At 34.2% G+C, this 576,716-nt stretch overlaps 1 protein-coding gene and 1 non-coding gene across 2 annotated transcripts; one reads left to right on the top strand and one right to left on the bottom strand.

Moving 5' to 3' along the window:
• Positions 1 to 105,539: 105,539 nt before the first annotated feature.
• Positions 105,540 to 407,969, bottom strand: ZNF804A (zinc finger protein 804A). Its single transcript, XM_047773027.1, has 4 exons — positions 407,268 to 407,969; positions 168,165 to 168,308; positions 111,218 to 111,348; positions 105,540 to 109,242 (listed from the first exon to the last, which is right to left on the bottom strand). The coding sequence occupies exons 1-4, from the start codon at positions 407,376 to 407,378 to the stop codon at positions 106,005 to 106,007; spliced, it is 3,624 nt and encodes a 1,207-aa protein (XP_047628983.1). The 5' UTR covers positions 407,379 to 407,969; the 3' UTR covers positions 105,540 to 106,004.
• On the top strand, positions 182,453 to 182,556 carry LOC125123768 (U6 spliceosomal RNA). Its single transcript, XR_007134151.1, has one exon. It is a non-coding gene; the product is annotated as a U6 spliceosomal RNA (small nuclear RNA).
• Positions 407,970 to 576,716: the final 168,747 nt, after the last annotated feature.

Genomic DNA, 576,716 nt, shown 5'->3' with positions numbered 1-576,716 from the left:
CTTTTTTTATATCTTTAACTTTTAGCATTTTAAATATAAAATGCTAGGTGCTATGTGTATGGGTGTGTTGTTCATCTTGTTTGGGGTTTGCTGCAATTCTTGGATCTGAATTTGATGTCTTTTTATTTTGGAAATTTCATAGCCCTTGCCTCTTTATATTTCTTCTCTCTTAATTCTCTCTCTTTTCTTCTGCGATTCCAATTGTGTACACGTTTCTTCGTTTTGTTTGTTTGTTTCTATTGTCCCTCAGTTTCTGAATGCTCTCTATTTCTTGGCTACAATCCTTTTTCTCTATGTAGTTCGGTATGGGTAATGGGTTTGATCTTGTTTCATTTTGTTTTGCTTCCCTATGGTTACTTTTAACGCATCGGTGGCATACAATAAAATTACTCTAGAGTTACTTTGTGCAACTAGAGATGGAAATAAATTTTTAAAATTAATATTCCTGGTCCACCTTCAGTGTTCAGTCTCCCATTTACATCTTTAGCCCAGAGTGGGTTTTTGTCTCTGCTTGTGACATTCCCTCTGGGTAGAGTGTGATTACTTGTGACTAGGTTCTTAATAATTTATCGATTAGACATAGCTGGGATTTTCTGCTATCACTTTCATCTTCTGTTTTGGGCAGGCCCTGTTTCCCTGCCCAAATGATTATCCAAGGTCAAAATTAAAAGCCAAACTCTCCCTATGAAGATATATTTTTCTCCTTTCAGCTGAATTTCTACTTTCCTTTCTTCTTAAGTTCCCATAGAATGTAATTTATTCCTCTAATTAGAGATTTACACTTTTTATTTTGTGGTACATATGCATAAATTTTCTCTCTCCTATGAGGTATTGATACTTTACATCTTTAAAATATCCTAAAAATCTTGAAATTCCTAAAGTTGGCACAACACAGTGATTTATCAATAAATACCCAAAGAATAAAATCACCTTTTACTATAACCCAATGTATGAAGCAAATTTGGAGCATATGCATATTAGAGCTTCATATCAACAGCTTATAGCTTAAAATAATCATTCCAAAATGAACATTTTCATGTATAAAAAGATCAAAAGTATTAGACAGACAGATTCAAAGTCTTCCCTCCTAAGTTGTTGGCTTCATGTGTCAGGCTAATTATTTCGCTAATTTAAAAATTTGGGGGGAGTTCCTATTGTGGCTCAGTGGATTAAGTACCTAACATAGTGTCTGTGAGGATATGGGTTCTATTCCTAGCCTCAGTCAGTCGGTTATGGATTTGGCATTCCCACAAACTGCTGTATACGTTTGACCCCTGGCCTGGGAACTTCCTGTGTTGTAGGTGTGGCCACAGAAAGAAAAAAAAGAGAAATAAAAAACTTTTGGGTCATTCAAGGTAGGATAAAGATCTAATTTTTTAAAAGGTATAGCCTCATATAGTTTCACTGACTCTGATATATTTTATTTCTTTAGAGTATATCCTGCTCAATGAAAAATAAAGATGATCTATTGGAACCATTGCACTGATGATAATGAAGGGGCACTGGAAGTCGCATAACAGTAAGAGTTAAGCACTTTCATTATGGCATGATGCCAGTGTTTTGCATAATATATTTGAATTTATGTCTACTTTCTTAGCTCATTTCCATTAGAATTCATATACAATTCCATTGTTCGTAATATAGGAAACAACTTTTAATTGACATTGAAGGAATTTTTGGATTATACAAAAACTGCTTATAATACTTTCACATCAATTTTAAGAGTTCAATTATTATACTAGGCAATTCTTGCTGCTTTGGAATGCTACGGTGATTTGAAAAACACTAAATATACTCTCTGTTTGTAGAAATTGACAGAGAACATCCTATGCGTAGAATATTTTCAACATTAAACATGGGATCGCTGTACAGTAAGAACCAAAATATTTAAAGTAGTCAATTTATAGAATATCATTCTGTTTATTTTTTGTGCAAAGTAGATGTATTCCTGAGAAATAAAACGAATGACTCTAATAAATATTGGCATACATACTAATTGTTATAAAAGAGGAACTAATCCCTATTTAAGACACAGGAAAGAATCTTTTGAGTGAATTTATCAATAAAATTATGAGAAGAATTACAAAATATGTTATAAATCATATTAATTTATACAATCTTTTATCTAACTAAAGTTGTATGACATGTTTATTTCCAATAAGTTATTTATAGGAAAATCAAAACATACTCTTTCCCTGAAGACATGCACAAACACACATATGCACACATTTCCTTTTCCCTTTCTCACTATTAAAATATTTGCTCTAATTATTGGAGTTGCCCCATGTGGAAAGATACCATCATTGTATAACAATTGCAACCATAACTTTAATGTTATTTTATATGTTTAAGCTTACTTTTAATGTCTTCTGGACTTGTTCATCTGTATGTATACTTCACAATTCCTTTTAGTTCAAGATTGATATGTGAATTATTTCACTATCTTGGCTAACCTAAAATGTTTCCATCATGCCTTTCTTTAGGGCCCCACTTCAAGTAGATTAGATAGCATCATTATCTGAGGCAATATACTAGAAAATGTGAGTTTCCTATAGATACATCAGCAGTTGGTGAACTATATAATCTGCTCTTTTGTAGTTATTATTCCTTGGCATTTTTGCCCTGATGAAATGGTCCAACTAATTTATGAATAGGCAGTTTGCCACTTAGACAGATGGCTCTTACTGCAGCCCAGAGACCATGTATAGTCCAAAAATGCCAATGTTGACAGGATTTTCAGGCATAAAAAATCAAATGTCTGTCAGTCTCTTCTTAAGATGTGTCATCACTAATCCAGTATTTATTGCATTATGTTCTAATACTTTTTTTCATTCCCATAAGGAGTGATTATAAAAAGAAAATTTTTAGTGTGAAATTCAGAGTACAGCTTCCTGTTCCAAACAAAAAAGGAACATTTCATCCTCATCTTCAAAGGATAATAAATTCAAACATAAAGTATAATTGTATCCATGATTTTAATACTGCTGGGCAAAACCTGACCATGTCACTAAAATAAATGGGCTTATTGCCTTGAAAATAAAAATTTCATCATTGCCTCAATAGTTATTTGGTCTGATTTTTATCAGCCTCAGCATCCACAGAACTAAGCTTATTTTCCACACTACTAAGCTTATTTTCTAATCAATCTCTAAATGAAGTTTAGAATCTCTATCATGCACTGATACTATTATCAAACAGTATTTAGAGTAAGTCGTATTGACTGAAATGTCTAACTGTTACTGGTACATATAGACACTGATCTTCTCTATCATGTTGTCTCCATATAAAATGGGATCATTTTGCTAAAACTATCTTTGTTGTGATGTTTGGCATAGGTAAGAACATCGGACACATAATTTTATTTATTTTTATTTTTACCTTTTTTTGGGCTTTTTTTAGGGCTGCACCCATGGCATATGAAGGTTCCCAGGGTAGGGGCTGAATAGGAGCTGTAGCTGCCAGCCTATGCCACAGCCACAACGACGCAGGATCCAAGCCATGTCCGCGACCTACACCACAGTTCATGGCAACACTGGACCCTTAACCCGTTGAGCAAGGCCAGGAATTAAACCGGTGTCCTCACAGGTCCTTGTCGGGTTCATTAACCACTGAGCCATGACGGGAACTCCTTGACACATAATTTTATTTTGTCATAGAGTTTTCTTTAAAACAAACTTTTTGTCATGTCCTCTAGTGAATTTAGAGGAAATAATTGTTTTATGCTACAGAGAATAAGTTACTTCATCTAAATATTACTCCATCTAAATTTTAAACTCACTTGTAAAATTATTTGGTACTGGTATATCTCCATAAATGGATTGTACCTGCTTCACTCCCCCTATGTCCATATAATAAGTCCTCTGTGTTCTTGTATTACGTCAAGCTAGAGACTTTCTTTTCCAACCTCACTTCAGTTAAAACCATCAAGTCCTGTCTCTTTCTCCCATGGTCATATTCTGGTCTATCAAACCTTTGAAACAGTAATCATTTTCTTACAATTCAAAAATATTAAAAGGTAATGAAACCCAGAAAACCAAGATTGGGACATATTTATGGGCAGATGTATCACTTAACTTCAAGTCACTCATTTTGGCCTGGTACTTCTTCCTGCACTGTTATTTTAATTCCCAAAAGAATGATTAATCAAATGTGAGGAAGAAATACGACAACTAGGTTTTGGCTAATTTTCTCTTTGTTCACAATCATTTAGAAATTCTACTTAATCGGGAAAGCAAACTTTCTCAATGTGAAGTCCAGTTTTGCACTAAGGAAGTTAGACAACCTAAAAGTTAAACTCAAGCAGTGACGTATAAATGTTGAAGGACAACCAAACACATAATAGTACATTAACTTAGATGTATGGATAGATAGGGAAAGATATTTTTATACTCTAGTGCTTAATTTTACTGTAATTAATGCTGACTTCCTTTGTGTGGCTTTTGAATCTTTTAATTCTTCAATTATGCTGCTCAAATTCTTGTATTTAAAATTGTGTCAAAGACACAAAGAGATTGATTACCACCAGTGGATGACCATTCTCTTCCTGTTTGAATGTGAATTCTGAGACCATGATTTAGAATTTATCTGAAATCTCTAGACCAATTCCTTATTGTTTGGATAATTAAACTCTAAATAGCTGTGGAATATCAAAAGCCCTGTGCACCTGTGATTTAGGTTCTAATATGGTGTTATTTCCTCATATGCAAACTAGCAAAGTGCCACTATCACAAAAAGTAGACCTGCCTGCTTATATCGTTGTTCTAATGACTTGAAACTCTTCAAACAAAAATGTCATTTGATTATAAAGATGACAATTAACCAAAGTTCTTGTAGCTGTGGACATAGATATATTCCAAGATTCCAATAGCAAAAAGAATCCCTGAGCTATTTGTATGTACTCTTGGATGCTCGTCATTTAGTTTATTTTACCACATTATGCTTTACTTGAAATTTCTATGAATTTCTGGTGCTCATAAGCACATTCTCCATGCTTTTGTGGCTATGACCTCATTCATATTTTCAACAGTACAGAATGGATACTGATTGAAACTTGCCTCTCACTCTAATATATCCTTAGCAAAATTTGTAGATATCTCATACATGTCCCCCCTATTGCTTTCACATTATGTAGGTAAAACAATTATAAAATTCTATGGTAAGTTATTTCTAATGATGCATATATCCTGCTGCCAAATCAGTAGTATTGAGATTCTGTTGTCTATGTCATTTATCTTTTATTTAGGCCATTCTCATAACTGATATTCTCTTATATATTTTCTTTCTTACAAAGATAAAAATGTTTGGAAAATTGCATCTTGTCTGACTTAAGTTTTACAGTCTTGTAAAAAAGGTATTTTGACTTAGATTCTTAAGCTTTAAAATCTTAAATTTCAATAGAACTATGAAGAATTTAAAATGTATTTAAAATTTTTTATGTGGTTTCACATTTTCTCTGAAAAAATGGAAATTAACATATTTCAAATATTTCTCGGAGGTAGGCATTTGATCATGTGTCTTGCATAAGTTAATAGTACCATGTTTGACCTAATATGACTTCATGTTAAAGATAATACTAAATGTCAATATATATTCAGATTAATTCCTGTCAGTATTTTCAGAATTCCAAAAAGGTTACATAAGCTTTTGTGAACCAAACTATGACTCAGATATTTTTTATAAATCTGTAATATATATGATAATACTCAAATGCATGAGGTGAGAGCAAAACCCTTCAAATTTATATGGAGATATTATTAGAGTTTTGAACAACAACCAATAATTGGATACACCAATCTGTTACATATCAGTCAGTATTTTAGTCAAGGACTTCAACATATTTGACAAGTATTATGAGGGCTAATATTATTTTACTATTATCCTTAAGCATATGCCATTGTACATGTATTATTTTAAACTACAGCTAAACATGTACCAATACACCACAAGTTGTTGAGCCTAATTAATTGTTGATTATCTTTAGAGTGATAATCTTGAAATAAAATCACAGGTGATATCAAAATAAAAATGAGTAGGGCAAAGGGGAAATGTAATCCTAAACATGTTGTTAATGTTCTTGACTAGTGTTTATTGTAATAAAGAAGCACACCCAACACGTACATTCATACATACATACACACACATCTTGACTAATTCTAGAGATCATTAAAAAAACAAAAGTTAAAATGTGTGTCTTAAAGTGTTAAAAACAACCAACAAAAGTAGAAATAATATGCATTACTTTCAAACACTTGGGGGAAACAACAGTATATTTATCAGACATAGCAAACTCAATCCAGTGAAAAGTATTTTAAGGAAAAAGTCTAGAAAAAAAAAATCACAAGAGCAAGAGCAATATTAAACTGAAATGTATCAGTAACCACAATGAATATGGATGAGTTAAATTTGTGTCTTAAAGTTAGAGGCTTTTAGTTTATGTATAATAACAAAACAAATATTCTACTTTCAGGATAAATCCTGAAACCAAAAGAAGGGTAATATAATTAAGATAACATTGAAAATGCAATGAAAATAAATCAGTTTTAATGTTAATAACTGATTGTGGTAATTCAAATATGATATTATTTGTTTCTATACATTCTAATATTTCTAATATCATGCAGAATAGCAGTATCTTCAATATCAGAATAGAAGACAAGGTTATAAAATTTACAAAGAGCAAAATATAGATATTAAACATTAGTAAATAGAAGAGCTTAAATAAAGGAAATTATAATTGATGATAAAGGACACTAGTAATAGGCACAGTGCATAAATATATATATGCAAATAACTAATACATATTCAAAAAGTATATAATATTGATAATAAAAACAATACAATTAGATTGAAGGTTAGCATGGGTAGATCTCTTTGTTTCCTTATTAAAAACTTAGCAAAATGATTTAACTAATATAAAGGATTATTCAAAGTACAGACTACTACATTACTTCAACTGTAAAACATAGTAATTGTGCCTATTGAATGCAGAATAATCATGGTTAATAGGTTAAACATTTATCGTTTCATTAAATAGTATGCATATCATAGTTAGCAGATTTTATCTCAAAAACACATGCAAATTATACATTAATTAATGATTATAGAAGTGGTAATCTGTAACAGATAAGAGAGTTGTTTCTATGAAAACTGAGTTAAATTCTGATCAATTTTTTAAAGGTTTTGAATAAGGTTTGGTCAAAAGAATTGTGAAAAACTTACAGCATAATTCAAAATATTCTTAAACTAAGGCTGCTTCGAATGTATATATAAGTTTTTAATCCACTGGAGAGAAATGTAACTGGAAATTGTAGGTAATATATTTATGATATTTTTATGCAAGATAGATTAACAAAAGTATAACCATGAGCCAGGTAAGTGCCTGAACTAAAATTAAAATATAGGTGAATAATACATAGTATCAAATTTCTGGAAAAGTAAATTGCAAGTTAAATAAATATTATATTTCTATGTTTTTTACCTTTAAATTACTTTTTAATTAACTTACAAATGATAACATTTTGAGTGAGTGTTTTCACTCACTAATGAAAACAATGTAGATGGTTCCAGAACATTTATATGATTGCTGATGATAAACACACAAGTATAACATATATAGAAACCAGTTTAATAATACATACCCAGAAGCTTTATGTGGTGTGTTCCTTATTTTAAGTCTTATTTTTCTTAGACTGTATTCCTAGAAAAATATTATGAACTTTAGACCAAATCTCATGATTAATGAGATAAAACATAAAAATTTAAAACAACTTATGTGTAACTGTGTCACCATGCTGTACAGTAGAAAAAAAAATTGTATTGGGGAAACAACTATTAAAAAAATAGTAATAAAAAGTAATAATAAGTAAAACAACCTCCATAATTTCAGAGATAACTAAACACATTCTATATGGTAAAATAAGATGCAAAGTAGATATATTTACAAAAATACATATGACATAATTCCATTTTTTTTAAAGATAAAAGAATAAGAATTGATTGTGTAGTAGCAGTTGGCAAACTTTCTCTATAAAGGACCACACAGTAAACATTTTACACTTTGCAGGCCACGAAGTACCTTTTGCAAATACTCAACTCTGCTGTTGTATTACAAAATTTGCCAAAAATAATACATAAACAAATGATTTATCTGTGTTCTAATAAAACTTTATTGACAGAAAAAATCAGTGGCTGGATTTAGCTCCAGTCCATAGTTTACCAGCCTCTGATATAGATTGCTATTTGTACTATAAAAAATTCATAGAAAAAAGTACCAGTTATCAATTGTGACTGTTCTGAGCTGTGAAGTTATATTGATTATTTAAATGTTTTATTTTAAAATGTGCACTTATTATAAGTTCACAACTTAGTAAATTCACAAACTAAATATATCTGTATATTCAACACCCAAATGAAGAAACAGAATGAATTATTTATTTGCAGAACTTTCCAAAATTTACATATTGTGCATATATTGTGCACACACTGCCTATGTATGATTCAAAATAAACTATGAAAAATATACTTTAAAAATATTCTTCCTAAATTGTATCATATTTCTGTTATTCATTCCCTCAACATTTTTTATTAGACTACAGGATATTCTAATGAGAATTAATAACAAATTTTCTCAGACGTATTGTTAAATAGCCTCAATGTCATAAGATGGATTTGGGTGATTTCTGTACTTCCTGGACTCTACAGAATAAAATATTTTCTCTAGATGTAAAACCTTGCAAATTTGGCTACCAAACGTACAAACCTGCCTATATTTAAACCCACCCTGCCATCTTCTGTAATAATAATAACTTCATATCTATTTCCTGTAATTTTTTTCATGGTTTCTCAGAAAGTTTATATTAACAAATATTCTCTTATTCCTCTTGAATATTCAAATTATCTCTAAATTGCATCTTTATCATTAGTCCTTAAACATGATTAATTAAGCTAATTAAAATATTTATCTGAATTAAATAAAATATTTATCTTTATCCACCCCCAACCCAACCTACCTTATAGATACCACCTTATTTCTTGACCTCTATTCAAAAAAAATTTCCTACAGTTATCTCAAAGATGTATAACTTGTTCATTCACTAATTCAGTTTTAGAAAATGGACCATTCTTTATTTTTACCAGAGATTTCCAATTTCTGACTCTGAGTCCCCAGCCTGTCTAATGACTAATTATATATGCTGTAATTATTGACATCCTTTCTAAAAAGGCTTGGGTGGTCATTCCTTTTATTTCAAATATTCTAAATTTTGGAGAGAAGGTATGTGAAAAAAAATCAAATTGATCATCTGTTTATCTTTTTCTAAAATTGTGCTCTGCTTTCCCCAGCCAGAAAGTAGGGATTAAGGATGAAAATAAAATCCATTCTTCTGGGTAACATGAGATATCAGTTTTCCTGTCTATTATCTAATTCATTAGTAACTGATTCTGCATCTCAAAAGTAAACATGTTAACGTCTTTGTTTTCATTTTAGCCAGTATGCATTCCACCTCATGTACTTGGGAAACATACATATTGTGCTCTTCAGGGTATTGCTTACAAAAATAAAAGCAATTTAAGTCACATTTCTGGATGCCATGTTGCCTCATTATCTACCCTTTATTTCTGCTTTTTTTTTCTTTTTCCATTTTCATTATATTAACTTTAAATGCAGCCACTTCTCTATTACATAACTGCTATAAAATGGCATGAAATATAGTACATACTTTATTGTGTCTCTGAATATATTTCAGTCATCCCCTCCTTGATATTTTTCAAATTTTATTATGGAAAATTTCCAACATATGCAAAAATATGGTAGTATAATATATTTTCATGCTTCTGTTATCCTGCTGCAACAATTACCATCTCATGGTCAATCTTGTTTCATATATATTCTCAATGCTTTCTGCTTCCGTGATCTTATTTTTTTTTTTTTTGTCTTTTTTGCTATTTCTTGGGCTGCTCCTGCGGCATATGGAGGTTCCCAGGCTAGGGGTTGAATCTGAGCTGCAGCCACAGGCCTACACCAGAGCCACAGCAACGCTGGATCTGAGCCGTGTCTGCAAACTATACCACAGCTCACGGCAACGCCAGATCATTAGCCCACTGAGCAAGGGCAGGGATCGAACCTGCAACCTCATGGTTCCTGGTCGGATTAGTTAACCACTGCGCCACAATGGGAACTCCCATGGTCTTATTTTAAAGCAAATTTCAGTCATAACATTTTATCAGTAATTATTTCCATATAGATCTCTAAAACAAAAAGACTCCCTTCATAAACATAACTACTTTCATTCAAAAAGATACATTCACCTCTATGTTCATAGCAGCACTATTCACAATAGCCAAGACACCTAAATAAACAACCTAAATATCCATTGATAGATGAATGGATTAAGAAAATGTGGTACATATATACAATCAAATACTACTCAGCCCTAAAAAAGGACAAAATAATGCCATTCACAGAAACATGGATGCAACTAGAGATTCTCACAGTAAGTGAATAAAATCAGAAAAAGACAAATAGCATATGATATCACTTATATCTGGAATCTAAAATAGGACACAAATGAACCTATCTATAAAACAAACAGACTCACAGACATAGAAAACAGACTTGTGGGAGGGAGGAGGAAGTGGGGTGGATAGGGATTTGGGGGCTGGTAGATGAAAACTATTACATTTAGAATGGATAATCAATGAGATTCTACTGTATAGTGCAGGGAACTATATCTAGTCTCTTGGGATAGACCATGATGGAAGATAATATGAGAAAAAGAATGCATATACATGTATGTCTGGAAATTGACACAACACTATAAATAAACTATACTCTAATTAATTAAATATTCTTATTATCTTATAAATTTTAAAGATTTCTTTTGAATCAGAATCAAAAAATAGGACATATTTTTCAATTTATTGATCCTTCTCTGAAGTCTTTATTAATCCATAGGTTCTCTTGTCTCTAAAATTTTCTTTTGCAATTTATTTGTTGCAAAAACTAGTCATTTTCCCTCTACTTTTAAGCTATATTTTTTTCCTTAGTCTCGGTACATTAGTCATTTGGGTTACCTCCTATTTTCTGGCCACTCCTTCCCTTTGCAATCTTAACATTTTCCTTCCTAGGCTTATAGGGCATTACTATTAGCATAGTCAAAGAGGTTACAGTCATATCCAGGATCCAGATAACAAAAAGTTGAATGTGGATATAAATGAGGCAAAAAAATGTAAGCTACTTAGCAACCATAATCCCAGGAATGAAGGAAACATATTTTGGTGGACTAATCAGCAGCATTCACTGTCTGGCAACTTTCAGCCAAGAATATTTATACACATCTTTTTTCTCTCACACAAATGACAAATAGAAAAATATATATATATGCTTTATAATGTTTATATTTCCTTCTCCAAGAATAATTTGAAAAATAGAAAGTAAAAAATATGTGGTCTGTAGATGAATATTATGGAGAAAAGTAATTCAGGACAAATACAGGAACGATAAGGATGGGAGGGTGGGTCTCAATGAGAAGTTGGCATTTGAGTAGGGACCTACAAACAGGTGAGAGAGCAAGAGAGTGTAAATCTACATAAATTGTGTTCCAGCCAGAAAGTAAGGCCCTGCTGGGCGTATTTAAAGAATAGTAAGGTGGCCAACATCATAGTAAACAATTAATAAAGAGGAGGGTCTTGGGATAAGAGATCCAAGAGGTGATGAATAGAGCAGCTTTTAGGAAAGAAGAACAGATGCTAGCTTTTGATACTAAGTTCAGGATGCCTATTAGGCATCCAACTGAAGAAATCAAGTAGGAAATTTAATTGTTCTCAACTAAAGATATAAATTTGGAAGCTATAAGTATATAAATATTATTTAGAACCAAGAAACTCGACAAGACCACACATAAACTGCAAGGAGAAAAAGGAAGAAATCTAATGACTTATTCCCAGGTAGTTCAGGGGCTGAAAGACCTGAGGGACAAGAAGAATCAGCAAGGAATACCAAGCAACAATTAAATAAGAAAATTTTGCTTTGTTCTGAAGGCAAAAAGGAAAGAAAGAAGTTTCAGAGAGAGTTAGAGAGAGACTGTCAAATGCTGTTGTGAAGTTTCCTGACTAGAGTAATGAGAATTGACTATGTGATTTAGCAATACGGAGATTTTTGATGTCATTAGGAACAATTCAGCAGCTTCATGAGTGTCAATGGCTATTTGGAATGAGTTCAAGTGAAAATAGAAAAGGAATAGAAAAGTGTGAATACAGAAAATTCTTTTGAAGAGTTTTTTTCTATAAACAGAATTGAGAAATAGAGTAGTAGTTACAGAAACAAGTTGGGTCAAGTGGATTTTCACATTAAGTCAGGTGTTTATTGCATGATAATATAAAAGCTCTAATGGAGAGGGAAATGATGATTCAAAAAAGAAAAGTCATACAGTTTTCTTCAAGTCCTTGCGTAAATGATAAAGATGGTCGCAGGTAACCAGGTGAAAAAATTGGCATCAGTTTTGAGCACAGAGAGTTCATCCATAGTGATAAAAGAGAAAGCTGAACTTACACACAAGTGGGTCGGTAGACCTGGTAGAGGAAATGATTTAAAGTTTTTTTCTGATTGTTTTTATTTCCAGAGTGAAATAAGTCAAAATATGAACTGAAGGGTGAGGAGATTTGTATAACAAATGTAATAGTTACTAAAAAAGAGTGAGAAAGTGAATGGCCTAGAGGAATAGAGTGTGATTGTGAGTCATCATGAAAGATCCACCTGAAATTATTGATCATAGAATAATGTGTAAACAGTATTATTGTTTGGTTTTCTCCAGCTCTATCAGCTACCTAGTTTAAATGTAGATAAAGGCAGAGTTGGACAATTACTCTGTGGTTTAATGAAGATAAAATCAAGATGAGATCAAAGAAGCAATACAGGAACACAAAGAAGTTGAGGGCACCCTTAGTACATGACTACAATTGACCAAACATATTTAACCTTGGAAAGAAAGAAAAAGATGGCTTAAGGGAGGATTATATATAAACAAGAAGGTTAATGTGTTATAAATTACAATGAAATGGAAAGGTTGTTGGATACTAAACAAGGACTCATTGAGAAAGTTGATTGGTAATTGAGATTGTAAAGAGATTACAATGATAAATTTTAGGGTAAACTGTCAAATAGTACTTTCTATAATGATGGGAATGTTCTATATCTGTGCTCTCCCATACATTAACTATTAGCTATTGAAAACAGAAATATGCAATGTTGATTGTTAAAAATAAATCTAAGGACTCTGGACCCTTATCCAATAGCTTTGCACATGGCGCACCCTGTTCCTAGAATAACATACTTGCAGAGTAAGTCTCAAGCTTTAGGACAGGCACGACTTCAGTGTCTCTTGTTCTCCTTTCACAAATTACCTACCTTACCAGCGTGCTCACACAGCATCTGTAAAATGTACTATATTTTACTGATTACTTATTTCTTTGCTCAACTGGGCTGAAGTTCTTGCAAAGAGAGGTTCTGTTTCAGTCATGACATCCATAGCACCTATCATGGTGTCTAATACCTAGGAAGATTTTGGGGTGTGTGTGCATCTGTGTGTGTGTATAAGAAAGATGAAAATAGAATTAAGGAAGAAAGTTGAAAGGAGGGGAAAAGGGAGGGAGGGAGGGAGGAAAGGAAGGAAGAAAGGAAGGAAGGAAGGAAGGAAGGAAGGAAGGAAGGAAGGAAGGAAGGAAGGAAGGAAGGAAGGAAGGAAGCAGGGAAGGAAGGAAAATGTAAAAGTGTTAGTGCTGGGGAAGAAAAGGAAAAACAAGAGAAGGAATTTTTGTTATAAAAAAGAAATAGCTTATTAAAATGAGAATATGTCAATATATAAACTAGACTGACCTGTTGTTGGGAGACATGTTTCTTTGAAAACTCCATCTTGTCATTCTTCATTCTTTACTTTATCTGATCTTCCTGCTTGAAAAACAATCACAGTGCCCCTAAATGACTTAGGCTTAAGAACAAAGACTGTTATGTGCCTAAGGGTCAGAGTACAGCTTACCCTTTAACCAGCTAAGTGGCTTTTAAAATAGTAAAAGAACTCATAAAATAGTAAACAAACCCTATATCCTCCACCCATAGCCCTTCCTCACTGATGTCATCTAAAGAGCACAATAAAAGCAGTGTGGTTTCTTGAGGCAGTGCTCTTGGTCCCTGAGACCTTGAGTCCCCTGGTTCCCACCTTTACTGTCTCTTTTCTTGTTTTATATTAACTCTTTTCCTTAAGTTCCACAGCACCCGTTCTTCAGTCCCATCCTGCTGAGCTGGTCTCGGCAACCTGTAAAGGAGTGCGTTTGTCACCAATCAGGGTATTTAAAAGAAAGTGTGAGTGAATATTCTGAGGAATATATAAAAGATAGTTATGCACTAGGTGACAGGCTTAACTGAATAAATTCCAAGGTCCTGGAAGACTCTTAATATTTCATAACTCTTTTTTGAAAGTTGCCCATTTTGAATGAAAGGTTATTATGCAAATTAAAAATTCTTAGAAAATCTTTTATTGCTTTTTTTACATTCCTTCTTTACTATATATGAAGGTAGTCATGCGATGTATATTCTTACTTATCAATGACCAGCTATAAGAGTGTAAGACTACTAATTTGTAACATGAAAATTTAAGCTTCACTGGTATGCATTTTAATAAATGGCATAAAGTCATAGAAAAAGAATTGTATATAAGTTTTCTAGGTACGAAGTATTAAAATATTTTTGATACACCTATAAGATAACCTTTTCTTCATTAGAATTTAGCTAATTTCTGACATCAAGTTTCTTATGACTCATAAATAAATGGTTCTACACAGCTACTGTCAGTCAAACATTTAAGTCTTTGGAAATTATTGAGTAGAATGCCAAGGAAAAGAAATTTTTATAAAGGTTGATGATTACACTAATTTTAACATCAGAATGACAGGCATTGGAACATTTGTACTCATAAAATAACCGAAATATCAGAAAAACATATGTGCATAGAAACAACAGAGGGATCAGGTAGGAAGAGCAGCTCTAAATGAAGCTGAGAGTTTATAAGGAACTGGGTAACCTCGATTAAAATCTTTCTAACTCCATAAATGTGTAGTAAAAAATAATCTCTTTAGTGCAGTGAGAAGATAGAAAGGGTGCTTACTAAAGACAATCAGTTTTAATACGATAGTTTTGAATTTATTATTAAATTTGATACTACTGACCTATTCTTTTTTTAACCAATATCATTAGCTTTATTTACTATTTTTTATTGGGGTGTAGTTGACATATAACATTATATTAGTTTCAGGTGTACAACATAATGATTTGATATTGGTATATATTGAAAAATAATCATGACAATAAGTCTAGTTAACATTCATTAACATACATAGTCACAGAGGTTTTTTTCTTGTTGTCATCAAAACCTGTCTTATGGTTTACCATAGGAGAAACCATTGGGAGGAGGAAAGAATTGGGAGGGTGGGAATAACACATATACATTACTGTATAAAATAGTTGATTAATAAGAACCTACTATATAGCACAGGAAAATATACTCAATAGTTTGTAATAACCGACATGGGGGAAAAAGAATAGATAAATTTATATGTTTGACAGATTCACTTTGCTGTTCATCTTAAACTAATACAACATTTTAAATCAATTATACTACATTAAAATTAAATTTTAAAGAAATTAAAAAATAAAAAGGGAAAAAATAATTCATACTTCCAGTTATAAAATAAATGTTATGGAGATGTAATGTACAATATGGTAACTATAGTACTGACATCTTCTTGATGGAGACAAAAATAACCTTTTGAATGGAGGGAATGGAATTGTGCAAAACACTTTACATTCACTTTTTCATTCTTCTTATAATTATTAGAATAAGTTTGTGACAGATTCTAGAAAAAGTAAAAGTGACATCCAATGGGAAACAGAAAGAACGGTTAAACCCATTACTGGGGCATTATCCATGGAGTGTTCTCACCAATATGTATATGTGTGTGACCATATAATCATGCAGTGTTAAGATGTACAGCATATATTAAATTAGCATTAAGTGAAAACACTGAGCATTGTCTCAGGATTTTATAATGTATATGCATTCTAAAATCCTTCATTTCGATAGTCACTAGTGATATCAGAACTTTGTGCATGATCAGCATATGATTATGTGATGAAAAATTTCTTAGAACTAGGGTGAATTTGGGAGCAAAGCACGTTAGCATGTTTGAGATTTTTCTTGTTCCTTAAGGTAGGCCTGTAACATTTCCATCTTAGTACTGCTTTTTCTGTATCCCATAGATTCAGAAGTTTTTTTTATTTTCATTTGTCTTGAAGTATTATTTTCTGACTTTTGTTCTTGATTTATTTATTGACCTATTGACATTTTAGTAGAATTTTTTTAGACTTCACATGTAGGTGCTTTTCCCATTTTTCTTCCTGTAATTGATATCTAATCAATATCATGGTCAAAAAATGCTCATATACTTTCTATCCTCTTAAACTTGGTGAAATCTGTTCTGTGGCTGAGCATGTGATCTATCCTGAAGAATAGTCCACATACACTGGAAAAATATGTATATTTTTCAGTTTTTGTATGGAATATCCTCTAAATATTGATCAAGTCCAACATGTCTATTGTTTCACTTAAGGGTACTGTTGTTTCGTTGATTTTCTGTATGGATGATCTGTCCATTGATTATAAGTGAGTGTTAACATCCTCTAATATTATTGTGTTACTGTAAATTTCTCCCTCTCTTTCTAAGTTTGCCTTATATATTTAGGTGCTCTTGTATTGGGTTCATATATGTAAACAAGAATATCTTCTTATATTGATCCCTTTTTCATTATATAATGCCCTTGTTTTTTGTTTTAGTCTTTGTTCTGAAGTCTCTTTTGTCTGATATGAGTACTTCTATCTCTGCTTTCTTGGCATTTGCATTTGCATGAAATATCTTTTTCCATTCCTCACTTTCAGTCTGTGTGTGTCTTTAGCTCTGAAGTGAGTTTCATATAGATCTTTTTTTTTTCTTAAATCTAGTCAGCCACCTTACATCTTTTGATTGGAGAATTTAATCCATTGACATTTGAATAATTATTGATAGGTATGTACTTATTAACACTTTATTACATGTTTTCTGGTTGATTTTCTTTTTGTGCCCTATTCTTTTCTTATTCTTTTTTTTTTTTTTTCACTTGTGGTTTGATGATTTTCTTTAGTGGTATGCTTGTGTTCTTTTCTCTCTATTTTATCTGTTGTAGCTTTCTGATTTGTGATTGCCATGGGATTCATATATGTTCACCTATAAAAATATTTACTTTTGAAAACAAGTAGTCCTTAAAGTTCAAACACATTCTAAAAAATATGTACATTTGTTTTATCTCTTCCATGCTTTGTATTTTTATTTCATATTTTACATCTTAATATTTATTCCTTTACTGATTGTTGGTAGTTAGGGTTGAATTTACATTTTTTTCTTTTGATCTTTGTAGTAGTATTTAAGTGGTTGATCTTTAGCTTTAACTCTACATTTGCCTTTACTAGTGAAATTTTTCCTTTTCTATAGAATCTTTTTTTCTTCTTTTCTTTGTCTTTTTGCCTTTCTAGGGCTGCTCCCACAGCATATGGAGGTTTCCAGGCCAGGGGTCTAATAGGAGCTGTAAGCCACCAGCCTATGCCAGAGCCACAGCAACGCCAGATCCTTAACCCACTGAGCAAGGCCAGGGATCGAACCCACAACCTCATGGTTCCTAGTCAGATTTGTTAACCACTGAGCCATGACAGGAACTCCAGAATCTTCTTGTTATAGCCTTTTATTTTCCACTTATAGAATGTCCTTTAGTTTTTTTTTAGGATATGTTTAGTATTTTTTTTTAGCATATGTTTAGGATATGTTTAGTTTTTGCTTGTCTTGGGTGGTCTTTTACCTCTCCTTCAATTCTTTCTTTCTTTCTTTCTTTCTTTCTTTATTTTTAATTTTTATTTTCCTACTGTACAGCAAGGGGATCAAGCTATCCTTACATGTATACATTACAATTACATTTTTTTCCCCACCCTTTCTTCTGATGCAACATGAGTATCTAGACAAAGTTCTCAATGCTATTCAGCAGGATCTCCTTGTAAATCTATTCTAAGTTGTGTCTGATAAGCCCAAGCTCCCGATCCCTCCCACTTCCTCTCCCTCCCATCAGGCAGCCACAAGACTTTTCTCCAAGTCCATGATTCTAAATGATAATATTGCTGGGTAGAGTACACTAGCAATTTTAACATATTATGCCCTTCCCTTCTGGCCTGCAAAAATTTTGCAGAAAAATTAGCTAATGCCACTATGGGGATCCCCTTGTATGTGATTCTTTGTTTTTCACTTGCTGCCTTCAGAAGTCTCTATCTTTAACTTTTTGCCATTTTAATTATGGTATGTCTTTGTGTGTGTCTGTTTTGGTTCATCTTTTTTTGAGACTCTCTGTACTTACTGTTCAAATATCTGGATATCTGTTTCCTTATTCATGTTATGGAAGTTTTTAGCCATAATTTTATCATTCACATTTCAAATACTCTCCCTCTTCCTCTGGGATCATTATAATGTGAATATTGGTATACTTAATATTGTCCTAGAGGTTCCTTAAAATGTTGTCATTTTTAAAATTGGTTTTCCTTTTTTTCTGTTTTTATTGTGTGATTTCCTTTATCCTATCTTTCAGATGATTTAGGAATTCTTCTATATAACTACTCTGCTGTTAATTCTTTCTTGTGTGTGTCTCATTTTAGTTATTGTACTTTTCAATTCTGACAAGTTTTTTATTTTCTAATTCCTTGTTAAAATCCTCCCTGTGTTCATCTATTCTTCTTTCTAATTAGTTAGCATTCTCATTACTAATGCTTAGATGGAGTCTTCTGTAACCTTATGATTAAATAATATTTTTTAAAAATGCATGGTGTTCCTGGACAAAAACTATCACAAGTTTTTTAGGTTTTTTTCCTCCCATTAGATGAAATAATAAGGTTGGCAGGGGCTGGAGTCAGGAAAATGCTCTTCCTTCAGGTGAGATAAGGCCCTGGTAATGGAGTGTTTTAGTTTAGTTTTTTTTTTTTTTCCCCAGGAGAATTGGCCTTTTTTTTATGGAGAACATTCTGTATCTATTTCAAATACATTTTCCCATCACCTGTCACAGCTAGGAAGGGATTTCTTAGCTCTTCATGAGAACCTACCTTGGTTGCTAAATATAAACTCCATCAAAGTGTGTCACATTGTCTATCCCCTCCCGACTCTCTCCCTCCATAGGATTGCAGCTTCCAGAGTGTCTCACTCATGCCAGCCTACGTTCAGCTCCCACATGCCATGGGTACAGCCCTAAAAAGCAAAAAAAAAAAAAAAAAAACCCTAACACACACAAAAAAAAACCCAAAAAATTTTACTTAGGTATTTTTAATTCAGAAAGGAGAAACCCTCTAGTTAAAATTCAGTGGACATTTTATGGATATATTTATGCACACATTCACAAAGCACAAACATTAGAAAATAATTTATGTTGGTGAAATTCTGGTGAGGCATATTACAAATCACTGTTTTCATTTTCAGAGCATTATTGCAAGAGTAATTTAACTAAGGAAATTTTTTCTAGTGGCCTGAAGGAGTGAAAGGTTAATGGCATAATGAAGTCTTACAAAATAAACAGTAAGGCTTTTATCATCTTCAGCCAGTAGGTGGTAAATTAACAGGTAACAATGTTTGCATATAATATGCATTCACATGTCAGTAAGCTACATTAAGAAATTACTTTGACAGCATGATTAATTGAACTATATGGTTTCTGTGCAACCAAACAAGCAAAAAAATGTTGGATAGGCAAGAATTAATAATGTTATTAACACTACTCTCTACATAGTGACACAGGCATGTATTTTACATCATGTGAGTTGAAGTTGAGAGTATGTGACAATGTCATGGAAGGAGAGGAAACCTAAGGTTAAATAAAAGGGAGAGGAGTTCCCGGCGTGGCGCAGTGGTTAACGAATCCGACTAGGAACCATGAGGTTGCGGGTTCGATCCCTGCCCTTGCTCAGTGGGTTAACGATCCGGCATTGCCGTGAGCTGTGGTGTAGGTCGCAGACGCGGCTCGGATCCTGCGTTGCTGTGGCTCTGGTGTAGGCCGGTGGCTACAGCTCCAATGAGACCCCTAGCCTGGGAACCTCCATATGCCGCGGGAGCGGCCCAAAGAAATAGAAAAAAGACAAAAAAAATTAAAAAATTTTTAAATAAATAAATAAATAAAAGGGAGAAATCAGAGACTAAAAGAGTGTTAGTTCAAGATCTGTGCATAAGACTGCAGACTCAAACATCAGCTAGTATAAACTTGGACTTAATATCATGAAAACTCTACAGGACAGAGCAAAGACTAGGATCTAAAGTGTTAAGGTTTAGCCAGAGTAGCAAAATGTTGTGATATACAGCAATTTGTATCCCTTTTTTGTATTTGCATAGGGTCTAAGTTAAGCCTTTTGGAAGGCTTGGAAGTGATATATTAAAAAGCCCTTAGGTAGGTAATTTTTTTTAAAGGCTGTCCTAGCAAAAGTGTTTATATAATTGTATTAATAGTAAGTTTTGAATCTGAAAGATACTGAAAGATCAAGAATCAGTGACCTGTAGGGTCATTGTTAAACTCTAAGAACATATAGACCAAAAAAAAAAAAAAAAGGAATATAGACAATACTTGAAGATGATGAGATTTTGATGGGATAAGATAGGATGATTTGGTTAATTCCAAGGGCATTACAAAGGTAAAATGTTGTATTTTTATCGGCTTAAAGATTTGCTATGAGATCTTATTGTAGGTTAACTTTGGGTTACCATGGATCAAACTCAAAGGTAAATCTTAGTAATCATACACATAATATAATTTAACATACAGTACAATATTTCTTAAGAGAAAGTTTTGTTTCAGTTATAATGATAGACTACTCTTTTGAGTGTTTATATGTTAGATGCTTATAACAGAATATTCCTAATTAATATTTTTTGAAGGGCTTAAAAAGATGCCATTTATTTAGCACTAACTAAATGCCAGACTGTTTGACTCCTTACATGTATTATTAACTTGCTTAATCTTAACAGCTCTTTTATTTATTTAATTTATTTCATTAAAATTAATTTTTTTAAATTTTATTTCCCCAGTACACTATTTTTTTCTACTGTACAGCATGGTGACCCAATTACACATACATGTATACATTCTTTTTGCACCTTATCATGTTCCATCATAAGTAACTAGACATAGTTCCCAGTGCTACAGAGCAGGATCTCACTGCTAATCCATTCCAAAGGCAATAGTCTGCATCTATTAACCCCAAGCTCCCAATCTATCCCACTCCCTCCCCCTTGGCAACCATAGGTCTATTCTCCAAGCCCATCATTTTCTTTTCTGTGGAAAGGTTCATTTGTGCCTTATATTAGATTCCAGTATAAGTGATATCATATCATATTTATCTTTCTCTTTATGACCTACCTCACCCAGTATGAGAGTCTCTAGTTCCATCCATGTTTCTGCAAATGGCATTATTTTATTCTTTTTTATGGCTGAGTAGTATTCCATTGTGTATATGTACCACATCTTCCTAATCCAATCATCTGTCAATGGACATTTGGGTTGTTTCCATGTCTTGGCCATTGTGAATAGTGCTGCAGTGAACATGCGGGTGCATGTGCCTTTTTAAAGGAAAGTTTTGTCTGGATGTATCCCCAAGAGTGGCATTGCTGGGTCATATGGTAGTTCTATGTATAGATTTCTAAGGTACCTCCATACTGTTCTCCATAGTGGTTGTACCAGCTTACATTCCCACCAACAGTGCAGGAGGGTTCCCTTTTCTCCACACCGCCTCCATCATTTGTTATTTGTGGACTTCTGAAAAGAGACGTAGAAATCATGAAGATATTGAAAATGTTTAGGAATCTGGAATGCTGAGTTTTCAATGAAGAAATTGTGAAAAATTTGTATACAAAAAGGAGCTATCTTCCTTCTTAATTTAAATATATTGTATTTTATGCAAAGAAAAAACCATATAAATAAACAAACAGAAGTATTCTTCTCAGCCTTACTCCTGCTTCTAATGAACACTCTTGAGGGTGAATAAAAAAATTAGGAAGGAATGAAGAATTTGTGTGGAACAGGTCTCAACTTCTGATGATAAAAGGGAGAGCAAACATTATAGAAAGTACTCTTTAGAAATACAAAATGCATTTTTCTATAATTAAATCAAAAAGCACCTATTAATTAGTACTTTTCTTATATTCTTGGAGATGAACTATCATATTGGTATCTAATATTCGTATTTGTAAAATAGATTATATATTTAGAAGTACCTTAGAAATCATTGTGCCCAGTCCCTGACACAATGTAGGAATGACTATTAAAGCACTCCAGAAGTTTGTGAGTATATAAGGAGATGACATTTGTGAGCAGGAGCTGTCGTTCCATCTCTTTCTTAATAAAATAAACTTGAAAGCTTTTCAAATGAAAACCAATTACAATCTCAGTCATAAAACTGCAAAAAGTTCTTTTTCATAATTAAAGAAAAATGTTTCTGTGAAACTTATAATCATTGCCCTTAATTCTGCCCCTTGGAGTTAAAAAAAGAAAAAAATATAATCCCTTTTCACATGGTTCTAATAAAGGTATTTATTAAAAAATGGGAATTTTTTATTTTCTTCTACTGTGAGGGAATAGAGAGAAGAGCCTGAGGGAATTTCTTTCTGTTGTTTGCCTGCATGCCAACACAAACTACTTTAAAAAACTGTGCTGTAGCATGGTCAGGGATCAACATAATGAATACTGCTGCTATAAAAATGACTAGTACACAGGAAACACAAAATAAAGTGCAGAGGAAATTATCTGGAGAATTCAAACTAAAAGAAATTCTGGCTATTGAAGAAAATTTGAGATTTCTTCAGGGAATTCATACAAAATTTCTCTTTTTCAGAGACAAAAAATCAGGAAAAGTTTACAAGAAAAGTTTACTAGGGCACATTTTTAAAAATTTTCTGAAAGAATAAATATAAAATATTTATTGAAAAATCTGTGTAGATATATATGTATTACTAGAGTTGTAAGTAATATTTTCAATGTTTTACTTGAAGTATCACAAATTATAGAAAAAGTACACAAACCAGAAAATAAGACAATTAACATTCAAGTGTGAAATATCTAGATGTAATAATATTAACATTTTTCATATTTGCTTCATATTACTTTAAATTAGAGTATAATATTATAAATACATTTACTTCCCGTGATATTGTCATCATCTTACTTCGCTTCTTCTCATAAAAATGACCAAAAAAAGTACTTTAAAGTTGGTTATAACTACCCTGAAGCATATTATTATATGTTATTTGTATATTTATATCCATTAAAATACATATTTTGATATTTTAAATTAATGTCATCAAAAGCACTAGTTTTTATTCAATATTCTGTTTTCATGATTTATGAATATTGATACATTTTGCTCTAGTTCATTTATTTTCACTATTCCAAAAATTGTAATATATTTATTTATCTATTCATTTTCTTGTTGGTAGACAATTGTTTCTAAAATATTGCCAATCAGATAAGGCTACAATAAAATTTTTCTAGGTTATATTAATTAACAAATTTATTTCTATAGAAAATTTCTGATAAAACATTTATTGTAGTTTTTATCTTGAGTTAGGTAATATGCACTATTAAAGATATGGTTATGCAATTATTGGCAGAGAAATTATTATAATAATATTTTTACAAAATATTCTTTATAATATGGAAGTTTTTTCAATTTTTTTCTCAATATGATCATTTGTTTTATGTGAACTGATTTAATTTAAAAATGGTCTTATACCAAGATGTTGAAAAAACTAAATGTTTTTTTAAAGAGATTAGTTGATTATTTTCCTTATTATGCTGTTTATTATGAAGTATTTTGCTCACCTCTTTACTGCTCTTGATTTCACAAATTCAGTGACACTGAAGTGCAGATATTCAAGAAAGATAACAACCTCAGCATTCTTGGCTTCAAGTTCGACTCTCAGACACACATACTTGATGCTCATCTATGGTATTTTGGATGCCCACACATGAATACCATCTGTTAAGTTGATAATGTATTAAACAGAATGAATTTAAATCTTAGCAATTTACATAGCACGAGTAACATTTTGAGACACGCTTTAATAGTAGTATAGAATTTAATACATTTATAATACTGAAGTCATATTTTTTTTAAATTTTGATATCTGCAGATTCTGAAGATAATGATTCCTTAGAGTTTGGGGAAAATAAAAATATGATTTTATTGCCAGAGAACAGGTTATGAATATGCATAAAATTATTAAAGTTGCATAATGTGTCAAATAATAAGAAATCAAAATTTTTAAAAGTGTAACATGAGTCCCTAAAAATTTGTATTTCCAATTAAATATTAAAAATAAAATAAATCCAAATGCAAAATAAAATGAGGTAAAAATAATGAAATTCTTTTAAAAAGAACCACATATTTTGAAGCAGAGAAACGTTGGAATTTTTAAAATGTTGTCACTTCTGGAGACAGCACCAAAATGGCAGAATAGGATATTCTTGACTTTTTCTCATATATGTGTACCAGATACACAGCTACATATGAATCAGTTCCCTCTGATAGTAACTAGGAAACTAGTTGAGTTACTTCTACACATCAGGCAACTGAGAAAATACACCAAAACAGGTAAGAAAGGCTGAAACACAATCTAGTCATAAATATGCCCAGCACTGTGTCTTGCAATCAAGAAGGAACCTTGGATTCCTAGATTTCCCCTGAGGAGCATATAGCTTTTATGAGTTCCACAGGACCACAGTAAGCAAAGAAGTAGTTGTAATAGGTGTGTGAGAATTTCCCATAGCTTTCACCTCCAGGATCATTTTACCAATAATTAATTTAAATATAAATTAACTAAGTTCTCTAATCAAAAACTCTATAGTGACTGAATGATTAAAAAAAGAAAGAAAACAAAACAAGACCCAACATTATGCTGCCTACAAGACTCAAATCAGATTTAAGAACACACATAGCCTAAAAGTTAAGGGACATAAATTATATTCCATGCAAATATAAACCAAAAGAAACAAGGGAAGCTATACTTATATCAGTCAAAGAGACTTTAAGCCAAAAAATGTAACAAGAGATAAAGATTATTATATGATGATAAATGTATTAATTCATCAAAAAATATAATGGTTGTAAATATTTATGGTTCCAAGAGCAGAGCATCTAAATATATAAAGTAAATATCAGTATTACAAAGGGAGAAATAGACAGCAATACAATAATGGTGGAAGATTTCATTACTTTTAACAATAGATAGATTGTCCAGACAGAAAACCAATATGGAAATATTTGACTTAAACTTCACATTAGACCAGATGGACCTAACAGACATAAGTAGAAAATCCCACCCAACAGTAGCAGAATGCACATTCTTTTCAAACACACATGAAAATTCTCCAAGATATATTATATGTTTGGCCACAAAACAAGTCTTAACAAATTTAAAAAGATTGAAATCATAACAGAACATCTTTCTGATCACAGTGGTATAACATTGGAAATTAATTACAAGAGAAAAACTAGAAAATTTACAAATAGTTTGAAATTAAACAAGATGCTCATGAACACCCAAAGAGTCAAAGAATAAAAAAAAAGAGGGAAATCAAAAATTTCTTGAAACAAGTGTGGAAACACAATAACCACATTTTATGAGATTCAGCAAAAGTAGTTTTATGAAGAAAGTTTAGAGCAATAAACACCTACATTAAGAAAAAATAACTCAAAAAACATAAATGTAAACCTCAAGGAACTAGGAGAAAAACAAAGCTGAAAATTAGTAGAAGTCAATAAATAAAATCAGTGAAAATTCATGAAATAAAGACAATAGAAAAGACAGATGAAATTAAGAGCTTTGTAAAAAAAAAAAAGATAAAATTGACAAATCTTTAACTAGGCTGACTGAAATAAATAAATCAGAAATGAAAGAAGAGACATAACTAATACTACAGAAGACAAAATATTATAAACATTATTGTGAACAATTATATGGCAACAATTTGGATAACCTAGAAGAAACTGACAAATTTCAATAAACATATGAGCTAAAGAGAGTGAGTCATGAGGAAGAAAAAAAGCTGAATGGACCATCTAGTAAGGAGATTTAAGCAGTAAGCAAAAAGCTCCCAACAAAGAAAAGCTCAGGATCAGATGATTGCACCCGTCAATTCCAACAAACTTTTAAAAAGAATTAATACCAATCCTTCTCAAACTCTTCCAAAAATTTGAAGAGGAAGGAACACTTCCAAATTCATTTTACAAGGCCAGAATTATTCTGATACAAAGACCAGACAAGAACATAACAAGAAAGAAAATGATCAGTCAAGATACCTGACAAAAATAGTTGCAAAAACCCTCAACAAAATATTAACAACAACAACAAATTAAAAGGATCCTATACCATGATCAAGTGGGATTTAATCTTGCGATACAAGGATATTCAATATACATAAATCAATAAATATGATACCTCACATCAGCAGAATTGGGAAAAAAATCATGGGATCTTTTCAATAGATGAAAAAAGGCATTTGAAAAAATTCAACATTTTATCTTAAAAAATTAGCATATTTTGTAAAGTTGAAATGTAACACAACCATAATAAAGTCCATATATGACAAGCCCCAAGCTAACATCATATTCAACAGTGCAAAGCTTTCTAAGGTCAGGAAGAACATGCAGAAGATAATGATACACACACTTGCCATTTCAACACACTTCTAAAAGACCTAGCCAGGGAATTCCCTCCCATTCTGGTGCAGCAGAAAAGAATCTGATTAGTATCCATGGGGATGCGAATTTAATCCCTTGCCTCGCTCAGTGGGTCAGGGATCCAGCATTGCCATGCACTGTGATGTGGGTCGCAGACTTGGCTCAGATCCCACATTGCTGTGGCTATGGTCTAGGCTGGCAGCAGTAGCTGGGATTTGACCCTGGCCTGGGAACTTCCATATGTCGCAAGGGCAGCCCTAGAAAAGAAAGATAAAAAAAAGACGAACCAGAGGAATAAGGTAAAAAACAAAACAAAAAGGCATCCAAATCAAAAAAGAAAGAAATAATATTGTCTCTGTTTGCAGATGGAGTGATCTTATATATAGAAAACCTTAAAGACTCCACCAAAAAAAAAACTAGTAAAGCTAACAAATTCAGTAAAATTGTAGGAAACAAAATCATTATACAAACATCAATTATGTTTCTATATGGTAACAATGACCTATAGAAAAAGAAATTAATAAATCCCACTTGCAAAAGCATCAGAAAGAAAAAATAAGATCAATTTAACCAAGGAGGTGAATGATCTATTTATTAAAAACCATAACAAATCATTGATGAAAGAAATTGAAGACAAAAATAAATAGAAAGTTATTCTATGTTTGTGGATTGGAAGCATTAATATCGTTAAAATGTCTATACTCCCCAAAGTGATCTACAGATTCAGTGTAAACCTATCAAAATTTATGTTATTTATCACCTGGCATATTGGGATATCTATTATCAAAGACAAGAAACATTGGTGAGAATGTAGAAAGAAGGAACCCTTGTGCACTGTTGAAGGGAATGTAAGTGGGTAAAACCAGTATAGAAAACTGTTATAGGGTCTTTAAAAGATTAAAAGTAAAATGAGTATATGATCAGGCAATCCTGTGTTTCCCCAAAGGAAACAAAATCCCTACTTCAAAGAGATACCTCGACTCCCACCATTATTCAAAATAGCAAGATATGGAAAGTAACTCCTGATAGAGCACGGGAAATGTGAGATACATGCATACATATATATACATGTACAGATTGATATAAGTAGATATAATGGAATATTATTCAGCCTTAAAAAAGAGGGAGATCCTGCCATTTGTGATAATATGTCTGAACATGGAGAGCCAAAGAGAGAAAGACAAATGCTGCATGGTATACATATACGCAGAATTTTTTTTTTTTTTAAGGCAAACATTGAAACAGAGAGTATAGTTTTGGTTGCCAGAGGCAGAGGTGTGGGGAAAACAGGGATTCAGTGAAATGTACAAATTTTCAATTATAAGATGAGTAAGTTATGAAGATCTTACGTATGGCATAATGACTGTTGTTGCTAATACTGTGTTTTATGATTGAACTTTGCTGAGTGGATATTAAAATCCTCACAAAAAAAATTAACATGTGAAGTGATAGATGTATTAATTTGTATAAATCTTTTCATGATATGCATATATCAAATTTTCTCATTGTACACTTTAATATAGTGCAATTTTATTTGTCCATTTTACCTGGAAAAAAAAAAAGCCTGGAGAAAAAACATGCAAAAATTTTCTTGCTAAGTTTGTATGTTCTAAAGTGCCGTTTTTTTGAAGATGTTCTATTGCTCTAGGAAAAAAAATCTTTATCCAATATATCCATCAGCGTGTCGATAATGTTTCTTAGCTATATTCAGTGACTAGTCAGAAATCGCATTTAATGATGCCAAAAATGTATTAAAGTGTGAAACTCAGCTTATATTATTACCATATGCTTATAATATCATAGCTACTATTGATGGTTTTTAGTTTTATTTATAAATATTAAGCAAAGGCATAGTGGAAAATGTGGTTAACAACTAACAGATTATAAAAAAAATCAGTGTTTCTTATGACTCAAATGTTTGGAAAATTTTAACAACTGTAAATTATTTTTCTTTTAGTTTTATATAGTCAGTATTAACTAAACGTGCTAATGTGTTTTTCTGTAGATAACCATTTTAAAATGTATAACTGGCTAATGGTCTCTTTGAAATATCACTATAATCATTGCTACAGTAAAATCATAATCAAGTGGATGCCACCTATTTCTTTTGCAGATGGCCTTATTTTTGGACTCTCCTCAAATACAAAGTCACTTCATAAATTTAATTTCAAAGCCAGTTTGTGCCGAGACCAGCTCAGAAGTTTAGGGCCGAAGAGTGGGTGCTGTGAAACTAAAGGAAAAAGTTAATATAAAACAAGACACAGAGACATTTATCTTAATTAAAGGTGGGAACCGGGGGACTCAAGGTCTTAAGGACCAAGAGCACCACCTCAAGAAACCACATTGCTCTTATTGTGCTCTTGAGGATTACATCAAGTGAGGAGGGGGTTGTAGGTGATATAGAGTTTTTTTAGTTATTTTAAAAGTCACATAGCCGGTAGCCAATTAAGCTTTTATTCTGACCTTTAGGCATTTAACAATCATTAATATTGAGGAAGCTTGGCATCAGCTATCTATGCATAGCATTCTAGAGAATCACCATCGTGCTTCTGCAGACATCAGCAACCCAGCATGCCTAGATTTGCACCTTGGTTCTCCTTGCTAATGCATATCCTGCTAATGACCCCTCATAAACCCCTTGGGGCCATGAGGCTCATCCTCCTCTTACTCTTTGGAGGACATACCATGCTGTGCAACGGCATTCTGTACAGGTCCGGCATGTCTAGAACAACGCATTATGTCCTCATTCAGCTGACCATATGAATAACTTATGCCTTCAGGTCTTTGTTCTTAAGCTTAAGTCATTTACCAGCACTGTGACGGTTTTTCAAGCAGGAAGGTGGGGTAAAGTAAGGTAGGACAAGATGGAGTTTTCAGCATAGAAAATAGAAACAAAGAGGCTAAGAAAATATTGTAGAAACATGTCTCATGACAAGTTTGACCAGTATAAAAGTATTTATTAATATTTTTTATAACCACTGTGAAGCCCTTAGTAAGTATGCATGTGTGTTAAATTACATCAAAAAGCTAATTATATTCTCTGTCTCCAAATGCTTCAAGCCACTTTAAGAATGGACACAGTTTTCTGGGAGGTATTACTTCAAACTGGATATAAAAATATTAAATAAGGAGTATAACTTTGCCTCATTCCTTATTGCTTTTTATAAATCCAAGTTAACTTGAACTGTGGGAGTGTTGATAGAATCAGAATAATTTTTTCATCCTATTCCAGTAGTTCTCACAATTGTTTCCAGACCAGCAACCCAGCATCACTTGGGAACTGGCTGGAAAAGCAAATTTCTTGGACCCTTTCCCCAGTCCTCTGAATCAGCACATCTGGGAATGGATTCAGGAATCTATGTTTTAACAAGAATTTAAACAAATCTATGTTTTATATATGTTTCTTTTGCCACTTTAAAAATTACTTCCTATGCTTTTTCCCTAACCTCAGAGATAACTTTCAAAAGGGGATGTCTAAAGAGATTTTGATATACTAATATATGAAGTAGAAATGTCATACAAATATCTTAGCTCTACTCATTTTCATGAAAAGATGATAATTTTTCCTTATTTTATATATATATATATAATATATGTATATATGCACACACACATTTAAGGATATATGTATGAAAATTTTAAACTTGTGTCTGATTAATTTGAAATCAGAGTTCTTTCTGAAAATAGCGCCTATTAGATAATACTACAACCATGAATACTAGCACTTATGAAAGTGAAATGCGGCAATTTATGGTCATTCAGGTGATTTCTGAAAAGTCTTAGCATAGGATAGCTTTCATTATGATTTTGAGTAGATATGGCTGAGAAAATTTTTGTAGACTCACATTGCAAATCAGACACTAAGGATCATTGCTCTGTCCTCTTTTCTCTCCAACTACATTTTATCAGTTGGAAAAAAAAATCCTCCAAAGTAGCTTGACCAGTTAATTTCACACCTGGACAGATAGAAAATGCAAAAATAATAAAGAAGCTCTCTTTAAGCATTAAGTACAACAACTCTAACCATACTGGCAGTTGGTGTCATTTTCCTTATCCAAAAGAAATGAGGCATAACTTAGTAAGGGAAATTTGAGTTAATTGTCATTTATGTAACATGCTACCATAACCTGGGTTGTGTAAAAAATTAATATACAGAAATCTCAATTAATTAGTCATCAGACCAGAAGGGGGAGCTCTCACAGGGCATGCTAACAGAGCCCACAAGGACTCAGCCAATAAAACCCCACAAATTCTTTCTTTACTACAGCTCCCCTATTTTCTTTTTTCCCTCTAAAAGAGGTCTCCTTCCTTTACCCTGCCATGGACTGCAGGTGACTCGCCATGGTTGCAGACACCCAATTGCAATTCTCTGCTGATCCCAAATAAACCCATCTTTGCTGGAGAAATATCTGGCAGTCTTTTTGCTTTAGGTTAACAGTTTGTAACACCAACGATGGGGCAATGAACACGGATGATGAATGGCAAGTATAGATTAGTTTCTAGCCATATTTGGAAACATTATTTTTCCAATAAATCTGAAAAATTGATTAAGCCAAATGTGAACATCTATTTCCTATGTTACACATGTTAATGGCTAAATATACTAACAGAGAATACATGCTCATTATTAAAGCCATGGAGAATAATATTTTAAATTTTGAGTTTATTCAGGACTATCTAATAATGTTTTAGAAATCATTTGCTTCAACTCTAGTCCCAACGGTGAATGTATCACCCTGTATGTATACAGACAAAACATGAATGAAAATACTTGCAACTTATTCACATCTATGTCAAGATGAAATGTACCCTAGAGGAAAACACATGTGAATTGTACTGCCTTTACCCTCCATTCACATCACTTCATCACTTGCTTGCTCAGCCACTGGATGTTGCTGCACAGTAATCCACAGAAACATGCTCTTACTAAGTACTTCATTTCACTGCAGGTGATGTGAATGAAAAGCAAGCTCTTAGCAGATGTCACAAAGTGACTTAATTCCATAATTCAGAATGCTCAATAGTCCTGCCATGACAGATTTTAGGATGTTGAAGAAGTAAGCAAAATGTTAAGAAAGACAGACATTTAAAAAAATGTTTCAGTTTTCAAAGCCATTAAATTGAGGAATAAAATGACCATAAAATGGAGAGAAATGTCAGCTGGAGTATTATATCAGATTATTTCATTGTCCTTGTCATTGTCAGTGAGGAAAAACTTTTCCCCTACTTGTTTAAAGAGTAGTGATTGAGGCCCATAAGCTAAACTGATAAAAGACAGATGAATAGGAGAAAGGACAAAGTTTACTGATGTAGGTTCATGGAAACTCAACAAAGAAAGTGACTCATAAAAGTGGCTAGAATTTAGAGTTTATATACGATCTTAGTAGGAGAAGGGCAGGAAAAGAAAGGCTATTTAGATAACTTTTACGAAAGACAAAAAGAAATTAGTAGATTTTATGGGAAGTATGATAGTGTTGTGACCATGTTTGTGTATGGGATTTCTCATGTAGGTGCTGGCTTCTCCTTTCCATTTATAGGAATCAATTTCCCTTGAAGGGAGATTTATGGCAGTTAAACTTTTTTAGGAGTCTCTGTTTTTAAGCAGATAAGGGGGTAGTGTTCAGACAAAGATCTTTCTGCATCCATTGATTCTCAAATATCTTCAGCTCAAGATAATTTTTATACCATAATGGTATATTCTGGATCCCTTTATAATTTTATATTCTCATTAATGGCCTCAATTTTCACCAGACAAAGAAAGTATGTTTTAAAAAAAGTGCAAATAATACTTCTTGCTGTCATCAATCTGGTGTACTTGGCATTCACATTTCTTATATTCCTGAGGGATTTTCTAAGCATACCAGTTAATTAATCATTTTACATTTATTACAACCTTTTAACACTGACCTCTTTTGCCTTCCAGGCATTCAATCAGCAATAAATCTAATAATAACAAAACTCTTTAGATTTCTCCTAACACTGTATGAATCTCTAAACAGTCATGAGGAGGATTTCCAATCAGCAGGTGAAAGTGATGACAATGCTATAAGCTGACAAAATATCCATATACTTGAAAAAATAGAATATGCTTGAGTTTATCAGGAATTTTATAATGCCTAATCCACTTGTACTGTTCTTTGAAAAAAATAATTACCTTATAAGGTATTCATAATTTTTAGTCACTGAAAAACAGTGCAATCATACAGACAAGTCAAAATCATTGGCAATGTACTTTTTTTTTTTTGTCTTTTTGCTGTTTCTTGGGCCGCTACCGCGGCATATGGAGGTTCCCAGGCTAGGGGTCTCATTGGAGCTGTAGCCACCGGCCTACGCCAGAGCCACAGCAACGTGGGATCTGAGCCGCATCTGCAACCTACACCACAGCTCATGGCAATGCCGGATCGTTAACCCACTGAGCAAGGGCAGGGACTGAACCCGCAACCTCATGGTTCCTAGTCGGATTCGTTAACTACTGCACCACGACGGGAACTCCGGCAATGTACTTTTTAAAGGAGAATGTAACATAGTGGATGACTTTTATTTTTCTGCCCTTGGTATGGCAGCCTGCTTATGAAATCAGAATTAATACATCAATATGTTACTTATTTATGCAAAAATTTCTTGACATATGGAATCAAAGCCCAGGTGAAAATCCACTTCCGTCACCTGGAGAGAAATGTATGAGCTAATAGAATAATCTGTTAATTAAAAATTCTAAAAGGTACTAAATCACATACTTTCTAGTTTTGAACAACATGCTAAATGCAATATGATTAGTAATTCTCTTTGTGTCATAGTTGTTTCTGAACACAATCAATTTGACAAGTATCCCAGGAGTTAGCCCTACAGCAGGTACTCTCTATACCATCTCTATCAGCTGTCCAGAGCTCCAGAAAATGAAGATGAAACAATTCCATACGTGTCCTTAAGACTCTCAGACACAGTGTTCTATTGAATTATTTTCAAGTGTAGGTTATTATTTTCATTAAACAAAAGGTGTTCAAATAAAAATATATAGACATATGAATAGTTGCATAGGGTTTCAATCATGATTGTTGCTTTTTTTAAAAAAAAATCTTTAAAATCTGAAAGGTTTTTGGTATCTTTCCTCTAACTTTAGTATGTACATTTTCCTAAACATAATATCATGAAGAATAATAATCTATTGAGCAAATTAAATTGCCTCAAGAAATATTTCATTTCCCTACTCTGAAACAATCCATTAAACAACCCATAATTTACTAAGTAAATGCAGGAAAATTGCTACATTTTGCTGGAAACACTTTAATAATCTTGAACATGAACTATTTTAATATCCTAAACTCTAGTCATACTGGTTTAGTTTTACTTTAGCAGACACAATAATGACAGTAGAATTAAGAAGATGTCTTAAATTTTTCTATAATTCTCAGTTAATAATACATAGCAATAACTTACATTTTACCAAAGGCAGTAGATAAAGGATAAGGGTAATTTTCACGCAAGGTAGACTGGATTTCAAATTTAAGAAAACAAAAATGCCTTTATAATGCAATGAAATTGTCAGCAATTTAAAAATGCTTTTAGTAAAGGTGCACTTGACATTAAATCCACATTATAGATTAAACTTATGTATTAAAGGAATAGAAATAACATCAAACATTTCCATGGTTTTAGATAAATATCATATTATTAATAGAAAATTAACCAATTTTTACTAGCCAGCCAAGTCAAATTACCCATCTCTTTGTATTGTTTCTCACTCTGCTCTCATCCCTAATTTAGTATTTCAGATAGCAAAATATGTAAATAGAGATGACAGGACCGTGTAAGTTGAATTGGCCATGTAAATATGTAAATATGGCATTTACAGTAAGAAGTTCTCCTTAGCCTTCTCCCTTTTCCTATCTTGATAAATATATTCTTCTCAAACTCAGAACATAGAGCATAGAAGCTCAGAAAATCAATGGTTTTCAACATATGGACACACATTAATTTAATCAAGAGAGGAGAAAGAATAAAACGATTATATTTGCATTAGAAATTAATTTATTTTCATTTAAAATATTTTCAAGAATTTCTATTTGATATTTCCACATCGAACTATCCTTTGTCATTTAAAAAAACTTACCAATAATTAAATATAATGATCTAAGAATACTTAAACATAACATTTTCTTGATATGTTCTTAACATATATATTCAAATATGATATATTCTTAAACAGTAATATAATATATTACTTACTGTCTTTATTTGCCTTCCCTCAGAGTATACCCAGAGGCAAGGTTTCCTATGAAAGTAGCTTATATGCAAGATGACCATAGGAGAAAGTAGTAGAGGGATAGGAAGTGACAGTAAACATAGATTATCAAACAAGTACACCTGCAGGCTACTACAACTTAATCCCACTCAGGAACTCTGAGAGCCAGCATAGGATATAGGTCTTAGAGGCAGTTTGTCTAAACTACTAGAGAACTGCGATACTTCCCACCAACACTCATTCATTATTGGTTGAGGACCTTTCAGAAGAGGTCACTTAATCCCCTGGCTCTACAAGCCTGGCCGACAGGCACACAGAGTGTCCCCTTCTCACTAGAGAAAGACTTATGTTAGTGGCTTTTTTGATATGTCAACTTGAGTAGAATATATTCCCCTATTATTCAGCCAAACATTAATCTAAGTACTGCTGTTAAGAGATTTTGCAAATGTAATTAAAATCCCTCATTTGACTCTAAGTAAAGATTATCCTGGATAATTGGGATGGTCTTGACTGAATCTGTTGAAAGGCTTTACACACCAGCCTGAGGCTTCTTTGAGAAACAGAAGAAATTATTCTCATGTACAAGAGCTTTACCCTTGCTCATGTGTTTTAGCATACCATGTTCTTCCCTTCCTGACTCTGCCTGCCCTATGGATTTCAGACGTGCTTAGCCAACTCCTACAATTATGTAAACCAAGCCAATGCTGTAAACTAAGCCAATGCTTAGTTTACATGTATGTGTATGTGTTTTGTTTCTGCTTCTCTTGTTGAAACCTAATATGCCCCCAAGATGCAGTGACTGGCAATTGAAAATAGAGCTGCTGTGCATGGAAGGGATGTGTCAAGTTGATATAGGCAAGGCAGTAATAGAATCTTCATTCTTCCCAGATACATTCACAACCCATTTTAAATTCATTCCTTCTTGTGACTGATTTCACAAGGTGACTGCTTATGGCATTATCTAAAAAACAGATTTATATTAGAAGGGTTAGTAGAATAAACCACAATTGCTGCTCCTGACGTGGTCTTGAGGATGCATTTGACATTTATCTCCCTCCTCCACCATCTATTCCAGATATTCTTCATCTTTAAATCAATTGCCAACCTCAGTTATTTTCTTCATGGGGTAATCCAGATTTTTATCCCCGAAGGGCATGAGGCTCTGGTTACTGTGTTCTTGTGATGTTGTAGTTGACCTGAAACTGACAGCACTAATGGCCTGAACCCAGCCAAAACCCAGATTGGGACTTGAATCCACATGCCAGGACTCAAATCCAACCTAAAGACAGATTGGAACTTTAACCCACGGTTTTAAATTCGAGTTACTCACCCTGTGTCTGGACTTACTAAGGTTCAGGTTCTTTAGGCCTCCGCACAGAAGCAATTCAATGAGAAACAAAGTGATAGGCAACAGATTTACTGGGATAGTATGCCTGTAAGAGATGCAAATGGGCAGGCAAGGGAAGCTCTGTCCAAGGATCCCATGGGCCACAGTTTTAAACTCCAAGGGCCACAGTTTTATCCTCCAATGGGAGTAGGGGGGTTAGAAAGGCCTGCCTCTTCCTTTCCAGGAGTAGTAGCTCCTCCTTAGTATCTGGTAAGGTGTATATTCAAATCAGCTAAAGAGCAGTCTTCAAACTCTTGCCCTTGGTCTGAATCTGAATGCATCCCATTCCCCACCCAATGACCTGAGGCAATCCTCTCATCTCCAGTAGTCAAGAAAGCCTGCCTTGCTCTCATGTTCTTCCCAAACTTATAGTGGTCTCCCAGCATCCCCCAGGTTTCCCTCTTTATCCATGATCCCCGTTTGGGACTTCTACAATCACCTATGCATACTCTATCCCTATCAGACTTAGTCCTAATCATCGCTCCAGAAGTAGGAGCAGTGGGAGCCAAGGTCAGAAAATTAAGAAGAATAAGTCATCGACTCATGGGCAACTTTTTCATGATCTCCAAACAAAGGAACTTTAATATCTTCTATCAAGAGAAAGAAAATAATTTATAATAGCTTAGAGGGTTTGTGGAAATCTCAGCATTCAAGATTGTCAAGTGCATCCACTGAGGTGTCTCTATTTCCTTATCAGTACCATTACTTTTGCATACAAGATGTCTTGCACCTGTACATGCAGGTTTTTCTGTTAATTCTGTTGGAGGAAGTCATCAAGAAAACATGATTGCTGGTTGACCCATGAGCTGGACCTGTGAGCTGAACTCCGAGGCTCCTCATCTCCTCTATCCTTGGATTCAGCTAGTCATGTCCACAGTGTAAGCTATGTTCAAGGACACAGCCTTGAGAGAGCAATATGGCATTGAGACCATCTGAACTGAATATATGCTGAACCCAGTTAAAGAAAGCCTCTTGAAAATTCCAGCAAACAGGCACAAAGATTCACTCATCTTGCAGCCACCAAAGATAAGCCTCATATCCCCTCTTATTAAACCTGCCTCTTACCAATCTAGAGTGGTCTTATTTCTCTTTTCTGTCTTTTCCTCTCCCCAGTGTATGGAGACCAGTTTCAAGTCACCCATGGGAAGCTTCCAGGCTTATAAACTGACAAGTTCTCACAGTCAGACTTTAGGACCAGTTTTCTACACAATTTGCCCTCCAGCTTCAGGAACTGAGGATCACACTGCTGTAGAAGCCTTAGGACTTTTTCACTGTGCTCTCCTTGTGGTTGGCTGACCAAATCCTGCTTGTTTGTTTGCTTGTTTTCTTTCTTTCTTTCAGGGAATCCATAGTTGTTAAGAACAAAATACTGTCTTCTTTATAATTTAATTTCCTCCTGTAACTCTCAAATTTTGGAGATTCTAAATAAAACCACATCCATTTTTACTTGCACTCTGTTTCATATCACTATACCAGAGATGTTACTACTACCTTACTGCTGATAACAGTGTCTTTTTTTCTTTTCCTGGATGAAAAATGATAAAATTACAGAACTCAGTCCTGAGGTTTTGCTTTCTAGGACCACATACAATACCATCTATCTTACATGTGGTTTCCTCAGAAACAGCCTGAGACAAAAAGATAATGCTAATAGTTACTTAACAAAATATCATACAAATATTAATAGAGAATAATATATAGGCATGAAGTATTAAATAGAATTGGGATAGAGAGAAAAAATCCAGTAAAGTATATTACCAAGCAAGTTATATTGGAGAGGCAATATAGAATATATACCTCAGAATCTTTCTACCAGAAGAGTAATGTAGCTGCTGAATTATGCACCAACTTTTGTCAGTCATTGATTGTGCTGATGAGAAAGGGCTTCTTATTTGCCAGATTTCTGGCTTATAATTCACATAGATTGGTGGTGTGTTCTTCTTTGATAAGAGGAAGCCAGTATGCAAAGAGGCACAGGTGCAGACAGTTGGTAGTTAGGCAGGCCCGCAAAAATCAAAACAAAATAAAACATAGTAAATAATTAGGAGATAAGGATGGAGCACCAACAGCACCTATCACATTTACCTTAACAAATAGTGTTGAATACCTAATATAAATTTTGTCAACTTTTGATAACTTGGAAAGGTAAAATGTGCATTTGTTGTCATCATTAAGAAAGCACAGTAACAAGTTTTGAGAGAATAATTGGGAACCATTATTCATGGTGAATGATGCAGCATCATGGGTAATGATGTATACAGCATCAGCGTTAAACAAATGCAAAAAAAAACTGAAGAAGCAAGAAGATATACATTATAGTTTCCATACAAATATTATTATGAATAAAGAACAGGAAAGACTTTTTGAAAAAATAATACACACAATGGAGTAAGCATCAGAGTGATTTTCATGCAAGTGGTCCATCATAACATTAATATTTTAAAAAAGGCTTTCTTATCTCATAGTCATAAATACATTCTCTTGTCTTCAAAATAAAAAGTATATAATTTATTTTAAAATAGAATTTATACAGAATGAAAAATAGAAATTATTTTTATTTATTCTTTTTTTTTACTTTTGGCCCAGCCTACAGCATGCAAAAGTTCTTGGGCCAGGGATGGAACCCAAGCCACAGCAGTGACAACACCAGATACTTAACCTGCTGGACTACTAGGGAAGTCTGTTTTTCTTTTTTTTTTTTTGTTTTTGTCTTTTTGTCTTTTTGTCTTTTGTTGTTGTAGTTGTTGTTGTTGTTGCTGTTGCTATTTCTTCGGCCGCTCCCGCGGCATATGGAGGTTCCCAGGCCAGGGGTTGAATCGGAGCTGTAGCCACCGGCCTAAGCCAGAGTCACAGCAATGCGGGATCCGAGCCGCGTCTGCAACCTACACCACAGCTCACGGCAATGCCGGATCGTTAACCCACTGAGCAAGGGCAGGGACCGAACCTGCAACCTCATGGTTCCTAGTCGGATTCGTTAACCACTGCGCCACGACAGGAACTCCACTGTTTTTCTTTATTATTAAATTGAATATATTTTCTAGAAAAATATGGGGTCAATCCTAGGAAACGAAGTCCCTGGTAAATATTTTTACAGGGTTCCTCTTTGTATAAACAACTCTTAAAAAAAATCTGTGATAGATTTATGCATCCATATGAGGTAGAATAGCTTAATGATATAGATTTAGAATAATAGGTAGAGATACCAAAGTATTTATAGTCCTGCTGATACATATGAAGGTTTTTTTTTATAACATATTGGAATGATCTTTTACTGTTTAGATCCAGGAACCATCTCTTCTTGTTCTTTATTGTTAAATGTGTATTACCCATCATGAGCAAAGAGTACCAATGCAGTTATTACTTACAATGTCATAATCTTTTTGAAGTGAATCTTCTTACCTCTTCTGTTCCTCTTAGCATTTATTTCATGCCCATGTTGATTACATCATTAGTCATAGTGCTGCATCATCTATCAGAAGTACTGATTTCCAATGAGTCTTTCAAAAGTTGTCACTGTGCTTTCTTAGTAATGACTGCAAATGGACATTTTTCTAAGAGTTCGTAAGAAAATGTAAGTGAAAATTTCTTTTCTGGCCATGTTAAATGTACCATTCCAAATTTTATAGTGTTGGTGTAGAATTATACATCTTCTAACCATGTTTCTCTTTAGGCCATAATTACTTATTTTCTGGAATATGATCTCATCCAGTGATGACCATATCCCAGCCTTCCACACACCATCAGTGAGAGGAGGTGAGTAGCTGTGGGCAGAGGAGAGTGGATCCATTTAGGAAGGAATATCATCCCTCTTTGGCAAGGTTTAGACTGACTAAAGAGAGGACAATATCTTCTAATCTATCCAAGACAAGAGAGGATATCAATTTAAGAAGTTTTTGGCTCTGTGAAACTAGAGTCTTGAAAGTTCTCAAAATAAGTAAGTGTTACCATTTCAGGAAAAAAAATGCCAGAACTATAGCATGGTGCCTGCTGAGTGGATGGACTGTAAGTATTATGTGGGTGGCCTCAAAGAGAAACCAGTGTCTGTATGATAAGGACTTTATACTCCTTCTGATCGGTCTTTATATATGGGAGGGGCTGGGAAGGAGTGTGAACTTGGCAGAAGTGGCTTTCTTTGAGGTAATCTGTAAAAGGAGGTGAAGGCAGAGGCTTTCTGTGAGCACAAATCCCAGTAGCTGGGCTATTTAGGGAGTGCTTCATTCATAGAGCGGAGTGTAGAAGTATATCAGAGCATCCCCCACAGGCATCTTTTCTAAATACATTTCCCAACTATTGGTTACATGTTATGATAATGAAACTGGCCTTTTCATTTTGCTGATACATCCATTATATCTGCTAAACTTTGTTATTATAAAATAAATGGGAAAACTTTGATATAAAAACTGAATTACTTATTTTATGTTGAACCATTTTGAAATTTTTTGAAAAATACCCAGTGGTCATAATGTATTTATTTTTATGCTTTTTAAAATTTATTTTGATGTTTCTGTGTTCATGATTATTGTTTTCTATAATTTATCCAATATCATGGTTACATTCTTTTTAAATTTTGAATATTTCCTAGTTTTCTCTGAAAGAAATATATTATGAAATGATTACCTATTTGTAGGTATTAATAAAACAGTAAGTGCTCTTTTTTTGGTTTCTTTGTAGCAAGATTCATGCTAACTAAATTTTTTAGTGATTCTACCACAGTGAAATTCTCTATTATTTTCTAAGACATTTTACACTTTATATAAGGTAACATATTTAATAACATACAGCTCATAGTGTTTTTAATTTTTAAATTCCTTTTGCATGCTTAATAATATCTTCTTTCATGGAATCGTGGGTACCAAGCAATCATAAGGGATGCTGGCCACCAAAAGCCTGTACGGATATACAAAGAAATACTTGATTAAATGATTCTTACTGTAATATTACTACATCAATTTCTATTCCTCTCACCGAGATAATGCAATCATTGGGTTTTAGACAGTTTAAATTTAACTTCTCTCATTTATTGAAATGCCTATCTGTTGGCTCTTTCTTTGGTTGACAGTTGTGCCTGAAAAGTTTCCTTACATAATTGCTTACTAGTCAAGTTGTTTTATATGTTGAATACTATATCTTGACATCATGCTATCATATTAAATGTAGACTCTATATTTTTAAAGGCAGAAGTCATGATTAGCACTTTGATTTCCAACCTCAGAAATACTGTCTCTGAATATGTAAAAATCCAAGTGGTGGGTTTTACAATTTCACACTTTTTTAAGTTGCAGAAATCATTTGGTATACTAATAATCAATCTAACAGGTGCTTAGATATATGAAAGAAATTATATCAGTCAGTGGATTAAAATTTTTAAAACTATAAAATGCTAGGTATTAGTCTAAACTCTTTATGATATCTTTCTGTGTGTTTGCTGTGTCTGGCATTCTAATATCCAAATATGAGCTTATACACATCTGCTATACAAATTAATTAAGCATTATTACATTCAACATATGAAACCCAAGTATGTGTATGATGCTTGTGCATAGTATGAATATCAATAATACTTTGTCATAGTAATAATTTTGAAGCAACATATGACATCCTGCAGCAAAAATGCAGTCATGTGAACTATTTGTGCTTTAATGTACTTTATTATAATCTAGCTATTAGACTTACTAATAAATTAGATATAATTTCTTTTAACTGAACTTTATAAATGTTTTATTTCTTTGAAATTATTTTTATCTTGTTGCATTTGTGAGGGGGTTAAAGGTTTTATCTCACAAATCATTTTTATTTGGCTAATTCATGAAATAGTTTGTCAGCATACTTAATGCTCTCAAGATGTCAAATAACCGAGATGTTTAGTGAATGATGAATTTCTTGAAAAGTATTATAGCATAAGATAGAAGGGTTTACATTATCCAATTCTATGCTATTACTTAATATAGTGAAAATGATTGTCAAAGGCTGAATCTTCTGGGAGTTCCCGTAGTGGCTCAGTGGTTAATGAACCCCACTAGTAACCATGAGGTTGTAGGTTTGATCCCTGGCCTCACCCAGTGAGTTCAGGATCTGGCATTGCCATGAGCTGTGGTGTAGGTTGCAGACATGGCTCAGATCCCACATTGCTGTGTCTGTGGTGTATGCCACAGCTATAGCTCTGATGGGACCCCTAGCCTGGGAAACTCCATATGCTGTCGGTGCGGCCCTAAAAAGACAAAAGCCAAAAAAAAAAAAAAAAGCTGCATCTTCGGAAGCAGTAACACTCAAATCAGCTGTATAAATCCATTAGATTTACAGCTCTAAAATGCAGAAAAATTTAGTGAAACAAATTTTAATGACATCTCCTCCAAACAACAAATATAAATTAAGTGTGGGTTAAAATTAGTGCTCAACTAATAGATAATGCATATTACTCTTCCTAATTATTTTAAAGTAATATCATTTGATAATAATCTAGGTGAAATGATCAGATTAATATAAATATAGAAAATGTAGTGTTATGCTCCATACTGAATATAAAAATATTTTTGATTATTTATAATTGTCTGATTTTAAAAAATTGTAACATTATGGAAAAAATATAAAGATATCTTAGAAAGTAACCTAGATTCAAAAAGTCAAGTTTTAGGCACAACAGCCATAGAGAAAAAATATATTGAAAGTGTTCTAAAAAGTAAAAACTAGGTTATTACTAGACAAAGAATTGGTAAAACTGATATTAAATATACATTTTTAGCTGAACAATATGCTCCAAGTTCTTACAATGCTGGTGATAGTGATATGTCTCGATGACTATCAAATTAAAAAAAATATATAGTCTAATGGAATTAAAACAAAATTGAAACTCACATGATTGAACCAAACTCTGGAATTGTCTTGCCATTGCAATTGCACAACACACTAAATTATTGAAGGATGAAATAATTCTAGGAAGTTGTAATTCATTCTGTCTGGAAGCAAATATAAATTGATTGTGATTCCAAATAAAAATAATAATTTCATTAACACTGGCAACAAAAATATATTATAAAACAAAACATAGTTTTTTCTCTAACTTAAAAGGAAAATTGAAGAAATATATATTTTTAAATATTAGCTATCCAAATATTATAATAATTATAAATGAAAGCTGGGTAATATTTTCACATATAATTTTAAAAATTGCAGTAATGAAAGTTTAGAAGTAGTCTTTTTTTGTTGTTGTCTTTTGTCTTTTTTGTTGTTGTTGTTGCCATTTTTTGGGCCGCTCCCGCGGCATATGGAGGTTCCCAGGCCAGGGGTTGAATCGGAGCTGTAGCCACCGGCCTAAGCCAGAGCCACAGCAATGCGGGATCCGAGCTGCGTCTGCAACCTACACCACAGCTCACCGCAACGCCGGATCATCAATCCACTGAGCAAGGGCAGGGACCGAACCCGCAACCTCATGGTTCCTAGTCGGATTCGTTAACCTAGTCGTCCTGCGCCACGACGGGAACTCCTAGAAGTAGTCTTTATTGGTGATTTGGTGACTTTATTTCTAAAGCCAAATCCAGTTTTTCTTGAAGTACAAATCACAGGCTCTAATGACAGCTAGTCAGCATGTGATTGAATAAATACATGATTGGCTTTTAAGAGGCACTTAAGTCCTCTTTCATCTTCCTCCACTCCTTATAAATTGCCCCTACTCTAATTCATCCCCAGTGAAGATCAAAGGTAAATCCTCTCTATTTTAACATAGGAGAAATGAAGAAAAACTGACTTTTATTAATTTGATTGAAGCACAACGGGTCAAAACCAATTTTAAAAAAGGTAGAGATCTTGAATTTGTTACAAAGTCAACACATGTTATAGCATATCTCTTCTTAGCTCTCTTCCTTCTATGTAATCATGGTAAAAGACCTTGGTTCAAGCCCAGCCATTTTGTTTTTTCCCTTCTTTGGAATTTTTTGTCATTTATGGAGCTGCAGGCTTAGTATGCTTGCTGCCTATATTTGGTTGAAGATTGAGGCTGGAATCTAATATTTCTACTGGGAAGCATTAAAACTACTACTTGCCCACCATTCATTCTTCCCCTTGCTCTCTCTGATTTCATTGCCTTTTCATTAATAGGCATTTTTTTCCCATCAAATAAGTTTTAAGTCTCATGTTTGGACTTTGGAAAAATCTATAAATTGGGGAATGCTTTTATTTTTAGGTCATTCAAACTGATTAAGTTAGCAAAGTAAGTAAGGTTTTCTTCAAATGGCCCAGAAAAGTTTATGTTTTTCTGGAATTGGACTATGAAGTCAAGAACAAACCAGTAATAAAGTGTTCTTTGACTTGTTTTGCTGTTGTTTACTATATCTATATTTTCCTTATATTGTAGAAAGAGAGGCACATTACTAAAATCATATTAGAGATGTGTCCTGAATTCTTGCAAATATTTAAGAATAACTGTATAAATATTTTACTGGAACACAATAAATAATATTTGCCACGAGACATGTTTTTCCAATCTTCTTGCTTGATTATCCACCCATAGCCCCTTCTCATGTGATCTCATCAAAAGAGTAAAATGAAAGTGGTGTGGTTTCTTGATGCAGGGTTCTTGGTCCTGGACACCTTGAGTCCCCCGGGTTCCCTACCTTTACTATCTCTGTGTTTTGTTTTGTGTTGGCATTTTGTTTTGTGTTGGCTCTTTCCTTAAGTTCCACAGCACTCTTTAGCCGCATCCCGCTGAGCTGGTCTCGGCAAATATTCATAAGGAAAGTTATATTTATAGTGAGTTGGTAAAAGTATCTGGTATTATTACTTTGCTACTCATCTTATCACTGACCTTCAAATACTTATTGAGCATTTACTACATTAGGTACTATTCTAAGACAAGTAATACAAGTATTATAAGACAAGTACCACCCTTAGAGATCAAAATTTTGAGGGTGAGACAATGAGACATAAGTGAAAAAGAAAGTGACAAATGTTTGCATGTATCTCTATGGTCAGTGAAGACTCAGGACCCTGAAAGATCACATAGAATATTCTGAGTAATAGAAATATCCTGTCACCCTTAACATACTTTTCATATTCAGATTATTTTATATAAAGAGATGGTTATATGTATTTCATGCAGGGAAGTTATAATAATTCTATTCTTCGGAATGCTACCATTGACCATGTTTAGAAAATAATAAGATATTCAAATTAAAAAAAAAAAGAATGAGACAGAGGGTCAGCTATAACACTGCCAGTGTTGGAAGGAAGACAATGAGAGAAATGAAAATAAGACTGGAAATATTCATACCAAAGCACCATTAAGATTAAGCTAGGAGATCAAAAAAGGGGAAAACAGAATTTCTTTTAATGCAATCATAAAATTTTAGCTGAACTTTTCAATAAATACCATATTTTTAATTATTACTTTTTAAATAGTTATTTTCCCAACATTTTTTTTCTACTGCACAGCATGATGACCCAGTTACACATACATGTATTCATTCTTTTTTCTCACATTATCATGCTCCATCATAAGTGACTAGACATAGTTCTCAGTGCTGCACAGCAGGATCTCATTGCTAATCCATTCCAAAGGCAATAGTTTGTATCTATTAACCCCGAGTTCTCCAACCACTCCACTCCCTCCCTCTCGACCTTGGCAACCACAAGTCTATTCCCCAAGTCCATCACTTTCTTTTCTGTGGAAAGGTTCATTTGTTCCTTATATTAGATTCCAGATATCAGTGGAATCATATGGTAATTGTCTTTCTCTTTCTGACTTCCTTCACTCAGGATGAGAGTCTCTAGTTCCATCCATGTTGATGCAGATGGCATAATTTCATTTTTTTTTTTTATGGCGGAGTAGTAGTCAATTGTGTCCACATCTTCCTAATCCAATCCTCTGTCGATGGACATTTGGGTTGATTCCATGTCTTGGCTACTGTGAATAGAGCTGCAATGAACATGTGGGTGCATGTGTCTTTTTTTAAGGAAAGTTTTGTCTGGATATATGACCAAGAGTGAGATTGCTGGGTCACATGGTAGTTCTAGGTATAGTTTTCTAAGGTATCTCCATACTGATCTCCATAGTGGTTGTACCAGTTTACATTCCCATCACCAGTACAGGAGGGTTCTCTTTTTTTCCATACCCCCTCCAGCATTTGTTATTTGTGGACTTATTAATGATGGTCATTCTGACTGGTGTGAGGTGGTATCTCATGGTAGTTGTGATTTGCATGTCTCTAATAATCAGGGATGTTGAGCATTGTTTCAAGTGCTTGTTGGCCATGTCTACATCTTCCTTGGAAAAATGTCTCTTCAGGTCTTTTGCCCATTTTCCATTGGGTGGTTGGCTTTTTTGCTATTGAGTTGTATAAGTTGCTTGTATATTTTAAGATGAAGCACTTGTCAGTCACATCATTTGGAATTATTTTCTCCCATTCTGTAAGCTGTTTTTTGTTTTCTTTTTGGTTTCCTTTGCTGTGCAAAAGCTTGTCTGTTTGATTAGGTCCCATTGGTTTATTTTTGCTTTGATTTCTGTTGCTTTGGGAGACTGACCTGAGAAAATATTCATAAGGTTGATGTCAGAGAATGTTTTGCCTATGTTCTCTTCTAGGAGTTTGATGGTGTCCTGTCGTATATTTAAGTCTTTCAGCCATTTTGAGTTTATGTGTGTGCATAATGTGAGGGTGTGTTCTAGTTTCATCGGTTTGCAAACAGCTGTCCAGGTTCCCCAGCAATACTCGCTGGAAAGACTTTTTCCCATTTTATGTTCTTGCCTCCTTTGTCAAAGATTAATTGACCATCGGTGTCTGGGTTTATTTCTGGGTCCTCTCTTATGTTCCATTGATCTGTTTTGGTAGCAGTACCACAACTGTCTTGATGACTGTGGCTTTGTAATATTGCCTGAAGTCTGGGGATAATGATACCTCCTGCTTGGTTTTTGTTCCTCAGAATTGCTTTGGCAATTCTGGGTCTTTTGTGGTTCCATGTAAATTTTGGGATTGTTTGTTCTAGTTTTGTGAAAAATGTCATGGGTAATTGGGTAGGGATTGCATTGAATCTGTAAATTGCTTTGGGTAGTATAGGAATTGGTTTTGTTTTTTTTTTTTTTCCTCATGTTGTTATTAAATTTTTTTTTCCACTGTACAGCATGGGGACCAAGTTTCTCTTACACATACACATTTTTTTCCTGCACCCTTTGTTCTGTTGCAATATAAGTATCAAGACATAGTTCTCAATGCTATCAGCAGGATCTCCTTGTAAATCCATTCCAAGTTGTATCCAATAACCCCAAGCTCCTGATCCCTCCAACTTCCTCCCTCTCCCCCCATGCAGCCACAAGTCTATTCTCCAAGTTCATCATTTTCCTTTCTGTGGAAATATATATTTGTGCTATATATTAGATTTCAGTTATAAGTGTATCATATGGTATTTGTCTTTGTCTTTCTGACTCATTTCACTTAGTATGAGAGTCTCTAGTTCCGTCCATGTTGCTGCAAATGCCATTATTTTGGTTTTTGTTCTTTTTTATGGCTGAGTAGTATTCCATTGTGTATACATTCCACATCTTCCTAATCCAATCATCTGTGGATGTACATCTGGGTTGATTCCATGTCTCGGCTATTGTGATTAGAGCTGCAATGAACATGCAGGTGCATGTTTTTTTTTTAAGTAGAGTTTTGTCTGGATATATGCCCAAGAGTTCCATATAAATGTTTGGATTGTTTGTTCTAGATCTGCGAAAAATGTCATGGGTAATTGGATAGGGATTGCATTGAATCTGTAGATTGCTTTAGGTAGCATGGCCATTTTTATAATATTGATTTTTCCAATCCATGAACTTGGAATATTTTTCCATTTCTTTATATCCTCTTTAATTTCTTTGATTAAAGTTTTATAGTTCTCAGCATATAAGTCCTTAACCTCCTTGGTCAGGTGTATTCCGAGGTATTTGATTTTGTGAGGTACAATTTTAAAAGGTATTGTATTTCTGTGTTCCTTTTCTAATGTTTCATTGTTGGTATACAGAAATGTGACTGATTTCTGAATGTTAATCTTCCAGGCTAGGGGTCCAATCGGAGCTGTAGCCACCGGCCTACGCCAGAGCCACAGCAACGTGGGATCCGAGCCGCATCTGCAACCTACACCACAGCTCACGGCAATGCCGGATCGTTAACCCACTGAGCAAGGGCAGGGACCGAACCCGCAACCTCATGGTTCCTAGTCGGATTCGTTAACCATTGCGCCATGCCAGGAACTCCTGAATGTTAATCTTATATCCTGCTACTTTGCTGAATTTTTTAATCAGTTCAAGTAGTTTTGGGTTGAGTCCTTAGGGTTTTCTATGTATAATATCCTGTCGTCTGCATACAGTGACAGTTTTACCTCTTCTCTTCCTATATGGATGCCTTTTATTTCTTTTGTTTGTCTAATTGCTGTGGCTAGGACTTCTAAAACTATGTTGAATAGCAATGGTGAGAGTGGGCATCCTTGTCTTGTTCCAGATTTGAGTGAGAGAGAAAGCTTTCAGTTTTTCTCCATTGAGTATTATATTTGCTATGGGTTTGTCATAAATGGCTTTGATTATATTCAGGAATGTTCCCTCTATAGCCACTTTGGTGAGAGTTTTGATCATGAATGGATGTTGGACTTTCTCAAATGCTTTTTCTGCATCTATTGAGATGATCATATGGTTTTGACTTTTCTTTTGCTAATGTGGTGTATGACGTTGATTGATTTGCATATGTTGAACCATCCTTGTGAAACTGGGATGAACCCTACCTGGTCATGGTGTATGATCTTTTCGATATGTTGTTGGATTCAGTTGGCTAAGATTTTGTTGAGAATTTTTGCGTCTATATTCATCAAAGATATTGGCCGATAGGTTTCTTTTTTGGTTGTGTCTTTGTCTGATTTTGGAATTAGGATAATGATGGCATCATTGAATATCTTTGGGAGTATTCCTTCTTCTTCAACATTTTGAAAAAGATTACGGAGGATGGGCACCAGATCCTCTTTATATGTTTGGTAGAATTCGCCTGTGAAGCCATTTGGTCCTGGACTTTTATTTGTAGTGAGTGTTTTTATGACATTTTAAATTACATTTCTAGTGATGGGTCTGTTCAGTTGGTCTGTTTCTTCTTGATTCAGTTTTGGCAGGCGGTAAGTTTCTAGAAAATTGTCCATTTCTTCCAGACTTTCAAATTTGTTGGCATATAGTTGTCATAGTATTCTCATGATTTTTTGTATTTCTGCAGTATCCATTGTGATTTCTCCTTTTCCATTTATAACTTTGTTTATTTGGGTTCTTTCCTCTTCTTAGTGAATCTAGCCAGAGGTTTGTCAATTTTGTTGACCTTTTCAAAGAACCAGCTCTTGGTTTTGTTAATTTTCTCTATTGTTTTTTTGAATCTCTATTTTATTGATTTCCTCTTTTATCTTTATAATTTCCTTCCTTCTGCTGACTTTAGGTCTTTTTTGTTCTTCTTTTTCTAGTTAGTTTAGGTGGAGGGTTAAGTTGTCAATTTGAGATCTTTCTTCCTTTTTGAGGAAGGCCTGTATAGCTATGAATTTCCCTCTGAGCACTGCTTTTGCAGTGTCCCATAGATTTTGAGAGGTTGTGTCTTCATTATCATTTGTCTCAAGGTATTTTTTAATTTCCTTCTTGATTTCCCTCATTGACCCATTGGTTTTTTTAGTAGCATGTTGTTTAGTCTCCATGTAATAGGTTTTTTCCTCATTTCTTTTCCTGTGGTTGATTTCTAGTTTCATACCATTGTGGTCAGAGAATATACTTGAAATAATTTCTATACTTTTAAATTTGTTGAGGTTAGCTTTATGTCCCAATACATGGTTGATTCTTGAGAATGTTCCATGAGCACTTGAGAAGAATGTGCATTCTGATTTTTTTGGATGTAGTATCCTGAAGACGTCAATTAAGTCTAACTTTTCTATTGTTTCCTTTAGGATCTCTATTGCTTTATTGGTTTTCTGTCTAGAGGATCTGTCCATTGGTGTGAGTGGGGTATTAAAGTCTCCTACTATGATTGTATTCCCATCAATTTCTCCTTTTATGTCTGTTAACATTTGTTGTATATATCTGGGTGCTCCTGTATTTGGGGCATATATGTTGATGATAGTAACATTCTCTCTTTGGATGGATCCCTTAATCATTAAATAGTGTCCTTCTTTGTCTTTCTTTATGTCTTTTGTTTTAAAGTCTATTTTGTCTGATTTGAGTATTGCAACTACTGCTTTTCTGTCATGTCTATTGGCATGAAATATTTTTTCCCACCCCTTCACTTTCAATCTATATGTGTCCTTTGTCCTAAGGTGAGTTTCTTGTAGGTAGCATATTGAAGGTTTTTGCCTTTTTATCCAGTCAGCCACTCTGTGTCTTTTGATTGGAGCATTCAGTCCATTGACATTTAAGGTGATAATTGATAGATAATTATTTATTGCCATTTTAAACCTCATGTTCCAGTTGATTCTATGGTTCTCCATTCTTCCTTTCTTTCTTTTTTTGGTTAGATGGTCTCCGATTATTTTCTGCTTGAGTGTTTTTTTTTTTTTTTGGTTTCATTTTTTGCGAATGCAATGTTTGGTTTTGGTTAGTGGGTGCCCTGTTTTTTAAGTATGCTAACCCCTTCCTGTAATCGTGTGTTTTAGCCTGGTGGTCCTGTAGGTTCAAACCCTTCATTACTATACTAAAATTAAGACGAGAAACAAACAAAAAAACCATTTTTTTAGCAAAGAGTCCATTAATTTCCTTACTTCCCTTGCCCACATTTTGTGATTTTGATGACTCTTTTTTCTTTTTAATTTTATTTTGTTTTAAACATGTTCATGATTAAATCTGTATTCTGGCTTATTTAAGTGACTGCTCTCTGATTGTGGTTTCCTCAATCATCCTTTCGTTTTGGTTTAGAGAAGCCCTTTCAATATTTCTTTTAGCCTGGGTTTTGTATTACTGTATTCTTTTAGCTTTTTCTGGAAAAAAATTTTTATTTCCCCTTCTATTTTAAATGATTGTCTTGCTGGAGAGAGTATTCTAGGTTGCACATATTTTCCTTTTAGCACTTTAAATATCTCTTTCCACTCCCTCCTGGCCTGTAGAGTTTCTGTAGAGAAATCACCTGATAACCTTATGGGGGTTTCCTTATAGGTAACATTCTGCTTTTCTCTTGCTGCCTTTAGGATCCTCTCTTTATCATTAACTTTTGCCATTTTTATTATGATGTGTCTTGGTGTGGGTCTATTTGGGTTCAACTTGTTTGGGGCCCTCTGTGCTTCCTGTATCTTAACTCAGTATCCTTTAGATTTGGGAAGTTTTCAGTGATAATTTCTTCAAATATATTTTCCATCCCCTTATCTTTTTCTACTCCTTCTGGAATTCCTACTATGCATAGATTGGCCCACTTTATATTATCCCATAGGCCTCTTATATTGCTTTCATGTTTTTTCATTTGGTTTTCTGTCTGTTGTTCTGACTGGGTGATTTCCATTATTCTATCTTCCACAACACTAATACGTTCCATTATTTATTCTGGTTTTTACTGCCCTTAGTTCAGTTTGTATCTCTGCCAATGAATTTCATAATTTTTATTGGCTCCTCCTTATATTTTCTAGGGTGTCTGCATTACTGTTCATATCTTCTCTTAATTCCTTCAGTATTTTCACTATTTACCTTTTGAACTCCAAGTCTGTCAGACTGCAGAAGTCTGTTTCATTGTCGACTGCTTTAGGTGAGTTCTCCTGTTGGTTTAACTGGGGGTGGTTTCTCAGCTTCTTCACCTTGCTTGTTGTTTTCTTTTCTTGGTGGAGTTGTACTCCCCATGGCCGGGCAGGGTTTGCTTTGGCACTGCCATGGAATGATTCCTGAGGGTTGGCATTGTTGGTCAGTCTTCTTTGAGGCAGCATGGCTTTTTATGAGGGTGGCTGACAAGGCTGACAAGTCTCTCTGAAGCAAAGGAGGACTTCCTGAGGGCAGACAGGACTGGGAAGTCTGCACCAAGATGGAAGCAGATTTCACGCACCTGGACAGAGTTTGCTCTGGTGTTTTTGGGCTGTGGGGCTCTTCCAGGTGGCTGGCAGTGCTGGGCAGCTGTTCCACAGGAGTGCAGCACCCCCTGAGGGTGGGAGAAGTTAGCTGGGCTGCTGAGAACCCAAGGGGCTCCTCCCCAGGGCAGCTGAATTGGGAGGACTGCCTTACAATGGAGGCAGATGTTGCACAGCCGGGCAAGCTTGTTCTGGCTTTTCTGGGCTGCGGTCCTTTTCCAGGGGGCTGGCGGTGCTGGGTGCTGCTCTGCGGGGGTGTATCTCCTCCTGGGGGCAGGCAGGCCAGGTCAGGGAAAGCCCCTGCAGCGGCGGTTGGCTTCCCGCAAATGGTGAGGCCAGCCCTCCGGGATGGCAGGCAGTCTCAGGTCTGGTGTACGACCATGGGGTAGGGGAAGGGGGGATGCACAACTTTCTGAAAGCTGGTGGGCAAGTGAGCTTGCTGTGGTGTGGGGAGTATTCTATGGTGGCCCACCCTTTCTCCTCTACCCTCCCTACACTGGTGCCTTGTCTCTCCTGCAGATCCAGCTCTTCTGCCAGGTTCCCTCTGATGTGGCTTTCCGCTCCCCAGCCCTTAGTGTATTGCTCCCTCCACCCATGATGTTCAGCTTTCTAGACTCCCAGGCAGTCTCTGCCCCGCCAATCCGACAGACCGCTTCCTAGACCCCTGGGGCAGTCTCTTCCCTGCAAACCCAACTGACCAATCTCGAGATCCCCAAGTAGTCTCCACACTGCCCACCCCAGCCCATTCCCAGGGACTAACCTCCAGAGCTGAGGTCTTGGTGCCCAGCCAAGTGTCTCCGTTTTTGGTCACTGTGCCAGTAGTTGGGATGATCTGCTCAGATCTCATGCTGCTCTTCAGATCTCAGACTTATTGCTGCACTCTTCTCTGCATTTGGAGATCCCTCTGATTCGGTTGCTCTTTCCGTCGAATAGATGACTTTCCAGGGTGTGGGATCCCTTTCTCCTCCACAGTTCCCTTTCAGGAGCTCTGGTCCAGCCCCAATTCCCCTTCTCTCACTCTCCTCTTTTCTCTTGTTTTACCCAGTTATGTCTTGCCATTATTGCAGCTTAGGTTCTTCTGTCAGCAATTATTGCTGTTCTGTGCGAGTTGTTTCAGCTATAGATGTGGTTTTTTTTGGGTGTTGTGTTTGTGGGAGAGGGCAAGCGTGACCCCCTACTCTTCTGCCATCTTGTCTCTCTTCCAGTATAGCCATTTTTACAATATTACTTCTTCCAACCCAGGAACATGGAATATCTTTCCATTTCTTTACATCTTTAATTTCCTTGAATAATGTTTTATAGTTTTCAGCATGTAAGTCCTTTACCTCCTTAGGTCAGGTGTATTCCCAGGTATGTGATTTTTTTGGGGTGCAATTTTAAAAGGTATTGTATTTCTGTATTCCTTTTCTACTATTTCATTGTTAGTATACAGAAATGTGACTGATTTCTGAATGTTGATCTTATATCCTGCTACTTTGCTGAAGTTGTTGATCAGTTCAAGTAGTTTTGGGTTGAGTCCTTAGGGTTTTCTATGTATAGTATCCTGTCATCTGCATACAGGGACAGTTTTACCTCATGTCTTCCTATTTGGATGCCTTTTATTTCTTTTAATTGTCTGATTGCTGTGGCTAGGACCTCCAGTACTATGTTGAATAACAGTGGTGAGAGTGGGCATCCTTGTCTTGTTCCAGATTTTAGTGGGAAGACTTTCGGCTTTTCTCCGTTGAGTATTATATTTGCTGTGGGTTTGTCACAAATAGCTTTGATTATGTTAAGGTGTGTTCCCTCGATACCCACTTTGGTAAGAGTTTTGATCATGAATAGATGTTGGACTTTGTCAGATGCTTTTTCTGCATCTGTTGAGATCATCATGTGGTTTTTGAACTTTCTTTTGTTCATGGGGTGTAGGACGTTGACTGAGTTGCGTATGTTGAACCATCCTTGTGCACCTAGGATGATTCCCACCTGGTTGTGGTGTATGATCTTTTTTAAATGTTGTTGGATTCAGATGGCTAAATTTTTGTTGAGAAATTTTGTGTCTGTATTCATCAAAGATACTAGCCTATAGTTTTCTTTTTTGGTGGTATCTTTGTCTAGTTTTGGAATTAGGGTGATGGTGGCATCACAGAATGGCTTTGGGAGTGTTCCTTCTCCCTCAACCTTTTGAAAAAGGTTAAGGAGGATGGGTATAAGTTCCTCTTGGTATGTTTGGTAGAATTCGCCTGTGAAGCCATCCTGGGCTTTTATTTGGAAGGAGTGTTTTTATGATGTATTCACGTTCATTTCTAGTGATTGGTCTGTCCAGTTGATCTGTTTCTTCTTGATTCGGTTTTGGCAGGCTAAGTCTCTAGAAAGTTGTCCATTTCTTCTAGGTTGTCAAATTTGTTGGCATGCAATTGTTCATAGTATTCTCCCATGGTTTTTTGTATTTCCATAGGATGCGTTGTGACTTCTCCTTTTTCATTTCTGATTTTGTTTACTTGGGTTTTTTCCTCTCCTCTTCTTGGTGAGTCTAGCCAGGGGTTTGTCAATTTTGTTTACCTTTTCAAAGAACCAGCTCTTGGTTTTATTGATTTAACAAATATCTTATGAATAGGGATCATTTAAAATGATGTATTTGTTTTATTGATATATAATCTTCCTCATTTTAAAAAAGGTTATTCCACTATAGCTCTTAATATTATATTATTTAAAATAAGACTAGCAATGTTTTTAATGATCCTTCTTAGGACCACTAATTCATTTTTAAAAGTAATGAATTTTAAAGATGTTTTTATCCTTTTCTTTCTCTCTCCCTCAGCAGCCAGAGTGAGAAAAAAAGATACTACCTATTCTAGATAAAAAATTTTTTCAAGGCATGCAACATAGTTCTTATAATTCTTGCCAAGTATACAGAATCCATAGTCTCTGAGCCACTGCCAGTAGAGCAATGATTTAAAACAATTAATTGGCCTAAGCTGAGGGACTGGTTACAGTGGAGCCAGGGAAGACTAATGAAGGTATTGGTGGATTTCTCTTCACTGTAACGTAGGAAGGTTATGATTTCTGTTTCACCCCTTTCACTATTTCATCAAACTAGACTTTTTCTCCTGAGATTTGCTAAGCTATATCTTTCCCCTCATAGTAAATACTTTAAGAGAAATAATTAATAAAATTAATAGTAATAAAAACTTAAATTGAAAATATATGACAGTAAAATTTAAAAATGGCATGAAATTTGTTATTTGATGAAGTTATTCAGAATTTCATAAAGGAATTCAGCAGATACTTTGTTCACTGCCCACAAGACCCAGACATTATGGTACATGTTCTTCTGTGTAGAAATAAGAAAAATAGCTTGAAAGTTGATTTTCCTAATTTATTTTAGTGATGTGTATGCTATCTTTGGAATGCTGAAGTATTTGGAGAGCGATAGAAGGGTTAAATTTAGAATTTCTTAAATTAAAGGAAGTGGTGGGCTCATCAATGAGAATTTATCTCAAAATTCTTGTTGCAAAAATTTTAGTTCACCAGGAGTCAACTATTAAATGCTACTTATTACTTATAATTTCTAAAAATTATGAATGGATTTAGACAAATTTCAAATAAAACTAACAAAGAAAATATTCAAAGAAAATATATTTAATATGTGTGATGTGATATTTAGCTATTTTAAAAGTGTAGACCATCACTACCTCAGTGTTCATATCTGAGGCATTAAATTAAGTGTTTTATTTTGATAAATGAAAACTTGCTTATTGCCTTAGGGTATCAAGATTAATTTTTCTCACACAACTTCATTTCCACATTGCTCACCATGCCCACCATCCCAAACCATCCTTTCTTGACATGGGAATGGAAGCGTTGTGATACATACATAAGATAAATATTACCCTCAGTATTTGTTAAAAACAACAAATATTGGAGTTTAGCTATCATAGGGAAATTAAATTCTGAAATTTAAGACTTTAGGAATATGTTTGAACAAAAACAGGAAAGAATTCTCTGGGACTAACACAATAATTTTTACTTACGGGAAGGCATCTTTGTCTGTAGGGAAAACTGTACCTTACTCAGAAGATAAATATTTAAGAGGCTTTAGAAAGGGAGAAACTAAAACCTTTGATAATGCATCAAAAAATAAAGCCTTAGCCAATTTGATGTATTAAGTCTATGAGGAGAAAAGGTGCCCAATGTCCCAAATTATATAGAGTTTGTAATCTTTTATAGGCTGCCATAACTTTGCCTGGAATGGAGACCCAGATTAATATTCTAAATCATGATTTTTGTGGAGTTCCCATCGTGGCTCAGTGGTTAACGAATCTGACTAGGAACCATGAGGCTGTGGGTTCGATCCCTGATCTTGCTCAGTGGGTTGGGGATCCGGTGTTGCCATGAGCTGTGGTGTGGTTTGCAGATGCAGCTCAGATCCCGCGTTGCTGTGGCTCTGGCATAGGCCGGTGGCTACAGCTCTGATTCAACCCCTAGCTGGGAACCTCCATATGCCGTGGGAGCGGCCCAAGAAGTGGCAAAAAGACAAAAAAAAATCATGATTTTTCTCATTCCCTATCCATTCCAACTTCTTTATAAGTAAAACAGTAATAAGTTTAAATAAATAGAGACTCTGATTAATCTTGTAAAAAGTGTTTCATTTGGTTAACAGATATAATATTAGGAGCTGGTTCTATTTGCAAATCCTACAACATACATGCATATAAATAGATTTATACTACTTATTTTCTACCAAAGCAGAAAAGTCATAAAAATATGTTTGATGTCTGTCCTTGCACTCATATTTAAAGTTGATAGTTAAGGAGTCTAATTTCTTTGACTTTCCATTTATTCCTAAATGTCACCATTTTCATGTTTCCAAACAATCCATGACTTATTGGACTTGTAAAGAATTGGTACCATTATAGAAATGTTCTCATCCTCCTTGAAGAGAATTATCACTCTTGGAGAGAGAAAATTAGTTTTCCACCTCTAATTTCCTCACTGATAATTAAAATGAGTATAATCAGATTGCCCAAACATTTAAATAATAAAGAAATAAGCACCATATAAATAGATCTTTGATAAAATCAGCAAAATAAGCATATTTACCTATAATGTATTCTATGTATAAATTTTAATGACAATATTTGTGACCATCATCACTTTAGCAAGCCCCAAATTAACATAGCTGCAAATAAAAGCATTAATCTTGCCATAAAGTCACTTTTTCTCATTTTAGAAACTTTAAACTTGGACACTATATTAATTTGTCAGAAAAAAAATTCTCTCAGTACTTTAAGTGAATTCTGTTTGTTTATTCAAATGGAGTAGTTAAGAATATTTTGACCGGTTCTTGAGTTTATTGTAAACTTTTACTTAACATTCTTGTTTGTAATAAAAATATAAAGGATATCAGGACTTGCTAGGCCACATGTACTGTGAGGAATTACTTGTGCCTCCTTTCCTTCCATGAAACTGAGAGCTAGAAGAAAAAAAAATGAAAACAAAATTCTATAATATTGTATGGTCCAGAATATTACTGTTAATATTAATATTATAAAATATTAATGTTATAAAAATGCTGAAAGGCTTCAATACTGGTGGCAACTACAGTAGTTGGTAAAGAAAACTTGGAAGTTGTAAATCTTTGGAAGGGAAGGAAGGTAGAAAAGAGTGTTCTGATCATGGAAGCATAACAAAGAAAGCTAATTTGGTGGTGGTTGACAATCAGGCAAATAAATGTAGGTTAGATGTAGGTTACATGCTGGTAGGCTAGATGTTGACTTTATTAAACCAGTGAATTAATTTTGTGACTTAAGATTCTTAATATGGCTATAGGACATAGGATGAGTTGTAGAAAGGACAGATTCAAAATTTCTTTTCTAAATGTGTTACTCAAGGTCAATTCTGTAGTTAATCTGTCAATTCTGAGTCTACTATTTGTTGGAATGTTTTTATTGAATATATATATAAAATAAATCTTTTATTGAATATATATATATAGTCATCAATGCATGGATGAGTAAGTGAATTCATTTGAAGAAAATATATGAGGTTGATTCCATTTCTGCCTAGTTTGTAGCTAGCTGGAAAGAGGATCATCCCTATCCCAATAATGAGAAATAAGCCAGGAGAAATGCAAATTTTCATGAAACCATAAGAAAGCTGAGTTTGCAGGGAACTAAGTAGTTTGAAGTTCGAGATAGGATGGCTCCTTCCTCAAAGAAGAAATTGTATGCCTGTACTTTCTCAACTGATGCAGACCGAGAAAGAAAGGGACAACATATAAGCAAATATGACAAAAATAAGCTAAATTATTAGCAAATGCCTGAGGGCCACACATGGGCTAATCTGACAGTAGAGAGTCCATTGGAATGACATATTAGGGGTGTTTGTACTCATTCAGAGTCGCTTTTCTTCAAAACCCTATAGGCTTGTTAGAAAAAGGATAAAACCTGAAACCAGCAAGTGCTACCCTCAGTGAAGAAGGAATAGGGAAGAGGATTAGATCCCTGGAGAGGAAAAGGATCATCTCTCAAAAGTATTAAGCATCAAGGGAGGGGTGATAATCCCAGAACACAGGGAAAAGATACAGACAAAAAATGTCTACCATGGGGAAGATAAAAAAAATCCTGTCAGAACTGTATCAAAAATGGTCTTCCCAACAAGAACCAGCAGAAACACAGGCAGAATTTTTACTGTCTACCATTGGAAAATTTGACAGAAATGCTGAGAAAATCTAACACAGAGGCCCCAAACTGAAGCTGGAACAGGATACTATTGAAACAACCCTCCTCCCCCCCACGGAAACACTAGCAGAAAGCTAAAAGGCACAGAATTGCAAACATCAGAAAATACCACTGGGGACATGTTAGTGTTGTGCAAACACATGTGCAAAGTTGAAAACTGAAGATGAAGCACAAACATTGAGAAATGCTCTTTCACCCCAAGTCCCCTCCTAAATACAAGGCATCAGTAACTAATTTGAAGTGTGTATTGCACTGAAAGAAAACAAAGACAAAACTTAAACCCAGCTCCACTCCTAACAATGATTCAGTCCCCCATTCTGTTGCATGAAAAGAGGGGTGCACACTTCCAGATACTATTTACTTCAGTTTCTTCTCTTCTATATAAGATTCCCATTTGGGTCATTAGGCCCAAACACACATACACACAAACAAAATAAGATAAAATGAAATAAATCCCCTCATCAAAATCAATGCAATTAACAGAATCATATTCAGAGGCTATCCAAACATTGGAAATAACTGAATTTCAAAATAACTATGATCAACATGCCTGGAATGTAGTGGAAAGCATGAACATGTGTGAATGTGGGGGGAAATCTCAACAGAGAGGTAAAACTGTAAGAAAGAGTCTTATAATGTTAGAAATAAAAATGTTCATATCAGATATGAAGAATTGCTTTCATGTGAAATCAGTAAAAAGTGACATAGTTGAGTAAATGATTAATGACCTTGAGAAGAGGCCTACAGAAATTACTCAAATGAGTATACAAAAGAACAAAATGTGAATAAAACTATCAAGTTCCTTGGCTCTGCGCTCTCTCTCTCGGTCCTTGCCTACATACAGGCAATGACTTGGAGGTGCGTGCCAAGAAGCTCTGCAGCAGTGCCTGAATAGAGTCCCCAGGCTTCATCATGCAAGGATGGAGGCAGATGGTCTGGCGGGAAGTTTTTCCAGCTGGGAGGTTTTGCCAGCAGCCCCCGATAGACCCAATGGTCTCGCTACATAGGGATGATCGCAGGCGGTCTTTCAAGGCAAGAGCGATCAGCTCAGGACAAGAGTGGTTTTGGGTTGAAGGCAATTTCCCCTCAAACCAACACCGCAGTGTGACAGCTCTGACCTGGGCTATTTTAATGAGCCATTATGTTCCGTCATCCTAAGTAGGAAATGCCCCTCCTGGTTGCAATCAAGAGTCAGGTGGCTGTGTACAGCAAGTTTTATTTACACCCTCAGAAGAGAAGGCTGCTCTGGGGTAGGGCCTGGCACTGGGTCTTTCCTTATATCCCTATATAAGGGACCTGTTTGTGGGCCTCTATTCTCTTGCTCCAGGCCTACTAATTTCCTGTTCTCCACCCCCAACCCCCGTATATGTGTAGGGCTGAGTGTTGTTTTGATCTCTGTATCGGGGATGCGTTTTGATCCTCTGATTGGTTCTGGGTGAGGACACTTTATTTGCATGGGAAAAAAGGTTATAGGGAGGTGCTCCAAAGAGCATTCCTCTGGTACCTGTATGTATCTTCATTGTTTGATTGGAGGCCTCCTGTTTTTGGTAATTGATAAATGGCCTATTTTGAATTACTCAGGTCTAAGTCCCTATCCTATCCTACCTAACAAAACCATATATCCAAGTAGTGCAGATATGCAGAGTAAACACTTTCAATACCATTATTAATCATAAAAATCATACAATACATACATAAGTAGATACTCAAACTGATGAAGGCAAAACATAAGAACTTTTTAAAGGCATCTGGAGAAAAAGACATTTTACTTACAGATGAGAAAAGAAACAAATGTTGAAGACTTCTCAGAAACAATGCAAGCTCAAAGACAATACAGCAGTATTTTTAAGCAGTGGAACAAAAAATGTCAGTGTAAACTGGTGAGGGTATGTTTATAAATGAAAGCAAAATAGGTTTTTCTAGATAGATAATAGCTGCAAGAAGTTATTTCTAACAGACCTATGCATCAAAAAATGTTTAAAGAAGTTTTGAGAGTTCCTGTTGTGGCGCAGTGGTTTATGAATCCAACTAGGACCTGTGAGGTTGCGGGTTTGATCCCAGGCCTCGCTCAGTGGGTTAAGGATCCTGCACTCCAGTGAGCTGTGGTGTAGGTCACAGAAGTTGCTGTGGCTCTGGCGTAGGCCGGCAGCAACAGCTCCAATTGGACCCCTAGCCTGGGAACTCCCATATGCCACGGGTGTGGCCCTAGAAAAGGCAAAAAGAAAAAAAAAGTTTAAAGAAGTTTTCAAGTACAGGGAACAATGTCAGAGACATACTTACATCTACTTGCATGGAATTGGCAAAAATAAAAGGTTTTTTTTTTTGGCTTATATTTAATTGCTGTAAAACATAGCCTATTGCTAGAGACAAAAAAGTATCAAGGTATGGGGGTATATAACATATGTAAAAGCAAATATGGGACCACAGTAGGACCAAAGATAAGAGGGAGAAATTGGAAGTATACCACTGTAAGATCCACAGATTACATGTGAAGTGATACATTATCTAAAAGTAGACTAATAAGATATATATTCCAAATCTAGAGAAACTTCTAAAAATTAGAAAAATAGAGCATAAATCCAATTGTGGGGATACAATGTAATAATAAAATGTACTCATTCCAAAAGCGGTTTGAGCAATAAGGAACAAAGAGTAAACTAGAATAGAAAATTATCATAAGATGGAATTAAATTTGATCATAGCAATAGTTACATAAAATGTAAATGATCTCAATACCTCAATTAAAAGTATTGATTGTTAGTTTGAATTTATAAAATATGCAATTATATTCTCTCTAGAGAAATCTGCTTAATGTATAAAAACATAGACAAGTTAAAAGTCACAAGATGAAAAATGTAGTACCATATGAAATTAAACAAAATAAATCTGGGAAGACAGAGAAAGCAGAGTTCAGTACATGGAATATTGCCAGAGATAAAGAGGACATAACATGATGATAAAAAGGACAAATCGCAAATAAGATATAACAATCCTGAATATATAAGCACCTAAAAATAACAGAGCTTAACAATGAAGCTAGTAGTAAAATGAGTAAAAGGAGAAATAGGAAAATTCATACTTTGTATTAATCATGACTTTTTTATCTTCTGTATTTCTGATGCTTCAACAGCTGTGGCTTTGTTAATCCTGGAGAGACTGATGCTCAAGGCTAGTCAATGCTAAAATATAGTAAATGCTTTGTCTTTGAATGTGCTTTTCAAAAGCAAAGTACTCAATCCAGGCCCCATATTCACCATTCTTTGTTGAACTCTTACACTCAGAGCCATTAACAACCCCGTATGGAGCAGTTAAGGACAGACCTTATAGCCAAGAGCCCACTGAAAATATTCAAACTAGCCAATCCTAAACCTGCTTACCCTGCCCCATCTATTCCTTTCCACAGAAACCATAATAAAGGCTCTTTCTTACATTTTTTCCTTGTCCCTTCTGACCCCTGACAACCCTGGCACCTTCCTGGGTGACTCTGTGTGGCATAACATGCCCCCTCACCTCAGAAATTGTGAGTACAGACTGCTTTTTAATGTCAGTCATCTCCTAATCTGTTGGCTTCACCATACTAAAATAATAATAAGACCTAAGTTTAAAAACACATTTATTGTTAGAAACATCAACACTTGTCCCTCATGAATTGAGAGAAGGAAACAGAAAATTGATAATCATGTAGAAGACTTCAGTGACACTATCAATGAAGTTGTTCTAGTTGACAATTATAAAACACTCTATCCAAGAGCAATAGAATGAATACACATTCTTTTCAAATACAAATGAAAATTAACCAGAAAAAACTCTAAACAGACATAAACAAACCTGAACAAATTTAAGAGAATTGAAATAACTATTAAAAAATATAATTAATAAAAAACAAAAAACCCAAAAATATAAATTATACAAAATATTTTCTCTGACCACAATGAAATTTTTAGAAAATGAAAGTCAGTAATAGAAATATATCAGGTAATCTCCAAATATTTGGAAATTAAACCTTTTACCACTCATTCACCCATTGGTAAACAGAAAATAATTATGAAAAATAAAAACATATTGTCAACATTTTGGGGATGCAGATAAAGCAACATTTAGAAGGAAATGTATAGGATGAAATGTATAAATTGCAAAAGAAGAAATGAGTAAGCTAGAAAAAGAAGAAACTCAAAAATCTAAAAAAAGAAAATAATAAAAATAAGAGCATCAATAAATGAAATACTGAAAAAAATCAATAAAACTAATGCTAGTTCTTTGAAAAGTTTAATAAATTTGATAAATCTCTAGCCAGAGTTATGAGAATAAAAGATATAAAACAAAAACTATCCACGTGAGCAATACAAGGACATCGCTACAGATATACTGACATTAAACAGTTAATAATGGAATATTATAAGCAACTTTATTCCAATAGATTTGTCTATTTCTGTGAAATGAACAATTCTTTGAAGTCCAAGACTAGTCTTGGAGTCTTCAACAACCTACGTTGCCCAATTTTGTTTTTTTTTTTTAATTTTTTATTATAATTAATTTACAATGTTCTGTCAATTTCTGCTGTACAGCAAGGTGACCCAGTTATACATATATATATTCTTTTTCTCATAATATCTTTCATCGTGTTACATCACAAGTGATTGGATAGAGTTCCCTGTGCTATATTTTGTTGTTGGCACAAATCAAGGCAAGTTCTTTGCATGATGCTTCTAGAGATCTAGGTCGTCTCCCCAGGTAGATTAGATCCTCTGTCTTTTTAAATAAAGTCCTAATATGCATCCAATCCCTGTGACCCAAATTAAACCTGGGACAAAAGCCTCTCAGGTTTAGCTTTTCATTTTCTCCTTTTGTTTTTCCTCTCCAAGAGTCACATCCATTAGGTTCAATGATGCAGTAAAAGGGCTGTGAGAAAAAGGTGGAAATTGATTTTAATTCTTTATTCACTTCACTCCAGAGGATCTCCTTCTTTTCCTCCTATGTTGGCTTAACTCTGATTGCTCTTTAGTTGGATTTGGTACTAGGTTGTGTCCATTTTATCTGGTGGCACCAAGCCCCACAACTCATTCTAAATGATAGGGAGGGAAACAGGAATGATATGATAAAGGTGAGTGAAAAACAGAAAGTTAAAATTTTTCAACTATAATACTCATTATTCTATAAAATAGTATAAATGACAGATCACTCAAATTATTTAGAATTCTTTATTACTACTTGACTTTAAATTATATTTTAGCATCAATTTCTATGTCTTACTAGTTTTCAGCTTCTATCCTCAAGAATAATCATTAAGAAGTCCCATCCTTCAAATATACTCATTCTTCTTTTTATAATTAATGAATACATTCTTTTTTAAACTTTGTTAGAATCCAATTTTTTTAGTTTTTTTTTGTTGTTGTTATTCTTAGTTCATTTCATATTACTAAGGCCCCATATGGATTAACACCAACTTTATAATCTTTGCTGCAGTTCAGTAACTACACTTCTGTTAAGTCCACATAAATCCTGTCTGCTATTAACATGCCAACCAACGGCTGCTTGTTTATCCTAAGATTTCCAATTTTTTATATTTGATTTTGTAATCATCATCTCAATTTAGTGAGTTTAATTCAGGCACTCTTAAGTAACATTCAAGCTACCCCATTAATTAGGTGAATGGAAAGCAAATTTAAACTATTTCTTAATCATAACTATGCACATTGGATACGTTTCCCACACCCTTTAACATTGTGTAACTTGGGGAGTACAAATGCTGGTAAGAAAAATTGTCCCTGAACAAGAATGACTTAAAGATGTACTTATTGTGTTAGTCAAGATTCTCTAGAGAAACAGAACAAACAGGATGTGTTTTTATAGAAGGATGTATTCTAAGCAATTGGCTGCTCACGCAATAGTAGAGGTACAGGTCTGAAATCTTCAGGGTACACTGGCAGTCTTGAGACCCAGGAAGAGCTACAGTCTGAGTCCAAAGACATTCTGCAGGCAGAATTCACTCTTTTTTTGGAGAAGGCAAAAATGCCCTGTTCTCTTAAGGCCTTCAGCTGACTGAATGAAGCCCACCCATTATGAAGGCAAATCTGCTTGATTCAAAGTCTACCTGTTTATGTTAATCTCACTCAAAAACACTTACACAGCAATCCAGAATACTGTTTGACCAAATATTTGACAGCATGGCCAAGGTAAGTTGACATATAAAAGTAACCATCACACTCCTCTTAAATCCTTCACACCTTAAATAGAAATTGTGTAAATTACTATGTAAATATGACAATCATATGCATAAATACATATTAGTTATTCAAATAATAGGAAATATAAGCCATAACCAGTTATTTCATCTTTATAGTCTTGAAATGAAAAAGATCCTTTGTTCACAGTCACAGCTTGCAGAATGCATAAAATTGTATTACATACATCATTTTTTTCCCCTCTCCAATATTTATTTATTTATTTATTTTTATATATAATGGTTTTTATTTTTTTCTATTACAGCTGGTTTACAGTGTTCTGTCAATTTTCCCCTGTACAGCATGGTGACCCAGTTACACATACATGTATACATTCTTTTTTCTCACATTATCATGCTCCATCATAACTGACCAGACATACTTCCCAGTGCTACACAGAGCAGGATCTCATTACTAATCCATTCCAAAGGCAATAGCCCTCATCTGTTAACACCAAGCACCCCATCCAACCCACTCCTTCCCTCTCCTCTTTGGCAACCACAAGTCTATTCTCAAAGTCCATAATTTTCTTTTCTGTGGAAAGATATATTTGTGCTGAATATTAGATGCCAGATATAAGTGATATCATATGGTATTTGTCTTCCTCTTTCTGACTTCCTTCACTCAGGATGAGAGTCTCTAGTTCCACCCATGTTGCTGCAAATGGCATTATTTTGTTCTTTATTATGGCTGAGTAGTATTCCATTGTGTATATACACCACATCTTCTAATCCAATCATCTGTCAAAGGACATTTGGGTTGTTTCTATGTCTTGACTACAGTGAATAGTGCTGCAATGAACAGGTGGGTGCATGTGCCTTTTACAAGGAACGTTTTGTCTGGATGTATTCTCCAAGAGTGGGATTGCTGGGTCATATGGTAGTTCTATGTATAGTTATCTAAGGTACCTCCATCCTGTTCTCCATAGTGGTTGTACCAGCTTACATTCCCACCAACAGTGCAGGAAGGTTCTCTTTTCTTCACACCCCCTCCAGCATTTGTTATTTGTGGACTTATTAATGATGGTCATTCTGACTAGTGTGAGGTGGTATCTCATGGTAGTTTTGATTTGCATGTCTCTAATAATCAGGGATGTTGAGCATTTTTTCATGTGCTTGTTGGCCATGTCTACATCTTCCTTGGAGAAATATCTCTTCAGGTCTTTTGCCCATTTTTCCATTGGGTGGTTGGCTTTTTTGCTGTTGAGTTGTATAAGTTGCTTGTATATTTTAGAGATTAAGCCCTTGTCAGTTGCATCATGAGAAACTATTTTCTCCCATTCTCTAAGCTGTCTTTTTGTTTTCTTTTTAGTTTCCTTTGCTGTGCAAAAGCTTGTCTGTTTGATTAGGTCCCATTGGTTTATTTTTGCTTTGATTTCTGTTGCTTTGGGAGACTGACCTGAGAAAATATTCATAAGGTTGATGTCAGAGAATGTTTTGCCTATGTTCTCTTCTAGGAGTTTGATGGTGTCTTGTCTTATATTTAAGCCTTTCAGCCATTTTGAGTTTATGTTTGAACATGGTGTGAGGGAGTGTTCTAGTTTCATTGATTTGCATGCAGCTGTCCAGGTTTCCCAGCAGTATTTGCAGAAAAGACTATCTTTTTCCCATTTTATGTTCTTGCCTCCTTTGTCAAAGATTAATTGACCATCGGTGTCTGGGTTTATTTCTGGGTTCTCTCTTGTGTTTCATTGGTCTGTCTGTCTGTTTTGGGACCAGTACCACAATGTCTTGGTGACTGTGGCTTTGTAATATTGCCTGAAGTCTGCGATAGTGATACCTCCTGCTTGGTTTTTGTTCCTCAGAATTGCTTTGGCAGTTCTAGGTCTTTTGTGGTTCCATGTAAATTTTTGGATTGTTTGTTCTAGTTGTGTGAAAAATGTCATGGATAACTTGATAAGGATTGCATTGAATCCGTAGATTGCTTTGGGTAGCATGTCCATATTTACAATATTACTTTTTCCAACCCAGGAACATGGAATATCTTTCCATTTCTTTACATCTTCTTTAATTTCCTTGAGTAATGTTTTATAGTTCTCAGCATGTAAGTCCTTTACCTCCTTGGGTCAGGTGTATTCCCAGGTATGTGATTTTTTGGGGTGCAATTTTAAAAGGTATTGTATTTCTGTATTCCTTTTCTACTATTTCATTGTTAGTATACAGAAATGTGACTGATTTCTGAATGTTGATCTTATATCCTGCTACTTTGCTGAAGTTGTTGATCAGTTCAAGTAGTTTTGGGTTGAGTCCTTAGGGTTTTCTATGTATAGTATCCTGTTGTCTGCATACAGGGACAGTTTTATCTCTTCTCTTCCTATATGGATGCCTTTTTTTCTTTTGTTTGTCTGATTGCTGTGGCTAGGACCTCCAGTACTATGTTGAATAACAGTGGTGAGAGTGGGCATCCTTGTCTTGTTCCAGATTTTAGTGGGAAGACTTTCGGCTTTTCTCCGTTGAGTATTATATTTGCTGTGGGTTTGTCACAAATAGCTTTGATTATGTTAAGGTGTGTTCCCTCGATACCCACTTTGGTAAGAGTTTTGATCATGAATAGATGTTGGACTTTGTCAGATGCTTTTTCTGCATCTGTTGAGATCATCATGTGGTTTTTGAACTTTCTTTTGTTCATGGGGTGTAGGACGTTGACTGAGTTGCGTATGTTGAACCATCCTTGTGCACCTAGGATGATTCCCACCTGGTTGTGGTGTATGATCTTTTTTAAATGTTGTTGGATTCAGATGGCTAAATTTTTGTTGAGAAATTTTGTGTCTGTATTCATCAAAGATACTAGCCTATAGTTTTCTTTTTTGGTGGTATCTTTGTCTAGTTTTGGAATTAGGGTGATGGTGGCATCACAGAATGGCTTTGGGAGTGTTCCTTCTCCCTCAACCTTTTGAAAAAGGTTAAGGAGGATGGGTATAAGTTCCTCTTGGTATGTTTGGTAGAATTCGCCTGTGAAGCCATCCTGGGCTTTTATTTGGAAGGAGTGTTTTTATGATGTATTCACGTTCATTTCTAGTGATTGGTCTGTCCAGTTGATCTGTTTCTTCTTGATTCGGTTTTGGCAGGCTAAGTCTCTAGAAAGTTGTCCATTTCTTCTAGGTTGTCAAATTTGTTGGCATGCAATTGTTCATAGTATTCTCCCATGGTTTTTTGTATTTCCATAGGATGCGTTGTGACTTCTCCTTTTTCATTTCTGATTTTGTTTACTTGGGTTTTTTCCTCTCCTCTTCTTGGTGAGTCTAGCCAGGGGTTTGTCAATTTTGTTTACCTTTTCAAAGAACCAGCTCTTGGTTTGTTTGATTTTTTTCTATTGTTTTTTGAATCTCTATTTTATTGATTTCCTCTGATCTTTATGATTTCCTACCTTCTGCTGACTGCAGGTTTTGTTTGTTCTTCTTTTTCAAATTCATTTAGGTGGTGGGTTAAGTTGTCAGTTTGAGATTTTTCTTCTTTTTTAAGGAAGGCCTTACTGCTATGAATTTCCCTTTGATCGCTGTTCTTGAGGCATCCCATAGATTTTGAGTGGTTGTGTCTTCATGATCATTTGTCTCAAGGTATTTTCTAATTTCCTTCTTGATTTCCTCATGGACCCATTGGTTTTTCAGTAGCATATAGTTTACTCTCCATGTAGTAAGATTTTTCTCATTTCTTTTCCTGTAGTTGATTTCTAGTTTCATGCCATTGTGGTCAGAGAAGATATTTGAAATAATTTCTATACTCTTAAATTTGTTGAGGTTAGCTTTGTGCCCCAAGATGTGTTCAATTCTTGAGAGTGTTCCATGTGCACTTGAGAAGAAGGTGTATTCTGATTTTTTTTTTTTTGGATGTAATGTCCTGAAAATGTCAATTAAGTCTAACTTTTCTATTGTGCCATTTAGGATCTCTGTTTCCTTATTGATTTTCTTCCTAGAAGGTCTGTCCATGGATATGAGTGGGGTGTTAATGTCTCCTGCTATGATTGTATTCCCATCAGTTTCTCCTTTTATGTCTGTTAGTATTTGTTGTAGGTATCTTGGTGCTTCTGTATTAGGGGCATATATATTGATGATTGTAATATCGTCTTCTTGAATGGATCCTCTAACCATTAAATAGTGTCCTTCTTTGTCTTTCTTTATGGCCTTCATTTTAAAGTCTATTTTGTCTGATATGATATGAGTATTGCAACTCCTGCTTTCCTTTCTGGTCCATTGGCATGAAATAGCTTTTCCCATCCCCTCATTTTCAATCTGTATGTGTCCTTTACCCTAAGGTGAGTTTCTTGTAGACAGCAGATTGAAGGTTTTTACTTTTTATCCAATCTGCCACTCTGTGTCTTTTGATTGGAGCATTAAGTCCATTGCCATTTAAAGTGATTATTGATAGGCATGTATTTATTGCCATTTTAAACCGTGTTTTCCAATTGATTCTTTGTTTCTCTTTTCTTTTTTTGGTTGGAGGGTTTGTGTTTGCTTTATGCTTGAGTGCTTTTCTTTTCAGATTTTGTGAATGTAATGTTCAGTTTTGATTTGTGGTTGCCCTGTTTTTTAAGTATGTTAACCCCTTCCTATATTTGCTTGCTTTAGCCTGATAGTCAGATAGGCTCAAACACATCATTAAAATAAAAAGAGAATCTATATTTTCTTAATTTCCTTTCCCACATTGTATGATTTTGATGTCTTTTTTTTTTTAACATCTTCATGTTTAGCTTTGTATGCTGGCTTATTTAAGTGAATGCTTTCCAATTGTGATTTCCTCCATCTTAATTCTTCTTCTTTTTTTATTTTTGTTCAATTAATTAATTAATTAATTTATTTATTTTTGCCTTTTTGCCTTTTCTAGGGCAGTTCCCATGGCATATGGAGGTTCCCAGGCTAGGGGTCCAATCGGAGCTGTAGCTGTTGGCCTACAACTGAGCCACAGCAATGCAGGATCCGAGTCGTATTTGCAACGTACACCACAGCTCACAGAAACGCCGGATCCTTAACCCACAAAGCAAGGCCAGGGATCGAACCCATAACTTCATGGTTCCTAGTTGGATTCATTAACCACTGAGCCATGATAGGAACTCTGATTCTTTTTTATTTTTATTTTAGATAAGCCCTTTCAGTATTTCTTTTAGAATGGGTTTAGTATTGCTGTACTCCTTTAGCTTTTGTTTGTTGGAGACATTCTTCATTTCCCCTTCTATTTTAAATGATATTCTTGCTGGATAGAGTATTCTAGGTTGAAGATTTTTTCCTTTTAGCACTTTAAATATATCTTGCCACTCCCTTCTGGCCTGTAGTGTTTCTGTAGAGAAATCAGCTCATATCCTTATGAGGGTTCCTTTATAGTTAACGCTTTGCTTTTTTCTTGCTGCCTTTAGAATCCTCTCTTTATGTTTAGCTTTTTCCATTTTTATTATAATATGTCTTGATGTGGGCCTGTTTGGGTTCAGCTTGTTTGGGGCCCTCTGTGCTTCCTGTATCTTGATATCAGTATCCTTTAGATTTGGAAAGTTTTCAGCCATCGTTTTTTCAAATATGTTTTCAATCCCCTTTTCTTTTTCTTTTCCTTCTGGAATTCCTATTGTACATAGATTGGCCCACTTTATATTATCCCATGAGTATCTTATATTGCTTTCATGTTTTTTCATTTGGTTTTCTGTCTGCTGTCCTGATTGGGTGATCTCCATAATTCTATCTTCCACATCACTAATTTGTTCCTCTCATCATTCATTCTGCTCTTTACAGCCTTTAGCTAAGTTTGTATCTCTGCAAATAATTTTCTACCTTATCTTGGCTCCTCCTTATGTTTTCTAGTTCCTTTCCAAAGGAATATGCATTACTGTTCATATCCTCTCTTAATTCCTTGAGTATTTCACTATCTCCCTTTTGAACTCAATGTCCGTCAGACTGCAGAGGTCTGTTTCATTGTTGACTGCTTTAGGTGAGTTCTCCTGTTGGATTAACTGGGAATGGTTTCTGTGCTTCTTCATCTTGGTTGTGTTTTTCTTTTCCTGTGAGTTTGGGGAAGCCAAACTGTAGTCTTGTAAGGCTACTTCCATTCAAGAGTACCCCTTCGTATTTGGGGGGGGGGGGTTACTATTTATTTTTGGTGTGGGAGTTTGAATATTTGCTGTCTCTTTCTTTGCTGTGAACAGGCCATTATTCCTAGGATGCTCAGTGTGTTTTCAGGTAGAAGGAGGCAATGGGTAGGGCCAGGAGTCAACGCCTGGTCTTTGGTCTCTCGACAGCAGCAAGGACCTGCAGGAAGATGGCACAGGCTACTCCTGTTTGCAGGGCCCCGGGAAGTGGTAGTGAAATCTAGGCAGATCTACAAGCATTAGGGAGTAGCAGCAGCAGGGTGTGTGAGTTCCCAGGGGAGTGGGAGCAACAATAGCTTGTATTTGATTACAATGCCCTCCTCTGAGGTGACTGGAACCACAGGTGGTGCCTGTTCAGGGACCCTTAGTGGTAGTGAGCCACAACCACCTCTGGAGTCAGTGATAATTGCAGTGGTTTGCCCTTACCACCTTTAGACCTTACATGAAGCACCCCATCTCACTTAGCCCACATAGGAGGTGCTGCACAGGCTGCTCCTAGTTGCAGGATCCTGGGAAGTGACAGAGATCAGGTGTGCAGGTATTACCTGGAGCATTTGGCAGTGGCAATAGCAGGGTGGTTGTGTTCTCAGGGGTGAGAGCATCAACAGGTGGTGTTCGGTCACAATGCCCTCTACTGTGGTGCTCTTGAGGTGAATGGGGCTGCAAGTGGTGTCTGTTCACCGACCCCTAGTGGTGGCAAGCTACTCCTACCTCTGGAGCCAGAGATAACTGTGGTGATTTGCCCCCGCCTTCTGTAGACCATTCAAGAAACACCTCACCCTGCTTAGTCCACTCAGGATTTGCTGCACAAGCTGCTCCTAGTTGCAGGTTCCTGGGGAGGGACAGTGATCAAGCACCTGGGTACTGCCCAGAGTGTTTGGCATGGCAGCAGCAGGGCAGGTGTGCTCCCAGGGAAGCCAGAGCAACAACAGTTGGTATTCCACTTCAATGTCCTCTCTGTGGTGCCCTCTGAGGTGGTTGGAGCTGCAAGAGATTTTCGTTCAGGTATCCTCAGTGGCAGTGGGCCACGCCCACCTCTGGAGTCAGAGATAACTGCTGCAGTTTGCCCCACCACCTGCAGACCATGAAAAAAGCACCCTGTCCCACTTAGGCCATGCAGGAAGTCCTGCACCAGTTGCTCCTAGTTGTAGGGTCTTGGGAAGGGACAGTGACTAAGTGACTGGGTTCCACCCAGAGCATTTGGCAGTGGCAGGTGCAGGGCAGGTGTGTTCCCAAGAAAGTGAGAGCAACAGCGTATTGTGCTTGGTTGCAGTGCCCTCTATTTTCCTTTTTTGCCAACCCCTGTGTGACTGGGGTGACAGGTGGAGCCCACTCAGGGGCCCCCAGTGGTAGCAAGCAATGCCTCCCTCTGGCTTCTGAGATGACCACAGCAGTCTGTCCCTGCCACCTGAAGATTGTGCAAGAGGCACCACATCATACTTAGCCTTCTGATGCCCTTAGCCCACACAAGAGATGCCTGGCCATTGGCAACCTGTACAAGAAGCACCCAGTCTCACCTAAGTGAGCAAGAGGCTTTTCACTGCCTATAGCCTGTGCCTGAGCCACCCCACCCTCTGAGAGCCCGTGGGCATGTGCACACTCCAGCACAGGGGGTTTCCTATGGTGTCCGCCCTTCCTCCTCTCGCCCTCCCCAACAATGTTGCCTTGCCTCTCTTGAGGGTCTGGACCTTCTCCCAGGTACCCTCTGCGTGGCATTCCCCGCCCTAGCCCATGGCATACCACTCCCAGCTCCCTGCACACTTCTCCTTAGCCCTTTTAGGCTGTTTCCACCCTGCCAACCCCAGTCCTCTCCCTAGAATTGACCTCTGGAGCCTGAGTCTCAGCACCCAGCCCCTGCCTGAGCCTCTCAGCCTGTGGTGTGCAGGCCAGTGGTTCAGATGATCTGTGCGGCTCTCACTCTGCTTTGCTGTTCTCAGTCCAGCTGCTGTGCTTTTCTCGGAGACTTTCAGGTGTTTATAGGCCTGGGGCGAACATTGAGCTCCTACTCGGCTGATGTTTCCATCAGTTAAGTGGCTTCCCAGAATGTGGGTTCTTTTTCTCCTTCACAGCTCCCTCTCAGGAATGCTAGTCCCATCCTGATGCCTTTCTCTCTCACTCTCTTTTTTTCTCTTGTTCTACCCAGTTATGTCAGGGATTTCTTGCCCTTTTTGGATGTTTCAGTTCTTCTGCCAGCATTTGGTTGATGTTCTATGGGAGTCGTTTTACATATAGATGTGTTTTTTGATGTGTTATGGGAGAAGTTGAACACAACCTCTTACTCCTCCATCATCTTGCTCCGCCTCTCCCTACAAACATCATTTAAATATGTTAGACTGCAGGCTATACTGTTACCAAGTAACATCACAGGTAGGAGATTGTAGTGAATTACATTGCTTTCTCTGTCTCTTCTCATGAAAACAACTCAGGTATAAATACCTGCTCTTTGAAAGTTTCTGAAGTGAAAGCTTATGAGATTTATACTATTAGAATCTTTATTGTGATGGCATGTTATAAACTGCTGCTGCTTTTTTTTTTTTTAAATAACCTTCAGGATTCAGCCTAGGTGAAGGTATAATAAGTAATGTGATTTGAGCAATCATCAAGATAATTGATAGGAATGGTCTCAGTTAAAACCATGACTTAGAAGTTTCAAGGAAGAAACAAAACAACATTATGTAACACTACTGTTTTGATATATATTTCTTATACATTGCCATATATATATCTTTTAGTTGATTTTTATTTAAATCATTGAGTATTGATGTTGATGGATTTAACTTTTTTCACTCAGTGAGAAAATTGAATGGTTTAACTGAGATTTTCACTGTGTGTTTTTTTCTATTAGCATTCTTAAGTTCTGTGTCCCAGGAAACCACTCAGTCCTGAGCAAATCAGAGGGTTTGTTATCATAGGACCACTGACTAAGACAGTGACTTTCAATATGAAAGGTGTTTATAGGCCTGGGGCGAACATTGAGCTGTAGTACACAAGCTTTAAGATTCATAGCTTTTGGGGGGAAAAAAAAAAAAGATCAAAAAGATTGGGCATGGCTTTTCTCTAGAATTTTACAAAATAAGATTATAAAAAAAAAAACAAAAACCTATACTGCTATTTCCTCTGTCACTCAATAAAAGAAATGAGTTAAAATTTTAATATAGCAAGATATAATCTCAAATTAAAGACAGTCCTTAAAGTTGAGAACACTGTATTTTCTCATTTAAATAGTAGATGTTTAAAAAATTCCCCCACTGAAATTATTGACCTTATCAGTGAATTCTGCATTATAGAACTAATAGCACTATCTCTCCTCCTTTCTGTCAGATGAGCCTACTCATTCTCCTTAAGAATATATATCATATCTTTATTTTCCTTTTCTTTTTATTTTTTAGGGCCATACCCACAGCACATGGATGTTCCCAGGCTGCTGTCGAATTGGAGCTATAGCTGTCAGCCTACACCACAGCCACAGCAACACAAGATCCAAGCCCTTTCTGCAATATACCCCATAACTCATGGCAACACCAGATCCTTAACCCACTGAGCAAGGCCAGGGATCGAACCCGCATCCTCATGGATCCTAGTGGGGTTTCTTTACTGCTGAGCCATGAAGGGAACTCCTATTTTTTTTCTTTTTTGAAAATATAAGTAACTTTTCTCTAATTTAAAAGAAATAAGAAAAAACAAGATAATGATCTTTAATACTTGGCAGAGAGTAGGGTATGTTACAGTAGTATTTATTTGTGGGTATCTTAGTATTTTAGGATGTGTATAATTTAAGAGAACTTACTCCTTCTGAAAAAAAAATAAAAAGGACATATGAACATACACATAAAATACAAAAACATCAGGGGCTTTACAGAGCCTCTGGAGCCCAGAGACCCAGGGACCAGAAATCTTGTTCAAGCATGGCTGACAAATGTTTAATTATCTTCTAGTCAGATACATTCTAATGGCTTCCTTGTGCCTCATAACTGCAGTGGTGAGGAAACGCATGTGGTTCTCTGAGGTCTCCACTGACACCTATCCCTGAGATCTGCCACATCAAATATACCAGCCAGGTTAAGCTCATAATACCACAGGATAAGACAGAGGGAATGAGGCAACTGATAGGATAGATTTTGTCACAAGGCAGCATTACATCGGAGAGACTTTAAAACATTTAAATTTCAAACAAATATTAGTCTTAGGCATACAGAGGCTTTATATGTGGGTTAACAGAGCTTTGCTTTCTGTGAGAAAGAGTCTGGTAGGTGTTTGCTATTTAAATCTTTTCAGGTAATTAGTCCCTATGGTGCCTTCCATTTCAGGCTCCAGCTGTTCATGCTAATGAGATGTCACTTGGTGTCAGGAATTCCCTTCCTCCAGCATTAAGTGGTTAACCAATAATGGGGTGCTTTAGAAGCTGCACACATAAATGGAGGTAATGAACAACTTAAACTTAATTATCACTGCTTTTATCCACCTAAAAAAGAAAAGAAGGCAAGTGATATCTATAGTATTAGTGTTGGTAGAAAGTCTCTCTGACGAGGCACATTTCAAAGAGAAGAGGGAAACGGTTAACATTTCAGCCTTAATCAGAGACAAGTTGTTTCTTTAAATGTACAGCCTGGTTTCTGAAACTATAAAACCCACAAAAATGATCAACTGTTTATCAAATATCCCCTCTTCTCTCTCACGTTCACAGTATTTACATGAAGAGTTCTAGTTGGCCAACATAATTAGCTATAAAAGTTAAGTTAGGAGTTCCACATTTTGTACACTGTACCTGCACAACATTGCTTTGCCTGACTTGGCATAAGATTGGTGCATCATTCCTTTAAAGACTGATTATCTGTGTAACGGTTTTGAATTTAATATCTAATTTATAATCTAAAAATAATACACATCACAAAGACACAAATAGTTCCAAATAGACATATTGCAGAGAACATTCAGATCAAAATGTAATAAAACAATAAGCGAAGTTCAGTTTAAATATATATGAAAAAATTAGTGGTTGTACAAATGTACATTCCCTTTTTTCCATACCCTATGGAAAACTGTATGGAGGTTCCTCCAAAAACTAAAAATAGAACTACTATGACCCAGCAAACTCACTCCTGGGCATCTATCCAGAGAAAACCATAAATTGAAAAGATGCAAGCACCCCAATGTTCATTGCAGCACTATTTACAATAGCTAAGACATTGAAGCAAGCTAAATGTCCATCAGCAGAGGAATGGATAAAAAATATGTGGTACGTATAAACACTGGACTATTACTCAGACATTAAAAAATGAAATAATGTCATTTGCAGCAACATGGAAGGACCTCAAAACTATAATACTAAGTGAAGTTAAACAGTGAGAAACAAACATCACGTGATGTCATCTATATGTGGAAACTAAAAAAAAGGGGGAGGGATATAAATGAACTTATTTGCAGAACAGAAATAGACTCACAGATTTTGAAAAATATATGGTTATCAAAGGGAACAGGTGGGGGATGGACTGGGGGTTTGGGATTATCATATACACACTGTGATCTATGGGACGACTGGCCAGTGGGGACCTGCTGTACAGTGCAGAAGCTCTACCGGGTATTCTGTGATAATCTAGGTGGGAAAAGAATCTGAGAGAGAATGGATATGTATATATGTATGATTGGGTCACTTTGTTGTACAGCAGTAATTACCACAGCCTTGTGATGAATTAACTATTCTTCAATAAAACTAAAAAAAAAGATATGTGAAAAAATTAAACATCATTGTTCTAAAATAATTTCTAGATGAAAGACTATTTCACAATTAAAAACACTAAAAAAAGCAGTTCCCATCATGGCTAGGGGACTAGTGTCTGTGAGGACCTGGGTTGAATCCTGGCACTAGCTCAGTGGATCTAGCATTGCCATGAGCTGTTGAGCTGTGGTATAAGTTGCAGATGCAATTCAGATCTGACGTTGCTGTGGCTGTGGTATAGGCCAGCAGCTGTAGCTCCAATTTGACCCCTAGCCTAGGAAGGGCCATATATATGCTGCAGGTGTGGCCATAAAAATACCAAAAATAAATAAATAAATAAAGGTTGGAAATTACATTTCCCTAATTCTAATGTATAGATATTGTGAAAACTATGGTTTTACTATTAAACAATAAAATTTAAATAAATTCTTTAAATTTTAAAATGAAAGAAACAGGAGTTCCCATCATGGATCAGCAGAAACTAATCTCACTAGGATCCATGAGGACACAGGTTTGATCCCTGACCTCACTCAGTGGGTTAAGGATCTGGCATTGCTGTGGCTGTGGTGTAGGCCAGCGGCCAGTTTTTCTATATATTATAATTTGTTAATTTTTTCCTTTGAATTGATTAGTTTCTCAACCTTTAATTTTTCTTTTTGTTTGTTTGTTTGTTTCTTTTTTTTTTTTTTTTTTAGGGCTGTACCTGTGGCATATAGAGGTTCCCAGGCTAGGGGTCAAATTGGAGCTCCAATTAACAAGTTACAATATATAGAAAAACTGACCAAAAAAGACAGACATAGACATCCTCAAAGCTGCTTGTGAAAAGATACAGCGATTACACTGAAAAGAACAGTACTTCTTAGAAAACATTACTAATGAAAGAAGAGAGAGTGAGGGAAAGCAAATTACATAAGGATAGAGAATGGAGAAAAACTACATACACAGGTAAAATATTTAAAAAGAAAGGAGGTGGAGAAATTTTGTCAATAAAGTTATAGAAAAGTTGATCCACAAAGTATGAAAAGATATTTGCTATAAAATTAAATATGAAAAAAAATTTAGACCAATATACATTAAGTAAATAATGCAGATTTGTGTGATGATTATATTATGTATGTGTCTTTGTATGTATGCAGATACAGATATAAATGCATAGGCAGAAAAACAATAAAAAATAATCATAAATACTGACAAAGTAGGTTTTGATAGGGATGAGAATTGACCATTACACTTTATTTTCTATTTTAAATGGAAAATGTATTTTAATTTTCTTTTTTTTTAATTCATTTAAAAAATACATTAAGAACAAAAAATAAATCTAAAAAATATAGCTAAATTACTCTGTTACATTTTATGTGTTTGAAGAGATTATTTCTAATTATTATTATTTTATGGTTAATATATTGCACATAGAATCACCAGCAAAACCCTCTAAAACAAATTAGAAAATCTTTACTATGTCACAATATGATTTAGGAAAAATGTGTGTGGTAAAATTATACTCTTCTCACTATCTCTTATCAAAAGGAAACCCCATTTTTGAAAAAACAATTGTTATTTTTCTAAGTGATAGATCTGATTAATATCATTATAATGTTTACTATACAAATCTATAGTTCACTTACAAGGTAAATTATATAAAATACTTTATTCAAAACTATTTCAAATGCAAGAAAATCATCCAGTGAATTCAAGGTCAAGAGTTAAACAAAAAGGTTTACCTCTTACCTCTTACAGGAAAACATTTAGGTGTCAACTGCTAGGTAATTATAGCTGATACTTTATTTAAAAAAAATCAGATTGTAGGAAAATTCTGTCTTTCGGAACTGCAGCATCACTATTCTATTTACCTATCCTCTTTTGGTTGTCTTCTAATGTAGAGATTCTGAATCCACATTTGCTTATTAGAATTACATGGGCAAAGTGTTAAAAAGAAAAAAGTACTTAAGTTAAATCATATGCAGATTTTAGTATTTTAGAAAAATTGAGTACTCAATGTCTACAATACCCAATCAATCATAAAAATTTGCTCAATTGCTTTTTTGTTACTGGTTTTGGATAATTTTAAGTAGCCAATGATCTTTCTACAACTAATGTACCATCTTCCATGAAGGGGAGATTAGCTGGAGACTGAGTTAATGATCGATCATGGATACATGATGAAGCTTCCATAAAAATCCTGTAAAAGTGGGGTTCAGCTCTTTTGGGTTGGTAAACACATTTATGTGCTAGAGTAGTGGTGCCCCCCAACTCCATGAGGACAGAAGCTATGTTCAAGAACCTTCTGAAACTCACACTTTGTATCTCTTCATCTGACTCTTCATTCACATGTTCCAATATCCTTTTTCATAAATGGTAAAATAGTAAGTAAACTGTTTTCGTGAGTCCCATGAGCCTAACTCTAGAAAACTAACCAAACCCAAGTAGTTGGTTATGGGAACCTCTGATTTATAACCAGTCTGTCAGAAGCCCAGATAAAAACCTGGACTTGCAATTGGCCTTTGAAGTGGTGGTAATTGTGTGATGTTGGAGACCACTGAACTGCTAAACTCTGCAGAAGGCAAATCTCTGCTGATGCAGAGTTCCAAAGCACAGGGTCTCCTTCGGAGACAAGATAAGGGAGTTATGCATAAACCATGTTACTCTATGAGCAGCTGCACTGTGCCCTAGAAGTATGCACCAGTGCTAATAGTTTCCTTTGTTATTCACTAAGAAGTAGCTTTGTCATTGCCTACGCTTGTTCCTGCTTACTAATCTACATAGGCACCTTCCTTAAGAGAAGTCATGTGGGCTAAAGCCCAGGGCCTTTATTCTGCAGAACAGAGTGCCTCCTGGTCCCCAACTTTCTAAATGTAAAAGAGTCTTGTGTGTTTTGTTTTCTGTGCCATCCCTCTTCCAGGATCCCCCACTGCCCTGCAGCACTGGACACGGCAGTGGGGCGTGCTTAGGGGTCTTCACTACTCTGGTTAGTGTCAGAACTGAATTATTATAGGACAAGTCTCTGGTGTCTGAGATTTGGTCAGCGTGAGAATAAAGTTTGGTTGATGAAAGGTGAAATAGTGAGTGTACAGAAGTATTCTGTGGGTAGTGAGTAAATGAGAGGCCGGGAGTTTGTCCTAGGAAGTAGGCTTTGTGTGTTACCTTTGGTTTTTGTTTTTCTAATATGGGGTATTAACTCATTCAGAGGACTTTTCCTTGCAATATGTTCAAGTAGAAGATAATTGCTTCTTGAAAATAATCCTTTGATACTGTTTCTATTTGAGTTGTTTTCTATTGTCCAGAGTTTGATTTTGTTCTAGTTTGTCAGTTTTCTAAGGCCCTTTGAAAATATTTCACTATATTGAGAGACCAATTATCCAAGTCTGAACACTTCCATTCCAATTCATTTTTCTATTAAATACATTATTTATGGTCTTGGTCCATTTATGAAAACAGTGGACAGTGATTATTTTTCCATCAGCTGTTACAGATACTTTAAAATATTTTCCTGAAAGTCTTTTGACACCTATCACCAAGATGGGAGCATTCTACAGAAAATTTTGAGTACAAGTATAATTTCTACATGTATTTAGGAGAGTAGAAGGGACATAAACTATATAAATAGGTGGTGAAGTTAAAGTAGGGTATGGAACTTGGAGCAGAGAGATTTAGAAGGTTGTTGTTTCTTTTCTTAGGTCTTTACTAAAAAGTCTTTGAGGGAAGCTATTTTGGATTCAGAATTTCATTTGAAGGCCTCAGCATAATCATAAAAAGGGCCAACTATTTATTGTCTGATACTTCCCATCCAATATTTTCTAGGGCTTCTGTTAGATATATTATACATTGGATGCTAAAAGCTTCCCAGAATGGTCACTGAAATTTTAAATTACTCTTGTGCCATTTGGCAAGATAATTACTAAATGTGAATTATAGTGAGAAAACATTTTGGAGTAGACATTCTGTAGGATTGGGAGAGTGGCTATAAGCTAAAGACAAAAAGAATCATTTTCTCACACACCCAGGCATATATTATGATTCTTGATTATTTCCGTCAAGGCTGTATGACTAATAACCTAGAAATTATTAGTCTACAGGATATTGAAATGGAGAAGAAAAACATCCTATGTTTTTCAGAGTAACAGAGTAAACTTCCATTGGACAGCCAAGGCAGAGGATTTCCACATTAGATTTTATAAGAAACCCAGGTAACGTTCATAAATTATTACTACACATATTTGATCACTTCTTATCATAGGAAATCTCTTAAGACTAAACAAACAAACAAACAAACAAACAAAAAAAAACACAGGGAGTTCCCATCTTGGCTCAGCAGAAACAAATCTGACTAGCATCCCTGAGGACACAGGTTTGATACCTGGCCTTGCTCAGTGGGTTAAGGATCCAACATTGCCATGAGCTATGGTATAGGTTGCAGATGTGGATCAGATCTGGCTTTGCTGTGGCTGTGGCATAGGCTGGCGGCTGCAGCTCCCAATCAACCCCTGCCTGGGAACCTCCATATGCCACAGGTGCGGCCCTAAAAAGACAAATATATGCATATTTAATATATTTTATAAATATATGAATATACATATTTATACTTTAAATATATATTTTCTTCAGATCACATTCCATTACAGGGCATCACAAGATACTGAATACAGTTTCCTGCCCTGTACAGGAAATCCCCCCTGCAAGCCACCTTATGTACAGTAGCCTATACCTGTCAGTCCCACATTCCTAATCTGTCCCTTCCCTACCCCCAGGCAGCCACAAACTTGCCCTCCACATCTGTGAGTTCATTCTTGCCCAGTACACACATCCATCTGTAACAGTCTTAGACACCCCCCCATGCCCACACACACATGACATCACACAGCACTTGTCCCTCTTGGTCTGACCTACACCACCAAGCACAGTACTCCCCAGGTCCATACAATCCCCCATGAATGGCAATACCCCATTTCTCCCCATGGCCAAGTAACAATCCACTGTACATATACACCACACCCTCCCTAGCCAATCATTTACTGATGAGCACCTAAGTTGCCTTCGTGTCCCAGTCCCTGCCACTAATGCCACCTCAAACACCAGGTTGCATGCATCCCCTCAAACTAGGGCCCCTGTGCCTTTGGGATATACATCAAGGAAGGGACCACTGAACCATGTGGCAGCCCCACCTTCTAAGGAACCTCCACACTGGCCTCCGCTGTGACAACAAACATTCACGTCACCACAATGTTGCCATGGCTGTGGTGTAGGCCTCAGCTGCAGCTCTAATTTGACCCCTAGCCCAGGAACTTCCATATGCCACAGGTTCATACCTTTTTAACACCAACCTACTGTGGGTTGCACCACCCTCCTTCTCTCCCACTCCATAGGCCATCTTCCACCCCTTCCACGAAGGAAAGAAGGAGGGGAGACACAATTTCCTTTATTTTAAAATGCTCACCAGAGAAAATCTAATTACTTGACTGGTAACAAAAGTAATGAGATAATGAAAAAGTCTAAGAAACAGATGGTTCTTAAACATACAATAGAAATTTGGTATAAATGTAAATGGAACAATGAAAAATTTAGCAATGGCATAAAAGTCCACTGCTTACTCTGTCAGAAATGAAGAAAAAGTAAACTATTCAACAAAATAGCCAATGACAAGAAATAAAACATGTGTTAAAATTGATAGATTATTCTTAATAGAATTGTCTAGATAAAGATTTACACTAACATACCAACTTTCACAAATTTAGAGATTCTCAATTATTTCTTCCCATACATACCCTTCATAAATGTTTATGCCTAGCTATGAATAAATACTTATCAGATGCTGTATGTCCTTTTTTCTTTATTTATAGTGGATACAGCAGAAAGGAATATTATTAACCATGCTATCCACAAGAGAAAATATATTTAAAACATGTAATTTTAGCACTGAAAAAACAAAATTATGATTAAAATATAGTAACTGGAGAAAAATGTATAAAATATATAATGTAATATTCCTTTACATATAACCTAATAATTTCATATAATGGTGACTTTTAAATCAGGAATTACGTGGTAATTACAATATAGTTTCCCTGAACTTATCTTTTAGGAACTATGTCATCCTCATGATACATTGTCTCAATGAGGGTACAATCAGGGAATGTAAATTATAAAGTAATTCAAATGAGGATATTTTAATATGAAATAGTATTAACTACAAGAGAGTGTGACTATGAATTTTCTGTACGGGTCTAATGAGTAGCCTTGGAATGCCAGAAAGGCCTCAAGAAAGTGATACTTAGAAGAGAATCCCATCCGCAAGCCTAGGATTCAGACCTTGCTGGAGAAATGTGGCTACAACCCACTGGACACTCTCTGTGTTGTTTCAAGTAAGAGCAGGTGCATAGTCATCAAGCAAGCAGTAAATATCCCTCCAGGGTGCAGCTGGATCAAGGTTCGTGGGCAGGAAACTGTTTGGAAAATAGGAAACAACTTTTTAGGGTACAGATGAATCGATACTGTAAAGCATGTGGGGAGGAGACTTATGGCTGAGACAGGCAAGAAGAAAACACTTCCAGGCTGAGGTAGACTGAGCTTGGGGGGCAGATGAAAGGAAGGAATACAAGTGTCAAGAGCTCATGTGCTGGCTGGGTGTGTGGTGTGATTTCAGGGACACCTGCATTGAGATTGTCACTGAACTCAAGCCAGGGCTGTAAGCTTACTGAGGGACAATTTTATCCATGCTTGTAGCTGGACAGAATGTAACTGAATGTTCCCCAACACACAATACCTGCAGCAGTGAGAGGAGCAGAAAAAATAATAATAAAATTACACTGGAACAGGAAGAGATATCCTTTTCTTTAGCCATATATATATATATACATATATATATATATATATATCAGCCTGTACTGACAAAAGTTAACCTCTTGCTCTCTGCCAAGGGAAAATACTCAGAATCCAGCACCATTATTGCAGAACAGGGAAAAAAGACTAGATTTGAAGCTGAGAAAATAAAACAATAGTTATCATGCACATGGGCCTTTCGAGATACCAAACATTATGCTTCACTTCCCATCCTACTGGGATAGCAGAAAGAAAACCCTGACTATGGATTTTGAGACAATGATTCCAGTCAAGCCCAATTGCAAGCTTAGCCCTGGGACTTCCAAGTCATATGAGTAATATCGACCTTTGGCTCTAGCTAAATTGAGTTGTCTATTTGCCATTTGTATCTGAAAAATTCCGCATTTGGAAAAAAAAATACCCTCAAAAACAAATCTACAAAACAGAAAGATGGTATTGAAGATAATAAGTAAATCTAGGTCTAAGATTTCTTCATAATCTTTCATATTATATGTATTTAGAGACTTTCATTGCTTATATATAATTTCCTCATGAACTATTGGGTATAGTTTAATCATTCACAGTCAAACAGAACTGAGATTAAAACTCTCTTTTACAGACTTCTGGCTTCAGCTCCATCATATTAAAGTTGGAAATTCATCAGTTTTGTGATCACAATTAGATAAAAACTCAGCAAGCCAAAAATCACTGACCTTGTTTATTTCCTCTAGAGAATTGAGGCCATCTAGACAAACAGCCTCCCAGAAATCTGGAGAGACCGGCAAATAAAGAAAATCACAGCCATGATTATCCTACCTGGAGCTGAAGCAGCTGAGGTCATTAACTGGTAGGAACACTTCACTAGTAATTTCGATGAATTCCTGAAGGCTGAGTGTGTACTAGCTTGGTGGTAGCTTGACTAAAAACTCCTGGGGGCCTAGTCTTAGAGGGGTCCCTAAATTTTACCTCCAGCAACTCCACCAAGTGCTCACACTGTAGTAATTGGAGAAACATTTCTACCACATATTTTGGCAGGAGGAAGAGAAAATTACCCATTTTGAAAAACACCTACAAGTTAAGCAAGTGTTTTGAAATATGCCCAGAGCTATCTCCATAACAAAAGTTTGCCCTTCCAGGGAAACTATTTTGCCAGGGCATTATCTGACCTGGGGGAAGGGTAATTAGACAGCTCCTGACTCCTCTGTTATACAAGGAGAGGGGGAAAAGAAGACTATGAATCACAGCCCAGAGACTCAGGCCGACTGAAACTGAGATTTAACTATAAGACTCCTGGAGTTCCCTGGTGGCTCAGTGTGTTAAGGACCTGGTGTTGTCACTGCTGTGACTTGGGTCAGTGCTGTGGCTTATGTTCAGTCCCTGGCCCAGGAACTTCCAAGTGCCATGGGTGCAGCCCCCAAACAAAAGAATCTTGAATGCTTCCTCTCCCAAATATCTTAGCAATATATCAACAGGGCTTTAGAATGACAGTAGATTATAACTGAAAGAGTAGCTTGACACAGAATCTTAAGATGTTCTTAGGGAAACCCAAAGAAAACAGGAAATGAAAAAATACATATGAGGAAACTTAAGCCTCTGGCAACTACATCTATAGAAAATATTAAACATAGTCTGGCATTTGCCAGATTAACATAAAACCTCACATTACCTGTTATATCATGCCCAGTTTTCAACAATAACCCCAACAAAACACATGCTAAAAGACATGAGACAAAGTATCAGAACCATAGTGAGAAACGAAATCAGATTTTGGAATGAATTTAGGGAATTTAAAATCACTATGAGGAGTTCCCAATGTGGTTTCAGCAGTAACAAACCTGACTAGTATCCATGAGAATGCAGGTTCAATCCCTGACCTCCCTCACTGGATTAAGGATCCAGCATTGCCATGAGCTGTGGTGCAGGTCACAGACACAGCTCAGATCCTACCTTTCTGTGGCTGTGACATAGGCCAGGAGCTACAGCTCCAATCTGACCCCAGCCTGGGAATTTCCATGTGTCACAACTGCAGCCCTGAAAAGAAAAAATAATCACTAAGATTAACATACTAAATTACGATGAAGGTGCAAGGTGCTCATTGCAAAATTAGGTAACCTGCAAATAAATGGGTAATGTAAGCAGAGAGATGGAAACTCAAAACAAAGTTCAGAAAGAAATGCTAAAATTTTTTTTAAATGTTTAACAGAAATGAAAAAAATTACTTTGATGAGCACATTAGCAGACTGGATATGGTCAAAGAGAGTACCAGTAAGCTTGAAAGCATGTCAATAGAAAATTTCCAATTTGAAATGCAAACAGATAAAAGGTGAAAAAAAATGAAGATTATATCCAAGAACTGTGGGACAACTATTTTAAAAATACTAGCACCATACTTAAGGTGATAAACTAGATACTTTCTCCCTAAAATCAGGAGCAAAGCAAGGATGCCCCTCGTAGCAATGTATTCAACCTGTACCAGAAGTCCTAGTTAGGGCAATACGGCAAGGGAGGAAGTTAAGATACAAAGATTGGGGAAGAAGAAATAAACTCTGTTCACAAATGACATGATTGCCTATGTAGAAAATCCTTAACAATCACAAAATATTATTGTTCTAATAAATGATTTTAGCAAGGCTGCAGTGTATAGATTAGTATGTAAAAGTCAATTGCTTTTCCACTTATTTTTTCTGTTTTATTTTTTGTCTTTTTAGGGCTGCACCTGCACCATATGGGTAGGGGTCAAATCGGAGCTGTAGCTGCAGGCCTATGCCACAGCTGTGGAAACACCAGATCTGAGCCGCATCTGTGACCTAAGCCTCAGCTTGCAGCAATGCCAGATGCTTAACCCACTGAATGATGCCAGGGATTGAACCCACATCCTCATAAACATTATGTTGGGTTCTTAACCACTGAGTCACAATAGGAAGTTCCCAACTGCTTTTCTAAATATCAGGAATAAATAATTGAAATTTGAAATTAAGAATACAACACCATTGCATTAGGCTTCTCAGGCTGCCATAACAAAATACCACACACTGAGTGGCTTAAGAGCAGAAATTTATTTCTTCACAATTTTGGAGACTGGAAATCTAAGATCAAGGTTCTTCTCCTGAGATGACTCCCCTTGACTTGCAGATAGCTGTCCTCTCATTTTATGTTCACATGGTCTTTTCTCTTTGTGTACACATTCCTGGTATTTCTTCCTCTTTTTATAATAACATAAGTTCTAATTGGATTAGGACCCAATTCTTATAACTTTGTTTAATCTTAATTATTTCTTTTAAGACCCCATCTCCAAATATGGTCACACTGGAAATCAAGACTTCAGTCTATGAATTTTGGAGAGACACAATTCAGTCAATAAGAACCACTTACATTAGCACAATAAAAATTGAAATATTTATGTATAAATCTAACAAATATAAGATTTGTAGATGAGAATAACAAAACCCAGTTGCAAGAAATCAAAGATGGTCTAAATAAATAGATTTTTTTTCATGTTCATGGGTAGGAAGACACAGTGTTATTAAGATGTCAATTTTCCCAACTGATTATATATAGATTTAGCACCTTGCAATCAAAACCCCAGCAAGCTATTTTGTAAGTATTGACAAACTTCTTCTAAATTTTATGTGGAAAGCAAAATATCCAGAATAATCAGCACAATCCTGAAGAAAAAAAAAAAAGTTGGAGGACTGACACTATTTGACTTAAAGATTCCTGTAAAGCTACAGTAATCTAGATAGAGTGGTACTGGTGACAAAACATATAAACAGATCAACAGAAGAGAAGAGAGAGCCAGCTGGGTTGAAAACCTATGTCTATACAAAAACCTGCACATGAATGATTATAGCAGCTCTATTCATAATCATTGAAAACAGGAAGCAACTAATATGCCCTTGAATTTATCAACAGACTGTTATATAATGGTATGCAGTTGAATGTTGAAAAGAATGAGCTGTCAAGCCATAGAAATATGCTAATCAAACTTAAATACATTGTGAAGAAGCCAGTATTGAAAAGCCACATACTGTATGATTCCAATTATCTGACATTCTGGAAAAGGCAAAACTATAGTGAAAATAAAAAGATCAGTTGTCAGCGGTTCAGGGGGAAAGAGGAAGGGATCAATATATAAAAATGAATTTTTAGAGCAGTTAAATTATTATGTAGATACTGTAATTGTGGTTACATGGTATTATGCATTTGTCAAAATCCATCAAATTGAACAACACAGAGAACAAACCTTATTGGAAACTACGAACTTTTAGTTAATGGTAGTTTGTCAATGTTTATTAATCAATTGTAATAAATATACCACACACTAATGCAAGATGTTAATAAAGAAATTGCGTGATAGAGAGGGGTATATATGAGAGCTCTGTGTATTACTTGCTCATTATTTCTGTAAATATTTAACTGTTATAAAGGTCCATTAATTAAGTACATACACACCAAAAATACACACACACACACACACCCTCCACATCCTTTACTACTTATTTAGCATGTGGTCTTGGACAAATAATCTAACTCGGGTTTACTTGTTAATAAAATGGTTTATTAAAATAGATTTCATATGAGCAATGGTTTAAAATCTAAATAATGTAATTTAATATAAACTTACTCTATCAAGGAAGATTTCATTTAACTGTAAGTTACCAAAAATTAAAAAAAAATCAACTTCATAAGATACAAATAGTAAGGGAGATGTATTATCTCATATAGCAGAGTTTACATGGATAAGAAGTGGCTACCTTAAAAAAAAAAAAAAAAAGCCATTGAAATGGCTACTGGGTAGACATCCAGGAAGTGTCCTATAACTTTTGCTTTATCCAACATTTTGACATTATGTGAAATATGGCCTTATCACTATAATTTGTTTTAAAACTGGCTCAGTAATGACTATATTTTGTCCCTTGTTTGATAGCTTTGTAGAGTCACGATGTCTATGCTCTTTATTTTAATCTCCTCAGCTATTTTTGCCACCAGAGGTAGAACAGTGTTTTTGTTAGCAAACAGTTGTACTTGATTTTCAGTCATATTATTTCTACAGTATCTCAGTTGGGGGTGCCAGAGATTTATAGCAAAGGCTGAACACTATTATTAAATCCATTCTACCTTTCTAAGAGCATCATGAGAATGAATCTAAAAAGAGAAAAAGGCTATATTGTTTTTCTTAAAAACATTTATTTTTTTCTAAGTGGTTATGACCAATGCTGTTATTCCCCTTTATTCACAATATTATTTTATACCCAGATTATCAGGGTACAAAATTGTTTCAGGTCAGTTAATAACTTAGAATTTTGGAAAACATATTTATATTTTAGATGAACTAAACCATTGTTAAATTCTGTATTTACAGTTTACTTTTTTTAATTTTTTTTGTCTTTTTGTCTTTTTAGGGCAGTACCTATGGCATGTGGAGGGTTCCCCAGGCTAGGGGTCCAGTCAGAGCTGTAGCCACCGGCCTACACCACAGCCACAGCAACACAGGATCCAAGCTGTGTCTGTGACCTACACCACAGCTAACGGCAACACTAGATGCTTAACCAATGAGCAAGGCCAGGGATTGAATCTGTGTCCTCATGGATGCTAGTTGGGTTTGTTAACCACTGAACCACAATGGGAACTCCTGTATTTACGATTTATAAACTATAAAGTTAAACAAAGAGTTGCTTAATACCTGCTCTGGACAAGTAATCAATGTATAAAGTTTAAAATGTACCCATATTTTGAATCCAGAGGGTACCAGAATATAATATGTATTATGTACTAGTTGCAGACATATGTTCTCTTTTAAAAATGTATGTCAATTATTTTAAATTGAATGCAATTTAAAATTTCTTAATAAGTGTTCCAGAACCAGGACATACAGTGATGGATGGCGTTATAATTTGAACAAATAATGTAATTCCTTACAAAAAATGGTCATTTATTTAATTAAAGATCATTTAATTCAGCTTACCGATTATAATTGAGGAACTCTCTAAATCACAGGGAGATTTCCTTGTTACATATCATGTTCTAAGTTACTATAATAGCTAGAAAATAAAAATTGTGTTCCTGACTCACTCCCAGTTTAGTTTTTTTTGCTTGTTTGTTTCCCTATAAGAACATAGTCTAGTATACTACAAAACAAAAACAAAAACAAAAATGTTAGTTTGTAGTCAATGATTTGTAAAGGAACTTTCAAACATCTGTCTTTGCCCTTTCACCATCTTTATGTACAATTTCCTTTTTCTGTCCATCACTGTTCTAATGTTCTTTGTTGGAATTTTGAAAATGAGGACTCAGTAGGTTTCAGGGGCAATGATTATAGAAGAGGATCTGCACATAATCTGTTGGGACACATCTCTGCTAGCCTCTATTTAGTAGTGGACACCAGCTTCTTATTTATCTATATGGATCAACGCCTTTGCTGTGGGCTCAACTTCCTTGAGACCTGGTAATTATTATTCCTATTATCTATAAACATATAAATACAATTAAAGAAAAAAACTGATTCAGTACAATTTATTCAATAAATAAAATTATTTTTAGTTGTTTCCTATTGTGAATAAACTATGTATTCTAAGACAGAAATAATTTTTGTTCAAATATTTTAGATTAATATTTTATTTATTTTCGTTGTACTTTATTCATGGAAAATGGGGCAAACACCATGAGAGAAAGTGACTAAAAAAAAAATAAGAATAATGTAAACCAATGATAAACCATTTTACATGAAATCTTTTCAATCAAAAGATGTGATGGGTCTGAGATTCAATCTACTTAAAAGATAACAAGTTAGCCTGCCACAGTTTCATGGATTTGGGCAGAAGACATGCACCTTAGGTTAGAAATGAAAGACAGTGCTTATTATTCACAGCAGTAGCATTAGCCCAAGTATCAGTGTTTTGGTGCAGGTTCTCTTACCCACAGTTCCAAGAGGTTAACGTAAAAAGAACCAGATGGCATCTGCACATATTTGCATTGAAGAATAGGAATGCTGAGCCTACAGAACCTGATTTTTTTTTCAAATGTTGAACAGTAAATATGCTTATATTCTTTCCTCCAGAGAGAGAAACCATCATTCTTTTCCACCCTTGTTCACTATTCAAACATTATTTAAAAATAATTCAGAACCAAAAGCAGTCAATGCTTCACTTATAAGGCATACAGAAATGAGAAACACATGGAAACTGTCTTTCAATACCTTCTACCTTATAAAAATGTTTTCTTAAGATCTCCTTTTAGAGTAATTTTTTGAAACTTTTGGAGGTGGAGAGTGGAAAAATCACAGAAACCACATTTGAAACAAGTGTTATATAATTCTAACAAGGTAAACTACAAAAGATTTCTTCTTTTACCCTGTATGTGTATCACACCCCTCTGGCTTCTCTGTAATCTTATTTCTAAGAGTCTTCACTAGCAACTCTCTTCAGAGAACTTCCCTTAGGATACTGACTCCACTTTGCCTACGCTTGCCAAGAGTTGATAGAGGCTGAGAGTTTGTTTTTTGATGGCTGCTTTTTAGCCAGTGATTGATTGGTGCTTGAATTGAAATCTCACTATGCTCCTAATCAAGAAAAACATGAAAGTGAAACTTACACTTCCAAATTTTCCTAAGGAATCAGTTATATTTACCCTCCATAGAACTTTCTGGAAATAATACATTTTTTTAACTTCTGTTTTCTTTTCTGTCTTTCCTATTACCTTCCTAAGTTCTCCCAAGAGCACTTTTTTATTAAATAGTTTTGACAAATATTTCTGTATAAGATTCTGCTTCTCATTAGTCATGCAAAAAACAGGCAGGGAAGATTAAAGAAAATGATAGCTAAGGCTATTGAGTGCTTATTATACTCCAGAACTATGTAGGTTCTTGATTTCATCCTCATTTTACTTAGGAGAAAGAAAGGTTCAGAAGGGTTAATTAATTTGTCCAAGATCCATAGATAATAAGTAGCAGAGCCATGTTCTGGATCCATTTCTGTTGAAAGACTGCATATGAAATACTATAATTTATAAGGAAGATGGATCAAACTCTCTCTCTGTTCTCTACAGAGATTGGGAAATCGTTTAAGCTTTAGTCTTCTGAACTTTACTCTCAAACTAAAAAAGCAACTCTGAAGAATATTTTCATCAGTGTTTTGGTTAAAATGTCCTCAGTCAAGAATATACCCATGGAGATATTTTAGCAGTGACCATATACGTGGATAATTCTTTCCAGATATTACTGATGCCACTCAATTCTGTAGTCACATACTGCAACTGAGAGTGACTTTGTAATCAGTGTTCCTCAAATATTAGGGTGAATTAAAATGTTAGAATTCTTGGGTCCACAGAGGTAGGAAGATCCACTGGTGACAAACCCAGAGGTTTTGATATGAGTCTGCTCTACAGCTCAGACAAATACAGTTGCATTATGGAATTGAATTATGGAAAGTAAAATGAAGTGAATGAGAACATCAGTTAATACTTAAAAATAGATGTTTTTCATTGTAACAGTGATATACTGAAAAATATTTGTAAATTCAGTTTTAATATTCCAATGTTGTTCTTTTTCTTTTTTGCTCTGTATTCTTATTGACTTTTTTTCTTTCTCCCTTATTTCTAGTGTAGATATGCTTCAGTTTGGGGTGCAAGAGCTGATTCTTAGAAAATGTTCGATTGTTGAACCTATGGCATTTGAAAGCCTCCAATGATGTTCCCAACTATCCTGCATATGCAGCAATAGACGTACCTTCATGAGTAGAGGCTACTGAGAAGAGCCGCTGTAAAGTGTTCAAGAACACAGATTTTACAAGGGAAAGTATGTTTCTAGAGGCATATAGCTGGATATTTTACTAAATTCTAACTCACCAGACTTATTGACATAGTAGCAGATTTATTGATGTAATATTTTTGTATCATCAGAAACTAACTGAAATTATTAATTACCCCTGCTCTCAACACAAGTTTGCCTTATTTGATTACAGGACTTGTGTGGATGAGAAAAGGACTTAATAGCCTCCAGTCCAGTTCTGATGCCACCATCTCACAGAGAGTTAGAATATTCCAAGGACTGGGTTGAATGCCACATCTAACCCAAATTATTTAAAATTAATATTGTTTTTAATGAACAAAGAAATTACAAATGATTTTATAAATTATAAAAATATCAAGTTATAGTTCTCAAATTAAAGCAAAAAAAAGCAAAGCAGCAACAAGAATGCAAGGGAACAAGGAAAGATTTTCCTAAGAATTCATAAATGATATTATTTCATAGAAATTTGTCCTTTTATTTTGATTGGTCAGTAAAATAATAAAAGAATATGAAATTATATTATTAAATGTATTGTTATATAACAATGCATTAAATTTGGAAAAAAATAGACTTTCTGAACATAAATTTTGAATGATTTTATTTAATGCTAGCTCAGTGTAAGAGTATTAAATTATAAGGAGACATGGGATATTTGATTCTCATAGTATGATATCAAGTAAAATATATTCTATACATTGAAGTTTAAATTCATTGCAAATTGTAAAAGAACAGATACCCCATATAAAGTCAAAATGTTAGGAGTTCCCATCATGGCTCAGTCATTAACAAACCTGACTAGTATCCATGAGGACACAGGTTCGATCCCTGGCTTCACTCAGTGGGTTAAGGATCCATTGCCATGAGCTGTGGTGTAGGTCAGCAGACGTGGCTTGGATCCCATGTGGCTGTGGCGTAGACTGGCAGCTATAGCTCTGATTCAACCCCTAGCCTGGGAACCTCTGTATGCCTCGGGTGTGGCCCTAAAAAGACAAAACAAATAAATAAAGTTAAAATATTAGTCCTTAAAAAAAAAACTCGCCTATTTCTAGTATTGTTCATATTGTTCATACATTATAGTATGTTCATCTTATCCAGATTTTCTTATATATTGATGTTTCCTTGCATTCCTCATATTCAAGTATGCCATATATGATGGTACTAAAAGATTCAATGAGTCCTATTTGTTTTACTAGAAATTCCAATTACTTTACTAGATAACATCAGTTAACAACAGTTAATAACATGAAACTACTTTGTAGAATTTGAGCCCAGGAAATGCTTTAAATATACATTCATATATCTAGTATAAGGAATACAAGTTGCAAATAATTGACATGACATAATTAATTGACTGTCACATTTACATTCATTTCCTATAGTCTTGGACATCATTATACAATTTAAAACTATTTTTATAGTCTTCGCAACCATAGTTGCATCTTTTTTCTTTTTTTGGTCTTTTTAGGGCTGTACCCATGGCATATGGAGGTTCACAGGCTAGGGGTCTAATCGGAGCTGTAGCCACCTGCCTACACCAGAGCCACAGCAATGCCAGATCTGAGCCGCATCTGCAACCTACACCACAGCTCACAGAAATGCCAGATCCTTAACCCACTGAGCAAGGCCAGGGATCAAACGCACAATCTCATGGTTCCTAGTCGGATTCGTTAACCACTGAGCCACAACAGGAACGCCAATCTTTTTTTGCACCTCCATAGATACTCTAAAAAGTTTTGCTTATACTTTCTTGGCCACAATTTTCTCTTAAACTCAGTTCCATGTGGCCTCTATGCTCACCATTCTAGGCTCTTGATACAGTACAGTGTCAAGACTGATAAATGATTTGGGTCATTAAATGAAAAATGCATAGTTCTTATTTACTTAACTACTTAATATCAACAACCCTTAACATACTCTTTTACTTAAAACTATCTCTTGCTGTCATTTCCATGGTGCTATTCTTCTCTAGTTTATACGCTAGCTCTGTGGAAACTTCTCTGTGTCCTCCATAGTTTCTTTCTCTTCTCCCCAGGCTTAAACATTCATTGTAATTTCAGGAGCCATTTCTCTCTTTATACATCCTCCCTTGATGCTAATCTCAAGCCTCCTACTACTTTAATTTAAATGGTCAAGGTAATGATTTCCAGATAACTTTTTTAGTATATATCTCTTTTGAACTTTAGACCTGAGCAGTAGTTTCTTTGTCAAATGATCTGTATCTCCATCTCAGACTGACTAAATTCTTCATTTTCTGTTAAATGGAAGCCCAAGACATAATGTGAAGCTAGTAGGCTATTCTGCCTGATGTCACTTTGCTGTTGATAATTTGCTTACGAAGATTCAAATCGGTTTGTTCTCAAATCACTTTGTGCATATTGTATTTATTACTACAATTACCTAATTTAATTCAACATTAAGTAAAATGATGATATGAGTACAAGGAGATCAAGTTTATCCCTGCAACAATGACATTTAATGTTTTGGAAATTCTAAATTAAGATGTGTTACTAAATAAATGTCAACTGTGGCATGGGTATGGCAACAATGTAAGAGTGGAGAAAAATAAATAAGTAAAAATATTTTGATTTGTTCGGAAGTTACTTTAAATAATGTCTGGAGGTCATAGCTTATTTGAGTGCAGATTGCATGAAAAAAAGATGACTACAAACTTCAATAGGTAAACAAATATTCAAATAAAAGACCTTGGGCTTATAGAGCAATATTGGTGAATTTAATATAAATAAGATAATGAGTTAATATATGATGGGTAAACTGTTCCAGTGTGCAGATGTGCCATAATGTGACCTTTCTCACTTCAATCAAAGAACTGACAACAAACCGGTTCTGATAGTTTTAGTTCAGAGAATTTTTTACTACATATTCATGTAGAGCAAGACAGCTCTATTTGGATATATTCTAGGTGCCTGAAACTTAACATATCAAAAAATTGAACATTATCTTCCATTTCCCTAGCTCTCCCACTTTTGTAAACTTTCTTCCACTCTCATCTTCTGTCTTTCCATTATTGGTAAATGATCACATTGACCAAATCAGCCAGGCCTGAAACTTAAATTTCATTTTTAAATTATCTTACTTGCCTAAAAAACTTACCCTAAAAAGTTAACTCCTAAATAGCCCTAGATTATCTAGCTTCTAGACTATCTTTGCTTGCTGCTGCTTGAAACTACCTTTACTTTTCTGACATCCTCAAACAAATGCACACATACGAATTCATTCTTCCTTATATAATCCTAGTGATAGTTCTGATCGGCAGCTTTGATAAAGGCCATTCATCTCACTGTTTAAAAACTGTCAGTGACTATCATCCTAAGTATAAATCCCTAATGATCTGCCTTTTATTTTATGTCTCAGCTTCATCTATCAAAAAGATCCTCTTTTACTCTTCTGTTTCCTTACTGTGTCATATTCTTTCTCTTTCAAGACGTACTATTTATCACATATATTATGCAGCACATTGTATTAAAATTGCCAATTTACTCATCTATTTCCTTCTCTTAACTCTAAACACATTATTGATAGGTTTTATTTCTTTTGTTTTGTTTTTTTTGTTTGTTTTTAGGGCCGCTCCCGTGGCATATGGAGGTTCCCAGGCTAGGGATCCAATCAGAGCTGTAGCTGCCGGCCTACGCCATAGCCACAGCAATGCGGGATCCAAGCCACGTCTGCAACCTACACCACAGCTCATGGCAACACCGGATCCTTAACCCACTGAGAAAGGTCAGGGATCGAACCCGCAACCTCATGGTTCCTAGTCAGATTTGTTAACCACTGCGCCACGACGGGAACTCCAATAGGTTTTATTTCTATCTCAATCTCCAGAGCCTAGTAGAGCCCTGGAACATAATAAACATAAATGATAAGAGAGAAGTTTGCCTAAAAAAGTTAATAAATTGAAGGGGTATCTCAAAATGACATTAGTGTATTCATAGCCTGGAATTATGTTATTAGGTATAAATCATTTATTCAGTCTCCTCATTGTTGATTAGAACTGAGGATCAGCAACCTCAGCTAACGATTTATTCAATAATTTACTAGAATAGGTATCACGGCATTTTCCATGGAAGATGTAAGAAATATAAATTTATTAATGACATGGAAAAAGAAGGCATCTTACAGTTTTTCCAAACAGTTAGGATTTTTTCCCCATATTTGACTATATGTACCTAAGACTATATTGCATTCCACCTTTTGACTGTGACTGTGGACAGACACACCTCTTGTTAAGGGAACAATATCCAGGAACAACCATCAGGGAATCCTTGGGAGGAGAGTGTGTGTGTGTTCTACAAAGTATAACTGAAGAGACAAAACTTATCCTGCAGACTTGGAATCTGGAATACCAAAGCCTCAAGCTCTGTGTTCTTGTGCAGTTAGTAGTGATGACCAGATGAAAATGGTCTGCCAGTGCCCTCCCTAAACCTGACTGAATGACTTAGACTTCAGAAAATGTATTATTTGCTGAGGCAGGAATGATAGTATCTCTCAAAATAGAATGGATAATCGAAGGGAGTTTAAGAGGGATGCAGCACATCTGAGTGCAAAAGAGCCCGATTAGGTATTACAGCATTAATTTCTCCTGAATGGCTCAGTTGATTAGCAAAGAAAGTCATATTCCATGTTTGATTTTTAACATTTGCATTCTCACTTTGCAATCTCTCCACACCCTAAAAATGTTCCAATAGTTCCATTCAGAAGGTTCCATGTGTTCTTTTTGGAAGGCCTTATGGGACAGTGCAACATAGAGGCCGTGTGGCTTGTTCCACTCACCCTCCTGACTGTGACTGTAGAGAGACCAGCCCTTTAAAAGGGACAGTGTCCAGGACTTCCAGGCCGTGACTAGCACGAAGTACAATTAGCACTGGGCCCTGGGAGGCAAAGGAAAAGCCTATGAAGCTATGCAGAAAAGCTATGATGCAGCTTCCAAGTTTCTCATAATGTCTCAGAAGATTAAAAAACCAAAACAAAAATTCTTTCACTCACTAAGCTCTGAGCTCACAATTTATAGGTAAATTCAATTGAAATTTGTGTAGAGAAATACTATAGTGTATTATTTTTATGTAGAGAGAGCATTACGTTTATACTCTTTCTAAAATTCTATATTCATAGCCATTTTTAAAACTTCTTTATTGTTGGTAAACTATTACTGCAGTCAAAATGCATTACCCAGTTCTTAACTTAGATGGGGACTCTTAACAACCTGACAGTATAACTATAATGAACTTTAATAGCTACTTCCAATTGTGGCTACATTTAATGGCATTTTTGTAGATTCTCACTATGCTGGCACATTTGGGCAAAGATTATCTATAAAGAGAATGATGTTATATCATATGAATACTGGTGAAATACTCTGATTCCCAATTTTAGAAATAAATCTTTGTTTAGCAATTGTGATTCCCAATTTTAGAAATAAATCTTTGTTTAGCAATTGAAAAAGATAGTGCTGAACTACTGTTACAATTAGCATAGCAGATAGGCAAGCACATTGGCAATATTTGGATGTGCAAAATGCAGTTAAAATTGCTAATGTTTAAAATGTATTTAAAATATTATGTTATGGAAACAGACTCACAGACATGGAGAACAGACTTGTGGTTGCCAAGGTGTAGGAGGAAGGGAGTGGAATGGACTGGGAGTTTGGCCTTAGTGGAGTCGAACTATTACGTGTAGGATGGATAAGTGATGAGGTCCTACTGTATAGCACAGGGAACTAATAGACCATGATGGAACATAATATAAGAAAAAGAATATATATATATATATATATAAGACTGGGTCGTTTTGCTGTACAGCAAAAGTGGGTACAATATTGTAAATCAAATATACTTTAATAAAAAATAAAAAATAAAATAAAAAAATAAAATACTACGTTATATTTCATATCACCTAACAAATGGTATGGCTTCACAAAGGTCATGGTCAGGACATCTGCATTTCAGGATATAAAATAGATTTCTCATCTCAGTAGAACATATTAATAGTTCTATCATTTTTGTGTCAGTAGAATTGTTCTGGAGATAGAAGCCATTTAATAAAATCTATCATCAGTTTTAGGCTTACCATTTTAATATGAAGATTAGTGACTTATCAACTTATACAAGTAATAGCCACTTGTAAAATCACTTAGATTAAAAATAAATTGAAAAAGATAAGCAGATTAGCTTAAATTTGAAGCATTCATTTGAAACTTAGCTGTTTCCACAGTGTGTGAGAAATACAGTATAGTCCACAATAGTAAGGCAGTTGAAATGGACTTTTAAAAACTTACTCTCCTGGAATTTAAACTGTTACAACTTGGGCAGGCCCAGACCAGGGATATGATGGGAATTTGTTAAAAATAAGGTAACTCAGGAGTTCCCGTCATGGCGCAGCAGAAATGAATCTGATTAGGAAGCACGAGGTTTTGGGTTCGATCCCTGGCCTTGCTCAGTGGGTTAAGAATCCGGCGTTGCCATGAGCTGTGGTGTAGGTTGCAGACATGGCTCGGATCCCACATTGCTGTGTCTGTGGTGTAGGCTGGCAGCTGTTGCTCCGATTAGACCCCTAGACATATGGAATCCCCATATGTTGCAGGTGCAGCCCTAAAAAGACAAAAGACAAAAAAAAAAGTCACTTGTAAGTCAAAGCATTTTGACAGACCTAATTAACTCAAATACAAAGGTCAGCATCAGTATATAGAACTAGGAGGATGAAGACACAGTGTCCAGGTAGAAAGTTTAGGCAATAACAACATGTTGAATTAACTGGGGCAAAAGAAAAGGGGTAAACAGTAGAATACAATGCAGTGCTGAAGAGAGCAGAGACCAAGCCTAAGATCTAATTTTGTTCTGAAGGAGATCATGGACTAAGTAGGGTAACCAAGGAATTTATGCACAAAAGGGTTTTCCTGTTAGAAGCTCTATTGTTGAACTAAGCCAGTGAAGCAAGAGGTAATGCCCTATTTACATGAGTATACATCCTAGCTCTTGTAGGTAAAATGAAACTTCAGTTCTGGGCATAAATGCTGGTTAGAAAAATTAAATACTGAAGAGAATAGGAGAACTATTTGGTGAAGCCTGAAGGATTTATGTAAGGCAGGCCATCAAAACTCCTTTATGTAATATATAGGCCCTTTCCAATATGCTTTTTGCCTATTCTGTCAATAAATATACTGAGAAATAAAGTGAAATTAATATTCAATGAAGGAATTACAATAGTCTTCATCTCTCTCTCTCTTTCTATCTCTCTCTTTTTTTTTTTTTTTTTGCTTTTTAGGGCCACACCTGTGGCATATGGAGGTTACCAGGCTAGGGGTCAAATCGGAGCTACAGCCGCCGGCCTACACCACAGCCACAGCAACGTGGGATCCGAGCCACGTCTGCAACCTACACCACAGTTCATGGCAACACCGGATCCTTAATCCACTGAGCTAGGCCAAGGACCGAACCCAAAACCTCACGGTTCCTAGTCAGATTCGTTTCCCCTATACCACGATGGGAACTTCTACAGTAGTCTTAAAGATAATCAATACAAACTAGTTTGGAAAGTAAAAATACTTAAACCACAAAGTATGACTAATTCCACTCAATGTAATGATATTTAAAGTTAAAATATATACTATTCTGAATACTATGGAGATAATAAATACATAGAAAATATATCCTCTAGGGGATCCCTTGTGGCTCATTGGGTTAAGGATCCAGCATTGTGACTGCAGTGGCTCTAATTGGTGCTGTGGTGTGAGTTCGACCCCTGGTCCGGGAACTTCCAAGTGCTGCAGATGTGGCCAAAAAAAAGAAAATATATCCCCCCAAAATATTAGGAAGTAATTTATAAAATGTTAAAATTAAGAGTTAAAACCAGAATCCTAAAGGAGGAAGACATTAGTAAAATATGTGAATAACATATTCAAAATATTACTGTAAAAAGGTAAAAAAAATTAGTTTGCTGAAAAATAAGATTTTAAGAGATTAAAAGAAAAGGAAATCTTGTTGTACTCATAATTTTTTTTTATGAGGAGCTTCCAAGCTCACATAGCTTCCATAGTTTATGTTCCTAAGGACTGGAAGCTCAGGGCAGGTGCTAGTGTATAAGATGCCTCTATGAATAAATAAAATGATTTTGCTCTAGGCATTTGGCTTAGTGAGCAATGGTGCCTTTGGGTGAAGGAAAATAGTTGCTTCCTCTATACCAACGTAGCCCCTGGTGGATCTGAGGCAGGGGGACACACTCCACAGGGCTGATAGCTGGTGGGCTAGATCTTAGTCACACTCAATACCACAAAACAAACTTCACAGACTTTTACTGCAGTCTCTAGAGCAAGACTTGGATCTCAACTGATGATATAAGTAAGCCTTAAGCCTTCGTCATTTTATCATGAGAAAAAGTACACAGCTTATTGGAAAGCATCCCTGGTGGCAACTTTCACTCCCAAGGACAGTGGTTTAGCTAGGCAAATAAGCAGAGAAAAATGGAAACGAGATCGAGAAATGGAGACTATACTATAGTGGGAAAAAGGGCACTGGTAACTATAAATCAATATATTTTGATAGACTGATAATGAAAGAGCAAAGTTTGGATAGCTAAATATAAAATTTTGCAAGTTGACCTCTCTTACTGGACTTGAATGTCTGAGTAGCAGGTATGTTCTATTCATTTATTTATCCCCATATCTAGTTTAATGTCTAACACAAGTCTGTTAATGTTTGGTGACAAGTGTTAATAGAAAGATAAAAGATAAATAGATGATAGATAGATAGATAGACAGAGGCTTGTGCCTTCCTCCTAGGGCAGGGTTCAAGTCATACTTTAATGATTGCTTAGATAGTTCTATTTTAAATAATTCAAAATTCCATTAAAATAAGTTGTTCAATGGAATCCTTAAAAAAAAAAAAAACCAAAAAACCTGACACAAGCTGAATTGTGACTCATTGGTATTTAGTCAAGTAAAGAAAACATTAGGAGGAAGGCATTGCCAGATACCAGAACACGCTCACACAAATGCAAAGATGTGAATTAGAATGACTGGCCTAGAGGAGCTGGAATGAATGTTTCTGTGTAGTGAGGCTGGTGCCCACTTCACCATAAATTTTCCAGAACACAAGAAGGACGTTGATGTTTATCTTGAGAAAAATTGAGAACTCATGATAGGTTTTAAAGTAGAAGAGTGCCATAATAAGATTACTTTTAAAAATGAGGAGGTAGATTGTATCATTGGGGAACTGAAGAAAGATACATTAATTTACTACAGCAAGTCAACAATCCAGCAACCCAGTTGATGAATCACTGGGACTAGAACTAAACAGAGTATCCTGGTGAGAAATGTTTGAGAAAAACTTACGGAAACAGAGCCAAAAAGGTCCATTGATTGATTTCATGTGGGCCTAATACCCTGGATAATAATTTTTATTTTTATTTTTTTAATGACATTCACAGAGCTTTTAAACACAGGACAAAAGATAGGTTTCAGTGGTACCTGTAAAGAAAGATCATGAATTTCAGCTTTGAGATAGCCACATTGGATGTCCTGTGGACAGTTTATATAGGGCTGTGTGTGTGTGTGTGTGCATGTGTGTGTGTGTATATATATATATATATATGGGACAATATTGAAATAATTGTAGATAGTTTCCTTCTTGACATCCAATGTTAGTTTTTTGTTACTTGTCTACAGTACTTGTTACTTTTCTAATTTTTTTTTCTTCTTAGGACTGCACCTGCAGAACATGGAAGTTTACAGGCTAGGGGCTGAATCAGAGCTGCAGCTGCCAGCCTACACCACAGCCACAGCAATGAGGGATCTGAGCTATGACCTCCTGGCAGCATGCAGCAACACTGGATCTTTGAACCACTGAGGGAGGCAAGGGATCAAACCCCATCATCACAGACACTATGTCAGGTTTTTAACCCATTGAGCCACAATGGGGACTCCTTGACTTGTTATTTTAAATGTCAGTTTTCATTCTATATTCCAAATCATTGCTCTTTACAATAATGAATACTATACCAATACCTGTAACTAGCAGACCAGAGATGGTGGGTAAGAGATAGTATAAGAATCAGTTAAATTTCCCCAATAGGGAGTTCCTGTTGTGGCTCAGCAGGTTACAAACCCTACTAGTATCCAGGAGGATTCAGGTTCAACTCTTGGCCTCTTTCAGTGGGTTAAGGATCTGGCATTGTCATGAGCTTTAGTGTAGGTCGCAGACACAGCTTGGTTCTCACATTGATGTGGCTGTGGTGTAGACCAGCAGCTGTAGCTCTGATTCAACCGCTAGCCTGGAACCTTCTATATGCCACAGGCGTGGCCCTAAAAAGCAAAAAAAAAAAAAAAAAAAATCCCCCTGTGTATACGATTATAGTAATTTATACCTGGATAGGCCTGGGATTTTAGCTCCAGGACTCATGGACAACCCATCAACCAGTGCCCAGATCTACTTCCAAAGTATGCCTGCTACATGGCCTGACTCCTATTGCCTCTAAAATGAGCTGGTGGTCCTCTGACAGCTTCACTGCTTAATGAGTCCACCCTGACTTACCTGTCTGATTGTTCTGCTCATTGTCGATCTTCAGCCTATAAGCCTGATACCCTTGATTCTGGAGTTGGTGTTATCAGAATAGATGAACAATTGCATCATCATACATTTGTTTTGAGTCTTGAACATAAAACAAATACCTGGACTATGTGAGCAATATCTTATCAAAGAAACCAAACCTCTAAATGAATGATTTATTATAAGAATGGTCTTGACATACTTAACTAACAACCTTTTCTTGTCCATCACCTGGTATCCAAGACATCCAATTGACTTACCAAGTTGAGTTTCAATTAGTCTTGAGTGATAACTGTAATCCTCAAACTTTCTAGGACTTTCTATTTTATACTTAGCAATCAGGCATATTCTGCTACAACTAAAAATTTAAGCATAACTACACATTATTTAACAAAAATAAATATAGGAGAGCAACAGAATGAAGTCAAAATAAAAGGAATGACAACATGGAGAAAGAAGCACACATACAGGCAAATGATATATACAGTTGAATTAAGAAGGAAAAGATCGCAGGGGAAAGAAAGTGAAGAATCCAGTGCAGGTTAAGGATCCAGTGTTGTAAGTGCAGAGGGTGGGGTTGCTATTGTGGTGTGAGTTTGATCCCTGGCTTAGAAGTTTCACATACACATTTTTAAAAAAGAGTAAGATCAAGAGGTAAGAGATAAATATGTGGGGTGATAGTTGGAAGATGACAAAAAGAGGGAAAATCTGCATATTTTAAAGTGAAGCACTTGGTTTGATTTTAAACAGCCAAAGCAGCAATTCTGCTCTGAGATTAAAAACAAACTGGGTCAGCAATCGTCAGTTAGTATTCCCATTATCTCAAGATAGTATAGTCATCTTCAAAGGTAGTTTCAAATATTTTGCTTGGGGAAAAATCATCCATTCCAACTTTAATTCCCATTTTGGAACATGTTATCTTAGAGCATTTGAAATAGAATCTCTTCTCTTACTATTATTTCTTCTTACTTTCAATCATAAAAGAATATATATGCAATCTTTCACAACCATTTTGCAGAAAAACCTTTAAATCAATGACTATTATGGCACATAATCAAGAAAGCAAACAACATAGATTTTTCCCTTTATTTCTCTTAAAATAGAATTCAATATAGATTATTCTGATATGGGAACACATGTTTAATGCTCAATATTAAACTAACCCAATTCTTAGAGTAATCATATAAAATAGCATTTCTTCAGTACAGCATTACTTAAAAGTTGTTCTCTCTTCAGAAGGTTTCAGATGGCCTCCCTTTTGCCTGGAGTCATTGCTAGTCTAACATCCTTTATCATTTGCATGTGGTGAGGTGACCCCTCTCCACCAGGCATGCAGACTTTGTATTAAAAAAGGCATGGACTACAGCAGGTACACATTAGGAAACTCTCTTGAGAAAAGTGTGATGTTCCCTGTTTTCTATTTAATAATTACATTCTTTAGAACACATGGAAGCAGCACTTAGATGAACAAGAATGCAGAGATCATTAAAAATACAGCATAATCTGGAAAGGTGACTCTAATTGTTCCTGGGTGATGTTGAAATATGATACACACATGACTACTAGAAAGATCTGCAGAAGGAAGAGCTATTTATTTACTGTCTTTCCCACTTCTAGATTCTCAATTAAGAGTATATCCAGATTGTATTTATGCCATTCTTCTCAAGATGTTATATAATAGTGGTTAATTGTTAAACCTATTCCTTAATTCATGCCAACATTCTGATATATGTGTACTTTCTGCAAATATTGAAAATAAACATACTACATTGGATAATTTTGATACACAAGATTTTTATAAGAACTTATATTGGTTACTTGCTATTCTTACCTCAGCACTGTTTTATAGTTGTTGGAAGAACACTATGTACTTGGCATATTTCATAGTTACCCCCAACCTCTTACTCACCAAATACTAATATTACTTTAACAAGAATTTCTGTGGTTCATTGTTTAGAGGGCCAAGTGTAACTCTGAGTATGAGTAGCATTAAGACAAACAGAAAAGCAAATGGACCCGTTACATTTATTCTTAGAGATGCTATTATAGATTAAGTATTGATAGACTCCAAAGATATTCTGCTTAGTTTCTTAGATTCAGAGATGCCACTGGAGAAAAGATACAATATAAATTTAAAACCTACTGTTACTATACATTCCCAAAATAGTGAAAACCAACTAAAAACAAGGATTTGATTTACTTAAGTATTTAACAAAAATTTATTGCAAGAGATATCTTTCACTGAATTTACAGTTTCAAGGAACATGGTACAAAACATAGTGCCATCAGCTTTGTCTAAACATTAAATAGGTGCAAATACACAGAGATTAAAAAAAACAAAGAGCATACTTTACAACATAAATTATAGTACTATAAATATATTTTATGTACATTATACATACTCTTAAGACATCATTTTAATATACAGAATATATTGTATTGATTTTCAAACTATTCAGTGCCTTAATAATATTATATATCAGAAACTTAAGAATTTATTTGTATCATTACACTTACAGTAAATCATTTCATATCAATGATGCCATATTTTGGCTAGTTTATGTCCACCATTTAAATAGGCAATTATCCACTTAGTTGAGCATTTACGCACATAGCAGTAGTTTCCACATGAGCATTTTCTTTCCCTTTCACAGCGATGACTAGAAGAGGGGCTGTAGTGGGATGACTGTAGGGTGGGGGGAGAGCAGTGAGGGAAAGAGTGCATGGGGGAGAGGTGGGAAGGCCAGATGGCTAGGATGAAGAACTGAAGCTGGAATGATTGGCATCTGAGGAGGAGAAACAAAAGTTGGCTGATTCCCAGGACAAAGCCTTGGTCCTACTGGTCCAACTGAGATCTGAGGTAATGCCGTTCTGGTAAGAGCTGGGACCTGGGACAGAAACTGTTGGTGCGGTTGAAATACCTTAAAGGTCCCTGCAGCAGCAGCAGCGGCTGCAGCTGCAGCCGCTGCCGCATGCTGCTGCAAAACAGTGTGGTGGATTGTGGTTACAGAGGTAGAACATAAGGGCTGCTGTAAAGGCAAAGGCTGCAGAGGTGTGCTAGGGGGTGGGAGGGCAGCTGGAGGAAAAGTGAATTTGACCTTGTTGGCCAGCACGTTGGGTGGTATGATGTGCTGGTAGACTTCACATGGTAGATTTTTGAATTTGTCATGGTTTTCTATTGGGATCAACAATGCTTGTTCTGGTAAAGCTAATGGAGCCAAGATTTGCTCTGTTGTTACAAAGGCATGGCCACTGATGTGTGCTTCTTTGAGTGGTAATGGTGGTTGTGCATTAAGGATTCCTGAATTAAAACACAGCCACTCAGTAGATGCTTCATTCATCTTTCCTTGTGGAAGGGCCTCAGCCAGTTCATAATGGCAAAGGTATGACTTAGGTTGTGGCTGTCTAAAGTTTCTTTCAATAGGAGGCATCTTGAAAGGAGTCTGCTTTTCATTAGTATTTATATTCTCACTTCTTTCTTTGTGTTTGAGCAAGGTACCATTGATTTCTTCTTTTGCTGGGGCACTAGCTATATACACTGACGTGGTGGGTTCACTGGAAATCTCTGGCAGTTCACCAGACGTGGTTTCCATTACGATGTGCTCAGTTTCACCACTGGTTTCAGAAGGAAGGGGACTGCTGGTGTGCAAAGCCAGTCTGTTTTCTACTTGGTCTATTTGTTCTGAGTTCCTTTTGACATCTGCAATTTCTTGTGGTTTTATTTCCTCTTTTTTGTCTTTGTTTATTATTTCATCCTGGTGATGTAATGAAGATTTAGTAGGATAATCTGCCTTCTCTTTGAGTTCCAAAGCTTCAAAACTAGTGTGGAATCTGCTTCTTTTTCTCCTCCGTTTCCTTTTAGGTTTACAAGGAACAGAAGCACTGGGTGGCCTCAAAAATTCTTCTGGTAAATAATGATGTTGATTTAAACTTTCGTCTGAAGAATAAGAATATGAATATTGTCTACGCTTTCGATGGCATCTTTCTGATTCATTAATGAGAGAATTATAACCTCTTTTAACCGCCTGGTTCTGACTCATGCATTTCATATCATTTTGAAGAACTAAGTATCTGTGATCATGACTACAGCTGGACATTTTGGCTTTCCAACTACAGTAAGTTCTGGAGTATGTTAAATTATGTTTCCCAGGATGTACCATTGTTGAATTGGATTGTCCATTTAAAACAACTGAATTCTTTTTACAATGGTTTATAGAACTGATAATATCATTATTATTGTATTCAGTGTTCTGAGTTTTACACATTTCTTCATTTTCACTTAAGTATATGGATGCTGGTTTGGGCCTTTTATCAGGTAATTGCTGTGAATCTAATAACTGATCTGCAGCTAATAAATACTGTTTTCCTGAAACTCTTTCCAGTAAATTTTTCCTAGTTCTATCTGTGTAACTATTTTCTGTTTCCATTTTGAAGTGAGTTTCTGATTCTTTGGTTTTCTCTCCATAATGATGGTGACATAACTTTCTTCTTTTTTTCTTCCTTCTACTTTTATGGAACCAGTGTTCATGAGCATCTTTCAATCTTATTCTGTTGTACTTGCCACCTGGAGCATGCTCTTTCTTCTGATTTTTAGTAAAAGTGTATTTTTTTGTTTTTCTATTCCTACAGGAAATATTTTTATACCTCTGACACATATTCTCATTTTTTCCAGAATCACAGCTATTGGAGAGCTTATCATCAGCCAAAAGAGGAGTAACTTGGGTATATTCATTTTCACTGCCTCCAATTTCATAATCAGTGAGTCCTGCAATAAATGTATCCTTGCAGCCTGAAACTGATCTCTTGTAGATGTCTTCCTTCTGCTGAGAATAAAGATCATTTAGGGGCAGCTTGTTTTTATCTAGATTGTTGTTTACTTTAGTGGACTTAAAGTCAAAGCAGAGAGGATTACAGCTATAGGAAACTGATGGTTGAGTAGTCGTGTAAATCAGCATTTCTGATGGCCACTGAAGAACTGTGGATCCATCTTTGTTAAGCACAGGTACAAATGGCTTGCATGGTCTTTTATGTAAGTCCGTTTTCCTATGTAAGATTATATTATCCTCTTCAGAATTTGAAGAGGCCAACATGTCAGGGCTGTGACTTTTATTTTCAGCTTCAATTGTGGATGTACCATTATCCTTAACATTTTCCTCTGCGGTAGCTTGCAAAGATACACAGTCGTTAGCCACATCAAGAACTGTGGATTTATTTTCTAGCAGCTCAGAACTGTTGCCATTTGTAGGTATCTCTTCATTAGAAACAACATCTTCCACTGGAATTTGATCTGTTAATGGGACAGAATTTTGACAATTATCTGTATCAAGTGATAAAGAGGGCTGAAACTGGCAAAATGGAGGTGAAAATAATGGATCTTTTCCACTAGAAACTTCTTTCATCTCTTGAGTTGGTGCATTTTCTTTATCAGTGCACATTACCTCTGGTGGGTGAAAAGAGTTAGCTTTCTCCTCAGAACTTAAAAGCACATCTGTTGGTGAAGATAGCTGAAGATGACAAGCACCGGGGACAAATCTACTTTTTCTGCTAAATCCCCTTTCCACAGAGGCATCATCATTGTAATCAGAAAAGGCTGCAGCTGACGACTCCAGCTTCACGGATGCTTTCTTTGGAAATGCAAAAGAAAAGCCAATTTTGTGTCTGTGAATTCCCTGGGCTTGATCTCCAAGTTGGTTATTTTTGGCAGTATAACTATCCGTGCTTTCTGGATCTGCAGCAACAGTGGTGACATCTTTAGCATTCTCTTGACTGTGAATCAAAGTGTATTTGAAATCTTCCTGGTTATTAACTGAATCCACAACAACTCTTTGGGAAATTTCATTATAATTTTCTCTCACAGTAACGGTTGTTGACTTGAACATGGGGCCACTTCCAGGAGCACTACAAAAAGAAACAAAACCATGTTCTTAGACAGGACACTTGTGAGGAAAACTACTCAAACACTTACATCTTAGAAATATCATTATAAGATTTTTTCAAGTTTTAAAATTTTTATAAGATAATTACTTTCATGTAGGGCAACAGCCTTCCATAGTACCATATTTCATTTAGTCATTCATTATTGTTTGCGATGACCTAGAGAAGCTGTCTCTCATAGCTATTAACAGCAATGGTCAAAGACATTTCTATGCTCTCAGCCAGTGTTTCCAGACTAAACCAGGGTTTTTGTTTTGTTTTGTACCCCATAGCCTCTTTAGTGACACTGTGGAGTATTACGGAATTCTCTAAAATAAAATACCTTTTAATTCACAAATACTTAACATCATTGATACTATATGGAAAATAAGAAAGTTAAAGAAAAACCTCTCATTCATGATGTAAGTAGTCTGGGAATTCAGTTCAACAAATATATTCAACCATTGTTTACAAGCATCTACCATAGGCTAAGAGACATAAAAGTTTGAGTCTTTTGAAATTGCTATCCTTTTTTATTTTTTATGGCATTACAATATACCATAAATAGTTCTTATTAAAAGAACTATATTTCCAGCACATAAACAAAGAACTACCTAATTATCATCTTTACCCCAACAGAATCATGCTGTACAGAATTTTCTGTGCTTTTCTAAAATGTTAGTTTCTCAGAAGTTATAAATGTCCTCCAGTTTTTCAAATTGAATGCTTCCTTTAAAACAACAGACTGTTTCATTGCCTTATGTGACATTAAGAAACAACACTACTCTTATTTTGCACCTCTTTAGAGGCACCAAATTATTGGGAAAAATCATGTGTGTGTGTGTGTGTTTTATGTGAAACGTACTGTAGGCTAAGAAAAGTAATTTAGAATTGAAGTTTTGCTTCTTTTATACATATCTTATTATCAACTCTAATTCCCTTAATATATAAGAATTTATATCTATAAATGCTATTTATAGGACATTAAATTACATAGGGCCTATGATTCTCTGAAACATAAACTTGTATTATTTTTCATTTACTACCACACAGGATAAAAATGTCTAGTTGGTACAGCTGATCAGTTATGTTTGATGTTAACAGTCACTATAGAAGTCCAGATATATTTAAATTTTATTTTAATTTTTCCAAATCTGACATCTCATAAAATGTTTTGATATATCAATATCCACTGACACTATTCTGTATAAAATAAATTTGGTATAAAATAGCTTTGTTATATAGACAATAATCAGAGAGGTGTATTTAATGGAGGTGGGGGCACTCTAAAGGGTGGTCTTCTTTTCATACCATTGTCCTGGCCTGAATTGTTGATTTCTGATTTACAGCACTGTAGCCACTCTCTGTCAGAAGCAAGTCAAAGTATAAAAGTTGTGAACTTTTAATAGTTCCAGTTAGAGTTCATTCACAGTGAAATTAATTTCGACCTGCCACTGAAGTACACAGGGTCTTCCTGTTCTCTCTCTGCTATATATATATATATCCTTTTTCTCTATCTTCACATATATATGCGGTGTGTACACACACATATATGTATTCTTAAAAATAATTTCAAATAAAAGTTCTCCATTTCAATTAAAAAAATAAGTACCTCCTACACCTCCATTTATAACAAAGGCCCTAGCAATAAAATGTTATGAATTTCACCAAGAAACAGAATAGCTTTCAACTAAGATAAATAGCAGAATAATGTAAAATTTATTTTTTTACAAACCAAATTATAGCCATTTGGCTTTTTATTGAAATGTGCATTAAACAGGTGTTTGCATAAAATTCAAGTTCAATTTACTTTTTACGACCAACAGAAAGCCATGAAAATTTGAATTTTATTCTAGGTACAAAAATAAACAGATTTGTGCCCTTTATTTGGTCTTTTATTTTTTCTTTTTTGTTGTTTTGTCATGTTTTAGGAGAACTTAACATTTCACCACACACTCACCATACAGTTTCCTTTCTTAGCTCAGCCAGCTTGTGCAGGCGTTGGAGTGCCTTTTCCTGTTTTCTTTCATCTTTCCTGGATTTAGATGCTACATTTCGAGCAAATTCCCTTTGTTTCAGTTCTTTGAGCCTCTATTAAAAAATATGAAAATGATTAAAATATTTGGGTCTATGGCAATGTCAAAGTTACTATTGTTGTTGGAATTTTCTAATACATCATCTTTAACCTCATCTTAGGAAAATACAGCAAATGTGACAATTCACTTCTAAAATATTTTCTTGCATTTTTGGTTTGTAAAAATTGCCAAAACATATTATTATATTACTTTAAAAGATATACTTATGCCTTAGTAAATTGGAATGGAAAACTTTCATCTTTGCTTATTGATTGTTTGCCAAGGTTCTCTGCCTAATAAAGCCCTACCTTTTGTCTTTTTTTTTTCTTTTCTTTAGGGCTACACCTGTGGCATATGGAGGTTCCCAGACTAGGGGCTGAATCGGAGCTCTAGCCACTTGCCTACGTCACAGCCACAGCAATGCTACATACAATCCACGTCTGTGATCTACACCACATTTCATGGCAATGCAGGATCTTTAACCCACTGAGCAAGGCCAGGGATCGAATCTGTATCCTCATGGATACTTGCCAGATTCATATCTGCTGGGCCACAATGGGAACTCCTAATAAACCCCTATTAGCTTGTACACTTCAGTTACATATAATAAATTTCATCATATTTTGATGTGCTCGATACCAGCAAGGTATCTGATTCTTTTCATATTTTCTAAGAAGAGTAAATGTATTATGTTAATCCATAAGGCAAATGCCCTCTACTAATGTGATTTAAAATAATCCTTCCCTTCAAATATCAGGCATATTTCCCAAATAATTCAAGATCTGGGAAGAAAATTAATCGTATTTTCATGGAAATTCTTTTTATACTGAGCATGTTTCATCTGTATTAAAGGAGCTCAGGTTTTGGGCTCAAGGCCAGAGAAAGAGCATGTCAATTTGAATAGAATTGATAAATAGCCATGCATGTGGCATGATTTAAGAGACACCAAAGTGGTCCCATGCCCCAAATATTTTCACTATAGTCTTTCACAGAGGCAGTATATAGTTATTAAAAATGATTACTGTTTTTTTTTCTTGTGGAGCTCATGCTGTTATGCAATTGTGGTATGTCAGTCTTAGACTAGGACTCTAAGATAATAAAACACATACTAGTCACATTTTTATGAAGTGGCTGAACAAAGTCTTAATAAATGCCATATATATATATTTACACACACACACACACACACACACACACACACACACACACTGATGTATGTCAAGGTCTTAGAACAATGCCTGATATATAAAAGACTGGCTCAATAAAATACTTGTTGATTTATGTGGGAATTACTTAGATCCTCCAAACTAGGAATTTTCTGGCTTTAAAAAAGTTAGTCCTGCTAATGAAATAATATTAGATTCTTGGTTGTCCTAGATTGTATTAGCTCAATTTCTCTGACACAGGACCACAACCTAAACTTCAAATAATATCTAATACTTTAATTAATGGGGTTTATATAAAGTATGTATATGTTTAACATATATGAGATTACTCTAGAACAATTATTTTAAAATAATACAAAGGTATTTTGAGATCATTGAACTGACATGTTTGTGTAGGAGTTTATTTTGAGTTGAATTCAGAAAAAAGAAAAGCCATGTCATAAATATCTAAATTGTACTAGTATTTCATAGAAAGTAAAACTTTGATATATATCATTACATTGATGTAACAATTAAAAGTAGCTACACTTTTATAATATATATTACATTATTTATCGATTATGAAAAATATATAGAATTAGAGTGTAACAGGCAACAAAGTTTTAATTCTAAATTTTAGATATTCATAGTTTTGGGCACCTTTTTCTCCTAATCATTGAAATCATATTAAGACCCATTCAATAATTTATTGGGAAGTTCCCTTTGTGGTGCAGCAGAAACAAATTTGACTAGTTTCCATGAAGATGCAGGTTTGATTCCTGGCCTCACTAAGTGGTCTGGGATCTGGAGGTGTTGCTACGTGTAGGTCATGAGCTTTGTGTTGGCCGTGACCTGTGGTATAGGTCACAGAAGTGGCTTGGATCCTGTGTTGCTGTGGCCAGCAGCTGTAGCTCTGATTTGACCCCTAGCCTGGGAACTTTCATAAGCTGTGAGTGGAGCCCCAAAAAGCAAAAAAAAAGTATTGAACACCAGCAACAGTCACTCTATTAAATGGCTGTGAAATTTTAAAAAGAGTAAAGAAAATGCTTATAACTTTATCTTGTATATGTCTGTAGGTCTGTGACTATGTGTGGAAAAGTGTTTGTGAGTCTATGTTTACAAGCACTTTGCAGAAACTAGGAGGGAAGACACACAAGAAGAGATAACGGCAATCAGTGACTGAGATATTCTTACTGTGTCATGTGAGGACAGAACAGGGGTGTGACTAAATCCCCAGGAAGGCCACTTGGGAAAAATAACATTTGATCTGGTCTTGAAGGATATAAAGAGTATGGACAGGAAGCGCTGAATGTTGGAAGTGGGAAAATAAAATACTTTTATATAATCATAGAAATATAAGCATGTATATTCTTTAAAAATGCATGTAAAGAAGTAGGGCTAGAGGAGAGTGTATGTGTGGGAGTAATGAGAATTACAGTGTCCAAACAAATCATGGGGGAGACTATCATATGATTAAATGTGACACTGAAGGACTTTAAGGAATGAAATGCCACAATGAGATTTTCATTTTAAGATTCTTTTGGCATCAGTATCATGAAATTTTGCCATGGGACAAGATTAAAGACAAAGCAACCAATCAATAGAATATTACAATGAACCAGGTAAGAAACTTTAACAGCCTTCTCTAAGGGAGTTGCAGTGGAAAGAAAAAGCAGAATTAGTGACTAATTGGATGTGCATAATTGAATTACCTAAAGGATATGCATTGCTTTTCTGAGAAATACCTCCTGCCATTGTAACAAAGAGACATTCAATCAAGAGAGGATTTGGGTTAGGAAGAGGATGCTGACAGAGAGTTTCAAAGAAACTAGAAGATAAGTTCTCTAAAGTAAACACTTAGAAGAATCAAAGTGCTAAATGAAATGAAGCAAGAAAGTTGCAATACCAATAAAAGAACTAATGTTCAAATATTTTTTAAAAAATCTATTTATAAATATGATATTTTAGCAAGTAGATTAATTTTTCCTACTAGATCTTTTGGGAAGCTGGCGACAACAAATAAGAATAATAGATGACTATTTTAAATAAAATGTTTAGAATAAAAGTTAATTATATAAATATGCACATATAATCCAATTAAAAATACAATACTTCTGGAGTTCCCTTGTGGCTCAGTGGGTTAAGGATCTAATGTCACTGTAGTGGCTTGTGTAATTGCTGTGGTGCAGGTTCAATCTCTGGCTTGGGAACTTCCACATGCCACAGGCATGGCCAAGATACATACATACATACATACATACATACAATGCTTTTAGCAAAAAGCAAAGTTTCTTTTATAAATGAAATGCCCATAATTTCGCTATTTAATATTTCAAATTAAACCATTCTGATTTTACTAAATCCACTCCTACTAACATTGTAGTTAAATAACAAGGGGTCTGTTGATGACCAAATGCCAGTACTGTTGTGTTATCTGTGATAAACTGAGTGACTGACATGGCTGGAATCAGCCCCCAGGTGCTGATTTAAAGAACTGTGTACATTTAGAATGTAAATGTTTTAGTCTGGTAGAGGTTGTCAGGGAGCACCAAATACATTCAAGTGTTCCTACTGATCTCAATCTCCTTCTATGTACACAAAATTTTCTTATCTCAGTGACAGACTTTCTGATAACAAGGTAAATAATATGATTAATATTTAGGGACTGTTTAGTTACAGAACTTACAGGCCTGGCCAGATACTTTGCTTAATTTTAGGATAGAATTGATCAGTCTTTATAATCTTTCTTGCATTTTTCTGCAGCAAAATAAAGTACTAAATCATATATTTTATCTAGTTATCTTTTTTCTTTTTTCCAGCTGTACCTGTGGCATATGGAGTTTCCTGGGCTAAATCAGAGCTGCAGCTACTGGCCTATACCACAGCCACAGCAAGACCAGATCCAAGACACATCTGCAACCTGCATCACAGCTTGTGGCAGTCAGATCCTTAACCCACTGAGTAAGGCTAGGGATCGAACCGGCATCCTCACGGAAACTATGTTGGGTTCTTAACCTGCTGAGCACAACAGGACTCCTATATCCAGTAATTTTAAAAGATAAATAATAGAAACCAAGTACATTTTTTGAGAATGCCAAATGGAAAGAAAATTAGGATCCACACAAATGAATATACAAGATAATATCTGTGAGGCTCATGGAAACATCAATGCTATTTCAAAAGTTTCCTCAACAGTTTATTGAGAATCACTCAAAAGACATTTTTAGTGATAAATATCAAGACAGAAATGGAATTAGCAAATTAAAAGTATGTTAAAAGGAATTTGTGGGAGGATGTGGTCTAGCTACTGCATTGCAAAACACATTATAATGTACACTCACATGTAATTCAATATATACTTTGAAAATATGCAACAAAGGATGAAAAAACTAAGAATCAATATTCTTTGGTTATGATATTATCTCAGAGAGTCTACGCTACTTTCCCACTGATTTATTTATTTTAGTCTAGAGGAAAACAGAATGTCACAAGAGCAAAATGGGTCATTAATCCTCAGATATGGACTCAGGAAAATCCATGGAGTTGGATGGTTGGGAAAGGCAGAATAATTGTGGCCTTACGTTTGTGATGGTGTTCAGAGACTGGCAAAGGTTTATTCAATGTGAGAAAGAGCGAGAGAGAGAGATTTAAAAATAATTCATCAGTTTGTGTTTAAACACTTAGGTAAATTACTTAGTTTTACAAGTGCAAACCAAACTTTCATGAATATTTTCCATCTATATTTTATACATCAGTCTGATTATATCCAAAAGATAGGTTCCTAAAAGCAGAATTACTAGAATAAAAGATAAATGTGCACTTTTTTGAGGTTTTTCCAAACTGCTATTTATAAATTTATACTATTTTTGCACTCTTCCAAACAGTATGTGAGAATAAATACCTTATCAATGTTGAGTAGCATCATTCTAAATTTAATTGACAGTCAATAAGTGATATATCATTAATGTTAAGCCTATAATTCATTTCTTTACTATGAAGCTGAAATATTTTACATACATATTAGCCACATATATTTCTTCCTTGTAATTAATATTACTCCTTAAAATTTATTATGCAACATTACTTTGATCCTAAAAATAAACACATGAGCAAACATGGCTAGCATTACTATCCATATTTAGTGATGACAAAACTGGAGCTAAGCAAGTTTTAGAGACTTATTCAGAGTTGCATGCAAGTGATAGAACCAGATTGGAATCAGTTTTTCTGGGAATGTTTCCTGTGATTTATTTTCTGTATTTACTTTGCTGTTATTTAAGCTAACTCTTAAGATCAGACTGATTGGGATGCGATGCAGGTACTCATTATCTTTCAGCAAATACTCTTTGAGTGTCCATTACCTGTCAGCTGGTATTCAAAGCACAGGTGATATATCTGTCATAGAGGAAAAAAGCTCTGTTTCATGAACTTTTCATCATAGTTGAGAGAGACAGATATTAAAACATTTTGCATAGTATAATAGTGAAAAGTGCTGTGGATGAAATGAATTTAAGCTGAGGGTGCATGTGGTAAAGGGAGGGAGAACAATTTCAAACAGAGTGATTAGGGAAGGTTTTCTATTAGGATTATTTTATGTTTAACAAATTGCCATAACCTCAACAGCTTTAAACAGCACACATTTACTATCTCAAATCTCACATTTATTATCACACAACAAGCATAAGTCAGTATGCTTGTTCCTCACTCAATCAAGGTGTTGGCCAAGATGTTTTATTTTCTAGGGGCTTGTCTTGGGAAAAAATCAACTTACAGTCTCCTTAAGGTTGTTGTTAGAGGTCATTAACTTGTGGTTGTAGGACTGAGAGCCCCAGCTTCCTACTGGCTATGGCCAGGACACTCTCTGAGTGCCCAACTTTCAAGCAATAGAAATCAACACCTAGGGAGTTCCCATCATGGAGCAGTGGTTAATGAATCCAACTAGGAACCATGAGGTTGTGGGTTCGATCCCTGGCCTTGCTCAGTGGGTTAATGATGCGGTGTTGCCATGAGCTGTGGTGTAGGTCACAGACGTGGTGCGGATCGGATCCTGCCTTGCTGTGGCTCTGGTGTAGGCCAGTGGCTACAGCTCCGATTAGACCCCTAGCCTGGGAACCTCCATATGCCATGGGAGCAGCCCTAAAAAAGGCAAAAAGACCAAAAAAAAAAAAGAAAGAAATCAACACCGAGTCACCAGTATAGCACTTTTCCCAGGGGTGATCAGCCATTACCTAGTGATAGGTTGCTTATACTGGACAGCTTCCTTCAAAGAAGGGTCAGTATTTTGTCCTTCCTGCAATATGTTTACTCTAGATGTGGACTTACTGTCCCTCCATGCAGCACTTCTGTCAAAACTACAATCTATAGACTTAACAGAGTGTTATTTATACCATCATGAATTCCCCCCGCCCCAGTTTTGATCACTATTCTGATCAAGGAACTCACTTCACAGCAAATAAAGTATGATAATGGGCCCATGCTCATGACTTCACTGGTATTACCATGCTCCCCATCAAACGGAGGTATCTGCTTTAACAGAATGGTAGAATGGCCTTTTTAAGACTCAGTTCTACCTCCAACTTGGTGGCAATACCCTACACCTGGAAGTTAAAGCTGCTACCTTGGTTCTTTGGGTTTCTTATGCCACTGAATCAACAGGCAAAGAAGGCAGCCTCTGTACTGCATGAGATGACTGATCCTGATTATCAAGGAGACAATTAACTGCTCGCCATAGTGGAGGTGAGGAAGGCTATGTCTGGAATACAGGAGATCCCTTTTGGTGTCTCTTAGAGTTATTGTGCCCTGTGATTAAAATTAATGGAAACTACAACAACCCAATTCTGGCAGTACTACTAATGGCCCAGACCACTTGGGAATGAAGGTTTGTGTCACTCCACCATGGAAAGAACCATGTTCAGCTAAAGTGCTTGCTGAGGGCAAAAGGAATGGGTAGTGGAATAAAGCAGTTATAAATACCAACTATTACCACATCCCCATGACTAGTTATGGAAAAGAGGGCTGTCATGGGTATTTCCTCTTCATTTTATTATGAAAAAAATATATATTTATTTTCTTTCCTCATTTAATCTCTTATTCCATAACATAAGATATAGTGAATTCACATCATACTAGTTAAAGTGACAGGATACCAAGGAGAAGAGTGAACATCAGCCCAAAACTCTGCATTATCTTCTGGGGAACAAGAGAATTCATTGTCAGTTGCATATAGGATAGTTGTCTCATGTTAGGAAGCACATTACCTGGTGTTTGTATTTAGAGATAATGTACAGTTTAAGGAGAGTCTGTGGGTGCCAAATTGACAGGGGGTAGACTTGTGATGGTTAACTCTATGTGTTAGCCTGGCTAGGCCAAAAACCCAGATATTTGGTCAAATGCCAGACTAGATGTAACTGTGAAGGAATTTTTTAGATGAAATTAATATTTAAATAGGTACATTTTAGATGCTAATCTCATCTAAAAATCTTTTTTCTTAATCTCATCTAAAATATTTTTTAGGTGAGATTAACATTAAATTAGATGAGTAATCAGATTTACTCCTTAAATCCTAGTAAAGAAGATTAGTTTCCATAATGTGGTGGGTCTTATTCAATCTGTTGAAGCCCATAAGAGATAAGTCCCCCAGTAAGAAAGATGTAAGAAAGATGTATGTCCCCAGACCCACTTTAGATGAGATTGAAACATCAACTCTTTCTTGGGTTTCCAACCTGGCAACCTTCCCTACAGATTTTGGACTTGTCATGTCTCACAGCATGTGAGCCAGTTCTTCAGGATAGGTCAACAGATAGATAGACAAATAAACAAATGTAATATATCATATTATCTAGAGAACAGTGATTAACATGTTTCCACCAGAGGATGAGTATCTAGTTATGATGTTTGTGGTGAACAAAGAAAAATGCCTTCACATTATCAATTTCATTCTTCAAATTCATTAACAGAATTCCAATTTTGAGGTGGGCAGAAGGATATTCAATTAAAATAATAAAAATCTCCGCCTCCCTGAGAAAAGACTGGATATGACACAGGCCTCACTAACTAAATTGTAAATAGGTGTCTCTGAGGAGGATTGCCTAAAATAAATAAATAAATAGTCTCATTAAAGAAAAAAAATTGTTTTTTAAATCCATGTTTTTCACTTCTTATCCATGTGTAATTGTGAGTATTAGATGGGGAGCAACCATCTTTCAGTTGAAAGGCTATCAGTAAGGCAGAGAATATCTAGACGCTAATGATAGCAGAGCTCATCTTGTGTTTTAGTGAGTTATGAACCCAACTAGTATCTGTGAGGCTGTGGGTTTGATTCCTGACCCCGCTTAGTGGGTTAAGGATATGGCATTGCCTTGAGCTGTGATGTAGGTTGCAGATGCAGCTCCTACATTGCTATGGCTATAGCGTAGGCCAGCAGCTACAGCTCTGATTTGACCCCTAGCCTGGGAACTTCCATATGCCACACCTGTGGCCCTAAAAAGGCAAAAAATAAATAAATAAATAAAATAAAAAGATAGCATCATTGAATTACTGCATCATTTTAGGATTGATTACCTATGTAGTTTGGAAAAAAAATTAAAATTTAACTTTTTAACTTGCAGATGAATGTAATCTTAGCTTATATACCCACTTACTAGATGTGTGAGTGGATAATGAATTCATATTCTTGGATCTTTGTTTCCTCAGATGAAGATGCTGATGATATCTAAAGTTCCTTCTAGTTTTTACATTCTAAGATTAATGCTGTGTTGCTGAAACTCGGCTTTTGTGCACTGATGCCCACCAAATTGAATCTCAGCAACAATTTTTAGGTGAAGGAGAAAATAATAGTTGATAACTAAATAAATGTATATTTCAGAGCAAAAGTAATGATGATCTTGTTAAATGTTTTCCCTAATACAAGTAAATCCATTACTCCTTTGCATTGTTCTAATATTTCTGTTTGTATTTTCATATATCTTAGAAAGTTACTATATTACCCAATATTACTGTTTCCACAGGCTTAAAATTTCCTTTAAATTCCCAAGAGTTGTTTCCATTAAGAATTATTTTCAATGGTTTTTGAAAAATCTAAGTGTGCTTTCTATCTTACATAGAGTTTTTTTAAAGAATTACAGCTGTATCACCATTTCTATTTCCTGAATCTATTTAACTTTCTTGGAAGACACTATGCACTGGGTTCTATTAGAATGTTAGCAAATATATTTCTTCAGGGAAGGTTAAGATATTAAGTGAATGGCATCACACTTCAATGTGTAATTTCCTTCTAGTCATTATTTAATCAGTGGCATTATGCTGAGTGAACCTGTGGAAGATTCTTTTTTAAATTTCTTTTCCCATTACTATCATGAATGTGTATCATTTGGACTTTTCTTTTGGCAGCTTTAAAAGCATCTAATCTCTTAATGGCATATCAGATCTGAACACTATCTTTCCCCACGGCCTCTCATTCTTTAGATTCCATTAACTCAAGTTTCTCTTTGTGGACAAAAACTCATTTTAGTTCTAATATAAAAGTCTTTGCAATCTGTATGTGTTATGTCTAAAACTGATTTCCTGACCATTCAGTTCATTTTCTTAAGTGCTGGATCAGAAGTGTCTCATGCATTGTAAGTGCTCATGAATGCTTGTAAAATTGGATTGGCACAGGATAGCAGTGATTAACTTCCTCATAAAATAGGTTTTGAAAATTTGCTAACAAAAATCTCACTAAGATCTTTGGTAGTAAAGGGAAAGCAATGGAAACTTGAGACTAAGAAATATTGATACTTTAATTTTTAAAAAAATATATCAACTTGAGTGTACAAACGTGAAAAATAGTTAAGAATTGTGACTCAATGTTATAAGGAAATACAATGCAGCTACTACTAATAATTCTGAGTTTAAAATATGGGATGTTGTTGTACTATAACGCTAATTTTAAAAATAGCATGCTAATAACTTTACAATATAATTAAATGTATCTACATTTATAGAAATAGACTAAAAATTCCAGAAACACACAAACACTAATGATATTTCTATTCATAAGTAAAATCAGAAGAATTGTATTTTTTTCATTACATGATATTTTCCCATTTTTTTCTTACTAGCATGTTTTACTTTGGGAAGGGATTTTTAAATTTAAATTTGACATATAAAATTAGATACACTTTAAAACTGAATCAAAAAGTACCTTTGTATGGATCTTCCCATGATACATTCATATTTATGGCCTAATAAATAACTAGTTGGTTCCAAATACTTCCAAGCTGTATAACATGCACAAGTAAATCAATATATCCAATAACAAAGGATAAAATTAATTTGGTGAATTTTTATATACATGATTTTTAACAACATGGATGGAAAAATTGTAGGTTGGTTAATATTTTAATCATCTTGTTGGCATACATATTGGGAAAGTAATATGTAGGGACAACAGTAGTCAAAGTCTGTGAAAAATACAATAAAACATATAGACATAGGAGTTCCTGTTGTGGCTCAGTAGAAAGGAATCTGACTAGTATTCATGAGGACGCAGGTTTGATCCCTGGCCTTGCTCAGTGGGTTAATGATCAGGCGTTGCTGTGGCTCTGGTGTAGGTCGGCAGCTGCAACTACAATGCTACCCCTAGCCTGGGAACCCCCACATTCTGTGAGCGCAGCCCTAAAAAGACTAGATAGATAGATAGATAGATATACACTTTTCCCCCCTCTCTTTCAAAAGTATTTTATATACGTAATTACAGATGACACGTAACTTAGTATGTTATAAAGAAATAAACTTTCTGGCTGTCCCCAGAGAACTCTGAGCTACTAGAGGCTGCTGCATTTCTTGCCATAGAGCTCCCTACACATTCAAAGCCAGTATCTGAGAATTTGCACATGCCAAATTCAGCTTATTGTTTGCATCTGTGACTTATTAAACAAGGCAAAGAAAACTGCTTTTAAAGGACTTATGGGATTAGATTAAGCCTAATGAGATCACCTTAAAGTCAACTAATTTGGGATCCTAATTGCATCTGCAAAATCATTTCACTGTAGAACAGGGATTAAGGCCTAACAAGAAGATGTGTGTGCTTAAGGGGCTAGGAATCTTAAAAGTCTATATATATTAGAGAATCTTACCTATCATAGGAATAAAGTAGAGATTGAAAAGGAATGTATTAGTTTTAAAGATACAAAGTCTCGTTTCTTTCTTTTCTTCTTCTTTTTTTTTTCAGCAGCACCCGCATGGCCCGCATGGCACGAAGATGTTCCCAGGCCAGGGATTGAACCTGAGCCACAGCAGTCACAAAGCTGGATCCTTAACCCACTAAGCCACAGGAGAACCCCAAGACAAAAAGTATCAAATACTCTGTTAAAATTCTTGGATTGTATTCTATAATTACACAAAATTGGGGCAACAACCCATATATATATATATATATATATATATATATATATATATATATAATTTTATAATGCTCTTAAGGAAAACCAGCCATTTCAAGTAAGTTAAAAATGTCTGATCCACAAAATATTTTCCTTCCTTTTCTTTCCAGTGATCAAATAAGATGACAAAACATAATTAAGAAAAAAATTATAAATTTCCTCCAAACATAGAAAATGAGACGGAAGTGGCCCTGATGTTTGAAGAAATCCAGATTATAAAGCCAATTGGATTAGATTCACAGGAAATACAGATAAGGAATAAGGCAGCTCAGAACAATGAAGCAATTGTGGTGATTCCAAAGGGAAATTCTGAGAATCTGCAAATTGGGTGGACAAATGCAGAAGTGATGAGTGGGCCTAAATGTAATTATTAGACTAATTTAATAACTGGACTCTGAATAGCTAGACCAGGGTTTCGTCCAGCAAAATAAAGACCTACTTCAGCAATGAAAGAGGAACCTATCTCCTCTAGCTAGACATTCAACATAAAATCACCCTAGATGCCTATAAACACCCTTTGCCAATAAACACAAAGCTCAGGATGTGCATTCAGTTCAAGAAAGAGATCCACTGGAAACAAATTTATAGATTCCATTCTCTGTACTGGTCATCCTAGTCCTTCCAGAGGAAAAATAATGACACATTACCTACAGAGAAATGAGACTGAAATTGAGATAATCAGTAACACTGAATGACAGAGGATTGAAAAAACGCTACTAATTTAAATCTCTGAGGGAAAATTTTTGAATCCAGAATCTTATATACTTAAGCAAATGTTGAGAGAAAGAAAACATTTTAAGCCAGAGCAAGGAATTCCCGCCATGACTCAAGGGGTTTAGAATCCTACTGAAGTAGCTTAGAACCTGCTAAGAAGGTGCAGGTTCAATCCCTGGCCAGGCACAGTAGTAAAAGGATCTGGTGTTGCTGCAGCTGTGGCATAGTTCACACCTGTGGCTCAGATTTAATCCCTGGTCCAGGAACCTCTGTATGCCATGGGTGCAGCCATAAAATCTAAAAACAAAACAAAACATGCCAGAGCAAAAAACAAAAAAAAATTGTTATCTGATTATCATAAATATCTTTTGTCAGGATAAACCACAGTAAAAGAAAAAGAAATACATAAGAAAGGATAACATGAAATATAAGAATCAGCAGCAAATGAATATTGTAAAAAAGAACCAAAGAAAGCTCACCAGAATTTAAAAGGAGCCCTCTGAATCTTAATGCTAGGGATAGTCTCTTTCAAGCAGCAGGATTTAATAACTAAGGATTATGTACCCTTCTTTATATGTTCAGTAAGGCTTGTTTCTATAAAAAATACTGACTTAATCATAAGCACGTATATTGGTGTTCGGCATAAAATGAGTCAACATAATAAAAGTATATTGAAGAATTAATTACAGTTATAGGACAAGAATAAATTTAACCATATTCTTTTAACAGTTTCAAATTGTTGAACTTATCAGAATTCTAAAGTAAGGAAAAAGTTAAAATCCGGGCAATGCTCCCTTATTTATTTATTTTTTATTTTTTGTTCATAGCAGCTTTATCTGTGACAGCCAACATTGGGAAACAGCCAAACTGTTCTCAAAATCTCAAGGTCATTACGCTGAGTGTAAAAAGGCAGTCTTGAAGGGTCACCTACTGTATGACTTTATTTTATGACATTTTTGAAATGACAAAATTATAGAGATGGAAAACAAATTAGATGTAGCATGGAGATCTCTGCGGTGGCTGAATTGTTGCAAATCTTTTTGTTGTTGTTTATTGAAGTATAGTTGATGTGTTATTTTCTGCTGTATAGCAAAGTGATTCAGTTATATATAATGTTTACACTCATTTTAATATTCTTTTCCATTATGGTTTATTATAGGACTTCGAATATAGTTTTCCGTCTGTGCTATACAGTAAGACCTTATTTATTCCCTCCATGTCAGATTAAATTCTTTATCTTTTATATCAATGAGTCAATATATCATGACTAATGATGATGAATCAAGAAATAAATAAGGGAGTTCCCGTTGTGGCGCAGTGGTTAACGAATCCGACTAGGAACCATGAGGTTGCGGGTTCGATCCCTGCCCTTGCTCAGTGGGTTAGGGACCCGGCATTGCCGTGAGCTGTGGTGTAGTTCGCAGAAGCAGCTCGGATACCGCGTTGCTGTGGCGTAGGCTGGCGGCTACAGCTCCGATTAGACCCCTAGCTTGGGAACCTCCATATGCTGCAGGTGTGGCTCTAGAAAAAGGAAAAAAGACGAAAAAAAAAAAAAGAAAGAAAGAAAAAAGAAATAAATAAGGAAGAAAACATTTAAAATTATAGGAAAACTATGAAATTCCCGTTGTGGCTCAGCGGGTTAAGAACCTGGCATAGTATCCCTGAGGATGGAGGTCCAATCCCTGGCTCGCTCAGTGGGTTAAGAATCTGGTGTTGCTGCAAGCTGTGACATAGGTCATAGACACAGCTTGGATCTGTAGTTGCTGTGGATGAGGCATAGGCCAGTAGCTGCAGCTCTGTTTCAACCCCTAGCCTGGGAACTTTCATATGCCATAGGTGTGGCCATAAAAAAAAAGAAAAAAAAAAGAGAGAGAGAGAGAAAGAAAGAAAGAAGGAGGGAAGGAATGAAGGAAAGAAGGAAGAAAGGAAGAAAGAAAGAAGAGAAAGAAGGAAAGAAAGGAAAGAAAACTATTAGGTACCATGTGGATAACAGTATATTTAATGAAAATCGTATGTGAGTAGGAAATAAAAATACTAAACCTTCATCTTCCAAAATACTATATCAGAGAGCAGTCTAAAATTAACCAGTCAATAAAAGGAGTTCCTGCCATATCGCAGTGGGCTAAGAATCCAACTGCAGCAGCTAGGATTGCTGTGGAGGTGAGGGTTTGATCCCCAGCCTGGTACAGTGGGTTTAAGGATCTGGCACTGAGAATTTGATCCATGGCCCAGGAACTTCCAGATGCCACGGGTGTGGCCATAAAAAAATCAATAAAAGAAATATATACATAAATAATACTTGAATATGTAATTTTAATAAGAACTTTTAAAATGGCTAAATGTGGTTACCTCATGAGTCTGGGAATGAGCTGAAGAGATAAGGACATGATAATCCTGGATCATTCTATATATTATAATTACTTGTTCATGTTCTATTAAAACCTGTTTTACATTTTAAAAATAACTTACAAATTTAAATGGTTAGAAGAAAACATTTAACATATAATAAAAATAAAGAGGAAGATACTATATAAGCAGAATTTAATGATCCCTATATAGCACTGTCTTTATTACCTTTAAAAATAAAAGTGCTCTACTTTAAAACCTGGTAAGGATAGATGGAGTCCATTTCTAAATTTCAAAGAATACTAATGAACTAATACTACAAACAAGTTCTCCATCAGTCCTTGCCTAAAAATAGTGCCAAGACTACGTCTTGACTTAATCGAAATTATTAATGATAGATTAATAAGAAACCCAGGATTTAATTTTTTCATTCTTTTTAGACAAGGTTATAAATGATTACAAGATTTGAACTTTTTCTAAGCTAATAAAGACTTTCCTCCTTGACTAAAATAAGTAGATTTTAAACCTTTGGAAAATGTAATGCTGTAATCATGCTTGTGAACCTCAATGCTTATTAACTTTCAAATGCCAAGCCATGGCAAAAAAAATTAACATGTTAGCTAATATATACAGCACTAAATTATGTAATTGGACAATGGTTGACAGTATAGGACTGGATTCTGAAAGACTTTTGTCAAACCCCCCATTCTACCACTTTTTAGCTGTTTAACCAGTTTCCTTATTTGTAAGTTGGCCATAATAATTATATATACTTGATACAGTTGTTGTAAATATTAAATGAACTACACCATTCAAAATAGCAGAATTTCTGGGATAGAGTAAGAGCACTGAACTATTACAAACTTCTATACTGTATGTGTAGTAACCTTATGCTTATAAACATGGATATCTAGTAATCTGTATTTAACGAGCATCAAATTAGACATATGAGTTGCTGCCAGGGTATAGTAGAGAATAAGAAAAATAGGAGTTGGAGTTCCCATTGTGGCTCAGTGGGTTAAGAATCCAACTAGTATCCCTGAGGATATGGGTTGGATCCCTAGGTTAAGGATCAGTGGCATTGCTATGAGCTGTGTTGTAGGTTGGAGACACGGCTTGGATCCAGTGATGCTGTGGTTGTGGTGTAGGCCGTAGCTATAGTTCTGATTCAACCCCTAGCCTGAGAACTTCCATATGCTGCAGATGTGGGCCCCCCAACCCAGACAAAATGAAAAATAGAAGTTGATAAAACAGTAGAGTATAGATCTTCATAGCAGGGAAACTGACCAGCTGCAGCATTGTAATATGGCAAGCTGTTGCTAGTAACTGACAACTCTGAAGAAAATAGTTCCTAATGGCAAGGATTACTCTTGGTTATGGCAGGGTAATAGTCTGTTGTATATAGACTACATTTTCTTTGTTCATTCACAGTGGACCCTTAGGTTTTTTCCCAAATCTTGGATATTGTGAATAATGCTTCAGTGAACGTGGAGTATAGGTACTCTTCAAAATACTGATTTCATTTCCTTTGTATTTATACCCAGGAGTGGAAATGCTGGGTCATATGGTAGTTCTATTTTTAATTTTTGAGAGGTCTCCTAATTCTTTTCCATAATGGCTGTACCAATTTACATTTCCACTAATAGTGTAGATGGGTTCCATTATTCGACACACTTGCCAACACTTGTCATCTATTGTCTTTTTGATATTAGCTATCCTCTCAGGTGTTAGATGATAATCTCATCATCATTTTGAATTGCATTTTCCTGATGATAGTGCCATTTGCAACTGTATGGATAAACCTGGAGGATATTATGCTAGGTGAAGTAAGTCAAACACAGAAAGACAAAATATGTATGATCTTACTTTTATGTGAAATCTAAAAAAGTTTAGCTCATAAAAGCAAAGAGTAAAATGTTGGTTTCCAGGGTGGGGAAAATGGGGAGATGTTGGTCAAAGGGTAGACACATTTAGTTTATGTAGGTTATGTATGTTCTGAAGATCTAATGTACAGCACTGTGACTATAGTTAGTAATACCTTAATACTATCTATATATTCGAAGTTTGCTAGCAGAGTAGGTCTTAAATGTTTTCACCACAAAAAATAACCATGTAAGATGATGGATGTGATAATTACCTTGACTTGTTGATCATTTTACAATGTATGCCTATATTTAATCATCATGTTATATACCTTTAAGAATCATGTTGCAGAACCCCAATGTACATAATTTTTGCTTGTCAATAATACTTCAATAAACCTGAAAAAAAAATCCTAATGAAAGGCCTCTGACTTATTTCCTAAGAATACTGCTCACTGAATGGGAGGCAACTATGACATCTTTTTTATCTGATATAATGGTATAATAATTTTGGACTCTGGAATTATGTACTCCTTAGCTGAGATTCCTAGTTAGAGTAAAACGCAATTTTACAACAAATGACAGTGAAAAACAATAACAAAAAATTGTATTGAATTGTAGTTTATGCTATAAGCTTAAGACAAAATTGTTTGTTTTGGGGTTTTTTTTTGTTTGTTTTTCCAGGGCTGTACCTGCTCCATATGGAGGTTCCCAGGCTAGGGGTCTAATCGGAGCTATAGACGCCAGCCTATGCCAGAGCCACAGCAATGCAGGATCTGAGTGGCATCTGCGACCTACACCACAGCTCACAGCAGTGCCAGATCCTTAACCCACTGGGTGAGGCCAGGGATCAAACCCGCAACCTCATGGTTCCTAGTCGGATCTGTTAACCAATGAGCCACGACGGGAACTCCAGGATAAAATTGGTTTTAAGCTTAAAGCATTACTAATGACGAAGGAAACCAGGTCATTTACAAATGCCACGGTTTCTTTAAGATAAAAACAAGAACAAAAACACTCCGAAGTACAACTTAACTCTAAACCTCTGACGAAACAGGCATTTCTCATTTAAACAGTCATGAAGAAGTCCCTAAGTAAAACAATCAGCCAAATCTTAGAACCACAAAACGGAACAACACACTTTCAGAGACCAGTTGACCAAATTTGTATGAGACATATGCTAGTACTGTCTTCAAGTACATTTTGGGGAAAAAGGTAGCCAACTGTGTATATAATTTGGAGATACTTAATAAATCAATATAGGTATACAAATGGAAAAATAAGATAAAGTGTCACACAATACTGTGCACCCACACACACATGGATAAATTACCTCAAACATCACTTCTAATTTGAAAATATGCCATTATAACATAAGTTCCAAGACAAAGGTCTGTAGTAAAGTATAAAAAAGAAAATAATAATAAGGGAAAGAAAACCTTTTATTTCCATGATTATTCATGGGTATGAACAATTTTCTAGAGTTTATAATATTATTTAGTACAAAAATATTCATTAATAGTTTAACAAATCACAAAAGGCTTTCATAGCACAACAACCTACTGCTACCTTTAGGAATTAGCACCCAGGGTGATAGCCATGAAAATTCACCATTCATCTTTCCTGCTGAGGGAGAGCATAATTGATCCATAGGCCCAGCAGCTTGTCATGAATGATGATCACCATGTTCATGCCAAGATTCTGCTTCCTATCAGCTTGTTTAAGTCTGGGACTGAGCATGGCATCAGTACTAACACAGACCCATTTCTGCAAGACTGGAGATTTCTGCAAAAGCTAAATTTGACTTAAAGTTCCTACATAAGCCTGGCCAAAGCTTTCATTATGTTCTGCCCCAGTCTTAAACTCTACTCACCCAATTATTCTTCCTTTCCCGTATACTAAAACGTTTCAGATTTTCATTGTGACCTAGAGGTTCTTCCTACCTTCTTTGGTTCCCTCTGCTTTTAGTCATTTGTTGCAAAAGATATCTTAATGGTCCAATTCAGTCTTACAGGGAATTTCACAGAAAACCCAAACATGCACAAATTATGCCGAGTGGTCTTAGAAAACAGATGGTAAGATGCAGTATTCTAACTGGTTCAATAGCTGCTTGGTGGGTAATTAGTGTGGGAAGTACAGATACTTTACAGCACAAGGTGAGAGGAGCTTAATTACTAAAGGTTTCCTTTCCAGTTAAGTGGAATGCCCTTGGTACTACAACCCTTCAAGTCTTTGAAGATACAGAGTGAATAATCCCTACAAGAACACCATCATTACTAGTTGTAACTAAGTTATATTGAAATTCTACAGAGGGATAAAGACAAACTGAGAGACATTAACAAATAGTTAAAGGCAAAGTGTAAGAGCAAAGATACCATAATCTCCTGCATGTAAGAGCTGGCAGATCTGAAGAACAACAGACTATCTGCCGGATTCTTCTAACCCGATTGTTTTTCCTTTTGTTCCCCTCTCTTTCACAGGTGCCAGACCTGTATCACAGTCTGGAAGGCTTCCCCACCCTTTTTTGGTTCCATGCTTTTTATCCTTCATGAATTTTATCCCTGTAAACATTTATTTATTCCCCCCATGTTAAACATTTATTTTCATTTGGCCTCTTGTTTTTGAAGACTCAAATCCATGATTTGAGGATACGGCAAGTAATTGGATTATTAAAAACAGAGAAGGGAAAATAGTTGATGTTGGGGTGAATACTTCTGAATAACTATCTGGCATCAACCCTTTCCCTGCAAAATTGTATGAAAGATCTGAGGTTTTGATGAGATTTACCCCAGACCCTACACTTGAAGTATACCCTGAATGGCTTAGACCAGCTAGCCTCCTCACCCCACTTCACATACTTTTTAATCCAGGAATTAAAATAAGCCATTGATTTACAGCATTCCTACACATAACTCTCAAAGTGTGCACTGGACCTAAATACATCTAATGATGTGAAACATGTTTTTTTTTTTTTTCTCTAAAGAGGAGGGAAGTAATATTTTCCACCTTATATGAATAAACAAAACAGATTGCAGATATGGGGAAAGTTAGGAGGATTAATTAGCAACAATGAAAAGAAATGAGAGATTCACAAGGAATCAGAACTCATATCTGATAAAAGTGAACTTATATTTCACTCATCCCATTTGACATTTTTCTCTTGTGTAAAAATTCTTCCCACATTCTATTTTTAAGTATCTTTTTCTCAATTCTTCCCCCAAATTTCTTAAATGATCCAAGCATACTGAGATTTTTGCTGCTTTAAGACACAGGTCAAATAGCAAGTATAAGTAAAAATAACTGAATTTAGCTTATGACAATGTATTTAGGTTTCATTTATTGAAGAAAAATCTAATTTAACTGTACTGTAAAAATATCACAATCTCAACGCATGCATTGAACCCCCATTAGGCAATACTTTCACTTAACTCTCATCAACAATGTACTATATGATTTCTTCATATTCACTCTAAATGCGAAAATATTGAAATATTAAATGAGAAGTAATAAGTATTAGAGAATATTTATGTTTTAAATATATTCACCTTTGAAGTTATTTTTCTCAATGTGGTTTAGAATGAACTAAAGTAAAAGAAGTTTTAACATACAAATATATTTCTTTTTACTTTTTAATCATAGAACATAGCTTCACCTAAAGTGTTCCAAAAAATATTCCCTTCTTTAAACACACACACACACACACACACACACACACACACATACACACACACACATTTCAATCCCCCAGAACCTGTCCATCTGTGTTAGGATACTTATGAAAAACACCATATTTTTGAAAATAAATAATCCATTCACAAACTCCTTGCTTGGATTTAGCAAGAAACACAAATAGGAATTCTATTTTTATTTTTATCTAACCTACAAAAAAAAATTTTTAGAAATAACAGATACACTTATATGCCTTTAAAATCTTTAAACCAAAGAACTATTTGACTGGAAGAGAGTAAAAACACAAAAGTTCTTCACTATTCATCACTGCTTTATCCACTATTAGTGTAGTTTCATATTCTTTTTGCATATTTTGCAAATTGTGAGGATATAATTAACACATATTCAATTTCTTTGTAAAAGCATTCTCAAAGCAAAATTTGTTGACTTCCTAATGCTCTCTGCCCTTCTTCATTATCTGTAAATTACTAATGCTCATTAACCATAGCATAGCATAGGGTTAAGTATTTTTTAGTTTAAATATAGATTTTTAAATTAAATTAAATAATACAATATTTAAGAGGTTTATGATTTGTATCCAAAATAGTCAAAGAATTCTTAATCTTCTACATTAAGAAAACAATTGAATTAAAAAATGGCCAAAAGATCTGAGAACACATCTCACCAAAAAAGATTAAAACAGATGACATATAAGCATATGAAACTAGGCTCAACATAATTTTTCATTAGGTATTTGCAAAATAAAAAACTGTAAGGCAATTCTACACACCACTTAGAAATGCTAAAATATTAAAAACTGACAATACCAAATATTGGTGAGGATATAGACCAACAATACCTGTTCTTCACTGCTGGTGGAATTTACAATAATATAGTCACTGTTTTTCCTCATTTTTTTTTAATGGCCATATCAGCGGCATATGGAAGGGACTGAACTGGAGTCACAGTTGTGACCTGTGCTGCTGCAGTCACATTCTTAACCCAGTATGCCACAGTGGGAACTCCCAGGATGGCCACTTTGGAGGCAGTTTGGTGGTTTATTTTAAAACTAAACACACTTTATCATACGGTCCAGCAATTGCTTTCCTTGATATTTAGCTAAAGGAATTGGAACTCTTATTCATTGCTGATGGGAATGCAAAATTGTACTGCCACTTTGGAGTACAGTTTGCAGTTTCTAAGAGAGTTAAACATAGTCTTACATTATACTTTAGCAATCATCCTTGTAAGTATTTAACAAATTCAGTTGCGGTATAGGCCCACTTAAAAATCTGCATTCAAACATTTGTAAGAGCTTTATTCATAATTGCCCAAAACTAGAAGCAACCAAAATGACCTTATCTAGCTGAATGGATAAAAACCTGTGTTATATGCATACAATAGAATATTATTTTGCAATAAATAGCCAGCAAGTCACTAAAAAGCATGCAGGAAACTTAGATATATATTGGTAAATGAAATGAAAGAAGCTCATTGGTATACGAAATATTAAAAACCACAACAAATAAAACAAATAAGTTAATAAAATGTATATTTAAAGTCCAATTATCAAAGGAACAAATAATTCCAATCTTGCACAATTATTCCAGAGTACAGAAAAAGAGGGAACATTTCCCAGTTATAACCTAAAGCCTGCCTAGATTAGTTTGAGGGAGGAAAATTACAAACTAATCATAAGCATAAACATAGCTGAAAATATTCTAAAAAATGTGTACTAGCATATATTAAAAATAATACAACATAAACAATTTTAGTTATTATAGGATTTCAAATTAGAATTAACATTAAGCAATACATTAATAAAACTCAACACGTTTAGAAACTAGTTGAGATAAATAATAATCATTTCAGCAATATGAAGTGTGGATAAAGTTTACAAGCCATTGCTAATAAAACTTAGCAAAAAAGGAATTAAGGAAAACTTCCTTAGTCTGATAAAGCATACCAAATGCAAACTCACAGCAAACATCAGTTGCAGTGGTGAATTTAGATGTTTCTGCTGTATTTTATAAGGATCGCTTTTCTTTTACCTTGTACTGTATTAAGTAGCTAGACTAGTAAGCAAAAAACCAAAATCACAATTTTTAAAGAAAAAATTAAAACTGCCATTGATGGATCATGTTTTGTCTATGTGGTAAAAAATGGCTAAGAGGTAGGTTTTCAGAATTAAGGAATTGTGACCCAGTCCAATCTTCCTATACTCATGCTAATGACAGACCTCTTGGCAAACAAGCTCATAGTATTTATTAGCAGTAGAGTTTTTATTTACTGAATGCTTTCAGTGGGATATACCTGATTATCTAGTATTGGCTAAGGGGAACAGAGCAGTAATCTATTGATCTAAGAGGCACAACTCTCTGGAAAACATCTGGTAAGCCCTGTTACTATCTGAGTACAACATGAAGCTTTTTCATGACCTGAATGACTTGATTCATGTGACTTCATAAGCACATATTACTTAGGCCTCATACATAAATTGGGGACATGGATGCATCCTGACATGGAAATAGAGGACCTTGGGAAGCTGTGTATGGAGCACCTGACCTCTCCTGGTCTCATCTATTGTATATGAGTATTTGTGTTCCTGAAATTATTATTAGTGATGTATACTAGGTAAGACATCTATTTCATGTGGGTTTGTTTTGACAATTCAGTCATTTTTATTACCTCAAACACCCAAATTCTACACAAAACTTATGAAAATTAGTAAGATATTGCAAATGGCATTGCACAATGTCCTGTTGTTAAGCAACCATAGTTCTTCAGTATTCTAATCATTTGTGCTCATAGTAGTAATAACTCAATGCACTTTTATATTAGCTCAATGCATATTTATAATCTACCCTCCTTATATTCCTAAAGAATAGAGAATTACAGATTCTAAAAAGAGGGGGGATTTAATGTCCACATAGATTAAGTTGTATAGTAACTAGAAATACACTTTGTGAAGAGGATGTTTACTAAGGAGTTGAACTGAAGATGAAATTTAAGATTTACCTGCTTTTTCATAATGAGATTACTGAACAATTTAAAATTGGACATGGAAGAAAATGAAGGTACAAGTCAAGTTCCATGGTGTTTATGTATGAGAGTTAAGAACTTCAAGCACATTTCTTTCTCCTAGGAAGGAAATTTTAATTAAATGACCTGAGAGCCTTCTGGGAAAGATTAGCCACAGAATTAAAACTGCTTTTTGACTAGCATTGGGTAGGAAAAAAGTCAGCAAAATTCCCTTGAGTATATCTTGCTATTTGTATCTTTCTGTTTTAATGAACACCTAGCTGCATACTTTTTTTTTTTTTTTTTAGTAATCATGCTGCTTTTGTTAGTGATTCAGTATTCAATATGAATATCTCACTGGGATGTTCAAACTTAACAAGTCTTTGCAAATGATTTAGTAGTATTTTCAGCTCATCATTATTGCTAAGTGTCAAAGAGAGCATCTGGAAAGCTTGCTTAGCTCCAATTTTAATCATGTTTTTGTTTAGTTTGAAGTTATTTTTAATATTCAAATGAAATACTATTTTATCCACATTAAGACTTTACAAAAGGAAATGGGGGAATCATTACCAGGGTAGAAGAGATTCTGTGTGAATAAGAAATTAGCTTAATCCAATATGTATTTATATGAATTCTTTTATTTTAAAAATTAGGTAAGAGGTCCTTGATAAGAGAGAGAAGGCTGCAGCTCAGGCTTGGATTTCATCCCTGGCCTGGAAACCCTATATGCCATGGAGCTGCCAAAAATAATTAAAAAAAAAAAGTAAGAGAAGAAAAAAAAATAGTGATCTCCATTTCTTAAACCAGATTATTAAGTTTTTTAAAATTATAGTCACCACACTATATATCTCTAGGACTCATTTGTTCTATCACTCATTTCTTCTATAACTGGAAGAAACCTTTGAGAAATATAATGGTCTGGTAAATTAATGAGGAAAAAAAAAAGTAATCTAAAACCACATTACAAAAAGTTGTGAAAATAATTTAAAAGTTGATTTCAGAGGTTTGCAGAAATATTTTGATCATTCATAGTTTAAAGAAAGATAAACAATGGAAGACTTCAGAAAAGAGCATGTTGGTACATGCAATTGAATTAGTCATTATCTATTAAATGTAGGGTTCTCCTTTAGGTTAGCTGACTAGTCAGAATAATATCACTAGTGTGGTGATAGGCAAGATCAAGACAGTGTAGTAGGAAAACTCAGGGCCCACATGTTCCCACGGACATGCAAAAACTACAACCTACAGAAAAACTCTCCATCAGAGTGACCTAAAGATTTGCAGAATGACTCTACTATAACTAAGGGTATAAAATAAATAACACACCAAGACAGGCAGGAGGGAAAGAGAGGCATCTGGTAAGGGCCCACAGCCCCAGGAGAAGACCTGAAAGAGGAAGCAGATATCACAAGCCAGGAGTCCTCTCTAAGCAGTGAGAGGTTCAAACCCCACAAGGGGCACCACAGCACTGCAGTTTAGCACAAACTGTGAGGGTGAATTCCCTTAATAGGTGAATAGGAGGTTGCAGGAAACTGAGTCTCTGCTCTTAAAGGGCACATGCACAAATTTACTTGCTGCAAATCCCAGCACAGAGGCAGCAGATTGAAAAGCACCTGGTGTTCTAGCCAAGGTTGCCCCAGCACACCCTCAGCCCTTCCTAGGATCCAGCTCCAACTCCACCCCACACCACCAAGGTGGCAGCTCTGAAGGCCCTAGGAGAAGCCCCACCCCACCCCTGCCTCTGGCTTCAAGGCAGCTGCAGCCAGTGCACCTTGGAAGAAGGCCTGATCAGTGTTTCTCTGGCTTCAGCCCTCTGGCTTTAGTCCCACCACTTCTCAAAAAGCAGCTGCCAACATGTGCCAGGAGAAGTCCCCGAAGGGCCTAAATCTGGCTTTAGCCCCACTGGCTCCAACACACCCCCATCCTCCCACCACACACACACTCTTCTTGGGGACAACCTAGGCACAATCTGCGAAAAGCACTGGCCTGAGCTTACTTCAGCTCCAGCTTGGCTGAGAAAGCACACAGACTTTACGGCCGCATATGGACCCTCCTACACAAGGTAACTGCTTTGGCTAATTTCATGCTGACAAAGATATTAAAACAAAATGAAGAAACAGAGAACTATGTTCCAGCTGAAATAACAAGATAAAATTCCATTAAAAACTTAATGAAATAGAGATAACATATCAGATATTTCATAATTTTCTGGAAATGTTTTATAAATAATAGAGTTCTTATTTTGTAAAAGCTTCACCCTATTTACTCATGCTCAAAATGATGGACAAAATGAGAGAAAAATCACATTCCAGGTCACAGTACTTAACAGTAAATGATTCATAATTTTTGTTTTTGCTACTCAAAATGTAATGAAATGGCCTCATTTTAATTAAGTGATATAAAATTACTATATCCTATAAACAAAGTTTTGATGTTATCTCTATTATAAATCTATGCGGATAAAAACAATCAGTCCAAGCTTCAAATATTTGGAATGTTTATATTGGTTTCAATGAAACTCTATGCAGATTATTTTTTCAATATTAAGATTTCCATTAAACAGATAGATTTAAACAGAATGACTATCTTATTATTCTCAATGGCTAATAAGTCAAGAATAAAATAATTTTGTCTAAAAGTTCTAAATGATAAATCTTAGAAGATGGCTTTATTTGTACTGTAAAATATTTTAAAGTCAGTCTTCCAAAATTTTGATTAACACAAATTCCCTCTAATTCTTATTCCTTAGTCTACATTATAGCTAATAATCCAAACTGTGAAAGAAACTATCCAATGATTTTAAGAGATTAAAATGACCAATATCATCCTTTATAAATTAGGTTTATAAAAAAAGACTACAGTTTGGCTTCCCCAAACGCACAGGAAAAGAAAAACACAAGCAAGATAAAGAAGCACAGAAACCATTCCCAGTTAAAGCAACAGGAGAATTCACCTAAAGCAGTCAACAATGAAACAGACCTCTGCAGTCTGACGGACACTGAGTTCAAAAGAGAGATAGTGAAAATACTGAAGGGGTTAAGAGAGGATATGAACAATAATGCAGATTCCTTAGGAAAGAAACTAGAAAATATGAAGAGGAGCCAAGAAAAACTAAAAAATTCATTTGCAGAGATACGAACTGTGCTAAAGGCAATAAAGAGCAGAATGAATGATGCAGAGGAACAAATTAGTGATGTGGAAGATAGAATTATGGAGATCATCCAATCAGGACAGCAGACAGAAAACCAAATGAAAAAACATGAAAGCAATATAAGAGACCTATGGGATAATATAAAGCAGGCCAATCTATGCACAATAGGAATTACAGAAGGAGAAGAAAAATAAAAGAGGATGGAAAATATATTTGAAAAAACGATGGCTGAAAACTTTCCAAATCGAAAGGATACTGATATCAAGATATAGGAAGCACAGAGGGCCCCAAACAAGTTGAACCCAAACAGGCCCACACCAAGATATATTATAATAAAAATGGTGAGAGTTAAAGAGGGGATTCCAAAGGCAGCAAGAGAAAAGCAAAGCGTTAATTATAAGGGAACCCCCATAAAGCTACCAGTTGATTTCTCTACAGAAACACTATAGGACATTTAAAGTGCTCCAAAGAAAAAATTTGCAACCTAGAATATTCTATCCAGCAATAATATCATTTAAAAAAGGAGGGGAAATAAAGAATTTCTCCAACAAAAAAGCTAAAAGAGTATAGCAATACTAAACCCCCTTCTAAAAGAAATACTGAAAGGGTTTCACTAAATTAAAAAGAAGAGAAAGAAGAAGAATTAAGACGGAGGAAATCACAATTGGAAAGCATTCACTTAAATAAGCCAGCATACAAAGCTAAACATGAAGATGTTAAAAAGACATCAAAATCTTACAATGTGGGGAAGGAAAGTAATAAAACATAGATTCTCTTTTTATTTTAATGATGTGTTTGAGCCTATCTGACTATCAGGCTAAAGCAAGCAAATATAGGAAGGGGTTAACATACTTAAAAAACAGGGCAACCTCAAATCAAAACTGAACATTACATTCACAAAATCTGAAAAGAAAAGCACTCAAGCATAAAGCAAACGCAAACCATCCAAACAAAAAAAGAAAAGAGAAACAAAGAATCAATTGGAAAACACGGTTTAAAATGGCAATAAATACATGCCTATCAATAATCACTTTAAATGGCAATGGACTTAATGCTCCAATCAAAAGACACAGAGTGGCAGATTGGATAAAAAGTAAAAACCTTCAATCTGCTGTCTACAAGAAACTCACCTTAGGGTAAAAGACACATACAGATTGAAAGTGAGGGGATGGGAAAAGCTATTTCATGCCAATGGACCAGAAAGGAAAGCAGGAGTTGCAATACTCATATCATATCAGACAAAATAGACTTTAAAATGAAGGCCATAAAGAAAGACAAAGAAGGACACTATTTAATGGTTAGAGGATTAAATAGTGAATGCAAGAAGACGATATTACAATCATCAATATATATGCCCCTAATACAGAAGCACCAAGATACCTACAACAAATACTAACAGACATAAAAGGAGAAACTGATGGGAATACAATCATAGCAGGAGACATTAACACCCCACTCAGAAAATCAATAAGGAAACAGAGATCCTAAATGGCACAATAGAAAAGTTAGACTTAATTGACATTTTCAGGACATTACATCCAAAAAAAAAAAAAATCAGAATACACCTTCTTCTCAAGTGCACATGGAACACTCTCAAGAATTGAACACATCTTGGGGCACAAAGCTAACCTCAACAAATTTAAGAGTATAGAAATTATTTCAAATATCTTCTCTGACCACAATGGCATGAAACTAGAAATCAACTACAGGAAAAGAAATGAGAAAAATCTTACTACATGGAGAGTAAACTATATGCTACTGAAAAAACAATGGGTCCATGAGGAAATCAAGAAGGAAATTAGAAAATACCTTGAGACAAATGATCATGAAGACACAACCACTCAAAATCTATGGGATGCCTCAAGAACAGCGATCAAAGGGAAAATCATAGCAGTAAGGCCTTCCTTAAAAAAGAAGAAAAATCTCAAACTGACAACTTAACCCACCACCTAAATGAATTTGAAAAAGAAGAACAAACAAAACCTGCAGTCAGCAGAAGGTAGGAAATCATAAAGATCAGAGGAAATCAATAAAATAGAGATTCAAAAAACAATAGAAAAAAATCAAACAAACCAAGAGCTGGTTCTTTGAAAAGGTAAACAAAATTGACAAACCCCTGGCTAGACTCACCAAGAAGAGGAGAGGAAAAAACCCAAGTAAACAAAATCAGAAATGAAAAAGGAGAAGTCACAACGCATCCTATGGAAATACAAAAAACCATGGGAGAATACTATGAACAATTGCATGCCAACAAATTTGACAACCTAGAAGAAATGGACAACTTTCTAGAGACTTAGCCTGCCAAAACCGAATCAAGAAGAAACAGATCAACTGGACAGACCAATCACTAGAAATGAACGTGAATACATCATAAAAACACTCCTTCCAAATAAAAGCCCAGGATGGCTTCACAGGTGAATTCTACCAAACATACCAAGAGGAACTTATACCCATCCTCCTTAACCTTTTTCAAAAGGTTGAGGGAGAAGGAACACTCCCAAAGCCATTCTGTGATGCCACCATCACCCTAATTCCAAAACTAGACAAAGATACCACCAAAAAAGAAAACTATAGGCTAGTATCTTTGATGAATACAGACACAAAATTTCTCAACAAAAATTTAGCCATCTGAATCCAACAACATTTAAAAAAGATCATACACCACAACCAGGTGGGAATCATCCTAGGTGCACAAGGATGGTTCAACATATGCAACTCAGTCAACGTCCTACACCCCATGAACAAAAGAAAGTTCAAAAACCACATGATGATCTCAACAGATGCAGAAAAAGCATCTGACAAAGTCCAACATCTATTCATGATCAAAACTCTTACCAAAGTGGGTATAGAGGGAACACACCTTAACATAATCAAAGCTATTTGTGACAAACCCACAGCAAATATAATACTCAATGGAGAAAAGCCGAAAGTCTTCCCACTGAATTCTGGAACAAGACAAGGATGCCCACTCTCACCACTGTTATTCAACATAGTGCTGGAGGTCCTAGCCACAGCAATCAGACAATTAAAAGAAATAAAAGGCATCCAAATAGGAAGACATGAGGTAAAACTGTCACTGTATGCAGATGACAGGATACTATACATAGAAAACCCTAAGGACTCAAGCCCAAAACTACTTGAACTGATCAACAAATTCAACAAAGTAGCAGGATATAAGATGAACATTCAGAAATCAGTCACATTTCTGTATACTAACAATGAAATAGTAGAAAAGGAATACAAGAACACAATACCTTTTAAAATTGCACCCCAAAAAATCACATACCTGGGAATACAACTGACCCAAGGAGGTAAAGGACTTAAATGCTGAGAACAGTAAATCATTAATCAAGGAAATTAAAGAAGACGTAAAGAAATGGAAAGATATTCCATGCTCCTGGGTTGGAAAAATTAATATCATAAAAATGGCTATACTACCCAAAGCAATCTACAGATTCAATGCAATCCATATTGAACTACCCACGACATTTTTCACAGAAGTAGAACAAACAATCCAAAAATTTACATGGAACCACAAAAGACCTAGAATTGCCAAAGAATTCTGAGAAATAAAAACCAAGCAGGAGGCATCACTCTCCCAGACTTCAAGAAATACTGCAAAGCCACAGTCATCAAAACAGTATGGTACTGGTATCAAAACAGACCAATGGAACAGAATAGAGAACCCAGCAATAAACCCTGACACCTATGGTCAATTAATCTTTGACAAAGGAGGCAAGAACAAAAAATGGGAAAAAGATAGTCTTTTCTGCAAATACTGCTGGGAAACCTGGACAGCTGCATGTAAATCAATGAAACTAGAACACACCTTCATGCCTTGCACAAAGATACGTTCAAAATGGCTGAAAGACTTAAATATAAGATAAGACACCACCAAACACCTGGAAGAGAACATAGGCAAAACATTCTCTAACATCAACCTTATATTTTCTCAGGTCAGTCTCCCAAAGCAACAGAAATCGAAGCAAAAATAAACCAATGGGACCTAATCAAACTGACAAGCTTTTGCATAGCAAAGGAAACCATAAAGAAACCAAAAAAGACAATTTACAGAATGGGAGGAAATAGTTTCAAATAATGCAACTGACAAGGGCCTAATCTATAAAATATACAAACAACTTATACAACTCAACAGCAGAAAAGCCAACAACCCAATGGAACAATGGGCAAAGGACCTGAATAGATATTTCTCCAAGGAAGATATACAGATGACCAATAAGCACATGAAAAAATGCTCAACATCCCTGATTATTAGAGAAATGCAAATCAAAACTACCATGACATACCACCTCACACCAGTCAGAATGGCTATCATGAAGAAGTCCACAAATAACAAATGACAGAGGGGGAGTGGAGAAAAGGGAACCCTCCTGCTTGGTGGGAATATAATCTGGTACAATCACTATGGAGAACAAACAGTATGGACGTACCTTAGAAATCTATACATAGAACTACCACATGACCCAGCAATCACACTCCTGGGCACACATCCGGACAAAACTTTCCTTAAAAAAGACATGAACCTGCATGTTCATTGCGGCTCTATTCACAATAGCCAAGACATGGAAACAACCCAAATGTCCATCCACAGAGGACTGGATTGGGAAGATGTCGTACATATACACAATAAAATACTACTCAGCCATAAAAAAGAATGCCATTTTCAGCAACATGGATGGAACTAGAAACTCTCATACTGAGTGCAGTAATTAAGAAAGAGAAAGACAATTACCGTATGATATCACTTATATCTGGAATCTAATAAATAGCACAAATGAACCTTTCCACAGAAAAGAAAATGATGGACTTGGTGAATAGACTTGTGGTTGCCAAGGGGAACGGGAGTGAGTGGGTTGAATTGTGAGCTTGGGATCAACAGATGTAGACTTTTGCCTTTGGAATGGATTAGCGATGTGTTCCTGCTCTGTGTAGCACTGGGAACTATGTCTAGTCACTTATGATAGAGCATGATAATGTGAGAAAAAAGAATGTATGCATGTATGTGTAACTGGTTCACCATGATGTACAGTAGGAAAAAAAATAATGTATTGGGGAAATAAAAAAAATTTAAAAATAAAGACTCATGGATGAATGGTGGCCAGAACACTGGAAAAAAATTAAATAATACAAACTCTAAAAGTTATTAATTACCCCATAATCTACACAAAAACGTTATAATGAAAAGCTTTCCAAATTCCCACTCTAGAACTGTATTTCATTTGTCTTCTCTAAACATTTTTTTTTTGGTAAGCATATTAAATACTGAATACGTTTCTCCCCTGAAATGAATAAAATAATAAACCCAACATCTGAAATATTTAAATTAAATTATTTTCCGAATTAATTCAATAAATTCCTTTTTTCATGATAATTAAATTCACCCCAAAACATTCATCAGAAACATGTTAATAGCACAATAATCAAAATTGCCATCTGTTAATACCGAACAACAAATATAAAGCAAAACTTAATAAAGGAAGGAAAAATGGTGGGGAGAAAAGGAAGAAAGGGGGAAAAGAGAAAGAGAGAGGAAAGAAGAAAGGAGGGGAGTTTTTAAAAATAAACTTTTTGTCTAATGAAGTAATTCTATGAACAGATATTTTGGACTGTGTTTAACCACTCTGAAACTACTACTGTTTAATAAAGATTACTCAACCTCTTGGAAATATGAAGAATTTTAGAAAAATTCACAATCAGTTAGACCTTAACCCAGGGAATAAAATAAAACTACATTCAAAAAATCTTATAAACAACAAAAATTATTGTCTCAACATATCAAATAATTGGTAAATTCTCATTAAATGATATTTCAAATTAATGTTTATAAAGGCTCATACAATATACTATCAATAATTAAATCCTTTTAAAAAATGGCTTATAAGTCCAAGGGAATCTTAAAATATTGTATCCATTATTATTTATTTGTTTTAAAGTAAAACTGTAATGAAGTTATTACATATTCAGGAATATCTTAACTTTTGTAATTTACATTGATACAATTTTTTCCCTCAGGGTTCTTATAAATCACTTCTCTAAACCTTGGGCAAAGGTTTTGAAAAGTATAAATCTATAAATAATTAATGTGCATTAGAAAATTTAACATTTGATACATGTTATGCTCTTTGAATAGTCCTAGGATTAAAATAATCTTAGCAGTTTATAGACAATAAACAATTTTATGGTACACTTCTATATCAAAAGAAATGAATCTTATAGGCATACAAATTCAGTGTTTGAAAATTTAGGATATAAATTAACAAATGCTTTTAAATGACAAACATTTAAACACTAGCACTAACAATTGAGCATGTAAGTAGTAAGTCTATTGCTAATGCATGTCATACAATTATCAAATTTTTCACATGTCTGGAACAAACATATGTTATGATCAGACAAATATATTTATTTATTATTTAATAATATGTGGTATTACAGTGGATTATTTTAAGATATAATTGTTGATGGTGTCCTTTTCATATTAACTTGAAAACAAATTAAAAAATGAACATTTATCCTCAACTGTCTATTGGGGCACTTTTTAAAAAGTGTTTCTGAACTTTAAACCAGGTAAGAAAAACTATATTTAATAAAGCAGCAGCTATCATCAATCTGGTGTTGGTGAAAGAATAGACAAAGAGATCAATAAAACATAATAGCCCTGAAATAGAGCTTCCTAAACATAATCAACTGATCTTTGATAAAGAGCAAAGGTGGTAGGATAGAACAAAGTTAATCTTTTCAACAAATGATGCTGGAACAACTGGATATCCACATGCACACACACACACACACACACACACATAAAAGACAAGGAGTTTTCTTGTGGCACAGCAGGTTAAGAATCTGGAATTGTGCCACTGCTATGATGTGGATTCAGTTTCTGGCCTGGGAACTTCCACATGCCACAGGCATGGCCAAAAAGAAAAAAAGAATCTAGATACAGACATTTTATAAAAATTTACACCAGATGGAAAATAGATCTAAATTTAAAACATAAAATTCCTAGAAGGTAACATAAGAGAAAACCTAGATGACTTCGGTATAGTAATGTCATTTTAGATGTAACATCAAAAATATGATCTGTGAAAGAAATAATTTCTATGCTGGACCTAATTAAAAACTTTCGCTATGCAAAAGACCATATCAAGAGAATTACAAAGCAAATCACAGGCTGGGAGAAAACATTTGCAAAAGACATATCTGATAAAGTACTGTTATAAAAATACACAAAGAATAATTAAAACTCAACAATATGAATGCAACTAATTAATCAAAAAATGAGCCAAAGAGTTTAACAGAAATTCCATCAAAGAGTACATACAGAGGCAAATAAGGGTATGAAAAGATGCTCTACATCATGTGTCATCATAAAAATAGAAATTAAAACAATAAAATATCACTACATAACTACAGAATGGCTAAAACCAAAACTGAGAACACTGACAACACCAAATGCTGGTGATGATGTGGAGCAACAGGAACTGGTATTCATTGCCAGTGGGAATGGAAAATTGTACAGCCACTTTGGAAGACATTTTGGTGGTTTCTTAAAAAACTAAACATACTCTTTCCATATGATCCAGTAATCACACTCCTCACTATTTAATCAAAGGTGTTGAAAACCTATATCCACACAAAATTGTGCCTACGCATGTATGTAGACACTTTATCCTAATTTCCAAAACTTGGAAGTAACCAAGATGTCTTTCAGTGAGTAAATGGATAAATAAACTGAAATACATCCAAATAATAGAATGTTACTTAATGCTGAAAAGAAGTGAGAAATCAAGCCATGAAAAAAACATGGAGGAACCATAAATGTATGTTACTAAGTGAACAAAGCCAAGATGAGAGGCTTCATAATGTGTGATTTTAACTATATGACATTCTGGAAAAAGCAAAATTATTGAGACAGTAAAAATGTCAATGCTTGTTAGGAATGGGGTGAGAGATGGGCGGGCAGAGGACAGAGTAATTTTAGGGCAGAGAAAGTATTCTATATATTATAAGAATATATATGTCATTAAACCATTGTCCAAACCCATAGAATGCACAATATCAATAGTAAAACCATAATGTAAATTATGAACTTTGGGTGATTATGACATATCAGTCCTTGATAAAAAATGTACAATTCTGATGAGTGATGTTGATAATAGGGAAGACTGCACATGTGTGGGCAGTGGAAATCTCTAGTTTTATTATAAACCTAAAACTGCTCTACTGAAAAGAAATTTTTCAAATTATACTTATTCAGTCAAAATGAAAAATAATATGCTAGTTGTTTTAACTCAATAGGTTTGTCTGTGGAATTCCTGTTGATCTTTTTTACTTTGTAAAGAAACAAGGAAACAACTGTTATTGATTAAAATACAGGCTATAGTGAATTAAATATAACCAGGTAGAATTAAAATCCCCTTGTGATCACCCACAAATACTTGAGACAAGAATTTCAGGTCTGTTTGTTTGCAAAGGAATAAAACAAAATGAGGACAGGAAGTGAAGAAAAATTTCTCAAGGCTTCTTTCCTCTTTGATCATTTCTCATCCTCATTTCAGCCCATATCGCTTTTCAGTCAACCAAGAACTGTACATTAACCTTGTCTTTCTCTGACTCTAACTACTGGCACACCATGTGGCTTGCCTCCACTAACGATAATGTAACAGAAATTTTAGAGAAAATGCCTTTACATGTCACCTGTCAATATTCCTTGCAACAGAATCTTATTAAAAAGCAAAAACTGTATAAAAATAGTGCTTTGATACCCAAAACTAATGGGTATGAAATAAACTGATGAATAGAAATAAAGAAGTTCCTTCAGAGGAAGATGACCTGCCAAGAGTTCAGAAATAATCCATCAAATATTATGTTTTTTTTTCTCTTTATGCCCAAAATTTCAGCAAATTTTTCATCTGTTAGCAGTTTGAGCTTTCTTAGAGGTATTGAGTTCAAGTCATTCTTTCTTTTAGGAAAAATACTGTAATGTGCAATGTATTTTGTCAAGGTCATACAATTTATGATTTTGAATCAGTGAGCTGGATAACCAAAAAAGATACTATTCTGCATATCAATATGTATTGTTAATCTCAGTTTCAGTTATACCTTTAAGGATTGTGAGAAATTGTTAGAATCTGGACAGAATTAATAAAAAAAGTTCATCCATTTGGTTTCAGTACCTTAGATCCTTGCACAAAGAACACAGGAAAATGCCTTGAAATTAGAGAAAGACAGTGGACCCCTTTCCCGAAAATATGGTCCGAGAAAAAAAAAAACAAAACAACAATGGTAGGCCTCCCTCAGAGGAGAATGACTTATAAATACCAGGAATTATATGTCAAATAGACATGAGAATTCAAAAAACTGGCTTCTTTTACTCTATCCGAGGCTAGTGAAGTATAAAACTGCACTAAAACTTCTAAAAGCTACTTGTGCTTTCTCTCTATTTACTGCTAGTATATTCTCAATGCCATTTAGTTCTAAGAAGCATTTGCTCCTGAAGAGCAGAAACTGACCTTGCTTTCTTTGTACATTCCTACTTAAACCTACTATAGTCAGGCATTTGTCTTCCACTGTTCCATAAAACCTCTCATCAAATTTTCCACACTTCCAAATCCATAATCAAGTAATCACTTCTCATTGGCTCAATTGTTCATCCCTGCTCCTTGACTGCCTTGTTTTTCTTTGGCCTCAGTGCTGCATTTCTTCAAGCTCCAAATCTAAGTCCTCTTCATTTTCTCAACTTCTAAAAACCTACCAAGGGCTCATTCCCTTTTTTTTTTCCTTTTTGCCTTTTAGGGCTGCACCCACAGCATATGGGAGTTCCTAGGCTAGGTCTGGAAATGGAGCTACAGCTGCTGGCCTACTCCACAGCCATAGCAACATAGGATCTGAGCCGTGTCTGTGACCAACACTATAGCTCATGGCAATGCTGGATCCTTAACCCACTGAGCCAGGCCAGGGATTGAACCTGCATCCTCATGGATGCTAGTCAGATTTGTTTCTGCTGAGCCATGATGGGAACTCCAGTTTTACACTTTTAAATACCAGAATACTATGTTTAACTTCATAATCATCACTTCCATTTAGACACTTAGTAGGCAAGCATCTCAAACCTGATGAGTCCACAATGAAAGGCCTGACTCAACCACACAAAAATTTATTTTTGTCAGTTTTCTTCAGGACCATTCATATAAACGCACCCATAAGAACCTTGAGGTCCTTCTTGAGCTCTCTCTTTTATATCCAATATCTAATCCAGCACCAAATATGCTGGCACCTTCTATGCCACTCACATATTCAGATTTTGACCACTTCTTACCATGAGTACCATTATTCCCCAATTCAAGCAACTGTCGCATGTACCTCTAATTACAGCATTAACCTCTCATGGGTTTCCTTTCTACCATTTTTATTTTTGTCCTCCCAGTTTATTTTACATATAGTAACCACAGTGTTTTTTCTAAAAAACAAATCACATGATCTAACTATCAAGATGGAAACATTTTATCATCCTATAGCATTTACAGAAATCCCATCATCTGTACTATGACCTACCAAAATTTACCTAATCTGGCCTTAAACTTCTGTTCCAAATTCATCTCCTACAGATTTCCCTATCTTACACTTTTTGCCAGTCACATCAGCCACCTTTTTTCTTGAAAGAATCCAAATACAATCCCACCCCGCTGTGTTTTGGAAAGTACTCCTACAGATATCTCTATTACTCGCTTTAAATTTCTGTTTAAGTGCCACCTCCTCAGAGAAGTCTTTACTCATTTTATCTAAAATAGCAGCTGTTCCTCATTTAGTGTCTACCTCTTTATTTTTCTTCCAAGATATAAGTATCTAAACCTAAATAATGAGTTTTAAGTCTGCTTCTTAACTCACCAAAATTAAGTTCCATGAAATAAAAATCTCTTCTTTTTGATATTGTTATTCACCTATATTAAGTTCCTCATGTATATGTACATTTATAATCTGGACCATTTCTCTCTCTCTCACTTTCTTTTTCTGTTGCCCCCATGGCATATGGGAGCTCTTGGGCCAGGGACTGAATCCAGGCCAGAGCTGTGACCTATGCAACCCTGCCCCTTTAACCCACTATGTCTGGCCAGAGGTTGATCTTGTGGTTCCACAGAGACAAGCCGGATGATTAAGCCATTGCTTCACAGTGGGAACTTCCAATAATCTGAACTGTTTCTGATTAAATCATTGCATAGATCCTGTTTGTCCCCTGTCAGTTACTTTTATAACATCAAGAAATGCATATAATGAATTACAATACATTTGTTAGATACATGCATTGTATTTACAGCAATAAATTAAAGGAATCCTATAATAATTTTATTTCCTTCTCTCTTGTCCCTCAGAGTCAGTCTTAGTATTATTGTTTTTACATGAAAGAAGAAGAAAAGACAATTCTCTTAACAGTAGTCACTGTATAAAATTATAAAATCAGTTTCAAAATTAAATTTCCTGAATTATAGCACAGTTTTCACTATGGTGCTTTATGACATAATATGCTATCAATCAGACAGACATTACACATACAGTGAAGGAGCATTATAAGAACTCATAGTGAATTTTTCCTTCAATTACTTGAAAAGCCTATAATGTGTATGCTAATGTCACTCATGCACTCAAAGTTATAATTTCTAAGACTTGGAAACTGTCAAAAGAATACATAGTATTTTCAGTTAAGTGCTGGTCATTTTCTAAGGAACCTTTCAGGAATAATCTGATGTATCTATAAGAGAGATTATCTTTGTTTTTGTTTCCACTGATATGGTTATTTTAAAACTCAGGAAGTTAAGTTGTAGAAAATGGAGAGTAATGTAAGTTATTATTGTCCATTGAAATGCGAGTATCTTTTACCTGATAGAGATACAAATGATTTTTGTCCTTCAGAAAAGATAACCCCAAATATTACATTTTATTGTCTTATAGGATATAAACCAGTTTATATGCATTGAAAATATTAATATCAGCATTCTTGACTAACTATATAGTATATATATAGTTCTCCTTAAAATGATTCTTTGAACCAGTCTTAGTTTCTTATTGCTTTCTTAATGAGCTGAATAAAATATTTAAACATATCATTTTACATTTTATGATGGCTATGATTTTACTTTTTGAGGGAAAGGAGGTAACAGGTATCCATATCTATATACATATATACATCAAAATGTTAATTTCTGTATGACGTCCAAAATAAAATTTTTGTAATTTCATTGCTATATTTCTTTGAACTCATCTATAAAAACATTGTGGCCAAAGATAAGCTAAATAAACATGTGTGTTATTTTCTTTTAAATAGTCTGTCAACACTTTTTTGACACAAAGCTATATTTTTTATCTGTCCATTTATGTTAATCACATTTGGATAGTAACATTAATAATAACATCTCTAAGATAGTTGCAAATGATGCACCTGACAAGGGCTTAATCTCCAAAATATAAAAATAACTCATACAACTCAACAGGACAAAAACAAACAACCCAATCAAAAAATTGTCAGGAGACTTAAATCAACATTTCTCCAAAGAAGACATATGGATGGCTAGCAGGCACATGAAAAAATATTCAACATCACTAATTATTATTGAAATGCAAATCAAAACTAAAATGAGGTACCACCTCACACTGGTCAGAGTAGCTATCATTAATAGGTCTACAAATAACAAATGTTGGAGAGAGTATTGAGAAAAGGGAACACTCCTACACTGTTGGTGGGACTTTAAATTGGTACAACCACTATGGAAAATAAGATGGAGGCATCTCAGAAAGCTTGGTATAGAGCTACCATATGATCAGCAATCCCAGTCCTGGGCATATATCCAGACAAAACTACTATTCAAAAAGATACATGTACTCCTATGTTCATAACCACACTATTCACAATAGCCAAGACATGGAAACAAACTAAATGTCCGTTGACAGATGAATGGATTAAGAAGATGTGGTACATATACAAAGTGGAATACTACTCGGCCATAAATAGAATGAAATAATAGCATATGCAGCAACATGGGCGCAACTAGACATTCTCATACTAACTGAAGTCAGTCAGTAAGAAAAAGACAAATATCATATGATATCACTTATATGTAGCATCTAAAATAGGGCACCAATGAATCCACCTACAGAATAGAAACAGAATCATAGACATGGAGAACAGACTTGTGATTTCCAAGAGGGTGGGAGAAGGAGTAGGATGGACTGGGAGTTTGGGGTTAGTAGATGCAAATTATTATATTTAGAATGGATAAGCAATGGTCCTGCTGTATAGCACAGAGAATCATATCCAAAACATGGGATAGGAGTTTCCCTTCGTGGCTCAGCAGTTAACGAACCCAACTAGGACATGTAGATGTGAGTTAGATCCCTGGCCTCGCTCAGTGGGTTGAGGATATGGTGTTGCCATGAGCTGTGGTGTCGGTCGCAGACACGGCTTAGATCTGTCATTGCTGTGGCTGTGGCATAGGTGGGCAACTGTGGCCCTGATTGTACCCCTAGCCTGGAAACTTCCATATGCTCAGATGAGGCCCTAAAAAGAAAAAAAAACAAAAACAAAACAAAAACCCAAAATAGCAGAAACAATAACAAACAAAAGAATTTGGCATAGAACGTGACAGATGATAATATGAGAAAAATAATGTATATATAAATTTGTATAACTAGGTTACTTTGCTTTATAGCAGAAATTGACAAAACATTGTAATTCAACTATACTTTAATAAAAAAATTTTTAAAAATGAATTGATAAAAAAATGGCTTATGGACTCAAGGTCAAAAGAGCTTCTTCTGTAACTCACAGAAATATTGGGGGTGAAAATAAAGTTGGGAGTTGGGATTAATATCCAGCATATCTTTTTTTGTCAGATGTGTCATTTAAGCTCTTAGCACATATCTTTGTTGACGTTAAGACAACACAGTGACCTATTTTTACATTAAAAAAATACACCAGTCTGTTGAGAAAAGCAGTTTTTAATATTGTGGAGAAGATTTTGTTAGCAGATTTTGTGACATGAATCATGCTTCTTTGGTTGGAAACATCATGATGATGATTTGAACTTTACCTTTCCTTGCCTTAGGGAATATCAATAAAAGGTGTCAACTGTTTCCCCATAATATTTTTGTTTACCTTACAAGTAGAAATAGTTGTCTCTGAATGCATAGGCGGAATCTTCCAAATTGGTACAAATACATTGAAGTAAAATTTGAACAGGAGTAAAAATGAGGGAGTTTTGCACCATATCATATCAAAGTTGCCTTAAGAGTAAAATCTGCATGAAGAAAATGGTTTTTGGATTAATACATTTATTTTGACAGATTTTTTTAATTAAATGCATTTTATATGTATTATAGTGCCTTTCGTGTACAATGTATTTAGGCATGAAATCAAATATGAAACATTAAAACACAATGATGATGGTTTCATATCAAAATAAAAGACTGAAACATACACACAGATATATGTGTTTGTGTGTGTGCATCTTTAGTATACATTGATACATATCTATATTTATGTTTAAATATAAAAATATCTATGTACATTAGCACACATATCTTTAACACACGGTATGTATAATATAAAAATACAAAACTAAATTTATATCAAATATTATTTCTATTTTGGTAATTGAATTTCATATCAAATGAGTCATGCCATATTGAAAAGATAAAGCTTTTTTTTGACTATGGTAAAAATAACATCATTAATTAAGGAAAGTATAATGTGTGGTGACCATTTTGAAAATAATTTCTATGAAATTAATATGTCAGGTCTCAAACTGCTATATATCTTAGAAAAATCAAGAAATGTTAACATCATTTCTATATTTTATGTGTATTTTCGGGGTCCTATAGGGTTGAAAATTGAGAATTTGAAGCAAGTATGCAGCAATTAGATTATAAGGATTTAAAACAGTGAAAGAACTCTGAACCAACAATAGTCTGGTTAGGTTAAATAAAATATTGATGAGATACGAATCCAGTAAAATAATTATGAAAATTCTGTAAAAGCGAACACTATTAACAACACAAAATTGCATCTATATAAAAATTGGCACGGGCGCGCATGAGAAGAAAGGAAAAAATAATTTTGTTTCTGGGGTAAACAAACGTTATCTAGATCTCAAAATGAATACGTATATATGTGCGTATATATATTTATATATATATATATATATATGTATATATAGAGAGAGCACTGGCCTCTTTTTTTAAGGAAGCTATTAGTACCTGCAAGAATTTCTGAACCCCATGATTCTGACATAGCGCTATTAAAATTTTAAAGCAACACAGTACAGGTTCGAGTTAACCTCTTGGAAGTCTTTGTACTTCTTTTTGGATTTAGGTGCTTATGCTTTTGTGCTTATACACATCAATGGAGAAATCAGAGAATCAGGTTGAACAATGGTCTAGAAAGGTCAGGTTGCTATAGTGGGTCTAGGGGTACCGCAGACTGTAGCCTAAAAATGGGTTCTGCATATATTCTCTGAAGGGTACACCCACAATATTTCTTATGCACTTGATATTCAGCAACTGGGTATGAGATGGAGATGAGAGGTAAGATACTGGGTGGAGATTTGGGGGGAAATTCATGAATAGTTTTACTTGAAATTCTGGTTATAGTAAATTTCAGCATTACTTTTATGTACTAATTATAATTTAATGTTAAATATGTTTCAATATACAGTCTATGCAGAATTATCTTTACATAGCATCAATTATTTTTAAATGGTCCTTAGACTTTTTTTTACATACTAATAAAAAGATTTTGAATACCACTGATCATACCCATAGAAACCAAGGTAAAGCCATGATGATATACACACAGAACAGAAAAACAAGGTGCTAAAAATAAAAATCATTCTCCACCACTAGGAACAGAATATCATCATTAAGGAAAAGTGCTATTTTCAAGTAGTTGAAATAATATTGAAATTAGAATGAGGGATATTAGAAAATAGAAAGTGTTAAAATACCCAATTCTTAGCCTTGTATGTTTTTAGAAGGAGAAGCTCTTATACTTAGTGCTTAGGACTAAATGGTGAGAAAATGACTAGAACTTTGTTTTATGCAATATGAAAAGTGACTACTATTTGCAAGTAAGGGTTATTTGAAAGTTTCTAGCATTATGTGAGACATTTAATGGAAAATCTATATTATTTTAAGCCTATTTCTTGCCTTTATTAGAATAAGCACTTCTATTAGAGTCACTGTAAATTCTATATAACATTATGATAATCATACAAGACATCTGAGAAACTATCTGTCCACAGAATAATGAAAACAGTGATTCAACAGAATTTCAGCACATAAAGAGCTAATGATGATACCAGGTTACACAATAACTTGTGTTTGCCAATTTTATGACTTCTCCAAGGTCCATATATTTTTTAAAAAGAAGTAATAATTTTGGGCAACTGAAAAAGCAAAGAAAATATAAACATCCAATAAAAAGCCATTTATTTTAAAAAAGGAAATGTTTCTTAGAGATGTTCTGCTACCAGAATGTGTGATCAAAATAAAGAATCTGATATTACAGAAACACAGTGAGTTAAAGATTATCAGAGTTCTTTGTCAAAGCTGCTCAGAAATTTAATACTTATAGTGCTACCCAACCTCAAATAACCATGAATGCAAATATTTAGATTCCTGGATAAGGGAAGAATTCGGATGAATATATATATATATATATATATATATATATATATATATATAATAACTACATAGATACAAATATATATGTATATATACATTTTATGCCTTCATTTTCATCTTCTCTATTTATAGTTATCCACAGGACACTACTAGCTATTTGCACAGAGATATAATTTGTTCTTATACAAACCACTCAGATTATTGAAATTGGGTTATGTTTAAGATACTAGTTAGTGACTTCTTAGAGTTCCCGTCGTGGCTCAGTGGTTAACGAATCCGACTAGGAACCATGAGGTTGCGGGTTCAGTCCCTGCCCTTGCTCAGTGGGTTAAGGATCCGGTGTTACCGTGAGCTGTGGTGTAGGTTGCAGACGCGGCTCAGATCCCGCGTTGCTGTGGCTCTGGCGTAGGCCAGTGGCTACAGCTCCTATTAGACCCCTAGCCTGGGAACCTCCAAATGCTGCGGGAGCGGCCCAAAGAAATAGCAAAAAGACAAAAAAAAAAGATACTAGTTAGTGACTTCTAAATGTAAGAGTTCATCTTAACCTTAAATGTATGTAAAATTAAAGTATCCAGACAAATATAGTAAGTCAATCATTTCACAGAATGTTTACTTTTCAAGTCTGATATAATTTAAAATATCCTGGCAATTTGGTTGGACTCAGTCATTGTCATAGCTTGAAAAATAAAATAAAAATGTTTTATTTTACCAATGAGCATTTTGTTCTTTCTTATGGCTGAGTAGTATTCCATTGCATATATATACCACACCTTCCTAATCTCATCATCTGTCAATGGATATTTGGGTTGTTTCTATGTTTTGGCTATTGTAAATAGTGCTGCAATGAACATGTGGGTGCATGTGTCTTTTTCAAGGAAAGTTTTGTCCAGATATATACCCAAGAGTGGAATTGCTGGGTCATATGGTAGTTCTATGCATAGTTTTCCAAGGTACCTCGACACTGTTCTCCATAGTGGTGCTTCTTTATTTTTTAAATAAATCACCTTTGTCAAAGATTAATTGACCCTAGGTGTCAGGGTTTATTGCTGGGTTCTCTATTCTGTTCCATTGGTCTGTCTGTCTGTTTTGAGACCAGTACCACACTGTTGTGATGACTGCAACTTTGTAATGGTGCCTGAAGTCTGGGAGAGTTATGCCTCCTGCTTGGTTTTTATTTCTCAGTATTGTTTGGCAATTCTGGGTCTTTTGTGGTTCCATGTAAATTTTTGGATTGTTTGTTCTACTTCTGTGAAAAATGTCGTGGGTAGTTCAATACGGATTGCATTGAATCTGTAGATTACTTTGGGTAGTATAGCCATTTTTATGATATTAATTTTTCCAACCCAGGAGCATGGAATATCTTTCCATTTCTTTACGTCTTCTTTAATTTCCTTGATTAATGTTTTACTGTTCTCAGCATTTAAGTCCTTTACCTCCTTGGGTCAGGTGTATTCCCAGGTATGTGATTTTTTGGGGTGCAATTTTAAAAGGTATTGTGTTCTTGTATTCCTTTTCTACTATTTCATTGTTAGTATACAGAAATGTGACTGATTTCTGAATGTTCATCTTATATCCTGCTACTTTGTTGAAGTTGTTGATCAGTTGAAGTAGTTTTGGGCTTGAGTCCTTAGGGTTTTCTAAATATAGTATCCTGTCATCTGCATGCTGTGACAGGTTTACCTCTTCTCTTCCTATTTGGATGCCTTTTAATTCTTTTGTTCGTCTGATTGTTGTGGCTAGGACTTCCAATACTGTGTTGAATAACAGTGGTGAGAGTGGGCATCCTTGTCTTGTTCCAGATTTTAGTGGGAAGGCTTTCAGCTTTTGTCCATTGAGTATTATATTTGCTGTGGGTTTGTCATAAGTGGCTTTGATTATGTTAAGGTGTGTTCCCTCAATACCCACTTTGGTAATAGCTCTTATCATGAATGGATATAGATGAGAACAGAGAATCCAGAAATAAACCCTGACACCTATGGTCAATTAATCTTTGACAAAGGAGACAAGAACATAAAATGGGAAAAAGATAGTCTTTTCAGCAAGTATTGCTGAGAAACCTGGACAGCAACATGCAAATCAATGAAACTAGAACACACCCTCACATCATGCACAAAAATATGCTCAAAATGGCTGAAAGACTTAAATATAAGACAAGACACCATCAGACTCCTGGAAGAGAACATAGGCACAACATTCTCTGACATCAGCCTTATGAATATTTTCTCAGGTCAGTCTCCCAAAACAACAAAAATCAAAGGAAAAATATACCAATGGGACCTAACCAAGCTGACAAGCCTTTGCGCAGCAAAGGAAATCAAAAAGAAAACAAAAGGACAACTTACAGAATGGGAGAAAATAATTTCAAATGATGCATTGGACAAGAGCTCCATCTCTAGAATATACATGCAACTTACATAACTCAACCGCAAAAAGCCAACAACCCAATGGAACAATGGGCAAAAGACCTGACTATTCCAAGGAAGATATACAGATGGCCAACGAGCACTTGAAACAATGCTCAACATCACTGATTATCAGAGAAATGCAAATCAAAACTACCACAAGATCCCACCTCACACCAGTCAGAATGGCCATCATTAAGAAGTCCACAAATAACAAATGATGGAGGGGGTGTGGAGAAAAGGGAACTCTCCTGCACTGTTGGGGGGAGTGTAAGCTGGTACAACCACTATGGAGATCAGTATGGAGGTACCTTAGAAATCTATGCATAGAACTACCATATGACCCTGCAATCCTACTCTTGGGCACATATCTGGAGAAAACTTTCCTTAAAAAAAGACACATGCACCTGCATGTTCATTGCAGCTCTATTCACAATAGCCAAGACATGGAAACAACCCAAATGTCCTTCCACAGAGGACTGGATTAGGAAGATGTGGTACATATACTCAGCCATAAAATTGAACATGATAATGCCATTTGCAGCAACATGGATAGAACTAGAGACTCTCATCCTGAGTGAAGTAAGTCAGAAAGATAAAGACAAATACCATATGATATCACACATATCTGGTACCTAATAAATAGCACAAATGAACCTTTCCACAGAAAAGAAAATGATGGACTTGGAGAACAGACTTTGGTTGCCAAGGGGGAGAGGAAAGGAGTGGGGTGGTTGGGGACCTTGGGGTTAATAGATACTATTGCCTTTGGAATGGATTAGCAATGAGATTCTGCTGTGTAGCACTGGGAACTATGTCTAGTCACTTATGACAGAGCATGATAATGTGAGAAAATAGAATGTATACATGTATGTGTAACTGGGTCACCATGCTGTACAGTAGAAAAAAATGTATTGGGAAAATAATTACTAAAAAAATAACAATAATAACAAAAATGGCAATAAAAAAGTTAAAAAATAAATAAATCACCTTCTCCACCACTTGAGTAATTAATTCCCCACTGGATAGTCAAAAATGTACAGCATTTCAAGCCATTTTTAAATGGATAAATTAATTTTAAAAATCCTTGGAATGACTAAGTGTTTTTTATTTTAAAATTATAACTTATTTTATCAATAATATGCTCTTTATTTTCCTTACTCCTTCAAAGTATTCTTAGTCCTTAGGAGTATGGGAGGACAGGAGTGGGCTTACAGAAGCTTTTGGTAGCTGAGAGTAATACACTCTTCACACATAGTGGAGAGTGTATTACTACTTTCTAATTAGTAATCTAATTTCTCTAACTACAGGTCATGTTGCTGCCTCCATTTCTGAAGACTGTTGTATCCATCTGTTTTCTTCACTTGATCAGAATTCAGTGGCCCTCTTCAGGTGACTTAAATTCAACCCCATTTTGGTTTTTGCTGGCAAGATAGCTATCTGTGAATCAGAGTGCTCTCCATTCTGCTCATTGTCTCAAGTCATCTATCTACCTGCATCTCCTCCCCTCCATGGCAAGAGCACAAGCTCTTAATCAGTTTCCTTCTAAGTCCCCCCAAAAAAGTAAGGAGAAATCCATTGTATATATTTAAACAGAACATCCTGAGAAAGCCAACCAGCAAAGCTTGTTGCTTTAAATACACTCTGCTGCCAAATTTATTTTAATATTGCCCTGAGTTTCATATTGATATGGAAGAGGTAGCCTAGAGGGAATTCTCTTTCCAGAGTCCCTACCTTCTCCATATCTTTGTAATACTTCTGCTCTCTCTGAACCATTGCCTGGAGAGGAGAAATCAGAATACATCTGACAAACTGCTTCTTTCTCCATTTTCTTTGCTTTTTTTCTCTATCCTCTTTCTATTATGTTTTTGGTAATTGTTCCGCAACAAAAGGAATTGTACTTTTATTATCCTTCAATAACACAGAAGCAAGCAACATGCCTTCAGAGAGCAACTTAGTAACTTCATGACCCTTGGTATTTTCACTGTCTTTTTCAACCTTGGCCTCATATTATAATCACCTGGAAAGCTTTAAACATAAGACTTATGTCATGGACATATACCAGATTCTAAGTTTACTATTTTAAAAAGATTTCCTAGTGATTCTAATATTCAGCTGGAATTAAAATTTGTTTTATACCATCTCCACCTCCTACTATAGATAACAGAAATCCTGATGTCTTGTTTCTCTAGAAGCCAGAAGAATCTTGACATGAATTATGAGACAATCCTCTGAGAAGTTAATTTAAGATTTGGTTCTTAATCTGATTAGAAGGAGATAACATTTTGATTTTAAGGCTGCTCAGAGCTAACCACTGCTTCCAAATTCTCACATTATGTTAATCTTGGATTTTAAATTGTTTTTCTGGATAAATTTTACTCTTAAAAATTTTATTTTGTTAAGAATATTTCCAAGAATCTATCTTAATTTTTTTAAAAAAGTATATATATCACTCTATATAATACAAAGTATTTAATTTATAAAACAAATCTATAAACTATTTCCCAAAACATACTCTCATCAAATATATTTATTAATGTATCAATATTAACATATTGCAAATATAGTATAAATAGTAAAATAAGGGGATACAGTTTTATCGATGCCACCAATCCAGGCATTATGTGACCTACAGAAAGAATACACTTCCAAGAGGTAATAGTCATTAGAATAAAAATAAAGATACACCATTTGGGCTCAAAACAGTTTTCTTGTTGCCATTTTTTTACAGAAATAAAAAATTTATTGGTAACAATGTTAAGGGGTAGAGGAACTTTTTTTTGGCTTACAACATAATATACCTTATAAAATGAAATCTCTAAACTTGGGTGCATTTCTCTACTGTATTCCTTTAAAAAAAAAAAAAAACTCTTGGCATAATTATATGTAGGTAACATGGAGCAGAAACCTTTACTTAAAGTTGTCGTATTTTTCACCTACCCTGAACATTAATTGACTCAACAGGCAACCGTCAACTTAGTAGATGGTGGAAGATAGAAAGGAAGACTTCAACTCCACTGGGGAAAGTTTAGGAAAGTGGCATCAGTTCAGATGCTGGAATGAATATTTGATCCAGAGTCTGGCTCAAACTAAAAAATGGGTAAAACTTACAGTTTAATTCTGTTCAAATCATGATTTTGAATATGAAATGTCAAAACCACTGATTAGTGATGATGAAGACATGCATGTGTGCTTCTCTTGGGACAGTCATTTTGGGACTATAGGAGGAAACTGTAAGTTTTTCCCTTGTTCTGATCCTCCAAATGATTAGAAAACAACAGGACAGTTAGATTAAAGTATGCACCACGGGAAAAATTCTAGGGAAGATGTATGAAATGGATTGAATAATGAATTGTTATCCCTGCATTTCTTATTTCTTATTAACCTTTAAATATTATTTTGTAGATGAAAATTTACACCCAAATATCAAGAAGTGATTTCTTTCTCAAGCATCACATTACTGAACAGAAGCTTAAATGATTAGGAAATCTTCACATTTGAGAATAAAGCTGTTCCATTTCTATAGCAATACAAGTCCCTGCAGGACAGCAAATTCCAACAACCTAGCCTGACAGTGACTTTCTCTGGAGCAGAACAAACAGCATGCCATAAAGCACTGAATCTTGACTTGCTGGGTGAGGGTCACTTTGGTGCCTTTGGGGAGATATTTCAGCCACACTGAAGCCACTAAAGTAAAAATCAAAAATGTTTGAGGGGCAGCAGCAATAAGGCAATCATTCCCTTTTCTATCTTTTCATAGCACCAGCGTGACAAATCTCTTACAGTGAAAATAACTCCGAATTGCCCACAGGCCACCAGGTGAGAAGACAGACACAGTGTGGCTTTAGTTTCAGGGCAGATGAACAGGTGAAAGGGTTTACAGGAAAATCCTTTCTTTTTATTTGATAGTGAGTTTCCCACTTAAAATTTTTTTTCAATGACTAGAATTCAGAATAACAACTTTGCTGGAAACTATTCTAATAATTTTTTTATATGAGAGAATTACTTAGAAAATGTGGGAAGTGAGAATGAAATATGTTTGATTATTTATGAAGAATACATAGGCTTTAACTATGTACTATACTTGATGCTACAGAATCCTTAAAATTTAGATCTAGAAAGGCCAATGGGGTCATCTAGTCTAAACTCTCTAGATATAGATGTCAAAATGGAACCCTGGGAAGGTGAAGATGAAAAACTTTTCCCTTACCAGAAGTTAGGGATGAAGAGCCTGTCTGGTCTCTTGCCTCTTGAGTACATTTGCTACATAATAAAATGCATGTTTATATACTTTTATGCAGCAACAAAAAAAATGTATATGCTCTGCATGTGATATTTTTAGACTTTTTAAAAAGTTCCCTTTGACATTTCTGAGGCTGATTAAATATATAACCAACATGAAGGATCTGGGTTACTATTTCCTTTAAACTTTCATCTTCCTAAAATGTAGCCAAAAATATTGTTCTTTTCAATAAACATATCTATTACAACTATGTTATTTATTATTTAAATAAGGACTCTATTAATAATTAAACCAGGATGATGGCTATAAAGTGAAACTGTCCTAGGATATTGGGGTGTATATTTATCCTTAAATACTATATTCTCTGTTATGAAAAGCTATTTTCCATCCTCTAAAAATAATAAACTTTACTTTGCTTATGTAGCTGAAAATGATTTGCATTTAAACTGACACTTAATTGCATATAATTAGATTTTAAACATGAAATCCCATGCTTCTCTAAGCTTTTGAAAAAGCATTTTATAAAAGCATATGATAAAAATTCATGTATTTTTTTACATTAATATTAAGTGCTGGTCTGGTCAAATGACAAAAAAGATAGGGAACAATGGAAATATATTTGTATCTGTTTATTTTTTCCTGGAATATTTTCTTGGTTAAAGTTTAACAAACAAGTTGATCCTGATAAATTACTAAGTAGGAGAGATGTGCTTGCTTAAAAGATGGTGAAATATTTGATGGCACATGGAAAAGTTAACAGTAACTTCAATTATAATAAGACTCTCATTCTGAGTGAAGTAAGTCAGAAAGAGAAAGACAAATACCATACGACATCTCTTATATCTGGAATCTTATATGGCACAAAGGAACCTTTCCACAGAAAAGTAAATCATGGACTTGGAGAACAGACTTGTGGTTGCCAAGGGGGAAGGGGAGGGAGTGGGAGGGCTGGGAGCTTGGGGTAAATACACGCAGAATGTTGCCTTCGGGATGGATTAGCCATGGGATCCTGCTGTGTAGCACTGAGAACTCTGTCTAGTCACTTATGACGGAACATGCAATGTGAGAAAAAAGAATGTATAATTTTAAGTGTAACTGGGTCACCATGCTATACAGTAGAAAAAAACATACAAATAAAAGATTTAAAAAATTCTCCATTTAATAATGAATTACTACTTCACTGCAATTAAGATAGCTTCTATAGCTATGATAAATTCTATAACTATGATAGAATAGTTTCAAAGACTTTGATATTTGACTACGGTACTTCTTTCTTTAATGATTTAGTCTGTAGTATTTGATATGTGCAATTATGTGAAGCATTATACTAAGTTGAATAACTCTGACTCCCAATATCTAGTTTAAGAATGAGAACAGATTCCATATACTCATGTGACCCTTTGGTATCACATCACCCTACTTCACGCCTTGAAGTAACCTCCATCCCGAGTTTTGTATTCATCATTTTCCATTTCTCAAAGAGGGATGGACCACATGCTTATAATCTTAAAAACAGTAGCATTAAGTTTTGCTTTTTTTTGGAACAAAATAAAAGGTGTGTAATCTTTCACAACTTTTTATTCACTGAGTAATATATTTTTAAGATTCTTTCATGTTATATTTACCTGTAGTTAGTTTATCTATAGAATAATTTTTCGTTATATGAATATATCATAATTTATTTACACATTTTGTTGTTCATAGATATTATTGTTAATAAGAGGCTTTTGTTTTCAGTATGTTAATATATAAATTCATAAGATTGTTTTCCTGAGTTGCCAAATTGATTCATACTTTCACAAATGATGTGTCAGATTTTCCATTGATACACATCATTATAATTTGCAATATCATCAAAATTATTTTTTCCAATTTGGTGGGTGAAAAATTGTTTTTGCTCATTTTTGACCAATTTATATACATTTATTGGCTTTTATTTTTTCTTTTATAAATTTCCCCTTTATTTTGGTCCAGTTTTCTACTGGTTTGCTCTTATTTTTCCTATGCACTCATATTTTTAATAAGATCTGAATACCAAGTCTTTCCTGGTATGTATATTATAGATATATTTTCCCAATTTCTGGCTTGTCTTTTTACTTTCTTTACTGAGAATTTCTTATAATAAAATACTAGTTTTGATGTAGTTAAGTCTATCAATCTTTTCTAAATGTTTTGTTCTTTCAATGCCTTATTTAACATATACCTATATACTACTCTAAGGTCATAAAAATATTTTCCTAGGAGTTCCCATTGTGGCTCAGTGGTTAACGAATCTGACTATGAATGATGAGGTTGCGGGTTCAATCCCTGGCCTTGCTCAATGGGTTAAGGATCCGGTGTTGCCGTGAGTTGTGGTGTAGTTCACAGACTCGGCTTCTTGGATCTGGCATTGCTGCGGCTGTGGTGTAGGCCGGCAGGTACAGGTCCAATTAGACCCCTAGCCTGGGAACCTCCATATGCTGTGGAAGAGGCCCTAGAAAAGGCAAAAAGACAAATATATATATATATTTTTTTCTACATATTGTAAATTTTTTGTTTTAATTTTTATTTTAAATGCTTTAATTCACCTGACATTGATAATGCTTATTTGTTTGTCATATGAAAAAGAAATCAGTATCTTTTAAAAATAATAAAATAACCAATCATCACATACTATTTTATGGAAAGTATATCTTTTTACCACTGAAGTGCTTTCTGTCTGTTATTTAACAAATTTCCAAATGTAAGTGTATTTTTGTGTCACAGTTCCAGATTCTGTTCCATTCAGCAATCTGTCCATATCTGTTTCAATTGAGGTGTACATTATAGTCTTGGTATCCAGTAGGACAAATCTTCCCACTTTTTGTTGCTTTTTTGAGGATTGTATTCAATCTTAAATATAAATTGTGGAATTAGTTTGTGAAGTTCAATATTTTAAAAATATTGAGATTTTGATCTTTGATTATGAGCTCTGATTTTGTTAATCATATTCAGTAGAAGATCTAAACCAAGCTTGCTTTTTTCACAGAGTAATTTGTATATGTGGCAATCAAGAACTAGGAGAAATATTTCTTTTAATCCAGAAGTCTTAGTCAGACTAATCAACAGTTGCTGTCCAGGGTTCATTTCCAGACTAGAAAGCTCACAGTGGGATTTAGTCTTCTTCAGTTTTACATTTTTAGGTTATCATTACTGTGTACCCAGGTTTTAGCCAGTTTTACCACTCTTTAGCACCCCCCCACCCACCGTGGCGGTAGGATAGCTCTTTGGAGAGAGAATCCTTTCTAGAAAATCAGCAATTCAATACATAATTTATATTGTAGAAGATCTATTTGTTTTACAGCATAAGAGTCTTTTGGAGCCTCTTGTGTGCTACCCTAGTGTAAATGAAACCCCTTAAGTAGTTCCAAAAGTGTTATTTGCTATTAATAATTTTCTCACATAAAACATGACTCACAATACAAATCCAAAACACATTGCTATTAAAAAGCTTTATATATAGGAACAATTTGAAGGCTGTACATAATAATAAATGCTATTTAAGCCGTTGCTATATTTTAATCAGTAACATTACTGTTATGAAGGAAACATACCATGAATGTGGAAGAGCTCAAAATACTCATCCATTTCATAAAAGTCACCTCATCCTTGTAAATAATATTCTCTCTACAAATATTTTCACCTAGGTATAAAGCTATAAATAAATAACTTTATTCTTTTGAAACTTTTACCTACCTTGAAGCTGCAGTTTATTACAAAATCTCAAACAGAATTTGACTATGGCCTTCTTATAATTATTTATACGGGAAGCATTGATTAGGTGTGTAAACTGTGTCAAGTGCTGCACTGAATGCTGTGAGGAATGAAGACATAAAGGAAAAAATTCCTCCCATTAAAGGTTTACAATCCAAAGGCCTTCAAGTTTGAAGATAAAAAGAAAATATTCCAAAAATGAACTCTAAATCATTTACTATTGTGATTGTGTCCATACATTGTGCCTCTTCCTCTTTTAAAGTTAGCAAGTCTTAGTGATAAGAGTACAGTTACCCAAGGAGCATATGGATGAAAGAAACAGACTTTTCTTCTAAGCTTAGAATTCAAATGCAACACATATTCTGCTATAACGCAGATCTGCAAAAGAGGTACACGGGAGAGGCAGAACAGCTCTCGGGTCAAGATTATTTGCCTAGGTTTCAGACTCTATTGGTCTGTTTAAAGCAAACATAAATCCTTTGGGGAAGCCTAAAAAAAGGAAATTTCAAAGGCAAACTGTCATTGTCTCAAACATTCTGGGAGAAAAAAAAATTAGTAAGTAGTAATAATAAAAAACTAATTAAATATTAGGTTTTTACTATTGTTTTTACACTTGTAAAGTGTGTTCATGTGCATTCTCCCATTTATTTTCCCAAAGAATAAACAGTTGAGTTAATTGAGCCTTTGCTCCTTCTAAGGCAGGTAAGTGGCCAGGCCAGGGTTATCACCAGCAACCCCCTCCTTTTTGCATGCATCAGATGGCCCTTGGAATCATTTCTTCAGAGGGAGAAGAATGAATCAGATGTGCGGTCTCTTTGCATTTTTCTAGTTCCACTCAAGAAGTGTCCTCATCACATATAGATTGTCCTACCTGAAATATGTTATATGGCTTTGAATACAAATATTTCTTCTTCATTTTCTTTTCTCGGCTGCACCTACAGCATATGGACGTTCCCAGGCTAGGGGTTGAATCGGAGCTGCAGCTTCAGCCTATGCCACAGCTAGAGCAACACCAGATCTGAGCCACATCTGCAACCTATGCAACAGCTTGCTGCAATGCCAGATCTTTAACCCACTGAGCAAGGCCAAGGATCAAACCCATATACTCATGGATACTAATTGGTCCACTCCCTCTGAGCCACAACAAGAACTCCTGTTTTGTTTGTTTGTTTGTTTGTTTGTTTGTTTAATCTCAACTTAATTCTCAGGAGAAAGAAATCTGTATCCTGCCCCCCACCCCCATTTTGTTCCTCTCTACTTAATTCAAAGTGGCCAAGGCCTGGGAATCCTGTGGTAGAAACAGAAATCTTTGTCATGGGGATGAGGTCTCTGTCCAGAAAAGGGAGTGTATTCTCTAGGATGACACTCTCAAACATGTGCCACTATCCTATGGGGAGAAGATACAGTGATTACATAGATTTTAAGTATTTTTAGCCACGGTAACACAGTCTCATATTAAATGAATCAGTTAAGACTCTTCTGTCTACCAGAATTCATGGCCATCTAGACAGTTTATTTGTCTTCAGACTCTGATGCCTTTGAATAGTATCAAGTGACTGGACTCTCAAAAGAAAAAATCAGATTTATTCTGAATTTCCTTAGCTTATCTGTGTCCAATATATAGAATTTTAAGCATATGAAATTGAAAAGGTCCTCATGATAACACAAGAGGATTTGATCTTCTAGGTAAGCTATGGCTGAATAGAGCATTCTTTGGCAAAGGATATTAATATGCAGCTGGCAAGATACTTTAAAATACACATATAAACACACACATACATTTTCAAGTACCTACTTTACACCATGAAACGTACATATGTTTGTTTTTAATTGCTAACAGCAAATGTTTATGCATGGTTGAAGCCAAAAAGTATTTATAAGAACAATTTAATACTTTGCTGATAAAATAACTTTCCATTCTTGTAAGAAATACAGGAAGATATAAAGAAAAATCAGAGGAAAATTTTCTTAGATTTACCACATTGGAAAGAGCACTGCAGAATCATTTTATAAAATAAATGCAAGTTACTATAGAATGAAATCAATACTATTTCCTGATGGATTTTAACATTCAAATCAATCAATGACATACTTATATGTATGCATTTTTGTAAAAAAAGGAATATTTCCATCAAGACCTTTTCCTGGGAGTTCCTGTCATGGTTCAGCAGAAATAAGTCTAACCTGCATTCCATGAGGACACAGGTTCAATCCCTGGCCTCGCTCAGTGGGTTAAGGAGCCGGCGTTGCTGTGAGCTGTGGTGTAGGTCACAGACATGGCTCAGATCTGGTGTTGCTGTGGCATGGCGTAGGCCAGAGGCTATAGCTCTGATTCGACCTCTAGCCTGGGAACTTTCAGGTTTGCAGGTGCAGTCCTGAAAAGACAAAAAAACCCAAACTTTTCCTTAACTGGTGTGGCAGTGGACCCACTAATCATTAAATTTAGTCTGCGTTAATTAGTGATGTATATAAATGGAGGCTAATGTTCTCCCTGCAAAAGCCTCCCCAAGAAAATTTTGTTGCTATGACAGAATGGAAGAATTGATAACAAACTAAAATACATGCCATGGGTCCCATAAGAACTTAAGGCGATCATTTCTTCTATTCTTTCATAGAAGAATTATGCTAAATAATTCCAATGTTAATGGAAAGTTAGGGCAAACTCAAGGATTAAAAACATACCTTTTATTAATACCAAAATGACACTTGGATGATATTTGTGAGTTATGGCTAAAAAGGAAAGTATTTATAAGCTGATGATAACTAAGCATATTGTATCACACATATCAAGTGAGCTAAACAATATATGCAGTTGTATTAATATAGGTAAAGCATATGAGAAAATGGAATCTGTATGATTAATTTCACTTCTGATATCACTATTTTTCAACTCATCTTTACATAGTGTTGAAAAAGAGCAATCTTGGATTTGCAATCAATAGGGAAATGAAATAGTATTAAAACAAACTAAATCATATTCATAGTATGTATTTATTTAACCACTAATCCTAGATTGTTTTTACCATATCAAAACTTTTTTTCATATATTTGTGACAGTTTAAATGGAAAATTCCTTCTGTAAAAAATGAATATATTCATTTATACTTGGTAAATATCTTCAGTTGATTAACATATTTTAAAAATGAACAAATTTGAAAACATTTAGAGGTTCACCACCTGAAGAATATAATTTTCAAATGACTATCAATAACTAAAAGTCAAATGAATGGTTATATTGGTTATTTATTTCAGACTTTATTTTTGGTGGTTTGCAAAAAAATAAAATTCTTTCATTATAAATCATCAAATTATCACCCCAGAATAACATCCTTAAAAAATGCATAGCAACGAATATTATATTTCTACAGTCTATACAATTCAAATTATTACAAAATTTTGGAAATACTGGGGTTATTTGGACACCTCCTCCTTACCTGCTTGTGAGCATGGTCATATGAATTAATGTGATTGTCAAACTCCTGATGCTTATAGTACTGCTTGTCACAGAGTTCACAGTAAAAATTGGCCTTTAGATCTTCCAGAGCTTTTGCTATGGTGTTCTCCTTCTCAGCATAATCCTAGAAAATAAAATTTCAAGGAAAGAAGAAATTAGTTTTCCTCTGAGTTTACCTTTTTCTCACCAGTTGTCAACTTTACTATAGTAATTAGAATTAGAAACAATACAATAGGCAAAGAGAAAAATAAACCAAATACCAGCAAACCAAATTAGGAGATATTATGAGTTAAAAAAACTAAAGATTAACAGAATAAGTCCAAATAAATGATTGACAGAACAGTGGAAATACACAAAAGAAAAGCAAATCACAGAAAGAAATAGAAGCCCTTGTTTGAACAAGTTCCTATGGTATGTTAGCAGAGAAAAAAAAATGAAACTCATACAGCTATTGATTCAACAGCTGATTTCTGGCAATGGCTTAGCTAACAAAAAACTTCTATATTTTTAACAACATCTATACTGTGTCAACTATGAAGGGGCCCATATTGGTGTGCAAATATTCATGTGTGGTATTTTTGTTTGCTTATTTGCTTCCCTAAATATCTGTATGGCCACTTATTCATCCCAAGTAGATTTCATTTGACTAATGTTTTCATCTTGATCCATATCAATTTAGGCTGAAAATATTCCCTAGTCTTTGGAAAATGAAATTTTTTTCTGTACATTATTTATGTAAACTGAAAAAAAATCCAACTGCGTAAGCGGGTTGCTTTCATCATGCTCATAGCAAATAAAGATGACTATACAATCAAACTCCTCAAAGCATGAAAAATGCAGTGAGTTATCATTAGCTTTCATTTACTGAGCATAATATAGCAAACTATTTAAGGCTCTTAAGTTTTCTTAAATTTAAATTTACTTGGTATTTCCTGCTTCCTTAAATGTTAATGTTGTCAGACATGAATGAACATTACATTGTGAAACACTGTCCAAGCCTTTCACTGAAGTGCTGATACAAAGACGACCCAAACCTCAATCCCCACAGTTGACTATTTTATGTTATTATGTTTCTAATTTACAGACTGTCTCGCGTGACTTCTTTAAATTTCAAAATAACTACATATTCAGTCCTTTTATGCGCTACTGTAAGACAGGCACTGGGATATGGAGGTAGAATGACATATTCTCCTCTATGTCAGTGGCAATCATCCCCTCACTAAATAAACAGACTAGAAAGAACACATAGTTTGAATGTTTAAATTGTTTCTGCAAAATTTGAAAGTGGTTCACCACCTGTAATTTAATGAATGTTAATACTTTTCTTACCTTATTGTGCTATATATTTATGTATATATCATATTGTAATGTCTGCCATCATTTGTACATATCACTTGTAGTACATCTTGTAGTAAGGCATGATGCATTTGCCATGATCTGTAAATACATAGTTCTCTTTTTCACTTTAAAGACAGTAATCCCTTGCTATTTTATTAGTTTTATCAAGTGCATAGCAAGAGGTGATAGGCTGCAAAATCATGCAAACTGTTCATATATGAGTTGTCAATTTGAATAATTAATTTACCACTTCTCGGCAGATTTTGAAATACTTCCTATTGTTCTTTTTGATCACATCCAATAAGTTAAAAAACGTTAAAGAGACAAAAATGAGTCATACAGATATAAACTGCTTACTGGATTTTTACAAAATACTCAAAATAACATTTTATGGATTATCCAATTTAAATGAAACAAAAATTAAGTACTGTGATTTCATGGCTATAGTGTGCAAAGTAGAGATAAAATTCCAATCAATATGAGTTGTATTATAATGGCAACAGCCTTTGCTTCAAAGCTGAATTAACTTTCAAAACAGTATTTCTGAACAGCAATTTCTTTGCAAACTAGTTGATTCTCCCCATTAATTATTACAGTTAAGCTACTACATCTTCCTAAATTTTTGATTATTTCTTATATAGTGTATAGTTTTTTGGGGTGTTTTTTCTCTTTTGTCTTCCTAAGATTGATATTCCTCCAGAGAAAAGGAATAATTGTTTTCTACTTTTTCTTTCCACAAAAGTGGGAAAATTGTGAGTAAAGCAAACTGAGATTCTTAGGTAAATTGCATTCTTCAAAGATATTATCCTTAGCTTATTTGAAAAAGAAAAAAAAAATTAGGAGTTCCCATCATGGCACAGCAGAAATGAATCCAACTAGGAACTGTGGAGTTGAGGGTTCAACCCCTGGCCTCACTCAGTGGGTTAAGGATCTGGCATTGCTATGAGCTGTGGTGTAGGTCACAGATGCAGCTCGGATCCCACGTTGCTATGGCTGTGGCGTAGGCCAGTGGCTACAGCTCCGATTGGACCCCTAGCCTGGGAACCTCCATATGCTACAAGTGCAGCCCTCAAAAAGACAAAAAGACAAAAAAAAATCTAAAATTAATAGCTAACATTTATTCTGTGCTTGTTTAGGACCAGTCACTGATTAAGAGTCTGTATGTATTAACTCATGATTCCATCATGATTAAAAATGATAGAGATGTGTATTCTAGACATTTCCTCATTTTACAAGTGAGAGTACTAAAGCACAGGCAAGTTAAATATCTAGCTCAAGGATATATAAATGTGCAGCTGATATTAGAACCCAAATAATCTGATCCATAGAACTTTATTTTCTTTAAACTTTAAAGCAGAAAACAAAGAAAGTAGAAAGAAAATTATAACAACCCCCACGTACCCATCACTCAGCGTCAATTATCAGCTCAGGGCCAAACTTGTTTCATCTTACATCCTCTCCTACCTCATATCCTTTCCCCTACCTCAGATAATTTTAAGGACATTCCTAAGTTCATACAGTACTACCTGTAAAACTTTTGGTATGTATCTCTAAAATAGAACTTTTAAAAACATCATCACCAGGAGTTCCCGTTGTGGCTCAGCGGCAAGAAACCTGACTAGTATCCATGAGAATGCAGGCTCAATCTCTGGCCTTACTCAATGGGCATTCTTGTCTTGTTCCTGATCTTAGTGGAAAATCTTTCAGCTTTTCACCATTTAGAATGATGTTAGCCATGGGTTTGTCATATGTGGCCTTTATTATGTTGATGTAGGTTCCCTCTGTGCCAACGTTTTTGGATAGTTTTTATCATAAATGGTGTTGAGTTTTGTAAAAAGCTTTTTCTGCATCTGTTTAGATGATCATATATTTTTATTCTTCAGTTTGTTAATGTGATGTATCACACTGATTGATTTGTGGATATTGAAGAAATTTTGTATCTCTGGGACAAATCTCACTTGATCATGGTGCATAATCCTTGTAATGTACTGTTGGATTCAGTTTGCTGGTATTTTGTTGAAGATGCCCACATGAGCTGTGGTGTAAATTGCAGATACAGCTCAGATCCTGTGTTGCTGTGGCTGTGGCATAGGCTGGTGGCTACACCCCTAGCCTGGATACTTCCATATGCCACAGGTATGGCTCTAAAAAGACAAAAATAAATAAAAAATTAAATAAAATAAAAACATCATCATGAAATTGATACCAGACCTAAAAAAACAAAAACAATATAGAGAACACAATCATTCCTTGATATCATCAAATATCCAGTCAGTGTGTTCAAACAACTCCAACTGTCTAATATTTCAAAAGTTTATTCAAAACAAGACTCAAATAAGGCCCATAATTACCATCATCTGCTGTGACTCTCAGTAGTATCCTTTATGCTATAAGTCCTCCCTCACTTTGTTTTATTCCTCATTGCATTTTAGTTTTCAGAATTTTTTATTATATCTCACATTTCGAAAAATGTTCAAAACTACAGAAACATTATAAAAATACACCAATAAAATTTTACATGGCCTTCATGTCAACAAAATCATTGTTAATATTTTGGCATGTGTTTGTTCTCTTGTTCTACATCTTCATCTAAGATGTTAAAAGAAACATGGCATAGTTGAAGTTAAGGCTGCAAATAACTGCACAGTAAGAAACATTTTTAGGCTAGAACTTTCAACTTGATACGAACTGAAGAAAGGAGTCAGGGCTCTGCTCCAGAAAATGTTAGTAGAAAAGAATGGCTGGGTATTGAATCATAAGGGAAAAGAGTCATGTGTATTGCCACTGATTAGACATTTTTAAACGATGTATATAAACTGGTGGATCCTGGAAGATGAGGAATGGGTAGCTTCTATGTGTGTGAAGGGGTTTAGAAAACAAGACTTCCAGTGCCAAGGAAAAAAATTTAACTATATATATATGTTTATATATATATATATATATAGACAAAATATATATATAGACAACATCAGCCCTCACTAGACTGACATGCCCAGTGATATGGGCCCTCTTCTCCACCTGTGGACGGTATTGAAAGAGGCATTGCCTGGTATAACGCGTAGTATACACATATTCAACACAGCCATCCACCAGCAGAAGGCAAGACATACATTTGAAAGAGAAGAAAACAGCTGCTCATATATTCTTAACCTTAATTTCCCCCTCTATCTGGCAAACCCATTCTGTTCAATTTATACACACACTCATAAATGCCCCACTGTGTGTGATAGCAGAAAGTGAAGAGGGATGAGCTTTTTGCAACTAGTCAAGTCATCAAAACCCATCACATTTTACGTATACCTAAAAACAGTAAAGGTTGAATCCTTATTTTCAGGAAAGCAGCGTATAATTCCAAAGTTATACATTCAAGAATTTACCTTATATAAAACAATAGCAGTTGTTCCCAGGCCAGGAACTGAACTCTTGCCACGACAGTAACCCAAGCCACAGCAGTAAAAACACCAGCTCCACTTGGCCACCAGGGAACTCAGGAATCTTTTAATATGCAATCCTAGCAACTGTGCAGTGTAATACTCCTTTGCAGAACAGCAGATTGAAACATAAGTTAATGGTTCATCCACAGTTGCATGGGCATTTCATCTACCCTTTATTCAAAATGAATAGTACCAAAGTAGGACCTTGAAGGAAGAAAATTTTATTTTCCAAAGTGATGCATTTCATGTTGGCTTCAGCATAACATATGTCATCAAAGGATATTCAGTCTCTCTTAAAAATCAACCATGACTTGGTGCTGGTGCTTTTGAATGACCTTTATTGAGGAATGTGAGCTCCAGGAGGGCAGGGATTCATACCTGCTTTGTTTACTGTAATTTATCTATCTCCAGAGCTTTTAACAGAGCCCAGCACTGGCAAACACTCAACAAGTAATAATAAACAAAGAACATTAGGACTGCCCTTTTTGTTTTTGTGTGTATAAAAAGAAAATATAACAGATACCAGTAGCACTAGATATACACTATTATTAAAGTAGATGTGCTCCTGTTGGGCTTGTGGTATCCAGTCATTTGGGGACATCTTTAGAGCTAATACCAAATTTGTTATATATAATATCCTTGCTAAATAGTAGTTATAACCACATATTACTTCCAATATTTCTGCTAGAAATACTCTATTTAAAGTAGTTAAAATTGCAAAGATATAAATAGATTGGGCACTGCTGGTATATAATTATTTTCAATGCTATTTAAAAAAACCTGTGATTAACACTTAAAATCATTTTGGAAAAATCTCTCTTCTCTCTCTCTCTGTCTCTCCTATTGCTCCATCAAGAATAAAAGCATCCTTGTGATTTATATGCAGAATAAATATTATTATAGGTTCTTTAAAGAGAGAAAGCAAAAAAAAAACTTTGTTAAAATTTGACTGTAAATAAAAGATTAATCAAGGAAGAGATAATGAAACTATTCTCTTCTAAAAGGATATACCGATAGAAGACATTTCTTCTCTAAATCCATAGTCTACACTTCCAAAAAAAATACTGTACATCTTCTGGGCTGTATCTCTTTTTCCCATTATTACCTAAGGAACTGAATCTGAGACAGTCTCCAGCAGTTTGGTGTGGGACCACCTGGCTGCAGATGGCCCCGGGATGTGCTGAAGTGTCTTCCCTTTCCTATTCAGGGTTTTCCCTCACTCATGATAGGGAAGTTTGAGGATTCCTACCCAGAACTAACAAATGTACAACTCTGGGGTGCTGAGGAGAGAATGCAATAATATATCCACATTTGATCATTGTGGAGGGTAAGGACTCAAGGATAAATTATTCCCCCTTTATCTACCAGGGAGACATTTTGGAACATCCACCTTTCTTTCTTTCCTTCCTTCTTTCTTTCATTTCTTTGGCCCGACTAAATGAGGCAAGGGATTGAACCTGAATTCTCATGGATTCTGGTCAGGTTCATTTCTGCTGAGTCACAATGGGAACTCCTGAAACACATTCCTAAGATTCCAGAGAGGGTCTCAATGAGAAGGAGCACAAGTTACTTGTAATAGTGGCAAACATTAAATATATGCATAAGTATGGATCTACCTTTGCATATACTTATGGATATATCCATACATAAGTATATTGGCTTTTCTAACTTGTTCTACTTTCCTGGAACTTCATTTCTGTTTCCTGGGAGCATTTCCCAAATAAACTAGTTGCATAGAACCCTTTGTACTGAGCTTGACTTTTAAGATGAACTGGGATAAAATTATCAGTTTTTATTTGATATTTTCTACGAATGCCTTTCTGACAAGATACATTTTCTAAAGTAACTTAAAATGACATTATTTTCCAGTTCATCATTCTCAAGTAGCCCTTCATTATTAGAGTAAATAGCTTTTCAATGACCTATAAGTCTTACTCTACCTGTTACTTGTGCCACATCTCTGTCATCATCTTCCATTACTCTCTTTCGCCTCACTTTAGCCACCTTTATTTCCTTATTTTTCTTAAGCCTTCTTTACTGTACACCTGCTCTGACACTTGCACTTGTTATTTACCTTCCTGGAATGCTTTTATTACTAGATGTTTGCATGAAACATACATTCACTTCTATCAGGTCTCTGCTAAAAATGCTCTTGCCTCAATGATGATTTCCTTTTCCATCCTTCTATAAGAGAAACACTTTATTCTATATTCTTTCCCTCTTTTATCTTTTCTTTTAATGTAAAGAATAGAAAGTTTATTCAGGAAGAAAATAGCTATAGAACATCTTTGGGCACTGGAGTCTTAAAACTATATTAACAATGAGGGAGAGTCAGGGTAAAAATTAAGCATGTGGAAAAACTGATGTTAGTCTTTATCTGGTTTAAACCCTTTCCTTATTAGGCAAGAGGGCAACCATTTCTGTGTGATAAAACACTGTGCTATTGTTTTAAAATCTATGTCATTCTGTTAAAGCTAGGTTCTATTATCTCCAAGGCTGAAGAATGGATAACAAGATAATTCTGACAATACAGGGACAAGTAAGGGTTGAGTTAGAAAGTCACAATTTTATCAAAAGTCATAGATGCTTTGAAGACAGTTATAGTTTAGAATGTGTATTTAAATGTAAGGCTTTTTTAAGGATTCCACAGAAATGCAAACCCATCTATACCATCATCAAAGGTGAAGGCAGAGACAAAATATTCAACAAGAGTCTGAGTATTGAACATGAAATCTCTGGTGAGCTAATTCAAGAACAACCCAACAGCAAGGACAATGTATACCTTAATGCTCATGTTTACAATAATGATGGCAAGTAAAATAGTTTCTCAAAATTGATAACTTTTTTTCAGAATGGGAACTAAGGTGAGATGATACATTCATTAGACTTTTTATCTACTTCTATGTTGTGATTATTTAGCTGATAACAACCACTGGATGAACAGCATGGTTTCTAACCTTAGAATCTCTTCACATAAAAGAAGTATTGATCTCCAAGCCTCAGTTAAGTACAGTCTTGTCTGTCTCACTTGACTATACTAATCATCATCAAGACAATGCCTCTTTGAGGGCATGTGTTTCTTCTTTCATCCATGGATCCTACAGAGATCCCTAAACTATGGCTGGTTCTTTGTAGACCCTCTGGTTAATATAAGTCAATATTTAGTACAACTTGAAACAATACCAGAAGACTAAGATCGACTCCTCTCTTCACATTTGGAAAGATCTGAGGGACCACATGTTTTAATAGTTGGCTGAAATTTAATATCACTCTGTACTCTCCCTGTGAAAAGCAAGGATGTGGGAGATTTTATTTTTAAGTCATAAAAAATACAAAAGCTGTGCTGAAGCTAAATGCTAGCTTATATATATTATATGTATATATATAATCATACCTATATATAAAATTCCCAAATGGGACTTCTATATAAATAGATTCAATAGGGTCCCATGATATAATATGAGTGTTAATAATACAGAGTACTTGGTTCAGCTTAGAAATCTCCTGAATTTACAGGCAACAGCTGTTTTCCTGGAGAGACAGAAGAAAGACATGTAATGATCTGATGCATATGTGTTACTGTCTCATGTAACAGTAATCTTGAGTAAGACAGAACTGTTTCTCTAATGAATTGTCTTAATGATTTTCCTAGCTTTAGTTCTCCCAGAAATAGATGCTGAGATAAAGAACTGAGATTAAGTGGTTTATTTGAGAGCTTAAGAAACATATGTAGGAGTTGATAAAGATTTTTGATTTCAGGTCTGACATGTACAGAGCTTGAAAGGCATCACTCTTGTCCTTACAACAAGAACAATCTGGAAAATGAAAATCAATTATTTTTCTTGAAACTGTCATAGAACAGAGGTCACAAGGAAAAACACCGTTTCCAAATCTGGAGAGGTAGGCACATTCAAAATAGAGCTACTAACATCTGCTTACTTGGATCAGAAGCTGCTGAGCCATGAACTATAAGGAATGCTTAAATGTTAACTTTGATGGATTTCCATGAGTTGATTACATAGTGAGTGAGACAGAAACTTGGTGTGAAACAGAAACTCTTGGTGGCTGCAACATTAGAAGGATCCCAAAACAGCTTTCCTTTCATGAACAATACCAGGCTTTCATGATGACAATTTGAGAAAGAGTCCCTTGTGTCCCTGGAAGGTGAATGGGAAGAACACCTCTTGTGAAATAAGCCAAGACCTTCTCTTTAACTGAAAACCACTCCCAAAAGATAAAATATTTCCACAGCTCAGTTGGAAGAGCTTATTCTATCCAGGGAAAGAGTGTATTCTTCCTAAAGTCATTCTGTCTCAACAAAAGACATGGCTTCAAAAAATATTCTGGGCATTCTATAGCCAAAAAATGGACTGGGTGCCTTGGGTGAGAGGAAAAAAAAAGAAGACAAGATATACCAGAGGGGAATCACATATGATGGTCATGGCTCTGTTGCACAGACACATTAAAGGATTAACGTCTAGTTAAAAGGTTATAGAATTCTCCCTCTCTCTCACACATTACCAACCCAGGTACAGGTATTCTCTATAATAGTGAATTAAAGCTTAAAGGATGGCAAGATGGCAGAGTACTCTCTCTTTTTAAGGAAGAGAAGAATACACAGAAGAATAAGAATTAAAGGGATACAATTGAGGGCATAGAGAAACTTTATGCCTCTTGTGCTCATAATTTCAGAGAACTTTAGACACAGCCCAATGTTTAGACAGATTAATATAAATGTTCAGAATAAAATTATATTTATCATAGTTGCTATTATCAGATATATGTCTGGCTTTCAACAAAAAAATTACAAATCATTCTAAAAATTAAGAAAAAAAACAGTCTGAAGGGAAAAAAACAAGCATTAGAACAAGACTCAGGAATTCCTGTTGTGGCGCAGTGGAAACAAATCCGACTAGGAACCATGAGGTTGAGGGTTCAATCCCGGGCCTTGCTCAGTGGGTTAAGGATCTGGTGTTGCTGTGAGCTGTGGTGTAGGTTGCAGATGAGGCTCAGATCTGGCATTGCTGTGGCTCTGGCGTAGGCCAGCAGCACCAGCTCTGATTAGACCCCTAGCCTGGGAACCTCCATATGCTGTGGGTGCAGCCCTAAAAAGACAAAAAAAGAGAAAGACCAGAACAAGACTCAGATCTCAGATGCTATCTAGATGTCTGAATTGTTAGGGATTTCAAAATAATTATGATTAATGTGTAAAGTCTCTACTAGAAAAGGGCACAACATGCAAGAATAGATGGGTCATGTAAATAGAAAGATGGAAATTCTGAGAAGGAATTGAAATGAATTGCTAGAAATTAAAAAGCACTCTAAATGATGCCATCATCACTCTGATACCAAAACTAGACAAAGATATCACAAAAAAGAAAATTACAGGCAAATATCATAGATTAACATATATGCAAAATTCTTCAACAAAATACTAGCAAACTGAATCCAACAGTACAGTTTGGATTATTCACCATGATCAAGTGAGATTTGTCACAGGGATACAAAATTTCTTCAATATTCATAAATCAATCAGTGTGGTACACCACAGTAACAAACTGAAGAATAAAAACATACAATCATCTAGACAGATGTAGAAAAAGCTTTTTACAAAACCCAACACCATTTATGATAAAAACTATCCAAAAAAGTTGGCACAGAGAAAATCTCCCTCAACATAATAAAGGCCACATATGACAAACCCATAGCTAATGTCATTCTAAATGGTGAAAAGCTGAAAGATTTTCTGCTAAGATCAGGAATGAGACAAGAATGCCCATTATTATGACTTTTATTCAACATAGTTTTGGAAGTCCTAGCCATGGCACTAAGAGAAGGAAAAGGAATAAAATTAATCCAAACTGGAAAAGAATAAGTAAAACTGTGACTGTTTGCATATGACATGATACTATATATAGAAAATCCTGAGGATGCTACCAGAAAATTACTAGAGCACATCAATGAACTTGGTAAGGTTTCAGGATACAAAATTAATACATAGAAATCTTTTGCATTCCTACATACACAAAAGTTCCAAAAGAGAAATTAAGGAAATAATCCCATTTACAATTGTATCACAAAGAATAAAATACCTAGGAATAAACTTACCTAAAGAGGCAAAGACCTGTACTCTGAAAACTATAAGATGCTAATAAAAGAAATCAAAGATGACACAAAAAATTGAAAAAGATATATGGTGTTCTTGGATTGGAAGAATCAATATTTTCGAAATGATTCTACTACCCAAAGCAATCTACAGATTCAATGCAATCCCTATCATATTACTGATGGCATTTTTAACATAACTAGAACAATTTTTTTTTAAATTTGTGTGGAAATAGAAAGCAATCCTGAGAAAGAAAAATAGAGCTGGAGGAATCAGGCTCCCTGACTTCAGACTATACTACAAATCTACAGTCATCAAAACAGCATGGCACTGACACAAAAACAGACATATAGATCCATGGAACAGTATTGAAAGCCCATAAATAAACCCACATACCTAGGGTCACATAATCTACAACAAAGGAGGCAAGAATTACAAAAAACTGCAAGTTTTTTTACAGGAGAAAAAAACTTCTCTCCAATAAGTGCTGCTGGGAAAACTGGACAGCTACATGTAAAAGAATGAAATTAGAAAACTCTATAACACCATACACAAAAATAAACTCAAATGGATTAAAAACCTAAATGTAAGTAAAGGAAACCATAAAACAACCATAAACTTTTGCAGCAACATGGAGGGACCTAGAGATTATCATTTTAAACGAAGTAAAACATAAGAAAACAAATATCATATGATCTCACTTGTATGTAGATTCTTCAAAAATGATGCAAATGAACTTATTTACAAAAACAGAAACAGACTCGTGTACTTCAAGAACAAACTTATGGTTACCAAAGGGGAAACAGAAGGGAGGGATAAATTAGGAGTTTGGGATTAACATATACACATTACTCAATATAAAACAGATAATCAACAAGGACCTACTGCATAATGCAGGGTACTTTACTTAATAGTCTATAATAATCTACATGGGAAAAAGAATCTGAAAAAAACAGATGTATGTATATGTATAACTGGACCACTTTGCTGTACACTTGGAATTAACGAAACATTGTAAACCAACTATACTCCAACATAAAATAAAAATTAAATAAAAACAAACAAACAAACCAAAACAAAAAGACTTAAATGGGGCTGCAAAAGAATCTGGAGACAGATTCATAAACATAAATTACTCATAGAAACTGTCAGGACTTTTTTCTTTTATGCACTTATTAAATGGATTACTTTAATGATTTATGCATATTAATAGTTTACATGTATTTTGGAAATTAAAAAAAGGAGTCAACAATAAAAAAACACTGTAAATGAAAGGAATACTTTCAGTGGACTCATCAACAGACACAGTATAGCTGAGGAAAAAATTAGTGAACCTAAAGAAATACTAATATACTCATACTAAATTGAAATGCAAAGAGGAAAGAGGAAAGAAGAAACCAGATCAGAACATCCAAGAACTTACAGGATAATATCAGAAGAGAGCCAAGAGTGGAGTGAAAGAAACATTTGAAGGAATAATGGCCGAAATTTTTGCTAATTAATAGCAGATGCCAAATTACAGATCTAGGAAGCAAAGAGAATACTAAGTGGATGTAAATAGCAATACAAAACAAACACCTAGACATATATTTATATACCAGAAGGACAAAGAGAAAATCTTCAGGTTTAGGCTATTTTAGATAAACAAAAACTAATAAAATTCATCATCAAAAAATCTGCCCTGCAAAAAAATATTAAATGAATAGTTCCCATTATGACTCAGTGAGTTAACGAACCAATGTTGTCTATGTGAGGATGCAGGTTTGACCCCTGGCCTCGCTCACACTCAGTGGGTTAAAGACCCAGCGTTGCCAAGAGCTGTGGCGTTAAGTCACAGATACGGCTCAAACCCGACATTGCCCAGGCTGTGGCACAGGCCAGCAGCTGCAGTTCCAATGCGACCCTTCATCTGGGAACTTCTGTATGCCACAGGTACAGAAGTAAAAAGAAAAATAAAAAGAAATACAAATGGAAGTTCTTCAAGATGAAAAGTATATAAGAAAAGTGTTGGAGAAGGAATAAATTGAGGGAAAGAGGCTGTTATCTTAACTTATCTGAAAGGTAACTTTGTTTAAAACAATAATACCAAAAATGAACTGGGTCAGTATAGCATATGAGTAAGTAAAACAATACCACAACAATATCAGAAAGGACTGGGGAATGGGAACACTCTCCTAAAAGGCACCTACATTACATGTGAAATGGTATAGTGTTATATGAAGGTGGACTTAGATTAATAAATATGTATGTTGTAAACTCCAGATCAACCATTTAAAAATATTAAAATAAAGTATAATTGATACACTGAAAGAGGAGATAAAATTGAACCATATATGTTGTTCAATTAAAATTTGAGAAGGCAAAGACCAGGAGAAAAAGAGAAACAAAGAACAAATTTAACAAATTAAAAACTATTATAAACATGGTAGCTATTAATCAATTGATATCACTAGCATTTAAAGTGACATAAATAATCACTTTATATGTGAATGGGCTAATTATATCAATTAAAAGACAAAAATTGTTCACAGTGGATGAAGAAACGGACAACTTTGTATCATCTAAAAGAAAGCCACTTACACAGAAAAACTCAGGATAAAAGTAAAGGGATGGAAGCCAGTAAAGATTGTGTTATGAAGGAAGTTGCTACAGAAGCAAATGAAGCTTGTTTATGTTGGTAACTATGGACCCTAATGGAGAACACAAATCTCAGAGTTTTGTATTTGTGGGTCAGGGAAATATGCCATTCATCCAACAAATTCCTTAAGTATTGGTCCATGGAAGTTTCCAAAGAGCATTTACACCTAGCTATATAGATAAAACACTATACATATATTATAAATGCATGTATATGCATACATGCACACATATATATATGTTGCTACTTGATATTACACTATATGTAGTGTCTCACCATTATACATTCTATGAAGATAGGATCTTGATATTTTTTGTTCACTGCCATATCATCAATGCCTAAAAGAATTCCTAGAACAAACAGGTGTTTAAAAAATGTGTTTACTAAATGAATGAATTAACTATTTTTGGAAGTTGTACATATTGTTTACCATCTTGACACACATTTTTGATGGTGTACACTATTTGATTGGATGGGAAAATATCTTTGAAATTCCCAAAATGCACTCTTTTTTTTCTACTGTGATTCAGCAGTTTAGTACTTATAATCCTTGCTATCTATGTACCCATGCAAAATTTAATGCATTTTATACAATAATTTCCTGAAAGATGATTTGTAATATTCTAACATAAATCAACACTAAATTTTACATGAAGCTATGGCTCATTCTTCTGTTTATTTTGCAACAGAGAGAAGTGATGCACCCGAAGGTCCAAATATCTGTCCTTCATGATTAGCAAAATCAGCTTCAGATGCTCCCTTCGGCAACACATATACTAAAATTGGGATGATCAGAAAATTAGCATGGCCCTTGTGTGAGGATGATGCACAAATTAGTGAAGTGTTTCATATTTTCAGATATACAAATTAATCACTTTGCTGAACACCTGAAACTAACACAACATTGAAAAGTAACTATATTTCAATAAAAAATTTTTAAAGGAAATAGTTTGGGATAGCAAAACATAAGTCCATTCATTCAACAATGAATGCCTATAGGTCTTATGTACATCCTAGAGACATAATATGTGTAAAATAATCAGTTTTCTATTCACACCATTATTTGGGGGATAGAAAAGAAAAACAGCTTTTGTTTATTATGGTATATACATACATACATATAAATACATAAATATGCCTAATGATACTTGAGATTTGTAAAGGTTATTGGAGGTGCACAGTGGTAGGCAAATTCTTCCATTGAAGGAATCAGTAGAGTATTTCAAAGTAATGCCTAATTCATTGAAAACTGAATAGATGTCAGTGGGTGAAAGAAAAGATGCAGTGTATTTTATATTTCAGAAAAAGTAATTATACAGAGAGCCAGGAAATATTAGAACTTTGAAAACTGGCAAGCTTTTGGTGTGGCTAGAGAACTTGACACACGTGAGGAGTAGGGAATACTATTGCTGGTAACAGTATAAAGGTGAAGAAGAGATCAGGTCATGAACTCGTCTCTTTTTTGTCTATGCTAAGAAGTGTGAATGTTTACAAGGGCTGATGGGGAGTCAGTAAAGATTTTTCAGCAAGGAAAGAAGCTGATCACATCTGCATTTAGGAAACAGATATGAATGCAAAGTAGAGAATGAAAGATATATGAAATTAAGACTGGACATTAGGAAAGTAGTTTCCATGTGGGAAAAGATAAAATATTTAACAAAAAGAGTGGCAGCCAGTGCAGAGGTGATGGGAAATCACGGAAAGATCTGAGACAGCATCACAGAAGATTGTGACTAATGACATGAAGGATACAGGAGAGAACGGTCCCAGTTGAGTAATGTAGATTGGGGCCAAGCTCTTCCATAAAGATGAGTGATTGTAAGGTAAGAAGATATCCTGAGTATCTTTCTTTAAAAGGGAAAGATATTAGCTCCTAATTTTTGGAATGACCACTTGATTGACCACATGGAACTGTTCTTGAGTTTTTCTCCAAAACAAATTTCCTATATCTTAGAGAAGAGTTATTTAATAGTTTCTGTTAATTTCATTCAATTATAATGTTTTCCTATGTCAGTTTATTCTGTTTGCATTGTCAGCTACTTTAAACATAGAATAGTCTATGATCATATCACCCTAAATGGGTCTGATCTTGTCTAAACAGAGAATAATACAATAGAGCCAGAAGTTCAGAACTACTGTTTTATTACAGAATAATACAATTGGAATGAAATAATAAACATTTTAAAATTCAAAGTACACTGAAGCTTGCAATACTCATTCTATAAAGACAGCCAATCTCCCTCTAGTAACTTGGACTGGAATGGTCCATGAATAAATTCAAAGAGGCTACCAGAAGCCAAGATGATTTTAGGAATTCTTTGAATTAGATGAGAAATTTGCATATTTTCTAAAACTGCATTTTGTGAATGGAAGATCTAAAGGGGTTTTGCATATTTGTTAAAAGATACATCACTTCAAAAGATGGTCACATAGAAAAGGGGCGATAAGAAGAGCACCAAAATATGTGTATTACATACAGATACATATATACTATAGATTTCAAAAACAGGAAAAGATAGATTCTTAATTTTGAACTACGCAAATGTGTGTATTGCATACAGATGTGTATGTAAATGTGTGTATTGCATAGATACATATATACCGTAGATTTCAAAAAAAGGAAAAGATGGATTCTTAATTAATTTTGAACCAGTTCTACTACTTCCTAAGTCACACAGTTCTTCCCCCCCCCCACTTTTTTCATTTCCTGGCTGTAAAATGAAACAGTCTTGCTGAGAACAAAATAAGGTAAAATAATAGTCCTCGAAACTAACCTTAAGCATTTTTTAAAAATATTTTAAACTTATGCATTTTAAAAAAAATATTTTCTCAAAGAGCAAGCATGACTTTGTAGGTGTCACATCAGAGGAGTTCCCCAGATGCCCTGCAAAGATCATAATGCAGCCACAGCTTCCATAATAAGAGGAACAACATACGGAGACCTGCTGTCCCTCCCATTAGTGCCAGCGGGCTCTGCCTCTGTGGTTAAACCTGCTTTGTCTTGAACTCCAAATGGGAGTGATATTCTGCACATTTGGTACATTGTTAGCACAGCAGGGAAAGCCCATTTGAAAATAATCATATGTTTCAGGTATCCAAAAGAAAAGAGACATTTTGCAAAGAGAAACATTTTAACTTGAAAAACTTACAACTAAAATTTGTGTGGAGAAGAGACAATGAAGAAGGGAAGGACATTAACATGTATCCATTGCTTCCAACCAGCCCTATACTCAAATCATCTCAGGCCTGACAATACTAATCCTCAGGCAAATATCAGCCCCATTTTACATATGATGAAAACAAGATTAGAAGGGTATGGCAAATTGGCCTGAAATCTTATACCATATAAGGTGAGTCTGACTTTGCTGTTGGCTCTTGCTGAGCCACCCACAAACTTTTTTTCATGTCTGACATTCTCTTATACTAGGAGTAATCAATAGTAGCCTAAAATAATTAAAACAGAAAAAAAGATATATGTGAAACACACATTTTATTTTTTTTGGGGGGGGTTGTCTTTTTAGGGCCGCACCCATGGCATATGGAGGTTCCCATGCCGGGGGTCTAATTTGAGCTACAGCTGCCAGCCTACACCACAGCCACAGCAATGCTGGATCCAAGCCGAGTCAGCAACCTTCACCACAGCTCATGGCAATGTGGGATCCTCAACCCACTAGTGAGGCCAGGGATCGAACCCTAAACCTCAGGGTTCCTAGTCGGATTCGTTTCCACTGCACCACAACGGGAACTCCCAAACACACATTTTAAAAGAGATTAAAAGAAGAAAGTATATTTTGTTAAAATATACATTTAATTAAAATGTAAACATATGATAATGCAAAACATTTAATACTACTTGAATTATTCATTGAATATATATACTTAAAAGTTTGAGAATGCTAGTTTGAATAATACAATGAGAAAGATATGATTCTTCAATGATTGATGGTCTGGACAATATAAAAAAATGGGAAAGGAAGTAATCAGGTAACCTACACAAGACCTTTAGCCATGTGAATTCATCATATAACTGCATAAAGCTTACCCTTCAGTTTTCTAATATGGGGGAAACTATAAAAATAAGGTTTTCGATATATTCAATTTCTAGAAAATATCACGGTTGTGTTTTAATAACAAATAGCGAACTGCCTAGTCAATATTGAAATTTTTCTACCATTGATTTTGCTTCTGTTTTTTATTTTCAAAATCTCAGGCTGCTGTTTAAGACTCTGATAAAGGTTTCTATAGGGTTCATGTTCATGTTGGGGAAAACTATTTGAAGAAGGCAAACAGAGAAAGAATATCAAATGTTATAAATGGTATAAATTATATTTAATGAGAATATGAACTTATATATTCTAGGATATTCTATCCCTTTGATATGACTTTCTGGAAGAACAATTCATGTGTAAAATAGGGAAACTTTCTGGAGCTATCTGCAGAATAAACAATTACAATACTAATAGTAGTGAATATTTCTACTACTTGCTAATAGAAACAGATATCTATAGAATAAACAATTACAATACTAATAGTAGTGAATATTTTGACTAATTGCTGCTCTATAGCACTTGCTACATGCCAGGCTCAATTCAGGGTACTTTATACATATTACATTGGTTAATTCTCACAACTTAATGTGCTTGGTCTTTTTATTACTGCCAACTCACAGATTAGGGTACTGGGACACATAAAACTTAAGAACCTGCCCAAGGTCATACAGTTAGTGGATGGCAAAATCTGGAGATGAACATAGGGATTCTGGCTGCAGTGCTGTGCTATCATGATGGAAGCTGACAACAATGAGTTATAATAATAGAAAACAATACAATTCGTGATTGCCTAAATGACTGTACTCTGGGGCTAAAAATGAAATCAAAAGAACAATAATAAAAATATATTTTTCTGCTTTAAACTCTTACCTGCTATTTTAGCAGCCCTGACTTCCAGCAAATACCCCTCATAGAGACCCTCTTGTGTGCTCATGCACGCTCTTGTTCTCTGCTACCAAGGCCTGCCTCCAGAAATGTCTGCTGCTTGTGCTCTGCTCACTGAGCCGTGTGACCAGCTTTTTCCTGCTGTTCCTCCCCGGGCAGGCTCCCGAGGGCCCTGGTGATCATACTAAGGGTAATAACTCCTGTCATGACCAAAAAGCCATTGCGGAGGCCTCTGCTACCATGGATTAGAGCAGAGTCAGATGTGCCAGGCGCCCATAAATGTAGAGATGATTTTATAGCTTGTATATTTGTGAGCTTTCATATACAGCCTTTTTTTAAATGCATGGATGATTCGAATACAATTAAGTATTTGCAAGTAAATGCTAAGAGTATAGGCTATATATTCTTCAGATCATTTTTGTTTTTCTAATTTATAACATTTTAGAACATTAAATTGTTCTGTAAAAAAACTGCTGTCTCTCTTTTTCTCTTAAAAAGAAATCACTACTAGGATTATATCTTGTATCAGTGTGTTCTACAAGTGATTTTAACATTGTCTTATTAATACCAAGACATAACAGACTGAAAAACTGCAAAAGTCTGAAAGAATATATAATTGTATTCAATGTGAGCTGAATACTATATCTAAAAGAAAATAAACTATCCTATCTGATGTAAAGGTAACAAACAATAAGTCAAATGAAGGCTAGAAAACATGTTATAATTTGGGCACTAAATTAGGTTATGTTTTATCTCAGAAGCTACATTATTCAGGACACAGAAGTGATCACCCAGTTGCTTGACCTACTCTTTACCAAGTGGTATGGCTCTGGGTTTACAAAGAAGGATAATCAGGGTTCCTGAAATAGAGAAATATAAGATCTTGTGAAATAGCCACATAAATAGCTGGTGTCAACCTAGCAACATTAAGCATTATAGTAAAGATTTCACAGGATCTTTAGGGTCAAGGGAGGCTTCTGAAGAAGGTGACAACTGAACTGAGCTTTAAAGAAGCAGTAGCAATTATCCAAGAAAAGAAATGTCTGAACAGGTTCCCAGCAAGAAGAGATACCATGTCCATAGTTACAGAGGCTTGAAAAAACTTGATGAGGTCAGGGAACAAAAGCAGGGTGATATTATTAGGGTTTAAAGCACTAAGCAGAGTTTGTATGGGGAAAGCATGGGGAGAGAAGAAAATGCGTCATCACAAAGTATATGGTACACTAAAGAGCTGGCAATTGTTTGTGTTATTGATTATAATTAAGAAGAGTGATTACGAATAGGGAACCTGCTAAAACACATTTACAATTGCTCCAGCAAGAAATGTTGAGAGCCTGTGTCACAAAACCTATAGGAAAACCAAAACCAAAACCTCTAAGTTCAACTCTTATGTTCAGAGGTCGCACTGATTTTAGTAACATAATTCTATATCATATGTTTAAACTTAAGTGATTTGTAAAGATTGAGTTTATCAAATCTTACTTAGAGGATATGGTTCTAAAAGTTCAATGGAACTAATATCTGTAATCTCTAATCACTGATTTTAATCATATAGCCCCACTACAGTTCAACTCTGCCTATTACTATTCTCTCTTAAGCACTGATGCTACAACCTGCTTGCCAGTGTCTGTAGCTGGACATGTACACAGGCAACTCCTCAGCTTTATGAATATGGATAGATTTTAGGCCTGTGCAGCTGCACCTGTTTAGGAAGCTTTTTGTTTTCAGAAAAAGGCATCCCATGAGGAACAGATACCATCAGAGGCACTCATTATACGTCATTGGTCCTTGGTCTCTTTCCCCAGGAGATACCTCATTGTTATTCAACAATTTCATTTTAAAAAATAACTACAGGAGTTCCTGTCATGGTGCACTGGAAACAGATCAGAGGAACCATGTGGTTGCGGGTTTGATCCCTGGCCTCACTCAGTGGGTTAAAGATTCAGCATTGCCATGAGCTGTGGTTTGGGTCACAGACATGGCTCAGATCTGGTATTGCTGTGGCTCTGGCGTAGGCCGGCATCTACAGCTCCAATTAGACCCCTAGCCTGGGAACTTCCATATACCAGGGATGCAGCCCTAAAAAGACAAAAAACAATATAAATGAATAAAGAAAGAAAGAAAGAAAAACTACAGTGTGCTATGCACCACAGTAGGCATTTCTGAATTAATTCTTACAAAAATCCTCCAAGACAAGTATTCTTAATCCTAATTTATAGATTAGGGAAGTACACCCAGAAAGATTAAACAGTTCTTCCAGATTTCACAGGAATGAGGTGGTAGCATTAAGCTTCAAATCCACACCTGTCCATCTCAGCATTGAAGCCCTGACCATTAACTTCAATCCATGAAATTATGAAATTCAACTTAACAACCCCAAAACTGAGTACCAGTTATGTGCAGGAAACAAAAGAAGGTGGAATGCAAACATGAAAACCAAATTGTGAGTTGTAAGAGATAACCCAGGGAGATGGCTATAACACTATGCCATAACTACTATCAGGCCACAAGCGAGAGTAAAATAATTCATTGAGCTCAACAAAGCAAAGAAAATCAGGGAAAGATGAAATGGAGAAGTGATTAAGTGGAACTTTAAAGAATTAACAGATTCCAACCCAGGAGGAGAGAAATAGAAATGAAGACATGGAGTTGGAAGTTCCTGGAGTGTGCTGGGAATTCAGAGTTGCCAGAGAGTTGGTGAAGAAGCACTCATGATACAAAATTGGGAACAGACCCTGGTCTGAGGCTGGGAAGGCTTATAAGTCATGACTGATTGTACAGAGGATCTTTATTCTATAAACAATCTTTATTCTATATTCTATATAGATCTTTATTCTATAAATAATGGGGAGCCTCAGAAGTTTTAAACTGGAAAAAGAAACTGATTAGACTCATCTGGAACATACCATATAATTCTCTCAACACTTCTCTCGTCAAGGTACTTTTTAAAATTAAAATGTATCCTTAAGATAATTCAATATATATGTAAAAATCATTTTTTTCCAGTGGCTTCAGGTTTAATTCAATGTTATTATCAATGGACAAAAATATGTCTTGATAATTATAGTTCAAAGGGAGGGGAAGTAGCAGAGAGGAGCTAACTGCTTCTTCCTCTTTGGGTTCCATTCCATTCAATTTTTTTTTTTTTGCTGGCAGTGTGAATGGATAGCGCATATGTTTAAATTTTAGTTTCCTTTTATATCAATGCATCATTAAAAATTGCATCATGTGTCTTCCTCACAAGAGCCTGATTTCATAGTTTTTATGTTCTTAAATCTGGGAAAATACTGATAGCAATTTTTTGACAAGTAAAAGTGATATTACCATTATATGATACAATCTCTTTTAAAGAGGAAGACATTAAATCATTTAAAGGTTTTTCAAAGTCATTAGGTATCTAGTTACACAATTCCAAAGAGTTCTCAGTTATTCACTCACAAAACAAATATCTACCAGATGCCTATACTATGAGGTATTTTCCTTCTCAATAGTATACCTAATGCTATATATTCTAACAACCACATGTAATACATTTTCCTTTTAATGTGAGGCAGAGAGAACCAATAAACTGCCTCTTGTCGACTTGCGACAAAAATAAAAATGAACATAATGCTTTTGTCAAATAATATGATTTATAACATAACAGTTATGAAGAAGTTCTAAACAAGAGAAAACAGTTATAAAGTAGAAAGACAGTATGAAATACTTGAAAATTTCCCGATAAAGGTACTTGGGTTTTTTTTTAATTTTTTTTTATTGTTTATATATATATTTTTTTCTACTGTACAGCATGGTGACCCAGTTACACATACATGTATACATTATTTTTTCTCACATTACGTGTTCCATCATAAGTGACTAGACAAGAGTTCCTAGTGCTACACAGTAGGATCCCATTGTTGATCCATCCCGAAGGCAACATTCTGCATCTATTTACCCCAAGCTCCCAGTCCCTCCCCTTCCCTCTTGGCAACCACAAGTCTATTCTCCAAGTCCATGATTTTCTCTTCTGTGGAAAGGTTCCTTTGTACCATATATTAGATTCCAGATATAAGTGATATCATATGGTATTTGTCTTTCTTGTTCTGACTTACTTCACTCAGGAAGAGAGTCTCTAGTTCCATTCATGTTGCTTCAAATGGCATTATTTTGTTCTTTTTATGGCTGAGTAGTATTCCATTGTTTAGAAATTCTACTAGCTTATTTGCCAGGTTTCCATCTTAGAAAAATAGGACACTTAGCCCAGAATGTCCCAAGTGAGTAGGAGAAACATGATTGTGTTACCAAAGACATATAACTTCTGATCTGGTAATGGAAGGGTCAGAACTTCTCCCCATTTTGACTGCAGAGACAGTACTGCAAGGCATTGGTAACCTTTTCTCTTTGCCAGCTCTTGCTTATAAGCAGCAATGAGAGCTTGAGTCCTCAAACCATTAGAGGTCTAGAAGCAGTGCAGGAATTAATAAATATTGCTTAGTATTACATTTGTGAAGAAAAGAGCAATGCCATCTTTTTGTTAATTCTGTTTCTTAGTATTCTGAATTTTCCTCTCATTAAAATGGTGAAAAATGGAGAAAAATTTATACATGGTCCCTGTCTTCATGGAGCTTACAACCTGGTGGGGTTGGATGAATAATAAAGAAGAAAATAAGCACAAAATACAAGGATATAGAAATAATTACCAATTGTATTATGATTTTAAAAGAAAAAGTAAAAGCTTATAAGGAATAAAAATGTTAAACCAGACAGAGGAAACAGCAAAAATTAAAGCAGATTTAAGTGAAGAGAAAATAGATAAATCAAAACAAAAATGTTGGTTCTTTGAAAAAATCAATAAAATTGGCAAACTTTTAGCTAGATTTTATCAAGAAAATGGTAAGGAAAATTGAATTACTTAAATCCAGAATGAAAGTGAAACCCAAATGAAAACTGGGCAGAAGACCTAAACAGACATTTCTCCAAAGAAGATATATGGATGGACAATAGTCACATGAAAAGATTCTCAACATCCCTAATGATTAGAAAAATGAAAATTAAAACTACAATGAAGTACCACCTCATACCAGTTAGAATAGCCATTATTAATAAGTCTACAAATAGCAAATGCTAGAGAGGGTGTGGAGAAAATGGATCCCTCCTACACTGTTGTGGGAATGTAACTTGGTACAACTATTATGGAAAACAGTATGGAGTTTACTCAGAAAATTAAACACAGAACTACAATATGATCCAGCAATCCCACTCCTGGGCATATATCTGGAGAAAACCATAATAGGAAGAGATACATGTACCCCAATGTTCACTGCAGCACTAATTACAATAGCCAAGACATGGAAACAACCTAAATGTCCATCGACAGAGCAATGGATAAAGAAGATGTGGTATATATATACAATGGCATACTACTCAGCTATAAAAAAGAACTAAGTGCCATTTTCAGCAACATGGATGGAATTAGAGATTCTCATACTAAGTGAAGTGAAGTCAGAAAGAGAAGGACAAAAACAATACGATATCATTTATACGTGGAATCTAAAATATGGCAAAAATGAACCTATCTACAAAACAGAAACAGACTTACAGACATAGAGAACAGACTTGTGGTTGCCAAGGGGGAGGGAGGAAAGTGTGGGATGGACTAGGAGTTTGAGGTTAATAGATGCAAACTATTACATTTAGAATGGATAGACAATAAAGTCCTACTGTATAGCACAGGGAACTATATCCAGTCTCCTGGAAAATAATATTAAAAAAGAATACACACACACATATGTTTGACTGAATCACTTTTCTATACAATAGAAATTGGCACAATATTATAAATCAACTATACTTCAAAAAAGAATGAAAGAGAAGAATTTACAGAAATATTAAAGTTTACAAAGTCATACAATAAACAATGATATGCCAGCATATTAGGTAAGTGCTGAAATGGACAAATCTTGTGAAGACAAACTGCTGAAACTCACTCAAGAAGAAATAGGAATTTGGATATATGTAAAACATACAAAGAGTTAATTAGTAATTTCCAAACTATGAACAAAGGGAAGCCCAGAATCAGATGGTTCCACTAGTGAATCCTACCAAACATTAAAAGAACTAATACCACTTCTTCACAAACTCTTCCAGGAAATAGAAGAGAAGTGAAACTCTCCCAGCTTATTTCATGAGACCAATATCACTCTGTTCCATACTGGACAAAGATATCAAAGAAAAATATAGACCAATTATTTCTTAGGAATATAGATATAAAATTTCCCAACAAACTAAAAGTAAACAGAATCAAGTAACATATAAAATGTATTAAACACAATGACCAAGTAGGATATATCTCAGGAATGTGAGATTGGTTTAACATTATAACATCGATCAATGTAATATACTATCTTAATAGGATAAATGACAAAAAAGCACAAGATCATCTCAATAAATACAGAATGAGCATTTGACAAAATTTCATACTTCTTCACCATCAGTATACTCCCCAAATTAAGAATAGAGGAAGACTTCATCTTGACAAAAAATATTTATACGCTCTCACAGTCATATTTTACTGACTGGAGAAATGCTGAATACTTTACCCCCAAGATAATGAACAAACACCAATTCCTGATCTTGCCTTTTCTATTCAACATCATACTGAAAATTCTAGCCCAAGTTACTAGACAATAGCAAGAAGTAAAAACACATGCAGACTGAAAAGGAAGGAGTATAATCACCTCTATTTTCAGGTACTATGATTCTTATAAATTAAATACTAAGAATTCCACTTTAAAAAGATTATAATTAATGAGCAAGTTTATAGGACATAAAATCTAAATACAAAAATAAATTGTACTTCTAAACACTACCTAGAAACACTTAGGAAAACAATTCTATGTATAACAGCATTAAAAAGAATAGAATACTTTAGAATAAATTTAACAAAAGAAGTAGAGGATTCATATGAATAATTATAAAATTATTGTAATAAAAAAGATCTAAACAGTTGGGAATACATGAATTGGAATACTCAGTATTATTAAAATGGGAATAATCCCCAACTGATCTAGAGATTTATCATTATTCCTTTCATATTCTTACCTACTTATTTTGTAGAACTTGATGAGCTAATTCTAAAATTCATATGGAAAGAAAAGCAGCCCTAGAGAGCTGAAGCAATCTTGAAAAAGACAAGTCAAATTGTACAGATCACATGCCCTACTTCAAAACTTCCTATAAAGCTAAAGTAATCAAGACACTGTGGTACTACCATAAAAACAGACATACACATTCATGTAATAGCATTTATAAAAATACAAAAGAACCCCATTTTATTAAATGATTTTATACAAGGGTGCAAAAACAATTGAGTGAATAAAATTTTTTTTTCAAGAAATGAAACTACCAGTGTAGTATCCTATCTTATATCATATGTAATAATTAGCTAAAAATGGATCATAGACAATAATGTAAGAGCTAAAACTATAAAGTCCTAGAAGAGAGGAATAAATCTGTGACCTGATTAAAGCCTTCTCAGGTAGAAAGGAAAGATAAACCTGAAATATCACAGTGTGCCAGCCAGTAAGAAATTGTCTGAAAAATTATGGAAATGTAAGAAATAAATAGAAGCCAGACTGAAGAGTCAAAGCCAGACTGAAGAGTCAACCACTGGTCACATATTAGGCGTGTTTAGCATTAAAACAGTAAAGATATTTAATAGAAAGCATTGGATAAAATAAGGATCTATGAATGTATATCCATATAAATAGGTAATTGAGTAAAGAAAAATGTTGGTGAAGAAAAAAGCTCTTTGACCTTCTGATTTAGTATGATGCAAACCACTAAATGAAGAAATGATTTTGGAATCAGAAAAATCACTACTGAAAGCCAGATAAAAAGAGGACATATTTTGTGATTCCATTTATGTGAAACTCTATAAAATGCAAATGAATCTCTGGTGACAGAAAGCAGACAAGTGGTTGGATGGGAGTGAGGGCAGGGACGAGTGAGAGGGATGGATGACAAAAGGGCAGGAGGATGTCAGATGTGCTCACTACCTTGATTGTGGTGATGGTGTCTTGGGAATACGTCTGTGCCCAAACCTATCAAACTGAATACTCTAAATATTTGTACTTTATTATATGACAATTTCACCTCAATAAAGCTGTTTTAAAAAAGAAAAAGAAAATTCACTGTTTAACAAACATCACAGTAATAACTGGTTTAGGCAAGATCATGAATAGATACTAAAATAATGGGTTAATTTTTTTATGCAAAACAGGACTTTATGTGGTTTCAAAGTATTTCCCCATAAAATCTTATTACTTATATAAGGAACTATACAGAGATTACAGTACAAAGGCCTGACAGACATCACTTTCCCTACCTGATCAAAGTTAGGATAAGCAGTAATGGGACAAACTAGTCTCATGTGCCTCCTGATACGACACCATGAGAAGGACACTGCTCTGTGAAAGATTCAGCAATATATCCAAATAAGGGATTTCTACTTAAAAGAGAGTGATTTAAAATTGGCAGATGATAAACTAGAAACTTTCCTTCTGCAGCTTCCTCTCAGCCTTCATAGAACTGAAGGGAGTTAGGGCCTTGCTCTGGATGAGGCTTTGGCTTAAGAGTGTTGTGGCTGCTCCTCTATCCAGACCATTAAAACTTTCTCCACATCAGCAATAAGGTTGCTTCTCTTTGTGATAATTCGTGTGTTCACTGGAGTAGCACTTTTAATTTCCTTCAAGAACTTTTCCTTTGCATTTACAACTTGGCTAAATATTTGTTCCAAGAGGCTTAGCTTTCTATCTATCTCAGCTTCCTCACTAAGCTTAATAATTTCTAGCTGTAGATTTAAAGGGACAGACTCTCTTTAAAGTGCAACTCTTCTTATTTGAACACTTAGAGGCCATTGTAGGGTTATTAACTGGCCTAATTTCAACAATTCTGTGTCTCAGGGAATAGGGAGGCCTGAGGAGAAGGAAAGAGATGAAAGAGATGGTCAGTGGAACAGTCAGAACACACACATTTATCAATTAATTTTGCCATCTTATATGGTATGCTTTGTGGAACCCCCCAAAAATTACAGTGGTAATATCAAATTATCACCGATCATAGATAAGCGCAACAAATATAAAAATGAAAAAGACTGAAATGTTGTAAGAATTACCAAAATGTGATACAGAGATAGGACGTGAACAAATGCTGTTGGAAAAATATTGGCTCTATTAGACTTGGTTGATGCGGGGTTGCCACAAAGCTATAGTTTGCCAAAAAATGCAAAGTCTGCAAAGTGCAATAAAATAAGGTATGTATTTTCCCTGTATGGTACAACACATGTATATTTAAGAACATTCATTAAACAAGTTAGAACAGACATCTTTTTGGAATGAGGATCAAGGATAAAAAATAGAACAAGAGTAAGGTCTTACATAAATGACCAATAACAATGTGCAATGAACTAGGAGTACAATTATTTATCGACAGCCAGACTCAAAAAAAGGAAAAATAACTAGCTCCAATATTTAGGTCAGAGCCCTTTTAAAGATTAAACAACTTACGTTTTTATCTGCATTAACTGATTTTATTATAATTTGTGATCACAGTGAAAAGAAAAAGTGTTACACTGGCAGAAAGATGCATTAAAAATAAGCATTTAAGTAACACGGTATAAAGAACTTGACATTCCTCTAAACTAAGTTCATATTATAGTTTTCCTACTGATCTTTTATACTGTATGACTTAAAATAGGGTTGAATCCTACAGGAACCATACAAGTCTGCTTTTTTAGGCACACAGCAAAGCCCTGCTGTGTCAATAACTGACTAAACAGGAGATCTTTGGCTATCTAGGACCCCCTACTGGCCAAAGAACCAAGTTGTGATAGACTCTCAATAATTTCTTAACGGACTGGGGGAATGGATGCATGATTATGATGTGGATAACAGAGAGGTACGAATTGCATAATTAACTGGGAAAGCCCAGTATACTTTGATGAATTTATAGGTCATTGAAATGAGAGAGGTTGCATAAAAGCCCTGAGAGTATAATGAGTCCTTGATTGACTTTGTATCCCTGAAACTGGTTATTTCTCTATATATGGTAAGATTAAAAAAACTGAGCTTTCTCTCCAGTCAAATGTAGCTATCAGTGTTAAAGGTTTAGAAAGAATAATTGACTTCTACGATGAGATATCCGGGGTTCCACTTTTGTTCACAGCATTAGTTAGGAATCTGAAACATGGAATATTTTCAGTGGGAAGTAAAACTTTTTCCAAAAATGTATTCTCCTAATCCCACTCAGTGTCTTCTTGCTAATGTGGTGGTTGTTTTGTTTTATGCTTAATGACACCACCTTCACATGTTCCTTTTCTTCAGATGGGAGAAAGCTATTAAACCAACTAGAGACTATTGAACAGTGTGTTTCAAATTTGAAGAGTATGCATTTGAATCACCTGTCAAAGTAGAGATCCTTGAGAATCTGAATTTTTAAGATGTTCTCAAGCAATAGTAATGCTACTGTAATGCAATCTGATTGGTAATTTAAATCACTCAAAATCTAATATTTTTAATATTTTAATTTTTCTCAAAAGGGCTTGAAAAAAAAAAACATCAATATTTTCCTTAGTTGAAACCTCCAATAACGTAATCAATAATCAGCTCATTCAGAGGAAAAAAAAATTAAATAAAATAATCAGATGATGTTTATTCTAAATTTTTTAATGTATAGCACAGTAAAATATTTTAAAATTAATATTATCCCCAAAATTCAAACAAGAGGGGTTGTCAGCATTACCACTGCCATTATGTTGAATATAAGTTTAATGGACAATAATATGCATATACAAATAGGCAGGTATAGATAGGTGGTACTGTACCTTGAAAGGAAAACTTGGCCTTTTGTCTCCCAACTTTTAAACTTTTAGAGTCCTTTTTCATTCTGAAAGTAGCTTTCGAAAATGTATGAAATATAAGTTTTTTTCTATCAGTGTATTCCGAAGTTTATAAAGCATATGTTGTAGCAGAGTTTTATTCCAGCAGAATAACTGCATGTTTGTTTCTTTACCCCATAACTTAATCCTAAAAATTAAAACTACAGTTAAAGATAATTTATATTTTATTGTGTCATGTAAGTCTTTCAAGAGTATCTGATAAAAATTACAGCCATTTGTCCACCCAAGCTGGATTCCATCATCTAGGAAAATGCTTCATTCTGATGGAAATCTTTTCAGAGCTTCAGAGAATCAATTTAGTTCTTTAGGAGAGGAGGCAATGTGACTCCCCATGAAATACTGATATTAAAGTTTTGGTGACTAGATACTACAAGGTGCTCTCAATCGCATTCTAACAGCTTTCTTTTTAAATCCAGTTCAGCATTCATGAATTGCCAGATGGACTAGAGTTATTGGACTGCTTATTAAAATCCAAGTCCACCCTATCTTAGCATTCCACAAGCTCACTGATATACATAAATTCTTTACCTTAATCACCTCATAAGGAAAGAGATCTGTCTCAGATGACAAAACATTCAAGTGAACATCAAAGTAATAACTACTGTCTTTAATCATATAGTATTATATATATAGATTGTACCTCTACGTTGATTTAAAAAAGAAATATTGGGTGTGTGGGGGGAGAGTGCTTATTATTTAAAGCATAACTAGACTTTCCATATTTAATATCATATTATTTTTTCCCATGAAAAGACATTATAGTCTTACATATCTCATTCATAATAAGCTAGACCATCTCATTTTCATTATTTTAATAAACTAATCCTTCAGTCTTCAAACACATTTATCATTTTCAGGTTGAACACTTGATTAGGAAATTTACTGTAAAAATAGGCTTAATCTTTAATAGTTAAAGATATTTGATATCTTAACTAGTATATTTTCTTGGGTGAACTAATTGAATTTTTGTCAGTAGGACAAAATTATATGAACACCAAGATTTCATGAATACTTGTTAAGATTAAATAAAAAGTATATAAAGTTCAAATAGTCTTTTGAAAGCTTGATGGTGGGGACTTCGTTATTTCCTACATAGTGCCATTTATCATTTTCAACAGATTTGTCTTAATGCTATTGCCAAGTAGAAACATGGATTTGGTGTAAGGAATATAAGAATAAACCATCACAGCAGGTCTTGATAAAATTCTTTTTATGGGTTTTTCTGAACTTCTTCAGTTTATAAGATAAGCTTCAAATAAATAATCAACTGAGATTCTTAGTGCCTATTAGTAACATTTCAAGGACCTATTAAAAAGAAAAATAAAACTGTCATTTAGGATAAAGTCAATTAATGAAAAGCAAACTCACAATTCTCTCTTTTTGCTTATTTATTTGTAGTTTTAAGAATTAGATAAGAAAGAAGCCATGAAAATTAAATAATTTTGATAATTTTTAAAGACACCACAAATATAAAAAAACTATTTTGGTTCACTAATTTCCACATAATTTAAGGAGAAAATGTATTCCCTCACAAGGAAAGAAATTTAATGCTCACAAATTAGAATAGTAGGAATATCAAGTCTATCTTTAGAAAGTCTTTCTCATAACACAACAATCATATTAAATATGCTCATTTAATTCTATAATGCTTAACTATGTTTATTTTTGAAATTATAAAAGTTTTCAAAGAAACTTAAATATATTCAAATAACTATAGTTTTGAAATTTATTAAATGGGTAGCAATCAGTTATTAAAGAAATAAGGCAAAGATATACATATACACACATATACATACTTACATGTGCATATATGTAATATATAACCCTATCTATCAATTTAATTTGAAAATACAAATCTGTGTCAATGCCCAGTCCTGAGCCCTGATTCTTCCTAAAGAACTACACAGCCCCACGTTACCTGGATTTACAATGCCATTGAACCTCCTCTTCACCTGACTTAGCTGGATAAATAATCTCTTTCTCAAATAAGACTTTTACAACACTTTGACCATTTTGAGATAAAATAATATGCTGGCCTTTTCTCTTAGAGACCTGGTATCAAATTTTTTTGAGAAATACACTATTTTTTTAATAAAAAGTTCTGTCTCTTTCAATGAACTAACTAAAAAGCACAAGAAAGCAGAAAGAGTGATATTTTTGCTGTTATTGCTCACAAATGGATCCCCTGTGCCCAGCAAAAAAAGAATGAAAACAATCACAGTCACATTCTGATCTATAAACTGCTCTCTTTGACCATTAAAGACACATCAAACTGCTATTCTGATATTTCTACCAAGAATATTTATATTTTACCATGTTTTCCTCACATAAAATGACTAATAAACTTTATCAAGGTATACTTTAAAATTCAGCTTAACTGCCACAGTTCCCATTTAGTGACCATCCAAAGATAAACCCTCTAAAAGTTGAAATTATAAAATAAATGGGATGTGCATTACCTACTGTCACTCACATAGTCAAATGTAATATGAATTTGTCCTCATTTGATGAGATTTTTATTTAGATTTTATTTCCCTTGCGGCATTAAATGTAACCAGACATGTCTCTTCACTACTTCTTAAAGGCTGCTACATGTTTGAAAAGAAGACAGACATAGAGTGGGGGACATCCTGTTTTCACACTGGGAGAACATTACAGGCAAGTCTGTCAAGCTTTGTCAAGAGTTTATTAACAATGCAATCTTGAAATTGGGGGAAAGGAATCCTTCACATTTAAATTAAAGCTACCTTATATTTTATAAATAAATATACCTTATGGAAGTAAAATGTGTTATCCACTTTAATATTTTAATGTAATATGAAAGGTAATTTATATGAATTTTTCTTACCAGCAGGATGAATTGAAGACCATAAATTTCAGAAATATACTTATCTAATTTAATACACTTTTGCATTGTTTTTGAATTTCTTTTTTTATTTTGGAGAATTTTTTTAAAAATATAAGTAAAATTACTTTCTTACAAATTTTTATAAGATAACATAGGAAAGAATAAGTTTTACTCTAAAGGAAACCCTATCTTAAAGGTAATGGATTAATCACTTATGAAGCTACAATGATGGTTTTAACAGAAAAAGTAGTAAAAATAACTGTCATTATAATAATTAGTTAAGGATACAAAAATGAAAAGATGTACAATGTGCCATCAAAAACAGAAAACATGAGAGGGATTTAAAATTAAGTTGTCAACTTAAAATAAACTGTTATAGATGTAAGTTGTTATATATAAGCCCCATGGTAACCAAAATGCAAAAATCTATACTAAATACACAAAAGATGAAGAGGAATGAATATACTCATGCCACAAAGGAAAGGCATCGGACCACAAAGAAAGGAGTAAGAGAAGAGAAAGGCACAGAGATAAATTACAAAAACAGTCAGAAAACAATTAATAAAATGATAATAAAATACATACCTACCAATAATTACTTTAAAAGTAAATGGACTAAACTCTTTAGTCAAAAGACATAGAATGGCTGAATATATTTTAAAAAAGAAAAGACACTTATGTAATGCCCACTAGAAACTCACTTTGGATGTAAGGGCACATGCAGACTGAAAATAAAGAGATTAAAAACTATATTCCATGTAAATAGAAATCAAAAGAAAGCTGAAGTAGGTATACTAATATCAATCAAAGTGGACTTCAAAATAAAGACTGTAATAAGAGACAAGGACAGATAATACATAATGATAATGGGGGTCAGTCCAACAAGAGGATATAACATTTGGAAATATTTATTTATCCAACACTGGAACACTGAAATATATGAAGCAAATATCAATATTCTTAAAGGGAGAAATAAACAACAACACAATAAAAGTGGGGGATCTTGGTATCTCACATCAATGGATACATAATGTAGATAGAAAATCAATAAGAAAACACAGGCCTTAAAAGACATGTTACACCAGATGGACTTAGAGGCATAAAGAACATTCCATCTAAAAGCAATAGAATATACATTCTTCTCAAATGCACATTAAACATTTTCCAGGACAGATCACATGGTAAGCCATAGAAGAAGTCTTAATAAATTTATGATTGAGATCATATCAAGCATCTTTTCCCATTACAATGGTATGAAACTAAAAATTAATTACATAAAGAAAACTAGAAAATTCACAAATACGTGGAGATTAAACAACATGCTACTGAACAACTAACAGATCAAAGAATAAATCAAAAGTACCTGGAGAACAGAAATTTAAAAATACCTGGAAAATGGAAATATATCAAAATTTGTGGGCTACAGCAAAAGCAATTCTAAAACAGAAGTTCATAGTGACAAATGCTTACCTCAAGAAACAAGTAAAGTCTCAAATAAACAACCTAACCTTACACTTTAAGGAACTTTACACTAAAGAAGGACAAATGAAGTCCAAAGTTAATATAAGGATGAAAATAACAAAGATTAGGCCAGAAATAATGAAACCGAGAGTAAAAAGACAATAGAGAAAATCAATGATACTAAAAGCTGGTTGTTTTAAAAGATAAACAAATCTGACAAGTATTTACACTTACCAAGAAAAAAAGAGAGAACTCAAAATCAGAAATGAGAGAGGAGCTATTACAACTGAAATCACAGAAATAAAAAGGATCATAGGAGACTATGAAAAATTATTCACCAACATATTGGCTACCTAAAGATAAATTAAGAAAATAGTCCTATTTACAATTGCATCAAAAAAAAAAGGAATAAACTAACCAAAGAGGTGAAAGACATATCAAAAAAATGACATTAATAAAAGAAATTGAAGACGCAAATAAATAGAAGGATACTCTATCCTCACGGACACGAAGAATAAACATTGTTGAAATATCATTTCGAAATTTCCTATGATGCTTCACTAATCAAAACACTGTGGTACTATCATATAATAGCACATACAGACATATACATTCATATAATAGCACTGATAGTTCAAAAATAACCCCATTTATGATTAATTGCTTTTTTCCAAGGGTGCAAAAACAATTCAGGTTTTCTCAAGAAGTGGAACTAACAAATATTCATGGGCAAATCTGTCAAGCAGTACACTTATATCATACATAATAATTAAAAATGGACCATAGACAATAATGTAAAAGCTGTTCATATAAAGTACTAGAGGAATACACAGGAAAAAAATCTCTGTGGCCTTGATTAAAGCCTCCTTTGAGAGAACACCAAACACTCAACAAGAAGAAAATAGAAAAATTAATGGGTAAGCTGAACATCAACAAAGTTTTTAAAAATATACTTTTATTACACAAATGACATTTTAAGTAAAAATATGTGAAGAGAACATACAGAATGGGAGAAAATATTTGCATATCGTATATAAGAAAGGCGCTTATATCAGAATATATGAAGGGCTCTAACTACTCAATAATTAAAGGATAAATAATCCAATTAAACTTCTCATAAGCTCTAAATAGGCATTTTTCAAAAGAAGAAATACAAATATGAAAAAGCACATATTTCCAAAGAATACATAAAGATGGTCAATAGGTACATGAAAAGCTGCTCAATATCATTAATTATCAGGGAAATGTAAGTCAAAACCACAATGAGATATCATCTCACACCTGTTAGAAGGGCTATTATCAAAAAGAAAAGAAATAATCTATCTTTGTAAGGATATGGAGAAGAGACTCCTTCTACACTGCTTTGGGAAATATAATTTGGTGCAGCCATCATAGAAAACAGTATGGAAGCTCCTCCAAAAAAATAAAAATAGAACTACCGTATTATCCAAGAATTTAACTTCTGGGCATTTACCTGAAGAAATAAAAACACTAACCCTAAAGATACATACAAACCTTTGCTCTTTGCAACATTATTTATAATAGTTAATATATGGAAACTACCTAAGTGTCCACTGAGGACTAAATGGATAAAGAAATTGTAATATATAATATTATTTAGTTATAAAAATAATAAAAATCTTGTCATTTGTGACAACAAAAAGAGTTTGAGTTTATGTTAAGCAGGTCAGAGAAAGACAAATACCATATGATTTCTCTTACATGGGGAAACCCCACAAAATTAAAAACACTCATAGTTACAGGTAGAATCATGGTTGTTAGATGCAGGGATTGAGGGGTGGGAGAAATGGGTCAAGGGAGGTAATCAAAAGGAAAAAATAAATTTAAAAAGTAAAAAATAGTAATAGTAATTGTAATAGCAATTGCTGCTTTTGTTACTTTTTATTATTATGGCAAAAATCATAATGGTATAAATATTCTTATATATATTTATAAATATATAATATTATACTGGATATTTCATAATTAAATTCTCTATAACAGCATAAAGATGTTTGTCAATCTTTTATTTTTAATTAATGATATAATTAATAGATTTATGCATATAACTTCAGCAATGGGTTAAACTTATTGAGCAGTATTTGATAGAAGAGTGGGAAAAGACAATTTTTTTCTAGAGATGTTTTAAGAAACACATACTTAATTGCTTAATGGTAAAACAAATCTTTGTTACTGTCATACTTTTTAGCATGATTTTAATATCAATAACTTTAGTGTTAATTTATGGTTTATATGTTTCCAGTTATGTACATGTTAATAATCTAATTTTACTAACATCTAGCTTAACATTCTAATTATAAATCTTAGAAATTAATAAAAATAACAATCCATAATAAATGGTGCTAAATCTACTTTAAACATGTTTTATCTCATAAGAGGCAGGCTTACAAGAAAGGATCCTTTCCCCTCAAGTATGTCACCAAAGGAAAATCAGAAGTAGATATATTCAGAAGACCGAGGAAGTAATGCATGTTTCCTTCCCTTCATTCATTCAAAGACTGTTTATTCAATATCAAAGGAACAAAAATACCTTCCCCACAACAAATATCCAGCTGATGTGTGATATACATATTTTGACAGAAGGATTTAATAAACATCAGTAATATATCACGTTACAGAATAACATTTTCTCTTCGGCCTTGCCCTACGCATCAATGGTTCTGGGACATATCAGTGGTGCTGGGTGGGGTTCAGGTGATTAGAAGTTCCTAAGCTTTGAGAATCACAGCTCTCTGATAAGAGGAATTCTATGACTATTTCTATTATTTCACTCTTCTAAAATGCAGGTATTCTTCTGATATGTACTACAGAACACACACACACAATCACATTTTCTTTGCAGCAAGTTGAATTACTTCAAACAATCTCTATGAAGAGGTATTGATGGCCTGAAATGTAACAGTTGGGCGAAAAAGCAATGAATTTATGTCATTGAATGCACAAATACATCTAGTTGCTTGCTAAATATTTAGATGTGTATGTTCCATAGGACCATTAAATATAAATTCCACTAACTAGAATTTTTCACCTTCCTTCATCCAAATATTTAGCCCATCCTTTAAAGTAGGTTTTTAATGAAAATCCACAATATCTGCGCAGGAGTTTAAGCAAGAACCAAGAGGTAATCCTAGATACCACTCTCTTCACTTACCTTTAAAATCTGATTTCCTGTATTCAACCTACTTAACATCGCTCCATTCAACTTCCTCCTTTCCCTTCCTACTTGCCATGGCCGCTTTTCCACTTGTCTCTTGGATTAATTGGTTTTATAATCTCCCTTTTTCCTTCCAAACACAGTATTCAAAATGTTGATAGTGCTCTTTCTTAAGTGAAAATCTTTTTTTTTCTTTTTTTGTCTTTTTGGGGCCACACATGTGGCATATGGAGGTTCCCAGGCTAGGGGTCTAATCAGAGCTGTAGCTGGCAGCCTACACCACAGCCACAGCAACGCAGCAACGTGGGGTCTGAGCTGCATCTGTGACCTACAACACAGCTCACGGCTCACAGCTCCTTAACCCACTGTGCAAGGCCAGGGATGGAACCCTCAACCTCATGGTTCCTAGTTGGATTTGTTTCCATTGCGCCACGAAGGGAACTCCTTAAGTGCAAATCTTAATTATTCACTGCTCTGTTATAGTTCTTAAATTATCCTTAATATTAAAGATAAATTTCAAGATCATGAGTTTATCAAGAAAATCTTTTATAATTTCACACCTTCTTGCCTGAACTTCCCTTCTAAACACTAATATTTTATGATCCAATGACAAGAAAATACTTATAGCTTCTCCAGCTTATTTAAGCATCCATAATGCTCTCATATGAGTAGAAGACTGAAGAAGAAATTTTAAAAACAAAACAAACAAATCAACAACAAAACAGCACACAGCATGGGGAGACAATATTTTTAAACGTTCAGTTAAAGATTGGTAAAAGAGTAACACTGGGAAATCTAAGAAGGGCTTGATTGATAAATGAGACAGACTTGAGCATGTTTAAATCTGGCATAAATTAATCAACTTAAAGATCAGAATCTAGAGAAGTCATAAAGAATGTAGGAAGGAACATATTTGCCAATATGCAACTATGTTAAGTGACTATTTTGTGCACTGGAGATCAAATAATTGAAAAATAAATAGGAAAGGAGAAATTTCTGAACATAAGAGATAACATATTATTATGTTTTCATAATTTTACAAGTACTTAAAAAGAAACAGAACTCATTTCTCTTAAGCCTCAAAATTCTCTGGCAAAAGTGCCAAACTAGCCACTGCCCCTCCAAAGGTAGAACTATATTCCAAATATAAGGCAGGAGTGATAGCCCAATTTCCTGTGTAAAAGGCAGTTCAATCTTAAAAGAGACATCAAACAGTCACTTGAGGGAATTAGGTATCATTACTGCCTAGTGGCTTGCAGAATCCATCTGGGAACAATTTCCATGTTCTTTGTTTAAGCTAATAAAGTTGTGACCTAAAGTTGTATTCCATTAAGGAATCTCTAGAGTCTTTCATAGCCTGAGGGGACCTAGAATCAGCAGTGAGGAAAATGGGATGGTGAAAGATGTTGTGTTCCTGGCTCTATGTTTACAATCTGTTTGTAAAATGACAGCTTGCATACTGTACTTGTGTATTTTTAAATGACATTTTAGAGATTTAAGGCACTTGGTGTTCATATGTATCAAAACAAGAAAAGTTGACATGGGGCCATAAACTAACATGCTATAGTGACACAACAAAAATCAAAACAAAAGTCTGGCTGTCTTTTACATGCACTCAGATCTCATTTCCTCATCTTGGTACAATGTGACAATACTTCATTCATTGTAAAATTCTGGCTATTTGTATTACATGGTATGATTACATTAAGATTAAACTACTTCTATATAGTAGACACTTATATGGTTTCTGCCCCTGAAAACCATCACTGTATCCTCAGATTCTGGACACTAGCAAATGTAAAATATATTAGTAAATTAATAATTGCTTTATACTAGATATTATATAATAAACTACCAAAAATGCTGATTTTATAACCTATCCTTGTTTTATAAATATTTTTGAAAATACAAATTGTGAGAATAAAATCAGGTAGAGACACAGGCATAGCTCTTTTTAACTGCACTTCGCAGACATTGTGTTTCTTAAAGACTGAAGGTTTGTGGCAGCCCTACTTCAAGGAATTTTATTGGTTCAATTTTTTCAACAGCATTTGTTCACTTCCTGTCTCTGTGTCACATTTAGTAATTCTTACAATATTATAAGCCCTCTATCAGCAAAAAGATCATGACTCACTGAAGGGTAAGATGATGGTTAGCATTTTTTAGCAATAAAGTATTTTTAATGAAGGCATATACACTGTTTTTTGGGACAATGTTATTGTGTACTTGATAGATGACAGTATAGTGTAAGAGGCATAACTTTTATATGTACTGGGAAACCAAAAAAAATGTGTAAATTGCTTTTGTGATGTTCTCTTTATTTCAGTGTTCTGTAATCAAACCTACAATATCTTTGAGGTATGCCTATACATTATGTTCCTATTTTGAGAACATGTTACTGCCATAATACCATAATCTATAATTATCCTTTACTCTAATAGATAATAAAATGCATATAATTATGAAAATGGCAAGGAAGTCTCATAATTTATTTACTTTCTCATGAATTCAATAATTTAAAATAAGGACTACTTAGAAATAACAAGCATTTATTCCATATGAAGGTTTTACTATTAGCACACACTATTTGAGAAAATATTAGATGACAAGATCTATTATAGATTTAATAATTGTAAGTTATTTTGCTATTTTTCAACAGCATCTATTTTTCAACAGCATTTGTTAAAAGATGACTATAGATAACTATATTTAAGATCATATGGCTTTCTGGACTTCTTACAGTAACTGCTTATGTCACTGACTTTTAAATTCTACAAATTGGTCACCACTAATCAGAACACTAAATGCGTTACATTAACATTTTACATTGTTTGGATTGGAAAGTTTATTCTTTAAGCATAATTTTAATTTTCTAAAAAGAAGTTCCTATATATCCTTAAGTAGAGCTCAGAGATGAGATTAATAAATGACTGTCCTTGATAGTAATGATCTGGTATAGAAAGAAACTACAGGGCCTTAAAAATGTCAGGTCCTTGATAGAAGAAATTATCCCTTATACTCAAAATTCTACCTAAACAAAATACATGCTCAAAGCCATGCCTATTAAACCAATAGATACGCAAGAGCAACTACCCAGGTGAAGAGATCTCATTTACATATGTCAAATTAAGTTCCCGTGTTCCATAAAAGATGCCAGAAATTTAAGTGAGTTTTAAATAGGTCAGGAAAATCTACTCAAGTTTAGAAGGGCCTCTCAGCTACCAGACAAGTGATTATATCCCAGGCAGCACTTGAAAGCCAGAAACTGCCATGCTGTGCTGAATAAATTCTCCTCAATGACCTTTCCATGACAACTTTCTCATTTCCTATAATGTGGAGACAATTAGGTGTTAAATTACGTGTTTGTGGAGCAAAGAAGCAACCTTTGAGGCAGAGGTTTTGCTGAAGAATGTATTGGGTGAACGTGTAAAAATAGCTCCTAACAAGTAATGTAGTTGTACAATGTCCAGTTCCTTAATTTAACAAATGAGAAAACTGATGTCCAAATAACTTCACTGACTTGATGAGTGTAACTCAGCAATTGTGAACCAGAATAGTACGAGAACTCACAAATTCTCAGGCTAGTGATCTTTTCATCAAAATGTTAGTTTTGTACTTTTCAATGATTCAAGTTAGCTATTTATCTTTCTAATCATTCATCCACTTAACAGCAATTTATTGATGTTTACATGACAACCCCCAAAAAAAGAAACCTGTGGTACTCCATGGCAGTTTCTACATTTCAAGAGATTAATACAGCACACACCCAATCTATAAGGAGGTCATAGTCAGCAGTCAACATGTAAAATTCTATGTAAGGATTGTTTTAGGTGCTAGGCATAGATCAGTGCACAAGACAAGAATCTTGTGCACAAGAAAATAATCGTAACAAAGGCATAGCCAGGAAGAAGAACAAAGTATGTTTCAGGACCTATGATATATTTTGGGTGGTGAGCATAGAATAAAGTGGAGGATTCTGAGAGATAGACCTGTAGAGTTAGGCAGGTGTCATATAACATTAAAATTTGCTTTTAAAAATCTTTACAGGAGTTCCCGTTGTGGTGCAGTAGAAACAAATCCGATTAGGAACCATGAGGTTGTGGGTTCAATCCCTGGCCTCGCTCTGTGGGTTAAGGATCCAGAGTTGCCATGAGCTGTGGTGTAGGTCACAGATGCAGCGTGCTGGCGTTGATGTGGCTCTGGTGTAGGCCAGCAGCTCTAGCTCTGATTAGACCCCTAGCCTGAGAATCCCCATCTGCTGTAGATGTGGCCCTAAAAAGAAAAAAGACAAGAAAATAAATAAATAAAAATAAAATACTTAAAAAAATAAAAATCTTTACAGACGGTTAAGTAAAAATGATCAATAAATGACAAAGTAAAACTACATATTTTCATTCACTTCATAAATGCATATTTCAGTGAGAATAATAAAGATCTCTGCTCAGTCTTTTAATTTCACCCCTGGTCCTCTTTACTACATTATTTTAAAAATTCTAAATTTAGGAAAAATCTACTAGCTGTAAGGTGGGCAGATTTTCACCTAAAATTTGTCATGCTTCTCTTTCCAGAAATGCCGTATTTTGCGACTAATTTAAGTACTGCAAATTTTTTATTTGCCAAATGATTATGATTTTATTGAAGTACAGTTGATCCATGTATATATATCCTTTTTCTCTATTATCTTGCATCATGTTCTATCCCAAAAGTCTGGATAGAGTTCCCTGGGCTATACAAAAGGATCTCATTGCTTATACATTGTAAATGTAATAGTTTGCATCTACTAACCTAAAACTCTCAATTCTGCCAATTTTTCTCTTTTTTTTTTTGCTTTCCCCTATACATTATTTTTTTCTACCGTAAAGAATGGCGACCCAGTTACACGTACATGTATAGATTCTTTTTTCTCAAATTATCATGCTCCATCATAGGTAACTAGACATAGTTCCCAGTGCTACACAGCACAGTCCCATTGCTAATCCATTCCAAAGGCAATAGTCTGCATCTATTAACCCCAAGTTCCCAATTCATCCCACTCCCTCCCTTTCCCCCGTGGCAAACACAAGTCTATTCTCCAAGTCCATCATTTTCTTTTCTGTGGAAAGGTTCATTTGTGCCATATATTAGATTCCAGATATAAGTGATATCATATGGTATTTGTCTTTCTCTTTCTGACTTCCTTCACTTAGTATGAGAGTCTCTAGTTCCATCTATGTTGCTTCAAGTGGCATTATTTTGTTCTTTTATATGGCTGAGTAGTATTCCATTGTGTCTATATACCACATCTTCCGAATCCAATATTCTATCAATGGACATTTGGGTTGTTCCCATGTCCTGGCTATTGTAAATCATACTGCAATGAACATGTGTGTGCATGTGTCTTTTTCAAGGAAAGTTTTGCCTGGACGTATGCCCAAGAGTGGGATTGCTGGGTCATATGGTAGTTCTATATATAGTTTTCTAAGGTAACTGCATACTGTTTTCCATAGTGGTTGTACCAATTTACATTCCCACCAAGAGTGCAGGAGGGTTCCCTTTTCTCCACACCCCTTCTAGCACTTGTTATTTGTGGACTAATTAATGATGGTCATTCTGACTGGTGTGAGGTGGTATGTCATAGTAGTTTTGATTTGCATTTCTCTAATAATCAGTGATGATGAGCATTGTTTCATGTGCTTTGTGGCCATCTGTATATCTTCCTTGGAGAAATGTCTACTCAGGTTTTTTGCCCATTTTTCCATTAGGTTGTTGGCTTTTTTGCTGTTTAATTCTGCCAATTTTTAAAAATCCAATTCAAATCTCAGTTTTCCCAAGAGTTCCTGATTTCACCATTCAGACATGAGCATTCGAGAGTTTTGTTACAAGTTTTTCCATGTTATTTATCTTTGCTTCCATAAATAGATTATAAGCACCTGGATATTAGAGGCTAATCTGACACATTTTTTCCATCTCACAGAGGCTACCAGAGTGTCCTGTAATGGTTATAAAATAAAAATTTTAAAAGTGATTCTTCTCTATGAGCAACTTTCTGGCTAAAATGAATGCTGAAATATAGTAAAGCTCTGCAATGATGTAATTCCAGATGATATTCCCTGTCAGTTGATTTCTGAGTCCTTCATCCAGCTTCACTGATGTTGTTCACCTCACAATAACACAATCACACAGTTTTTATGCCTAAATGGTTTTTTTGGCCACCCCCATGGCATGCAGAAGTTCCTAGGACAAGGATCAAACTAATGTTACAGCAACAACTGGAGCCACAGCAGTGATAACGTCAGATCCTTAACCCATTGAGCCAACAGTGAACTCCTATGATTGAATATTTATATTTGGGCTTGCATTATTGGTGAGATGGAGCTGCTTGATATAAACACTTTTGCCTCATTTTACCCAAGTTATTATTTTTATTATTTATTAATTCCTATTTATTATTTCACCATAGATGGTAAACAATAATAAATCAATGATGCTTACATTTTCTGGAGAACAGGAAAAACAAAACAATACAGTCAAGGTACCAGTCTCATAATCAGCAATACTCTTCTTAGTTTTTATTAACCATGGTTTAGCTCTTTTTCCTAGGAAAAAAAAATACCTCAGAATGACAAGAACAGACCCACCTCCAGAAAGTTGAGCCATGGGCTTGCCTTGACTTTGGATGATACTGCTAGAAATCTTATTCTCTCAGTTTCTTGTAATTGAAGGCTTTGCTGGCTGCTGCCTACATACTTTCCTAAAGGGTATCCTTTCTCTATGTTTTTCCCTCAGTGACCTTTCAAGGTCAAATCTGATACAGGGAGCTGTCAGAGAAAAGAAGGAAAAAAAAAATCATTCCATTGTGTTTTTTTCTTCTTCATCCTAGCTAGAACTATTAAGAGGGAAGGGGGAAAAAGGTAAAGGACTGTTTTCTGTTTCACTTGACTTCTTCCTTATGACCCAGAGCCCTTTTACTTTCTCCTCTCTCAGAATCCAACCGGATTTCATGGAAACTACCAACTCTGACAGTGTGCAGCTGGAGAATTTGGGTCAGCAAAACTAATATTGGAATGGTTCACTCCCACTGCCATTTTCTCTTATAGTTCAATATCAGTTTTTCTCAGAAATATTCAGCTGTGGGGCCAGACAGCAGATGAAGCTACATTAAAGTGAATGTAGAACAGTTTTCCTATATAAACTTTTTAAAAATTGAGTATCTTTCAAGTTTGAAGCTAGTGCTGTCAGAATTCAGAGGTCTTGATTAGTATTTTATTTAGACATTGGTATACGCTATCAATGACTCAAGCTACATAAAACAACTGATAACTTGGCCCAAGTTTGCATGATTCCATGGTGATGGGTAATTGTATTCCCACATTTTCTAAAGTAAATAAAACCTATATGTAATGCTTTTTTGATAACTGTGTGTTGAATTATTCTGCCTACCTAGAAAGTAAATTCCTAAGATGATTATTTTGACTGCTGTTATAATCTTTAAACTGAAGTATAGTTGATTTACAATATTATATTTGTTCCAGGTGTACCACATAATGATTCAATATTTTGCAGATTATATTCCATTTAAAGTTATTTTAAAATATCGGCTATATTCCCTATGCTGTACAATATATCCTCATAGCCTATTTATTTTATACATATTAGTTTGTATCCTTTCATCTCCTACATCTATCTTGCCCCTTCTCTCTCTTCTCTCCTCACTGGTAACCACTAATTTGCTCTCTGTGTGAGTCTCTTTCTATTTTGCTATATATTTTTATTTGTTTTTTTTTTTAGATTTCACATATAAGTTATGATACAGTACTTGTTTTTTTTCTGTTTGACTTATTTCACTAAGCATAATATTGTCTAGGTCTATCTATGTTGCTGCAAATGGCAGGATTTCATTCTTTTTATGGCTGAGTAGTATTTCATTGTATATACATACCCTATCTTCTTTAGGCATTCATCTTTTGATAGATACTGGGCTTCTTCAATATATTGGCAACTATAAATAGTGCTGCTATGAATATTAGGGTGCATGTATGTTTTCAAATCAGTATTTTTATTTTTTTGGATATATGCCCAGGAGCAGAAATGCTGGATCATATGATAATACTATTTTTATTTTTATTGAGGAACCTCAGTACTCTCTTCCACAGGGGCTGAACCAATTTACATTCCCAACAACTAGAGGTCCCTTTTCTCTACATTCTTGCCATATGTTGCAAATTTTTATTATTACCTATTAATAAGGCAGAGGCTTTAATTCTATATAGATTCGGTTTACTCAATTTGGACATTTAATTTGTAATATGATCATGGTAATACAATGCATATATTACTATGCTCTATCAATAACATTCAAATAAAAGGGAAAGGAAAGGAAGTTGGTTGTAGATTACTTATCTATAAAATCATGATACTCATATACTGAGAAATATACACTTTTGACTAGTTTATAATAAAACATAAAGGAGATGGTTATCATTTGCTCTTGACTCAATTTACTAATAAACTTAATTAATTTTATTTGTGAACAATGTAGAAAGTAAATTACTAAGCAAGGTTACTGATAATATAAAGGAATGAAAACCTTGACAGTGGTACATAGTACAGTTGATGCTAATGTGTCATTTCCTTGTCAAAATTTTGATTTTATAATAACTTATGGGCTTGGCTGAATCCTGGCATTTAATTGTAATCATAATTTTCCACCTCTATAGTGTGTCATCCCCAAAGTCGAACATGCAACAAATATGAAAGCAGATTTTTACTGAAAATTTGTTTCACCTCAATGCCTATCATTGAGAAATTCATCTGCAGATGCAATGTCTTATTATTCTTTAATTTGAAAGAGTCTGGGAAAAAATAACATTGTGAGGGAAAAGAAATATATTGTAAAGAAAGTACTAGTAACATTTGACACTTAATGAAAGTTTCCTTTATATACGAAAACACATTTCAGGACTTTCCATCGTGGCTCAGGGGTAATGAACCAAACTAGTATCCATGAGGATGTGGGTGAGATCCCTGGCTCTGCTCAGTGGGTTAAGGATCCAATGTTGCTGTGGCTGTGGTGTAGGCCAGCAGCTGCAGCTCCAATTCAACTCCTAGCCTGGGAACTTCTGTATGTCGTGGGTGTGGCCCTAAAAAGACAAAACAAAAAAACACACAAATCAAAGATTTTTTTTTTCATATAAACATTATTTCTACATTTCTTATTCTGGTAGAATTCATACAGTGGAATAGTTTTCAGTATATTTTATCAATTTTATGAGAAAAAGAATATTTCCGCAGTTCTCTTGTGGCACAATGGGTTAAGAATCTAGCTTTGTCACTGCAGGGGCTTGGGCCATTGCTGTGGTGCAGATTCTATCACTGGCCCAGGAACTTCCACATACTATGAAAATGGCCAAAAAAAAAGTAGGTAACATTTTACAAAACAAAGAATGTTTCCAATTTTAGGGAGAACTAGTGATGATGAATATTACCATAATGAAATAGTTACAGGTCTGCCCAGACTGAGTGTTAAATAACAAAGAATAGAGAGAGCTTGTTTGTGTTGCTGTGACTCTGTGAGTATGTATATGAAAGTGTGCCCTGAGTACAGGAAACAGCTGTGAACATATATAATCGACTTGTTAATAACCTAAAAACCAGATGAATCTTACAACTGTGTATGATAACCATCTATATCAGAGGCTGGCAAACTCTGTAAAAATAGTAAGCATTTAGACTTTACAGGCCATATGGTATTTGTCGCAACTGCTCAACTCTGTTATTGTCGGGGGAAGAGCAGTCACAGGCAATACAGAGACAAATGGGTATGGCTGTGCTTTAATGAGATTTTATTTACCCAAACAGTTGTCAGGTTTCATTTGGCTCATGAACCATAGTTTGCCCATTCTGATCTATGAACAAAAAAAATAATATGTGTTTGACTTAACAAAAGGCTCACGCTGAATATTTTTATAAGAACTAATCACTTTAATCCATTTTACTATTTTAATTCACTGGGGTATTGAATGGTAGGATTATCAAAAATCAAAATGTTTATATTTTGCAAAGGGATTTGGAATTCTAAGGGTTTATACAGTACTCCTGACACATCAAGTAAAATACATAAAGAGTAACTGAAGAAGCAAATAACTGATGTTATTTGACTGGTTTGCATACTGTACGCATAATCAATAAATATATATGTACTTATAAATACAAATTCATACACATGTGTATACACACAGCGATAATTTTATTACTGTACTTTTAACATCCACCTTAAAAACTAAACACATTTTAATTATATTACTATGAGTATATATAGAGTATGTATTAAATACACATATATTTTTAAAAGGCCCTACCATAAAAGCTACAAGACAGATAATTGACATGTAAAGAGAACTAAATGGCTATATCTTGACATTTTGTAGAATACTTTAAGTGTATCTTGTAAGTTACTAAAAGGTAGCTAAGACAATATTTTATAATCCCCTAAAAAAAAAATCTGACTTTAGGAACTCAGAGTACTACTGTTTTCTGAAGACACATGTCTAGAATGGATTGTGTTTAGGAATGTGCTTATAAACATATCTATCAGAGGCGGAAAATAGAAAATTAACTATAGTAAATAATGTTTTAAACATTAAAAGTCATTGTGTTGTATTTTGTAAAGTATTTTACTAAATTTTAATATTTATTTCTGAATTCTAAAACAGATATTTACTAAATATGTGGGCTTCATATTTCTATTTGACTATTATTTAACTCTTCAACTGTTAAGCATTTAGTGCCTCTTCAGCCATAAAAGTATACTAATGCACAAAATGAGAATTTTTAAGATATAATGCTTAAATAATTTGAAAAACAAACAATATATGCTTTAGTGCTAAATTATAATCCACAATTTCATACCTGCATTATTATATACCAGAATATTAGATTCAAGTGTATATCCTGCTTTAAATACATGGGCTTCACATTTTTTCCCTGAACATAACTTGGCTCTTCAAATTTTAATTGTTTAACATCACTTCTGCCCCCTAAAATGTGGATTTGTGCACAAATCAATTTAACCTCCTAATGAAGGATAACAGGCAAAAAATAAAATTTATTTTTTTTCTTTTTCAGGGTCACGCATGTGGCATATGCAAGTTCCCAGGCTAAGGGTCAAGTCAGAACTGCAGCTGCCAGCCTACACCACAGCCACAGCAATGCAGGATCAGAGCTAGATCTGGGACCTACATCACAGCTCGCAGCAACGTCAGATCCTTAACCCACTGAGCAAGGCCGGGGATCGAACCACATCTTTCATGGATACTAATCCATTTAGTAACCTGCTGAGCCACAAGGGAAAGCCCTAAAATTTAATTTTAAAAAAATTAGCTGAAACAGGGGAGTAGGGGAAATACATATATTTAAATGAGTCTAAAACATGCCATAAAATAAAAATATAAACTATAAGATAAAAATTGTAGAAAGAATGAGATTGTGTATAGTAATATAATATATATAATCACTCGCATTATTGATAATTCTGTAATACTGAAATAAAAGAACTGAACTACTTGATAGCCTCATATTATCTGTAAACATTAATACTGACTGAAGCTCTTCACATAAAGTTAAGGTATGTTACCTTTTAATCAGTAATTTTGCAATTTATAGAAGATGCCTTTTTCACATATAGATATATACATATAAAATTTTCAATTTAAAATTAAAATATAAAGGAATGATAAAACAATAATTCCAAATCCATTCTCACATTCTAAATCTAATATTTAATTCAAGTCTATATCTTGTCCTTTCTCATTAAGCAATACTGATCTATGCATATATATTCAAGGCCAAAATTGAAAGATTTAATAAGTGTTTTTCCTAGACTGAACTGCTTTGTTGGATGCTTGACCACAAAACAACACAAATTAAACTCTACAGGGATAATTTTAGTCATCATTCAATCATTGAAAAAAATTGAAAAAAAAAATCTGTGGGATATTTTTCTGCTTAATTTTATTATTATTTTTTAATGGCCACAGCTGCGACATATGGAAGTTTCAGGCCAGGAACTGAATTTTAGCCGGAGCAGTGACCTACGCCACAGCTGTGGCAACATGGATCCCCAATCCACTGCACCAGGCCAAGCATCAAATGTGAGCCTCCAGAGCAGCCCAAACCATGGCAGTTGGAATCTTAACCTCGCTGTGCCATGGTGGGAACTTCTCTGCATTATTTTATTTTATTTTGCCTTGTTTTCTAGCTTTCTGGGGCCTCACCTGTGGTATATGAAGGTTCCCAGTCTAACGCCCGAATTGGAGCTGCAGCTGCTGATCTACACCACAGCCACAGCAATGCCAGATCCGAGCTGTGTCTGTGACCTACACCACAGCTCATGACAACACAAGATTATTAACCCACTGAGCAAGGCCAGGGATTGAACCGGCACCCTCATGGATGCTAGCTGTGTTCGTTACTGCTGTGCCACAACAGAAAATTCATTAAAAATTTTTTTTTCCTCTGCTTAATTTTAAAACTAGAATTCATACAATGTCAAGGCAGCTGTCTTGCACTTTTTATTTCGCATTTTCTGAGCTTTCCTTCAAGCTGTGCAGGTAATTAGGAACTTCTTTTTCCTGATTGTGAAGACAATAAGAAATCTAAGTTTAACAAACAAGATTTTGTTTGTCCAATATTCGTGCTGAGAATTATTTTTCATCTCATTTTGATATGAGGCCTTTACAAGTATCTTTCAAACATGCAGTTTTATCCACCCTCATCTCCCCCTCCTTTTCTTTCTTTCACTCAAAATAAAATGGCGAGCAATTAAACCAGGTTGCTATATTTGGTGTATCCAAACTTCAGGAGTTGATAGCATAATGATTTTAATAACTACCTTAAGTGTAACATGGTGACAAGTTGACACCTGAGGTTTGTGTCCTGCAATTTTATTTTCTAGCATCCTATTGTTACACTACAGGAATAGCAATATGATTAGAGTGAATGTTACAATGTTTTCTTTGCTTCTGATTTAGATCTGATATACATATGTAGCATACATTTTTTTCAGGATGTTCAGGTAAAGCACTTACTGAATTGAAAGGGTATTGTCTGGAAAGAACACAGGTAATATTTAGTTATAAGACTACTATTCAAACTACTGTTTCCTCATCACTGAAAGCAAAACATGTAAATATATGATTTCCTGCATGACTTACAATAATTCATTAGAATTTCATTCAAACTTAACAATGCAATTTTGTCCTATTTAAATAAAGGCTTTAATATATTTAACCTTTATTTTCCTTTTCAGTCATTAATAATCCTATGGGCAAATTTAATTTTTCATTGATTGAAAAAAAGATACTTTTTTACCATCTTAGAACCCAGGCTTAGTACAATAAGCTTGTTTTTGTAATACTTTAAAAAAATAAAAATAACAATTTGACCTAAATTTACAGCAACAGTAAAAATGGTTTATATATGCCAATATGTTATATTACAGACATAATATGTATAAAGAATATATCTACTATTATCACATATATATTATGGCAATTTGTCCTATTTCTTTTTACCTTGTTTGAAAAATTCCATGCTCATTCATCCTGCTCATGATCCTCAATTAGCAGTATATTTATAGATAAATATATATTACATGTATAATTCAAAAATCTTTGAAAAACATTACAAATAGAGGCTAATACTTCATAAAATTATACATCATGACTAAGTAGGATTTTATTCCAAGTATATGTCTTGTCTGACATTCAAAAATCAGTGAACACCACTATATCAATAGGTTAAGAAAGAAAAATCAAAATCATCATAGCAATTGATGCCAAAAAAAATTATTTGAAAAGTCCCAACAGCCATTCATGTTAAAAACTCACCACAAGAGGAATAGAGGGAAATTTCTTTCCCTTGCTAAATATCATCTACAAAATTTCCTTTGGCTATCATAATGGGGAGAAATTGCATGCTTTCCTCTCGGATTGACAACAACGCAAGAATATTCACTCTCACCACTCATATTCAACATTGTATTGAAAATCATAATGCAAAAACACAAGAAAATGAAGTAAAAGGTATGCAAATTGGAGAAGGAAATAAAACAACTTTTTTCAACAGATAACATGATTGTCTATAAAGACAAATAATCAACTGGAACTAATAAGTAAGTACTGTCTATAAACTATTAAGTAAGTATTGTCTATAAAGACAAATAATCAACCCTGGAACTAATAAGTAAGTATAACAAGGTCACATGATACCAGGTTAGTATACAAAGGTCACTTGTTTTACTATTTATCAGTGTGAAAATTAGAGTTTCAAATTAAGAAAGCAGTACCACTTACAACAGCACACACACAAAATGAGATATTCAAGTATAAATCTAACAAAGAATGCTCAAAGTCTATATACAGATAATTATAGACATTGATTTAAAAGTACCCAAAAAAGATATAAACAGAGAATAATGTCATGTTCATGAGTTGGAAGTCTTACAATTAAGATGTCAATTACTGCAAATTTGATATATTGATTCAGCAAATTTCTTTTAAAATTTCAGGAAACAACTGTTTAGGTTTCAACAAACTTATAAGGCATCTCTGTGGAAAAGTAGAAGAATGAGAATAGCCATCACATTACAGAAGATGAAGTGAAAAGCTGAAGAACACATGGAACCTGATTTTAATACTCACCATAAAAATAATCAAGATAATTTGGGAGTTCCCACTGTGGTTCAGGGTGTTAAGAACCCGACAAGTATCTTTGAGGATGTGGGTTCTATCCCTGGCCTCACTCAGTGGGATAAGGATCCAGCATTCCAGAAAGCTGTGGCATAGGCTTAAGATGCGGCTGGGATCCTGTGCTGCTTTGTATTGCTGTGGCTGTGGCATAGGCTGGCAGCTGCAGCTCCAAATCACCCCCTAGCCTGGAAACTTTCATATGCCACAGGTGTGGCCCTAAAAACGAAAAAACAAAAAAGGAACTGCAAGATAACATGGTATTACTATACCACATGATAAACTTATATATATCATATACATGTAAAATAGATAGAGAACATAATAGAATATGATAGAACAGAAATAAAGGCAAGCAAATACACAGTTATTAGTTCGATTCATCCCAGGGTCACAAGGATGATTCAACATACACGGAACAATCACATCAACAAAAGAAAAGACAAAAACCACATGATCATCTCAATAGACGCAGAAAAAGCATTTGACAAAGTCCAACTTCCATTCATGGTCAAGACCCTCGCCAAAGTGGGTATAGAGGGAACATTCCTGAATATAATCAAAGCCATTTATGATAAACCCACAGTAAATATAATACTCAATGGGGAAAAACTGAAAGCCTTATCCCTCAAATCTGGAACAAGACAGGGATGCCCACTCTCACCACTGTTATTCAACATAGTTTTGGAAGTCCTAGCCACAGCAATTAGACAAACAAAAGAATTAAAAGGCATCCAAATAGGAAGACATGAGGTAAAACTGTCACTGTATGCAGATGACATGATACTATACATAGAAAACCCTAAGGACTCAACCCAAAACTACTTGAACTGATTCATAAATTCAGCAAAGTAGCAGGATAGAAGAGTAACACTCAGAAGTCAGTTTCATTTCTGTATACCAGCAATGAAATATTAGAAAAGGAATACAAAAATACGATACCTTTTAAAATTGCACCTCACAAAATCAAATACCTCGGAATACACCTGACCAAGGAGGTAAAGGACCTATATGCCGAGAACTATAAAACTTTAATCAAAGAAATCAAAGAAGATGTAAAGAAATGGAAAGATATTCCATGCTCCTGGATTGGGAAAATCAATATTGTAAAAATGGCCATACTACCCAAAGCAATCTACAGATTCAATGCAATCCCTATCAAATTACCCATGACATTTTTCACAGAACTGGAACAAACAATCCAAACATTTATATGGAACCACAAAAGACCCAGAATTGCCAAAGCAATCCTGAGAAACAAACACCAAGCAGGAGGCATAACTCTCCCAGACTTCAAGAAATACTACAAAGCCACAGTCATCAAAACAGTGTGGTCCTGGTATCAAAACAGACAGACAGACCAATGGAACAGAAGAGAGAACCTGGAAATAAACCCTGACACCTATGGTCAATTAATCTTTGACAAGGGAGGCAAGAACATCAAATGGGAAAAAGAAAGTCTATTCAGCAAGCATTGCTGGGAAACCTGGACAGCTGCATGCAAAGCAATGAAACTAGAACACACCCTCACACCATGCACAAAAATAAACTCCAAATGGCTGAAAGACTTAAATATAAGACAGGACACCATCAAACTCCTAGAAGAAAACATAGGCAAAACACTCTCGGACATCAACATCATGAATATTTTCTCAGGTCAGTCTCCCAAAGCAATAGAAATTAGAGCAAAAATAAACCCATGGGACCTCATCAAACTGAAAAGCTTTTGCACAGCAAAGGAAACCCAAAAGAAAACAAAAAGACAGCTTACAGAATGGGAGAAAATAGTTTCAAATGATGCAACTGACAAGGGCTTAATCTCTAGAATATATAAACAACTTATACAACCCAGCAGCAAAAAAGCCAATCAATCAATGGAAAAATGGGCAAAAGACCTGAATAGACATTTCTCCAAAGAAGATATACAGATGGCCAACAAACATACGAAAGAATGCTCAACATCGCTGATTAGAAGAGAAATGCACATCAAAACTACCATGACATACCACCTCACACCAGTCAGAATGACCATCATTAATTTGTCCACAAATAACAAGTGCTGGAGGGGGTGTGGAGAAAAGGGAACCCTCCTGCACTGTTGGTGGGAATGTAAACTGGTACAGCCACGATGGAGAACAGTTTGGAGATACCTTAGAAATCTATCCATAGAACTTCCATATGACCCCACAATCCCACTCCTGGGCATATATCCGGACAAAACTCTACTTAAAAGAGACACGTGCACCCGCATGTTCATTGCAGCACTATTCACAATAGCCAGGACATGGAAACAACCCAAATGTCCATCCACAGATGATTGGATTCGGAAGAGGTGGTATATATACACAATGGAATACTACTCAGCCATAAAAAAGAATGCCACAATGCCATTTGCAGCAACATGGATGGAACTAGAGAATCTCATACTGAGTGAAATGAGCCAGAAGGACAAAGACAAATACCATATGATATCACTTATAACTGGAATCTAATATCCAGCACAAATGAACATCTCCTTAGAAAAGAAAATCATGGACTTGGAGAAGAGACTTGTGGCTGCCTGATGGGAGGGGAAGGGAGTGGGAGGGATTGGGATTTTGGGCTTATCAGACACAACTTAGAATAGATTTACAAGGAGATCCTGCTGAAGAGCATTGAGAACTTTGTCTAGATACTCATGTTGCAACAGAAGAAAGGGTGGGGGAAAAAAATGTAATTGTAATGTATACATGTAAGGATAACTTGATCCCCTTGCTGTACAGTGGTAAAATAAAATAAAATTTAAAAAAAAGAATAAAAAAACACAAAAGAAAAGACAAAAACCACATGATCATCTCAATAATTGTAGAAAAGGCATTTGAGGAAATTCAACATCCATTCATGATAAAAACTCCTATGAGGCTCCTCTGTTAAGACCCAGGGGACCAACATGGTCCAAGAGCACCCCAGCCCTACCCTGGAGCTAGAGCTATTCCTGAGGCTGCTGCTCTCCTGCGCAGAGGCCAAGAAGAATGAATGCCTGTTGCCTCCACAGTGACTTGCCAGTGGGGGCTGCCTTCTTCACAGGGAACAGGAGGACCTTCTAGGGGTACAACAAAGAAAATGCCTGAGACCCTCTGAGAGTCTATGCTGAACAAATGGCCATCAAGAAGGCCATCTTAGAAAGATACAAAAAGTTCAGGGCTATTTCCATCACCAGTTATTTGCAAGATGTTTTTCTCTCACTATGTGGGACCTGCACATAGCGCAGGCAAGTGGGTCTGCAGACAAGAGGGCATGTAGGCAAATCATGAGTTTGGCACCAATTGAACTGTCTACATAACCAGGCTGGATGACACACATGTTGTCAGGACATTCCAGGAGCTTCTGCCTGCCTCCTTTGGGCAGGAGAACCTACAGAAGATCCAGTGAAGGAAGGAGAGGATCCTGGGAGATCCTGGTTTCTCACATGTGCTTAAGGGGACGAGCTTCCCTGAGAACTTCATGCAGATGTTCTCAAGGGCCTGGGAACTCCAGTCCAATGAACCCCAAACTCACAGGCACAGGCAGAGATGGCTTTTCCAAATTACACTCAAGCACCAGGGTTTATACTGAAGTGATAACAGATTTCATGCTAGCCTGGATCAGAGCCCCTCTTTTCAACTTTCTTTGTCCTGCCCAAGACTCAGAGCACCTCGTCCCTCTCTTTCCTTCCTGTGGACCCTTTTTAAAATTCCAGTCAAGTCTGTGCAGCTTCCTCATCAGCTTTCTCAAGGTTCTACCCCGCTCTTTGTGACTTTCTAACTATAAACATTAAAGAACATCCTGATTTGAAAGGAAAAACAAACAAACAAACAAAAACAAAACAAAAAAAAAAGCCTCATGAAAGTGGATATAAAAGGGAGAGATCTCAACATGGTGAAAGCTATTTATGAAAAACCCATGGCCCATAAAAAAACTCAATCATGAAAAGCTGAAAGCCTTCCCACTAATTTCTGGCACAAGACAAGGATTTCCACTCTCATCACTTCTCTTCAATATAGTGTTGAATCAAGTCATAGCCACAGAAATCAGACAAGAAAAAAAAAATAGAAGGATTTCAAATTGGTAGGGAAAAGGTAAAGCTGTCATTGTATGAAGATGATATCATGATATATAGAGAAAACCTTAAAGACTCAACACAAAAACTACCAGAACTGATAAATTCAGCAAGGGAGAAGGTTATAAGATTAACAAAAATTGGTTGCATTTCTTTACACTAACAGTGAAATATTGGAAAGCAAATGTAAACAAACAATCCCTTTTAAAATTGCACACACACAAAAAACCCAACAACTTAGGAATAAACCTCACCAAGGAGGTGAAAGACTTATATGCTAAGAACTACAAAATATTAATAAAGGAAATTTAAAGGTGATTCAAAGAAATATAAAGATACCCCATGCTCTTGTCTTGGACAAATTAATATTGTTAAAAAGACCATACTACCCAAAGTAATCTACAGATTTAATGTGATCCCTATCAAATCACCCATGAGATTTTTCACAGAACTAGAACAAATAATCCTATAATTTATATGAATCACAAAAGATACAAAATTGCCAAAGAAATCCTGAGGAGGAAAAGAAAAAGCAGGAGGCATAACTCTCTCACACTTCAGACAATACTACAAAGCTACAGTAATCAAAACAGAATGATATTAACACAAAAATGGACATATGGATCAATGGGACAGAATAGAGAGCCCAGAAGTATACCTACACACCAATAAACAATTAGTCTTTAACAAAGGAGGTAATAAAATACAATGGGGGAAAGATAGTTTCTTTACCAAGTGGTGTTGAGAAAGTTGGACAGCTGTATGTAAATCAATGAAGTCAGAACACATCCTCACATGATATAGTAAAATAAACTCGAAATGGCTTAAGGACTTAAATTTAACTCCTAGAAGAGAACAAAGGCAAAACATTCTCTGACATAAAATGTACCAATGTTTTCTCAGGTCAGTCTCCCAAAGCAATAGAAATAAAAACAAAAGTAAACAAATGGAACCTAATCAAACTTACAAGCTTTTGTACAACAAAGGAAACCATAAACAAATAAAAAGACCAATTATAAACTGGGAGAAATCATTCGCAAATACTTCAACCAAAAAGAGACTTATTTCCAAAATATACAAACAACTCAAATAATTCAATAACAAAAAAACAAACTATCCAATAAAAAATAGGTAGAAGACCTAAATAGGTATTTCTCCAGAGAAGACATTAACATAGCCAGCAGGCCCATAAAAAGGTGCTCACGGTCACGAACAAATAAGAGAAATGCAAATCAGAACTACAATAAAGTACCACCTCACACTGGTCAGAATAGTCAGCAATAAAAACTACACAAATAATAAACACTGGAGTGGGTGTGGAGAAAAGGGAACCCTCCTACACTGTTGGTTGGAATGTAAATTGATGCAACCACTACGGAAAACAGTATGGAGGTTCCTCAAAAACTTAAAATATAGTTACCATATGATCCAGCAATCCCACTCCTGGGCTCATATCCAGACAAAACTATAATTTGAAAAAATATATGATCCCCTATGTTCATAGTAGCACTATTTACAATAGCCAAGACATGGAAATAACATAAATGTCGATTAATAGATGAATAGATAAAGAAGACACACACACACATATACACACACAATGAAATATTACTCAGCCATTAAAAAGAATGGAGTAACATCATCTGCAACAACAGGGGTGGACATAGAAATTCACACTAAGTGAAGTAAGTCAGAAAGAGAAAGACAAATACTATATGATTATCTTTTATATGTGGAATCTAAAATACAATGAAAATAAACATAGCTATGAAACAAAAACAGACTCACAAATATAGAGAACAGATTGTGGTTGCCAAGGGGGATGGGAGTTGGGAGAGGAAAGGATTGGGGGTTTGGGATTGGCAGAAGCAAACTATTTTATATAGGATGGATAAACAACAAAGTCCTACTGTATAACACAGGGAACTATATTCAATATTCAATGATAAAACATAATGGAAAAGAATAAGTAAAAGAACATATATACACATATTCTTTTACAAATATTATAAGTATATATATATTTGCACACTTATATCCGAGTCATTTGGCTGTACAGCAGAAATTAACACAACACTATAAATTGACTACAGTTTAATAAAAATTAATTAATTAATTAATTAACTTCAACTTTGTCAAGGGAGCAAAGACAATTCATTGGAATAGGATAGCAATGTATGTTTTAATTAACCATATGGTTGAAATCTTCTCACAATATATACATATCAAATCATCATGACAATGAATCTGATGAGTGATAAAAATCTCGAAATTGTATTTGTTGGCTATACATCAATAAAGCTGAAAAATGGATAAGTGCAGACTTTTCAAAAAACTGTGATGGAAAAACTGAATGAGGATATGAAACTAGATGCGGACACATTTTTCTCAAAGTGGATCAAACACCAATAACCAAAATGTAAAACTATCAAAATTTAGGTGAACTTGGGTATGGCAGTGATTTTCTGGACATTACATCAAAAGCATAATACAACTAGAAAAAAAGGTAAGTTGGACTTTATTAAAACTAAAAATTTCTGCTCTATGAAACAAAGTTAGAGACTCAGAGGACAAGCCACAGATTGTGAAAAATATTCACTGAACACTTGCCTTACAAGAAGACTTGTGTCCATATTACGCAAAAAAACTTTTAAAACTGAACAATAAAGAACAATTTAATGTGCAGAGAAAAATGTGCAAAAGATCTGCACAGATAACTCACCGAAGAAGATATACAAATGGCAAATAATCATATGAAGAGATACTCAACATTATTTCTCATTAAGAATTACAAAGTAAAATAACAATGAGATATCACTATGCCCCCATTAGAATGGCAGGTCACAGACAATATCAATTGCTGGAAGGATACATAGAAGAGAAACTCTTACCATTACTGCTGGGCAAGTAAAATGTTACAGCAACTTTAAAAATTAGTTTGGCACATAGAAGCTCTTACAAAGCTATAAATAATCTTAAAATGTGACACAGGAATCATATTTCCAGGTATTCATGCAACTGATTTGAAATTTTTCTATCCACTAAAACCCTACATATGGATGTTTATAAAAATGTAATTCATAATAGCTCCAACCTGAATCAATCAAGATGTCCTTCAGTAGATAAAAGGATCATCAAATTTTGGTGCACCCACACAACGGAACAGCATTCATCAATAAAAGTAAATGAACCATTAAGCCACAAAAGTCATGAGGAATCTTAAACACACCCTGTTAAGTAAGTGTAAACAGTGAATCTTGCAAAAAGCTTTTACCATTTGGTTCCAATAAAATGACATTCTGGAAATGACAAAACTATAGGGGCTATAGAAAAAGCAGTAATTTCCAGTGATTCAGAGTAAAGGATGAAGGTTGAATACATGAAACATAGATGGATTTTTAGAGCATTAGAATTATTCTGGAGGATAGTGGATATATAGCAATATGCATTTGTCTAAACTCATATAACTGTACAGTACAAAGAGTGAACTTCAATGAGTGCTATTAAAAATTTTAATTGGGAGCCTGGGGTAATCACAGTGTGCAATATTGGAGGTAAAAAAAAAATCTAACTATAGTACAAATGTATGAAACAACCACTGAAGTGAGTAGGAGGGAGAGTGTCATGTGACTTTTAACTGAGTGCAGTCTTTACCCCTAAAAGCAAAAGAAACTGTACATATGCACTATATTTAATAAAATTGTTTCCTACTTGGGTATGGGTTAATAATTTTGATTCTGCTATGTATATATACTGAAAGTGAATGATTAAATAAATGGATCACATACAGTGGAAGTCAAGCTTCTCAGTGACGAAGCTGGAGGAGTTTTGAATGACCATGTAGTAATGGATTAGAGTTAGAGATATCAATATGAACTCATTTCACTTATAAATAGACATAGACAGCTATGTAAAAAATATTTATAGATATATATGCAAGATAGTATATATATACATGTGTGTGTGTATTTATGTGTGTGTGTATATATACATATATATATACTTCCTGTTCCGTCAGCTGACAAGGCCAAGAAACAATGACAATCCCAAAACAACACATATACATCTAGAGCCCAGATCTTGGTTTCTAATGACATTCTCCAATAAAAGGAACCAGGGTTCCTTTACAAAAACCACTGTTTCTAAGATGGTAGAGGAAATACAGAAAATGAGCTTTGACCATATTGTAGTGACCAGAAAGTAAGAACATACTTAAAAATAAACAAAAGAAACCCCACAATAGTAGAGGTATATCAGAAACATTAAGAAGCCAATTGAAAGAGATCCCATGGTAAAAGTGCAAAACTTTGAGGAACAAAATAATGAAGTATTAACTATAACCTAAAGTATAAAATAAGTATTGATGAGCCTATGCTGATATAAATAAATGATTAAATAAATAAATGGGGAGAAATATCCTATGCTGAACAATTCCAAGTGTTTATGTAAATACTTGACCCTCCAGAGGTAGAGCATGGTTAAAAAAAAAAAGAAACATGTTAAGCAAAGGTTAACCCAGTCTTTAAATGTGAACTATGTATAGGAATTCTTTCTCCAAAAAGGACAATATTGAATGACAGGAGGTGAGGAACTGTAGAGTAGAGAAACTTGATAATAAATCAATAGTGATGTCATGATATTAGCATGTAGCCTTGTATTGATGTAATGAAAATGGCACTTTACCATAGTGGCATTCCTTCAAATCCATAACCTTGGTCTAATTATGAAGAAAACATCAGATAAATCCCTATTCAGGGGCATTCTACAAAATATGTTACCAGTGTACCTCAAAAATGTCAAAAATGTCAAGGAAATAAAAAATAAGAATAGTCTGAAAAATGACAATTGCCAACCAGGAGCCTAGGGAAACAGGATAGATAAATATAATGCATTATCCCAGAAGAGCTCTTGGAATAAAAGAAACATGTTAGGAGTTCCCGTCTGGTGCAGTGGTTAACGAATCCCTGGCCTTGCTCAGTGGGTTAAGGATCTGGTGTTGCTGTGAGCTGTGGTGTAGGTCACAGACGGGGATTGGATCCCGCGTTGCTGTGGCTCTGGAGTAGGCCAGCAGCTACAGCTCCGATTAGACTCCTAGCCTGGGAATCTCTGTATGCTGCGGGAGTGGCCCTAGCAAAAAAAAAAAAAAAAAAAAAAAAAGAAGCATGTTAAAGGTTAAGGGAACTTGAATAAATGTGGACTTTAGTCAGAAATGATGTATCAATATTGGCTCATTTATTGTGCTCAGATGGACCACATAACTATTGGATAATAGCAGAAACTGGTTGTGAGATATTTAAGAACTCTGTATTCTCACTGAATTTTTTTTTCTTTTTATGGCTGCACCTGCAACACATGGAAGTTCGCAGGCTAGGGGTCTAATCAGAGCTGCAGCTGCTAGCCTGTGCGGCAGCCACAGCTCAGCCAGATCCTTAACCCACTGAGCAAGGCTAGAGATGGAACCTGCATCCTCATGGATAGTAGTTGGATTCTTAACCCTCTAAGCCACAACGGGAACTCCTTGAAATTTTTCTCTAAATATAAAAAACTATTCTAAAAATAGTTACTTAAAATAAATACATTAAAATTATGACCAGATTTGGAAGCACCTAGATCGCAAAGATAGTTCAACATACACAAATCAATAAATGTCCTTCATCATATCAACAAAATGAAGGATAAAAAATCATATGATCATCCCCATGTGTGCATAAAAAGCATTTGCCAATAACGAACATTCTTCTAAGATACACTGTAAATTAATAAGGCACAGAAAGTATGTACCTTAACATAATAAAAGCCATATATGACAAGTCCACAGCTAGCCTCATACTCAATAGTGAAAATTTGTAAGTTTTACTTCTAAGATCAGGAACAAGACAAGATGCCTACTCTCACCACCATTATTCAACCTTTTTTAGTCAGAAAAATTAGGCAAGAAAAAAGGACATAAAAAGCATCCAAATCAGAATGGAAGAAGTCAAACTATTTCTGTTTGTTTGTTTTTATATGTAGAAAACTTTAAAGACTCCATCAAAAAGTCATTAGAACTGATAAATAAATTCAGTAAAACTGCAGGATACAAAATTGACATATCAAAACCAGTTGTGTTTCTATATTCTAAAAACAAACTATGTGAAACAAATTTTAATACAATCTAATACTCAGTAATATCAAAAAAGAATAGAATAGGAATAAACTAAATCAAGGAAGTAAAAGATTAGTACACTGAAAATTACAGAACACTGCTGAAAAAAATTTAAGAAGATATAAATAAGTGGTAAGATATCTATGTTCATGACTGAAAGAATTAATATTGTTAAGCTGTCTATAGTATCCAGAGTAATCAATCTTCATATCCACTGCAATCCCTATCCAAATCCCAATGGCATTTTTCACAGAAACAGTAAAGACAATTCTATGGTTCATACGGAAACACAAACACCTACAGTCAAAGCAATATTGAGAAAGAACAGAGCTGGATCACATTTTCTGATTTCAAGCTATATTATAAAGCTGTAATAATCAACAGTATGGCACTGGAAAGAAAAAAAAAAAAAACAGACACATAAACCAATGGAACGGAACAGAAAGCCCAGAAATAAACCCACGCACATATAGTCAACCAATCCTTACGGGGACACCAAAAATAAATAATGGGGAAAAGACAGTGTGTTCAGGGACAGTGTTGGGAAAACTGGATATCCACATGCAAAAGAATGAAACTAGACCCTATCTATTCCATACCAAAAAATTAACTTCAACTGGATTAGACTTAATGAAAGACCTGAATGAAACTGCAAAATCCTGGAACAAAGCATAAGAAAAAAGCTCCATGATATTGGTCTTGGCAATGCTTTTTAGATATAACACCCAAAGCACAATTAATAAAAACAAAAATAAATAAATGGGGCTACATTAAAATAAAAAGATTTTGTACAGCATAGTTTAAGGCAACCTATGAAATCAGAGAAAATATTTTAAACTATGTATATAAGGGGTTAATACAATAAAAAGATAAGGAACTCATACAACTCAATAGCAAAAAAAAGAAAAAGAAAAAGAAAAAGAAAACAACTCTATTTAAAAATGGCAAAGGACTTGACCAGACATTTTTTTTTCCAAAGAAGACATACCAATTACCAACAAATAAATGAAAAGGTGCACTAATTATCAGGGAATATGAAAATGAAAACCCAGATTTATGATTTCAGATGTATTATGGTAGCTAATGTCAAAAGGACATTAAAAAAGAAGTGTTGGTAAGAATGTGGAGAAAAAGGGAATCCTTGTACACTGCTGTCAGTGAGAAGGTACATTAGTACAGCCATTATAAAAAAGTATATGGAGTTTTCTCTAAAAGTTAAAAATAGAACTACCATATGATCTAATAATCCCACTTCTGGGTGTACATCCAAAGGAAATGAAATTACTATCTGAAAGACATTATCTGTATGTCCATGTTCATTATATTTTATTCACAATGGCCAAGATATGGAAGTAATTTAAGTGTCTGTCAATGAATGATAAACGGATAGAGAAAATATTACATACATAATTCAGCCATGAAAAAACAAGGAACTCCTGCTATTGTGACAACACAAATAAACCTAGAGGATACCATGTTAGGTGAAATAAACTACATACAGAAATAAAAATGCTGTATGATGTCACTTTCATGTGGAATCTTAAAAAGCTGAACTCATAGAATCATAGAGTAGAAGGGTGTTTGTCAGGGGTTGGGTGGTAGGGGAAATGGGTAGATGTTGGTCTAAGAGTACAACCTTTCAGTAGTAGAATGAGTAAGTTCTGGGAGTCTAATATATAGAATAATGATGATAGTAATAATACTGTGCTGTATACTTGAAATTTGCTAAGAGAATGCCTTAATTGGTCTTGACACACACATACATGGGGTAACAATGTAAGGTGGTAGAGGTGTTAATTAACTTGATTGTGGCAATCACTTAAAACATTAAATCATTCCACTGCAGTTCTCAAAAAAAATCATGTTTTACCACCAAAAAAACCCAATCACACTTGAATATATATATATAGTCAATCGTACCTCAAAAAAGCTGGGAAAAAGATACTTAAAGCTAAAGTACTGCCTCCTGTGTCCCTTTTTAAGGAATTATTTTAGTATCTTTAGTGTTGGGATTTTTTTTGAATCAGATGCTTTTCATGTCTTTCTTAATTTATGATTCCACATTTTTGCTGATATTTATACATTTTGAATACAAGGCACTCTACTTCTGACCTCAGCTAGATCTTAACATAACAAGGATTAGTCATTTGTGAGGTAAGTTCTGCTGGCTATATCTGACGTGAAGCAGACTTTCTCATTCAGATGACTAAGTAAGCCTAAACTGAGAACAGTCAAGTTGCCTCAGCTCTTTTTCCTCAATTATTTTAAAAATCCTAGTCCAATATATGGGTACATGTATACATGGATGTCTGTATAAACACATATATGCATATATTTTATATGGTATATATGTATCATACATATAAATATATGCATTTACACATACATGTGTACTTACATATGCATGTCCAAACCTATACCTATATGTATATATATGTCTTTTGCATCTTTCTTTTTTTACCAAGTTAAACTAGGCTTAAATTAGATATTCATAATTATGATGAATGGCTTCTATATAGTCTTATCATTCAAAAGTTAATAGAGAACTTAAAGTAAAAGATTAGACTGTCTTCACTTGAAATTTTAATAAAATATTGATAACTTTTATTCCTCCACAATAGTATCACGAGACCCAATTATGTGAATAATAAATGGGGTTGTAACAGATGAAAAGTTATAGCTATAATGGGCATATTACACCATGCAAATGTGGTGGTTAGATTTCATTAGTACTTAGTTATAATAATTACATTTAAGAGCACTTAAAATAATAACAGAGTGTTCAGATTTGGAAAGCTCTTTTGAGTCTTAAACCAAATTGCTATTAATTTATGAAGATTGGTGTATACCAAATAGTTTATGGCATGTCCTGGTCCCGGAATTATATTCCTGATAAATTTAGACAAGCAAATGTATAAATAGGGGATAAGGAGGCTGTATAGGGTCAATTGTAGATATCTGAGAATGCTATGGACTAAAACAGTTTCCCCACCCCCACCCCTGCCCAAGATTCATATACTGAAGGCCTAGACCTCAATGTGATGATATTTGGAGGTGGGATGTTTGGGAGGTAATTATTATATTAGGTTATGAAAAATTAGGTTATAACACCTTAGGTGTTATCAATGCTTTTATTAAAAGAGGGGACACAAGACTTCCCTCTGTGCAGACAAAGAAATGTGGCAACCATCTGCAAATAGGGAAGAAGGTGCTCACCAGAGCCCAATCTATGCTGGCACCCTGATCTTGGACTAAGTCTCTAAAATGTGAAAAATAAATTTCTGGTGTTTAAGCCATATAGTCTATGATGTTTTGTTGTGGTGGCCTGAGCTGACTAAGATAGGCAGTTTTGTTTACAGGAATAGACACTCTACGAAAGTAACCTCGTAGGGATACCAGCCCAATGATTCATTGATTTTTATGAGCAATACAAATCTTAATGTGGGAACAAACTTCTACATATGTAACATATGTGTAACAAAGGTAGTAAAGGCAGGGATATAGGCAGGGTCAGCATGATAAAACAGATAATTAAGCCCATATCCCCAGCAACTTGATTTTGGAGGCACCAGGAAAGCTCCCAAATTAACACCAAAGTTCAAGTTTATCCACTATTGATGGAGATATCGGACTCTACTTTTAGAACTTATGGTGTTGCTGATGCAAATATTCCTAGGATGGGTCATATTTAAGAAGAAATTTGAAACAAATTTGTAAGAAGCTGAAAATAAATTCTAACCATTTCAGAGAAAAAAGTGACATATCTCAGGAGAGCAAAATTTAGAGCAAAATACAATAGGTTGGCAAAAAGTGGAAGACTGCACTACTGATAAACTTTCTCCTATTCTACACTTCTGCCTACTTCTAAACTTAGAATCACAACTGCGTGCTACTATGTTGGGACAATGGATTTTCTTCCAGGCTGTTCCAGCACAGTTACTGTTGCTGAGAGTGAAACCTATTCCCCATAGCTTTAGATATTTAAAAAAAAAGACTTTTTAGAGATCAAAACAGAAAATAAAGGGCAATAAAAAATGCACAAAGCAAAAGTGCAATGAGACTGTGCCAAATTTTTATTATAAATACGATTCATAATATACTGTATATTCCTATAAAAGTGGGATAGTGATATTAATATATCTATATGTAATAGATCTATGTGTAATATATAATCTAATACATAATATATTATATTTATTGAATAATATGTATTATATTAATAGCTATCTAAGATTTCATGTAGCAAAAATATTCTGCTGCTTAAAAGACGTTTGAAACCCAATATAATTTTGGAATTATTGTCTCGCTTTAAAGAAGCTTGAAACCCAGTATAATTTTTGGAATTACTGTCTCAGGCCACTTGGGTAAAGACTGTCTTCAGTGCTTAAAAGATACTGTAGCTCACCTTACTAAAACTGTACAGTCACATGGAAGACATGAAGCATTTATAATGAGCACCTTTTCATTTGGGTTTCTTCAAGAATTTGTATAATAGTAACTTTTTGATAACCAAACTGGACATTTTCGAAATGAAAATTTTACTAGTAAACAGTATTTTGAAAGAAAACTAGAAAAATGATGCCCTAGTTGGGGGTAATAATGTGAAGAAGCATTGAATCCTTTATTCCATCTAAATGAAGCAGTTGCTTTAACTTTATTTATTACCGCAATAAGATGTGGCTGGAGGAAGCCTGCTCTTTTAGAAACTGACAAAACACCTTATTGTAACTTAAACAGAGAATAGAATGCCTGAATAGAGGAGGGCAGAGATGATGTTCTGTCTTGAGGATCCACATGTGGAAAATAAATGAGAGATTCTGAACTCCAGAGCTGAGACATGCTATGATGAGGATACTGTGGGAGAGGTGGCTGTGCCAGAATTAAAGAGATGCTAAAATTTTAAGGCAGGATTTTATTTACTTACAAGAAAACCAGAAAAAACTGACTTATGAGAAGGTTTCCTATTCAGAGAGATCAGAAAATCATAAGGGAGAAACAGAAGATGGAAAAGAGAAGAGAAAGGGAAGGGGAAAGAGACTGGTTACCAAATGTAAGTACATTTATTATGTAACAAGAACTTATGGCCCCGTAGACCCACCTTATGGTAAAAAAGGGAGGGAAATGAAAATAATAAAATGTACAATTTATGTTATATTGATTGCTCAGTGTACTGTAATATTTACATTACTTTTCCAAAAATATTCCCTAGAAATTTATTATCTTTAATTGTCACGGTTAAAATTTAAGGCATTGGATAAAAACATGATTATTTAACATTAAAAATTTGGAAGTTTTGTGGTATTCTCTCACCTCATTTATTTTTATATGGACTTCCTGAACTTTAGGGCTACGATTTTTCTGAATCATCATGTGTCCAACTCCCAAACTCTATCACTCACTGTGGTAGTCTACCTCCTTGAAGTACAGGATAATCCACCTTTAAAAATGTACTACCTTAAAAAAAATCACTCTTTATACAGAACACATTTTTAAAAAACATGGCATGAGTTATTATATACATACATTTAAAACTTTTTAAAAAAGATTTTGGACTCAAATATCACACTCTGGGGAAAAAAGACAGTACTACTATAAAAACAAATCTGAACAGAAAATAGAGTGGGGTAGGTGGGGAGCATGCTAAATTGTCTACAGGTTTATCAATGCAATTCATATTTTCATGCTTCTTCTACATTTCAGAGACCAAAAATAGAGCGAAAGAAGAGTCCAGGAGAAAAAAACATCTCTTTATTGTAAAACTACATGTCAAAGGCTTATTGTAGAAAAACTCTGTTATTACATAACTTGTGCCCCCTCCCCAATTCATGCACTGAAGTTCTAATCCCTATACCTCAAAATATGACTGTATTTGAAGGCAGAAGCTTGAAGGAGATTATTAAAGTTAAATAAGCTCATTAGGGGTGGGTCCTGATGCAATATGACTAGTGTCCTTACAAGAAGAGGAGACTGGAATACGGACATGCACAAAGTGAAGCTGCTGTGAAGGTACAGGGGGAAGATGGCCATCAACACACCCAAAGAGGGGTCTCAGAAAAAAGCAACCCTCCTGACACCTTCATCTTGGGACTACAAACTTCCAGAAGTGTGAGAAAATACAGTTTAATAAGCTCTGTTGTTTAGGCCATCCAGTCTGTAGTATTTTGTTATGGCAGCCCTAGCAACTAATACAAATTATTTCATGTTTCTCATCTCTCTGTTCTGATTATGAAAGGTAACATTTCAGAAACATGGTTTCTCTTGCGCAAAGACAGTGCCAGGAAGCAGAAGTTAGTGATGTGAGGAGGCAGAAGTTAGAGTGAACTAACGCCAGTTTTATAATTATCACGAGGTAGTCACTGATGAGCTTAGTTTAACAGGGAGAGTAGAGTCTATAACAGAAAACCTCTCAACTACAAGCAGCCAAGGTATAGTGGGCTACCCACAGGGATTCAACAAAAATGTCCAAAGAAGAACATTCTAAAGTTTTTCCTTAAAGTAGAATGAGTACTTAAAGCAATGTGTTATTATCAGAGGTCACTGATAATTGAAATTTACTAAAATGGTTTTTTGTTGTTTTTTGTTTTCGGTTTTTTTCTTTTCTTTTCTTTTCTTTTTTTTTTTTTTTTTTTTTTGCTTTTTTAGGGTCTCATCCATGGCATATGGAAGTTCCCAGGCTAGGGATCAAATCAGAGCTGCAGCTGCCAGTTTACACCACAGCCACATTAACGTAGGATCTGAGCCACCTCTGTGACCTACACCACAGCTCACGGAAACACCAGATCCCTAACCAACTAAGCGAGCCCAGGGATTGAACATGCATCCTCATGGTCACCAGCTGGGCTCATAATCTGCTGAGCCACAATGGGAACTCCATTATTATCTTTTTTAAAGGTGCATTTTTTGCAGGAAAATATACACAAATTAAATGTATGTTATATACTATGTTTATATGTAATATGTTTTATATATATATATATATATATATATATATATATATATATATATAATCTTTTTTATTAAGGCTGCACCCACAGCATATGGAAGTTTCTAGTCTAGGAGTCAAATCAGAACTTCAGCTGCCAGCCTACACTACAGCCACAGCAATGTGGAATCCAAGCTGTGTCTGCAACTTTCACCACAGCTTACAGCAATGCCAGATCCTTAACCCACTGAGCAAGGCCAGGGATTGAACCCTTGTCCTCATGGATACTAATTGGATTTATTACTGCTAAGCCACGATGGGAACTCCCTGTAATATTATTTAATAGTTATTCTCTCCTAAGGAAAAGCATAGCCAGTTGTTCCTATTGCCCCAAAAAAGTATCATGTGACATAGGCATTTTGTCCCAAAGAAAGTAAAGCAGTGTTTACCTGGACCATTACAAAAATCATAATATAATAGAAATTGCCCATCAAGTTACTAAGATAAATTAGTGCACAGTCATATGCATGGGTTCATACCCTGTAATGACATATCTGTTTTCTCAAAATCCTTAGCGTTCGGGAGGGAACGAAATGCATATTTTGATTGACAGATCTAAATATCTGAGCAGGGCTTCCATCAACTTCCAAGATTGAGTGATTATACTTTACCTGCATTTTTCATGAAGAAAAGGCAAAGGACATAGAAAACACCTACTCAATTAAACCTCGTGGAATTTAGGGTTTTTAGCTGCTACCTTTATCTGAAATGTGCAGTGGCTACTGGAATTTCAGAACGTCAGAAGACCAGCCCTCTCCTAGGGAGGAACTGAGATGCAAGAAATGAAAAATATTCATTGATAGTTCATGTTTGAGAGAGGCCAGAGTTGTGACTGAAATCTTTACTTTTTAGTTCTCTTTTCATTACATTACTTTGCACTTAATTCACTGTTTAAGAGAATTTTCAAAGTATATCAGATCTTGAAGACCTGGATTTGTGTTTTCACAATGACTGGAGAAAAGCATAGTTTCTCCACTATAGAGGACTTTCCTTATTTCTGCTTCAATCAATATAAGAAGCTCGGGTATTAAAACATTGCCCAGTGTTTGCCTTGGCTCCGTCAATGTTTAACCTCTAAATTTTGAGTCATTTTTCACTTTCTTTTTTTGTATTACCCCATCTATGATTAAGCTTTATTTTGTTTGAAAAGCAATCACCACAAGCAGAAAATAAAATAAAAACCAAAATCACTCTCCTGAGTTCTTCCTCAAGTTTCCCACATTTACTCAGAGATAACCTTCCAATTTGTCATCATCCAAGTCTATTTTAGCTAAAAAAAAAGTTTTAAAATTCAGTACATAAACTATTATCTGCTCATTTCAGTAAGAATTAAACCCTTTCACTGATGATTTAGCCTTGACTTTGTCATCAACTTTTTGCTTGGAAGAAAACAAAAATGAAAACAAAGAATGTCAGTAGAAGTGATCTGTGGCTCAGTAGCCACAGATGAAAGGCCAGTCTGACTTCAGAACCACACAGGCTGTCATGTCCATAGCTGGAAAACCTGCCTATACAGCTTCCATTTGCAGCTTCAGAATATGTTATTCTTGTGACCTGAAAACCACCAGGATATTTTTGGATGAGCAGGAGAAAGGAGAGTCATGTCTTATGGTAGCCCTAGAAACTGTAAGTGAGAAACCCTGGTGAAATTGTGTTGGTAGTTGCTGAAATAGAAATTTACTGTTGTATTCCTCTCCTGGTCATCCGTTCTTAACTCTGATGCTACATCAAAATAACCTACAGGGGCGTTCCCTTCATGGTCCAGCAGTTAATGAATCCAAATAATATCCATGAAGACATGGGTTCAATCCCTGGCCTCTCTCACTGGGTTAAGTATCCGGCGTTGCCATGAGCTGTGGTGTAGGTCACAGATGCAGCTCAGATCTGGCATTGCTGTGGCTGTAGTGTAGACAGGTGGCTGCAGTTCTGATTTGACCCCTAGTCTGGGAACTTCCATATGCTTCAGGTACAGGTCTAAAAAGCTGAAAAAAAAAAAAAAAGAAGAAAGAAAGAAAAGAAAAAATAAAAAAATAACCTATAGGGACTGTGAAAATGTGGAAGACTTAACCCCTTTCCTAAAGTGGCTGATTCTGTAGGCCTGAGATGCTGAGATGTACAGGCCAAGTTTGTAAAGCTGTGTCTAAACATTTGGTCCCTGAGCTTCTTAAGCTTAAGGTTTATATTATTTTCCTCTGTACTTCCAGTATCAGTCACAGTGCCTAGAACATTACATAGACCAAGGAATGTTTGTGCAATGACTATATATATATAGAAGCACATTATTACAGAAAGTCTTGTGTGTCCTTGGAAGCGTGTTATACCTTTGAAAGGTAATTTCTGGCCATAGTGTCTCTCATTAACTAGCAGGGATTCTAGCTATTAGCATAGAATCTTGCCAATTTTGAGATTTTAAAAAAATGGCGTCAGAGTTATGAAGGTGGTACAAACAGCAGGTTTTCCCTGATACCCCATCTATAGTGACACGCATAACCTACTCCTTCTCATTCCCTTTTCCTGCTCCATTTTATCTTATAAACACTCGGCATATACATGTCAGTTTCTCATCACTACAATGTAAGCCCAACAGAAGGTGAAGGCTTTTTTGCTACAATTTTCCTAGCATCTAGAATAGTGCCTCCTGGAAGTTATGTGTTCACTGATACTTATCAAAAGTGAAAATTAGGTAATGTGAAAGTAACAAGTCATTATAACAAAAAAGAATCCACCACTAATTTGTTCATGCCCAAAGCTTTTTATTGGAAGGCAAGGCAAGTCATGGGAGCTTTAACACCATTGTTTGGCAGCTAATACTAGAATTAGTCAGAAGCAAAGGGTGCATATTTTTATTTGAATATAGATTCCTCTAAACTGCAGGAGGAAGGTCACACTAGAGAAGATAACATAATCCTTTAAAACAAAGTACATTGATTACAGTTTTTTAAATGAATTACTAATCACATACACCACAATATGCTGTTCAGTCTATTGTGTCTTAATGTCATTGAATATACTCAAAGATTTAGCTACTATTTTAATTAACTCATCAACATTATTTTTAGGGAAATGACTGGCTGAGATTTTGGAAATATTTATTTTTCAAAAGGAAATTTTAAAAATTAATGGGGGAGTTCCCACGGTGGTGCAGCGGAAACGAACCCGACTAGGAACCATGAGGTTGCAGGTTCAATCCCTGGCCTCGCTCAGTGGGTTAAGGATCCGGCGTTGCCTTGAGCTGTGGTGTAGGTCATAGATGAGGCTGGGATCTGGCGTTGCTGTGGCTCTGGTGTAGGCTGGCAGCTACAGCTCCGATTGGACCCCTAGCCTAGGAACCTCCATGTGCCACGGGTGTGGCCCTATAAAGACAAAAGACAAAAAAAAAATTAAAAAAATAAAAATTAATGGGTCTCAGGTTTCCCTAAAATTAGCTAATCTCCTCCCCCAAATCAGAGTAAACTCATTTTATTGTAATTTTACATATTTTAATTTGAGAAGCTTTAGCAGACTTTTGTAGCAAATGTTGAATATTTAAATTCTGTGAGATTAAGTAAAAATGTCAACAGTTCTCAAGTTGAATTAGAGTTATCAGTGTGAATTTACATTGTATTTAATTTTCAAAAGGAAGCCAAATAAAACATATTTGCTCACTCTGTCCTTTTAAAGGCCTGGAAACAATTTTTAAAACATCCAATAGCAATCAGTATCACTGAAGTCCCAGACTGTGGTTTCAAAACATGAGTAATAACCTGAAAATGAGTCTGTAGTGTTCTAGAATAGCAGAAAGCAGGAAAGCTGTCAAATACTACTAGGGTCATGTCAAAAAACTCAGCAGCCATTTTAAAGAGGTCCCCACTGGCCAAACATTTTTTAAATAAGCATAAAACCTTCAATGGATTGAAACATAACAAATATGTATAAATTCATGAGTTCATTATGATAAACACACACACACACACACACGCAGAACCCCATCACCCTTCTTAAAAGATGTAAAGGAACCAAACCATAACTTTGGAAATCAGTAAATAAAGGAGGAAAATGTTGCATTTATTCTGCATTTCCTATATGAACTGCCTCCAATTAAATCAATAGTGAAGGAAGTTTCCTTTTTAAAAGTATCCCAAATCATAAATGAGGAAGTGATGGTAGAGCTAGACTATTACCATACTGAAACTTCTAGTTAATTGGTATATTTAGACAGTCATCATAAATGGCTAAAACATCAGAGAGAGAGAGAGAGAGAGAGAGACACCATCCAGGTACCTCCTGATGGAATGCACATCAACGAAATAGTCTTGAAACGCAAGCCTTTACATCTAACTCGCAAGACAGCAGGCAGGAGACCACGTTAAACCACACTGCAGAAATACAGGAAGGCATTCAAAAAGAAAGGAAGAAAAGACTACAGAAAATTCTGTAGGACAAATAACTCAAAGATAAAATGTTTTATGAAATTTTTCAACATATAATGAAAAAAAAGCTACGATGAAAAGGGAAGATGGAGAGTGAAACTATAGATTAAAAGAGACTTCAGAAACATATAAACAAATACATGGTTCTTATTGGAATTCTTGCATAATCAAACAAGTTCATTATAGTTGTATGAGGTTTTTTTTTTTAATTTTTGTTTTGTTTTAAAACTAAGGCTAAGGCTTAACATCCTTTACACAGAAGTCAAGAAAGTAAATACAGGATTAGGATCTTGTCAGCTGGTATGGGGTAAAAATACAAGTCCAAGGAAGAGAATTAAGGTGATTGTGAAAAAAAGTTTCAGATACTTCATCACATCATTGAAACCATGTCAAAAAAGAAAGCATAGCAGGAAGGGTAAAAGAATCAATAATCTGGAAGGAAAAAATTAAGGTGTACAAGTCATTGCAAGGTTCAGAAACAGGTTCAATGGCACTATAAATTGAGACACTGAGAAATAAGAAATTGTTATCAGAAGTTAGGAGGAATGACTTTAAGATTTCTGAGGTACATCTGTGGGTCCAGTTGGTTATTATGTGAGTGGGTGACTAGGAATGTAGAAGAAGAGATTATTACAGTTTAGGAGCTGAAAGAACTCAGCAGTTTCTTTAGGGTAATGACGATGCCCCATGAAATCAATCAGCAAATGGAATGAAGATGTTTCACAGAGCCAAATGCTGACATTTTCTCACAAACATTCTGCAGTACTTCCCAGATCAGATCAGAAAACTTCTCCATTCTCTCTTACATCTGGATAAGCAAGAAAGGAGAGAGCTATGGTTGACCACAGCAACCAAGATTCAGTTAAAATATGATTTTTAAAAAATTAAAACCATGAGCCCAAATCCAATTTAAAATAAACACAGGGAGTTCCCGTCGTGGCACAGTGGTTAACGAATCCGACTAGGAACCATGAGGTTGCAGGTTCGGTCCCTGCCCTTGCTCAGTGGGTTAACGATCCGGCGTTGCCGTGAGCTGTGGTGTAGGTTGCAGACGCAGCTCGGATCCCGTGTTGCTGTGGCTTTGGTGTAGGCTGGTGGCTGCAGCTCCGATTGGACTCCTAGCCTGGGAACCTCCATATGCCGTGGGAGCGGCCCAAAGAAATAGAAAAAAGACAAAAAATAAAATAAAATAAAATAAAATAAACACAGGTCAAAGAATTTTTCTACTCAATAAATCAGGGAAACAAATGTTAACCAGTCCAAACAGCATTTACAAGGCTAGGCAGTGTTAGGAACTTGGTAATATCCAACAGAACAATAATCTCTCTTTCTCCAGTTCCATCTGGAGCAATATGCAGATTAATATACAACTTCACTAAGTTGAAAGCCTTTAACCAATAGTAATAACAAGTGAACTAAGTACATTTCCCTAGATAATCCTCAGGTGACTTTTGCTCCTTTTATGACATTGAAAGGTGTGTTTCTCAAATTTACCTTATTTCATGGGATTATGAACAATTTTCCTGACAAATAGAGAAAATAATTACTCATTCTAAGGAACTATCTTTTATGTACAGGTTTACAGGAAAGATAAGATTTATATAAAGCAGCCAACAAAACTGGACCTCGAAAGTGTCATCTATTCACTCAGAATGACAAAAGCTTGTTGGTAGAACAGAATTAAGAACACAATTTTTAGATTGTCTCTATCTCTTTTACTCTAAACTACCATTAAATCATTCTATATTGGTTATTCTCCTCATTCCAATATTTGTTCAAAGCTTTATATCTGATTCCTTCTCTCAAGTAAACCTTTCCTGAACTATTATGTATTCACTTTCTGTCACAAAATTGTTTCATTTTATTTATTGCACGTATTTGTGTGTATATTGATTTGCTTATTGTTTAACTGTTCTCCTCACCCCACCCCCCAAAAAATTATACTTTGGAGTATAAATATTTTCTCTCTTATTTTCCCAATGTATTTTCAGTGTTGTCTAAAATAGTATCTGGCACAGAGAAGATGCTTAATAAATATTTGTAGAAAAACGAATGATCCTAGGTCTATCACTTTTATAAACACCATCAATAATTATGCAATAATGTTTCTAAAAAATTATTCTGAAAGGTCTTTAGAGGTTTTACAATTTTTGCATTTGAGAACTCATCCATGAAATACTAATATCTAGCTAAGTAAAGATTTGCTTTCATATCCAAACATCTATTGCTCCACCCCATTTACCCATCTTCATTTTTGGTAATGAGAATTAGCACAGTTTTATCTTGCTTCATGACTAAGAAATGCTTTAGCAGTACATATCCTTCACCCTGTCATTACACATAACCAAGTATTCAAGCTTCTGTAGGCAATTAAATTATAGAGAAAACGTGAGGGAATTTATATGAGACTATGGAAAGAACGATTGGTTTTGTTGTTTTTTTTTTTAACCAAGATCCCTAATTCCCAAAGAAGTTCCTTGTACAAACATTTACAAAACCAACTCAAGAGTTGGTGATCGCACGACATCATATAGGCTAATACTATGTTCCCTAAAGTAGTTTAAGACCCAAGAATGTCAGCCTCGACCACGCAGCCTCATGTCAGCCTTAAGATTAATGTGGAGAATAATATGGTCCCACCAAATTGTGACACGACTTCAAAATGACTATCACTAAAATTAGGAATCTCTACTTTCTTAGTGGTTATCTGGGTTTCATATAATGGCTTTCCAAATTGGGTAAATAACCTGTCTTCTTTAAGAAAATCATAACCAATTTGATTTTCAAAAGAACCTATGAGTTCTCAGTAAGCTGTTTATAAGTTTGAATGATATTTTAGAAATACTCATTCTAAATACACATCTAGAGTTCATGAAGGCTCAAAAATAACTTTAGAGGCTATTACATCAAACATGCTCATAATTACATATTTATATAATTTTTATAATATATCAGAAGGAACTATTAGAAATAATTAAAATAATTACTCAAAATCATTCTTTCCTGGGGAGGAAGGCAATTCTGTTATAAAACAAATAAAAATATTTTATTTTGTTTTTATTTCACTTTCATTTCACTTTCATGTAGAAGTGGAAAAATAAAATCTTACAATACGGATAAAAAGAGAGACAGAATAATCAATCTCTTCCCTCACAGCGTGTAGTCACTTTCTTTTTGATTATAGGCCATGTTTAAGAATCACTAATAATATTATTGACATCTAGCAGGCACATGCTGCAATGCTTTTAACTTTCTCACTCTTTGATTTTCTCCACACATCTTTATACTCCCTGACCCTTTCCTTTTTCATTAATACAACCTCCAATGAGGCAAAAATGTATTGCTGAGATCAGATGTAAGATCTGCCTTTAAACCAAGTATTTTGAATAAAGGAATTAAAAATAGAACTTATCCTTCTTCAAAAAACTTTACAAATGATGAAATCATACATGCTGTTTATTCATTTTCGTATGCAAACCACCTCATGAACTGCAGGAATGAACCTGGAGAGAGGTATTAATACAAGAGAGTACATTTTGCTACAGATGGAGTAAAGAAGAATAGAAATGCTGAAGCCAAGCACATGTTAAGGAAGGAAGATTTTTCTTTCATAGTCTCTGACCAAACCAATAAAACAAAAACGTTTAAAGTTCTACTTTCTCCACTTCTTTTCTGGCAAGATCTCTTACTCCTGAGAACCAACTACGAAGAAAAAATAATATTTTCAAAAACACAGTCCTGTAGACACCCAGTAAAAGAAGCAATTTGTAACATCATGTGTTCTTCCCTACGTCCAAAAGACTAACACATATGTGTATATGTGGTTTTCTTTTATGCTGCATTATATAGTTTACCAATTACCCTGTAGTAGAGGCTAATTTTTATTATTTTTATTATGTTTTTCATTGGCAAAAAATAGTTTAGCTGTAGAATTAAATTTCCTGTATTCTTCATAGCATTTACTTTAAAAAAAAAAAAAGGACTATTTTCCTAACATTTACCTAATACCCAAATTACATGCAAGGGGCAGGATTTCAGAGAATTTGATTGCACAGACATCTTTGAATAAATATCTACTGAGTACAGAGGACCATGTATTTTTCCTCACTCTTATTGATATAGCTTTCTATACAGATTCAGTGCACACATATGAACTGAATAATCAGTATTTTCTTAAATTCTTCCATTTTCCTCCTGATTTGTGTTAACATTTAATATGTACCTCAGATGAGATGTTTTCTGTTTCCTTGCAGACAACACTGTTACAGTTGTAAGTTGTGATCAGTTACTTGGTTTCCTCTCCTGATGATTACTGGGTGATAGGTAATAATGTAGGTATCAGTTTTCTCCTTCTCTCTGTCTTTGTCTCTGTCTCTGTTTCTCCCTATCTCTCTCTCTCTCTCTCTCTCTCTCTCTCTCTCTCTCTCTCTTTCTTTCTCTCTCTCACACACACACACATCTCCCTCTCTCTCTGTTTTGGTGGCACATCACTTGGAATAGAGACTAGGGGAAATGATTTACTCAGACTTCTATTTAAATTAGTGTGTATTCACTTCACATAGCACAGGTGAGATAATACTGTTGGCTACTGAAGGAGAACTTATGGTATGGTCAAGATAAGCTGAAATAAAGGCTTAATGTCCATATGGCTGGGCCTGAGTAACTGTAATTTTCTATTCCTCTGCACATCATAGTGCAGCACCACTGACACTATTTTTACTGTTATTTTTAAAAAAATTTTTATGGCCTGGGCCAAGGACTGAATCTGAGACACAGCTGCAACCTATGGCACAGCTGAGGCAACACCAGATCCTCAACCCACTATGCTGGGCCATGGATTGAATCAGCAGCACCTCTGGAGTGACCTGAGCCACTGCAGTTGTATTCTTAACCCACTGTACCACAACCGACACTCCCAGTGACACTATTTTTAAAATAAGCTAATGAGTAACAGTACTCAGAAAAGCTTTTAAATCACAGGGTATAGCTCAATGAATTTTCACCTAGTAAATGCATCCACATTAAAAAAAATCTTCAGTCATTATAGTAACGCAAATTTAAACCACAGTGAGAGGTCACCTGACACCCACTACAATGACTGTAAAAAAAAAAAAAAAAAAAAACCGATAACAACAAATGTTGTCAAGGATATGGAGAAACTGCAACTCTTGTATGTTGCTGAAGGGAATGTAAAATGATGCAGCCTCTTGGAAACTGTATGACAGTTCCTCAGAAGTTTAAACATAGCTTTACCATATGACTCAGAAATTCCACTTCTAGCTATACACTCAAGAAAAATAACAACATATGTCCGCACAAAAACACTTGTACATAAATGTTATAGCAGCACTATTCATAATAGCCCAAAAGGGGAAACAACATAAATATCTATCAACTGATGCGTACATAAACAAATGTGATATATCCATTGTTTGACCTAAAAGGGAATGGTATACTAATAAACACTATAGCATGGATGAACCTTGAAATCAATAAGCAGAGTGAAAAAAGGAAAGAACCAAAGGCAACATATTGAAGCAAAGAACCAAAGGCAACATATTGCATAATTCCATTTATATGAAAAGTCCAGAACAGGCAATTCTTTTAGAGAGAAAATAGAATAGTGGTAACTAGAGCTGGGATGAGACAGGCGAAAGAATGACTGCTGGTGGGTATGGATCTTTTTTTGAGGAAGTAATGAAAATGTTCTAAAATTGATTTGGCTTTGGTTGCACAACTCTGTGAATATAATGCAAGTTACACACCAATAAAAGTGTCATTAAAAAGTTAAAAAAAATTTAATACCTTATATTTTATTTATTTATTTTGCTTTTTAGGGTTTCACCCACAGCATATGGAAGTTCCCAGGTTAGGGGTCAAATCAGAGCTACAGCCGCTGACCTACACCAGAGCTCACAGCAACGCTGGATCCTTAACCCACTGAGTGAGGCCAGGGATTGAACCCACATCCTCATGGATCCTAGTCGGGTTAACCACTGAGCCACGAATGGAACTCCTAATACCTTATATTTTAAGACGATAATGGAAAATAACCACAAAACATCAAGATATAGAATATCCCATTGAGGCAGACACACCCTAAGTTGTCTCCCAATGATTTGTCTCCTTGTGTTCACATTTTTGTATATCTCCTTCCTTTGGAAAGTGAGAATTTTGACTTACTAATAACAAATAGAATATGACAAAGGAGATGGGACGTGACTCATAATTTGGTTGTCATAAGGCTAAAATGATGAGGTATCACACCAGTGATTTTATTATGTTATATAAGAGTCTATCTCATTTTCTATAGGCTCTGTAGGAGCCGAGGATCTCGGTCCTGCAACTGACCGTCAAGCACTGAACGCTGCCAATGTGAGTGAGGTTCAGTGTGGACTCTTCCCTAATTGGCCCTACAAATGAGAACTCAGTGTAGTGAATATCTCAATTGCAACCTAATGACATTCTGAAGCAGAGAATCCAGCTAAACCCTGCCAGACTTCTGACTCACAGAAACTGAGATATTTAATACGTGCTTTTTTTTTTTGACATTAAGTTTTTGGTGATTTGTTATATAGCAACAGATTACTAATAACACCATTATCTGAGAAGATCCTTTCTCCCTCAGGCACTACTGCCCCATTCCCAAAAGTAACCAATATCTTCATTTCTAACATGTTGGAGTAATTTCGTCTATTTTAAATTCATATACTTGGAATCAGCATATAAATACCTTTGTGCCTGTCTTCCCATGCCCAATATCTTGGTTGTGTGGCATTTTCTTATATCTTGCATTACTTCCTTCATCTTCATTACTGCACAGTGTTCCACTGTGTAAATAGCTTAACTACTTTATTTTTATTTAAATAAAAAGTTTAAGTTATGCTACTATGAGCTTTTTTATTCACATACATGTCTTCGGATATACTACACACAAATGCACACATATCTCTACTGAGTACACCTACAGATGGGATTTTTGAGTCATAGAATACAGGGTATTCATATATTCAAAATTTTAGACACTGCCAAACAGTTTTACACAGTAGTTCTACTCTCACCATAAAGGTAGGAAAAATCTGAGTTGCTAATTATTTTTTCCCCATACAGACTCAAATTTTAAATATTTGGCATTAGGAATCTATAGTTTCTTCTAAACAACTTGCTATCACATTAGGCTACTTTAATTTTCTGACATTGTTCATGTTAACTTGTTTATTATTTATCTTTCTCTACTAAAAATAGTATCTGCTTCCTGAGGTAGTTATTTTGTCTGCATTTTTTTTATGCTTATGTATTCAGGATCTCTTGTACAATGGCTTCAAAAACATATTTGTTAAATGAGTAAATGAGTAAACTACTCACAGAGTTAACTAGTCATTTCCCCTCCCACATACTTTTTTTTTTTTTTAGGGCCACACCCATGTCATATGGAAGTTCCCAGGGTAGGGGTCGAATTGGAGCTGCAGCTGCCGGCCTACGCCACAGATCATGGCAACAACAGATCCTTAACTCACTGAGTGAGGCCACGTATTGAACCCGTGTCCACATGGATACTAAGCAGGTTCATTACTGCTGAGCCACAGCGAGAACTCCCCCTCCCATGTACTTTTAAAAAAATACTTCTAAAGGGAGAAGAACAATAGTATATGGCTACTAATGCCACTGCAACTAAGTTTACTGACATTCTTTCTCACCAATTTGTGAAAATCTTATAACCATTCTATCTCATAAAATTTAAAATTTAGAACAATCATTTATCAAACTATATCAGAATATGTACTTGGTAGTTTGTATTTGAGAAGTAGTTGCATACTAAATATGAAAGAAAAAGGATATATTAAAAACTCCCGCATAACTGATTGTTATAGCTTCTATAAGTCCTCGATCAATTGGGTTACACATTCCTTAGTCATAAAATGAATAGATAGTCCTTAAACAAGATGGTAGCAGTATGTTCATTTCTTAAACAAAGAAGACAAGAGCCTTGCAAAGAGAACATATGCAAATACTTTAGGTCATTTCCTGGTAGGCAAGGAATTATCTAGTGACTGTAAAGCAGAGGAAATGTGACAGGAGAACTATCCCTACCCTTCACACAAGGTACCAAGGTACTATAAATATCTGCATAAAAGCAAAATCAGAATAAGAATATTATAGTCAAAATTTGACACATCAAACCTAGATATAGTATATTCCTTCTGTAAATCATGTTGATAATTTGATTCTTATATTTATATGCATGCAGTTAAAAGAGGGTCGTTAATTAAAATGATGTAGAATACAGGATACATTAATTAGACAATGTTAACAAATCTGTACTTAGATACTTCCTATCATCATCGAGGAAACATTTAATCTATATAAAGTGCCATTATAATTACTAAATTTATGCCTAAATATAAAGACACCAATGGTCTAAGAATTGTAATATTTTAATCATGTAAGATACGTTCCAATTTCCATGACTGAAAAACTACCTCTTAATATTCCTCCACATTCTCTCTGACAAGTGCTCTCAAAATGTGATTTCTAGACCAGCTGCATGAGCATGACTTTGGAAATTTCTTAGAAATACAGTTCCTCAGATCTCACTCCAGACTTAGTGAAATATAAATTGTGTTGGCCCAGTAATTTGTGCTTTAACAAGCTCTCCAGATGACTCCAATGTGTCCTCGTGTTCACAAACCATTATTTTTGGAAATTAAATTTCACCTTCCTTTAATGTGCCCCCAAATCTCAACTACAGATGTTCAAAGGATATATTTTCAATATTTTAAGAAATCCACCCATTTTATGTTAGGTATGATTAAAATGTACTACATAGTAATACTGATTACTTTGTGCCAATTCTATGTTTGGATTAGTATTTGTATGCCTATGATTACTAGAAAATAACTTTTTAAAAGCAATAGCTCTTGATATACAATAACTCATAAAGCATGCTAAAAGGAGTTGAAAAGGGACTTTAATAGTGAACAAATTCAAAACCACCTTTAAGTGTCTTACTTATTTGTAACAATTGGATTACTTATAATTACCATTTGCGTTTTTCCTCTTTGATTTTAAGATTTGAACTTTTGGACAAGAGACTCCTTATAGTTTTTTACATTTTATTTAAGGTGTTTTTGACTCCTAAGACTTAAATTATCACTTCACTTTTAAATTTCAAAAGTGAAAATAATTTTAACCAGCTGACATTTCAGTAGTGTTAAGTATATTCGCATTGTTGCGAAAGCTATTTCTAGCACATTTTTTATCTTCCAAAATTGAAACTCTTACCTATTGAACAATAACTCCCCATTTTCCCTTTCCCAGCTCCTGGCAAATACCATCCTACCTTCTGTTTCAATGAATTTGACTGTTCTCTAGATACCTCATATAAGTGAAATCATACCATATTTGTTTTTTTGTGACTGGCTTATTTTACTTAGTCTAAGGTCTTCAGGGTTATTCCCTTCTGCAATATGAGTCAGAATTCCCTTTCTTCTTAAGGCTGAAGAATACTCTGTCATGTGTATATACCCATTTTGTTTATTAGTTCATCTCTCAATGAACATTTGATATATGTATTAGTCTGTCAGGACTGCTATAACAAAATACCAGAGACTGTGTGGCCTAAAGAACAGAGATTTATTTTTCACAGTATTGGAGAGTTCAAGATCAAGGTGCTTTCAAGGTTGGTTTCTCCTGAATCCTTTATCCTTGGCCAGCAGACCATCACTTTCTGGCTGGTCCTTCATGGTCCTTCCTCTGCATGCATACATTTTAGTGTCTCTCCCTCTTTTCATAAGGACACAAGGTCTCTTGGATTAGGGTCCCATTTTTATAACCTCATTTAACCTTAATTTCCTCTTAAAGTTCCTGTCTCCAAATACAGTCACACTAGGGGTTAGGGCTTTAGCCAATGAAATTGGGGGGAACACAGTTCAGTCCATTACCAGACAATTTCCATCACTTAGTTATTGTAAATAATACTGCTAGGAACATGGGTGTACAAACATCTCCAATTCTTTTAAATTATTTTTCAGTTGTTATTTAATTCTTTTGGATATACACCCAGAAGAGGAATTGCTAAATCATATGGTAACTATTTTCCATAGAGGCTTCACCATTTTACATTCCCACCCACAGTGTACGAGGGATCCAATATTCTACATCCTCACTGGCACTTGCTGCTTTCTGCTTTTGTTTCTCTTTTTTGATATCATCCACGCTAATAGATGTGAAGTGATATATTATTATGGTTTTGATTTGCATTTAACTAATAAAGTATTTAAAATAGTTTTATTTAACTTTATGTAAAAGAGAATGATTGACATCACTGTCTAACAGAGATAACTGTTTGGAATTAAAATTCAGTGTTTTATGCCACTCACTATGGATTGATTTCATCAGCTAGTACATGTCATGAATTCAATATAAACTTTGCTGGGAGCAGGACACATCTAGAAGAATGCCTTCAGCAAACTTCAAATTCTAACCTGCAATGAATCCATACCATTTAATACCTTGTTCCTTATAGTTATATTGCCGAGAAGTTTTATTAGCCTCTGGACTTTGTTCCTCTGGATTGGGATGAAAGCAAAAACTGTTAAATTACTTCAAAATGGACCTTATGTTCTACTTCTCATCTTAAATAGCTATAGATTTCTGAAGAACTTCAGAATTCTGAGTTACGATTAAGTAAAATGAGTGTGTTAGTAGGTCATGTGTCATTTTTAGACCATATTTGTAAATTAATGATTAAATATCAATTTCTGAATTAATAGAGTCCATAGACTATTGTGTAATCTGTTAAAATATCATTCTTTGATTGTTTACATGGAAATTTAATTGCAATATAATTTAAAATATGTAGATCTACTAGCTGTTTTATGCTATTTTAGCATGTTGTAAAGTTCAGATATATATTTAAATCATCTTTCCCCCAAATGTTATGTAATTATAATAACAGCCATTTGAGAAAAGAAATAGTGGAGTGACCTACAGAAAGAAGTCAGAGATATAATTTATTTTTATTTAGTCAATAAAGATAATTCATATTGTAAGGGAAATGAAAGGAGTGGTAGTTTCAAATAATGATGACATATTTTTCTTGCTTTCATAATACTTGATCATATGTCTTTCAAGTGTGTGTGTGTATGTGAATGTGTGTGTGTTATACAAAGACTGAGCCTATAGGTACAACTGACTTTATCACTTCACTTAACCAAAAAACATTTAACACTTAAAACTATAGGGTACCTATGGTGGTTGAGGTCAAAAGCCATTTCAGTCATTGTTTAGGGCTATGTGTCTGATTACATTTTGTTACACATGCTCTTGATCATACTTTTCTTCCAGAGGTTTACCTTCACTATAAATTCTTCAGCTTCCAAATAGCCACCATGGTTTGTCTTAGACTAGTTTTTTTCTTTTTTTTTATTTTACAGCAGTCATTCAGAAGTGCTCTAATGTCTGCAGGGCTGGCATTAAAACAGAATATTTTTTCTCTGAAAAAAAAATAAATTTCTACAGCAATTAGGTCAAGGTTGCTCAGGTATTATTTTATAATCACCATATGATGTATTTAGTTGGGTAAACTTACTAGTTCTCAAATAGACCAAGACAAGATTAAGTACTCACTTCAATTAAAGTTGAAGCTTTGATCAGCCTATTCATCAATATTTATGTTCCTAATAGAAATCATATCAGAAAAAAAAAATCTTAAAAGATTTTGAATATATTTACGGTGTTGACCTGTGTTTAGTCCTAGAAACTAGGAATTATTTTCTATGTTATATAATGATGTCACTGATATAAAGGCTTCAGGATGTTAAAACTACACTGCCTACTAAGGCTCAAAACCTCTGAATAGCTATCTTATTACCAAAAGACGATTTATTATTAAACTAGAAAAATGATGTATCAATGAATGAATCTGGCATGTTTACCAACAATAGGGATTCTAGTTAATCAAACCTAACAGTGTTAACAAGTTTATTTATACAAATCATTTTAAGTGATATTCTGTACTACTGACATGTACTTTAGAGGAAAAATAATGGCTCACTTTCCTTTAAATTAGAAGCATGCTCCTATTTCATTTCTATAAGAAGAATTTTGTTTTGCTGTTCTAGACAAATAACAGAAGCAAGTGTTATATTGATTTTTCTAAGTAATGTTTCAGTAGAAAATACAACAGATTATATTTCAACTCTGCTTGAAAATGGTAAAAACACAGAAACCAACGGGAACTATTTAGTATGGGAAATGTTTTTGAGTCTCCTCAGTAGTATGAGAAAGTAAGGAAAGTGAGAGAACTGACTTTTCTTTCAGGTTTGGTCTCTAACCATGGTAGTATGGCTCAGTAGCACATTATAATTCCGTCCTGTTTGCTTGTTCAGCCAAGTCAGCTATTTACATGCTACTAAGGTATGGGGACAATTGGGTTATTCAGAACTGTTTCATGATTCCCTACAAAAATTTTTAGAAAGCAACGACATCAACAAACTATACTGTTACAAATATATTGATAATAGACAATTCTAAACCTGGCTCAAAAATCACATACTTGTACACCTGCAAGAATTTTTAAAATCAAATCTAACTTATAGACATTTTTTTTAAAAAAAAGACATTTTTTAGATAGTTTTGTTTTTCCTTGAGTTCCCACTGTGGCTCAGCAGGTTAAGAACCTGACTAATAGCCATGAGGATGCAGGTTAGATCCCTGGCCTCACTCAGTGTGTTAAGGATCCACCTTTGCCACAAGCTGCAGTGTAGGTTGAAGATGAGTCTTGGATATGGCATTGCTATGGCTGTGGCTGTGGCCAGCAGCTGCAGCTCTGATTTAACCCTTAGCCTGGGAACTTCCATATGCTGCAGGTGGGGCCCTAAAAAGGAAAAAAAAAAAAAAGATTGTTTTGTAGTTTTGTTTTTCCTAAATAAAAACTTTAGTAGCTTTAAAGTTACTAGAAACAGTAATATTTTAAAATGACTGTCATGGATGAATGGATTAAAAAGATGTGGTATATGTACAAAATACTACTCAGCCATAAAAAAGGAATACTACAGCCATTAAAAAGGAGAAAATAATGCCCTTTGTGGCAACATGGGTGAAACTAGACTCTCATATTGTGAAGTAAGTCAGAAAGAGAAAGACAAATATCATATGACATCACTTATGTCGGAATCTAATATACATCACAAGTCAAATTTTCCACAGAAAAGAAACTCATGAACTTGGAGAACAGACCTGTGGTTGCCAAGGGGGAGGGGGAGGGAGTAGGATGGACTGAGAATCTGGGGTTAATAGATGCAAACTATTGCGTTTGCAATGGATAAGCAATGAGATCCTGCTGTGTAGCACTGGGAACTATATCTGGTCACTTGTGATGGAGCATGATGGAGGATAATGTGAGAAAAAGAATGTGTATATATGTGCGTGATTGGGTCACTTTGCTGTATAGTAGAAAACTGACAGAACCGTATAAACCAAGTATAATGGAAAAAATAAAAATTGTTAAAAATAAATAAAATGTCATGAATTATATGATTTAGAAAATTCAGAAATTTGAAACACCATAAATTAAGCGCAACTTTTTTCATAAATTATTACACAGATTTAATTTCAAGTCATTTTTAATTGACAAATGTCAAGGGAATGATTTGGTGCTGTGTAAACAACTTTATTGTTTTATGATTTTATACTCTAAATAGCCTATTTATAGATGTTAAATTTCTGAGTGGTAATGTAGACAAAACTATATACATTGTGGTTGTAGCCCTTTTCTAAAAGGAAGTGGGAAAATCATGCATGCGGATTATACAACAAACAGCTAATGAAGCACTGCTCTAGGATTCATTGAGGCTGCAAAGCCCAGTTGCTGGCCGATTTCTTACGTCCAGTTTAAACCAAGAAAATCAAGGTGCAATTTTTCCTAAGAGCAGTAATGCCTCAAAAATATAAAGGTGGTATGTTCATAATGAGAAAATGAGGAACATGATACAAAACACAAAAATTCCTTGAGTTGATTTTATGAGTCTTTTCAATTAAATCATCAATTTAGACAAACCTGGTATAATTAGTGATCCAACTAATCAAAATGCTCTCTTACATAACCCCAACTAAATATAGTTCAATGATTATTTTAGGAAGGATATCTTTAGTGTGTATACCAGAAAAATGAAAAAAAAAATTACATGGCTTTTATGACCTTATTTATTCTAAAGGTGTTTTGATTTTAACAAAAGTCTTCTATATTTAACTGGGTTTTATACTACAGATTCACTGAACCATTCAAAAAATAATTGAGCACTGATTATGTGTTTCAGGAATAGAGATTCAGAATACTGGAAAACAAGTCCCAATTTTGGGGGGAAGGGACAAATATGAGTTAGAGATAATACACATAAAGGCAAAAGCTCTTTGAGGAAAAAAAGTAAAGTGATAGAGAGTGGTGAAGAGGTACCTTACATTAGATACTCAGGAAAGGTAATTAATGATCTTAATAAACAGTGGGTTGGGCTGGGACAGACTGATTTTCTAGGGGTTGGTGAGATGAGAGGGGAGAAAGTCCTAAAAGGAATATTTAAAGAAAATGTGCTTCATAGAGCAGTGAAACACAATAATTGAGGAGATACATTGAGTTAGGGTAGTAAACCCTGTGTTCTTAATTTTTTCCCTCATTAATAACAGCATTGATAAGAATGCAGGGTTTTAAAATTAACTATAACCACTAAGAAAACAAGTCTAAGTTTAAGCATTGTCTTTAACTGCAATTTTAATTGTCAAATTTAACTTAAAAATTGCCGTTTATTTTTTTTTTGGACAACCTATTTGAAAGCCGTTTAACTTAGTTCTATATAATTTTCTAATTTATTCTATATGTTATTAACTTCCACTCTGGTTAGAAACAACTTGCCTACATTTATTTTAATTAAATTGTTATTCAATATCATATCATTTTGGATAGTTAATATGCACAAATATGGTATGTATTTTTTAAATTACCATAACTATTAAAAGAAACTTTATTATTACACTTTTGAAATGATGGGTTATTGATTTTACTACTTTACTTCACTATGATATTAGGTTATGAGAAATATTTTGTCAACTATATATCCTCAAGCAATTTTACTTTGATTACCAAAAGGTTTTAGTAGCTTCATCTCTTTTTTTTCCTCTGGATTGAGACCCTATATTTTATACCTCTTGGTAAATATCTGGACTATATCATGACTATATCCTGACTTCTTAGTAAATCATATAACCTGTTTCTCATCTTAACAATATATACTGTTTTTTTTTACACTAGAATTTCAGAAAACTTCATGAACTTTCAAAACTTTTATAGGAGTGCTTATTTCTATTTTTAAATCCAATTCAATTTTCCCATTGATAATTCTGGTCTGATATGTTAACTGAAAACAAATCTTATAAAATTATAGCTTTCCAAAACTCTCTAGTTTCTCTGTCTACATTGGGCAAGTCATTATATATAATATATACTGTTTCCTGAGGAGATATTTAAGGTCATATGTGATAAATACCATTTAATAACTACTGTCATCATATTTCCCCAAACTGGAAATGAGGTAGCTAGCGCTATTCAAATATAAAAAATAAATTTTGATCTTGAGTATTATTATCTTATTTTTAGTTATCTGCTTAGTATATTTCAAATTCAACATATCTCTTATAGGCCCACAACGAATATGTGCAATCAAAACAATCCAACCTCTCTAGAAACCAAACTCTTTTAATATATGAGAATTCCTTAATTTCAAAATGCATTTCCTTTCTTGAAGTCATTAAATACACATATTTGAATTTAAAGAGAGTTATTATTATATTATATATGACATATATGTATAATACTGTATAACATTTTTTAATTAATCTTTTTTATGGCCACACCCATGGCATATGGAAGTTCCTATGCTAAGAATTGAATCTGAGGCACAGCTGTGACGCATACTACATACCACAGCTGTGGCAAGACTGTATCCTTTACCCACTGTGTCAGGCTAGGGATTGAATCTATACCTCTGCAGCAACCCAAGCCACTGCAGTTGGATTCTTAATCCACTATGCCACAGCAGGAACTCCTATGTACAGTTTTTATACTCTAATTCATAAACTTTTATACTCATAAAATAAACTTTATCTAAAATAAATGGCTAATATAGGAAGTAAAATTAAGATAATGTGAATGTCTTTTGTTTATTAAATAGAGAATTCAGACATCCTCAGGATACATACCCTGAAAAAAGGCAATATGTTCTTGCCTTCATCTAACTTAGAATTAATGAGGGAGAAAGATTAATAAAAAGTTGTAATAAAATGTGATAAATGTAGGATGCATTCAGAAGAAAGTTGCCTAATTCAGGCTAGGAGAGAAGGAAGGAGTTTGCAAAGCAAAGTACTACAGGGCAACACTGCTATGGCAATATTTGTGAATGCTCCTCCTAGGGACATGCGTAACACAGACTTACAGTAGCACATGGCAGTCATGTATTGCTTTAATCCAAATTAGAAACAGTGATGACCTGATAGCTTATCTGTTATTTTTTTAGGGTTACTGTAAAAAACAAACAAAAAACCCCCACAATAGTCTGAGTCTAGAATTCTGAAATCAAGATGTTACAGAGCAGGACTTTCTCTGAGATTCTGAGATTCCTTCCTTGACTTTTCTCATCTTCTGGTGAAGGGAAACACTCCTTGGTGTCTCTTTTCTTACAGCTGCATCAATTCAATCTTGGCCTCTGTCATCCCAGGGTGGTTTTTACACTGCTTCCCACCATGTGTATCTGTCTCCACTTTTTATATGGATTCTAGTTACATTAAAATAGGACCCACCCTAATGTCTTCATTTGGACTTGAGTACCTCTGCAAAGACCCTATTTCCAAATAAGGTTACAGTCTGAGTTACTGGGGGTTAGGACTTCAGTGTTATCTTTTTGGAGATCTAACGATTTAGATCTAGACAGCAGCAGCCATAAGAATTGAGCTAAATGGAAAGACTTGAGAAATACCTAATTAGAAGGCATGATTTCATACACATTAAAAAAGGCCATATTTAAAATTATATGATGTAATCAAATGTTAACATACCCTAGTGAGTAAATGGCTAGAAATAACATTTCTGATTTAAAAGGATAAAAATATTGCTTGGAATTCCTTCCTAGCAATTTAACAATTGAAGAGATATGCTTGGAACTTGGTCCCTTGAAACTGTAAGCTTTGAATCATGTGTTATATTATCATGTTATGAATATTCATTTGTAATTTAATTTTCTTCTTGGTTAGAAGAAAAGTGGAATTTGGAATTGAACAAAATGGAAAGATCATGATTGATAACATGACAAATACTTGTTATCTTAATGGATCATTGCCTTCCTTTGTTATTTGATAAGATTTAGAATGCATACACATATTCCAAAATTTTTATGTGTAGTTTAGGAGGGACATCTTATAGACCACTGATTAATCTCATAGGTATAATACATTTATGAGCTTATGAGACTTCCTTGCATCAATGTAATCACTTTAGTTGTAAGTGACAGAGACCATTCCAAAAGGCAATTCAATTAAAAATCATTCAGATTGTAATTCTGAGACTCGAACATTATATGATTCTTTTTAAAGGATGAATATACATTTGACTTGAACTAGGGCAGTTAAGTACCACCACCACCAAGTCACTGACTCTTCAATAAGACCTCAAAGAAGTAGGGACAGTTCAGAAATTTTTCTCAAAATTGGTAGTGTGGCTTAGGGAACACCAGCCACAGCAGTCACGTGTCTTGCAGTTGTACTGTCCAAAAGCTTCTTGGCAGCATGGCCATGTGTAGCCTTATAATATTTAGGTATCTAACTTAGGCTGTTTTATGTGGTTCATTCTTCCTTCATTCTTACCAGTTTTCTAAACCTGTCTTTCACTCCACTCATATTCCTACCTCCTGTATTTCCGTGAATTTCCTTTTCCTGCTTATGTTAGCATTGGTTTTTATTGCTTATAAGAACTTTAATGCTTATTGTGCAGATAAAATTTCAATATTTGAGTCTTAGTCTATCCTCTTTAAACGTCCATTCATTTTGTACTCTCTATAAACTAACCTCTTGGAGTTGCCATTGTGGCGCAGCAGAAATGAATCCAACTAATATCCATGAGGATGCGGGTTCAATCCCTGGCTTCACTCAAGTGTGACAGGCTCGAATCCCTTGTTGTGGCTGCGACATAGGCCAGCAGTTGTAGCTCTGATTTAGACCCCTAGCCTGGGAACTTCCATATGCCACGGGTGCAGCCCTAAAAAGCCAGGGTAGGAGGGAACAAAAACAAAAACTAACCTGTTAACTCTGGCGCAGGAATCTTTCCACCATTTGGTGTAATTATTCAGTCTCACTTTATTTTTCTTTTCTTGCTTAACATTCTCAGGTACCCTTCTGTCATTCCCCTTACTATCTCCTCACAATTTGAAAATTCAGTAGTTTGTTGATATTCTTAAAATGTGATACTACGAAAGTCTCAAATTGTCCTTTTTCCTGCCAACAGAAAAAATTTAGTTATATTGTATGAATAGTTGTTCCATAACTTTATTTCTCCCAGTAGATGACAAAAAGATTTGGTAAAAATCATACCTCATTTTCTCTCTGTCACCCAGCCCCAGTGTTTTATGAAAGATAATCTCTTAAAGATCTTTGATAAAATAAACACAAGGTTTTGGATGTCTGAAAGCAATGTGTCAGTCAAATAAATGAACATCATCTTAGCTATGACTAGTGTCTTCTACATGAATAAGTGTTTTTTCTTTATTACTACTATAAAAGTCTTTTTGCATTCCTTACTTTGTGAGTATCAGCCAGGGACATTCCACTATAGAACCTATCTTCCAGTTATTTCTAAATCTTTCTCTTCTCTAATTATGTCATTTCCCTTGGAAATTACCTGCATCTTGGCTAATTATAGATTTAAAGGTATGGCTCTTTCATCAAACCACTGTCATTCATGTGAAGTATTAATATTTTTAGGCAATTTTTATGGGGTTCGCAAAACAATTCATATACAGAAGCTAAGGCATCCAACAGAAAAGCCTAGTCCTGTGTCTAAATGTTTATGTCCTTAAGTAGTCATGCCTAATACAAAACAAATAAACAGTTAAATAAGTGATTTAATTCATTGCTCTTAGAAATAAGACTCTTTAGACCTCTTAGGAATAGATGGTATCCTGTGAAATAGAGAGAAAAAAAATCAGGCTCTGTTCCTTGGCTTTTTTTCTTTGTAACCGCATTACCTTATAAGATGGTTTAATTTGATCCAGAAATGTAAAGAGTTTTTGTATGTTTCATATGTCGCTGTATTCCTAGCACTGAGAACAATCCTCAGCAAACAGTAGGTGCTCAATAAAAATTTACTGACTGAATGAAGTGGACTAGGGCAAAGATACCATTACAACATTGTTACCCAAGAGGAAAAGAGAGATACAGAGACAGAGAAAATAGAGAAAGACAATGGGAAAAGAGAGACATAGTGGAATGTAACAAAAAAAATCTTCATTTTCTTCTCAGTACCTAAGCTGTATATCAGTAGTTTGAGGACTAACATCTACAACAGAACATGTTTCCACTGGGTTGAGAGGATTGAAGATACAGTCTTTCTGAGAAAGTCATGTCAGAAGCTTAGTCTCATAATTCAGAATCTCACTGGGGACTGAGATAACTAGCAGCCAGGAACACTGTCAGATCCACACGACATCCCTGAAGTCCATCTCATTATCTGGTTAACAGACATGACCTTGATACCCTTGAGCAATTTCAGATAATTCTCTTGTACAGGTTTTGTACATAAACAAACTTCCACTGCAACATTTAGAAATATTACCCCAAATTTATTTGCCCACCCTGATGACACATGGAGAGTTGAGAACTTGTTTTCGTTTTGTTTAATTATATGTTGTTATTTCCTACTTGCCTACCAAGCCTTTTACACAGTGACTAGCACATAAGGAACTCAATAAACAATTGCTGGATTGATTTTCCCATTATGTTTAAAAATAAGTACCCTAACAGACCATTATTAGTAGTAAATCGTATTCCCAGTATTGCCTTGAAAACTCGCAATGCTCTTTTAATCACTTTCTGTACATCACACTAACCTATGAAAGTGCCTAAAAAGCATGCTTAAAGCTTTAAGCTTCTGGCTTGAGCAATATCTGGCTGAGCACAATTTGATTTACAAATGTATCCTGACATTCAAAGAAAGAGATAACAAAACTGGAGAAAGCAAAAATTTTTTTTTTTCATAAAGCCTTACTACATTTTCAAAATGCAAACTTTGACAGATTGAAAATATCCCAACTGTGCCTGCCTGTATGCATAATGGCTTTATGCCACTTTTATGTTTGGCAAAATTTCTAAAGAAATCACAAACCAGCTTTATCTCTTGACTGTCAAACATACCTCGAGTAAAATGTGCTGAAGTAGTAAACTTAATTTAACTTCTGCAGAAAGCATTTCCAGTAAGAACTCAGAAAGGAAAACATTATTTGGCTCACTAAAGCTTACTAACTATTGTGCTATTAATAAAAATAAAAACAGTTTAATACACATGACAAAGAGAAAAGTAAATTAAATGGAAGTTAATTTATAGTAATAGCTAACACTGTCAAATTTGCTATGTGCTAGGCAGTGAGTTAAGCCCTCTACAGATGAGAACACAACTGGGAGAGTACAAAGGTCTCCCACATTTGATGAGACCATGGGGTTTGAAATCAAGACAATCAGTATGGTATACTGAGAGCAAAACAACAAAAAACAAAATAAAACACAATGGCAGCAAAAAACCCTTCAGGGATCTTATGATAGCATTCATTTAGCCTGTCATCTCTCTTCCAAGCATGTAGTCAAATGCAGCCAACCCATAAGAGAGTGTGACTTTCAGCTTGTTGAGGCAGGAGAGAGAGACAGGTAGGGGCCTTGAGATACCTTTGCATCACTCCGTATTAAAGAAATGTTATAATGTTTGCCCAGTAAAAGATATAGCACCTTAAAATTCACACATGCCCAACTGCCCTTTACCATAAACATACACTATGCCTTTCTAAAACTTTCCCCAAAAGATACACAGTATAAAAATTCAATATTTTAAAAAATGAAATTATACGAGATTTCAGCTATATTACCTCAATAGAAAATTTTATATTTTTAATAAAAACATATGCATAAATATGATTTTGGACTTATATATGAGCATCACTTTTGGCACTATGTAAAGTTATCACTTAATTTTTTTATTCAACTTTACATGATATGTAACATTATTCATAAAGAATGAATAAAAATATTGTTTCATATCTTTACTGCTTCAAGTCATTTATATCTTTTATCTATAGATTCACTATTCAGTATTTAGTCTTAATGCTATGTTTCTTTTAAGCTTGTTTTTTAGTTTTGGAATAATTTTATATTTATAGAAAAGAAGCAAAGAGTGTATGCAGAGTACCCATGTACTCTTCACACATTTTCCTTAAAGTTATTAACTTCCATAATCATAACACATTTGAGAAAACTAAGTAATTAATATTTGTACATTACTATTAACTAAATTACAGACTTCATCAGTTTTTCATTAATGCCCTTACTTTGTATAAAGGTTCAATCCAGGATACACTGCATTTAGCATGCTATTCTTTTATTTGTTTCGTAGATGTGTAATGGAATATTTTACAGGTTAGTTTTTCATACTTCATTTTCAATAACAAATACTGTTCTTAACAATCAGTTTCCAAAGATTATTATAAGAATAATGAGGTGTTCCCATGTGGCACAGCAGGTTAAGTATCTGGCATTTCCACTGCAGTGGCTGGGGTTGCTGCTGTGGCATGGGTTGGATCCCTGGACTGGGAATTTCCACATGCTGCAGGCATGATAAAAAAATAAATAAAAGAAAACAAGCAAAAAAACAGCAAAAATAACATCTTCATATATATTACATTTATATAAATAATTTTTTGTATGTCATACATAATCTGTTATAAGTAATACATAGCTTATACATTTTATATATTTATATCATACATGCTGTAAGAACTGGAACATTACACTATATATAAAATATTGCGAATATATATAATATTTATACACATGTACAATAATGTATGTGTGTGCCTGAGTTAGTGTTTCCTGACAACTAAATTTGAAAAAATTGTGTATCCTAATACTTTCTTGCAGAGATGCAATACAAACAAGCATAAATATAAAGGCTGAGCAGTCAAATAGTTAAATATATTTAACCTTGTAAAATTCATAATTCCTTTCACCTAAATTTTATTTTTACATTATAAATATAAATATAAATATTTATTCAGTTTGTGGTCATAAATTACAATGAAGAGACAATAATATTCTATTTTAATAATACATTGTTTCATATCATTGTTTATGGCATAACACAGAGGCATGTGAATGAGTATAAACCCATTTTTTAATTCTTAAATCAGTTTAACTCAATGAGAGCATTATTTGAAGATGCTCTCATAGAATATTAGGTTAGATTAAAAAGTAATTACTTGTAACTTTGTGGTTAAATTCATGAATACAAGGGCGGACAACCTGCTTGGAATCACAGAATTATCATTTAGAAGTAGCCATGGGAAAATTAGTTAATCTCTTTAAGCCTTAATTGCCTTACCCTTAAAACTGAGTTAATTGTAATAGCATCTATAGGATTACTGGAAGAATTAAAGTAGCAAATTTATATAAAATACTTAAGATAGTAACTTGTAAATAATAGGTACTCTTAGTTATCATTTTTATATATGACTTTTATTTATAAATACTATTAATGATCTTTTTTTAATTATCAGAACATTTCCGTAATATATTTGCTATCACTAATATGTTTTGCATTCTTTGTGTCATAAAACTGAAGGCAAACTGACATATTTAAAGCTTAATATTTATTTTCATGTGATTCTTTAATAATCCCCAGAAATATGTAGAAATATGCAAAATTAGATTTCAAATTTCCAAACAGTAGTGTTTAACAGGACTCATTACAATTCTTTCTTTAAAATTTCTCTATTAGACTAGCTCTTCTTGTACAACACTAAGCAGTGATGCATTTCAGACTTTGCAATGTTTGAAACAGTCAAGAAAATAAAAGAAGGCTACACAGTAGGGGGAATCTTTAAGAGTTTTCTAAGTTCATACAACTTTCTTTAAGAAAACCATGGAAACCTTAAACAGAAAGATTTATATGTGTGCTTATTTATGTTCTAGAGAGATCAGCAAATTCATCCTCTTACATTAGTTTTTTCATTTGGTTCTTTTCCACATTTTTAAGTAGTCATTTTGAAATTCATGGTAAGAATGAAAGAGTAAGTGGGACATTCTCTGAGAACATTTTCTTATACAAATTCAAGATAATTTCAAAATAGGCCTAGGTTTTGTTGTTGTTGTTTGTTTGTTTTTTCGTTTTTAAGGTTACCATTCCACTCCTCAAACTATGACTAATATCTTATGGATAACTACTTTTCAAATTATTTGATTTCAGAGTGTCACTTATTTCCAAAAAAACATGAGATTGTTAGAAATATAAAAACATAATAAACCTAAAGTGTAAAGATAATCTCTTCTTTAAATAAAAGGCCACAGTTAAAAATCACTGGTAATATGGAAAATTGATTTGAGAGAAACAATCTCCCAGGGAACCAGAAAGATCAATGCGGAAATTGTTGCAATAATTCAGGCAAAATGTGATGAAGGAATTTAAATGTGTTTAAGATGTGTTACTTGATAATTAGAATGTGAAGGGTGTAGGAAAAAGGAAAATACAGACTGTGTGCAAGGATTCAGATGTGGTTTCACCTTTGATCCAGGGAACAAAACCTGGAGTTGATACTGGCATGAATTTTAATGATCCTCTGAAGATCACATTCCTGATTCTCTGCTGAACTATGAGAGTAGGAAGTTGTGTTTATAATATTTAAGGATATGGTCATGTGTTCAGATGATGGGACTGTATACTTCCTGAAACTGAAACTGTTCATAATAAAAGACGAAGCAAGATATGGGCTCAGGCCTAGGGTGCAAGAATTTAGCAGGGGACTTGAGAGTTGTTGAAAATTTAGATTAGACTTTGAAGAATATTGGAGACTTTGAAAACAATGTGAAAGAAGTTTATTAAACCTATGTAAAAGGACTGCTAAGTAAGACTGAAGACAGAAATGAGATTTAAATTCATAAATTTTATGGCACTAAGCTATTCAATGTTCTAGTTTTCTCTAGTGTGTCCAACACACCAATTATAAATGCAGATAAAAACTGAAGATTGTGTTCAGTAAAAACAAAAAGTAGGAAATATATGAGATATTTTACACATATACATATAGAAACATATACACATATATATTCAAATCATTTAATTATAGTCTGGAGTACTATTTAAAATGCACACATGAAAAAATCCATAGATATTTTAGCCTTGTTTACCACTTTCAGCAGTCTTTTACGGATATTAGATATAAGAATCACATTGTTTTTCCAAAAATAATTGAATAAAAGTAGCATTGCTCTACAAACCTGGGAAATCATTACACAAAACGAAAAAAGTAAATCTTAAGGGACAAGGGCATATATTAAAGTATTCTGCAACTATATCAACATGATATAAGTTAAAGTCAAATACTATAATCACAGATACAGAGTCAATGTATCAAATTTACAGAAATATTTTATTATATAATAAATACACAGCTTCAACCCAGAAGAAAAATTATAGTACAAAAATCTGTTGAATTAGAAGGCAAGAGTACTACTAAATACTGAGAAGGGTATTTTCCTGGATGTTATAGTTTAAAATATGCTTATGCTTACTCAGCTCGTTTTTTGTAAGGGTTAAAAACAATGAAACAAACTAATCTTTTTATTAAACACCAAACTAAGGCCAAATTCAAAAAAGATTCTGTTAAACCATTGTAGGCAATTCCAGAACAAAGCAGCAAATCAAAAATGCATTTGAAGAGAATAAAGTCAGAAGCAGTACACAAATCTTTTTCAAATGCATCAAGAATTGGCTATTTTACCTTAATACATGCTTTTAAAATATTCATTGCTAAGATTCAAGTGTGTTAAGATTCACTTTACCTACAAATCTGTAGCTACCTATCAATAAATCTTTAAATCACGGTACTATATCTCTCAGTACAGTTTTAAGAACACTACAAGCGTAATGAACCCATTTTTATTGCCTTCTAAAATCTACCATTTAAATTCAAGGAGGGAGAAAATACAATACAGGAAGCATAAGGGTTCATCCCACAGACTTATAAATATGTGGAGAAAACAGTACAAAAATAACAAATGTGCCAAAATACGGACATGATTGCCTTAGGGGCAGAGTTGGGTGCATTGATGGATTTACCTTAGGTTCCTGTGAGCTACGGAGGGGCAGAGAAGTACTCAGTTCATACAAAGGATTCCCATTATAGACCGCTGGCCAAAATTGACTCTAAACTCTAAGGAAAAGCCTTGATATTTTCCAATCAACAATATTTGCCAGTATTAGCCCTCTATGAAACATGCTCATACATCATGGATCTATGGATCATAGATCGTGTTCCCCAGAGAAAGAAGGGCCATTTTGTGCGTGAGGAAGGCAGCTTCAAGACTAGGTTTGGCTCATCTTTCTAATTTTTCTTAATATAAAATTAGGGTCCTCTTGAACACTGAAATAATCCAGCTAATAACTGCTTCTATTGGCATTTCCCCTACTATGGAATTATTTCTAAGAGGTTATACTTTTTTCTAAAGATCCGTTAAGTGACCACGAATAATGGGTATGTGAAGGGACGACATGCATGAGGAAGGCACTAAATCCTTGAAGGAGAAAGGTGACAGAAGGGTAACATAAAGGTTATATAAGTCAGTTTGGATATAAATACACATTTTTCCAGTCAGTAACTTTTTTACAGACTAGTATTTTCTAGTCCTCCATGTTTCACAGATTAGTATTAGCTTATATGCGAATAAATTTATTGTTCAGTACAAATACATCAAGTTGGAACAGTACAACTGAGCTGTTGGATATCCATCAAGGCTATTTTCCCAATGTTTAGTAGAGAAGGAGCACCTGATTTTGCTTAGATAAGCCATGGATACAAACTGGTATCCAGAGGAGTACTAAGGCCAGTCTTAAACCATGCAAGCTTATGTCTCAAGTAATCCTGCCAGTTAAAATACATAATGCTAGATTAAATTTAATTCAGATATGTATGCACAAATATATATGACTGATATCTATATTGATATCTACCAGTATCAATATAGATATAGACATCAATGTAGTGTGTGTGTGGTGTGCTCCATCCAATGCTTGGGTATAGTTATACTAAAAAAGTGTGTTTATCTACAATTCAAATTTAACTGGATATCTTATATTTTAATTTGATAATGTGGCAACTCTAGGCCCAGAATACTTAGCGAGAAGAAAAATAAAATTTATCCTTCCTCCATATGTTAGCTTAAGACTTACTTCCTTCATGAAGACTTTGCATAGTATCCCCCTAAGCATCTTCTCCTTTTTTTAATTTCTGTCAAAATTAGGTTGGAGATTACTAAATTAGATTTAGGAGAGCACTCAAAGAGAAGCTGCTAACACTGCTGAGTTATCACATGAACAATCCATGACAGGCTTCCACTGCCACTGGTAAAACTACAAAATCAGGACACCTATCTGCCATATATTAGATTTCAACCAAAGATTACAGACTGGCAGAGTATCACATGCCATCCAAGAAAAGCAATCATAGCCCTTGATAATATTTAGTGCTTTCATCACTTCTAAACAATGCTGAACAGAATTTCATGTTTAAGTTAATAAGAAGATAGTTATCATGTAGACTAAGAGACTTGTGTGACATGTGTACTCATGCCATTTAGCATTGTTTTCTAGATTATACGTATGGCTATGTTTAAACTCTGCTGTCATTCTAGGAGGCCGTGGAAGGAGGAACCTTCCACCCTACTGCCTTCAGAGGCAACTTTAGCCTCATTCCTCAACTTTATAACAAGAAAATCCAGTATTAAACAAGTATGAAACTATAAGGGAAAACAGAATCCCAATCAAATCATTGTGTTTTCATCCAGTTAATCTTCTGTCCTAGATTTCAGAATCATGGAATTATTACTTCTGCACAATCATGACACAGAATCTCCCCTTTGTGGTCCTCTTCAGCCATCTTTTTTATCCCAGTTTAGGTCATCATCACCTTGTAAGACGATTTATATTACTGCCTCTGGGAATGAACGATCTTGCTCATGTCTCCAGTAGTAATTCACCACAAATATACCCAATTAATTTTTCAAAATGAAACTTAATGCAGCAATTTTCATATTACAGGATATACTTCAGGACAAATAATTTTTTCACTTTAAGACTTGAATAATTTCATTGTTTATTCAACAACAGCAAAGGAGGGTCTGGCCATACAACTATGCCATGCTAAATTGTAAGATCATTTTCTTTGTCACTTTCATTTTTCCAGGTAGTTTATAAAATCACTTTAGGAATTATTAAGGCTAAATTAACAGTCATCTAGGGTTTTAAAATACTAAACTTAAAAAGATACAAACAAAAAAATACAAATAAATAAAAACATAAAATGTGATAGAAAGAAAGAACAGTACATTCTATATAATACTGATAACTTTGATAATTACCAAACTTAAACCTAAACTTGATCATCATGTGCTACAGATAATTTCAGGACTAAGCAATTATATAAATATTCATATTTATAAAATCCTCATAAAACTCATTGACAACCATGAGAATTAACGTTTTCTTTATACTTTCAGGGGATCTTTAATCTTTTGCAAGATTTAGTATTAAAATAAGCAATGAGTGAGAACCTCAAGTCAAAGCTAAACACATGAAAAATTGATGTTTTATTTGAATACTGTTACTTAAATTTAGTGGGACCTATGGAACAAGTGAAATACATGACATGCCTCAAATCCAAAAAGTGGTTGGTCTTTTCCAAAGGTTAATAATGTATAATTAAAACTGCAAGCTATATTTATATATTAGCTTCTTAAAATATAACAGAAGATTTAACCATATGTATTCATAATATGAGCAGTGTCCAGTTGTAGATAAATTTCTCATTTATTATTTGATATGGAAATATTTTGTGCTTAAGATGAGATTTTATATATTAAATTCAAACCTATTTCTAAAAACTCCATTTTTCCATTTGTACTTTTGTTATATAAGAGAATATTAAATTGTTCACTAAATACGTAAAGGTGTGATCAACTTATTTCATACGTAAGAAGCTATTCTAAATGTAGAATGTAAATAACATATTACAAACTTGCTTTTCATATATTTCAAAAGGTAAAACTATTCTGTTTTGAAAGAATTTATACATTTAAAAGTTGTTTCCCTATTCAAACATCAGAGATACATATTTCTAATTAGTTTCCTATGTATTTAATTCTTCACAAGCACAAGCAGAAAAGGTTGGATGGTGCAACTTTTCCACTTTTTGAAAAGGCTCACTAAATTTTACTTATTTTATTGCTGAACTAGCTTTAAAAAATTGCTAACAAAGGAATCATACTGAAAATAACTTGAGAGTTATAAAAGAATAGATTCTTGTGTGATCCTGGAAGAGGGATTTTGGTTTACTCAGATAAATTTCAGCAACCATGTAATCCTTTGTGTGCTTGTCTAAAATGAAAAAAAAAAAAACCCTTTTCAGGTTGATTCATCAAAAATACTGTATTTTGGATTTATGATCTTTACTGGAAAAAAACTGAATCAGAAAAACATGAGAAAAATCTTATATTTAATAATGGCAGTTTCTAATTTTTGTGACAGAAAAAAGCTAAAAGTTATTTACTTTGAATAATTCAAATACCATTTGATATGGTATATGATATAAATTATTATATCATATAGTAATATGTTATTCCTTATCATAATTTATTTATCCAGTAAACATTCTCTACTGTCTACTCTTTCCCAGGCATTATGCCAGGTGATAAAGGAAAAAACATGGTTAAGTCATGATCTTGCCCATGAGAGGTTTTAATCCAAGTAAAATGTTTGTTTCTGACATTGGCTCCACATTATGCTAAGTAAATGAAGCATTCTGACAATGGAATATTTGCTAATGCCTAGAGAAGAGAAGAAAAATTAAATATTCATGAGTTTATGTTCTACTTGTAAGTACATTTGGTTGGAGGACATTTTTTTCATATAAATAAAACTTCAGGCTTTTGTTCTTGATATCACAACACAAATAAGTTAGTTTAAATGTGATCCCTGAGGGACAGTGATAATTGCATTTCTTAAAAAAAAAACTGTCAGTAGAACACTGACTTAAATAAGAAAATGAAAACAAATATTCTTTTTTGAAAAAAATTACTGAATCTTCAAATTTCTCCTTATACTGAGAACTTCAGCTAGTGTACATGGTAAAAAGTGCAGCTAAATTCCTGTTTATGGAATATCCATCCATATGATTACCCCAGTTTCATAATCTGGATGAAAGTTACTTTTTCTTTTAACATAGGTCATAATCTCAGATTGCAGAGTTTTATATTCTATAGTAATTATAATATCAATAGTTTTTACTTTTTAGCAAATACTAGGCATCTTATATGCTATCTCTACTTTGTATTACAATAGCATAAAGAGCTATAATACAATAAGCATAATTTTATGCAGTAGACAGAACGAATAAAAAATGTCATATAAAAATGCATTTAACCTTTAACGCAACAAAGCAAAAAATATATACTTATCATCTCCATTGAATATATTTTCAGAAAACTTGCCTATAGTCAAAAACCAATTTAATAACAAACACAAGGTTATAATCTATGGCTTTCTTACTGTATTGACTGAGCTACTAGCAATTTTATTTTTCTTCCCCTAGATAATTATTTACACTAGGGGTTATGCAGGGCTAATCTACTAGAAAAAAAAATCAGAATTGAGTTTTAAAAATTAACCATGCTTATTATACAAACATTTGTTTGGTGGATAGGTAATGCTAGAATAAGATGTTAGTTTTGTATTTGTAATTACTTAATTCAATTTTATACATACTTGTATATTAATACTTACGAGCTGTTTGGTACTTTTCCAAGGTAGCCACTTTACTGTATTTGAAAACATCCTAGGGAGTTCCCATTGTGGCTCAGCAGGTTAAGAACCCGACTAGTGTCCTTGAAGATGTGGGTTCAGTCCTTGGTCTCACTCAGTGGGTTAAGGAGACAGCATTGCTTCAAGCTGTGGTATAGGTCGTGGATATGGCTCAGATATGGTGTTACTGTGGCTGTGATGTAGGCTGGTGGCTAAGGATCCAATTCAGCCCCTAGCCTGGGAAACTCCATATGCCATGGGTGTGTCCTTAAAAAGCCAAAGCCAAAAAAAAGAAGGTCCTATAATAATATTCTACATTTGCACTTAATAATATTTGTAGCGCATTGGACTTGGACTTTATAATCATACTGCTAAATTCCCTCCACCTTAGACTTTTATAATCTATGCCCATTTGGAATGTTACTACTTTTGTTCCTCAAAACATTATTATCAAATTTGCAACATTGCCTATTTTGTTTTACTATAAAAGAAATTTCAATTAGAATTTACTCAGGAGAGATATATACATAATATGCCATCTTTAGATATTAATATTTTATGATTTGGAAGTCTCTTATTTCTCTCATTTTAGTATTTTATTTAATATATGTTCTATATAAATATATTTTATTTATATATATTTAAATATTTAGTATTATTATATGTGAAACATTTTTTATTTGATATTTGCTGAGCCTATTATATACAGTGCAATATACTGGAATCCAGTGCTTCAATTTTATTTTTAATTTTAAAGTATTTTCTTTGCCTTTCTCTCTCCGTCTTTCATCTATTTCAAATATTATTGCATTTCAAGAAAAAAATTAAGATAATTTTAGTGTCACTCAGAGTACCCTCAAGAAAGAATCTTAGTTGTAACTGTTTTCAGTTATTGAAATTAATGCGTTGTAACTGTTTCCAGTTATTGAAATTAATGCCAAAGCAACCATAATTCAATGAGACACTGGCTATGATTTTATTATAAGGAAGTGAGTCAGGAACACCGTTTCTGTGAGAGATAAAAAAAAAATGAACTAGATCCTGATTCACTGGATATGTTAAGTGATGGGAAGAGTAGAATTAAGGATAATTTAGAAATTTTAGACTTGAAGAACTGGGTTGATAATGGCGCTGCTGACTGAGCTAGGTACAGTAGGAAAACATTCAAATTTGGTGATAAGGAGAGGAGGAAGTGAGGCAAACAAAGTTCTACCTAGGTCATGTTAAGGTTGTGTCATTAATAGTGAATGAGATCAAAAAAAGCACCTGCCAACCATAGCTCATAGATCCAAACTAGATGGCAAAGATATGAACTAGAAGTCATCAGTGCTTGAAAGAAAAGCTATGAAACATTAAAAAAAAAAAAAAAAAAAGGACTCACTATTAGGCATATTGGCAAAGAATAGCATCCATGAATCTGAAACTGGGAGCTACAGAATATTTTTTGTATAAAACTTGGCTTATTTTCACAGGCTATTTAAAATCTGCTTCTATGAGACTTGTGTCCTGGAAGTTGGAAACTGTATCTATAATCTTTACCACTAAATTTCAAGGACCTAGTAGATAGATTCTCCTCAATAAATGTTTAGAAATGTTTCTTGACCAAGTAATTACCAAGCATGTTGAGAGGCAGTTAAATTCAATGTGAAAGTAAAGGGGAAAAAAAAAAAAAAAAACTTTAAAAAACAAATAGTTTTACTGCAGATTCATGCTATTTTTATAAAAGTACCATGTAATACACAAAAATATCTTGTTCTTTCTTAACATGATAGGTTGTCAGAATCAACTTTTTTCTAGCCTTTTTTCAGTCCTACCCTACACTTGACTCTTTTCAAATACCTACAAAACATATTCAAAAGCAGCTGTCAGGTATTTTAGACTGAATACAAAAAATAAAATTGAATACAAGAAAAGGAATATATTACCTTAAAATTTTAAGCCATAAAATTTTTCAGAATTATGGTAATTGAAACACTTGCACAGGTTTAACAATGCATAAGAAATAGAACAGCTTTTATCTCTTTAAGCTTATTATCATAATGATTGAAATGAATGCACAAAAATACTTGTTGTATAGTTACACACCATATCTGAGACTAAATGATTAAAAAGAAAGGTTACTTCTTTTAAAATGATATGTAAATGAGTACTTTGCATTTATGCCAACAGTACTACTTTTTTAAAAGCACAGTTTTCATCTTATTGATAAAAATCAGTACCTAAACCTCAACATAGACTGAAAAAATATAAAGACTAGACAACATGTAAATTAAAATGCTAATACATATTTTATAAATAAGCACAAAGTGGCAACTATATTCCTCATCTATAAATGAAAAATGTCACTTGCTCTCCAAGGGGTAAATAAAATTCTAGTTTGCTGTACACAGAAACAAAACTACTTTAATGAAATTAACATCTGCTTCCAAAAAATATTACCAGTTACCGCAGTGCAAAACCTATGATACCCTATTAACTGTTTTACTACACAGGCAGCTACAATTCCTACCTCTGTTTTGTCTACACATTTGAATTTCTCTTTGAAACACTGACATTATCAATCACAAAGTCTATAGTGTATAGTTAAGAATTACCCTTGCCGAGAGTTATATCTGGCCTTTATCTTTAGTTCCTGAGAGGTAATCTCGTAAATCCTTGGAATGTCTTTCTGGATTAAAGCGTCTTTGTTTAGCCAGGGGTCTAGGAACATCCTAGGTAATCTACTGGTGTGATTTATGACAAAGGGTTTGGATCTTCAGTTCTACCTCCAGGGGGGATGGTGGAGACTGAAGTTAGCCACATGGGTAGTCAACATGTTTATGTGGCAGAGCCACCGTAAAGGGTCTGGACATCAAGGATCCAGCAAGCCATCTGGCTAGCAATATTCTGTGAGTGTTGTCAAACATCTCTGCCAGGAAAATCAGTGCTATCCATGACTCTCTGGGGAGAGGACAACTGGAGGTTCTACATGCATGCATATATGTTACTTTTCTGGACTCTGCCTTAGGCACCTCTTCTCTCAACTGATTTTAATCTGTATCCCTTCACTGAGATCAACTCATAACTGTGAGTACCACAGCTTTCAGTCAGTTCAGTCAGTTCAGTCAGTGAGTCCTTCTGGCAAATAACTCAAACTGAGGGTAGTTCTGAGAACCCCTAAAGTTACATTTTCATGCCAGAAGTGATGGTCTTGAGGACCTCTGAAGTTGCAGTGGTATCAGAAGTGAGGATGGTAATTTGTAAATTGTTCCCTAATTTTGCAAATACTAAAAGTACTTTAATCCACATATTTATAATCGTACAATATTTATTAATTACACCCATTAGTCATTTAATTATTGTTATATACAACTGAATTAAGTATTATTATTAGGCGTGTTTTATAGATGAAGCAACTGAAGTTACCAAGTAATTTATACTCTTATTTTTGTGGTGAAATCCCCCATACCAACTTAAAGATTTATTTCACTCACTTAATAAAAATTATTGAGTTAAGAACTAGTAGAATATAAGACCTAGAATACTACTGAATGTTTAAACTTATGAACAAAAACAGTTTTAATATTGAAACTCTTCTCTTTTGCCCTAATAAAGAAATGAACATGTGACTGAACTCTGCTTTTAAAACATATCATCTTTAAAGTAAGTTTTCTGAGGTTTTACTTAATCATAAGGGAAGAGAATTTTGAGGGAAGAGTAGAACTTCGGTGTTATGCTTGGGAAACAAAAAGATTTGGCTTCTGAAATACTCTGTGTATTGACACTTGTCCTCCAGAGTCATCAGAAAGTCAGAATGCATTCTTTGGCCAGTGCTCTACAAACACATTACACAAACACCATCAAAATGTGTGTGCTTCTTAACAGCCTTGCAACTTTCACATCTCCCTCACTTAATAGCAATCTTGCAAATCACCTGGGTATTTCTAGAAAACAGTCACCTGGTGTTAATCACATTTCATTTCTCCAGCAGAATGCCCATGAGCCCTATTCTTAAAGAAGGCAACCAGAGGAGTCCTTAGAAAATATAATACATGTGAAATTTCACTTAAGATTTGACTGAGAATTACTAATCATGGCAGTACTGCAGCAACAATTTGAGACTATGAGCCCCTTGAAAAACTAACTTTAAAAAAAGTGTTGCATGTATGTCAGGATTCATTTTCCAAGATATGAACAAGATTCTTACAAATTGTTGGCTAAAATAAAGAAAATATAAAAGTGATACATCTTAGAATTGTCTTTCACCTGCTATTTCAACTAACTGAATAACTGAGTAAATGTTCTAAACGAAAACTATATTTGAATATGGCAATGGATGCTGGAGAATGTCTTCACTGACTCTAATGACATTCAGATTTCAATTATTTGATTATGCTTGTCATAGTAAGGACTAAGGCACTGAGGGAGGGCCTAAAAGGCTAAAATATACAAAGTTTGTTAAATAGAAGAAATGAAGTATCGGGCTGTTTCATGAAGACTGGCTATTGCATTTCCATACTTGACAATACTGTGGTGAAGAGAATAGATACGAAATAGTGTATCTTATTTGATAATCACACAACATAAGGCAATTTACAGTGAATAATCTAAGTGTCTAAGCCTTTTAAATCAGCATATAACTACAGTACAGAGTAAACTGTCATTCTTATTTGATTAATGAATAAATGGCTATTTTTTTCACTGAATGTATAATTAATTGCATAAATAGGATACACAATCAAGGACCAAATGAACCTAATTAAATTGATATAAAAAACTTTAAAAACCTTTATTTTCTTTAATACAACTATTTTCCATGTTTGCTAAATAAGATCTCAAGCTTTAAATATAGTGAAAACAATAAAAAATGTAGTCTCAAATCCTTAATGTTTATACTATAATAAAATTACAGAATCATGTGTGAAATTTTAGACACTTATTTCTGAATTTTCACTAATAATCCTCCAAACTAGAGATAATAAATAAATGGAGTGCTTCGATAATACATGCTAATTGAATTTCAATTAACAATTATTTTCATTGTTCCTTCTCTGCAGAAATGTGTCTCTATATGTTTTATCTGTAAACCATACATAAAATTATATCAGACTGAGGTTCTTCTTTTTTCTACCAGTAGTGTGGTTTTTTTTCTTTAAACACACAGTTCTGCACATTGTGCTTGCCAAATTTTGTACGGACAAATCATTTTAAAGTTACTCTGGAGTCTTCAGATTAAATCTCTTCCTGAACCCCACGTGTTATTTTGATATATCTTTAGGCTACTCTAGATCCTTGGAATCACCAGTTCTTCAGATGCAGAAAGCAAAGTGAAGGCAGCAATAGAGCACAAAAGGACCAAAAAGAGTACATTAAAGCTAAGTTGGTCAGGGGTGCACAATGAAGTTTTTTCTGATTTAATACAATGCCATAATGCCTTTGTACAGTACCATTTCATTATCCTCAGGCAATCTAATTTACCTATAGAAAGACATCAGAGATAATTTGATGTCAACATAGTCCATGAATTGAATATTCAGTTCTCCAAAGTTCCTAAAAGTTTCTACAACCACTCCTAAATCTGGTAAATGTAGGATGATATATCTATCCTTTATATTTAGTCTTCATCTTGAGCAATGCTCATCCATCTATTTCTCAAAGCCTCTTTTACCTTTCTTTCAACTTTCCTTGCTATGGATCACCATCGGTTATTTTCCCATTACAACTTTCGCTTTATTATCTTCCATTCCTCTGTGGATCTAATGTTCTTGTTTTTTTGAAAATATATATTTGTTCTTCTCAAAAACAATTCTAGCCCCTCACCCAGTCAATACTTTTTCAGGTCAAGGAATTCATTTATCTAGGCTAAACAAATGGACTTTATCACTCTAGCCCAAGTTTTGTGAATTAATACTTACCACACCTTAGTCCTTAACATATGCCATGAATCAATAAAATGTGAAATAAATATGAGAAAGAACAATGGACCTATTTATTAATTAAAACCAAGTCTACTCTTGGATAATCAAAGTTTATATTTATTCAACTTAGTTGGGAGATTAATGATGATCGTCTAAAAATGTGGTTAAAATCACAGAATAAGGTTCTATGTCAGAAAAAAAAACTATCAATATAATTTACTGCATTGATAGATTAAAGCAGGAAACAATCAGTCATTACAGAAAATTCACAGTACAAAGTTTAATATTATTTAACAATTTTTAAAAAAACAGCAAACCTAGTGATAAAATGGACTTTGATAATTTGATATAAGTAATACCAAAATAACAAGCCTTAGACTTAATGAACACATGTTTAATACATTCTTTATAAATGTGAGCACAAGAGAAAGATGTTCATGAACACCACAACTTAAATATAATAATGGGGGTCCTAGCCATTGCTCTATGGGAAAACAAAAAGAAATAGGGGGTCTAAATATTATAAAGGAAGAGGGAGATCTTATGATTTGTAAATGATAAAAGCATCTTACTAAAAAATGAATTAATCAATATTGGGTTAAAAATACAAAGACATACTAGAACACTATAGGTAATAATAGTATCAATGTATTACAAAGTATTAGGATATAAATTATACTAAGTCTAATGCAAAGTATATTCTAGTACTAGAATGGAATAATAACTATTATTATCTATTATCTCCATATTTTCATAAAAAAGATTGGTCATTTTAATTTAAGAATATCAAACAAAAATACTGTCAAGAAAAGGTAGTTGGCAAGACTGCCTTCTCCTCATTCTCCCAGGAAATTCGTAAAGTCTGGATTACATCTGAATCACCTCTGTTGCCCTAGGCTGTGTTTTGCATCCTGTAAGCAATCAATGAAGAGCTGAGGTGTAGCCTAGACATCAAGGCTGCAAATGCATGTGTTGGAATCAATCTGAAGGGAGAATGAGCATCAGAACTGGAAGACGTGAAAAGTCTTAAATAATCAGTCAGGCAACTTTTCACTAGAATCTGGTACATTTCCCAACTTCCAGGGCATTTTTATCTCATAAGATTGCAATGAGCTACAATGACATAGAAGAGTAGGAATGTTTATCCATACCACTCTGAGTCCCTGTTCCTGGGTAGTGGCGGAGGCTAAAAGCGTACAAAGAAATAAAGTCTTTTGTTTCACTATTTCTCACAAACTTCTTCAACATTCTAGGTCTTCCAGTAAGAAAATGTATGCATATTCTCATTACTTTCTTCATTTTAATTTGTTTGCTTAGAAAAGGAAGTATGAATCAGCATTCATCTGAATACTTCCTTAAGAGCACATTCTCTAGTCAATCTTTAAATACCTTCAACTCTTGAGAACTATAAAATCTACATAATAATATGTCACAAAAATTATTTCTGTGGGTAATATAAATATTCCTGTAATTGCTAAGGCCTTTATATGTACTTATAGGCTGATTTTGGACCTATAGGAGAAAGAAAATAGTGATTTTAAAAATTCATTTAAAAGTAACTGGGTTGTAGTTCCTTTGCGGCTCAGCAAGTTAAGGATCTGGCATTGTCACTGCTGCAGCTCGGGTCACTGGTGTGGCTCGGGTTTGATGCCTGGCCTGGGGAACTTCCTCATTCTGAGAGCATGGCCAGAAGGCCAGAAAGGGAAAAAAAAAAAAAAAGTAACAAAGTCAAGCAAAACTGTCTTTCTAGTCAATTACCTAGAAAACAGTTTAAACTTCTGAAACTCTAAACTTCTTAACATGAAGCACTGAAATAATTTCTGAAGTGTAATTGAATCTTGATATCAAGAGTTTCAGGAGTTTGGGCAAGTAAAGGTAACCATGATGGTAGTTACATTAATAATAATAGTTACTATTTGTTACTCTTTTATTATAAGCCAGATCCAATGATCCAATGTTAGTTATTTCCAAGACCTGTCTTAATTACATAGTATTTAAGACAAACATATGAAGAGAAATTCACACTATCAAAATCTAATAATAATATCCAATGCCTGACCATGCAGGGTGATTTATTTTTGTGTTTGCTTTTGAATAACCTGGTATGCCATATGGTTTTCCTATAGGTTTGGCCAGAGAATATAGTGTTTTATATTGGCATGACACATGTGTCAAGATGTCTAGACACTATAGTAATAAGTGCTGTATAAATACATGGAGTTGAAGAGAAAAATGTGTCAGTAACAAAATGCTTTCTATATTCTACATTCAACATTCAATTAAGCATCTCATTTTTTTTTGTTTTTTGGCTTTTTTTGTCTTTTTAGGGCTGCACCCATGGCATATGGAGGTTCCCAGGCTAGGGGTCGAATCTGAGCTGTAGCCCCTGGCCTATGCCACAGCCAGTGCAACACAGGATCCGAATCATGTCTGAGACCTACAACAGAGCTCATGACAACACTGGATCCCAGGGATCCATTTGCATCCTCATGGATACTAGTCAGATTCATTTCTGCTGAGCCATGACGGAACTCCAAGCATCTCATTTCTATCATATAAATAAAATTTTTTTTTCAGTTTTACATTCAATAATTTGCACAGCAACATGATTTTTAGATTACGTGGGCTTTATAAACTGGCTTGTAAGGAATAACACTGAGGAAATTAAAATACTTTAAAAATAATTTTGAAAACAAGAAGCTGAGAGATGAAATGAACCGAGTAATGTGAAATTATGGATTCCATTTCAAATGTCCTATTTTTAAAGATGGCTTCATTACTAACATATACTAATATGTCTTTTTTGGGTGATCATCAAGTCCTGCTTCCCAGGCTGAGATCCTCTCATTCCTTAAAGTAACATCCTATCACAGGGAAGCAAAAGAGATTAACACATTGTGATTATTTTCTATTTTTCCTAAGCAAGCTGATCAAGATCTCTATGTCTCTTTCCAAGAATTCAGAGTTATAAAGAAAGTATGAGCCACTTAATTTACTCAGTTCCTTTTTGGAAATTACACTGATTATTTTCATGTTTATATTGCAGAACAGAAAGAAATTTTTCTCTCAGTGTCATAAATGAAATGATGGTTATGACAGTCTTCTAGATGGCTCAGACTTCTGCACTGAAGGATCAGAACAATACCCATCTTTGCAAAGTAGTTCATCAGATGGAAGAAATCTCCATGTACAAAGTCCTTGCACTTTTCATTGGGAAAAAACTGACATACAGCATTGCGTAAATTTAAAGTGTACAACATAATGATCAGATAGCATCCAGTCCTGCCCAACTAGGAAGCCTAATCAGACAATCTGGGCAGCCACAGAGCCCATCGTACAGCTGTGCTTAGGCAGAGAACCAGCAGTCCTTGCACTCTTTTACTCCACACTCTGAAAAAACAGGCTCCAAGCTGATGCAGAATGCCTATTTCCTAACTGTTACTGGGAAGTATTTTGCCAGGACCTAGAAGCAGTAATATACATTAACTGACCTCTATCATTTAGTAATTTGAGTTTCCTCAATTACCATAATTGAAATCAACTAACTATATGGCATAGCTTAAAGCAGGAGAACAGCTTTAAATTTTGTGTATCCTCACATAACACTTTATTAATATTTGCATCATAGTGCAACACCTTATTAATATTTGCATCTATGTGCTTGTTCATATTAGATACTGAGAAAATTGTGTTGTTATTTATATTTTGGGTGATTTCATGTATCATGTGTTTCCTTTCCATAAGAGCATTATATTTAAACAGTTTCCTAAATTCATCTCTTTTTTTAAAACAATTATTTATTCTATTTGAAGATTTTATTCAAAAGCTTTACTTAACCAGCATACTTTAAGGTATGGGAATTCTGACTGCTGCATGTTGGCTATTTATTGTCATAGTTTTGGATGATTACCCAAGGTTATTTTTAACATATTCTCTATTCACTAGTTAATTCCCATTAACTAGTTATATGTTCTTAAGTAACTTATTCTCTGAATTTTTTGCAAGTGACAATAATAACAATACCAAAATATATTCTGAATAGAAACTATCTAGTATGAGGTATGACACATTATATATGTTCATAAACTGAAACTGCTGTCATTATATTTTATGTAAGCAAAACTCTTTAGTGTAATTACATAACAGCATTTGCCATTCAAATATATACTATAAAATCATAAAGAATTGCAGGCAATAATTTTTCCTGAAAGGTATTAATATCATGGTATATAAAATAATTTCTATTTAGGTTTAAAATATTTCCTCTGTGTTATTATTATAGTAGGTCCATAAAGCAATACTAAAATAAATAGTGAGTTAGAAATGATTTATCAACTATAGACATAACAGAATAATAATGTAAAAATCACAGTATCTAAACCGTAGGTACTTGGAGTAAGTTCAACATCATGAGTTAGTACAAAAATGATGAGACATAATAAAAGTTCAGATGAGTACTTGAAGTAGGAGTCTATTTCATTCCTGAAGGGAAAGTCCAACAATATTTGATGACTCTAATATGTCTAGCTATATATTAACAGCTTTGACTTTAATTGCTTTGATTAAATTTTAGTACTCCAACAATTCTTTCATATTGCTTCTAGTATTTACTTAATGAATAATACATTCTCCTGGAAAAATATATCTTCTGTGTCATATCAAGCTCTGTTAGAAAGGTTAATGTGATATTTTATAATGCTCAAGATGTGTGAGGTGGTGAAATTCTATTCAGACAAGCAGAAATGCCAGGGCATTTTTAATAAGACCCTAAATGAAATGCTAACATATGTTCCGAAAAAAAAAATTCCTTTTAAGAAAATGCAAAAGAAATGTTATGGTTTGTGTGTGTGTGTGTGTTATTTTAGTTGCAGATAGGGTTTACTTTGGTTAAATTACCAAGGAAACTATTTTCCAGCGCCACGTAATTTCTCAATGTTAGTAGTGCTAGAGAACCTAAATTCTGAGTTTTACTCTATTTCTTCCATTATATTAACACATTTTACATTAAAAACGATTGTTCTAATATGCTTTGCATATAGACTTTTTTAAATTTAGGGATGACGAAGCTGAAATTCTTAGAATTTTTAACTGTTACTAGGTACATAAAACTTAAGACAGTCATACACAAGGAATACAACTGTGAATTTTTTCAAAACTATTCTTTTTTCAGAGCTATATTTAGATAATTATTCTAAGTTCTGGGGATGGTACAGCAGGAAGATGGATAACAGAATCATTTTCATTATTACTTTTAATAACAATTGTTTAAGGTGTAAAACATGATGACTCGATATACATATAAATGGTGGAATGATTACTAATGGCAAGCTAATTAACATAAGCATCTCTTCACATAGTCTCTATTTTTTTGTGTGAAGTGGGAGCACTTTAAATCTATCCTCTTAGAAGATTTCCAGTATCCATTACAGTGTCATTAACTATAGTCATGATGGATGCTGAACATTGTATCTTTAGAGTTATCCATCCTTATAACCGCAAGTTTGTACCCTTTGACCAGCATCTCCCCATTTCCTCCACATTCCCTCTTCCTGGCCCCCAGCAACCACTGTTGTACTATTTGCTTCTATGTTTGTTTGACTTTTTTAGATTCCACATCTAAGTGACATATAGGTTCATCTTTGCTTTTTCCTTTAGTGAAAGCTATTCTTGAAAATCATTGATAAAATTATGTATTTTCCCCTCGGAATGTAGAATGCTTTTTCACTCTGCTCTAAAAGTCTGGTTTCAGTCTCAATCAACTTGAAATAGATCTGTTTTTCCTTGTATTCCTTATGTCTCATTAAATTATAATGAAATTAACCCCTTTTTTCCCAAATGTCAAGTCCATACTTTATTTTAAAAAGACAAAGAATATATTACCTATTTAGAAATATTTCTAGGAAAATGAATATTTTCTTCTGATGTAAAATACATTAAGATCATACTGAGGTATTAGTAAACATCTATTAGCATAATTAAAACAAAACAATGGTGGCAATATCAAATGTTGGAATAGTACAAGCACTCAAAAATAATTTGGCAAATACTTAATACTCTAAAAATAAACATTTCATACAATCTTCCAGTTGCACTTCCAGACATTTATAAAACTTATGTCCGTACAAAACTGGCAAATGATTGTTCACTTCAGTTTCATTTGTGATAGCTCCCAAACTGGACACAATCGAAATGTTCTATAACAGTGAGTGATTAAGCAAACTGTGGTACATCCATACCATGGGAAACTACTCAGTAAAGAAAGCTATGTGCTATTCATGAACAAGAACAACTTGAATAAATCTCAGGGCATTATGCTGAATGAAAAACCAATATCAAAAGGTCCATAATATAAAATGTCACTTATATATAATATTCTTGAAATAAATGATAGAGATGGAAAACGCATTATTGGTTTCCAGGATTAGAGATAGTTGGTTAGTGAGGAGGCTAGGGCGACAATAAAGGAGTAGCATGAGGGAGATCTTTTGGTGATGGAATAATACTACGTATTGATTGTGGTGGTAGTTATACACATTTACCCATGTGGTAAAATGTCACAGAACTATACATTGTATCTTTGTCATATTCTGGTTTTAATATCTTACCATGGTTATGGAATCTGCAACTAATGAGAGCAAATGGGTTAAGAGTACACAGGAAGTCTCTGTATTATTTTTGTAACTTCCCGTGACTCTATATAAATATTTTAAAATAAAATATTTCCAAAAATTCTAATTAAAAATGTTGAGCAGTGGAAGATTTTGACTGGAGGTAGGAGAGCTTTACTCAAATTGATGTTAGAATCTTTAGATTTATTTTCTTTTACTCTCCTGTGTAATAAAAATCTCATTATACATAAAGACAACCACAGTATGTTTAAGTCTTATTAAAGAATAAAGAAGATAATACTGAGGCTTGCAAACATAGAATTATGTTTTTAATATCTTCTTCACAATAATAGTAACAAGCTAATGGTTATATCTTAACATTTATCAATTCTTACATGCTCCAATGGCACTTTTAATGCATACTTCCAGCAAATTTATGGGTAAGTACTGTTATTCCCATTTTATAGAAGATGAAAATGAATTTAGAAAAGATGAGATTTCCAAAAGTTATTCTATTTTTAACAAGCAAAGCTAGGATTGAAATGCAAACTGTCTGATTCCAAAATCTTAGCAGCTAACCACTGTGTGTTATTTCTATGTTTGGTGATGAACATTTTAATACTTAAAAAATTCTAAATGTCCCTAGGAAAATTCCACATAGTCATTAAATTTTTAAAAATTCTCTGCATAAAGAGAAACGTGACTGTTTCACTTTTATCTTATAATTTAGGCTTTAGCCTAGTACCCTTATTGTATATTTTTCTAAATAAACTTCTAAAAACACTGTTATTCCTGCTTGTAAAATTACTTCCTATCTCCTGACACTCATCCCTTTTTTATCTATACTGTCCCTGTATAAGGTACACATTTCCAGTATTTCTCAAACTGTATTGTATTTTACTTATTTATATATCCTTCTCTATGAGTAGATCATGAACTCCCTTAGAAGTGAAATTACTCCCTGTTCATACTTGTAGAAAATGCACCAGGTAATGCATTTAGCAGCTGTTTGGTGGACTGTTGTTACTCACTCAACTGACCACTGAGCAAGTTCACAAGGAACCCTTCCCAAAACGTGCCTCTTCAGCAAATAAATTATTTTGAGCTAAGAGCAAATAAGACCAGCAGACTCCCTGTTCATACTTGTAGAAAGTGCACCAGGTAATGCATTTAGCAGCTGTTTGGTGACTGTTGTTACTCACTCAACTGACCACTGAGCAAGTTCACAAGGAACCCTTCCCAAAACGTGCCTCTTCAGCAAATAAATTATTTTGAGCTAAGAGCAAATAAGACCAGCAGACTCAAGATAAACCTCTGCCCCTCACTTAACAATCTAGAAGTATTTAAATTGGAGATCTTCCCCAGAATGAGAATTCTTTCCAAAGATAAATTTGACCTGAGTGGCCCATCTCTCTATCAGGGAAAACAACCTATTACCAAACTACTATTCTTATTCTTATTGTCCTGTGAAACTGACTTCCTCCTCTTTGAAGTGGCTCTTTCTCATTCAGGGAGGCATATGTATACCTCATTTTACCTTTTTGTCTTCAAACTGGTCAGGTATGTGGGGTGTCCTCTATGTACAAAATTAAATGTGAATTTCTTCTGTTAATCTGTCTCATGTTGATTTGATTAGACCAGTCATAAGAACCTTTAAAGGGTAGAGGTAAATTCTTCATCTCCAACGTCAATATCAGTATTAGTACGTTTTTTTAACTTGAATTGTTCTCCAGGAAATTTTATTTAACACACATCCTCCTAAATTTTCTCTTGCTTCTAAGCAGTATGATATTAGAATATGCTCTGATGATTTGCCTGATTTCTATTATTTTGTAATCCCATAGCTCCCATTATACCCTCTTCTACTTTTTTAGGGGACTTGCCATGATTTCAAACTCATAATCATTTTAAATTGTAGCAACTATAATTTCCTCTCTACTTAAAACAAATAAACGGGCATATATTTTATGTACTTAATTCATTTATATATGTGTAATAAATGTAATTCTAAGTCATTTCTTGTTCCATCTTTAAGAATTTATGAACATCATTTTATTAGTATGTTTCTTTTACTACAAGCTGCTTGCAAGATTATAACAGCCTTTAAATGGCAATACATAACTTAGCAAAAATTTAATTTATAAAAAAGTGTTGAGAGATTTTGAGAAGGAAAAGTATAACTAAAATAAGAAGAAAAACATGTATGGATGAAGGATATAAAAAACCTGCCAAAAGTATGTTGAACCTTACAGGTTCAACATTATACACAATTTTTTTCAAGCTGTAATGCTACATAGTGATTCAAGTTGTCTTCCAGTCAATGGACCAATTAAAAATTTTGCAGAATAAAAAAATTTTTAAATCTATCCATTTATCTAGTCTTATCATTTACAAATATTTGAACAAAAGGATAACAAATAACTACTTGAATAGAAATCCTCAAACTTCTAGAACATTATAAGCCAACCTAGTGACAAATATTACTGGAAACACTGAAAGTATTAATGCTAATCATTGCAGTCTGCTATGCATTGTACAACACTGCCACTTAGTCCTACGGTAAGCAGTTGTTTTCAGTGATTCAAATGTGTAATTAACAGAGTAATATGAGCTGAAAGCAATAAATGAGATATATTTGAAATAAACTTACTTGAAGAAATATCCTCATAATAGTGTATGAGTGCTTTTACAATTTTATATCAAAATACTATAGTGTATTCTTGAATGATAAGTTATGCCCATAAAATAATGAGACTGATATTCATGCAAGATTATAGTTCCAATACTTGTAGTTACATTATACCTAAAGTAATTTTTATAATCTATGTAAAATAAAATGAGTTTTTAAGTATACCTGTTTTAATTTCTTCTTTTCAGATAGGTTTTATCTTATTTATTTTATTTTTTTTATTTTTATTTATTTATTTATTTATTTGTCTTTTTGCCTTTTCTAGGCCCACAACCACAGCATGTGGAGGTTCCCAGGCTAGGGTTCTAATTGGAACCGTAGCCGCCAGCCTACGCCAGAGCCACAGTAACGCAGGATCTGAGCCGTGTCTGTGACCTATACCATAGCTCACGGCTCTGGATCCTTAACCCACTGAGCAAGGTCAGGGATCAAACCCGCAACCTCAAGGTTCCTAGTCGGATTCATTAACCACTGTGCCACAATGGGAACTCCAGATAGGTTTTATCTTTAAACATTTTTCCAAATCATTTTATGGCAATATTGAACCACAAAATGACTTCTGTAGGGGAGAAAAAAATAATCTTCCCTCTATACTTCTGGGTTCTTGGCTGAGAATAAAATACACATTAACAGGAGAAAAAGAAACAGAAGTATAACAACGTATATACCTCCTGTATACATGGGAGATAACACAAGAAAACTGAGTACAGACATATCTCGGAGGTAATGTGGGTATGTTTCCAGACAATTGCAATAAAGGGAGTAATAAAATAAGGAGAGTCACAAATTTTTTGGTTTCCCAGTGCATATAAAGTTTATATTTACACTATACTGTAGTCTATTAAATGTACAATAGCACTGTCTTAAAATTTTGTATACCTTCATTAAAAATTACTTTGTTGCTACAAAATGCTAATCTTTATCTGAGCCTTCAGTGACTCCTAGTAGTAACATCAAAAATCACTGATCACAGATCATTATAATATAGTAAAAATGAAAAACTCTGAAATAGTTAGAATTACCAGAATGTGACAGAGATAGCAAGTGGGCAAATTCTGTTGGAAAAAAGGTGGCAATACACTTGCTCTAAGGGTTGCCACAAACCTTCAGTTTGTAAAAGACACAGTATCTGCAAAGAGCAATAAAGTGAAGCAAGCACAATAAAAGGAGGTGAGCCTATAAATCCCCTCAATAGCCTAAGCCATCACCTAAATACCATCCCATTCTAAAAACAGAAGATGTTATGCAGAGTGGGTAGCCAGTTATGGGAGGTTTTAGGAAAAGCACAGTAAATAAGGATTATGGTTGTTATGCAGATTTGTCTCCTACCCTCTCCATTGGTAAGAGTTTCTAGAGATGTAGTCATCCTCCTCTTCTAAGAGGGACGTACATTTGCAAATGTATCTTAGAAAAAGTAACCTCTATTGATTTTTTTTCAGAGCTTCTCCTGCATCTGCTGTTTCTTCAAAAATAAGCGGCTCAAGAGTTTCCATCCTGGCTTAGCAGAAACAAATCTGACTAGCATCCATGAGGCCACAAGTTCCATCCGTGGCCTCTCTCAGTGGGTTAAGGAACCAGCATTGCCATGAGCTGTGGTGCAGATCACAGACCACACAGGTCTGGCGTTGCTAGGGCTGTGGCTTAGGCCAGCAGGTACAGCTCCAATTTGACCCCTAGCCTAGGAACCTCCATATGCCACGCGTGCGGCCCTAAAATAAATATATAAATAAAAATTTTAAAAATAACCAGCTCAAGATAATCTTTATGATGCATATTTTGATGTGGCATGCTCTCCCCGTCACTTTGCTTTGGAGAATATCCTCATCTGCCAATCACAGTGAAATATGCAGGTATATTGCTAAGCATGTGACGTGTCAGAAAATACAGTTTTTAAAAATTCCTTTCAGGTAGACCATTTTCCATTTAAATGGATGATTTATGTACTTTAGAATGAGTTTTTATTTAAAAAGAAGAAATTTTCCTTAATGTGCTTATGCACCTACCTTACCTCCTGAGCTCATGATAATTTTTAATATTGTACAGGATATTTAACATATTATCCATGTTATTTTATACTTTCTCTAAAAATTCTTGGTAAAACCAATTCTGCTCTCTAGATTCTATTTTATGCCAGATAGTATCTTCACAGTAAAATGTTCTTAAATTGAATGATTGCTTTAATAGCACAGCAAAGTTATGCTGTTTTAAATGGCTGCACATTGTAAATGAAGCCTAAACTTTCCTGTAGGGTAAATACTATTAATATGAAGCAGTTTCAAGACTATTTTGTGATGTCTCTCAACACCAAATTTTTTTCATGATCTGATGAAACTTTTGGGGGAAAGATTCATTTTTGTAGAATTGATGGTCATATCTAGGAAAGATAAAACAGAACTTCACTTTAATTATCTAATTAAATTATTTAATTATTATTTAGTTATAGAGCATACAGCTAGATAAAAACCAGAAGTGGTAATTTCCATTGTTGAAGTATTTCAATGACATTATATGACCTTCGCAATGTATATTTAAAAATTAAATGTTCAACATTGAGTAAAGTATTCTCACTCTCTAAGTTTTCTGAAGGTAATTCTGAAATAATTATAAATAGACAAACTAAATATATTGTGTTTAGTTACAAACGTGAAAATTCAGAAACTAACTTCATGTTGGGGGAACATTCACAATAGCTTCCATTACACATTTACATTTTCTAAATAACCAATTTTAGCACAAAATTCCTAAAACCTAAACTTTCCAGATGGAAAGTTTCTGTGCACACCATTTATTTTCCAGTCATTTTAAACAAAGCACCATAAAAAAGAAAATTTAAACTTCTCTGAAGGCTCATTTGCATGTCCTATTAATTACAATGCAGTGTTTAAATTGGTTGCTGCAGATGTAGACCTACAAATAGGTTACAGTTGACCCTCCTTTTGAGTTCTCCATCCCCTGTTCCAACCAAAGCAGACTGAAAATAGTTTTTAAAAATTCCAGAAAATTCCAGAAAACAAAACTTGAATTGGACACACCAGCAACACTGACAACTACTTACTTAGTATTTACATTGCATCAGGTATTATAAATAATCTAGAGATGATCTGAGGTAAACAGGAGGATATGAGTAGGTTATATGCAAATACTGTGCTATTTCACATTAGAGATCTGAGCATACATGGAGTTTGGTCTCTGCCAAAGGGGTGGATCCTAGACCCAATATCCCCGTGATATCAAGAAATAACTGTACTTAAGCATAGGTGACTGGGACAGCCATGGTTAGCCTGGATTTATTTCGCACAGCATTTTGATGGCAAACTGACTTTTGAACAATTTTTTTCTCTGAAACGTAAGTGTTGTAGACCAAAGCAGCCATGTTTTACTACCTAGAAAAATCATTTTTACTTTTGCTGTCAATATCTCTCTATTTTCTCAACTTATTAAAAATACCTATAATTATGAGCCCACTAAGAAAAAGGACCATAGGTTTCTTTGATATCTTAGATGTAAGGTGATAGCTCTTCTTCACCAGTTCCTGGGACATAAGGCAGTAATAAAGAATCTTGTATGAATTCACAATCTCTTTCTTCTTTCCCACGGCATTCTCTAGGAAAAAACATTCTATCTTTGTCAGGTTGAGGCCTGAACATTTACTAAGAAGATTTTGAAAATTACACAAAGTAAAACAATGAGATGCTTAAAATAACTCTAACTTATTCTGGAAAAGCAGTACAGTGTTACTGGTGAAAACAGCAACAAACAGATATAGAAGGAAGGGGATATGGAGTAAGGTCAGAGCATTCAATATACTAGAGATCTACTATACACCATAGTGCCTATAGTTAATAATACTGTATTATATACTGTATTATTTAAATAAACATTTACTTAAAATTGTATAAAATTTGCTAAGAGGATACATTTTATATTAAGTGATCTTATCACAAAAAATAAAATGAAGGGGCAGTAGGTAAAATAATCTGAGGAATTTTAGGAATCTGCAAATAATAAAAAGATTTCAGGGCAGCTGAAGAACAAGAAAGATTGGAAAGAGACACATATAAAAACTCATTTTTAAGAAGCTCTATAGTATTATATGAATATATTTTGGAGTAATTCTTCACAGCGAGTTGGAGTAGACAGCTATCCAAATTATTTCATGATGCCTAACTGGATTGTCTTTAAGTCTGATATCCTGACAGGTTGAGATGTCTCTAGTGCTTGGGGTTTACATGTTAATGATTTTATTTTTCATTTTTTATTTATTTATTTTTCTTTCTAGGGCTGCACTTGCAGCACATGTAAGTTCCCAGGTCTAATCAGAGCTGCAGCTGCTGATTTACACCACAGCCACAGCAACACCAAATCCAAACCTCATCTGTGACCTACGCCACAGCTTGCAGCAACGCCGGATCCTTAACCCATTGAGTAAGGCCACAATCCTTGACTCCGCATCCTCACAGATACCAGCCAGTTAGTTCTTAACCTGCTGAGTCACAATGGGAATTCCACATGTTAATGATTTTAGAAAAGTTATGATAGCTTTTCCACACAAACTCTTCCAGTGTTTCAGACTGTGGTCAAAGAAGTCAGTTGTGGGGAGAGAAATTCTATTACATATACAAAACACAAAGAATTACCTCTGACATTTACAGTCACTTAATAATAATTATTCTTCTCTATTTATACTGGTTACACCTCTCTTTATATTTGCATGCATATGCACGCGCACACACACACACACACACACACACACAGCTACAGCTTTTCTTATATCCACCCCACTTGGTGAGCTTTTGTCAAGTCTAGTGATAGAATATGGACAACTGAAGGTGAGTGGCTCCAACAGCCACACATCTAAATATTCAATAATTCATTCAATTTTAAACTATGTGATACCACACAACTAAGATCTTCATGCCATTCTGCCTTTTAATAATAATATGAAGTTTTATTTTTGTTGACTGTAATTTTAAAGATTTTACTGATCCATAAATCATGAGGTATTATGCAACTATTATATCAATTATTCAGGTATTATATAGCATTATTAAAAGAAAAAATATAGCATGATTAAAGTGCTTGTATTAAAACATTAACTGGAAAAAATAGAATATAAAACAATATTTGTAATGCCATAATAACAATGTAAAAGTACTATCTGGGGAAATGCATAAGGAAGTTATCTCAAATATTAATAATCACAAACTACAGGTATATGAAAGGTATGTGAAAAATATGGTTATATGCCTCAATTAAATTCCTAGTGATTCCAGAGCCGTAGTATTTCTTTGTTTTTCTAAATAATCATTTATCTGTTCACTAAAATTAAAATTCAAATAATACTTTCTGATAATTATGACAAAGTGAAGTGGCTTAAATTGAACACACAATGTACTACTTATAAGTTACAAAGCTTAAAGTAATCCTGGATTCCTTAAATGGGTTTGTTCACAAAAATATTACCCTCAGGTGCATTAGTCCTACTGGCATAAAACAATGTTTGAGCATTGGCTTGAAACGTGTATTATTTCAATAAATGCCTATTATAGGCCAGTAACTATGCAAGGCAAAGCAGATTCAGTGAAGAAGAACCAAGGTAAAAATCTGATAGTCCAAATGCAATCTATACACATTTTTCTTTTATAAATAAAACTAAATATTTTTTGAAACAACTATAAAATATTGAAGAAAAAGATATTTTGGAGAATTATATACCAATTACCTTTTAAAAAGCATTATGCTTATGTCATTTATTCATCTTTTTAATAAGTGTGAAGAACTGCAAAGCTCAGGTCCAAATTTGGGCATATTTTCACAGAGGTGAACACTTAGCACTTTCAGTAACTTGGCTATGCACCCACTGTTGCCTGTGTCACCTAGGAGCCATTGCCCATTAATAATATGTTCTCCCATTACCACTCATCACACAGAACATTCAGTCCAGCAGAATCATCAGCATTTGAGGCCTCAAATTTTTTTTTGTCTCTTAGGGTCTGGAAAAACTTTTCCACTGGAAATTTTTACAATTTTGCTTCAAAAAATGTCCAAAGTTTTCCTTAGCCCACTCCCTCAGTCATGGGTTATGCAATAGGCTCTTGGTCTGGCTACCAGTATTACATGGAAGAACGCCAAAGCCAGAAAGATGCATATATCTAGAATTACCGCTGCAAAGCAAAAATCAAGATCTATTTAAAGAGAAAATTTTGAGGCTATATAAAATAGCAATGTATTTATTGCCATATCTCAGAGTAAGCTAGTCCCTCACAAGAATGTCATGGAAAAACTCACATTTAAAAAAAGAAAGAAAGAAAAGAAAAGAAAGCATTCAGGAGTTCCTTTTGTGGTTCAGCAAGTCAGGAACCTGACACAGTGTCTTTGAGGATGAGGGTTTGATCCCGGGCCTTGCTTGGTAGGTTAAGGATCCAGCATTGCACACAAGCTGCAGAACTGTGCAGATGCAGTTCAGATCCGGTCTTGCTGTAGCTATGGCATTGGCTAACAGCTGCAGCTCCAATTTGATCCCTGGCCTGGGAACTTCCCTATGCTGCAGATGCAGCCATAAAAAGAAAAAAAAAACAAAAAAACAAAAAAACAAAACATTCATAGACCAGCATATGAACTATGCATTGTCCTCAAACACACACAAAAAAGAGTTCATGGTCTGGTTGGCCTGCTCTAATGATTCTAATAGATAACAGTTGAACTTGTGATTTTTTCTTCTGTTTAAGGAAATGATGACATTTGAGGGCATTCACTTTTCTATGAATGGCTTTGTCATCAATATAGGTGCGTGGGAGGCCCTTTGGAACAGTTGCAGAAGTCATTTTTGAAAATGCTATTTTCTGATCAAATTTAAAGATATTTTAACATACGAAATATGGCTAGAATTATAAAACTTAGATAGGTAGTAGCTTCTAGACACACAAATGATAATGCATTATTTAATAACTGGTGGAGTTCCCTGGTGACCTAGTGGTTAAGGATTTGGCGTGGTCACTGATGGGGTTTGGGTTTGATCCCTGGCCTGGGAACTTATACGTGCCATGGGCGCAGCCCATAAATAATAATAATACCTTGCTAACATTAAAATAAAATAGATAAAGTTAAATGTAGGCAGCAAGGGAATAGTGTATACCTCTGCCTGTGATGTCGTTTTTTGCTAATTGAGACTGTCAAATGATGATGGAAAAAGACATCTGAATCTTCCCATAAAGCTTTTGTATTTTAAGTCTGACAAGGCAGCCGTTCAGAACAGATTTAAACACATTTTCCTACAGGATTTAATAATAAACCATGATACAGTGCACAGTAATTTTAATCAGTGGTATTTAGAGTTAAAAATTAAAATACAATGGAATGATTTATTATAACTTTTAAAGATATAGCCCATTAAATCACTACACCAGTACTTTCTAAAAATCTTATTGCTTAGCCTATTCTTTATCAAGTGTCTGCACATCACTAAAATATCTCAAAATGATGTTATTTAATTCCTTATGTGTATTAACTTAAATATGCAATACACAAATAAAATTTAATTTCCATCTCAGAAGGCATATAATTTTCTCTTTTGCATTAAAGACAACTTTTCCTTACCTTGTACTGAATATGAATTTTTTATATGTATGGGAAAAGAATAATAACAGTATAAAAAGCAATATTTAATAGTTGATAATTATAAATAATGCCACCTATAAAGAAATATCTAAGAAAAATGCATTAACGTTTTCATTGTCTAGGATTTTAGTAATACTTCTGTAAAGTAATCTAATTAAACTTTTATTTCCTCTCAAAATATTATCCAAATATGAGAAATAGATACTATAAGGTATATAGCATTATATGACACATAGCATTTTGAGGAGCTTATGATATGGAGGGAAAATATGAAATGCAAGTATAGCTACACAGTAAAGTTTCATTAAGGTGTCATACACAATCGACTATCATTCATAGAAAAGAGACTTCTGAGATATTCATCAAGAGAGATTCCTAGATAATTGTGGCACTTAAAGGATGGGTTGAATTCTTTTATCAGTTAAGTTTAAGTTTCAGAAAACAAAATCCAACCTAGCTAATTAAGCAAATGGGACTTCAGTAGGGGGAACTAATGCATATAAAGTCAATGGAGAGTATGGAAAACAGGCTTGACCAGGAGTGCCTCCCAGATAAGCATATAGAGTTGGCACAGGAGGAAACAGCAATCTTTGTCACAATAAAAAAACTGGGAAATCAAGAAGCAGTATCCTAACTACTGGCACAACCACACCACCTCAGAGCTTAAGACCATTTGAAGGTGATAACATGGAGAGTCTTCCACTGTTTCAAGAAAAAGAAGATGGAATGACATTTATAATTAGATACAGATGTTTCGTTCCATCTAATAAATGCTATTTTAACTTCATGGTATGACACCCACAAAGTAATATGAATATTATATATTCATATAAATAAGTTATACATATACAGAAATAAGTCCTATAATTTATGCTCATATGTGTTCTATGTTATTGTATATATATAGGCTCTTATGGTAAAAAAAAATATCTGGCTGACATTAAAATGTGTAATACCACAAGAAAAAGAGGAAAAGCTAGAGAAATTTGAAAGCTATATACTGTAAAGCTTAGATTTAGAACAGAGAATTAAAAAGCAAGTTCACTTCAATACAAACTTATATATCCAGAAATCACCTGTAGGGATCAATTATTACAATATCTGATTTACTAAGATAATTCACTTCCATTTAACAATTCTTTGTAGTTTCCATCAAAGACCATCAGGTGTCTTTTTAAAGTTCTTAGATACAGTGAACTTGAGACTCATCACTCATACACAACCTGTATCATTTTTTTTGACTGCGTCTGCAGCATACAAAATTTCCTGGTCCAGTGACTGAACTCATGCCACAGCAGTGACCTGAGCCACAGCAGTGACAGCTCTGCATCTTTAACCTGCTGAGCCACATGGGAACTCCTACATCATTTTAAATTATTTTAAATATATAAAAGTATTTTTCATATTCAACTTCCAGCTTTCTTATAGTTAATTCATTTACATTTACAAGATTGCCCTCAGAATAACAGTGGAAACACATGAGAAAATAGTCAAAGATAAACATGCATATATCTTCAATTGATTTAATTCTCTATATGAATAAACTATATGAATGAAGTCTAAATACATCCCCAATTGCATTAGTTAGGGTTCTACAGAAAGGTAGAAACAATAGGATACACAGGAGGGATAGACAGACAGATTGATTATAAGGCATTGGCTCACATGATTATGGAGGCTGGGAAGTTGCACCATCTGGAGTCTAGAAGCTGGAAACCAAGGAAAGTCAGTGGTATAGTTTGAAGGCTTGAGAACCTCAGAACCAATGGTGCAGAATTCAGTGCACATCTTAAATTCTGAGACCCAAAAGGACTGAAAGCAGAAGAAGAATGATGTTCAGCAGAAGTAATCAACCAAGAGAGAACTCAACCTTTTGCCTTTTGTTTTGTTCAGGCCTTCAATGGTTTGGGCAATGCCCACTCACACTGCAGAGGGCCACTTGCTTTATGGAGTGGACCAACTCAAATACTAATCTTTTCCAGAAACACCCATGAATGATGTCTAACTAGATATTTGGCCATCTCCTGGCCCCTTGAAGTTTACAAATAAATTGACCATCCCACCAATATTTCTTCTCATCTATATCCCTTGGATTCATTTGTGAAGGTAAAAAAAGAACCTAAAATAACCTCTTTCTTGAGTAAAATCTTTAAGTTTCAGAGTCAAAACAGACAGTGACAATTTGAGGCCAGCCTTCAGACCAAGAGGAAGACTGGGTTTGACCCCAAAGGGCAGCACAAAGCCTCTTCAAACTTTTACTCTTCAACCTAGTGTCATCTCAAAGACACTAACAAGGTAATTTCATTGGGTAAAATACTTCTCAAGAAAATGAAATGAGTGAAGAAATAAAAAAGGAGTAAAAGGCAGTAAGATTTTATGGTCAGGAAAGTTCTATCCAGGGAGATAATGTTTGGAGGTGAAGACTGATTAACAAGAAGGGACCAGTCATGTGAAGGCTTGTAAAGGTAGTAAGGCTGGAGTTTAAAAGATGTGAAGTGGTATATGGGATTGGAGTAGTAAGCAGGTCATATAGTGACTTGAAATAAGGAGTCTGAATGTCATTCTGAGTGCAGTGGGAGATTCTTGAGATGTTTTAGGCAGGAAGGAAGGATAAAGTTGTTCACAGATTAAAATCCCATGAGTTTTTTTTTAGTCAATAAGCAGAGGTTATTTATACACAGTTTACATGTTTACATAGGTATATTTTTTCTTGTCATAGATCATAGTACCACACATTTAGTGAGTTCATACTGTATAAAAAAATCCCACATGTAGACATACTAAAAGTACCTAGATGGATAATTTGGGGGTAAGGCAAGTCTACATCCTAGAAAATATTAAAATATTTTCAACTTAATAATACAATACTATATTCGGATTTTCAAGGCTAGTTCTAATTAGCCAATGTGTGTTTTAAAGCAGCAGATTATTAGTAACCTTGAATCTGTTATTGTTATTAAATTAATAAACCCAGTACTTCAGGTAAAGAATTTTAAGTAAAAAAGATAGTATACACAACACTGTAAATCAACTATACTTTAATAATTTTTTAAAATGTTTTTAAAAAGGTGGCATACCATGACTTTTGGTAGGCTGAGATTTTTTACTAAAATTATTGAAATACATATATAAACTATGCCTGGACTGCTGTTCTGTTCTGTAAAAGGAACTTAGTAAATGTATAGCAGTATTACACTTGCTATAAAAGTTATAAATAATTAAACACAGACAAGCCTCAGTAACAGGTGCAAAATTGGATATTGTGCACATCAGACATCCCATGGACAATGGAGTATAGAATGCAAACAAAGTTACTTCAGCACGTCTCTGTGAAAGGAAACATGGTCCTAAGTATGCTCTAAAACATAGCAGTCCTCTGGGCAGGTGTTAAAAAAGACGGAAGATACTCATCTAATGCCTTCCTGGGCACTCCCTGATGTTATTAGGCTCGGAAATTCTCAGTCATCTAAATGGCATTAAAGCAAGATGCTCAATCATCTGACCCAGAAAGCCATAAAGTTGGGCATTCCCAGCAGCACTACACCATGAAATGAAAGCAGTTTCTATGAAAACGGCTTCAAGGAGGCCCTGAAGGCACAAGTAAGTTCCATGACAAAGTTGCCCAGATGCCCATGGTCTACATTCCTGCTATCCTATCTTCTCTCTCCTAGCATGAACCCATGGCCTCCTGTTTGATCTGCTGACAAAGGAAGAGAAGACCTGGGTCTGGTTTACAAATGGTTCTTCATGACATGCAAGCATCACCCAAAAGTGGACAGCTGTAGAACAGCCTTTTCCGGGACATTCCTGAAGGGAAATGATGAAGTTAAATCTTCCCAATGGATATAACTTTGAGCAAAGCACATGGTTGTTCACTTTGCTTGGCTGGAGAAAGGGCCAAGCAAGTGATTATATATTCATGATGGTGGCCAATGGTTTGATTGGATGGTCAGGGATTTGGAAGAAACGATTTAAAAATTGACAACAAGGAAGTCTGGAGAAAAGTTATGAGGACGGATATCTCTGAATGGGTGAAAAATGTGAAGATATTTGTGTCCCAGGGACATGCTCACCAAAGCACTACTTCAGCAGAGCAGGGTTTTAATAATCAAATGAATAGGATAACCTGTCCTATCCAATAACCCTAACTCTAACCTTTCTGTGAATACCAGTCTGCCATCCCTGTCATTGCCCTACCGGTAGGAATGGAAGTAATGTCAGTTACCAGTTCTTTGCTCAGTTAACAGCCACATAATATTAGCCATTATTTCTTTTTTTAAACACTCAACTATATCTTCTTCCACCCCAACATGAAATACCCACTTGTCAAAATGCACAGCTATTGTTTGTGGGGGTGGGGTGGAGAGTTATTTTTGTATTAAAAATTCTATAGAAATTCTATGAAGTGAACCTTTGATCATGTAGCAATCTTACATTTCTTTCTGGGAAACAAAAAGAATAGACGTCATTATTCTTTTGGAGAAAAAGTCATCCCCTGACTTCTTGGGTTACCTCACAAGTGACTAAGGTTGTCCTCAGAGATAGGAAACAGAAAATGTATTTACTCCCTGCAGAAATGAAAATGTATTCTGTATTTTCTGTTTATCTACACTTTCTGTATGTATGTTAGAGAATCTTTACTAATGAAATCAATGCATTTGAATTCTAGGTCTAAAGCATATTTAACATTAAAATCTTCTCATAAAAAAAGATGAAAAACAAAATCACTTCCTATGTGAATGGCATTACCATTCAAATCAGGCTAAGAAATGTGGTATCATTTTTGTTGCCTTCTATCCCATATCCAGTCACCTGGTAGGCCTGATATATTTTTTCCCTATAGTTTCTTGTTGTTCTTTTATTCTCACTCCAAATACTACTATGCTAATAAAAGTCTTTGCTATGTTTACCTGAACTATCTAATTTTTATTCTAATTGGGCACCCTGTCTTTAACATTTTTTCAATTATGCTGCCATGCCAATTTTTCTAGAACATCATCATATCAGAAATCATTAAATATTTCTATGCCTCATTAGCTTCCAGTTCCAATTCTGCTTAGCTTATGATCAACCTCAAATAGGTGCAATGTGACACTGCCTCAATTTACAATCCAGAAGAGCAAGAGTATTAAAAATTCATGGGGTGACTGTTTAACCATTGCAATTTGAGAAGAAATGGTTAAATTATTCTTACTTTCTCCTTTCTCATCATAAAGAACAGTCCCAATTCAGTTTATATGGCTTCTCGGGGTACCTCCCTCAAGGACAAAACATCAAGTCACATTTAGAAGTGACTAACTTAGTTCCTGCTCTTTCTCTGCCCCAATTTCAGTCTCATGTCCCTTACTTCTGTTCTTTGAGATGTATTCCCTAAGAAAAAAGGAACATGTAAGCCTGTGCCTCAGGCACTACTTTCCTAGGAAACAAGACAAAGACATTAGATTTGGGTTTTTCATTCTTTCTTCAAAAAAAAAAAAAAAAAACTTTATTAACAAAAGTCCAAACCCCTTAAAGGGTTTCACAAACTAAAGACATTATACTCTTCTGATTTACTTTTCCACATGAATTTAACCACACTATTATTTTGAGCATCTTTCCAACACATTCTGTATTAATCTACCTTCTCAATGTCTTTCCCGGCTCCTTCTTCTTTGGAAATCCTACCTATCCCTCAGCACTTGTATTAACATCAGAAGCGATGCCACTCCTACATCTCTCTTTAAGTCCCCAATGTGATGAATTATACTTCATGTTTTTCACATTTTTTAAATAAAACAAGTAGTTTATACTGAAAGCTGTGATTTTGAAATAAGTATGTACTTCTAAGTTTTATCACGACAATTATCTGGTGTTATTTGGAATCAACAAATTTATCTCAAAAAGCATTATTCCAGATTTTATGTAAACATTATTTTAAATTTGGCATTTCCCTCCATAAGAAAAATACACACCTGATCTCTCTATACTGTACCACTCAGTCGAAATATACAGCTCCTGCTTGGAAACAATTCTTTTACTAATATGTCTCATGTAAAGAAAGAGATTTTAATTCTAATGATTTTTAACTATACTCACAGTGTATATGTTCACTATGAATATTTTAGGTGACAGGATTTAGTCATAGGCTGTTTGTGGTTCTGTTTGTTTTAAATGAGTCATTAATAGACCTCCTTCATATCAGGTAATTTCTCTACAGCAAATATGACAATATGGAAGCTACTTTTTTACCTACAGTGACTACTGTTCTGAAAAAAAATATACGATACTCAGAATTTTAATAATAAATTGTAGAATGTTCCCCCTAAAAGTATTTATGTTGTAAGCTCTTCATGAACATGTAAGAAAAAGAAGCTTATCATGGTAAGTTGTAATGTTTATGCAACAGTCTAATTGCTCATAATCAAATGGGAGCAACTCTGAAAAGAAAAAGAGCCAGAAAGAATATTCAGATATGCATATTATGACATAAGCATAGCAATTAAAAACACCAGATGTTCAAACAATGTTTACCGAAATGCTATGTATCAATATAGCTATGAAATTGGCTGGCAAAATGGGAAGGGACAAATTTTCCATTACTTAGTAAATTTATTTTAAAAATACATCTACATCTATGTAAATATACATATAGGTAAAGCAAATAATTAATGGATATAAATATGAATCCATAAAGAAGGGAATGTATATGTGTATGTGTATAGTAGGACTGGGTCACTTTGTTCTACAGCAGAAACTGGCATAACATTGTAAATCAACTATACTCTTACTGAAAAATTAAGAAAAAAAGAAGCCAAATAACTGCCTCAAATATTAATCACTTCAACTATTAACTATGTAAATTGTTGCTTCTCTAAATTTTCTTTGTCAGTGTAATATAATGGACTTTTTTTTTACATATACACAAGACTGCGAAGCAAAGTAACATTAAATTTATTACTAATCAGGATGATGTCTTTGTTATGAATCAAAACAATTCTGAAGTCAATGTTTAAAGGACATTATGTTTTGTTCAGTGTATATTTCATAAATACAGTAGTAAAGAAAGGTAAGTAAAAATACATATAGAAGAATAGAGAATATAAAGAATAGAGAAGAAAGCAGAAGTCAGGATTAAAGACTTAAATCATCAGAACCATAGGAACTAAAGGGATACGAGCCTTCAAAATCAGAATCTGAAGGGTATGTATGAAAAATTATATGCCAAGGAATGGCTGCTAAAAGAGCTAAAATATGAAATACCCTTGATTTCTACCATAATAGTACCTTCAAGTGTCATTTTATCTCCTTTAGCATGAACCAAAATACCCAAGTTTCTTAGTGTTATTGACATTTTGAGTGAAACAGTTCTTTGTTGAGTGAGAATATCATGAGCCTTGTGGGTGTTTAGTATGCCCAGTCCTTCCAACTAAATGTCTGCAGTAGCCACCAATCACTGAAAATCTCAAACATGCCCATTTCCAGAAGCTGTCTTAGGGAAGGTACAGTCTCTAGTTGAGAATCATTGCCAATCAAAGCACTTCTCATATGTCAATTGCATAGCTGATCTAAATTTCTGAACTTTTTCTCCATGGCAGTGTCTATTTTGTATTTTTAGGGGAAGAGTGGAGAAGTGTTTAACTCTTACAATTGGTAAGTAATTTAGAAAGAAAAAAGCTTCCAAAAACCTTCTTAAAGAACATCTAGTCTGAAGTTTCCATTGTGGCGCAGAGGAAATAAATCTGACTAGTATTCACAAGTATGAAGGTTTTGATCCCTGGCCTCGCTCTGTGGGTTAAGGATCTGCAGGTGCTGTGAGCTGCGGTATAGGTCACAGACGCCGCTTGGATCCTGCATTGCTGTGGCTGTGGAGCAGGCCAGAAGCTGCAGCTCTGATTCTGGCCTGGGAACCTTCATATGATGCGAGTGCAGCCCTAAAAAGCAAAAAAAAAAAAAAAAGAACATCTAGTCTATATATACATATATGGATATATATATATATATATATATATATATATATATATAAAACACACACACATGTATCACAATAATTCTAAGGATAGTAAATACAGACCTTTTAGAAACTTTCTGTTCAATTTTTTCATCATTCTCAGATTGCAAATTTACACCAGAATGAGACCTTCACCTTTTAGAATCAACATAGAGTTCTTACGTATACATAATGTAGCATTGTTCACTCTTTAATTCAGTGTGGTGTACTCTGTAATACATCCACTCCAGTTAAAAATAATTTTTGACCCTAAGACTCCCAAAGGTCTGGTGGCTCAGCCACTCAGATGCTTCTTTTTTCCTTGAAGTGTGCTCTGGCAGCACGCAGCAGTAATCAAAAAACAAAAACAAAACAAAACAGTTTCAAAGCACTAGTCTAGATTAAAGACTTGAAGCAAAAGTAACATGGTTCATTTTCTTCTATGAATAAAAGTGACATTATAACACAGAGATAAATGACAGTATGAAATATTTGAATAAGTTATGTTGCAAATCTTTTTTTCCAGTCTCTTATATTTTAGGACTCCTTAAAAACCCTGGTGTCTCTCCACATTCTACCCTATTTCTAAAGCAAGCTTTCTAAAATATACACTTGTCATTCCGTGGCTTAAATATCACAACAGCTTTTTCATAACACACAGGATAAAGGCCAACATCTTTAGCATTCCATCCTGGGGTTCTGATGATCAATGACCTCTCTACTTTCCCAACTTTAGCTCACATTTGTCTCTTCCATAACCTTATTATGCAGCCAAGAAGCACTATTAAATCACAGCTTATGTGTCATCACTCTCAGAGGACATTTCTTGTTCCTGCCAATCAGGATGAGGTGTGCTCTCTCTACATTCGACCCTGATCATGTCACAGTCATGGTCATACTACAGTATATCATCATTATATCCTCTAATATGTTATAAGCTAATTAAGGGTAGGGAGTGCACTTTATGTATACTCTATGTGTATGTGTGTATACACACCATATATACACAAATACTATATATATATATATATACTATATGTGTGTATATAGTATATATGCTATATGTATAATATGTGTAGTATACATATATATTACATGTATACTATATAGTATGGTGTATGTATACTATATGCATAGTGTATACTTACACGGTCTGTATGTATACTCTATACATTACACAATTATGTATATCTGCTATGTATAGCACAAACAAAATTTATTAACTAAATTATTTTATTTGCCTTCTACAAATTACATGGTAATGTTTTCTAAGTGGAAAAAGATATTTTTAAATCAGACATATTATACTCTTTATTTAAACTGAATTTATGGTTGTTTAAGTAATCAAACTAATGTATTGAAGAAAAATAGCAGATGTTATATTTATTTTTGTTAAAATTTACAGTATTTTTTAACTTTTTTTGTCTTTAGAGATACTCTTGGATTCGAATTCTGTTATCTATTGTACAATTCTTCCTGAAAAGTTTGATGAAAATTGATTCTTGGTCTTTATCCAAGTTATCACTTAAGGAATTTCAAATTTGAGAGCATAGTTCTAAAGACAAAATACTATAAGAAATATTTTTAAAATAATAATGTAAATTTTAAAGAATTTATTTGAAGAAATTTTAAAGCATTTTAAAGAATTACATTTTGTTTAAGATTTTAGTAATTCTGCACTAACTTTAGTTCAGTACAAGTTTCACTTGCTGTTGAAGTTTCAACTAAAATGAGTTATATACTATCTCTATCTCTATAAAGATAGACACATGGATAGATAGATAGGGAAATAGAGAGAAATAAAGAGAGGCTATTGTATAAATTTTAGAGACCTCTCACTCTCCTTTTATCCTCACTGAAGCCTAGAAAGATCTTGACTTCTGTAGTACTTCTGATTTCTTCCTGACTACTTTAGTTTCTTGCCTATTAATTCATTATTTCTATGGTATGTAACAGTTTTAAGCAGTTTCATTTCAATTTTCTCATCAAATAAAACTTGACAAAGATTACCAAGGGAGATTATCATGGATTAAAGGTCCATGCAATTCCTGATTATAATTATATGATACATACGGATTTATGCAGGCAAATCGGAGTAAATTCAAGATTCTTTTTAAATGCACAGTTTTTATTCTACAGTGAGCTTACAAAGAGTGATTTTTCGTATAGCTTTTATTTAAAGATATAAATGTTGTTGAACTTCCCAAAGGACCTATAATTGCTCTAGATTTACAAGAGTCTAAACTCTGCAGAATTCCTTATGACACAAAATCACCTTCTCAAATGAATAATCGTTAAATATCTTCTTTTATTCACTCTTAATATTAATGTAAAAAAGATTCTGGTCTCGTATAACTAATGTGGCAGAGTGGCCTTACAATGCCACTCAGGTAACTATAATTGCAGTAATTTGTTCCTGGTTAGCAATTTGCACTAAGAGCATTTTCCCAGGGATACTGTTCCATGAATTTAGAACATTTCATTTGCCTTTAGATTTTATGATATTAAGTTGGAGGGAAAAAATGAACCTGATTTCTAAGAAAATCAAGCTGCTAATACCATTTGATTATTCCAGAAATTCAGTGGCACTAAATCTTTTTTTTCCCTTTAGATAAAATGTTTCTAAACTACAATAAAATGAATAAAAGGGCTGGCAGGCAAAGTAGCTTACCTCATTTGAATCGAACTAGATGTTAATTTGCCCTCTTACCAATGATTTCAAGCAACAATATAAAATAACTAAAATATAATTTGAAGAAAAGAGGCATACATTCAAATTATTTTGGAAAAGTTTTGTGATTGAGAGAAATGAACATTTATTTTTGCAAATGGAAAGGTCTCTGCTGTGTTTCTATATTGTCTTATCACATATACTTCTAGTTATTTCCTAAAATTTTACTGTAGAAATGCTACACGCCATTGGCTATATTCTGCTGTTAATATCATGTTTGTGCAGATGATATTTTATTCACTATAAAACTAATTTTAATTTAAGAGGATTTAATCATTGTTTTACATTATTATATATGCCATTATAAAAGTGCCAACTTTGTGAAAACATTCCCCTCATTATCCTTCTTTCAGGTAAACAGTGACCAAGAGTCCTTTCCCAATGTCCACAGATGTTTATCTACTCCCTAGAATATTTACAGGACCTTTGATGATGCAGTTCTGACTTGTTACAAACAATGCCCCATGTCAAGTGAGAATTCCTTCTTCCTCACAATGCACTTCCAATGTCAGTTTCTACCAGTCCAGTCTTTTTGCTGCTCTTGTTTTCCAGAATTGCTTTATGTCATTCATTTAAGGCTCCCTTTGAAGGAATTTACAGGCAGAACACAGGTTCAGTTCCAGATCATCACAGTAATGTGAATATCACAATAAAGTGAGTCATACAAATTATTCTGGTTCGCTAGTACCTATGAAAGTCATGTTTATACTATACTGTAGTCTATTAATTGCACAATATCACTAAGTTTAAAAAATTCACATACCTTCATTTCAAAATATTTTATTGCTAAAAAATGCTAACCATCAACTGAGACTTCAGAGTTCTAGTAGTAAATCAAAGATCACTGATCACAGATCAATACAGAAAATATAATAATGAAAAAGTTTGAAATATTGCAAGAATTAGTAAAATGTGACACAGAGACAGAAAGTAAATATTTTTAGAAAAGTAGCACATTAGACTTGCTCAATGCTGGGATACCACAAACCTTCAACTTGTAAAAAAAAGTAGTAGCTACAAAGTGTAATAAAGTGAAGTGCAACATAAAAAGGTATGCCTGATACTGTGGCTGCCTTGATATCATATCTCAAGTATGTCCTTCATGATTTACAACAATACCAAATATTTGTTTTTTATTATTTACTGTCAATCACTTATTTTTAACTTTCATCACCATTAAATGGACCTCATGTGATTCTTAATATTTGATTTTGGCTACAGTTGGCTGTCTGTATTCATGCCTCTACAGATTCAACCAACTGTAGATGAAGAAGATTTTTTTTTTTAAATCCAAAAAGTTCTTGGAGTTCCCGTCATGGTTCAGCAGAAATGAATCTGACTAGCATCCATGAGGACGCAGGTTCGATCCCTAGCCTCACTCAGTGGGTTAAGGATCTGGAGTTGCTGTGAGCTGTGGTGTTGGTTGCAGACGCGGCTCAGATCTGGTGTTGCTGTGGCTGTGTCATAGGCTGGCAGCTGCAGCTCTGATTCGACCCCTAGCCTGGGGGTCGAATCAGAGCCTGGGAACCTCCATATGCTGTGAGTGTGGCCCTAAAAAGACAAAAAAAAAAAAAATCCAGAAAGTTCTCAAAAGCAAAACTTGAAATTGCCAAATACCCATAACTATTTACAAAGAACTTTTGTTGTATTTACAACTATTTACATAGCATTGACATTGTATTTGGTAATATAAATAATCAGGATTATTTAAAGTATACAGGAGGATGTGTAAAAGTTATATGCAAATAATACGCCCTTTTATACATGACTTGAGCATCCTCCCATTTTGGTATTTGTAAGAGATTCTGTAACCAATCTCCATAAATACCAAGAGGTAACTATATAGGCTGCTTAGAGCTTTGGAATGTTTATTGCCTTATATAACTTCCAAGTATCCTGAAAAACAGTTTTTGTACAGAAAATATTTTTCGGGAATACAAGGAAAATGTAAGATTAACAGAAGTATTTCTAACAATCTATTAAGTCAAAGTTATTTACGAATTCAATCATTCATTCAAGAAGAACACTTTTGTTCATTAGGCCAACTTACATCTAATAAAAATGCTGGACATTATTTTTAGGAGAAAAATTTTACCCAGATTTAAAGTAAATTTATAAGCAGATTTTGGAATTCTGATGTTATTCTTATGAAGTGCATTTCCATATCTTCTAACTACCCTGTAGTTTGGAAATGAATAGAAGCCATATGGTTTTAAAAGATTTTACTTAGTGGTATAAATAAACACATACTATACTGAAAACAGAAAAATAAGTCACTATGAGAGATAAACTAAAATAATTTATATACCTTTTATACCTCCTAGAATGATAAAATGATTAAATTTTGCCTAATCTTTTCTCAAGCAGGTTCATAAATGCCTATCTCTTCTCAGAAATAAGGCCAGTTCTTCTATGGAAGTTATATATTTCTTCTCCCTTATATTTCTATTAGCAAAGACACCATACTAATAGTAGCATAGCATAATGTTTAATAGTATGTGGGCTCTGGTGCCATGTCCCAATGGCAGGGATTACCAGCTCAGCCATTTACTAACCACATGGCTTTCCCATCCTTTCTACGATTCATTTTCTCATCTATAAAATGAGGATGACAACAGTAATAACAGCATCTGCCTTATATATTTGTTTCAGACCTCTAGTTCACTTAAAATATTGCCTGTTACCACACAATAAGGATTCAATAAGTGCTGTTTGCCATTGCCTATAATTATTTATTTCATATCTTAGCTGCTCTCATCTGATCTGCTCAGTGAAATTATTTTGTATGATGATCATGGCAGCATTAGCTTGATTTTCAGGACTGTATTTCTCATTTCCTGGCATGCCAGTATCATACAGGGTTCCCTACTCACAGTACTTAAGTAATGGTAACACAAGAGCTGGCTTAAGCTTTCAAGTCCTCAAGGACAGTGAAGGTCTGCAGTTTGGCAAATGCTTTGGTTATTTCATGTGCCAATTTCCTGAGGTCATTTGGTTACTTGGATTTAGCATTTAATCTTCTCTTTAATCAGTGCATCATTAAGCATCATGATGCCTAAATATTTAACTCATTGAAAGTATTCAGATTAGTGTTACCAATGCAAATCTGCACTGTTATTTTTAAGCTGATTCTAACAAAGGTTTAAATGGTTAGTGAAGCTTGGGTAGAAATGCCTAGAGTGATATTTGAGAACTCTATTCAAATTCAGATTAGTTTTACTTTGTCTGATCTCATTTCCATTCATAATTGCTGATCATGAATACAGCCATATGTTTTGAGCATTGTGTAGTGGACACGAATATTTGCTTAATCATGATACATTCCTGCTCTTTCTTTGGTCATAGATTCCCAGTTTTATCCAGGTGGCCACCCCCATGAGCCATGCACACAGCTACACATTTCATGGTAAAGTGAACCTCTATCCAGTCCCAAGAGAAGGCATAGACAGTTCAGTTCACCTTCCCGGCTATTGATTAATATAACAATATTCATTTGACCCAACTCTAATCCATCAGACATGATGGAAAATCAGCAAGACTGCTTCTACAAAAACAGTCTTGTCTTCAATAAGAAAGTCATAAAGTTATATCCCCTCTATCAATGGACATCTCTGGGTCTGGATGTGATGCCTAGAACTTCTCCTGCCAATATGTCATCAACCCTACCAGTACTAGACTGAAATGGAAAGATCTTGGGTCATACATGTCATATGTGAACTGCTGCTTCAACAAGCCTCAGAGTCTACCAGAGCTCTGCAATTTCTCTATGTGTTGTAATAAATTTCTCCATTGATAAAACCAATTTAAAGGTGAATTTCCTGCCATTGTAGTACAAACCATCCTAAATGATACAGGATAGAAAGGAATATTTTACATTATTTAATCCTTGGTTCATGAAACAGATGAAGGTACAAAGATTGAGGCAGGGCAGGTTAACTCAGCCAAAAACTTTTATTTTAGGCTGCTGAATGATTATATGATTTAAATGGTGGTAGTGATGCTTTTCTTTTTCAGTAATGTAATTGAAAATTGTCTTAGCTTTAAAAGGAGAAGTTATCAAGGTTATAATATTCCCATCTATGAAAACAAATTTTGAGAATTAAAATTTAACTTAAAAACTTTACTAATATTAACCTTTTATAATGACCAAACTGCTCATGTTCTGTATATTCCAAACTACACTGCATATTTGGTATATATTATTATGATATAGTGAGAAAAATACTATCCTGGCACTTTTAGAAGATAGATCTTCAAGCACATACAGTGAAGATGTGCAGTTGAAAAGAACTAAGCACTTTCAGAAGGCTTAGTCTTGGTTTTGAATTAACAAGTGCGTGAACCTGACTGGAATGACCATTAATTTCTCATATATAACACAAAATAGGCTAAAATTAAATTTGAAAACTTCACCTCTTTTTTCTTTTTCTTTTTCTTTTTTTTTGTCTTTTTTGTTGTTGTTGTTGTTGTTGTTGTTGTTGCTATTTCTTGGGCCGCTCCCGCGGCATATGGAGGTTCCCAGGCTAGGGGTTGAATCGGAGCTGTAGCCACCGGCCTACGCCAGAGCCACAGCAACGCGGGATCCGAGCCGCGTCTGCAACCTACACCACAGCTCACGGCAACGCCGGATCCTTAACCCACTGAGCAAGCGCAGGGACTGAACCCGCAACCTCATGGTTCCTAGTCGGATTCGTTAACCACTGCGCCACGACGGGAACTCCTAATTTTTTTTCTTTTTTTTTTTTTTTTGAATAAGTTTTCACCTCTTTTTTAAAGAAGCTAAAACTTTTCTTTATCTCAAAATAAAACCCTAGGCAAAAGTCCAATATATATGGATTACAAAGTGTTAGGCTTGGTTCAACTGAAAGGAGAGATTCTAGAGCCACTCAGTGAAACCAGACCACACTCTGTTGTCTTCTTTATGGAATCTGTGCTCCTCAGAGGAAGTTTAAAAGCTTCTGAATAGGACAGATGATGTCTAAGCCCATGTCTAACTCTTAAATTACAAGGTTCTATAAATCAAATGGAAAATTAATTTTTAAAATATTTAAAATGCAGTGCATGTTGATGATTTTTTTTTTAATAGCCACACCTGTGGCATGTGGAAATCCCAGGCTAGGGGTCAAATAAGAGCTGCAGTTGCAAGCCTTCACCACAGCCACAGCCACCAGCAATGCCGGATCCGAGCAGCATTTATGACCTACACCACAGCTTGTGGTAATACCAGATCTTTAACCACCGAGCCAGGCCAGGGATTGAACCCTCATGGAGACTATGTCAGTGGTTAATTATTGTAACCACTATTTAAGCTGCTGAACTACAATGTAAATGCCTGATGACTTTTTTTAAGTGTGTGTCTGAACCATTTTTCTGGTGAAAACGTCTCACATTATTTAACTTTAGAAGGATTACTAGATACTCAATTTTGATAAGTCATAGTTCTTTGATTTCCTGTTTCCTTCCCGGTGTTTTTCTCCCATGAGATTGTCTCCTGTACATAATATTCTGTGGTCCTAACATTGAATTTAGATTTACACATTAGGAGATTGAATACTATTATGGAATTAGCAATATAGTCTGATTTTCTAACATTTTTAATATAATTGGCGGTTGTTACTTAATCCCCTGGGATATCAAACTCAGAAATTAATTTGGATTTGTTTCATACAGATTCCAAGAATAGAAACAAAGGTGGGACATATAATGGGAGACACAGTGGCTTTTCTTCTTCATCTCTTAATGTTCCCAGAAGATGGCTTCATTATTCTATTTACAAATCTCCTTGGTTCTCTTGATTTGTTGATAACCTCTTAACTCAATATTATGTGCTATTTAGTTTCTTATTTTGTAAAAATAACAGCTAGAATTTTTACAATATAACTTGTTTTAACAGAATAAAATACAGTTCACACAAGAAGAGATCATCATAATATTTTTTCATTGTAAAAATGAAGTATATTTTGAATTATTGTAACCACTATTTATTTTCAAAATCTTAATAATAAATAACTTGAAATACTAAAATAGCAATAGTTATTTTAGGTTCTGGGTTACATTTCTTCATTACATTGTTTCTACATTTTTAAATAACTTGTAATAATCAGGAAGAACAGATATTTTAATCAGCATATTTAATTTTATAGACACCATTTGATTACAATTATGTAAAAATAATATGCGCAGCAAGAAGTCAGGAAGAGAGTTTAAAAAGGGTTAATAATTGTTGGCCTTAGAGAAATTAACTCAATGTGAATTTTTTTCCTGCACATTTTCATATTTCAAATTCTTATGAAGAAACACATGCTAATTTTATGATAAACTAATACTGCCAAACTAAAAGATCAGTTACTTGATTTTAAATGATACAACAATTTTAGATGATACAAAAATATTATTTTGATGGGAAGTATGCTGAATGATAATTGAATTTCCTGAAATACTAAGCATTTTATAACAATTTCTATGTGAGTGAGGCATCCCTTTCACTTTTGGTCCATCAGAGCAAGCTCCAGAAATTCAATATGTATAAGTCCTAGACACATCTAAACTTTCCGGTAATCATTCTGAAATTTAGTCATTTATTTCTAACCTGGCCTCACCTCTGCATTTTGTCTACACTAGGCTCTATACTTGATTCCATGTACCTAAGGCTTCAAACTTATCTTGAACTTAATGTTGTTTCCTGTTTTATTTTCATTTGCAATTAATAATTTGTAATTAATCTTTTGATTAATTCATTTAAAATTAACCTTTTTCCAACATAATTGATTTCATCTTCCCTTTTTGGTTTTCTTAACCCAATCTTGCCTTTGTTGCAAAATATTCTTTGTCCTGGTTTTAGCTGCTTAGATGCCAACTATTTTGTTCTTTGACTAGACAAGTGTGGCTTGACAAAGGAACACCATGCATGTATCTTATTCTGGTAAGAGCTAAAATATCTTTGAAATTAACATTTTATGAGTAATGAAATTTCTCCATCGGTAGTAATATAACAAACCAACAGATTACAGATAATGTAATTATTTACTCCAGTTAGAACTCTTATATAATGTTTATACAAATTACAACTGATTTAGGAAGTATAACTTTTGGGACAGATAATAAACAGTCATCTCATTCTGTTCAACAAATCATGCAAACTAAGCTTTGTAAGAATAATAAGCAGAGGATGGGAGTTCCTGTCATGGCTCAATGGTTAATGAATCCAACTAGGAACCATTAGATTTCGGGTTTGATCCCTGGCCTTGCTCAGTGGGTTAAGGATCCAGCATTGCCGTAAGCTGTGGTGTAGGTTGCAGACACAGCTCAGATCCCATCTTGCTGTGGCTGTGGTGTAGGCCAGTGGCTACAGCTCCGATTGGACCACTGGCCTGGGAACCTCCATATGCTGTGGGTGTGGCCCTAGAAAAGACAAAAAGGCAAAAAAAAAACACAACTATTTAAATTATGAGTAAAAACTATCAAAAATCCTAAGACTATTGAAAACAGAACAAATCTAAATCCAACTTTTATTTATGAGATGTCTTAGATGCCTGCTATAAGAAGGCATTACTTACGTTTTGTTGATGACCATATTCCATTTGATATCATAAACCTAGGTTTTTCATTGCAAGGAAGACAAAGTATTTTTATACATTCATATGCCAGAACACATAATCACATCTGTATTGTTGCCCATTAGCCTACTCAAAGCTACCACCGTTTGTAGGGAATTGTCTTTGTTGAAATGGGAGTTACCCATCAAGAAGGTTCATCCCCCCCCCACAATTCCTACCACTGCCCCACATAGCCTGAAGCCACTCACTGAGTGATACAGGTACAAAAGGTCAGCCCCTGTGTGGGACCATTTTTATAGCATAATTCATACTTCCCACAGGATTAGCACTCCCCCAAGCCTCAGGCTGAAGCCAGGAGCCAACTGACACCACATCTCTGCTTAGCCCCTTCCCTTGCCCCATTTTCCTTTACTCCCTCTCTCTTAAGTAGTGTCATCCAATAAAATAGAGGACTCTAAGATAAACTTGAATTTCAGAAAAGGAATGCATATCATTTTAGTATAAGTATGCCCTGAATATTTCAAACAAATATTCTCTATTTATCTGAAATTCAAATTTTACCAGGCATGCCATGTTTTTATTTGCTAAATCACATAATTCTATTCCTGGGAGCATTTCTTCAATAAATTATATGCACTTGAAATCTTGCCTCAGAATCTGCTTCTACAAAATCTAACCTTAGATAATGCCAATTATACAGTGATAGGTAATAAAATATTTCACAAACACAGCTCTCTCTCTATATATATATATGTGTGTGTGTGTGTATCAACATATATAAACTCAACATATGTAAAAATGTATGTGTATTATGTAACAACAGTAATGAACATAAAGAATACATGCGTTATAAAAAAACAGTATTCCTGAATGGTGAACACCAAGCTTCTAAAAGAAGTTACCCATAGACAAGAGCAGGATTTGTGAACTGTTTGTGGAAATCTCCATCTTATATTAAAATTCACAGTTTACAACAGAACTTTATAATTCCAGTATATGAACTAAAGATAAAGTTAGCTGAATCACTCATTTTTGTCTTCATAGCAGTTGAACAGTCATGAGATTTTCTTTTTCTTATTTTGTTTTGCTGTTTTTCATGTTGATATCCACTGACTCTAAGCTGACATCATATGTAGCAAAGTGAGAAGGTATTGAGGAAGATAAAAAAGGTGTAAAATAATAATTTATAAATAGGAAAACAATGCTAGCTACATATATATTTCAAAAAGAAAAAGCAATCAGTCACAGATGAGAACTATTGTTTATTTAAGTATATTTAAAATTAAATATATGTCAGAACTAAGGCATATGCTTAATGGAAGTCAACGTAAAGAAAAGTTGAATTTTCCCCATAGGACTAAGTGACAGGAGCCAATTGTAACATGCTGCATGTATGGATATTTATTGTGAAATTATGCTTCAGAGAAAACAGCATGTGAGTTCAACATAATGAACAGATAAAGTATGAGTGTGGGGTTATAAAATACAAGTAGAAATAACCTTGGGCTAAGAGGCAAAAAGGAGTGAGATCTAGCTCTCAATAACAGTAGGTTACCTTAGACAAGCTATTATGGCCATTCTTTTTTTTTTTTTTAATAAAATGAAGTGTATGTAATATATGGTTTTTATAAGCTCTCCAATTCGACCCTTTAAGAAAGATAGTAGGTGGGCTGTTGTCTCTTCTGAATTCCTCAGTCCTGAAATTTGACACTGAGACCATGGATGTGGAAAAATCTCTCTCATTCCAACAACATCAACAACAACAAAGATAGTTGAAACTGCCCTATTCTAAGAAATTATTTTAATCTTGTATTTTTCTCTAGCAATAAAAGAAATATAATACAAAGAAATAAGAACCCTAAATTTTAGAAAACATGTTTGGATGATAAGCAGAAATAGTATATATATGTGTTCTGACTCTGCAGTGAATTATTGCAGTGAATTATTATGTATTACCTCCTTTAATCTTTTGTGATCAGACTTTTTCTAAGATTTCTAATATCACATCTGAAGATATATACTTCTATAAAAATATTTTGATTTATTAATATTTATATGGATGTCAAAATAGCATAATATTTATAAATACTTTAAAATTAAAAAATTAGTTCCTAGTAAGATGACAGCTATGTATATATTTTATTGTTTATCTGAAAGCATACTTATTTTAGATTTTTATATGCACTATAGGGTATAGAATCCCAGTATGGGGTACTTTCTGGCTAAATGCCATGAAAGATTCTATTATTAGAATGATATTGGTAAATCTTTAATGTGAACTTAATTGGTTAAAAATAGATGTGATTGTTAAATGGAGCCTTTACTGAATAATTAAACACAATAATGGGAATATCAATAAAAGAGATCTGTGGCACCAGCATCCTTCAGCTTTCTTTCAAGCTGCAAAAACCCAGGCTCCACTGTGAGATACTGAAAGGACATATGATATTACACATAAATCCTGGGGGCTGCCACGAAACCAGAGTCAAGTGTCAGAAACTATAAACCTCCAGCATCACTGACTAGGAGTAATGCTTATTATTTTTAATACACTGCTATGAATTATTTCCACTGGATAATTTCTTGTCTTTGTGTTCACAATGAAGGCCAAATAGACAGTTATGGGTGGTTGGCAATAAATCTACATCTGTGAATAAACTCTCCTGGGATCCTATGAAAGACTGTAATGAATTCAGCACATGGTGCTAGTCCTAGAGGCAGACACGTTCACACCGTGAGCAAAGACAGTTAGGCTTTTCTAATAAAAATTAAGTGCTGAATCAGTATGTGTGAAGCTTGGCTGCTATTAACTGCTGTACCCTGGATTTAAACACACACACACACACACACACACATCTCTGCTAAAGTGTATGAAGACACATATTCCTGAACAACTGTTATTTCTCTGCTTTTGTCTCCTAAAATATATTTCTATGCCTACTTATGTTTTCTAGACAAAGACATACATAATAAAATATTAACTTTTAGCATGCTGTGTAGTTCACCTGCCTTTTCAAAGTAAGTAAAATCTAAAATATATGTTTAGAAACTATTTTTCACTTATAGATCAATTTACCTGCAGGTTATCTAATAGGAAATTGTAAAAGATTTCTCACTGTTTCTCTCATCAGAAAGTATGAATCATTTCTCTGACTTCTATTCTGTTCTATTTCCTCCAACTGTTATTTCCAAGAGTATAAAGGTAACTGTGCTCTCACTTACAGTTCCTGGAGAGATGCAGTTAACCCTCAGTATTTGAGGGGAATTGGTTCTGGGATGTTCTCCTGCAGATATCAAAATCTCCCCTGTGTTCAAATACCTTACACAAAATGGTTAGCAGAATATAGAAAATGTGTACTGAAAAACAAAATAAATATAAATATCAAATAAAATAACTTAAAAACACGAATATGCAGACTTTAATTATGCTATACCCCTTAGTCTGTATTAAAAGAAAATAAATGTTGTTTCAAAATAGCATACTCAGGTTAAAAGGGAAACTTTTAAAAGTGTCAATATTATATACAAATCTGATTGCTGGAATTTGCAGAAACACTAGCTATAAGTTTGTGATTATATATATTTAAGTATATGTTTATATGTAAACTCACTTTTGTAAATTAATTTGTCTAAACAGAGAAGACATTTTATAAATAAAAACGTAAGACTAAATACAATCTAATTCTGCACCTTAAATATTAAAATTTAGAATATATCTTTTTCTTTACATGATTTCATATATCATAATAATTAGCTCAGAACAAAAGGAACATTAATCCTGTAGTACATTAGCTCATTCTAGTATTGGTCATTTTTCCCCAGTTTATTATAAACAGTGGTACTTCTGGTAAAAAGAGATAGTCAAAGCTTTTGAGGATTTTGTGCTGAGCAAGTTGAAAGATCAGACTGAATGTCTCCTCTCATCCTTTGACATAAATTGGTAGATACTAACACAAGCCCTAAATATCACCTTGTTAAAATTACAGTAAGAAAATTCACGACCATCTCTTCAAAAGTGCCCACACAAAAGCGGCTTGCACAGAAGTGCCATACAGAAGAAGTGAACCTCAATACATATATATATATATATATATATATAGAGAGAGAGAGAGAGAGAGAAAGATGTATATATGTATACATAAATTAAGATATGTATATATCTTACTTTAACAAATTATTCTCACTAAATGCACAGTATTTATAAGGTTATAGTCACTAAATGTATCTTATATTAACAAATTACTGAGAGGTTTTTTGGTGTACAAATGGGTATTATATTTTTTTCACGAACTGTTTTCAAAGATTTGGTAGAATCTGTTTTAATATGTCTTTTTAACATGTACGGCTATAGAATTAAATATGGGAGTGATACTTTTCTAAACCACCCACAGTAAATTGGACACATGATGGTCACTTTTGGTGGTAACACTATTGACCAATACATCTGAACTGATGATTAGGTAAGGGAGTCATTGATTTTGCAAAGGTGACATTCAGTCAATATCTGTTGATTTAGTCAATGGCTTACTTAAGGAGTGCTAAAATCTTTTCTCTGGTGTGATTTGAGTAATATTTCACACAGTGGCCTACGATATAAGAAATTTTCATCATTACAATTTCTCCACTAAATTAAAATATTTTACTAAAACGCAGATGTAAATCTTACATTTTATTTAACAGGTTATTGCCACCTCACCTAAACTCATTAGAGCAGTTTATCAAATTATTCATATATCACAGAGAAGGGTTGTAACTGAATGAGTAAAATACAAAGCATGTACAACTTGATGGATGACTAGAAAGGTAATTGTAATCACATTACATAATCAAACTTTCCCTGATGTATTTTCATGTTATTAGAAAATAATTTATACATATCCTTATTTCTAATGATTTTTAAATGAGGTTTTATAAGCAGGTTGATATGAACTGTACTTTTAGTAAAATTATCTTGTTAACATCTGAGACATTCTACATCTATATATTTCCAAGAAGAAAAATCATGAAATCTAATGGCTAACTGCCCAATTCTTTTATTCCTATGTTACATGTTGTTTTACATACAGCCATGGTTTTATATCAAAGTGTACTCCAAGGCTACACTGAATATCAGAGGAAAAAAAAAGAATCTAGAAAAATTCTAAGGAGCTACCTGCACATACCCAGGTTTTATTATGGAAGTCATATGGAAGGGCACGACTTTATGTCTAAATAGAATGTATGAAGAGCTAAAGAGTTCACGTTTATAAAAATCTCATTAAATTATCCAATTATATAATGTATTCAAATATAGCAAAGAGTAAATCGACTATCTTGGACTAAGTGATATCTGGCCTTAAACAGTGGCCTCAATGTTATGTCCAAACTTTTAAAATTAGCTGCTTCTTAAAATTGTTATTGCTCACCGGGAACTTCCCAATGCATTTTCTATTTAAATTTTCTCAGCATCTCTAGCTATGTTATTAGCATACATATTTAACAGAAGCAGTAACTGTAAAGACTAAGTACATTTCCAAAGGCTGCATAATTATTAAAAGGTAAAAGTAAAACTGTCTGTTAATTCCAAGTTTATCTTTATTTTATTGTGACAAAAAGCAGGTGAATGTTATTGAAAATGAATCATCCGGAGTTCTCGTCATGACTCAGCAGAAATGAATCTGACCAATATTTATGAGGATGCAGGTTCAATCCCTAGCCTCGCTCAGTGGGTTAAGGATCCGGCATTGCCATGAGCTGTGGTGTACGTGGCAGTCATGGCTAAGATCTGGCATTGCTGTGGCTGTGATGTAGGCCAGCGGCTACAGCTCCAATTCAATCCCTAGCTTGAGAACCTTCATATGCCATGAATGAGGCTCTAAAAGACCAAAAAAAAAAAAAAAGAAAAAGAAAAAGAAAGAAAAAGAAAGAAAGAAAGAAAGAAAATGAATCTATTATTCAATTTTATGAGACATTTCATATTTGGAGTACTGTTCAATATATGAATATCCTGAAGGTAGAGATGCTTTGACTTTGAGAATTAACATTATAAAGCAGCGTCAGTTCAATGCTTGAGAGGCTGAGGGATGCCACATGCCTTACATCAATCAATGTATGCAAGCGTTTATTTGAGGTTAGTAATTATTTGCTTAAACTATACAGAGTTGGTTATTAGGAACAAAAGGTCTAGATCTTCACTCCATAAAAACTAGTAGTTCAATGGTAACAGATTTTCATTGCAGTTTATAATTCACTTGTCTTCTTTTGAGTTTGCTTAGACTAGGCATACTTCAAAATTAAGACTTTTAAAAATAAGTTGAAGAGTATCATTAAGTGCATTTTACTTTTTAACTTTTTAAAATATTCCTTTTAGCACAAAGATGCATGTTTATTTCATTTAATTGTTCATGATGCTTTATCCATGAAAATGATTTTTTTCCAGATACCAAAAGTTTTATACTCATAAGAAAGTGAGCATTAAAAACAGTTTTGAAGCATTAGGTATTGAGGAAAATTTAAAGCACAAACTTATTTATAACAGTTAAAATACAAAAATAAGCAAGAATGACAAAGTAATTCCAACCTTTAGCTTGAGTTTTGCTTATAGGTTAGGAGAGGGTTCACCAGAAGAAAGAGATTTAGTACTCTGAAAATCACTTTTCTAAAGAATTTTTGAGCTTATTAAAAGTAAGGTGAATTATGTATACCTTGTATTAGAACATATATTTAAATTTACTTTGGACAGAGAAAAGCTACACACACACACACACACACACACACACACACACACACACAGACTACTCCATTTGTACACACATTTTGCCCACAAGCCCTAATTAACATCCTCGACAGAGAACAGGGGGAAAATATACTTGATTTTTCTTACCATTATATTAAAATTTTATTTTAGATTGGATTTATGCTATGACTAAGAAGTGCTTATTGAACATATATTCATTAAAATGTCTTCACATTTCTTACTCTTGCCTGATTTATTTTACTGTACTAAAGTAGACATAAACATTTACCATTTAAACTATCTTTAAGAATAAAATTCATTGTTATTAATTATATTCACAATGTTATACAGTCATCACCAGTTTATATTTCCAAAACTTTTGCATTACCACAAGCAGAAACTCATAACCATTAAACCATGATACCTATTTTCCACTCCCCTACCCAGCCCCTGGTATAACATGCTGAATTTTTAAATTTCACTTTTAAAACAAGGTAGTGAATTTTAATCCTCGTGTTATATTCTTTAAACAAGTTCCTCAAAGATTTCATGATACTGACATCTTTCAACATGCATTATTGCCTCAACTGTTGTCCTGACTTGACCCTCAATAAATCTTGTTAAGATGACAAATTCTGGAGTTCTCACTGTGGCCCAGTGGTAACGAACCTGACTAGTATCCATGAGGATGCGGTTAGATCCCTGGACCTGCTCAGTGTGTTAAGGATCCTGCATGCTGTGAGCTGTGGTATAGGTTGCAGACACAGCTCAGATGTGGCATTGCTGTAGCTGTAGTGTAGGCCACCAGCTGAAGCTCTGATTCAACCCCTTGCCTGGGAACTTCCATATGCCATGGTTGAGGCCCTAAAAACCACGAAAAATATAAATAATAAATAAAATAAAGTGATAGCAAATGCTGAATAAATCGAATACAGGGAGGTACTGAGCTTTGCCAACTCTGGCAATATATTTATACCATTCTTTATCATGTAAATACACAATATTTACTAAAAAAAAAAAAAGAAAAAAGTAACTTGATAAATACAATGGATTTCAAGGTTTATATGGAATGAGTTAAAGTTCCCAATAAAATCAAATAGAGTTTCATTAATCCTGTACAAAATAAATTTAGTTTCAGGATTTCCATTTTCTCATATCTATACTAACTGGGTAGTTATGTACAGTGATATTCCATTTCTTCAAATTAACTTCATTTTCTACTCATCTATGTTATTTATGTACCCCTGTTGCCAGGAAATGCAATATTCACATAGAAATTCAGGTTCTTTATTCTTAAACATCAGTGTTTATGTTCAATTTTTTCTATCATCATGAGACTAAAAAGCATCCTGTGCAAGCTCACAAATCATACATTATGCCTTGGGCCAGGATGGTGTAGAACCACATCTTCAAAAGAAGCTACTTCCTTATCAGAGAAGAATCACTCTAAAGCCATCTGCCTGCTTATCATTACATCTGGCCAGACTTATGTTTTAAAGGAATAGCTAACTAAATAAGGAAGAGAAAATCAAGCTAATAGATGTTTCTGGCAGTCAATAAAAGGTTACTGAGGAAAAAAAATCACACATGCCACAAAAGAAACTGATGAGTACAGGATGTTATCTAGAGCAAAGGACAATGATGAGGCCCCAGTGAGACATTACTGAAGACACTAAATGGTACATATTATAAGACTATTGACAATTTTACAAATGAAATAAAGTCTTTGCTATATTGACAAGAAAGTTAGACTATTTAATCTAATATAATTATTTTAAAAATTATTTATATTCACATACCCTTGGATATACTAGCATGCTCCAAATTCAGCATTCTAAAATGTCGTTTTATTTTTTCACCTCATATCTTGCCTCTATTTGTATACATTTTTTCCATTTAGCAACTCTGCTTAGGAGCTGTTCTAGTCATTGAAGATGAGGGAGAAAAGGGATACAGTGCAAATTCTGAAATATCAAAGTCTTTGGGGCAGGGATTCAAGAAAATAAATAAGTGCAATAAATTGTGGAAAGGTATTACCATGGAAATTAGTTCAAAATGGCTGTGTTTGGGCTTATCATTTAGTTGACCTCCAACATCCAGCATAAAAGTACTGAAATCCCAAGTATGAAATTTAGTTAATAACTTTAGCTAAAAGTTTCACAGGGCAATAGTTTATCTAGCATATTGAAACCTAGAGAAAACAAATTTTAACATCTCTCAGACAACTATTTTCAAGAGTAATTATAAAGTGAAACAAAAAATGTGCATAAAATGTGTACATTTTGCAAGATGCATTAGAGAGATTTATTTCCCTCATTAGCACTCTTTTGGATTTTTTATTTGTAACTTTTTTGTATACTCAGTGTTTTGGGCATTGTAATTAATTCTCAAAATGCTTTGCATGTAGATGATTATGTATGTTGCTCATGATAATCACACTTCTCTTGTCAGGGGTTGGCTTATCAACCCAGCTCTGCCCAATGAAATATTAGGGTGAATCTGATGCTAACAGGAAAAGAGGATTCCTTATCATTTTCTAGATATTATCATTTAAAGGTTGTATTTGCAATGACCACAATCAACATCAAGAATGGTAGACTAGAAAACTAGAAGGAAATTATGCTATTGGTGATATCTCAATCAAACATACCTGAAATCTCTCTAAGTTCTAAAATTCCTGTTATGAGAGATGATAAATCATATACACCTTGAACCAGATTGATTTTGCATTTCTATTGGTTGTAGCCCAAATCATCAGATTGGATTTATATGGATATAATAGAGAAAATTTTTTTCTTTTCTGTTTAATATATTAATAGAACCACTGTTTAGGCAGAGGCCATTTATGTTTATCATTATGCACCTAGTAAGTTGTATCTATAAACATACAACATGTCATTGCAATTATGAAAAGCTAACTGATGTTTAATAGCAGGTATTATAGATTTATCCCATTCTTAATACTAGTGTCAAACTAAATATGTTTAAGTAAATAATATATTTTTTCATAAAATTAGTTATATATTAAATTTGTCATTGTTTTTTAACAATTTTTATTTTTTCCATTATAGCTGCTTTACAGTGTTCTGTCAATTTCTACTGTACAGCAAAGTGACCCAGTCACGCATACATGTACATTCTTTTTCTCACATTATCTTCCATTATGTTCCATCATAAGTGACTAGATATAGTTCCCTGTCCTATATACAATAGGATCTCATTGCTTATCCACTCCAAATGCAAAGTCTGCCTCTATAAACCCCAGACTCCCAGTCCATCCCACTCCCTCCCCCTCCTCCTTGGCAACCAGAATTCTGTTCTCCAAGTCCATGAGTTTCTGTGGAAAGATTCATTTGTGCTGTATATTAGATTCCAGATATAAGTGATACCATATGGTATTTGTCTTTCTCTTTCTTACTTCACTTAGTACGAGTCTCTAGCTCCATCCATGTTGCTGCAAATGGCATTATTTTGTTTTTAGTGACTAAGTACTCCATTGTATACCACTTCTTCTTAACCCATTCATCTGTCGATGGACATTTGGGTTGTTTCCATGTCTTGGCTATTGTGAATAGTGCTGCAATGAACATGTGGGTGCATGTGTCTTTTTTTAAGGGGAGTTTTCTCTAAATAGATGCCCAAGAGTGGGACTGCCGGGTTATATGGTAGTTCTATGTATAGTTTTATAAGGAGCCTCCATACTGTTTTCCATAGTAGTGTACCATTTTACATTCCCACCAACAGGGTAGGAGGGTAACCTTTCCTCCACACCTTCTCCAGCATTTATTATTTGTTGACTTTTTCATGATGGCCATTCTCACCGATGTGAGGTGGCGCCTCATAGTAGTTTTGATTTGCATTTTTCTAATAATTAGTGATTAATGTTTTAAATGCTTTTTAAAATATTTCTAATGTTTGATCTTTAAGGTTTGAGAAAAGAGTAAAGCAAAATAAATTTTGCTTTTTTTGTATAAAGAATTCATATATTAGATATTGTAGAATATTTATGCAAGAGTAAATGACTCAATATCTATTTTCATTAAAGATAAACTTTTAAACATTCTCAGGGGATTGAATTATGTACGCTTTAGTTTAACAAATTAAAATATTGATGAAGAGTCATTAAAATGGTGATAGCCAAAAGGATTTGTTTGCTTTCATGTTACTATGAAAGTAATTGTGTAAGTGGTATGAGTATAAGCCATAAATATACATATTCATCACTTTCTAGCAGTGTTGCATTATTGAAAAGGTTAGTAAACAATTGCTTTTATTTAGTAAGTGATCTCAAAGTTTTAATGACCAAGACAAAAAAAATGAACAATTAGTAATACTACATGTACTGAAACATACATACATTTACTTTTCCAGCTAAAAAGGTTTATTTCTATTCTTTGTCAAACATGTTTAGTAAGGAAAGAAACTTACTCAATCACAAGAGAAGTAACAGGAAAAACAGATGCAGAATGCAGATACTGAAAACAAGTACTAGGTTACAGTCCTGGATGTTTTACTTACTAGCTATAAAACCATCACAATGTTATTAAATTTCTTGGTACTTACTTCCTTATTCCATAAAATGATAATTAAAAATAGTAACTATGAAATGGCTTGTTCTCCCGAAGCAACAGAAATAAAAGCAAAAATAAACCAATGGGGGAGTTCCCACCGTGGCACAGTGGTTAACGAATCCGACTAGGAACCATGAGGTTGAGGGTTCGGTCCCTGGCCTTGCTCAGTGGGTTAAGGATCCAGTGTTGCCGTAAGCTGTGGTGTAAGTTGAAGACACGGCTTGGATCCCGAGTTGCTGTGGCTGTGGTGTAGGCCGGTGGCTACAGCTCCAATTGGACCCCTAGCCTGGGAACCTCTATATGCCATGGGAACAGCCCTAGAAAAGGCAAAAAGACAAGAAATAAAAAATAAAATTAAAAAATAAATAAGCCAATGGGGTCTAATCAAACTGACAAGCTTTTGTACAGCAAAGGAAACCCAAAAGAAAACAGAAAGACAAGTTATAGAATGGGAGAAAATAGTTCCAAATGATGCAATGGACAAGGGCCTAATCTCTAAAATACACAAACAACTTACACAGCTCAATAGCAAAAAAAGCCAACAACCCAAAGGAAAAATGGGCAAAAGACCTGGAGAGACATTTCCCCAAGGGAGATATACAGATGGCCAACAAGCACATGAAACAATGCTCAACATCACTGATTATTAGAGAAATGCAAATCAAAACTACCATGAGATTCCACCTCACACCAGTCAGAATGGCCATCATTAACAAGTCCACAAATAACAAGTGCTAGAGGTGGTATGGAGAAAAGGGAATCCTTCTGCACTGGTGGTGGGAATGTAAGCTGGTACAAACACTATGGAGAACAGTATGGAGGTACCTTAGCAAATTATACATAGAATTACCATATGATCCAGCAATCCCACTCTTGGGCATATATCGGGACAAAACTCCCCTTAAAAAAAGACACATGGCCCTCATGTTCTTTGCAGCACTATTCCTAATAGCCAAGACATGGAAACAACCCAAATGTCCATCGACAGACAACTGGATTAGGAAGATGTGGTATATGTACACAATGGACACTACTCAGCCATCAAAAAGAGCAAAACAATGCCATTTGCTGCAACATGGATGGAACTAGAGACTCTCATTCTGAGTGAAGGAAGTCAGAAAGAGAAAGACAATTACCATATGATATTACTTATATCTGGAATCTAATATTAGGCATAAATGAACCTTTCCACAGAAAAGAAACTCATGGACTTGGAGAACAGACTGTGGTTGCCAAGAGGGAAGGGGAGTGAGTGGGAGGGACTAGGAGCTTGAGGTAAATAGATGCAGAATGTTGCATTCGGGATGGATTAGCAATGGAATACTGCTGTGTAGACTGGGAACTCTGTCTAGTCACTTATGATGGAACATGTAATATGAGAAAAAAGAATGTATATATGTAAGTGTAACTGAGTCACCATGCTGTACAGCAGAAAAAAATACACACATAAATAAATGATAAAAAAAGAAAAAAAATGAAATGGATTGTGAGTTAGTACAAGTAAAAATTACCTCCAACAGTATCTGATATATAACCTAAGGTTCAAATTTTTTTAACTTTATAACCAAAAACAATGTTGGTGTAACAATTTTGCTCTATAATCAGTGGTTTATTTCATTATCTTTTAAAAATGATTCTCAAATATAAGTAAAAAAGAAAGTAAAATATATCATTTAATAGTTAATAATGTTGGTTTTTTTATATGTGTGATTTCTTCTAAAGAAAGGTTGTATGTTTTTTGTATGTGTATGTGCAAACATAAATAAATCTAATGTACTACTAAGGCAAGGATAAAGTGAACACAGAATTAGTAAATATTACATTTATATTTCTGTAACACATCTTGGTAATTTGTCTTTTTTCTACATTTTTTACCTAAGTGATTTTCTACTAATAACTCATGATAATTTTTGAAGAAAACAATATTTTGTGAGTGTGTTGGCTTTTTTAAAAGATTTATTACATTTACCAAATTCAGACAGATTTTCATCCCTTCAACAAAAATTTGCTTGAGTGTGAGTTCTAGATTGTGGAAATAGGACACTAGAGGTAATCATAGCAAGAGCAGAAGCTGTGATAATAGCATTAGTCATAACAATGATACCAGCAAATGCAGATTTAATGCTTTCTATGTGGTAAATATTTTGTTATATTAAGTTTTCACAATAATCAGAGGAGTATGATTATTATACCTTACTAAAGATAAGGATATTGAAGCAATGGAAACAGTAACTGCTAAGGCCACAGAACTAGTAAGAGGACTAACCAAGATTTCAATTCAAGTATTATGATTTTGGAGTCAGTTATCTAGTCTAATCCCTTATTTGATGTAATTTCCAGAAATTAATGTAGTATATGTAGTTGCAACCCCTCATGCAGCTAAAATATGTAATAGCACTATTTGAACTGCAATTAAAAATATAATGTATTGAGTTTAATTTAAATGATAATTTATCATAATTATAGATATTTGAATAAATGTATTATTTATATTTTTCATTATATATGCATGAATGTGCATCATATGTTTGCACATAAAACTATAACTATAATCTCCCTCCATACATATATATACACATATGTGTGTGTGTGTATATATATATATATATGCTCAAAAATGCATGTATCTATCTTCTATTTATTTATCTTTATCTATCCATTCATATATCCTTATACACATGTAGGCACATATACCCATATACACACACATACATGGTTAAGATTACTGTACAGCTTTAGCTATAAAGTGGGTGCGTGTATATGTACCACTGATATTATTTTATTATGTTCATGATTTTATTACGTTCATCTTATCTGCAAACATTAGATTAAAATGTATAAGATTTTTTAAGCCACATGTAAATAGTTACTGATATGTGGGGTTTTATTTTATTTTTTTAACAGTGTGCACTTTTTATCTTCTTACATCTTCATAGGTTCTTTTAGGTTTGGAATATCTTTGATACTTTTGGTTAAAATTTGTTTTCCTACCTTTCTGGTCTCTAACTAGGGAAAACACAATTTTTAGGTTCAATCAGTAGTCCCTTTCTCCCACACTTACCTTTTTTGCTCTGGTTTTATTCATCCTATAGCCCATCTTCTCTTTCTGACTCCCCCAAGAGTCTTCATCTTATACTTGTATATTGTCAAATTATCTCTCTACTCCTCTATACCCTACAATCTCAATTTCCATTATGAATTCCAATGCAATTTTAATATTCTCTTTCAAATTGTAAAAAATTATATTTCCTTTTCTTTTTGTAATTAATGCTTTCTGTTCTCCACTTTCATGACTTCAGACATTGTAGTGACGCATTCATTGTCTTCCAGATCTTGTAAGCTGATGTGAAATATGTATTTTTCTCATATGCTTCAGAATTATTGTGCTTCTACCACTTTCTGACAAAAATGAAGCCAGCCAGTATAAAAAAAAGGAGCAATAACTGCCTAAAAATCTTCAAATTTTGATATTTTATTACAAATTTAATTTTAAACTATTGCACAGATATTCAATGATAAAAAGAAACAAAGGGAATATACATGAACAATAATAAAATATTTTAAATCTTCACCTTTATGTTAAAATGTGAATTGGCAGTTTAAGATGAAGGGAGTTAAACTCTAAAGGTGTGTCTTCTTTTCATTCACACATAAAATATCAGATCTTCCATGAAGAAATAAATAAAACTATGATACTATAGCAGGTAAAATATTTTGTGTTGATTGTGATATAAAATATCGAAGTAAAACTACTGATTTCAGAATAGAATTCAAGTCACTCTACTACCTATTTTTCTAAAGGGTATTTTAATACAATCCTTTTAAGTTATTTTCTTTACAGTCTATTCTCGGAGGTAGTGGCAAAAATAAGTTTTACCTAATAAAGTCTTGTATTTCCTTCCAATTGTGGTGCTACCACTAAAGTTTTCCCTTTACTCATTTTTTTTTTGGTAATATCTTTTAAGGGTAGTAAAACATAAAGCAGTAAAAATAAATAAATAAAGGCAATAATGAAGGAAGAGATACACAAAGTAATATTTAATGGATTGTCAGCTCATGAAGGCAATTCACAAGCTACAGCAAAATGAGTTCTAATCACAAAAGAAATCAATACTTATCGTAGCATCATTCCCGCTACACTGCAATTTATCAGTAAACTGAATACTGTCACATCTCATAGGGTTTAGGAAACTAGGTGCTCTCACAAGCAATATTTATTCTGCATAAGTTTTATCACAGCTAAATCTGACTTCAGCAAAGTAAAGCTTTCCTGGCAACTAAAGAATCAGGATATGGTAAATACACCTTGATTTGTGACAAAGGTACCTGAATTAAAGACAAAGGCTATGTGGAGCTATAAAGATTCTAAACATTGGGAAGGAGCAGCAATAAGTTAATTACAAAGCAGAAAAATGGGTTATCACATGCATTTGAATACTAAACACAAGTAATGCCTTATATTTGGGAAGAATGCACAAACATGAGATTTAAGTTGACTTTAAATTTTCTCCTTTTTTTCTTCTCCTTCCTTCCTCCTTTCCTTCCTTCCCCCAACCCTGTCTTTGTCTTTTTCTTTCTTTACTTTTATTTCCTTTTTCCTCCCTTTCTTCCTTATCTCTTTTTCCTAAATTTTTCTTTGTACTACAGTGAGATTTATATACATCTGTACAAATTGTTTCCTCTTTTGCCCATCTGGCTAATATTCATACTTGCTTTCTGTGTCATTAAAAAGTCACCTTTTTTTTTTTTTCTTTTTTAGGGCTGCACCTGCAGCATACAGAAGTGCCCAGGCTATGGGCTAAATTAGAGCTGCAGCTGTCAACCTACACCACAGTCACAGCAATGCCAGATCCAAGCCACATCTGCCACTTATACCACAGCTTGAAGCAACGCTGGATCCTCAACCCACTGAGCAAGGCCAAGGATTGACCCCTTATCCTCAAGGATACTAGTAGGGTTATTAACCCACTGAGCCATAACAGAAACTCCAAAAAACTCATCTTTAAACTATTATGCAACTGAAATTAAAGAAGTGAATTTAATAAACTTTAATGCTTAAGTTTCTAGTCATCATCCAGAATCCAGCTTTTTGAATAATAATACATTTTATGGCATTATCATAAAACAAATTATTTAAATGAATTTCCATTGTTTTCAGGACATGTACACACCTTGGTGCAAGTTTATATACATTATCCCAAATTTAAATGATTAACTGTTAGATCTTTTGGGTTTGGGGTAATCACAGCAAACAAATATATTACTGTAACAGCCCAGAGTTGCTGACTGATGAGCCCTCTCTCTACAGGAGCTCTCTATTTCATCTCTGCCTGATTCGGGAGCTACGATCCAGTTCATCTCCAGTTTCTCACACGCTTATTTGGTTTTCTGTTCTGAACTGCTAGGACCCTAGGGCATGAAATACATGTAGCAAGCAAGAGTATTACAAAAGTAGCCTACATTTATCTTTATAACTGCACTACTCCCACACCATTTTAGGAGCCCACGTTATCACTGACTGGGCCTTTTAAAACACTCATTTAACTTTCATTCCCATAAACACCTTCTTGGATAATTCAAAAATTATTTTCCCCCATCTATCACGGGTGCAATATCTAAAGTTATTCATGCTGCGAAGATGTTAATATCGCATATATAGAGGGAGCCAGGACATCGGTCACCATAATATTTTAATGTCATTTGATGAACAACTAACTTGCTCTATGCCCTGCTCAAAGCTCATAGCAAGAGTAGAGGAATTATTTTAGGAAAAAGAACAATAATACCCTATAATAAACCTCACAAACTGAATTAAATACTGCAATGGACAGAGATAGATGAGAAAAAGCAGTAAGTGGATCTGAATCTTCAATGAGTAAGACTATTGCTTCAGAATCAAGCAAGGGATAGTGGAGAATCCCAGCAGAGAGATGGTTTATCGATCAAACAGCAGGAAAGAGGTGGCACTGGAAGGTCTAATAAAGGGACTGATTGCCACACAATATCAAGATAAAGCAAAAACACTAGGGCTATTGCTATATACCCCAGGGGAAATTGGTTATCTCTCTAGACTCCACGTTATGAAAGAAAACAGTGGTTACCCAAATTCAAAGGATAGGGTCATGCAATAAAAAGTAAGTCATTTCAGGTGAGATAAGGAGGAATCTCTCTGAAGAACATCTCTAGCCTCTTCTAAAATAATACAAAGCAATAATACCTCAGCTTCTCTCTTTATTCCCATCCACCTCTGGCTGAGTCTTCCCGTGGTTGAATCCAGTTAGTAGTCAGAGAACATGGAATACCACTGATAGACACTATACAGGTTAATATCCTTGAAGAAGATCATAACCAGAAACAAAACAGTGAATGGGAAGCAACATAATATCTCAACAAATGGGGAATGAAAGCGTCCAGGCTCAGCAAACTCAGAACAAAACCTGAGATGACAAACCGACACCCAAGAAACAGGGGAGGCATTCCCATCATGGCTCATTGGTTAACGAATCCAACTAGGAACCATGAGGTTGAGGGTTTGATCCCTGGCTTCGCTCAGTGGGTTAAGGATCCAGTGTTGCCATAAGCTGTGGTATAGTTCGCAGACACAGCTCAGATCCTGCATTGCTGTGGCCCTGGCGTAGGCCGTCGGCTACAGCTCCAATTAGACCCCTAGCCTGGGAACCTCCATACGCCGTGAGTGCGGCCCTAGAAAATGAAAAAAGACAGAAAACAAACAAACAAACAAAAGAAACAGGTGAAAAGCCTGGACTGATCACTGTGAGGTCCCTGACTAATTATGTGAATCTGATCATTTTACAAAGGCTAGTGAACCAGTTCTAAGTCCATAATTAAGTTCTGAGAACTTGATTACTGATTAAATATCAAAATATGTAAAACATCTACCACCACCACAGGAAAGGATTCCCAGGTAAACAGCATAACTTGATTTGATAGGGAACCACAGGGGTTAAAAGAAGACAACCAACCAAAAATCTACCACACAGGGAAGAAAGGAGCTGAGAAGGGGAAAGTTGGAAACACATACACACACAGAGAAAATAATTCAAGCTGAATCTACAACTAACATTCTCAAATTCAAAAAGTAAAGAAAAAAAACAATAAATAAACAATAGATGTGTTCATTCTAGAAAATATTTTAGTACAGTATAGAATGCTATAAAATAAAAGTAAATTTAGAGTTCTCAAAGAGATCAAGTATGGCATCCATACCAATAAAAAAATACTGAATTCTATTCAACAGAAATGGATTAGTAAGTGAAATGTTAAATTATAACAAATAAAATATACGGATTCATTTAATAAATAAATAAACACTACAATATCTAAAATAGTCTCAGTCAAATAGGGAATTAGAGAACTAGAGTAGAAACTAGAATCAAGAATGCAATATAAAGAAAAAAGAAAAGAAGGAATAAAACTGTGAAAGAGCCATCAAAAGACATGAGTTACGCTGGCATGCTGTAACATATGTCATAATACGTTCCCAAAGAAGAAAATAAAAGAAGTGTTAGGAAAGCCCTTTTTGGAAGGAAAATTTATAATTTTCCAGAAATATAATGACAGGAGTACTCTGATTAAAGGTACACACTATGTGCTGTGAAGGTAAATTAAAACCAATCAAACTAATGCATTGGGCTTATAACACATAACATTCATAATAAAGAGAAAAAGTAGAGCTATTTCATAGAAAAAGTATATTTATCTAAAAGGTAATAGCAAATAGGCTGATAATAGATTTATCTTACATAACAAACACTGCAGCATTTAGTAAAACCTTCATAACACTGCACAAAAGTAAATGCTAAACTAGGATTCAAACCGTGATGAGTTATCACACAAAAATTAAGAAAAACAAAAACATTTATCTGAACAAATATGTCAGTTTAAAAGCCATAACCATAACTGAAATAATTAACAAAAGATATATATAATTAGGAGAAGGCAAGAAAAAATTGTTGGGCCTAGAAATTATTCATACTCTCACAGAGATGTAATTAACTCAAATATTTTAAAATTATAACATTTTTCCTTAAAAAGTTGAAGTCAGTTTAGAGAAATTTTTTAAAAATTCTGGTTGTACGTGTGCGTGTATGCACACATACCTGGGATTAGGAATTTCCCCACAAGTAGGATTGCAATTAATGACAGAATGTTCTTCACAAAATTCTTGTGAATGTTAAATGAGACATCTTATGCATTTAAACTCATTCCTTACACCAAATAAGCAGTGAATGATAACTTTAAAATATTACATATTTTCTTCTTATTCAGGAAGAGTCCATTTTTGTTAGAAATGTGGGAAGGAATGTATTATCCAATTTACTCAGTTACTTTAAAGATTTGCTTTTTTCTCATCAAGAATCATATCCAGTTTCATTCACAAATCCTTTGATATATGAAACTATATTTAGTAACCAAATCATCTAGAAGGATCACTGACATATGATTTCAAAACAACATTATTTTAAAATATAGAAGTATAAAATGATTTGAAAAGAATTCCCTTATTCTTGTATTTTTGATCTATTTATTATTTTTCTGTGACTACTCATGTGCCATTTTCAACATTTCAATGTGGACAGTGGATATTCTTGACAAAGAAATTAGTAATCATTAGAATTTCTTTTTTTGGTCATAACCTATATGTTTAAATTTAAGAAACACATATTATTAATTCCATTCAATAGAAGAGAAAACAGAAGCTTGGATTTTTTTTTTAAATCAATAATCTGTCTAATCCATTCCAAGAACTATGTTTAGTCACTTATGATGGAGCATGGTAATGTGAGAAAAAAGAATGTATACATGTATGTGTAACTGGGTCACCATGCTGTACAGAAGAAAAAAAGAATTGTATTGGGGAAATAACAATAAATTTTTTTAATTAAAAAAAATAATCTGTCTAAGAAACTAGAGCTAAGAAGAGGTTGAGTATGATTTGAAACTATGTCTCCTTTTTTAGAACCCACAATCAAGAAAGGAAACAGATCTATAACTGATAAACAATTACACAATGTGTAAGACTTTCATTTGTATGAAGCGATTTATGTCACTTAATCAATAAAGACCCCAAACCTCATGCGGCTGCATTTCCAGAAAAAAATTGTTTCCAGTGTATGAATATAGAAATGGCTTTTTATCCTTTGCAGACTCTGCTGTGATTGCTATAACATTAATTGTTTTATATTGAACAACTAGGGCATTCATCTACACATAATTTATAGCTGACCCTCTGTATGTAGCCACACTTCCTCCACACCCATGGATTCAACCAACCACAGACAGTGTAGTACTACAGTATGCACTAATGAAAAATATCCCCATATAAAAGGATCTACACAGTTCAAACCCATATTGTTCAAAAGTCACCTGTAATTCTCTTTTGTCTCATAATCTCCTTTTGATACAATAAAGGGGGGGGGCATAGTTGCAACTTTTGTTTCCAGCAAGAAGCAGGAAAGCACCTTTAAAAGGCTCAGGAAAGTAGGTATTAACTTGAGACCAGATATGGGGCTCAGTATCTCTTCAGCAAACTAGTACCAAAGGGGGAATAAAGTCCCTCAGATGACCAGGAGAGAAGCTTAAATAACAAATTTCACAGTCTAATCCTAGGCTCATCAGTTCAAGATAAGGTAGTAGTAATTACAATGTTAATGAATCAAATTCAAAAATTAGATTTATTTATTTTCCTTATTTTTAATTATAGTTACTTTTTAGTGTTGTGTCAATTTCTGCTGTACAGTATAGTGACCCATTCATACATACATATACATTCCATTTAGAATGGATAAGCAATGAGGTTCTACTGTACAGCACAGGGAACTATATCCAATCTCTTGGGGTAGAACATAATGGAAGAGAGTATGAGAAATAGATTTATTATTTCTATTGACAAAACAAATATTGTTTGCAGATTCACTGTTCTCTCTAGCTACTTTAAGACAACTTCAATCAGGAAGGGGTTTGACCTTTGGTTGATCTTGTACAATCTTGATCATTGCAGTCAAGCAGTATAACTTGCAAACAGCCCCTGAAACAAATATTTTTCCTTTTTTCAAGTACCCAAAATAGCAATAGTTCATGATTCTTCAAACCTTCTGAGTAGCTCCCGTTGCTTCTAGCAACTAAATTTCCTGCAAAGCTTTCACTGTGGGGGAAAAAAAAAGAAAACCATAGATTTTCTTTGGGAAATTGGCTGGTAAAGGAAGTAATAATGTTATTTCAATTACATAATCAACTAAAGGTTGATGTTCTGTTTAAATGCAATTGCAAGGAAAAATTAAACAGAATGAAATTGTATTTTATTTATAATTGATTATAAACTCATAGAAATTAATAAATCAGGATTGTTATGATATCTCATAAATGTTCTAATCTTTCTAAAGCTACATGTGAGATAACTGCAGCTCATTTTTTCTAAAACTGATTCTTTTACCTTTTATTAATCTTTTTTTTGAATGAGAAAACACTAAAAATTAGTTCACATTCCAAGAGATTACACTGACTCAAAGCAATGAGCACCAATTTCAAGAATGCTTAATCTTTTGACATTTTTAAAGATTATTTTTGATAATCTATATATATTTTGAAAAGCATGAGTATTTTATTATTGGTTGGATAAATTACACTATAGCTCTTTAGAAATTTTTAGATTTTTATATGAAAAGTATACTCACAAGAATTCTCTGATATGTGAATTAACGTATGTATCCCCATATACACTGAGAGTTATATAGATATGCTATTTACTTACAGTTAAACATCTAAGAAAGAAGGAATATAACTTGTATAAATTGTTGATTTTAACTTTTCAGTAGCTGTTCCTCTTCTAATATGAACATGAATGTTTGTGGAGCCTTTTGTATATGTAATTCTCCCAGAAGGCAATGCTCTTATGCAATGCACTATTATCCATATTGCTTTCAGGTTAGTGCACTGGACACTGTAGACCTTCAACCATAATTTCAGATGATATAAATCATTATATATCTTTATTGTGTAAGTTTTACCAAAGATAAAATCTAACACTCGCTAACTGGTCAAAGAAAGAATAGAGAGCTAAAAAAACATTAATTACTCACTAGTGTTTCACAAATGCTGAACGTCCATTAAATCAAAGAAACAATGTTACTAAAAGTTAGTGAAAGAGTACAGTGGATGTGAATCTTGAAATGTCAAGAAAAATCAGAAAATTGGTCTAATAACTAAAGATGATTCAAATTAATGAATAATAAAAATAAATCAATAGGATAGTCTTAAAAGATTTCATTTATTGAAAATACAGTATACAGTACCAAAATACAAATTGTAGTCAAATTATTTGATTTCCTACTTCATACTATGCATTTTAAGGCAAGCATATTTCATAAAAGAATTCAAATAACCTGCTACTTTAGATTATTTACCTTCCTAGGCCCTCAGTGTTATAAATATTTAAAAGCTAAATGCATCATTATTACAATCAAAATTAAAGTTTATATGTGGTTAACAAAAACTAGGTTCTGTGCAATTACCTTATGGAACTACTTCCTACATGACCGGTTTTCTGCAACTCAAATTGTGTTGCATGTATTTTGTGAACATATATTTTCTTCTCATTAAGATACCCAAGAAAGTAAATTCTGACATTGATGCAAAGGGAATAAGTAATAAATTTTACATGCATATGAACATTATGATAAGACTACTGTAAATGCAAAATTAATGTGTCAAGTTAATTTCCCTCCCTCGCCTCTGGCTAATTGGCATAAATTGAATTTTATGCTAATCTGCCTGAGACGATGGCATACAATTTGGAAACTTAGAATTTTTGCCAATAATGAGAAAATATATTCATACAACTGCTGCAATGCAAAATAACCACAAAATCATTTCACTACATATTTAATTGCATTATAACAAAATTAAAATTTAGAGTGTTATGGATATATTTTTCAACTTAGATATTAATTGTTCATTTTACTATTTGTATGTGTTTTTTTCCATTGAATTTGATTAGTTAAATATTTAGATTACATGTATTTTGAATGTGATGTAACAGATTATAATATTGTATTTGCAGGTACAACATACTTCTTAATATCTCTTTGCATGCTTTAGAATGAATATGCCTTCCTAGCTTCTGAAGAAAGAATATATTGTGATATTAATTTAAAAGACCACCTACCTTGAAATTTTGAAAAAAAGTCAAATCTATGATACACAATATTTTTTTTTCTTTTTAGGGCCACACTTGTGGCATTTGGAAGTTCTCAGACTAGGGGCTGAATTGGAGCTACAGCTGCTGGCCTACACCGCCACAGCAATGTGGGATCCAAGCAGTGTCTGCTGCCTACACCACAGATCACAGCAACGCTGGATCCCTGACCCACTGAGTGAAGCCAGGGATGGAACCTGCATCCTCATGGATACTAACTGGATTCATTTCTGCTGCACCACAATGGGGACTCCCTGATACACAATTTTAAAGACTGCAGTAAATAAAATATTCAGGCACATTCAATTACATTGCTTTATACACTAAAATTTCTCCCTATATGGGTGTTCTTAGGTATAGGAATAAATATAAATGAGCATCTTGTATTAAATGTACATATCTTCTTTGGAAAATAACTACAATAGATAGAATTTTGGTTTCCATCATCTCCACCTCTTGATGTAACTCCCATGATTATATTTCATGTTACTTTACAAAAAGGACATTACAGATGTAACTTAGTGTACTAACCAGCTGATAAAAAGATTACCCTGGATTATCTAGGTGAGTAATTACATGGTCCCTTAATGGTGAAAGAGGGAAGCAGAAAAGGAAGACAGAGAGAGAGATGGCAGAGAGGGAAGTCATTAAATTCAAAGCATGAGGATTTATGATGTACCTTTCTTTTCTGAATTGAATTATAACATTGAGGGTCTAGGAAGGCAAATAATCTAGCCACATGAGAAAAAAATGCAGGCAGCCTTCAAGAGCAGAGTGGCCTCTGACTGACAGACAGCAAAGTAACAGAGACGTGTAGAACAGTAACTGTTCCACAACCTCAAAGAATTGAATTTAGCCAACAACCTGAGTGAGTCTGAAAGTGGATTCATTCCCAAGATAATTCAGACAAGAGCCCAGCCTTCTGACACACTGACCCTAGACTGTGAGAAACCTGAGCAGAGTATCCAGCCAGGCCACACCAAACAGAGCTTTGAAATAGTAAATCTATATTGTTATAAACTGCTAAATGTGTAGTAATTTGTTCCACAGCAAGATAAGATGAATATAGTAATTCTGGTCAACACGTCCAAATTAAAATTCCCATCTTTATTAGTTCTTTCAATAGGTGAGCTGCTTAGACTAAGAGAATGGATTTCTTGTTTTTAATTGCAAGAACCCTGAGATAGGGACATAGAAATAGTATACTTAATAAAGGCAGTCTTCTTTTGCATTCTAACCTCCCATGGACAGCTTCATGATCATAAAATACTGCATAAAAGCAGCAATTCTAAGTCTCCACAACTGAATGCTAGTTCTCATCATCTATAACTGCTGTAACTGTTTAAAATCTATTACTCACTGCTTTTTTAAAACTTTGCTATTTTTAAGTAATCTGAAAACATTTGCCTCTAGTATTTCAAGTCACTGTTTGTTTGTTTGTTTGTTTGTTTTTGTCTTTTTAGGGCCACACCAGCAGCACACAGAGTTTCCCAGGCCAGGGGTAAAATCTGCCGGCCTACACCACAGCCAAGCAACGCGGCATCCGAGCTGTGTCTGCAACCTACATCACAGCTCACAGTAATGCCAGATCCTTAACCCACTAAGTGAGGCCAGGAATCAAACCCACAACCTCATGTTTACTAGTCAGTTTCAGTAACCACTGAGCTACAAGGGGAACTCCTTTAGGGCATTTTTCAAAACCAGGAGTTTGTATGTCTGTAGATATTTATGTAGCTCTCTGAAATATGTGTGATATAGTTTCAAATTCTGTTTTATTTTTAAGAAGTTAAACTAACTGAATAGGAGGTTATGCTTTAAAAACTATTAAAATAAAAGTTTAGAGACATTCCAGGATATGGTATAGTCTGCAGATTTTAAGTTCCAAAGTTTCATAGTTACATTTAGAATCATTTACATCAATAATTCAATTATCTAACTGATACAAAAAGAAACATAATTGCAGTCTATAAAATATAAAGACTGGCTACATGAGCTGCAGTAAGGATAATACTGTGCTGCAAAGCAGCCACTGCAGGAACGATATTTCCTCTGGCTCGAATACTTTTTGAACTAGAAGAATGTAAACATGATAATACACTGAAATTGATACAGGTGATTGTATCAAATTATTTTTCTCTACATGATACAACTAAAGAAGATGAACATAAGATGAGAGATTATTGCTGCAAAACAATAAAAAGTGAAATAGTATTTTAAAAATTTCCTTCCAAGTAACCAATCAAAATTTGATATTATTAGGTGAAATTTGAGCACAAAATTGGGAATGAGTTTACCAACCCTCCAAACAGTTTAAGATGAGAATTATTTATAGGAAATACTCATTATTACAACTTTGTACCACCTACAACTATTTCCAATTGCCATCTACATTCTCCTAAGTTTGGAGTAAGTTTCCTGTTCAATGTTTCCTACATCTTTCTTTTCATTAATTTTAATGTTACTTAAACAAATTTATAAACAACTCCATTAATGTCCAAAATTTATAATTTATAATCTCTAGTATATATAAATGAATGAATATCTAATTTAATGATTTGTATTTATCTAGAAATTTCTTTGATGCATAGTTTGAGTCCATTTATGTACGTTACTTAATTAAAACTTTATGAAATTATAGTTATTAAATAAAATAGTTGTATCGATAGAAATACTGTCATTTATCTCTGGTTTGTTTCACCACCATTCTTTGAAACTCAAATGAATGTCTTCACAATCTAGGCACGTAACAGAAATAAAATGTATATCCTATATGTTTAAATAATTTGTTAACCTTAGGCCAAAGAGATAAAATATGTCTTCATGCCAAATTCATCACTCAAACTACAACTTTGTACCACCTATAACTATTTCCAATTGCCATCTACATTCTCCTAAGTTTGGAGTAAGTTTCCTGTTCAATGTCTCCTACATCTTTCTTTTCATTCCATAATCATCCTCTCTGCTTTTTTGAAAATTATTCCATTAATCTGAGTGCTCTGAAGGATATTAAGATTAATAGTAGGCTCCATAAAAGAACATTCTTTCATCTCAGTGTTATAATCTATCTGTGCTATCTGCCTAAGGAAGAAAATGAGGGAATAGCAATATGCATGCATTTGCCGTTCTAATCCTAAATCATACATACATCAACTTACTCTTATTCTTCAATTATTCATCTTCACTTACATTCATCATATATTCCAATTTCTAAATCAGATTGTGTACAGGCAAATGAGTATCTGGTATTAAGTTTATATTAATAACTTTTTTCCTACCAAAATCTACAAAGAATTTGTGGAAAAGTTTGAGCTTTGGAAATTCTTTAAAATCAAAGTCAAGCAAGAGAATAATAAGTAATTCTCCTTTACTTAGTGAATCTGAGTTTCACCCACCATTTATTTTCAAAAAGACTATTTTGGTGTTTTGCTTTCCATTAGCTTAAACCTGATACTAAATGAAAAATATTGACTATTTTCTAACAACTGCATGATAAAAGTCATCACTACGGATATAGAAACATACAAGACAGACATCAAGTTCAGATTTTACCTAATACTAGAAACGGTGTTTTTATCCTCCTCAACAAAGCACATTAATTTTGGCTACCTTTTCCTTTCTCCTTCCTCCCCATTACCCCCTATGATATACAATGATTATAATATAATAGGAACAATTCATATGGAATTGAAAAGATATTGCAAATAGTCTGTTAGAAACAAAAGGAGAATTTTGATTTTTATGAGAAAATATCTAAGGTTATACTACAGAGATAAGGCGTGAAAACACAGGTGAATCAGGGGAAACAAGTGGACAGTGAATCAGGGGAAACGAGTGGACAGTAAGTCAAGAGACAGCCTCATGAAGACAGGCTTCTCTCTGAAGATTCAGTATCCATGTAAATTGTCTGCTCATACTTGATTTAAAACTTAGCTTAATAAACAAAAAATACTTTAATATTTCAATCTATTATAGTATTATATCATCATTCTAAGAGATGCCTCCTCCAGGATGGTTTTGAGTCTCAGGATATATACATATTACTAAGGATTGTCACTGAAAGAAGAAAATACACTAAATTGAAAAATATATACACAGTGAAATTAAGGATCTGAAGATACTTTAAAATATATGCTACATGATAACTAAATGTAATGTGTTATCTACAATTGAAATCTGGATCAAAACAAAGTAAAAAAAGGTACAACAGAATTCTATAAAAATGCCCATTCAAAACACAACTGGAGAACAGAAAGCTATGACTACAGAGTGTGTATTAGAACTAACACTTTAATAATGATAAATATCTTTAGTGTGGTAATTTATAGTTATTTAGGTGAATGTCTTTGTTCTTGGAGACAGCTGCTGAAAAATTACGGGGTGGAATATTATGATGGCTCGAGTATTCTCAAATGATTCTGCCTATGCACACATGCGGAAATATGAACAAAGAGATATAAAGTGAATGTGGTAAAATGTCACTGATTAGAGAATCTAAGTTACAAAAGTGTTCACTGTAATACTTACATATTCAAATGTTTTCAAAACAAAATGTGGAGGAAATTAATAAAAATTAATATTAGACTTTCTACAAACAGCATTCCAAATACTTCTCTTGAAGTTTTCAAATATTATAAGGTTAAGAATAAAATGAAGGGGAAAGGTAATGCATTATTTAAAAAGACAGAATGGATCAAATTAAGGGCTGTCCCTTGGTTAAATGGCATGACATATCTAATACCACCTCCCACTTTATAAAGCCCTTATTTATGCTATAAATGAAACATTATTAAGTATCTGAATTGTAATGAATTCTCACCCATATATCACACAAATATTTAACAATACTGTTCAATGGATGATGAAATTCTCAAGTAACCAAAATAATACATGGAATCAATAAGCTTTAATTTAATAACTTTATTAAAAATAATAAAATTAATTAATAATTATATAGCAACTTCTCAGTGATTCAGTTATTTTAATATGTAAATCTATATGTGTAAATATATGTATTTGCAGAAACATTCATATTTTCATTTCCTTTCCTCATCTTTACTCCCTTAAGTTTAGGCAGAAAATCGGCCTTATCTACTAATTTTATTTGTAACTTTAGGTCCCAGTAAAATTTTTCTGATGAAGTTTCTCACCTCAAATTTGTATTAAGAATTTAGTTTGGGGAGTTCCTATCGTGGCGCAGTGGTTAACGAATCCGACTAGGAACCATGAGGTTGCGGGTTCGGTCCCTGCCCTTGCTCAGTGGGTTAACGATCCGGCGTTGCCGTGAGCTGTGGTGTAGGTTGCAGACGCGGTTCGGATCCTGCGTTGCTGTGGCCCTCACGTAGACTGGCAGCTACAGCTCCGATTAGACCCCTAGCCTGGGAACCTCCATATGCCACAGGAGCGGCCCAAAGAAATAGCAAAAAGACAAAAAAAAAAAAGAATTTAGTTTGGGGGAACATGTAAACAGTACTTATCTAGTTAGTTAGTCTCATTTGAGCCAAAAAAGACAAAAACAGCCCCTGACACCTAGGAACTAATGTGGTACTCACAGCTGAGTTTTCTTATTCTCCTGTTGAATGTAAGTTATTTCACAAATCATCAATATCAGGTAAGTCTATCTCCATTTGGGTCAAAACAAACACAGGCGCTATCTATAATCATATCTGAATACAGACAGAAATCATGAACATTGTCCAAAACACAAAAATGATCAGCATTCTCCAGCTAACATGAATCACTGCTGCTTCTTAACTAATTACAGATTTATCCTCGTTCTAATTTTCCCTGCTTATTGATAAGATTCATAATAGCCAATCATAAAATCACTCCTGCTTCTTAATTCAAATAAAGACCACTTCTTTAAGCTTTGCCTAAATCATCTAACACAAGCCCAAATCCTATAATAAGTTGTTCTAATACTCTATACCAATAAGCCTCACAATTCCCCACGGTCAGGTGCTTCAATGAGCTGCAATGAGCAATAAAGGATGATCATTCAAGCTCAGATGTGTTCCTTGGTAGTATTTGGCAGAAGGGCGATGACAGACGAGTTGGAAGTTCAGATAGTAAATTATTAAAATCATTATTTCTATGATATTTTGATTTGTGATAGCCAGAGACTCCTTGGAACTTTGTGTCCTAACAACAATAACCAAATAAATACATAAATAAATAAATAAACAAATAGCTTCATGGAAAAGCTTAACACAATATATTAAAGCATAACAAATGGAAACAATTGGGAGTTGCGACACACGTAAATAATAATCTAAGACGCAGCTTACTTGAGATGATTCTACAGTGACAATTCGTTAACCACTGAGCCACGATGGGAGCCCCAAAATTTCAATTTATTATTGGCATAAAATACTGAAGGGAATCTTCTGCACTTCTCTTTTAGGTAAGTGTACAGTAATTTGAATATATATCGCCCTATTATGAAGAGATGAATATTAGCTTGAAAAAATTTAAAAATCAGAAAAGAACAATATTTTTGGAGTTCCTGTAATGGTGCAGCAGAAAGGAATCTGACTAGGAACCAGGAGGTTGTGGGTCCTATCCCTGGCCTCGCTCAGTGGGTTAAGGATCCTGCATTGCCATGAGCTGAGGTATAGGTCACAGACGTGGCTCAGATCTGGTGTTGCTGTGGCTGTGGTGTAGGCTGGAAGCTGTAGCTCTGATTGGACCCCTAGCCTGCGAACCTCCATATGTTGCAGGGGCAAAAAAAAAAAAAAAAAAGACCAATATTTTTGTCTTCAATTGCATCTCTGAGATATTAAAACACCAGAACAAGATCTAATTTAAAAAAAAAATCAATATCATCTGATTGGTTTTCAATTCAGTAAAACGAATAGTCCTGTGTTAGGCAAGACTTGTGCTTTATTTTGAAGCAAAGTATCTAAGTTTTGGGTGTTTATGTGAAAATAAAGACATCATATTAGGGAAACTATATCACTTATAATACTGTAAATATGACTGTGAAGTTAAATGTCATGAAATTAATATTAATTTTTGTATATTTTTATAAGGAGAGTGGGAATACTTTATTACATGGAAAGTACTCTTACTTTTTGCATCATCTCCCAAAATCAGTCTTCTCACCATAAAATATTTAACCATTTATAAGTTCAGTTTTAAGTTGTGAAATGTAATACTTATTTGGAAGTGTATTTTATTAACTGGGGTGGAAACAACTTAGTATCTTGAAAAGGATGACTGCTTCTTTTAGCATCATCACATACAACCAGTTTTATTAGCAGAAAAATGTATCTTCTTAGCAAATTTTAGTTTGTACTATATCTATAAAATGTTCTCCTGGCTTACAAATATTGGGATAACTTTTACTGGTATTCCAATTTTGATACTGGAAGCTAATTAAGATAGGAGTGATTAGTAGATATATGAACAAGTCCCACATTCCAGTGCTCTTTAAGTGCTCTAATGGAGAAATATTTTACTACTTCCTAAAATTTCTGATGTCTCTTTAAAAACAAAAACAGGAGTTATCTTGTGGTGTAGTGGGTTAAGGATCCGATGTTGTTACTGCAGTGGCTTGGGTTGCTGCTGTGGTACAGGTTTGATTTCCTGGCCTGGGAACTTCCATATGTTGTGGATGCAGCCAAAAAAATAATAATAAAAAAAAATAAAAATAAATAAAAACAAAAACAAATGAAACTCTTTACATCAAACTTTCTTTTTCTGGATTTGAGAATATAAATTGTTGATAAAAGATCTTTCTCTGACGTTTCATTATTTAAAATAGTTTTCTCATTGTTCTTCAGTTATTTGCATGTTTTAGTAACTAAGATCAAGCATAGATTTGAACAAATTTTTTAAAGAAGAGGTTATAGTATCTAAGTCTTATTTTATTGAAAACCACTAGCTAAGTGTTTTCTCATGGAAGGATGGGTACATATGAGACTCTCAAAATATATGTATCAAAAATTAAAGTAAGTTTAGTTTACAGAAAATAAATGTCCTGTGAAAGTGTTCAATATAGAATGGATTCATTTTATAAAACTTTTTGAATATTGTGATGAAAAGGAAAGTGATATGGCCTGATTGAAACAGAGGACAAAAGTCTCAGACGAGAGAAAAAAGACAAAAGAAATAAGACTTAGATGATATTTAAAATATAAATTGGATTAAAATAGAGATAGATGCAACAGGAAGAACTGTAGAAATGCAGAAGAAAAAGACTGCATAACTAAGAACAAAAATAATATTATATAACCCACATGAATCAGAGTAGAAATAAAGTCCAAAATCATAACTGAAATAATTTTCCCATCAAAAAAGCAACTAGAAATAGAAAATGATAAAGTTATACTGTTCCCATGTAATAGTTAAAAAAAAAATTTAAAAAAAGTTAAACTTTCAGCAAGTATTTGGAAAGTTAAATAATTCTGACATCAAACACATTAGGTAATTTAGAAACAGTAATTTGATTCTCCAACCCCAGATTATATTGATTATTGGGTGGAAGAGGGGGAAACTTTGGGGATGGGATAAAAGTGCAATAAATTCACCACCTCACACAGGAAGACAACAGGGATATATACTTTTTTGTGACTTAAATCATTGTAAAATATGGACTGAATCATATCTTTTGTAAAGTTGCAAGACAATTACTATCAGGAATATTTTAAATATTTTTACGTTCAAAAATACTGAATCAATTGAAACAGTCAAATATAAAATATTATATGACAAATTAAAGACTAAAAGAGTGACAAATACAAATAAAAGATAATACTATGATTAGCAAAATAAACCCAAAAATAAGTTTTATAAATTTATAAAAATATGTATAAGTCCCAAATGAAAATAAGAGATGTTTACATTGGATTTTTAAAAGAGAAGTAAATTAAGAACAAATGAAACAGGTTTACTTTGTTAGCCAAATCAGAGTTTAAACAAAAATGTTTGATAAGTTGAACTCAGTTCATAAACTAACCTAGAAAAAATCTTAATTATTTAATAAATAAAATGTACAAAATCTCATAGAATTATAATAGCACTAAATTATAATGTACTGCCTACTGACATCAACCACATAATAAAATCACCATTAGCAAATGCTTATAGAAAACATTACATAAAACATTTAATAAGTTATTAGAAAACTAGAAGATTTAACTTGAATAATGAAATGATGTGTGCAAATAGTTTTAATTTTCACAAGAAATATACTTTCTTTTCAAGTAACCATGAAATAGAATTAAGTACTTTTCCAGCTCCCCAAAAAACCCACTGATGTTATAAAAGGTGCAATACTAATGAACTAAACTTCAATAACCCAAATGTAGCAATAACAACTCCACCTCTCCCTACTAAATAAAAATTATTACAATAATTAATCCAATATTACTTAAAGAAAGGGAAAGTGACAAACTACAATTCTGTAGGAATGAGTGATATGACACATATATAGTAAGAGATATCATACAACCATTAACAACCTATATCTAAAAATCAAGACAGTATGGTACTGGTACCAAAACAGACATACAGACCAATGGAAGAGAACAGAGAACCCAGAAATAAACCCAGACACCTATGGTCAATTAATCTTTGACAAAGGAGGTAAGAACGTAAAATGGGAAAAAGCCAATCTTTCCAGCAAGCATTGCTGGGAATCCTGGACAGCTACATGCAAAGCAATGAAACTAGAACACACCCTCACACCACGCACAAACATAAACTCATATAAGACAAGACACCATCAAAATCCTGGAAAAGAACATAGGCAAAACATTCTCTGACATCAACCTTACAAATGTTTTCTCAGGTCAGTCTCCCAAAGCAACAGAAATCAAAGCAAAAACAAACCAGTGGGACCTAATCAAACTGACAAGCTTTTGTACAGCAAAGGAAACCAAAAAGAAAACAAAAAGACAGTTTACAGAATGGAAGAAAACAGTTTCAAATGATGCGACTGACAAGGGCTTAATCTCTAAAATATACAAACAACTTATACAGCTCAAGAGCAAAAAAAGCCAACAACCAAAAGGAAAAATGGGCAAAAGACCTGAAGAGACATTTTTCCAAGGAAGATATACAGATGGCCAACAAGCACATGAAACAATGCTCAACATCCCTGATTATTAGAGAAACACAAATCAAAACTACCATGACGAGTTCCCGTCGTGGCACAGTTGTTAACGAATCCGACTAGGAACCATGAGGTTGCGGGTTTGATCCCTGCCCTTGCTCAGTGGGTTAAGGATCCGGCGTTGCTGTGAGCTATGGTGTAGGTCACAGACGTGGCTCGGATCCCGCGTTGCTGTGGCTCTGATGTAGGCTGGCAGCTACAGCTCCGATTAGACCCCTAGCCTGGGAACCTCCATATGCCACAGGAAAGGCTCAAAAATGGCAAAAAGACAACAAACAAACAAACAAACAAAAAAAACTACCATGAGATACCACCTCACACCAGTCAGAATGGCCATCATTAATAAGTCCACAAAGAACAAATGCTGGAGGGGGTCTGGAGAAAAGGGAACCCTCCTGCACTCTTGGAGGGAATGTAAGCTAGTACAGCCACTATGGAGAATGTTATGGATGTGCCTTAGAAATCTATAAATAGAACTACCATATGACCCAGAAATCCCACTCTTGGGCATACATCTGGACAAAACTTTCCTTAAAAAGACACATGCACCTGCATGTTCATTGCAGCACTATTCACAATAGCCAAGACACAGAAACAACCCAAATGTCCATCGACAGACAACTGGATTAGGAAGATGTGGTATATGTACACAATGGAATACTACTCAGCCATCAAAATAACAAAATAATGCCATTTGCAGCAACATGGATGGAACTAGAGACTCTCATCCGGAGTGAAGGAAGTCAGAAAGAGAAAGACAAATACCATATGATATCACTTAGATCTGGAATCTAATATATGGCACAAATGAACCTTTCCACAGAAAAGAAAATGATGGACTTGGAGAATAGACTTGTGGTTGCCTAGGGGGAGGGGGAGGGAGTGGGATGGATTGGGAGCTTGGGGTGAATTGATGTAGACTATTGCATTTAGAATGGATTAGCAATGAGATCCTGCTGTATAGCACTGAGAACTCTGTCTAAAATCACTTATGACAGAGCATGATAATGGGAGAAAAAAGAATGTATACATGTATGTGTTACTGGGTCACTATGCTGTATAGCAGAAAAAAAAAAAAAACCTTATTGAGGAAATAACAATAAAAAAAGAAAAAGAAAAAAGAAAAATTTTTTCCTGTCATTGGAGATATTGATGATGTTGTATTTTTGTATACAACATGGTTTCAACTTTAAAAAATATGTATACTCCATAGCAAAATGGTGAAGTAATAATTTACTATTTGTTATTTGAATAGCCCTTGTTTATATCCAAAATGGCTTTGTATTATGGGAGGAAAGCGTATACATTTAAGTGTTGAGGAAATTTGTTTATATAAATATTAAATTTTTCCTTTGTTTTATAGACCATTAAATGAGAACATCTAATGTCTGAATCTGCAATCAAGCAAATTATTTCAATTGCCATTGTATCGATGCACACTATAATGAGGAAACATGAAAGAACAAAGTAGAAAGCGTTAGAGATCAAAAGAGAAATCTACACTAAACAAAGCAGGAAGAAAATTTCTTGGAAAGGTGTGCTATTTAAAAAGGGAATGAAAGGGGCCCTTTTTCAAAAATAATTTGAACTGCCTAGAAATTAACCAATCAAGGGTCTCATCAAAATTACACAATCTCTAACTCCAATAAATGAAATAATTTAAAAGTTTAAATATATCTTATTATGTTAAAAGTTTAAATATATCTTAACTATCTCGCTGTTATAGTTTGTAACACTCCCTAGCTGTTACACTCCTTTAACATTATAAACATTTCTTTTAAAATTTCTCAGCTATTTTACCAAAAGAACTTTATTTTTTAATATTAACAGTTATATCTAAGAAGTGAATATTTTAAACAATTATAGTCTTCCTCAGTAAAAAATAAAAAATCGCTTTACTTATCTTGCTCATAAACTGGCTCTTGGGGGTCATTACATCCTTAGCAGTAAACCAGAGACAACTGAATGTTTTCAACATAAGTTCTCCATGTAAAATAAAGTATCATGCAGTCACTAAGTATCATTGGTGTTAAGAAAAGTATATTTGAAGCTAATATATTCCACACGAATAGTACTGCTTTAATACATGAAATGCTGATAGAGGATACAAAGTAAAAACTCAAGTTGATCTAATCACATTAATATAATGATGGTGGCCTTGGATCTCATTAAACTGTCCAGTTACTGATAGAGCACACACACATAAATATAATTAACATTATATTTAAAAGCAAAAGAATACCTAATATATCAAAGACATGAACTGTTTTACCAAAAATGAAAATACAGAAATCATACAGAAAGTAATACACATGGAACTACTGCAACCACTGTGATGCTTTTCATCAATTTTAAAATAAATATGCAGAAGTATCTTACATTAACGTGGTTATACCACATATAGGATTTTAGAGGATGATGTGGTGCACAAAATACTTTGATGAATCAAAGGTGTCTCTGTATTAGCTTCTCACAATTAAACTACAAACAGGTAACAGTTTTGAGCCAAATATACGAAAAAAATACATAAACTCCCTGGTACTTATGACAGACTTTTATTTAAGAAAATTAATCTTGCCATCTGCTGCCCCAGTGTGGTGCAATATTAAACATCAGAGACTTGAGTAGGTTAAGAAGAAAAATATCTGCCCAACACACTTCCCTAACACAGGGCTTTCAATAGTTTAAGAAATTTTTAAAAAGTTAAGTTTTATAGATTTTTGAGAAATCATCTTGTCTATCATTTCAGAGCACTGAAACACTTTCATATAAGAAAGAGCATTTACCTAACAAATTAAAAGGAATATTTCCTTTATCAGATAAAAATTAACTATTAGTATAGGATTTAATGACTATATTTTATGGGACATAAAATGTCTCCAGAGATTTTTTTTTTTCTGAAAACCAAAATAAGATGTTATCTGCCAGACATGTACTTGCAGATACTATTTTGTTTGTTTCTGTTTTTTTTTTTTTTTTTACTTTTTAGGGCGACACCTGAGGCACATGGAAGTTCCCAGGCCAGGGGTTGAACTGGAGCTGCAGCTGCTGGCCCACACCATAGTCACAGCAATGTGAGATCAAAGCTTCATCTGTAACCTATACTACAGCTCACAGCCACACCAGATTCTTTAACCCATTGAGTGAGGCCAGGGACCAAACCCACATCTTCATGGATACGACTCAGGTTTGTAACCCACTGAGCTACGATGGAAACTCCCAGATTTTATTTTATAAATAAATATGAATTTTTATACCTTTTACTATTTTACTTTGCTAATAGTTTATTACTGCTTTACTTTGCAAATAGTTCATCCATACTTAGGAACAGAGACAAAAAACTTGGCTAAAACACAATAAGGTAAGTTTATATACACACAAACATTTTTATTTATGCATTATCACACATTATAAATGATATTTAAATAATCTTCAATTATTCATTTTAAAATGCAATTGATCGTGTGATGTGATTATACACTTTTTAGTTATACTGCAATTTTCACATTCCTCCTTGGTTCTTGCCTTTCTGTCAATGATTATCATAATTATAATACCTCTAACCTTGACAGTTAAATTTCTGTATATTCACTATTTCTTTTCTTAACAGTAATGCTATACTCCACTCCCTCCACTAAAAATCAAATAAGTGGATTAACGTGATGCACTTTAAAGGTATTTTAAGGTGTTCTGAGAATTTTATGGTAAAGTATTTTTAGAATCATCCTATCATGGAGGTTGTCTGCATTATTGACTCCAAGGAACTCATACTGTTGTAACAGAGAATAAATTTGAATCCAACGCTGGATTTATTCCTTTAGCTCTAACCTTTGTGCTCTGTTGCCTACCTTTAGCCATCTGGCTGGACATCTTGTTCTCCTCAATAAGTAAAAGAATGTAGCTCATAGCCTGAAATATACCAAACAGTCCTTTCTTAAGGCTCTGCCTCCCAAAGTTGACCTTTAAAGCTGCAACAATTTTCATTCACATAAAGTTGAAACACTTGCAGAAGAGAAAATAACAATTTTCTTTCTGAAAGTTTACAGGAATGACTTGACCAGACAAGTTTGGACAGCTGCCCAGCACCCAAGAAGTTTGCAACCATCAGCCACAACCTCTCAGCTGAATTTTAACTCAGGTAAGATGGTTCACTGGGACTCTAGTCCACCACTTTCTTATGTCTTTTGGCTTTCTTAAAAAAAGTTACTATTCCTTACTCCAATACCTCATCTCTTTAGTGGCCTGACATGCACACAGCAATATGAGCTTAGAGTCCAAAATACTGTCAGTTGGACTGTATTGTTTCTCAATGCTTTTTTTTGTAAGTGTTTTTTTTTTTTTATTTCAACATTACGTTTTTTAATGTTCTCGATATGTAATATTCAAATTAGAAGAATTGGTATTAAAATGATCCTTATTAGTTCTATATTCTTCACTATGGAAGAGCCAGAAAATTTATGAATACAGTTTTATTTGAAGTTTTAATAAAATGTTTATTACCCCTAATTTATCACAAATATATAAGTAAAATAAGACAAAATCGGAAAAGGTAATGGTACCTAAAATGTGTTTATCTCCTTTTAGTTATTCAAGGCAAATTTAAAGAGTATTTTTTATGTTCTACATAAATTCACTGTGAGAAAAAACTTCCAGGAGATATTTTAATTCTCATTTATAAAAGCGGAATCCAAAGTTCAAAATATTTAGATGACCCAAATCATACGACTAATAAGTGACAAACAGAACTAAAACTTAGGTTTTATTCTCCCTACGTCACTATTCCCTGTATACCAACATGTTGTACTTCATTACAGAAAGAACATGCACAGGAAAGAAAAGTAAAAGTAATTCAATGCTTAAAGGAAAATAAACAATACGACCATAAGTGACATTTTCAATCAGGATACCATACTCTATGCTATGTCAAAAAATGGGTAGATGTGTTTTTCTAATGTGAAGTTCTGTGCCTATAATTTTTCATTCAGTATTATCATTATATAGGTGATAAATCAAAATACAGAACTATACTTGTTTTTATATTCACGTTTAATATCAGATAATATAAATTATCTTAAATATATAATACCATCATTGACTACTATATCAAGAAAATGTGAAGGCCATCTTCCTTTTTATTTTTATTTCATTTTTTTACAGCTACACCTGTGATACATGGAAGTTCCCGGGCCACAGGTAAGATTGGAACTGCAGCTGCAGCCTATGCCACACCGCAGCAACAATGGACCCTAGCAGCATCTGCAGCCTATGGTAACAATAGATCCCCAACCCCGTGAGCAAGGCCTGGGATTAAATCTGCATTCTCAAAGAGACAAAGTCAGGTCCTCAACCCCCTGAACAACAGGAACTCCAAGGTCATCATTGTAAAAGATCTTGATTTTAACATGCAAAGAATCCAGACTTGTAAGATAAAGGAACAAAAATTGGGAGTGTGATCTTAGGTATGAACTCTTCAGACTTCTCCCATCTTTGGCAGGCAAGAGCTTCTATAATTGTTATGCCTAAGTTGTGTGTACAGGGCTTGGGTAGTAAGAAAAATGCATTGGGGATGTTGCCAGAGTCACTAATGAAACTTGGCTCCCTGAGCAAATGGTTGCCATATGCCTACACAGATAATACAGAAAGAGGAAAAAAATAAAGCAGAAAAGAGGGGAGAGAAGTGAGGATATTATCTGACTTCTACAGCTCTTCTTCCTGTTATACCCTAAGTGATGTATTTTGAAAACTGTTAGTTTAAGCAGACATTGGCCAAGCAAACCTTATCTTTAAAAACGATATTGAAAAGCAAATATGAAGCATCATACTGTTATATAGAGAATATAAATATACCTTTAGCTAGTATGTATTAGATTCAATAAATAGTCTCTGAAAGAAAAGTAGAAAGAATGGAAGAGAGAGGCTTTTAATGTAGGGCAAGAATGTTAATAATGTACACTTAAAGACAGATTAAGTACAAACTAAAAATTAAGTAAATAAAAGGAAATAACCACTTCCCTTAAGTACAAGTTAGAGAACCCATTAAAACAGTTTAATGATTTAAAAATTCAATAAGAAAAACAAAAATATGGGATTATATAATTAAACTCAGTATCAAGGAAAAGCAACGGTGCCTTCAAATACTGCAATCTGTAGGTTGTGTGAGGCCTTTCTGCTCTGTAAGAAAACCCCTAGAAATGAGAATGAGAAGCATGTGTGTGTGTGTGTGTGTGTGTGTGTGTGTGTGTGTGTGTGTGTGTGTGTGTGTGTGTGGTGTGCGTGTGCGTGTATGTATTGAAAGGACAGACACTAAAAGTTAAAGGGGATGACATCTCAGATTATGAGATGAAGCCAAGAGAACTGCGACTCTGATTTATTCTGTCAAGGCTCTACGTTACCCCAACAAATCAGTTGGGGTAAAAAATATAATTTACAATAATACAAAATAGTTGATTTCTAATACCAGGCAATTGACAAAGGCAGAAAATATAATATAAAGAGTTTATCTGTAATGAAGGAAAATATTCTCATTTACTGCATATGTTGCTATTAAATTCTAGAAAATATAAGGTAAACACTATAAAGATAAGACATATGCTGTAAGTTTTCATGGCAGAATTCAAATCCTTAACATTTAAGAAACGATTGGCTATCCTCTTTCAGAAACAATTTGTTTATAATTACAATGATAAATATTTTCTATACCATAATAACACGATGTACTTTATTTTTTAAAATAAACATTTGAGTTTTAATTTACATACAGTAAAATACACTAGTTTTAAGCATATACACTATGACTTTGAAAAACATACACGTCCACTTGATGGTGACCACAATCAAAATATGAAACATTTCCGTAACTCTAAAGAGGTCCTATGTTTTTCTTCCTAGTCAATTCCATCCCTGCCTCAGGCAAAAACTGATCTGCTTTCTGTCACTACAGATTATATTTCTTTGTCTAAATGCTTCTGTCAGCATAATATGTTGAGATCTATGCCTGCTGTTCCATGTATCTGTTGTTTATAATTTATATTACCAAGTTATATAATATTGAATAAAAGTCAGTGGACATTCTTGTCCTATTACCAAATTTAGAAGGAAATAAGACAAACTTATATCTGTAAGGATAATGCTAATTGTAGATTTTTCATAGATGTTCTTTTTCAGGAGAGGGGAGTTTCCTTTTAGTTTGTTTAGAGCCATTATCATGCATCAATATGAAACTTTGCCCAAACCTTTTACTATATCTACTATAATAATCATGTTTTTTCTCCCTTATTCTAATAAAATGAATTAAATGATTTTTATCTGTTAAATCAATCCTACATTCCCCAAATAACCCCAATTCTCACTTGGACAATATGTCCTTTACATAATCCTTAGACATTATCCTTTTTATTGATTGATGTATGCACATGGTAATATTTTGTTGAAAATATTTGTATCAGTGTTGATACAAATAGTTATCCTGTATTGTTTATGCCTAGTTCTGGTACAAAGGAAACACTGGATACCTAGAGCAAGCTGCAAATCTTTCGCTACTTTATTCAAGGAAAGAAACTGTGTGCTGTTCCTACTATTTCTGTCTTAAATATTTATAGAATTCACTACTGAAGCTACCTTGATAAATTATTTTTTAAAAAATGGAAACCCTGAACCAGCATTTTATGTAAAAATATAACTTTTTAATAATAACATATGAAATAAAGGTTATCACCTCTTCCTTTTTATGTAGTAAATGTTAATGATGTTCATTTCTTAGAACTGTGTTCATTCATTTGTACTTTGACACATTTTCAAGTTCAGATCTATGAAATTGCCAAGGCCAAATGTATATGCTTACTCAGTTATACTTTGATCTCTCTTCTCTCCTCTCCCAAAATAAAATTCTAAGAACTTCAAAACTTAAAATACAGATGAATTTTAAAATGTCGAATATGACAACTTTTTATTATTTGTAAAATATCTCCTATCTTGTTTCTTTTTCATCCATTCACTTAAAAACATTTCTTGATAACTGCAATAGTTGCCAGAAATCTAAAAATAAATTCAACAACTACTCAGTACTCCAGAACACCAATATCCAATGGAGCAAGAAAATCAAAGACCCATAAAACTATATATTAAGAATAGTGGTAGAGTTTTTAAAGGTACATTTTGGTGTTACTGAGGAGGTTCATTTCATGCATTTCCCAAGTTTAAAAAAGACTTCCTAGAAAAGGTGATTCTTGTCCTAAGTTTTGAAAGATAGGTAAAAATAAAGCATGTGAGAGTGTGTTTCAATGAGAAAGAACAATATAAACAAACGCATGAAGATAAAGACAACATGAACACAGAGAGCTACAGAGGTTGATAAAATTGTGGTTCAGAGTTTCCTAAAGATCCTTCACAACAGCCTGTTAGGGTCTGCCCTACCACTAGCTCATGCTACTTTAGGGTAAGTTGACACTTCAAGAATAGATGATTCAATTTCCTCAGGCTTGGGGGTCCTAGCTCTCCAAGGATGCAGTTAAATATCACTTCTTGTAAATTTATACCAAAAAGTTACTACAACCCTGCAAAGATGAAATATGAAGCTAGGAAAGAATTGGGTCTAAAAAGTTCAGCAGTTTCTAACTCATTGCAGACCATGTAGGCCATATTACAGAACCTTGGCTTAGTTCTCCCAGGGACAATGAAAAAATGGAACACGTGCTTGAGTTTCACGTTCAATACTCTTTCACATAGGAAAGGCTAACAGCAAAGGTGCTATTTAGGTCATCTTTTTTTCTAGGAAACTACAAGTAGTAGAATCATCTCATACACAATTCAACACTATGGACATATTGTATATTTTACTGTTTGGAGAACATGAGTTGCAATTGTGTGAAATTTACTTCCCTGAAAGCTCTTTATCTTCTAATGATCTTAACCATAAAAAGGGCACATTAAAAAGTGCACTCTTTTAAGGTAAGTAATGCAGGTGACATCATTATATATCATCCCCCAGTTTTTCCTAAAGCTCATTTTATATAGCATACATAAGATTTTTAAACAGCAACAGGAAATATTTTCTTTGTTTATAAATTTAAACAATTATGATGAAGAAATATCATGTCGAGATATGGAATTTATTACGGAGAAACATGCTTTGAAATACAAAAAGGAAATAATGATTCTAGCATCAGATCAATATACTACTAAGACTTCCTTTCTTAGAAAGTCTATATTCAAATAGTATAAACTGTAAGTTAAAATGGAATTTGGTGTCTATGATTAAGTCTTCTTATTCTGAATTGACCTTGTTAGAATTAAGGGCTCATGAAAAAGAATAAAGGAAGGTAAATATGAGTATGCTGTCTTCGGGAATATGAATGACAGATGGTAAGCAGTGATGATGAGATGAAGATAGAAATATACATCCTTTTTATACCTTTGTAGTATCCATTCTTCTTTCTTCTCACAAAATAATAAGAAAAATGGAGGCATAAAATTGGAAATAGTGACTTTTCTCAAACACATTCAGTGGTAATTCATTAAATTAATCCACCTTAGTTTACATATATCAAATATAGTAAGTTCTATACTGTTGCAAAACTTGTATACTCAATAACTATATAAATGTAACTAAAATATAATTATAGGCAATTATTTTGAAGTTCAAGTTTTGAAGTTTGTACTGACTTTAAGGAATACGCAAGAAAAGATCAAAAACATATACAAAGATCTAACATACTTTGTAAACTACTCATTATGACGTCTCTGTGAACTGAGGGTCCAGAATGGAACCTCAGCTTTGTAATCCTCAAAAGTTTTTGTATGTAACTGTTGAGTCATGGGTATACCAATGAACCCTGCAGATAACATGATCCATATACAAAATCTGCTTGTCATTAGAGTGGGGTGATTTTGAAGCACCAATTCTATCATTCAGATTGTTCCTTAATCTTACCTCAATGGATTCACATCCATGAATAGAGGGGATGGAATATATAATTAGATGAGACGTGCTGTCAAATTCCCTTTGAGACCAGAACAAATCTAGCAGCCCTAAGCTGCATGCAGGAAGGATCAGAGACCATATGACTGCCACAGGTATAATAATTAGCACACAGAAGCAGGAGGCAGTGGCAAGTTCTGGGAAGGGCAACTGTACAGCCAATTCTAGACAAGAGAAATCATTAATAGGCTCTTTCCAATACTCGCAGCCCTAACTGTCTAGAAATGCACATGACCATCACTGGAAGTGGTAGAGAAGAACACAATTCTCTGCTTTCCAATGGATCCAGAATTAAATGGTAGGAAGAAGGAAGGAGGAATAGGGATTCCTATTTTTTTGTGCAAGTACTGTATTAGACAAGTTGTTTGATTCTTGCTTTTATGATTTTGTTGTATCCTCATGTTACCATGTCCCAGAGAAACACTGGTTCCAACTTTTTAAAGGTAATGTTAAAATGGTTAGTTCAAACTAAATAGCTTAGTTGTTGTTAAGCACAATAATTCTGAAATTCATTTAAAATGTTATTTTCTAAAAATACAGAGAAGAATGCATTATGCCTGCAAAATACTTTGTAACATAGCACACATCTATGTTAAAATGCACATAGCATACATCTATTTTAAGTTACTGCAATGTTCCAATTCTTGCTTTAAACAAATTAACATTAGGCTTGACCATAACTCTTTTCAGCTAATACTATATTCCATTTTTATATTTGAAATACAATAATAAAACATTAACTAGTTTTTAAACAATCTTTTTTTCAGAAAATATGGAAACATTTTAAATATAATCATTCAGACTTTATTGGAAATATTCGCTTCAATCTCGTTCCCCAGGGAGTCTCAACTTATCATTGCAAACATTATGCATTTTTCAGTGTAGCACTATGTTTCCTTCTGCCTAAAATATTTTCCAAGGTTGGGGAAAATACTTTATGAAATAATTCATATCTTTTCCTCATTTACTATATAATTATCTTCAGTTCTAAAATAATCACCTGCAGCAAATTAAAATTGGTCTCTTAAAAGTTAAAAATGCCCCAAGTTCTAAAAGCAGATTTAATTTTAAAATCCATCCACTGCAATTATTAAAAATAAGACATACTACAATAACTTGAGGTTTAAAAACTGATTCTGTTTCAGAGACTACTGAAATCATAGGGTTACTTCGTTATGAAGCAATTTTAAAATATTTTACACATTACTTTAAAATGCCATGGAATTTAAATAGCAACTGTATGTATGAATACACACACACACACACACATATATGAAAGTGACTCTAATTTATCATAACTTCTAAAAAAGTAATATCTTAGAAAATAAACCTCACTGGAGTTCCTGTCATGGCACAGTTGTTAACGAATCTGACTAGTAACCATGAGGTTGTGGGTTCTATCCCTGGCCTTGCTCAGTGGGTTAAGTATCTGGTGTTGCCGTGAGCTATGGTGTAGGTCGCAGACACGGCTCGGATCCCGAGTTGCTGTGGCTGTGGCGTAGGCCAGAGGCTCTGGCTCCAATTCGACCCCTAGCCTGGGAACCTCCATATGCCACCAGAGCAGTCCAAGAAATGGCAAAAAGACCAAAAAAAAAAAAAGAAAAGAAAAGAAAAGAAAAGAAAAGAAAAACGAAACCTCACTGTTAGTTCGATGTTTCCATACATCTTAACAGCCCAAAGTATTTAAGGACTTAATTTTGATATACTTTATGAAAGTATAGATTTTGATAATTAAAACACCTTCATAATTAGAAGTATTAAATTACTTGAATACAGAAAATGATATTGAAAAAGTAATAGAAAAAAAGAATAGGTTCAGTGGAAAGACTGCTTTGGAACAATCTGCATTATGATTAAGGAAACAAACATACCAAATACACACCTTTTTTTTTTTTGTCTTTTGTCTTTTTTGTTGTTGTTGTTGTTGCTATTTCTTAGGCCGCTCCCAGGGCATACGGAGGTTCCCAGGCTAAGGGTCTAATCGGAGCTGTAGCCGCCGGCCTACGCCAGAGCCACAGCAACGCGGGATCCGAGCCGCGTCTGCAACCTACACCACAGCTCACGGCAACGCCAGATCGTCAACCCACTGAGCAAGGGCAGGGACCGAACCCTCAACCTCATGGTTCCTAGTCGGATTCGTTAACCACTGCGCCACGACGGGAACTCCCAAACACACACTTAAACACGGAACCAGAGTCCATCTCTAATGCTCTGTCCTAGACCAAGCCCTTTGTCTGAAGATAGAGAAAATTAAAATACTGACTGTATTTATATCTGAAGACTTCTCTTATTTTCTGATACTTTCATACACACAAGATAATCTGTGTTAAATTAAGAATGAAACTATGTAATACCATTATATAGTTTCTAATAAGAGTAACATTAGTAAAGTCAGGTAAGGTTCAAAAGTAAATCACAGTAGATAAATGAAAATGGAATTTACTGGAGTTAAATTATCTTTTACAAGATTGATCTTTAAGTACCAAACTAGTGCCATTAAAATGCATGACAAAAAAAAAAAACCCAAAACAAAAAACAAACAAAAAAATGCTTTGAACACTGAAAGTGTTTCTCTTGCTAGAAATAAGGGAAATGAGGGTAAAGAAAGAAAAGAAAAGGCAGTGGTAAGTTATTTAACCCCTGGTGTCATGTAATTGTGCATATCTATTTTCTTCCAGTCCACTGCAGCCTTTGAACATACAATCTGACACAAGGTGCACTGTGGCAAATCAGCAAATCCTGGTTTACTGAAAAAAGTCAATGTTATGTATTAGAGAAATATTCTAATATGTCTTGAAATATTTGTTTGATCTTGCTCAAGATTCCCCAGAGAATTCCAATGTGCAGTAAATTCTGGGACCCACTGAACTCATGGATTTCCACTTTTTAAAAACGACTTTTAAATCAGTATTGTCAATACTTTGTTTTGATACTCTATCACAAGTTTAGTCAGTGTGAGTCCCTTAAACTGGGCTCTGTGTCCTTATCACATGCCTTCATAATCTTTTAAACACTTTATTGCTTCCTTTCATAATAAAATACTGCATATTAATTTCATATTTTTCCTGACCCAGCTCTGGAATCAGTCATCTTTTTGAAGTGTCCTAGTTTTTTTTATTAGTAAATGGTATTATAAACCAAGATCTGGCCAGTGTGTGTGTGCACACTATACTTGTGTGTCTTTGATTATAGACTTCTTCACTAGGGATTAAATGCTCAGAGCAGGCAAAGCGTGCTCTATCATCCTAAATGTCCCTACTTCTGTGATTAACAATCTTCAGGCCACAGATAAACCTTCCTCCTCAATTCTTGTTTTCCCTAAAAAAAGGGCTGTTTTTTTTTTAGATTTCAACTTTTTTTTTTTTTTTTTGGCTTTTTAGGGCTATACCCATGGTATAGGAAAGTTTCCAGGCTAGGGGTTGAATCAGAGCTGTAGCTATAGGCCTACACTTCAGCCACAGCAATGTAGGATCTGAGCCATGTCTGCAACCTACACCACAGCTCATGCAATGCAAGATCCTTAACCCAAGTGAACGAGGCCAGGGATTGAACCCGCAATCTTCTGAATACTAATCACGTCCATCACCGTTGAGCCACCATAAGAACATCTCAACATTCATATCTTTAATTAAATCTAGTCTAAGATGTTTTAAAAAATAAAACATAAATTTCAACTTTCATATCCTACCTTAAATTTTATTCTAGGATATTTGAGAAAAAAAAAGATAACTGCACACAAATGCCATTTTGTTGATATGTTGCCAACATCGATGGGAGAATTGGGCTGAAATAATACATATAGGAAAAAGATAACATAATTTAATCAAATTCATTATTTCAGAGAGGATGAATAAATTTCCCATAAAGAAATAGTTTCCCAGCAATGTTTTATCCATGCTTCATATACAACAAAGATGAGAAACTTTTCATATTCTTAAAGGAATATTGCAGGTTCAATAGATAGCCAAGCATAAAAATGCTTTTCATGAATTACTAGCAAACTACTTATAGAAAACAGCAGAAAAATTTTTGTTTAGTAGAAATAACTTTGAAATTTTATGCATGTAGACTGAATACAAAAATAAGGATCATAATTAAGGATGGTTAAGTCAAAGTAAGTAATTAAGGATTAATAAAATGAGAGAAAGTACTATATGTTAACATAGAAAAGTAAATATGTATTAAATTATATTATAAAAATTATGTTGAACAAAACACAAAATCGGAATAAGAAAAGGGAGTTTAAATTAATGAATATTATTTTACTAGCATCATTTTCACTGGCACTGTTTTTGTTTTAATGGAAGAGCCACTAAAATAAAATTCCACTTTAGGCATTGAGTTCATGAACATTTAAATAGAAATTTATAATTTTTTAGTCTTAACTAGTGCTCACAAAAATAACTTGTTTTTCTTCTACAAGATTTATGTAGTGGGTTATGTATCTGTGTATATACAAAAACTAAGACCTATTTTGAAACATTAAAGACAAATTTCATTTATTTCAAGCTTACTTAATAATCCATGTTAGAATTATAAAGCCAAATGAGGAAGAGAAAATAATTTCAATAAAAATCTGAGAGTTCCAATGTCTTTAAACATAGTGGAATTTCACAACAAGGGTGTTCTTTTTTTAATTTTTGATAAGGCATGATGATTAAAATTAATCATCTTTGTTAGTATTTACTTAACATATCACTATCTACCAATTACTTCAATAAATGCATGCTACTAAATCTGTGACCTTAAGTAACCCATTGTACATTGTGGTTTGTTAAAAATAAAACTAGCAGGAGCAAGATGGCGGAGCAGCAAGACGTTGCGCTCACCCTCTCCCATAACACATCAAAAAAACACATCTACATGTAAAATGACTCACACAGAACATCAACTGAATGCTGGCAGAAGAACTTAAACCTTCAAAAAGGGCAAGAAACTCTTGACATAACTGCGTAGAACTAAAGAAAAAAAAAAGAGAGAGAGAGAGAGAAAAGGAATCAGGACAGGACTAGCACTCCCGAGAAGGAGCTGTGAAGCAGAAAAGGAACCCACATCCTGGGAAACCACCTAACTGACGGGAAGCTTAGCCGAGCCGGAGGGACCTCGAAGTCGCCAAGAAAAGCGCGGCAGCTGGACTGAGAACAGCAAATCGGAGTGAGAACCACACAGACCGTCTGAACCACCAGCCTGGACACCACAGCCTGAGATGCTTGGACAGGAGCTGGGCACTAAGACTTAGGCTCTGGATGTCAGTCCCAGGTAGAGGAGTGGAGACAGCCTAAAGGGCTAAAGAGCAGTGCACCACTGGTGGGGGAATGGTACGCCAGGGGCTGAGGAGGGGAACGCCACAGCAGAGGGAACCCAGGAGAAGGTCTGGATGCACAGGAGAGGCAAGGTGCCATTGTTGGGGAGGTCAAGAGGAGGAGGGGCAGACCACCATAGGAAACTCCCTGCACCAGAGCATGCACATGCTCACGGGCTCTCAGAGGGTGGGGCAGCTCTGGCACAGGCTATGGGCAGTGAAAAGCCTCTTGCTCATTTAGGGGAGACTAGGCGCTTCTTGTGCAGGCTACTGGTGGCCAGGCACCCCTTATGTTGGCTAAGGGCATCAGGGGACTAAGTGCAATGTGGTGCCTCTTGCATAATCTACATGTAGCAGGGACAGACCATAGCAGTCATCTCAGAGGCCAGAGGGAGGCATGGCTTACAACCACTGGGGGCCTGTGAGTGGGCTCCAACCTGGACCCCAGTCACCTCAGGGGTTGGCAAAAAGAAAAAATCGGGCACTGCAAACAAGCACTATATGGCTGTTGCTCTCAGACTGGGAACAGACTCACCCTGCAGCTGCCACTGCCAAATGCTCGGGCGGCACCCAGACACTTGGTCACTGACCCTTCCAAAGACCCTACGACTAGGAGCAGCTGGTGCACCACCTCCTGCATGGGCTAAGTGGGACAGGGTGCTTCTTGGGTGGTCTGCAGGTGGCGGGAGCAAACGGCCACAGTTATCTCTGACTCCAGAGGTGGGTGTGGCCTACCACCACTGGGGATACCTGAACAAAAATCTCTTGCAGCCCCAACCACCTCATAGGGCACCACAGAGAAGGGCACTGTGACAGAACACCACCTATTGTTGCTCTCGCTCCCCCAGCAGCACACTCGCCCTGCTGTTGCCACTGCCAAATGCTCTGGGCAATACCCACACACCTGATCTCTGTCACTTCACAGGACCCTCCAACTAGGGTGACCCTCCAACAGCCGGTGAAGCAACTCCTATATGAGCGAAGTGAAGACAAGTTGCTTCATGCAAGGTCTAAAGGTGGTAAGGGCAAACCACTGCAGTTATCACTGACTTCAGAGGCAGTTGTGACCCACTACCACTAGGGGTCCCTGAACAGGCACCACCTACAGTTACAGTCACCTCAGAGGAGGGCACTGCAATCAAACACAAGCTGTTGTTGCTCTCACTCCCCTAGGAATTCACACACCCTGCTGCTACTGCCAAATGCTCTGGTCACCTTACAGATCTGCCTAGAGCTCATTATCACCTCCCAGGGCCCTGTAACTAGAAGTAACCTGTGCCAGGTCCTTGTTGCTGTTGAGAGACCAAAGACCAGGCATTGACTCCTGGCCCTACCCATTGCCTCCTTCTACGTGAAAACACACACGAAGCATCCTGGGAATAACAACCTGCTCACAGCAAAGAAAGAGACAGCAAATATGCAAACTTCCACACCAAAAATAAATAGTAACACCCCCAAAAATACAAAGGGGTACTCTTGCATAGAAGTAGCCTTACAAGACTACAGTTTGGCTTCCCCAAACTCACAGGAAAAGAAAAACACAAGCAAGATGAAGAAGCACAGAAACCATTCCCAGTTAAAGCAACAGGAGAATTCACCTAAAGCAGTCAACAATGAAACAGACCTCTGCAGTCTGACGGACATTGAGTTCAAAAGGGAGATAGTGAAAATACTCAAGGAATTAAGAGAGGATATGAACAGTAATCAGATTCCTTTAGAAAGGAAATAGAAAATATAAGGAGGAGCCAAGATAAGGTAGAAAATTATTTGCAGAGATACAAACTGAGCTAAAGGCAATAATGAACACAATGAATAAGGAAGAAGAACGAATTAGTGATGTGGAAGATAGAATAATGGAAATCACCCAATCAGAACAGCAGACAGGAAACCAAATGAAAAAACATGAAGGCAATATAAGAGACCTATGGGATAATATAAAGCAGGCCAATCTGTGAATAATAGGAATTCCAGAAGGAAAAGAAAAAGAAAAGGGGATTGAAAATATATTTGAAAAAACGATGGCTGAAAACTTTCCAAATCTAAAGGATACTGATATCAAGACACAGGAAGCAAAGAGAGCCCCAAACAAGTTGAACCCAAACAGGCCCACACCAAGACATACTATAATAAAAACGGCAAAAGTTAAAGATAAAGAGAGGATTCTAAAGGCAGCAAAGGAAAGCAAAGTATTAATTATAAGGGAACTCCCATAGGCTATCAGCTGATTTCTCTACAGAAACTCTACAAGCCAGAAGGGTTGGCACGGTATATTTAAAGTGCTGAAAGGAAAAATACTGCAACCTAGAATACTCTATCCAGCAAGAATATCATTTAAAATAGAAAAGGAAATAAAGAATTTCTCCAACAAACAAAAGCTAAAAGAGTAAAGCAATACTAAACCCATTCTAAAAGAAATACTGAAAGCGCTTCTCTAAATTAAAAAATAAAATAAGAAGAATTAAGATGGAGGAAACCACAATTTGAAAGCAATCACTTAAATAAGCCAATACACAGATCTAAACAGGAAGATTAAAAAAAAAAAAAAAGACTTCAAAATCATACAATGTGAGCAAAGTAAGAAAATATAGATTCTTTTTTATTTTAATGATGTGTTTGAGCCTATAAGCTACCAGACTAAAGCAAGCATATATATAAAGGAGTTAAAATACATAAAAAACAGGGCAACCACAAATCAAAACCAAACATGACATTCACAAAAATTGAAAAGTTCTCAGGGATAAAACAAATGGAAACCATCCAACCTAAAAAAGAAAAGAAGAAAAGAGAAACAAAGAATCAACTGAAAAACAAGGTTTAAAATGGCAATAAATACATGTCTATCAATAATCACCTTAAACGTAAACAGACTGTTCCAATCAAAAGACACAGAGTGGCAGATTGGATAAAAAAGCAAAAACCTTCAATCTGCTGTCTACAAAAAACTCACCTCAGGTCAAAGGAAACATACAGATTGAAAGTGAGGGGATGGGAAAAGACATTTCATGCCAATAGACAAGACAGGAAAGCAGGAGTTGCAATACACATATGAGACAAAAGAGACTATAAAACGAAGGCCATAAAGAAAGACAATAAAATGGGAAGGAACATAAAATGGAAAAAAAAAAACTGTCTTTAAAGCAAGTATTGCTGGGAAACCTGGACAGCTGCATGCAAAGCAATGAAACTAGAACACACCCTCACACCATGCACAAAAATAAACTTAAAATGGCTGAAAGACTTAAATAAGGCAAGACACCATCAAACTCCTGGAAGATAACATAGGCAAAACATTCTCTAACATCAACCTTACAAATGTTGTTGCAGGACCGTCTCCCCAGAGCAACAAAAATAAGAGCAAAAATAAACCAATGGGATCTAATTAAACTGAAAAGCTTTTGCACAGCAAAGGAAACCAAAAAGAAAACAAAAAGACAACTTACAGAATGGGAGAAAATAGTTTCAAATGAGGAAACTGATAAGGGCTTACGCTCTAAAATATACAAACAACTTATACAACTCAACAGCAGAAAAGCCAACAACTCAATGGAAAAATGGGCAAAAGACCTGAATAGACATTTCTCCAAGGAAGATATACAGATGGCCAACAAGCACATGAAAAAATGCTCAACATCCCTGATTATTAGAGAAATGCAAATCAAAACTACCATGAGATACCACCTCACACCAGTCACAATGGCCATCATGAATAAGTCCACAAAGAACAAATGCCGGAGGGGGTGTGGAGAAAACGGAACCTTCCTGCACTCTTGGTGGGAATGTAAGCTGGTACAACCACTATGGAGAACTGTATGGAGATACCTTAGAAAACTATACCTAGAACTACCATATAACCCAGCAACCCCTCTCTTGGGCATGTATCCAGACAAAACTTTCCTTGAAAAAGACACACGTGCCTGCATGTTCATTGCAGCACCATTCACAATAGCCAAGACATGGAAACAGCCCAAATGTCCATTGACAGATGATTAGATTAGGAAGATGTGGTATATATATATACACCCAATGGAACACTACTCAGCCATCAAAAAGAGCAAAATAATGCCATCTGCAGCAACATGGATGGAACTAGAGACTCTCATCCTGAGTGAAGGAAGTCAGAAAGAGAAAGACAAATACCATTTGATATCACTCATATCTGTTATCTAAAATACAACACAAATGAACCTTTCCACAGAAAAGAAACTCATGGACTTGGAGAATAGACTTGTGGCTGCCAAGGGAGAGGAGGAGGGAGTGGGATGGATGGGGTGCTTGGGGTCAATATTGCCTTTGGAATAGATTAACAATGAGATCCTGCTGTGTAGCACTGGGTACTATGTCTGGTCACTTATGATAGAGCATGATAATGTGAGAAAAAAGACTGTATACATGTATGTGTAATTGGGTCACCATGCTGCACAGCAGAAAATTGACAGAACACTGTAACCCAGCTATAAAAAAAATCACTATATAAAAATAAATAAATAAATAAAAATCACAGGAGCTCTAACAAAAAAATAAAACTAGCATGCAAGCAAGGAAATAAATAAACAACTTACTCAGGGCAGGAGGATAAAACGGCATTCCCAATTAGAAACTCTGGTGCACTTACACACTAGCCATTTTGATAAAGATAATAGGATATACACAAAAAATTTAATTCAGCTCAAATATTTCAGCACTTAAGAATGGTATTGAATTGTTAATTTATTCAACACCCACTGAGCTCAACCTATTAACTAATTCATGTTTACTAAAGTATAAAGGGTAAGATTGTGGAGAACATATTTTGTTTTCTTTAATAATACTTTTGCCATATATAATTCATTATTATTATCTCCCATACTTGACTCTATGCAAGGTGATTATAGTACTCTGAACAGTGATAATTAGTTACTTTGCTGAAGTGGTTAATGACTTCTAAATAAAAACAAGAAGACAGGTTTATAATGTTACTGCCAAGCTACTTCTTATTACTGAAGTGGAGCATCTGGCTTGACTTAATTGCTAAACTTACATAGGAAATCCTTTCTAGTGTTAGGTAAACAATATGTAGTTGTTTTAGATGAGAAAGTGTTTATATTGTCAAAGAAGAGAAACTGTCTTGTTGAATGGGTATATATTATTTTCCCAGCAAGTACTTAAAAATAAAGAAAATGAATTGCAAAAGCTCTATAGGTCTCTGCCAAAGTGCTTTCTAAAAGAATAAAAATCTTATGTGATAATTGGAACACTACATTTAATTACTTCAAAAGAAGAAAAAGATGCTATAAAATATAACCACTCTTCTACCCAAGGGAAGATCCACTTTCTGTAGGTCTCGTTTTTATACAGCTATTTTTTGAATAAAGGGAATATAAAATTACTAATAAATTTCAAACGAAATGGATATTAGTTTTCATAAGAAAATGAACAATAAAAGAAATTTAGTGCTGACACATACCACGAAGATTTTCTTTCAGTTTTTATTAGTTTCCCATTGCAGCTGCAATAAATGAGCACAAACTTAGCTCCTTAAAACAACACAAATGTATTAACAAATGTATTACCTAACCATTCTGGAGGTCAGAAGTCCAAAAGAGGTCTTATTTAACTTATACCAAGGTGATGACAGAGCTGTGTTTTTCCAGTCTTAAAGGGGAACCCATTTCCTTGGCTTTTCCTGCTCCTAAGGAGAAAAGGCCACCCGCGTTCAATCTTCAAAACCAGCAGTTCAGCATCTTCAAATCTCTCCCTCTCTCTCCCTCTCTGCCTCTCCTTCTTTCTCTCTTTCCTCACATCTGCTTCGATCATCGTATCTCCTCTCTGCCTCTGACTTTCCTGTCTCCTTTTCCTATAAAAACCCTTGTGATCACATTAGGACCATTTAAATATTCCAGGACACGCTCTCTATCTGAAGATCATTAATTTAATCACATATGCAAAGTCATTTTTTTCCTATATAAGGTAATATATTCACAAGTTTCAGGGATTAATATTTGGACATCTTGAGGGCCTATAATTCTCCCTACCACACGGATGGAGTGTTTTCTTTCTCTTCCACCAGGTTAAGGTTTTTCTACTGAATCCGAATTTGGGAATGATCTATACTTTCTTAAAAATATACAACATTTATCAGAAATTAAAAAGTAATTTAAATGAATCAAAGAGTAATTAAAATGAATATTAAAGATTAGTTAAAACAAATTTTAAAGTATTGCTATATTGTGTTGAATTATGTAATTCTGTAAGCAATTTATTATTAATAACTGGCTTATTGAATAATTTGAATTAATTTTATTTTATTTATTGGCTTGATTTCAATATTTTATACTCAGTCCATTTCCATTCTATTTCACTACTATTGATAACTGTTCATTCTGTTTTTCCAGGAATCATATGATTTTATACAGCACAAGAAATATCAGATACACTAAGGAACTACCTATATTTTGGAGATACTGAAGAGGAAAAATAGTCTTAACCAACTGCAGTTAAAATAGCTTAATGTTGTAAATTTTACATAAACATACGGCTATATGAAAGCATTGCTAGGGTCCATCCTAGAGCTTGGATGGGCCACATTCAAATGGAACTGAAGGGGTATTTCCAAAGTTTAGAGTAAAGGTAATTCAATTCATCCCCTTATATTAAGCGTTCAGGTTATTTTTACTTTAGTTTATTTTACTTGTTTTGTTTTTACAAAAAAAAAATAAAGTGTATAGATTTGTATCAATATCTTTGTGTACAACTGTGATTATTTTCTTAGGTTAGGTTGTAAAAGTAATATCAAGATACTGAATGGAATTTTTAGTCCTCCAAACAAGAAACATAACAACCTTACAATCTGAAGAATAACCAACAATTAGGGCTACATACACTCATTCAAGGCCTCAACTTCAATAAGCTTATTCTATTACCCAAAGTCACATCTACTCCTTTCCCTTTGTCCAGTTTATCCAAGTGAAGAACTGAGGAAGGGATGAAGTGTTGTGGCCTCCTGTATCTGGTGGGAAATACTGTAATCGTAATGAGGAGATCAACCAGCTCTTCTGTGCAACTCACTTCAAGGAAAAAATCCCACAAGAATCATTTACAGACACTTGGGATGTTTGGTAGATATAAGAACTGACATTCTATTCCCAGGTAAGAGTTCTGCTTAAGTAGTAGAACCATTTATCTGCCCCTGATTGCAGAAAGTAGAGTAAAGAGAGGGAGCAGGATAGACAGGGGGCAGAATTGATGTAGTTTACAAGCTTACTATTGGGAACAGCAATGCAGGATAAGTTTCCTTTTAGTCAAGTAGACACCACGGAAGAATTGGAACTTGGGCCATCTTTCTGAAGTTTTACTCAAGAAGGCTGTCTATAGGAAGATGTTTCAGGAAGGGTTCCTGGTATGTAAAGCTGAGGTCAGTTTGGCTATGCCATATCAGAGGATCATGGTATAAAACAACCAAACATTACCTTTCTAAAAGTCCAGTCCTGATATCCAGTGTGTAAGCTATACAGAGGCATGTTATAGGTAGTCAATGTAAGACAGAAAAGAGTCATGTGAGGCTAAAAGGCTACAACTATAGCCAGACAAAGAAAGGAATACATAACCTCTTTCTCTTTCCCTTCTCCTACCCCAAATAAATTGGATCCAATGAGGTGGGTGAGATGATATAAGGTAGTTTGGAAATCTCAATTGAATATGAGATTGAAAATGAAAACTAGATGGTATTTAGTGTAATAACTAAAAGTTACCGAATGTAGTAGAATCTGTCAGCATATCATTAAAGTTAAGACCAACTTAGCAGAATATAGTCGAATTCACTGATTCAAAATATGAAACTATATAATATTTATACTTTGCTAGAGAATACTACTCAAAATTTGTTACAAATATAATTATTGCAGTAAAATCTACGGATATTTAACATTTTTTTTTCTATTTTTAGGGCTGCACCCGTGGCATATGGAGGTTCTCAGACTAGGGCTCAAATCAGGAGCTGTAGCCACCAGCCTACACCACAGCCACAACAACGTGGGACTGAACTGTGTCTGCATCCTGCACCACAGCTCATGGTAATGATGGATCCTGAACCCATTGAGTGAGGCCAGGAATGAACCTGCGTCCTCATGGATGCTAGTCAGATTCGTTTCTGCTGAGCCATGATGGGAACTCCACATTTAACATTTTTGATAGATACTTCCCTATTTTCGATCATCATATCTCCTCTCTGCCTCTGACTTTCCTGTCTCCTTTTCCTATAAAAACCCTTGTGATCACATTAGGACCATTTAAATATTCCAGGACACGCTCTCTATCTGAAGATCATTAATTTAATCACATATGCAAAGTCATTTTTTTCCTATATAAGGTAATATATTCACAAGTTTCAGGGATTAATATTTGGACATCTTGAGGGCCTATAATTCTCCCTACCACACGGATGGAGTGTTTTCTTTCTCTTCCACCAGGTTAAGGTTTTTCTACTGAATCCGAATTTGGGAATGATCTATACTTTCTTAAAAATATACAACATTTATCAGAAATTAAAAAGTAATTTAAATGAATCAAAGAGTAATTAAAATGAATATTAAAGATTAGTTAAAACAAATTTTAAAGTATTGCTACCTATATTTTGGAGATACTGAAGAGGAAAAATAGTCTTAACCAACTGCAGTTAAAATAGCTTAATGTTGTAAATTTTACATAAACATACGGCTATATGAAAGCATTGCTTTTTGTTTCATCAATCAAAAGTATTCATTTTCTTGGATGGAGAAAAGAGAAACCTACAGGTTAAATTGCAACTTACCAATTTAACAAAGTGATTACTGTTTCCTAAATTTCATTTAATTTATCTAAAAAATGTAGATATTAACTTGATATTAACTATGTACCAAGCATAGGTTATAATGCTGTGTAGACTATTTTATTTGATCAGTGCCAGTGTTATCCTGATTGTTCGACATATTGAAAAGGCTCACAAATTTACATTAAATAAGTCTCATTTAAAAATGCACAATCAGGAGTTCCTGTCATTGTTCAACAGAACCAAATCTGACTAGCATCCATGAGGACACAGGTTCAATCTCTGGCTTCCCTCAGGGGGTTAAGGATCCAGTGTTGACAGGAGCTGCGATGTAGGTTGCAGACACAGCTCAGATCCCGCATTGCTGTGGCTGTGGCATAGGCTGGCAACTACAGCTCCAATTCAACACCTCGCCTGGGAATCTCCACATGTCATGGGCATGGCCGTAAAAAGAAGACAATAAATAAATAAATAAATAAATAAATAAATAATGCACAATCAATTATAAAGATGCTACGCCAGTGGCTGTCAGTATTATTACCTAGACTCAATAAATGAAGAAGGCACAATATTTTGCAATTTTAACATATCTGCAGTATTGAATGCTAGCGAAATAGTGGGTAACCTCAAAGCCCCTATATTAAAATTGGAATATGTTCCTGATGTTTGTTTTTCTTAGGAGATAGAAGTGTGGAAGGCAAACCTATCCACGGTTTGCCTAGATAAATGTTAAAGTTTGTTTTCACAATAATTCAGAGAAATCCATTATTTCATGCTTTTATGGCTGAATAATATTCCATTGTATATATGTACCACATCTTTATCCTTTCCTCTGCCTATGGATATTTAGGGTGCTTCCATGTCTTGGCTACTGTAAATAGTGCTACAATGAACACTGGGATGCATGTATCTTTTCGAATTACGGTTTTCCCCAGGTATATGCCCAGAAGTGAGACTGCTCAATTATGTGTTAATTCTATTTTTAGTTTTTTTGAGGCACCTCCACGCTGTTTCCTATAGTGGTTACACCAATTTACATTCCCACAACAGAGTAAGAAGGTTCTCTTTTCTCCACACTCTCCATCATTTATTGCTTGCAGACTTTTTATGATGGCCATATTACCTGGTGTAAAAATAATGAAATAATGCCATTTGCAGCAACATAGATGGACCTAGAGATTGTCATACTAAGTAAAGCTAGATAGTGAAAGACAAACATTATATCATATCCCTTATATGTGAAATCTTAAAAAAAGATACAAATAAACTTATTTGCAGAATAGAAACAGGCTCACAGATTTTGAAAAACTTATGTTTACAAAAGGGGACAGGTGGGGGGGGGTAGAGATGGACTGGGGTTCGGGATTTGCATACATACACTGAGGTATATGGAATGACTGGCCAATGGGGACATGTTGTGTAGCACAAAGAACTCTACCCAGTGTTCTGTGATGATCTATTTTGGAAAAGAATCTGAAAGAGAATGGATGTGTGTATATGGATAACTGAATCACTTTGTTGTATAGGAGAAATTATCATAATATCATAAACCAACTATACTTCAATGAACCTTTAAAAAATGAAAAAAGTTACCAAAAAAGCCAAAAAACAAAGAAATCCAGCAGTGCACAATGCTTACTGGTTGGTTCAAGATACTTGGTTCCTATTCCATGTTTTAAATATATATACAACATATTAACATATAATCAAGCACTACTTTAAAAATCATCTAAGGCTATATGAAATTTCAATGTGCTTTAATTCAACAGTGATATAGTTATTATAATGTTTTCACAGGGTAAAAAGGTATTTTCCTAACTTTGTATGACATATTCTTAAATCTAATTTGTAAGAAGTACCATAAAATACTTCTTTTTCATGTTTTAACCATTTTTAATAATCAAACATTTAAAAAATTATTTTAAATGGCTTATTTCACTTATGTATTGAGTGTCTTATAAATGTATGTACCAGTTCTTCAACAGCTTTTGGAAATTTTAAGGACTTTATTTTTTGCACTTTCCAACTTTAAAGTACTTTATTTTAATACAATAGCCTCATTCCAGTTCCCTAGGCATTTAGCAGCCTAATACAGTGGAAGAGGATTTTCAAAATGATGAATGGATCATTAGTTGCACTGCTTCTATTATAAGTGATAGATGAGTACAGTAAACCTTGGATTTTTATATCTTCAGAATTTTCTTTTAATATTACTTTTGTGTAGCGTTGCATTTAAAAGTAATTACCTTGTAAATGAAAAATTTCGGATCTCTCTTTTTATTTTGGTCCAGAACCACAAAACACATAAAATGTTGTATTATACCTTCCTATATCTTTATCCATTATTCCTTTGAGGACGTAAGAAGTTAAAGGAAAGTGCTGGGCATCAGTTTCTTATAAATAATCAGGGGAGGTGTTTAGCTTAGATTTCTTACTTATATTGAAATGGAGAACAGAGAGGTCCTCATTCTGACTTAATAGTGACCTTGGTCAGGACACACCCTCTCTCTGGACCTTGGTATTCCTATTTCTGAATAGGAATTGAATAAATTATCCTAGGGATCTTGTCCAGTTATAAAAAATCTATAAATCTAGGAGAAGTAGAAAAATCCCTTAGGAATGCAACATACCAATCATTATCAGTCCCTTAGATTTTGAGTTCATTAGCACCTGCTGCAGTGCAGAGGACCTGATAATTAAAAGTGAGAGACTGAAAGAACCACTAAGCAATAAAGAAGTGACTCAAAAATGACTAAATAGGGTCCTGAAAGACCAACACTGTTTTTCAGTCATTATTTCAGCTAGAGATTGTTTGAAAACTTATTTTTAATATATATTGAAATATTGTTCCTACTTTGTAAATTCTTTCTACTTGTAGACTCCTTAAGGGAGAATTTACCCTTGTATCCTAAGTATCTAGCATAACACCAGACACATCATAAATGTCCAGCAATCAAAGCTAATAATTACACTAAATATCCTCATATTCTTTCCTCTGTGCCCCAAAGAACATACATATTCAGTAAAGTCACTTGATATTTAGTCCAAAAAGCAATTTCGGAATATTCAATGCAATACTTATCAACAGACATATTAAAGATTACTGTCCTGAATTTATTTTTATACTGATGCTCTGTATATTTTAGCTTATAATAATTACGACTAATTAATATCGGTAGGTTTTCCATTTTAATGGTACATAAAATTGAAATTATACTTTGAAGTAATAGTTGTATATTTTAATGTATCTTGTTTTTTATTTTTGCTCATCTAACAACTTTAAATATCCTGAATTCACTTCTTTTGGTCATCTATTTCCACATATAATTCTGAAATGCAGTGAATTTTCCCTAGACCTTTAACTTTGGAAATTTGATTTTGAGTTGGCCTGAAGACCATATGTTCTAGAAATGATAACTGGTCTACATGTTAAGATTACACGACATCATCAGATAAATTTGTAAGCCAACCAATACAGATGTTTATAGCTCTATGTGGATATTTTAATAAAATGGAAAACCTTGATTAAGTTTATCTTGAGTTATACATAACTTATACTAAGGTTGTCTTGATTATAAGAACAGAATAAAAATTTATGAAGTATGCTTTAAAAGCATACACAATTTCACTATGCCAACATAAATATTTTCACTTCTTGTTTTCTTATCAATTTGTACTTAAGCATATCTTAAAGTTTAAATGTTTCTTTCTCTCTTAAATATTGCATTACTAATATTATATAATTGTTCATATTACTACCTATTCTTTATGCATATAATTTTAATGGGACAAATTAACATTTTGATGTGTTAAAGGACACAATGATATCCCTGGCATGCAAATTTTTTCAGGTATTCTATCATTACACTATGTTTACACATAAAATTTAATTTTTTTGAATTCTTTAATTCAGAAATGTTCTTGCAAGTAAGATCTTTAGGTTAAATTATGAAATTTTTAATTTAAATGAATTGATATGCATTGGAAGTTAAGGTTTAAAAAGTAATTCTCTTTCAATTTTTTCCCATAACTTAGAGAGATGGCTCAGTAAGAAAAGTATTTAGTGAAAATTATATAATTTAGCATGTGACTAATTGTTTTGCTTTTGCTATTTATTTTATTCCTCACAATATAATTGGCTACGTATTTTCTGGACAATGTTAATGGTTAGTCACTTTTTTTTTGTCTTTTTGACTTTTCTAGGACTGCTCCCACAGCATATGAAGGTTCCCAGGCTAGGGGTCCAATCGGAGCTGTAGCTGTTGGCCTGTGCCAGAGCCACAGCAATGAGGGATCCGAGCCGCATCTGCAACCTACACCACAGTTCACGGCAACGCTGGATGCTTCACCTACTGAGCAAGGTCAGGGACTGAACCCGCAACCTCATGGTTCCTAGTCAGATTCGTTAACCACTGAGCCATGACGGGAACTCCAATGGTTAGTCTCTTGAGTACTACCTATTGTGGGTGTCTTCAGTAACTTATGTTTTTAAATCTTGTCGCCATAATGATCATGTAATGTAAGTTACTACAGTAAAAAAATAAAATATAGGACCAAATTTAAAAGTTAATGCTTCAATTATTTCTTTAAATTCACATGTTTCTTTGGACTTGGGGAAAACACTTCAAGAATCACCCCATAACTCGCAAAGAGAAAATCACCTTCACCAAGAAAATGGATTAAATTTTAAAATTGTTTTCAATACCAATGTCTACATCACATATTTTTAAAAATGTTTATTTGTAGGTTTGATACATGCAATAAGTACAAACATACAATTGAAACAAGAAAAATTTAGTAGAAAATTTTAGATGGTGGAATTTATGTTATAAGAAAATACATATTTAGAGATTAATGTTATAACTGATTGAGGTAACTGAAACATTGGATAAGATCTTTAAATCCAGAACAACTGTAAATTAATTGATGAGTTACCATGAATATAAAGACATTAAAGTGATCAAAAAATTGGAATCTAGGTACTTAGGAAGTAAGCAAGTACCAATGCCAGCATTCTCACTGAGTGTTTCTACAAAATTTAAGATCTTGAGCAACAGTTTTGACACCATATAAATAAGAGAATACAGGAACTGCAACAGGATGCACCCAAGGTGTGGAAACTAACAAGAAATTTCCAGTAGAGCTGGAACATATGGGCTAAAACAAACAAGGGAAGACAAGAAATACAACATACCTTTCCCAACCTTTCTCCAACTGCCTCACCTAAAGATGCTGACAGACTATTGAATATTGTCAACATCTGTCTTGACAATGCATGAAGCAGAAAAGAAAAACTATAGGTATCATTTTAAACTTTAATCTAATGAACTGACAAGAGCTTAAGCACCAAAACATAAAAACAACTCATACAACTCAACAACAAAAAACAAGTAACCCAATCAAAAAATGGGCAGAAGACCTAAATAGACATTTCTCCAAAGATATATGGATGGCCAGAAGGCACAGGAAAAAAGGCTCAATATCACTAATTATTAGAAAAAAATGCAAATCAAAACTACAATGAGGTACCACCTCACATGAGTCAGATCAGCCATCATTAATAAGTCAACAAATAACAAATGCTTAGAGAGTGTGGAGAAAAAGGGAACTCTACTGCACTGTTGCTGGGAATGTAAATTGGTACAACCACTATGGAAAACAGTACGGAGGTACCTCAGGAAACTCAAAATAGAACTACCATATGATCTAAAAATCCCACTCCTGGACGTATATCTGGACAAAACATTCATTCAAAAAGATACATGCACCCCTATGTTCACTGCAGCAGTATTCACAACAGGCAAGACATGGAAATAACCTGAATTTTCATCAACAGAAAAATAGAGTAGAAATATGTGGTACATATATATAATGGAATACTACTCAGCCATTGAAAAAGAACAAAATAATGCCATTTGCAGCAACTTAGACACAACTGGAGATTATCATATGTGAAATAAGTGAGAAAGGGAAAGACAAATACCATATGATATCATTTATATGTGGAATCTAAAATTTGTCACAAATGAACCTGTCTACAAAACAGAAATAGACTTACAGACTTGAAGTTGCCAAAAGGGGGTGTGAGGGAGTGGACAGACTGGAATTTGGGGGTTAGTAGATGCAAACTAGTACATTTGGAATGGATAAGCAACAAGGTCCTACTATATAGCACAAGGAACTATATCCAATTGTGGGACAGACCGTGATAGAAGACAATATAAAAAAAGTAATGCATTATATATTTATTACTGTATCACCTGCCATACAGCAATAAATGACACAACATTGAAAATCAACTTATTTTAATAAAAAATAAATATATATATATAAAAAATGAAGCTTTAATCTCAAAAAAAATCAAAATTCACTTGATACAGCATGTTCCAAAACTAAGTTATTTGAAGGAACTTAACATAAAAGTGTCTCAAGTTGGCAGGCAGAAGCAAACACCACTTGAACTCAACCTCAACTCAGGATATAAAGAAGCCCCATAAGTGAGGTTCAAAAGAAAATTAGTTATAATAGGAAACAAATCAACAGAGAAAGACAAACACATTCTTTTTTTTTTCTTTTTCAGCTGCACCAGTGACATATGGAATTTCCCATGCCAGGGACGAATATTAGCTGTAACTGTGACCTGCACCACACCTGCAGCAACGCCAGATCTTTAACCCACTGTACCACAATGGGAACGCCCAAAAAACAGTTTCATACACACACACAAGCACACAAATAGAGAAGACAGCATGCATAAAAATTAACACAGATTACAGCAGAAAGACACACAAAGATTTCGGCTACTGCAATTATTGGAAACAAATGTAATAAAAATAGAGTTTTTTAATTAGGGAAATAAAAGAAAAATTTGCAAAAATTAACTAAATGCAATTTCTATATCTTTCAATTATAACTAGATATTTTAATTGATAGATGAAATAGTAGTTCATATATAACTCATGAAAGAATAAGTGAACTGGAAAAATGACCCAAAGAAATTCTATTTCTGCCTATACATGCCCACATTACATTGAAGAAATAGTGAAAAGTCCTTTCGTACATCTAATCAGAGTTCTGGATGGCAATAAGAAGGTGCTATTGAAAGAGCTGAATATTTTCCAGAAATTTTGAAAGATATTAATCATATCTGGGAGTCATCCATTCCCAATGAGAATAATTAATGAGAAATCCATGCCCAGACATACCATCATGAAATAGCAGAAAAGCAGAGGCAAAGAACATTTAAAAAAGCCAATAAGATGGAATATATTTTAGAAAATGCATATATGTATGACTGAGTCACTCTGCTCTACAGCAGAAAAAGGCACAACATTGTAAATCAACTATACTTTGATAATTTTTTTAAATAGCCAATAAGAGAACATAAAGCAGTTTCAAAGAGAAAGTAATTAAACTGTCCAGTGAACTGTCACTAGGAACAACAGAAGGTATAAAATATTGAAGAAATATCCTTAATGAGATGAGATAAATAACTGCTAATCAATAATCTTTACTTAACGAAATTATCTGTGTGAATGATTTAATTATAAAGATATTTTCAGGAAAACACTGGAAAACTAGAGTTTCATCACACAAATATACTCACTAAAGTAATCTTTAGGAAGTATTTTTTTGGACTTCCCCCCATGGCACAGCAAGTTAAGAATCCAACATTGCGTTCTTGCAGCTGCAAACAGAATTCAATCCCTGGCCTGGGAACTTCCATGTCGCATATCCCCTCAAAAAAATTATTTTTTAGGAAGAGAAAAATTGGCCACAAGTTAAGGTATTAAATGCAAGAAGAAATCTTAAGGTAGATAGCAAAATGTATGTAAATAAATTAAACAATAATTTGTTTTATGAAGTAATACTCATATTTAGTTTGGAGGGGCAGGTTAGATCTTAAATCCTAGACAGCAATAACAGACAGTGTAGATGGGGCCAAGATGAGGGTTAAAGGGAAAAGTTAAATGTCTCTAATACCCTTTTATAATTTGAGATGAAGAAAAGGTATTAGTTACATTTGGATGTAATAAGTAAATCAAGGCATAATGTACCTAGAAAAAGCAACAAATTAATAAAATAAATACATAACTTCTGAAAAATTAGATAAATAATATGAAAGTAAATTTAAAAAATGCATTCAACTCAAAACAAAAGCAAGAGGAAGTAGAAGAAGGACCAAAAAAAGTGTAACAAAGAAACTGGAAGATCCCTTTGTGGCTCAGAAGTAAGGAGCTCAACTAGTATCAATGAGGATGTGGGTTCCATTCCTGGCCTTGCTCAGTGGGTTAAGGATCCAGCGTTGCAGTGAGTTGCTGTGGAAGTCGCAGACCGGGCCTGGATCCTCCGTTGCTGTAGCTGTGACATAAGCCAGTTGCTGCAGCTCCAATTCAACCCCTAGCCTGGGAACCTCCATATGCCACAGGTGTGGCCCTAGAAAGCCCAAAGAAAGAAAGAAGGGAGAGGTGGGAAGGAGAGAGAGGGAGAGAGAGAGAAAGAAGGAAGGAAGAAAGGAAGGAAGGGCAAGCATATCATATGATTACAGAAATAAATTCAAATGTAACACAAATCACTAAATGTAAGTGGACAATTATTCCATGGGAATGGTGAAAAAAAATGCTGTTTCAAGTTCAAGAAAAAAACTAGAAAGGAAAAATTTTAACCCAATTAAGGACTTTAAACATATACACATACACACAAAAACACACATGCACCAACTACCAAAAATATGTTGAAATCAAAGTCTTCATTTGTTCTGGTCAACACTTTTTGAACATGACTTTGACAGTCATAAGGAATATCTATACAGATTTAATGACGTTCCAACCACATAACTGTAAAGGCAAAAAAAAAAAAAAAGAAGAGGAAACAAGATAAAATTCTTAGAATAGAATGGCTCTGCTCAATAAGTATTTGTGGTAATGGAAATATTCTAATTTACTTAGCCTGTTATGGTATCCCCTAACCACAGGCTACTAGGCACCTGAAATGTGGCCAGTGCTACTGAGACTGATATTCTATTTTACTTTAGTTTACTAATTTTTTTTTGGGGGGGGGGGCACCCCCATTGCCTATGGAATTCCCTTGGCCAGGAGATGCAGTTGCAACCTACACTGCAGCTGTTGCAACACCAGATCCTTAACCCACTATGCAGGCCAGGGAGCAAACCTATGTCCCAGAATTCCAGAGACTCCAACAAAATGAAGAGACTACTGCATTTGGTTTCACAATTTTAAGCAAAACAGCAATATTTAAAGTAAAACTTAAGTATTATTTGCTTAAGTTTATTAGTTTTGTTTTCTTTTTGCATTCCAGCCGTTAGATCTAGATACCTTTTTTTCCACATCCTTTTAGAAGTAAAAATAGCTTTCTTCCTTGAAACCTAAAGAATGATGTACATGGAAATATGGAATAAAATCAAGAAATGTGTCAGAATTTTCTGCATCCTTCTACAAAAAGCACTACTTTTTCCACCTTCAAACTTATTTTAAGACAAGTCAGTGTTAATTTTGACTTAAATTTTAATTAAGACAAGTCAAAGTGTTTATAACATAGTAAATTCAAATTAGCCCTCTTTCAGCATTGACTGTTTCAGGTAACAGGAACTGCTATCCATAGGTAATGATGAAAATCATCCTAACACATTTTCCACCTTTACTCTCTAGTTCTAGTTATCCCACAGTCATAATAACCACCACTATCCCAGAAATCATGGTCTTCTCTCCATCTTGAATATCTATCTCTAAGCAAATTTAAACTTCCCTCATTATAGGTCTGAATCACTGCAATAATCTTATATATAATAGCAAACTCACATACACTTTGAATATCTTCGATTCTTTGTTTCATTGTAAGAAAAAACTTTTAAAAACACAAATAAAAAAAACACAAATATAGTGGTTTCATAAGCTTGCCTATAATCATTCAGAACACATTGCTTTAAGGGAAAAGTAAAGTTCTATATAGTATGTGAATAGTTTCACATATCTGGTTCTTAACTTATTTTGAGGATTGCATATTAAACCAACCTCTTTATTTAAATCAGTATGTATGTCTTTTTCAAGTTTCTCAAATAAACCACCCTCACTATCTGATATGGGATATTCAATGATGCTTCATTCCACACAGCAATCTTTCACTCTATCTTAACTCCTACTTATCCATCGGCTATTATCTAAAGTGTATTTTCAACAGAATTTCAAGATGTTCCTGCAATAGCAAATACTATCATTGTTCTCATAGCACAAAGCTCTTTTCTTGTAAAGCTCTTATAACAGAAGCAATGCTAGATTTGCTTTTGTTAACGGTTTGGATTAGTGCCTGTCTAATACTGGAGGTCCAAGTTCCATGAAGTAAAAGAAGAGGGACTATTTGTGTTCATCATTTTTCCCCAGAGTGTAAGACAGGTATATGTGAGAAACTCCATGTTGAATAAACATTGAATGAAACCATTCTTCTTTCTTTGTTTTAATTCCTTCTAAACTCTCCTGGGAAGCTTAAGGTCACTTTGCTACCATATTGGTTTAATGAATTCAGAATTCTAAGACTGGCAGTTCTCAAGAATTGGATGCTTGGAGTTCCCGTTGTGGTACAGTAGAAACAAATCTGACCAGGAACCATGAGGTTGAGGGTTCAGTCCCTGGACTTGCTTAGTGGGTTAAGAATCTGGCGTTGCTGTGAGCTGTGGTGTAGGCCAGCAGCTGTAGCTGTGATTCAACCCCTAGCCTAGGAACCTCCATGTGCCACACGTGCAGCCTTAAAAAAAAAAAAAAAGGATTGGGTGCTTGATCCAGCTGAGACAATAGCTTGAACACTTTCCTAAAATGAATCCATTCCTAATCTCTTTTAGTTCTCTAGGCAATTTTAATGATGCTTAAGAATCAGAGCAAATTTTGAAATAACAATACTTTAATACATATTATTTAAATAGCTTATTTTCCCTTTACTTATGTATGCAGAATTTATATGGTATACTTACTCTTATATTCAATAATATCTAACAAATGCCAAGCTCAAACTAATTATTAGACTAGTTCAGTGTGGGAATGTTGTAGATAACAATTCATTTTAAGGCAAGATCTCTGAAAAATAATACACTTTGCTTAGGGAAAAAATGGAACACAGATGCAAAAGTTTTCGGTAAAAATGCAAAGTGTTTAAGTAATAAAATGTTTCTGTATCATAAAACAGCTCTCAAAAGCAAATTAATTAGATATATATAAATTAAAAAGAAATATAAATTAATCATCATTCTAAGTAGCAATAAATCAACATATTTATTCTTTCTGGAAAAGGAACAAATATGAAATTTTGATATACTGATTAAATTCAACTCTATTAAGATTCACTTTCATGTACTAACTAGTCAAGATAGATCATTTTAATGATCAGAGTTGACAATAAAATGGTAAACAGAGCATAAAAAATGAAATTCCTATTTAGCCCTCTCTGCTTTTGGTGTTATACCAGACTAGATTACTAGCATTAAGCACCATCTTAAAACATGTGTTTTGTTTAACTCGATGTTTATTCCTTATAACTGGAGCTAAATTAGACACCAGGAGAGATTTCATATAGAGGCCCATCTGAGATATTATTATTTTAGCAGTTGATAAAGAAGCATGTATTTATTGTTAATGGGTTTTAATTCTCCTTTTCTAATGTTACATAACACATGTATATGAACGTATTTAAATATCTTGCTTTTCTGCTGATATTAACCTTAATTTTTACAAAACTGAACCATTTACTTATATAAACGACCATTTGAAGGAAAGAAAAATAACTCCTATTAGTATAATTTTTTCTATTAAAAATTTTTTTGTCTATCAAATCAAAGTATTTTTAAGGTATACTAGTTCTTTAATTCTACATTGTGAACCTGTTTGAAAAATGACCTTTTGTCAATCAAATATATTGGCTAGGGCCTACGCTCTCAATTTCAGTCATAAAGACATCATTTCTAAATTTGTTACCACTACAAAAAACTGTCACGTGAATATCATTAACAGGTAAACATAATCATTTCATAATTCTTGAGCACATATTCTGAACATTGGAAGTATTCTATTTCTATGTAATTAAGATAAAGAAATAATTGTTTATGGTAAAATGTATATATATGTCTCTTCTTACAGCTAAGGAAAAACTATTTTCTAAGCTTATTAAGTTTAGGATGAAAATATGTTTTGTTTTGTTTTTTTTTTTTTGTCTTTTTGCTATTTCTTTGGGCTGCTCCCGCGGCATATGGAGGTTCCCAGGCTAGGGGTCCAATTAGAGCTGTAGCTGCCAGCCCACGCCAGAGCCACAGCAATGCAGGATCCAAGCCGCATCTGCAACCTACACTACAGCTCACGGCAATGCCGGATCGTTAACCCACTGAGCAAGGGCAGGGACTGAACCCGCAACCTCATGGTTCCTAGTCGGATTCGTTAACTACTGCGCCACGACGGGAACTCCAAAAATGTGGATTTTAAATTAGATCAGGAATTAAGTATCCAAAACAGCTTTAAAAATTCTCGAAGTACAAATTCTCTCAATAGAGTTTAATAAGTTTTAATAGAACTTAAAACAGAATACTGGCATATAGCAATTTGTTAAATGAACATTTTAGTCCACCTACAACGTTGGAATATGCCACTGAAGATGAACTTAAAACACAATTTACTCACAACAGAGACTAGGAGATTATAAGCAAAAAGACTCTAAAATCACTCTGCCCTCAAAGTAGTGTATATTAAGAAATCCTTCTTGTTAAGATATCACCTGTTGTTTAACTTTGTGAAAATTCAAATAAAATAAATTGTGTTCAAACTTTAATTTAAACTCATGCTCACTGAGTTCCTGTTGCGGCTCGGCAGGTTAAGAACCCAACACAATGTCCATGAAGATGCAGGTTCCATACCTGGCCCTCACTCAGTGGGTTAAGGATGAGGTGGGTTAGGGATCAAAATAAAATGATGCAAGAAAATTCACATTATTAATCAATAAAATGGCAATAAAAATATCATATACATTAACTTATTCCACTCAACCCTATACTGTGAAAACTAAATAACTTGAAAAAAGTTTTAGGAAAATCTATCCACCTTAAAATTGTGCCTTTTTATCTAGCTATTTATCTACCTCTCCATCCATCTGTATGTTCTATTTTCATTATAAATGACAACTTACGTCATATTCATCTTTATGTAACAAAAACAATAAGCCACATTCCAGGTTATCTTGAGACTACAGATCCAGATGATAAACGTATTAATCTGAATTAAAATATTACATTATACAATAAGTTTAAAGTTTCAAGTTTACTATACTTTTCCAATGAATTTTAACACATGGAATTCCTTGTGGAAAAAAAGAAAGCTAGAAAAGCAGTAATAGCTGCTTAATGCCTTTTCATAATTTTGTAACTGACATTTCTACAAAATGTATATTTAAAAATTATATTGTTTACATTGTATTATTAGAATTGACACACATTTATTATTATGTCTGTCCTCCCACCCCATCAGCTTGATCTTTAGCATTTTTCATTTGGATGGTCTTGAATTTAAAATTCAGACATCTGAAAGACTAAACTGTTCTGATAATACCCTAAGTGTCTTTGGTATAATAAAAGTATCCTGCTTGCTTTAATGATTAGAAGCAAAAGGATAATATTCCCAATACAGATGAAACAATTTTTAGTGTTGTAAGTAATAAAATACTGAAATTCAATATGCAAAAGTAGTTTGCATGCCATTCACCCACCGCCATTCACTAAAGTGGTAGATTTTTTGAACTTCATAATGCAACATTACTTATCATTAACTAAGTCAGCTGCTATTCTTTTTAGTTATAAATGCCAATACTATATATAAATAATTTCTGAAAGATACCAAATTTTCATGAAGAATGTTGCACAATCAAAACAAACAGGGAATATGTGCATAGGAAGAAAAAGTATAGAAGTCCCTGGTAGAATGAAAGAAATCTAGTATAGTATTCTACAAGTTAGAACACTACAGATGGCATCCCATTTTTCAGTTACAACCTGGAACCTATATTATAATTCAAAAACACATGAAAAGTATGTGTCTTCTCCAGACTGTAAGTAATCCAAGCTGGCACATGAACTCTTTTACATTCATTGCTGAGGAAATATGATATAGAATTACTATATACTTCACCTGCAGACATGCATGTGTATTTTCACGCAAATACTGGAATTTAGACACTTTATATTTGTACCAAAGCGAAATGAGAAACTTTAACAGAAGGCTAGAAGCATTGTACTTACAGATAGACTACATATTTCTAGTACTTTAGGTCTTTTTTATTGTAATAAAATATGCATAATATAAAACATCCCAATTTTTAATCATTCTTAAGTGTACAAACTCACAGGCATTAAGTGCATTAACATTCTTGCACAACCATTCTTACAGTATTGAATAAAATGGGAGCCAACACTGCTTTAATCTGAAATTATCTAATCTGATGATTACAAATGGCTAATGGGCCAGCATTATTTTAATTACTCTTATCAACCAATTATGGGGAACCTTGACATGCTTGTTAAGACTCCTGGAACAGCCAGACCTATCTAAGAATCCTTAGCCCATTTCGCTGATTGTCCAAAAAACATATTAATTTCTTGAAATTACTCTGCATCTCCTGATTAGGTTTACCCCTTAAAATCATATTATTTACTTAACTTTTTTGGAGCCTGTGGAATGTTATAATCCAAGTTATGGTTTTCATGTAATCCATTCACCATTCATAATCCAACATTCATAATCTTGCTATTGACATTTGCCACATATTACATATGGGGCATGTGTGCGTGTTGCTTTTTATGTCTGTAAGATCATGGACACTGTAATGATAATTATGCTTTTAAATGAAATGCCTTCCATTTGTGTTAAATGATAGGTTTGGACATCACCTTTTAAAAATGTGTATTACTGTAATATTCGATAGGCTAATTTATGAACATTTGGCATGGTTTTGATAACCATTAATCTGCCCCAAGAAATACACAAAAGTCAATAAAATAAATGTTCTTGGAGCAGCTAACATAATAAATATGAAAATGTGACATGTCCTTGTTTAGAATTTACATGTATTTATTATCACAACACAAAATACTTTACAAGTTTTGAATAATTTTTGGATTTTTTCCAAATCCTATTAACTATTCTTTTCAATATGAACGTTTTATCAAAGGAAAAGGTATATAGTTAGGAAATATTTCTCCATTTTATTTTTTAATCTCCTGCCTTTTTAAATTTAATATTATTGGAGTATAGTTGACTTACAATGTTGTACTACTTTCAGGTGTAAAACAAAGTGAATCAGTCATACATATAAATATATCCATTTTTCCCATATAGTTTATTACAAACTATTAAGTACCCTATTTTTTGAGAGGCTTTTTCTTTCATGCAGGCATTAAAATGCACATTTGTTTTTTATTTCATGTCAAGTTTTTACTTTAAAAATGTATTTCTAATATAACTCCCACAGTATTTCATTCTCTTAATATTTATATATATATTAACTTTTCACTTTCAAATTTGAGAGTGAACTCTTATACACACAATATTATATAGATTCAATTAAGGAACAGCTGATGAAGTTTAGACATTTTTGGTTACCTTTTTCTACAGCTAGAATAAAGAATCATACCCTACAAGGTAATTGCTGATCATTTACCCACTACTTACTTTTCCAGCAAATAAAAGGAATGCTTTTTGTCTAATAGCTTATGCCTTTTAGTTTGTGTAGTACTGCTGCTGATAGTGGGAATAGATTGTTCCAATTTCCGGTTTCTCAATTCAGTATCATATATTTGTCAAATGTGTACCTCTTCTCAAATGTCATTTCTAGTTTGCTTTATAGGCTATAAATGAACCATATTCCATTTACTAAAGATTTTCTTTAGAATTTGTTTCCCAGTTCTAGATCCTTTTCCTTTCTTAGTTTTATTTTATGCTTATTTATTTAAATATGGCTCTAGAGACTAATTTAAAGTGACTCAGTCTTAGCTGATCTTAAAACACACACACATACACACACACACACACATGAACATCCACTACAAATTAATTAAATCGTTCATTTCCTGTTTTTAGTATAGCTTGTATACACTTAGTATCACAGATCTAAAAAACCACCTTCCAAAGAGCATTTGTTTTCAAATGTCCTCAGTAATCTCTACAGATACAGCATAAAATCATGTCCATGGATAGACATCAAATCTCCTCTTTTTGAATTTAAGATAAAAAATGAGGTAGAGAATAGGGAATTTAAGAATTAACTGGAAAAAATTTTTCACTTACAACTTAAAGTGGAAAAGTAACAAAATTTTCTTTTCTACTAAAAACATAATGATGGTGGAATTAATTTCATTAAAGAAGTAAGGGTGTAGCTTTGTGTCTAGAGATTATCCAACAATGCACACCATATGTCCTTTCTAAATCTCAGGCCTGGGAGTCCCTGTTGTGGTGCAGTGGAAATGAATTCAACTAGTATCCATGAGGATGTGGGTTCTACCCCTGGCCTCGCTCAGTGGGTCGGGGATCTGGCAATGCTGTGAGCTGTGGTGTCAGTTGCACATGCCACTCAGATCCCTTGTTGCTGTGGCTGTGGTGTAGGTCTGTGTCTGTAGCTTCGATTCAACCTCTAGCCTGGGAACTTCTAAGCTAGGGGTGCAGCCCTAAAAAGCAAAATTTAAAAAAAAAATAAATAAATCCCAGGCCTGGTCCTCAGGTAGAGATGGGAAAGCATAAAAAACTGGATTGAGGAAAAAATGACCAGTGATTATATCAGCATGTATCTCCTTACTCAGATCTTACTTGTGACCTCTAAGTCTATACATCTGAGTACATGCCTGAAATATTTATGAAAAGCACTTCTTTTTCAACATGTCTAAAAACACACTTGAAGTATCAAGAATATTTATATCACCATCTCTAACGCCAGTGAATGGTACTCACACTCGGACAATGCTACAAGAGAGCACATTAGGGCACTTTCAGTATATCTTTTGATTTTATTCCTCACATACCATTTAACAGGCATGCTGTTGATTTCATTTAGCATATGTATCCTAAATCTGTACACATCTCTCAGAATATGTTTTTTTTAATCCAAGCCATTTTAGCTTAGACTGCTGCAACTGCTCCTGAACTGGTATGTCTGCATCCATTATTATACCCTCCTAGGGCAATCTTTCCCAACACTGAGCTAAATCAATATTTTCAAAATGCAGTTAGATCATTTGTTCAGTTCACCTTCATAAGGCAACCCAAATCTTTCATTTTATGGACTTACTGCTATTGTCTCCTCTCCACCAACTCCTTACCAAGACCTCAATCTCTAGTTATATTGGTTTTCCTTAAGTTTCTTAAAGATGCTAAGCTTTGTCTCTCCCAAAGGCATATTCCCATCTTGTTTTCTCTGACTGAATCCCAACCTTCCTTACATTCCACCCTAGAACTATTTCCCATTGTACATGCTCTCATTCTGCTTATACCCTTCCTTCAGTGCACTTAAGATAGTTTTGCAATGGTAAGTATTATGGGTTAAATTGTTCTCTGAAAAGATATGCTTAAGACCTAACCCTCAGAATCTCAGAATGACCTTATTTGGAATTAAATATGTAATTATTTAAGGTAATTAATCAAGATGGACTAATCATGGGCTTTTATCCCAATGATGACCTGGGTTTTTATAAGAAGCAAAGACACACAGGGAAAATATCAGTGAAGATAGAAACATGCAGACACAGAAACAAAGACATCATGTAAAGATGAAGGCAGATATAGGAGTTCTGCTACCACAAGCCAAGGAATGCTTGAAGCTACCATGAGCCAGAAGAGGCAAGGAATGGTCTTTCCCTTGAGGCTCAGAAGGAGCATGACCCTGCCAATACCTTGATTTTTGACTTACAGCCTCAAACTGTGAGAGAATAAATTTTTGTTATAAGCCGCTCAGTTGGTGATTCTGTGTTATGGCAGTTCAAGGAACCTGGTACAATACACTGAATGATTAGCACCTCCTTCCTTAGACCATAAAGTTTCACTAGGGCAGGGAACTTGTGTGCTTCTGCTCACTATTACACTCCTAGCACCTAATTCACAATAGTTTATTACATAGTCAGTGCTTAATACATATTGTTGAGTAAATGAATACACCATATAACTTTACCCACATAAAACACTTCTTTACATTTGGTTTTAATACAAAATACATAAAATCATCAGTGCTTTCTGAAAACAACTTAAACAACAATTTAATAATACTTTAAATACTACTGAAATTGACATAAAAGACAAAATAAATTTGATATACATCCAAGTATACACAATACAAATCAGTTTTAATAGAAATTTTATTGAATGAGAGAGGCAGATTTTATATTCAGCATTTTACACATAATTTGAAGTATTATATACCAATATTCAGTGCAAAGTTAAGGTTCCTATTGATACAGAGAATTTATCTCAATGGGCTCCATTTTTCCAGGTCTGATGCAGTGCTCAGCATATTGAAGGTTCAAATCTGACTAAATATTTGATGACTATTCAAAGGGCATTTTAAAAGAATAAATCAGGAAACTATAAATTAATGCGTGAGGAAAGATTACTTCATAGGATTACTTCCTATCTACTGGCAAAATACAACCTTATTTTCACAGATCGTCCTCTGTCCAATGAAGACCATAGCTTATCCCATTCTCCTTTTTGTTAATCAATTTGCAAAGCTAGCATTTTTTAGCAGAAAATAAAGCAACGTATTTTACTTCATATTTGTAGAACTCTCTGGCACACAGTGTCCCTTTGAATTGGTATTAAAGTTAATGAATTCTAATTTCATTACATATACTATTTAGCACACAAATAAATATTAGAGATTTATAAACAATAGCTCAACAAGTTATGAATAAATGCAATTACTCTGTTTTTCAAATGTTTCTATACAAACTGTCCTTAACAGTTTGTACTTTTAATTTAGTGGAATAAGTATTCACTACTGATTATCTGACAAATCTATATAATCATTTAATATAAAATTAAAATTTATAAAAGCAAAAATATATACTTTCCTGGAAATACTTATACACTAATTTCTTAAAATGTATATTTAATTTATAATTTGATATATTTTGTTATTACATATAAATTTGATCATAAACAGTTTTAAGGATAGAATGTAGAACATGTATTTTACAAATAATATATAAATGTAATAATATATAAAATTAGCATTGTGTAATTAACTGACCTATCAGTTATAGTATTCTCTGTAAAATGGAAGTGCTTATAATTATTGTTATAAAAATTTATATAAATAAATACCACTTATTGTGGTTGTGACTGAAACAAAACTTAAGGATAAAATTAGGTGGAACCATTCATAAACTTTAATAATCTCTGGCAAGATCCATAGATTCTCTTCAGAATCTACCTCTATTTTGCTTACTTCAGAAGTAAAAGTATTTGGAGTTCCCATCGTGGCGCAGTGGTTAACGAATCCGACTAGGAACCATGAGGTTGCGGGTTCAATCCCTGGCCTTGCTCAGTGGGTTAAGGATCCGGCGTTGCCGTGAGCTGTGGTGTAGGTCGCAGACGCGGCTCGGATACCATGTTGCTGTGGCCCTGGCGTAGGCCAGCGGCTACAGCTCCGATTGAACCCCTAGCCTGGGAATCTCCACATGCCATGGGAGCAGCCCAAGAAATGGCAAAAAGACAAAAAAAAAAAGAAGTAAAAGTATTCATAAGTAAAATAGAGGGAATAATGGTACCTGCTTGATTAAAAATCACATGCTTTTATAAATACATGTTTATACAGAATATAAAGTTGAAATATGATGTAGGGGCACGCTATTATCTTGTGACTCCAAGGATACTATTAATTATCAATTTTATTTTTAGCCATGAAGTTTTGTTTCTAGCTTCTATTTTGTAACAAATTAGGTTAACTTCTTTTATTCTCTACATAAAAAAGTTATTATAATTGGAGTTCCCCTCACAGCTCAGTGGAAAAGACTCTGACTAGTATCCATGAGGTCACAGGTTTGATCCGTGGCCTGCTCAGTGGGTTAAGGATCTGGTGTTGCCATGAGCTGTGGTATGGGTTACAGATACAGCTTAGATCTGGCATTGCTGTGGCTGTGGTGTAGGCCGGCAGCTGTAGCTCCAATTTGACCCCTAGCCCGGGAACCTCCATGTGCCGTGGGTTCAGCCCTAAAAAGACAAAAAAAAAAAAGTTATTATAATATCTGTCTAAGCATAAAGATTTAATCATTAAAAATGTTCCTTTTCTCTTCAGATCTCCAGATATGCCAGAAGAACCTGTAACCACATTTAAAGTTTTTTTATCTTGAACACACACACACACACACATACACAGTTTAGTCCAGGACCAAAATGATGAGGACAGAGTAGAAAGTTCTCTATGGATCCTACCAAAGGGCTACTCAAAGGCTCCTTTCTGTTCACACATCACGGGGTGCTTTTCTCATTGCCCCTCCCATCCCCTGTTCCTCTCCTCTGCATCACAGCCAGCAATTAGGGGGAAATAACTTTAGAAGCACCAGCATTTTACCAAAAAATATATTAAAAGCCTTCAGATCTTTCATTTTCTTGTGCTCTCTCTGAAAATAATCTTCTGAGAAAGATGGGAGGATAACCTACACATTATGAGCTGTCTAGAGCTGAAAGCCAGCCCTCTACAAACGCGTGCTACTAAGCCTAGTGATTAGAAAATGTACAGCTTCTCTTATCTTTTTCCTATAAATGAAAAACCCAATAACATAAGTCAGAAAATGATGGTGCTCTCCTTCAGCTATAAATGACTTGAAAGTAATTTATTATCTGCTTTGGTTTGAGAACTTTTATTACTCTCAATAGCTAGTAAATAGAAGATTGAAAACACTAGGAATGAAAAAAGCTGGGGAAAGAAATTGCAAAGTAAATTAAAAGTACAGAAAAATACCTTAAGCCCTGAATTTTATTAAAATACTATCTTTTACTAAATAATTTCTTTTTTCTGCCTTGAAACAATATATAATGTATATTAAAACATACCATTTGACACAAATTATTTAATCTAATTGTCTTCTGTTTAGCTACCTCTAAGAAGAAAAAGAAATATGAAAATGTCTTCATTGAACACTCTTGATAGACAAATAGGCAATAATGCAAATTTTAATTAAGTATCCAGACATTGATACCAAAAATGGAAAAACAATTAGAAAGATAAAAGAAATATGCATTTTTGAGAATAAAGCCATGATATTTGTGAAAAATAGTTAAGGATTTATACATAGAGTTCCTCATTCTAAACTCATTCTATAACTGAACATAACCATATATTCTAGGATATGAAAATGTACTGTTCATTATTTGGAATAGACATGCACATATGTATGTTAAAACTTAGCATTCATATCCATTATCTATAGTGTCCACAAGATAGCTATGAATTAAAAATAACACAGATGACCTTTAATAAGGCCTAAAATCTGTCTTTTCATTTGTAAATGGCAATTGTAAAAGCACCAAATTAAAGAGCTGCTGAAATGATTATATGAAAAAATTTATGTAAGTTTTAACCCTAGACCTGAGAGGATAAGTGCTCAAAAACTGAAAACTTTAATTAAACAAGTTGATTGATTCTTAGGATTTGAAAACATAGTTTTAAAATATGATCTAGATAAGATTAATCAGACATTTAGATGATTTATCAAACTATATTAATTAACTGAAACTCAACCACACAATTATTACTGCAGAATTGATTCTGACAAGATCATATTCACATTACAAATACAATTCTAAACAACGATAAAAGCAATCCCATATACATAAATGCTGACTTAAAAACATCTATGCAGGAGTTTGCATCATGGCTCAGTGGTAACAAATCCAACTAGTATCCATGAGGACACCAGTTCAATCCCTGGCCTTGCTCAGTGGGTTAAGGATCTGGCATTGCTACAGATGTGGGTTGGATCCCGCATTGTTGTGGCTGTGGCCTAGGCCGTCAGGTTAGCTGTAGCTCTGATTCGACCCCTAGGCTGGGAACTTCCATATACTGTGGGTGCGGCCCTAAAAAGCAAAAAACAACAACAACAAAAAACAACTATGCAAATTTTTTTTAAATATGTAATTGAATAGAATTTCAAAGGTAACCGAGATATATCATTTGATTTAATAAGAATACAGTCAGGACATATGAATTCATTATATTAAGTCTTTGATATACTTTTCATAAAAGTACCTAGCATTACCCTGCATTCCATAAAGCTATTTACCTTTCCACCTCTTATCTTTTAAAATGCTGATGCTTATCTGTTTACTAGCATAACCATTTGCTTTGCTGTTCAACACAATGATTAAAAAAGCAGCAAGCATGGAAAATTACTAAATACTATGAAATGCTTTATTAATCCTAATTTCTGCATGAATTAATATATTCAAAGAATGGTTGAAAGGGAAATTTGCCAAGATAACTAATTGTCTCATGAAGCCGAACCTAGAACTAGAATTTTTTTCTGCTTGCAACATTGTCTTAAATTTTCATCCCTTCTATAGATGTTATGCTCTATTAAATTTTTAAATTATATCCTTTAACTATTTTCTTTAAACTTTTTTTCTAATTTCATTTTCCTTTACAATGAAACAGAAGCATTTTTGCTAACTTTCCAAAGGATCTCTTTGAGGGGAGGAGTGTTAGAGAACCTAAGAAAGGGCGAGAACAAGGCCTCATCTCTCAGACTAAGTATGAATGTGTGACATCCAAACATCCCTCTGAAACAAGGCCATTCACTGATACCAAGCCAGGTGCAGTTTACCCTAAAACAGTGAGAGTCATCTGGGGCTCCTGAGAAAGCCAGATTCTTGTACCCTAACCACTGATACTGAGACGTAGTAGCTATGGCCAGAATGTTGTTACTTTCTAAATTTTCAGGTAATAATTACAATCATCTAGTTTGGTATCTGTCCACCAGAGAACTTCCATTTTCCTGCATAGGATAAGCTAGGCAATCCACTAAAAGGCCACATATGGGTGCTAAATTGTATGATCAATTTTCTGGCCTATTTTTCATTGGACTCTCTAAAGCACCTGTACTCTGTATTACTCATTTAGCATCTTTCACATTCTCTCTGTAAACCACAAGTCCATGTATTGGCTTTGGAATGGAGGAAGGACAAGTCTTTAAGTATCAATAATAGCGAAAAATAATAGCTTTAACCATGTGCCGGACACTGAAGTAGAGAATTCCCTATTACTTAATCCTTATAGCAATCCTGTTTGCACATACCCATCTTAAAGCAATTCAGCAGAAATTACATATAATTTATGTAATATGCTTAAAATAACACTTGATGTATAGCAGGAGCTAAATGAATAACAATTCTTATCATTCATAGATAAAGAAACAGAAACTGAGGTTAAATAACTAGCCCAAGATTCACAGCTAGAATTTAAACCTAGGTCTCCTTAGTTCCAGAGGCTAAACACCTTCCATTATAAAAAGTAATAATAATGACAGGAAAGAGAATGATGGGAAGCAAAGGAGAAAGGGAAACACTGTCAAAACCCTCTGGATGCAGAACCCAGCAAAATGTTCACGTCCTTGAAAAAACCTGCAATTCTACAGTTGTCCTAATTCTAGTCAGGTTTCTCAGCTAAAAATAACCAAAATTAACTCATTAAATGAAGCATAAAATACATTTATTGGAAGAGTATTAGGTAGCTGACAGATTCAAAGGTGACTCTGTTGAATGAGGCTTGTTGAGGAACCGAAGCTACCAATGCCTGGGTAAAATTCTGCCACTAAAAGAGTCAGCTTTGGAACAATGTAGCTTGCTCTTCAGCCCCAGGAACTTTTCACTGACAAGGCTTGCCCGGTATGTGGCCACTTGACACTGTGGCTTCCTTCTCTTCATTCTATTGCAACTGCCTCAAGCAATCTCCAACGGACCCTGTGCCATTGCATTGTCCTGCCTCTGAAAATCTCTTCTTCCATCATGTGGCTAAACTCAAACTGCCAAGAGGTGGGGAGAAAGAATAACTACATTCTTTGTATATAATAGGGCTTAGAGTTGTTAAGAAAATAGCCAAGTATCACATTGAATACATGAGCTGTTGATAGCATCTTCCTAAAAATCTATAAAACCTAAAGGAATATAAGTTTTAAGGCAAGAAAGAGAATGGGGAGCCAATTCACATGGATTCCTGTCACTCTGTAGGTTTTGATATTTAGCAGAATGACCATATAGATTATAATCCAAGTCGGAATATTACGAAGAGTTAAAGGCAGTACCATGATTAAGCATTCCAGGACAACAATCTAAACTGGGATTATCCGAGGCAAACCTGAACATATCTTCATCAAATTATTTAAATTACTATAACCTCATATATTAGTTTACATTCTTCTTCACTGCCTAAAAAGAATTAATAATCTTTTTTCTTTCGTCTTCCTTCCTTCCTCCCTCCCTCCTTCCTTCCCCATTCTAATGCCTACCTATAGAATAATGCATAGACTACAGCATGTGTAAACTGAATTACTGATATGGTATTTTAATCAAAGCAATTTAACATTTAAGTAAACAATATCCTCTGTCTCTAATTTTTTCTTAGACCACCAAATTATGCTTACAGGTATGTCAGGCACTGTACAAAGAAAATTCTCCCATGTTTCCTTCCTTCTCTCCTTTCTTTCTTTCCTACTTTTTTTTTTTTTTTAGTGCCACACCTGCAAAACAGGCTAGGGGGCTAATCGGAGCTATAGCTGCCGGCCTATGCCAGAGCCACTGCAATGCCAGATCTGAGCCCCGTCTGCGACCTACACCACAGCTCACGGGAATGCCGGATCCTTAACCCACTGAGCGAGACCAGGGATCAAACCCACAACCTCATGATTCCTAGTAAAATTCATTTCCACTGTGCCAAGAAGGGAACTCCTTTCTTTCTTTCTTTTTTTTTGTTTCTTTCTCTTTTTCCTTCCTTTTCTCTCTCCCTGCCTTCTTTATCCCTTTATCTCTATTTATTTTTAATTCCTAAGATTGTGGCCATCCACTGGCACTTTGACCACTAAGCTGATTCAGATTTCTCAAATTCATACCAGTATTATTTTGAGATCCCTGATATATTCAGTGGCTGAGGTGGGGAGAAGAGTTCTTAATTGCTTTTCAAATAAATAACTGTTTAGCTCTCTACACTGCTAGTAGCATCCTATGTACTCGCTGAGAAATAAAGATGCAGACAGGATGAAATTGGAAAAACAATATACTCTATGCTTTTCTAGACTACAGTGGGGGTGTAGTAAGAGGGGAATTAGAGAGAGAGAAGCCAAGAAGGGGGGAAGGGGAGACTGGAGGCAGGAAGGGGGAAAAAGCATGATTTTGCCATGTATGTATATGTCTATTCTGCCTGTGCCAAAGAAGAGATATTTTACTTATTTTAGAGTACCAAGAGAAAAGAGAGAAGAATTTCTCACATGACCTATCATTTGTATAGCTGATATAATTGTACTGGCATTTTATTAAGTCAAAATAGTTTAATGCCTAGAAGGTGAGTAATGCCTAGCTATAGAATAATGCCTAGACTACAGCATGTGTGAACTGAATTACTGATATGGTATTTTAATTAAAGCAATTTAATATTTAAGTAAACAATATCCTCTGTCTCTAATTTTTTCTTAGACCACCAAATTATGCTTACAGGTATGTTAGGCACTGTACAAAGAAAATCAAGTTGTTTTGATTCATTATCATTATTATTTTTACTATTTGCTTCACTATCCCTTTACTGTGGAATAATATGGTAACATATTGTCATAAAGGTGGCTCTCCAGGACAGCAATATGTAACATGAAACATATGAAATTTTATTAATATTATTCTATCTTTAAAAAAGCCTTGTGAGTTTCTGAGTAGCAGCATGTATCATAATATCAACTTCTCTAAGTCCTGATCCATAAAAATTGCATCTTTCATGTTGCATCAATAATTTCACAGTGATTAGTAACACAAGCAGAACAGTTTGTGTTATTTTATGCAATGTGTGCATTTTCCCTAAGAAATCTAATCCCAATTTCCATAGAGGAAACTCCATTAAATTTTAATAAAACTGGGAAATCTGAGTCTCACATTTTTTTAAACTATTTTTCTGTGATATCACATGTGGCAATCATGAAAAATAAGGGTTGGACCTCACAATTTCACATATTTTTTTATCTTGTTACAGCTATTGTTTTAACATATAATGATCATCACAGTCCACCTTTATTTTGCTTAATAAGGTATTCTACAAAAATGTCAATCAAATTTAATTATATGTTAACTATGACATTAAAATAAATTGGGTTTTAAGAATCATAAAACTAGGAGGTTGGAGGTACTCAAAAGAAAACAGAAATATTAATTTCAAGAGTAAAAACTGACACTTTTACAGCCAAGAGTGATAATCTAATAAGGTATGGTTTAGACAGCAACTAACTCTGTCAGCTCCATCATACTACACATATCACATGTGGCTGAGATACAGAATGGCCAAGAACAGTTATTTGGGGAAGTACACAAAATACACAGCAAATACATCACCATCACATCTATTTTGCACTTCCATAGTGACTTCTTGGTCAGTAAAATTTTTAAGTGATTTTTCATTAATAAATCTGTGGCAACCCTATAGTTGACAAATTTATTAACGCATGATTATTTACTATACCTGAGTACATGAGAATAAGAGGAAATGTTATGCCGCCCCCTAGTGTAAATATTAATTTGGTAACACCAGAAGTGCAGCGATCCAAGACATTGCAAGGCAGTCACAGCTACTGAAATCATTATTGAAAATAGTTAAAAGAAATTCTAGGCTTTCCTAAAGAGCCAGCTTCCTAGGAGTACAAAGTATACTTCCACAAACTTTGTGAGTCAAAAGAATTTCTTATATCTGAAGGTTTTCATAAGACCTCATCTACAAGAATATTTAGGGCTCAATCCATTTTTAAGGGAGGAGATTTTATGAAAATTGGGGTAGAGATAAATATTCTTATAAGAAGTGCAATGGGTAAACAGACAAAAAAGGAAATATTGCTATTGTTCAATACTAAAAGTGTTCAGATTGTATAAATTTATACATATGGAATTGCACAGATGATACTCTAGACATGAATATTCCAGTATGAAATACTGTCAATCGCTACCCCTATTTATTAGTTTATTAGTATCAATCTTACGCAAATTATTTTATTTGCTTCATCTCATTTGATGGGCAAACCTGGCTTCTAGGTTGGTATTATTATCATCTCCATTTAAGGATAATACAACTAATAGAGATGTGAACTTGACCAAGGTCATAAAGCTAGTGGCCAGTTGTGGCAGACTTTTCTTGTCTGATCAATTACATGTTTTTCTTACTAACATAATATGATTTTATTGAGCTTAGCAGTGTGCCTGGTTTAATTACTCATGTGTCCATCCGTCCCTGCACTTAGAAGTAGTCCTGTGACACAGCTCTAGCTAAAGACATATAAGCAAACCCTGTTAAGTAGGACTTCTTTAAAAAAGTGAACACAACTTTTTTTGTGTGTGTGTCTTTTTGCTATATCTTTGGGCCGCTCCCGCGGCATATGGAGGTTCCCAGGCTAGGGGTCCAATCGGAGCTGTAGCCACCAGCCTACGCCAGAGCCACAGCAATGTGGGATCCGAGCCGCGTCTGCAACCTACACCACAGCTCACGGCAACGCTGGATCGTTAACCCACTGAGCAAGGGCAGGGACCGAACCCGCAACCTCATGGTTCCTAGTCGGATGCGTTAACCACTGCGCCACGACGGGAACTCCTGAACACTCAACTTTTGATTCTTCCTCTTTACTCATTTTTTTTCTAGCTTATAATGTAGATGTGATAGCTGGAGCATTAACCACCTTACAACTGTAGGAAAAATACAAAGAAAATCAGTTTTTACCCTTGACATTACTAAGCCACTTAATGTCAAAAATAACTAGTTACATATTTCTATTATATTAAAATTTTCATATAAAACATTATATAGGTAGAAAGTTGATATTTGGGATTTCGATTATAAAAGCTTTACTCGCTATTTATTGATACAGAGTTCTACTTAGGATTTGAGCTCAGGTCCATCTGGTTATAAAGTGCTTTCAACTACTATGTATGACAGTAAGTATTTTCACAAAGACATGCTAAACTGGATGCAAGAACACAACCGTGGAGTGAAAACACTAATTCTCTTCCCTACTACGAAGTACTATGCCTTGTTTCATCAAAGAGAGATAATCTGCTAAACATTAGGTTTTGAAAGAAATACCACAAAGATAACTGCACTGTATTTCTGCTGACACTTCCCTGGAGGCCACTGGAACTGTTGCTGGAAACTCTTTCATTAAACAAAGATATAATCCATTTTTTCCTCCCATCTTTCTATCCTTGATCATTTGTAAGAAAAATCATTTCGTTCACACCATTAAATCCCTTCCTTCTCCATAATTTGTGTTACTTCCTCCCTGGTTACTTATTGTCCAAAACCCTCCTGCTTTTTCCATAATCCATCTGAGGCTTTTGGCAATTCCTTAAATTCTCTCCAAAGTCTGCTCACTCCACATCAATTTCTTTAGGTGTTTTCTATCTGAAGGTCACAAACAAGGCAATTTAAATGGGTCAACATTTGAGTCACTGTTAATACAATGACACACCCCAACACACCCCAGTGGTTGAAAGTGGGAGAAAATCTGTGCAGTAGGACTAACCATGCCCATCTGCCTTAATAATTTAGCAAGGGTCAGAAGTAAGCTCTGAGGCTAAAAATAGGGCTGTGCATATAATTTAGTGTCACAGAAGGAACCCAAGGTGAGGCCAAGAACTCTGAGTGCTTCCCACAGGACTCCCCCTCAGTGTCATCCCCCACCACTCCACTGCTACCACTACCTGCACTGGGATTATGGGAACCAATTCTGTCCTTTCCTTTATCCCCAATAATGTCAGTTCCCACAAGAAGCCCAGAATTCACAAATTCTTCATTTTCTGGATTCCAATTTCCATGGGATTATACTGCATCTTTTATGACACAATTCCCTATATCTCTTCAAATCCTAAAACACTTGGACTGTGTCGTGAATTTGGAAGTATTCACTGTCAATAAAATCTCTATAGCTTTAGACTTTTCAATGAAGTTTCACTTCACTATTTTGCTCTATGTTAAATTTGTCTCAAAGCACACATCCTCCATGCTCCACCTTGATAACCTCCAGCCATTCCCCTTCCCTCCCTCATCCCTAAAACTCCCTGGCTTTGATCTCATTCCCTTAAAATTGTCTTCTCTAATGGCCTTCCCCCACCTCTTCTTTGCAACCATTCATTCTCATGCCATATCTGAGAAAGAAAAGAGCAGCCCTTGGGAACTATCAGCTAGGAGCTTGTCTGGATCTGAAAGTAAGGTGTGGCTCTGTTACCAAACACAGTTTCACAGTCCATGGACTTCAGACAAGGTCAATGATGACTATGATGGAAATAGGAGAAAACAAGACCACTTCACAAACATATTTGGTGACAGGCAAAAACAAACATACTGTTTCTGTTACCAAACATGCCCATCTGCCAGACAACATGAGCAAAAGCTGCTTCCTGACCAACTACACTTTTACCCTCACTCTTATCTTCTCGCCTCCTAGATAAAAAGTACTAAGATAACCCATCATGGAACTGGCCCTTCTTTCTCACAGTACAATCTAAAATAAAACAGTGGTTTAATCTACTCTCCACAGAATTACCTTACACAATCCCAAATCCTATAAAATTATCTCTTACTTCCTCTTCATAACATGCATCAAGGTTCCCCATCGTGTGCATTTCACCGTCTTCCAATAAGTACCAATATGTCTAGCTTGGTTCAACCACAGCTATATTCCTGGTGGTTTATGGCTGGTTGCTATTGACATCATTCCATATATTTTTCATGAAAATATGTTTACTTTGTAAAATATAATCCTTCATTTTACATAGCTACCCTTTAAAGCCAACTCTCTTAAATTTAGGTTACCAAATTGTACACTTTTGATTTAAGTTAAGAAATATTTCCCATCATTTAAAGATAGCCTCATTTTCTTCAAGTACAATAAATGCACATATGATTAGCTACTGGAGCTGAACAGATTAAGAATAACTATATTTTACAGTTTTATAAATGCTTTTTGGGAGGAAGCAGGGGGATTAACTGAGAGACACAGTAATCCCAGCAAATATTTAAAATAAAGTTATTACACATTCATTTACAAAACAACAAAAATATTCCACATTAAGTTCTACCAATTTTAAACCTAAATAATTTAATGATGTCAATTTCTTCCATTTCCTTAAATCCAACTGGAATTTGATACAATTTATATTTCAAATATTGGACTGTGTTATTGTAAAAGATATTGTAACTCATCCTCAGTGTATCATTTGGGTTTCTCCAGATAAACAGAATTAACTTCCCATCTCCATCCAGAGACTGGAAGTGGTGGGGGGGGGGTGGTACATGGAGAAGTAGAAGGAGGAGAGAAGGAAAGGGGCTTTGTAGGGCAGGCCAATAGGCTGGAAACTCAGGGCAGAATTTGATGTCTTGAGGCAAAATATCTACCTTACCGGGAAGCAGTTTTTGCTCTGATAGCCTTTTAACTGATTGCATGAGATCCATTCACATTATAGATGATAATCTCCTTTACTTGAAGTCGACTGATTGTAGACATTAACTCTCTACAAAATACCTTCACAGCAACTAGATTTCGTGTTTACTTAAATAACTGGCTACTATTCTGGCTGACACATAAAACTAGTCATCACACTCAGCATAGGTCATTTTTTCTAAAGCTATTTAAGTAAAAAGTGTATTCTTATAATTTGAATACAGCATAGTCATCATAAACATTGAATACATTAAGTGTACTTACATTTAGAAAAGTATGTAACTTTCTTCTAATGGTGCCAAACCATTACGAAGGAGTCCAGAGTACTACATCACGTAATGGACTTTGTTATTTTGACAATTAGGATTGAGTTTTAATTATTTATTACCTCTCTTTATCTTACACTGTGCTAGGAAGTGTACTATAATACATTTATAAAAATTAATGAAACCTCACTAGTTGAAAACATCATGATAATACAGTATATACAGTAAGAATTTTCTCAGAGGCAGAAGAATTTAGAATGAGATTAAACATAACAAATGGTTTCAGGGTAATATATTTAGAGAACAGAATTAATAAAATTACTAATATTATAGTCATCAATATTAAAAAGTGATAAATTTATATAAATAATCTATGAATTTTGGCTACACTATACTACAGACTAAAACTGCTATTTTTTTCTATTTGGAATGATTACACAAACTCCTAATATAAAAAACTTAGCTTCAATAGTTAATACCTCAGTTAAATAGGATCACTGAAGAAAATTATTTCAACACTGTATTAGCATTGCATTCATTAACACAAATGATTTCTCTTCTGTATAATACTTTCAAAAACTATTTTCTAAATAGGTTACATGAACTAAACATGTTTTCCAAACATATAAATTATAAAATAAAATTACACTTGAAATTAATTTTTTAAAAGGCCAAAAACAATAAGAAATCACCAAAGCACCTGTGGTCTGAGTGAAAGTCTACAATTTTAAAATGAAAAAGTGCATCATCCCCAAATCTGCATTTCTTTATTATGATTATTACAATAGTAATAGAGGTGAAAAATTCAAGTGCCTTCATTGGTCAGGAAGGTGATATAAATAAACTTATATAACAGTAAAAAATAGGATAAACAGTAGCAGACTGTGAAGAGTATTCCTCTTTGAATGGCATGTAAGTCCAAAGACTTTAAAACATGGTGCACAGTAAACTACTTCTACAGCCTAAATTAGCCCTGAATACAACAATATTAAACCTTTGGACTAGTGGTCCCTGAGGCTCTTGTTGATCTGTATTTTTCAGCAAAAACGTAATTGAAGGCATAAACTAAAAACTAGAAACTATTGGTGCATAACTGAAATGTGACGACAGGAGAGGCTATCACTATTGAATTGCAGCTATCAAAAAGAATGTAAATAATATTTGATGAACTGAAACAGGTATGATGGAATCATGAGTATTACTTAACAACATCTGCCTTAAAATATCACTTACATTTTTGACTACCTCATAATACCAATACTTCAATAATAAGTTATTTTCCTTGCTCAAATGCGTTCTGAAAATGCACATGTTGTACAGTTTTACAAAAATAAAAAAAAAGTATGGAAAAGAACATATGACACCTTAAGTTAAGAAAACTGAGACACAAGATGGTCTTTAATACTGAATGTATAATACTATAAAAGAAACTCGGAAAAGTATATAACTGATTCCAATGAGGAATAACATGGGGAAGTTTGGTGATAAATTAATCACCCTAAACCATCCTAACCCTTACCTGACCTTTCTTGAGGATATTAATCTAACAATGATAACATTTTAGTAGCACTAATTCAACAACTTGTTTCTTTAGTCTTATGTACAATCCTAAATGTTTCACATAAATGGGTTTTAGTGAGTGGAGAAATCTTTTTAAATTATAATCTGTAGGAGATACAGAAATGTGTAAGGGGATGACATGCTATTTTGATAATGATAATTAGAACAAAAGTCCATATAGTGTATTTCAAAGACCTACCTAATTTTTCCTGTGTATACAAAGGAAAAAATCCAAAATATTTTCATATTTTCAAAATGAATACATATGAAAATGTCTTAAGTGACAAGAAACCTGCAAATTTGTCAAAATATGTGACTATTTTTTCAACACATTCAAAGCGAACAGGAGCATCCATGAATACATCTTAATGCATAACATTTAGTGCATAATACTCAGCACAGAGCCTGTGGTGCCTACATTATTGCTTTGCAATTAAAGCATCTCAATAAATCTGAATGAAGTAAATAACGGATATGTTCAGAACCTAGTAATAAATCAATCTTTTCTTATCAAACCTGGCACTTAATATTTTGGAAATGGAGGACAGCCTTCAGAAACAGGGCTTAGGCAAGACAAAAATTATTGATGTTTGCATATTGGACAATGAGAAATAAAGTAAATGTGAATTCAAATTTTTCTGTGAGTTGGCATCATTTTTCCACATCTGAAGGAAAGTGGGAAAGTAGAATGCCTTCAAACTATAGATGACACCAATACCAACCATCACTTTATCAACATGAATATTACCATATAAATTACTATTGATTCCCTAATTTAGTATATGAATTATAAGGGAAATATGCCTAGAGTCAGGAAATCTGTATTATAATATTGACTTACTCTATGACCTCAAAACCAGCACTCATTCTTTTTGAATTTCATAGTCCTTAAACAGACATAATGCTCTTGTGAAATACAAAAACGCTGACCAACTAACAGAATGTAATAAACAAATTAGTAATTTTTCCAAAGTTCCATAAACTCCAAATTCTTTATTAAAAGTGATTAAATATACATTTAAATTCTGTATTAAATATATATTTAAATATTTTCTATTAAAAGTTTTAAAATGTATAATTAGGGCAAAAAAACTTTTCTGGATGAGGTGCAAAACATTAGAATAACAAAATGTTTTAATCCAATAAATAATTGCATACACAATGGTGGTTTGGGATAATCTAAGGAAAAATGAGAATATATGAATGGTAAACATTATTCATTTTCATTAGAACATATAACTCATTCAGACATATTCTGGAGCACTAATAAAATATTCCCTTATTTCTTATTCTATGGAATTAAAGGTATAGCACAGATATAATGCTATTTATAATAGAAATCATGATAAGTAGAGAAATCTTCTCTTTGTTGGTAAGACCTTCCAAAAATGGAGATTTGTGTATTTTCATGACCTCCATTTAAAAGAAGAGAAATACATTTAAAAGCTCAGGAATAGGGTCAAGATTAATAATAGGCTTAATCTTTAAGTATTTCTTAATATTTTTTTGTGTGAATGACATAATATGACCTATGGAAAGGACTGTACATTTTCATAATCTCCTCAGTATGAGCGGGAGGATTACATTCTGGATTTAGAACTAAAGCAATTAATCAATGCTACTAAAAACAGTTTTATTCTGTAAGTAACTTTATTCGATAGGTAATCTTCTAATTCATAAAGAAACACTGTATTAACAGTTATAGCCTATCTTAAATCAGTTCAATAATTTTTAAAGACTATAAAATCATGTTTTAAAAGTATGAGTTTAAAAGATGTTCAGAATATGCATTAGTTATCCAGCGACTGAAAATAATTGGGAATTTCATTGGAAAAGTCCCTTAAATGGGTTTTATGTTTTAAGTTGTGCTTTCCTGAAATAAGAAAATAAAAACCCACTAGAGGTATTACTAAAATTCTTTGAACTTAATACATATTTCAAAATGCAAAATGTGATGATGTTTTTAAAGGCAAAGTTCAAAATACGTCAAAATCAAACACACAAAATAGTAAAAAAGATCTTATAATAACTACTCTGTGAAACCGGAATTAAAAACCATAAATTCTTACCTGAAAATATTCAAAATGTGGCATATATACTTTTGTAAGATAATATTCGTGTTTCATATTAAGGTTTCTATTTCTGAGAAGTTTAAGGTTTTCTGTTTTTAGCTTATAATTTACAGTAAGTTTTAGCTTACAGTAAGTCCTCACTGCATCCTATGCATTAAAGAACAACGTATTTTTAGGTAAGTATAGAAAGTTCTTTAGTTAAAAATTCACTTATGAATATATTTAGAATCTCTTCTGCTACAAAGTCAAACATAAATCTCATTCTCTTCAATAACAAAATCATCACAAGACACAGAAAACAAACATATGACATATATTACTTGGTAAAGTAATAGTTTCAAAGACAGTAGAACTATATATGAAAATCTACATCTTTCAGTCAGCATAAATCTCTTGCACAGGAAACAAAAACTTCAGCAATTTGTAAACACAACCTTGAAGGATTAGCTATGAAATCCCTATAAATCCTTTTACTATAAATAAGAGAAATATGACAGGGGCCATTTCTAAACCTTTTTATCCCAGTTTGTTGCTTCTGATATTTGCATATATTTAGATTTATTCATCTCATTTAGGTAGCTAATTTTTAAGACCAATTTTAATTAGAAGATTAAACTGGCAAATCTATACTCTAACCTATTCTTGTCAACATGAGTAATAAAGGACTAATCAACTTCAAACCTACAACAAACATACCAGCAAAAGCATGTTCAGCCTTTGATAGAAGCCCAAGGTTGACCTAATCAACATTACCAGAATTTTAACAAGTAGAGGTTTGGCAAACAAGTAGGTTTTTTCTATGAACTTCAGTGTGTGGTTTTATCACCTACACCATTAATGTAACCATGGAGATGAGATTTTGTTCAATTAGTTTGCCTTTTCCCGTAAATCAAACTTGATATAAAAAACAAACAAATGCATGCTTTTTTTCCCCAAAATGAAGCCTCCCTCCCCCCCAAAATGAGCTTCACACACAGTTGAGTTCTCTAAGTCTAGCCAGAACAATTTCCATAATTCCTTTAGCCTTTGCCTGTAGATGTACCACAGAAGAGTATTTTCACTTTCCTTTGTTCAACAATAAACAACTGTATCCAGAACAATAATAAAAGCAGTAAACTAACCCTGCTCCTTTGAGTCTTAAGTAAGGAGAGTGTCCAAGACAATCAAGGAAAATAAAATAATCAAAGGCATCACATCAATAACAGAATTCACTTAAAACATCAGATGAAAACTTTTCATTCTTGGAAAACACATGCACACACGTTTTTTATCTTATGGTGAATCATATTTTAAGATATATAAGGAAAAGAGGATTAAGAATACTCTATTTACTTTTGGACTAATTAAGTCTGCCCTTAAACTTCTACTTATTCAGGGCCAAATACTCACTTTGTAAAAAATGAGAAGTGGGAAGGGGTGCTGCTTGGTAATAGACCCAGACTTTAGTGATGCATATATTTGCATATTATCACCTTACCCTGGCTCTACTCTTTTTGCAGTACTCATCCTAATGAGCTTTCTCTCTACTTTGTTCTTTATTGAAGTTTATACTTCTCAGAAGATACCAAGACTTGGGAGTCAGTTCTGAGGGGAAGTCTTGTAGCTAAGAGGGCACCTGAAAGAAAAAGTAAGCTCCATCACCCTGTACTATCTCAATCCTTGGCGTATCTCTCACCCAATCAGGAGTCCTTTTCCTTCAAGCCCTGTGGTCCAGTGAGAACCTCCCAGGATTGCATGGGCTCTGTTTGCCTGGCATGTTTCCTTGTGGTTCTGACTGTGTCACAGTGCTCACCCCTCACACTCATCTCCAACACCTTTTGAGGGAATAGCTTAAAGTTAATGGCATGGGGTTCTGGAGTCACTTCGTTCAGTTTTACTGGCAACTTTTCACTAGAGAAGTTTGCTGCCATTCCTTCCGTAGACAGCTGGAACAAACTCCTTCTGAGACCATCACTCAGTCCCGCCACTTGCCCCACGCCACCAGTCACATGGCTTCCTGCCTCCATGAGAGACACCCACATCCTCATTCACCTTCAGCTTCCTAAACCGAAAGATGTTATGGGGTCACTTGGGGTTAGGGTTATTTTCTTTTCTTTCTTAAAAAAAAAAGAGGTCCTGTTGACACAATTTGTTCCAAATAAGGAGAAACCGTGGTAATCTTCACCATTACGGAGCAAGGTGGAAAGTCCCCGAGCTAGTGGAAGTGTCAACCAAAGCCATGGATCACAGCTTTCCTGCCTCTTTCTACACCAAATTATCACCTCACGCCCACAAGATAAACAAAAATATATTGTAAAGCAAATTGAATTGCGGATCCCCCCCCCCCCCAACCTCACAGTAACCTCAACCCTCCAAATGCCCTCTTAAACAGAGGAGAAAGAGAAACAGAAGCGATTACCAGAGTTTTGTTCCCGTTCTTGCTGAGAGGGCCCCGGAAAACTCCCTTGATGTTGCGAAAGTGTCCGTTGCTGAGATGCGTGGAGCTGATGACAATGTAGTAACACTCCATGGGGCAGCCGCCACCTCCTCCACCGCAGCCGCCGCTTCCACGCACCCCTCGCCCACAGCCGCAGCGCGCCGGGGCCCGAGGAGGGTGGGCTAGGGACCCACCAGGAGGGCGAACCGCCGCCTCTCTCGCACGCCCTCCGGAGACAGACTCACTACTCGCCTCTGCCGTGCGAGCCCAGACTCCTCCGCCTCCGCATGCTCGCCGCGCTCTTCCTCTCAGTCTGTTTCTCTTCTAAATCGCCTCGGGGCGATGCGCCCCGCGGGAGGATCCCGGGATGGGAGGGGCCGGCCAAGCGCGCCGAGCGGAGCGCGAGTCAGTGCCCGCAGCACGGCCGAGCGGAGCCGGGCAGCGGAAGCCGCCCGAGCGGCAGTGGCGGCGGCGGCGGCGGCAGCAGCAGCATCCCCCGCGCTCGGCGCCCGCACTCGGAGTTGCTGCTGCTGGCAGGCATGAGTGTTATTATATTGAGCGGCGTTGCCGGTCCATTGCACTGAGCCAATGGCAGGGAGCCACTGGGCTGATACTGAGAGCTGTCAGAGGAGTACATCTGTCACCCGCGGCCTCCCCCCGCCCTCCCCCGCCGCCGCCGCCGCCGCCGCCGCCGCCGCCGCCGCCGCCGCCGCTGCCGGGACCCACGGCCGGGCCGTTCCCGGCGCGAGTGGGAGCGCGCTTTGAGCGGGACGCCCCCCGCGCAGCGCCGCGGCCGCAGAGGGCCAGGGACGCCGCGGCCACCGCGGGCGGGCGTCAGAGCGGCCCGCGACCGAGAAGTGGGAGACTCCTGTAAGGTGGGGGCGGAGAGAAAGATGTAGAGACACCGAGATTTCTTGCCTAGCAGTCGGGGGAGGGGACGAGGGGGAGATAAATAAATTAATAATTCAGTACGAAAAGCCAACCGCTTCCAACTGCAGCGTATCCAGGCAGGTGCCAGCAGCTGCTTCTCTCTCGAGATAGTTGCTACCCATTGGGTTTGGCTGATTTGATTTTATTTGTTTTTAATGCGGCTTTTAGTGTGGAGGCTGGATCCTATTCAGAATCTTAGAGAAAGAAAATGTCCCTCCACCCACCATCACCAGCACCACCACCACCCATTTGTAGAGATTCTAAGTGTTTGTGCTGATATAGGGGCGGGGAGGGGTAGCTGTGGGGTTAGGAATGGAAGTAGATAGAAAGTAAAAACAGAGACTCTTGGTTCATGTGTTTCTCGACCCGGAGTTCCCCTCACCCACGTCCCCTGAGAACCTGGGTTCTTCCTAAATTGCCAAAGCTGAGCGGAAAGGGATGCTTTGCCGCAAGGAAGCTGCTGGCACGAGCTTGCGTTGCATTTCTCTATAGTTCTTTTCCCACTACAGAGATTGGTAGCGAACAAAAGCGTTTGCCCTAGAAGCGACCTGAATGGAAAAATCTCCCGCAAAGCAGCTAATGGGTTCGTTAGGAAAGTAGAGGATGGGGTCTGCTGCGTTCCCTCAAGAGAAACCATCTCGCGGGTTTTTAAGGGGCCGAAGCAGCTATCGGCCTCAATGTGGCCTCCTACCCTCCCTCTCACCCAGTTGATTCTTTCTTTGTGTAAGTTTAACTCCTTGGAGGTGGTAGAGTGAGAGCATCCCATCAGGTATGTATACGACTCATTAGTTTGCACTTAAAAAGATCGATAACAGGCAGTGGGAGGCTGGGAGACGGTGCCTTCAATGGATTTACTGAAGGCTTTATTTTCCTCTTGCCTTGAATGGCTTAATTGGTTAAAGCAGATTCCAGGCATTCTGATGCTCCTGTGTCAGAGCATACTGCACTTTGATATTAACTGTGTTGATCTTCTTTATTTGAAGGTCAGGATTTCAAGACAGTCAATTCTGGGTGTCCCATATATATGATTTTAAATAGCAGTGACTCTGCAAACCCCAATATGGTCCTTAAATGAATCTGCCAATTTGGTTTCATTCTTTGAAAGAGGAAGAGAAGAGAGAGAGAAGAAAAGTATTTATAGGAGAGGCAGTAGTCACGTGAGTAATTTATAACTTTCAGGGGTATAAGAGGGGAACACTAGATTCACACTAGATTCACTTAAGGGAAAATTTCCACATGCCCTGCTTCAATTCAAACAAAGAAAAAACTTGGTGTGGATTGATCAAATCTCATTATGAAGTGTCAGAACTGTTTAGAGGTACTTGGCTAAATTTCTCAGATATCCACTTGGGGGAGTCTGGAAGTCTTGGGAGAATGAAAAAGCAAGAAATTACAAAACTTCTGTACTCTGTAGAACAGATCACCTAATAATTTGTTAGAATTCAGTATGAACACAGTCCTAACAAAAAAAATATTTAAGTGATTTCCACCAAATATTGTGTGTGATTTTTAAACCTATTTTGACTTCTTTCATTATAGTTATTTTTAATTTATGTTTGGAGGATGTAGGCATTCTCTGTACACATCACTTTGGGAACAACTAATGATCTGTATGATTTTCATTATGTTTTTTTAAGTTTTGGAAACTTGCAGTTGTTAGAAAGGAGATAAAATGTTCATTATTACTGAACCAAACCAAGGAATCTCCTAAGGAAATGGAAGATGCCCCATATGTGAAAGAATCAGATACTGTAGTTTTCTTGTGTGTACAAGTCATAATAATCTAAGCTAGGTTTTTTGTGATATTTTCTCTCAAAGTACTTCTGACAAAATATTCAGATCTGTATCTACATCATGAAGCCAATTTCCAGTTCAGGAAACAGTCACGGTTACATGAGTTATCCCATGGAACAGAATATCATGTACATGGAATGCCATACTGTGGTTTTGGGGATTTTTATTTTATTTTTGGCCATGCCTGCAGCATGTGGAAGTCCCCAGAGCAGGGACTAAACCTGAGCCACGGCAGGGACAACACAAGATCCTTAACCGCATAAGTCACCAGGGAACTCTCATATTGTATTTCCAGTAGCAAAGTTTATATATAATATATACCACATATATGACATATATACATGTGTATGATGATGTATATATCCTAAAAATAAACTTTAGTGAAATAGTCTGAAAATTTTGACTTTATTGTCAGAATAGTCTATCTTTGCCACTCACAAGCTTGATGATACTATGGAGTAGCTTTCGACTGTCATATCTAAACCTATATATAAATAGTAATAAACATATCATAGATTTATTGCTAATACGTGAAGGATACTGACAGTTAAAAGGGAATATAGTATTTTACATAAAATTTATCCTCGTTGCTTCTGTACACATGGGGTAATCTAGCTGAACATTACCTAATGCCGAATGTAATGAGCAAGGCTGTACCTACACCTTGAACTAGCACAGATATATTTCAGAGAAGAGTGCAGATTCCTTTTGTTTACCCTAATTTCAATTGAGTAGCCATATCTATAGTGGTCATTCAAATAAAGCTACTAATCACACTATATGATATTCATTATGCTATTATCAATGAACTTTGTTGCTAGTGGACTCTTCATTACCTCAACCCTTAAAATTCGAAAGAAAAATGAATCACTGCCATGTACAGCAGACAACTCCTAGGCATAATGGAATTCTTCTATTGAAGTATAAAATACATTTTCACTTGAATTTTGCTAAAAATGAAGAGAGAATTCAAGTAGGAAATCAGGACTTCTCCATCACGTCAGAGAGAAAGCAGTCTTTTCTATGGCAATTAAGTAAAATCAGTAAACAGTGATAAATTATCATGCCTTTCCATCTTGCTATTCCCATGTCTTGTTAAGGGGCAAAGAAAGTAAGTACATAAGTAAGCACCTTCAAATTTCCTATTGTGCTGTAATCACTTTGATATCCATGATCTAGTTGCATTATTTCAAACAATTCTGATTTCTGTTATTAGTAACCATTATGACATGAATTATTTCTATGGAATAATGCCGCTCAATTTAAAAATTAAAAGATTTCCCTTTCAAAGACTTAGACAATTTATATTAGGTCAAACATCTAACTGACATTGTAAATGTGCAGAATAAATATTTCTTAATCATAAAATTTTTAAAAATACTTTATGTGTTAATTATAGATCACTTAGATTTAGTTGCCAATTTACTAGCCGAAAACAATCACAATTAATGATCTAAACATAAATGTTTAAAGTAATGGAAATTACCCTAAAATAAATTATAGTTCATTTTTTTGCCACCACTACACTTCAATATGCCCTTTCTACAGGTGTAGTTCCTCCTTCAGTTTTGCTTTTTCTACCATTGTGATTCAAATCAAGATCCCCTATGCTCTTTTCCTGTACTAATTTACTTCATTCCCTGTTGCTCATTTTACTTTGCTTAGCCCAATCTGGGTGCCACGTTTTCTGCATTGCAAACCTAGCGTGGTTCCTGACCTATTCTTGGCTCACACAAAATTTCAGGATGATGTTATTGCCATAAAATGTAAAACCAAAGTCCCGCCTTCTCTTTCCCAGACCAGTGGCAAGACCCCTGCTTCCTGAATCCCTACTGTGATTCCCTCTGTCCAGTTCTTCCAGAGGGAAGTAAAACTTCCATGAGTTTGCCTACTGCTGTTTGAGACCATATGTTGCTACCTTCGCATGCCTGGGCTTCCTAGTTCCTGTCATTTCAATGTCTGAATGCTTTTACTCTCTCTGAATAACTTCCCATCACTAAAGTGAACAATCCACAAATTAGATCCACTTCTGGGTCCCACCAATTCAGCCTTCCCTGAGCATTTTGAACCGTGAACCAAATTCCTGTTCTTACGTCATCTTGAAAAAAAAAAAAGCATATTCCAATATTCCAATGTTTTTCAAATGTGTCTGTGATGTAATATTGGTGGTTACAGAGTATATTATTGGGATTTAGAACTTTCCTTTTTTACTACTGTAATAATCAAACAGTAATATGTAACTAAGTCTTGTCACTATGTATCTCTTGGGCTTGCATTCATATTTGTGGTCACATTGATGTCAAGTATTACTGCTTTTATTGTTTTGGACTAATGAGAAAAAATCTAGGAACTTAATCTATAAATGCTTTCTTTACTCTAAAATGAGACCAAATGATGTCATGACATGCTGCATGAACAAAACTGTGGCATAAATTGGAGAAAAGTGGTGGAAGAACTAGATCACCATACAGTACCATATTCACTGTAATCATCAGGCATACTTAGATCAGTATTGACATGACATGCATACTCATAAATACATCCATGTTGTGAGATTGGATTTGGTTTTAGCAAAGCAATATATCTGTTGTATGAAATTAAGATTGCAAATTTAGATATTTTGTCTGTTGTATTTTTATTTGATTTCTATTTTTTTGTTTTGTGTTTATATAACAACTGTAAGCATATGGAGTTTTATAATTAGTTTGATGTTAAGGTTTTTAAGTAAAACTATGTCATGAGTGAACTTTTGCTAGAGAATCTTTAAAAAGGATCTATATGTTATTCAAGTATAAGAAACACTGATATATGTAGTCATGGGATAAGTATTGAATAATCACTACTGACCTTATCTGAAGCAAATACTATTACTGTGTGATTTGAAAGAAGATGATGACTTTTTAAGGTAATCAGTAGTTAATTATTATCTAAAAGTTGGCCCTTTCCCCATATTCCTGTTTCCATATCTTAATTCTGCTGTATTTAAATATGGGGCTTGTTGAAAACAGATACCCTATTTTAACAAATATGAGACCCCATCACTCGTAAGATTATTCTTTCTATCTCCACTATAAATAAAACACACTGTCAATTAATTGTAAGAAGCCACTGATTATAAGACATCTGAATTTAGAGATTTTAAAGACAAAAAGCCTTCTAAGAATCAATGATACATAGGACCTAAATTTGGGTAGATACTATCACAATTAATACACAACTAGAAACCACTTTTAAGATATATCCAACTAAAGCATCCATGGAATTTGGACAAGTAGTGATTAAATTTCTTTAACTTTAGTTGTATTAATTCTAAAAGATAGAGAATAAGCCAAATATGATCTTATATATTTCCAAATTTTAATTTCTCTGATTCTTTGGCAACATCTCTAGAGGTGATATTGGTCAGGCCTTACAAAACAAAGAACCATTTTAATTTCCTGCTTCAGGTCGTGTGTCTTAAATAGCTGATGGAAATGTAAAAATTGTGGAAATGTGGAAGTTGATACAATTGTGAAGAATCAGAGTGAAATTTTATAATTTTGCTTAGGTTTAACCCTAGGAAGTAAATTAAACAGTTTATGTTATACAGTTCTTTCACATGTCATAAAATAATGGCAGATGACCTATTGACCAGTATAATACATTTATCTGATGCTGATAATGGGTTTTACCTTTTTAATTCCCTTACTTTTCAATTCTAATAATTAGCATTAGGAGAGATGCCAAGAGTCAAAGCCACATTTCTAATATGTTGCCAAAGAAATTAATATAATTGGATACTATATAACTAACTTACCAAAAGGAATAACATTAAGATACATTATTACAAGTCAAGAAAAAGTTTAACATTTGTTATGTTCCTATGTTTTACAGTCTTTTTGGAAATCTGGTAACATCTACTACCATTAAAATCACGTGTAACTTTTGAACTAGCTATTGCATTCCTGGGACTTTCTACATGGAATACAAGGATATTCGTAACAATACTTAATCCAACATTATTCAAGTGTTCTGAGTTATAAAAAAATCTGTAAACAAAGAAAATAATAATCACTAACAGTAGACTTTGCGTCTACTAAAATAATAAATTCCACCCATACCCATTGTTTTGGTATTATTACCTAGTCATTTTATTGTATATGAAATGTAATCTACAAATTAAAGAATAGTATTGAATAGGATCAGGTTTTGTATTTAAAAAGCGGGAATAAGAGTTCCTTTTGTGGTGCAGCAGAAATGAATCTGACCAGGAATGATGAGGTTGCAGGTTTGATCCCTGGCCTTGCTCAGTGGATTAAGAATCTGGTGTTGCTGTGAGCTGTGATGTAGGTTGCAGATCTGACATTGCTGTGGCATAGGCCGGCAGCTGGAGCTCTGATTAGACCCCTAGCCTAGGAACCTCCATATGCTGCAAGTGCAGCCCTTAAAAAAAAAAAAAAGCAAATAAAATAAAAGGCAGGAATATTTATACATTTGTGAAATAAGCAGACTTGAATATAGGTAAGGGTATTTGTAGGTTGTTAACATAATTCATTGTCAGGTATGAGGGAGAAGAAAGATTCAGAAGAGAAAAAAAACTAGGGAAATAGATGAAAAAAGATAACATCGACATGCATATGCATACAGACACGTATCTACTTTAAAAACAGAAAAAAAAAGGAAAAGAAGGAAGGGAGGGAGAGAGGGTGGAAGATACAAATATCACTATAGTTAGTATGTGAAGAATTATACGAGATAGGTGAAAGCAGAAAGGATATTGGGAAAATACTAAAATGAAAATAATTTGTCTACAATAGTGAGTAGTGATGGGCATAAGGGAATGAATTTGGGAAATGCTTTGGAACTAGAATTGACAAGATTTACTGATAGATTGGATGTATCCAATGATGGAAAAACTTAACACAGAGTAACCAAGAATTTGACATGAGCAGGTGAAGGTTACTGGTACAATTTATTAAGATGGAGAGGTCTAAAGAGAAGTAGGTAGACTTTTTGATGATGGCCATTCTGGCTGGTGTAAGGTGGTACCTCATAGTGGTTTTGATTTGCATTACTCTAATAATGAGTGATGTTGAACATCTTTTCATGTGTTTTTTGTCCATCCATATGTCTTCTTTGGAGAATTGTCTGTTTAGATTTTCTGCCCATTTTTTGATGTTTTTTTTTTTTTTTTGTATTGAGTGGTAGTAGCCTACAAACAATAAATAAGTGCTGGATAGGGTGTGGAGAAAAAGGAACCCTATTACACTGCTAGTGGGATTGTAAATTGGTGCAACCACTGTGGAAGACAGGATAGAGATTCCTCAGAAAACTACAAATAGAACTACCATTTGATCCAGCAAATCCCACTCCTGGGCATCTATCCAGAGAAAACCATGACTCGAAAAGACACACGTACTCCGATGTTCATTACAGCACTATTTGCAATAGCCAAGACATGGAAACAACCTAAATGTCCATAGACAGAGGAGTGGATCAAGAAGATGTGGTACATGTACACAGCGGAATACTACTCAGCCATTAAAAGGAACAAAATACCGGCATTTTTAGCAACATGGATGGACCTAGAAATTATCATGCTAAGTGAAGTCAGTCAGATAATGAGACACCAACATCAAATGCTATCACTGACATGTGGAGTCTGAAAAAAGGACAGAATGAACTTCTTTGCAGAACAGATACCGACTCACAGACTTTGAAAACCTTTATTGTTTCCAAAGGAGACAGTTAGGGGGGTAGGGGGATGCGCTGGGGTTGTGGGATGGAAATCCTATAAAATTGGACTGTGGTGATCATTGTACAACTATAAATGTAATAAAATTCATTGAGTAATAAAAAAATTAAAAAAGAGAGAAACAGGTTAGGAAAAATGCCAAAATTTAGATTAATTCTATACAAGTTTAAGGTGACTTTTAGGAGAGATTAGAGGTGGCTGTATATAGAGTCTGGAGTCAGGATCAGATACTCATTTTAGATTGGCATATTGATGAAATTTACAGGCTTGAGACTGTGTAAGATTACACAGATAGAGGGCTCCAGGACAGATCAGAGTTGTCTCCAGGAAAAGCAGTTTAAACAGCCAACAGGGAAATGAACTGCCAAAGAGCATTTAAAATCAAGAGAACATGATACCTTAAAAGCTATTCCTTCCAGGAAAAAAAAAAAAGGTCAAATTTAAAGAGAGATTGATCAGCTGTTAGGAATGTGGTTGATAGCTTAAGTAAGATGAGATCAGAGAAGTGATCTCAAGTTGTACACATTGAATATCATTGGTGACCTTGAAAAGGCAGTTTCTGGAATATACCAGATAGACTATAAAAACTTTAGAAAAAAATATTCTGAAATAGCTAAGAAACCAGGCATGTGTGCTATTCATATGAGAGAAATTTTGTGCAAATATTGCTGTATATAGAACAGATGAGACCAGACTTAGGAATATAAGGTCAAAGCTCAATACTATCCCTCAACACAACCTTGAATTCCTCCCTTCCCTAGCAAATACTTTGCTAGTATAAGGAAGAGAATGTGAGCATTTTCACTGAGATTTCAAATTTAAGAATAGTCATTTTGATTTAGAGCCAAATAAAAATAACTTTAAATTATATACATTTTATTAACTTATCAAATTGGTTTATGAATAAATATTTCACAAGGTTTGAGGTAATGGTAAAATGGAAATTTCATGTAATTCAGATAGGAATACTAATAGTAAAAGATTTATGAAAAATATTTTTTAAATTTTATTAAAATATAGTTGATTTATAATGTGCTAGTTTCAGGTGTATAGCAAAATGATCCATACATATAAAGAGAGATTGATATAGATATATGTTCTTTATTTATATTCTCTTCTATTATAGGTTATTATAAGATACTGAGTAAAGTTCCCTTTGCTATAGAGTAGGTTCTTGTTGGTTACCTATTTTATATATTGCAGTCTGTGTATTTTAATCTCAAACTCTTAATTGTTCCCTCCCTCTCATTCCCCTTTGGTAACCATAAGTTTGTTTTCTATGTCTGTGAATCTGTTTCCATTTTATAGATAAGTTCATCTGTGTCATTTTTTAAGATTCCATATATAAATGATATCATATGATATTTGTCTGTGGCTTTCTTTGCATGAAAACCTCTAGGCTCATCTATGTTGATGCAGATGGCGTTATTTCATTGTGTAGGTGTAGCACCTCTTCTTTATCCATTCATTTGTTTATGGACACTTAGTTTGGGTATTGTAAAAGTGCTGCAGTGAACTTTGTGGTGCATGTATCTTTTCAAATCATGGTTTTCTCCAGATAAATGCCCACAAGTGAGATTGCTGGATGATATGGTAGCTCTATTTTTAGATTTTTAAGGAATCTCCATACTGTTCTCCATAGTTGTTGTACCAGTTCACACTCCCACCAACAGTGTATGATGGTTCCCTCTCCAGCATTTAATATTTGTAGATCTTTTGATGGTGGCCACTCTGCCCAGTGTGAGGTGATACTTCCTTGTACTTTTGATTTGCATTTCTCTAGTAATTAGTGATGTTGAGCATCATATACCTTTTGGCAATCTGTCTTCTATGGAGAAATGTCTATTAAGACCTATGAAAATAAATTTGAAAATACTTATCATAAACCTTACCCTATTCATCACTGAAAAAACTTTAACTTGGTGGTCAAATGGTGCAGTTCCCCACTAAAATCAATTATTCCATAGTGGGCCCCTAAACCAAGCAAGTCCTAGAATCTCATACTAAATTTCATGATGGCCCAGGAATATTTTGTGTGTCTAGACTCTAAGAAGCTCAAGAAGAGTTGATGGACATTATTCTATAGAGATTAAGAATAGAGACTATTCCTACAGACATAGTCTTAAGATCTACTTGCTTTCATATGTTCCTACTCATAACACTTATGATAAAATTTAAGTTAGTATGAATTGGATTTTTATAACTAATTGAACCTGCAACATTCAATTTTTAAACATGTTCACGAAGATTATGAATTCTAGTTACAAATCTTAAGGGAAAAAATCAGGTGTTTGTTTTTCAATTATGTATATTAGACAAATACCATGAACAAGAGAAAATGTAAACGATGGCAAAATGGTTAAACAATAAAAGTAATACAAGAGGTATGTTATTGCAAATAATATTATAATACTTTAATGTCATAAAAAGTGACCAGGAAGATAATGTTATAAAAATCACAGATTTTTGAATTTAGAGTATAATTAATACTTTTTTTCAAAGACATGAAAGGAAAAAAGTTACATTTTAGCCAAGTATTACTAAGAAGATACAAGATATTTATTCATAAGTAAGGTCCTCACTGCAATGGCAAAATCTAATTTAAAGCTTTAATTTAGTTTGTGAACTTCTACCTCACCAAAATAATTCAGATACTTTACCTAGAGACCAGATCAATTTTGAAACTACTTTCGAGTTATCTCTAACTTTCAAGTAGATAAAAATTGAGAACTGAAAGAGAGCTGTATAATATAAATTTGCAAATATTTCTGAGTTGACAAAATGGCTGGTAATAATTTTAAAATTTACCAATAAAACTTAAAAATAAATAAATAAATTTACTTTAATGATTGTATTTACGCCTCATGCACACAAAAACATATAGAAAAGATTGACTTTATGATATTACAACAAAGGGTTAATAGCTATATCTTTCAACAAAGATAACCAAATAAAACTATGATTATTTTTATTTAAACATTTTTGCAATTATTCATATTTTAAGTGATCATTTTGCCTTACATGAAGGAAAAAGATATTTTTATTAATTATTAAATTCTAGAAAATATATGTAATTGTTTTTAATCTAAAAAATAAAGATGAGAAAATGAGAAACTTTAAAAATATAGCAATAAGAGGAAAAATATTAGGCATCTGATAAACATATATGTTTTCACGATAAATGAAAAGAATTTAAATTATCCTAAAAAAGGTAAAGGATCTCAGATTATAAACTCTAACAAGAAACATGACGAAATCTAAAGTGACAGAGAATTTGAAACAGATAGGTGAACACATATATATTTGTCTTTTTAGGGCTGCACCTGAGGCATATGGAGCTTACCAGGCTAGGAGTCAAATCAGAGCTGTAGCTGTTGACTCATACCACAGCCACAGTGATGCAGGATCCTAGCTACATCTGTGACCTATACCACAGCTCATGGCAATGCCAGATCCTTAACCCACCGAGCAAGGCTAGGGATCAAACCTGCATCCTCATGGATACTAGTTGGGTTCATTAACTGCTGAGCCATGATAGGAACTTGAAATAGTATTTAAGGCCAAAAACATTGAGGAGTACAATTGCTGAAGAAGATATTACATTCACACACATTTATGCACCAAATAACATAAGGGCAAAATCTATAAAGCCAAAAATATTAGGGAAATAACCAGAATATATGAAAGAACACCTCACAAAAGAAATATGCATAAACATGAGATGTCGTTGACTCATTATTTTTATCAAACTATTCAAAGTGAAAACAGATTGATAGCACATAATAGTTGCTTGAAGTTAGTCATAAGATATAACTGAAGTGTAATTTGGCTTTGTTTATAAAATTGTAAAAAGTACACATCACATGAATCAGCCATTCCACTTCTTGCAAACTATTACACAGAAATAATATTATGAAGAGATAAAAATATAAGCATAAAGTTCTCAATGAAGAATATTTATAATATCTAAATTCTAAAGCCAACACATCCACTAAAGGAATATAAATATCAGAAATTAATAAAAATACATGCAACTTTATATTACAGATCAATTCTTAAAAATGGTTGTGTCTCAACGATTATGTAGGATGTTCATCCAAGAACATCAAGACTAATAACTATAGTATGGTGTTGTTTTGGTATGATTAAATTAGCATATGTACTTTTATAGACAGATAAACAGATAGCTATATTGATAAGCATAGGGGAAAGGCAGAAAGACTGGATATGCAACAGAAATTTAATACTGATTAACACTGTCAAAATTAAGTTGAATGGTTTGGGGACAAGAGTAAGGAAGATTGGATGAAGATAGTCTGTATTTCTTAAAAGATAATATTTTTAATGATTTTAAGTGAAGATATAAGAACACATGCTTGGGTTTTTTTTAGAATTTTCAAATAAATTAATACTATTTTCTGCCTATTTAAGTTTACCTCATGTAATTACTTTATCTGTTTACTTTTCAGTCTCCCAAGAATGTCAAAGCACCTTAAGAGCAACAACATTTTCAGGTTTGCTCTCCATTGCCTTCCAGGGTCTTGAAGACTATCTTGAACTTAGAATGTACTCAGTAATTATTGACTGAGTTACAGGAAGAAGGAATTGGACAAGTATTTGAAAAAGCGAATGCATTATAATAATGCGTTTCCCTATGGTAAATCTCGTTATTTTTATTTTATGTCAACAAATATGTTGCCTTTCTATTTACGAACAACATAACATGAAGTAAATTAGGTTTACTTAGTGTATTAGTGAAAATAAATATGAAATCTCTAAAAAGACCCCAAGGAATTTTCTGTGTGTTGTGGTAAGTTAAGGATCTGGTGTTTGCACGGAGGTGGCACAGATTGCAACTGTGGCATGAGTTCAGTGCCTGGCTCGGGAACTTCCACATGCCATGAATGCAGTCAAAAAATAAGATAAAATAAAATAACACCTAAATGACAAATATTTTAAACAAAATTTTTCTCTCATGCATGATAGTGTAGAGCTGTCTGGTACAATGTTAATGATCCAGGATCTTCTACCTTGGTGTTCTGCCGTGCTAAATGTGCAGCTTCCATCTTGTAACCTAGGGTATCTGTGCTTGCATCCATCAATGCATGTATTTCAGCAAATTCAAAGGTGAGAAAGGCAAATGGAGAGTGTTACCCTTCCCCTGGAAAGAATGGCTCTTAACCTATGACAATTCTCTTCTCATTTAATTGGCATTAATTTTGTCATATAGTCACACAAAGCTGAAACAGAAGGTTTTGGAATGTAGCGCTTGGCTACTTAACTGAAATTCAAAAGCAGTAATAAAGAAAAGAGAATTGGAATAGGTACTGCAAAACCTAATCAAATTCCTAATATGATGGGGCAATTTATTTTAGAGATATGTTACTGTGAAAGACTGATTTTTTTTAAAAAAATTCTTCTATGACTTATACTCGTGTGTGTTTAATGATTGACTAATAAAAATTTTTACCCATTTCATCTTCCTCCTTTCATAAAAATAAACATAATATAGAAAATGAATTTAAGCCATGAAAACATACCCTAATATCACTGATTTGATTTTAGGAAACTTACTTTTAGGGGTACTAGTCTGACTGGAATCTGTTTTGTGACAGAGATATTTATTAGATCCAGCTATCTTTGATTGCAGAACCTATTAGAAAGATTTCTCACTACTATTGCCCAAGTTTACAGAAAAATTGAGCAAAAATGTAGAGTTCTCATCAAACCTTCCCCCCACCTGAGCCTCTGCACAGAATTTCCCTATTAGAAACATTTTGCTTTAGTGTAGTATATTTGTTGCAACTGATGAACCAATATTGATGCTTTATTGTTAACTAAAAATCTCTATTTTTTATAAATTTCATTCTTTGTTATTCAGTTCTATGTGTCTTTTCCAATGCATGATGCTGCGTATCCATGATTACAATATCATACAGAATGGTTTCACCCCTCAAAACATTCCCTATGCCCCACCAACTGGCAGAAGATACATTCATACCAGCATCTGACAGAGATAGGAGCGATGGTTAGTAAGTGAATGGGATGAGGGAGAGCAAGAGGTCCTTCGAGACCACCTCTTTCCTCAACTTGTAGTATGGTACTTTATCAAAGAATCCAGCTTTTCCAGCGCTACCAGGCAGCTGCAGGATTATCAGCAGCAATTGAGATAAATAGGCAATAGAGTGGCAATTGAGATAAAAAGGAAGGGCTGTCCATTGATGAGTACTTGTAGTTTAGTCTGAAAGAGTGAACTGGAGTTACTCCTGTTACACTAAGCAGCAGTAGTTACACTAAAAAGAAATTATTATTCATAAAATTATATTAATCAACCCAAGGATTCATAGAAATAGGCAGAATTGTGACACCTGCAAAGGTAGAATTGTGACACCTGCAAAATATTAGAATGCTTGTTAATAGTGGGGAGGTTGCTTATATTACCATTTGAATGGAAATATTAATATGACCTCCTTCTGCCAATGAACCAGTGAAACACTGGATATAAACACTGAATTATAAATCCTAGAGAGCCAAGCATTTTATCAAACAGCAACTCCCTTCTCTATAGTTCATATGAATATCATACTGAAGTGACTGGCCTCTTGGTAATTATATGAAAGAACAGATAACATTAGCAGTAAAAATGGTGGTACTAATTATGTTACATTTGAGTGCTTACTATGTAATGTACACTCTGCCTAAACCTTTAAATGCATTATCTCAGTTAATCTTCATAATAACACTAGGAATTAACATTACTATATTTATAGGTAGAAAAAAACTGATATTCAAATAAATGGTATAGTTAAGATTGATAGCCTAAGGTTCAGACTTTCAAGTGCTACTAAAATCATAGCTCAGAAATGATGTTTAACATCATAAAATATTAATTTTCTTGATAATTTTTAGTTTGGCAATAATGTTATTACTCTTCATGTCAATAGCATACTTTTCTAATACATGTAATTGTGCTTGATTGTAATCGATTATCATTATAGAAGAGCACATAAATAAATACATTATTCCAAAGTAGCACATATATGCATACATATTGGATTAATTTAGTACATTAATATAAAATCATACTTGGGAAAATGTACATGAATACACAGTATTTGTTTATAATTTAATAAAATTGTTAGTTCATTTTAATTGATTCTTACAGTTGGCTTTTTTTGAACACATAAAAAGTGAGACAACCCATATGATTTTGCAGTTACTCTATTAATTCTCAATAATGTAGACAATTTCCATGTTTAAAATTGAACAGAATTGGATTAAAATGAAGGGCCATGTTAAGTATTAGTTAAAAGTATCAGTCAATGTAAAATAAATTTTATGTCCTTATTTTACATCCTATAGAAAAATTAATTACACTTATGATAGCATATTTTATGTGTTGAAAATCTGAAATGCCACTAAAATTCAGAATGACACACAAAAAGAGCAACTGATATTGGCTACACAAATTAATCATTTCAACAGAAGCCAAAATAGTTTTCACTTGCAAGCACTAATTTGTATATTTCCAGTATAAGATCTTTACATGGCTAGAAATGAAAAGACAAGTTTGCTGCATTGTCTCAGTTTCAAATTTTATGTTACCAATTCTCTCCAGCTGCTTCTTAAGGAAAACTTCTTAGTGACTATATTATTGGAAATAAGGTGCTTCCTTGTGCTATCAGAGTACAAAAATAAAAACCGCATGTTCACAGCAGGTCATGGGTAATAAAAGGATTAGACAGGTCAGGGAATACAAAGCCTGGGAGACTATTTAGACAAGAGGAATTCAATGGGATATCACAAATATAAGTAGTCAGCAAGTTTGAAGTCAAAGTTCTGGAACAAGAAATTTGATTAGCCCTAATATGAATTAGGAAGGCATGGTAGTTTGGGGTTTAAATCCAAGTGCTAGAAATCCATCAACATAGAATAGATATGTCTGGAATGTATAGTTAGGTAAGTGCAGGTGGATGAACGTTAGAATGATTATGGGGTAAGAGGCAAAGATGGGAGGGAGGGAAACTAATTGCCTCAATGTCAGGGATTCTAGACAAGAAATTTCTCTTTGCTGAGTAGAACTCAGATTCTTTTCTGGTAGTGAAAACAGTGTTATTAAGCACACAAAGGCAATAAGGGCCTCACAGGTTTAAAACCAAAGTTACATAAAGGTGCCAAACTCTTGCCAGGTTGTGTAAATTTTCAAAGCTCTAAGTAAAATGTGATTAACTACACAACTTACCACTTCCTCATTTGGTGTAGAAATAACTCCTGTTTTCATTCTAATGAAATACATGAGGAACAAAATGTGATGGGTGTTATTTACCTTCCCATTTGTGATTGTGTTATACTGAAACATGGAGGTATTATTTACAAGTAAACTGTTACAACTAAGTTAAATGACTGATCGGTCATATATCCAATAAACACTTGAAGTGTATTTCAAGTACCTGTTTTACACCATCTATTTGCCAATTTGAGGATGATAGGACAGGCATTGTTTTTAACTGCAAAACACTTGGTTCAAAATTAAGCCTTATGCTTTATAAGCTAATCCAGCTGAAGCTTGGAGTTATGACCCAGAGCTCCTCAAAGTAAAGGCTCAATGTTCTACAAAGCCCATTTTAAAGTCCACTAGCCTAAGAAATAGAGAAGAATCATCAAGAAATTGATTTCAAACTGAAAAGGCTCATGCAATCAAATGTCTTCAGAGTCCTGGATATTCACCATGAGTTGAAAGTAAAACACTTAGTCAAAAAATTTTTATCAACATGCCTAATTATTTTTGTTCTTTACTAATTGCTTTATTCATTTTTATTATCTTTTAAAATTGGTAGCCAGACTCTTTCTAAACTGAAGCAGCAATGTACACAAATAGCATCCAGTTTTTTTAAAAAAAGGTTGAATCTTTGAAATTTTTCAAAATTATAAGAAAAAACTGCTAAAGGACTAAGAAAGCTGTCTAGATATTCAAAGCTAGTACTGAATATTAAGATACTTTAATCAAAAGAAGTTTAATTCTTCAACATAAGTAATTAAAAAAAATCACCAGCAATGACACACCTGTGACTGTGGCTTTGACTGATGATATTATGCAGTACAGAGTTGCTGTTATTAGTGAGGAAGAATGTCAGAATAGCACATATCTGAGTTGTCATACTATTTATTGAACAGATAAAAATTATGGATGTATTCTAAGATAATGAAAATGAAAATGAAAACTAAAATAATGTTGTTCAGTTAATACAGTAAAAAGTATAAATAGATAGAATGAAGAGCAGGAGGAAGGTTTCAGGTGTAACAATAGAGGTAGTTGAAATCTAACCTGTATTTTCCATGCAGATGTAATAGATGCAAATACTGTAGAGAAAGTCATGCATTAGCCAGAAGCTCTATGCCAGGTATGACGGCTTCTAGGCCCTGATAAGAACTGATAAAGAAAGACATAAGATCTAGAGATAGGGCTTTAAGTAGTCAGCCAGTTTCCTAGAATTTCTATTTTGAAGTAACAAAAAATGTAGTAAATCAATGTGGATATGCAAGGCTGTACAAAATTAACATTCATTGGCATATTAACAATGCTTTAGATTCCTTTCCAACTTTCTCACTAAAACAAACAAAATAAGAACAATAAGATTCAAAGTAGCAAATGCACCAAATATTGAACTATAAAGCTGACCAGGAAGGTATGAATGCTCTCATTTTACACCCTTGATTTATGTTTATTTTTTAAAAATGTGCAGTTAGATTGCTTGCGATAACAGACAAAATTAATAAAGCAACCTACAATTAAACAATGGTGAATGACATTTTAAGATTTGGGGGATGAAAAAGAAAGTACTACAAATATCATCCAAGCTAATGTCACTCTATAAAGGAGGAAAATGATTTTTCCTGAAGTCTTCCTTTGCAATATACATAAATCCTTCAGAAATTATTGTTTTCTTAAAAGAAAATATTTTGACATAATATTTCTTTTCTTTTCTTTCTTTTTCTTTCTCCACTGTACAGCATGGGGATCAAGTTATTCTCACATGTATACATCGCCCCCCCCTTTGCTCTGTTGCAATATGAGTATCTAGACATAGTTCTCAATTCTAATCAGCAGGATCTCCTTGTAAATCTATTCTAAGTTGTATCTGATAACCACAAGCTCTGGATCCCTCCCACTCCCTCCCTCTCCCATCAGGCAGCCACAAATCTTTTCTCCATGATTTTCTTTTCTGAGGAGATGTTCATTTGTGCTGGATATTAGATTCCAGTTATAAGTGATATCATATGGTATTTGCCTTTGTCTTTCTGGCTCATTTCACTCAGGATGAGATTCTCTAGTTCCATCCATGTTGCTGCAAATGGCATGATGTCATTCTTTTTTATGGCTGAGTAGTATTCCATTGTGTATATATACCACCTCTTCCGAATCCAATCATCTGTGGATGGACATTTGGGTTGTTTCCATGTCCTGGCTATTGTGAATAGTGCTGCAATGAACATGCGGGCGCATGTGTCTCTTTTAAGTCGAGTTTTGTCCAGATATATGCCCAGGAGTGGGATTGCGGGGTCATATGGAAGTTCTATGTATAGATTTCGAAGGTATCTCCAAACTATTCTCCATAGTGGCTGTACCAGTTTACATTGCCACCATCAGTGCAGGAGGATTCTCTTTCCTTCACAGCCCCTCCATCACTTGTTATTTGTGGACTTATTAATGATGGGCATTCTGACTGGTGTGAGGTGGTATCTCATGGTAGTTTTGATGTGCATTTCTCTTATAATCAGCGATGCTGAGCATTTTTTCATGTGTTTGCTGGCCATCTATATATCTTCCTTGGAGAACAGTCTATTCAGGTCTTTTGCCCGTTTTTTCCACTGATTGATTGGCTTTTTTGCTGTTGAGTTGTATAAGTCGCTTATATATTCTAGAGATTAAGCCCTTGTCGGTTGCATCATTTGAAACTATTTTCTCCCATTCTATTAAGTTGTCTCTTTGTTTTCTTTTTGGTTTCCTTTGCTGTGCAAAAGCTTTTCAGTTTGGTTAGGTCCCACTGGTTTATTTTTGCTCTTATTTCTATTGCTTTGGGAGACTGACCTGAGAAAATATTCATGATGTTGATGTCAGAGAGTGTTTTGCCTGTTTTCTTCTAGGAGTTTGATGGTGTCCTGTCGTATATTTAAGTCTTTCAGCCATTTTGAGTTTATTTTTGTGCATGGTGTGAGGGTGTGTTCTAATTTCATTGCTTTGTATGCACTTTGACATAATATTTCCATACCAAAATAAAATATTCAATGCAAAATAGCAATAGAAAACCATCATAATATATGCAAGAGCATAATAGTCCATTTATTAATCCAAAAACACAAGGCAGTTTAATATTAGGAATTGAACAATATATCATGTCAAAAGGTCAAATGAGAATATACCTTTTATATAATGCAGCTTCATCCCTAGGAGAATTGCTAATGGAAACATCATTTATATATAATCTAATTGCTGTTAGGGAATTTAGGACATACAATTTACCATATAGTTAAGAAATAATTTACCTGCCATCATTAGGGATTTAAATGTTCCAGTTAAGTTAATTTTCAGTGCCCGTAAAATTTTTTTTAAAAAACCATTAATTTAAAACATATTACATACTTCACTGACTTAGTAAACAGAGTAGTCTAATATAATTTGGTTTATTAATAAATTTAGTGTTGTCATCATGAATATCAATTACCATGCTCTATTACAATGACAACTTAAGACTGTTTGTTCAAGACCTAATTATGAGCTGTTATGTAAGATATATATAGTTTCGCAAAAGAATAAGAAATGGATATTTGCTGCTAGAGTCAGCATCCTTCCTCATTATATTGCTCTCTTTAGTCAGCTATTAACTAAAAATTTTATGTTTATGTTGCTTCTTCTGTTTTCCTCAAACCTGTTGAACTCTAGTTTTAAGGAAAAAAGAGAACGGCTTCCTCAGGCAAACAGAAAACTATTATAATTTTACAGTAGACTTTCTAATTGTAAAATAAATCATAATTTAGAGAAAAGTTGTGAAAATACTATAGAATTTCCATATACCACACATCTAGATTATTTTATCATCTCATATGATCTTTGTGTCACAATTAATAAATATGTATTGATACATTATCATTATATAAAATCATACAGAATGATTTCACCATCCTAAAAAGTCCCCCATGCTCAATGTAGTGAACTTTCCTCCCACCAAATCCTTGGAAACCATTGAATTGTTTTTTTCTAGAAAAAAACTTTCACCTTTCCCAGAATGTCAAGTAAATTGAATGACAGAGTCCTTAGCATTTTCAGGCTGGCTTCTTTCACCTAGAAATGTGCATTTAAGATTCATCCATATCCTTGCATGGCTTGATAGTTCAGTCTCTGTTTTCACATATAATATTCTATGGACAAATGTATCAAAATTTGTTTATCCATGCTCCCACCAAAAGACATTTTGGTCATTTCCTGTCTTCAGCAATTTATAAATAAAGTTGTTATAAACACCGTTAGTCAGTTTTTATGTGCACATACATTTTCAAATCAACCGGACAAATAACTAGGATTATTCCATAAATGCCAGTTCATTCAAGTTGATTGATATTGCTGTTCCAGTCTCCTGTATCCTTACTGATTTTCTGTTGGCTTGATTTGTCAATTTTTGAAGGAGGGGTTTTTGAAGTCTCCCACTATAAGAATGGATTTGTTTATTTCTCTTTCAGTTGTATCAGTCTGCTTCACATATTTTGATACTGATGTTAGTTGCATATATGTTTAAGATTTGTCTTCTTGGAAAAAATATCTCATTTTCATTATATAATGCCCTTTTTTCATTCCTGATAATTTTACTTGTTCTGAAGATTGTTTTGTCTGAAATTAATTCAGTTACACCAGATTTCTTATGGTTTATGTTATGTTATTTCTCTTAAATTTCAACTTAGACTAATACTTAAAAGTAGGTTTATTTTAGACAATAAACAATATATTATTGCATTTTTATATAAACTGATGATTTTTCTTTATCTGCTTTTTAAAATTGAAATATAATTGCTAAAAATATTATATAGCCTATATTATACAATATAGTCATTCTCAATTTTAAAGGTTATATTCCATTTATAGTTATTATAAAATTTTGGCTATCATCTCCTTATTGTATAATATATCCTTGTAGTTTATTTTATACCTAATAGTTTATGCCTCTTAGTTTACACGTCTTAATCCTCTATCTCAATCTTGCCCCTCCCCCTTTCCTCTCCCCACTAGTAACCACTAGTTTTTTCTCTATATCTGTGAGTCTGCTTCTTTTTTATGTTCACTAATTTGTTGTATATTTTTGATCCCACATATAAGTGACATCATAGAGTATTTGTCTTTTTCTCTGTGACTTATTTCACTTAGCATAATGCCTTCCAAGTCCACACAATTTGTTTTTAAATTTGCACATTCAGATCATGTTATTTTAAATTATTTTCATATAATTTGGAATGATATCTAACATCCTGGTTAGTGTTGCTTCTATGTCCCATTTCTCTTTATTTTTCTTACTCTTTCTTCTCTGATTTTAACTGACATTAAATATGATTATATTTTATTTCCTCTCATTATACAAAGTATATTTCTTTCTAAAAATTTTTCCAATAATTACAACTCCAGTGTAAAACTCTTCCTCTCTTTATATAGATCCATTTTTCTGACTTATACCATATTTCTTCTGCATGAAAATCTCTTTCACCATTTTTTCCAGGGAAGGTCTGCTGGCAATGAATTTGTCTAAGCTTTCTATGTCTCAGAAAGTTTTTATTACACTTTCACTTTGACGAATAATTTTACTGTGTATAGAATTCTATATTAGCAGTTTTCTTTCACTCCATTTTCTTTTTGCTGGCCTAATTTTTCATGAGTATTTGCTATATTTCTTACCCTCTTACTTCTATGTATAAGACCTTTATTCAAAAAAATTTTTTTTGTCAATGACTTACTGGAGCTTGCATATAATATGCCTAAATTTATTTACTGGCGTTTATTCTACTTGGTTATATTCTTTGAGATTTAGATATTGTTATTCTACTTGGCTATATTTCTTTATTTCTTTATATTTCTTTATCATTCTACTTGGCTATATTTCTTTCTTTATATTTCTTTATATTTATTTATCGTTACTCTACTTGGCTATATTTCTTATTTATTGTTTATTGTACTTGGCTATATTTCTTATCCTCATACTTCTATATATAAGACCTTTATTCCAAAAAAATTTTTTTGTCAATGATTTACTGGGGCTTGCATATTATATGCCTAAGTTTATTTACTGGCGTTTATTCTACTTGGTTATATTCTCTGAGATTTATGCACCTGATATTTGGTGTGGTGTCCGTCATTAGTTATGGAAAGTTTTCAGTAATTATTACTTCAAATATTTAAAATGTTTATTTACTTCAAATATTTATTTAAGCTCTGTTCTTTTTGTTTTCTTTCTCGTGTTCCAATTACATGTAAGTTATATCTTTAAATATCCAAAAGTTCTTAGATGTTCTATACTTTTTCATTATTCTTTTATATATGTGTTTTAATTTGGTGTAGTGGTATTATTTTTACTTTAAATTCCCTACCTTAGCAGACAACATCTGTGTCACATCTAACATGTTTCTGATGATTACTTTTTTCCATCTGAGTATTTCTTCCCTTGACTTTTTGGCATGTATTTTTACTTTGTTGTTGTTAAAATCTAGATGTGTTGTAATGTCCAGTAATAGATGATGTCAGGTAACAGAACTTGAGGTAAATAGACCTTTGGCATTAGCATTTATGTTAATTATGTTGAGTTGGACTGTGTTTTATGTTTGTTGTAGTTATGGACGCCTAGGTGACACTATTCCTCTAGTGCCCTTGATTTTACCCCCCTCTTCATTTTAGGATTCCCTAAATATTTGTCCTCAAAGAGATTCTGTATCTTTTAGGTCTTTCAGCTATAATCTCTTATTCTGGTGCTAGAATACTCTCTACTGGCATGTAGTAAGTACTCTAGATGTGTAGGAGGAAAAGACTATAATGTTTGATTGACATCTCCATCTTTTAGTGGACCTATATTTTAGCATTCTCACCTTCCCTGCTGTTTCTCCAGTGATACAGGTTTACTTTCTTTCCTCCTACTCTCTTACTAGGCAACAGTGCTCCCAATCTATTTTCTTAAAACCCTAACCCTTGTTGACCATTCCCTCCACCTTTTGTCATATTAGAAGGGTAGAGGAGCTGGAGTGGGAAATGTGCTCTTCTCTGGCTGCTATAAGGCTCTGGAAAATTATTTTCCCTTGGAGAGTGCGCTTTTGTTATAGAGAAGGGCCTGGCTGTATTTCACAATGATTGCTTTTTCTCCCCATGCACATTCCACAAGGAAATCTTTCTCAGATACTCATTATGAGAAATGGGGGTGGGGGAGCGTGGTGATTGGAGATAAGGGCCACAAATTTATGAGGGCCCACCTAAGACTACAGGCCCTCAGGAGGTTTTCCTTCTTAAGCTTATCCATTCTGTCACCTTCAAGTGGTTTGTGACAATTGCCATTTTTATGTTCCCATCAGTTTATGGCTTGAGTGACTTTTTCTCCAAATAAGTAGGTTCCACCTGTGACTCTCTGAAAGCGTCTCTGTCTCTCTCCAGTTTTAACAGTGATGATATGCCTTGCAACCTCACTTCTCTGATGGGTCCAAGAAAAGTCAAATTTTTTCCTTGTTAGTTTAGCCCTGTTGTAAAGATGGGTGTATCAATTTCTACACTCTTTATGCACTGGAAATGAAACAAGAAATCTTCTATGTTTTTGAAGATATGATACCATTTTACTTGAGGGGCCAAGGTATGTGTATGTGAACAGGGTAGCAATGTTTGTAGGAACAGGTGTTACGGTGGTACTTAGTCTCATTGACTTTTAAATTCTTTCACTCTTTTTTTTAGGTAATAGCCTTTCTCAAACAATGAGGATTTCTGAAGTCTAATCATCAAAAGCATACACTGTAATGGAACATACAACTGAACATACAACCTTTTACCTACAAAGAAACCACACATGAAAGATAAACAAAAACGCACAAAGGTTTTTTGTTTGTTTGTTTGTTTTCCTAATAGGGCCATGAATACCTCCAGGGATAAGAAAAGCCACTGGATGAAAGTGGTATATATTCCTTGAATATTAGTTATACTGGAAAGTTTGGTAAAATCTTCATGGTAAAACATGATAAATATTACATACTAAAGGAATGCAAAAATTAATGTAAACATTGAAAATAAGACATGAGCCTGGGTAAAATGTTTGCTTTGAGATGTGCTCCCCAGATCCTCAGTGTATACTTTACTCTCCTTTGTTATTAAGGACACAGTGAAGAAAATTTTGTAGAGTATTAGTTTATGAAATTAAAATAGGAAAGTTTTTGAGAGGACATTATTTTTTGGATGAAGTTTCTTTAATGTTTCCAGCTACCTTCTCCGTCCTTTTCCAAAAACCTGCCTTATTGTTTTTACTCTAGAAGAGTGTGGGATGTATAGACTTATTTTAGTATGCATCCACATCACCCTTTGTTTCTGCCAATTATTTGTCTTAAAAGGTTTTTCAATAAAATATTTTGTTTAGGAGCTCAATTCGTAACAGAATCTTAAACAGAGAAAATAATATATTTTTTTTATTTTTCAATTTGGAATTTGGTTTTTTTGCCCCAACACAGCAGAGGCATAAGATACTACATCCAGTGACACCGCACTTGATATCTTCCTCATTTGCCCTATTATGAAAACATGTCCTCATCTGTTTGAGATCACTAGTAGGGGGTCTAAATTTTTACTTTCTACAAAAATGTGGTAAAAAAGTCTTGAATTTCATCTACTAATGGATGAAATTAAATAGTTAAACAACAGGAATAAGAACAGGACACTTTTCCCAGTATTTTGGTGCTTTTCAAAAAAACCCACAATTTTTGAAGTTGTTCTACTTAATCAAAAGGGATGTGCCACTTATTGTCCTTTCAAACATTTCTCGTTACTTATTTTTGACAAAATCCAGGGTGGGAGAACTCTATCGGTATTCTCACCTCCAAGCCTTTAAACAAAATAGGAATTATATTGGCTTTTATAATCCTATATATATTTTATAGTTAATTTTTTTGTCTTCACTTAAGCTGTATGTTAACCACTAAAAGGTATAATAAAGCAATTTTTAGGTGTAAAGAATTGTCTCTTCAGGAGTTCCCATCGTGGCTCAGTGGTTGACGAATCCGACTGGGAACCATGAGTTTGCGGGTTCGATCCCTACCCTTGCTCAGTGGGTTAACGATCCGGCGTTGTCGTGAGCTGTGGTGTAGGTTGCAGACATGGCTTGGATCCCGCGTTGCTGTGGCTCTGGCATAGGCCGGTGGCTACAGCTCCGATTGGACCCCTAGCCTGGGAACCTCCATATGCCGCGGGAGCGGCCCAGGAAATGGCAAAAAGACAAAAAAAAAAAAAAAAAAAAAAGAATTGTCTCTTCAAACATTCTGGAATACTTATAGGCATGATATTAAAAATTTATAGAACTGTTTGTGCACAAGATACATTCCTTTTGCAGAATGATCACTTTTCTTTATTATTTTAGACATATTTAAGGAAAGTTGTAGTCTTTCATACCTTGCTTGGCTCTGTAGTCCTAGAAGTGGATAAGAATCTCTGAAGTGGAGTTCTAGAAGAATAAAGTTTCTAGCATAAACCTTTGGTAAAAACAGATTGAAGTTATTTTGCATTTGTTTAGAAGTCATGAAGAGTACCAGTGTTGTTTCATGATAATAAAATTTAACTCTTGAATTTTACATGTGAGTATCAAGGATACAAATAAACAATTGTTATATTATGCTTCTTCTACATTTTACTGAAACTAGAAGCTTTCTCTAAGGCTATAATAGATAAGATGCTAAAAGGATCTTACAGCAAATTAGGCCAATGTTTAATAGGGAGTAAATTAGTTAAGATAAAGCATCATTATTTGCAGTTAAATTGTTAAAAGAGGCCCCCCAGCAATACTTATGAAGAAAGTGTGATTGCACCTAAACTGAATCTCAACATATAAAGGATTAGAGCTGTGAAAAATAATATAATTCTGAAATTCTTTCCTAAAACTAGAAAAGAATTGCATTAAAGAAATGAGATTTTTTTCCCTAAATACATTTTAGTCATTACAATGATTTCAAAGGAATGTTAAAGCTTTGATAGTTTTGAAATGTGTCAACGGGATAGTCTATCCAAATACTAATCCAGGTGCTGATGTGAAGGTATTTTTTTTGTCAATGTGATGAGTTCATAATTAGTTGATATTAAGTAAAGGATTATTATAGGTTATCTAGTGGGCCTAGTTCTTCTACTTGAAAAGCTGAAAGAGCTGAGCCTTCCCTGGTGAAGAGTAAATTCTGCCTGTGGACAGCAACTTCAGACAATGACTGAGAGTTCTAGCAAACCCTTCCTGGCAGCCTGATCTCTGGATTTTGAACTTACAAAGTCAATTCCACAATTGTTTAAGCCAATTCTATGCAATAAATCTCTTAAGATGTATCTTCTTCTGAGTTTCTTTTTCTTGCTGAACCCTGAATAATATGCTATAAAAACAAAAAGTATAAATTAAAAATAATAAATATCAATTTAATTTAAATTATGTAGTTAATAATCAGTTTAAATCTTTTTTTTTTTTTTTGACCTTTTAGGGCCGCCCCCATGGCATATGGAGGTTCCTAGGCTAAGGGTCAAATTGGAGCTGTATCTGCTGCTTAGACCACAGCCACAGCAACCCAGGATCCGAGCCGCGTCTGCAACCTACACCACAGCTCACGGCAACGCCGGATCGTTAACCCACGGAGCAAGGGCAGGGACCGAACCCGCAACCTCATGGTTCCTAGTCGGATTCGTTAACCACTGCGCCACGACGGGAACTCCCTTTTTTTTTTGATCAGCATAAATCTAGAATAAACATTTTTATTCTGATCGCTAAGATATTTTCTTTGTTTTAAACGTCTTTTGCTGAGGTTATATTGTTCAGAGCAAATTCAATCTTTTTCGTGTGTGAGCAGTTCCACATAGTTTGAGAAAGAAAGTAGGGTAATCACTGGCAAAATCAAGACAAAATTCACACATCCAAAACTTTCCCCTTGCCCTATCTTAGTTAACTGCCACTCCCACTTCCAGCTTGTAAAAATTATTCTTCTGTTTCCTGTTCTCATAATTTTGTCATTTCAAGAAGTGTTATAAAAGACATCATACAATATGTCACCTTTTATATCTGGGTTATTTTATTTACATTATAAGCATTTGTACTTCATTCATATTTTTGTGCATATTAGTTCTTTTTACTATATTATTGAGTTGTTTTCTATTTTATGTGTGTACCACAATTTAGACATTTTCCAGTTGAAAGACATTTTCTTTGCTTCACACTTTTTGTGTGTAATTATAAATCAGAACCTAAAAGATTTTTTTCATCGCCTCTTGAATATATCCATTAAAAAATTATCAAACTCCTATTTTGTGAGTGGGTTAAAGCACTACAAATAATAATATGTAAGATTACTCCTAGTTTCAACTCTGCATGTTTATGAACTTGTGATAAACATGAATAATTAAGCAGCGACTTTGGGAGTAGTAGATACATAGGTGTATGAAGATCACATAGCTGATGCACTTAGGGCAATTTTTGAATCAGGGAATAATTTCTAAATTCTGTGATCATTAACACCTTCCTAAAGAATCCAGACACAATTCCTACTGGATCATATTTCGTCAAGTCCTGAAAACTGACTGGGTCTTAGATTTCTCATCTGTAAAAGAACACTAAATAAGATTAACTCTATAGTGCCTTTAATAGTATTAATTTTTTATAAAATTTTATAAATCTTTTATGGAGGGACTAAAGTGAATGAATTCAAAACACTTTGGTCAACAAGAAAAATAAAAGAGGTATAAATTTTGTGGAACTAAGAAAATAATGTATTAAAGTTCCAAAAACATTACAAAATTAAATTTTAGTGTGTTGTTACAGATCTTTGAACCCAGTTCAGCTTTTAAATCTCTGCCTCCTGAATTAGCTCATTGATTACTTAATCTATAGGTGCATGTATGCATCTATTTAGGGGTAATGGAACCGTAAAATACACTCGGAACCCTTTTTTTTTTTTTTGGCTGTGCTGCTGCACTCGGAAGTTCCCAGGCCAAGGATTGAACACACAACACAGCAGTAACCAGAGCCACTGCAGTGACAGTGCTGGATCCTTAACCCTCTGCATTATAAGAGAACTGAACCAACTTTTAAAGTAAACAAATTAAGTGCAGAGATTTTGGCTAAAGGGAATATAGAGACAATATCTATTTTATCTCCATGGAGAATCGTGTTGTCAAAGATTGTCTTTGCCATAGCTAATGTTTGGAGGCATGCCATCCAAAACAATTCTGATCTGGCCTTCAAATTACTATGTATGAGCCAAAGAAAAGAAAATACTTTTCAGGAGCAATTATTTCTTGTCTAGTCATTCTTATCCTGCTAGAACAATTTTTATGTTGATATCTCTCTGACAAAAGTAGTTTGCCAATAGCTCCAGACACATTCTTTTCAAGCTAGGCCTCAAGGGAAGAATTTTAGATAGGAACAAAGGAAACTCTCAGCCATCACTTATAATTTAATATGTCTAGGAGGGTATATGCAAATCACCTAATAGACTTACTCTACTAATATATCTCAATTTCATTAAAAGATTACTGGTACAAAATTAAAAATTAATTTTGTTTATTGTAATTTCTGGACATAATAAATTTAAAATTGAAAGTTATTATGAGTTTAAAATGCATGTTTAACTTATAATTTAAAAATAACTCAAATCGGTGTAGACAAATTAGAAAGCATTTTTCCAGACTGGAATTTATAGTGTTCATAAGGTAATAATTGCATTTTTAATTAAAATCCTCAAGGTCTTAATTATGAATTTCTTCCTAACTTTTTTAATTGCTTGTGTTTAAATGTCCATTTTAAAATCTTTGCTTTAGAACTTGACCCTATTTTTCACTTGGAAACTATATTTGTTAAAATAGAAAATAAAATAGTGTCTGACAAAAACACTGGCACAATAACATTCATTCATTCTTTTCATAGGTATTTACTATCCTATGTATTAGTCTGTGTTTAGCACTGAGAATAAAAGAATGAACAATATCATGTCTTCCTTGAAGAAAGTCATGCTTGAGTGGCAGCAAATTATCCTAACCTGAGAATCTCTAATTTTTCTCCATTCAAAGATATTTAGCATTAAATATCAGTTATATTCACAGTTCCACGTCCCTCATGTACACTTTAGTATATTTATCAGGAAAGTATAGGTTTCAGAGGATGTGTTCTTGCCAAAAGTTACAGTCCTTCCTTATTTCTGTTAAAGCAGTTCCTCTTCTGTTAAATGACAAGGTGATGGTTCATCCCACATTTCTAAGATAGTAACTCAAAAGAGAAAGCCAGTTTTTCCTTGTATTTCACATTCCTACATTTCACTGTTCCCAGACTTTAACTAGGGTTAGGTTTCAGCATGACTTAAGGAGACAACGGAAGCAAGGTATTTCCCCAATTTCTAAATGTACAGTTAGAATAGCTATCATAAGAAATTGAGTCTTTACTTTTACTCTGACACATGGATAAAAAGCTATTACGGTAAGAAAAGCAAAGTGGAAGAAAATTGAGTTTCTCCTCTTTGCCAAATAATATACCAATAAAAAGCGCAATAGTCTTCAGGGAATAAAAGAGAATAGCACTATATTTAAGTTTTTGAGAGGCCCAGAAGTGACAATACATGGTAAATTTATTTTTTATTCTCCTGTTTGTTAACGGCAAAAGTGAATGCACCTTGGATATCAAAGTAGATTAATGTAAACTATGATGAGATAGAGTCTTCTTACTAGATTAAGAAGACTTGGCCACTTGGTAAGTAGCTGTTGAAATGGGCAATGTTTATCTCTGCACCAGTAAGTTTTGGTGTGCCTACTAACATAGACACAAAATATGAAAAACAAATTAAAATTGACAGAACTAAAGGCGAAATAAATACACAAAGATGGTTGGTGTTCAATGTAAATTGTCCAGTGCTTGAAAAAGAGTAGAAAAATAAATCAGATATAGATTTGATACAGTTAACTAATGAGTTAAATATGTATACGTGTATTTTTGTGCGTGTTATGTGTATAGTCATTGTGAAAACAACTGCAGAATACACATGGTTTTCTTTTTTTATATATTTTAATTTTTTTATTACTCAAATGAAGTTATCACATCTGTAGTTGTATAATGATCATAACAATCTGATTTCACAGGATTTTCATCCCACAGCCCAAGCACATCCCCCCACCACATGGTTTTCATTTCAAAGAACTTCCATAATATAAACTTAACTCACTCAATTGATTTAAGTGAAATCGGGGACTTAAAGATGATTAGATAGTCCTCACATGTTTGGAAATTAGATATCCCAATCCCTGAGTTTACCAGTCCTTGAGTTTAACACTTTATATGTGATTGTCTAATTTAGTTCTCACAATATCTCTATGAGGAAATTTTTATTATCCCTATTCTACATAGGAGACTGAGGTTCTGAGATTGTAAGTGACTCTGCTAATATCATGGAGACAGCAAGTGGTAGAGGAGCTTGGATTCAAACTCTGGGATATTAGACACTTAATTGCACAGTGTAGAGCCTCTCATACAGTCTCCACTTATAGCAAAGTATTATAAATAACTGTTTGCATATTTGTGTGGCCCGCAAAATTTGAGAACTATACAAAAGTAAATCCATATCATCCTGTTTCCCATATAATCTCTACACAATGTCTTGCCATATGGTAACTGCTTAATGGATGTCAGCTGAATTGAATTGAATTTATGGTTCAACAGCAGACAATCCAGCATCTGGAGCTACCTCTACCTCTTCTTCCAAGGCAGAACATTCATCAACTATCTACTATGTGTTTTCCACTGACCTTTCCTCTGGAAAAATGATTCTATAATAGTATAAGCAATTGGATAAATGTACAAATATGTTTTTTCTATTAATGCGCTGATATGCCACAATTAAGTAATTTCCTTCATCCAAGAACTAAGCCTTAATAATCCAAGAAACCAGTCAATTTAATGACATTTAAATCAAGTAAAAACACAAACTTTATAGTAAAAAAACAAACAAAAAATATTTTTTAGGTTAGCAATAATTGCTCTAAAATGACCTCTCAAGACTACTTAGCCATAAATATAGATGTGGGTATTTTATTATATTTAACCAACTCTTTATAAGTAGAACATGGATCTTTACTTTTTTAGTACTCTTTAAACATTGACTTTAATTACTATGTAATTATTTTTTATTGTTTTCTCTCCCTTGTTTATTTGATCATTCCTCATCTCAATTCCATGTATCCATCAGTGATGTATCAGGATCTGAATGCAGGTGATGTCATATAACTCATCCAGTATAAGGGACCTAAAAAATACCAACTAAAAATTTGTCCTATAGTAGCTCAATGATTGCCTCTAAAGGACACCCTATTGCTTATTTATTTATTTATTTATTTATTATTTTTCTTTTTGGCCACACTCACAGCATGTGGAAGTTCCCAAGCCAGGAATTGAATCTGTGCCACAGCTGTGACCCAAGCTGCTGCAGTGACAACACCAGGTCCTTAACCTGTTGTGCCACAAGAAAACTCCTTAATATTTTTAAATAGATTAAATAATTGACGTTGACTGAGGGATAAACTAAGATCTTCTATTTCTTTGGGGTTTAAGAATATTAAAATAAAAAGCAGATTTCTGTTTTAATTCATTTACTTTGTATAAGACAAAAAAAGATATTAAGTTCCCCAAACAGTGATTTAAATCACAAATTTTCAAATGTCTGAAGATTGTAATCAGTATATTTTAACTGAATTATAAATACTCCTTAGTTGGTAGAATGTAAATCTGGTGAATTAAATTTTAATAAGGACACTAGAAGAACAACATTGATGTATAAGTGCAAATGATTATATAAATTTTTTTCTTAGCTTTACACATTCATTTTCAGTTAATGAAATCCTTTCTTTTTTCTATTTCTTATAGTATTATTTTGTGTATGAAAATTATCCTAATGAGAAAAATATGGAACATGTTTATCAAAATACTACTCCCTTGTCTTTACTTTTAAACTACAATTAAAAGGAACAGTTAGTACTCAAGGGTTTTTGAATAGAAAAAACATCCTGAAAATTGCACCAAGTGGCTCGTATATGCGGAGTAAGCAATTTTACCCATTTAAATGGATGGCAAGAGGGAAAGGAATTCCTGAATTTATTTTTATCATAATTTACGTGTCAATGAGTTATGCGAAATTGTGAAGCATGCTTTACATCATTTGTATGGTGCCAAATCTGTTCAGATGTTAAAGCTAGCTCTCAGAGGTATCCTGAAAATGTATACCCTATATTTTAGATTGTGTCCATATGCTAGTAAAGTACTATGTAAATTAGTAGTGAACATAACCTTTCCATCTACAACAGAAATATGCACCTAAAAAAATCCTCAGTGCAATGCTAAAAAAGTGATAGCTTTTAATGGACTTTCTGTTCCTTCTTCATTCTAAAATTTTGTGTTACTATATTTTATTACCATAAGACTTTATGTCCTTGAAACCCAAATGCTCTTGCTAACGCTATAATCCAAGATCCAGAGACTATTGAGCAAGTTCCTGATGTTAAAATATCAGATCATTTGGTTCAAACAACTGTCATTATTATAATTTTTTTTAGAAAAATATGCTTTTGAGATCATGCTTACAGAACATACTCATGATTTGAATCCCACACAATATTTTAATTCCATAAGGTGTGTAGGTGGCTATTTCAAATTGACATAGTTTTGTGTTATTTTTTACATGCAAAATTATTATCAGATGGAGAGGAAATTAAATATTCTGAATGTGATAAAAAGCCTCAGTGTTCTTGACTTATATTACCAACTGCTAACTACTGCTAAAATTTATCCAGTTTTGGAAAATGAACAACCTTGACAACATCTGCAGTCTTAATAAAAAATAAAAATAGAACTTTGTCAAAATATCTGAGCAAAATTCTCATGTTAAATAGCTAGATATATAAATATGAAAAAATTATAAATGATCCATACTTATCAAATAATTTACTGATACTTCCTGATTAAAATCTTTTCTCAAAATGTAATTATTGACATTAATATGAATGAGTATTTTTAGATTGACTTTTATGATATACTTTAATAATAAAATAAATATAAAAATTTATAGAAAATTTCATCCTTACTTTTCAGCCATTGGATATTTCAAAAGATTGAAAATTAAGCCTCTTTTTTCAAATAAGAATAAGGACATCACAATGTGCTTACCAATGATGTAATTTATCATAATGAAGGATAGTAAATCATAGTGAAGGATAAATTCAGTAACCTCAGTAATCTGTATTATAAAGCAAATAATATATTTTATGTCAGATATTTTGTCAGGTTATCATGGCTATATACATAAATTTTTGAATATTAGTGAATTTATAAAATAATGACATTTATAAACATTTTAAGCACTTTCCTGAAGAAATTTTCATAGTGTCATAGGCAGAAATGTTCACATGATCACTGTCAAAATAATGACATTTATAAACATTTTAAGCACTTTCCTGAAGAAATTTTCACAGTGTCATAGGCAGAAATGTTCACTACATGTGCACATGTTCTCCATGTTAGTGTTTTTAAAATTTTGTTTTTCCTAATCTAATATGGGAAAATATAGCATATTATCACTGTTTTATTTTCACTTTTCTTGAATTGTAGTGAAGGAAATGAAATTCTTGATAGTATTTTGGAATTTGTTTGCAAAGCATATTTGTGTTTTTTCTTCTGTGAATATTTTTTTCATACATCTACTGTGATTTTCCACTAACTTTTTCTATCTTTAGCAACACATTGTATTCTTGCTATATTACTGGTTTTAACATCTTGTCTATTATATCCGTTATCTCTTCATTCCCATCTCTGCCGGGAAAAAAAAAGTATCAGTAGTTGCATCTCCAAGAAGGAAGAAGGTATCATCCACATTTCTAATCTCTGAAGTTCTTTACAAGATGACCAGCCATCTTTGATCTAGTGGCTAAAATGTTCCAGCTAAAATTTGCTAGATCTCAGTTAAGATGTATTCAAATCATTTATGTTGAAACCTCCCTTGTCTTTATTATTTTAAAAATAAATTTAATTGTTGCTGTACAAAACAAGACAAAAGATTAAATCCTTTCATTCTACAATTACTTAATGAATATATCTATTACTATATTATTAAACATAAATCAGCTTTCAGGATTGAAGCACACATTCCCCCCACCTTCTGGGGGCATCTCAACTGCCTGTACCTCTCAAGTTAGTCCTTTTTCTATAATTAACTTTGCTGAAGAAATCCACTTTGCCTATGTTTATGTCTATTGTAGGGTCAGTATACCTTCAATGGTTGGTGGATGTGGGACCCCATTCTGAAACAGCACTACAGGACTATCAAAGCCTCAAGACTCCCTATGGGACTGACTGAGGACTTTGTTATAACTACTTTGAACCACAACTTCTCCCTTTCCCCAATCCTATTTGTAACACCTCCTCATATGTACTGATACTGAGATCACTCCCTTGTGAATTCCTGAACTCAAATCTCTACCTCTGTCTATTTCCTGGAACCCAGTTGCCCATTACCAATCTCAAATACACTAACATATATTATGAACTTTAGTATTCTTCACCCAAATAAATCATTTTTTGAAATAGAAAAAATAATAAACACAGGGAACACTGAGCCAAATAACCTTGTGAAACAAATAAAAAAGTAGAAATCACTACAAAGAATAGTATGAACTAATGACTGTCCATAATCACATTTTATAAGCTAGTTGGGAATCAAATATCTGATTAGCATTGTTGTGAAACTACAGATAGAAGGATCATTCAAGGAAGGGTTCATTTTAAACAATAATTTATTCAAATACTCTAAAACAATGACCTGATCACGAAGAATAAAACCCTTGTCATCTGGCAGATGATTCTTTATATGGCTACTCAAACTAAAATAAATACAAATTAGGCAAACACAGTTTTTAGTAAAGCTAACAAAACAAAATGAACGGATCATTATGACAGCACTGTGGGTGGTATAATGCTGACCTAATTGGTCTAAAAGAATTCATGATTTAAGGAGGAGATAAAGTGTTTCCGTATAACATAACCCATATGAATGTCATGGGTGATTAAAAAAAGTCTCTGACTTAGGAAGAATAACTTTGAAAAATTAAGCAAAGTCTCAGCCTAATTACAAATGTTGTTTTGAAAAAAACTAAATTCCCTGAGAGAAGCAATAAGGTCCCAGACCCTGACCAGAAATCACTGACTTGATAAATCCATGTCCTATAAAGCTGGCTGCTCTGAGGTGGTTATTTTTTTCTTGCTGCTTTTGTAGGATCACAGCAATCCAAGGAAGTTATCAAAATAAATATCTTTATAAACCTAAGAAACTTCATAAACCTATGCAAAATAATCAGTCATTTATAGTGTCAAATTGCATTGTAAATGACTTAAGATAGACTTTAATCAAAGTTCATACTTATAAAAATTAGTTTGAATTTTATTTATTATATTGATACATGTGCATTTATTAAATTCTACACTAGAATTCATTAAACATAGATTTGTGGGGGTTTTTCTCTAAGTATATAACCTCTGGTTATTAAAGAAAAGAACAAAAACCTCTCTTAAATCTTTTTATAAATCTCTGTATTCACATTATTAGCAAAAATTTACATGATTGATTATTATAATACTAATATCATAATAGGATTTTTTTAGTTTAAAACCTACTTTTTTAAAATCTTTTTATGGCCACACTCATGGCATATGGAAGTTCCCAGGCTAGGAGTCAAATTGAAGCTGTAGCTGCCAGGCAACACCACAGCAACAGCAACGCCAGATCTGAGCTGTCTGTGACCTACACCACAGCTCTTGGTAATGCGGGATCCTTAACCCACTGAGGGAAGCCGGGGATCAAACCCGCATCCTCCTGGATACTACTCAGGTCTGCTACCACTGAGCCACCAAGAGAACTCCTAAAGACTACCTTTAAATGCTGCATTGAGAGAAATGTCATACCCTGTAGTACTTCTGATCAATATATTCCTCACCTGAATTGGAGGCACTCATTCATTAGTTCCACCACATATTCTGACATCTCTTGCCTAAGAACTACATCTTTGCTGATGATAGTCAGTGTTTAAAACATGCTAATAAGAGCTAAATGAACAATTTCCCATTTAGCTGTTGCCAAAACTCATCCCTCTCTCACTTGTATATTAGCTGTAGAAATGAAAGGATTACAATTTGCTTTTAAATGAGTGCTTTCCCATTAGGCACATTGCAATGCATGAGTACATTGGGATCATTTAAAAAAAATAAAAAGAATATAAGTGTACAATTTTTTTGATATAACAATGAAGTCACTGTTTATAAGCTAAAATAAGTTCTAATTCAGGCAGAGTTTTATAAGCTTTTATCTACTTTTTATTACATCCTGTTAACATCATACTTTATTCTTATCTCTCTAACATAAATAACTATATTTTATCCTAACTCTCTATTACTGGAATTTGATGAATCATTCTATCTATATTTTGTCAAAGAGGCTGTCTTTTTCTCTTTGGAGAAACATATCATAGTTTATAGTTAAACTGATGCTTTAATTAAATTCAAATTTTGATATTTTAAGTATTGAAATGCAGTCCAAACTAAATTATTTTCATTCCAATTAACCCTGATAGAAATCTATTTCTCTTAGAGGTGATCTCCTATGCATTGCCTCATTGGATACAGATGTCAACAGCCACCTTCCCAACTCCTGTCCACTAAAATCATGAGCGAATTTTATGTATATGATTATTCATGATTAGGTAACTTTGAAAGTCTTTTTAAAGAAAGGCTATCTCTCTCTCTCACTCTCTCTCTCTCTCTTTCTTTTTTTAATGGCCACACCCATGGCATATGAAAGTTCCCTGGCCAGGGACTGAATCCAAATCACAACTGCACCAATGCTGATACTTAACATGTTGCACCACAGCAGGAACTTCAAGTATCAGCTATCTCTTTTGAGGAACACAAAGCGGATAACACTATATTTGAAGCCAGCAGGCATTAATATGAATTATGGCTTTAACCTCTATTACTTTAGATAAATTAATAAACATCTCTTAGCCTTAAGAAATTTCCTCGCAGCGGGAAACATAATAATAACACCTAACATATTCAATACTTACTGTCTTTTAGGAGATGTTCGAAACAACTTACATGCTTGTATCATTTAAATTCACAACAACCATAATAGATTGGCATTATTAAATCCCCATTTTCCAGATAAGTAAACTGGAGACAAACAGTACCTGCCTCTCTTATTCTTTAGAGAATTTTTCTAAAATTTTTAGAATTATTCTAAAACCCTTATTCTTTAGGGTTTCAGAGAAGATAAATTTAGTTGATGTAAATGAGAATGTCTTGTGATAAATGTTACTGTTCTTCTCTGTTCTAGACTACTTGTCCTCTTCACAAATTTATTGATATAAATATTCATCTGCTTAACTCGTGAAACTATAGTCTTCAGAGAGGGTCACAGAATCGAGGTACCTCAGCAGCACAACTTTGCAAAATAATCCAGGAACTTGAGCAAAGTGAAAGAAATGGAGGAAAAAATAATAGCTTCGGTGCCCCAGAAGAAGGAAAATAGGTTGTGAGAGTGAGGGGAGCAAAGATATAGACCAGCGCCACTCTTCTCAGAGACACTCTACCCTTCACGATGATGGTAAAAAGACTGTTGAGGGTGAGACTTTAATAAGCAATATTGTGATTTATGTATACGATTATTCACATGGCCAAATTATATTTCTCAAGTGTTTTTGGCCTTCATGGTGTCTGGCTCACAGCCTTCTTATCCATTGGAATTCCCTAAGTGTTGAGGGTGATAAAATAACTTTTGTTATGTTAATGGTGTAACTTTTGGAAAACAGCCTAGGCTTGGGACTGGTTGCCAATGGAGTCAACTTACATTCCTTTTCTTTTTCTTTTTTTGTCTTTTTGCCATTTTCTTGGGCCCTCTCGCAGCATATGGAGGTTCCCAGGCCAGGGGTCGAATCGGAGCTGTAGCCACCAGCCTATGCCAGAGCCACAGCAATGTGGGATCCAAGCCGCATCTGCAACCTACACCTCAGCTCACGGCAACGCCGGATCCTTAACCCATTGAACAAGGCCAGGGATCAAACCCGCAACCTCAGGGTTCCTGGTCGGATTCATTAACCACTGAGCCACGACAGGAACTCCCTTACATTCCTTTTCTAACAGCCAAAGGTGAAGATCAGAGGTTAATATCCACAGATGTACTTTCAATAGTTAATCTTTCAACAAGCAAGACCTGTTTATCTTGATTTGTTTTTACAAATTTTAAACTATGGACATTAATCAGGGAAGCCCATATTCCTACACTAACTACCTGAATTATCATTCTGCCTCAGAAAAAAACTGCACAGGTGCTCCAACACTTAGAGTCACAGTTGGATTCCTTGGTGGCAGTAGTCCTACAGACTTGCTGACTACAAGACAAGGGGGAACATGCATCTATCTAAAACAAGAATGCTGCTTCTACTATAGTCCAGGAGGATATCAAGGGACTCTTAGAACAAGCCACAAAAATTCGTGACACAGGCGTATCAGAAGTCTAGAGTTTTTCCATGTCCATAGCCTCCCCCTCCTGGGGCCACTCACAACCATCTTTCTGGGACTCATGTTTGTTCCAACTACAAACAAAATTTATTTCAAACATGCGACAACCACTCCAGACCAAACTGATAGTACTGCAAGGATACCAAGTGTTGGTCCAGAATACAGAAGAGGAATGCCAGAGATAACCAGCAGGCTCAAGGATTATACTGGTCACCCCTAGATGGCATTGTCACTTGGAGTCCAATGTCTTAGTGCAGCAAAAGCCGGGACCCAATCCCACTATCAAAGCTCCCATGTCAGCAGGAAGTAGCTAGATTTGTCGTCACCCATGTTCCCAAAGAATTGGGTCCCCAAGCTCTTGAGGGGGCAAAATGTTAGATAAGATAGGATAGGATAGGGACTCAGACCCAGATGATTTAAAACAGGCCATTTATCAATTACCCGAACAGGGGTCCTGCGATCAAACAATGAAGACACATATAGGTATCAGAGGAATGCTCTTTGGAGCATTTTCCTATAACTTTTTTTCTATGCAAAAAAAAGCAACCTTGCCCCAAACCAATCAGAGGATCAAAACATGCCTCCTATACAGAGATCAAAACAACACATGGTGTTGGGGGGTTGGGAGAGGAAATAAGTGGGCCTAGGGCAAGGGAATAGGGGTCACCAAGCAGGTCCATGATATAGGAATATAAGGAGAGACCAAGTGGTGGTAGCCAGAGCTGGTCCATACCCAGGGTGGCCTTCTTTCTCTGGGGGCATAAATAAAACTTGCTGTACACTGCTGCCTGACTCTTGATTGGGACCTCCAAGGCAACCAGTAGGAGCATTTTAGCCTACCTGCCTGCTGGCTGTATTTTGGTGCTGCTACCGTGCTTCTCAGCCTGCACCTCCAAATCCTTGTGTGCAGGCAAGGACTGAGGGAGACAGCACAGAGCAGATGAGAACCTGACACTTTCCTCATATGCCCTGTGCATCTCTTCCATCTGGCTGTACCTGAGCTATATTCTTGTATAATATACCAGTGATCTAGTAAAATGTTTCTGAGTTTTACAAGCTCTAGCAAATCAATTAAACCTGAGGAGGAAATTGTGGGACACTTTGGCTTCCAGCCAGTCAATCAGAGGTACAGGTAACAAACCAATGTGGGCCAATGACTGGCATCTGAGGTCCAAGGAGTCATGGGAATCTTTAATCTGCAGCCGGTGAGTCAGAAGCACAGCTAACTTGGCTTGAGACTGGCAACTGAAGGAGGTAGAGAGACGGTTTTGTAGAAATGAACCCTTCACCTGTGGAATCTGATGTTGATGGTGTCAGAATTGAGTTACATTGGAAGACACCTGGCTGATGTCATGAAAACTTGCTTGGTGGTGTGAAAGAACACCCTCGATAGTGGAACTGGATTCAGAATGCTTTAAATGCTATTGTGAGAAGAAAGAAATTATAGCAAAATATATATTTTTAAATTCCTTCCAAGTGAACATATTGACCATAACCCCAAATAATACTATTTTTTGTCATTATCTTAATTTTCGATGAGTGTGTTTTTACAGTATACATATATTGCAGATAAATACATTTCCTCCACTTCAGATAGTCAGGGGAGCACATAGCTTTTAATAAATAAGAGGATTAATAAAGCATTTATTAAGCAATAGAAAGCATCTCAGCAGAAATTCCTAACAATTCAGCTTCTAAGATGACAATTTGCTTTCATTAGTGTTAAAGAGATTCAATAGTGGTGTCAGAACAGTTTCATCAATATATCCTAACAGTGTTCCAATCCAGAATACTACACTTAAAAGTTTAAAAGTACGATTTTATGCCATTTTTCTCCAAAGATGTTTCAAAGTTACTGAAAGATTGGTACAATAATGTAATATGTTAGGATGAGATTTACAAAGCAAAACACATCAATGTGACCAATATTTCATTCATTCATTCCTTCATTCGACAAGTATATATTGAGTCATTACCTGTGTCAAGACTTTTTGCTGGGTGCTAGGGAAAATAAACTTAAGTCATATTCCTGGTTTCAAGGGGCTCAAAGTCTAATGTAGGATAAAGATAGAAAAATATAAAATATAAAATAATGAGGGAAAAACCAGAGTAGAAGTACGTCCCATCTGTAATAAAGTATTTTTGTAACCATGACTAAGGGTATGTTGTTGATGTCAAGAAAAATAAAACAAAGGTTCTATGTGAGCTGCATCAAAGGATAGATGTGATTTGGGCAGTTGAGGGAGTGGGGGCAACAAGAAGTGCAGTGGATGTAGAGACAATAAAAGCATAAGCATACTGGGTATGGAATGATAAAAATGCCTCTGGATTAATGATAAATTCTGAAGCAGGGGAATGGTGGCACTCGGTACCTATAAGGTCATTGTATAATCCCTTAACATTGCTGAAAAGGCCTTTTAGTGTCTTCAACTAACTAGCCTTCTCTAGCTGGCTGTCCTTAGCCCTTTAATTCCAGCTGCACCAACTATATTCAGTTTCTCCCTTTCTCCACAGGGTTTTTGCCCTTTGTGTCCTCTCTACTCCAGAAACGTTACCAACACTTACTTAACACCTATTGTCATTTGGATATCAGCTCAAGTACCAGTTCCACAGTGAATACTCAGATGATTGTTTCCCCAATTTAAGTCAGATTTCTTACTTACATGCTCTCCAAGAAGGTCATTTCTTAATTTATACTTGAAAATTTATTTATGTTTATTGTATTAAAGAATGTTTCCCTCACTATATATTCCCTGAGAATAGGAACTAAGTCTGATTTTGCTTTTCAGTGCTTAGTCTAGGGCCAAAAGTCAGTAGGTGGTAAATATTTGTTTAATGAATAAAATGATAATTTGTGGTACAGAATCTGGTATATCTCCTATGTACACAAAATGCATTTATTTACAATAATAAATGTAAATACCTAATGCAAAATATTTAATATATTTAACTTAATAGGTATATGCTATTTAATATGCAAAAGGAAGAGATTGCTGACTACCTGTGTGATGGACATTTGTAATTTAATTTAATGACAAGAACTCCGGTTTTATTCAGGGTAGTGATTATCTGATTAAAAGATTTTACTCCTTTGACTCTCTAATAGTTAGTTGTGACCAGTGAGATAGAAGCAGATGTATTCTCTAAGATTTCTTGGAAATTTTCCTAAAGAGAACTGACTCAACTGAGTAGTGTCTGTATTTTTCTTTCTTATTCCAGATGCTTTTTTTTTTAGAGCACCTTAAACTTGAACAGGATGTTTTGAGATAACTTGGACCGTGAGGTGACCTTAAGGATGGAAGCCATGGGTTAGAATTAAGTATCAGAGAGATACAAGGAATTTGGGTTCACTAATCAGTCTACTTTGCTAATTTTTTTGAGAAACAAAATTATACTATATATATAACAAATATAATACTTGCTAAAATTATTGTAGTTACAATTAATAGATAGTCTGTACCGAGAAAAGGGGAGGAGTAACTAGTCAAGGATTATTTGAATTGCCAACTACTAAAATAATGATGTGCTAACTGCAAAACCTATCATGAAGAAATGATCAATAATATGGGAATGTAAATTAGTGTAGCCACTATGGAAAACAGTATTAAGGTTTCTCAAAAAACTAAAACTAGAACTGCCATATGATCCAGCAATTTTACTCCTGGGTATATGTAGATGAAGAAAACAAAAACATGAAAACATACATGCACCCCAGTATTCATAGCAACATTATTTACAAAAGTCAAGATATGGAAACAACCTAAGTGTCCATGAGCAGATGAATGAATAAAAAAGATGTTTACGTATATGTACAATGGAATACTGCTCAGTCATAAAAGAATGAAATCCTGCCATTTGTAACAACATGGATGGACCTAGAGAATATTATGCTAAATGAAATAAATCAGATAGAGAAGGACAAATACTGCATATTATCACTTATATGTGGAACATAAAATATTAAACAAATGTATATACAAAACAAAAACAGCCTCACACATATGGAGAACAAACTAGTCATTACCACAGGAAAGAGGGAATGGGGAAGGGGTCAGATAGGAGTAAGGGATTAAGAGATAAAAACTCCAATGTATAAAATAGAAAAGCTACAAGTATATATTGTACATCACAGTGAAATATTGTTTTATAATAACCTTAAATATATTATAATCTATAGAATTATCGAGTCACTATGTTGTGCATCTGAAACTAATATAATACTGTAAGTCAACTATATAGACTGTGATTGAATTTGGCAAAAGGGAGACATTTATTGTAATATTTTTTAGGAGAATGACTGGAATAACAGAAACTTCTGAGTATATGAACTTTTGGGTAAATATGAGATTTTTTAAAGATATGTTGAAATTAAACTAATGGGAAGACAAGGTATTTAAATTTAATGTGTATAACTAGAATGCTAGAATTCACTGAATATGATATTTAAGTTAAGGAAACATTTCCCAAATATTTTTGATAAGGGATATGAAAGGAATTTAATTCCTATAAAAACTCTGCTCACCAAAGTATATAAACAGTATACTTATATAAACAGGTATTTATATGAACAGAGGATATATTCCTATAAACGGTGCTCACCAACTCATTCTGGAAATTGTTTCTTCATATTTTTCTTTTGCCTTTACTCTAGGAGAAATTCATATAACATAAACTTAACCATTTAAAGTGAAGAATTTGGTGGTATTTGGTAATTCACAATGTTATCTAGTTCTAGAAGATTTTCATCACCCCCAAATAAAATCCCACAATCATTGAGCAGTTGCTCCCTATTTTTCCCTTCTGACCACCAGTCTGCTTTTGTCTCCATGTCCCTCTGTTCTAGATATTTCAAATGAATGGAATAAGTTCATATGAGATCTTTTGTGTCTTCTTTCACTTAGCATAAAGTTTTTGAGGTTCATCTTCACCATAGCATATCTTAATACTCCATACATTTTTATGACTGAATGTTTTATTTTTTAAACTCATCTTTTTGCTTATATATGGGATAACATATAGGTTTCCTTAAAATAATTTTATGCTGTATATTTCACCTAGATCCATCAGGTTCCCTACTGCCCTACGAATAAATCATGCTTGTCTCCAGCTTTGATGACTCTGCTAATGCAGGTCCAATTACCAAAGCTCTCTTTCTCCCTAACTCCATATATTCAAGTTCCTCTTATATTGTCTAGCCAGCTGCTATCCTGCTTACTTCATTGAAATTCACTTACCACCCCTTAAAAGAAAATACCTTCGACATTAGTCTTATAATAACTCATATTGTCAATTAAATGTTATTGAGAATATGTCAAATCTTCATGTAGATTGAAAGCTTAAGGGCAGATACCATAAAATTTGTTTCTACATCACACTATACAGAGTCTCCAATACATTGCAAATAGTTGAAAGAAAAATACAATTTATAGTCTTTTAAAAACATTAGAGTTGCATTGTCACTGTACATTCCTGTTTACAAAGCGGTTGCTTATACATTACCTCAGTGTACTTGTAGAGGACCCAGTTTCTTGGATTTCAGAATAGAGCTTATAATCATGTTTTCAAACTAGTTTTTTTCCCAGAGACTCATTTCCTATTATTGGGAAATTATTAATTGGCATGGCAAAGCCTGAAAAATATGCCTTTACCTATAGAGTGGGCATGTATCTCACTCTAAAAAATTAGAGTAGATGATAAGGAATTTTCTTTATTTTTGTTTTTGTCTTTTTTTTTTTTTTTTTTTTTTTTTTTTTTAGGGCCGCACCTGAGGCATATGGAGGTTCCCAGGCTAGGGGTCTAATCAGAGCTGTTGCTGCTGACCTATGCCAGAGCCACAGCAACACCAGATCCGAGCTAAGTCTGCAACCTACACCACAGCTCACGGCAATGCTGGATCCTTAATCCACTGAGCGAGGCCAGGGATTGAACCCACAACCTCATGGTTCCTAGTCAGATTCGTTTCTGCTGCGCCATGATGGGAACTCCAGAATTTTCTTTATTTTTTATAACTCAATTTACTTTAGCATGTATTTGGCCTGAATTCTATAGGCTTAATTAAATTGAGATCTGTGAGATCTATCTAGTCACAATATGTATATGATGGCAGTGGTGAGTTGCTACGTGTCCTCAGTTTCATATGGCCAGGAAGATAGCTGCAGAGAGCTCTATCATTTTATTGCTGGGCTCTAAGAAATGTTGCTTAGTTATTCTCATTCCTATTCACAAAATTTCTTCGAATTCCATGGTTCTGTCTGTGATAATTTATTTTTTCATTCTTGGAAAACTGTGATCATTTTGGTTCCCACAGCATGCTATAACACACAGAAGATTTTGCCGGAACCTCAGTTGCTTATACACATGATGTAGCCAATGTTCTTAAAGGGCCTTGCAGCTTTGATTGAATTTAACCAGTAAAATGAAGAAAGGATTTCTAAGAGCTCCTAAAACTTTCTTTCTTTCTTTCTTTTTTTTTTTTTTAAATTCAGCTTTTACTGAGGAATAATTGAAACTGAGCAGGGCCCTCTGGGACTCCTGGGCACAAAAGCCTTTCCGGGTCGCTCATTTCTCATTTTTAACAAATGGGCCTCCTTCAGCCTCCGTGGCCTTCTCTAAGTTCCAAGGGGAAGGTTCAGACAGTTGCTGATCAGGAAGGGAGGAATAGTCAAGCAACAAGAATTCAGCCTGGGAGCAGGGACCTGATTTCCCCTCAATGGATACACATAATGATGTAGGCATCTCATACACCTAAAAGACTGGGTTTCTTATGCTCCTTTTGGAAGTGAATACTTTAATATTGCACAGATTGGAGCCCTTTCCTTGTGCTTCTGCCTCACTTGATTGTATCCTAAACACAATCACCTGTAAGCTAAAAATTAGGCACCCTGAGCACAATTGCCTGTGGGTTAAAGATTATAAACACATGATGTTTTTTAGGAACTTCCCTCATTTGTTCTACTCTCTGATCAATAGTCCCTTTTCACAAGTATTGTTATTCTAGAAAAAGTCAAGACTCAAAAGACCACCACCAGGATCATGCTGAGATCTCCTGACACCAGCTTTGATGACTAAGATTCCCCCAAGAAAGAAGAACGCACATTTGCCCAACACTGATACTTATCTGAAATCCTGTTTTTCTCCTTTTAGGCTACGAAACCCCTACAATTCTTCCCTACAAGGAGGGCATAGTATTAAGCAATAGCCTGCTGTGGCCTCTTTTGCCTGGCAAAGAAATAAAGGCTATTTTTTTTTTTTCCTGCTTCACCCAAAACTCTGTCTCTGCATTTCCATTCGGCACTGGTGGACAGAGGCTGAATTTCGACAACATAAAAATACATAAAATTAGATGTTAAAGTATACATTGTGGGGTGTTAATATACTGTATGAAAGGATTTACGCTCACAATAACTAACCTTCCTAAAAACTTGCCCCTATGCCAACTAATGATTGTTCTAACTTTTAGATCAGAATATCTCCACCTGGATAGCTCATCAAAGGGGGAGTAGAGGGCATGCTCCTCTGCCAGTTTCCCTGGTAACCTATGAGCCAACCTGATGTCAATTCCCTCTATAATTGGTAAGCTCCCCACTTCCTGCTGGGAGTCAAGATGGTTGCCATGTCTTGCCTGATCTCTGCTGCATGTAGTGGGGTGTCCCTCCAGGACCTTGCTTCAGAGAGGTAAGTTTCCCTTATCCACCAAACCATTTCTTTGTTGCTGATACCAGGCTTTTTTTTGGTCTTGAAGTTGGGCAAGTACAGGGCTTGCAGGCAAAGCCAGACCCAGGAAATTACCGTGAGCTCTGAGATGTGCACGGGAATGGAAAGTTGCAGGTGCTATCCACTAACATGTGGGGCATAAAAAATTACAGATAAAATCCCAGCGTGGCCGTCCACTAATTTGGGGGCCCCCAAATTGTGGGGATGATCCCCAAAATTGCAGAGGAAATCCCAAGATGGTTGATCTCTACTGTCTGGGTCCCTATGGTGGCTGTACCACACCAAGAGGGTACAGAGGACTCAAAGTCACACCGAAGGCTGTTGTGGAGATATTGGCTGCTATTACAGTGGGGGAAAAGGGGGTTAGATAATAAGGCTGTAATCACACAGCTGTGGGCTGCCTGTAGGTTTTTGCTATTGAGAAAAGCCACAGAAGCTGAGTTTCAAAGCCCAGGGAAGCTTAACTTGAATGCTGATTACTGTTCCTATGAAAGTGAGGCATGTGAGTGAATGATATCTATCGTTGTCTATTTCTGTCATTTGTTTAAGCTGAATTGTCTATTTAGAAACTGGAAAAAAAAAAAAAAACCCAAAACCTGAAAATGGCCAGAATGGGAATCTTTTGTCGTTCTAAATCTGTTTTCTGTAAATGCCCTTAGAGAAAGTTCACTATATAGAAGGTATTGGTATTTCTCCTCCTGTGATTTTGAGATGTAAATGATCTACCTGGGCTCTTTCTGAACTTTAATCTCTGAGAGTGAAGTAAAAAAAAAGGCCTTTTAAACTCTAGCAGGAAATCTGAGATCTCTGTGTCTATATAGATTCATGCACGTCCATGTGTACCTTTTAAAGATGAGGGTTGTCTACTCCCAAATGGTATTGACAAGATTGATTTATGGATGAGCTCAGTTTAATTGGCTTGAAAGAAATTATGTACTTCTGTGAATTATCAGAAATATAAAAGAATCAATTTCAGCTTCCTGTGATCTAGGAAATATTCAGTACTGAATTGATATCTGATATTGAAGCTGTTTAAGCTTGTTGGTTTGATTAATATAGACATGTCTTTTAAAGTCATCATGTTAAGCAGAAAACTTCTGTTGTACCTGGGTTTATTAGAGATCAAGTAAGACCTTATATTTTTTGCAGATTTGTCAACAGGGAAAAATGACATGATATGATGAAACTTTGAGTAAAGGTAAATAATAGCTTTTAGATAAACTCTTCAGGAATAATTATGTTTTGGGAATCTCTAGTCTCTCAAGATTTTGAAACTCAAATCTCAAGATTTAGAAACTAAACTAAGTTACATGAAGGGAATTGATTGAATATCTGCATCATTTCAAAAAGGATAAAATATTGGATAATTAATTTCTGGGTGGTTCCAAGTTCCCTTGCCTATGTCTTCTCAGGACAGGAAACTATAGCATAAGTAAAGCAATTGGGAAATGCTAGTATGACAAACAGTTCACAATTACTTGCTTCTTGGTTTTTGCCAGAGATTAAAGTTTTTAAGGGTTAAGGTTATAATTGGTGTTAATTCTAGTTATTGTAACCAAGTTTCTTTATCTGTTACATTGTGATCAGGTTTTTAACCATATCTTTTTAAGTCTTTCATCACGTATGGACAATTATTGTACTTGGATGCTTTTGCAAAAGTGCATCTTCAAGAAGATTGATAGAAAGGCTCATTGACAAGTACAGATCTCTGAAAATTACAGATCATACACTCACATTAATATGGTGCCTGTTGTAGGATTTTGTAAATGTTCTTTATAAAAGTTTTTTTGTAATACCATAAATAGATGTTGGATTTTTTTCAAATGATTTTCTACATCATTTGAGATGATACATATTTTTTTCTTATTTATCCTGATGATGATGTGTTCACTGGTTGATTTTTTTCAAATGTTGAACCAAACTTGGATACCTGTGGAATTGGCATTGTCCCTGGTTACACAAAAGAGGTGTACATGACATTGTTGGATTTATTTGTTATTAATTGTTGGGTATTTCATTGATGGTAGTATGCTATATATAGGTCTATAGCTATCCTTTCTCAAAATGCCTTTTTTCTGGTTTTAGTATTAAGATAATTTTGGTATTATTGAATGGCTTAGGAAATATTCTCTCTGCTTCTATTTTCCGGAAGAGATTATAGATAATATATCATTTCTTTCTTAACTGTTTGGAAAAATTACCACTAAAACTGTTGTAATGTGTGTTATGTTTTTGTAAGGTTGTTAATTATTGATACAAGGTTTAGTAGATACAACTATTCAGATTATCAGCTACTCCTGAGTCTTGGTAGTTTGCGTCTTTCAAGGTCTTGGGCCATTTCATCTACAAATCAAATTGGGCATATAGTTTTCACAGCATTTCTTTATTATCCTTCTAATTTTCATAGGATAAGTAGTAATGTTCCTTTTTCATTTCAGAAAGAGGAAATATTGGTAACATGTGTATTCTTTTCTCCATTTCTTAGTTAGCCTGGCTAGAGGTCTATCAAATTTTTCTTTGTAACATCATTTTTTGTCTCTATTAATATTCACCATTGTGGAGTACTCGTTGTGGCTCAGTGGTTAAGAAGTCCGACTAGGAACCATGAGGTTGCGGGTTCGATCCCTGGCCTCGCTCAGTGGGTTAAGGATCCAGTGTTGCTATGAGCTGTGGTGTAGGTTGCAGACACAGCTGGGATCCCGCATTGCTGTGGCTGTGGTGTAGGCCGGCGGCTACAGCTCTCATTACACCCCTAGCCTGGGAACCTCCATATGCCACAGGAAGCGGCCCTTAAAAAGGCAGAAAGACCAGAAAAGCAAAAACAAACAAAAAAACAAACAATATTCACCATTGCTTTCTCAATTTTAACTTTATGATTTATGCTGAAATTATTCTTGTTTTTTTCACCTTTCCTTCACCTTAAATTCTTCTTTCTCTAGTTTGCTAAGATGGAAATATAAGATATTTAATATTTTCCTTCTAACATATGCTTTATAAACTTCCCTCTAAGCATGGCTTTCCTTGCATCTATTTTTGATAAACTATATATTAAGTTTATTTAGCTCAAAGTACTTAAACATTTCTCTTCAGACGTTTTCTTTGGTCCACATGCTATTGAGAAGTGTTTTTTGGTAAACATTTAGAGATTTTCTAATGCCCTTGTTAAAAAAAATTATTAGAGTTGATTTACAGTGTTGGGTAAATTTCTGCTGTACAGCAAAGTGACCCAGTCATACATATGTATACAATCTTTTTCTCATATTATCTTCCATTATATTCTATCACATGAGATTGAATATAATTCCCTGTGCTATACAGTAGGACCTCTTGCTTATCCATTCTAAATGTAATCATTTGCATCTACTAACCCTGTGCTCCTAGTTTTCATTATAGTATAATTCCCATATAATCTGAAAACATATATTGTATTATTTCTATTATTTTAAATTTATTAAAGTATGTTTAGTCTCAAAAGCTTGGTCTGTTTGGTAAATGTTCCATATAAGCATTCACTTGTTGGATGAAGTATTCCATAAATGTCAATTAGATTGAGTTGAATGCTACTCGTATTGACTATATCTATACTGACTTTCTGTTTTCTAGATAAATTTACTGACAGAGGAGTGTTGAAGTCTCCACTTATAATAGTGGGTTTATTTATTGCTCCATTATTTTGTTAGTCTTGCTTCATGTATTCTGACTCTGTGTTGTTAGGTGCATATACATTTTATATTTTCTGAGATAATCAACCCCTTTGTCATTATGTAATACTCCTTTTAATTTAATTTTAGCAAATAAATGTTAGCTTATATATTTTTAGAATAAAGACTGATATTTAATTTCATTACTATTAGTATTTTTATATTATATTATCTAAGCAAGCATTTCCAATTATATTGCTAGTTATTTCAATAGCATTTTTTCTCCAAAGAATTTTATGACTCACTTTCATAGTTATTTCACTCCCAAATTTACTTAAACTTCAGATGTAAATATTCTCCAAAAATACTGGGTGTTTCTGATTTTCCATGCATTGGTGAAATTTTTTATAGAAATGTTTTATAGAAATAAGTCCTCTAAACATGCGGCTTTCTAACAATGCATATCCTTCCAGTCACAAGAGAGCCTTGGAGTGCTCTAATGTTCCAATATACATTAATTTTTTTATTTCTGTAATTACAGATACTTGGGGCTTTTTGGTTTCTTTCGTCCATTAGTCCTGAGTAGACTAACAGAAATAAGAAAATGGAAATATTAGTTCAAATATCCCTAATATCCCCAAGTCAGTATGAACAAGGTTAACTATAGGTGGATAAGAAGACATACTGGTTATATGTGGATACTGACATGTTCCACAAAGCTTCCAGCTTGTTCTTTCACAAGATTACTTTGACTACTCAGGGTGTTTTTTGTTTGTCTTTTATTCCCTAAGAATTTTAATATGTTTTTTTTCTATTTCCGAAATATGCCATTAGAATTTTGATAGGTGGTTTTGGGGAGTATGAACAGTTTAACAATATTTTTCCATTCTATGAACACAAAATATCCTTCCATTGGTTTATATCTTCAATTTCTTTTATCAATGTTGTATAGTTTTCATTATGTAGACTTTTTACCTCCTTGGTTAAATTTAATTCCAAAGTATTTTATTTTATTTTTTTTGACGCTATTGCAAGTGAGAGTGTTCACTTAATTTTTATTTTTCTTTTCAAAGCTGCATCTGTGGCATATGGAAGTTCCCCAGCGAGGGGTCAAATTGGAGCTGCAGCTGCTAGCCTATATGACAGCCATAGCAGCACTGGATCTGAGTCACATCTTCAATCTAAGCCACAGCTTGCAGCAATGCTGTTTCCTTAACCTAGTAAGGGAGGCCAAGGATTGAACCGGCATCCTCACAGATACTATGTGGTGTTCCTAACCTGCTGAGCCACAACAGAAACTCCTCTTTAATTTTTTTTTTTGATTGTCCATGTTAAGTGTATAAAAATGCAACTGATTTTTCTGTGTTGGTTTTTGATGTTGCAACTTTAATGAACTCATTAATTTTAATAGATTTTTGGTCAAGTCTTTAGGATTTTCTATGTATAAGATTGTGATCTGCAAACAGATAATTTTACTTCTTTCTTATTTGTATTTTTTATTTTATTTTATTTTTTTGCCTAATTGCTCTGGCTTGGACTTCCAGTACTATAATGGATTTTTATTTCAAATCAGAGCTAATCATACAGTTTAATTATATTTCCTGTCTGCCCTTTCAGATCCACTCAGCACTAAGTTCAACACTGCTCTGACTAATGAGTGAACTCCATAGTCTGAATTATGCAGATTTCTATTCCTCTCTGCTTCCAATTTTGTTGGCTTTCTCAAAAAAATTTTAAAATTACTTTAAAATATCTGCTTAATGTGTTCCCTAATTATGCTTTAGATAAATTTAAGTTATACAATTGGCAATTTGTGGGGTTATCTTGTATTCTGCTACAGATGGAGTTAGCTGCCTATTTATTCATTCAAAATATTATTGACCAAGTACTGTGTGCTGTTCTAGTCAAGAATATAAAAAGTTACTCTCAAGAATATAAAATATAATTGCATTAGGTCTTTTCATGAAACACCAAAAAACATTAATATTTCAGAAGCTAAGCCTCAAATCAATGGCTAGAGTATAACTGCCATCATAGACTTGGTTAAGCAATAAACAGTGGGAAACTTTCCCAGAGACAAGCTAAATAGCCATTTTACCAGAGACATCTAAATTCCTCTGATAAACCAATTTAGGTCAGTTTACAATTCTGTATTTCCAATTTCCTAAAGAAATGACTTTTCTGAATTTTAGCAATATTATTACCTCTGCTTTAATTTTGGAGTGAAGCTACATTTAGTCTTAGAGGACATTGGTATCCTCTCTAAGATGTAGATTGAAGGCTTCTCTTTGCTTTTGAAACATGCTTCATATATTGCCTGATTAGTAATTTTTTGTATGGTTTAGTTTCAAAGATTTGTTTTCTTTATCTGTGAATTTTACCCTTTATTTTTAGTTAAACTATACATTACATCACTTCCCCCGTCTACAGAGGATATCAAAAGGCTGAGGTTGAATTTAGATATAATAGAGGAGTTCCTGTTGTGGCTTAGCAGTAACAAACCTGACTAGTATCCATGATGATGTAGGTTCCATCCCTGGCCTTGCTTGGTGCTTTAAGGATCCTGCACTGCCATGAGATGTGCTTGGATCTGGCATTGCTGTGGCATAGGCTGGCGGCTACAACTCCGACCCCTAGTCTGGGAATTTGATATGGTGTGGTGCAGCCCTAAAAAGACCATTAAAAAAAAAAAACTATAATAGGATTCTAGTATTCATTAGCTACTATTGTTTATGTTTTAATCTTTCAAATAAAATTGAAATTTTTGTATTGCCGATGTGATTTTTTTTTTTTCCTGCAAGTGTTAAGGGAAAACTGTCAGATTTTTTCATAAAAAAATCGTTCATTTATTGTCATATTTCAAGTTTGAAAATAAGGAGTAGTGTTAGAATAAATAACATTTAAAAAATAATTCTGTGCATCTAGGATACCAGTTTTAGTATTTGAAAAGCTGGAGAATATAAATAAGAAAAAAATACTTGAGGCTTAGGGACCTGCTAATGGTTAAGTTGCTGAAATAATCTCAGAATTCACTTTTTGCTCCTAAAGGTGGTATGTTCTGCTGTATTCAATTATTCTATATTAAGGTATATTAGTACTTTTTAATACATTCCATAGAAATATCATACACAAAAAGATAAAAAATGTGAACTAAATTTAAGATTCCTAGCTTAAGAATAAAAGTAAAAGTTAACTAAACTATAAGTTGTTTTGTGTTTAAATTTTCCAGTTTTGAGACATGTAGACTTTTTCATATTATAACAATATAAATGGGAATGATTTGACATCTGCCTTTTCTACCAAAGAGCTGTGAATATAAATTATATATATAAATTATATGACATTTCATGTGTTATAAGGAAAGTCTAAAGATAAATAAAATACTTCATAAATATCCTGAAGTAGGTTCCATACTGCCACTAAATCAATAATAACATTGAAAAACACAGAACTTTATGCTCATATAACTTAAAAATTGAAATAGATCTTATAAATTACAGTCAAGTCATAACGTACGTGTCATTTTTGGTCATCCAGATTCCCTTCTTCCCTCTAAAACTCTACAAAGAACAATCTAATATCACACAATCCTTTTATGAAACTATGCTTATCTTTTCTGTATACTAACCAAAGTACATGGCCACCCCTTCTCCTTTCCCCACTTCAGGGAAGGGCTTATGAATTAGATCTGATTAATGAATATGGTGCCTACTCCTTGACCAATTGGAATATATTTATATTCCTAGATATTGTAATATGTAATATGTTATATATAATTATAAAAGGTATTATATATATGCATTCCAATGTATTTATAGTTTATATTTATTTATATTTATATATTGGGAAGTATATATAGATATAAATCAAGGATAGAGAAGTCCTTTGGTACATGTAGGTTAATGATAACTTCCTGGTATTGTAAAATCTTGGAAATATTTGCAATCATGTTTCTTTTCACTGTAATGAAGAGAAAGTCTATCTGCTGTGTGAGATAATAAGGTGCACATCAAATGACAAGTGATTAGACTAACTTTATAATAACATCTAAGTCTTTGAATCAGTATTTTTCACATTGGGTTGTCTTAGTTATAAGAACAATATTTGTTTTGCTCAAGCCAGTTTCACTTCAAGTTCACTTGTTTGGTTAAATATTTTTTTTCAGATTATTTCAAGCAATAGAGCCTCATACTTTTTCTTTTCTGATAATATGTTACACAGGACTCATTCAGCATTCATTTACTTTCTTCTGAGAGCACAGAAGCCTTTCAGATGACTTGAAAAATCTAAAATTTTGAATATTGGGCACTTAAAACATTGTTTGTTCATTTTAAAATAAAGTTTATTCCAACTAGTCCCTGGGAAGAGTTTTCTGGCTAGGGGAATAATTAAGATAAATGACCTGGAATAGAATGTTAGACTAAGAGGTAGATGGCCCAATGAAGGTTTTGTGGAGGAAGGAAGAAGAGGGTGGTAAAAGTTGACATAAATTTTGAGGGTCATCAATATCATTCTTACTTTATGTGAGCTGGGAAACCAGGCTTTGGAACAGAGTCCTAATGTATTCTGACGTATTTCAAAAGAAATACCCTGATAGTTTCTGCAAATATAAAAGAGTGGAAAATAATATTACTAATAACTAAAATGAGTTCTTACTGTGTGCCAGTTCCTGTTTAAGTTCTTTCTATTTATTAGTTCATGTAATCCTTAGAATTTAACTATTAAGTAGATGGGCTGCCATTATCCCATTTTATAGATGAGGGAATTAAAGTGAATAGAAGTTAAATAACTTCCTTATAGAGTTGCATAGCTAATAATTAATAGGCAATATAGCTGCCATGCCATGTCTTACAAACTATAATATGTTGAGAATATAACATTTTGAACAATCTGTAAGGTTGTTCTGAAGAATCCCGAGACAACCCATATGAAAGACTTAGAGGAGAGGTTTGGCATGTGGTGCTCAAGTAAGGTTAGTTATTATCATCTCCTTTGTTTCATCTCTGGTCATTCTCACTTTATCTTCTATATGTAAGCCATACAGACTTTCTGTAGTTGCTTTATTATTTATGCTATCCCTATTTTTTTTTGGTCTTTGCAAATATTCCATCTTTAACTTTCCCTTTACATAAGTAAAATTTAAAATTCCCTGGCAAATGATCTCAGATATGAAACTCCTAAACCTGCTTCAAGAACAAATGAGATAATTTTGTATGTATCAACTTAGGCCCATATTCTTTATCATAATATTTATTATAGCTTATTTAAATATCTTTTAAAATTGTTTGAATTCTGTACAAGTGGTAAGTTTCCCTCTGAAACAAAGCAGTAACTCCCTGTGCCTGTATGTCATCTTGAATATTTTAGACATCTAATGAGAATGGAATTTGATCAATTCTCCTTGAAATAACAAATGGGTTTGTGATTAACTTATTTACCTATTAAGAAATTGGTGTTAAGTTCAGTTTTACTTATCTATACATTTATTTACATGTATGGTTTCCCTAAAAATTTAATGAAAATGAGATTATACAAAAAATATTAGACAGTATGAGATAAATTGTAAGTTTTGATGTTTTATAAATATATTTTTCTGTGAGTTTCCTGAGTAAAGTATGAAGATTAGCATGATGCAACAAATACATAACTAAATTTTAAATCAGCCAATCACAATTTAAATCATCACACTACTGTTTGTCTTCAGAAGCCACTTAATTATCCTAGACTGAGGTGTTAATTCAAGTGAACCTACTTATTCTGAACATGACCAAGACCAATCTCAAAATATTTTTGCAAATCAATTAGTGTAATGCTATTTAAAATGCCTTCAGCACTTAAGAATATGTAAATTCTCACCAAAGAGCTGATGCATATTTGCATGTTTCAGCATTCCTTTATTGTGGTTATTATAACCAGAGAGAAACAAAATATGCAAATTGTGAAATATGAAATATATCACATGTACAAGAAACATTTTTATTTTTTCTAGAATGATAAATTTATGCATTACTATTTAATAAGAACTTTGGCTACTTGAATCCAGTATAATAGACAATGACCCAGGCTGTAAAGGAGAACAAACAATGTTTTGATGTTGTTTTTTGCAACCTCTAGTTTTATTTTCTTTCTGAACTGTAATGCACCATAAACTATTAAGAGAGTAATATTTCCTAAAAATGGACTGCAATATGATAATAGTAAGTTTACTCTAAAATCCCAAGAGACCTACAGATAAAGGTAATGGTTTTTCCACAATAAAATTGAATTTATATGAAACAATGAAATAATGAACCAATTATCAAAGCTCTTATATTTTTAAAAATGTATTTCACATTTGAATATTAAACCCACAGTAATCATGACAGATCAAAAGGCAAAATGTTGCTCTTGAGCAATAAAGTAATTTTCAGAATGAGTATCAGCCAAGACTGAGTAAAGTTTATTGCTCTAGGGATACAAAAATATTATTTCACTTTTATAGAAAGGTCATTTTCTACTGAAATACTTGCCATGGCTGTTAGATCTGGAAAACCTTAGTTATTTTTATTTTTTTTCCCTAAAAAAAGCCCAACAAAATCAATGGCCCATTTTATGTTTACTAAGTGGATCACCAAAAATCTACATTAAACTTTTATGGCCAGTGAATGTAAGGGTATATTTTAACTGGATGAATTTCACTCTAGTGTTGTAAGGCTGAAATCCCTTGAAATGAACCCAGGGGAGAGAGGGGAAACAGGAGAGAGGGGAGAGGGGGGAGAGAGGGAAGAAGGGGGAGAGAGGGAAGGAGGGGGGAGAGAGTGTGTGTGTGATCTTTTCTATTCAATAAAGGAATCTCTTCATATGTAACCATAAAATCCTTATTGGTTATGGAAATGATATTCTTCAACTGAGTGAGTCACATTTAACCAATAAAATATATTTCTATTTTACATATGTTATGATTTTACTGCATACCATATACCACTTGAGGCAGTTTACACATATCTCAAATCTCTACCAAAAATATACAGGGTAAGAATTATCCTCATTTTACACATAAGGCCAATGGGGTAGTACACTCAGGCTAGAAACTTGATCAGCAGTACTGAGATAAGTCCTAGTTATATCCTATATCATAGCCTAAGTAGTGACCACAAAGTAGTAAATGTTAATTTATTCCCTCACATTTCAGTTAAAGATTTATCATCATGATCAGTATAGTAAAACCTTCCACAACTTCTTCAAAATTAAATAATTTATGTATTTGAAAATAGGCACAAACATCTCTTAAACTACTCCTATGCATATTTTGATATTTGTGTGTGTTTTGAATTTCCTTCTCATTATGGACTGGCAAATACAAGATAAGTGCTGTATCTCTTTTTAATTTTCACATATATTCTCTATTTTACTACATATATCCATGTATGTTTGTGTGCATTTATCATTTATAATAGATATAAACTCAGTAAAAAAAATGCACATTTATTTATAGGACATAGGTAAAAAAGATCAGTTGTATAAAATTGAATAACCTGGTTGTATTATTAAGCAGAACTAGGATTCTGCTTTCACTTGAACTATTCCCCTTGGCTTGCTTTGACATTACTAAACACTACTTAGATCCTGGAATGATGTGAGGTATTTAAATATTGTAACAGATGAGAATACTTTTTGGGAACTTATTTTTAAATGGAAGAAATTATTAATACAAACTATCTAGGTTATTTTCTTCCTCAGATTTGTTCTTAACAGATTGCATTGAATTTAAAAAAGACTTTGCTTTGATAATGATGCTTCAAATTGAGCTTCCTTGTTACAGGAGCAATCACAATATGTGGGGATGCATGTCTTTTGACATTTTCCTGTCTATAGGGTAACTTTATTTGAATATAGGAATTTTATAGGATTTATTTCATGTCTCTGGGGAAAAAGAAAGCATACTTTAAAAATCTGGTTGGAAATATAATTATATTGATCCATAAGTTCTAGATCCAATTTACAGCATTCTTGAAAACATATTAAAAGCCTAACTCCCCAAAATATTTTATCAACTTAAAATATTTTAGTCTAGAGGTATTATAGCAGTGTAAATTGTAGTTATCTAAAATAGCTCTTTTTTTCTTCTTATTTTTCTCCTTTTTTTTTCTGGTCTACACCACAGCAATGGGGAACCTGAACCAGATCCAAGCTGTATCTGCATACTACACCACAGCTCACATTACTGCTGAGCCGTAATGGAAACGTCCAAATTTTTTTTTTTTTAATGAAAGACACAAGAAATTGAACTGGTTCCTAATGCCATGTGAGTCTCTGATATCTATTCCATAGATGACAACATGTGACATCCAGTAAATTGTTTTGAAGTCTCTAATTTGGAACTTAAATTTGGATTTTTGTTTCCTGATGATTGATATATATTTCCTGGACATTGTCCAAAAGAAGCTACATAATATTAGTCTTGAGCTTCTTTGTCATTTGGCATAGAACAAATTTAGCCTAGTGTTTTTCTGTAAAATAGACTTTTTTTTTTCCATCCAGAACATTCAGAAATTGAAAGGCCACAATTCTACAACAAAATCTTTCATTAGTCATTAAAGCCTATTCTACTAAAAAACCTGGGTTCCAGAGAGACATAAAATACTGAAAACAAACAAAAAACAACAACAACTTGGGAACCCTGCTTCCACTGAGGTTGTGATATACTGAGGAAAGTAGACATTTATCAATTGACCAAAAAATGCATCAGTAACTTAAGTGCTGTGGAAAGGTTTAATAACATCTCAAATTGTAGTAAAATTGGAGAGTTTAAGAACATAAGACATAGCAAACTATAGATTAAATGATATAAATATTCTAAAAATATGTATTTTCTTTTTTTAAAGAAGTCACATCTGATTTTACTAAGTTCACAACTCCTGGCAATTCTTTATGTAATATACAGCCAAATGTCTTCTTCCATGACACATCTTATCCTTGGCATAAACTCCAGTTTTGTGGGTGTGAACATGCTTATGCATTCATATGTACATATAATTTTAAAACAGTATATTGTACCAATTACGTTAACTTGGGTTTCATCTAATTTGTTTCCATTGTTCATAGTTTGTTAGTAGTGATAGTCATAAGAAGCATGCTTTAAAGAATCCTCTAATGAAAATAGAAATCTTGAAGTTTTTACTTTCTTCATTTTTTGAATGGTTAGCAACTTGCATAAGCAATAAAGTGCTGCGCATTGATTAGCAAAAGAATTGCCAAGGAAGAAATCATCTTAAGTATGCCCTTAAGAAAGACATAAAACAATCATTTTGCCTCTGCTCCCATTTGGTCATTTTACCAAAATGAATGTACTCACAATAGTGAAAGACGTGTTTCCAGGATCGCACAACCATGTGGATCAGTTCATATCCTTGTCAATAATAGTTTATTCAGAAACATGTTTATTTTGTTAATGGTGCTAGTAATACAAACTAATAGAGGTTTTATCAGTTTTCTATGACTGCTGAAACTAAAGACCACAAATGTAGTGACTTAACACAAATTTATTAAAATTCAGGATGTCAGTAATCTGAAATAGGTCTCATTGGGCTAAAATCAAGGTGGTGTCAGGGCTGCATTCCTTCTGGAGGTTCTGATAGAAATCCCAATTACTGGCCTCTTTCAACTTGTAGAATCCAATCACATTCCCTAAATCATGGTAGTCTTCCTCACTCCAGTCAGCTTCCTCCAGCTTTCACATTGAATCATTCTGACTTTGACTCTTCCACCTCTTGAGTTTTAAGGATTCTTGTGCTTACATTGGGCTAATTCAGGATAGTCTCACTATTTATAGCTCAGCTGATAAACAATCTTAACTCCATCTGCTTTAATTCCCCTTTGCCATGTTGCCTAACATATTCAGAGGTTCTGGGATTAAGAGGTAGACTTCTTTAAGGATGTTTACTATTCCCACCAAATAGAGTAACTGTTAAATCCTGAATGAATTATTTTTGTTAATTCCGTGTATCAATCAATTAACTATTTATCATTGGTTTAATTATGTGTCTAATTATATGATAGATATAGCAAATTATGTGTTTGATAACCTACCTATTTAGGTGTGTTCCACAGGGTAAAAGAAATTGAGAGTTCTGATCTTGTAGGATTTGCTGCCCAGATAAAGCCATTTTCAAAATACATAAAGTAAAATCCATAGCAAGTTTGTATATATATATTTTAAGGATTTTCAAATTACTGCAACATTGGTTCATTTAGTTCTTGAAAAAATATAAAATGGACTAGAAAGACAAAGTATTATTATCTCACATTATAGATAAGGAAAAGAAACTCAAGAGTTTAAAGAATTGACAATATTATAAAAAAGTAAAATTTAGTCTACCAGACCTTTCACAAAACTCATTCTGTTAAAAGCTAGGTCTTGTAAATACTTGGCTGGCTTTACTGTCAATTTAATCTTTTAGAAGCCAGAGAGAATGATGAGAAGAATTGTTATTCTGTACTTAATTCCAACCAATAAGAAGTAACTGTCTGGCAGGGAAGTTGAGATGACAGAAAATCTGGAAGAGATTCAGTTTGAACTCTACAATTTATTATTGTCAAGGTTGGTTACTTAAGTCTAGTCAAATACACACCCTTCAAAAGGAAACTTTTTTTTTAAAACTGTGTATAGATAACAAAAACATTTACTGAAGTTTTAGCATTTACAGGGCAATACAGGATTCATTAACAGGAAACATATGAAAATAATGGATTGTTTCCCAAAATAAAGTCTGAATATTCAGTCACAAATGATCCAAAGGGAGGAGGAAATAGTAAGGATAGCTGAAGAGTGGAGTTATTAAAATTTTCTCTATAAAAGAATAAAGAGCATGATAATAAAGGCAATTATAACAAATTGACATGAATTTGTGAAGATAGATTTCCAAAGCAAAATAATATGAGGCGATCATTGTGAGAAAGTACTGAATGGTCACAAAATGATTTTGTAAATTATGTTTCCTATAAAACAAAAAAAATACTGAAAACAAAGCCCAGTTTACTTTAAGCTAATAGTGTACTGCTAATGTCTGAGCAAAAGCTTAAATCAATTTTCAGCTTTTCCTGTCTAGATGGATGGCCACCCAGACAATAAAAGGCAGACTCTATATAGGTAAAAGTCATGAAGCCCAAGATAGGAGAGAAGGTTTTAAGAAAGCATGTTTTTACAGATCACTTAGTTGCTCCATAAAAATGCAAATCTCTCAGCCTAGATGACATCCATTCAAAAATGTTGAGAAAGAAATTGGAGATCTATGAATAGCTGTCAGTTTTCTTAGAAATATTAAGAAGCTAAGAGACACGTGCACCCGCATGTTCATTGCAGCACTATTCACAATAGCCAGGACATGGAAACAACTCAAATGTCCATCCACAGATGATTGGATTCGGAAGAGGTGGTATATATACACAATGGAATACTACTCAGCCATAAAAAAGAATGACATCATGCCATTTGCAGCAACATGGATGGAACTAGAGAATCTCATCCTGAGTGAAATGAGCCAGAAAGACAAAGACAAATACCATATGATATCACTTATAACTGGAATCTAATATCCAGCACAAATGAACATCTCCTCAGAAAAGAAAATCATGGACTTGGAGAAGAGACTTGTGGCTGCCTGATGGGAGGGGGAGGGAGTGGGAGGGATCGGGAGCTTGGGCTTATCAGACACAACTTAGAATAGATTTACAAGGAGATCCTGCTGAATAGCATTGAGAACTGTGTCTAGATACTCATGTTGCAGCAGAAGAAAGGGTGGGGGAAAAATGTAATGTATACATGTAAGGATAACCTGACCCCCTTGCTGTACAGTGGGAAAATTTAAAAAAATTATAAAAAAAAAATTTAAGCTGAAGAGGGCTAGGAGACAGGATGAAATGATGTCACAACTTTCAAACAGAAATAAGGTGACTTTTCCTAAATTATAGAATGCGATGTAATTATAGAATGTGACGGAGATTAAGGTAACAGGCTAAAGTATTATTTAATTTGATTTTTCTTTATAATCTAGGAAATGACATTTCTTTGAAAGACAAACTTTGCATTAGTAAAAGAAATAAGTAAAAAAAAAAAAGACTATTATATACTCTTTATAAGTGATTAAAATAAAATTTAAAAATGCAAAAGGGTAGGGAAAGAGATGCTAAGAAATATACCATGAGAAAACTAACACAGATAATACACATTGGTATACCAATATGACTATTGGATAAAATAAAATATAAGTCACAACACATTCAATGGGAAAAAGTGGCATAAAAAGCACAGTTCAAACACATCAGTCTTTAATTTTTCATTCTATATGCCTCTAGTTGAATTGCTGCTGAACACTTATTCATATTTGGTTATTCAAAATAAAGGAAAAAAAAGGCAGAAAGTGTCTTACATTAAGATATTTAATAAAATAGAGTGATTCTATATGATGCTGGCACTAGAAAAGGCAAACACATAATTACAGAATTGCAAATAATAACATGTACCATACTAATACATCATGTGTTACTTGAAATCAGTGGAAACATTGTGATTAAAAAGAAGCATTTGAAACACTGGATATATATTTAGAAAAAAGTACTTGGCTACTTCTCAAATACCACAACAAAATCACATTCTAGATTTGTTAAAGTGTTAGCAATTTTTACATTGAAAAAATAAATATTATTTCAAAATAAAGTGAACATGAATATTTTTACAAAGTTGGAATAGAGATTTTTCTTAAAATGACAGTAAAGGTAGAAGCAGAATTTGTATCTATAGAAATTTATTAAGTCCTTGATAAATATTTATTAGGGACTTAATATTTTCAGGCAATAGTTCCTAGGGATGTAATGATAAGCCAAGCAGATATAATCGCTGACTCATTACCTACAATGGGTTTCCTGGAGCTGAGGAATATGGGATGTTTAGGAATCAGAAATAATAGCAGAATAATATTTTGATACTTGCTGTGACTAACATGTCCAAACCCATAATATTGATATCTGTTGTTTGTCTTTAAGATAATTTTATTTTTAAACTTGTCAGGAATACATTATTTACAACTGTGTTGATTCATATTCACTTATAATACAAGTATATACTTTTTTGTAAAAAAGAAGTAAAAAATTAAGAATTTTTAAAAGTTGAGTGTCTAGGAATCAGCATATATTCAGGAATTCAAAAACAAGAAGATATAGCTATTTTCTAATATTCTAGGCATTATTTTTACTAGAAAATGAATTATTGATTACTTATAACACAGTTATTCAAAGATAAGTGTAGGAGTTCCTGACATGGTACAGGGAAAATGAATGACTAGGATCCACGAGGATGCAGATTTGATCTCTGGTCTTGCTCAGTAGGTTAAGGATCTGGCATTGCCATGAGCTGTGGTGTAGGTTGCAGATGCATCTTTGATCTGGTTTGGTGTGGCTGTGGTGTAGGCCAGCAGCTCCAGCTCCAATTCGACCCCTAGCCTGGGAATCTCCACATGCCGTGGGTGTGGCCCAGAAAAAGAAAAGAAAAGAAAACCAAAAAAACAAACAAGTGTAGTTAATAAGTCCATTTTCACATACTTGTATGTATGCACCAGAGCCAGAGCAATGCAGGATCTGAGCAGTATCTGCAACCTATACCATAGCTCAGAGCAACGCTAGATCCTTAACCTAATTAGCAAGGCCAGGGATTAAACCCACATCCTCATGGATACTAGTCGGGTTCATTAACCATTGAGCTATGATGGGAAGTCCTACACTAACTTTAAAACATTGGAACCCTAGCCTGGGAACTTCCATATGCTGCACATGTGGCCCTAAAATGCAAAAACAAAAACTTAAAATTGAAGCTAGCTATTTCCTGTCTTTCCTAACACTTTCCCCACATCTCTCTTCCCAAGCATGTTTTCATCTTTTTCAGGTATTATTGGTAATATTTAATTGTGTTTATCTAAAAATCATTAAAAATCATTATATAACTATTAGATTTCAGTTTTATAGATTATTGCTTAACTTCTCATAGAGTACATAAAGCAATATAACTTTTCATGAAATATATGTAACTTTTATACCTCCCATACATACACATTCTCTTTCTCTCATACATAGTTTACATCTTTCACTCTCTTCCCAATTATGACAATAAAACACTTTATACAGCTGAACCAGAAAGTAAACTGCCTTCATTTAAAAAAATTTTTTTTTAATTGAAACTTTCATGGAGACAATTGTAGATTAAATGCAGCCATCAGAAATAATAAAAAGAGATCTCGCTTTGCCAAGTTTTCCTCAATGATAACATTTTGCAAAACTATAGTATAATACCATAAAATGTGTATTGACCTCAGTACAATCCATCCATCTTATTTTGACTTCCCCAGTGTATAATTCTTAGTACATAGTTCTGAAGCCAGTCAGCTCACTTCTTGGTTGTTCACTATCCTATGATCAGGTAAATCAGTTAAAACTTGTTCAATACTTTCTACCTAACAGAGGTCTTGTTTGTGAGTTTTGGTCTGATTAAGCCTTTACAACAATTAATGTAGGATGTTACAAAGAGTAAAGAGAAGTGTCTGTATTCAGTTCTAAGTAACCAGAAGTTACCTGTTGTTTTTGTAGAATCTGCATTATTCATTGAGAATTATAGATCATCTTTTATTGTAAAATATGCTCTTTCATATGGAATTTCACATATCTTGACCTCAGCTACTACGTGGTACCACTACCTGCCATCTAACATCTAAGTTTTAATTTGATTATCAGGATTTCATAGATACCTCCAGTAATTAAAGGTATCTGGTTTGTTTTATTTACTTATTTTCTTATGTCACCTGAGAAAAAGCTTAGAACCTGGAGCAACTGATGTAGTATTCCACAATTGCTAGCAAGTCACAGTTCAGACTGACAGATTTAAGGGAAAGCATGTCTTCATAATGCTAAGATTTTAAAAAGATATATGGACAAGGCAAAACTATAGGCAGTAAAAAGATCAATGGTTACCTCATTTCTGCCCTCTCATCCCAAATCTTGGTAACCATTTATCTTTTTCTAAAAATCAGGATTTTTAGATTGGTGAAAATACTCTGTAATATGATGGATACATTTATCCAAACACATAGAATAGATAATACCACAAGCAAACCTAGGTAAACTATGGATTCTGAGTGATTATAATGTATCAGTGTAACTTCATCAGTTGTAACAAATGTACCTCTTTGGGGAATGTTGATAATGGAGAGACTGAGTTTGTGTGTGGAGGAGCAGGGAGTATGAGGGAAATCTCTGTAACTTCCTCTTAATTTTGCTGCAAATTTAAAACTTCTCTAAAAATATTCTTTTAAATAAAATGTATGGACAGTGAACCAAAATGGCAAATTAATATATCCCTCTAGTTTCTTTCTTGCTTAAACGTGTGAAAATAACAGAAAGGATATGGAATTAAAGATTAAATCCCTAAGAGTCTTAGAAATCAAGAACAAATGATATCAGAAGGCCAGATATTTGGAAATTTTCTAAAATAACAAAAATGATTAAATCAAAGAGTTAGAGAAAGCTAGAGACCAAACCTAGGGCAGAAGAGATTTTCCACAGAGTAAGAGCTTAGGGAGCCAATTATGGGAGTGCAGAAAACCTAAAGTAATGATCGACAGGGGAGCCATAGCTCAACATCTCCCTTTGCTGTACTGAGCAGCCAAATCATACAAAATCCTGGCTGGCTTAGATAAGACCAGAAGTGATAGAATTTGGCCTCCTCCAAACTTTAGGAGACAAATTGCTGAGACTACCTCCCTGGCAACACATCCTGTTTCTCTGCTGTGGTAGGAACCTGCTTTATTATGAATTATATTCCAAAATACAAGCTAACCAAATACAATTCTCAGCAACCAACACACCAATGCAAAGACTTAGCATCTAGACTATCTAAGTAAATTCTAGGAATCTTTTAGAAAACTAAAAAAAAAAAAAAAGGAAAAAAATGAACATAGGCAAATGTTTGGAAAAGGTGTTGCAAAAAAGAGAAAGCCAAAGTGACATAAATATTTAAGATATTTCACCTTTTTTAATAACCCGAGAATTATAAAGTTAAAAAGTCATATCTATCATCTGTAAGTTGAAGAAGATTTTAAAGTTTGGCAGTCCTAAGTATAAGAATGGATTTGCGGAAATTATATGCACAAATGGAGTGAAAGTAAATTATTACAATTGGCCTTGAGAGCTATGCAACACCTAGTAAACCAGTAGATGTTCATACTATATAATGTATTAACTATCAACATACAAATACTGAAAACATAGTCATGGGTTGAAAAAACAAGTTACATTTTGCTCTTTTTTTTTTTTTGTCTTTTTGCTATTTCTTTGGGCTGCTCCCACGGCATATGGAGATTCCCAGGCTAGGGGTCGAATCAGAGCTGTAGCCGCCAGCCTATGCCAGAGCCACAACAGTGCGGGATCCGAGCCGCGTCTGCAACCTACACCACAGCTCACGGCAACGCCGGATCGTTAACCCACTGAGCAAGGGCAGGGACCGAACCTGCAACCTCATGGTTCCTAGTCGGATTCGTTAACCACTGCCCCACGACGGGAACTCCGACATTTGGCTCTTTAAAATACCTTTTTAAAAATACAAATATACATGTTACCAATTCAACCAATATTATCAATGAAAAAGCATAGTGACTTGAGCAGGAATGATGGTGATCTTTAGGAAAAGAAGGACAATGGTATTAGGATAGGATGAAAAAAAGTACCTCATCTATTTCTATGACCTTTATTAAAAGTGGTTTTTTTCCTCCCTAAAAAAAACTGGCAAATACTAAGCAACATTCATTAAATATGTGTGGTGGCTACATAGGTATTTAAAATTATTTTCTGTTCTCTATGTTTGATATCTTTCATGTTAACATTCACTGGAAATTTAAGATGTCCACACAAAAACCTTCATAAAGATGTTGATAGCTGCCTTATTCATAATTGCCCAAACTTGGAAGCAGCTAAGATGTCCTTCAGTAGGTGAATGGATAAATAAATTGTGGTATATTCAGAAAATGCAAATTTATTTAGTGTTAAAAAGCAATGTGCTATCATGGCACAAAAAGATACACAGGAAACTTAAATGCATGCTATCGAGAGAAAGAAGCCAATCGAGAAAATCTGCATACTGTATGATTCTAACTATAAGACATTCTGGAAAAGGTAAAATAATAAAGACAGTAGAAAGATCAGTGTTCACCAGTGGTTGGTGTTCAACACAGAACGGTGAATAAGCTGAGCACAGAAGATTTTTAGGACAGTGAAAATACTGTGTTTTTATAATGATGGATACATATCATTACATATTTGTCCAAACTCAGACTGTACAATATCAAAAGTGAGCTTTAAGGTAAACTATAGATTTCTAAGGTGATTATGATAATGTCAGTATAACTTCATCAACTGTAGCAAATTTACAACTCTGGTGGGGAATGTTGATATTGGGGAGGCTATGCACATGTGCTGGTAGAGGGTATATAGGAAAACTCTGTACCTTTCCTTTTCTTTTTACTATTTTTTTTGCTGTGAAGCTAAAACTGCTCTTAAAATATTTTTACTCCCCAATCATATTAAAAACACTGCAACATCAAAAACAAAACTTTCAGAATTGCTCTTGAGTCAAAGAGGAAAGTAAAGAATGAGGAGATGGGAGCACTATGCCAAATCATGTTAGATGTAGCCAAAGAGATGTTCAGAAGAAAATGTATTGCCTTAAAAGCACTCTTTATAATGAGAAATTATATCTGTAAGTGAAAGAGGCAGTTAGGTCTGAAACTTAGAATTAGGCATAAAAATGGAAATACAAATTCAATACCAAAGAAACATCCTAGGATTGTGAATAAGGCTGGTCTCTAGAATCAGGCTTCCTGGATTTGAGTTCATGCTCTGTCATTCATCAGATGTAAAATATTGGGAAAATTACTTAGCTCACTTTTCCTCAGTTTCCATATCTTTAAAATGGAATTTTAGTATTGTCTTTCATAGAACTAATATGAGTTAAATGTGTTAATATTATTAAAGCACTTTAAACGCTGGTTCATAGAGCCAATATTAATATAAGAACAATGTAATGCTATGTAAGTTTGATTAATACAAATTTTAAAAGTACTTAAAAAAGAAAATAGAAGTCAATAAGGACTTGTTATATTTGCAACTCAATGGACATTCGATGGATTCTATTATGTTTTCTTTTGAAACAAAACAGAAATGTAGAACTAATTATTAGAGCACTACTAGGTAGTATATTATTTGCCTTTTATAATTTTAGGGATGATTTGATGAAATCAATTTTTAAAATTTTTCATGCAACTTAAGACAAATTAATATTAATTGGGAGAACATAATAGAAATATATTTTATTTAACATAATTTAAGGGTCTTATTTCCTTATCACCAAATAAGACACCCAACTGTTCAGAGCTGTGATCTCAGTTCCATATGTGGTATAGCAGATTTCTTTTTAAAAAACCATGGCCTTGAAAGAGGGGATTAATATGGTGGGATAGAAGGACTGGAGTTCAACTTCTCTCCTAAAAACAACAAAATTCACAACTAAAAGCTGAGCAATCCCCACCCCAATGGGCTGGAAAACTTAAAAAAGATACCCCACTCCAGAAGAAAAAGAGGAGGCCACATCAAGAGGTAGGAGGGGCGATTTCATGATAAAAACAATCCTGTACCTCCCGGGTGGGAAGCTCCACAGACTGAAAACTAACTGGTTCACAGAGACTCACCTACAGGAGTGAGAGTTCTGAGCCACACATCAAACCCTCATGTGGGGTATCTGGCCCAGGGAGAAAGAGCCTCTGGAGCATCTGGCATGGAAGGCCAGTGGGGCTTGTGCACAGGAGCTCCACAGGACTGGGGGAAACGGAGACCCCATTCTTAAAAGGTGCACATGGACTTTCATGTGCACTGGGTCCCAGGGCAGAGTGAGGTCTCCATAGGAATCTGGGTCAAACCTGACTGCAGTTCTTGGAAGACATCCTGGGAAAACAGGGGTGAATGTGGCTTGTTAGGGAGGGACACTGAAGGGCAAAACTCTTGGGAGCATTCAGCAGCTGCCTTTCTCTGGAGGTGGCCATTTTGGGAAAATCTGGCCCCACCTATCAGTGCTGAAAAGCCCCAGGGCAAACAACAATCCAGGTGGGACCACAGCCCCACCCCTCAATAAACTGGCTACCTAAAGACCCCTCAGGCACACAGCTGCCTCTAATCCCATCCAGAGACTAAGCCCCACCCACCAGAGGGATTAGAATCAGCTCCACTCACCAGTGTGCATGAATCAGCCCCTCCCATCAGGAAGCCTATAGCAAGCTCCTATACAGCCTTCAGCCACAAGGGGGGCAGACACCAGAAGTAAGAGAGGCTACAACCCTATTATCTATAAAAAGGTTACCACACCAAAAACCGATAAAAATGAAAAGACAGAGAACTATAACTCAGATGAGAGAGACAGGAAAAACCCCAGAAAAACAGCTAAGTGATGAGGAGATTCTCTCCAGGAAAAAGACTTTAGATTGTCCATGCTGAAGATGATGCAAGGCATTGGAAATAAACTGGAGGCAAAGATGGATAACTTACAGGAAACACTGAGCAAAGTGTTTTACAAGATATAAAACTTAAACAAGAAGAGATGCAAAATACAATAACTGAAATAAAAAATTCGCTAGAAGCAGCTAACAGCAGAATACAGGAGGCAGAAGAACGAATAAGCCAGGTAGAGGACAGATTAGTGGAAATAACGGATGCGGAACAGAAAAGAGAAAAAAGACTGAAAACGAAGGGAGTCTCAGAGAAATCTGGGACAACGTGAAACACACCAACATCCGTATTATAGGGGTGCCAGAAGGAGAAGAGAGAGAGAAGGGGACAGAAAAAACAGTCCAAGAGATAATAGCCGAAAATTTCCCTTAACATGGGAAAGGAACCACTCACTCAAATCCAGGAGGCACAATGAGTACCATATAAAATAAACCCAAGGAGGAACACACCGAGACACATATTAATCAAACTGACAAAGACAAAGAGAAAATCTTGAAAGCAGCTTAGGGAAAAGAAACAAGTAACATACAAGGGAACCCCAATAAGGTTATTGGCAGATTTTTCAACAGAAACTCTGCAGGCCAGAAGGGAGTGGCATGATAAAGTGATGAAAGGAAAAAACCTCCAACCAAGATTACTTTACCCAGCAAGGCTCTCATTCAGATTTGAAGGAGAAATCAAAACCTTCACAGATAAGCAGAAGTTGAGAGAAATCAGCAACACTAAACCAGCCTTACAACAAATACTAAAGGAACTTCTCTAGGCAGAAAAGAAAAGGCCACAACTAGAAACAAAAATTCCACACGTGACAAGGCTCACCAGTAAAGGTATATATACACAGTAGAGACATGAAATCATCCATGCACAATTATACCACCAAAATCTGAAATCATGAGAAGAGGTGGGTACAAATGCAGGACACTGGAGATGAACTTGCAATTAAGAGAACAACAACTTAAAACAATCTCATATACATATAGACTCATATCAAAACTTCAGAATAACTGCAAATCAAAAATCTACAACTGATACACAAACAAGAAAACTCTGAAGAAGAAATATATCTCACAGTAAATAAGTGCATAATCCACCATGAAGGGGGCCATTTGACATCATTCTTGGAATGCTGAAGTCTTCTTAAAACTGATTCTGATTTCTTCTCCATCAAAGAATTTATGATAATTATAATAATGCAACTGTACAATTAAATAATATAGTTCTACAATTGTATTATTAACAACCATTTTTCTCCATGGTTCAGTGTAAAGTCTATAATGTCTTGTTTATCACATCACCTAGAATGGTGTAATGCCTTTATTGAAGAATCAATAAGAGATAACAAATTGTGAGGACATATTTATATAGTTAGGCTGTTTTTTAACCAATTTATGCATTTTATATTTTACTTATTTTCAGAGGGTGTATTATTTTTGTTATTCTTACCAGTTGTTATTCTTTTTATTATGCTGTATAAAATATTTAATAGTATATGTCTTTCTTCTTTATAAATTTTAGTTGCATAATATACACAATTTTAATATAATGCTAATTTTTAAAGAAAAATTGAAATGTAATAGATAATACTAAATAGTAAAGATGAAAGCCATACAAAATGGGATGAAGTATAGAATAAACTTCCTATTTGTCTCAGCATATTTTCCATTCCACTTCTCCAGAGGGAGTCACTTAATCTGTTTATTAAGATCCATGATATAATAATCTGTGTGAATGTAATTGTGTTTAATATATGCATTTTATTTTGTAAAAAAAAAAATTAAGAAAAAATGATGGCCTTGAACATTCAATGGAAAACTAGGATCTCTCCCCAAATGAACAACTGTTTCTCTTCACATCATGAAGAATGAAAGTGGTACAGTTTTTGTGGGTATTGGTCAGGTTCAGTGTATAAACTAAGAAGAAAAATTGGGGTTTGGAGATAATCCCATCTGAGAAAATAGTAAAGTCAGTGCCTGTGCTACATTTCACATGGCCCAGCAGAGAAAGAGCCATTTGCTGATGGTCACAGCAATGAGCAGAAGTAGTGCTTGGGATATTGACTTTGAGAATTCAGTTACAATGAAACACTAATATGAAATTATTATACTACTAAGAGAAGAAGCATTCTAATAGTAGAAAATAAAACAATGAGAGTAGACATACAAAATCGTCCAAGGGAAAAATAAAACTGAAGTAAGAGAATCAAGAACAGAAACTTGAAATCAAGTTTAAATAGAAGATATAGGAAATGTGATAAGGGAGACAGTGAAATTCTGGGTTCTCTCAAGGAAGGAGGGAGGATTGGTACTTGGAAAGACAGGAAATAATAAGTACGGTGAAGAGACTGATATAATTTAATAACTATTGTCCTCCAGATACTGAGATAAGAGAAAATTTAAGAGGGGGATTACCAGTAATGTTAAATGCCACAGAGAAGTCTAATAGAAGGAGAAATGAAAGGGCTTTTTTATTTTGGCATTTTAGAGGTAATTGTTATTCATAATGAAAACAATATCATCTGCTAACACCTAGGCTAGATGTTGTTTCATATACTACCATCTTGCCCTCTAGAGATTGATTTTTATGGAGGAGGTTGGATTTATAAACATGAATGGCTTGTGTGATAAGTAAACTTAATACATTCTGGGAACTATGGAACCTTGGACACAAGAAAATCAGTCTAGCTCTCACTGGTGAAAAAGATTTATAAATATATTTGAATTATCCTATTATGCCCCTCATCCATAACAATCACCATTTATGTCCATTCTGGTCACCTAAATATATTTGGTATTTGTTCTCTCATTTCCACACCGAATCTGCCATCACTTCTTACCTGTATTACTACAGTGGCCTCAATTTCACCTCATTGTAAAATAATTTCGAGAACTGTCAGAATGATCTTATAATAAACCTGAATGCTACTACCCTTATTTAAAACCTTTTATTGGTTCACCATAGCCTTCAAACTAATGATCATAATAAACAAAGCCCTTAATTATCTGGTCTTACTCTATGAAATCATGGAAATCTGAATAGTTCTGTATTAGCACTTGTTACACACTCTTTAATTCCTGTACATTTCTGACTTTTCTATCTTCCTTAGATAGTTAGATGTTCTGTTCTAGTTCTTTATGGTTTTGAACAATGCCTGGCATATTTACCAATACATTTTTTTTTATTCCCTGCACTACATTTCATCCCCGTGACTCATTTATTTTGTAACTGGAAGTTTGTATCTACTAAACAGTTTTTGATGGATTGAATATATAGGTACATAAAAAGTTGTAGAAATGTTTGCTTTTGTCTACCTGTCTATACATAATATAAAATTATACAATTGAACATTGAAGTTAAATGCTTTATAAACTTCCCATGGCACATCATTTTTTATAGCCTATATCCCTCTATACAATTCTGAATTATAAATATATACCTTATTTTTAATATTATAGCAAAAACCCCCACATTCTTCTTAAATCATATTGCTTCTGAAATATGGGCTTTAGAGAGACACATTCTTATCCAGATTCTAGTTGGATTAATTTAACTGAAGCTTCTCAGAGGACTCTGGCATGCAACTCTGTCCCTGGAGAGAACTTTGGAACCATAATAGCAGTTCCAAATAAAAAGAATGTACTTTCTTATATCTTGCTATCCATAATACCACAACTTCCAAATAATAAAGGAACAGAGCAACCCTGAATCATTTATGCTTGAATGTACAGGCACTGCTATCTCTTCGTCCTCCAAAGTCACGGTGGATTCTAAGCAGATAGTTTGAAAGGCAAAAGATCATACTTGTCCCCATCTATTTCCTGCTTCCTCCAATTCATATAAAGAAAACTTAATTCTCTTTACTGTGTCACATCAGTAGCTATTTATCCAGATATAAATAAATTATAGAAAAATATAAGCTGTAGATCATTTGTACCTATTACATCATTGCTACAAACCAAAGATAAGCAACATTATTAGTTCTCATAACTTTCTCAGTTAACTTTCCTAGACATGTATCATGAGAGTTTTACATATGAATAGAAACACTAGTAATTTCTGGGTGTGACCATTCAGAATGCTTATGGAATTTCTCTTAAAATTTTTTAAGGTTTAAGAAATAAAACTAAAATATATGTAAATGTAATACATTAAATATAATTTAAAACCACATAATGTGTGTATATATATATATAGGTGTGTGTATATATATATACATGCTGCAACCATTCTGGAAAAAATATGGTAGTTCATAAAAAAATAGAATTGCCGTATACCCAGCAAAATCATTTCTAGGTATGCATCCAGAATAATTAAAAGCATGGTCTAGAAAAGAAATTCGTATATCCATAGAAATAATAGTAATAGCCACGATAGTTGAGAAATAGAAGCAAATCATTATGCTAAGTTAAATAAACCAACCACAAAAAGAGATGCTGTGTGATTTCACTTATATAAGGTATCTAAAGTAGACAAGTTTCACTTGAAAGTAGAATGTCAGTTCCCAAGAGCTTTAGGGAAGGAGGAAATGAGTTGTTTAGTTGCATAGAGTTCAGTTTTACAAGATGTGAAAATTCTGGAGATATGTTACACAACAATGAGAATATACTTAGTACTGAACTGCATGCTTAGAAATGTTTAAGACGGTAAATTTTACCTTGTGTACTATTGACTACAATTATAAATTTAAAAAACATTATATATAAATATATAAAACATACAAAAGATTAACAAAAGATTCTACAAATTATAAAATGTTAAAATCAAATAGGACCTCAAGTATCATCTAATTCAACATTTTTCATTCTCATACATGGCAAAACTAATACAGAGAAAGTAACAGGCTTTGTAAATGAGCATAGCTATTTAGCAGATAAATTAAGTACCAAAATGAAATTTCTTAAATTGTTGCAAAGCTCTTTGTATCTCACTAAGATGGCATTTCCTTCTTTTAGGTAATTTTTATATTTATACCGAACAAGCAGTGTACAGCTTTCTATTTAAAAATTTTCTATCATCAAATAAATTTAATTCTTTATGTGAAAATATTTGTAAAATATCTCTATTTTTCTAACTTTTCTTTGCAATATGAAAAGCAGTTACTTTTGCCATAGTGATTTTTTCAGAAGAATTCATTCCTTTTTTGGACATATGTTTGTTCAGAGTTAATTATTTCTATTTCTTTGGCATACTTCATAAAAAAATGAGCTTTATCATGTCAGGTGTTTACCTAGTGAAACTCATTTCCCTCACTCCTCCCTAACTGCAGTAGAAATAATTCAACATCAGCAATTTTAAATTTGCATTGCAGGGAAAAGAAAAAAAAATCTCCATTTTATGAAAGAAGGAAGATTTTTATAAACCACAAAAAGTAAGAGTTTTATAGAAATTGATCAGATTTGGATTTACAACAACTTCTTTTGTACAAAATGTCCTTAACCCAAGGATAATGAAGAAATCAAATCAAATAAAACCCTAGGGCTTTATAATGTATTTCTAGATCTGTTAGATTTAATTTTAGGATTACAATTATTATTCATATTATTCAATCTCTCTTTCAGACTACTTACTTGATATCCTTTTCCACTCAATTAGCTGGTCAAATCATAGATGGGAAGCATTATAGACTCCTAGAAGTAGGGAATGTATGGATAAGTAAATGGATGTGTAAAAAATGGTATTCTTCTTCCTGCATTAAATTTCATAGACCTTTTAAAATAACATTTCTCAATGGAACATTTACATATATGATTAAAGCGTCTTCCCTAAACAAGAATTTCCCCCTCTTGCCTCCTTCCTTCCTTTTCTCACTAACAGAATAAGAAAAAATGGTGTAGAAATATGAATCCAAGTAAAAGATGGTTTTGTTTCTGAGAAACTTGCACATATCACAGACAGAATTAATGCCAGATTCAGGTGGAGCCTGCGCTTTTGCATTTGGATGACTCCTAAGAAGGTAAAGGGCGTAGAAGCTTTTTTAGTATTAAATATGGTCTTTAACAAGTTAGTGCTTATTAAAAGCCACATAGCCCCACTAGGAAAGCCTTGAAACTTTATAACTGGATATAATTGAAATTTAGCTGTGATTCTATGAAAAAAAGTCTATAGAATTATGATGTTGGTCAAACATTTAATTAGAAATTTGATTTATATTTTAATGAAATGGGGAAATTTCACAAACATTCTTTAGAGATCTAATCAGGAGGATGAAAGGTTGGGATAGTAGATGGTGAATCAAGATAAAAATATGTGCTAGAGGGAAAGGAGAAAAAATAATCACAAAATAATTGTACATTTTTTTCAATGAGTATCGCCAAATATGTGGGTTGATTTTTTTTTCAATGTTCAAACAAAAATTATCTCAGAATATATCCATGTTAAATTCTTTGCTCCTCAGAACATGGGCACTAGCTTTATTCTCTAAAGCTTATTTCTCAAGTCTAACTTACTTAAAAATATGATTTTTATGGTTCTCAATGTTCATCACAAATACCAGTCACAGATCTTTCCCAACTGTACATATCTCTCCTTAGAAATAAGTCTTCCATCATGTTTTGGGAAATTTTATTCTCCACAGTTTCAAGTCTACTTTTTGTCTTTTTAATTAAGTTCAAGTTTTCAACCTTAGTCTTTATTCCACTATTACTGGAAGAAATGTATTTTCATAATACAATCATTTTAGAATTGCATGCTACACTAAATGGTGACAGTTTATTACATGATTAAACATTATTAATAAACATTTAAGTATGCATAGTTAAAGTTATTCCCAAGTTCAGGATTTGGCAAAGGTTAATGAGTAGATCCTAACCTTTTATGTACAAAACTAAAATGGTTCATAGCTATATAGAAGTGGCTTCCATGACATTCATTTGTAAAGCATTATCTCCAAATCAAGATATTCCGTGATGACTTAATAAAGTTCATTGAAGTCATCTGAAAAATAATATAATTATTAAAACAAAATAATTAACTCTAGACATTTGGGAAAGACAACATGTATTCAAAGATTCTGCACCTATGTCTTATTAAAATGCGTAAAAATGATTACTCTTATTTGAACATCATGTGAAGTGATTCAATTTGCCCCATTACAAAAACTTTATCAGATACTTTTTTAAATGTGATAAGGGGGCTTAATCTGGTCTGTGGCTTTGAAATTGGTTCTTCTTGCAGGGGCTTTCTTCTTGGTTCCCTTCAGGGAAGTCTGGGTTTGACCAGCAGCCACTAGTTCAAAGATCAGGAGCAGCAGCAGCAGGAACAAGGGCAATAATTGGCAAGCTCTACTGGTTTTTGTTCCCCTAAATCCCTTGGATTATATTACATTCATTCCCACTTGACTCTGCTTCTGGAGTGCTCATTCCAGTGTTTATGCTCTCCCTGTTCAGTTTCTTGTTTTTCCCTGTCCTGCCACTAGATAAGGCATCTGTTACATGTTATAGGTACATTTACATCATGAGATTTACAACATGCATGATTGCTAGAATAATATGTGAGTTTCTAACTCATACATAAACTTTTTGAGAGCAGGTACCACGTCTGCATTGTTCTCAATTTTATCCTTTGCATATTATACTCAGAAGTTCTCTAGCATATGGTATTTAGTGAACATTTGTTGTTAGGATAAAAGAAACCATTCTAGTGGTTAGGGAATTTAAAATGAAATACTAGGGGTTCGAGTTGTAACAAATAGTTGGAGACATAGAAACCCTGGGAGAAATGAGGGTGGAATAAGTTTCCATTATTCTTTCTCTAGATTGAGATTCTGTCTCAAGATTATGAGAGAAAGGTATGAAAATTCACTGTAATTCAATGTTTTGTAAGGCAAAAGTATTTTTTTAAAGGCATTTGAAATATGGCTACAAAATCCACGGTCATGTTTAGTTATTCAAAGGTTTAGATAATCTGAGGTAAACTAAATACTGTTAATTTAAGAATACTTCCTCTAGCTGAGTCTTAGTTTTGTTTAAAACTCAAGAAGGAAAATAGGAATGGATACATGGCGGTGATTCTTTGAAGAAAATGAATTTAGAATAACATTAAAATAAAATTAGAAATGAATTTATTAAACTCTAAGGCTTCTTTAATTCCTTGTCAAAATGCTACACATGGAGTTTCCATTGTGGCTCAGCAGTAATGAACTGAAGTAGTATCCATGAGGATGCAGGTGTGATCCCTAGCCTCACTCAATGAGTTAAGGATCCCATGTTGCCTTGAACTATGGTGTAGGTCACAGATACTGTTTGGAACCTGTGTTGTTGTGGCTACAGCTCCCACTCGACCTCTAGCCTAGAAACTTCCATATGCTGCAGGTGTGGCCCTAGAAAAAGCTAGCACATTGACTTCCTATCCTCTTCAGGTGCTAACAACTGTTTTATAATTTAAAAAAAAATTAAACTTTTAAAATATATTTAAAAATATACTTTGACTCATGGTAGCATCTGTGATGAATATAAGAGCTAATATAGAAAAAGGGTTATATCAACTCCCTTGCTTGAATTTAGCTTAACTGAAAACAATAGTGAAAATAAGAAAATTAGGAAATAAAAATGAGTGTGATGAGTGCATGAGGATTTTCGAAAGAACAGAAGGGGAAGAAGCATCAATAGTTGCAGAAATATTCATTATATTCTTATTAATCTACAAAATTGCAATTCTGAGATTAATATTTATAAAATGAAATAGTGCTACATGTGAATAATTCCAGTTCCTTGACTTGAGCTTCACTTGTGGGACAAAATTTTAGACATAATTTTTATAAAATTGAGGATAAAATTAATTTTTAAAGGTTCATACCTGTTTTTACAAATATCCTATAAAATGCATAACCCATTAAGAAATGTGAACAGTTGGGGGTTGCACTCTCTTCATTATCCTCTTCACATAAGTACCTTTACCCAAGGCAATGTTTTACATCAACTATTATTATAGTAATTTCATAAAATAAGACTCACTTGATGTAGTTTTTCACATTCATTCAGAAAGCATTGACAGGTGCCCCCCATGTGCCAAATACTAAGAATGCAAAGATAAAAGAGCAAGATCTAAAGGCATGTGAGACTGTGCCTATATGAATTACAATAAATTGCTTGGCTGTAAACTCATAAAACTGTAAGGTCATTATGGGCATTTGAAATGGTTCAGCTTCCTCTGAAAAGTGGTTATGAATATTATTTTTGTTTCAAATTCAACACTTCATTACTTCAAAGGATCCAACTTCAGTTAGGTAACGTACTCAAGCACAAATAAATATTAAACAATATGGTCTATGGATTTTTTAAGACTATAGCAGAAAAGCTGTGAAGCTCTGCTGAAATTGCTGATAGATGATTCCAAGAGCTGTATGTAGGCTGTGACTAGAATTCTTAGGAATCTCTTTAGATAAATAATAGATACAAATTTTATGAGTGGGAAAAAATTTTCACCTACCTATTGCTTATAAAAGAGACATTAAAAACAGTATAAAATGTACTTTTATATGTTCAAGGTATTCCATAATAAATATTTTATTAAAAAATAGTAAACAAATGCTGAATAAATAAGAGTATGATCAGTTAGAGTGTTGATGGAAGGATGTGTTTCAAATTCTTTCCTCAAGAGAGTTAACATTATGTCTCCATTATGGGCTCTGGGAAAAAAAAACATGACTTAAAATCCTTTCCTAGTGAGTTATCTTCTGGCTTTGATAGTGTTTCATCAATACAAACTTCTATTCTTAATGCAATATCACAATCCATTTTGCTTTTTTAGAATGTTGGTAATAATACTTTTTCCTAAAGCCAGATTATCGTCTCCATATTAACTATTAATGTATCAATCTTGAAAAATCTGAATGATTAAAAAAATTAACCAAAACAAATAATAGCAAAGTTGAAAGTAACTTTTAAATATCTATGACAGAATAAGCATGTTAAAAATACAGTTTTATAAAACCTCCTTAGAAGCCTCCTTTTTCTTAGACAAATACATTGCTTTTAGCAATTCAAGAAAGCAATTATCTTGGAAAATAAAACTTTTAGTGACATTTGAAAGGGGTTCTCCAAAAAGAACTTCTCTTTTACAAGTGGCTAATTGTAGTTTAGGATGAACATTTTGGCATTTTAAATTGAAGGTAAGCTAGTTTATGAAACCAATTACACCCACAGTTATTTTTTTAAGTGTACAATTTTCCTCTAGTAAGTGATTTAGGGGACATAGAGAACTTGGAAACAACAAATACACATACAAATCCTAATAAAGCAAGATTCCTGTGGGCGCAGGAGTCCTGAGGGCCCTCATGTCTGTCATACATAACTACTACTGAAAAATACAGGGACTCAAATGTTTTTTGTTTCTTTATTCCACTTTGACAATATACTTAAATATACAGTGATTTCTTAATATCTACCACAATTTTTAAACCTATCTATATTTATATAAAATAAGTTACTATATTGACAAATTATATATATAATTTTTTATTGACCTGGTAGCCAAACATACTTAAATTGAAGATAATGGAAAATTTGGAAGATGGAACAGTACTTTAAGAATGCTATTATATATTCATTGATTTCCATATAACTAAGGGAACTTATAGGATTCCCTTCCTTCTGGTATGGACTCAATAAAGATTTATTAGATTATTTTAAATTGAAAAAATCATTTACACATTTACCTAGGTATGGTTATTTCATATACATTTACTTCACTTTTAATAGGACATCAATACAAACATAAAAAAATTATAATTGTTCATTCAAATTAGAGAAGAGTAGGAGGAGAGATGTTAAAAAAATGGAAACCCATTATTTTGGCATGACACTTAACACTTGTTTCCTTTAACATTTACTTGTTAAGAACTTGCTGTATTAGGTGTCAAGAAAATTTCAGAGGGTGATAATATAAAGTCTTTGGTCTTAATGTGTTTTCTATTTAGAGAGATGAAAAATGAGAATGAGTAAATACATGTGCATACTTAAAAATATCTACAATCAACTATGTCAGCATCTCCACACTTAAAATCAAAGTTTAAACTAAATTCTTTTCCTTGGCTTTCCATTCATTCGTGCTGTTATAGAGGTTGTTCCATCTGTTTATGATGATTCTGTCCTCTTGCACAACCACCTGGTAAACAGTTCCTCATCCAATATACTTCCCCTGGAGAAGACTCTATTTACTTCCTAGATAGTGTTACATCTCTGCATGTTCCTACTGTACTTTGCATATCCTTCCCTTATTGCAGTTGTTTTTATGCCCATATGATTATGGTAAAATGAATTGAGTATGTATATTCTTTATATCCTCCAGCAATAAATGGACATTAAAAACAATGTGAATAACTTATTCAAATATATAAAGGCCTAAATTTCTAATAAAATAACCTCTTCTGGATTCTAAATTAATCACAGAGTTAAAATTAAATTCTTATTTGGATAAAGAGGATTTCTGCAAGTTTAAAATTTGAGATGGATTTGACCTTACAAAATTTAATAAAAAGCAGCCTATGATAACAGACAAAATCCCTGAATTCCAAAAAAAAAAAAAACTGTATTCAAGGTTAAGATTCACACATTACTCTCTGTCTGATCTTGGACAATCTTTTAATCTTAAGTTTTCATTTCCTAAAAAGTAAAAAGGAATAGATATCTACCATATTTATGATAGGGTTATTGTGATAAAAAGAGATAAATATGATGTAATCACTGGGCAAGTGTAGAGAATTATACAAATATAGGGTATTAATAAATTATAAAAAAGGGAAGTTTAACTAGGAATAAACCTACCTAAGGAGACAAAAGACCTGTAATCTGAAAATTGTAAGACACTGATGAGACACAGATGGAAAGATATATCAGGATCTCAGATTGGAAGAATCGATATTGTCAAAATGACTATACTACACAAGGGAATCTATAGATTCAATGCAATCCCTATCAAATTACCAAGGACAATATTCATAGAACTAGAACAAAATATTTTAAAGTTTGTTTGGAAGCACAAAAGACCCAGAATAGCCAAAGTCATCCTGAGAAAGAAAAATGGAGCTGGAGGAATCACCCTGACTTCAGACTATACTATAAAGCTACAATCATTAAAACAATGTGGTACTGGTGCCCCCCCCCCAAGAAATATAGATCAGTAGAACAGAATATAAAGCCCAGAATTAGTCAACTAATCTATGACAAAGGAGCTAAGACTATACAAAATAGAAAAGATATTCCCTTCAACAGTAAGTGGTGCTGGGAAAACTGGACAGCTACAAGTAAAAGAATGAAATTAGAACACTCCCTAAAACCATACACAAAAATAAACTCAAGATGGATTAAATACCTAAAGATAAGACCAGATACTATAAAACTCTTAGAGGAAAACTTAAACCAAATTTTCTCTGGTATAAACCATAGCAATAAACTCTCAGACCCACTTCCTAGAGTAATGACATTAAAACAAAAATTAAAAAATGGGATTTAATTAAACTTAAAAGGACTTGCACAGAAAAGGAAACCATAAACAAAGTGAAAAGACACAAAATTGGAGAAAATATTTGCAAATGAAGTGACTGATGAGTGATTAATCTCCAAAGTATATAAACACCTCCTGCAGCTCAATACCCAAACAAAACAAAACAAAACAAAAAAACCCATCAAAAAATGGGAAGAAGATCTAAATAGATAATTCTCCAAAGAAAATAGATGGCCAAAAAATACATGAAAAAATGTTCAACATCACTAATAATTAAAGAAATGCAAATCAAAACTACTCTAAGATACCACCTACACCAGAAAGAATGGCCATCATAAAAAGTCTACAAACAATAAAGGCTAGAGAGGGTGTGGAGAAAAGGAAACCCTCTTACAGCATTGGTGGGAAGGGAAATTGGTGCAACCACTATGGAAAATAGTATGGAGAATTACCATTTGATCCAGCAATCCCACTCCTGAGCATCTATCTGGAGAAAACCATGACTTGAAAAGATAAATGTACACAAATATTCATTGTAGCACTATATACCATAGCCAAGACATGGAAGCGAACTAAATGTTCATCAGCAGAGGAATGGGTAAAGATGTGGTACCTATACACAATGGAATATTTCTCAGCCATAAAAAGGAATGAAATAATGGCATTTGCAGCAACATGGATGGACTTAGAAATTATCATGCCAAGTGAAGTTAGACAGAGAGACACAAATCTCATATGCTACCACTTATATGTGGAATCTAAAAAAGGATACAGTGAACTTTGAAGAATAGAAACTGACTCACAAACTTTGAAAAACTTATGCTTTCCAAAGGAGACAGGTTGTGGGGGAGGGATGGGCTAGGGGTTTGGGATGGAAATGTAAAATTGGGTTTACAACAATGGTTGCACAAAATTCATTGAGTTAAAAAATAAAGTTAAAAAATAAAAAATTAACAAAAATGGAAATTTAATATAGCATGGATATATCAAACAAAGAAATGGCCTAAGGTCTCAGATTTCTAAAAAAAAAAAGTGTGGAAAATTATAAAATTATAAATAAATTGAATGCATGAAGACAGGGAGACAGAACCAAAACAGAATTTTCCTAAATTTGTAGATATAATGGGTGTTTTACAAGTCATTTTGTGAAACTGCTTTGCATAAATATCAGTAAAGCTAGTGGAAAACATAGCTCTCTTAAATAACCATAATGCTCATTTGTTAAAAGTCATTGGGTTCTTCAAAATATCAAGTTGGCTCAATAGATAATAGTCTTATTAAGGAACAAGTAAATATCTTAAAAAATTTGGTCATTATATATGGTGCATAATCTTTTAATAAATATCTCTAATCCATTCAATTTGAAATCATTTAGGAACACATTAAGTGAATAAAGATATAAAAGAATCAGGAACATAATAGAATATCCATTTATTGTAAGTAAGTGTGACACTAAAATTTAGCTAGCAGACATTATTTGTTTTTATTTACTGTTTAGTCTCTAGAATCTGATATTTCACAAATGTTTTGAAGACAGAAAACAAATTGTTTTACTTAAAAGCTTGGTTTTAATGACAATACATGAAGTTAATGCCAATGGTAATATTCATTATAGAAACATGACTTAATAGGCTGTCTTGCTGACAACAGTAAGTATAACTTGTCATCTAAAAAGTATTTTAGAATTTTTTATTTCCCTTTGGCAACCATAGTGAAAAGGCTAGTTATACTTAACCTTTTGGAAGGGTTAGGGAAGTAAAGTGCTTTTAAGCATCAAATTCTCACTAAAAATCCATATACCAAAGTACCATCAACAAATTATACCAATTTTTGTTGCACTATGATATCTACCTAGCACCTAATACACATATTCAGAAGATCTGGACTTGAGTTCTTGCTGAACCAATATTAAGTATGATTTAGGGTAAAAGCTCAGATGTTTCTGAACCAGAAATTTTTTCATCTAGAAGGGAATTAAAATACACACCTTAAAGAGTTATATTAAAAAAACAGGTCAGGCAAACACAAACACAATATAAATGTGTTTTAGTAACTTAGATGATTTTGTTAAAAATTTTTAAAACTTTTGTGTTTGTTTCTGGTTGATGCTTTTAAGACAATGATGCTCTCTTTGACTCCTTAAAAGTTATCCTGAACATAAGAGGAATCATCTGGAAAAATAAATCAAATTGCATTAGCAGTTATTTTCTTGACTATTTTTCCCAGTTGTGCATTATTAGCTTTTATTTTTATATTCTCATTCAGCTTCTTCCCACTACATTTTGTTCAATTAATCATTAATTAGGATATTCAGTGTTCCAGAAAATATCCTAGGTCTTAGAGGAAAGTAAAAGAAAGTAAAAGATAAAAAACAATAACATAATGCCTTACCTTCTAGAAATCATAGAATAGTGAAGGAGACAGCATTAATGAAAGAACCAAACACATGTTGAATTGCGACATAATATATGGCTATAATAATAATAAAATTTTCTTTCTTTTTTTTTTTTGTATGTTTTAGGGCTGCAGCTATGGCATATGGAGGTTCCCAGGCTAGGGGTCTTATGTGAACTACAGCTGCTGGCCTACACCACATCCACAGCAACTCCAGATCCAAGCTGTTTCTGCGACCTACACCACAGCTCAAGGCAATGCCAGATCCTTAACCCACTGAGCGAGGCCAGGGGTCGAACCAGCAACTTCATGGCTCCTAGTTGGATTTCTTTCTGTTGCACAACAATGGGAACTCCCAAAATCTTATTTCTAAGGGAATCTGACCTGGTTAGGAAGGTTAGAGGTTTCCAGAGGTTAAAATATTAAAGCTGAGATTTAGATATGGTCACATAGGTGAAAATAAAAGGATGGTGAAGAGAAGAGTATTCCAAACATAAAGAAGAGCATGTACAGGCTTTCTGAGCCAGGGAAAGATGTGCATTCGATGAACCGAAAGACCACTGTGGCAAGAGTGTGACAAGCAAAGGGAAGAATACTACAAAGGGAGCATGTTTTACTCTATTACAATCCTTTTTACTATTTTAACTCAATGATACCTCTAATTCCTAGGCCACTAAATCTGCCAGTCATTCGCTTTGTCACCAATTGTTTGGCTTCATTTCTTTGGTATTGTGGTTCAATCATGTTTGATTTATGCCATATTCCAGTCACAGCCCAATATTAGATCTTCTATATTGGGTGCCTTCTACAAGTGTTGGATCAAGAAGGGAAACAAAGTCTCTTCTTCAGTCCCCATGCCAACACATGCCATTTAGGATTTTCTTAGCTTTACATCATGCTTAATAAGAGTACATTTTTGGCCAGACAGATCTCATTTCTTAAAATGCGATAAAGTTTATCTGCCTGTCTCTTTAAACAACAGGTGACAAAGATGGCAATTTTTTCTCTCCAAGAAAAGAATGCACATTTTCTTACACTTACATTGGGTGATTAAAGGACACACTTTGTTTTTATATAGATATATTCTACATAACTTTTGATACACTCCTATGTCCTACACACTTCTTTTTTAAATAGTGTATTTGTAAATTTGATTAGATCCATGGAACACACTAGTTCTCAGTGAAAGCCAGAAGATCCCTGTTATCCATGGAATAATATTCTCTCTCTCATTATAGGGATAAAGTGAGAGGTGAATAGTTCTACACTTGTATACTCGTGTATTAACTTGACCAGGTGGAGCGTGACAGTGGTTCGAAGAGTTCTAGTTGGTTTGTGAGAATTTGCCAATTGGAAAAGAACCAACTGCATCATCTTAAATGATTTTCTATTGAAGCTCACTCTCTCTTTTCCTGGTTATGACTCTGTGTGCTTTTAAGTTTACACCTCATTTAACATCAATCCATGCCAGGAATGGCTTTCCAAATTAGGTCTATACCTACAAGAGAATTTATTGAACACAAAATTGAAAAGTATTAAAAAGTTCTTCAGTGACCCTATACATTAAATATATGCAGAATTTAGATTTTTGATGATATTCTCTTTCTTTATCTGAAGCTCAACCATGGATGCTGTTTCTTATTAAAACTTTCATATGGTGACTTTTGTGTTCTATTGTTTTCTAGTTATTGACTTAATAACTTCTGTAAGGAAAAGCTTTTTCTTAATTATTTGTTTTGGAATGGTCATCTTTTTTTGTCATTTTAGTTATTTTAAAATTTTATTGGTATATAGTTGACTTACAAAGATAATATTAGGCTATAGCAAAATAAGTTATAAATATACATATAACCATTCCTTTTCAGATTATTTTTCCATATAAGTTACCACACAGTACTGAGTAAATTTCCCTATGCTATAATGAGTTATAATTCTTTGCTAGTATTGCATATCTTGATACTCAATTTGTCCCATATTTGGTTACTGGAGTCTGTTTACATGGCTTCCATGTTCTTTGATATTTCTTTCTCTAAATACTACCGTGCTTCTGTCACTACAAAAGATATTCCAGGCATGTTTTACTCTTCCTGCTCTTGGCCTAAAAATCACTTTGTTCTTATAATAACAATTGATTTAGACAATAGTCCTTAATGGAGGCTAAGACTAGTGTTGAAAATTTGAAGTGACTGGATATTTATATAGTCTCGAAGTTCTTCCTACAGCTTCCTACCACAAGATGCTTCTAATTATAATGGGAGAAATAACCATTTTACAATGTAGAAAACTAGCAGACAGCATTTTAATCAAGTGATCAAATCTAGACCATCGCTAGTAAGCGACAAAAACAAAATCATGTTCCTCCTGATAGGATGCACAGAAAAGGATCCAGTATAAGTAATGTTATTTTTCAAAAAATATGCATAAACACAACCTATACATTGAATAAGCCATGCCGAAGGGATATTCTACAAAATATCTTCTTTGAGAGTCAATCTCATGACACACAAAGTTGGAACAACTGTTGTACATTAAGGTGACTGAAAAGACATGACAACTGAATTTTATTCATTGTCTGGAACTTTCTATAAAAATACTGAAATAGTTATCAAGTTGCCAAATCTAATCAAATACTGAAGATTACATATTATCTTATAGTGTTAATTTTCTAATTATGATAATTGGTATAAAGTTATGTTAAGGAATATCTTGATTTTAGAAAACAGACATTAAAGCATTAGGAATAAATAGGCACTTTGCCTGCAACTTCCTTTCAAATGGCTCAGAAAAAGTCTATTTTGAGAGTAAATATGATAAAACTATTAACACTTTGGAAAGTGAGGTAAAGAATATACAGAAATTCTTTGTACTACTCTTCTATTTTTTGTATGTCTGAAATTGAATATTAATATCACTATACTCAAAGAAAAAATACAAAGGAAACTAATGCCAATGCTTTGAAAAAGTGTGGTTGCCACTTGGAATGATATGTACTATGGTTCTTGGCATCCCAGAAGTGATATTCGTTGTTTTTATTTTTTTTTCTTCCTTTAATAAGTAAAAATCCCCACAGGTAGCTAATCATTAATTCATTATTTTTTTTAATAATTCTATTGATCATAGTAACTCATTTAAAATTTGTGGTTTTAATTGGAACAATATTGGAATTTCAGGAAGATTAAAAAGTTTCATGAACTCAGAAAATAAAATAATTGGGCTAGGTGACAAATTAAAGAATGAAGGAAACAGAGGAAATCAGTGCCTACTAACTGATTCTAGCATATTACTGACATTAGCAGAAAGTAGGAACTCAGAAAGACTTTTTTCTATTAATTATTCACAGCCCAGGGTTGCAAAGCTTTAAAATAGGAACTTAAGATCAACTTAAATCAGGTCACATTTCTCATTAGACTTCCTTCCTCTACTAATGATGGAGTGTATTTTTTCTACTTACCTTCTATCTCTACATTTGTTGGGACCTAATGGGAACTGATAATTCTCTCCAGAGTAATCTGGTAAAAAAAAATCATTGCTAAACTTTACAAATGATTTAGCACATTTTTTAACGTAGAGAAAAAATATCTAACTCATTTATGTTTTTTTCTTTGTAGTTTTGAATATTTCTGTAGCATTACCAGTCATGAAATAAATACTACAGGTCATATACCTTAGTACTTTGTAGTTTGGTATGCAGTTGGAGGAATTTTCCTACTACCATTTGGTATAACAAATTATATGAGTTTTTTTTTTAAGAAATTCTTAGGAAATTCATGAAATTAAAAAGAAGAAAGACAAAAATGGAATTCCCTAGTGGCCTAGCAGTTAAGGTTTAAGGATTCAGCATTGTTACCTCTGTGGCTTGGATTCAATCCCTGGACTAGGAACTACTACATGCCACAGGTACATGGTTCCCAAAGCAATTATATAATAGCATAGGTATTACTAAAATTTAAAGACATTATATACTACCTTATTATATAATGGCTCAAAATAGGTGGTGGCTATGTATACAATAGATATTAATATATTTTTACTATAACTCATTGTTATTCCTTGGTTATTTTTCCTCTGTACAAATTTAAATATTAATTAATCCTGATCTCTTTAGAATACAACTGATAAGTATGTTTTTGTTCTGAAGTTATATTAGCATGACATTTCCTAAGATTTATATAAATTGAAACCACTTTCAACACCTTGGCTCCATTTGTTTAGTTTTATGTATATATGTATATATTTTTTTTAGCTGGGCCAGGGCTCAAACCCACATCACAGCAGTGGCCTGAGCTGCTGCAGTGACAATGCAGAAAGCTTAACCTGATGCACCACAAGAGAAATCCTAGTTTTGTGTGTTTTTAAAATTTTAATTTTCAAATAGATATCAGTTATTGGTATAACTAAAAAACATACTACATCCTTATGAAATTTCGTGTTCAAATCCAATATGTTTATATGCATTTGCCTTCTACACAACAAATTCAGTGGAATCAAATTTTTGTCAGGTGCTTTTCTTACTTCCTTATTCCCTTCTAATTTGGCCAGATTGGGCCAAACTGTTTCATAGTGCACTTCCATGAGGAAATGCTCTATTTTCCCAATATTCTTTATCTTCACCACATTGGCAGAATTTTACCTCTCCATCTTTGCAATCGTGCTTTTTTTAGGTTTTAGTTGCCTGGGAATCTTAAAATTATCCAGCCAATCTATAGGAATTGTTTTGTAGGATCAGTCAGGCCACTGTTAGTGTATGATTCAGATTAAGGCTTACTGATAGAACTGTTCTGTAAATAATAGCAAAATTTGGATCATGGAACTTAAGGTGGACAAGGAAGCATATAAACCAGAATGGCCAGAGTGAAAACTAGGTCAGGTGAATCAATATAGTGGCTATTTCCAAAAAGTTTAAATAGTAAAGGTATTAAAGAGAATGAGCTACAGAACCATAGCACAGACATTAAAGAAAATGAGCTGTATTAAAAATGAGGTTGGAAAATTGGGATTTCAGAGATGGTGCAGCCAGTTACAGTAGCAGTAATTTTCAGGGTTTGGCCATGGGAGAGGGTGACTAACAGATGATAGTAAACAAGCTATTGGGAAATGGGGTAGTCAGACTTAGCAAGATTAAGATATTCTATAGGTCACAGGAATCTGATGTTCTTGAGTAATAAGAGAAAGTAACACTGAAAGAGCTGACTCAGGAAAAGGACAACTGCTTTGTTGAGGGTATATAACTGGAAGTCCTTTGTCCATGGAACCCCCATAGTCCCAGGCAAATAGTAGCAGCTGTCACCTTGGGTGAATGAGTGTGAAACAAGGAGTGAAGAATTTAGCAGTTTCATAAGGAGGAAAAATTTTGTTTGGTATGATTGTCAGGAAGTGGCAATGAAAGTGACAATGAAAATAACAAGGGAATCTTATCTCTCTTGATGTGTAACACTTGGGAATAAAAAAGCAAACTGATGTTGAGAAGGCAGAGGATAATCTCAATAAGATGAGGCTATCTAGGGATACAATGTGGTGTTGAAAACTGAGTGTGCTAAGAGAGCAGAGCTTGATGAGCCCAGAGTACAAAAGCACTGGAAAAAGAGAAAGGACTGGAGGAAAAGGAGACACCATAAATGAACTTATGGAAATTTCTGGGGTTTAATTAAGATAACATATAAAGAGCAAGATGATAATTAGTGACCGAGATACCCAGGGAGAAGCAATGGAATCGATTATTATAGACTCTAGAAAAATAGAGCCATTAAAGTATGGCCTGGAATGTTGTGTTTGGTCGTATGTTGACTTCTGGGCCTTTACTCCTTGGGCTGCACGAGCTGATATTTCAACTTATAAGAAGGATTTCTTCCAGCTTCCCTAGATAGTGTGATTGAGAGGGGCTTGGAGTTCCCATTATGGCTCAGCGGAAACAAATCTGACTAGCATCCATGAGGACATAGGTTCAATCCCTGGCCTCACTCAGTGGATTAAGGATCTGGCGTTACCATGATGTAGGTCACAGACATGGCTCGAATCTGGTGTTTCTGTAGCTGTGGTGTAGGCCTGCGGCTACAGCTCTGATTCAGCCCCTGGCCTGGGAGACTCCATATGCTGCAGGTATGGCCAAGATGCCAGGAGCCACCCTCTGGGTCTGCTGTTCCAAGGTGCAGGGAGGAGGCTGCTGCCTCAGTTTTGCTCCAGAAGTTCTTTCTTTCTCTGTTATTTGAGCTGAAGCAGTACCCATGATGTGCCTGCTGTAGTGCTGATAGTGGATTTCCAGGGCTGTACTCTGCTCACTCCTTTTATTTGATTTCCAGGACCTAATACCCAAGAAGCTGCTATGTGTAGACTTCTTTTTTCTTTGTCCAGCCGATGTTGGAAACAACAAAAATAAGCAGCCCACTTCACAATGTGTTCTTTAAACAATAATTTTACAGAGTAGAGATCTCCCACAATTTTGTGAGAATAATTGAGAAAGGTTTGACTTTCACACACTTAAAATGACCTTCATATGAGTATTTCCACCATTCATCTAAATGGTGTAAGGGAAACAATTGCTGTTTTACGGTTGATTCAGGTTTTAACAGCTTTGGAATTTGTTTTGAAAATGAATGCTAGGAAAATCACTTCTGTTAACTACTGAATATTTAACGATATTGATTTTTGTCATGCTGACATAATAGGTAAAACAGCGATTGTTGGTCCAGCGGCTTCTAGAGCATTATTATAAATTCTTTCTCACATTATCTTGAATTAATACTTGCTATCCACACTTGATATTTCCTGGAAAATTATATGCTATCTTATTAGATGTATTAGATGTAGTCAGATACCACAAAATCATTTACTAATTAAGTAGATAGATTTTTCCACTAGCTGAGGATAAAATTAAGGAGCAATTGTTCAATAACAGGAAATAGAACTTACTTGAGTCATCACCATTTTATTTTTATTTTCCCAAATAGAACAAGTCCCTGGTAGATGCTAGATTGAGAGAGAGCTTAATATCATTATGTACCTGTGAAATTATTACCAGCTTTGACAGAATTGCCTCTGAGAAATTTAATAATTCAATTAATGTCAAGGGATCTTATATGCCTTTTATAAGCAGAGAAAAAACTCAGGAAAGAAAATCTGCACATTAATATCTTTGCATTCCAAAATTACTAACATATTAATGTTTTTCTTGAAACCATGAGAAATTACACATATATACATATATGTATATACATACACATATATAGATTATGTGAATAAAACATAGATTTTAAAAGGACCATTTGTGGAAATTTAAGGAACATGATTGGTTAAGACACATGAAATCAAAACACAATTGATTACCTTTCAAAAGGGCGACATCTATTTCTCAGGTGAATTTTGGATGGCCCAGAACTTGGACATTGGCATTAAAGTTTCTGAAGTGTGACTGTCAGCTCTTTGAGAGTTGATGCAGTTTTCAAAGATGGACGTGATTTAACCAATGCAAGATACTGACGTGCATTACTAGAACAAGATTTAAAGAAAAAGCACAAAATATAGATAGTAATCCTTGTTAAGAACATGATCAAGAAATGTTCTGCCTAATTTAGTTGTTTTGTGGATAACATATTATGATACGAAATAACAATTTATATGGTTAAATTAATAAATTTAACTGTTACTAGAACCAGGATATCTGTGTGTATATGACAAATGTATTTTCCTTCTATGGTATGCATCCCCCAGGTAGGAAGCCAATTTGCAATCTAAACATGGATTGAGGCTAGAACTCAGAGCAATGGGAGTCTGTTAGAGAAACTATATGTCAGGATAACACAATCTATTGACTCCCTCTTTGCAGAAGTGGCCTTCCAGTTGGAAGTAAGTCTATTGAGGAAAGTCCCCTCTCTTCTAGAGGGGTCATTGCCAACGTTGGCTTTTGATGATCTCTCATCCCTATGAGGCTGAGACTCATCACTCCTCTTCCTGAGGGAGATAGTTTCTCTTCTGATAGCTGTTCAATATGGTTAGAGTTTAATCTTAAGAATTGTGAAATTATTTTAACTCCTTATGCTAACTTTGTATATATTAAACCAAGGTTTTTCAAACTCAGCACTATTGACATATGGGGCTGGATTATTCTTTGTTGTAAGAGAATCCGTGCATGATAGGATGTTTAGCAACATCCCTGGACCCTACCAGATGCTTGTAGCACCCCCTGTCCAGTTGTGAAAAACAAAACTTTAAGACAAATTTCCCATGGTAGTGCTAATACATCTCTGGTTGAGAACTGTTGATTTAGCCTAATGTATTATGTTGTTTGTTTCTTAGTTTAGAAAGCAAAAAGAAATCCATTCAATTATCTTGTGGTTGCATATACTAACAGCATACATGTGATGGCCTTTCCAAACTTTGTGGTTTTGTTTTAGCACAGAAGTTGCTCTATATTTCCATGAAAGAGAAATTTGTGGCATCTAGATGTTAAGACGCCTTCTTTAAAAAACCATTTCCCACACTGATTGCCATAAAGACAATTTAAAATAATCCATTAATTTCCCCTTATTTTTTTTTTCTTGTCCTCACTTCCCCTTCCAGCTACTGGCCCATTCCTCTCCCTGCCATTAAAGAAAATTCCCCGAAGCAATTTTACATTATCTATTGTGTTCAGTTTCTTTCCTGTCAGTTTCTGTCCAGGCTTTTGCTCCTACTGTTTCCCTGAAAAATGCTTTGGGTTATCAATCACCTCCAATGTCAGTTGTCCATTCTAAACTCTCTTGACTCATCAGCAGTATAGAACATGCATAATTTCTCTCATTCATAAAACCATTTCTTTGTTTCCCTGGACACTTGCCTGGTTCACCTCCCTCACAGCCCATCTCTTCTTACCTTCCTTTTCCTCTTCTCCAAATGTCTCAGACCACTTTTCCAGAATACAAAGTGTCAGTCCTCTTTCTCTCTTAGAGCTCTCTCTCTTTTAAATCCACACTTTTCTTAATGATCCCTTTTATTTTTCTGAAATCGGAATAAAAATGACAAACATAGTTAGCTAGGCCTCTCTTCTAAACTACAGATATGGAATGTACATGCTTAATTGACAACTTCACTTAGATATCTGCAAAGTATCTCAAACTTCATCTAGCCAAAATTAAATTCCTGAACATGTCCTTCTACCCCAACCATTCTGTTTCACTCTTCAAACCAAAAGAGAAGAGTTCTAAGAGTCTACTTACTCAAAGGGGCGGGGGGAAGAGAATTAATTTTGATTCTTCTTTTTCTCATACCTCACTTCTAAAGTGTTAGCAGGTTCTGTCAGTTTTAATTCCAATATATTAAAGGTATATCCACTTATCAAAATCTGCACTGCCCTCAATTTGCTGCAATCTACCATAGTCTCTTCTAGAATATTGGAATGGCTTCCTAACAGGTTTCTCTGCTTTAACTTTTTTTTTTTTGTTTTTTGGTTTTTGGGGGTTTTTTTTTTGGTCTTTTTGTCTTTTTAGGGAAACACCTGTAGAATATGGAGGTTCCCAGCCCTGGGTTCTCATTGGAGCTATAGCTGCCAGCCACAGCCACAGCAACGCCAGATCCGAGCTGCATCCACAACCTACACCACAGCTCACGGCAACACAAGATTCTTAACCCACTGAGCTATGCCAGGGATCAAACCTGCAATCTCATGGTTCCTAGTCAGATTTTTTTCCACTGCACCATGATGGGAACTCCTGACCTCTGTTTTTTCTTCAGTCTAAATTTCAACACATAAGTCAAAGTGATCCTGTTAAGTATAGATGTCTGCATTTCACTTTTTTTTTTAAATTTTCCTAGGACCCACAGGGCCTAAAAGATTTGGCATCAAATTAACCTTCTGACCTAAGCTGCAGAACACCCATTCTCCTCCAGTTCTCTCTAGCAAAGACATTCATCTCCTTGCTGTTTCTCAAACACACTGAGTGTGCCTCTGCTTTAGGCATTTTGCTGTTCTACCTTGAATGAAGCTTCTCTGATAAATTCACATATTTACAGGGCCGCTTCTCACTTTCTTCAGGTCAATACTTAAATATCATCTTTTCAATGAGTCCTTTTAGGCCACTTTACCTGAAATTTCCACAGCTTCCTCTCCACTCACAGCACATCCTTTGTTTTACTTCTTTGCACCATTTATCATACAAAATATTATACATGGGGAGTTCCCATCATATTGAAGCAGAAATTAATCTGAGTATTATCCATGAGGTCACAGGTTAGATCTCTGGCCTTGCTCAACGGGTTAGGGATCTGGCATTGCTGTGAGCTATAGCGTAGGTCACAGACACGGATCAGATCTGCTGTTGTTGTGGCTGTGGTGTAGGCTGGCAGCTACAGCTCTGATTCGACCCCTAGCCTGAAAACTTCTATATGTCATGGGTGTGGCCCTAAAAAGCAGAAAAACAAACAAAATATAAAACAAAACCCAAAACAAAATATTATACATGTTAATCATGTTTATCAACTTGCTCACTAGAATCCATGAGGCCAGCATTTTTGTCTATTTTGTTTACTTCTAGCTCTTGCACATGGTTGACCCTTGGACAACACAGGTTTTTGAACTGCATGGGTCCACTTATACACATAAATGTATATTTTTTTATAGTAAATACTATGGTACTGCATGATCTGCCTGTGGTTGTTTGAATCCAAGAATATGAAGTTGGGTATAGAGGATCAACTATAAGTTATGTTCTGGTTGTTGATTGTGCAAAAGTCAATAACCTAACCCCTGAATTGTTTGAGGTTCAATTGTATATAACTTTAATGAATGAACAAATGGAGAAAGCATTAAAGATTGAATAAGTAAATGACTTTTCAAACCTGCTGTTACATAATTATTCGTTTAAGTTCTCTTAGTACCTATAGTTAGTCTTCCATGCTACATCTTTTTCTATTTTTTCCTAGACTAGAATTGCCTAAGATGTTTATTTTATAGGTCTTTTGAAACATTTTGTTTGTGTATCACCTTGTATGTCTGGAAGCTTGTTGATACCTGTGTTAGTTTGCATCTTCAGAGAAGAAGACTTCAAAACCAGGCTATCAGTGCAAAAGATTTAGCAGGAATAAAGCTTGTGAAGGGAAATGAGAGGAAGTGGAGGGCCATCAAATCATAATGAAGTTTTAATCAAATGAAGGAGAAATGAAAGGAGAAAGTTTGGGGGGAAATGTCTTAGACTGCAATGCAACTCTAAGGAAGTACAGCAAGGGTATCAGAGAGTTTTGGAGCCAAAACTCTCACTTCAGAGGAGTGCTGCCCTCCTTTAGAAGCAGGCCTTAGGATCCCTGGTCACACTGTGGCATTGGTTAGGAGTGGTTTCTGCAAAGCATGGCTTTTGGCTTTAGCCTGAACATAGTCAGGGATTTCAAAGAGCAGCAGCTGGACCACTGGCAGTTACACACCTGGCAGGGAGTCAGCGATCACTTAGACACATTTTCATGACCACAACGCATTTGTTTTCTATTATAGCAGATTTTTCTTTTTAAAAATCAATAGATTTACTTACATTTATTTTATTGTTATTTTTCCATACATTTGCATTAACATCTTAGAATTGAAAGTTAAAAGTTGTCACCTCACATTATTTTAGGTCTCTGGAAGACTCCTCTTTTGAATAAAAAATAAGCTAAGACAGATTTCCCCACTGTCACCTCCAAACATCTCTGCACTGCTTTACTGTCTCTCTGCCCCTTTTCCATATTCCGTCAGGTCTCAAGGCACTAGAACTCTCTTTGCTGGTTGGGTATCTAGCCCTGGCAGTGTGGCTCCACTTTCTGATCACAAGACCTCACTGCTGTCTGGATGACTCAGCTCCCACACTGCCCCTTTGCCCAGCTCACGTTAGCATGTCACTGCCATGAGCTGCTAAAACAAGTGGCCCATCAAGTTACTCCCTAGTTCACTGCTGTGTTTTGTCTGAGTTCAGAAGTTTCACCTTTGAGCCTTTGGTGCTTGTCTTTCCTTAGCCCCTACAATGGAAGGTGGTATGGTGTCATGGAACCAGCATTAACTTTGAAGCCAGATAAGCTTCTATTCTACCATGTCTTAACAAATTCTTTAACTTCTCTAGTCAACTTCCTCACATGGAAATTCAGGCTAAAATCTTCAATACTTACCTCACAGGGTTACTGTAAAAATCAAAGGAGATAATCTAGGAGAAAGGATTTTATAAACAAAGCTAGATTTTCTTTGTTTATGCATAACACTATGCTAAGCGGTCTGACCCATGTAAAATTACAAAGTAGTCTTAAGATGTTTATTATGTAATGTCATTATCTCACTGGGGTACACAACAGTGCACATGAAAGAACAAATGATACATGATCACTGTCTCTCCAAAGCTATATCCTTGCTTTCCTGCCAACAGTGACCCTATATTTCCTGGGACACACAGACCTCTCTTGGTCCCAGAGAACAGTGCTAGCCCGAGGAGGATATGTTTGATATTTGTATTTTTTTTGGTCAAGATCTGACTCCAGCTTTAATTGCTGCATTTCTAATTCAGTAACATACTAGTATTACCAAATGTTTAGGAATAAAAAAAGTGAAAAAAAACCCATCATGTCATATTAACATATACTAATAATTCCACTGTGTTTACAGTATTGGATAGATTTCACTAATGTATTAGTCAATGTTCTCCAGAGAAACAGAACCAATAGCTTGTCTTTCTGGAACTTTATTATAGTCATTGTCTCATGTTGTTATGGTGTCCCATGATCTGTGTCCACAGCTGGAGAATTAGGAAAACCAGTTGTATAATTTAGTGCAATCCAAAAGCCCAGGAATGGGAGTGAAGGGGCTTTGGGCCTTTCTAAACAAATCAGGACTTAGTTCAAAAAACCAGTGGTGCTGATTTCCAAGGGCAGAGGAAGATGAATGCCCTAGCTCAAGTAGATAGCAAATTTAACCTTCTTCTGCTTTTTGTTCTTTTTAGACCCTTGAAGGATTGGATGGTGCCCACTCACATTGGTGAGGTTGATCTTTACCCAGTCAGCAAATTCAAATTATAATCTATTCTGTAAACAAACTCATAAAAAACACTCAGAAATAATATTTTATCAGCTATCTGGGCATCCCTTAGTCCAACCAAGTTGCATAAATTAACCATCACAATTAGCAATACCATTTTAACTAATCATTCATGGAAATGCATCAGAGTCAGTAAACAGTAAAAACGGGTGATTTGCTAGGTTTTGTGGATTAGGATCCTACCCATCTACCAATGCTAGAATACCAAGTTTATATATTGCTGTTTACATTTTAATAAATTAATTGAAGGCTGTATTTTTTCTGTTTCTTTCCTCTGTTTCCAATATTTGGATACGTACAACTCATAGTTTTTATCTTTTTCAAATAATTTAATGTTTTGTTTGCTATTTCCTTTACAATAAAATAACTGTTTAAACAAATGTATTATAATTTCCAAATTAATAGTTTTTTGTATTTTTAAAAATATAATTGATTTACAATGTTGTGCCAATTTCTGTATAGCAAAGTGACCCAGTCATACATATATATATGAATATATATATATATATATATATATATATATATATATACATTCAAGCTACAAGTGTCCAAGAAATACCATTTCTTTTTCTCATACCATCCCTCACCATGTTCTAGCCCAAGAGACTGGACACAATTCCCAGTGCTATACAGTGGGGCCTCACTGCCCATCCATTCTAAATGTAATAGTTTTCAATGGCAGTAGAATGATTAAAAACTTTTTTTCACAATTTTTATTTTATCGCATTGTTGTCAGTTAATATGGATATGATTCTTGCTTTTAAAGTAACAGGAGTTCCTGTCGTGGCTCAGTGGTTAACGAATCTGACTAGGAACCATGAGGTTGAGAGTTCAATCCCTGGCCTTGCTCAGCGGGTTAAGGATCCGGCGTTGCCGTGAGCTGTGGTGTAGGTGGCAGAACGTGGCTCAGATCCTGCGCTGCTGGATCTGGTGCAGGCCAGCACCTACAGCTCCAATTAGACCCCTAGCCTGGACAGGTGTAGCCCTAGAAAAGATAAAAAGACTAAATAAATAAATAAATAAATAAATAAATAAATTGTCAGGGCATATTTCACTGGTAATTTATGTGACCATCCCATGCACCTTTGGACACAATATCATTTCCAATGTTGTTTGAAATACAGTTTAAAATGTGTATTGTGTGTGATTCTCAAGCTACAAGTGTCCAAGAAATACCCTTTTATTTATTAACTATTAAAATTGAATTTTGGATTTAAGCTCCATTCTGCCAGGATACATCAGCTTCCTTTTTGATGTTTTTTTTCTTCCTAACTTCTAGGTCTTGGGAACTTAGCTAATACCAAAATATTGGTGGTATAGAGTGGGGACAAGGTCCTTTGTTCATTGACTGTTAATGTAAGTAGAGGAGACACCTTTCATTTCACTTTAGGCCTTGTCACCCTATTAATGTCACACATAAGGAAATGAGAATATTGTGAGGGTCGCCATACTCCAGTGTAGCCATTTCTCTGGGAATATGTTGGTTCTATCTCCTCTACTTTAGGACCCAAATATGTGTCCTACTTTTCCCCTTTCTCTCCCCTTTACCCTCAGTAATACTCTGAATAGTCTGGGTGGAGAAATATACCATCTGCTAGAGCCAAGGGATGGAGGAGAATAGGAGCAAATAATGAAAGAAAATACATTGAATATTACCTCCCAATATTATGTCACATAACCCCTCTCAAGTTCTTATTCCTGCAAAGAAAATTTACATGTTTTCCAGATGTGGCTAATCACCAAAATCTCTTATGCAATATATCAGCCTTTTAATGCCCTCCATCAAAGATAAGACACTAAATTCTGCCCTGGCAGAAATTTGACTAAGACTGATTAAACCTAAAAAGAGTGTTCGGGGAAGGAAGAGATACCTGGTTTAGAGACAGCTAGATGGAGTCAATTATTGTAGGAAATGTAGTCTGATTACCTCCCCTTTGTTGAAAGCCCTGTATGCACAGTCTTTAATTCTTGCAGTTCAGATGGATGCCCCTGAAAAAATGTGGCCACACTAGGTGAGGTATCAGTAGAATTTTCATGAGACTGTATTTGAGACCAGCCATCATACTCAGTCCTGTGTTGGCTGCTGGCATGTGAAAGGAAATGGAAGCCTAGGAAACTACTGTGGATCTACATAAACTTCACTCCTCCCTGCTCTCAGATTCGACAGGGCTCTTTAAAGTTGGCCTAACCTGTGCATTTAGATTATTTCCCAATGGATTAAGCTAATTGTGGCATTTTCATTTTTCACAGAAGCATGAAAAAAATAGAACATGTGGTTTTCAAAATTCCTGGTGGGGAAGAAGTATTTCATTCTGATGCTAGGCAATACACTTCCTAGTGTTGCTATAAAGCTGGGTTTCTAAGGTCAGTTTCCCCGTATGGATCTAAGAATGGCACACTAGGGACATGTTATGAGAGTGAGTGGTGACAGGCATTTTGGAATTCCTCCAACTTAATGTCTGATTCTTGAAGCCATTTGATTTCTCCAAGTTGTACAAAGTTTTGGTCAGCATTTCAATAACTGAAACAAATCTCTATCTCAGCTGATGATGCTGAAATACTTCCATCTATGCCTAGCTCCTCTTTCAGTGCGGCTAAAAAATTAACCCGACTTGATTGCTTTCTTCATTCAGTCACAGAGAAAAATCTGTGTGGGCTGTGCTTATTTAGGTTAAGCCTGAAGCGAGCTTGCCAAATCCTGCTCTGAATGGTTCAGATCTAGGCAGGTATCATGAGTCAAATGCTCCTCATATCAGTGTCCTTCCCACTCCAGATAAGAATTTAGTTCTTTTGGAAATCCTAGAGGTTTGGACTTTAAACTTTACACATTAATTTTTTTTCCAGATATTTTGCCAGGAATGAGAAAAAATAATTATCTCAGCTATTCCAGCAAGGCTGTGATTTTTTTTTTAATCCTCTTTTCATTTTTGCCAAATTTTACTTCACCTGCTCAGGAGGTTTAAAATATTTACCTGTATTCATTTACAGTCATTCTCTTAACAATCCCCTATATCTATCAATAGTGGCAGTGATTTAAAAATGTGTCCTCATATCTGGATTTTATTTTCCTTCTCTAATAATTACTCTTTGATTACTTTTTTGTTAGTAAGAGAATTCAGCCTATTTGCATTTGGTACAGCAGTAATAAATATGATTTTATTCATATTGTCCTCTTTATATTATGCTTAGTTATTTTACATTTTTTTCTTTTTCCTAATACTTATCTGGTCAATGTTATATTCATCCCCTTTTGCTTTCTTTATCTTCTTTTCTTTTTTCTTTCTTCCTTCCTTCCTTCCTTCCTTCCTTCCAGGAGTTCTATACTTTCCTGTTCTTCTTCTGATAGAATCTTAAAGGATGAAAATTTTGAAATATCTTTGCTTTCCCATTCTCGCTGCACAAAAACAAATGCCAGATGAAATATTTTAATTTAACATATGAGCCATTTTTATCTCTTCAATTATACATTCTCTCTCAGTATAATATAATCCATTTAAAGCTAACTACACATAGTTATAAACTATGCTTCTTTTTGTTTGTGTTGGTTTAATCAGATTTTTTTCTCAAGTCTCTTTCTCAGAAACGATATGAGAGAAATGTATTTTTAGAATCCTTATATTTACCCACAAACTTTCTTTCATATGAATGGAAGAATAATATCTTAGCTGGGTATGAAATCCTGCATTGATATACTATTCTAATATGTAGTATTTTCCCCCTTGTAACTTTGCTTTCAATTTAGAAATAAAATATTCAATAACATGTTATGAAGATGTAAATGTTTGTAAAAAATACTCTTTTAGTTCTTAGGATATATGAATTATACCATTATGTACATATGTCATGTCCAGGTATGAGCATATATTTTTTGTTTGTTAAGTTGTTGAACACTTGCATTCTATTAATCTTTGTTTGAGTGCAGGGAAATTTCTTCCAGTATAATATGTCTTTCATGTGCTTGTTGACCAGCTGTATATCTTCCTTGGAGAATTGTCTATTCAGATATTTTTCCCATTTTTCAATTGGGTGATTGACTTTTTTGCTGTTGAGTTGTATAAGTTGCTTGTATATTCTAGAGATGAAGCCCTTGTCAGCTGCATCATTTGAAGCTATTTTCTTCCATTCTGTAATTTGTCTTTTTGTTTTCTGTTTGGTTTCCTTTGCTGTGCAAAAGCTTGTCAGTTTGATCAAGTCCCATTGGTTTATTTTTCTTATTTCTGTTGCTTTGGGAGACTGACCTGAGAAAATATTCATAAGGTTGATGTCAGAGAATGTTTTGCCTATGTTCTCTTCCAGGAGTTTGATGGTGTCTTGTCTTATATTTAAGCCTTTCAGCCATTTTGAGTTTATTTTTGTTCATGGTGTGAGGGTGTGTTCTAATTTCTTTGATTTGCCTGCAGCTGTCCAGGTTTCCCAGCAAGTCTTGCAGAAAAGGCTATCTTTTTCCCATTTTATGTTCTTGCCTCCCTTGTCAAAGATTAATTGACCATAGGTGTCAGGGTTTATTTCTGGGTTCTCTATTCTGTTCCATTGTTCTGTCTGTCTGTTTTGGTACCAGTACCACATTGTCTTGATGACTGTAACATTTCTTGATGTCTGGGAGTGTTATGCCTCCTGATTGGTTTTTGTTCCTCAGAATTGCTTCAGCAATTCTGGATTGTGTGTTCTAGTTCTGTGAAAAATATCATGGGTCAGTTGATAGGGATTGCATTGAATCTGTAGATTGCTTTGGGTAGTATGGCCATTTTTACAATATTAATTTTTCCAACCCAGGAGCATGGAATATCTTTCCATTTCTTTACATCTTATTTAATTTCCTTGATTAATGTTTTATGATTCTTGGCATGTAAGTCTTTCACCTCCATAGTCAGGTGTATTCCCAGGTATTTGATTTTTTGGGGTGCAATTTTAAAAGGTATTGTGTTTTTGCATTCCTTTTCTACTATTTCATTGTTAGTATACAGAAATGCGACTGATTTCTGAATGTTAATCTTACATCCTGCTACTTTGCTGAATTTGTAGATCAGTTCAAGTAGTTTTTGGGTTGAGTCCTTAGGGTTCTCTATCTATAGTATCATGTCATCTGCATATGGTGAGAGTTTTAAGTCTTCTCTTCCTCTTTGGATGCCTTTTAATTCTTTTGTTCGTCTGATTGCTGTGGCTAGGACTTCCAATACTATGTTGAATAACAGTGGTGAGAGTGGGCATCCTTGTCTTGTTCCAGATTTTAGTGGGAAGGCTTTCAGCTTTTGTCCATTGAGTATATTTGCTGTGGGTTTGTCATAAATGGCTTTATGTTAAGGTGTGTTCCCTCTGTACCCACTTTGGTAAGAGTTTTGATCATGAGTTGATTTTGGACTTTGTCAAATGTTTTCTCTGCATCTATTGAGATGATCATGTAGTTTTTGACTTTTCTTTTGTTCATGTGGTGTAGGACGTTGATTGAGTTGCGTATGTTGAACCATCCTTGTGAACCTGGGATGAACCCCACCTGGTCATGATGTATGATCTTTTTTATATGTTGTTGGATTTGGATGGCTAAAATTTTAAGAATTTTTGAGTAAATATTCATCAACTATATTGGCCTATAGTTTTCTTTTTTTGTGATATTTTTGTCTTGTTTTGGTATTAGGATGATGGTGGCATCATAGAAAGTCTTTGGCAGTGTTCCTTCTTCTTCAACCTTTTGAAAAATTTAAGGATGATGGGTATGAGTTCCTCTGTGTATGTTTGGTAGAATTCACCTGTGAACCCATCTAGTCCTGGACTCTTATTTGTAGGGAGTGATTTTATACATACTCAATTTCATTTCTAGTGATCTCGCATTACAGTTTTGACAGGCTGTAAGATTCTGGAAAGTTGTCCATTTCTTCTAGGTTGTCAAATTTGTTGGCATATAATTGCTCATAGTGTTCTCTCATAGTTTTTTGTATTTCTGTAGTATCAGTTGTGACTTCTCCCTTTTCATTTTTTATTTTGTTTTTTAGGTTTTTTCTCTCCTTGGTGAATCTAGCCAGAGATCTGTCAATTTTGTTTACCTTTTCAAAGAGCCAGCTCTTGGTTTTAGTGATTTTTTTCTGTTGTTTTTTAAATCTCTATTGTATTGATTTCCTCTTTGATCTTTATGATTTCCTTTCTTCTGTTGACTTTAGGTTTTATTTGTTGTTCTTTTTATAATTCATTTAGGTGGTGGGTTAACGTGTCAATTTGAGATTTTTTTTTCTTTTTTGAGGAAGAACTGTATTGCTATGAATTTCCCTCTGAGCACTGCTTTTGTGGCATCCCATAGATTCTGAGTGGTTGTGCCTTCATTATCATTTGTCTCGAGGTATTTTTTTTTTTATTTCCTTCTTGATTTCCTCATTGGCCCATGGGTTTTTTATTAGTATGTCATTTAGTCTCCTGGTAGTAAGTTTTTTCTCATGTCTTTTCCTGTGGTTGATTTCTAGTTTCATGCCCTTGTGGTCAGAGAAGATATTTGAAATAATTTCTATACTCTTAAATTTGTTGAGGTTACCTTTGTGCCCCAGGAGGTGATCAAGTCTTGAGAATGTTCCATGTGCACTTGAGAAGAATGTATATTCTGATTTTTTTGAATGTAATGTCCTGAAAATGTCAATTAAGTCTAACTTTTCTACTGTGTCCTTTAAGATCTCTGTTGCCTTATTGATTTTCTGTGTAGAGGATCTGTCCATTGATGTGAGTGGGGTATTAAAGTCTCCTAGTATAATGGTATTCCCATCAATTTCTCCTTTTACGTCTTTTAGTATTTGTTTGGAGGTATATAGGTGCTCCTATATTATGGGCATATATATTGACGATTATATTAGCCTCTTCTTAAATGGATCCTTTAACCATTAAACAGTGTCCGTCTTTGTCTTTCTTTATGGCCTTCGTTTTAAAGTCTAGTTTGTCTGATATGAGTATTGCAACTCTTGTTTCCTGTCTTGTCCATAAGCATGAAATATCTTTTCCCATCCCCTCACTTTCAATCTATATGTGTCCTTGCCCCAAGGTGAGTTTCTTGTAGACAACAGAGTGAAGGTTTTTACTTTTTTATCCAATCTGCCACTCTGTGTCTTTTGATTGGAACATTCAGTCCATTGACATTTAAGGTGATTATTGATAGATATGTATTTATTGCCATTTGAAACCCTGTTTTCTGGTTGAGTCAATGTTTCTCTTCTTTATTTTTTTGGTTGGATTGTTTCCATTTATTTTATGCTTGAGTACTTTTCAGTTTTTATGAAAGTAATCTTTTGATTTGTGGTTATGCTGTTTTTTAAGCACTTTAACCCCTTCCTGTATCTGCTTTCTTTAGCCTGATAGTCATATAGGCTCAAACACATCATTAAAATAAAAAAATCTATATTTCCTTAATTTCCTTCCCATATGGTATGATTTTGATTTTTTTTCCAACATCTTCATGTTTAGATCTGTATGTTGGCTTATTTAAGTGATTGCTTTCAAATTGTGATTTACTCCATGCTAACTCTACTTTTTCTCTTTTTTAATTTAGAGAAGCTCTTTCAGTATTTCTTTCAGAAGGGATTGAGTATTGCTGTACTCTTTTAGCTTTTTTTTTTGGAGAAATTCTTTATTTCCCCTTCTATTTTAAATGATATTCTTGCTGGATAGAGTATTCTAGGTTGCAGTTTTTTTCCTTTCAGCACTTTAAATATACCTTGCCAACCCTTCTGTCTTGTAGAGTTTCTGTAGAGATATCAGCTGATAGCCTTATGGGAGTTCCCTTATAATTAACACTTTGCTTTTCTTTTGCTGCCTTTAGAGTCCTCTCTTTATTTTTAACTTTTGCCATTTTTATTATAGTATGTCTTGGTGTGGGCCTGTTTGGGTTCAACTTGTTTGGGGCTCTCTGTGCTTCCTGTGTCTTGATATCAGTATCCTTTAGATTTGGAAAGTTTTCAGCCATCTTTTTTTCAAATTTATTTTCAATCCCCTTTTCTTTTTCTTTTCCTTCTGGAATTCCTATTATTCACAGATTGGCCTGCTTTATATTATCACATAGTTCTCTTATATTGCTTTCATGTTTTCATTTGATTTTCTGTCCACTGTTCTGATTGGGTGATTTCCATTATTCTATCTTCCATGTCACTAATTTGTTCTTCTTCCTTATTCATTGTGTTCATTATTGCCTTTAGCTCAGTTTGTATCTCTGCAAATAATTTTCTACCTTATCTTGGCTCCTCCTTATATTTTCTATTTCCTTTCTAAAGGAATCTGATTGCTGTTCATATCCTCTCTTAATTCCTTGAGTATTTTCACTATCTCCCTTTTGAACTCAATGTCCGTCAGACTGCAGAGGTCTGTTTCATTGTTGACTGCTTTAGGTGAATTCTCCTGTTGCTTTAACTGGGAATGGTTTCTGTGCTTCTTCATCTTGCTTGTGTTTTTCTTTTCCTGTGAGTTTGGGGAAGCCAAACTGTAGTCTTGTAAGGCTACTTCCATTCAAGAGTACCCCTTTGCATTTGGGAGGGGGGTGTTACTGTTTATTTTTGGCATGGAAGTTCAAATATTTGCTGTCTCTTTCTTCTCTGTGAGCAGGCTGTTATTCCCAGGATGAAGAGACTGTTTTCAGAGAGAAGGAGGCAATGGGTAGGGCCAGCAGTTAATGCTTGGTCATTGGGCTCTATACAGCAGCATGGACCTGCAGGAAGGTGGCACAGGCTACTCCTGTTTGCAGGGCCCTGGGAAGTGGTAGTGAACTCTAGGCAGATCTACTAGCATTTGGCAGTAGCAGCAGCAGGTTGTGTGAGTTCCCAGGGGAGTGGGAGCAACAACAGCTTCTATTTGATTGCGATGCCCTCCTCTGAGTTAACTGGAACCACAGGTGGTGCCTGTTCAGGGACCCCTAGTGGTAGCAGGCCACAACCACCTCTGGAGTTAGTGATAATTACAGTGGTTTGCCCTTACCCCCTTTAGACCTTACACGAAGCACCCCATCTCACTTAGCCCACATAGGAGGTGCTGCATAGGCTGCTCCCAGTTGGAGGATCCTGGGAAGTGACAGAGATCAGGTGTGCAGGTATTGCCTGGAGCATTTGGTAGTGGCAGTTGCAGGGTGGTTGTGTTCCCAGGGGTGTGAGAGCACCAACAGGTGGTTGTGTTCCCAGGGGTGTGAGAGCACCAACAGGTGGTGTTTGGTCACAATGCCCCCCTCTGTGATGCCCTTGAGGTGAATGGGGCTGCAAGTGGTGTCTGTTCACTGATCCCTAGTGGTGGCAAGCCACTCCCACCTCTGGAGCCAGAGATAACTGCATCCTGCTTAGCTCCCACAGGAGGTGCTGCACAAGCTGCTCCTAGTTGCAGGTTCCTGGGAAGAGACAGTGATCAAGCATCTGGGCATTGCCTAGAGTGTTTGGCAGTGGCAGCAGCAGGACAGGTTTGCTCCGAGGGGAGCGAGAGCAACAACAGGCAGTGTTCCATCAAAATGTCCTTCTCTGCGTTGCCCTCTGAGGTGGTTGGGGTTGCAAGTGATTTTTGTTCAGGTATCTCCAATGGTGGCGGACCACGCCCACCTCTGGAATCAGGGATAACTGCACAGTTTGCCCCTGCTGCCTGCAGACCTTGCAAGAAGCACCCTGTTCCACTTAGGCTGTACAGGAGGTCCTCCATCAGCTGCTTCTAGTTGTAGGGTCTTATGAAGGGATATTGATTAGGTGTCTGGGCTCTGCCCAGAGCGTTTGGCAGTGGCAGCTGCAGGTGGATGTGTTCCCAAGGGAGTAAGAACAACAGCGTGTTGTGCTTGGTAGCAGCACCCTCTTTTTTGCCAACCCCTTAGATGACCAGGGTCACAGGTGGAGCCCACTCACAGGCCCCCAGGGGTGGCAAGCCATGCCTCCCTCTGGCCTCTGAGGTGACCACTACTGTCTGTCCCTGCCACCTCTAGAATATGCAAGAGGCAGCACATTACACTTAGCCCCCTGATGCCCTTAGCCCACACAGCAGTTGCCAGGCCACCTGTAGCCTGCACAAGGAGTGCTCAATCTCCCCTAAATGAGCAAGAGGCTTCTAGCTGGCCATAGCCTGTGTAGAGCTTCACTGCCCTCTGAGCCTCAGGCATGTGCATGCTCCGGGTGCAGGGAGTTTCCTATGGCGGTCTGCCTCTCCTCCTCTCACCCTCCCCAACAGTGGTGCCTTGCCTCTCCTGCGGGTCTGGACCTTATTCTGGGTTTCCTCTGCTGTGGCTTTCCCTTCCTCAGCCTGTACCATACTGCTCCCCCTCCTGTGGCACACTGGTCCTTAGCCCCTTAGGCTGTCCCTACACAGCCAGTCCCAGTCCTCTCCCCAGCACTGACCTCTGGAGCATGAGTCTCAGCATCCAACCCCTGTCCGAGTGTCTCAGGCTGTGGTGTCCAGGCCGGTGGTTGAGATGATCTGTGTGGCTCTCACTCTGCTTTGCTGTTCTCCGTCCAGCTGCTGTGCTTTTCTAAGAGGCTTTGAGGTCCTGCCGACTTGGCTGATCTGTCACTTGGGGGCTTCCCAGGATGTGGGTTCCTTTTCTCCTTCACAGCTCACTCTCTGGAATGCTAGTCATGTACTGATTCCTTTTCTCTCTCTATTTTTCTTTTGTTCTGCCCAGTTATGTCAAGAGTTTCTTACTCTTTTTGGAGGTTTAAGTTCTTCTGCCAGCATTCAGTTGGTGTTCTGTGTGAATCATTTTACATGTAAATGCGTTTTTTTGATGTGTTTGTGGAGGAGGGTTAGCACAACCTCTTACTCCTCTGCCATTTTGCTCTGCCTCCCCTATATAGTACATTTTGGTAGATCATAAATAGTTTAACTCACAGAAAGTCTTTGTTTATATACATTACTGCAGTCTCCTTATTTCCCAAGTTGCGTCTGATCAAGGCATCATTGTCTCTTCCAGCAGTTTGTTATTAACCAGCTCTTCTTAGTGGTCAATTTGATCTTTCTGTCTGTGCCTGCTGAATCCCATAGATGAATTTTGCTTTCCTTAATTCTTCCTCATTGGGATTAAATTTTGCTGGTAAGGGTACCTTATGTCTGAGCAGTTTGGGAAACACTGTGTCTTTGCCTATGTAGGTCAACAGTGCTCCAGATGGTAAGATGTGGTTCCCCTATCTACACATCTGTACTTCTCTACTGAAAATGCCTCACAGTCCAAGTATCCATCAGGGTCCAATCAATAAAATATAATTCATACCGGCTATTTCTTTCTTTTTTTTTCATGGCAGCATATGGAAGTTTCCCAGCCAGGGATTGAATCCAAGCTGCAGCTGTGAACCTATGGTGCACTTTGGCAAACTCTGATGGATTGGGCTGGGGATTGAAAGTGTACCTCAAGAGCAACTGGAGCTGCTGCAGTTGGATTCTTAACCCACTCTGCCATGGAGGGAACTCCCAATACTGGCTATTTTCATATAAGAGATTTAATTCACTAAATTTATTGACCGGTAATAGAAGGATGGAAGACCCAAAAGTCAGTGGGGTAGTTTAGAATAGGGACTTTGGAGATGTAGCAGCTATGGCTGGGAATAGTGAGTTGGGAGTTTTCTTATAGCAATATATGCAGAGCTAAATGGCATTGATGCCTTGGATGTCTGCTCCTAATGTGAAAAGGAATTACACATAGGGATAGTTACTCTTCTCTTCTTCAAACTTCTAATATCTGATCAGTGCCTTATAGAGGCTAACCACACCTGAAAACTAGCTGGCAAGGAAATCTATAGTTTGAAATTTTCCAGCTTCAGTATTTTAGACCAGTATAGAAAATTAGGTTTGGGACTAAGAGACAAGAAATTAAAGTTATAATAATAATAGGCAAAGGATGCAAAGACTAAACAGTATATGTGCTAATAGGCAAGGACTTTTTTAGTGTCATGGGCAGTTCCACAAAAATAATGACTTCTTGTACTTCCCTTGGGTATAGTAAGATTTACCAGTTTCTCACATTCACTTTAAGATACTTTAGAGAAATGTCAGAGAATATGGAGGTGTGTTCACTACACCAAGGTGAATAATATTCTATCTCTGCAGAGTTATTATATAGGCAAATTATTTCAAGATATTGAACATTATGAAAATAAAGATAGGAATATATTGATTTTAAAAAATAAAAAATTTATATTTTCATGTCATGATTTCATATCTTATAAATCATTAATTTGAAATATGACTTACTAAACATAATTAGATTGGTGTTTTCATCATTCGATGTTCTGGCAATTTCTTAATAAACCAGAAAATTATTTTATGTGATATCCTAAGCATTAAACTTAAAATGATTCTATGTAATTGTACTAAATTTTTCAGAGGAATAGTTTTGGAACACTTTTTATTCTTAACTTATTAATGTGTTTGATTGCTTTGCTCATATATTACTTGATAACTTAGTGAAATTAATCTTAGGTACCCCTCTCCTTTCCCATTCTTTGTCTCAGATAACCAAGGAAAAAAATACGTTCTTTTTGGTGTCTTACTTTCAGACAAATACAAAGAATGGTGATAAGTCCTTTTCTAATATGGATATCTGGAACCTCTTTTAATTTGTAAGAATGGCTTGTATTGGAGATTATGAAAAATCTCAGTAACTGACAATCGCTATTTGCTTTTGCTGTTTGTTGATAACTTTTCATTTTTATAGTTTGTATAGATCAACAATAATCTAATGTCATATTTTAAAATTATTTTATTTATGAATTGTGAGTGTAAACCAATATCTGGTGCTCCTCAGGGAGAATGAATGAATGGATGAATGCATAGATGAACAGATTAAAAAATGTATGCTAGAGTAAGTTAAATGCATTTTTCAGGTAGCTAAAATTCTACTTTGGGAAATTTAAATAGTAAAAAAGGGCATGACAACCTAAAAAGACTTCCTTAACAGTCTGAGTATTTAAATTTGACCTCTTTTTAAACCTATTTTAGTGTAATTCAGCTTAAAATATTAGTCTTAAAATTTGAGTAGAAGCTGATGATTAAAAAAATAACTTCATTTGTATTAAGCAAATAATTCATATTCATTGAAGTTATTTTGTGAATATATAGGTAACACCTAATTTTACATAAAATTAACCATTATAGACTGCTAAGATAAAGATTTTTAAAATTCCCTATTTCACAATGCTGAGCCAAATATTACATTCCATTTGCAAGCATACATATACATTTCTATATGAAAATTGTATGTATATTGCAATATTATATACCTATGATATATGAACTCCTGATGTACATATTATGTCAATTTTTTTATCGTTCTGTTTATATGCCTTGGCTTTCTTTCTGTACCTGTTAAAAGATACAGACTTTTTCTAATGCCTATGCAATGCTCTATTGTGTATATTTACCATGATTTTTATAAGTATTCCCATACTCAGATATTTATCACTTTGTAGTTTTTAACACTATTACGTACAATGCTGTGAACAAATCTACGCACAGTTTTTTAAGTTATCGTCCAATTATATGCTTAAAATAATTTCTAGAAGTAGAATTGGAAAATCAAGTTAAGTATACAACTACTGATAGCATGTTATTCACCTATTTTTAAAAAAGAGTTTAACAAGCCTAATCATTAGAAAATGGTACATGGGATGTTCATTTCACCCAACATCCAACAATATTCACTATAGTTAATTTTTAAGTCAAAGGTTTCTCAGTCTTGGCACTATTTATATTTTGGGCCAGATGACTACAATTCTTTATAATTTGGAGAAAAATCATGTAAATATTTTAAATCTATTTGTGGTATCTTTTACCAATTTTTCTTTTTCTAGGGTTACATTTTCATGTACTGTATAAACACATATAACTAGTTCAAAATTATAAAAACATATTTTATAATATTTAATGTTTTCTTATTTCATTAGCATTGACATATTTGGATTTTTCATTTTGATAAGGACAATATTTAAGTATCCCAATATACTTAAATGACACTTCAAAAATCTAGTCAATTGGACAAATAACATTTCTTTTTTTTTTGTCTTTTTGCCTTTTCTAGGGCCGCTCCCATGGCATATGGAGGTTCCCAGGCTAGAGGTCTAATCAGAGCTGTAGCCACTGGCCTACACCAGAGCCACAGCAACATGGGATCCAAGCCGCGTCTGCAACCTACACCACAGCTCATGGCAACGCCAGAACCTTAACCTGCTGAGCAAGGCCAGGGATTGAACCCGCAACCTCATGGTTCCTTGTCGGATTCATTAACCACTGAGCCATGACGGGAACTCCCAAATAACATTTCTTGAAGAAGTATTATTCTCAATTATGATTGAAAATGAATTAAATCACATTCCATATACTTAGGACTGTATTTTAACTACATATTCTTAATCATTAAATTGACTATTATGACAAAATTACTGAAGCATTTTAATTATTATAAGTTCAACATTTTTTGATGGATTATTGTTTTATTATATATTTAGAGATTTTGATTACTGGAGGTTAATTTACTCAAATCATATCATATTGATTTAACCCCCATTCTTATACAGGAAAGAGAAAATTATTTCCTGTTTTCATATATATAGGTGTGTATTGATTATACTATATGTTGATATTGGAAAGAGCTTAGTTATTGCTAGGGAAAGATACTTGACAAATTTCAAGAAACTAAATGTATTATTTTGCAGTGTGTGCAAGAAAGGCAATATTTTTTTACATAGAAGTCTGACAAAAAACCAGAAGGAAAATAGATTTTCTTCAAAGTAATCTAATCATTTTAAAGGTATGATTCTTAAAGGTAAAGAACTTAAAGTACTTTCTAGAAGTAAAATGTTGAGGCTGACAGTCTAAATATTAGGGGAAAACAATGGATTTTGTATATATAAGCTAATGAAGTTAAACATAAGTATTACATTCTTGGTGAAATGTCAGAAATAACAGTGTCATCTATACAAGGGAAAAAATATCTGGAAAAACCAAAAAAGAAAGCAAAGAAGAGAAGTTTGGCTTTGAATATAATTTTTGAGGTATAATTTTGGAGACAGTTTTCAGAATTTATAAAATTATCAAATAGCTTATAGAGAATGAGGAGATAGCAGTACTGAAATTTAATTATCACAAAATAAGGAATTATAAAATTATATGGGTACAAAATAATAAATTCATAATTTGACATGCATGGTTCTCTGTCATCAGGCATTTGCAGATTTGAGAAGGTATATTTTGCTAGGTGTCACTGATTTGTTTAATTAGAATGGATTCCTTCCTCATGAAGGAAAAATGTTTATAATGACCTTACTTTTTCAATTTCTAACTAGTCAAATTGATGGATAGTAAAAAGCTGTCAGCATGAATACTTTATTTTTTAAGTTTTTAAACTAGACATTTCTATATTCTAATTGCACTGAAACATATGTATACATAATTTTAAATAATTATTATATACTGTTCATAAAGAAAAACTAGATTTGATTAACATGAATAGCATATTCATTATTCCCACATATTCACATATCTCTCAAGCACTTAGTTGCTAGGACTGTTCTTTCTTCAGAAATATCTAGACACTACAATACTAAGTTCACTTGTTCTAGATTTAACTCTTCATGGATATGTTCATACCAGCATATTTGCCTTTTACATTCACCGAAATTTATCTGTATTTGTATATATGGTGCTTACATATTAACAAAACATTTTGATAATGTGAAAAACGTTCCCCAATGTTAAATTTAGGACTGTGGATCTCTTTTGAAGATTTTTATCTTTGGCTTTGAGCTGTTTATATATTATATGCCTAAGGATGTGTGTTTATATTTTGATTTTTATCTTGCCTGGCTTTTCTAGCATTTCCTAAATCTGAGATTTGGTATCTCCCCTTAATTCTAGAAAGTCTTCAACCATTATTGAATTATTTCTTCTGCTCCATTCAGTCTTTCTTTTCCTGCTAGTGTCCCATTTATACACAAGACCTTTTTATATTGTCTGACATCTCTCATATATTCCATTTAGTTATTTTTTATTCTTTTTATACTTTGCATTTCATTTTGGGAAAACTTTTACTGACCTACCTTCAAGTTCACTCATACATACCTTGGCCATATTGAATCTATGTGAGCCAGTAGACATTCTTTCTGTTACTATGTTTTTCATTTCTAGCATTTCCTTTAGATATTTTCTTAGCATTTCTATCTCAATGTTTACATTACCCCCTGTTGTCATGTGTTGTCTACTTTTTCCATTGGAGCCCTTAACATGTTAATCATAGTTATTTTAAATGATCTGTCTGATAATTCTAGCATTTGTGTCATATCTAATTCTGGTTCCAGTGATTGTTTTGTCTCTTCAGAGTGTGTTTTTCCTTGCCTTTTGACATAACTTGTAATTTTTTGTTGAAAGCCAGACATGTATTGGGTAATATATACTGACTTAAATGAACCTTAGTGTCATATAAGATGCACTGCTATTGTATTAGATACCTGTTGGTATGGTGGTGAACTATAAGAAAGGGTGGGTATTTTACAATCTTCTGATAAAATGTCAGTCTTGTAATGGATCTGCTTCTCAGGGCTGTGATCTTTGCAAGCGTTTCTTCAGTGGCATAGCTTATTTTTCCCTGATCCCTACGCCTGATTCTAGAATTCCTAATATGTTTCCTTGAAGGTCTGACTCCTGTTGATTGCTTCTTAACCACATTATTGAAGACAGAAAAGATGGGGATAAACTGAAGAGGAATTTCCTTTGCCCAGCTGGGACAAAGATTCAGAATTTACCTCTGGAAAGTCCTTTTTCCTGAAGCATAGGATTTTTTTTATGTAGAAGGCTCTGGCATATATCACTATAATTATTCTTAATCTCCCTAGTCAGAGGCACAGGAATTTTTCTCAAAGCCTCCTGATGAGAACCTGGTAGGAGAAAAGTCAAAGAAAGTGTTGGGTTCCCTTTAAAATTGCAAACCCTGGTAGTTTTTCTTTAACATGCTAGTCTACACTCAGACTTCAGAATTCATAAAAGTTAAACATTTAAATGTTTCTGCCAGTTCATGGCTTCAGTGGCTTCTATTCCAGGTTAGCAGATTTTACCTGTAACTCTGCATATCTAGTCTCTCTGGATTTTAGGTTGCATACAATCTGCCTTACAACCTTATTTCTCTCCTAGGTCCAAGAAAAGTTGTTGATTTTCATAGCTTTTTCTTATTGTTAATAGAGAAGTAATGACTCAAGCTTTTTACATCTCAGAACTGAAAATGTGGGCCTCTTTTTGGTGGCCTTTGACTCTTTTGATATTTGATGAAATAAGGGAATCTTTACTCTTTGGGAAAATATACATATGTTAAATTTTTCTATAAACCTAAAACTGCTCTAAAAATAAAATTGATTAAATTGAAAAAATGAAATTGCAAACACATCACATGTTTATAATAAAGATTAAAACATTACTTTCATACAGATTACTGAGTAGAGTTTATTAGTAAAATATAACATTTTGCATGTAATGCATCTGAGGGTATGGAGGTGATGTGGGACACTTTTAGGTACTCATTTATGACAAACCTACAGCTAGCATCATATTCAACAGTTAAAGGCAGAAACACTTTCCTCTAAATTCAGGAACAAAACAAGGATGCCCACTTGCCACTTCTCTTTAACCCAATGTTGAAAAACCTAATCAAAACAGTCGTATGAAGAAAAGATATCAAAGGCATCACAGTTTAAGGGAAGGAGTAAAACTGTCACTCTTTACAGATGCCATGATACTATATGTAGGAAACCCTAAAGTCTTCATCAATAAACCATTAGAACTAATAAATGAATTCAGTAGAGCTGTAGGGTACAAGATTAATATAAAATAATCAGTTGCATTTCTATAGACTAATGAACTATCAGAAAGAGAAAGCAAGAAAAATAACCAGTTAAAAGTCATATCAGGAAAAATAAACTACCTAGGAATAAACTTAACCAAGGAGGTGAAAGATCTATATCCTAAAAATTATAAAACATTGATGAAGGAAATTGAAGATGATACACAGATTTGCATATATTGAACTGTCCTTATGAAACTGGGATGAACCCCGCTTGGTCATGGTGTATGATCTTTTTAATATATTGTTGGGTTTGTTTGGCTAAAATTTTGTTGATAATTTTTGTGTCTATATTCATCAAAAATGATGGACTATAATTTTCTCTTTTGGTAGTATCTTTGGTTTTCCTATGAGGGTGATTGTGTCTTTGAGAGATTTCCTTCCTCAACTTTTTGGAAAAGTTTAATGAGAATGGCTGTAATTTCCTCTTTGTATGTTGGAAGAATTCGCTTGTGAAGCCATTTGATCCTGGACCTTTGTTAGTGGTGAGTGTTTTTATTACATATTCTATTTCATTTCTAGTGATCAGTCTGTTCAGTTTATCTGTTTCTATTTGATTCAGTTTTGGTGGGCTCTAAGTCTCTAGAAAGTTGTCCATTTCTTCTAAGTTGTCAAATTTGTTGGAATATAATTGTTCATAGTGTTCTCTTATGGTTTTTGGGATCTCTGCAGTATCCATTGAGATTTCTCATTTTGCATTTCTTATTTAGTTTATTTGGGTTTTTTCTCTCTTCTTGGTGAATCTGGCTAGAGGTTTGTCAATTTTTTTTAGCATTTCAAAGAACCAGTTGTTGGTTTTATTGATTTTTTTCTATTGTTTCTTAAATATTTTATTGATTTCCCCTACGATCTTTCTGATTTCCTTCTTTCTGCTGACTTGAGTTTTGTTTGTTCCTCTTTTTTTTAATTCACTTAAGCGGTTGGTTAAATAGTTTAGTTGAGATTTTTATTCTTTTTTTGAGGAAGAACTGTATTGCTATGAATTTCCCTCTGAGCACTGCTTTTGAGGCATCCCATAGATTTTAAATGGTTTTGTCTTCATTATCATTTTTATCAAGGTATCCTTTTTTAAATTTCCTTTTTGATTTCCTAATTGACCTATTAGTTTTTTAGTAGCATCTTGTTTATTCTCCATGTAGTCAGTTTTTTTCTCATTTCTTTTCCTGTGGTTGATTTCTAGTTTCATGCCATTGTGGTCAGAGAAGACATGTGAAATAATTTCTATATTCTTAAATTTGTTGAGGTTAGTTTTGTGCCACAGTATGTGGTCAATACACAGCATTAAGAAAAAAAGGCAAAAATCTCATGATCATCTCAATAGATGCAGAAAAAGCATTTGACAAAGTCAAACATCTATTCATGATAAAACATCTTTAAAAGTGGGTATAGAGGGAACATACCTTAAAATAATAAAATCCATTTATGACAGCCCCACAGCAAATAAAATTCTCAATGGAGAAAAGCTGAAATCCTTCCTGCTAAAATCTGCAACAAGATAAGAATGGCCACTCTCACCACTTTTATTCAACATAGTAGTAGGAGTCCTAGCCACAGTAAGCAGACAAACAAAAGAAATAAAAGATATACAAATAGGAAGAGAAGTGGTAAAACTGTTTCTGTATGCAGATGACATGATACTATATATAGAAAACACTAAGGACTCTGGACAAAAACTGCTTGAACTGATCAACTAATTTAGCAAAGTAGCAGGATACAATATTAACATTCAGAAATTGGTTACAGATCTGTATACTATTAATGAAATATTAGAAAGGGAATACAAAAATACAATAACTTTTAAAAGCATACACCAAAAATTAAATACCTAGGAATAAACCTGACAAAGGAGGTAGAAGACTTATACGTGGAGAACTATAAAACATTAATCAAGGAAATTAAAGAGGATTCAAAGAAAGGGAAAGATATTCTATGCTCATGCATTGGAAAAATTAATGTCATAAAAATAGCCATTCTATCCAAAACAATCTACAGATTCAATGAAATTCCTATCAAATTACCCATGGCATTTTTCACAGAACTACAACAAACAATCCAAAAATTTATATAGAACCATAAGAGATTCAGAATTTCCATAGCAATCCTGAGGAACAAAAACCAAGCAGGAGGCATAACTCTCCCAGACTTCAGGCAATATTACAAAGCCATGATCAAGACACTGTGGTACTGGTACCAAAACAGACATATAGACCAATGGAATAAAATAGAGAACCCAGAAAAAAAGCTAGACATTTACAGTCAATTAATCTTTGACAAAAGAGGCAAGAACATAAAATGGAAAAAGACAGTCTTTTCTGCAAGTGGTGCTGTGACAACTGGACAGTTGCATGCAAATCAATGAAACTCACACCATCCACAAAAATAAACTCAAAATGACCTAAGGACTTAAACACAAGACAAGACACCATCAAACTCCTAGAAGAGAACATTGGCAAAAGATTCTCTGACATGAACCTTACAAATGTTTTCTTAGATCAGTCTCCCAAGGCAACAGAAATAAAAGGAAATGTAAACCAAACTGACAAGCTTTTGCACAGCAAAAGAAACCATAAAACAAAAATGAAAACAAAAAGACAACTTACAGAATGGGAGTAAATTGTTTCTAAGAGTGCAACTGACAAGGGCTTAATCTCTAAAATATACAAACAACTTATACACCTCAACAGCAAGAAAACCAACAACCCCAACAACCCAATGGAAAAATGGGAAAAAGACCTGAATAGACATTTCTCCAGGGAAAATATACAGATGGGCCAGCAAGCACATGATAAAATGGTCAACATCACTGATTATTAAAGAAATGCAAATCAAAACTAACATAAGATACCACCTCACACCAGTCAGAATGGCCATCATTAATTAATAAGTCCACAAATAACAAATGCTGGAGAGTGTGTCTGAAAGGGGAACCCTCCTAACACCATTGGTGGGAAAGCAAATTCATACAACCACTATGGAAAACAGTATGGACATTCCTCAGAAAACTAAATATAGAACTACCTTATGACCCAGAAACTCCACTCTTGGCCATATATCTGGACAAAACTTTGCTTGAAAAAGACACATGCCTCCATATTTTCATTGCAGCACTATTCACAATAGCCAAGACAAGGAAACAACCTAAATGTCCATTGATAGTTGAATGGATTGAGAAGATGTGGTATATATACACAATGGAATACTACTCAGCCATAGAAAGGAACAACATAATGCCATTTGCAGCAACATGGATGGAGCTAGAGACTCATACTAAGTGAAGTAAGTCAGAGAAAGACAAATAGCATATGATACCACATATCTGCAATCTAATATACAGCACAAATGAACCTTTTCACAGAAAAGAAAATCATGCTCTTGGAGAACAGACTTGTGGTTGCCAAGGGGGAGAGAGAGGGAGTGGGATGGACTAGGATTCTGGGGTTAATAGATGCAAACTATTGCCTTGGGAATGGGTAAGCAATGAGATCCTACTATATAGCACTGGGAACTATAACCAGTCACTTGTGATGGAGCATGATGGAGGATGATGTGAGAAAAAGAATGTGTGTGTGTGTGTATATACACACACATGTCGGTCCTTTTGCTGTACAGTAAATTTATAGAACACTGTAAACCAACTATAATATAAAAAATAAAAATTATTTAAAAAAAGAAGAAAAGGGGAGTTCCCGTCATGGCACAGTGGTTAACGAATCCGACTAGGAACCATGAGGTTGCGGGTTCGGTCCCTACCCTTGCTCAGTGGGTTGGCGATCCGGCGTTGCCATGAGCTGTGGTGTAGGTTGCAGACGCGGCTCAGATCCCGCGTTGCTGTGGCTCTGGCGTAGGCCGGTGGCTACAGCTCCGGTTCAACCCCTAGCCTGGGATCTTCCATATGCCGCGGGAGCGGCCCAAGAAATAGCAACAACAACAACAATAACAACAACAACAAAAGACAAAAAAAAAAGAAGAAAAGGTGATACAAAGAAATGGAAAGAAATCCTTTCCTCTTGATTGGAAGAATTAGTATTGTTAAAATAACCATACTTCAAATTTAATGAAATCCCTTTCCAAATACCCATGACATTTTTCATAGAATTAGAACACATAATGCTAAAATTCATGTGGTACTACAAAAGACCCTGAATAGCCAAAGCAATATTGAGAAAAAAGAACAAAACTGGAGGTATCACAGTACATGTCTTCAGGCTATACAATAACAACACAGTAAACAAATAAAGCATGGTACTAGCACAAAATCAGGTGTATAGATCAATGAAAAAGAATAGAGAACTAAGAAACCCACATACCTATGATCAATTAATCTATTAGAAAAGAGGCAAGAATATACAATAGAAAAAAGATTTCAATATGTGGTTTTGGGAAAACTGAACAGCTACACATAAAAGAAAGGGATTAGAACATTTCCTTACAAAATGCAAAAGTAAGCTCAAAATGGATTAAGGACCTAAATAGAAGACCAGAAACTTTAAAATTTATAGAAGAGAACATAGGCAGAAAACTCTTTAGCATAAATCATAGCAGTATTTTTTGATCTGTCTCCGTAAAAGAAAAGTAAAAATAAATGTAATTAAGGAGTTCCCATTGTGGCACAGCAAAAATTAATCCAACTAGGAACCATGAGGTTATGGGTTTGATCCCTAGCCTTGCTCAGTGCATTAAGGATCTGATGTTGCCATGAGCTGTGGTATAGGTTGCAGATGCTATGGGATCTGGCATTGCTGTGGCTGTGGTGTAGGCCAGCAGCTGTGGCTTGGATTAGACCCCTAGTCTGGGAACATCCATATGCCACAGGTGTGGCCCTAAAAAGAGGAAAAAGACAAAAAATGCAATTAAAATTAAAAGCTTTTGCATAGCAAAGAACACCACTGACAAAATGAAAATGCAACCTACTGAAATGGGAGAAAAATTTTTGCAAATGACATGACCAACAAGGAGTTAATATCTCAAAAGTGCAAATAGCTCATACAAATCAACATCAATCAACAACACAATCAAAAAATGGCAGAAGAGCTGCATAGATATTTTTCACAGACAACATACACATGGCTAACAGATATATGAAAAGTTGCTCTACATCACTAATTATTAGAGAAATACCAATCAAAACTAAAATACTATATCATTACACACCAGTCGGAATGGCTACCCTCAAAAAGTCTACAAATTATAAATGCTGGAGAGGATATGGAATAAAGGGAACATTCACACACTTTTGCTGGAAATGTAAATTGGTGCAGTCACTATGGAAAATAATTTTGAGCTTCCTTAAAACCCTAAAAAACCCAACAACAACAAAACCCCATGAAACTATGGTCAATTAATCTTTGACAAAGGAGGTGAGAGCATAAAATGGAAAAAAGGCATACTCTTCAGCAAGTAGTGCTGGGAAAACTGGACAGTCATATGTAAATCAATAAAAGTAAAATACCCACTCACACCATGCACAAAAATAAACTCAAAGTGGCATAAAGACTTAAGTATAAGACATAACGCCATAAAATTCCTGGAAGAGAACACAGGCAAAACATTCTCTGACATCAACCATGCAAGTGTTTTCTTAGGTCAGTCTACCAAGGCAATGGAAATTAAAAATTAACAAATTGGACCTAATCAAACTTACAAGCTTTTCACATCAAAGGAAACCATAAAAACAAAACAGAAAATTAAAAGATACAACCTATGGAATGGGAGAAAATAGCTGTAAAGAATGCAGCTGACAAGGGCTTAATTTCCAAAATATAAAAACAACTTGTACAACTCAACAACAATAATAATAAACTCAATTTAAAACTAGGCAGAAGACCTAAATAGACATTTCTCCAAAGAAATATATGGATGTCTAGTAGGCACATGAAAAGATGGTCAGCATCACTAATTATTAGAGAAATGCAAATTAAAATTACAAAGAGGTACCACCTCTGCAAATAAAAAATGCTGGAGAGGGTGTGGAGAAAAGGGAACACTCCTACCCTGTTGGTGGGAATGTAAATTGTTACAACTACTGTGGAAAATGGTATGGACATTCCTCAGAAAACTAAATATAGAACTATCTTGTGACCCAGCAGTCCCACTCTTGTACATATATCTGGACAAAACTATAATTCAAAAAGACATTTGCACCCCTAGGTTCATTGCAGCACTATTCACAATAGACAAGACATGGAAACAACCTAAATTTCCATTGACAGATGAATGGATTAAGAAAATGTGGTACACATATACAATGGAATACTACTCAGCCATAAAAAATGAAATAATGCCATTTGCAGCAACACGGATGGAACTATAGACTCTCATACTAAGTGAAGTCAGAAAGACAAATACCATATGATATCACTTACATGTGGAATCTAAAATATGGCATGGATGAACTAATCTACAGAACAGAAACAGATTCACAGAGAGAACAGACTGTGGTTGCCAAGAAGGAGGGGGGGAATGAGTGGGAAGAGCTGGGAGTTTGGGGTTAGTAGATGCAAACTATACATTTAGAATGGATGAGCAATGGAGTCCTGCTGCATAGCACAGGGAATTATATACAATCTTTTGGGATAGACCATGATGAAAGATAGTATTAGAAAAGGAGTATATGTATGTGTGACTGGGTCACTTTGCTGTATAGCAGAAATTGACACAATATTATAAATCAGCTATAATAAAAAATTTAAAAAAGTAAGAAAACACTCTATTGCAGAAAACACTCTATTGCAAAAACAAACAAAATCTAAAACCAGAGCTTCTATATGATCCAGGAATCCCACTCTGGAAAAGATGAAAACAAATTTAGAAAGATACATGAACCCCAATGTTCATATTAGCACTATTTATGATAGCAAGACCTGGAAACTACCGAAGTGCATGCCATAGAATATTACTTAGCTGTAAAAATAATGAAAATATTGCCATTTGCAGCAACAAGGAGAGACATAGGGGCATACTAAGTGAAGTAAATCAGACAAGGAACGACAAATATTATATAATACCACTTATATGTAGAATCTTAAAAATATACAATGAACCTATATACAAAACAAGAGACTCACAGACATAGAAAATGAGCTTATGGTTATGAAAGGGGAAAGGGAGTAGAAGAGAGATAATTTGGGAGTATGAGATTAACAGATACAAACTACTATAATAAAGTAGATAAGCAAAAAGTATTTACTACATAGCACAGGGAACTGCATGCAGTATCTTACAATCTATAATGGAAAATAACCCTATATATAACTGAAGCACTTGCTGTACACCTGAAGCTAAAGCAATATTATAAGTCAACTCTACTTCAATTAAAAAAATAATGTGATGTCACCTCACATTTGTCAGAATGGCTATCATCAAATAGGCTAAAATAGCAAATGTTGGTGAGGATGTGGAGAAAAAGGAACACATATTCACTGTTGGTGGAAATGCTAGTTGGTGCAGCCACAATGAAAAACTGTATGGAGGCTCCTCTAAAACAGAACTATCCTATGACCCAGCAATTATGCACCTGTGTATGTGTTCAGAAAAGTGACAACACTAATTTTAAAAGATACATGTGCTCCAATGTTTATAGTAGTGCTATTCATAATAGCTAAGATGTGTAGAAGCAACCCATCAACAAATAACTGGATAAAGAAGATGTGACATATGTAATGGAATATTAGGAGTTCCCATCGTGGCGCAGTGGTTAACGAATCCGACTAAGAACCATGAGGTTGCGGGTTCGATCCCTGCCCTTGCTCAGTGGGTGGAGGATCTGGCGTTGCCGTGAGCTGTGGTGTAGGTTGCAGACGCAGCTCGGATCCTGCGTTTTTGTGGCTCTGGCGTAGGCCAACAACTACAGCTCTGATTTGACCCCTAGCCTGGGAACCTCCATATGCCATGGGAGCGGCCCAAGAAATGGCAAAAAGCCAAAAAGCCAAAAAAAAAAAGGAATATTAGCCATAACAAAGAGTGAAATTCTGCCATTTGCAGCAATATGGATAGAGAGAATGCTATGCTTAGTGAAATAAGTCAGAGAAAGACCAATACTGTATGTTATCACTTAATTGTGTAATCTAAGAAAATAAAATGAATGTATATAGCAAAACAGAAATGGATTCAAAGATATAGAAAATAAACTAGTGATTACCAGTGGGGAAAGGGAATGGAAGTGATTAAGAGATACAAACCACTTTGTATAAAATAGATAGGCAGCAAGGCTATATTACAAAGAATAGGGAATTGTAATAAGTTTTAATGGAGTATAATCTATAGAAATACCAAATCACTATGCTATACACCTGAAACTAATATAATATTGTAAATCAACTAAACTTCAATAAAGAAATAGCTGTAGAAAGGTGAAAAAAAAAAAAAGCTTAAGTCTTAGGGCAATTAATCTCCATTACTTAATACTTACATCCACATGCTTGACTCTGGCAATTTCATCTTTCTTCAAATTCATTTCCTTTTCTTTAGCTGGCCTTCAGCCACTCACTGTTTTCTCTATTTCCTAACTTCCTGAGAGAACAGCATTAAACTATTAAATAGTTAATAATAGCTACCTAAGTACCTGGTTGTTAGGATGACAATATAATTAAAGAAATTGGTATCCTGCCATAATTAAACATCAGGAGAATAAGCATAGTCTTGGTTACACACACATTCTAGACTCTTATTATCTGAGCCATTACCTAGCATTAATGAATGTATCTTTGATAATTAAACAAGAGACCCAACATTAAAGATCCTTATCAAATCAAATCAATGCAATATGTACCATGGAGTTTTTCATTATGAATATGTAACTTTATCAGAAGATTCATCCTGATTATATATAATATCTATAATTAGATGATGATGACCATTTCAATAAGCATACCTCCTTTTTCTAAGAAAGCCAGAATAATTATTAGTTGAGTAGTAAGAGCCCTGAGTCAGTCCTGATCTGCTTCTAGGAAGGCCCTAGTAAGCTTGTGATGCCAGAAAGATGTTACCGGAATCTGGGTTCTTGTTCATGCAGTGAAGAATGAACTACATGAAAACACAGGCAGCAAGCAAGCAAAGTCTTTATTACAGGAAAGCAGATAGCTCCCAGGGCTGCTAGGAGGGGGGAGAAGAGCCCCCTTCTCTATTGTCCAATAGAAGTTTTTTATCCCTTAAAGATGAGGGGTACCAACGTGGAGTCCAGAAAGATGTGGTTTTCTCCCATTGGCCTTGCCCAGTTACCTATATTAGTCCTTGTCCAATAGTGGTCTTAGGGGTGGAAAAGTCCTGTAAGTTTTATAGTTTCTTTGTCCCTCTCTTCCCTTAGACTGAGTCACCATTCCTCTATTCCTTTTCTATCAGTTGAGGAGTGGGTTAGAGATTAAGGGCCATGTGGGCATAGGTACACTTCATATAGTAAACAAGGCCTATGGGGAAGGTACATTTCTTATAGTAAACAAGGCTTGTGAGGATATTACTTTCTGGAGCCCTTAAACCACAAATGTTGTTAATCAATAGCCATATCAAAGAAAGCCCATGCTCCTACACTGATTACCTGAGTTATTATTCTGCCTCACTTGAAAAAGCAATAGTCCTCAATAAATTAAGTAGAGAAACCAAAACTGCGAAATAGAGAGTTCATTGTGGTAAAAATTGATTTATTACATATAGCAAGGGAACACAGCAACTGCCTCTTTTGAGGGGTCTGGAGGACACTTTGTTTCACTGGATTATAAATTACAGTCTGGTGGGTCAGGAGACTGAGGGAGAACCATGCAAAACCATCGTTGAGAATCTCAGTAATAGGCTGATGTTGACTGTAGGATAGTCAGTTACGGAACTGACTTCCCATAAAAAAACGCAGATGATAAAATTTCAAAGGAGCAAAGGGCATTATGCAGAACATCTTACTGTTCCACTGTATTAATACTTATTAATAGGGTCTTATAGGCACAGAATGAAAAGTGTCGTGTCCTTGATGACTTGGTAAAACAAATGTGCTCCAAATGGTGTAAAGGTACCTGAAAGAGACTCACAGATTGTCCCAATGGTGAAGTTTTTAGTTTCTAGTACTTTGGGACATGCAAGAATACCCCCCCCACAAAGAAAAAGATAATTTGTTATATTTGCTCATCTTTGAAAAAAGAAAGAAGCCTAATATCTTTTGGGCTTTGATGGCTGTTATGCTCTTGGGGTTACACTGGCTCATTTATTTGAAAACAGCTTCTAAGTGGAGTACTCCAGCAGGTCCAGGTTGAAGTACAAAAAACCATGTGGCATATGATTCAATAGATCTCAAGTTTATAGAGGTATTTGTGGGAAAGAAAGGTATAGAACCTCTGGCAAGTTCCAATAGGAATGTTGAAGTGTAGTCTCCTAACATTCAATAGCAAAGCCATGATCCCTGCAGCAAAGAACTTTACACACTTCACAAAGTAGCTTTTATCATATAAAAGGTCCCAGTAAATACTGAACTTCTGACCAAAAGCATGAGGAATTGGATAGTGCCAGACTCATTAAATTATGAGATAAAGAGAGCTTAACAATAATCCAACCCAAAATGCAGGTGTCACTTTCAGCATTGGACCAAAGCATATCTAGAAAGTATAAGTCTTTCTAGATACGAGATACATCAAGTTACACGAGTAAATAAAAAAAATTTTAAAGTAACACAAGCAAAGACACGTCTTTACATCAATTAACACAAAAGGCCTTAAGTGTGGTTTCTTATAACTAGTTAATGGGAAATGAAACACATTTTGAATGTGTCAATTTGGTATGTAAATAAAAGCTGAAAACGGACTACTCCTGCATTAGAGACAGATGCAGTAGTGACCCTGAAATACAGTGATAAGAGAAATATTCCTCCAATGATTTCAGCTGTAGGTAGTACACCTGGTTATCTCCTCTCTCTGGAGACAGAGATTTAACAAAGGATATATTTGAATTCAAAGGCAGTGCCAAAAGGCTCTGCTGATTGCTTCACAGATTGGAAAGACAAAACTTAAAAAATGCAGGAAAAGAAGTCTGAGAGAACATGTATGCAGTGTACCATAGAGGAGATAATAAAATGCAATTAGAAAAAATTGATCCATTACTGTGATATAAATTAAATACTATAATAGAATAAACCCCCTGTAATATGGTAAGGAAGGTGAAATGATTTTAAAATATACTTGTAATTATTTGATACTCCACCTTCAAAAGGTGATGAATGTTTTCCATTTCCTTGAATGTGGGTTAGGCTTAATGACCCACTGTTGATGGATAGAGCATGACAGAAGTAATGCTGTAAAACTTCTGCAGCTAAGTCACAAATGGAATATAACCTTCTTTTGGCTCTCTGTGAGGGTATATAATATACTCACATGGAAAGTACATACAATGCTGTACAGCAGAAATTGGCACAACATTGTAAATCAACTATAATACAAAAAGTGCATACAGGTTGTACAAGTTTAAAGAAAAAAAATGAAGAGTTTATGGAAATTTGACCTTGCAACCCATATTATATTTGATAGATGTAGGGAGATAAAAGATAGTAAAAAAGTGCACAGGAGGAAAAAGTTACAAATATCCTCATGTTATGTAGTGGGCAATCACAAAGCCAATACATAAAATCCTAAGCATATTGTTTTAATTACAAGGAAAAAATAAAAAGGGTCTAAAATTATCTTTGGAGACAGGCCAATATGTATTGAGGATGGTCTAACTATGAAAACAGACTACATCTAAAGCTGACAGAGAAAGAGTAATATAAAATATTGCTTAGAATAGCAAGTAACTATTAGAGATACTAAAAACAGAAAAGAGTAAAAATGATTTTCTCTAGAATATTGGAAAGGAAGGAGAAAAGGAAAGAACAGAAGACTCTTACTCTTCATTATAAACCTAAGATTTGGTTATTATACTATGCTTGTGGATTTCTTTTATTAAATAAAATAATCTCTTTTTTAAAAATTAGCCAGAATGCTATGGAATTATAAAATCAAAGCATAGACATTAGGACTTGTGATGGGTAATTTTATGTATCAACATTGCTGGACCAGGGTGCCCAGACATTTTGCCAAACATTATTTTTGATATTTCTTAGGAGGTGTTTTTGGAATGAGATTAACTTTTAAATCAGTGGGTTTTGAGTAAGTACCCTTGACAATGTGGTTGGGTCTCATCCAATAAGTTGAAAGCCGTAATAAAACAAAGACTTATTTCCTCTGAGCAAGAAGGAATTCTGCCAGCCAACTGTTTTGGGCTCTTCCCTGGGTCTCAAGACTGCTGGCCTAACCTGAAAATTTTGGACATTCACCTTCACAATCATGTGAGACAATTCCTTAAACTAAATCAGTCTCTCTCTCTCTCTCCCTCCCTCCTTACACATGCACACACACACAAACATCCTTTTGGTTCTTTCTCTAGAGAACCTTGGCTAATACAGAAGCTAAAGCAAATTGGAAATTGGGTACAGGTTTAGAGTAATCTTTACGGGATAGTAGTGCTTTAACAGTGTCTTTGAGAGTAGGAGTGATATGGATGGGATCAGACTGGACATTTTAACCATAAACCATGTGCAAAAATCAAGGAAAGTATTTTGAATGGTTTGGGAGTTGGGCATTTTGTAGGATATATCTGTAATAAAGGTATGTTTAGAGAAAAAGATAAGAGGGTCAGAAAAATGTATATTATATAGGACATGTATGCTTGAATATATTAAAGGATTTCAGGTAGACAAAATATAGCCTGATTAAGTTGGAATTTTTGAGAATTGCCTCTATAGGAGTTCCCATCATGGGTCTGCTGAAATGAATCCAACTAGGAACCATGAGGTTGCAGGTTTGACCCCTGGCCTGGCTCAGTGGGTTAAGGATCTGGCATTGCTCTGAGCTGTGGTGTAGGTTGCAGATGCAGCTCAGATCTGAGGTTGCTGTTGCTGCAGCTCTGATTTGACCCCTGGCCTGGGAACCTCCATATGCCATGGGGGCGGCCCTAAAAAGCAGAAAAAAATAAGAATTGCCTATATAGAATTGAGATGGATGGGAAAGAACATTAAAAATGTAGACAAAATAGAGTTTAAGATACTATGACAATTAGCCAACAGAAGAACTAGCACCTACATTTTAGCTATTGGTTCTGGTCAGAGCAGAACAAGAGCTGTGCAGGATATAGAAATGATAGAAAATACACCTAGTCGAATATAGTTACAGAGGGGGAAAATGATCATGGAGACTGTCTTCCAAGTTTCTGACTTCATAGACAAGATGAATTGTTAAGTTATTTAACACGCTGAGAATGGAGAAGAATAAACAGGTTGAGCAGATGGTGACTGGGGTTGGGCTGGGGATGGGGAAAGGATGCAGGATAAGAAGCAGTTTAAAAGACACTGATGCAGTTTTAAATTTTAATCATGTTCCATTTTGAGTCACTATTGTGATTTTCAAGTAGCTGTGTCCAATAGCCCATCGTACATAGGAGACCTGAAGTTACAGATTTGAGCATCATTAGCATATAGATTATAGTTTAAGCCAGCAAAATCTTTGAATGGGGAGAAAATAGAAATGAGAACAAAATCCTGGAAAACCCACTGGCTGATATTGAAAGAAGAATACACCATGATGACTAAGCTGTAGTTGCTCAGAGAAGTAAGGAGAATCGGGATGGATGGTTTCACCAATGCTAAGAAATGAGAGAGATTCAAACAGCAGTCAAAAGACTTGAAAAATGCTGTGGTCTAGTGAAGTGAACTCTGTCAATTAAAGTTTATGAGTAGAACAAGAATTTTCTTTTTCAGTGCTATTTTAAAAAAAACTGTGCAGATAAGGAAAAAATAAGAGTAAATGTTTATATTTCTGGACAGAAAGGACATTAACTGTGTTTCTAGTTCTGTTGGTTTTGTGTGTCAGAAAGGAAGCATGGGAAAAGCAGGTGAGCAGAATATCCATCTTTTTCTTTTTAGGTCTCTCAACCTTCAGAAGCCACATCCAACCTTACCCAGGCAAATTTACAAGGGAACTTTGAGCAAGTTTTAGTTAGTGGATGAGAACTTTAACTGTCCCCCTTGAAGGGAGTTTGTGGTACACAAGCATATCATACCTGTTATAGCATCAAATTTGAAACATTTTAATATGCTAATTTTCATTTTATATGCAGATGTATTTTATCTGAAATTGACATATGTGACGTGTACTATTAAAAATAAAAACTTTAGGAAATAATTTGAGCATATGTTAAAATACATGTTCCATTTGCTTTACTATTCCCACTTGAAGATTCTGTATCAGGTAAATAATTTATGTACACGTGTGTGTATGTGTATACCAGACCAAATGAGAGTGTGCTTATGTGTGGCGCCTTTCTGGAATTAACAAGGTTTATTTCAAACAACTCTGTTGCAAATGCCAAAAGAGTTTTCACGCTTTATGAGTAGAAGCAATCTAACGCAGACCTGTTCAAAGTCTCATTGTTCCTGTCCTCATAAGACATATTGATCTAAGAAGGCCTCGTGAACAGGAACTGGGTGATTGCTTACAAAGGTACTCTCCTTTAGAAATATTTACTGCTTTAAATACATCGTGCAACAGGTAGTATGATTTGTACTGAATGCCTGGACTCTTCTTATAATTTACTATACAGTTCCTTTTTTGCAACTTGGCTCTGACCTGGCATTGGAAAATAGTTTAGGTTTTTGTTACTTTTTTATAGGTTGTATGACAATTGTCAATGTGAATAGAATAAAGTGAGACATAGCTTCTCATTTTACCAATTAGGTAAGAAATCTAACTGTTGATATACAGTGAGAATTGTATGTCATCAAGGATTGAGTGCTTGGGAAAATTTTGCTTAATATATTTCTATTGAGGATATATTTTGGCTTTCTCTGTCTGACTAATTTCACTTAGCATAATGCCCTCCAAGTCCATTCATGTTGCTTCAAATGGCAAAATTCCATTCTTTTTATGGCTGAGTAGTATTCCACTGTGTGTGTGTGTGTGTGTGTGTGTGTGTGTGTGTGTGTATAGGTAAAAATATAGACCACATCTTCATTATCTCTTGAGGGACCCTTAGTTTGCTTCCATATCCTAGCAATTGTAAATAATACTGCTATGAACACCGGGGATTCATATATTTTCTCAAATCAGTGAGGTTTTTAGGATATACAGTCGAATAATGTGGCAGTTCAATTTTTAGTTTTTTTGAGAAATCTCTATATTGTTTTCCAAAATGGTTTCATCAATTTACATTCCCACCATCAGTATGGGAGGGTCTTCTTTTCTCCACATCCTCATCAACATTTGTTGTTTGTGTTCTTTTTGATGCTAGCCATTCTGACAAGTATGAGGTGATATATCATTGTGGTTTTGATTTGATTTCCCAAAATACTAATTAAATAGATCAAAGAAAATATGGTAATTTTTTTTCTCATCCCGGTATAAGATATTGCATGATTATAAAACAACAGTTTATGAGACAAGAGTTTTCCTTTCAAAGTTTTTATATTAACTAAAAGTATCATAACTACTATTACAAAAGAGCTAATCCAATTATATTATATTCTATATTTAAAATATTTTTAATAATAAAAAATTAACTTCATTGAAAGATATATTTGAATATTCAAATACTCTGAAGTTTGCAGCAATTCTAGAAATGACTGGAAATTTAGTCTTTGTCACTGACATAAGTATGCAAATTAAATGTTCAGTCTTACTCTTAGCAATAATATCATTCCTTTACTTGAAAGATATAAAAATGAATAAAATATAAAAATGAAAGATATAAGAATGAAATGAGTAAGTTGCTGATTTATCAACTGTTTACTGCATCAATAAATTTTCTCCAACTTAAATATACATTTTATTTTATTATTATTATTATTACTATTTGCTTTTTAGGGCCACACAGCAGCATATAGAAGTTCCCAGACTAGGCATCGAATGGGAGCTACAGCCACTGGCCTATGCCACAGCTACCATAATGCCAGATCCTAGCTGTGTCTGAAAACTACACCACAGCCCATGGCAACACTGGATCCTTAACCCACTGAGCAAGGCCAGGGATCAAACCCGGGTCCTCATGGATACTAGTCAGGTTAGTTTCTGCTGTGCCACAATGTGAACTCTTAAATATACATTTTAATTAATTAATTTTTGTCTTTTTGCCTTTTTCTAGGGCTACTCCCGTGGCACATGGAGGTTCCCAGGCTAGGGGTCCAATCGGAGCTGTAGCCACCGGCCTATGCCAGAGCCACAGCAACGCGGGATCCAAGCCATGTCTGCAACCTACACCACAGCTCACAGCAATGCCAGATCCATAACCCACTGGGCAAGGGCAGTGATCGAACCCACAACCTCATGGTTCCTAGTCGAATTCGTTAACCACTGCGCCACGACGGGAACTCCCATTTTAATTTAATTGCAGGGAGTCTGATACTAATCTTCTAGATCTTTAAACTTTATTACCAAAAGAATTGGAGTACTTAAAATCATCTTTAGGAATTCATAGGAAATAGTAAATATATGACAGGGTCACCCATTTTGAAATTTAGAGACTACAGCATGGTGACTATAGTTAATAATATTGTATTGCAAATTCAAAAGTTGCTAAGAGAGCAACTTAAAAGTCCTCGGTATAAGAAAAAACATTGCTTAAACCATATGTGGCTGCAAATATTAACTAGACTTATGGTGATCATTTTGCAGTATATACAAACATCAAAATCATTATGTTCTACACCTGAAACTAATATAATTTTATGTCAACTATACCTCAATAAAAATTAGAAACAAAAAAAATGGTGTAATTTGGTACAGATGTTTGGAGAAAATTTGGCAATAACCACTAAATTTAAAATATTCATACTCTATGACAGAGTTCACCACTGAGCTCATTTTCTAGAATTCTTGTATGTGGACTTAATATTACTGAAGTAGAGCAACATGAAACAATATAAACACATATCAAAATACCTGAGTAAAAACTGAGCTGAGAAAAGACATGTTTACTATCGTGTTATTTATAAAATTGTAGAGAAATTATGCAGTGATAGTTACCTATATCTAAGAATACATATGGCATAGTTTTAAAAATTTAATGAATAATTAATGGTTATTTTCAGTGATAAACTAAGAAAAAAGTTCTCTGTGTTTTAGCTCATGAAAAAAGATAATTGAAACATATATGGAAAATGCTAAACTACATTGATCATAAATGCATTATGAAAGTGTCTTAAAAATTTTCCTTTTTGGCATATTTTAGAATTAAATTTTGTAACAAAGTACTGTAATACTGCATATATTTAAATATATAGTAAAAAAAGGATAAAAATAGGAATTTTTGTCATGGCTCAATGGAAATGAATCTGACTAGTATCCATGAAGAAACAGTTTTGATCCCTGTCTTCACTCAGTGGGTTAGGGATCTGATACTGCTGTGAGAGATGTGGCTCAGTTCTGGCACTGCTGTGGCTGTGGTGTAGGCCCGTGGCTGCAGCTCCGATTTGACCTATAATCTGGGAACCTCCATATGCTGCGGGTTTGTCCCTGGAAAGACAATACAAAAAAATATATATATATATATATATATTAAAATCTATATACATATATATGTATATATGTATACATATAGATGTTTAATTTTCATACTTTGTCATGTTTGTGGTTTACTTTTATGCGATGTAGCATAATGAAATTTTCTAAGAGAATCTTTGATATTTCCCTCTTTTTGATTAAAGCTACACCAGAAATATTAACAAATGTAGGATGTATGAACAGTAACTCAAATATTAAAGGTACTTCTTTTCCTGGCATGTTAGGATTTTTTAACACATATTGCTCTTTGATATTGGGTCGCTACTAATTGGACTTAGTGTTGTAAAATTGCTAAATTGTGTGCTGGTTGGCCTGTATTCCCAATATTTTCTTCCGTACTTAGAACAGTACCTGGCATACAGTGGGGGTTTAAATATATAAATTAATATTTTTGTCATTTCAGATATGGTACAAATTATATAATTAGAGCTCTTTGCTGCCAAAAACATTCTGTTCTTTTATTAGAGAAAAGTTTCAGAGATCGACAGTCAAAAATATATCATGAGAGTTATTACAGAGTAAAAAGGGACAGCTACAGATGAGTGGTGAAAAGGAAGAAACTGTGTAGCAATCTGATTTATTACCCAGCTTATGACATGTGGTGATTTAACATAGAGTATAAACAAAGGAAGGAGAGATAACTGAATAAATAGAAAATAGAACTACTTTCTCAGGGATGACAGGATATGTTTTATGTTTCTGCCATGTTTAGTTTTATATGTTTTCCCACTTCATGGGAAAAATTAGAGTGGGTCTGATTCCCATATGATACCATCATATGCTTGATACACTTGTAGCATTTGATGTTTATATGAGTCACTGTATAAATGGTTTTAACCTTTACCTATTATGAGATATGGTTATTTTGGGTTGCATATATTACCTTTTCATCTTTTTTTGGAACAGAGTGACATGGAAAAGGAGACAATGACTTATTATCTGCCTTAAAAATAAGGGCATGGAAGAATGAATAGGCAGACAGTCAGAACATAGTGAGGATTTAGCAGAGGGGACTGAAGTTGAATATTTTTAAACTGGACCATAACTTCAGGTGAACTTTCATAACCAATATCTGGCCTTCATTTCTCCTTGTCATTTTATATTTTATTTTATTTTTACTGACAATTTACTGAAAAGACAGCAAAGTTTTTAAGTTATTTTAGTACCAAATTGAAGAGTACATCTTCAGTCTAATGTCTGTATTGCAGTTAGTAACTTTCATTAACATGCTACCATTCTCCAAATATATAATTGTGTGCAATTGGGGTGTGTGCGTGTGTGTGTGTGTTTTGATACATCTGGGAAAGGGAGAAATTCACTTTTGACAAGATAGAAACAACAGCCACATTTGCTAAGTTCTGTTTCTATAAAAAGAATACCTGCTAGCCTGCTGACAGGATGCAGACTAAACTGCTATGTTGAATGATTAAGGCCAGCTGGTGTTTTTCCAGTTGATTTGCATTTTTGGAGCTCAAGGTGATCCCCTTTATTTTTAACGGATGTTTATGACTCAAAAAGTTGGCATCTTATGAGGATAGTAAAGCTACTTCTGTTAAAGACATAAGAAATGAAGGCTGAAAAACACAAATAGAAATGATTAACATCAAAGTGGCTAATTTGCGATAATTGCTATGTGAATGTTTACCTTGTTGATTAACTCTAACGCTTCATAAATAGCCTAAGTATAATCTACATCCTGAAGTGGGAAGGGTACAAGAATGTAGAGAAAAAATTATATCCCTGTGTTGGAAGGAAACTTTCCAATTAAATATAAATGAACTTGTAATAAAAATTGGATTGAATTCAAGGAAAAACTAGCTCTGCAAATCTATTAGGCAAAATATTACTTTATCTTAATGTAATATCCATGTGCAGTGAAGACAGTTATTTCCCATTCCCTTCATATTTGCCCCCTCTCCTGCTCACTACCACCACCATGACCACCTCTATCACTGCCTTATCTCCTCTCTTAATATTAACAGATTTCATTTAACTTCATAATTCTAGGCTACTTACTGTATGTATTCTGGGATATAGGTATGATTTCTCAATATTTCGTGTATTTATGGAAGCTATATGTTGTATGGTTGCCCTATATTTACCATATTTCTTTAAGGTATGTTACTATTTACTGACATTGAGTGAATATTTGTGAAATTTTAATTGCATTTAATTTACTCAGGTATGGGTCTTGTATCTCCTTCACATAAAATCTATAAAGCATTAAAAAGATTTCAATCTTGGGATTTCCCACTTTGATTCAGTGGGTTAAGAACCAGACATAGTGTCCATGAAAATGTGGGTTTGATCCATGTCCTCAAATCAGTGGGTTAATGATCTGGCATTGCTGCAAGTAGTAGTGTAGGTCACACATGCGGCTTAGATCCATAGGCTGGCGGTTTCAGCTCCAATTCCACCCCTAGCCAGGTACTTCCATATGCCACAGGTGCAGCCATTTAAAAAAAAATTCATTCTTAACTATGGATTGAAAAACTCAAATTAGATCAATATTAACAATTTATATATAAAAATAAAATCCATGGTTTAAAGGATTTTTTAAGAAAAAAATTCCTGCAAATAATGCAAAGAATCTTAAACATCAAAAGCATAGAATTAACATCGGATTTCATAAATTGATCTATAACTTACTTTATTGAGATGACGTAGCTATCTACCAAAATTATGCTTACCAGATATTCTGTGATACTAGTTAGGAAAACAGAGGATGAATTTTCTGTTTACGTCAACATGTTTAATTACATAATTTATGAGTAGAAAAATGCATTAGAGGCTATTTTACTATAGAAACCAGATAGACAAAACATCAATGAAATTTTATTTTTTCCTATTATACTTTTTGTAATCTGGTCTTATCAAGTAATACTCTTGCACCTAATATTTTAAATATTTCACAGCACAGTGAGCACAGGAGTATTAGACTTGAGCTACAACTTAGTGTTGGACTACGAAAGCTTATATTGTTTGTGCAGAGGATATTTTTTACTTGAAATAGGGGAATTTACTTTTCCCATCTATTTGTCAGTTATCTATTCATGGGATTCTTTTGTCTTTTAGATGCAAAGTCTTTTGAAGTCATTAAATTACATGATTCTATCAGATGTATGAGATATTTTCCACTTAGATATGCTAGGAAATAAAGCTAGCTCACTGAACATGCTATAGAAATATTTTTCCAGCCACCTATCTCTATAAACACAGATATTTTCAAGTTGTACATTACTGTTAAGCCTAAACACTAAAGAAACATTGGCAATGGTACATATAATTAACTTCTAAAAATTTTGATGTGTTGATATATTTACGGTGAATGGAATACTTTAAAATAATTATAAATAGAGTAATACTCTAAAAAAACCAAAATTCTCGAACAGATAAGGATGGCTTTAGAGCTTTGAAAGCAGTGTTTCAAATACAACAGATTTATAAGAAAAGAAAATTACCTACTATGTGCTTGTCTCTGTATTTAGAATAAAGAATAAAACTGGCAGCTGTTCCTAAAATCATGGGTTTATATGATTTAAGTCACTTTAAGGAATACAGTGGTTAAAACAACTTTACAATAACATAGCCAAATAATTTAATGTCAGACATTGGAATAATTTATTTAGAGATTGAATCTTGCTAGATTAAATCTGTATTCACTTGTTTCAAGAATACTAAATGAAAAAGTGAAAAACTTTCTTGATTCTATTAATTACTTAGTCTACATAAAAACTTTCATTTCATATATATTAATGTCTCTTAGGTAGCTGTACACTGAAAAATGGACTCTCATCACAAAAAAGGTAGAATTAATAGAATTAAATTATGATACAAGTAAAGATAGAAGAGATGAATTTACCCAGAAATGCTGTGTTTTAGCTTTGAGTAATTGTATATTTTTATTGATTCACAAAAATTATCTTTGAAATATTAATGATTCTTGAAGTCTTATAAAAAGTAGTCTTGTTATCACAAATTCTGTCTTAAATTATTAGAATTATTTGAAGATCTTGGACTTTTTACTCTAAAGGAAAACAACTTTAAAATGCAGCAGTGAGTCTATAGTGTTCCTTAGTTACAATTTGAAATTCATTATGCACACAATAAAATCATGACTTTCTGCTGTATAAAATCTAGCCAAGTAATCATATGAGTATTTTATGTACTAATGAACTATTTAAAATTGAATATATGTAAATGTGTACTAAGGGATGTATAAGCGTGAAAAGATTGCTAAGAAAAGAGGCTTTAATGGTCATTAAGGAACCATTATTGTTTATTAGATAAATATAGATATTAAAAATACCATTAATGTACACTGGTAAAAATATGAGAATGGGAATATTTTGTAGCACTCCAGTGTAATGGACACATGAGCAAGATAGTCTTACTGACTTAGGTTTGAATTTAAGTTTCCCAAATTACTAACTCTAAGCCTAGAGATATAACATCTTTGTCAATCATAATTTTGTGATCTACAATGTGAAGTAATAGTATCTTCTCATAAAATTGTGAGTATAAAATGAGATGAAATTTGAAATTGCTTGCCTCACTGTTGGAAAAAAGCAGGCACTTAACAAATATTTTGTTCCTAAACTAGTTAACCACGTTTTTTTAATGTTGGGAATTAAGAGTAGATTAGATGAAATTTTGTGGTAGATTAAGAGATAGAGAGGTAGATACAAAGTGCTGTATAAATCTCCTTTGTATTGCTATATCGTCATACCAAAATAAACCACAAGGTAAAGTGAGAAAGAAAACCAACAGATAACTCTTAGGAGGATAAAAATAATTAGAATACCCTTCTTTTAATTGAACATGTTTAATTATTAGATTGTGATAACCTGAGGGTGCCAGAGGCTGATAACAGTGACAGAATAGAAAGCTTTGACAACATATCAATATTTTTTACTTTTGAATTCATGTCATCAAATGTTTACAGGAGTGAATTTTCAACTTGAAACTGAAAAATAGTTGTACCTTTGGTTTCAAAATGGGGAGTTTGACATTGACATTTAGTAGCAAATTTATGTTGCTACAAATTTAATCTATTACTATATACAAAGAGTTCAAAGACCTTACCATTCTTTAAAAATTATGTGATCATATATTCTCCTTAGAAAGTCTGAGAAAATTCCTATACTGGCCTGCTTTAACTTTTTTAAAAATTCAGGCAAAATTTGCAAAATGGTAAAATGCACAGATTTTTAAGTGTAAAATTTGCTAAGTTTGAAATTGTAGAGACCTGTGTAAACAACACTCTATCCACAGTACAGAAGAAGACTTCATCACTCCAGATAGTTCCCTCATGGGGCCTTCTGGTAAATCCCCATCTACCATAGGTAACTCCTATACTGATATCTTTTGTAACATATTTGATATATCTCAACTAATACGCAGGTTAATGGAATCAAAGAATATGCACCTAATTGATATTTACAGAACTCTCCTTGAAAAAACAGTAAAATGGAACATTCCTTTGAATTTAACATGAAGATAGAGCATAATCCCATTTGTACAGCAAAAGTTAAGAAATTTAAAAGAATAGAAACTATATAGAGCATGTTCATGGACCATAATAGAATTACATTGGAAGTCAATAACTAAAGACATACAGAAAATTCCAAATATTTGGGTATGAAAGAACATTGAAATAACCTATAGGTAACAGTTGAAGTTTTAAAAACAAATAAGAACAGTACTTTGAAATTAATGTTTCAGAACTTTGCAATTTACACCATGTCAAAATTTATGGAATACCACTAAAGTACAGCTTAGAGGGAAATATGTAGCATTAAATGTTTATATTAGAAATAAAGATCTCCAATATTGTAACCTAAGATTCTATACGACAAAGAAAAAATTTAAGAAAAAAATCCAAAATAGACACAGAAGTCAAGAAATAATAATTCGAGCAGAAATCAATTAATTTGAAAAGAATACATAAAGTCGATCACACTAAAAGCTGACTTGTCTATAAAATGAGGACAAATTTACCCATGCTAGGAATAAAGAGGAGATATCTGTACTGTTCTCAGGGACATTAAAAGAGTAATAAGGAAATACTGCAAGGAGCTCTTGCCCATAAAGTCTACAACTTAGGATAAATAGACTTTCAATTCCTTGAAAGACATAATCAAAGTTCACTCAAGAAAGAGAAGATAATCAGAATAGCCTTATATTTATTGAAAAGGTGATTTTTAATCAAAAGTATCCTAAGAAATAAACTTCCAGGCCCATACATTTTCACTGGAAAAATTTATCAATGTCATACAAAATCCTCAGTAGCTATTATTAAGTAAATGTTATTATGTATTCAAAGTGCATAAAAAGATCACACATCATGACACATGGGATTGACTTTAAGAATGGAAAGATTGTTTATTATTCAAGAATAAATCAATGCAACTCACCATATTAATAGACTGCAGAAGAAATGATCTATGATTATTTCCATATATCCAAAAAAATCTTTTGACAAAATTCAGTAGCCATTCATCTCTTTAAAAAAGAAAGGAAAATAATCTCTGCAAACTAAGGGTGGAGCTTACCTCACCTGACAAAGGGCAAATAAACCAACTATTACAACTGTAGCTAACATTACATTTCATACTGATGGACTGAATGTTTTTCCCTTTAAGAGTGGGCGTAATAAAATGAAATAATGTCCACTTCCACCATCCCTATTCATCATGGTACTGGAAGACCTAGAAACACAAAGGAATCTATATTAAAAATATAGAACTCATTTTGATGGGTGTTTATATTTATTAGGGCTTATCACATTTTACACTTTAAATATATGCAGCATTATATATAAATTATACCTAAATATACTAAAAATATAAATACCATGAACTATCACATTACAGTTAGAAGTAACAGAAAAATCAGCCAAGGCAACTGACATGCAGTTCTAAATAAAACAAAATGGCTATGAAATATATAAAACTAATTCTATCTTCCTACATTAATGGAATTCATTACATTAAATGATTTTCATGTTAATAAACGTCTTTAAAATATAGCAAGTAAGGAAAAGAAAATAACTCTGTGTGACTTTGAGGCATCATTAAGAAAACAACCCCATTTTACTACCGCTCAAACTAAGAGAACATTAACAGTCTCCTAAAGTGCCAGTTGTATACTCTGCCAAATTACCCCCTTCTGACCTTCCCAAAGGTAATTATTGTGTTATCTTTTGATACTGTAACAAGTTTTTTCTGCTTTTGAATATCACATAAATGAATTACATAAAGGAATGATTGGTATCATTTTGAGTCTAGCATATTTCACATATCATTATATTTGTGAAACTTAGAATATTAACAGAAAATGACAATATTTATAAAATTTCCAAATGTATAAACCCTTAGTCTTGGTATTTGTATTGTGACAAATTGTGACACATTTATCATACCATTATTTGTGCATGTATGTAAAATAATCTTTTGGAACAGAATTAGCCTCATTTGTAATCACAAAATGAAAATAGCAACAACAAAAAACTATCAATAGAGAACTGATGTAAAGTTTAATAGCATCTACCTAAAGGGTACTATTATAGAGCCATTTGAAAGAACAAGCCCATTCTTTTAAAAGCCGCAATTAAAATATATACCTGTTTATATATATAAATTATCTCTGGAGTAATTTTTTTTGAGTTGTCTCCAGTTAAGGAAAATGCTTGAGAGGAAGTTGTCTTTTTGAGTTCTTTATATCTTTAGTTAAATCAAATAGCTTAAAAATCACTTTTAAAACTGAGGACTCTTTTTAAAAAAATTATTATAGTTGATTTACAGTGTTTTGCCAGTTTCTGATATAAAGCAAAATGGCCCAGTCATACACACACACACACACACACACACACACACACACACACACACACACATACATTCCTTTCCTCATATTGTATTCTATCATGTTCTATCCCAAGAGGTTGGATATAGTTCCCTGTGCTATAGAAACATAGTAACCAAAGGAAGATTGTTAGAAGTAAAATGTTAAATTCATTGCAATCTGGAAAATAATTGCAAATGAAAATCAGGATTATTATTTATTGCATCTAATTAAAATGTGTTTTTCACAACAATTTCTATAGCTTATTTTCTTAATAGCTCTTATATTAATCATTTTATTCTTCTAGATATGTTAAATTATAATTTTTAAAAATTTATATGTTACAAATGGCAAAAATCTGAAATTTCAGCAAATACTAGCATTTTGAACAAGGGAATATTTAAACACTGTATAGAGTTCTGTTTGAATGTAAATATAGATAAAAGTGAAATTCATATTTGATCCATTTTGTCAAGTCTTTTGAGCATGTAGTTACATTCTAGTATCAATTTTTAGAGGCTAAAGCTTTTCATACTGTGAAGAATTGTTTGAAATATTAAGGAAATAGTTTGATAGCTGATATTATAGAAACAAGCCTAGGACCACTTTTCCAGGTTAGTTCACACAATTATTATTTATTTGAGTCTTATTTCCACTGGGTAATACTGAACAAAATGGAGAATTTCGCAGTCATTTAGAATGTGACATAGAGGAGAGAAGTCAATGGATTCAAGTTATTCTTAATAAACAAAGATGGCCCTTTGAAGCCCATGTATTTTGTCATTGCAGATCCTTTTTTTTTTAACTGATGTGGATAAGTCTCTCTTTCACTAAGCAGTGAAAGATAAAAATATCTGATGATATACACAGTGTCCTATCAAAATCCTCCATTATCAGAACACCACTCCCTGCTTTCCCTGTGTGAATTTCATTTTTACTAAGGGTACTGCAAGGAAGATGCATGTTTCTTTAATGTGGTTAAATCTCATCCTCCTAAAAGACAGCAGTTCAGCCCATTAGTGCTGTCAATGATCTAATAATTTACATACAGATGTTTTATTATTTTGTGTTCATTTTCACTTCACTTTGTTGTGAAGATTCTAGCTACCACTTTGTAGTGAAATCTGAACAGAACTGTTGTGGTGTTTGATTTGCTGCCCAATACTTTTAGGAAGTATGTCTGCTTTTCAGTTAGAAACAAATGATAATGAAGACCCAAGGGATGGTAAAATCATGCTAGAAGGGACCCATGTCCTTGTGATTTTTGTATGAGTGAAAGCCACACACCAACCATAATTGGTCCCTTATTTGAAGAGAAATGTTCTTCTACTATATGACACTAAAATGATGGGAGCAGCATTACCCCACCTATATAATCAATGTACAGATGTATTGCACTAAAGTAAAGAAGATTTCTCAGCTAATGTCAGCATTAAAATGAACTTTTATTGAACGTTCAAAGAGAGTCCAAATCACTTTCACAATTTAAGAAAGTGTGATTAAATAAAAATAAAACTATTTACTTCTGGTTGTGACCTGAATAGAGTTGTTAATTCATATGCAATCAAAATATGAAAAGAGCAAATGAGTTATAAACAACTTAATGCAGATGTTCAGCTAAGAATATAGCAAGGCTTTGAACTCCAATAATGTTTCAAATATAACCTATATTTAGAATTTTGAAATAATAACCCGATTATGTGAAGGTAATTCCCGATTTCCAAGTTATATGATAAAATATGTAATGTTCTTGTCTCAATCCCTTCGGAATTTTATTGAAATACCCAAGAGAATAAAAAAGTATTCTGGTGAAACATTGGAAAATAGGCAATTTTACTAAAAAGAGCCCTCAAAGAAAGTAGGGGATATGTTCTGCGTTTGACCTTGACTGAAGGAGATAAAGAAGGCCATAACTTCCTTTCCTTTATGAAATCATGTGACATAAAATTCCAGAGGATTTCAGGAGTGAAGAACAGAGGTGGAAGTACATTAAGGACACCACTTGTGATTTGTTTTTACATCTTTGATGAGTAGAATTTTACAGTGGTGGCACGTATGTATATGAGAGTAGTTTTACTATTACTAAACAAGCAGATAGATATTAGGTGTGAAAGGCTTGCCCTTGATAAAAACTAGGTGTAAAAGATCTTGCAGAGTTTGACTTTGTGAAGAAACAAATCTGGGATGCTGGCAATCACAATCAATGTCAGTGGAAAACCCAAATAGCCAAATAAAAGTTACAGCAACAAAACAGAGAATAGCCTTAAAAAAATGACAGAAAATATGGGCAAGGAGCCCAAGATGATACCTTCTTCCCACATTTGGATCCATTTAATTTTGCCATAGCTAGTTAGGAGCACATGAATATTTTAGCATTTATAAGGCCCCAGGATAGAGACCCTGGATAAAAAAGAAAATCTCAAATAGATCAGTGGCATCAAAGAAAACATCAGTGCATGCTGTGATACTAGCATGGATGATAGAACAAATAGAAAGTCACATCTGAATGTTGACAGAGGGGCCACACAGTAAAGAAAAGGCATAGTAAGGAAGTCTATGCTGGGATTGTCACATTTATAGAATTCCTGGATTATTAATGTTATAAATGTTTCACAATCTGAGCTTTTGGCTTAAGTTTCAGAAGAGAAGCATAAAAATAAGATATTGAAAAATGAGGATAAGTAAGGAGAACTTACACAGTTTTGAGAAGACAACTAATTAGGACTCAGTGAAATATGAGTAAACAACATACGCAGGCACGAACATGCACACGCATGTGCACATCTGTACACACAACATGTAGCTTACAAAGTTGCACTATTAAAAATGGGAAATAATACTCAATGCAAATGAAAATATGAAATAATAAAAATAGAAGATATGTAATAGATTTATTTTACAATTTATTAAAATTCATTAAAACCCGAAGGTATACATTTTGAAAAAGAGAGCTAAAAATGAGATTGAAATTCTAAGCAGAAATGAAATGGAAAGTTGAATAGAGTATAACCCACAAAGCCAAAGTAATTTAGCTTTGAGATAATTAAAAGCAAAGTAAATGCTGCTAAAAGTTTAAACAGAAATGGGACAAAAGAAGAAGAGAATAGTTTTATTTCAGATGAGGTAATAAGAGTCAAAGATTAAAAAATGATCAGTTATCCTCCTAAACAGACCAATAGCTATTGAATAAACTACTTTACATTTTCAAAGAAACAGCCTGTAAAGACAGCAGATTATGGTTTTGTGGGTCATTTTGTTTACTTTTAAATTTGATCTGATATAATTATTTGTATAACAGGTTTTCTTCCAAACTAAACAAATGTTACATATTAATTTCAATGACAGAGCAAAATTCAAAGCTCTTTTCCTTCTTCCATTTTCTCATAATTCTACCCATGTATAAATATTGCACATATGAATATGATACACATAAATATAAAGGCAGAGTTTAATATTTATTTTTCATTTTTAAAAATAAATTATTATAGTTGATTTACAATGTTCTGTAAATTTCTGCTGTATAGCAAATTGTCCCAGTTATACGTATATATATATACACACACACACAAACACACATTATTTTTCTCACATTATCTTCCATCATGTTCCATCAGAAGTGATTGGATACAGTTCCCTGTACTAGACAGCAGGATCTCATAGCTTGTTCACTCCAAATGCAATAGTTTGCATCCACTTACCGCAACCCTGTCCATCCCACCTCTTCCCCTTCCGGCTTGGCAACCACAAGTCTGTTCTCCAAGTCCATGAGTTTGTTTCTTTTCCATAGATAAGTTCAATTTTGCCATATTTTAGATTCCAGATATATCACATGGTATTTGTCTTTCTCTAACTTACTTAGAGAATCTCTAGTTCCATTCATGTTGCTGCAAATGTGTTATTTTGTTCTTTTTCATGACTGAGTAGTAGTAGTCCATAGTTTACATGTCCCACATCTTCTTAATCCATTATCTGTCAGCGGCCATTTAGGTTGTTTCCAGGTTTTGGCTATTGCAAACAGTGCTGCAATGAACATGGGGTATATGTATCTTTTTTGAATTATAATTTTGTCTGGATATATGCCCAGAAGTGGGATTGCTGGGTCATAAGGTAGTTCTATATTTGGTTTTCTGAGGTACCTCCATACTGTTTTCCATAGAGGTTGTACAAATTTACATTCCCACTAGCAGTGTAGTAGGGTTTCCCTTTCTCCATACCCTCTTCCAGAAGTTATTTGTAGACTTATTAATGATAGCCATTCTGACCAGTGTGAGGTGTTACCTCAGTGTATTTTTGATTTGCATTTCTCTAATAATTAGGTATGTTGAGCATTTTTTCATGTGCCTGTTGGCCATTCATATATCTTCTTTAGAGAAATGTCTATTTCGGTATTCTACCCATTTTTTAATCGGGTTGTTTATTTTTTCACTGTTGAGTTGTAAGATTTGTTTGTATATTTTGGAGATTAAACCCTTGTTGGGTGCATTGTTTGCAACTATTTTCTCCCATTCCATAGGTTTGTTTTTATGGTTTCCTTTTCTGTGCAAAACTTGTAAGTTTGATTAGGTACTATTGGTTTATGTTTGTTTTTATTTCTATTGCCTTGGGAGACTGACCTAAGAAAACATTTGTATGGTTGAGGTCAGAGAATATTTTGCCTACATTCTCTTCTAGGAGATTTATGGTGTTTTATTCTTAGGTTTAAGTCTTTAAGCCATTTCAAGTTTATTTTTGTGCATGGTGTGGGATGTGTTCTATAGTTATAATTTACAAATATAAATATAAAAACAAATACAATGTACAAAATAAATACAAATATAAACATAAAAATATAAATACATACAAATTAATACAAGTATAAATAGAAATATGAACATAAATCACATTCACTATTTAATATGTAACTTGTTTTTGACTGATGTATTACAGATGTTCTTCCAGGTCAAAATTTTATTCAGATGTTCACCAGCTTGGATCTATATCAAAAACACATCAGTACTTTTAAAAATCACTATGTCCTAGCCAAACTCAAAACAATTAGAACAGAGTCTTTTTGATGGTGGCACCCAAGTCATTAATGTTTTAAACCTTTTTTTTCCAGATGATTTCAATGTGTAGACAAGGTTAAGAAAACTTGATATAGAGTAAATGCATGAATTTTAAAAGGAGTTAAAAAAAAGACTATTCAGTATGATTTATCTATTGATGAATACATTATTTTCCATTAGTGCAGCTGTCCTGGCAGCATTATCTTTTTATGATTTTAGCACTCAGGTTCAGGTTTGGTAACTGCTTACTTATTTTTTATTGTTTTTCTATATCCGCACCTAAATGAATAATCCCTTTTTGCATTATTGTATTTTGAGTGTATCAACTATTTTCTGTAGGGACCCTGAAGCATGTACCATGTATGAATTTCCTTTGCTCCTATGTAAAACCAAACTTCCTCTTATAAATTAGCTCTTATACCTTCTTGCCTTCCTAGGAATATCCATTCAACAATTGTCCCTTCTATCTGTTGCATCATTTTTTGCCTTCATATTTGATATCTACTGGAGCAATGGGAACTTCTCTATATAAACAGTAACAATTTCTCCAGTTAAAAAAAATCTTTCCCTTGAGACCACATCTCCTATAGTTATTTTCTCATTCCTCTGCTTTGCTAGACAGCAACCCCTCAAAACAGTAGTCTCTGCTGATTCCCTCTGACCCTCTTGTATGTGCTCTTTAACCCCTCTTCACCCCCAAAGGGTCTTACTCTCACACAAAATTCAAAAGCTCTTGGAAAAGCCACCAGACTTTGACATTGCCAAGTCACATACTCCTATGTACAGATTTCACCTTACTTAAGCCATCAAGATAACTGGAAATGTTTTAGCTATTGCTATCAAACACTTTGCTTGGTTGGCATTTTAGGATACCTGTATCTTTTGCTATTTCTCCCACATCACTCCTTGCTAGTAACTTCAAGCACCGACTTCAAAAATTTGGAGCATCCCTGTCCTCCGAACCCTATGCTGTATTTAAACTTTCCGGTTATTCAAGTAATTTCATGTATTCGAATGTCACCTATATGATAATTCTGCTCAAAACCCTCCAATGGCTTTTCATCTCACTCACAGTCAAAAGCAAAGCTTCACAGAGGGACACAAGCACTCCAAGATCTGGACCCAGCTACCTTTCTGCTATCACCTATATTTCAACTCCATATGCTCATTCTTCTCCTGCCACACTGGAAAAATAATCATGGTCACATCCAAGGACATTTTGCACATTTTTTCTGCTTTCTGCTAGATATCCACATGGTTCACCCACTCACTTATTTCAGACCTCTGATTACTATCACTTTCTTAATCTGGCCTAATTTGTTCACTCTGTATAAAATAGCAATGTTCCCCAACACCAACCTCTCTGCTCTTAGCACTTTAGTTAATTTTACTTCATGACATTTAATATATAGAACAGGATATATTCAATTATTTATTTTCTGCATTCAAACGCTTTCTCTCTTTCTGCTTCCCACATGCCCATTAGAAAAAATCATTTCTTTCATAGCACCTAGCACAAATAGTGTCTGCTACTTAGTAAGCACTTAAAAATTTTGGTAATTGAATAAATGAATGAATGTTCATTTGCATTTTCTCATCTCTGAATTACCTTGTGTTTTTTAAATTATATTTGATTGCTTTTATTAAAATTTTTTTAACATTTTAACATTTTTAACTTTTTTCCCTTTACATGACAAATATTTCATCTTAATGTATCATCTTTTAGTTTAATTTATGTTGTCCTTTGCCATATAAAAACCTTTGATTTTTAATATAGATAAAATTGACCATTACAAAATAATTATGGGATATAAGGAAAATGTCATATTAAATATCTTTTTATTCACTTTCTCTCAACTCCATAGAATATGAACACCTTTCAAAAATGAAGAAAAAATTGAATTACAAAAGAAAATATCTATAACCAAATTATATATATCAAAGTTATATTAAATTATAGATATTGAAGTAGTAGAAATACAATCCATGCATAGAAAAGAAATGTGTTCCATTTCCTATGATTTTCTTATGGTTTAATGGTTTAAACTGAAAACTATTTGCCTTAAGCCATTTCTCATTTAAAAAGACCTGAATTTCAATTTCTTGCAACAGTCTTCTCATATTACTAATTAAAATAAAACCTCCAATTAGTTTAATTTGAAAAAATTCCTCTTGAAGCCTGGAGTCTCTTAGCTACTAGCTGACATGCCAAACTTGAATATATCTTTTTCTTCTTCCCAAAGTACATGTTTTCTTTCCCTGGAAAGTTATTGGTAGTATAATTTCTGAGTCAGGGTCTGGGAATTTGGAAAGCTATATAAAACTCATTAAAAAATCAAAGAAATTACTAAAATCTACATGAGTCTCATAAAAGTCATTTTCTAAAATTATTTGTTATAGATGATGTTAATTTTGATATATTGCTTCATAAAATGGTATATAATGTTACATGCATATGCATCATACCTTCATACATAGAAACAAATGTAATGCTACTGAGATTGACCATTGTATACTGCTAATTGATTGCTTTTGGTCATGCAGTGTAATTTCATAACAAGGACAGAACCCTGAATTTGTTAAGTGGTGAATAGCTTAAAATTGATAAAGGCCAAACTTTTTGATGCAAATTAAAATATGCACCCTCCAAATTAAAATGCTTGACACATGCTATAAACATATCATTCCTAAAACATATATTATTTGCTTCACAAGTTGTGCCTATTTGGTTATGGCACCTACTGGAATTCAGTTGCTGGCTTACTGACAAAAAGCATAAGTAAGTTCCTTCTAATATGCATCCTGTTTGCATTAAGCAGTGTCATAAAAAGTTTAAACTTCTATCCAGAGCCCAGACTTTAACTTTCTTAGTACTTAAGAGAAAATGATACATGACTCAATATAAACATATTGGGGAAATGTTATTTTGGCTAATTTGTTTTAAATATACTCTATTATCAGACTTCCTGCTTGGAAATTCCAGCTATACCACTTCCAACTATGTGACCTTAGAAATTGATCCTAACATCATTAAGCTTCCCTTGTCCTTAAAAGTAAATGATAATAAGATTATCTAGCACATGAAGTTTTTATAAGCCCTACAGGATAATTTGTGAAGAGTGCTAGACTGCAGTGCAGCTCTAAGAAAGGTCTTTAAGGATCGGTGAGTTCTTGATCAAAAATGCCTGTCACAGGAGTCCTTTCCCTCCTAAGAACAGACTTGCTTTAGTGCCCTGCTACACTCAGTCATTGGCTAGACAGCCTGTGGAAGTATGGGAAGCAAAACATTGGATTTCAGAGTATGTCAGCTGGAGATCTTGATCAGTTGCACTCCATGCAGTCACAGATCTGAGAAGTGTATTTTCATTCCAACCCACCCAGCCCCCTTGACTCACAGATCTTGGGATACAGAGGTTTGGGAGACAGCTTCTCTGTGATTCTCATAGGCCCTTTCTTCCTGAAAAGACACTTAGAAGAGGAAAGGATGCATGACTGCAATCTCCTTACTGCAGCTATTCTCAGAATGCAACTGATACTCATCTTTGTTTTCTCTATGTACTCGCTGTCTCTCAGGGCTGTGACAAATGTGGCTGTAATGCAGCCATCATTGCTTTACAAGTTGTGCTCACATACTCAGTGAACCCATCTGTAAGCCAAATGCAGACTTTTTCCTGGACTTGCAGCTGGTGGTACAACACCCCTCATATGACCGCAGGTGCTAGCCATTGGTGAGCGAATCTGAAGTTATATTTCTGCTTTCCTTTTTTTTGGTAATCTGGGTATTTTTTTCAATTCAAAGAGTATTACATATTCAAAATGTGCACTTCCATTACTGAAATGCTTACACTGGTTTCTGAATCAAGTTCAACTTAAACATGAACACAACCTCATCTAAATAAAGGAAGCAGAGTTGATACCCAAGTGATTTGATTATCATTGTTGTGTGACAAATAACTCCAAAGCTATGTGGCTTAAAACAATAATTTTATTTTGCTCACAATTTTGTGGAAAGAGAATTCTGGTATGACTTGTTTGAGCAATTTTCTCTTGGAGTCTATTCTGCTAATGCCATCTAACAGACTCAATCATATGGTTGTCAGTTGATTCTGGTTGTCAGCTGGGATCTCAGCCAAGGCTGTCACCTGAAATGCCTATGCTGGCCATCAATGTGACATTTAAAGATGGTTCTACTTCCTACCTATTGAGCATGCCAAGCTGAGCTTCTGGGAAATGGGTATTCCAAGAAACCCAGAAGGAAGCTGCACGTACTAGTGATCATTCCTAGGAGGTCATTTTCTCAATATTTATTACTCAAGACAGTCACATGTCTGCTAGACTTAAGAAAAGGGGCCATAGACTCCACTTCTCAATAGAAAGAGTGTCAATGGTATTGATACCATTTTTAAAAACCACCACATCAGGTTTTCTGCCACTAGCTTTCCTAGAACCAGGGGGAAAAACCCATTAAAATAAATAAAATAGCTGTGTCAATAAACCCCATGCCACTGAGTTTTATCTTCCCAACAAGTTTGTATCCGGTGTCTCTATATTTTCATTTGTGAGAGTTTTGAATAACCAGATGGCAAGATGAAGAGAAAAATATCCTTAGGTGAATTACAGACGAAATAATCCAACATTAATCAGTAAGTTTAGTATCTATAATTTAAATAACTGTTCCTGGTATTTCATGGGACAGACATAATCATAATGTTATGATGCAGTAACTTCATATAAGCAATTAGTCCTACCTTCTAACTTTTTGGGGGAGGGTAATGGTTACTACAAGATTTTACATAGTCATGTGGCTTCATTTTAAATGAGCTCATTGATCTATATATTATTTATTTCTATAATCAATAAGAGCATAGCGATTCTTTCTATACCAACATGAGATACAAATTATAGCTTATTTCAAGTGACTCAACTAAAAGCAGCACTTCATAATTGGGTATCTGACACTTTTTCATTAAAAAGGTTTAAATTCAGAGCTTTATGAAAATGTCTTTACTTAAAAGCATAAGTGAACATTTGAAAATTAAAGTGATCCTACACAGAAATAATTTTTATATTTATAATAAATGGATCATGACTTATTTAATTATTTGAAAATACTGTGCCTGTCATGTTTAAAGTCTGTTTTAAGATATTAAATATCACTCTACACATAAGGAGATATATATATATACACACACACACACACATCAATTCTGTATATCAACATATAATTGTAACCCTGTACATAGTTTTAAAGGTTATAAAGTAAAGTCAAAGTATGAACAAGGTTTAATTTAGTCTTATTTTTGCTAAAGGTCATACATGAAATTTCACAGAGAAGAAAAACCTTCAGTGAAATGTATTAAACTATTTGCATTTATATGATTTTTCTTTTTTGATTCAATACAAAATTTTTTTTAATGTTTTATACTTTTCAAAGGGAATACATTCAACATTTACTATTCACTTTTATTAATTTTCATGCTGTAAGGAATACATTTGAAAATGTTTTATGTGACAGTATTTTACATATTAGTTTCTCTCATAGCATATTATATTTTTTTCTTTCCTTTTCATTAAAAAAGTCTCCTACATAATCTCACTTTTCTTATGTCCAAAGAGAAATCCCAGAAACATATGGATTAAATAAGAAAAACATCCCATAATTATCACATGATTTGTACTAGCCATCTTAGTCCTAAACTCAGTCCAATTTGTAGCCTTCATTTTATGGCAGAAGTTAAGGAGTCAAAGTAGCAGTGATGATGATGATAACAGAGGAGATGCTGATTAACTCTTCAAGACTGGAGCAGTCTATGGAAGCAATAGATAAATAAACTCTTTTCTAGAAAAGTTAGGCCATGTCCATACTGAAATATGTGTACGCTTCTTGCAGGGTGGCTGGAGGACTCATTATATTGGGTTGACAGATCTTTAACTTTTTTCTTGGAGTATTTTGTCTACCAATATCATGTGTGGTATGGTCAGAGATTCTAGGACCACTCCTCAATAAGGCAACCATATATCTGACTGCCCTTGGAATAAGTAAAATAGGCCCAAATATAGTAAGTCCCATTTTTGCCAGTGGTGACAATATAAAATATTTTAGATATTTGATATTTAATGATAGCATTCGTATTTTCTTCAGATTTATATTTCCTTAGGAATTATTTTCCCTTCAGATTGAATGATATATTTCTTTAACAATAAACAAGACTCAGAACCTGAAACTGCATAATATGTAAAAATGATCCAAAACTCAAATATTTGTATTAAAATATAAATTAGCTGAAGTTGAACAAAATGAGTAACAGTAATGTATCCTTTTAGGATTGCTCCAGAAATAAACTGAGTCAAAGAGTGTTTAACACATCATTAAAAGTATACATTGTGAAGTTTATATTTCACTCAATAAAGTACTGTGGTAACATCACATCCTTTACAATTATTTAGAGAAATAATTAAAAAAAAACTGGTAGGATGATTCTACCTTATTTTCTGATTAAATAATGTGGGTATTATTTAAAATACAGTATTAAAATTAAAAATTAACTGCATATTTTTAATATTTAATTTCTAGATATGACATATGGTAGAATTTTTCAGTGATTTAAAATTTTTGAGCATATGGCTAAGATACAGGAGCCTGAGAAACAATTTAAAAGACCCACCTATAGCTGGATACTAATGACTTATGTTAACGCTAAAGAAGTTTCATGGCCATTTGTAGAATGAGGTATAAATAACATTAAGGTGTCCCAGAGTCCCTTGGAGGTTGGAATACCTTTGGAATCATTTGGTTTTTCTAAGGTCTTAATCTTTGTAGTCTTAAACCTGCCTAAACATTCAACAAGTTGAAGCAGGCACAGCTATTTTTTTTCCCCAAGCCAGTGTTTTCTAGCCCAGTTTTAAAAATTTTGTAACAAGATACAAACCTGACTAGTCAAACTGGTGCATGAGATTAATTCTAACTATGAAAATAGATGAAAGACCTCAATAAGTATGATACTCCTTATAAGTGACACTTTCTTAATAAGAAAGCTATCTAATTTTGCTATAAGGGGATATTAGTCCAAGATTTTGTCTCATCAAAAATATTGGTCCTTTATGGTAGCATTACACAACAAAATGCATGCTTATTTGCAGTATGAGAATATTTCCAATATAAGAACATAGATCTAGTCTATCCGTGGCCACAGGTGTCTTCACTAGTGGAGGAAGAGAGCCTCCCAGTAATATTGGAAACACTGGAACACTGGTATCTAGGCATGGATTCATTTATGATAGGGAAACATAAGGGTGGAGAGGAATGTAATATGTGTAGCCTGACTAGAAATAAGTAAGCATGCTATTAAGAAAGATAACCAAATTGAAAATTTGTAGTTATACAACCCAAGTATATTGTTTTTCACGTATGAAACCAAAGGATCTAGAGAAGCATTAGGATCAGAAAAGGATGATTATAGGAAGACACTAAGCCTTTAAACTTGCAGTATTGGTGATCCTAAGCAGTGAGAATAACCATATGGTCTATTAAATTTTGTTAACTCTATGTAGATTATTTACTTCTGGAAATGACAAGAAGAACAAAGTGTATGAGTGAGGTTATAAAAAGACTCTGAAAAGAAATTTGGGTTGAGCAAACTGTTAATTTGTTTTCATATTGGAAAACATAGAATTTTATTATGGAGAAAGGAGATTGTTAAATGCAGAATTCCTAAAAATATGTCAAAAATTAAACTAACTGGTGCTGGTAACTGTATTCAAGGACTTAGTACTTTATTTTTTAAAATGTGTTGAAGTATGTGTTGAAGTATATTTGGTTTACAATATGTTAATTTCTACTGTACAGCAAAGCGATTCAGTTATACATACATATTATTTTTAATATTCTTTTCCATTATGGTTTATCACAGAATATTGGCTATAGTTCCCTGTGCTATACAGAAGGACTTCATTGTTTATCCATCCTATATATGACAGTTTGCGTCTGTTAACCTCAAGCTCCCAATTCTCCCTATCTCCCTTGGTAACCACAAGTCTGCTCTCTATATCCGTGAGTCTCATTCTGTTTTGTAGATATGTTCATTTGTATTTTATTTTAGTTTCCATGTGTAAGTGGTATCATATATTTGTCTTTATTTTTCTGACTTCTTTTAATCTCTAGGTCCATTCATGTTTCTGCAAATGGCATTATTTCATTTTTTTTTATGGCTGAGTAATAATCTACTGTGTATATATACCACATCTTTACCCATTCCTTTGTTGATGGGCATTTAGGTTATTTCCATGTCTTGGCTATTATAAATATTGCTTCTATGAACATAGAGATGCATGTATCTTTTCCAATTACAGATATATCTGGTTATATGCCCAGGAGCGGGATTGCTGGATAATTTGGCAACTCTATTTAGTTTTGGAGGACCCTCCATACTGTTTTCCATAGAGGCTGCACCAATACATTCCCATCAATAGTGTAGGAAGGTTCCCTTTTCTCCACACCCTCTCCAGCATTTGCTCTTTGTAGACTTTTTGATGATGCCCATTCTGACCAATTTGAGGTGATACCTTATTATAGTTTGGATATGTATTTCTCTAATAATTAGTGATGTCAAGCATCTTTTCATGTGCCTATTGGTCACCTATATGTCATTTTTGGGGAAATGTCTGTTTAGATATTCAGGCCACTTTCCCAACTGTGTTGTTTATTTTTGTTGTTGAATTGTATGAGCTACTGTATATTTTAGAAATAAATCCCTGGTCAGTTGCATCTTTTGTAAATACTTTCTCCCATTCCATAAGTTGTCTTTTCATTTTGTTTATGGTTTCCTTTGCTGTGTAAAATTTGATTACGTCCTGTTTGTTTATTTTTGCTTTTATTTATATTGCTTTGGGAGACTGACCTAAGAAAACATTGGGATGACTTATGTCAGAGAAAGTTTTGCCTATTCTCTTTAGGAGTTTTAAGTTACCATGTCTTATATTTAAGTCTTTAAGCCATTTTGAGTTTTTGTATGTGGTGTGAGGACGTGTTCTAACTTCACTGATGTGCATGGAATTATCCAACTTTCTCAACACCACTTGCTGAAGAGACTGGTTTTCACACTGTATATTCTTGCCCCCTTTGTCAAAGATTATTGATTATAGAAATATGGGTTTATTTCTGGGCTCCCTGTTCTATTCCATTGATCTGTTTTTCTGCAAGGCCTTAGTATGTTAATCTCATTACCTGAGCCTGGTTAAAATAGCACCAAAATCTGTAAAACCACATCAGGATGATTCTAGAAAAACTGGAAGCACCTTGAGTGAGGCCATTTTTACAAGAATTTTGGGAGGCTTTGATGTCAGATGCTGACTACATTTGTATTTGCAAGGATCACGGTGAAAGGCAAATTTTGGGAACTGGGTTTATTTCAGTCTAACTAATGTTTTAGGAACAGCCACGTTTATACTTGAAACAAATCATTTTATTTTAAAGATTTAGTGTTCAGATGAACCTGATAGGGCATAGGTCCTTTGAGCTCTCTGAACCAAGACATTACCTAAGACACAGACATTGCTCACCCTCCCTGGGGTCACCCTGTCAGAATAACAGCATGGCATGTTGACATAATGCTACCCTAGGGATGAGCACTGGCTTCTTAGTTTTGTAGAATTATTTTATCCACATGTTGGTTTGTCATACTTTTAACCTTTAGTTTTCTTTGGAATATTTATGTGTGTGTGTGCTTGCACTCGTGTTTTGGGGCTTGAAATGAACACAAGAAAAATAAGCTGTATTTTGATTACTGTCATGTGATGTTGTTAGGATAAAGTCTCTAATATAAAACAAGGATTATTTCATTCATTTTTAATTTCTGAGGGAGTTTTACTTATTTTTACTTTAATTTCTTTCTAGGGGTTTAATCAGAGATTCTTTATAGTGATTAAATATGAGGCATAATATTTTTGACATTTTATTGTTAAGATTAATTTTACAGGGTCATTTGAATCATTATATAACCTCTTTTGAGTTATAATTAACCCTGTGCCTGGAAAAAATAATCAAGATATGAATAGAAAAATGGACAGTTTGGATCTTGGAAAGAATATGGCCTTGGATTTGTATAACCAATATATCTGTCTAACTCATTTCAAGTATATCTGAGGATAAATATTAAATATTGCTCCTAGAATTGAATTTAAAAAATGGGAATTAAACTATGCTAAATTGATATTCATCTTCCCTAAAAAACACAGCCAACATTCTGGGAGCCATGGTTTTTGTTTTTTGTTTCTTTTTTCTTTTTTGTTATACTCTGCAGTTGAAAAAAAAATAGGGGAATGTTTGGAGCAAATAAATATTTTTTATTTCTTAGGTTTCTGATTATAAAATAAGACTTCTTCCTAATATGGCTAGTGTATGTTCAGGCCACTTAAGATGGCTGTTATATTGTTTCTTGCACATCCCTGCTGGATCAGCGCCTGCTTCTCCTACACCCTATGCACATGACCAATCTTATGCACTTGCCCTGGGCCCCAGCTAGTGATAGCTTATCAAAGGAGTGAGGAAGGGTAGGCCCCTCTGCTGGCTTCCCTTGTAGATAATGAGCCAACCTGACATAATTCCCCCCTGTAACTTGCAATTTCCCCTTCTTCCCTGAAGCAAAGGCTGCCACCATGTCCTGCCTGTTGTCCACCACCAACAGTGGGGGTGTCACTCCAGGACCTTGCTTCAGTTGTATAAGCTCCCCTGTCCTTTAAACAATTGATATCTCCAGGCTTTTTCTTCAGACTTGAAGTTGAGCAAGCACAAATCCTTGTAGACCTGCTGGGTACAGCCCAACAGCTATCACCTTACTAGGTTAGATACCTTTTTATTTCTTCCACTCCATTGATGCTGTATTTAAACCCTGGATGTGTGTCATGATTACCACTCAGAAACGAGATGGACTCCTCACACAAAATTCTTTTGATTTCAAAACTGATGCTGCCACTCCCAGATATCAACGGATGATGAAATAGTTTATCATTCACATATTAAGTCATTCCTGGAAGAGCAGGGCAGGCCCCAAGCAGGACCCAGAAAAAGCTTTGGAGGGTGTATGAAATTGACTGGATTGGGTTTTTTGTAAGTAGGGGTAGGTTGTGGCCTGGGTTCCCCCATGTGGGCTGGGGCTTCTTTGGTTTAAATTTCTGGCTCCCAGAGGAAGGCACACCTGAGTGTCTTATAGGCTTGCCCAAATATAGAACAGAAAATGAAGAGTGAGTTGGTGGGACTTAAAAGCTCTCAGCAGCCAAACATTAAAAAAAAAGTCAGAATCTTAGAAGGTAGAAGTATTGAAAGAGACAAAGGCTGAAAATATATCATAGCAAGAAAACTTTGTCTAAAAGATTTGAGGTGCAGTGTAGCAACTATTTAAGCAAATAGCTTTGAAAGATGAGATGGATGGAAATTGTTTCAAAAAGAGTGTTATAAAATTTGAGTACTTAATAATTTCAGGGAAGAGGAATTTTATTCTTTAATTAAATTGATACATGAAAAGTTTCATAGTGGGGGAGACATTATAAAATACTGTATTTTCTCACTTTTCTGTTATGTTTTCTTTCCTCTTTATCTTTGCCATTTCAATGCAATTTGCTCAAGTCATTGGCGTCTCTCAATCTTTCTTTTGAATCTTTTTCATTTTTTTATTTTTTTCATTTTTTCTTAGATAATATAATGATACTTTTTTAAGTATCATATAGTTTACTGTTTGTAATTTTTAAAGTTAATTCAATTCCATAAAAGCATTCATAGTTTTTTCTCTGAAATTTACTTCTTTTACCCCTTCACTTTAGTTTTGTTCAAAGAACTATACCTCTTCTCTGAGTTCTCAGAGACACACAATTCAGTGAAATGACACTGTCATCCAAACTCTCCCTAGAGGCACACTAATTTAGAGCTGTAGATTAGATTTTATATTCACATGACTTAGTGCAAAAAATTTTTTTTGAAATAATGTCACTTCTACAAATAAAAGTGTATTTTAAGGATGTTACTGAAAATTAAAAGCTTGTTTTATTAAAACCCAGAGAGGAAATAAGTAAATGTATACTGCTTAACACATAATTAGCACTGTATTTTTTATGGGCTTGGGGATTCCTATTTCAAACAATGACTGTTTTATTAGCAAATGAAATAAATGTACTAGTTCAGACAATTATTTTCCTTTTTTTCTTATTAGTGTTTTGTAAAAACACACCTGTTATTTAAATTCAAAGTATCTTTAGAAAGCCTATAGTCCAGCTGTTGCATTTAATACGTCTGCAAACTGAAATGTTGTTAGAGAGCATGCATGACTGGCCAACGGGTTAACAAGTCTGGTGGGAACATGCCTTCCTGAGTGTGGCATGTGAGTAAGTGAAAAAAAAGGATAAACCAATGATCTTAAACTCATAGTACTGAGAACCTGAAATGACCACATAATATAAATGTTATAAGGCAAGAATGTGATTGTTAGAAATAGCTGCTTACTTATTAGGCTGTTGTAAATGTTGTGGGAAGTAAAATCCAAGAAATGGCCTTATAATTTCCCTTGGGAAGGAGGATGTCTTTGGTTGACAAAGCACTTTGTTGAGTCATCTTATTTGGGAAGATTGTTCTTCTGAGGGTAGATCTCAAATCAATAACAAAATTCTCTGAGAAGAAAAAAGAATAAATTTAGAGGTCAGATACATACAAGTGAGAAGAGAGGAATTTGAGAAAGTTGGAGGGAGCTCAGTCATATAACAGGAAGCTTGAATCAGATCAGAAGTGATGATGACTGGAAGTTCCCTGGTGAGAAAGAAAAGATAGTTGATTTACCTAAAAAAAAAAGTCTGTTTAAATTTAATTTTGCAATATATGCTGGGCTATGATGACATACAGTTTTCAGTATTTCTTTTTGAAGACCCATTGTGTAAGTTATACCTTGGGAAACTAAAGAAAATAAGACCATTTTTCTTATATATTTGGGTGGCAAATAAAGAAATGATTATAGAAAGAAGGATACGAGAAAATTCTAGAGGGTAGAAGAAGCCACAAATCTGCCTCAGAAGTAACCAGTTGAAATAGAAAACCCCTAAAATTCCTTGGTAGGTATTTGAAGGGATTAAAGGCTTTTAACCATATATAAGATAAGATATGAGTTTTGAGCCAGCCATCTTCAATATTAAGAGAAAGAATAACCAGTGCTGACATCTAGTTTCTATATATATTACCATTTCAATGAACTCTGCACTATAAATATGGTTTTCAAATCAGTATATAAGGTTGTAGTAACTACATATTAAAGAATAGAGATGAATGTTATGTTTTATAAGTCGTTAGTTTTGGACATTAAATATTTTTATTTAAATACTTTTGCTGCATTAATAGAGTATGTGTTTCTGGGAGACAAATAGAAAATATAATTAAAATACAGAAGGAATATAATCTATGTAAAAGTTTACAACCTAATGAACATGATTACTACATGGATTAGATATGTAATTTTATGAAAGTTACATTAAATGAAATATTACTATATATTCTAATATATTGTAAGATTCTTTACCTTTTTGTAAGCAATTTTAAGAATTTTTTTCTTTACATAAATGGTGTCACAATTTATATACTCATATATACTTGGACTAGATCACAAAATGATTTTATTTCAGTATATGCAGATCCTACTTATTATACATGTATATATGTAATTCATAAGTTTGATTTAAAATGCCCAATGGTTTAAAAAGTGCATAAAATGCAAAAAAAAGCAATCTGTGTATTATGTTCCATTTCTACTTATCCCATTATTATGGTCAGATAAATTTATTATTATGTGACTAAAGGCAAATGTTCTCCTATCTAAGCATTAGTGTCTTGTCTGTAAAAATTCCTGTAGTACTAGCCAAATAGAGTTGTTCTGAGAATTAAATGAGACAATACATTTAAAGATCTGCATGATGTCTGGCAGACATTTGGTGCTCAGAGCATATTAGTCATTACTAAACTCTTACATCAGGACTAAATGTCAATTGTTATAAAATACATGTCTTAGCATTTGTAAAGATAATAAAATGGCCTTTCTTCTTTAACATATTGATATGAATCATTTTAATTCTCTTCCTAGTAATAGCAAATACCTATACTGGTATTTATTAGCTTATCTATATAACTAATAGTAATTTACAAATTACTTAGCTCCGTATTTATTAACACATTTTTTGGTCTTCATTCTTCCCCATTGAGAGAGTGAGACAGAAAAAGAAAAAGAATAAAGTACTCTTGATGGTAAATTCAGGCAGATATGTATAATGCTCTAACAATATGAAAATTGTTTTGAAATGGATAATTTTATTTAAAACAAATTACTAAATCTGACTATAAAAGTAAACTGACACAAAATTTTCAAAAGGGTAATCATTAAGAAATATATTGAACAACACGTTTACACAGCCAAGACACTCCAAACACTCCAATACTCTGTAGTATATTATGAGCTAATATAGAATTTAGCAAATTTATGAAAGTATTCTGAATGCAGGTAGCCAGCAAAAAGAGATAGAGAATTGCAGGGGATTTATAGCTCTATTTACATGAAAGCTGAAGTTATCGTACATCATCCTCGTTGCAGTAAACTAGTCAGTAGATATTTAATTTGTGTTCAGTAGTTACACTGAGCTTACTCTGATATGCTTTAAACAAAAAAATTCTGTATCAGGCTTTCTCTCATGTTCTGTTATTCATAAATCTTTATCAGTGCTGCAGTTGTCCCTGTCAGTATAATTTGCAAATAAAATTAGTTACATGTCACATCCTTTAACATGCCTTAGTTTCTTACTATGTATATGTTTTACTAGTGTGTGTATGTGTCTATATGCACACATATACGCATGAAAACATATAGGTACAAAACATTTTAAAGTAATGCCTTATTTTTTCTTTCTTTTGTTCTGGTTCTTTCATTTACTATTAAAAAAAAAAACTAATGCCTTTAAGGTTATGGATTTGGCTTTGATTTCTACTTTGACTGTATCCCATACTTTGTGATATGGAATGCTCTCAACACCATTATGTTCTAGGCTTTATGACACAAGTTTTTTTCTCTGATTCAAGAATTAATAGAGTGTTTTTTCTTTTAAATTGTGTTAACTGATTAATTGACTAATTATCAAGTAATTTATTTTTACTGTGTATAGTTTTATGAAAAAGGCTATAATATTTATTTGCTAGTGAGGGGTTTTCTTTATTTTTTTTCCCATTATAAGGTTCATTTGTTTCTGTTTTGAGATCATCTACATAATCATTTTTTCATGTTTTCTGGACACCTAAAGTCTACTAGACACTTCATATACGATATCAAAGTGGAGGACTCATTATGAGCTTAGTTAAAGGATTTAGCGTTGACTGAATAGGTTTGTGAAGAGGCTAGGAACATGATTAAATCCAAAAGGGACATATGGATTTTTCTTTTGTTGGGAATGTGGTTTTGACCAAATAATGTGCCAGACTAGGTTTGGTTGGCTGCCTTTTCTATTTTTCTGTCTTTTTTCATGTTTTAAAGTTTTATTGAAGTATAGTTGGTTTACCAGGTTGTGGTAATTTCTGCTGTCCAACAAAGTGATTCAGTTATACATATACACAGTTCTATTCTCTTTGAGAATTTTTTTTCCACATAATTATCACAGAATATTGGGTAGAGTTTCCATGCTATGCAGCAGGTCCCTGTTGCCAGTCATCCCATATACCTCAGTGCACATATTGTTTGGTCTTCTTTTCTAACAATGAAACAGTTTTTCCTTTTCCATCTAATTTCACTAGACTGCCACCTACCCTGTAAGAACAAATACACTCTAAATGCCTTGTGCCAGTCAATGGCCCATTCTTTAACAAGTTTTACCTAATTGGGCCTGGAATTAATCCGTTACCTCTGAAAGCCTTTTCTCTCAAGCAGAAGTGGCAAACTGATGATCTAAGTTAAAGGTGATCATAATTTTAATTTGTTGTCTAAGCTGGCACAGTCAACTGTGAGAGGGGTTCTATTAATGCTTATTCTAGGACAACTGTCTGGGGCAAATCATGAATTACAGTCTTCATAACTGTGATCTAAATGTAGCCTTAGATGTGTTGATGGGAAGAGTATTTAAAATAGCAACAGTTAAAAATTAGGAGCTTCACAAAATAATTCATACTGTGAGTTGTTTGCTTATTTGTTTTAATTATCATGAGATCCTATCATTGGATGCCACCAGTTTGGTTCTCTGAAAAGCAGACTCTGAGATTGAGTTTACCGAATAGAATGTTAATTAGGGAGTGCAATACCTATTGAAGGGAAGGAACCAAGGCAAATTATCAGAGAGAGGCAAGCCTAATGATAGCCTTGGTTGACACCAAGGAAAATTCTAGAGATAAAATGTCTCAGCATAAATCCCTATATATACTTTGCCTCAAATAGGCATTGTATATGTGCTGAGTTGGGATTACTTCGAGGAGGCAGCTGTCTGCAATTTAATTAATCCTTGCAGGTGATGGCTCCTAAAAGCTATCTACAGAGCTAGGCCACCAAGATCTTCCCTGAAGTGCTAGTTTGGTGATACATTAACATGTTCACCAAAATAAATTATTATACAAGAACAGCAATCAACTTGAGATGTGTGGATGTCTTCATGCAATAGGGCAGCATTCCCAAGTCACGCCTTCCTGTTACCTGCTTGGCCTCTGTATGCATTTGAGCCAGTGATCTCTAATCTAGAGCAGGATCTTCTGCTTTTGCTCTTGGCACTAAAGAGGATACATTTTGTTCCTTAGCCTTTTCTGGTCTCCAGATGTTGCCAACATTGATGTGTTTTGGTTCTGCAGAGCTGTGACAAAAGCAGTGGCTGGCACCTAGTCACACAATGCCCCATTTTAAAGCAACTATTTTATGATCCCCATTGACTATCCTGAATTAAATTCATAATTATGACTATATACATTTAAAAAGACAATGCCATGCACTAAATGCAATATAAAAGTGAATAAAAGCAACATAATTTAAAACAAAATAACATATTTCAGTACATAAAAATTTGGAGATGAATATGTCACTAAAAATATTAGTTAAATGCTTATGTCTGGATGTAGATTCATAGCAAATGCAATGGCTACAAATGTCATCCGAAACGTTTATATGGCATAGGACATTCAAGTATCACAAGAAAGAGTTTTCCAAACTGGGGAATAACTCATTTCCTCTCCTGAAACCTATGATTTTTTTTTTTGGCTTTTTGCCATTTCTTGGGCTGCTCTCGTGGCATATGGAGGTTCCCAGGCTAGGGGTGGAATCAGAGCTGCAGCCACCGGCCTACACCAGAGCCACAGCAACACGGGATCCGAGCCGCATCTGCAACTTACACTACAGCTCAGGGCAATGCCGGATCCTTAACCCCCTGAGCAAGGCCAGGGATCGAACCCGCAACCTTATGGTTCCTAGTCGGATTCGTTAACCACTGAGCCACAACAGGAACTCCCTTATGATCTTTTTTTGGGCTACACAGTAATGGTATTACTGGAAAATTCACTGAGTATTAAAACTATTCAATAATATTTTATATTTATGTGTAAAGTGAAGTTAAAGTTCCAATCTCAAATATTAATAAACCAGTTTTGCCTACATGAATAATCAAGGAAACATTCAAACTGTGAGTGATGCAGGAGATGGGGCAGCTCTTTGTAATGTAGAGCTCTTGTCAGTCCCGCCAGATTTCTAGCATCTCTGGCACAAAACCAGTCAATTGGATCTTTCAATAAATAGCGCCCCCCCACACTAGGTCACTCATGTTAAAAATGGCTGTAACAAAGGAACTTTAATTACATTTGCCAAGCCACTTGTCAGTCCTGGCCCCAATTTGCCTAATGCCCAGGGGTCCGTCATCTCCACTGCTTCCCCATTTTAGCCCCACTATTATAGGAAGATAATTCATCAGTCTGCCTACATCCTCATCTAACTTCTGTCTGTCAATAATTCTTTCTTCCTAGTTGTGGTATTTAGAAAATATACCAGAGTTTCCAGGGACAGTACAGGGAACTCCCTTGTCACATTTCCTCATTTCTTAGGATATTTCTTTTGAACTGGAAAGGAAATATTCAAATATGTGAACTCACGCCAACACATTTCTGGGAAGCTCTAAATATTTAATCTGCAAATGGAAACATTCATTTTATAAAGATCTTGTTATCCTAATTTAATATTATTTCCTTCAGGGGAAGGCATTCTCTGGGCATCTATGAAAGATAATTTTGACTGACATTTTTCCAATATGATTATAGAAATTTTATTTAAAAATGATTGGAAACTTTAGTGTTATATTTAGAGCACAGCCTTAATGTCCACAATATATAATGTCCACAGTATTTAATAAATGGAATAGGCTGAGGCTGGCAGCAAGATAATAAAGCACTATCAAAAGACTTGCTTTTTAGTTTCACTTTTGTCAGTAACTAGTTATGTGAATCTCCATGAGGTGTTTAACTTCTTTTGGCTCTGTTTTTTCATCTGTGAAATTATTGAGTTGGAAAACCTCATCTCTAAGGTCCCTTTCAGCTCAAAAATTCACTGACTCTGTTTTCAAGATTGTCTTTTCTACATTTTTCAGATATTAAATTCACAATAAATTAGGCTTTGAGGTTTTTTTTTATTTTTGAAAGCTTTCAGCTCTATTTTACAAATGCAGATGTTTGGTTACATATAGAATTTCCCTGATGCCTAATGATATATGACCTCAGCTGCCTTCATGCAGATTATCCATCTGCTCTCTTATGTTGACTTGGAAAAGATAATTTTAAAATGTCTTCAGGAGAGTAGTTCTGTGGAATATGACATATCTTGAGACACAGCCAGGCATGACCCATTTCAGCATAGATGGAAGGGACGTGGAACTTAATCTACGTAGTGGTGCAGAGCAAATGCCAAGGTGGCTGACCTTTTGATAGCTGTTGTCTTGGGGTAAACAATATCCAGAGAGTGCACCGTAGATGATTGGTGGTAATTAAAATCATGCCATTGATTTTAAAAGACCAATGTAAAATAATAGATTGTTGACTGAATTTAATACTAAAATACTTTATTCATTGACTAAATAATTATTGTCAACTGTGTGTTCATGAATAATACAGGATTTCAGAAGCAGAATTCATAGGTAGTACTCAGTATAATATAAATCTTTTAGTGTAAAACAGGGTTTTAGAAACAATACTCTGGGAACTGAGTAAGGAAAAATAAGCAAGAAACAAACAAATGGCCTATTTTAGAAAACTGGAATATTAGGCCAGGCCACTGATAAATTCAGTCAGGAGCAAGAAACAATAGAAATCCAGCTAGAAAAACTAGAATTCAGTGGAAAGTTTTATATCAGGAGCAATATAAATGTCCAGTTTGCTTTAAGGCATCAGTGAAAGGCTGCACTATAAGCCAGAGCTCATAACCTTTACTCTTAAATATTTTTTAAACTTTACTTTCTAAGTGTCTTTTGAGAGTTCTCGAGCTTAGACCTGTGGACACTAGTCTGTCTTCTTTAGTATCTTTCAAGGCACTCTGGCTTTTAAAGACAGAATTCTGTAAATCAACTATATACATATCCCACATTAAATTTAGATTTTACTTAAAAACTAAAATGTTTTATTATTTATATTTTTTATAACTTATGCTGGACTATGATTTATCTACAACCATCTTCCATACACATTGTTTTCAAATGTAATGACATTCTTATTGATAAATTTAATAATTAATGACATGGAAACTGTTACATTTTTAGTTTTTAATTATATACTTGTTGATTTTGTCTTTACAAGTTTCCTCTCCTATATTCATATTTTTGCAAATCATAAACTTTTAATAACCCTTTGAAATGGGTTTTGGCTGTATGTTTTGCATATGTATTGCATAAGACAGACCTTTCTTTCTAGGGACATAATGTAAGGGGTGAAGGTAGCCAGATGCAAAATAAGAGACAATAGTAGTAGAAGCATATGGACGGCATATGACCTCTCCAAAGAGGACACTGAAAAACATAAATTTCACTAGGTTCAAGTTTCTGAAATTTACATAATGACAAAGAATGTAAGGAAACAAAGGCTATCAACAATAGTCCAAAGCATGTGAAGAGGAACATAGAAACTACAACCAAGCAAACACAGGACACATTAATACATTCAAAATACAATCAATGAGAGTTAATATGTATGCCATTTCTAGTAGGTTTGACAAATATAATGCAAGCTTAATTTTAGATAAACAATTTTAATATTTTTGGTATAAGTATACTACTTGCAAAATTGAGGTCATGAAGACATTTATACTAAAATAAAACAAAACCCCCCCTATTATTTATTTGCAATCAAAATTTAACTGGGAATCCTGTAGTTTTATTTTTTAAGTCTGGTAACCCTAATATCTAGACATGGGAGAAAAACTAACTGAGCCAAACCAGACATAATTCCTTTTCTAATGGAGGAAGCAGTGAGATTGGAAAGGTTAATAATGATTAAAGAACCACAAAACCTAATGTAAATTGTTCCAGTAGCAAGTGCTTTTAAGAAAAGAAAGATACTTTTGTGACTCCATGATAGGGGAGTCAAAATTTTTGACCTGGTTAGAGAGGTTTAGATGGCCTTTTATGCATCTGAAGGAAGAGGAGAAATTAACTAGGCTAAAGATTGGGGAAAGGAGTGGGGTCAATAAGGAGCACTTTAAAGAATAAGTGACAGAAAGATTTAGTACATAATGATATCATGGGTAGGAAACGAGAAGGCTCCAATGAATGAGGAGGAATTTAAAGGAGAGGCTATATGTGTCATATTAAAAATCTCATTTCGCCTTAAGAACAAAGCTGAGACCCTGAGAATTTTCAGCAAGTTAAGTGAGGTGAGTAGATTGGAATTACAGAAAGTGAATGGAGAGACCCCAGGGTGAATGCCTTGTAAAGTTATGTACAATAACTTTACACCTGATTTCTTCTCTTTCCATTTCTCTTCCAAAACACTTTTGTATCATTGCAATCACAATTATCTCCTTAATATGTTCATATTATTTATGTATATAGGAAATAAATTAATTTGTCTCTGCATAGGAAATAGATTAATTTTGATGTCCCAGAGAATGGGATTGTATTTCTCCTCTGGCCCATTTACATTTTAACCTCTCATTTATGTATTTTGTATTTTTTAAAGGCCCATCCATTACACCAGAAGTATAGGTTAAGATCATGTATGAGAAGTTAATAACTGTCTATAATTTCCCTGGTGGGTAATAAAATTTTTGGACATTAATCTTCAGAAAGAACACAACATCAGAATTGTTTCAGGGTAAGATAGAAACCAGTTATGAGAAAGATGTTCTTCTCATTTGTATATTAGTTGAAGCATAGGACTTTATCACATAAACTTTGTGTCATTAAGCAGCTTGTTAAGCTTTTTAAAATTGATGATGGAAAAAATGAAAAAAACTGAGCTACAGAAAGTTGTCCACTTACTTAAATTCATATTAAAACTTGAAATTAGGAGTTTGGGCTGTTTCTTAAGGCCTCTAAAGTGAAAGTGCTAACATTTTTAGTACTCTTTACATAGCATTTTATTTTTATTTTGCCACTTCCAGCAATGTCTTTCAGTTTTTCACTAAGTCTGAAAATATGCAATCTTCTGATCACTCTGAACACTTGGGATTAAGACACTTCCTCATCATATAAACAATGAAAATTGAAACATTTTTAAAAATCGTATACACTCAGTATCATAGTTTCTGAATATAAGTTCACATACTAAAATAAAAATGACTAACGTATCAACTGATTCATTTATAGTTTAAAAGACCAGCGAGAAGTAAACATTTAAATATAATGTGCTATTGTAACAAGATCAGATATATTCCAGTTACAGTGGTTACTATAATGAGGGTAATTCTGCCTAAAGTTTGAGGAAAGATTTTATAGCTTAGGTGGTATGTAAAATCAGTCCTGAAGCAAGAAAGGAAAGAAGAGAGAGAGAGTGAGCAGATTCCAGACCTTGCTTTGAGAGAATGTAAATGAAGAGCTGCCATGATCAAGAAAATGAGACAAGGGTTTAATCTCCAAAATATAAATGACTCATACAACTCAACAGTAAAAGCAACAACTCAATTGAAAAAAGGACAGAAGACCTGAATAGACATTTTTAAAAGAAGATATAGATAGCCAACAAAGACATGAAAAAATGCTGAACATCACTGATTGTTAGAGAAATGCAAAACAAAACTACTATGAGGTACCATCTCACACTGGTCAGAATGATTATCATTAATAAGTCTACAAATAACAAATGCTGATGAGGGTGTGGAGAAAAGGGAACCATTCTACAACGTTGGTGGGAATGTAAATTGGTATAACCTCTATGGAAAACAGTATGTAGGTTCCTCAGAAAACTAAATATAGAATGGCCATATGATCCAGCAATCCCATTCCTGGGCATGTATCCCGACCAAACTTTCCTCAAAAAAGATACATGCACCCTTCTGTTCATTGCAGCACTATTCACAATTGCCAAGACATGGAAACAACCTAAATGTCCATTGACAGACAATGGATCAAGAAGATGTGGGACGTATAAACAATAGAATACTACTCAGTCATAAAAAAGAACAAAATAATGTCATTTGCAGCAACATGGATGGAACTAGAGACTCTCATATTAAATGAAGTAAGTCTGAAAGAGAAAGACAAATAACATATGATATCACATATCTGGAATCTAATATATAGTACAAATGAAACTTTCCACAGAAAAGAAACTCATGGACTTGGAGAACAGACTTGTGGTTGTCAAGGGGGAAGGGAAGGGGGTGGGATGGACTGGGATTCTGAGGTTAATGGCTGAAAACTATTGCATTTGGAGCGGATAAGAAGTGAGATCCTGCTGTATAGCACAGGGAACTATATGCAGTTACTTATGCATGGAACATAATGGAAGATAATGTGAGAAAAAGAATGTATATATGCATGTGTGACTGGGTCACTTTGCTCTATGGTAGAAATTGACAGAACACTGTAAATCACCTATAATTGAAAAAATAAAAATCTTAAAATAAAAAAAAAACACTTCAATGGAGCAATTTTTGAGGTGAAAATGTGGGATTATTAGTTT

This window comes from Phacochoerus africanus, chromosome 3, assembly GCF_016906955.1.
Source record: "Phacochoerus africanus isolate WHEZ1 chromosome 3, ROS_Pafr_v1, whole genome shotgun sequence".
Taxonomy (NCBI): Eukaryota; Metazoa; Chordata; class Mammalia; order Artiodactyla; family Suidae; genus Phacochoerus; species Phacochoerus africanus.
The sequence above is the reverse complement of the archived record's forward strand: the minus strand, read 5'-3'. Positions and strand labels throughout refer to the sequence as shown.

Excerpts from the sequence above, each read along its gene's own strand:
- ZNF804A (XM_047773027.1), bottom strand. The coding sequence starts at position 407,378 with ATGGAGTGTTACTACATTGTCATCAGCTCCACGCATCTCAGCAACGGA. Across the intron at positions 111,349-168,164 it reads ATGACCATGCTCACAAGCAG|AGGCTCAAAGAACTGAAACA; the intron begins GTAAGGAGGAGG and ends ATTTTTTAATAG. Across the intron at positions 109,243-111,217 it reads CTAAGAAAGGAAACTGTATG|TGCTCCTGGAAGTGGCCCCA; the intron begins GTGAGTGTGTGG and ends TTCTTTTTGTAG.